The following is a 576,716-nucleotide window of genomic DNA, read 5'->3' as shown; positions in this document are numbered from 1 at the left end:
TTTAATATACGTTTGTAATAAAATATATTTTTTAAAATAAGGGAAGTCACTCACCCCATCTCTGAAATTCAGCTATTTTGCCCATTTTTGAACTAAGGTTATGGCAAGGTTGCTGAAACTAAAACTGGACATCAATGAGCAGTTTCTTTAAATTTTTGTTTATTTTTCCCACACATTTATAATGAATGAAATATTAATTCTTCAAGCAGAACTTTATTATACCAAAAGCATACAGAAGAAAAAAGGAACCTAAATAAATCAGACATTGAGGCTGCAACCTGACTGAATGCTCAGTAATGAAACACTGTCATGGTTCATCTTTACATCTCTGCTGCACTTTCTTCAACTTTCTTGGAAACTGGGTGTTAACATCTTCAAGCTGCCCAAGTTCATTGCTGCAGCCACCTACTAACCATGAATTTTATCTGCAGCGATGTCACAGCAATGTGTCTAACTGATGTATAAATAGACCCATGAAACACAACATTCCTCAAATTTGATAAATGGTTTCTTTGAGCTGTCTCAATGGTCTGGTGATGGATAAACACTCTACCAGAGCTGCACTGAACTACACCAGGTAAATGTAAGCGATTTAGAACAGAGAGCAGGAAACACTTCTTTGCACAAAGCGTTGTGAAGCTGTTGAATTCACATCCAAGCATCTGAGGTAGCAATTAGGGGCCAGAAATGTCTGGAGTTATAGTGGCACTTTAACAAATTAAAAATGGTGTGATTTGCTGAGAAATTGCTGGACAATATGCAGTGCTCTGTTATTAGCTATAGTGAAGCCTATCAAATTCCATCTCACCAAGATGTTCCCCATTAAGCTTGATGACGACCATGAAGTACAATGTAAATGTTGATTATTTCTGCTGCAGTCATTTATTACTTGAAATCAATGTTGCAAAGGACCTTGATAAAGATATAATTTATGGTCCTGACACAGCAATGAATCATGAAAATCCTTAAAGGAACTAAAGGAAGTTGAGCAATCTCATTCCAGCCAGTATTGAATTGTTCCCAGAAGTCTTTTTTTTAACCTTTTTGTCTGTCTTGTCAAGCTATTGTGCTGTCCTTGCCATTCAAACTTCTGCAATAGTCAGAAGGCAGAAGGATTTAAAGCTCCTAAAACACTGAAATGCAAATTACATAGGTTCCTTAACATTCTGAAATACACAATATGAGGAATTTGAGACTTAGCATGTGGTATGTGTAGCAGGTTTGGGAGGAACAGGCAATTTTGGACCTATGGTTCACAAACCACTTCAATTTTCCTCATGTCATTTCTGGGTCTGTTGCATGACTAATTGATAAAGGTTGATACTGTATACCCTGATTAGTCAACAATTCTATAATTATGTGACTATTAGGATGGTAGAAGCCAAACTAGATGGACCTTGGAATTTCTTATCATAACAATTCCTACATTCCTATGAAAACAGTGCAATGACCCACTGGGTGTTCCACAGTTTTTATCATGAAAGGTGAGTCCGCTTGTTCTATACTTCATGGGTGAGAAGTGTTTGTAGATTTTGCACATCGACCCTGCCACTCACTACAACATTTCAAGGAACCATACGGCAATTCCCAATCACAAGTGGATTACAATGTCCTGGTCATCTGCTTGCTCTTTAAAATTTCTAACTTACTTTTCCTTTCTTTCTCACTCTTTGTGCTTTAACATTTTGTTTGACACGAATTCTTCTTATTTCCTTCTCCATCATTCACTCAGTCTCTTTCTCTATCCTTTGTTTTCCATTGGTTCAGGAGATAAGACCATTGAGCACAATGTTCATGAGGCCTTATATGTAACATTGACATCACTGCACCATTATCAAATCAACATTCCAGTATTTTGCAGTGTACATATTTTACAACGTAACTGATGAACAGTAAAGCCAAGTAATGTTGTTGCCCACCAATCCAATCATTGCAGCAATTTCTGGCCCTTCATCATATTCATGTTTAGTATGGAAAGGTGAATGTAGAGAAAGGGATTAGGAATAAAATGGGCAAATGTGATCAGTAGCACAACCGGACAAAGGAGGGCAACTACTGTATGGTCTGTTGCTGTGTTTAACTGCTACTTTTTTGTTTAATCTGAAGTTTGAAGTTCCAGGCCAGGCCTGGGTTTGTTGCCCATCCCCAGTTACCCTGAGGCAGTGGTGGTGGAGCTTCTTCTTGAACCATTGAGCAGTTGCATAAAGTTGAGATGCTTAGTATATCACTTCAGCTTGGTGTGGAATTGTATTTATATGTAATCCATTGTCATTGACTTCAATGATCTCAGGCTGCATTAGGAACACCCCTGACTTGGACAGAGGATCATTTCCCTGCTGGATAAGATATGTGTGTGGAAGCTGGCAATTAATTTAATTGATGTTTCCTCAAACAATCCACCAATATTAACTGGTTTGACACAGGCTGCAGCAACCAAGTTTGGCCTTATTTTTAAAATGTTTACTGATGCAGCAGGGTCAACTGAATAGAACTGTGGATGTCAATTCCCCACTGCACTGAAACCAGCTGTAATGACTAATCCCAAACACTGAACCTGGGATCTTCTACTCAAAGCTATACCAAGCAATGCATCTACCCACCAGAAGGCAGAGTTTAGAGTAAGGGCTTTATTGTAAAATCATACAAGAGCGATAAAGAAAACTTGTACTTTTATCCTGGCTTCACATGTTCCCAATTGCAAAGATTCACACATTTGCAGTAAGACATGCTGATCTGACAGTGTGCAACAAGCGGCTTTACACCTAGATTCCTGAAGTAGCATTGAATGTCATCATAGGTAGAAGAGGTTGATTTTGCATATGCTGCTGTTGAGGTTTGGGCGTTGAGTTTGAGGTAATAGCCAGGCATGTAAGCCACCAGGTCCTGAGATTTTTAAGCATACAAGGTGAGTTGCAACCACTGTGGAAAAAACAACATTAGCATTAATCCCATCAGTAAGGAATGCAGTGTGTTCAATCGGTGATCATATCTGATAAGAACATAGAGGAACAAAGAAACATAATTTGTTCATCCAAGAATTCCCTTCACTCAAAACATTCACTGCAATTTCAATAAATACATTATGCAAAGCATGCTAAACTGTTCTGAAATGTATAAGCCCAAACTTTGGGTAGAACTCTCCCATTCTGAGACTAAGTTCAGTGTCGGGCAGCTCCGGTGGTCCCTGGCCCGCCGAACAGAATGGCAGGATCCTTTGCCAGATCCTGCATTTGGAATCAAATTAATTATGCATAAGCGAGTTCCCCTCCGACTCCTGGCAGGATGACAGCTGATTTGTCTGCCCACCCTCAGCTGACAGGTTAAAAGGTCCCAGCATCATGTTTATATACTAGTCCAGAACACTCTCTCCATCCCACCTGCCCTCACCAGACCGCAGAATGTCAGCAACCCAGAGGGAAAAAATTAGCAACCTCAAGAGGGTGTCTGTTCCTCGATTTAACCACCTTCAACCCCCCCCCCCCCCCCCCCCCCCCCCGCCACCAAGCCCATGCCTCACTTGGACCTCAATATTAATAATCTTATTAGTATCAGGAGTAGGCTTACATTAACACTGCAATAAAGTTACTGTGAAAATCCCTTAGTCACCACACTCCGGTGCCTGTTCAGGTACACTGAGGGAGAATTCAGAATGTCCAAAATCTGTATCCCCATTGTATCTGCAGTCTTCACAGCTCCATGGTGTGGTGGAGTCAGATTCATAAATGGTTTCAAGAAGGTGATAGATATATTTCTGATTTAAAAAAATGGTTTAATGGGGAACTGGTAGGGAGGTGGTTTTGAGGCCAGGAAGAGACCAGCCACGATCTGATCGAAGGGCTGAATTGCCTACTTCTGCTCCTAATTCCTATGTTCCTACGGTCATTTATCCCCTTCCAGTTGATGATCATAGAATCTTAGAATTTGCAGTGCAGAAAGAGGCCATTTGGCCCATCGAGTCTGCACCGGCTCTTGGAAAGAGCACCCTACCCAAGCCCACACCTCCACCCTATCCCCATAACCCAGTAACCCCACCCAACACTAAGGGCAATTTTGGACACTAAGGGCAATTTAGCATGGCCAATCCACCTAACATGCACATCTTTGGACTGTGGGAGGAACCGGAGCACCCGGAGGAAACCCACGCACACACGGGGAGAACATGCAGGCTCCGCACAGACAGTGACCCAAGCCGGGAATCGAACCTGAGACCCTGGAGCTGTGAAGCAATTGAAGCAAATGATGTGGTATCCCTTTTCATGCAGGCTTGTCGGGGTCCATCTTCTCACTAGTTGGTCTTCCTTCCACCTTCTATTGTTCATCTTCTTCATACACCTCCTTGCCCCTCTGCCTGCCATTATAAGCCCTCACCCCCCCCCCCCCCCCTCCCTCCTTGCACAGCCTTCCTTCCATATTGTCCCCTTGTCCTCCTTCGGCCACACTCTGGCCTCACCTTGCTCTCCATCCCCGGTCAAACTTCAGACCTTAGTTGTGGTGCCAGCATGAGTCCCGTAGCACAGACCTGTCCAAATAAACACTGCTGCATGACACAAGGAGCAAGGAGACCCCTGTACTTCCCAAGCCCAGGCCTAGCACTGATCCAACTGGTGACACTGGAGGGCCCATGGGTCCAGCAACAAGGTGAAGACCAGCTCAGCGTGGAGTTGGAGACAGTAACCGGTCTGCCCCAGCAGAGTGGTGAACATCAGCAGCAGCACAATACGATGCAGAACGTTGTTGCACTCACCCTGAAGTCTCTGGTGAACTGATGACCACCTTATGCACATCACTCATTAATAATTGGCTTCAACACTGATGTAAATTCCTGCTGGCGTGATGCAAGATCGAAAGGCCAGACAGGCAACTATTTTAATGAGAATTAATGAGATGCAAATGGAGTTTGTGCCACCTGCCAGCAGGAAGAGCGATCCACCATTGGGAGAATTGCAACAGGATATTACCCCGGCAGGTTTCTGACTTTTTGGCTTTCGCCGGATTCACTGTGCACACCATCAAACCGCTGCAGACTGGTTGGGAGAACTCCACACATTATTACCTCACATGCTATCCTATCATAACAAACGTAACTCAAGGACATAAATAACCAGTCACATTCTGCAACTCTGGCTTCAACAGCACTGTAAGATATTTGACACATTTGCTTTTTTTAAAAAATGCCAGTGGATTAGTTGTAATTCAGTTGGATTACACGCACTAGGGTGGTTGTAACAGAGAATAGCAACTGAAGGAGAGGTCACTGCTCCCAAGATGAAAAGAATGGGCCACATGCTGGAGACTGACACTTTAGAGAATAATAGAAAAGGGGAACTGCTTAACAAAGGTCTGCCAGATTCATATTGTTCCGCAGTCAAAAATTGCATGTGCAATGAATTCTAGGACTGCTACTATCATAAGATCATAAGAAACAGGAGCAGCAGTTTGCCATTCAGCCCAGCGTGTCTGCTCCTCATTTAGTATATCTTGGCTGATCTGAATGTGGGCGTAACTCAATTTTTCTGCCTACCCCCAAAAACCCTTAACTCCCTTGTCGATCAAAAGTCTTCAGCACGAGACTTCCTGTGGCGGCAATGCGGAGCTAAGCCGCACGTTCGGCAGCTCCCGCTAAAAACGGACTTTGGGGCCCCAACTTTGTCGGCAAATCCCGACGTGGGAAGAGGACAGGAGTCGATCCCTACGGTCCTATGGTCCAGACCAGGAGTGGGGTAAGAAGAAAAACTGTGGAAGCACCCCTGGAAAAGCGGGGCAAGAAAAACAAAATGGCGGCCGGCAGAGTGGAGGCAGTGGGCGCAGGAGCAGCAGGAGATTCTGCTGCGCTGCTTCCAGGAGCTTAAGGTGAAGCTGCTGGAGTCGTTGAAGGTTACCACCAGAGAGCTGATGAAGGCTCAGACAATCCAGGGGGCCGCGATCCGGGAGCTGCAGAAGCAGGCCTCCGAAATGGAGGATGAGGCCGTGGCCGTCGCGGAGAAGGTGGAGATGCACGAGGCGCTCCATAAAAGGTGGCAGGAGAGGTTCAAGGAGCTGGACAACCGGTCGAGGCGGAAGAATTTACGGATCCTGGGCCTCACGGAGGGGCTGGAGGGGTCGGACCTGGCGGCCTATGTGGTTGTTATGCTGAACTTGCTGATGGGGGCTGGGTCCTTCCAGGGGCCCCTGGAGTTATAGGGGGCCCACAGAATTTTGGCTAGGAGGCCGAAGCCGAACGAGCCACCGCGGGCGGTGTTGGTGAGGTTTCATCGGTTCGTGGATCGTGAGTGCATGCTCCAGTGGGCCAAGAAGGAGCGGAGCAGCAAGTGGGAGAACACGGAGCTGCGGATCTTCCAGGACTGGAGTGCGGAGGTGGCGAAGCGGAGGGCCGGGTTCAACCGGACGAAGGCGGTGCTCCACAGACGGAGCATGAAGTTTGGCATGTTGCAGCCGGCGCATCTGTGGGTCACCTATAAGGATCGGCATCATTATTTGAGTCCCCGGAGGAGGCGTGGGCCCTTGTGCAGGCCGAGAAACTGGACTCAAACTGAGGGTCTAAGATGGGGGATGTTGTATAATAATGTACTTGTATTTGCTCTGTTTAATGTAAGATGTGGGTTGGCCTTAGGGTGGGTGGGGTGATGTCGTTATGTCTTTTTTGTATGGGTTTTTCTGTATGGGTCTGGTGGACGGGTTCGGACAGGGGGTAAACAGAGAGTTTGGGGAGCTGGTGGGGGGGATTGACAATGGGAGTTGCCCTAGAGGAGGCGGGGCTGGGCAAGGCGAAAGCGCGGGCTTTTCTCAGGTTTCCCGCGCTGTGAGATGGTGGGGGCGGAGTCGGGGCTGAGAAGCGCGGGCCGTTGCTGGTTGTTTTCTTTTCCCGTGCAAGAGTGGGGGTGGGGGGGGGGGGAGGACCCGCTGATGGGCACGAAGGAGGAGGGGTAGTCCCACGTGGGGAGAAGTCGGAGTTGGGCGGGAGTCGCCGGGGTCAGCAGAAGTTAGCTGGCTCACGGGAGTGCTATGGAGGGAGGGGCGCGGCTAGGAGGGGTCCTAGCCTTGTTGGGGGGGGGGGGGGGGGTACCGGGTTGCTGCTGAACCGGTCAGGAAGGAGCTGGAGGATGCAGGGGGTGCCGGAGGGGGGGGGAGTTGCCGCCATGGCGAACTGGCAGAGCAGGGGACGCTGGCCGGTGGTGGGCAAGGGATGGGTTATGGCTAATCGGCAGGGGAGGGGGGCAGGGAGCCCTCTGATCTGGCTGATAACCTGGAATGTGAGGGGGCTGAATGGGCCAGTCAAACGGGCCCGGGTGTTTGCGCATTTGAAGGGGCTGAAGGCGGATGTGGCCATGCTCCAGGAGACACACCTGAGAGTGGTGGACCAGGTTCGGCTGAGGAAGGGATGGGTCCCCTGGATTGTCTGAGCCTTCATCAGCTCTCTGGTGGTAACCTTCAACGACTCCAAACAACCAGCAACGGCCCGCGCTTCTCAGCCCCGACTCCGCCCCCACCATCTCACAGCGCGGGAAACCTGAGAAAAGCCCGCGCTTTCGCCTTGCCCAGCCCCGCCTCCTCTAGGGCAACTCCCATTGTCAATCCCCCCCACCAGCTCCCCGAACTCCCTGTTTACCCCCTGTCCGAACCCGTCCACCAGACCCATACAGAAAAACCCATACAAAAAAGACATAACGAACTGCCGACATAATTCCATCCGAACCCATAGGGAGAGGGGGGAGCAGAGGGAGAGACTGATAGGGGAGATGGTGAGGGTGGATAGGAGATATGTGGAGGCTCCGGAGGAGGGATTGCTGGGGGAGAGGCGTAGCCTTCAGGCCAGGTTCGACCTATTGACTACCAGAAAGGCGGAAGCTCAGTGGAGGACAGCACAGGGGGCGGTGTATGAATACGGGGAGAAGGCGAGTAGGATGCTGGCACACCAGTTCCGAAAGCGGGACACGGCCAGGGAGATTGGGGGAGTGACGGATAGAGCTGGGAAGGTGGTGCGGAGGGGGTAGATGTTAATGGGGGCTTCAGGGACTTCTATGGGGAACTGTACCGGTTGGACATACCAGGTATGTGGACCTGTTGGGCCCCCTGTTGGTCCGGACCTTTAACGAGGCAAGGGGGGGGGGGAGGGGGGGTTTGCCCCCAACTATGTTACGAGCGCTGATTTCCTTGATCCTGAAGCGGGACAAGGACCCTCGGCAGTGTGGGTCGTATAGGCCGATTTCGCTGCTAAATGTCGACGCCAAGCTGCTGGCAAAGATCCTAGCCACAAGAATAGAGGATTGCGTGCCCGGGGTCATTCATGAGGACCAGACGGAGTTTGTGAAGGGAAGGCAGTTGAATACGAATGTACGAAGGCTCCTCAACGTTATTATGATGCCGGCTGTGGAAGGGGTGGCGGAGATAGTGGTGGCATTAGAGGCGGAGAAGGCCTTTGATAGGGTTGAGTGGGAGTATCTGTGGGAGGTGTTGGAGAGGTTTGGGTTTGGGTTTGGGGAGGGGTTTATCCGTTGGGTGAGGTTGCTCTATGAGGCCCCGATGGCGAGTGTAGCCATGAATAGTAGGAGGTCGGATTACTTTCGGCTGTACCGGGGGACGAGACAGGGGTGCCCCCTGTCCCCTTGCTCTTCGCGTTGGCGATTGAGCCCCTGGCCATGGCGTTGAGGGAGTCAGGGTACTGGACGGGTCTGGTGTGGGGTGGGGAAGAGCATCGAGTGTCGCTGTACGCAGACGACCAGTTGCTGTATGTGGGGGGGATGCCAGAGGTGATGAGGATTCTTAGTGAATTCGGGGGTTTCTCTGAGTATAAGCTGAACCTGGGCAAGAGCGAGATGTTCGTGGTGCACCCGGGGGATCAGGAGGAGTGGATTGGTAGGCTCCCACTGAAGCAGGCAGGGAAGAGCTTGAGGTACCTAGGTGTCCAGGTGGCTGGGAGTTAGGGGGCCCTGCACAAGCTCAACCTCACAAGGTTGGTGGAGCAGATGGGGGAGGAGTTCAAGAGGTGGGATATGTTACCGCTGTCACTGGCGGTGAGGGTGCAGTCCGTTAAGATGACGGTGCTCCCAAGGTTTTTGTTCCTGTTCCAGTGCTTCCCCATCCTTATCCCGAAGGCCTTTTTTAGGAGGATCAACAGGAGAATTACGGGATTTGTGTAGGCGCAAGGGACTCCGAGGGTGAGAAGGGTGTTCTTGGAATGGGGCAGGGATAGGGGGGGGCTGGCGTTACCCAACCTCTGTGGGTACTATTGGGCTGCCAACACAGCGATGGTGAGTAAGTGGGTAATGGACGAGGAAGGGGCAGCATGGAAGAGAATGGAGGTGGCGTCATGTGTGGGCACGAGCCTGGAGGCGTTGGTAACGGCGCCATTGCCGCTCCCTCCAACGAGGTATACCACGAGCCCGGTGGTGGCGGCTACCCTCAAAACTTGGGGGCAATGGAGACGGCATAGGGGAGAAGTGGGGGGCTCGATGGAGGCCCCGATACGGGGGAACCATCGGTTTGTCCCAGGGAGCATTGATGGCGGATTTCTGGGCTGGCACAGGGTAGGGGTTAGGAGGTTGAGGGACCTGCTCGTGGAGGGGAGGTTCGCGAGCTTGGGGGAGTTGGAGGGGATGTTTGGGCTCCCCCCGGGGAACATGTTTAGGTACATGCAGGTGAGGGCGTTTGCCAGGCGGCAGGTGGAGAGGTTCCCCTTGCTGCCCCCACGTGGGGTGCAGGACAGGGTGCTCTCGGGGGTGTGGGTTGGAGGAGGGAGGATTTCGGACACATATCGGGTAATGCAGGAGGTAGACGAGGCCTCGGTGGAGGAACTGAAGGGTAAATGGGAAGAGGAGCTGGGTGAGGAGATTGAGGAGGGGACGTGGGCGGATGCCCTGGAGGGAGTGAATTCCTCCTCTTCCTGTGCGAGGCTTAGCCTCATACAGTTCAAGGTGCTGCATAGGGCCCACATGACTGGGACGAGGATGAGTAGGTTTTCCGGGGGCGAAGACAGATGTGCTAGGTGCTCGGGGAGCCCAGCGAACCACGCCCATATGTTTTGGGCGTGCCCAGCGCTGGGGGAGTTTTGGAAGGGGGTAGCAAGGACGGTGTCAAGGGTGGTGGGATCCAGGGTCAAGCCAGGCTGGGGACTCGCAATTTTTGGGGTTGCAGTGGAGCCGGGAGTGCAGGAGGCGAAAGAGGCCGGTGTTCTGGCCTTTGCCCGGCGGAGGATCTTGCTTCAATGGAAGGATGTGAGGCCCCCAAGCGTGGAGGCCTGGGGAGGGCGGGGGGGGGGGGGGGGGGGGGGGGAGGGGGGGGGAGGAGAGGTTTGGTTCGGTGGGAGGGAGAACTGTGTACATGGGTTTGTGGGATGTGGCGGGTGTTGTTTGGGTGTTCTTTTGTTTTTTCTTTTGTTTGCAGTTGCGTTGGGTGGGTATTGTTCTTGTGTTTTTACCGCGGTTGTTTTGTTAATATTGTTGTGATGTTTTATATTTTGTAAAAATCTTAATAAAAATTATTTTAAAAAAAATAAAAATAAAAAAAAATAAAAAAATAAAAAGTCTTCAGCACAACCTTGAATATATTCAATAATCCAGCCTCCATTGTTCTCTGGAAATGAGAATTACAAAGGGGAGGTGGCGGCGTACAGGTATTGTCACTGGACTTGCAAACCAGAGATTCGGAGTAATGCTCTGGGGACCCAAGTTCAAATTCCGCTACTGTAAATGGTGAACTTAAATTCAATAAAAGTCTGGAATTAAAAGGTGACCATGAAATCATTGTCAACTAAAAACCCATCTAGTTCACTAATTTCCTTTCGAGAAGGAAATCTGCCATCCTTACCTGGTCTGGCCTACATGTGACTCCAGACCCATAGCGATGTGGTTGACTCTTAACTGCCCCCTCAAGGGTAATGCCCCCGTCCCACGAACAAATAAAAAAAATATACTAACAACACCTTCCTTCTCATCTCCATCTTAAATGGGAGACTCCTTGGGCGCGATTCTCCCGACTTACGAAAAATCGGAGAATAGCGGGGGTCGCAAATTTTTACGGCGACGCTGATCCGACGCCCTCCCGCTATTCTCCGAACCCCACACAGACTCCAAGTCGCCATTCCCGCCAAATGCCTCTAACGCGCCCCCGACACGACCAGAATCGCTAGTTTTTGGCCCCCCCCCCGCTATTCTCCGGCCCGGATGTGCCGAAGTCCCGACTTAATCGCGCACTGTTTACACGGCGTGAAACACACCTGCTTTTCAAGTTCGTCAACCAGTCGTGCTGGCTGACGACTGCTTCCAGAAGGTGAGCGCACCGCTCAGCGCACCGCTCGAGTCTGGCCACAATGGGAAAGGCATCCCTGAGAACGGGAGGGGGGTCCAGAGCGGGGGGGAGTGGGGGAGGCGGAGGGGGGAGTGGGGGAGATGGAGGGGGGCAGTGGGGGAGACGGAGGGGGGGAGTGGGGGAGATGGAGGGGGGCAGTGGGGGAGATGGAGGGGGGCAGTGGGGGAGACGGAGGGGAGAGTGGGGGAGATGGAGGGTCGCAGTGGGGGAGACGGAGGGGGGAGTGGGGGAGACGGAGGGGGGAGTGGGGGAGATGGAGGGGGGCAGTGGGGGAGACGGAGGGGGGAGTGCCGGAGACGGAGGGGGAGTGGGGGAGATGGAGGGGGGCAGTGGGGGAGACGGAGGGGGGAGTGGGGGAGATGGAGGGGGGCAGTGGGGGAGACAGAGGGGGGGAGTGGGAGTGGGGGGGGGTGTTAGGGAGAGAGTGAGCGAGTGAGCCGTCCAACCCCGTAACAAAATGTCTGCCAGCATGCCATGGTGTGCCGGTCACAAGGACACGGCCGCTGTTTGCCCTGTGGCTCACGGCCACAGGCCACTGACGCACCCGTGAGGAGGACATAGTTTACTGGCCGTTGGATGCAGAAAGTGACCAGGGGTTAGGCTGCCCGCGTGTCAGCAGCGCGTCCAGGCCACCGGGACACACAGGTATCCCGTGGCTGGCGGCTGCCGAGTTGTCGACTAACCTCCGTCTAACATGTCCCGTTTCTCTGCCCCCACCACCCTTCTGTAGGTTAGCACAATGTCTGTGAACAGAACGACGATGTTCTGCGCAGTGGTTGGGGCCGCTGCACTGCATTTGGAGATGCAGCAGCATCCACAGCCACAACCCGCAGTGGATGCAGGGCCAGCTGCAGCAGCAGAGGGACGGGCTGAGGAGTTGCCAGTCGTCGAGCAGCAAGGGGAGGAGGAGGAGGAAGAGGAAGAGGAGAGAGTGAGGGTGCAGCCACGGCGCCAGAGGCGATGACCAAGGTCGAGGGTGTACCGTGTCCGGGTCTCTTTCCTAACAATGACGGACATCACCTGCAGGAGGAGACTCCGGCTGAGTAGGCGGACGTTGATACATATCTGTCACCTCGTGGCGCACCTCGCCCCACGTGGAACGGGGGGAGGACACACGATCCCGGTTGCCATCAAGGTGACGGTCGCTCTTAACTTCTATGCTACCGGCTCCTTCCAGTCTCCGAGCGGGGACGTCTCCGGGATCTCCCAGTCATCGGTGCACAGGTGCATCCGGGATGTGACCGACGCCCTCTATGCCATCGCTAACATCTACATCACCTTTCCCGAGGACCAAGCAAGTCAAGACTCACAAGCTCGTGGATTTGCCAGAGTGGCCGGGTTACCGAGGGTGCATGAGGCAATCGATTGTGTTCACGTCCCCATGCGCCCGCCTGCAGGGGACAGGGACATGTTCACAAACAGAAGGGGGACATACTCCATGAATATCCAGGTGGTATGCGACCCCCACATGAGGATCATGAATGTCTGTGCAAGGTTCCCAGGGAGTGTGCATGACTCCTACATACTGGCGCAGTCGTTCATCCCTGCGATGTTTGTGGGACGTCCCCCCCCCGGCTGAGGGGCTGGTTGCTAGGCGACAGGGGTTATCCGCTGAGGTCTTGGCTGATGACGCCTATACGGAGGCCTCAGACCAATGCGGAAACACGATACAACGATGCCCATGCAGCAACCAGGGGTGTGGTGGAGCGCTGCCTTGGCCAGCACAGAGGAGGAGGAGGCTGGCGGAGTGGCGGGCGCAGCACGCAGACACAACCCAGGTGCTGGTGATGCCCAGGAGGCGGCACAACAGACCCGGCGAGGACGGCGGGCACGCGACGCCTTGGTGGCAGCACGGTTCACGCGTCGCATGTGACGTCCCCGCTGAACACCAAACCACCACCTGCATCGCTAGTCGCACAGAGGGTCAACACATAACTGCCACCACCACAACCCCCCCCCCCCCCCCCCCCCCCCCTCCAACCCCCTCTCAGTGTACACTGCTCCACTTCGACATCACCCATACCACTGGGTCCAGACGGTATGGCACAACATTGATGGCTGTGTCAGCGGGTGTGATCAGTGCCATGTGGAATGATGACAGCCCGCTCTGCGAAGAGCTGTGAGCTCAGAATCATTAGAGAGAGTCTGACCCACGGCAATAGCTGAACCATCCACCTTGGTGGCCGCTGAGTTCGTCATGGACACTCCATCACGTGCCCGCGTGGGCTAGCTGTGGGAGGGGGTGGGGGGAGGGGCAGGGACTGCACACCCGGCACCGAAGTTTCACCACTCGTCAACCCCAGCGACACTCGGTCACCATCACGATTCCTGTGGCTGTGGAACAATCACACGGTATTACAAGTAAGGTGGAACAGTGCGTTTAATGTGAACAAACATTTACAGGTGCCCTAGCCCCTACAACTAAACTGTGCCCTTCACCCGTGCCAACTTACTCTGTGTCTCACATTGTTGCCTTACGGGCCCTAACACTACGTCTACGTGAGTCCCCAGATGATACAGCAGGAGTGGAGGAGGACTGCTGCGAATCGCCCCCTTCGACTTGTTTCTCCTTCGGCAAGCGTTTCCTGGGGCGACCCGGCCTTGATGGGCCAGGCTGCTCTGCGGGCATCTCAGGTGACGCTGTGCCACCCTGCTCTGCCTGCTGCTCACCCGATGCACCAGTGATGGGACGGGGGGAGGCCGAGAATTCCGGGACGTCCCGTGATGGAGTTAATGGGATGGGCCCCGAAACCTCCTCCTCCCTCGGGGAGCCCGGTGGCCCCCACGCCTCACTTTGGGACAGTGGTGCGAGCGGGGAGGTGCCCCGTCGTGCCATCGACACCTGGCGCTGCCAGTCCTGGAGGCCTGCAACGGTATCGACCAGGATCCGAAGGTTTGCAGACACGGAGTCCAGGGAGTTAGACATTCCCGCCAGGGACTGTGCGCCCTCAACCTGTGAGTGCACGACGCCATCCAGCACGTGTGTCAGGCGGTTGATGCTCTCGGCGACTGACTGCTGCGACTGGCCAATGACCTGGTGAGACTGGGCCAAGGCCCGCAGCGCGCCGGCAATGTCGTTTTGGCTCTGGCGCATTGCTGCCTGTGAGAGGGCAACCCTGTCCAGGGCCGAGGATGACGCGTGCACATTAACCCCAATGCCTTGCATAACCTGACCCATTGCCTCCACCGCGGATGCCATCCGTGCGGTGTCAGCCTGGGTCTCTGCCATGAGCAGCACCACTCCCTGCTTGTGGACGCGGTTCGACTCCTCTAACAGCGTCTGCAGAGTCTGGAAAACAGCCCTCACCCCGTCATTGTTACCCTGGGTTTCTTGAGGCATCGGCTGTGCGGGTGGGTTGAGAAACTCCAGGAACTCAGAAAACGTCTGGGAGCCAGCTGCATGCTGGGCCTGGCCTGGCCTCCACCAGTCCAGGCCCTCGGTTGCTCCGACCTCCACCTGCTGTACCTGCTCAACTGTGATGTGCGAACCAGACTGTGACCCAGGAGACTCTTCACTAAATAGGCCCGCCGGGGTGAGTGTCTCTGGGATGATGGATGTTGTGGGAGATAGCAGTGCCGCAAGCCCGAGGTCGTCTGTATTTAACGCCACCTCTATGGTATGGGGCCGCTGAGAGTCCGCAGGGTGTTCGCTGGACATTTCTGTGGCTTCTGGTATCGCCACCCTCTGGGCGTCCTGCTCCGCAGATTGGGTTGGGGAGGATGGGACTCCCCGCTGATTAAGCACACTCTGTCGTTCAGCCCCAGGTGAGGGGGGGGCAGATGCCTGTGTCCGTCTGCAGCCAGACGGCCCTGGTCGTTCGGCATCACGTCCTAGGGAAGAGAATGAAACGGGTTATTTAGATTCGCTCAGCCGGCCGCTGGACGGTCCCAGTGGGCAGGGTGTGTGAAGGGACAGAGGATGGGGGAGGTATCCCAGTGGGCAGGGTGTGTGAAGGGACAGAGGATGGGGGAGGTGTCCAAGTGGGCAGGATGTGTGAAGGGACAGAGGATGGGGGAGGTGTCCAAGTGGGCAGGGTGTGTAAAGGGACAGAGGATGGGGGAGGTATCCCAGTGGGCAGGGTGTGTGAAGGGACAGAGGATGGGGGAGGTGTTCAAGTGGGCAGGGTGTGTGAAGGGACAGAGGATGGGGGAAGTGTCCAAGTGGGCAGGGTGTGTAAAGGGACAGAGGATGGGGGAGGTGTCCCAGTGGGCAGGGTGTGTGAAGGGACAGAGGATGGGGGAGGGGTGGGTGTTTGTCAAGGAGGGTTGTCTCACTTGCTGCAGATCCGCCAACCTCGCATAGCGCGACTTCCCGGGTGCCAGACCCCTCAACAAGGTCCAGTGCCCTCAGCTCAAATGTGGTCAGGGGGTGCAGGTTGGGCGCACCCCCTCCAGTCTTGTGCCGCTCACGGGTGTTGTGAGCGGACTTGGCCTGTTGGGGGAGGGGACATAGGTAGATCATTACAATACGGCAGGTATCAGCAGTCCGTTCAGATACTGGCACAGTTTGGGGGTGAAGTTGTCATAAGACCATTGCATCTCTCCACGGAGGCCAGAGTGCTGGGTCTGTGACAACTTTATGAACCACCCTCAAACAACTCTGCCCCAATCCCCCTCCACCCCCCCCGTGCCAGGGGGGCAGGTGGGTGATTAAGTTAAGGGGGGAGGGATGGTTGTGACCAGGGGGCACCCTCTTGGCACTTGCCCTGGTGAGGTCGTGCAGCTTTTTCCTGCATTGCTCTGCAGAGCAAGGGGTCTGCCCCACAGCACTAACGGCAGCAGCCACCTCACGCCAGGCCTGGCGTACCACGCCGGAAGGTTGGCGATGCCCTCTACGCGGGCAGATGATGCCCCTCCTCTGCTCGACGGCATCGAGCAGCGCCTCCACATCAGCCTCAACAAACCGAGGGGCAGCTCTCCTGGGCTCCGACATCATGGCCGACATATTCTGTGCTCGCCCGCGCCTTTTTACGGCGTCGGGCGGCGTCACGTGGGCGTGTTCGTGTCGTCGCCGCGTTCCGTCGTAATGGCGCACGTAATTGACGCGGCCGCGTTACTAGCCCATTTCCCGGAAGTGAATACGTCGGGAAATGGACCCTTCCCGACCGTCATCAAACGCGCCCATTTTTCCCGCCAATTTCCCGATTTTTCGTGAGTCCGGAGAATCGCGCCCCTTGTTTTTAAATGGTGCCCCTAATTCCCCGATGAGCAAAGCAAAAGCAGAGGCAGTAGGGAACCATCCTCTCAGCACCCTGTCAAGCCTCCTCAGAATCTTAAGTTTCAAAAAGATCACCTCTCATTCTCCTAAACTCCAATGCATATAGGTCCAACTTGCTCAATCTTTCTTCAAAGGACAATCCTGTTATCCCAGGAATCAGCCCAGTGAACCCTCTCTGAACTGCTACTAACTCAAGTATATTCTTCCTAAAGTAAGGAGACTAAAACTGCACAGTACACTAAGTGAAGTCTCACCAATCCCCTGTGAATCCCCTGTAGAAAGACATCTCCATTTCTAGATTCCGCCCCCTTCCAATAAAGGCCAACATTCCATTTGCCTTCTTAATTATTTGCTGTACCCGTATATTAACTTTTTGTGATTCATATACAAGGACACCAGATCCTTCTCTACCTCATTATTTGCAATCTCCCTTCATTTAAATAATAGTCAGTCTTCCTGCCGAAGTGAACAATCTCAATTTATACTCCATCTGCCAAATTTTTGCCCACTCACTTGACCTTTTATTTTCTCTTCATAGACTCTTTGGGTGTGATTTTGGGCGTGATTTAACAAAAAAGAAACAGAGTGCCATTTTGGGCGCATTTAGTGGGGTGATTCACGGCACCTACGGCTCCAAGAACATAGAACAGTACAGCACAGAACAGGTCCTTCGGCCCTCGAAGTTGTGCCGAGCATTGTCCGAAACCAAGATCAATCTATCCCACTCGCTGTCATTCTGGTGAGCTCCATGTGCCTATCCAATAATCGCTTGAAAGTTCCTAAAGTATCCGACTCCACTATCACAGCAGGCAGTCCATTCCACACTCTAACCACTCGGAGTAAAGAACCTACCTCGGACATCCCTCCTATATCTCCCACCCTGAACAACCCCGGTCTGAAATAGAACTTGGGTTTTTCAGGTCTTGGCGAGATAGTCCCTGCCGAGGTTGCACTTCGCTTCATTTCAATTTTTAAATACCATTTCTAAATGCTGCCCCAGTCTCCCTGATCTCTGGAACGCCCCACCACAGCCTCCGGACCCCCTACTCACCGATTAGGAGGTCCACGAGCACCATCTCACCTGACCTCATAAGAGCTGGGCACCCCAAGCTCAACCCCCTGGCATAGGAAACCTTGGCCAGCCTGGCAGTGCCCCCTGGGCATCCTGGAAGTGCCAGGATGGCAGTGCCAGAGTGCCAGGCAGCAGTTCCAATGGGCCCAGGTGGTATCAGGGGTGCCAGGGTGCCACCCTGTCCAGGGCCCGACCATCCAAGGACCTCCGATTGCCTGGGAGACCCCCCCAAGTACCGTTATGCCTGGTCCATGTTTGCAGAAACCGATGTTAAAAGGCGCCATGGAGAGGTCTCCCAGGTGTGGATATTCGATCCGGCACCTCCAGCGCAGACATATTCAAGTGAGCCTAACTGCTCACTTGAATATTCAAATCTGAGGGCGAGATCCAGATCGCAATGTCTCATGAGATCTCATTAGATCTTGCGAGGCATCCTGACCATCGTAAATATCGCAAGAGGCCTCTGACAAGATTTACCAGCCTTGGTGCATCAGATCGGTTGCGACGAGGCTGTACGATCGTGCCCTCTGTATTCTCCAACTAGTTTTCCTACCTATCTTTTTATCATCTGCAAAGTTGGCTACAATACAGTCGGTCTCTTGTCATGTGAGAGTACCTTTAAGAAATGGATGTTTAAGCAATGCATCTTTAAGAAATGGAGCAGCTCATATTACTGAAGTGATGTCAGAGGGTGGAGGGAGCTGAGCTGAGCTCACTTCTGCTTTTAGTTTCAGTTTGAGAGAGAGCAGCTGAAAAGTGCCTGGCTGGTTTGCTGAGAGCTGCACGAAGAAAAAGAGCTTGGGTGTGTCTGTGTTTGCAGTGAGCTGGATTCTGCTGTGATCTCTGCCATGAAAGACTATCTCTGAATCATTTGGATGATTTAAACTCATAATAGTAATGTCTTTAACCTGATGAGTTTCTGTTTAAAGGTGTTAAGTCTTTTGGAGGTTTGAAGGAACATTTTGAGGGATTATTAGTGTTGTATTATATTCGGGGTTATCTTTGAAGTAAGGGGTGTTAAGTGATCCAATGTTTATTTAAAAGGTTAAGTTGAATTTATGGAATAAACATTGTTTTGTGTTTAAAAACCTACGTGTCCATAATTGCAATACCACACTGTGTGCTTCAAATACAACAATACATTAAAGGGAGAGGTTGGTTGAACTCCATAACACATTTTGGGGTTCTGAAAATGCCGCTCCCATAACACTATTCATCCAAGTCATTAATATAGATGGTAAATGGTTGAGCCCCAATAATAAACTCTATGGTACTCCACTTGTTACAGTTCCACAATCTGAAAATGGTTTATTTATCCTGATTCTCTGTTTCCTGTTAGCTGGCCATTTCTCAATTGCTGCTAATATATCACCCCAAACACCAAGGGACGCAATTGAGCAGGAACATTTCCAACAGTTATTTTCGGTTTGTTTGTAGGGTGTTGTCCGATGGCCGCTTTGATGAGATGGTGACCCCTATTTAACAGCACTTATTGCCAGAAATGAGCCCCCATGAGCTTCTCACTATTATTGGCTGTCTCTCCATCTGATTCGCCAGACTCGCAGCTCAGCGCCTCGCTGCTAACAAGAGGGATCTGCTTTTAAGCGCTCCCTCGCCACTCACTCCCAGTCAACACACAAGCATGGCAGCACGCAGACCTGCTCCTTGCTTTGGGGATGCTGACCTGGCCAGGCTTTACGGTGCCGTTGATGTGAGATGGGGCCATCCTGGGCGGGATTCTGTGATCCTGAGGCTAAGTGTTGATGCCATTGGAAATGCCGTCGCATTTCTCGACGGCGTCAACAGGGCCTCAGGATCAGCAATTCTGGCCTCTATAGGGGGCCAGAACAGCACTGGAGCGATCCATGCCGCTCCAGCTGCTGATCCTGCCGTGAACTGGGTGCCACGGGATCCGCGCATGCGCAGTGGCACCGGCGCCAATGCGCACATGCGCAGTAGCACCGGTGCCAACACGCACATGCGCCGTGGCTTCCTTCAACGCGCCGGCCCCAACACAACATGGCGCAGGAATCAGGTGCCGTCGCGGAAGAAAATAGGCCGCCAGCCAGAGACGTCAGCCCACCAATCGGTGGGCCCTGATCGCGGGCCAGGCCACATCAGAGGCCCCTCCGGTGTCGGACCACCCCTCCCCTCCCCACAGGCCACCACCCGACCCTTCCACGTTGAGTTCCTGCCGGCTGAGAGCAGGTGAGGACGGCAACGGTGAGACTCGACGTGTTTATGACATCCTGGGCCGAGAATCGGCGGGCCAGCTGCACAGAGCGGCCCCTGACCGGCGGTGCACCAACCACGCCGGTGCCATTGGCGCCGATTCTTCGCTCTGTGGAGAATCGCATGGCACGATTCGCACCGGTCACGGGGATTCTCCGGCCCGGCCCTGGGCTGAGAGAATCCCGCCCCCTGTTCCCTCGAGGTGGTCAGGGGACTAGCAGCAGGGTAACCAATACCATCTGGGAGGCAGTAGCAGCATGACCAGGTGAACCGCTGTACAATGTCAGAAGAAGACCAACGACCTCCAACAATCTGCAAGAGTAAGTTACCACCTCTCCTGCGTAAGTTCTGCCGGTCGGTCACCCCTCAAATTCCCAATACTCCCTTCTCCCCACCCCCACAATTACTGACTGGCACCTCGCACCCTCCCCACATCCGATCCTTGAGCTGCCTCCTCGGAAGCCACTGGCACCCACTAGCACAACCGCTTTATGTTCAGGTGCATTGGCCACACATGCCACCAGCTACAGACCACCTGACCCATCAAGCATGCGCCTCACAATACCCTCTCTTTGTCCCCACAGGAGAAGATAACCCATAATAAGCAGGAAAGGGCCAAGACGGCGATGGAGAACCAGTGATTTAAATCCTCACCTCCTATGATCGTGAGGTTGATTGAGGAGAGCAATCATCGAGGAGCGGATTCACTGCCCCTTTACCCAGATGACCTATCTCAAGTGAATTATTAATGTCAGACAAAATGATCCTTTCCTCTCACTGACCACATATCCATTGTCTCACACAATCTCCATCTGATGGGGCCGGGCCATCTGGAATCCCCCCCCCCCCCCCCCCCCCCCCCCAGCCACCCAAGTTCTTTTGTTCTTTGGGATACGGCACAAGGAAGTGCTGAGGGTTTTGGCCAAGAGTGGCATCATGACCGGTACAGACTTGGAGGGCCAAAGGGCCTGTTCATGTGCTGTATTGTTCCTTGTTATTCTTCTTAGTGATGCCTGCACCAACACTTTGAAAGACCTCTCTTTCCAGGCCCAAAACCTGCCCTATTCCTGCAACCCCACCCTAAGGGGCAATTTAGCATGGACAATCCACCAAACCTACACACCTTTATACTGAGAGGACTGTTATCCCTGATAAAGAAATATGATTCAATCATGTGATTGCCAGTTGCACCTACCTCCAGAACACTGAGTTTAATGATTCCATCTCCATCTTTATCAAAGGCATGGAAAGCTCCTGCAAAATATAAAGGGGTAAACGAAGACAATGCCTCGTCTTAAATAAACAACACAAAGGCATAAATGGATTTTAACACTGGTGAATTACAGTAAATCTGAGAACACAATAATAGTCTAGACACTTGAAAAGGAATCAAGCCTGTCCAGCTTGCTGCATCATTCATGAATTTCTTTGTTGTTTTCCTTCATCTAACTTTGGCTTTTATTTTCAATGTTTTAGAATGAAGCCCATTATAGAGTGATCATGGAAAGCATAGAACGGTGTAAAAAAATGTCTTCCTTTTTGGTGTGTATCATTGTAACTTTTGAGTATTGTCTAATTTCTCCTCTGATTCACTTTGGAATATGGTTCCAGAAGAGCAGATTGCCCACAGGTATTTCACTCATGTGTAAGTCTCGCCAGTGGAGAATTGACAACTGTTCCTATATTGAACACCGCACAAGTTCATCACAGCCAAATCCCAATCATGCCCTTACCCTGTAGAGGGGACAAAGGAACATGGATCATGGTGGGCACACTGCTTGTGTGGTGGATAAACACCAACATGGACTGTTCAGGCCAAATTACCTGCTTCAGTGTTGTAGCTTATATTTAACCCTATGGTCAGCAAATTCAGTAGAGGTCAAGCCTTCTGCCTGCCTAATTTTATGGCTCAATATCAACTGAGTAAATGGAATGTCCACATAATACAGGGCAGTTGCAAATTGTTGACTATTCCTTACAATATTTAAATCTATCCTTGCCTTGCCACTTTGTACCGATCCTTCACTGGGTCATATGATGGTCCCTAACTTAGGAGACCACAAATGCTTTTTTTGAAGCACTTGCCAGCGTTATTCTGAATTATGAGATATGTGTCTGCCCAGGAACTGAACTTCCTCTTTGCTATGTATCTATTCGTTGTTACTCTAGATCAGTGGTTCCCAACAAATGTGCCACAGCACACTGGCGTGCCGTGAAAACAGATTCAAAATTCATGTAATTAAACTAAAACTAACCTTTGTCTTCAGCTTTGTGGTAGGCATCTCCAAGACCCAATGAATCTTGGGCCTCCTGCGCATGCACTGGCTGGGAAAGAGCCGCACATGCGTGGTTTAGAGTCTTTACATTGATCAGGCCCATCCGCATGACCAACGGGACTTGGAGCTCAAGACAAATGTCCCATGCACCTGCACAAAAAGTGAAAACTCAAAAAGGGCCCAAAAATCCTGGGGGAAGCGAGAGAGACAGGGAGAGGTAAAAAAAAATAGAAGAGAGGACAGGGAAAAGTTAAAAATGAAGATCCCAGTAAGCGAAGAAGGCAGAGAAAATTGGAGGTGTGCCTCAAAATTCTTTTACAGTATAGAGGTATGCCATTACATATAAAAGGTTGGGAACCACTGATGTAGATGATATAACTAAGATCAAAAACAATTTGCTATTCCCTGATAGCTTAGGACCCAGAAGAAAAAACAGCAAAACAGGGAAATAAGGATACTAGTCTGAACTGGTCTCGTATATTTTAAAATGGAACACCAGTAAAACAATGCAATAAGAATACTGTTCTGAACTGTTTTCTCCTTCTGGGAAATGCGTACAGTTTGTGGCTGAACCTGAACCTTGTAATTTAACCTAGCTGCACGTTCCATGTGAAGGAAAGTGTTTTGAGGCTGACCATCCCAGAAGAATGGGGTTCCCGGGTTGCTACAGTTTTTTAACTGCAAAACCCCTATAAATTATTTCCAGTCGGTATCCTACCCAGAAGCGATCTGCTTGACAGGCGAGAGACAATTGTAAAGGGAAGCCTGAAGAACAAGATCACAACCAAGGAGTGGAGATGCCAGCGTTGGACTGGGGTGAGCACAGTAAGAAGTCTTACAACAATGTTTGCTCACATTCTAAGCATTGTCTGGCATCTTTGAATTTGTCCATATATATATGTTTCTGGAACATACATCTTCATTCATCTAAGGAAGGAGCAGTGCTCCGAAAGCTAGTGTTTGAAACAAACATGTTGGACTTTAATCTGGTATTGTAAGACTTCTTACTACAACCAAGAAGAGTAGATGGGTCTAGAGGGGGGGGGGGGGGGGGGGGGGGGGGGCTGCTGTTGAGGGAATTCTGGTTGCAGTTAGATCCTAATGGTGGTCAGGAGGAATAGGTGGTTGAGATTGGGGCAGATGGTGGTCAGGGATATCTGATCATGCGTGGAGGGAAGCAGACAGTGAAAGAGGGTTTGGCTTATTCAGTAGCATTTTAGTCTTGAAGAACGTTGGGGGTTGTGACCAGGAAGGATGGGAGAAACAGACCATTTATGCCGGTGAGCCTAAACACCAGGAATGGTGGGAAAATTAACTATTTTGTTAACTAAAACTTTTGTAGGAGTCATCAGGAAAGGTGAAGGAATCATCAGGAATGTTGGAGGAATCAATAGGAATATTGTGGTGACAGTCACCAGGAATAAATTAGTGCCACAATGGGACCCTTTTGAACAATGGAACCATACTCAAAAAGCATTCAGTTCTGCCGTTGTCATTTTTTGGATCATGAGAGAAGGGGCATTCTCACACTCTTGTGCATTGATGAATCAAAACCCAAATCACAAAAGTTAAAAGGACAAAGTTCAGCCCAGTGCTCCACACAGGCTTCAGACTTCATTGTGATTGAGGAAAAGACACTGAGAAAGATGCTGGACTTACTGAACATCCCCTCTAGTCTCACAATACAACAGATGAAACTGTCAAAGTCCAGGTTCATATTTTCATCAGCATAGCGCATGGAGATGATCTCATAGAGCTGACTGTTCAGTTGGAAACCTGAAGAACAAGAAATAAGAATATATAATACATCTCAGATAGTCTCACCAACAGTTTAATCAACATTTCCCTCGAATTGCAATAAACTGGACCACCCATGTAACTACTGTGAATACAAGAGCAGGTAAGAGGAATTCTGCGGTGAGTAACTCACCTCCTGACTCCCCAGAGCCTGTCCACCATCCATAAGCCACCTGTCAGGGGTATAATGGTATACTCTCCACTTGCCTGGATGAGTGCAGGTCCAACAACACCCAAGAAGCTCAACACCTTCCAGGATAAAGAAATTGCTTGTTGCACAAACCATCCACCAGGGGTGGCATGGTGGCACAGTCATTAACACTGCTGCTTCACAGTGCCAGGGACCTGGGTTTAATTCCTGCCTGCGTTTATGTGGGTTTCCTCCGTGTGCTCAGGTTTCCTCCCACAGTCCAAAGATGTGCAGGTTAGGTGGATTGATCATGTTAATTTGCCTCTTAGTGTATAAAATGCGCAGATTAGACGGGGTTATGGGGATAGGGCGGGGGAGTGAGCCAAAGTAGGGTGCTCTTTCAGAGGGTCGGTACAGACTCAATGGGCTGAATGGCCTCCTTTTGCACTGTAAGAATTCTATGATTCTGTGATCTAAAACATTAATTCCTTCCACCACTAATGCACAGTGACAGCAGTGTATGCCATATAAAAGATGCACCATATATAAGATGCACTGCAGCAACTTGTCAAACCTCGTTGGACAGCACATTCTAAATGCCTGATCTCTGTCACTTGGAAGTTCAAGAGCAGCAAGCGCATGGGAAGTCCAACATCTGAAAGTTTCCCTCCTGGTCATACACTATGATTTTGAACTATATCATCATTCCTTCACTGTCACTGGGTCAAAAACTTGGAACAACCTCATGAACAGCAATGTTAGTGTACCCACATTACATGAATTTCAGCAGTTCAAGAATTCAGTTCACCACCACCTTCTCAAGAACAATTAAGGACAAAAAATGATGCCCTTGCCAGTTACAGCCAAAGAATAAATTAAAAGGGGCAGCAGGGTAGCATGGTGGTTAGAATAAATGCTTCACAGCTCCAGGGTCCCAGGTTCGATTCCCGGCTGGGTCACTGTCTGTGTGGAGTCTGCACGTCCTCCCCCTGTGTGCGTGGGTTTCCTCCGGGTGCTCCGGTTTCCTCCCACAGTCCAAAGATGAGCGGGTTAGGTGGATTGGCCATGCTAAATTGCCCGTAGTGTCCTAATAAAAAGTAAGGTTAAGGGGGGGGGGGTTGTTGGGTTACGGGTATAGGGTGGATACGTGGGTTGAGTAGGGTGATCATGGCTCGGCACAGAATTGAGGGCCGAAGGGCCTGTTCTGTGCTGTACTGTTCTATGTTCTATGTAAAAGCAAAGCCATACAAGTCAGGCTCCTCGGGTTATAGAATAATTTAAGGCACAGAAGGAGGCCATTCAGCCCATTGGGTACATGCCAGCTCTCCATGAAGCAATCCATTCAGTTCTGTTCCCCCGCTCAATTTCTTGAAGTTCCCATCCAATTTCCTTTGGAAATTTGTTTCAACTTTCATCACCCTTGCTGCCAGACAGTTCCAGGTTTTTGCCGCTCACTACATAAAAGAGTTTTCCCTCACATTCCCTGCATCTCTTTCCCAAAATCTTAAGTCTGTGTACCCTAGTCCTTTTAATATCAAGCCAATGAGAGCAGTTTTACTTTGTAACCTTATCCAGGCCTGTCATAATCTGGTACATTTCTATCAAATCTCCCCTCAATCTCCTTTGCTCCAAGGAGAAGAACGGCAGCTTTTCTAACCTAACTTTGTAACTAAATTGCCCCATCCCTGGAATCATTCCAGTAAAATCACTTCTGCACCCTCTCAAGGACCCTCATGATCTTCCTAAAGTGGACACAATACTTTGGTTAGAGGCTAACCCAAGCTTTATGAAGGTCAGCATATATTTTGGAATGAATTGTTCAACAAACATGAAAATCAGACAGCCCTGGCAATGCTATAATCTAATAGAACAAACCATAGGCTTCGGATATCATAATCCACGTAGGCTAAAGGAGAAAAAGAGATGTGAAGGAGGTTCCAACCAATTGGCACAGCTGACCTGTTTCCTCTGGCAATTGAAACCCTCCCCATAATTAACTGCACTCAGCCAACTGTGGTAACATCGTTAAACACTGTTGTAATACTGCTCATAGTCCATTACGGTAATACCACACGCACAGTCCACTGGGAAAAAATGCTTAACATTTTGATGTGTGAGGCTGAAAGTGTAGTAGGCAATATCTTCATTTTGCAGTTTTAATCTGGGACTATAGTGCCCTCTATTACCTTCACCTCAATATATGGACATATCAGAGAGAGAATGTGTTGCAGACCATAAAACCATTAGACATAGGAGCAGAATTAGGCCATTCGCCCCGTCGAGACTGCTCCGCCATTCAATCATGATTGATATGTTTCTCATTCACATTCTCCTCCTTCCCACCATAACCCCCTGATCCCCTTATTAATCAAGAACCTATCTATCTAAGTCTTAAAGACATTCAGTGATTTAGCCTACAAAGCCTTCTGCAGAAAAGAGTTCCACAGATTCACCACCCTCTGGCTGAAGAAATTCCTCCTCAGATATGACCAGGATGATCATTGCTGACAGTATCACCAGCCCAATATTGGTGTCAGGAGGTCTGATCCAGTTTTGAGGTGCTCCAGCCTCAAGAATATAAGGGCTAGGGTTTTGGTTGCAGTACATATGAAGAAGGGTAGTAGAAAGTAATTTGATGTAATGTCCAGAGTGCACTGAGGTTTACCTGTAATTTGCTCAGGAATAAGAAATAGATTTTGGGCAGAATTCAACCAAAAACATCTATATCCAGTTTCAGGCGCGTTTAGCAGGGTATTTCCTGACGCCTGCAGTGCCGAGAAAGACCCTGTTTACCCTTTGTTTTTGGCCTTGGCGAGGGACTACCCATTGAGGCTGTACTTTAGTCAAGACTACTCGCTGATTGTGTTGCCATTTTTAAAGGCAACCCTGTTCTTTTACCCCCCCCCCCCCCCCCCCCCCCTCAGCAACCCAACCGTAGCCTCCGAACCCCTCCACTTCACCCAACGTACATTTACCGGAGTCCTGGAGCACCCCCCTCATCCCACTTCTTATGGGAAAGGCACACCCAGGCCCGACCCCTGGCATATGAAACCTGGAACCCGGGTACCTTGGCACTGACAGCTTGGCAATGCCCCAGCCAGCCTGGAAGTGCCACCCAGGAACCCTGGCAGTGCCATGGGTGACACTGCCAGGGTGCTCAGGTAGCAGCACCAAGGTGCCAGTCTGTCAATGCCAAGGTACCCAGTTGCCAGTGGGAGTGCCAGGGTGCAACCTTGCCCAATGCCAAACCACCCGGAATCTTTAATGACATGGGAGACTACCCCAGGCAGCAGCACGACTGGTCCACGTTTGGCGAGGTCTCCCAGGCGTGGCCGGTGAACCAGGGTCCCAGGAGAATCCAGCAGATTCATATTTAAATTAGCCTAATGTTTAATTTAACTATGCATATCTGGTTCTCACCCAACGAGTACAAGATCTAGATCGCAAAGGCGTTCAGAGCAACGCGAATCTCACGACATGTGTCTCACAAGATTCAACGGTGTCATCCCGACACCAGGTTGGACGTGAAGAGACCAATGAATTGCGCCCTTCAGCTGCGGTTAAAAGAAGGTCGATTTTCCCAAATTGGGCTCTGAGGAAAGCCAAAGATCAGCCATAATTGTCGTGAACGACAGAACAGGCTCAACAATCATTATGGCTTACTACAGCTCCTATCTCTTGTATCCATTGACCAGAAATGTTAACTCTATTTCTCAGTCCACAGATGCTGTCTGACCTCCTGAGTATTTGAGGCATTTACCTTTTTATTTCAAGTTTTCAGAATCCGCAGTAACCTGGCTTTGCATTTTCCACATAGTGACCAGGACTGGGATATTAAAATGGTGCACCACTTCTAGTACTTTTTTGCCAGAAAGTGGATATTGAACTTGACGACGCATATTTGGCAGGCATATTCAAAAATTAGACTCATGACAGGATTCCGTCATCTAACCTGTCAGCACAGTGGTTAGCATTGTTGCTTCACAGTGCCAGGGACCCGGGCTTGATTCCCCCTTGGGTCACTGTCTGTGTGGAGTCTGCATGAAAGCCGGTTTAGCACAGTGGGCTAAAAAGCTGGCTTGTAATCCAGAACAAGGCCAGCAGAGGGTTCAATTCCCGTACCAAATTCCCCGAACAGGCACTGGAATGTGGCGACTTGGGGCTTTTCACAGTAACTTTATTTGAAGCCTACTTGTGACAATAATCGATTTAAATTCATTTCACGTTCTCCCCGTGTCTGCATGGGTTTCCTCCAGACGCTCCAGTTTCCCCCCATCAGTCCTGAAAGATGTGCTTGTCAGGTGAATTGGATATTCTGAATTCTCCCACAGTGTACCCAAACAGGTGTAGGAATGTAGCGACTAGGGGATTTTCACCGTTACTTCATTGCAGTGTTAATGTAAACCTACTTGTGAGACTAATAAAGATTATTATTATTATCACCAGGTAAGAAACATGAGGCATCAGGAGCTCCAACTGATAAAAATGAGAGTGACGCTTTGACTGGTGTAACCATGAGAACAAAATGTTAATGCATGCTCGGCCAATTACAAGATATAAACCTGTGTGGAGTCTGCATGAAAGCCGGTTTAGCACAGTGGGCTATTTCACTTCCTTCCCCTCTCCTGCTGGCACTGGTTGAAGTGTTGCACAAGTTCCCCTATCATTAATCAGGAAATGAGCATGATCCTAAAAAAGCTGTCCTCACTATCCTAGTGGGCTTGGGACTGACTCTCGAGCTTCTAACTTGGAAATCAATTACACTTGTGACCAAAATTGAGCCCACGGATCTTGTGACTGGAAGGGAAGGTCTGGATGAAAAAGTTTAAATGTTGTTCTAAAGAACCAGCGACTGCAGCAGATACAGAGGGGCAAGCTTGGCTCCTCAGATCAGAACCTTTCCTTTATCAACATTTTCATATCTCCTTCTGGAATAGAATTTGTCTGAAAACGTTCCAGTCTACTGACTGCACCTAAACTTCAAGAACTGGAAACACAAATTTTTCAAGTCCAGCTGTTCAGGTATTTACAGGTATCCGTTTTCACAATTCTATCACAACCATGCTGACTCACTCCCACTCACCTGCATTATAGTCTAACTTCTTTCTGTGGACACTTCTGGCCCATTCCCACTCACCTGCATCATTCACAGCAGTGCGCATTTCATAGCTGTCAATCAAACCAGAAGCATCTTTGTCATATTCCATAAAGATTGTCTGCAAAACACAGGAAATAACAATTAACATTTCTGGCAGGGACTGATGCCAGAATACAGCTACTGGAGTCCAGACTAGAGTTACAGGATCATGTCTGATGGACTGAGGTCAGACTAGAGTTACTGGATCATATCTGAGGGACTGAAGTCAGACAAGAGTTACTGGGTCATGCCTGAGGGACTGACTCCAGACAAGAGTTACTGGATCATGTTTGAGGGACTGAGGTCAGACAAGAGTTACTGGATTATGTCTGAGGGACTGAGGTCAGACGAGAGTAACTGACGGCGCCAAGGTCCCAGATTCGATCCCGGCTCTGGGTCGGTGTCCATGTGGAGTTCGCACATTCTCCCCGTGTTTGCGTGGCTTTCGCCCCCACAACCCAAAATGTGCAGGCTAGGTGGATTGGCCATGCTAAATTGCCCCTCAATTGGAAAAAATTAATTGGGTGCTCTAAATTTATTTATAAAAAGACTAGAGTTACTGGATCATGTCTGAGGGACTGAGTCCAGAACAGAGTTATTGGATCATGTCTGAGGGACTCAGGTCAGGATACATTTATAGGATCATATCTGAGGGACTGTAGCCAGAACACAGTTACAGGATTATATCTGATGGGCTGAGGCTGGAATACACTGAGGCCACACTGTAGCTGCAGGATCATAACTGAGGGCAGAATACAGGACCATGTATGAAGGACTGCAGGTAATAAATGTGATGAGACTGAGGTCAGGAATAATCACCACATTATTAGGACAGTGATAATTCTGAGTCATAGTCATAGAACCTACAGTGCACAAGGAGGCCATTTGGCCCATCAAGTCTGCACTGGCACCTGGAAAGAGCACCCTACTTAAGCCCACGTCTCCAGCACCCATCTCTGTAACCCAGTAACCCCACCTCACCTTTTTGATACTAAGGGGCAATTTAGCGTGGCCAACAGAAACACCTGGAGGAAACCCACACAGACACGGGGAGAAAGTGCAAACTCCACACAGTCACCCGAGGCCGGAATTGAACCCGGGTCCCTGGAGCTGTGAGGCAGCAGTGCTAACCACTGTGTCACCGTACCGTGCCTCGTCATTAGATGACACTTATCCATTTTTCATTCCTGAGTGGTTCTAAGTGGTGCTCTCACAAATTAGAAGTTCTAAAGCAATGATAATTTTTATTCATGTTGTAAATTGAAGCACCAACATGCTTTCACCGACATGCTATAAAGGAGGTAGCCTCTTTTTTTAAAAATAATTTTTATTGGAATTTTTTGAAAAATATATATCAACAGAACAATAATAATAATAACAATAATAAACACCCCCCGGCACCCGGAACGCATGTAACAAACCCCCCCCCCCCCCACCCCCCCCCCCCCAAACCCAATAAACAACAAAATAAATTAACAATAAGCAAATTAACTTAAACAATACCCCCCTGAGGACCCCCCCCCCTTTCCCCCCCTCCCCCCTGGGTTGCAGCTGCTGCTGACCTAGTTCCTTATCGTTGAGCCAGAAAGTCGAGGAAAGGCTGCCACCTCCTAAAGAACCCTTGTACCGAACCCCTCAGGGCGAATTTGACCCTCTCCAGCTTAATGAATCACGCCATGTCATTGATCCAGGTCTCCACGCTCGGAGGTCTCGCATCTTTCCACTGCAGCAAGATCCTCCACCGGGCTACTAGGAACGCAAAGGCCAAAACATCGGCCTCTTTCGCCTCCTGCACTCCCGGCTCCACCCCAACTCCAAATATCGCGAGTCCCCAGCCTGGCTTGACCCTGGACCCTACCACCCTCGACATCGTCCTCGCCACCCCCTGCCAGAATTCCCCCAGTGCCGGGCATGCCCAAAACATATGGGCATGGTTTGCTGGGCTCCCCGAACACCTAATGCACCTGTCCTCACCCCCAAAAAACTTGCTCATCCTCGTCCCGGACATATGAGCCCTGTGCAGTACCTTGAACTGGATGAGGCTAAGCCTCGCACATGAAGAGGAGGAGTTCACCCTCTCCAGGGCGTCCGCCCATGTCCCCTCCTCAATCTGCTCCCCCAGCTCCACCTCCCACTTAGCCTTCAGCTCCTCTACCGATGCCTCCTCCACCTCCTGCATCACCTGGTAGATGTCAGACACCTTCCCATCCCCGACCTACACCCCCGAAAGCACCCTCTCCCTTACCCCCCGCGGGGGTAGCGAAGGGAACCCCTCCACCTGCCGCGTAGCAAACGCCTTGACCTGAAGATACCTGAACATATTCCCCGGGGTGAGCTCAAACTTCTCCTCCAGTTCACCCAGGCTTGCAAACCTCCCATCAATGAACAGGTCTCCCAACATCCTAATGCCCGCCCTGTGCCACCCCAGGAACCCGCCATCAATGTTCCCTGGGACAAACCGGTGGTTCCCCCGCAGCGGGGCCACCACCAAGCCACTTCCCCCCTGTGTCGCCTCCACTGCCCCCAAATTTTGAGGGTAGCCGCCACCACCGGGCTCCCCCCTGTGTCGCCTCCACTGCCCCCAAATTTTGAGGGTAGCCGCCACCACCGGGCTATAAAGGAGGTAGACTCAATCTTGGTCATGGTTTTTGGTATAATTGAGTAGATCATTCTACACGTAGACAAAGCCTTAAAGTGTCAGCATTATAAAGTGGGCAGACTATTAGAGAAACTGACAGTTAACATCCCCAATGGCGGAGTGGGTAACTGCACTTTAAAGTGTCCCATTTTCCCATATCATTTTAGGAGGTTGCAGATTCAATCTCTGATCTATGCTGATTTTAGCTGATTGTGAGTGTAGATATTAGCCATGATGCTCATGATTTGTGAAGAAGCCAAATCATCAGAGCTTCTGGTTCTGTTCATTTTCCAGTAAAGGTATGTGCGAATCTACAGATTCAGGCTTGGCTATGTTAGTATCTCTCCCTAATATGCATAGTCAAGAGTAAACAAGTCTGTGTGGGGGCATTCATGGTCTGCTGCTTGGTGCCTGTGGAATGGTACAACAGCATTACAGAGGGATAAACAAGCACCAGCAGGAAAACAGGTGACTCCTAAAAACTAATTCAATTGAGAATTTAAAAGTATAAGTTATTTGAAATTGGTTTTGATTTAGTCCTGACGCACCAAGTTATTTGACCTCAGTGACTGTGAAGAAGGGGTGGGGGTGTTGGCAAGTGGATTTAGGGGCTTGGCAACCCCGTAACTCCACCTCTCTATTCCACTACTGAGTTGACCAGATAAAGAGATGCCTAAGTGGAAATGGACAGCAGTTAATTATGATTTCAAGTAATTCACTATTATGAATAAAAGTTGTCAAACTCTAAATTAACCTTTCTACTGATAATCTGGGCGGAAATTACTTGGCCGCAAATGCCAAACACCAATTATCAAGTGGTTGAACCCAATATAACTTAAAGACAGTGACATTCCGTGCCACAAGTGACTTCACACCCTTCAGCATATCCTACCTGCCATTTCTTAATCTTGTTCCAGAGATGCCTAAACTCCATTAAATTAAGCTTTCCGGACCCATCCGTCTGTTAGCAATGTTAAGGAAGACATTGTTTTGTTACCTGTGTGGTAGGTAACATGTGCTACTCAATCCTTGGCTAATGAAGAGGTCTTCTGAATGTTGATGAAGAAGACTCAAACTTGACGAGTAGTAACAAAAGGTTTATTGAGTAAATATAACAATAGCTGCATGAGTTCTTTACTTTAACTTTGATACTAGTGATAAGGTTAACAAGATCTAACTACAGTAACTATACGTAACTCCACTAGCCATCTGAACTAATCTGCCCTGGTCACAGTGCACCCAAGAGAGCCAGAGAGACACAATGTGGTTGCTTTTTATACCCCTGTTGGTCCGGCCCGCTAGTGACATCTGGTGCTACTGATTACACATTAACCCCTTGTGTACATGTACATACAGAGATCACTGCAGACATCATAAAAGATATTAGGAGATAATATGATAGTTCAGCAGGCTGGTAATGAGGTTACTAATTCCCTGGCCCGTAAAGGCACAGAACCAATATTACATCCAAATCAATGTACTTTGGTGATCAGAAAGTAACCTCTGCAGCCTGGAATTAACAGCAGTTCCTTAATTTTTGTAATTAATTTGTAATTATGAAAGCAAATGAACACAATGGGGTGCAATTACATAATCGGGGTGAAACGGAGTCAGCAGACAGTTTTTGGTTGTTGCACCAAGTTAAAGTCTAACCCCCATGTTTGTGACCAATTGAAAGTGTTTGCACTATTCCAAGATAATCTGCTCATCAGACCTTTATCTGAATTCCTGGAGGATGCCTCATCATAGGGAAGATATTATTGCCCTTGACAGGAGGTTAAAGGAAGCAATGAAGATGTTGAAGACATCAGGAATACATCATGTCAGGAAATTAAAAATAACCTGGATGTGGTTTCTATGGAAAATGGGAAGACATGGAGACCTGATTGATGTTTGCAGGATTAGCAAGGAACTGACAAAGTTGATTAGCCAATTTGTTTCATTTATAAGTGGATGCAAGTTAAATGAAGCAAGTTGGCAGTAAGACGACAAGCTTAGGGATGAATATATTTGCTGCAAACTGACTTGAGGCTTTTCCAGCTCTGCTGCTGTAACTTGGTCAGAAACATCATTCATGCCCCCTGAATCTCTGCCAAAGTTACAATAAGGCAATCCCCAAGAAACCTTTCAGTGCTTTACACAAAACACAAGAGATGTGGAATACGTTAGCAGGGAAGCTCCTTGAACACAATGGAAAAAGTAAGTTTAAGGAACAATTGCATTACGTTCTGGAGACAGAAGGAATTGAGAAGGTGGGCAGATAGAATCATAGAATCCCTACAGTGCAGTGTGAGGCCATTCGGCCCATCGAGTCTGCACTGACCCTTGCTCCAATAGAGCACCCACAGTGCTAACCACTGTGCCACCGTGCTGCCAATACAACTGGTGGCACTCTTCAGTAAAGTTAAATCTCAGCAAAATAAATTTTAGGAGAGAAAGCAATTTATGTGCAAACTCCAAAAACAGAAACAAAGTTAAAGTCAAGGAGTAGGGAACTTAGTTCAAGTATCCACTGCCAATATAGACTGGATCCAGCCCTGCCTTCTGCTGAGCTGGCTAATCACAGCCAGTTGTCGACAGGAATTAAATTAGCTACAATTAACATCAGTAGGTTGGAGTGAGATAGGTGAAAATTAGTCAAATATTTCTCTCTCAATGGACATCCTGCAGTTTCTGCTGGAAGTGGAGAGTATGGACATTAGGTCAGGACAGTTTTGAGGTCTGCTGAGATATGCCCTACAGTTGACCAATTTGTCAGGAATCACAAATAAACAACAGTCACTTGGCAAGGTACTGAAGGCTGACCAATGTCTGAGGAGGCATATCTGAGTGCAAGTTAGCACCATTAGAATAGAAGAGGTATATGCTTAAAAAACAAAACAAACCAAAAAGGAAATGTTTTTCTGACATGCTGGGGATAAATAAACTGGCTCCAAAATTTTGAAAATCACAATTATGTAGTCAGCTTATCTTTATTCCACCAAAAGAGTGCTGACGACAATTGTACAATTTCAACTACTGTCCAGCCTGTAGCAAACAATGTCAATACAACAAGGTAGCATAGTGGTTATCACAATTGCTTCACAGCTTCAGAGTCCCAGGTTCGATTCCCGGCTTGGGTCACTGTCTGTGTGGAGTCTGCATGTTCTCCATGTGTGTGCGTGGGTTTCCCTGGGTGCTCCGGTTTCCTCCCGCAGTCCAAAGATGTGCAGGCTAGATGGATTGGCCATGATAAATTGCCCTTAATGTCCAAAATTGCCCTTTGTGTTGGGTGGGGTTACTGGGCCATGGGGATAGGGTGGGGGTGTGCACTTGGGTAGGGTGCTCTTTCCAAGAGCCAGTGCAGACTCGATGGGCCGAATGGCCTCCTTCTGCACTGTAAATTCTATGAAAGATGAGGAATCTATTACAGACCTTTGTGGATTATCTGACTCAGTTTCATGCCAAAGGAAATGCACTGCTCCCCATTGCCTTTGGCACAGTCCATGACAGACTAGTAACCATTTTGAATCACTGAATCCTGGTACTCAGTTGGGTCAGGATAAAGGCAAAACACTTTAGACAATTGGCTATGAAAGAATAATGAATATTATGGAGAAGAAGAAAGGATACATCCATGAGAGCAACCATACTGCGACAAGATTCGAGGGTGAACCCTTCCGTTTTCATCTTGTCTGTGAGGAAAAGAACAGTTAATATTCAGAATCACTACAACACATAACAAAGGAATAAACATTTAAAATATTGGGCATGATCCTCCGGCCACACTGCAATGGAAAAACAGCTCACCGCGGCGCAGCGTGGCCGCTGAAAGCCAGGAGACCCTGCTCCCGGGATTACCCGGCTCGCAACACCTCGCGACAAAGCAGCCTCCTTGATTGGCACCCCATCCACCACCTTAAACAATTATTCCTTCCATTACCAATGTGTGTTAGCAGCAGTATGTACTATCAAGAAGAAACATTGCAACAACTCAGCAAGGCATTTTCAATGGCACCTTCCAAACGCACAACCTCCTTCACCTATAAGAACAAGAGAATCAGATGCATGGGAACACCAGAACCTTCAAGTTTCCCTTTAAGCCACACACCATCCTGACGAGAAGCTTTCTGTTCTTTCACTATTAGGGGTCAGAATCCTGGAATTCTTCTATAATGACACTGTGGGTACATCTACACTACATAGACTCCAGTGGTTCAACAAGTCTGCTTGATGCCCCTTTTCAAGGGCAGTTTAGGAAGGTCAATAATACTGACCTTGACAGCTATGCTCACATCTCATGGATGAATTTTTTAAAAATGCCCCCAAGGTCAGCGTGCAGATGAGATAAAGGACATCTCCAGAGGTAATGGTACAGGTGCTGGGCATTATCTCGCACAACCTTACTGTGCTGATGAGGGTTAGTGTTAGGTTTGTTGTTTAATTGGTACTTACGTTTTTTAACAACACGGTTTAAGATATTCCTCATTTCAGATGCACTGATCTGCATATCCTGTGATGAACAAAATAGAACACTTATATTTTGCTACAGGCTTGCCCCAGAATTGGTCTTTCCGCCACTTTAACACAACAGTATGTGTTGTTACTTTGACATATAGATTCTCCACAAATGAGGCCATGTCCCCATGTCGGCGTAAAAACGCTGGCATTTTACTCCAGACTTACCTGAAAAAAATATAGAGCAATTCCCTTACCTGCAGAAGGCTGGCAGGGAGCCGGAGTGATTCTCGCAGCTTTAGGTGCGGATACGGGCCCGCGCACTTCCGGTTCTGAGTCCACGCATGCACATGGCAGCGACCTCCAGTGGCCGTGCCGAACGCGATGGCGGACTCGGGCCGCGAACCAGGACCAAGACACAAGGTCTCACCGATCTGCCAAGCGCCGCTTCATCTGACCCACTCCAATTGCTGACCCGGCCACACATAAGGTCCCGCCGGTGATGGATCCTGCCAGTGATGGATCCCTCCGCCCTCCCCCCTACCACCAGGGCGGCCGCAGACTGAGTCCACAGCCGCAGCGCGTGAGTCCAGATCGGCCAGACGTGGTTAGAACCACGCCGTCCCGGGAACTTGGCCGGTCGGGATCGGAGTATCGCTGGGAGGGCCTCTTGCAATGGTCCCCCAGCCGTGCGTCGTGAATCGCGGGAGCGGCGTCGGGCCCGGTTTCTCGCGTAAAAGTCGATTCTCTGCCCCCGCCCCTTAGGCTTGTCAAAGTAATCAAAAACATCTATTTGACATCTTTTGCTACACTTGGTGGTAATATCCTACAATTCCATTCAGGCAAACACCTGAATCACTTGACAACAGGAGTAACACAATTAGTATCAGCAACTGATGCAAGGATGCTATTCCTGCACCACCTTTAAAATTTATATTGCCTTTCACCTTATTTGTATCAATCGCATTGTAACATCTCACATGGGACCTATGAGATGGGAACGCTGGTCTTCCCCATGTTCCTTGTGGAGTGTGAGCTCCCCCGCTAGGGGTGGGGGTATCTCAATTACCCAGAGTACATGAGGTCAGCCAGTAAGGCACTGACCAAACAGGAACCCGGTAGGGGTCAACCAGGAAATGTACATATATATATATTGTTTGTAAATAAAACGTTGTTCCAATTTTTACTCGGTGTGGATTCCCCGAGTCCATATTAAATGCATCATTTAACATTTATGTGTTAAATTTCATCTGTCTATATCCTCCAGAACTTTGTCATTATTTACAACAATTCTGAGTTTTGTGTCATTTGCAAAGTTAGAAATTTTGCCCTGCGGCATCCGGTGACTACACATGACTTCCGATGACAGCCCGCGAAGTTTTTCTCAGGAGATTTTCTGTTCTAACCAGTAGATTAGTGTGGAGTTCGAATAGGTTTGTTGAGGAATGTCAAAATCCTCATCGAAGAAGGCTCCGGGAAAAAAACTCCTGGCTGGAAGCCCGAGAAAGGAATCTAGGGGAGAAACGATGGTGGAGGCGCTGCTTCCATCACACTAGAAACGTTGGCTGGGGTGATGGTGCAGGAGATGGTGAAGTTTGGCCAACTCGAGTGACAAGGGAAGGAGATTAGGGACATTAGAGGGGAAGCAGGTGGTTCTAGTGAATGTCTACGCCCCAAATTGTGGTGATGTAGAGTTTATGAAATGGTTGTTGGCTGCAGTGCCAGATTTGGGCACCCACCAATTGATTTTGGGGTGATATGTACTGTGTGTTGGACCCAAAGGTGGATCAATCTGGTCCAAAATTGTTGGACCTGGTTCGGATGGCAAAGGTATTAATGGCAGTTATGGAGGAGGCGGGAGGGTCCCTGATGGTTTCTGCATCCTGGAGGGAAGGAGTTCTTATTTTTCTCTTCAGTACACATGATGTAGTCGAGGATCGAATATTTTCTTATGAGCCAAACTCTTCTGGCTGGGGTGAGGAAGACTGAGTATTCAACGGTAGTTTTTTCCAACCATGCCCCACATTGGGTGTTGGAGGTCAGTCGGGAGCACTGTAGGGGGTGGCAGTTGGACGTTGGGTTGGGATTTTGTGTGAGGATTTTGAGAGCCATACGGGAGTATTCGGAACATAACGATAACATAGTGGTTTCACATTCGATTTTGTGGGAGGCATTGAAAGTGGTGACCAGGGAAAAGGTTATTGTATTCAAGGCACATGTGGATGCAGAGGCGAGGGAGGAGTGACAGAGACTGGTTGATGAGATTCTAAGGGTGGACTGCAGGTATGCAAGGGACCCAACTCCGGAGCTTTTGGCATGCAGGAAAGAACTGCAAATGCAGTTTGACTTGCTGTCCGTGGTTAAAGGGGCAGTGTGTGAGTATGAGGAGAAGGCCAGTCATCTTTTCGCTCACCAACTGAGATGGCAAGAGGCAGACAGGAAGATTGTTCTGGTTAGGGATCTGGAGGGTAGGATGGTCTCTGCCCCAAAGAAGGTGAATGGGGTGTTTAAGGCATTCTATGAGAACTTATACAGATCGAATCCGCCGGGGGACGAACGGGGGAATGGCAGAGTGTTTCAGGGCTCTGGAGTTTCCCAAGGTGGGGGAAGAGCTGAGGGGGAATATGGAGGAGCCATTGTCCCTGGAGGATATTCAGCCAACATTGAAGCACACACACTGGTGCTAGATAGGCTCCCGGTGGAATTTTATAAGAGATTTTCGAATCAGCTGGGTCCATTGTTGTTGGCTATGATCACGGATCCTTTGTGCGGGCCATCCTCCCACGGATACTGGGGCATACATCCATCTCGCTGCTCCTGAAGAAGGACAAGGACCCACAGAATGAGGGTCGTATCATCCGAATTCCCTGTTAAACGTGGATGCTATATTATTGGCCAAGGTGTTGGTGTTAAGGTTGGAGTTCGTAGGGGAGGATGAGACGGGGTTTGTGCATGGCGGGAGGTTGTCTTTGAATGTGTGTCAGTTGCTGAATGTGCTGCTTACCACTGCGGCCAGGCCGTTATCAGAAAAAATTGTTTTGTTGGACACAAAGACGGCTTTTGACCACGTGGAGTGGCGGTACCTTTTCGTGGTGTTGGAGAAGTTTGAGTTTGGTCCTGGGCTTGTGTCTTGGGTGTGGTTGCTGGATGCGGTTCCATTCGCTAGTGTTTGTACCAATACCATGAGCGCTGGGCCCTTTCGTCTGTATCGGGGTACGAGACAGGGTATCCAATGTCTCCCTTGCTTTTTACGTTGGCAATTGAGCCATTGGCGATTGCATTGAGGGCCTCAAGTTTGTGGAGTGGGATCATTAGAGGTGGGATGGAGCACCGGGTGTCATTATACGCTGATGATTTGATACTGTACGTCAAGGACCCAGGCCTTCTCCAGTTACAAGTTGAATGTAGGGAAGAGTGAATATTTTGGGGTGCGTGTATCAGGGCGGGGAACCGGATTGGGAGGATTGCCATTTTGGTTGGCGGGGACTAGTTTTCGATACCTACGAATCCAGGTGGCGGGGGATTGGGCAGCTTTGGGGATTGAACTGCACAAGCCTAGTTGGTAGAGGTAAGGCAGACTCGCAGAGGTGGGATAGTCTCCCGTTATCATTGGCGGGCTGGATCCAATTGGTTAAGATGAACATCTTGCCAAGATTTTTATTTTTATTTCAGTGTCTCCCAGTGTTTCTGCCTAAGTTGTTTTTCCGAATGGTCGAGTGGCTTATTTCCTGTTTTATTCAGGCAGGTAAGGCCCCGAGGATTCGGAGGGGGTGCTTCAGTGGGAGAGACAGGCAGGGGTCTTAGCATTGCCAAATTTGCTGTATTATTACTGGGCATCTAACACGAAGGTGGGGTGGTACGGGAGCCCAGGGGCTCTCTGGGTTCAGATGGAGCCGGAGTCATCTATGGGGACAAGTTTGGGGGCACTGTTAATAGCACCATTCTGTTGGCACCAGCAAAATACACATTGAATCCAGTGGTGGTGGCCATGTTAAAAATATGGAGGCATCTCCACCAGTATTTTAAGTTGGGGCAGCTTCAAGGTTGGCTCCCATTTGTGCTAACCACATATTTGAACCGGCAAGTCTGAATGCCTCATTTTGTGTGTGGAGGGAGAGATTGGTGGAGACAGTGGGGGACTTAATTTTTGGAGGGGCGGTTTGCCAGTTTGGAGGAGCTGATGGGGACATTTGGGTTGGTGGACTCGGACATGTTTAGGTACCTCCAGGTGTGGAGTTTTGTTAAGACTTTTTTTCGTTTTTTCCGGTGTGCCGCCATCTTCCTTATTGCAGCAGATTCTCTCCTGTTCGGGGTCAGAAGAGGGCAGTATGCCCAGCCAGCATGTATGCACGGATAGGAGGGAAAGAGTGAGTTCAGTGGGAGGGGTAAGACGAAATGCATAGAGGAACTGGCCACTACTGGAGGAGGGGGGGGTGTGGAGTGAGGCGCTACGGCGGGGGGCTGAGCCTTATTCAATAAAGCTAGTGTTTCAGCCACTCACTAAGACAAGGATGAGGCATTTTTCTGAGGAGGTGGAGGATAGGCGTGAGTGCTGTTCAAGGAGGCCCACACACCACACACACATGTTCTGGTCCTGTTCTAAGCTGGTGGGTTTCTGGAAGTCTTTTATTATTTGGGTAGGGTGGTAGGTAGGTGAAGTTTAAGGTTTGTAGTCTGGTTGTGTTGCAGGGTGTTATGATGACAGGTGAATAGGATAGCAGGTGATTAGGATGGCAGATGCATAGGCTGACTTATGGTTAAGGTGGTATGTAGGTGGGTAGATGGGAGGTGGGTGAGGTGGGTGATTGGGTACGTATGTTGGGCTATTCAAGTCGTATCGAGAGAGGTTGTCAGGTTTGGGGTTAATCAGGTCTGGTCAGAGGAAATGGGGTGTAGTCAGGTCTGGTCAGGAGGTATTCCGATCAAGTAGAATAGGAAAGTCAGGTGGTGGGGGCTAGTCAGGTCAGGTTAGGGAGCAGTCGAGGTTGGGGTGGATCCAGTGTGAGTTATTGGTGGATCAGTTGTGTAGCTACCCAGGAGTTAGACTAGGAGTTTTCTGTCTAATATTTCCTGCAAACTACATTGGAAAGTGAGTATGTTGGAGCTGTCTGAAGTCTCTGACTCTATATCAGAGTTGGAAACTTTATCGGAGGGTTCCGGAGCAGGGGAAGTTCAAACATTCCAAGTAATACTTCCATAGGGTCCTGACATGCATCTTGGCTTATATATTGGTCTCTGGGGAGGTCTGCATCAATATTTCCAAACTCCCAACTTCACTGGAAAGAAATTGGGAATAAGAGTCAGTAATACTTACATCTCCTGAAATCTGTTCAAAAATACGACGGAACTGCAGGTCCTCCTCAGTCTCCTCCCTGGCTGTTGTTGATGAAGGCTGATCATGGAAGAAATCAAACCAAAGATTATATGGTTGCTGATGCGTCAAGAATGGTTCTCTTAGCATCTTGGAAAATACATTTGTGTCAAAAGTCAAATAAGATAAGCCTAAAATATCAAAGCCAATATCAAAGCCAACCGTTGACAGCAACTAGCATAAGCAGCGATTCTATTTCTGTGTCAAGCCCGCAGTGCATCCTGTCAACAGGCCTCTGATGGCGGCTTCTTCTAAAAGACTTCTGATGTGATCTTTTCCAAAGATGTCAGCTTTGGAAAATGCTGATGGTCAACTTATTGACAGGAGTCTCAACCCCAGATAAAGCCACTGACAATTTTATCCAATAGTTTTAGTACAGCGTTAGCAATAAGTTGTAGGGAGCAAATTTAGAAGCTGGCATAAAGTGTCCCTTGCAGTGTAAGGCTACCTCAGTCAATATTGCAAAACAACCAACTTCATGCTTACTTCAGCTGCTCATATCATTCCCTTCTAATTCCACTGACAATGAAAATCCAGATGATGCTGTACATCAGCCTCAAATCACTATTCGTCCTACACATTAACAGTTTTCTTTCCCCAAAGTTAAAGTAGAAACAAGCAATGTTGCTTTGTTCCCAACATGAACAAGCAGGACTGCCCTAGCTGCACTATCTGGATATCCTAATTTATTCATTGAAATTAATCTCTTCAGCCAGAGTGGAAGATTAATACATTCATTTCTGACTCTGGCAAATCCAGAAGCAAGGACTGAAGGATACAGGATCTCTTTTAAATAGTGTAAATCTCCATAAAAATCTTCTTTGTCAAGCTGGCCTCATAATCAGGACATTTCATGAAAAGATTCAAGCAATAGCCCTACAAATGTTTTAATTTAACTGCACTTGCTGATGAATGTGAATATCTCTCTCAGGAGTCATCGGGTTCTGTTAGTAAGACTGTCCCTCTCACCAGGAGTTGTGTCCTGTTGCTGAGACTGACTCTGTCCAAGAGTCAGGTCCTGATAGTAAGACTGACCCTCTGGGAGTCAGGTCCTGTTGGTGCAACTGTCTCTCTCCCAGTGCCAGGTCCTGTTAGTAAGACTGTCCCTCTCACTAGGAGTCTGGACATGTGGGTGAAACTGTGTCTCTCACAAGGTGTCAGGTCCTGTTGGTGAGATTGTCCCTCTCTAGGAATAAGGTCCTGTGAGTAAGACTGACCCCCTCTCTAAAAGTCTGATCCTGTTGGTGAGATTGTCCCTCTCTACATGAGTCGGGTCCTGTTGGTGAGATTGTTCCTTTCTCTAGGAGGTGGGTCATGTTCGTGAGACTGCCTCTCTCAAGGAGTCTGGCCTTGTTGGTAAGACCGTCTCTCTCACTAGGAGTCATGTCCTGTTGGTGAGACAGTCTCTCTCCGGGAGTCTGGACCTATTGCTGAGGAACATAGGAATTAGGAGCAGAAGTAGGCAATTCAGCCCTTCAAACCTGCTTCTCCATTCAATCAGATCATGGCTGATCTCTTCCTGGTCTCAAATCCACCTCCCTACCTGCTTCCCATATCCCTTTAACCCATTTTAATGAGAAATATATCTATCTTCTTCTTGAAACCATTTAATGATTCAGACTCCATCGCACTGTGGGACAGCGACTTCCACAAATTCACTCGCCTCTGCGGAAGTAGTTCCTCCTTATCTCAGTTCTAAATCTAGCACCTCTCAACCTATATCTGTGACCTCTCATTCTAGATTACCCTGCAAGGGGGAACATTGGTCTACATTTACTTTATCAATCCCTTTTAGCATCTTATAACCTCAAAAAGATCCCCTCTCATATTTCTAAACTCCAGCAAGTAAATGCACAAACTGTTTAATCTCTCCTCATACATCAACCCTTTCATCCCCAGAATCAATCTGTGAACCTCCTCTGAACTGCCTCCAATGCCACCACATCTTTCCTCAAATAAGGAGACCAAAGCTGGACAAAATACTCCGGATGCGGTTTCACCAACAGCCTGTACAATTGCATCAATACTTCTCTGCCTTTATGCTCCAGTCCTTTTGCAATAAACGCTAACATTCCATTTGCCTTTTTAATTGCATGCTGTGCCTGAACAGACTTTCTGTGATTCATGAACAAAGACACCAAGATCCCTCTTCCCAGATGAATTTCGTATCTGCTTTCCATTTGGATGATAATTTGTCTTTCTTTTTTCTTGGCCAAAATGGATAACCTCACACTTATCTATATTAAACTCCATCATCCAAATTTCGGCCCAATCTCCAAGACTATCTATATCCATCTGTAAAATCTTTATCTACCCTTCATTGCCTGCTTTTCCACCGATTTTAGTAACATCCACTAATTTTGCTATGTTGCGCTCTTTGAATTTATTTGCAGCCTTACTTTCTTCACATATGCCAGGCATCTTCTAGTTCTCTGCCAGTGATGCACTCCCAGATGTATTAGAAAATCCCCTATTCAGGCCAGATTTCAATCCTCACAGGAAGCTCAGGAACATGCTGTAACCCTGGCGCTCTTGAACACTGTCATACTTTGACCCTTTTCCATTCAGATTCATCAGGATTTTAAGTGTTAGCATCTGTTTCCTATTTAAGGTTCCTTCTGAATGGGAAAGAGCAGTGCAGAGCTTATTTCACTGATTTCAGGCTATCACAGTCCAAGCCATGCTAGTACATGGAAAAACCTTGGTCTTTTTCTTGTCTTCCGTTTTTTTCTCCGTTTCCACCTCCGAGTCTACAGTGTCCTTAGTTCTATCAGAAACAAAGATGATTGGCTAGAGGAAAGACGGAGTGGTTAGAAATGATGAACTAGAGAGTGCTGGAGAGGCAGTATGGGTTTGACAGGTGCCTTGAAGGTACAATTACACAAGTTCCACTAGGTTGGCTTCACAGAATGGGCCATACGGAACAGTATAGTTCCATCTTTGATCAACCAGTGTTGAGCTGGCTAGTCTCAGCCAGACCGTGCTGCAGTTGACCATCACTGGGTTAGGAGAGGAGAATAGTGCCCCCACACTCACCGTCTAAACTCACTTTGGCAAAGTAATGGAAGGTATCTGAAAACAGCAGGACCTGAACCACAGAGAGAAGTCCAGATGGAAAGAAAAATGGCAGAACAAATTAAGTGAATGTAAGGTGCATTTGTTCATTTAATTTATAGATTACCACATTTAATTTCTGGAAAATCTTTCTTTGAGGTGGGGGAACAGTTGGACACTTTTAATCTATTTGTAAAGCTTTTCTCTCCTTACACATCCCTATATTCAGCTTCAATGTCTCTCCCTCTCAGGAAAGAAGCTATGTTCTAGAACTTCACACATTGCTCAGTATCAAGAACTCTAGGTACATTACAAAGCTGCTTTGGAGGAACTAAGCCCCTGGCAAAAAAGTAAGGATTCAGTGTGTTACATGAGGAGGAAGTTATTATGGATGAGGTTTTAAAAGGAGGTGCAGGTAATAAAGCAAAAGTATTTACAAACATGCACTGCAAGCAGAGAATCAGCCATTAATTGAAATTCTGGTAGCAATGCAAAATTGTAAAACTACTCCTGAATGTTTTTTACACCACTTCCACAGACATGTCCACACTGCCTCAGGCCATTGTCTCTTGTTCATTACATCTGGAAATGGGAGGATCAGATGCCAAGTGTAGGCCAAAATCACCTAGCTCTGACCCTCCACCTCCTACATCGATTTCAATGCTGTCACTTTGCTTTTGAACTTCCAGTCCAGCCTAGTTAGGCTAAGATTTCCTTCAGCCTGGTGTCAGTACAGTTAAAGCCACCCTCTTTAGTTCTCACCAGCTCTTACATGCCTCTGGTTCCAACTGTCCCAATGTCCCTGCTCTACCCTAAATGTAAATCTGCAAGTCCTTAGCCCCAGAAGGAGCTACCCTCCCCTTATCAAGAAATGCTCTTTCCTCCAATATCTACTCCATCTCCATCAATAGCAAAATTCTAGTTTGTATTTATATTATCTGGAGGCTCAGTCTCAAAACTACAGCTAAATGTTTCAGACCACATCCTCAATCTCAGACAGACCCAGTTTCCCATCAACCATGATCTTGGAAAGATCCATTCGTTCTGGATGCCCCAACTAATTGATTTTGAGACCTGTTAATCTACTCTTTCAAATACACGCCCAGGGGTTTATGCCATCATATCTCAGTGATGAGTAAATTCCTCCAATGGCAGTTTCCTATTCAGTTCCCTCCATTCAACCTTCAGTGGCCATTCCTTCATCCAAGCTGGAATTACTTCCCCCAATCCCTCCGCCTTTAACATTCCCTGCTCATTTTCAACACCTCTTGAGGATCCTTAATTTTGTCTTCAATTCCCTGCCCCTTACATATTAATCATTATTTACATCAGGTGGTTGAGAATTTTGATATGTTTTGCTGTATGTGATGAACACCATAGGAACAGGAACCAGTGTTATAAGAAAAGGACCCATTATCAAAGTAATGTTATAATTAGGGACATTATTATATTGTAGTTTTATAAGGGGGGGTAGATTATAATGGAGTATTGTTTAGAGCAGTGTTTTTCAAACTTTTTTTCCGGGGACCCATTTTTACCAACCGGCCAACCTTCATGACCCACACCGGCCGACCTTCGCGACCCACGCCGGCCGACCTTCGTGACCCATCATTTTCTCTTACCCTGTTTGCTGCTGACAAAATGGAAGAATCGTCATTGTGCCAAAGCACGTGATGTCGAAGTTCGGGGGGAATGACCTGCTCTCTGCCTCCCTTCAGATAGGACAATTACAGAGAAGTTTACAGAGCATTTTTTTTATATGGTCGCAGCCTTTTTGAAGGCCGCTCGCAGTCGGCATTGTTAAAAGCCAGCTGCTGCGGCTGTTGCGCAAATTTGCACAATCAGGTGCGCCATGACAGATGGCTCCGCGACCTTCCTGACACCCACCCGCGACTGACCCGCGGGTCACGACCCTGACTTTGAAAATGCCTGGTTTAGAGGGGCCTGTTATGAAAGAGGCATCATTGGGAAGGGGCAGGAGGGGGTCTGTTACAAAGGGGTAATATAAGAAAAGGGCCTGTTATTAAAAGGGTGTTATTTGGAAGGGCTTATTATAATGAAGGGAATTATCGGGTAGGTATCTGCAATTAAGGGGACATTATCAGGTAGGTACCTATTATAAACAGACAGTTACGAGGAAGGGATGTTTTAAAAAAAGGAACAAAATAAGCATCATAATTCAACATATACACTGGAGAATAAATTATCCTTCAAGAAAACATCTGTAAAATCCAGATATTTGACATAAACTTTCAAGACAGAAAAGTACAAAATTGTATTCTAAGAGATGATGCTGACCAATAACAATCAACTAGAGTATTAAAACAGAATAAACAGTCCATTTTCCCTGCTGTCTCCTGTTTTGATCATGAATTGTAAGTTCGTGATTTGAGTTTAATCACTGGGAGGGATAAAGGATTAAAATTTTCCAATAGTTGTAAGTAAACGCACAGTATAAAGGCCAGAAAGATTTGATTGGTTGAATTATCTGCAGACAATATCTGTTCAAGGTCTAACAAGAAACACGGCTTGTTAGCAATCATCCATGTGGGAATAGTGCACCACACAGTGGTAGCACTAGAAATGTTTGTTGGAAAAGGACCAGTCCAAAATTAGCAATCCCAGTCAACGTCAAGGGTTATGTGTTTCTGGGAGGTGATGAGACAGTAAGTTAACATTGAATTTCTACCTGGTGTTTGGAAATAAATAAGATCCATGGTGCACTATTGGGCAAGTCCATGGAATGGTATTTGAGGAAGAAAATCTGTTTGTATTATGACAGACAGGGGAAAACTATCCCTCATTTTGGGTCTTGGATTGAGGGATCTGTATTCTCGTTGAAGACAGGTGTCTTTGGGTTTATAGTCAGGGAGAGTGGTGCCTAGAGACTGAAAAAGTGGGACAAAGGCCTGGATGGTCAATGGGAAAAGAGAATACTTGTACTCTGGAAAAGAGAATACTTGTACGAGGCAGAAGAAAGGCTTGTGATCTGATAGTCAGGTTGAGAGAGCTTGTAGGTGAGGTATGGCGGCACGATGGTAGAGACCCGGCTTCGATACTGACCTCAGGTAACTGTCTGTGTGGAGTTTGTACATTCTCCTGCGGCTGCATGGGTTTCCCTGGGTGCTCTGGTTTTCTCCCACAATCCAAAGATGTGCAGCTTTGGTGGATTGGCCATGATAAATTGCCTCTTAGGGTGGGGTTGCAGGAATAGGACAAGGGATTGGGCCTAGGTAGTGTGGTCCTCAAAGGGTCGGTGCAGATTTGATGGGCCAAATGGCATCCCTCTGCATTTTAGGGATTCTATGATTCCTACTGGGGAGCAAGGGGCCAGAGGAACATGGGTAGGTCATTTAACCTGTGCTGCCATTCGATGAGATCATGATTAAGCTGTGACCTAATTTACATACCTGCCTTTCCCCCATGCTCCTGAATATCTTTGGTTAACAAAAATCAATCAATCTCAAATTTAAAATTAACAGTTGGCCTAGAATCAACTGCCATTTACAGAAGAGAGTTCCAAACTTCTACCACCCTTTGCACATAAAAGATTTTAACTTCAATCCTGGAAGGGTTTATAAACTAATAGCTGGGAATGAGTGGTACAAGTGTTAATGTTTCAGTGAGTATGACGGCTTTTATGAGAGGTAGTTTAGAAATTGAAAATATGCCTTCCTTCCAAGCACTTACACCATAGTCGAACAAAAGTATCACAAACTCCAGGATTATTTCATCTGGGTCTTTTCATCATGTAGATTGGGTGTGAGATATGTAATCCATGTTAGAAACGGGTATTAGCCACTAACTGTGAGTTAGTCTGTATTTTGGATACAGTGTGCTAAATCTTGACTCTGACATTGCAAAATGGGTGATAGCGAATTGGTTGGCAATTTTACATCCCTCCCAAACTTCCATTTCCACCACAATTGCCAATTTTACACTATTACACAAGTCAAGATTTATTCTAATATGTTGAGAGACATGTACAATCAAACCAATCTGAGGTATTCTGTTGTTGGACTCTGCCTGACACATAAGCACAGTCCACCAATCTGGATATTGAACACAGACCTTGATTCTGTGACAGTATAACAGAGACAGTGAGCCAATAGCCCATTTTACATCCATGTCCATTTTTTACCATTAATTTCAAATGTGAGAGTTACTGGCGAATTATCAGCCTCTTAAAACTATTGTAGATTCAAGATCTACCCCACTCAGTTTTTAAGAGTGGAAAATGTCAAATGCCTGTAGCTTTATCGCATGTTGATTGGCTCCTCCAATCATACATTTGATTCTCAAGGGAGGGGCCAGCTGTGATTAAACACACAAATGAAAGCTAGTTCAGATCACAAAGCTCGGAAATGCTTTCCATGGCTGTAAGGTACTTTCACAATCAGGAAGGTGGAGGCAGCCTTGCTCCACTCCATACTTCAATCCTGAATTCCTGAATGTAATCTGTTGGTGCTCATGAGTCACAGGTGTTTTTCCCATTTCTGAAGTGGCACCCTCATCACCTGATCATCTCATCATCACTGACAGCATTTCCCTCAGAATGATCCACAATCGTCCCAAGAACTTTCAGATGCCATACACTAATAAAGCAGAATAAACATTCAATAGCAGAACTCACATACCTGCAGCTGTGCCGACAGAAGATGAATGGACAGAGGAAAAAGAAATATTATTCACTCGGAACACGGAAGAAATAAAAATAATAACAGGAAGAGGATTAACATTTCAGCCATGACAAAAATCCTGAGCAGTCTGAATACTTCTTATGAACATTGGGTGTATTTTAAGTTGAAGTTAGTTTAGAAGGGGGTAGGGCCATGCAAAATTTCAAGTCTGGGATATTTTAAATCCCAGATTTAATCTAGAGGCTGCTGCCAGTCAGCTGCCCACTTGAAACTGTTTCTCTTGGCCCAACTAAGGAAAGCATTTTAGTGTTGGAAAAATTTCAGTGCCTCCAGAGGGGAATAACATACCATTATGGTGTTATTGACATCACAAATTAACCTTTGATCTTGAAGCTCCCACTTGAAACCACTGGGCACTACATCTGCCAAAGAGACAGTGGCATTGGATCAGAAAGTGGTGGAAACGGAGGGGGAAATGAAACCACTCCAATTTAACGGCTCACCATCTCCAATCTACAAACAGGCAGAATTATTCACTCTCTGCCATCAAGTTAATTCTGGAGAATGGAACTATTTCTGTTTTTGGCATCCAATGTCAACATCAAGCACCCAGATCAGCTACAACATTGTTTGAATGCCTCAACTTTGCCCTAGTAGCATTCTTCATCCCCCAGGTGTACTGTATAACATTTACATATTATATAGCGATGTCCTTTAGCTTTGCTGAGTGGGGATTGGCAACGCATGTCAAATTACATTGCTGGTGCTTAAAAACATATCAGAAAGGATCCTCACAACCAGAAAACAGAGGGGATTTTGATCCCATCAGTAAGGGCTGCAGATTAAACTAGATCCCAGACATGGACAGGCAGTTTTAATCTGCTATGCCACTTGATACCCTGTTGAGTAGGGTATGGAGGAGGGCATGGAGGAGAGTTGCTTTTCAGGGATGTACCACACTTTGGAATTTGAAATTCCCTCAAGCTTCTCTTGTTAAACTTCACCACTATCACTTTGGAAAAGGTTTGGCTTAAAGCCCCTAGTCGCCACATTCCGGCGCCTTCCCGTATCAGCCTCCCCGAACAGGCGCCGGAATGTGGCGACTAGGGGCTTTTCACAGTAACTTCATTTGAAGCCTACTTGTGACAATAAGCGATTTTCATTTCATTTCATTTCATTTTCATTTCATTTCCGCTCGTAAATGGAGGAGCAAAAAAATCCTCAACTCCAAAATTTAAAAGTTGTTGAATTTCTAAGATGTAGGGAGGGATTTATCGGCTGTTCACACTGGCGAGATCTTTTGGTCCCACGCTGGCGCACGGTTTTTCCGGCAACCACGGGTGCAGTAATTGGGAAATCCTATTGACAACGGCGGAACCAAGAAATCCCGCTGGCGGCTCGCTGAAAAACACGTGGCAAGTTGGTCGGTAAATCCCACCTGTGATCTGTCACTTAGTCTGATGGCCGTATTGGAAGGGATCTTGGAAAACCAGAACACAAAATGTTATAATAAATGTGTACAAAACCAAAAGGGTGAACAAAAGTAAAGATTGTACTAACCTCAGGGTTGACAGCTATGATCTGGTTCTCAGTTTCCCTGAAATAAATAAACCACACATACACTTATTGAAGGAAATGTTTGTCTAAATTCCACCAGTTGGAGGGTGTGACAGAGCAGGATGCCGTAACAAGGCCAGGTGAAATGGAGCAGGATTTTTAAGTTAACGTGGGGTGGGTGACTGTGTAATTTTGTGCCACCGGCCTCGATGCCTCTTCTTTGGAGGATGCCTATATGTTGAGGCTTTGTTTCCTCATCACGACTCAGCACCATCCATCTTGGCCAATGGGTTTGCCTATTTGTCAGTGCTAGAGGGTGGCCCATTGGCACTCAAGCCTCAGGAGCTCGCCCGCCATCCTTTGTCCTGACCTTTTAAAAATCCAGAAAGCATGTCCTGAATATGCTGTGTGGTGTCAGGGCCCAAAATTGAACTAGCAACTGGGTTTTGGATTCAGAATTGAAAATCCTGGCCTGGCCATGGTTTCTGAAGTTTGGACATCTGAGAAAGGCTCAATGAAGATGAGTAAACAGGAATACCTCATAATAATCCCAGTTTAACTGGAAGCGGTTATGGTATTGGGCTAGAATGCCAGAGGTCATAGGTTCAAATTCCACAATGACAAGTTGTGGAATTAAGAGTGCGATTCTCGGGAAAAATATCGGAGTGTGATCGTGAGCGGGAATTGTCATGAGTTTCCTGGAGCTCGACCCAGCGAGGCCGGCAACGCTATTCAATCTTAATTGGTCCACTAAACGAGGCCTCATGGGCTTCCTGCCCTGAATGCCGGCTCGCCAGCTGATTTGCCGGGACTGCGCTCACCAGCTCCCTGCTAACAAAGTCAAGTAGCACTCAGGCTGCACTTACTCAGCCAACCCCAGCCAGCTCGCAACAATGGCACCAAGGAGACTGGACATGTCGCATTACATTCATCCCCCACCATCTAGCCAGGGCTTGCGAAATCCTACCAACTGTCCTGGCTTGAGACAATTCACACCTCTTTAACCTGGGGTTACCCCTATCTCTGGATCTGTAAATACTTAATTACCTGCAAATGCTCGCATTCAAAGCATTGTCTTGCATCTTTGACTTTGTCCATATATATGTTTCTGGAACATATCTCTTCATTCACCTGAGGAAGGAGCAGTGCTCCGAAAACTAGTGATTCGAAACAAACCTGTTGGACTTTAACCTGGTGTTGTCAGACTTCTACCTGGAAGTTAAGTTAAGGTCGTTTTAAGTGTATTAGTTTATAGTCCAATGTGCATGACCATGTGATTGATTGATTAAGTAATTAACCTTGTGTATGCTTTTTTTAAAATTTAGAGTACCCAATTAATTTTTTCCAATTAAGGGGCAATTTAGCGTGGCCAATCCACATACCCAGCACATCTTTTGGGTTGTGGGGGTGAAACCCACGCAATCACAGGGAGAATTGCAAACTCCACACGGACAGTGACCCAGAGCCAGGATCGAACCTGGGACCTTGGCGCTGTGAGGCAGCTGTGCTAACTACTGTGCCACCGTGCTGCCTTTACTTTCTGTATGTCAATTAACAATTATTGTACGAAACAACTTGTGTGATCATATGTCCACCATATATGGGTTAAACACACAGTGGTTTAGATAAAAAGGTGCAACAGTGACATGCCGGATGCACCTGTGGGCTGTGGCCTGTGAGATACCACCAGATCCCCACTCGAGTCCTGGAATGATCCTGTGGCATAAAAGTTCAGGCTGCAGTGACCTTGACAGCCACCGGGAGCGGGTATCCTCCTGCTTAAATATTCTTGCCACACTACGGCGAGATCCCAATTTCGCCTACGGGAGTGGGCCGGTTGCATCGCAAACTGTTTAGCGCCTGCCGAGGTTCACGTTTTTAGCCTCTCCCGCTATTCACCGGCCTCGTTACGCTTGAGCACGAGTGTAACGAAGCCGGAAGATCGCGCCCTTAATTTGATAAATCTGGTGAAGTGTGGGGTAGAGCCAGAATAACTGATCATAAAAGTTGCTGGATTGCCATAAAGATCCAAATCATTCATTAATAACCTTCTGGAAAAGGAACCTAGCACCCATACCCAGTCTGACCGATATGTGATTCTAATCCCACACTATTTGTCTGGCTCTTAACACTCTCTAAAGTGGCCCAGCAAGCCATTTATTATTCATAGGAGAAGACAGTCACCCGTGGCCACAATTGAACCCGGGTCCCCGGCGCTGTGAGGCAGCAATGCTAACCACTGTGCCACCGTGCGGCACACAATGATGCTCTTGACATTGAATGGCAGGAAATGTGGCCCGCCACTGGCAGTGGGAGGGAATAATGACTTCTTGCATTTACACCAACTTGAACACTGACTTTTGGCCCTCTCATGATATTTTCTGCTCTCGCCAAACCGCTCTCGCCAAACCAGTCCAATGCAAAGGGGGTGGAAAATCCCAATTTATAGGTGGTGATTTATTACCCCCCCCCCCCCCCCCCCCACCCACAGTCACAGCTAGTGAGCAAGACCCCCATCAGCTCCATTAAATACAGTCCCATGAGTCCCCATTCTAGACTCTCCTCACTGGGGAAACAGCCGTCAGCATCTACCTTATCAAGCCCTCTCAGAATTTTATACATTTCACTCTCATTCATGAGAGATCATCTCTCATTCTTCCAAACTGCAGAGAACATTGGCCCATTTAACTCTCGTTAGAGAGCATGGGAATCTGTCCAGTGAACTTTTGAAAATCTTTCTGAGTCAAATGAATCCAAAACTGTACACAGTACTGTACTCAAAGTGTGGTCTCATCAATATACTCTTTGGGCACAATTTAATGACCTCATTCCACTTAAGCAAGAGCGCAACAAGGCAGTTAAATCACGGGAGGAGCCAAATTCAAGAACCGCGGCAGGTGCCGATCTGTTTGCAATCTAACCGGCCCACTCTCTGTCGCGAGATCAGGATCCCGCCGTAGTGTGGTGAGAAACCAATAATCACCACTTAAGCCCAATCTCCTTACAATAATGGGAATGACTCCCTATCTAACCGCCCGCTGTGATCTAATGGCCTCCCCAGCAAGTGGTCACAGAGGCGCCGATTGGTATTTCTTTTTAAAAACGTGAAGCTGGCAGAAAGGCTGCCGCGAGGAATTGAGGGGGTGAGTAGCCATCTTCGCTCAGAAGCAAAGAGCCTGGGGGCACTGGGGTTGCTGCCCCGGTGCTCCGTGGGAAATGGAACCCGGCGGGCCAGCCTTGGTTGGGATAGGCCACCATCAGTGGGGGGTAATTGTGGACCAGGAGAGGTAGCCACTCATGGCTTGGGCCAGCTGTTAGAGGGAGGGTTGGGGGGGGGGTGGGAAGATGGGTGCCTCAGTGCCTGCGGGTCCACCATGCCAACCCTTAGACCGTGTGATCTCGTTCCAGGGGCAACCCCACCCCATCTACCCCACAGACCACTCATAACCCCCCACTGACAGCGGACGCCTCTGGCTGCGCAGCGGAAGGCTATTGCTAATACAGAATTGGTAATCGTTGTTAAGTGAGCACTTCACACATCTCAAGTGGATCCCCATGGGTAGGCGTGTCATGTAGTATGTGGGGGTTATTGCCTAGCATACAAATCCGACCATGATGCCTGGACACTGTGCCTGAACGCTGCGGGAGGCAACACCAAGGTTCCCCATGGTAGGCTTATGCAGAAAGTAAGGCGGCATGGGATAGTGGGAAATTTGGCCAGTTGGATAACGAACTGGCTAACCGATAGAAGTCAGAGAGTGGTGGTGGGTGGCAAATATTCAGCCTGGAGCCCAGTTACCAGTTGTGTACCGTAGGGATCAGTTCTGGGTCCTCTGCTGTTTGTGATTTTCATTAATGACTTGGATGAGGGAGTTGAAGGGTGGGTCAGTAAATTTGCAGACAATACAAAGATTGGTGGAGTTGTGGATAGTGAGGAGGGCTGCAAAGAGACATAGACAGGATGCAGAGCTGGGCTGAGAAGTGGCAGATGGAGTTTAACCCTGAAAAGTGTGAGGTTGTCCATTTTGGAAGGACAAATATGAATGCGGAATACAGGGTTAACGGTAGGGTTCTTGGCAATGTGGAGGAGCAGAGAGATCTTGGGGTCTATGTTCATAGATCTTTGAAAGTTGCCACTCAAGTGGATAGAGCTGTGAAGAAGGCCTATGGTGTGCTAGCGTTCATTAGCAGAGGGATTGAATTTAAGAGCCGTGAGGTGATGATGCAGCTGTACAAAACCTTGGTAAGGCCACATTTGGAGTACTGTGTGCAGTTCTGGTCGCCTCATTTTAGGAAGGATGTGGAAACTTTGGAAAAGGTGCAAAGGAGATTTACCAGGATGTTACCTGGAATGGAGAGTAGGTCTTACGAGGAAAGGTTGAGGGTGCTATGCCTTTTCTCATCAGAACGGAGAAGGATGAGGGGCGACTTGATAGAGGTTTATAAGATGATCAGGGTAATAGATAGGGTAGACAGTCAGAGACTTTTTCCCAGGGTGGAACAAACCATTATAAGGGGACATAAATTTAAGGTGAATGGTGGAAGATATAGGGGGGATGTCAGAGGTAGGTTCTTTACCCAGAGAATAGTGGGGGCATGGAATGCACTGCCTGTGGAAGTAGTTGAGTTGGAAACATTAGGGACCTTCAAGCGGCTATTGGATAGGTACATGGATTACGGTAGAATGATGGAGTGTAGGTTAATTTGTTTTTAAGTGCAGCACTGTAGCATTGTGGATAGCACAATTGATTCACAGCTCCAGGGTCCCAGGTTAGATTCTGGCTTGGGTCACTGTCTGTGCGGAGTCTGCACATCCTCCCCGTGTGTGCGTGGGTTTCCTCCGGGTGCTCCGGTTTCCTCCCACAGTCCAAAGATGTGCAGGTTAGGTGGGTTGGCCTTGATAAATTGCCCTTAGTGTCCAAAATTGCCCTGAGTGTTGGGTGGGGTTACTAGGTTATGCGGATAGGGCGGAGGTGTTGACCTTGGGTAGGGTGCTCTTTCCAAGAGCCGGTGCAGACTCGATGGGCCGAATGGCCTCCTTCTGCACTGTAAATTCTATGATGTGCAGGTTAGGTGGATTGGCCATGATAAATTGCCCTTAGTGTCCAAAATTGCCCTTAGTGTTGGGTGGGGTTACTGGGTTATGGGGATAGGGTGGAGGTGTTGACCTTGGGTAGGGTGCTCTTTCCAAGAGCAGGTGCAGACTCGATGGGCCGAATGGCCTCCTTCTGCACTGTAAATTCTATGATAATCTATGATTAACCTAGGACAAAGGTTCGGCACAACATCGTGGGCCGAAGGGCCTGTTCTGTGCTGTATTTTTCTATTTTCTATGTTCTATGTTCTATAAGTGGCCAACATTCAAACACCCAGGGGCTAGGCCTCAGCACTGAAGACAAGGACATTTCCACCACCAGAGGGTGGGTGTGTGCACCGGGAAAGGGACCAGCTAGGTAATGTTACGTGTGAGTGTCTGGGGTACAGGGTCTGTGGTCCGGTGACCAGGGGGCTCTGCTGCAACTGGGATGTGTGGGCAGCGTATGTCGGATGGCAGGGGATGTGGAGGGAACAATAGAGGGACTGGAGGGTCCCGGGGTGGAAGACACCAGAGGTTGTCAATCTCACACTCTCTCCAATTTCTTACAGCTATTAAACGGTACGGACAATATCTTGGACCTCGCAGAAGCTGCCGTCATGGTGCTGCTGGCAAGCCAGGTGGCCAGACAGTGGAGAAGGCGGCAGATACGTCGACAGAGGCTTGAGGTGGCAGCCCATGTGCAGGGCCCCTCCCCACACACTGTGGACCTGACCACCCAACAGGCCAGGCAGGAGCTCAGAGCAGGAGGCCAGCAATAGCCCAAGGTGTACAGGCGTCGCTGCTCTTTTGAACAAATGACGTTCAGCATGTGCCGCAGGAGGCTCTGACTCAACAGAGGGATGGTGCAGCACCAGTGTCATGCCATTGCGGACTTGGCACCATGGTGGCCATCACTGCAGCCCTGACCTTTTACACCTCAGGATCATTCCAGGGCTCGAGCGGGACTTGTGTAGCATCTCAGAAGCTACACCCCACATCTGCATCCGTGAGGTCATGGGTGCCCTGTTTTCCCAGGCAGTGGATTATATAAACTTTGACATGGACCAAGCCTGGGGAGCAGGATTCTTCGCCATCAATGGCATCTATTAGCCTCAGGTCCAGGGGCTAATAGATTGCACGCATGTCGCCTTGAGCTCACCGGAGCGTCAAGGAGTGCCCTACATCAACAGGAATGGGTTTGACTCCCTGAACATCCAGCTTCTGTGTGACCACAACATGAAGATCATGTAAGCATCTGCACGCTTCCCAGGGAGTATGCACAACAGCTACATCTGGAGCAGTCGTACATCCCTGGCCTCTTCGGGGACCATCCCAGGACGGCTGGTTAGCTCTTTGGAGATATGGGGAACCCACTGAGGAACTGGCTAGTGACGCCAGTGCGGAGGCCAGAGACCAAACCGGAGACCTAATCAAGACCCATGCGGTCACCTGGGCTGTCATGAGGCAGTGCACCGGATTCCTTGCTGGGGATGGGCATGGGGGGGGGGGGGGGGGGGGGAAGAGGCATCCAGGACCTCCGGGAGATAACTTCATTGCAGGGTTAATGTAAGCCTACTTGTGACACTGATAAAGATTATTATGGGGCATGAGATTGGTGCTCAGTCCGCATTGCGACAGAAAGTGCCAGAGGCGTCATATTGGCCGAGGTTAACGATTTTTAATAATTTACACGTGTCCCCAACTGCCCCAATCCCCCAATGGTGCAGTCCACTCTCCCTACCCCACCCAGACCCTCCCCCCACCACTTCACCCCCACAACACACCAATCATCCCCCCTTACCCCTCCCCCTCTGCCCCAGTGCCCTCTCAATGATCCTCGACCTGCTTCGCCTTCCATACTCACCGCTGCATATAGGTGTGTCTCCAGGATGCACATCAGAGGTGGAGGCAGCCTGCTGCCTACCACATCTCATGGCCTTCAATGGCCCTGGTGGGCGTCCTCTGGGGAATCTGGGGCCGGAGGGTCCCGGTGCACTTTCTGGAGGCACATGCCCCGCCGTGCTCCCCTGCTCCCGGTGCTGACTCCGAGACACACCGTTGTCAGTGGGGTGGGTCTTGGGGGAGCGAGTAGCCGCTACCGCCACTCCCTAGGGTGGCTTTGAGTTGGCACCCAGCACCCCCTCCACCTGGTCGGCGCCTGAAGGGCTCTGGGGTTCACCTCAGGATGGAGGAAACGTTGGATCGAGCCCCCGCTACCTCTCCGTCATCTAGCTCTGCCAGCCCCTGCGGCTACCCAAAGTCGTCAGCATAGTGTCGACGCCCTCGGCAATGCTTCTCGGTGACTGGGACATGCTTGGCAATGCCCACCTATGACTGGGACACATCCCCCAGCAACTGGGTCATGATCTGCAGCGCCTCGGCTATGCCCACCTGAGACTGGGACATGCCCCGCAGCGCCTCATCCTGGTCCGCCTGGTACAGACTGTCAAGGCGCTCAGCTATGGTCGATTGAGCCAAACCTTGGACACGTCCACTCCTGCTGCCGACGTCATGCACCAGGCTCTCCACGGCAGTTGCCACCCTAGCAATGTTGGCCTCGGTAACACGCAATGCCAGCACCAGCTCTTGCGCCCATAGCATCTCGGACTCCTCCAATTGGCGGTGTTGCTGACATCACCTTCTGAATCTCACAGTCACACACTAGCGTCTGCATCAGCTCCAGGTAAACCTGGTCCAGAGACTCAACATCTGCTGAGACCCAGCTGGGTACTGGGATCCAGCAGACCTCCGACTGCTGTCTCACCTGGGTGTTACTGCCTCCACCTGATGTGCATCAGTAACTTTGAATTGCTCACCAGAATGTGTCCTAGAAGGCTGTTCACTACCATTGCCCACTGTATGTCTCTGCGCTGTTGGAGGGTGGGGATGATAGCTGTGACGGATCGAAAGTGGCATCCTCAGATCTCTCCTCTGAGATGTTCTCATGGGAAGCAGGGGGGAAGGATCACCCCAGATGGGCCGGCACCTTCGGATGAGGTACCTGTGGGAGAGTGGACATGTGGTCAATGGGCAGGATGGGACATTCTGTATGGCATTAACAACTCACGTGTGACAGTTCATCTGAGTGGGAGCTGGAGGAACCTCATCTCTGCGCCATATGCCGATCTCCATTTTGGTGTCAGATCTGTCTTCGGCCACCCCCGTGACCTACAGGGGCCATTCCTGGTAGGGGGTGAGGGCTCTGATGTCCAGCACCCCGCCGCCCTTCAGGGCCCTCTCCCATCTGTTTTGTACCAACTTCTCCTGCGGGTACACAGAGGGAGCATTGTTAGCCGCACACATCGTTCATCGTGGGGTTGGGGGGTAGGCAGTGGGGGGGGGGGGGAGTGGTTGAGGAGATGGGTTGTATGGGAGGTAAATGGGGAGTATGGGGGGGCATGGGGTGTATGGAGGGGGGGATGGGGGCAGCGACATGGGGGTACTGCTGGTCATGGATGGGCCAGAGCATGAAACAGTGCTCGGTGGGGATGGTGCCAGGTGCATTCTTGTGGGGGGTTAGTGGGGCGGGAAAGGGGGTCCGGTACCAACCCACCTGTGCGGCCCAGTGGAGATCGTTGTATCATGAGCATGTCGCTTTAAGAAATGGTTAGCTGCTCATGTTCCTGCAGTGATGTCAGAGTATGTGTGGAGCTGAGCTCTGGTTCTGCTTTTTAGTTTCACTTTGAGAAAAGCTTGGGTGTGTCTGTCTTTTGGGTTTCATCTTTCAGTGTGTTGAAGCTGAAGTCAGCTATATTGTTGATCTCTCTGCCATGAAGAACTATCTCTTGATCATTTGGTGAATTCAGAAGAATTATAAATGTTTTCAGTTGTGAATGCAAACTCTGATGTGATTATGTTTAAAGGTTTGTTAAGTCTTTTGGGTGTAAAAGGACAGCATACAGGTTACTTAGTGTTGTATTCTTTGGGGGTTATCTTTGAATTAATGGTTGCTGAGATATTCACTTTGTTTTAAAAAGGTTAACTTGAGTTCATAGAATAAACATTGTTTTGTTTTAAAAAATACTTTTCCATTTCTGCTGTACCATACCTGTAGAGTGGGCCGTGTGCTCCCCTTACCACAATCTATTAGAAGTTGTGGGTCAGGTGAACTCCATGATACACTTTGGGGTTCTCTAAACCCTGGCCCATAACAGTTGATCTTCTTACTGCACTGGGTGCCAGTCCTCCTGATCACACTCCCCAAGCTGTTAGCTGCTGCCGCTTACTCCCAGGCAGTTTCCCCTGTTTGACCCTCAGAGACCCTCAGGGGAACAGGGCATCCCATCTGGCCAGGTCAGCATCCCCGAATCATGGGGCTGGCCTTCTTGTACGTGGGGCCTCGTTAAGTGGACCAATTCATGTTTTATAGCAGTGGCGGCCTCGCTGGCCGAGAATCAGGATGTTTGCAGCAGTTCCAGCTTGCTACCACACTTAGAAACGTTTCCATTAAATCGCACTCTTTGCTGTAACATTGTGCCATCTTTCAGGACTTCGACAAGCAGCCATTCTTCATGTGCAAGCATTGATAGTGTTTGCAGGATATTCTGTAGTGGTGAACATCATGGTGCAGCCCAATCCTGCAATCAACCAATTTGTATACACTTCTCGGTAGAGTCATTGGATAATGATTAGCACGAGGGACTTGGCCAGATTTTCCAATTCCAATCTCGGGGGAACTGTGATCACTTATTGTGCATCTGCTGCCACTCCAGCTTAGATCTGGTAACACAGTAGACACTTGGGTTAAAGTACAAACCTTCTGGGCTTGCACAGCTCATGGCCGATAGCAATGAAGCTATGAGGGGTAGCTGAGACTTATTGTTTATTATTAAAAATTAACTGAGAAAGAAAATAAACCATTTGACCATATAACAGCTTAATGTTTATAGGAGGTTCTGATGGTAAGACCATCACTTTAAAACTAATCACGGATAATACTCACGGAGATGAGTAACTTAGGTTTTCACTAAAGGCAACAGCAAAGAGTGATCTCAATGGGATTAAAATTTGCATTTATGGAATTTTGGTATACTTTATAGAAACTCTTCAATTCACTTCACAAATGATGGACTACACTGAAATGCACTGACTGCTTTTAAGTTGCAGACAACTATTCTGCACACACCAGGCGTACATGAGCAACAGGGAGATGAACTGGTTAATGTTTTTTTTAGCTGGTGTTGCATTAGGACATTGGGGAAACTCCCTGCTCTTCTTTTAAACATTGTAATCATCATTCTTCTATCAGGCCAAGACGTAGCATGTGGAAGAAGTAGGGATTGCTGACAGGCAGCTCTCCCTTGTAAGACACTGTTTACTACCCTGCTCTCCGTGCATATATGCCTGGTGAGAGTGGACTTACTCTGACAGGTTCTGTTTTTCTGAGAAGACCCTGAGAACGAATTCACCTTCTTGGTGTGGATCGTATGTGGAAGGGACAATGACATATTCCCCAGGGGAGAGGCTGAAACGCTGCGATACCTCCCGTAGGTTAATGTATGACTTGGACCTGCACTTCGATGCCTGGTAGAGGAAGAAATCTTTGGGTAGGTGTTGCTTATTGTTTTGCATCTGGGGAAAAAAAACATGTGAATAAACTTATACACATCTCTGTTCCAGTAGTGAAATCAAACATTTCCAAATTGCATAATGTATATGGGTTCTGGGAGGACTGGCATTGTTGGATAGGTAATGAGTATTTTCACTGGCAGGAGAAACAGGACAATGGGAACAGAATCTTTAAACTGAGACAATTAAAAGCAAATTGAGGGATGAGTTCTTCACACAGCAGACTGTAAGAATGTGAATTATGCAGCTAAAACCCATTGATGAAGATATGGATTAGTTAGGGAATTTAAAGGAAAGATTTAATAATGGAGTGTCAGGAGCTAGGAATTAAATTAAAAAGTAGAACTCCACTGGTGATAATCTCGGAATTAGCACCCGATCCACTTGCTAATTAACATAGGGACAGGCAGAACAAGAAGTCAATGTACAGCTGAAAGACTGATGTAGGAAGGAATTCCATTTCATAGAACACTGGCATCCATACCAAACAGGAAGGAGCTATATTGCTGGGATGGGCCTTTCTTCCTGACCTGGAGTGGAATCAGTGCTTTAGCAGAAAGGATAAACTGTTGTGAATAACACGTCAGATAAGGGAGATGGGCTGAGGTGGGGGAAGGGAGGGGGCAGTGTTGGCGGAGTGGGGGTGGGGGGGGGGGTGGTTGGAGGATGCCAGGGATCTAGCGAAATAACAGTAACATGAAGATAAGGAAATAAGAGATGAGAGTAAAGGTGAGACAAAGGTAAGAAATAAGGGAAACATAAATTATCAGGGACCAAATAAAGCTATGAAACATCATTAAACAAACATTTAAAAATAAAGTGAGGGGGAAAATAAATTAACTGTTCATATAATGTAAACGTTACCGAAAACAAATCAAGGGGAGTTGGAAACAAAAGTTTGTGGAGAGGGATTAATTAAAATAACTGAAACATGGATACATAATGAACAGGACTACCAGTTAAATAAAGCAGGATTACTTAAGAAAAATAGGGATAAAATGAGGGTGTAGGGTAGCTGTAAAAGTTTGAGCTGGCATAATGGCAGTAGTAAAGAAGGACATGGAATGATTTGACTCTGCATGACAAATCATCTTTCTGACACTTGAGAATGGTCTCATTCCTAATTCTCCCATCCTAAAGTATGTGTTAGATGGTTATGGCTTCGCAACCAGAATTGAACATAGTACTCCAACTCTAATTTGATTAGTCATTGTAGAGCCTGAACATAACCTGTCAATATTTGTCCTACTCTGACTTGGTCAATCATACCCTGGCAAGCTAATTGTTTTGATGATCGCCTCAACACATTGTCTTGATCTTGTCCGGATTAATAAGTCCCGTGGCCTTCAGCATCAAGTATACTGGTGGTTCCTACACATCCCCCTCACTCCACCCCATTCCAGTAAAATTCATCCCACCCAAAAAACGTATTGTATACGTCCAACAAAATCCCCAAAGAAATCAGTTAACTGAACATGCATTTCTGTGCACGGCATTTATACCTTTAAAGAGTCCTTTTAACCCTGCGACTACAGTTCCTTAAAACTGGCCAAATAAATATTTACAACTTTTGAAATGCAACATCAAATATCAATATTTATATTTTTGTATAGAATTTGCCAATACTGGCCGTTAAGTAGTTTCAGTGTTACTGTGTCTCTGGTCTAGACTGCCTGTTGAGTTGACTGTCATTTCCATGACCTTTTCTAAGTTTCCTTCTGCCACTTCTGCCCAACTGCCTTTTTATGATACACCTCAGCTCAGTATATGTTATTGTTCATTTACCAGAGTTTAATTTCATTTTATTCATGTCTGCCCAATTTTATAAGAATTCTAAAACCGTTTGCAAATCTCTGGCATTATCTTCTATTTCTGGGACCATCCATACATAATTTTATATTTAGCTGCAAAAGCAAAGTTCATAAAATTATTGATGCATTGAGAGAAATGATATGCTATGCACCATGTAAAATTGCAGAGCAGGATTTCTCCAGTTGCAGACAAGGATGAATCACAAAACAGTAACCAAAGTGTGAAGGAAAGACAGGAATCTCCAACCAGTGCACGTTTGTTTAGTTGAAGCCCAATCAGATTGCAATGGCAAAAGACATAACACAGTCCTTTCAGAATAGGAAGGTGCACAGCAAATTAGGCACTGCAGACAAAGCACAGAAAACAGGACACAGAAAATGTGTTAATGCAAATATGTCACAACTAATGTTACAACAAACATGCTATGTAAACTTGTAACAGCAAACATTACATTACAACATGTTACTCCAATCCATGGCCATCCTCTGCTTGCTTATTTACCTCTTTGGGTACCTTTACAAAGAAAACAAAACATGTTAAAAGAGCCAACTCCATATAAATCAACACATTGATAGTAAATTATCAATAAATAAAAATAAAATCTAACTTTGTGGCCACAATCTACTGTCCTGGAGTCTGATGGCTGGAGTTGAAGTGAAAGTGATTTCTGCTGTGGGGGACGGGACATCCAGCCACATGTGATTTTGAACTGTTCAGTTTATTAAATATGTACCTGTGAGGAGCCTGTGTCTTTGGCTGTTACTTCATAAGGGCAAAGAATTGGGCACCATATTTACAGGGCACCTGGACAGCTTGAATTTTCCACCCTGCTGGAGAGCGTGCACTATCTCTACTCAAACAGCCTTTACTATCCCTCCCTGGCAGCTTACCAAAAAACTTATCACCTGGTCATGATTGTGGTATTATCATACATGAAAGCAATGCAAGACTTGATGAAGTGTATACAGAGAGCCACTAGAGGGAGCTAGTCCTATGAGTATATTAGGGATAACGCTGAGCCTTGTGGGGCAGAAGAGACAGAAGGACAGAAGATTAGAGAAGATGGTGAGGCATGAGAGAGAGAGCAGTTGTGTATTTGAGAGTTCTGCAGTTAGAGATAGCATAGTTTAATTCAGTAACCTTCTACTTTAGGAATGTGAATGAATCTTAGTAGTGTAAATAAATTTATAGTTTTGTTTCTTAACAAAGCTTGTTGTTCTTTGTTCAACACTATGCATCCAGGTAAAGCAAAGCAGAGAACAGCACAATTATCATATCGCTGTGGGAACTAACCTTGCATAACTGGCTCAATGTTTCTTACATTACAATTGTGAATTCACTTCAAAGGTACTTAATTGGCTACATAGCACTTTGGGGCACCATGAGGTCATTAAAGGTGCAAATCTTTCTATCTTTCTTAAGAACTCAGCAATGATCTAAATGGAAAGGAATTAAAGTGGGTTTGAGAATGGGTGTGTGATCCTTTCTTACCACTGCCCTCAGTCTATCCCACAGTCCAGTTCTTTGTTACCTGCAGCATGTTTACAATTGACCTTTGAACTGAGCAGTTTGGTTTAGGTTTGTGGTGAATGTGAGTCACACTATATATAGTTGCCAATATCACTCCATGTATATATGTTCGTTATCTACCCATTGCAAGTGCAGTTGCACTATCCGACCACCAGGGGGAGTCGCTCTGGGAGTACGCGAGAGTTTGTACTGGGCTCCTCCCTTGGCTCCGCCCAGGACTCCTCCCCCTGGGACTGATGTATAAAGATCAGTGCCTTAGAGCCAGCATGCCATTTCACCTGAAGTTCAACAACAAATAGGCTGGCTCTATTGTAAGTGTATTAAAGCCTCTGTTCAGATCCAACTACACGTGTTCGCTGAATTGATGGTTACATCAAGGTTTCTTTACAAACTCTCATCTCTGTCTTCCTGCCTCTGTTTGACAAAGGTCAACACCACCTGACAATTAGAGATTTTTCAACACGCTGGGTGGGATTTTCCCCTCTCACCACTGTGTGTTCTGCCATGGTGGAGGGTGGCTCACCCGTAGCAACAACAGGCTCTACTGGTCCCGCTGTTGTCAATAGGCTTTCCTCTTGAATGCACGCCTCACCTCCACTAAATCCACAACGGGGGTCGGCAGGACTGTAAGATCCAGCCAGCATGAAGGGCCAGAAAATACCACCCAATAAAACTTCCAAAGGCACTTCACAGCAGTATGAGCACACAACAATATGATACTGGGCCACATAACAGATATTAGGACTGCTGCCCAAACATTTGGTCAAAGAAATATGTTTTAAGGAGTAACATAAAGGAGGAGAGAGAGGTAAAGGAGCAGAAGGGTTTGGGGAGGGAATGTGCTAAGATGTGGCTAAATGTGCAGCAGCTGTGGTGGGGCAATACAGAATGGCAGTGCGCAAACAAAACAAATTGGAAGACCATATATAGCATAAAGATATTCAGGAATGATGGCAGTAAGAAGTCTTAAAACACCAGGTTAAAGTCCAACAGGTTTGTTTTGAATCACTAGCTTTCAGAGCACTGTTCCTTCCTCAGGTGAATGAAGAGGTAGGTTCCAGAAGCATATATATAGACAAAGTCAAAGATGCAGTACGATACTTTGAGTACGAGTCTTTGCAGGTAATTAAGTCTTTACAGGTCCAAAGGTTAAAGAGGTGTGAATTGTCTCAAGCCAGGAAAGTTGGTGGGACTTCGCAAGCCCATGCCAGATAGTAGGGGTTAACTGTAATGCAACATGAATCCAAGGTCCCGGTTGAGGCCGTACTCATGTGCGCTCCAAAAGCTAGTGATTCGAAACAAACCTGTTGAACTTTAACCTGGTGCTGTAAGACTTCTTACTGTGCTCAGCCCAGTCCAACACCGGCATCTCCACATCAGAAATGATGAAGGTTAGAGAGATAGAGAGGTGCAAGACCATGGAACAATTTCAAGATAGGAATGAGGTATTGGTGAATTGGAAGCCAGCGTAATCTGCAAGCATAGACACAATGGACGAATGGGATTTGGTGGGGCTGAAGACAATGGGCCAAATTTTCTGCCCCCGCCAGCAGTGGAAATCGTGGCAGGGCAAGAACACTTAATTTGGTGGGAGAAATCTGTTACCCAACGATGGGATAAAGTGTTGGAATTTTGTTCTCCTAACTTTCAGGGTGGGTTAAAGGTGGGTTGAGCTTCCTGGAAAACAATATCAAGAATTCCTTTTTCCATGCATTGGCAATTCATGCATGCTCATTAAAAGTCACCTCGCCAGAATTAAGTTTACCCTCCAACTTAAGCTCCCCGCCAACAAGAATTTAGAATGTTCAGTCTTGTGGTTGTATATAAGTAGCATGCACCTCGTGAGCTTCAGTTCCTCCACAATTTTGAAGCCTGGAGATGTTGCTTTCTCCTTCTTGGGGGCCTGGCATAACTTCACTCGAGTGTCGGTCGCAAACGTTGTGCCAAGACTGGCCAAGAAGGGTGGAGCAAAGGCTGGACAGGGGAGGCAAGCTTATGGCAGAAGGGTGAGGAGAGTGTCCAGGGGAGTAGGGGAGTCTCTTGGGGCAGGGATGGTGGGGTGGTGATGTCAACGGGAGAGTGCAGGTCCCTGATGTTAAGAGGGAACAGTCAAAGTCAGTGGGGCAAATCGAATGCGGTAGGATGCAGGTTCACGGTAAGTAGGGTAGTGAAGGTCACATTGGGTGAGTCACGGAAGGGAACAAGACAGGTGGCTCGGATAACAGGAGGGGCAGGGTCAGGGTGGGCATGGAGATGGTAATAAGTGTTGGCCCGAGAGGAGGAAAGGTTTGTGGAAGTGGATTATGATAGGGTCTAAGATAACAGGGAGAGCTTCAAGGGGAGCAGAGGGGAGAGGAATGGTGATCCTGTTGGGGGGGGGGGGATCTTTGGTGATGGGGGGAAAGTTTGTAAGTGACAGGAGGATGATAAAAAGTGGTGGAATGAGTGGTGACGCATGCCGTAAACTGACCTAGACCATGGCCGGGATTCTCCAATCCTGCAGCCAAGTTGTGATGCCGGCGTGAAAAGCGGCGCCAACCACTCCGGCATCAATGGTCCTCGATCATCGCGCCAGAGTGGTCTCTGCAGCTCCAGCCGACTCTGTACAGCCGGCGTCATTCCGCGCATGCGCGTAGGTTCCCATCTGCACGCCGGCCCCCAGGCAATATGGCGGAGGACTACAGGGGCCTGGTGCGGAGGAACATAGGCCCCCACTGAACCAGTTTCTTCTATGCCATTTGCCATCAGCTGCAGTCAGACGCAGGGATGAAGGGAGGGAGGGAAGTCAATGTCTCCAAGGGCATGGCTGGTGGGGGGCAGACAACTCACGACTCCAGACTTCCATCCTCCTGGGGGAATTGTCATGGCTGACACGCGATCATGCAGTCAGTCCTCTCTGCTGTCAAGACAATGGTCTCTCCACAATGTTTGGAGGTAGAAGAGACAAACAGAAAAATGTCTATGTGAGGCTTCTTTCACATGGCTCTCATCACTCTTGTCAGAGAGCAATGTCTTAATTTGCATGCATGTATGAACTTCAAGTCCTCCAGGATGTTCTTTACCTGGAAGAGATGGGGTGGGATGCCATGTCTAAATGGAGGCTAGGTAAAGGGCTTTGCTCTTGCCTGCTGACTTTGAAATAGAGGGAAACTTGTAAAGAACATGCTCACTTCAATTAATTCACACATCCACTGAGGAGTCGATCATACAGGCTGCCGGCAACCCTGCCTTGATAATGGCTCTCATCCAGATGAGGAGAAGGAGGGTCTGTCACAAGTTGGCACAGTGCCACCAAGAGTAACAAGAGGCAGCAGGGCAGTAAGATCAAGTGGCTGGCAAACACGGATGCATCGCTAGTGGTGCTCTTACCCAGAGATGAGTGAGAGGCAATGCCAGAAACACCTTCGTATGTCCTGGGATGTGGGTGCTCACATCTGTGAGCTTCTTCAGTATGAGCTGTAGCTGCAAGGACTCTGGAGGAGTAATCTCGAGTTCCTGGCTTGCATTGAGTGAATGTCTGTCCCGGTGTTATTTAAACATGGTGCCAGGACCTTCGACCCCATGAGGTAATGGCAGGGTGGACGACTTCTTGCCCAACCCAGCATGAAATTCACCCAGCACCTCATGGATGCATAATTAATAAGCTCAAAGGCAAAAGATCAAACATGTTTACCTACCCCCACCACCCATTGACTGGCCTACCACTAGTCTTAGCCTCCAAAATGGAAACTTCCACCCAATTACTGCAGTCTCCCAAATAATTAATTGCATAAAGGTTTAGGTCATCAAGTACTGACGTTGCTCAAGAGGTAGCCCACAGATGAGAACTGGAAAGAAATCAAGGGTAGATCCTTAATGGAACTGTAGAGTTAACAGTGTGGGAGTGGAAATAGAATTCACTGCAGGTCATTATCTGGCTATGACTGGATAGATAGGAATTACTACGCAAATACAGTATTACCCAATTGGACAATGAGGTGTTGGCAGAGGAGATATAGTCAACTGGGTTAAAGGCTGCAGAAAGTTCGAACTGGATGAAGAGGAATAGTTTACCAACATCAAACAGGATGCCATTTGTTACTTTGATAAGGGCTGTTTTAACACTGGTGGGGCAGAAACATTCTTGGAGGCATTTAAACATGGAAATGATGGAACGACGGATATGCATTGAGGCATCTGCAACACATTCAAAAACATTGGAGAGAAAATGGCGTGAAGATTCTGTGGTATTTTGCAACCTCTTAGAAACCACTGAGCAATGACAAGCACTCTCTCCTGTACACACCAAGAGCTGCAGTGACTCTTTAAATATTGTCAGGTGAAAGACCAGGTGAGGCTCAGAGAGTGCTGGGTGAGCCAAGTATTTCACTCAGGATTCGACAGCAGGGCACGGGAGGTAGCAAGTTTTGATCAGTAACAGAGTGAAGTTTCAGATGGAGAAGGTGGTGGCGGACCAGTGGGGTAGATATGTGATAGTAATAGGGGCATTGGAGGGGAGGTTGGTGGTGTTGGCAAGTGTGTACGGCCCTAACTGAGATGATCCAGGATTTGTGAGGAAGGTGCTTGGGGCCATTCTGGACTTGGATTTGCACGAGGTAATAGTGGGAGAGAACTGGAATCTGGTACAAGAGCAACGGATGGACAGGTCGCAGCCAGGCACTCTTGCCCAATCGCAGGGGGGGGGGGGGGGGGGGGGGGGGGTTGGCAAGGCACTGACTGGGTTTATGAGGGAAATGGGACGGGTGGATCCGTGGAGGTTCTTGCACCCGAGGGAGCAGGAGTATTAATATTTCTCCTCAGTTCACAGGGTTTATTAGAGGATAGAGTTTTTCATAGTGGGAAGATGCTTCTGACTGGGATTAGGGGATCAGCGTATTCGACGATAGCAATCTCGGATCATGCGCCGCATTAGGTGGACATAGTTGTGGAGAAGTGGGTAGCGCAGAGACTGGGGTGGAGAATGGATGCGAGGTTGCTGGGGGACTGACGTTTCTGTGAGAAGATTGGGAAAGTGATTGAGGAGTACGAGAGTTTTAACTGTACAGGGGAAGTATCGCAGGCGGTGGTATGGGAGGCCTTGAAAGCAGTAGTGAGTGGGGAGGCAATATCATTTAAAGCCAAGGTGGATAAAGAGGAGAGGGCGGAGTGTCAAAGGCTGAAAGAGGAGATGTTGGAGGTAGACAGGTATGCGGGGATGCAGATCCAGCCCTTTTGGACAGAAGGGGGGGCATCAGGCTAGTTTCAACCGGTTATCCATGGGGAAGGTGGTACGCCAACTGAGGCGGGCAAGGGGAGCGATTTACGAATATGGGGAGGAGGCTGGTAGGCCAACTTCGGAAGGAGGTGGCGGTGAGGGAAATAGTCCAGGTGTGGGGTAGGAAAGGGGAATTGGTGGTGACTCTGGACTAGATTAATAAGATGTTTGAGGAATTTTATGAAAGATTGTGTAGATCGGAGACACCGGGGGAGGAGCACGGGATGAGGATCACAGATCGGAGTATCCGAGGCAGGAGGAGGAAGATAGGGAGAGGTCGGTAGGGGAAAACGAGGTGAAGGAGGCTATTGGGAGGATGCAATCGGGGAAGATGGCAGGGTCAGATCAGTTTCCAGTGGAGTATCACAAGAAATGTAAAGACAAATTTGCACCGCTGATGGTTGTATTGTGCGAGGAGGCGATAGGGAAGGGGGTGCTATCACAAGCATTGGGGCAGGCCTCGATCTCTCTGCTGTTAAAGAAAGATAAGGACCCAACGGAGTGTGGGTCGTATAGGCCTATAGCGCTACTGAATGCAGATGCCAAGATACTTGCAAAGGTTGAGGGCGCTGGCAACGACGCCACTCCCGATGACCCTGGGCAAGTACTCTGGGAGTCTGGTGGTGGTAGCAACACTGAAGATTTGGAGGCAGTTGAGGCAGCACTTTAAGCTGGGGGCTGGGCAAAGGGAGATGCCGATCAGGGAGAATCACTGTTTTGAACCGGGAAAGATGGCTGGGAGGTTTCGGAGATGGGAGGAAAGGGAGATCAGGGTATTAAAAGATCTGTTCCTGCGGGGGGCGTTTTGCGAGGTTTGAAGAGTTAGGGGAGAAATATGGATTGGGGCAAGGGGAAGGGTTTAGGTACCTGCAGCTATAATAATAATAATCTTTATTGTCACAAGTAGGCTTACATTAACACTGCAAAAACTCCCAGTCGCCACATTTCGGCGCCTGTTCAGGTACACTGAAGGAGAATTCAGAGTGTCCAAATGACCTAACAGCACATCTTTCGGGACCTGTGGGAGGAAACCAGAGCACCCGGATGAAATCCACGCAGTCACGGGGAGAACATGCAGACTCTGCACAAACAATGACCCAAGCAGGAATCGAACCTGGAACCCTGGTGCTGAGAGGCAACAGTGATAACCACTGTGCTACCGTGCCGCTCCGGGACTTTGCTCGGAAAGAGGTCCCTAGCTTCCCGATAGCTGTGACACCCTCGTTATTGGAAGAGTTATTGACTGCAGGGGGAGGACAGGGTGTCTGTGGAGGGGATTAAAGCCAAGTAGGGAGAAAAGTTGGGGAAGATTATGGAAGAAGGTCTGTGGTGTGAGGTGCTCTGAAGGGTGAACGCCTCAACCTCATGAGCAAGGTTGCGGCTGATACAGCTGAAGGTTGTGTATAAGGCGCACCTCACGATGGCAAGGATGAGCCGACTCTTTGAGGGAGTGAACGACGTGTGAGCATTGTGGTCGGGCCCCCGCAAATCATGTGCACAGTTTTTGGTCCTGTCTGAAGCTGGAGAGGTATTAGAGGGAGGTTTTCGGTATCATCTCAAGAGTAGTGCATGTGAACTTAGAGCCAGTTCACCTAGAAGCCATTTTGGGGGAGTTGAATCAGCCCGAGTTGCAGGTGGGTGCGAGGGAAGATGTTTTAGTCTTCGCCTCGCTGATTGCCCAGAGGCGGGTCCTGTTGGAGTGGAGGTCAGCTTCTCCACCCTGTGCCTTGGCTTGCCGGGGTGACTACTTGAATTTCTGACCCTTGAGAAGGCAAAATTTGAGCTGAGGGGGATGAAGGAGGGGTTCTACAATTCATGGGGACTGTTTATTATGCACTTTTGAGAATTAGTTGCCATTGAACATTAGGTGAGGATTGGGTTTATTGTTGTTGTTGTATTATTGCACTGTTAATTGTTTGATTGTGAACTTTTACCTGGAATGCACAAATAGATGTATTGGACTGTATACTGAGGGGGTGTTGTTTCTGGGGGATTGTAATGGTCATTGGTTTTGTTTGTGTTTCTTTTGCTGTTTATTTGATGAAAATATTGAAAATGTGGAGAATAAAAAGATTTTTTAAAAAATATTGTCAGGTGAGTTGCGACCCACCCATTGCTGGAAGTTGTTCCCCGTCATTGACAGAATGGATTTGAGGTTAGGATCTCCTACTGACTGTGGCCACTCTGGCAGGGCATGTAGCTTTGTGGCTACAGATCACTGCTTGTTGATCTAAAAACTACCACACACAGTCTTTCTGCTACTGCTATAGAAAAATGCATAGAGACTGCTGGTACTACACATATCTGACACTCTTTAACATACGGCATAGACTATATGTAATTAAGACTTTGATCTGCATTGTCCCTTCCTTAAGCCAACCACCTCTTACTGGATGCCAACCTTGGCTTCCTTAGTAGCAATCACCTCTGCATCAGAAGGTTATTGGTTCAGTAACTTGAGCATATGATCATCTCAAGGCTGACATCTCAATGCAGTGCTAAGAAAGCATTGCAGTATCAGAGGTGCCATTTTCAGATGAAAAGTTAAACCAAGGTTCCCTTAACCTCTCCAGTATCCCAACCCATTCCTTGAGATCTCCCTGATCAACATTAATCCCCAAACTAAAAATCACTAAAGCAGTTTATCAGGTTATTTATCAGATCAGAAGAAATAGTAGGAGCAGGAATTTGTCATTCGACCCATCAAGACTGCTCTGCCATTCAACAAGATCATGGCTGATCCGATCATCTAGTTTCCTACCTACCCTCCATCACCATTGACTCACTTGTCATTCAAACATCTATCGAGCTCTGTCTTGAATATATTCATTGACCCAGCCTCCAGTGCTCTCTGTAGATCTGAATTCCAAGACTAACCACCCTCTGAGAGAAGAAATTCCTCAACTCCATCTTAAACGGGAGACCCTTTATTTTGAAACTTTGCCTCCTATTTCTAGATTCCCCCATGAGGGCAGCATCCTCTCAGCATCTCCCCTGCCAAGCCCCCTCAGAATCTTATATGTTTCAATAAGATCACCTCTCATTCTTCTAAACTCCATGAGTACAGGCCCAAACTGCTCAACTTTTCTTCATATAACCCTCTCATCCCAAGAATCAACTTAATGAACCTTTTCTAAACTGCTTATGTGATGAATCATAATCCTAGTAATTCACACTGTGTTATATTATATGTGTTGTGTCTTTGTAAGCTCGGTATACGAGCAGTTGCGCGGCTCTGCCGATAGGGGGAGATGAGGAGTTTGTACTGGGCTCCACCCTTGGCTCCGCCCTTGGCTCCTCCCACTAACCGGAAGTATAAATATCTGCAGTTGTGAGCCTGCTGCCAGTTCATCTCGTCGCAGGCAGGCTCAGTTGTAAGACTATTAAAACAACTGTTCACTTCCAATCACGTGTCTTGTGAATTGATGGTCTCATCAGCTTCCACTGCGAATATTTCTCTCTTAAGGAGACCGAAACTATAAACAGTACTCTAGTGTGATCTCACCAGTGTGCAGTAGTTGTAGTAATCCCTACAGGCTATTTGGCTCATCGAGTAAGCACCGACCCTCTGAAAGAGCACCCTTCCTAGGCCCAATCCCCCACCCTATCCCCGTAACCCCATCTAGGGACAATTTAGCATAAGCAATCCAGCTAACCTGAACATCTTTGGACTGTGGGAAAAAACTGGGGCACCTGCAGAAAACCCACACAGCTACAGGAAGAATGTGCAAACTCCACACAGACCGAGGTCGGTATCAAGCCCAGGTCCCTAGCGCTGTGAGGCAGCAGTGGTAACCACTGTGCCGTCATGTCACCACTTCCCTACCCATATACTCTTTCACCTTTATTTTGTTGCTGTTTGTGGGACTTTGCTGTCTGGCAAAATGCTACTTTTAATATTAATACAGGATTGCACCTCAAAAGTATTTTAGTGTCTCTGAAGGACTTTTGTGCTTCTTACGGCCGTGAAAGGGGCGATATCAATCAAAGTTATTCCCTACTGTACTCATGTGAGCATTTTTTCAAAATAAAATTAGGCATTGCCTTGCTCTTTCTGCCTAAACTAATGCCAAATTATGACCAGGTTGGTATGCTGGCATAACGCTAATCATGCTTTGTTGATGAATCTTCAAATATTGTGCAAGTTTCCAAAATTTAATCTTCATAATTTACCTCATAAATAGCGAATCCAATGGTATGGAATGTGATGCCCACCCTGCGCTCCTTCCGACGATTCTTTTGCATCAGAGCGACGACAAATGTGCAGAGCACCTCAGAAACATCAGGATCATCATCCTCCTCACAGAGCTTCAATCGGTACTGAGGGTTTGTCCAGAACGTGTCTTAAATGAAAGAATAAGGGGGAAAGAAATTGGTCTTTGACTAATCTCTACTTACAGAGTCTAAAGTAAAGAGAAAGAAAGAAAACAAAGGGATAGGAGGCAAGAACAGGCCAAGAGAAAGAAAAGGTAAAGCCGAAGGGCCTGTTCTGTGCTATACTATTCTATTTTCTATATAAGCACAAATAGAGAAGGGCGAGAGTAAGACAGAGCCAAAGAAACGGAATGAAAAAGGGAAGGAAAACAAACACAAATCCAAAGAGCGAAGAAGAAAGAAGACAAATTGAGAAGCAATAAACCTGGTAATTTGTGGGCTGGCACCAGAAAAATAACCATGAAAACTTAAGATTTCATAAAAAAATTAAAATTTTGCACGAGTGGAGAATACCACAACCATTCAAATGGGGCCTACAAGTGCTGCTTCTAAATGGCCTCTGAGGTAGAAGAGGAAACATTCAGTTGTATACAATTGCCATGAAGTTCAGTAAAATGAAGAATCCCTACTAAACATGATTGCGGCTGGAGCTTCTCATCGCAACCATGGATGGGCAGTACATGCAGTCTTGACAATATCGCACCTTGTCCCAAGAACAAATGAAAAAAGAGAGAAAGCAGAAAGAGAAAGAAAGAGGAAGTGAGAATAAAAGGAACAGAGAAGTGATAGAGAAAGATGGAAGGAAAAAAGCAACTGTTAGTAACAGAAAAGATTAGGACCTACCTGGATAGTTGCGGCAGCCCCCAGCTGAACAGCCTTTTACCCAGCGTCCTTCATTGATAGACACAGTCCACTTGTGGAGCTTATCATCACCCAGTGCATCTGGTGTCAGATTACAAATCTCCAGCTTTGTGAAATTTCTCTTGAAATCATCAAAAGACATCCTACATATAACAATATGAAATAAGGATCACATATGGTCTATGATCCAAAGTTCAAACATCATGGGCTGGATTCTCCGCCCCCCGACGCCAAAATCGCGTTCGGTGATAGGGCGGAGAATCCAGTTTCACACATGAAATTGGGCCCGGCGCTGGTACCGCGATACCGAAAAGCTCAGGGAATCTGCCACGCCGAGTATCCACCACCTGAGGCCATTGCTTGAGGCTCACCCTGCTATTCTCCACCCCCGACCAGCCAAAGTCCCGACGGCGTATTTCTAATGTGGTCCCACCATCTGTGATACCCGGGCCGATTCCTCATCGGGGAATGGGATTTTTTTGTGTGGGCGAACAGCCAATATCGGAGGCACTATTTCCACGATCCAGGTCCATGATCTGAATCCGCCATGGAGCACTGCGTGGCCGCTGGAGGCCGCTGCCATGCGCATGCACGACCTCTGACCCGGAGATGCTGGGGCCCGTATCGGCAGCTGGAGCTGCGAGCTCCACAACAGCTCCCTGCTAGCCCCCTGCAAGACAGTGAATCTGTTGCCTATTGGCATCAGTTTTTCTGCGGTAAATGCCCACAGTTTTCACAACAGCGTGGGGACAGAGTCCCAAAAACAGAGAATGTCTTCCTTGGGAATCATTTATATCTCATGATTCCTGATTTTTCAAAGCATTTAACGATAACAGTTTGACTGAAGCTTAATATTTTGCATTGATCAGTACTGGGGAATGGTTCAGGTCATGAAATTTAACACTAGGGGCTGGATTTTCCTCCACTCTTCTACTCAAAATTAGGTGATATAGCAATAGGAATTAGAGAAATAAGTAAGACAGTGAGGTCCACTGTTGCCTCATCCACTAGCCCTAGTCCTTCGCTACTGGGCCACTGCTAACCACCTCTTTTCACCTGTGAAATGCAAATGATAGGAGTCTCCTGGATGCAAATCCCCACCAGTCTGTCCTGATAATGATCAATGTTGTTTCTGTTTCTCAGTGCTATCAACAAGACTGTGGTGGGAGGTTCCAGGAAGCAGGAGTAACAGCTGTGAGATCCCGCAGTCAAGGGAAAGAATCCTGGAGTGACCTTCTGCCACAATGTGAACTTCCATCAATCTACCGAGGCAAGGAAGGCTGCTGATTCCCTGACTTTAATGGGCTTTCTGCTGTCTTAAATGCCCCCTCTAGCATTGGCAGCACTTTATTGCTTGGCAATAAAATTTTTCACCTTGCCAGTAGGTGTGCTGCCAGCAATTTACCATGCATGAATCATAGAGTCATAGAAATTTACAGCATGAAAACAGCACCTTCGGCCCAACTTGTCCATGCCGCCCAGTTTTTACCACTAAGCTAGCCCAATTGCCCGCATTTAGCCCACATAGCTCTATACCCAGCTTTCCCATGTAACTGTCTAAATGTTTTTTAAAAGACAAAATTGTACCCGCCTCTACTATTGCCTCTGGCAGCTCATTGCAGACACTCACCATCCTCTGTGTGAAAAAATTGCCCCTCTGGACCCTTTTGTATCTCTCCACCCTCATCTTAAACCTATGCCCTCTAGTTTTAGACTCCACTACCTTTGGGAAAAGATGTTGACTATCTACCTTATCTATGCCCCTCATCATTTTATAGATCTCTATAAGATCACTCCTAAGCCTCCTATGCTCTAGAGAAAAACGTCCCAGTCTATCCAGCCTTTCCTTATAATTCAAACCATCAAGTCCCAGTAGCATCCTAGTAAATCTTTTCAACACTCTTTCCAGTTTAATAATATCCTTTATCTAATAGGGTGACCAGAACTGTATACAGTATTCCAAGTGTGGCCTTACTAATGTCTTGCACAACTTCAGCAAGACGTCACAACTCCTGTATTCAATATTCTGACCAATGAAACTAAGCATGCCGAATGCCTTCTTCACCACCCTGTCCACCTGTGACTCCACTTTCAAGGAGCTATGAACCTGTAATCCTAGATCTCTTTGTTCTATAACTCTCCCCAACACCCTACCATCAGCTGAGTAGGTCATGCCCTGATTCGACCTACCAAAATGCATTACCTCACATTTATCTAAATTAAACTCCATCTGCCAATCATCATCCCTCTGGCCCAGTTGATCAAGATCCTGTTGCAATCCTAGATAATCTTCTTCACTGTCCACTATGTCACCAATCTTGGTATCATCTGAAAACTGACTGACCATGCCTCCTAAATTCTCATCCAAATCATTAATATAAATAACAAATAACAGTGGACCCAGCACTGATCCCCGAGGCATACCGCTGGTTACAGGCCTCTAGTTTGAAAAACAACCCTCTACAACCACCCTTTGTCTGCTGTCGCCAAGCCAATTTTGTATCCAATTGGCTACCTCACCCTGGATACTGTGAGATTTAACCATATGCAAAAATCTACCCTGCGGTACCTTGTCAAAGGCCTTACTAAAGTCCATAGAGACAACATCAACTGCACTGCCCTCATCTACCTTCTTGGTTACCCCTTCAAAAAAGGTAATTAAATTCGTGAGAATGATCTTCCACTCACAAAGCCATGCTGACTGTCCCTAATCTGTCCTTGCATCTCTAAATGCCTGTATATCCTGTCCCTCAGAATTTCTTCGAACAACTTACCCACCACAGACATTAGGCTCACTGGTCTGTAGTTCCCAGGCTTCCCCCGCTACCCTTCTTAAACAAAAGGCAAAACATTTGCTGCCCTCCAATCTTCAGGCATCTCACCTGTGGCTGTCGACGATTCAAATATCTCTGCTGGTGGACCCATAATTTCCTTCCTAGCTTCCATCAACATCTGAGATACATTTCATCAGGTCCCGGGGATTTATCTACGTTGATGAGCTTTAAGACTTCCAGTACCTCCTTCTGTGTAATATGTACACTTCTCAAGACACCACTATTTATTTCCCCAAGTTCCCTAACATCCATGCGTTTCTCAACAGAAAATACCAATGAGAAATATTCATTTAGGATCTCACTCATCTCTTGTGGATCCGCAGATAGATGACCTTGTAAATCCTTAAGAAGCCCTACTCTCTCCCTCGTTACTCTTTTGCTCTTTATGAGTGAACAACTTTAACCCAGTGGGTCACAGTGGTGTCCAAGGGGTGGGTCAAAGTTGTGGTTCACTAGGACACCAACACTGGAGGGGAATTCAGCTGAGAATCCAGGTGTCAGTGCAATAAGTCAACACAATGAGAATCAACATAATCGACATAATCTTTAAATGCAGATTTCTAGGTAACCTGTCAAGAGTCAGACGCCAATAATTTTCTCAGAGTTAACCCCACTTTGCTGCCGTAACATTGCTGAAAGCCCTGGTGTCATTAATGGTGCCTGGAAGAACAGGAAACGCAGTGGGCAGAGGTTTTTAATTAGGCAAGACCAAAAATCTTGGTTTCGCAACATCAGGTTGAGTCTGTGAGATAAAGTGGGTGGTATGTCAATGGTGGAAGGGCCAACATGCCAGCCAGTGGAGAGAGCCGATCAACCATTAATTTGCATACCATGAACTCAAAGGGAAGCACGCCAAATTAAATATTTCCTTCAGAATTAAGTCAGTGGTGCATGGGAAATTTGTGCCTCCAGTTTCCCAACAGCATAAAGGTGGTGCGTGCCAGGCAAGGTTATTCAAACTTTGGTGAGGTTTTATCTTTGTCTGACCCAGCAGCACAGAGGAAGATGAGTGGTCTGGTCTTGGAGATGAGGGTGGGGATGGGCGGGTAGAGCGTGTGGTGCTTGGGTCCTCAAATGGCTCAACGGTTGGGCTGGAAAGAGGGTGGCACTGATGTCCCAGTCCTCAAGCAATAGCACAGCGAGGCATGGGCACATTTCAGACCAGGATTGGAGGCGCCAGGCTCCAGTTTATGGGGAGGGTCCGTTGTTGCAGTGGTCTCATCCTTTGTGACCAAACCCGAAAGCAGCAGCACATATGACTGGTCAAAAGTCTGGGGTGGGCTGTTGAGTTTGAAGAAGAGCAGAGCCAGCTGTCAGGGAAACAGGTCGATGTTCTCTGAGGGAGGGTCGATGAAAGAGAAGGCAAATAAAAGATGATGGACAGAGGCTCCAGGGTGATGCCAGGAAGGTCAAGGGTTATGGTGGAAGCGTCAAGGGTGAGAGCTGGTAGGTTGAGGATCAATGGTTCTGAGTCAAATGTGATGGTTGGATGCCCTAGGACGATTGGGAGAATGAGCAGAATGATGTTTGAAGGGTCAAGAAAGATGGAAGTAAGGTCAATGGTGATAAAGGGATGGTGCAGTTGGATGGAGGCAAACTGCAGGGCCACAGTGTCCATAGTGTCCATTGACATGGCTGCTAAGAATTTTGTAGTTTACTGGAGATCAGGTTCTGCTGGGAAAATTTTACCTCACAGGAGATTGGGTTGTGGTGGGGGAATCCACTGTGGGATACAATGAGTTCATGGGAAGGTCATCCAGTCTGATTGGTCAACTGCAGCTACTCTAAGAATTAAAGCTATGTCAACAGAGGTGTTCATTGCTTTGCCTGCCTTCATCACACAGTTCTATTTTGTGGATTTGCAGTGGGTCTCAATCTTTTTAAAACCTTAGACGGTGGAGGAGAAGATTCACCAGAGGAGGGACTTGGTCACGTAGTAACATAGGCCATAAGGCCATTAGCTGACACCAGTTGAGGGGAAGCAGGTCAGGAGGAACCAAATCAGGATCGTTCTCATCGCCAAAGAGCAGTGGTGCCTCAGCGCAAGCTCAGAATGTATACCAAACACCTACAAATGTCTAAGAGGCAATGTTAAAGATCGCGAAAGCATTCACGGAACGTGGTTACTAACCTGTGTGTACGACTATAACAAGACCTGCAGCCATGAGGCTTTGGAGGGAACCCGATATCAATCACCTTTAAGGTAGCTGCGGCCCTAAAGTTCTATGCCACAGGGTCATTTAAGAGCTCCATATGGGATATGAGCAGCAATACCCACACGAAACACCTAGGTGCATACAGGACTTGACCAATTCAGAAATGCCAATGAACCCATGCGGTGCACGGCAGATGCTGATAGTCAAGCTGCAAGAGCAATTGTCTTCAAGGCCATTATATGGTTCCCACAGGTAAAGGGTGTAATTGACTACACACACACACGTGGCCATTCGAGCTCCCTGGGAAGAACATTCAGCAACGACTGCCAGAATGAAGCATGACAATGCAATATGCATTCTGAAGAAAGACATCCCAATAAATGCATATAATGCACGTTTTAGCCAAGTGAACAAAATAACTTTGTAAGTATGCATCCAATACAGTGTCTCAACAATCATGCAATTGCTGCACCCTCAACACTCCTTAATTTTTCTTTCGCAACTGCTATGTCTTGCTGTAACATCAATAGCTGATGAGGAGGCAGGCTGCTGGGAGCGATTCCCCACCGTATGATTGCGTATGGGACACGGGCCTGCTGCATGCACTTACTTTTTTGTTGTTTTTTAAATAAATTTAGAGTACCCAATTATTTTTTTTCCAATTAAGGGGCAATTTAGTGTGGTCAATCCACCTTCTCTGCACATCTTTGGGTTGTGGGGGTGAAACACACGCAGAAACGGAGAAAATGAGCAAACTCCACATGGACAGTGACCTGGGGCCAGGATTCGAACCCGGGTCCTCAGCATCGTAGTTCCAGTGCTAACCACTGTGCCACATGCCGCCCCTGCATGAACTTACAACTTGCATTCTGATTGTGTGCATGGTGACTCCTGACATGTAAGCTGAAGTGGCATCCACTTCTATCCCATTGACAGGATCTGAGCTCTTCTAATTAAATTCCACCCCCTGTTTACCCCCATAAATGAGCTTTCCATTTCACAGTCAGAGTGTTTAGAAAATAAGGCAGTAGGATCTGATCCTCACCAGAACTCTCCATCTTCCTTCGTTTGATGTTGTAGCCGCTGCTTTTGTATTTTCTCAATCTCAGACCATTCTCGGGCCCTGGATGGAAAGGAAATTCCTTCATTAAACTGGAAAAGTCCCGTAAACCTCCCTGTGTGGAAATGGAGCAGACGTTGCCATTGTAATGTTCCATGTTGACATCCGGTGGCGACCATGGAGTGAGCGGTCACACGTTTGGCAGCTTCCGCTCATAGTGGATTTTTTGTGGCCTTCATGCCGAATTGTTGCAGGAATTTTGTAGAGGAAAGGTGTAGAAACAAGAACAGAAGAAAGGGAACCCTAGTTTATGGAACTGCGACCCAGAAGTAATCAGAAGAAAACAAGCCCAGGCGGTGGTGGCAAGTGAGGAGCGGACAATGTGTGTGGAGATGGCGGATGAACAGGGTCGGACCCTGTCAGCTCAGTGGTCGATGGACCAGTTGGTGAGCCTCTTGAATGAGAACTTCACCCAACAACGGAAGGTGAGCGTGGAGGACCTGGCCCAGGCGGGGGACTCGCTCAAGGCGGTGCTTGACCACGTGGAGATGAGACTGGCGGCCCAGGGACAGGCGATCCAGAGGTTGGAGGAGCTGGCGGGGGAGCAGGAGGAACAGTCCACCTCGATGGCAGAGATTGGGATGCTGCCTGACCAGCAGAAGAGGCTGCTGGAGAAAATAGAGGACCTGGAAAATCGTTCTCGGAGGCAGAACATTTGGATCATGGAATTGAAGAATCGGACGCTGCTGCGTATGTGGGGAAGACGTTGGAGAAGCTGCTTGGTAATATTCCATGTTGTACCGCAACTCAACAGTGCACCACTCATGTGCTAACAGTGACTGTTTAAAAACCAACAGGAGCATCACATATGAGCCTGATCATGATCTTACCCAAACAGGGATAAAGATGCGTTTTCCAGCATGGACACTGGGCACCTGATAACCAAACCTGGCTTTTCCTTTCCCTAGTCAAAGAATAAAATGGCTAATTGTGACACATTACTACCTATAATCAACATTTGTAACACTTAATTGCCAATACTATTCGACAGAATTACCTTTTTCAAAAAGTGTCCTTTACCTATTCTGAAATCAAAAACTTGTACTGTGATATCCATCTTAAATGTTAATCACAGTTACCGTCACGCACTCTACTACTCACAGATATGTTTAGTTATTATTAACAGATACGCTCAGTCAGTTCAGGTTTTTTATAAAGCTGTTCACTATTAATTTTAAACCTTCATGAAATATTTAATCAAAACTTGTTTAGATGTTACTCAAGCTTGTTGTACTGTTGAATCAGTTCCATTTTAGATCTTCTGTGCACACACCAAACTGAAGGGACTGTAAAGTGAGAATGCTGAGTGGGATGTACTGCACAGAAGCATGGATCCCAGATTTATATCTACATTACTACTTTCCAACATTACCACCTTCCAAAGTCCTGTATTTCCCCACCTGATAAAGTACATATTTCATTCACCTCTTTGTAGTGTTTCAAAATAGGGCTATATTCATCCACAGCTGTACACTGCATTTCCTGCATGTGTTCTTCGTATTTACCAGAATTTGTCAAAGCAAAACTAATTGCTGGTGATAGATGCAGAAATAATGGATCAACTGATATCAGATCGGAGGTGGAAGCTCAGACAATTACTTGCATTTCTCCATAGCCTAGAATGCTGAGATACCAGCAGAATCCAGTTGAAATTAGCTAAATTTATGTCTGAAACTTTCTTAGTTTAGCTTGCTTACTGTACTATAATATTACAGAGCCAGTGGAAGAGCATGCCTGAATTTCCCTGAGGAATTTTCTCCACTTACTGGACGGCTTCCTTCTGCGCTCTAAATCTTATTGGTTCAACTCTCCTACTTCCACAGGGGTCACTGGATCATGATCCAAAGCAGGAACTCAGGCTGACATCAGGTGGAGACTTCTATTGCTATAGTTGCTGACATCAGTAGACTCAGTACCAGGCCCGGGATCAAATCTGGGACTTTCCTGGTTTATATCAATAGGATAAAACCTGTATGGCGCATTTACACAAGGAAAACCTCCATTCTTTACTTCAGCTATGATTAACATCAACGGACTGAAAAGCACTCAGGAATGACATTGTTGCCTTGATTAAGAGCAAACTACAGAACAGTGCCACAGATAGAGAATGACACAGATGGCAAGTCCTGATTTTTTATGAACTGTGGAACTATCAAGTCATTTAAATCATTAGCGGTTTGTTGACATAATCCTGAGGGTTAACAGTATAGATTAGTGCTATTTGATTGCTTCCACAACCTTCCATTATCACAGTGGGCACCTATGAATTCAGTTTGTTTGACAGCTCTAAGTGGTATAAAGAGAATAGCTGTTTCTGATGTGGGGCTATGTGTATAAATGTTTGGTTTTACAAGGGATTAAGTATTTGAAGGGATTTAAAAATGTGTTGAATGGACTTTTATTGATTCGATAATTTTTTTAAATTAGTGAAGCTTGTGATAGATTTTTATAATTGTATTTAATTTCATATTAGCATGGTTCTTGTGGATACTGGCTGAGTTAACAGGATGGGTATATGGGCAGAGGGTGATGAGTGGTCGGCATGTGTTAGCATGAGTTGGCACTAAGCCGGCATAGTTGTTATAAAGGGCTATGAGAGGAGGGTAGAAGCGTTCAGGTTGCTATGGAGGATAAGAGGGGTATGGAAGATGGGTGGGGCATGAGGGGGGATGGATGGGGCATGAAGTATGTGTGAAGGTGAGGGGATGTGACTCTTTTTGTTTGACTCTTCTTATCACAACTAGGGCAACGTCCCACAGCACTGAGGTTGGCCTTATTGCAACCCACATCGGCACCCAGCAGCCGGTAGCCCCTGTGACTGCCTCGAGGAGCAGGGGGCCTGATTTCACTTAGCCCTCCCAGAATGAAAATCCAGCAGTTCAGAACAGTTTTTATCAAGTCGGGTATGTGAGATTTAAGGTGGGAGATATAGAAATTATGTCCAAGGTGACTTAAGGTACACCCACCAAAAATCAAACAGGTTGTGCCCGGGCTCTGGAGGGACAAATGTATATCTGGATCATGATGAGGATAAAGGCAGCACAAAGCAAAGGTCCACAATGTACATATTTGAAATGTTCAGAAAATAAAACCATACTTGTCACTCCAGGACCCATTCCACTCCACTGCTCCCCATGGGTTCCTCAAACGCAGTAATTTCACCTTCTGACTTTTATAGGTGACCTGTTGGCAAAATGATCATTGTTATTTATGGATGATATTCAGAGATTAATAAATGCAAACATACAAAACTGAACTGTACATAACAAACCATAACCACCAGGAGTTTCCTTTGTGGGCATAATGACAACAACTTATTCTTATGCAGCACCATTAATGTAATAAAAGGAGCATTTTGCACCCAGAATTTTGACCCAAAATGGGTGCATTTTGTGAATATAAAGTTATTAACAAGTATCCTCCCAATTTCATTAGAATACATCAACTTAAAATGAATAGGAATCAGTGTAAACAATCAGGGTCCTATGAAACCTCAAATGCAAACCAAATATTTTGCTTTCAAGTCTTAAAATCTAAGTCCTGACTCATTTAATAATCATCCATCTCCATCAAGCACAGCATGTTTAAGCACCTACAATCATGGATGTTTTTCAATTATTAATATGACTTTGCCACAGAAAACTAATCAACCAAGCAGGAAACACAGAGCAGATCCCGTTGAGGATAATTTCATTTTGAAATCAAAAATCTGGAAAAGTCCAAAATGATCAATTCCCGTTTAACCTGTCAATCTGGTCACAATGTTGAAATGAGCAGGCTTGAGGGGCCGAGTGGCCTACTCCTGATCTTAATTCATATGTGCACACCATACATAAAAATAAAAACATGCAGGGGTAGAGATTAATGTACATCATATCTGTTTATCAGCACCCAGATTTCTACCTAATCTATGTTGACTTTGGTCTCACTATAAGTTTTCGGAACCATTTTTAGGGATAAACAGGCATAAGACCTGAAATACACAATCATTATGTGTGCCTCAATATCCCTCCCACAATTCTTCCTGTATAGCCACACAACCACTACATGTGTTCCAGGTTTCCCTTTAATCAAACCCTGCACCCCAGTACGCCACCCACAATCGCTTCCTGTATCCCTATCTGCCAACACTCTCTCCCTGCATCCCAGTATTCCCCTGTAATCAATTCCTTTTGTTCCAGTACTCCACATGTAATCACCTCCTATGCTCCAGTACTGCCTCCACTCCCTGTACCCCCAGTATTCCACTATAAGCACTCTCAATACCCAAATATCTCTCCATATTCACTCCCTGTACAACTATTTTCCCTGTAATCACTCCCTGTAACCCTAGTATACCTCCACAATCATTTCCTGTACTCCAGCATCCACCTTGCTCATCTTCCCTTATTACTCTTACGTGAATCTACTCCACAAATTTTCAAGTCAAATTAATCAATGGCCAGGTTTTAAACCTTACCTCATCCACACCGGTCACAGAGTACGCGTGACCCTTGACCAGGCCACTGGCAGTCCGTGTCTCAAACTGCAGAGGTACAAAAGACTGTTGAAACAGAAAAATCAGTGAGATTGTGTTGGTAGTGTGACACTGCTTAACAGTTAGCTGCGTAGAGCGATAAAGCCTTTCTACAATGTGACTTGGCATATGCCTGTCTGTTTTTATGACCTAATTTCTGGGTAATGACGGAAAGTCAGTGGGAATTATCCTTTCATTCCAGAGATATATTGAGGTCCCCCGCCAAGTCCCTCTGCCCACCACGCCCCTAGCCAAACTCCCGATGGAGTTTATCCAACAGATAGTTCAGCTGTGCAAGCCAGGAGAGCTGATTTTGTTCCTTGCCCTGTATAGAATTATGAGTCTGGTGGGGCAAAACCACGCTACCCCCCATTTAATCTCTGTGCACCTATGTTAATGATAGAAAGTGTGAACCAAGCTTCTTGATTTTCAGTGTTACCCAACATGTGGACTTCATGTCAGGACAGGGATGGGCTACTGTGAAATACTCCTTCCTCTCAACAACTATCCACCTCTCACTAAAACCAGGGGCTGGTTTAGCACACTGGGCTAAATCACTGGCTTTTAAAGCAGACCAAGGCAGGCCAGCAGCACGGTTCAATTCCCGTACCAGCCTCCCTGAACAGGCGCTGGAATGTGGCGACTAGGGGCTTTTCACAGTAACTTCATTGAAGCCTACTCGGGACAATAAGCGATTTTCATTTTCATTTTCATTTTTTTTTCATTATTAATCCCCAAAGATCCATACCCCAACTGCCATTGGCCAACAACCTGTATCCTCTGTGAATCAGCAGAATCACATAAACTTTACAGTTCAGAAGGAGGCCATTCAGCCCATCGAGTCTGCACTGGCTCTCTGAAAGGGCATTCTGCATAGTTCCATTTCCCTGCCTTATCCCCATAACCTTGAACATTCTTTCTTTTCAGAAAGCAATCCAATTCCTTTTTGAATTCCTCGGTCAAACTGCCTCCACCACCCTCTCAGGAAGTTAAGTCCAAACTCCAACCACCGTCTAGGTAAAAATAAATTTCCTCACATCAGTTTTATTCCTTTTGCCAATTATTTTGAATCTGTGCTCTCTAGTTCTTGATGCTCTCTTGAGTGGGAATAGTTGCTCTCTTACCCTGTCCATAACCCTAAGGATCTTTAAAACCACTATCAAGTATCCTCTCAGCTTTCTTTTCTCCAAGGAAGATCGGCCCAACTTCTCTAATCTATCCTCATAGCTATAGTTGATTCCCTGGAATCATTCTTGTGAATCTCGTCTGTACACCCTCCTATGCATTCACATCTTTCTCAAGTATGGTGCCAGGAACTGGATGTAGTATTCCATATGAGGCCAACTCATGTCCTATACAAGTTCAACATGATCCCTTACTCTTGTACTCAGTGACTGTTAATACAACCTAGGATACCATGTGCTTTACTAACCATTCTCTCAACATGCCCTGCCACCTTCAATGACTTATGTACATTTACACCGAGGCCTCTCTGACCTGCAGCTCCTTTAGAATTTCTCCCTTAATTTTATCTCCATGTTCTTCTGTTATAACCCCAGCAGAAGTCACGGGATATGAACTATCAGGTTTCCCGTGCCCACCGGGGAATCTGGGCCGGTATTCTCCCGAATCTCCGCGATGGCCCAACACCTGCATAAAAAGCGGCGCAAACCACTCCACACTTCCAGATCTAGGCCGGCGCCAGAGGGGTTGCTGCCATGCCAATCGGTGCCGAAGAGCTGGCACGAGTTAGCGCATGCGCAGAACTCCGGCATGGTTCCGCGCATGCGCAGACCGGCCAGTGTATTCTCGCGCATGCGCAGTGGGGTGTCTTCTCTGCGCCGGCCATGGCGGGGCCCTACAGGGGCCGGCACAGAAGGAAGGAGTGCCCCCACTGCACAGGCCCGCCCACAGATCAGTGGGCTCCGATCGCAGGCCAGGCCACCGTGGGGCTCCCCCGGGGCCAGATCCGCCCGCGTCTCCCCGAGGACCGCACCAGCCGGCCTACCAGGTGGGACCTTGCCCAATCCACACTGGTGGGACTGGCCAGAAACCAATGGTCGCTCGTCCCATCGGGGCCCGGGAAATTGCTGGGGGGGGGCGCTACCAACAGCCCCCGACCGGTGCAGCATGATCCCCGCCCCGCCCGAAATCCGGCGTAGGAGAATACGGCAGCCGGCATCAGAGCGGCGGGGCGGGATTCACGCCGCCCCCCAGGGATTCTCCGACCCGGCGAGTGGAGGGTCGGAGAATCCCGCCCATGAACTTCCCCGGCAAAGGGGCAGGGCTTTTACCTTCACAGGTGTAACCCCTCTAGTATAAAAACCCTGACCTGGGTGCAGGTCGGAGAAGGAGACCCTCCGGGAGTGGTGGTGATTTGACAGTAAGTAATAATAAATCTCTTTGTGCTCTAACCTGCGGCCTATGTGTGGCTGATTATCTCGGATCTAACATCTTCCTGCCAAAATTAATCACTTCACACTTCTCTGCATTGAATTTCATCTGCCACGTGTCTGCCCAATCAACCAATACATCAATGTCCTTTTGAACCTCATGACTATCCTCATCACAGTTGACAACATTTCCAATCTTCATATAATCTACAAATTTTTAAATCATGCCCTGAAGACCACAGGCTAGGTCATTAATATCTATGAGGAAGAGCAAAGGTCCCCACACTGACCACTGGGGAACTCCACTATTAACACATCTCCAAGCTGGAAAACAACTGTTCATCATGGGCGGAGGAAAAGTGGAGGAGAAGGTTTTTCTGTAATGTCACTTGGTTTCTGCAAGCCCCCCTGCCTCTCACTTTCTACCAAATCTACAAACCCCGTGCCTCACATTTTCTGGAGATGCAAGGGAATAAACTTGAACCAATGATATATCTGCACTGAACTGCTGTGTAAGCACTCCAACACTGCCTCACAAGAACACAGTAATTTGTGCCATGTAGTCCTGTGTGCAGGAAAGCAACATGCATCGTGCTGGCATGCAGGTATTCCCATTCTTGTGCAGGACACTCAGGGAATACAAGAACATCTCCCTGCCATCCACTTCCTTGGCTTATGGCTGGTTTAGCTCAGTGGGCTAGACAGCTGATTTGTGATGCAGAACAAGGCCAGCAGCGCGGATTCAATTCCTGTACCAGCTGGGAATTCTGAATTCTCCCTGTGTGCACCTGAACAGGCGCCGGAATGTGGCGACTCGGGGCTTTTCACAGTACCTTCATTGCAGTGTTAACGTAATCCTACTTGTCACAATAAAGATTATTTTCTTTTCTTTTCCTTGACCTCTCCCAAATCCCTGTCGTTTTTTTAGAACATATTTTATTGAGGCATTTATAATTTTATCCCCATCAATTTTTAAGAAAAACACTTTAATCAATGATTGATGGAATTAAAGGTTACCTCAAATATTCCAGCCAGGTGTGAGGCATAAATGGCAATTAGCGCAGTCAGGCTTGTAAAAATCTTATTGATGGAACCATCAATTCACTAGACAAGTGTTTCCGATATGAATATAGGCTTTAATCGACTTACTACAAAGCCAGCTTGTTACCCGTTGATGAACTCTCAGTGAACTGCAGGCTGACTCTGGACAAGGGTATTTATACAGCAGCACTAGGGAGAGGAGTTGTGGGCGGAGCCCAGGCTGGAGCTCTGTACAAGCTCCTGAGCATTCCCAGAGCTACTCCCCTAGTGGTCGGATAACGCTACTGCGCTTACAAAGATGTGAATTATCATGTTACATTCACCACACTTACTAGCATCTTTAGCAAATCCTGGATGAGTGTATGCATTCAAAACAAACATGTTGGACTTCATACTGCACTTCACACTGTTAGCTCAACAAAGCTGAGAACTCAAGCTGCCACCAAACAGAGTTGGTGGCTTTAGCCATCATGCTGCGCAACAGGGCTTGGAGCAACTACAAATGCCACACATTTAAAACTGGGGCACAAGGTAAAAATAGGTTGACATTAAAGGAGTTCTATTGTCTTGAAAATGCCTTTAATTGGGATTCATTGGACACACTGGGATGGATTCTCTGATCCTGAGGCTAAGTGTTGACGCCGTCATAAACGGTGTCACATTTCACGACGGCATCAACATGCCCTCAGGAGCAGCGATTCTGACTCCTACAGGGGGCCAGCACGGCACTGGAGTGACCCACGCTGCTCCAGCAGCTGACCGGCATCAAATGGGCGCCGCGGGTGTGCGCATACGCAGTGCGACTGGCGCCAATGCGTGCATGCACAGTGGCACCCTTCTCCCCGCCGGCCCCGACACAACACGGCGAAGGGCTACATGGGCCGGCGCGGAGCAAAAGAGGTCCCCAGCCCGAGAGGCGAGCCCGCCGATCGGTAGGCCCCAATGCAGGCCGGGCCACAGCGGAGGCAACCGCAGGGTTGTACCCCCCCACCAGGCCACCTCCGGATGCATGCACGCCGAGGTCCTGCTGGGTAAGACCATACATGGATGGCAGGACTCGGATTTTATGTGCAGCCGCTCGGCCCATCCTGGGCGGAGAATCGCAGGGGGGCTGCGTAGAGCGGCCCCTGACCAGCGCCGTGCTGACTGCGTCGGGGCGTCGTCACGCGATTCACGCCCAGCTCAGCGATTCTCCGGCCCGGCGTAGTCTGAGAGAATCCCGCCCACTGAATTGCCACCAACTGTGTGTCAATCAGTATCAGCACGGCATTTTGCCATTCCAGGACAGAATGCTTCTAATTGTAAAATTAGCAGTGATTTGGAATGCCACTTCATCTAAATAAAATTAAGATCTAGCCATGTGTTTTGGTTTTGCAAATCAAAGATTTTAGTCAGAGCCACACAGTTGAGATGTAAGCAGTGGGCATGATGCTTGGAATAAAAGGTCTGACAGGATTTGGGCCTCACGGCAGCATGGTGGTTAGCATCAATGCTTCACAGCTCCAGGGTCCCAGGTTCGGTTCCCGGCTGGGTCACTGTCTGTGTGGAGTCTGCACGTCCTCCCTGTGTGTGCGTGGGTTTCCTCCGGGTGCTCCGGTTTCCTCCCACAGTCCAAAGATGTGCGGGTTAGGTGGATTGGCCATGCTAAATTGCCCGTAGTGTAAGGTTAATGGGGGGATTGTTGGGTTACGGGTATACGGGTTACGTGGGTTTAAGTAGGGTGATCATTGCTCGGCACAACATCGAGGGCCGAAGGGCCTGTTCTGTGCTGTACTGTTCTATGTTCTATGATTCTTCATATCTCCAGCTGTAATTTAGCCATTTCAGATGCTTCTCTGAGGTTGTATCAAACCTCTGCCAAATGACAGATTGGGACAACAGTGGAAGAAATCTATCCCCTCGTTTATTCAGCATTAACAGTACAGAGTTCCTATTTATTCAGTAGCGGTAGGATTACCCATTATGAAACTATGCAATTCCTACTTAGTCAACAGGGTAAGGGTTACACACTGTAAGACCATACGATAGCGGAGCAGAATTAGGCTGTGTGGCCCATTGAGTCTGCTCTGCCATTCGATTATGGCTGAAATGTTCCTGATCCCAATTTTCCTGCTTTCTCCCCAAAGCCACTGATCCCCTTATTAATCAAGAACACCATGGGCGGGATTCTCCCAACAGGAATCTAAGTGCCGACGCCGGAGTAAAAACCAGAGTGTTTTACTCCAGCGTCGGTGTCCGTTCCTAGACCCCTATTCTCCCCCCTCCATGGGGCTAGCAGGGGCGTCGTGGAATTTACGGGGGCGGGGCCTCGGCACCTTGGGTCCCGCGCAACCGCAGTTGGGCCGGAGCCAACTAGCGCATGCGCGGTGGCCGTCCTCCCCCATGCCGCCCCGCACAAACATGGCGGATGTATCCGGGCTCGCCAGCGGAAGAAAGGAGGCCCACCGACAGAGAGGCCGGCCCGCCGATCAGTTTGACCCGATCGCGTACCAGGCCACTCGGGAGCCCCCCCCCCCCCCCCCCCAGGAATGGAGCCCCCCTCCCACCCGCACAGGCCGCCCCCCAAGCCTTTGCGATGAGTACCCGCTGGCAGCGACCAGGTGTGGACAGCACCGGCGGGACTGGGCCGTTTACGCATGGCCACTCGGCCCATCCGGGCCGGAGAATCGCCGCTCGCCGTTTACGGCGATTCTCAGAGCGGCCCGGTGCCGGTTTGGGTGGGGGTGGGAGAATCACGTGCGGTGGTTGGGGCGGCGTGGCGAGATTTGGGCGGCACCCCAGCGATTCTCCCACCCGGCAGGAGAATACCGCCCCAGATCTGTGCTTGAGGTGCTGTTACCTACAGGGCTACAGACCAAGAGCTGGAACTGTGCAGAATTCCTGTTTGTTCAGCTGGGTACGGTTTACTCACTGCGTAACTGTGCTGAGTTCCCGATTATTCAGGATAGTTAGCCATACCAGTTAGCCAGCATGCATTGCAGGTGCAATCATTAGTTGCCTCAAATCACCACTTCTCCTATTGCAATACAAACCCTGGAAGGAATGTCATCCAAATTCTTGCTCTGATCACCAACTTTGGACTTAGATCTATCCGGAGCAATTGCAGCATTAAGCAGAAACCTTTGAATCTGTGCTTGTGGGATGACACCTGTCCCACGAAAAAGACCTTCCTGGAATATCAGAGAACATTACAGGGTATCAGACAACAGAAGAGCAGTGGGGAATAGCAGAGAGAGACAAAGAGAGATCGGCAGACAAACAGAGAGTGAGACAGTTTGAGAGAAAAAAGGGAGAGGCAGCACACAAAAGCATGAGAGAGAGAAAAACAGGACAAGTAATTAAAGGAAAGATGCCAGACATAAAGGGAAGAATCAACAGAAACAGAAAGATAAATAGGTAGCTTTGGAAAACAACAATGTATTGGGGAGAAAGAGGCAGCATTTTAAAAATTCCTTCACCAGATGTGGGCATTGCTGGAAGGTCAATGTTTTGTTGTCGATCCGATTTATATCGAACATAGAACATAGAACAGTACAGCACAGAACAGGCCCTTCGGCCCTCGATGTTGTGCCGAGCTTTGTCCGAAACCAGATCACGAGATTTTCCGGCAATTCACGCCGGCAGGATCGTCCTGTCCTGCTGGCGACGAGCCCCTGTCATGGGTTCCCCGATACCAGAGGGACTGGAAGATCCTGCCACTGATCAATGGTTGATTGACAAGTGGACTGATTGACAGAGCAGAATGAACCAGTTGATGGTAACTGACAGCAAACTACCAAGCATTGTTTGAAATTTAAACCAGGCAGCTTGACTCCAATTGGTCAAGGTATTGCCCTGAGGAATGGACCAGTGAATTTCAACCACTTATTTTGTTTAGCTGAAACAGGCACCACATGTGTACATGTTCTTTCTGTCTGCAAAGCCAAGACCCTGTGTAATAATATATGTGGCGTCCAGTACACGCAAATGCGACACACTATGAGCCCAACTGACAATTTTAAATTTGAATATAGAACATTGAATTCCTACAGTGCAGACAAAGGCTATTTGGCCCATCAAGTCTGCACTGACCCTTCGAAAGACCTCCCAACCTAGGCCCAATCCCCAGCCCTTTTTCTGCAACCCGACCTTAAGGGGTAATTTAGCATGGCCAATCCACCTAACCTGCACATCTTTGATTGTCAACACCCTCTGTTCATGCAAATGTCCTGATGACTACATCGACAAAGTGTATTCTTTCAGCAACGCTAATGCCTTGCATGTCATGGGGAGATGGTTACATTCCCTCTTGTTAGGGATTGCCTATCACATATGTGGCAAGAATGTTACTTGCCACTTATCAGCCCAAACATGAACATTGTCCAAGTCTTGCTGTATATGAACACAGACTGCTTCAATATCCAAACATAAAATTGATTAAGATAGAGATGACAGTGAGAGTGGGTAAAATAGCATTGGTAAGGGAGAGAACAGGAGTAAGCCAAAAAGACGCCACAAGACAATGAGTTGGGATGACTGGCACAGCAAGAGAGTGTGGGCTAGGTCATGACAGCGTGAGAGAGGCAGCACGATGGCGCAGTGGGTGAGTCCCGCTGCCTCACGGTGCCGAGGTCCCAGGTTCGATCCCGGCTCTGGGTCACTGTCCGTGTGGAGTTTGTACATTCTCCCCGTGTTTGCATGGGTTTCGCCCCCACAACCCAAAGATGTGCAGGCTAGGTGGATTGGCCACGCTAAATTGCCCTTTAATTGGAAAAAAATGAATTGGGTACTCTAAATTTATTTTTTAAACATGACAGCGTGAGAGTGACAGGGATTGAGGAAATACAACCTGATACAGTGAAAGAGAATAAGAAAAAGAAAAAGAGAGAAAAGAAAGCATGTGAGTGATTAGGATAATGTGAAGAGTGAGTGGGAGAGAAAATGACATAGAGAGGAGGGAGTGAGAGCAAGTGAGACTTGTAAAATGAATACAGTGGGAACTACACAACATATTAGAGACAGAGATAAACCAGTTTTTTGTTTAGCTTGGAATGTAGAGTTGTTGATAATAGCCCTCCCACCCTGATCAGCCTTCTCAGGTGCTTTATGAATGCACTCACCCAGGTGAAACCTACTGATTTCTATAATTTCATGGTGCTCTGGACCATTTGCTGGGGTGCCAAAACCTGGTAAAGAGATAGCAGTGGCCCACTATCCACTCGGTGTTGCTTGGGCAAAGGGAAAGAGGCAGGGAAACCCAGGCTGGGAAATCATGGAGCCATAGGATCGGGACATCAGCATCTGTTTAATTCCAATTGCATAATTTACTGTTTCTAACAGCTGCCTTATTTCTGGTCTGAATGAATGGTACAGACAAGGAACAAAGATTTAAACTAACAGAAAGCAACTGTAGCAGATGATCAGTGGCCAAATTTGCACCAAAAACTGTATATCCAAGCTTTGAGGAGTGAGGCTAACCTATTTATAACCAGCAGGTCTGGCAGCATTTGTAGAGAGAGAAACGGAGTTAACGTTTAGAGCTCATATGGCCCTTCTACGGAACAGTAACATCCCAGCTTATAACACATGGGGCCAAAAGTGGTGTCTATGATATCACACATGGAGGAAGGAAGGTCTATGATATCACATGGAGAGGGAGGAGTGTATTATATCACATGGAGATAGCACAGGCTTTGTAGTCTCACATGCTGCTCCTCTGTAACTCACTGAACAATGAGACATCTCTACACTTATTGGGCTGGATTCTCCGATCGCCGACGCCGAAATCGCGTTTGGTGATCGGCAAGAATCCACTTTTACACTGGAATTGAGGGTGGCGCCGTTTTTCCAATGCTCCATTCCCTCAAAAATGGCATACTCGAGGAGTATGCTGCATGCTGTCGGGACGGCCTCAGGATGTCACCTGAGGCCCTCCCCCATGCTTCGCCCCCGATGGGCCAAATCCCCAACGGCGTGGCACACGTGTCCTCACAACTTTCGAGGACCTCGCGTGGCGGCTGCAGACTGTGTCTCTCAATCAATCTACTTTGGACAGTTTGTATAAAACAGTAGTCCAAGTAGGCATTCTCCAGCTTGAAATAACATTTCAATGTATATACATAACTCAAAAAATTATTGAAAAAAAACAGAAGCACAGGAGCTGGCATGTCAATATTTTGCCACCGGGGGGGGGGGGGGGGGCACACTTACATCAATAGAACAGCCCATTAGAGAGCCTCTGTCTGTTGCCTTCTTTAGGATCTTGTACAGATCCTTCGGGGCCTCCTTCATCTCAAAGAATTCAGTAACACCACCGGTGAAATCTTCCATGGCTTCCGTGGTGTTGCCACCCTTCAGCGCTTCATAGGATCCATTCAGCCTGAGTGAAAGATAAATAGAGTGGTGTGTGAAAGCACAGCCTGATTCTCCACTCACTTTTTTGAGGAAAAAATTATCTTTTCCACAATTATTTCTCCATTGCTCCAAATAACACTAGCTCCTTGCTGGGAGAGGCCTCCATCCTCCAAAACCTTACCTGTTCTTCCAGAGGTTGACTGTAGGTAGGTTATTAATTATGGCCTATATCACAGCTTGAGTCTAGTCCTTTTCCCTAGCCCCAAGTCACGAGGTATAAATCTCAGTTTTAGCAGAGGCTCTTTGTGAAAGTCAACATTGTGGAGAACCCAGATGAAATCCTGGAAAGCCAGCAACGTTCCTGTGATTTTTTTGAACAGCTAGGATAACTCTGGGATAGTTCATCAATGGAGTTTTGGGTTTAATTGAACAATTCTGGAAGTTTTAACAAGCAACATCAGGTATTGTGACCCTGCCATTCTAAGCAGCATTCAATTACAAGAGGGTAGAGCTCACCCCAATGACCTGCACTCACTTGGCATAGGCTTTCTCCAGCAAGGCACTCCAGAACTCATTCCTCTCAGCAGATTTAGTGAAAACCAACTGGTTGTTGAAGGTGGGGATTCGGTCGTCAACAGTGACATCCACCCAGTCACCGAAACGCCAGAACTGCAATGAACAGTGAAATGAGAATAATAGAAAGAGTTTGTACTGTATTGCATGGGGAAAGAACCTTTACTCCTCACATCATCAATTGTCTGATGTGAGCTACTTCACTCCAACCATCATTCAGACTATGTCACAATATAAATATAAAATAGTCAATAATAAATCCAATAGGAAATTCAGAGAAACTTGATAAGCATCCAAAGGAGAAAGGAATAGAAATGTATGTTGATGGGGTGAGATGAGATGGTGTGAGAGGAGGGTATTCTGCAACTCAAACAATGGCTCAGGAGAGCGGAGCTGTTTCCTCTCCAACCGTTGGATGGGATATCTCAGTAGTCATGTTATTGAAGCCCAAATTTACCCCTCCCAAACACCCAACGTGAGACCACAAGAGACCAACGCCATCGGGAACTCGGCCGGTCAGGGACGGAGTATCGTGGGGCGAGCTTCAGCCTACGTACGGAGGCCGTGGATATGGCGCGCGGCGTATTCACTTTTCAGTGGGTGGAGCATGGTGAAAGCAGCGCCGCCCCCGATTTCGGTGTCATTGGGGATTCTCTGCCTGTTGCTGAACGCGATTTTGGTGTCGGGGATTGGAGAATTCAGCCCCTTGTCTGGCTGGGGGTGGAAGAAAATAAATGAGTCTGCATGTTCTCTGTCTGGCTGGGAGATTTGTTTGTCATGGGGATTTGTCTGTGTATTCTCTGTCATCTGCGTTAGGATAGGATTGGGTATTCCTTGTCTATATGTTTTTGTTGAGGGATGATGTGGCTGCTCTCCATGTCTGGACTGAACATGCGATTGTCTGCAATATAGTAATGACACTCACTCGCAAAGTGGGCCAAAGTCAAAAATATCACTGATAGGGGTGGGAAGTACCGACAAATGTCCCATGACCATGAGACACAAAGGAATTGCAGCCTCTTTTTTGGAGAGAGGGGTTGATTGCTGTCCCAGACCTAGCAGATCGGTGAGAGAGGGTGAACTCACATCCAATGCTGTAACATACTGCTCCACTGACATCTGATAATAGCCTGGTTGCTTATATAATCAATATCCTTTTGGAGAATGATAGTACCTGGAAATGGAAGATCCCAGCATAATTTTCTGTAAAGTATTGATCTCTAGGGATGACCCGGTAGAGCAGCTTCTCATTAAGAGTTAGACAAGCAATGGCAGCCAGGAACCAGCAGTCACCTGGTTAAAAATAGAATTCATCAAAATCCACACACTCCAATCCCAACAGTCAGGGCTACAGATTCTGAGTAATTTGAGACACAACATGGCAACTGCAGTATGTTTTGGAGGAACGGGTGACTTTACCCCAATGGTTCCCAAAGCTCTCCACCTCTGGGGGGTTTTCCCGTGTAGGTGGGTGTGTTGAAGCCAAACTGAGGGCGATTAAGTGGTCAACAACCCCATTATCATCGTATAATGTGACTCCCAGGGTAGGAGAAAATGAATGAGATTGACGATAATCTTTATTCCAATGTTCCACTCCAACTCTGAGTTCACCATAAACGCAGTTTGTAGTATCTTTATGGTGGGCATTTTAGTGGGGACAGAGATAGCCTGATTTTAACTTGAAGCATTTGAGTCCCTGAAGCATAGTGCACATTCTAACTAAAAAGGATAAATCAAGGCCCCACCAATGTGTATAGATCTGTAAGAAAAATACTTCACATGGCCAGGCAGTGATGGGTCATGGAAAGAAGAGGTAACATATTTGTAGCATGGAGATCTCTTACGCACTGCTCATAGTTAAGTGGAGAATCCAGATAGAAACATAGAATCTCTACAGTGCAGAAGAATGCCATTTGGCCATCAAGTCTGCACCAATCCTCCGAAAGTGCACTCTAGCGAAGTCCTCTCCCCTCATCCAACCTGCCCTACCCCCAACCTAACCTGCACATCCCTGGACACCAAGCGGCGATTTAGCATGGCAAATCCACCTAACCTGCACGTCTTTGGACTGTGGGAAGAAACCGGAGCATCCAGAGGAAAACTATGCAGACACGGGGAGAATGTTCAAATTCCACAAAGACAGCCACCCAAGGACAGAATTGAACCTGGATCCTCGGCGCTGTGACAACAGTGCTAAATACTGTGCCACCCCTAGGCTTCCCATATTTGCAATGCACTTTGTATGCTGACTTACTATTTTCATGTCCAATTTTTCCAATATCCTAAGCTCAGTTAGAGATTAATTGGTCTTGGAACATCCTGAGTGCTTAGGTCAGTTCTATTAGCAGTAATTACTTGTATGCATGACTCTAAAATTATCCTCCACAGAATGATAGTAGAACATCTCTTGCTCCTCAACTTTTAGCATTTACCCAATTTAATCATTCTCGTTGCAGGAGAAAGCGACATACAGGCCTATGAGAGACAGGCCATCCCAGGGGGGCATCTCCAACTTCAAGCATTTCATGACCTAAGAGCCATGTCGGAGAGGAACTTTATTATTATGAAGGGGGATAGTGAGGTCGAGGACATATTATCAGCACCAGGTTACTGATAGAACACCGACATTGTCACCCTTGCTTCTTTGTGAAAAACCATCCAGAAGTAATCTTCACCCTCCTCTAATAGCTTAATCTCAAGGGGTTAATGTCCATCCATTCTTAGCTTGTACAATCCATCCCTTCAGATTCACCACAATAACAGAGGCAGCTGGAATAGGACAGGAGGAGCAGGATAATGAAGACCACACAGCATAACAAAAACACAAGCGAGATGGAAGTGCGGGAAGCCGGAAAGAATGTATGACTTACTCAGTGGAGGTCAAGAAAAAAGCGACACATAGCTTTGAAGTCGTGCAACTCCCAATTTATGGATACTGAAAATAATATTGAAGGAACATTTTGACAGACTCTAAAGTCAGTCTCTAAGGATGTGTGGCATCTTTAAGGTAATGCTTTTAAGCTTTCATTCACAGTAACAAAATAAGTTTTTTCTGAATTTCAATGGAGCATGTGGCAACTTTACTGGAAACTGCAGTAGCACATCACAAAAGGAGTTTTATTCCTTCATAGAACTTAGAACAATGGAATGTGAACATCACTAACAAGGCCAGCATTTATTGTCCATCCCTAATTAATTGAGGTAGTGGTGCTGAGCCACCTTCTTGAACAACCACAATCCTTGTGGTGAAGGCACTCCCAAATGGCTGTGAGCAATAACTTGCAGAACTTTGATCCAGTGGCAATGAAGGAGCAGCAGTATATTTCAAAGTTAAGTCAATGTATGTGCTGGAAAGAATCATGGAAGTGATGGTGTTCCCATGCACCTGCCACCCTTGTGGGTTGGGAGGTGCTGTGAATGAAGCCTTTATGAGGTGCTGCACTGCATCTTATATAGGGCAGTATATGTATTCTTTCATGTGGACGTTGTTGGCAAGGCCAGCATTTGTTGCACATCCCTATTTGCCATTGAACTGAGTGGCTTGCTAGGGCATTTCAGATTGAAGTTAGGAGTCAACTACATTGCCAGGGTCAAATGTCAGCCAGACCAGGTCAGCAGATTTCCTTCCTGAAAGGACATTAGTGAACCAGATGGGTTGTTACAATAATCTATGATAATTGTTGACTAGCTATATATTCCAGATGTATTCATTGAATTTAAATTCCAATATCTCTGATTGTGGGATTTGAATGCAAGTCCTCAGAGCGTTGGGGCGCGTTTCTCTGGCCTTGTTAGGCTCTCGCTCAAGTGAAACAAGGCCGGGGAATAGTGGGGGAGGTAGAAAACGAGAACCACGCCAGGTGCCAAACAGTTTGTGATGCAACCGGTCCACTCCTGTATGCGAAATTGGGATCTCGCCGTAACATGGCGAGAAACCAGTTATCACCACCATGCCAACCCCTGGATCGTGTGTACCCATTCCGGGGAAACTCTTGTCCCTGCCCGTCTGCCCCACCGACCACCATAACTCCCATGACTGCCGAGGCCTCTGGCTGTGCGGCTGAAGGCTATTGCTAATAAGGAATTGGCAATCGTGGTTAAATGAGCACTTCACATAACTCAAGTGGATTTCTGTGTGTGGGCGAGCCATGGAGCATGTTGGAGTCATTGCCTAGCACCCCCTTCACACCTTGCTGCATGGACACTGTGCCTGAAGACTGCGGGAGGCAACACCACATACGCACAGCCAATATCCGAACATTCAGTGGTTGCGGCACAGCTCTGGGGCATGCCTATGGCCTGAGGGTGGGTGAGTGCCACAGGAGGAGGGGAGGGGGAATGCCTGGATAGATGGGCCAAGGATTCGGAGATTGGCATGCATTGCAGAAAAATGTGTCCGAGACATCATTATAGTTGTGCACAAAATTGCTTATTGTGTTTTACAATTCCCCACCCACCCACTGGTGCTGCCCTCTCCCCCACAGCCCCGCCCCCTCACCCCCGACCTACCCCCACACCCTCCCCTGGTGCCCTCAGTGATCCTCGATGTGCTTTGCCTTCCTAGCTCTACCACTACGTCTAGGTGCGTCCCCAGGATGCACATCTGAGGTGGAGGCAGCCAGCTCCCTACCACATTTAACCCGGACAAATGCGAGGTGATGCATTTTGGTAGATCCAATTCAGGTGGAAGCTATAAAATAAATGGCAGAACCATCAGGAGCATAGAGACACACAGAGATCTGGACGTGCAGGTCCACAGATCCTTAAAAGTGGCAGCACCAGTGGAAATGTTGGTAAAGAAAGCAAATGGCATGCTTGCCTTCATAGGGCGAGGTATCTAGTATAAAAGTTCGAAAATTATGTTACAGTTAAATAGAATGTGGTTAGGTCACATTTGGAACACTGGGTGCGATTCTCCGCACTCACGACGGGGCGGAGAATAGCGGGCGGCGCAAATTTTTACGGCGACGCTGGTCCGACGCCCTCCCGCTATTCCCCCCCCCCACGCCCGCCCCCCGACACGAATCGCTGCTCGCCGTTTTTTTACGGCGAGCAGCGATTCTCCCCTGGCCGATGGGCCGATTTCCAAGGCCTTTACGGCCGTTTTCACGGTTTTTAATACACCTGCTATACCAGTACGTGAAAACGGCCGCAAAGTGCCGTTCTGCACAACCATGCCACCGATTGGGTGGCATGGGCCCGCGATTGGTGGGCACCGATCGCGGGCAGCGGGTCCGATTCCCGTGCACTCTTTCTCCCTCCGCCGCCCCGCAGGAGTGGCTGAGGGGCATTACGGACCACGCATCCACGGGTCTGACGCATATGCGCGGATGACGTCACCCGCGCATGCGCGGGTTGGAGTCGTCCAATCCGCGCATGCACGGCTGATGTCATCATATGCGTCAGCCGTCGCTAACTTTGGCGCGCGGGCTTAGCGAAATTCGTTAAGCCCGCGATGCCGGAGTTCACGGGGCCGTGATGCTAGCCCCGACCAGGGAGCAGAATCGGGTCCCGGGAGGGGGCGCGGAGGCTGCCGTGAAACACGGCCGCTTTCGTGGCAGCCTTCACGACTCTCCGCCTTTGCAGAGAATCGTGCCCACTGTGTCCAATTCTGGTTACCGCACTACCAGAAGGATGTGGAGACTTTGGAGAGAGTACAGAAAAGGTTTACCAGGATGTTGCCTGGTATGGAGGGTATTAGCTATGAGGAGAGATTGGATCAACTGGTATTGTTCACCCGAGAGAGATGGAGGCTGAGTGGCGACCTGATAGAAGTTTATAAAATTATTAGGGGTATAGATAGGGTGGAGGCTTTTTCCCAGGACGGAAATTACAATTACAAGGGGGCACATGTTCAAGGTGAGGAGGGAATGATTCAGTGGAGATGTGCGGGGCACGTTTTTTACAAAGAGTATGGTGGTGGCCTGGAATGCACTGCCAAGTGAGGTGGTTGACGCAGATACGTTAGCGACCTTTAAGACTGACCTGGACAGGCACATGAACAGACAGGGTATAGAAGGAAACAGGCACTTGGTCTAGATAGGACACGTGATTGACGCAGGCTTGGAGGGCCGAAGAGCCAGTTCCTGTGCTGCATTGTTCTTTGTTCTTTGTTCACATCTCGTGGCCTTCGATGCCCCTGGCGGGTGTCCTCTTTAGACTCTGAGGCCGGAGGGCCCCGGCTCACTTGTCGGCAGCACACGCACAGGCATATCGCCCTGTGCCGTGTGCTGGCTGTGAGAAGTGGCCTCATCAGAGGGGTGGAACTCGGGGGACCTGGTGGCCGCTGTCACCACTCCCTGGGATGGGTCCAGGTTGGCACCCGGTGCCCCCCTTCCCACTCGGTGGCCATATGGTCCTGGGGTTCACCTGGGGATGGAAGGGCAGCTGCCACTGCATCATCTGGCTCTCCCAGCCCTGATGGTTCCCCATGGTCTGCGGCATCATGTAAACGCCCTCAGTGAAGCTCCTCAGTGACTGGGCCATGCTCTGCAGAACCTCGGCAATGCCCACCTGCGACTAGGACAAGCTCCGCAGTGCCTCGGCCATGTTCATCTGAGAGCGGGACATGTCCCACAGAACCTCATCAAAGTCAGCCTGGTACTGGGTAACATCCCCCAGTGAGTCGGCAATTCCGCTGAGGCCCTCAGCCGCAGCAATCACCGACTGCGCCATGCCTTGGACACCTTCACCAAAGATGCCGACGTCATGCACCAGGCTCTCCACGGTGGTCGCCACCCCAGCAGTGTTGGCCTCAGTGCCACTCATTGTTGACGACATCTCCTGCGCCCGTAGTATCTGGGACACCTCCAAGCGGCTATGGATCAGCTGGAGTGATGCTGCCATCTCCCTCTGAATGTCTCGGCCGCACCCTAACATCTCCATAAGCTCAGGGATGACCTCTTCCACAGGCTCAGCATCAGGCTGGGACCCAGCTGGGTCCTGGCACCCAGCAGACCTCCAACTGCTGTCTCGTCTGGGCGTTCCTGCCTCCACCTGATGTGCATCAACAGATTGTGCCCCAGAAGCCTGTCCACTAACATTTCCCACCGAGCTGTGTGTATCTGCACTGGTGGATGGTGGGGGCGACAGCTGTGACTCAACTATTACGGTGGCATCCTTGGAGCCCTTCTCCGAGATGTTCTCCTGGGAGGCTGGAGAGGGGGCCACCCGGGATGGGCCGATGAAATCAGCTGGAGGATGTGCGGGAGAATGGACATGGTGGTCAGTGGGAGAGATGAGTCAGTCAATAAGGCAATAACCTCTCCCGTTTGACAGGTCCTCCAGGTGGAGCCCGGTGGTTCCTCATCTCGGCGGCGTCCGCCAACCTCTGCATTGGTGACTGCCCTGTCCTCAGCCACACCAGTCACCTCCAGGGCATGCTCCTTGAAGTTGGTGAGGATTCTGGCACACCAGCGCCAGTCTGGGCCCTTTCAGGCGATTTAAGAGGTTCCCAGCCAGACCTGTGAAGACACGCTTATTTGAAGACTGCAGGCAGCAGTTAGACCTGTGAAGGGAACTTCAGAGTGAAGGGCTGCAAGCAGTTTCTCACCAGGTCTGTAATACTTTAATAAAACCAAATTACTTCAGATGCTGGAATATGAAACCAAAGAGAAAATGCCGCAAAATCTCAGCAGCATCTGTACGGAGAGAAAAGCGCTAATGTTTTGAGTCCAGATGACCCTTTGTCAAAACTTTGACAGAGGGTCATCTGGACTTGACACCTTACCTCTTTTCTCTCCCTACAGATGCTGCCAGACATGCTGAGATTTTCCAGCATTTTCTTTACATAGAACATAGAACAGTACAGCACAGAACAGGCCCTTCGGCCCTCGATGTTGTGCCGAGCAATGATCACCCTACTTAAACCCACATACCCGTAACCCAACAATCCCCCCATTAACCTTACACTACGGGCAATTTAGCATGGCCAATCCACCTAACCCGCACATCTTTGGACTGTGGGAGGAAACCGGAGCACCCGGAGGAAACCCACGCACACACGGGGAGGACGTGCAGACTCCACACAGAAAGTGACCCAGCCGGGACTCGAACCTGGGACCCTGGAGCTGTGAAGCATTGATGCTAACCACCATACTACCGTGAGGCCCTCACGGTAATACTTTGTAATACTTTAATCCTCTGTCTGAATACTGTGAAAAGCCAAGTCTGAGAACAATCTTCATAATACAGCTGGAGTCTCTGTACAGAGATTTTTTTTTTTTTTTTTTTAAATTTTTAGAGTATCCAATTATTTTTTCCAATTAAGGGGCAATTTAGCGTGGCCAATTCACCTAACCTGCACATCTTTGGGTTGTGGGGGCGAAACCCACGCAGACACGGGGAGAATGTGCAAACTCCACGCGGACAGTGACCCAGGGCCGGGATTCGAACCCGGGTCCTCAGCGCCGTAGGCAGCAATGCTAACCACTGTGCCACCGTGCTGCCCCGTCTCTGTACAGAGATGAGGCAAATGGAAAAGTCTGTAGATTATCAGGTTTAAAGCTCCATTAACTTCCCAGGGAAATGGTGGCTCCATCTGGTGGTCGAAGGAGAGAATTGCACTGGTCCAAATCCCCTGCTCCATCTGGTGGGCAAAGGATAGAAGTGCAACAACCGGAATCTCTTGTGTAAAGCTCCATCTGGTGTCCAAGGACAAAATTGCACCAACCTGAACCTTGTCCAAATCCATTCCCCAAAGGGTTGCACTCGGAGAAGACACCGGTGCCTACAGACACAACCACAGCAGCGAAGATTCATCTCAAACTTTTTCCTTCAACTCCCGTTATTTCAATTCTTCCCCTACCTCCTTACTGGGTTTCTGCCTTGTGTGTGTCTGGGTGGAGGGTGGGACAAGGTTGTGGGAATAGGTAGACTCATAGACCATAGTTTCATTATTTCCATTCTATGTTCATCTTTTACTCGTGTTACAAATAAACAGTTTGTAAATGTTTTAGTTATAAATCTGGTGCCTGTAACTCATTGGAGCAATCAAGGGTTAAAGATGTCAAGAAAATTCACAAAATATTGGTTAATTCACTTATGTTGGGGTTTGTGGGGCTGCAACAAACTGCACACTCACCCAGTGTGGTACCAACATCAAAAGATTCAGGGGTAGGACAGAGATATTCATGACTATAACTATCGGATCAAAGATTGGAGGGGGAGGAAGGTGAGTGATTGGAGGGGGGGGGGGACCTGAGAATTATGCTCCTCCCGCCGATGGGAGGGATTTCTACAGTCACAGCGAGAGGGTCAAAGCTGGTTTGGAAGTAGAACCTCAGCACCACCGTTTTCCAAGGGAGGGCTCTCAGGTCTCATGGGAGGAGCTGACCATCGCACTTGTGGGCCAGTTGAAGGGACAGCCTCCTAAATTCCAAATTTCGAAATGAAGGCACAACAGAAGCATATTAGGAACATTCCAAGTCCAATTGAGGGAATCTTTCATAGCACACTCCTACAAGCATACAAGAGCAATTTGTAATTGGACCATTAAACTATCTCCTTACCAGAACCCTCTGTCTCACTCTTGGAAAATCCCAATTTTAAAAAGGCAACAAATACACAACACCTCTAAACTTTGCAGCTGGCGGGTTTAGGGATGGGAACTCCCAACCTACCAAAATACTTTCATTCTCTCACTGAACATTTAGGCTGCAGTGTAAATCTGAGATGCAGTCTCAGAGTGCCCTGCCTGAACTCTTGCCATTCAAGCACATGTCCAAAGTACTGTCATTGCAGTAGCATGTATTTGAGGGAGGGTGGTGGTACACCGAGTTGGTGGAAGCGCTTCAGGTAATCCTGAAGGCTGCATTTGCGCTGCCAAGGGACTACATGGGGATGCGATGGCTAGAATTGAAGTAACCCATTGGCACCACAGTCACTCCCTCAACAGCAACAGGAAGATGACCTTTGGAGTGAGCTTTTGCTCACTCATATCTCCACCGCAGAGACATTTGCGAGGGACCGATGGATGGACCAGTTAACGTGGTGTGAATTCTGGCAGACAGGCAACAGCAAAGGCAGAGAAGAGGGTACACCTGTGCCATGCTGGGCAAATGGAAGATGCTCACCCTGATAAGCAAGAGGCAATAGGGCTCCTTCAGAACCCAGAAGCTGAGGCTCACAGAGACATTGAGTGTAGGCTTCTGGCCAGACTAAGAGTGTACAGAAGACATTGACATGAGCAAGTGCTAATGCTGTTGACATCTCCGCATGTCTGGGATCTGGTGGCTCACATCTGCCATGTTCTCCAGGAGGAGTTGAAGCTGCAGGGACTGGGAGGCCATCCATTTGCCACTTGCTTTCAAAGTCACCGCTGGTCTGAACGTCTTCGTGGGTGGCTCCTTCTGGGGCTCCACTGGAGGCCTGTGTGGGATCTCTCAAGCTTCTACACACAAGCGCATGCAGGAAGTACTGGGCACCCCATTTACCAAGGTACACAATTCTGTGAAGTTCTCTCAAGATGAAGCCATCCAGGCTGTGAGAGCTCTTGACTTTACATAGAACATAGAACATAGAACAGTACAGCACAGAACAGGCCCTTCGGCCCTCGATGTTGTGCCGAGCAATGATCACCCTACTTAAACCCACGTAACCCGTATACCCGTAACCCAACAATCCCCCCATTAACCTTACACTACGGGCAATTTAGCATGGCCAATCCACCTAACCCGCACATCTTTGGTCTGTGGGAGGAAACCGGAGCACCCGGAGGAAACCCACGCACACACGGGAGGACGTGCAGACTCCACACAGACAGTGACCCAGCCGGGAATCGAACCTGGGACCCTGGAGCTGTGAAGCATTGATGCTAACCACCATGCTACCGTGAGGCCCCAACTGCTACCGTGAGGCCCCAATGACTTTGTTGCTATTTCCGGATTCCCACAGATTCAGGATGCTATTGGCTGCTCTCATGTGGCTTTAAGAGCTCCCTGAAACAGCCATGGAAAATCAACAGGAAAGGTTGCACTCTGTCACTGTGCAGCAGTTCTGCAACCACCATTACGCAGGTATGTTCTAGATACCCAGGGGTTAGCCACAACATACACCTTGAGTAAATCGCAGGACTCAGAGATCTTCAAGGGACCTCAGCACATCCAGGGTTGGTTCCTCAGAGAAAAATGCTCCCACTAAAGCTGCGGCTAATGACCCCCGTCCGGCTGCCTAAAAGTTCTTCTGAGGATTCCTGGGGAGGAGGGCGGACGCCCTTGCCTTTGCCTCCCTGATCGCCCGCCATAGAATCCTGTTTGGCTGGCAGTCAGCAGCACCACCCAGAGCTGAAGACTGGCTGTCAGACCTCTCGGAATCTCTCCAAATGGAGAAAATCAAATTCTCCATCCGAGGGTCGGACGACGGCTTCCACAGAACATGGGAGCCATTCACGCGACTGTTCCGGGACCTGTTTGTGGCAAACGAACAAGAGAAAGAATAGCCAGGTAGCCAAGAATCAGGGCAACTTAGTCAAGGATCAGGGGAGGGTAGCCAAGGCATGAAAGGGAGAGATGGACTGGGAGGGAGGGTGGGAGGGGGGGTGGGGGGGCTAAACTTGAAGAAATAAAGGCGAACCACGGGGGGGGAGGGGGGAGACAGCTGAACTTGAGGAGGGAGGGACGAACCGTGGAGGGAGGGGGACAGGAGAGGAGAACCAGCGGGATGGGGCGGGGGGCAGGGAAACGGGAGCCGGAAGGAAGGCACGGGGTGCCAAAACGTGCATGACATCTCCAGGAGCGGGAAACGAGGAGGTTGCGGATGGAGGACGGGAGGAGCAGTGGAGGCGAGCGGGGGACGGCGGCGAGAACCGTCCGGGAGAGGCGGGCGACAGCGGCACGCGACCCGGCCAGGTGTCGCACACTGTGGTTATCTCCCCGGCACCTAAATGTATATTTGCCCCCCCCACCCCCCCCCCCCCCCCCCCCCCCCCCCCCCGGCTGCCCCCCCCACCCCCCACCCCCCTCCCCCCAGCAAACAGTTGCGTACTTACGTGGTGTAAATAATTCGGCCAGATGCACAGAGCTGCCGCTGTCGAGCTGGTGCACAGTACCCCACCAGTTAGTCTATTTCATATTTTATTGTATTCTATGTTGGGGTGCCCTTCTCTTCTAAATATGTGTATATATATATAGATGTATGTTTCTTATTCTGTGTACATAACGGTTAATATACCTTGTTCAAAAACCCAATAAAAACATTTATAAAGATTTATAAACAAAAGTTCTTCTGAGGAAAGATATAATGCTGCTCATGCCTCAATATACTCATTAAAGAACAGGCTATTGGCATCTTGAAGATCGCCAGTACACTCCCCGAAGGATCTCACGCATCATTTTGGTTTGCTGTTCCCTACAACCTGGCACTGCAAAGTGGGGATGTCTTGCCAGATGCCAAGATGGAAAAGCTGCACGTGCCCTCTGATGATGAGGACGTCGAGAGGGCTGAAGGTGATGAGGGCAAGGAGGCTGAGGGAGCAGGAAAGAGGCCATTATAGTGGGCAGAAAAGGCAAGCGTGAATATGTAATGCTAATAGCCACCAGTTTCCGGGAGGATGATGATGATTCACTTTGATGATCTTCTTTGAGCAGTGTCCTCCATGCTAGATCCATCTTATCACTTTTGTTGCTCTTCTCTTCAATTCAATGATCCATTTCAGTCTCCAAATGAGAACTTAACACACTTGCATCACTATTCACTCAACTTGGGCAGGTCGGCCTTCTTGGGAGCATGTGGCCTTTCTGCATTGTGCTGTTGTGTTGTTGCAATTATACAGGGCCTTGATGAGCCACACCTGGAGCATTGTGTGCAGTTTTGGTCTCCTTCTCTGAGGAAGGAAGTCCTTGCTCTCGAGGGAGTGCAGCAAAGGTTTACCAGACTGATTCCAGGGACGGCGGGACTGTCATATGAGGAGAGATTGACTAGGTTGGGATTGTTCTCACTGAAGTTCAGAAGAATGAGGGGGGATCTCATAGAGACTTATAAAATTCTAACAGGACTAGACAGGGTAGATGCAGGGAAGATGTTACTAATGATGGGTGTGTCCAGAACAAGGGGTCACAGTCTGAGGATTCAGGGTAAACCATTTCGGACAGATATAAGGGTATAAGGAGACATTTCTTCACCCAAAGAGTGGTGAGCCTGTGGAATTCATTACCACAGGAAGTAGTTGATGTTAAAACTTTGAATATAGTCAAGAGGTGGCTGGATATAGCACTTGGGGAGAATGGGATCAAAGGCTTATGGGGAGAAAGCAGGATTCAGCTATTGAGTTGGATGATCAGCCATGATCGTGATGAATGGCAGAGCAGGCTCGAAGGGCCAAAAGGCCTACTCCTGCTCCTGTAGCCTCACATTCTTACAATACTTAAACTCCCCCAGGGGGCCATATAGTCCCCATTACGTCGCCCTGACCACTATGCGCGACAACCGTAGCCCTCATTCTCGAAGATACAAACTACAACATATCTCTAACTAGCCCCTCCCAACCATTGCCATTAATATCCCAATCAAATCCATTCAATCAAGTCCAAGTCCATGCTCCTTGACAAAAGCACCCGCCTCCTACGACATCTTGAAAAAATGATCTTTCCACCGAAAAGTAATTCCCAACCTCGCCGGGTACACCACTCCAAACCTGATTCCACTCCTGAATAGCTCTGACTTTGCCTTATTAAAAGCCGCACGCCGCTTCACCAACTCCACTCCGACATCTTGCTATATCTTGATGATGCTTCCTTCCCACCTCGAGTCCCGATGCACCTTCGCCCATTGCAGAACTCACTCCTTCTCTTGGAAGCAATGGAATCCAATAATCACCGCTCGTAGTAGCTCATTCACCCAAGGCTCCCCCCCCCCCCCCCCCCCCCCCCCCCCCAAGGTTTGGCAGCCCCGAGTCCCTCCACCCTAACAAAATCCATCTCCGGACTGCCAAAGAGACAAAGGCCAAAACGTTGGCCTCTCTCACCCCCTGGACTCCGGGGTCTTCCAACACTCCAAAAATTGCCACTTCTGGATTCGGGACCACCTTCACCCTCAGCAACTCAGACATCACGTCAGCGAAACCCCGCCAAACTCTCTCCAGCTTTGAACAGGCCCAAAACATGTGAACATGGTTCGTGGGCCCCCCCCCCCCCCCCCCCCCCACGCAGCCCCACACCTATCCTCCACCCCCTCAAAAAAATGCTCATTTTGACCACCATCAAATGCGCCCTGTGAACTACTTCAATTGAATGACGCTAAGTCTAGCGTACAAAGAGGATGCATTCACCCTTCTCAGAGCCTCCTCCCATAATCCAGCCTCCAGCATCCTGCCAGCTCTTCCTCTCACTTCTGCTTAACTTCTCCTATTGGGGTGCCCTCCCAGTCCATCAATTCTTTGTAAATCTCCGACACCCTGCTCTCACCTACCCCTGTTTCTGACATCACTTTGTCCTGCAATCCCTGGGGTGGCAGGTCAGGAAAGGGCAGCACCCATTTGCTCACACACCTTCCCACCTGTAAGTACCAGAACCCATTCCCGCTGGGCGTATTCCTCTCCCAACCCCTCTAAGCTCGAAAAGCTGCTCCCACAAACATGTTTCCAAACCGCTCAATCCCCGCCCGCCGCCACCCTTGGAACCTTGCGTCCAGTGACCCTCAGGAATGAACCTGTAATTCCCACAAATCAGAGCCCAAAATAGGACCCTTCCAGCCTCAGCTGCTGCCGCCACTGTCCCCACACCCTCAAGGCTGCCACCACTACCGGACTTGTGGATACCTGGTCGGCAAGAACATCAGAAGCGCCATCAACATTGCTCCCAAGCTATTGCCCTTACACATCGGCATGGGAGCTGCCTCCATCCGCTCCCATGCCGACGCCTCCCCCTTCTCTACCATGGCTATATTTGCTGCCCAGTAATATTAAGTTTAGCAAGTCCAGATCGCAACCCCAACCGTCCCACCCCACGTCGACACTCCAGCAGCACCTTCTTCATCCGAGGTGTTTTTCCCGCCCATCATGTATTGATCTTCCTAAAAATTGCCTTTGAAATAAAAATCGGAAGGATCTGGAAGACAAATTGAAACCTCGGGATCACCGACATCTTTACGGACTGCACCCGCCCCACAACGAGAGCACATCCCACCTCTTAAAATCCCACTTCATTTGCTCCACTAACCGGGCCAAATTCAGTTGATGTAATTGCTCCCATTGCGCCACCTGGATGCCTAGATACCTGAAACTCGCCCCCACTACCTTAAACAGCAGCTCGCCCAACCTCCTCTCCTGCCCCCTCACCTGGATCGGATGTTTATCTTATACCCAGAGAACCGGCCGAATTCCACCAAAATGTCTATGATACCTCCAATACTTTCCAATGGGTCCGATATGTAGAACAACAGATTGTCCGCATATGGCGAGACCCTATGTTCTACCCCGTTCGTCCTTACACACGCTGCCGGCGCCTGATACAACAACCAGACCCAGTCCACAAAACCCTGCCTGAACCCAAACCGCCCAGTACCTCCCACAAATATTCCCATTCTACCCTATCAAAGGCTTCCTCCGCGTCCATAGCGACCACCACTCCACATTCCGTCCCTCCGAGGTTATCATTATAATGTTCTTGCCTCCCCTTTACAAATCCTCGATCAACCCCGGCATGCAGTCCTCAATCCGCAAGGCGAAGATCTTTGCCAACAACTTGGAGTCTACATTCAGCAGTGATGTTGGGCGGTAGGACCCACACTGCTCCGGATCCTCATCCCTCTTGAAAATTAAAGATATTGCGTGAGGCCTGCGATAATGTGGAGGGGCGGGGGGAATGCCACTAACAGCAGGGCCCCTGGTCACCCAAATTCGTTTTATGAAAGTCTACCGGAAAACCATCTGTGCCAGGGGCCTTCCCTGCCTGCATCGTCCCCAGACCCTCCATCACCTCCACCAGTCCAATGGGTGCTCTCAACCCCTCTACCAGGTCCTAGTCCACCTTGGGGAACTCCAACCTGTCCAGATATCGCCGCATTCCCTCCCCCCACCAGTCGGGGGCTCCGATTTATAAAGCTTCCTATAAAACTCCTCAAATATCCCATTTACCCACACTGGGTCAAATACCACTCCACCCCTGCCATCCTTCACCCTTACAATCTCCCTCGCTGCCTCCTACTTCCTGAGTTGGTGGGCCAGTGTTATAACCTGCCTGCTTACCATTGGCTGGGGACTAATGACAATCCCACAATCCTGTGGGAGTATGAGCTTCCCCCAATGAGAGGGGCGGAGAAATAATTAGCAGACTCTCTGCATAAATAGAGCTGGCCAGTTTGGAACCAGCAGAGAGAGAGGAGTGAGCAGCAAGGGAAGTTGCTGCTGTTGTATATATGTTATTGTAAATAAATGTTATTTCTTTGTATCCTGAAGACTCGTGCTGGATTCTTCGTGGCCCTCACAAAAGCTAGCATCCTAGTAGCCTTCTCCCCATACTCATACACTTACCTTCTGGCCCTCTGCAACTGCCCTACTGCCTTCCCCGTGGACACCAGCCCGAACCTCATCTGCAGCTTCTGCCTCTCCTTCAACAATCCTCTCTCTGGGGCCACCAAATGCCTCCTGACCACCTGCAGAATCTCGACCACCAGCCTTGCCATCTCTGCTCGCTTCTCCTTCTCCTTATGCGCCCGGATCGATATGAACTCCCCCTGATCACTGCCTTGAGTGCTTCCCACAACGCGGTAGCCGAGACCTCGCTTGTATCATTTAGTTCCACATACTCCTGAATAGCGGCCCTCACCCACTCACATACCTCCTCATCTGCTAACAACCCTATGTCCAGCCTCCACTCCCCCACCCCGATCCACTTTCAAGTCCACCCAACGTGGCGAGTGGTCTGAAACCACGATTGCCGAGTACCCCAAATCGAGCACCCCCGCCGATACCGTCTTACCCACCACAAAACAAAATCTGACAGTACACCCTGTGCACATGAGAGAAGTATGAAAACTCTTTCACCCTCGGCCTCCGAAACCTCCACGGGTCACATAAATCCTCAATTCTAAGAACTTTGTTTCAATACCTCTCATGAAGCTCACCAGTACAAATGAGAGATTTAGCCTTCAACAAACATCAAGAAGTAAAGCAGCAACATCTTCAAACACAGTAGCAAAGAGCTGCCCGATAGAATCATCTTCTCCATTATCATTTATGTTGCCTCCTTTAAAAATATCCAACCAGAGATGCAAAGAAAATGCAGTTACATTTACTTGATTTCACATCTACATTGCAATGCCAGGTTGTTCCAGGACTCGCGCCAGCACAAATTTGTGAAAAGACCATCATATCACATGAAAATGTCACAAAGAAAGCAGCCATGACAATTAAGCTACTTTCTAAGTTAAGGATCATCAGAAAACTATTTTAAAGGAGAATTCTAGCATTTTATGGTTGGAAATGGCATGACTGAAATAAAAAAATCTGGTTTTGAAGTTGGCAGGATTTTAATTTCAGGCAGAGCAAAAGAGGAGACAAATCTGAGAAGGGTGGTGGTCAATGCAGTACTGAGGTGTTGAACCTAAATGCGCGCGGTATACGGAACAAGGTAAATGAGCTTGTTGCACACATTGAAATTGGTCAGTATGATGTTGTGCGCATCACAGAGATGTGGTTGCAAGGGGGTCAGAAGCAATATAGGATCAGACGGCATCTCTGTGGGTAATTGAGGAATTGCAAAGGTAAAAATACCCTGATGGGAGTTACACACCCTAGCAGTCGTCAAGATGTGGGGCAGAAAATAAATCAGGAGAAAGAAAAGGCACATAAGAAAGGCAGTATTACAATAATCATGGGGGACTTCAATATGCAGGTGGACTAGGTTGGTAGTGGATCCCAAGAAAAGGAATTTGTGGCATGTCTAAGAGATGGTTTTTTGAAGCAACTTGTGATAGAGCCCATTTTGGATTTGGTGATGTGCAAAGGGCAAACTTGATTAGGGAACTTAAGGTGAAGAGATCCTGAGGGAGCAGCGACCACAATTTGATAGAATTTACCCTGCAGTTTGAAAGGAAGAAGCTAGAATAGATGCAACAGTTAAATAAAGGCAACTACAAAGACATGAGGGAGGAGCTAGCCAGAGTTGATTGGAAGGGGAGCCCAGCAGGGAAGACAGTGGAACAGCATGGGGGGAGTTTTTGGGGGTTATTCCGGAGGCACAACAGAAATTCATCCCAAGGAGGAGAAAACATGCTATGGGGAGGAAGAGGCATCCATGGCTGACAAGGGAAGTCAACGACAGTATAAGAGCAAAAGAAAAAGCATGCAAAGTGGCGAGGATTAAGGGCCGGCACAATAGCGCAGTGGTTAGCACTGCTGCCTCAAGGCGCAGAGGACCCAGGTTCTATCCCAGCCCCGGGTCACTGTCCGTTTGGAGTTTCCACATTCTTCCCATAGATGCAGCACGGTAGCATAGTGGGTAGCACTGTTGCTTCACAGCTTCAGAGTCCCAGGTTCGATTCCTGGCTTGGGTCACTGTCTCTGTGGATTCTGCACATTCTCCCTGTATCTGTGTGGGTTTCCTCCGGGTGCTCCGCTTTCCACCGACAAGCCCTGAAAGACGTGCTGTTCGGTAATTTGGACATTCTGAATTCTCCCTCGGTGTACCCGAATAGGCGCTGGAATGTGGCGACTAGGGGCTTTTCACAGTAACTTCATTGCAGTGTTAATGTAAGCCTACTTGTGACTATAAAGATTATTATTATAATATGTGTGCATGGATCTCACCCCCACAGCCCAAAGACGTGCAGGGTAGGTGGATTGGCCACGCTAAATTGCCCCTTAATCAGAAAATAATAATTGGATACTCAAAATTTTAAGAACGAAAAAGTGGGGAGAATTAGTGGGAAGCTAGAGGATTGGGAAGCCTTTAAAAGTGAGCAGAGGACAACTAAAAAAACAATAAGAGGGGATAAGATGCAATATTAGTGTAAGCTAGCTAGTAATATAGAAGGTAAGAGAGAGGCAAAAATAGACATTTGACCACTGAAAAATGAGGCTGGAGAAGTTGTAATAGGAAACAAAGAAATGGCAGAGGAACTGAATAGTTATTTTGCATCAGTCTTCATGGTGGAAGACACCAGTGGGATGCCAGAACACCAGGAGAATCAGATGGCAGAAGTAAGTGTCACTAAGGAGAAGGTTCTGAGGAAACTGAAAGGTCTGAAGGTGGATAAATCACCTGGACCAGATGGACTACACCCCAGGGTTCTAAAGGTGATAGGTGAGGAGATTGTGGGGGCATTGGTGGTGCTCTTTCAGGAATCACTGGAGGCAGGAAATGTCCCAGAGGACTGCCAAATGGCTAATGTAACACCCCTGTTTAAGAAGGGAGGGAGACAGAAGACAGGAAATTATAGGCCGGTTAGCCTGACTTCGGTCATTGATAAGATTTTAGAGTCCATTGTTAAAGATGAATTTGCAGAGTACTTGGATAGGCTCGGAGAGTGGGCAAAGAAGTTGCAGATGGGATGCAATGTTGAAAAGTGTGAGTTTATGATTTTGGAAGAATGGAGGCATAAACTATTTTGTAAATGGGAAAATGCTAAGGAAATCAGAAGCACAAAGGGACTTCAGCATCTTAGTTCAAGATTCTCTTAAGGTTAACGTGCAGGTTCAGTCAGCAATTAGGAAGGCAAATGCAATAGTAGCATTCATGTCAAGAGGGCCAGAACACAAGAGCAGGGATGTATGTCTGAGGCTGTATAAGGCCCTGATAAGACTCCATTTGGAGTATTGTGAGCAGTTTTGGCCTTGTGCTGACCTTGGAAAGGGTCCAGAGGAAGTTCACAAGAATGATCCCTAAAATGAAGAGCTTGACATACGAGGAGTGGTTGAGGACTCCCATCCTCACCCTTCATTCTCGAGACAACAAACAACCTGCAACAGGCCTGCCTGCCATTGAGTTAATATTAACAGCATTGGGATGACCTTAGGTAGTGTGATAACCCTCACAAGGATCATGAGGAATCATTCAGTGATCTCCCTGTGGAGCTCATTGCAAACACGTTCCTACGGTAATGGGAAAAGGCCCATCCAGCTGGAACTCATTATCGAGCCTTTTAAATACTGGTCCAGACCCGGCCTAGAAACTCCTGTTAGTTCTGGGCTGGGACACCAGTGTTGTATGCCACAGATGTGGCTTTGTAGTCATGAAATGCCCACTAAAGGGCCTCAATTGACAGCTGGGCAAAAAGTCCAACTCAGGGTTTCTCACCACCCTTCCACCTGGAAATGCCTTCACCTCCAAACATGCCGTGAGTGAGGGCATAATACCACCACCTAGGCTTACTTCCGTTCATGAAAGAAAGGTTTAAGAGCTTTTCAAAATACTAGTGGCTTTTGATCAAATAGATAGGGATAACTTTTCTTTGGCATAAGTGTTGGTAACCAGAATTTACAGATTTAAGGGACGGATCCTCTAGAAAGATTTCAAAGTATGGTAGCCTCAGAGCCCCCAGAGTACGCTCGCCAGGTGCCCAAAGGCCACAGGACATGGTAAACATAATGGGGATACACCTAGACATTGCGGGAGAACAAGGAAGGCCAAGCACATCTAGGATCACTGAGGGCACTGGGGAGGAAGGGTGGGGGCACGAGGGTAAGTGGTGAGTAAGGAGGGGAGTGTGCATTAGGGGAAGGGGGAGGGGGTGTCGTGGGAATTTCAGGGGGAGGGGGGTGATGGTGGAGTGGCACCATCGGGATACTGAGGCAGTGGTGTACACTTGTACAAAGAACATTAAAGTACCCTCACCACAACCAGCCTCTAACTCTTTGCTCCGCGATGCAGGTTGACCACCAATCCCATGCCCCATCCCCTTAAACATGCCCGACCCCACCGACACACACGGTCCCGGAGATGTGCCCAGGGTTGGGGCCCATCCCCATGGTGATTGAAGGTTGCCCACTATGTCTGTGGTACTGCCTACTGCAATATTCAAGCACAGTGTCCATGTATCAAGGTGTGATTCGGACGCTGGGCCAATGCCACATGGCCCTCCCACTCATAAGGATTCACTTGGGATATGTGCAGTGCTCACTTAACCATGATTGCCAATTCTCTATGAGCAATAGCCTTCAGGCCCCCCCCCCCCCCCCACCACCTCCCACCACCTTCCCCCCCCCCCCCCACAACCTCCCCCCCCCTCCCCCCACCACCTCCCACCACCTCCCCCCCCCCCCCCCCACAACCTCCCCCCCCCCCCACACCCCAAGCCCCAGTGGAATCATAAAATAGAATCATAGAATCCCTACAGTGCAGAAAGAGGCCATTCGGCCCATCAGGTCTGCACAGACACTTCGAAAGACCACCCTACCGAGGCCCAATCTCCCACCCTGTACCCCCACTCCAAGGGGCAATTTTAGCATGGCCAATCCACCTAACCTGCACATCTTTGGACTGTGGAAGTAAACCGGAGCAGCTAGCAGAAAACCACGCAGACAAGGGAAGAAAGTGCAACCTTCACACAGATAGTCACCCGAGGTCGGAACTGAAGCCAGGTCTCTGGCACTGTGAGGCAGCAGTGCTAACACTGTGCCACTGTGCTGCCCATGATATCCCCAGCCCCCCATGGTGGCCCACCCCCACCAGGGCTGCACTTCCCTGATTGCCCCCACAACCCCCCCACCCCACCACCACCCTGCAGTCCCCCCCCCCCCCCCCCAGCCCCCCCCCCCCCCCCCCCCCCCCCCCAGCCCCCATAGCGGCCCATCCTGAACCGGGGCTGCACACCCCGATTGCCCTCCCTTCTCCCTTTCCGAGCATAGGGCAGCATGCCCAGTGCCCTGGGCTCATTGCCTGTCAGTGAAAATGGTTGCTCACCTCCTCGGCTCCCCACAGCAGCCCATGTGCCAGAATTACGTTTATCAAAAAGAGTACTAATCAGCACCAGCGTGACCACTTGGTGGGGTGGACACTGAATCATGGGGGTTGTTGGATATGGGTGGCTCCTATTAATAGATTGGAAATACAGCTTAAGTGGTAATAATTGGTTTCTCGCCACGCCACGGTGAGAACCTATAGGAGCAGGCCAGTTGCATCGGAAACAGTTTGGTCCCTGGCGCGGTTCTCATTTTCCGCCTCTCCCGCTATTCACCGGCTTAGTTTCGCTCGAGTGGGAGCACAAAGAGGCTGGAGAATCGCACCCAAGGTATTTGGCAATAAAACCTGGGGAGAGATGAGGATTTTCTTTTAGCCTGCAGTTTTTCTTCAGCAAGCTGTAATGATCTGGAATGCACTGTCTGGGAATGCGCTACCTGAAAGGGTTGTGAAAGCAGATTTACTAGTAACTTTCAAAAGGGAAGTGGATATATAATTGAAAAGGAAGTGGGATAATTAGTTCTCTCTTTTAGCAAACCAGCATATGTACAATTTGTGCTCACCAGTGCCAGGCAATGGCCATCTCCAATAAGAGAAAACCTAACCATCACCCCTTGACATACAATGACATTACCGTTGCTAAATCTCCCACTACCAACTTCCTGGGGGTTACCATTGACCAGAAACTCAACTGGATTGGCCATATAGATAATGGAGCTAGAAGAACAGGTCAAAAGCTGCACGTGGACTGTCACAATTCAAGAGGCAAATTATCTTCTCAAAGGCAATTAGGGATAGACAATGAATGCTGTCAAAATCAGGGAAGCCCACATCTCTTGAATGAATATTTTTTTAAAAATAAAGCATTAAAAGGTCTCATTCTGTGCTGTATGATTCTATCATTCTCGTGTTTCCTGTTGGAGAATCTGTTAGAGTCTCTAAGAAGTGCCTCTGTCCTGGCCTCAACTCCAGCCCTGCACATGTTGATATTAGGTGAGGACAGGATGTGGCTCAGGTGTCATAGTCCCCCTTCCCCACCCTCGCATTATATCAATGGCCATAGTATGGACTCACACGTTAAGAATGGTCATTTACACAAGATGCAGAGAGGTAATAATTACTGAGAAACTATACTCCAGCAGATAAAAGGCCGTCAAGAGAAGAAAGAAACTGCAAGGGATCAATTTCCTACATTCAGAGTCAGGTGAAGGTGCTCAACTTTGGAATGGAAGAGTGAAAGCAAACCCAAGGAGTGCAGAACTGTAATGGGCATGAATTTACATCTTGGATATACTCAACAATTTGTTGGAAATGACTATCTCATATCATGCACCAAGTGAAAGAAAGAGGACACCCTATTGCTGTGACATTTAAAGGCAGCCCTGATGCACCATCTGTTGAACTTTGTATGACATATCATTCCTCTAATATTAGATGCAACATGTGATAGGCTGTCACAGAAACCAAAATATAAAATGAATGTGTGAACTGCTTTGAGTTTCACAGAGAGAAAAGTTCATTCCTTCAGCTTCCTCTTCAACTCCTTGTTGAATATTGGCATCACTTGCTTCAATCACTAACTTTGCATTTACAACTTAACAACCTGTGCTTAAAAAAAATATTTCCAATGCCTCTACCTTATATTTAATCTTATATCTCTGATCCCTTGCTCTACACTCTACAATCCTGAATTACAGTCAAAAGTCCTTTTCTGTCTACTCTGTCCCATTTCTTTGTAATTTTAAACAACTATCAAATTGATCAAAACACTTTAATCTGCTCCAGTTCAATGAAAGCTGCAATATAAACAGGAAATGCTGGAAACATTCTGCAGGTCAGGCAGCATCCGTAAAAAGAAACATTTAAGCCTTGATTTCCGCCGAGTCTTGAAGACTCCAGGGTCCTTTAAAAATGAGGGCGGGACTCAAATTTAGACATCCCACCGCCATTTCTGGAACATCTCATTTTTGTTGGCAGGGAAAAGGGGGCAGGATGAGACTCCCACAGACTAGAGTCCCAAACTCAGCAGAGCCATTTGAACTTAGTGTTGAGTTCAAACAGAATCAATTTTCACTGCAGAAAGTAGATATAAATGCTTGTGATGGATGGATAAGGGCTGTAGATCTATCAAGCTGTGAAATTATTTAAATAGCTTGCCCTTTAAAAGCTGAAAAACTAGTCTGTCTGTCTGTCAGTTGAAAACAAATCTGTACTAGCATTTCAATAGCTGCTTGTTGAAATTACACTAAGTGCTTTCTGTATAATGTAGCATTATTACTGCTTGGCTGTTTTCTTCTTTCATATCACAGTTCGTAACCGTAGTTTTTTTACGAGGTAATTGGGATGAGTGGGGTGCATGGGTTGGCATGAATTGTCAGAGGTAGCATAGGGGCAATAAGGGGTGGAGGGCATACATTGGCATGGATGGGGAATGAGCAGTGGGTAGAGTGAGAGCTGTGAAGGTTGAGACCGAGAAGGCCTAACACTTAAAAATATTTAACAAAACAACTGATATTGGGGCAGGAAAGTCATCCCCAAGCCTAATTGGGGCATAGGCAGGAAGGTGGTGGAATCGCCACCCCATACCCTTTCGCCTGATTAAATGCCCTACCCCCATCTCAATACCCATCTTGGGGTCAGGAATTAAATGTACGCATTGAAATCAAAACTCATTACAGCACAGAAGGAGGTTCCTTTGATCAATCAAGTATATGTTGGCTCTCTTAAGAGCAATCCAGTCTGTCTCAATCCCCAGTTCTATTTCCATAGCCTTGCATGTTTATTTCCATCAAGTGCCAATCCATATTCCTTTTTAAATAATTTGCCATTCCCATCTCCACCTTCTATCACCTTAATGGTAGTTCAGGGTTATTAGTATTTGATGTGTGAAAAGTTCTTCCTCACAGTCCCCTTCCGTCTATTACCCAAAACTTTAAATCCAAAGATGTGCAGGTTGGGTGGATTGGTCATGATAAATTGCCCTTAGTGTCCAAAATTCTATGATTAACCTAGGACAAAAGTTCGGCACAACATCGTGGGCCAAAGGGCCTGTTCTGTGCTGTATTTCTCTATCTATCTATCTATCTATCTGTATTCCCCTGCCTTTTTTGATCAATTAAAGGGAACAGTTTTGATTTGTCTACCTTTATAATCTTTATAATAACCTGCTTTGCTCAAGAACGCAAGCTTCTCCAACCTAACCTTGCAGCTAAAAACACTCTTCCCTGGAACCTTTCTGGGAAATTTCTTTTGCATATTCTATGGACCCTCACATTCTTCCAGAACTGGATGGGTAACTAGTTGTGGCCTAATCAGAGCTTTATAAAGGTTCAGCATAATTTTTTTTTAAAAATATTTTTATTCTCCTCCTTTTTCACATTTTCTCTCAAATTTACATCCAACAATAAACAATAATCAGTAACGAATACAATGTCAATCCCCATATCAATAACACCAATCCCATCCTCCCACCAAACCCCCAAACATTAGCCCACATGTTGACATAAACAAATAACAAAAGGAATCAGGAATCACCCATAGTCACCATTAACACATGCAGTCCCCTCCTCCCAACCCCCCCACTAATGTGCGATGTAATTCAATTCTCGAAAGTGCATGATGAATAATGCCCATGAATTGTAGAATCCCGCCATCCTTCCCCTCAGTTCAAATTTGACCTTCTCAAGAGTCAGGAATTCCAGCAAATCCCCCTGCCATGCCAGGGGACAGGGTGGAGAGGTTGATCTCCGCCCCAACAGGATCATCCTTCGGGCGATCAATGAGGCGAAGGCTACAACATCTGCCTCCACGCCCGTTTCCAACCCCGGCTGGTCCAACACCCCAATTATGGCCTCCTGAGGGCCCAGGTCCAGTTTCACGTGCACCACTTTAGAGATTATCCTAAAAATCTCCTTCCAGTGATCCTCCAGCTTTAAACAAGACCAAAACATATGAATGTGGTTTGCCCCCCCCCCCCCCCCCCGCCCCCCCAATAACATTCACACACATCTTCTATCCCCTGAAAGAGTCGGCTCATCCTCCCCCTTGCGAGGTGTGCTCTATATACCACCTTTAGCTGTATCAGCCCCAATTGCGTGCACGAAGTGGAGGCGTTCACCGTCCAGAGCACCTCACACCAGAACCCCTCTTCCATACCCTCGCCCAACTCTTCCTCCCACTTTGCCTTTATCCCTTCCAGCAGTGCTTTCTCCACTTCCAAAATAGCCCCGTAAACCACCGACACTACCCCCTTCTCCAGTCCCCCTGTTGTCAGCACCTCCTCCAGCAATGTGGAGGCCGGCTCTACCGGGAAGCTCTGTATCTCCTTTCTGGCAAAGTCTCGAACCTGCATGTATCTAAATATTTCCCCCTGCTCCAGCCCATACTTTGCTCCCAGCTCCTTCAATCCTGCAAACCAACCACCAAGAAACAAATCTTTTAGTGTCTTAATTCCTTTCTCCTCCCATCTCCGAAAATTTCCATCCCACTTCCCTGGCTCAAATCTATGGTTCCCCTGAATCGGCATTTCCCTTGACCCTGCCCCAACCCGAAATGTTGGCGAAACTGCCTCCAAATTCTCAACGAAGCTATTACTACCGAACTCCCTGAGTATTTCCCCGGGGTCGTTGGGATCGGCACTGTTGCTAGCACCTTCAATCCCAACCCCCTACACAAACTCTTCTCCATTCTGACCCATTGGGAGTCAACCCCACTGACCCAGCTCCATACCTTCTCCACATTCGCCGCCCAGTAATAAAACATCAGGTTCGGAAGACCCAAACCCCCTGCCTACCTCCCTCTCTGCAGTAGCACCTTTCTAATCCTGGCCACCTTTCCTCCCCATATGAATGAGGTAATCATCCCTTCAATCTCTCTAAAAAATGCCTCTAAATCCCTGGCTGAGTCACCACAAAATATTCACTCTTGTCTAGATTTAATTTGTATCCCGAGAAAGACCCAAGCACCTGAAGCAGTTCCAGTACTCCCCCTATTGACACACCCGGTTCCGACACGTATAATAACAAGTCATCGGCATATAAGGACACCCTATGCTCTACACCCACCAGCCCTATCCCTAACCTGCAGGGGGGACATAGGACATCCCTGCCTCGTCGCACGTTGGAGAGAAAAGTATTCCGAGCTGATGTTATTTGTGTGGACACTTGCCCTCTGCTTTTATACAGTATCTTTACCCAGTCCACAAATCGTGGCCCAATCCCAAACTGCTCCAGAACTGCCAACAAGTACCCCCATTCTTTTTTAAAAAATAAATTTAGAGTACCTAATTCATTTTTTCCAATTAAGGGGCAATTTTAGTGTGGCCAATCGACTTACCCTGCACATCTTTGGGTTGTGGGGGCGAAACCCAAGCAACACGGGGAGAATGTGCAAACTCCACACGGACAGTGACCCAGAGCTGGTATCGAACCTGGGACCTCAGCGCCGTGAGACATGCAGTGCTAACCACTGCGCCACCGTGCTACCTCAAGTACCCCCATTCTACCTGGTCAAATGCTTTCTCAGCGTCCAATGCTACAACCACCTGTTTCCTTCCCCTCCGCCGGTGCCATAACCACATTCAATACCCTCCTAATGTTCGAAAAGAGTTGCCTCCCTTTCACAAACCTCGTCTGATCCTCACCTATCACCTTCGGGAGGCACTCCTCCAGCCTACCTGCCAGTACCTTTGCCAAGATCTTTGTGACCACGTTTAAAAGTGATATGGGCTTATACGACCCACACTCTGTGATGAGCCATCGATTGCACGAGAGACGAGTTGCTTTACAAAAGTTAGGCTTTAATAAGCTAGAACTTAGCCCTGCGGTTGTCTACAATAAAATGGACGACCGCAGGGCGTTTCGACTATTTATACTTCGGTAAGGAGGCGTGGTTAACTCAGTCTCTCGACCAACCGGAGAGCTGTCACATGACTGGTCTCAACCAATTGGTCGAGAGGCACATTACCGATCAGGGCCAATGGTAAGCCGGTGTTCTGCCCCAATGGCAGACAGCTATGCAAATCATATCACCACATTCACCCCTTGCGGAGAAAGAAGCCGCGGGGGGGGGGGGGGGGTATCAACGAGAGCCGGGGGCGGGGGGGGGGGGGGGGGGTGGGGGGGGAGGAGAGAACTGGTGATATGAGTAGCAGCCAGGAGGACAAAAATTTTCTCTCCTTTCTTTTAATAATTTTGGGGGCTTTCCACTGGCCCAGACAATAAACAATATGACACAAAGTCCCAACAAAGTCCAAGGAGCTGTTAAAATTTAGATCGATTCGATCAGTCTTTTCGTGGCCCGTGACGTTCTGGCAGACCGCCGCAGTGGAGGAGGTGACGTCGGTTCAGCCGATGGTGGTGGTTCCGCTGACGTCCTGGAGTCCGGGAGCGATGGTCCTTGAATAGTCTCCGTCACCCGAGCTGGCTGTGGAGATGCCATGGATGGTGAAGGGGTGACCTGAGTGGGGCGCTGGGGGAAAAAAAAAGGGGGGGTCTGTGGTGAAGGGGGGGAAGGCCTCACGCCGGCGGGTGCCAGGTCCCGGAGGGAGACCGTGTCCTGCCGACCGTCGGGTTACTCCACGTACGCATACTGCAGGTTAGCGTGGAGTAACTGGACTTGTTCCACCAACGGGTCGGACTTGTGCACCCGCACATGCTTCCGGAGCAAGATGCGTCCGGGGGTGACCAGCCACGTCGGGAGAGGGGATCCGGAGGATGACTTCCTGGGGAAAACAAGAAGACGTTCATGAGGTGTGTGATTCGTTGCGGTACAGAGGAGTGAGCGGATAGAGTGTAGGGCATCGGGGAGAACCTCTTGCCATCGGGAAATAGGGAGATCTCTGGACCGGAGGGCCAGTAGTATGGTCTTCCAGATGGTACCATTCTCCCGCTCGATCTGTCCGTTACCCCGGGAGTAACTGGTCGTCCTGCGAGAGGCAATGCCCCTGTTGAGCAGGAATTGACGCAGCTCGTTGCTCATAAAGGAGGACCCCCGATCGCTGTGAATGTACGCGGGGTAGCTGAACAGGGAGAAGATGGAGAGGAGGGCCTTAATGACTGTTGATGTGGTCATGTCGGGGCAGGGAATGGCGAAGGGGAAGCGGGAGAATTCGTCAATTACCGCCAGGAAGTAAATGTTGCGGTTGTTAGAGGGAAGGGGCCCCTTGAAGTCAATGCTGAGACGTTCGAAGGGGCGGGATGCTTTGATCAGGTGTGCGCGCTCGGGGCGGTAGAAGTGCGGTTTGCACTCGGCGCAGATGTGGCAGTCACGGGTTACTGTCCTGACTTCCGCGATGGAGAAAGGCAGGTTGCGGGCCTTAATGAAATGGTAGAGGCGGGTCACCCCTGGATGGCAGAGGTCCGCGTGGAGGGAGCGGAGGCGGTCTATCAGCGCGCTGGCGCAGGTACCGCGGGACAGGGCATCAGGAGGCTCATTGAGCTTCCCAGGACGATACAAGATCTCATAGTTGTACATGGACAACTCAATCCGCCACCGTAAGATCTTGTCATTCTTGATCTTGCCCCTTTGTGCATTATCAAACATGAAGGCTACTTGGGCTCGCCAGGGACTGTTGCTGGCCTCAATGACCCCTTCCGTCAGCAGTCTCTGGACCTCGGACCTGATGAAGGACCGGTCCTGTGCGCTGTACCGTCTGCTCCGTGTCGCGACGGGTTTGCAATCGGGGGTGAGATTAGCAAACAAGAAGGGGGGTCCATTTTGAGGGGCGCGAGGCTGCAGACAGTGAGGGGGGGTATAGGGCCGCCGAATTGGAAGGTCAAGCTCTGCAGGTTGCATTGGAAGTCCAGTCCTAGGAGTGCCGGTGCGCAAAGGTCAGGGAGGACAAGGAGTTAATAATTTTTTTAAAACCTTCCCTTGGACCGTGAGGTCTGCGATGCAGCACCCGGTGATGTAGACGGAGTGCGAACCTGAGGCTAACCCGATTTTGTGTTTTACAGGATGGACAGGGAGCGCACAGCGTCTTACCGTGGCAGGGTGAATGAAGCTTTCCGTGCTTCCGGAGTCCAGCAGGCAGCCTGTCTCGTGGCCGTTGAGGTAGATGAGCGTCGTCGTTTTGGCGAGCGTGCGTGGACGCGACTGGTCGAGCTGAATGGCCGCGAGCCGTGGAGAAAATCAGTATTCGTCGTCGTCGTCCGAGTAGATGCTGGAAGGACATTGCGTGCCAGTCCCGGAAGGTGGTGGCCAGGATCCGCACGTGGAGTCGGGATCCCAAGATGGCGGCGCCCAGGACCCGCACGTGGAGTCGGGGCCCCAAGATGGCGGCGCCCAGGACCCGCACGTGGAGTCGGGGCCCCAAGATGGCGGCGCCCAGGGCCCGCACGTGGAGTCGGCGCCCAAAGAGGGCGGCGTCCGTGGGGCCCTCGTGGTTGCTGGAGGCGGGGTTAGCGGTGCCGGCGGGCCAATTGGAGCGGCTGGGAGCGGGGGCAGCGAGGCGCGCAGGCCAGGCGCGGGGGCCCGGGGGCGGCGAGCCGGGAGGAGCGTGGTGCGCTGGAGGGGCTCCAGAGGAGAGAGAGGCGCGCAGGCCAGGCGCGGGGGCCCGGGGGCGGGGGGGGGGAAGAGTTTTGCGGCGTCTAGGAGGGGACCGGGAGGGCCCGGAGGAGAGAGAGAGGCGCGCAGGTCGGGCGCCGGGGCCCGGGCGAGAGAGTTGCGCGCCGTCTAGGAGGGGACCGGGAGGGCCCGGAGGAGAGAGAGAGGCGCGCAGGTCGGGCGCAGGGGCCCGGGGGCGGGGGGGAGAGTGTTGCGTGGCGTCCAGAGGAACCGCAGCGACCGTTCTGGCCTGGCAGACAGTGGAGAAGTGGCCCTTCTTCCCGCAGCTCTTACAGAGGGCGGAGCGGGCTGGGCAGCACGGGCAAGGGTGTTTCGCGAACCCGCAAAAGTAGCAGCGGGGCCCCGTGGACTTGTCAGGGTGTCCCGCGGCACAGGCCTGAGGGAGGTCAGGAGCGGTGGTTGGCGGTGGGGAAGCGTGCCAGGAGGCCCAGGATGGTGCCGCGCGGCTGGGGACATAGGCGCGGGCGTTTTGATTGGCGACCTCCAGGGAGGTGGAGAGGGTCCGTGCCTCAGTTAAGCTGAGGTCGTCTCTCTCCAGCATCCGCTGGCGGATAGCGGGGGACTGCATCCCAGCCACGTAAGCGTCTCTGATCAGTAGTTCCATGTGCTCTGTAGCTGAGACTGCGAGGCAGGAGCAGTTCCTCCCCAGGATGGCGAAGGCCTGGTAAAATTGGTCTAATGACTCAATGACTGTTGTCTGGTGGCCAGCAGATGTCGGGCGAATACCCTGTTGACTGGTTTAATGAATTGTCCCTTCAGCTTTAGTATAGCTGCCTCGTAATCTTTCTCCTCCTTGATTACCGCGTAGGCTTCGATACCCACGCTGGAGTGGAGGATGTGCAGCTTCTGTGCCATGGTAGGGGGGCTGGTTGCAGATTCCAGGTATCCTTCGAGGCATGTCAGCCAATGTTGAAAAAGTTCTGCAGAGTTCGGAGTTTGCAGGCTGATGCGGAGGCATTCGGGCTTGATCCGGAACTCCACCTTCAAAAATCTAGCTTATTAAATTAATGAGCCATCAATTGCATGAGAGACGAGTTGCTTTACAAAAGTTGGGCTTTAATAAGCTAGAACTTAGCCCTGCGGTTGTCTACAATAAAATGGGCGACCGCCGGGCGTTTCGACTATTTATACTTCGGTAAGGAGGCGTGGTTAACTCAGCCTCTCGACCAACCGGAGAGCTGTCACATGACTGGTCTCAACCAATCGGCTGAGAGAGGCACATGACCGACCAGGGCCAATGGTATGCCGGTGTTCTGCCCCAATGGCAGACAGCTATGCAAATCATATCACCACACTCTGTTGGATCCGTATCTCTTTTAAGCAACAGGAAAATCGATGCCGGCACCAAAGTTTGTGGTAACACCCCCTTCCCTATCGCCTCCTCAAAAATCCCCACCATCAGCGGTACCAGCTTATTTTTGAATTTTTTATAATATTCCACCGGAAACCCATCTGGCCCTGCCAGCTTCCCCGATGCATCCTCCCAATCGCATCTTTATCTCCTGCTCCACTATCACCACTTCTAATGTAGCCCTGTCCCCATCCCCTTACCTCGAGTACTCCAGCCAATTTAGAAATTCCTGCATCTCCCGGCCTCCTCCAGGTGGCTCTGACCTATTTCTTAGCTTTCCTATTCAATGGCTCCATTTATGAAATCCGAGATCCCATATGATTTTCTATCAACTTTCTCAATATGTCCTGCCACCTTCAAAGATCTATTCGTTCCTGGGGACATATCCTTAGGTCCATCCATCCCTACATGCTCTTTGCCATTAAGTTTGTATTGTCTCTACCCGATCTCTTCTGCTACCATATGCATCAACTCACACTTTTCTGAATTAAATTCTATCTGCCACTTGTCTGCCCATTCGGGGAGTTTAGCTATGCCTTGTGCAATTGACTGGTATCATCCTCACTGCCCGAAACACCCTTCAAATTTGGTATCATCAGCAAATTTTGCAATTTCACTCTGTATTCCAATATCCAAGTCATTTATATATCAAACAAATGTGTCCGTAGCATGACACTGAGGAACAATCTTTTCTACCTTTCTCCTCACTGACAAACAACAATTTGCCATGATTTTGTTTTCTGCCCTGAAGACAGTTTTTTGTCCAGGTTAACACTGAGCCCTCTATTCCATCAACCACAATATCGTTAACCAACCTTTTACATGTTACTTTTTCAAATGAGCCACTTTTTCAATACCATGATTTTTTGACAATGTCTCACTTCGTTGGTACCAAAAGGCTGTTTATTTTTTGAAGCATTGGTTTACTGTTATTAATTTTTTTTAAAATATTTTATTTGAAAAAATGTTATAACAGTAACATAAACAATGACATCAACATGGTAAAATAAACATTTCACCCCAGCCCAATCTTCACACACCTCAACCATACAACAACAATCCCACCCCCCCACCACCACCCTTGGAATACTGCACCTACTGACATTTTAATTTTCCCTGAGAAAGTCGACAAATCTGCCACCCTAACATTGATCCTCTTAAGGCAAACTTTATTTTCTTGAGACTGAGAAACCCAGCCATGTTACTAACCTAGGTCTCTACACTCGGGGGCTTCGGGTCCCTCCACATTAACAAGATCCGACTCCGGGCTACCAGGGAGGCAAAGGCCAGGACGTTGGTCTATTTTGCCCCCTGAACTCCCGATCTTCCGACATTCCAAGGATCACTACCTCCAGACTCAGCACCACCCTTGTTTTTAGCACCGTTGACATTGCCTTCGCAAAATCCTACCAAAACCCTCTAAGCTTCGGGTATGCCCAAAACATGTGGACATGATTTGCTGGGCTTCTCGCGCACCTCACAGACCTATCCTCAACCCCGAAAAACCTGCGTCATCTGTGCTCGGTGGAGTACCTTAAATTGTATCAGGCTAAGCCTGGCACATGATGAGGAGGTATTAACCCTGCTTAGGGCATCTGCCCATAGACCTGCCTCTATCTCTCCTCCTAGCTCGTCCTCCCACTTGCCCTTAAGCTCCTCCACCGGGGTTTCCTCCACCTCTGAAAGCTCCTGGTAAATATCCAATACCTTCCCCTCTCCCACCCAGGTACTGGAGATTGCTCTATCCTGTATCCCCCGTGGTGGCAGCAGCGGAAAGGCCGGCACCTGTTTTCTCAGGAAGTCTTGTACCTGCAAATACCTAAAACCATTCCCTGCTGGCAATTTAAATTTATCCTCCAAGGCTTTCAAGCTGGAAAAGCTCCCATCTATAAATAGATCCCCCATCCTTCTAATTCCTGCCCTCTGCCAACTCCGGAACCTGCCATCTAGCCTACCCGGTATAAACCTATGGTTATTATAAATCGGGGTCCAAATTGATGCTCCCTCCACCTCCACTCTCTTATGTCTCCTCCATTGCCCCCAGATTCTCAGAGCCGCCACCACCACCGGGCTTGTGGAGTATCGGGCCGGCGAGAACGGAAGAGGCGACGTTATCAGTGCTCCCAAACCGGTGGCTTTACATGACGCCGCCTCCATCCGCTCCCATGCCGACCCCTCCCCCACAACCCACTTCCTAATCATGGCTACATTAGCCGCCCAGTAGTATTTGCAGAAGTCCGGCTGCGTCAACACATCCTCCCCCCGACTGTGCTCCAGCAACACTTTCTTCACTCTCGGGGTTTTACCCGCCCACACAAAGCCCAAAATAATCATATTCACCCGCTTGAAAAAGGCCTTAGGGATGAAGATGGGGAGGGACTGAAAGACAGACAGATATCTGGGGAGGACCGTCATTTTCACGGTCTATACCCTCCCCGCCAGTGATAGCGGGAGCATGTCCCATCTCTTAAAGTCCCCTTCCATTTGTTCTACCAACCGGGATAGGTTTAACTTGTGTAGTACCTCCCATTCTCGGGCCACCTGGATTCCCAGATATCAAAAGCTCTTCCCTATCATTCTAAGTGGCAGCTCTCCCAGCCTCTTCTCCTGTCATCTTGCCTGGATCGCAAACATCTCGCTTTTCCCCATGTTCAATTTAAACCCCGAAAAATTGCCAAATTCCCCCAAGATTCGCATTACTTCCTGTGGTAGTCGGTATTAGGGGTATTACGGTTCCTAGGTTGGAGGTACCTGATGCTGTAAGATCATTGGTGTTGGAAGTACCTGATACTGTAAGATCATTGGTGAAGCCTGCCTGCTGGTTCCGCCCAGTAAGGCGGAGTATACGAGTCTGTGTTTCCCTAGCTGCTGCATTCTGTACCTGCGCTGCTGAGGGAAACATCTAGTTCAATAAAGCCTTCAATTGTCCTACAATCTCGCTTCGGGAGTTATTGATCGTGCATCACTTCCCACATCCCCTCCAGTGGGTCCGAAATGTACAAGAGCAGGTCATCTGCGTGGAGCAAGACCCGGTGCTCCACACCCCCCCGGTTCATAGAACAGTACAGCACAGAACAGGCCCTTCGGCCCTCGATGTTGTGCCGAGCAATGATCACCCTACTTAAACCCACGTAACCCGTATACCCGGTAACCCAACAATCCCCCCATTAACCTTACACTACGGGCAATTTAGCATGGCCAATCCACCTACCCCGCACATCTTTGGACTGTGGGAGGAAACCGGAGCACCCGGAGGAAACCCACGCACAAACGGGGAGGACGTGCAGACTCCACACAGACAGTGACCCAGCCGGGAATCGAACCTGGGACCACTGGAGCTGTGAAGCATTGATGCTAACCACCATGCTACCGTGAGGTAGCATACTCATACTCGCTACTGGTGTCTGATAGAGCAATCGCACCCAGTCAATGAAGCCCTCACCAAACCCAAAACTTCCCACTGCCTCCCACAGGTAATTCCACTCCACCCGATCAAAAGCCTTCTCTGCATTCATCACTACCACCACCTCCACCTCCTCCCCTTCTGGGACATCATAATAACATTGAGAAGCCTTTGAACATTGGACTTCAGTTGCCTGCCTTAACAAATCCCGTCTGGTCTTCCCCTATCACCCCCGGAACACAGTCTTCAATCCTTGTGGCCAGTATCTTAGCCAGCAGTTTGGCATCCACATTCAGTAGAGAAATCGGCCTGTATGACCCACATTGCTCCGGATCCTTCTCCCGTTTCAGGATCAATAAAATCGAGGCCTGCGACATTGTTGGGGGGAGGACTCCCTTCTCGCTTGCTTTGTTAAATGTTCTCACCAGCAGTGGGCTCAATATCTCTGAAAACGTCTTGTAGAATTCCACCGGATAGCCGTCAGGCTCCGGGGCCTAGCCCGACTGCATTCCCTCCAGCCCCTTGAGTATTTCCTCAATCTCAATTGGGGCTCCAAGCCCTCCCACCAGGTGCTCCTCCACCGTCGGGAACCTCAACTGATCCAAAAACTGCCTCAGCCCCTCCACCCCAGCTGGGGGTCCCGACTCATATAATTTACTATAGAAGTCCTTAAACACCTCGTTTACTCCTGCTGCGTCCAGGACAGTATTACCGTCTCTACTCTTTTCTTTACCTATCTCCCTAGCCGCCTCCCTTTTCCTGAGCTGGTGCGCTAATGTTCTGCTTCCTTTTCCCCGTTCTCATAAATTGCGACCCTTGCCTTCCTCAATTGTTCCACTGCTTTCCCTGTGGTCAACTGTTCCACTGCTTTCCGCCTGTCGCCTCCGCCGCTCCCTCAGTAGCCCCATGTCCAGGGCCTCCAAGTATCTCCTGTCCACCTGGAGTATCTCCTCAACTAACCTGTCTCTCTCAGCCCGTTCCACCTTTTCTCTGTGGGCCTGTATCGAGATTAATTCCCCTCTGACCACTGCCTTCAGAGCTTCCCAAACTGTCGCTGCAGAGACCTCCCCCGTATCATTTGTTTCCAGGTAATTCTGGATGGACTTGTTAACCTGCCCACAGATTGCTCCGTCCGCTAGCAACCCCACATCCAGTCTCCTCAGGGGGCGTTGCCCTCTCTCCACACTAACCCGTAGATCCAACCAGTGCGGGGCATGATCCGACACTGCGATTGCCGAGTACTCAGTATCCACCACCTTCGGTATTAGCACTCTGCTCATAACAAAAAAGTCGATGCGAGAGTATACCTTGTGGACATGTGGAAAAAAAGAAAACTCCGTCGTCCTCGGCGATAGGCAAACCTCCATGGGTCTACTCCCCCCATCTGTTCCATAAAACCCCTTCAATTCCTTTGCCGCAGCCGGCCTCCTCCCTGTCCTGGATTTTGACCGGCCCAATTCCGGATCAATAACTGTATTGAAGTCCCTTCCCATGATCAGGTTATGTGACTCTAAGTCTGGGATCTTACCTAACACCCGCCTCATAAATTCCATGTCGTCCCAATTCGGAGCATATATGTTCACAAGTACCGCTCGCACCCCCTCCAGCTTCCCACTTACCATTATGTACCTACCCCCCTTGTCTGACACGATTCTTCCTGCCTCGAATACCACTCATTTGCTGATCAAGATTGCTACCCCCTTGTTCATTGAGTCCAGTCCTGAGCAGAACACTTGACTGACCCACCCCTTCCTTAATCTTGTCTTGTCTGTAACCTTTAGGTGTGTCTCTTGTAGCATTGCCACGTCCTCCTTCAGACCCCTCAAATGCGCGAACACGCGGGGCCTCTTGACTGGCCCATTCAGTCCTCTCACGCTTCATGTGATCAGCCTGGATGGGGGCTTCCAACCTCCTCCTCCCCACCGACTCGCCATCACCCTTTTTAGGCCAGCCTCGAGCTCGCGCCCTCTGCTTCTTCGAGTCCCTACTCGGGCAGTCGCCATTCCCGACCTCCCATTTGTCCCCTAGTAACAGTTCCTCCCCTGTCAGCAAAGCAGCTCCCCCCTCCTTCCCCCTCCCAGCAACAACACTAGAAACCCAATCCCCCAACTCAATCCCCAGCTCAACACCTGCTCACCCCCCACTGCGCTTCCGAGAGTCAGCTGACTTGGTAGCTCCCGCCTCTGACACCAAGTCTGTTTTCCTATTGTTCTCTCCCCTCTCCCCCCACATGAATAAACATTTTAAAAGCATCACATTCCCCAGTGAACAAACATCAGAAAAAACAGTGAAGAAACAGTCACTTTAGAAAAATAGTCACCCAAAAAGCAGAACCAAATTCAAAGTGCATCCCCCACTCTACCCAGCTCCCTGCAAGACAAAGCAACCTTTAACCAACCACACAGCCCATTATTTCACATAGCACTACTCAAATTTATACAATCCAGCACAACAAATCACCGCCACAGTACTTCTCCAAGGCTTCAGTGTCTTTTAATTCACCTCCAGCTTCATTTCTTTATGAAAGGTCCATACTTCGTCTCGCGTTTCAAAGTAGAAGTCCGTTCCTCATGTGTGACCCACAGACGGGCTGGGTACAGCATCCCGAACTTCACTCCCTTCTTAAAGAGGGTAGTTTTTGCCCGATTGAACCCAGCTCGCCTCTTGGCCAAATCCGCTCCCAGGTCCTGATAGATGCGCAACTCACTTGCTGCTCCATTCTTTCTTGGCCCACCTCAAAACGTGTTCCTTGTCCATGAAACGGTGAAAGCGTACCACCATGGCTCTCGGCGGCTCGTTCGCGAGGGGCTTCCTCGTGAGGGCTCTGTGCGCTCTGTCCAATTCCAGGGGCCGAGGGAACGCCCCAGCCCCCATCAATTTCTCCAACATGTCCGTCACATAAGCCCTCGCATCCGATCCCTCACTGCCTTCAGGAAGGCCAACAATTCTGAGATTCTGCCTCCTGGACCTATTCTCCAGGTCCTCCAGCTTCTCCTGCATTCTTTTCTGGCGGTCGTTCATCATCCCCACCATGTTTTCCAGCACGGTTATATAACTCCGCGTGCTCGGACAACTTTTGTTCCACCTCCTGGATCGCTCTCATGTGGGTTTCCTGATTCTGAACCATTTGATCAATTGAAGCCTTAATCGGGTCCAGTGTGTCCTTCTTCAGCTTGGCGAAGGAATCCTCGAAAAACTTCAGCAGCTGCTCCATCGACCACTGTGTCGTCTCCCCACGGCCCTGCTGCCCCGCCATGCTGTCCCGTGTTACCAACTCTGCTTGTGTCACCCTTATAGGACTTTGTCGTCTCACACGGCCACTTCTGGTCCAATTCTCCATCCACCGGAGGGGGATTTCTCCTTACTGTCTCACTCTTCACCAATGTATCCCTTAAAATCCGGGAAAAAACCGGGGGGAAAAGATCCAAAAGTCTGTTACAGGTGGGAGCTATCAAATGTGCGACCTACTCCTCCATGGCCGCCACCAGAAGTCTACTGCTATTAATTCTTGGCACCTTGAGTCCAGTTTGATCCTGATAATTTATATTTAAATGTCACATGCACTAATCTGTTGGGATTATTGCCTGGAATGCCAGTCCTCTTGACAGACTTGATTTACTGACTGTGATGTTCCTGGATCGTTCTTGTTGAGTTGAAGGAATTGTGTCAAGTTATGGGCTGATGACAAAATCAACCTCCCGATAAGTATGGAGCACTAACAACCAGTTATTAGTGTACTAACGTGTTTTAAAAGATAGAGACAAACGACTGGACTTCCACCTGGTGAATTACATGCACATCGAATAAGTCTTGGGAAATTCAACCCTTTCCCATTTTCAGTATCCAATTATCCAACCTGAGTAACAAACACTCCTTTGGACAGATACATTCCTCTCTGCTCGATGCAGAGTAACGCTGTATCCACCTAGCCTCAACATGAAGCCTGCAGAGCAGTGCTCCCACAGGACCTGGGTAACATTATTCTGGCCAAGGGGGAGTGCCATGTCAAGTTTTATTGTTTAATATGCTTTTGAAAACTGTTACAATTGGAACACATTATTCAGGAGCCCAGGGTATTGTGGCAACAGAGGAGGTGCAGTACAGATTCATTAGAGAGCTGTTTGGCAAGAGGAAATGTGAGTTTATATTGATGAAGGGTTACCGATCATATATATTAGGCTTGAATTTTAATTCCAGAGACAGATGTACAGAGTCGAGGGTGGGGCGGGGGAACAGGATGGAATCTGACCACCACCCCCATTATGCAGATCAGGTGCAAGCCTTTCTAAAAGGAAGCGATGAGGGCTTTCTCTGGCTCACCAGCCAGTGTGCAAGACCTCCATTACGTGGATTCAATTCCACCCTATGACTTATTAGGGGTGTGATCCAACAGCCGTGTCACACCGAGCGCAAATCTGCTCAAGCCAGTTAGATTGCGGGAGCGTCCGAAATCGGGAACTACGCCGTGCGCCAATCAGTTTCTGAACTAACTGGCCCACTGCCATTGGCGAGATTCGGATCCTACCGCGATGTGGTGAGAAATCAATAATCACCAATTAACAGCAATCTCCATCTCATTAACCCCCTATTAAATGGCTTCCTATGATCTAACTGCCTCCTCAGCGAGTGGTCAGGTGGGCGTTCTTTAGCGCACCTATTAAAAAACATGAAGCTAGCGATTTGGCTGCTGTGGGGATCAGAGGAGGTGAGTAGCCAGTGCTCGGGTCGGGTGGGGGAGCCCGGGGGGTGGGGCGTGGAGGACACTGGCCCGGTCAGGGGGTTCGGCTGTCATCGATGGGGAGTGGTCCCTGGGCTGCGGGGTGAGTGGTGCAGCACCTACGGGTTCAACATGCCACCACGCAGATTGTGTATACCCATACCAGGGGCAACCCTAGCTGTTCACCCCAGGACAGAGCCCTGTCCATCATGATATGGTGAAGGTCACTTTAACTCTGGCTGCACAACTGAAGGCTATTACCAAAAGGGAATTAGCAATGTTAGTTATGTGAGTACTCCACAGCTCCCAAGTAGATTCCCGTGGAGATGTATCATCTGGTAGGCAAGAGTTATTGCAGCGCATCCCAATCAGTCCGTGAGGCCTGGACACTTTGCCTGAACGCTGGAGGCAACAACAACACAAAGGCCAACAATCAAACACCCAAGAGCTGTGCCTCAGCACTGGGCACATGCCCGCGACCAGAGGATGTGTGTGTGGATTAGGGAGGGAATCTGTGCCTGTTCCAAGTAATGTTCCCGACTGTGGTCAGGGGTCTGGGATGGATGCCCTGGAGCCCCAGGGATGCGTTTGCAGGGCGGGTGCTCCCAGCACAAATGGCTCATTGGATGATACCCTGAGAGATGGCAGGGAATGTAAGGTTGGGGGAGGCATGAAGAACTCGAGGGTACCAGAATGGAAGCCATAACTGATTGTTGGTCTCACACACTCTCCAATTCCTGATGGAAATCACATAATGGCTGATATTATGGATCCCGCTACAGCTGGCCTTGCGGTGGCAGTCCAGGCAGCCAGATGCAGGAGAAGGCAGCGGCAGCAACATCGACAGAGGCTCCTAGCAGCAACACGTGTTCAGGGGCCTGCTCCACATCCAGAGGACCAAGCTGCCCATCAGGCCAGGGAGGGACCAGAAGGGGAGGCCGGTGACGGCCCAAGGCGTACAGGGGTTGCTGGTCTTTCACGGAGATGTCGGGCAGATAGAGAAAATACCGGAAAATCTCAGTCGGTCTGGCAGCATCTGTAGGGAGAGAAAAGAGCCAACGTTTCGAGTGCTTTTCGAGTTTCGAAACGTTAGCTCTTTTTTCCAGCATTTTCTCTTTGGTTTCAGATTCCAGCATCCGTAGTAATTTGCTTTTATCCAGTGTGCCGCCGGAGAGTCCGTCTCAAAAAAGGGCCAGTGCATCGCCTGTGCCAGGTCCTTGCAGACCACATGGAGGAGAATGATTCCTGAACCTTAACACCTCATGTTCATTCCATGGCTCAAGTGGGGACATGTGTGACATACTCCAACCAAAGCCCACAAGTGCATCCGAGAGGTCACGGATGCCCTGTTTACCTGGGCAGCTAACTATATAAAATCTGACTTGGACCGAGCCCATCAAGATGCCTGGGCAGCAGGATTCTCTGCCATTGCCGGGATGCCCTAGATCCAAAGGGTAATAGATGGCACGGATGTCAACTTGCACTCACCGGGCGGTCCGGGAGCACCCTTCATTAACAGCAAGGGGTTCCACTCCTTGAACGTTCAGCTTGTGTTCAACCACCACCTCAAGATCATGCATGTGTGTGCACAACAACTACATACTGGGGCAGTCGGATCCCCCGATGTCTTCGAGGGACACCCCAGGATTACTGGTTGGCTCTTGGGGGAAAAGGGTATCCATTGAGGTCCTGGCTAATGATGCCAGTACAGAGTCCGGAGACCAATGCAGAGACCCGATGTAACAAGGCCTGGGCTGTTGTTCAGTGCATCAGGCTGCTGATAATGGGGTTCCAATGCCTCGACTGCTCTGGTGGTGCACTGCAGTACACCCTCCGTAGGGCCCCCACTTTGTGGTGGTCTACTGTGCCCACAACCTGGCACAGCTGCAAAGCGACGTGCTGGAGGTGAGGAGGAGAACATGCGGTCTTGTCTGATGAGGAGGACAAGGAGACGAGGAGGAGCCGGACTAGGAGGGACTCGAGGATGAGCCAGGATCAGCTGGACATGTTTCTCAGGGACTGGGACATGCACAGGAATGCCTCGGCAATGCCCACCTGAGACTGGGACAGGCTCCGCATACTCGGCATGGTCCACCTGTGTAAGGGACACATCCCCCAGCGACCGGGACATGCTGTCGAGGCCCTCAGCCATGGCTGTCACTGACTGAGCAATGCCTTGGAAACCATCACTCTGCTGATACCATGCTCCAAGCTTTTTACTGCAGTCACCACCTTAGCAGTGGTGGCCTTGGTGCCACGCATGGACAACGCCATCTCCTGCACCAGTAGCCTCTGGGACTCCTCCAATTAGCTATGGACCCACCAGAATGTACCTGACAGCCCCTTCTGAATCTCACGGACACACCCTAGCGTCTGTATCAGCTCCGGGATAACCTGGTCCAGAGGCTTGACATGGGACTGGGACCCAGCTCGGTCCTGGGATAAACATAGAACATAAAACATACAGTGCACAAGGAGGCCATTCGGCCCATCGAGTCTGCACCGACCCACTTAAGCCCTCACTTCCACCCTAACCCCGTAACCCAATAATCCCTCCTAACTTATTTTCACTAACGGCAATTTAGCATGGCCAATCCACCTAACCTGCACGTCTTTGGACTGAGGAAACTTGAGCACCTGGAAGAAACCCACGCAGACATGGGGAGAACATGCAGACTCCTCACAGTTAGTGACCCAGCGGGGAATCAAACCTGGGACCCTGGCGCTGTAAAGCCAGAGTGCTAGCCATTTGTGTTACCGTGCTGCCCACACGGCAGACCTCCGTCTGCTGTCTCCCTGGATGTCCCTGCCTCCATCCGAGGGGCATCAGCAACTATGTGGTGCTCACCAGATTGTGCCCCAGAAGGCTCTCCACTAATGTCGCCAACCGAGGTGTGTCCACATGCAACAAGAGATGTCAACATTCAGGCTTGGGCTGATAAGTGACAAGCAACATGCCACACAATTGCCAGGAAATTACTAACTCCAACAAGAGTGATTCTAACCATCTCCCCTTGGCATTCAACAGCATTATCAATGCTGAATACCCCGCCATCAGCATCCTGGATTACCACTAACCAGAAACTTGACAGGACAAGTCATATAAACACTTTAAACAAAAAACTGCTGCAAAAGCAGCTCAGAGGCTAGGAATTCTGTAGTGATTAATTAATTTGCTGACTCCGCAAAGCCTGTCCACCAACTACAAGGCACAAGTCATGAATCTGATTAAATACTTCCCATTTGCCTGGATGCGTGATATCATCCTGGACAAGGCAGCCTACTTGATCGGCAGCTCATCCACCTGCCTAAAAACTCACTCTCTTCGCCACCTATTCAGAGTGGCAGCAGCATGTTCCACCTACAAGTTGTACTGCAGCATCTCACCAAGGCTCCTTCAATTGCAACTTCCAAACTTGCGACCTCTGCTATTTAGAAGAACAACTGCAGCAGATCTATGGAAATACCACTCCAAGACAGACACCAACCTGACGTGGAATATGTCACTTTCTTCATTGTCATGGTTCAAATTCCATCCCTAATTAACATTGTGGGAGTATTGATAGCAGGTGGACTGCAGCAGTTCGTGAACATGACTCACCACCACCTTCTCAAGGACAATTAGAGATGGACAACAAATGTTGGCTCAGCCAATGATACCCCTATCGCCTGTACAAATGCAAGAAAGAAACATTTTGCGAATGATGGTACAGAGCATGCTCAGTCTGAACACAGAGAATCCAACTGGCAGCACATCTGATTGTTAGGACATGGTTTGCTGAAACAATAGCCTGTACAAAGGTCGGCAGCTTGCTGGGGTGCTGCTCCTAATGGGCATTGTTCCAAAGCACTGACCCGAGGCCCAGCACCTATCTCACACAATGTTATTTTATGCTCGTCAGCATGCAGTAGCTCCACCAATTGTTCTATGGAGAATGGAAGAAACTCTCTGCTCTTATATCACGTATTAACCCTCCAAAGGCTGTGCTATTTTTCCTTAATTTTGTCATCCTTAATGACTAGTACTGGGGGACAGCTACATAGATACCAGTGACTAGCATTCAGGTGTGAGTCTTAAAAGGAGCTTGATCCTGGTTTGCCTCTCTTAACACAACATAATAAGTAGTGGCCTCAGAATGTTGTATAATATAAGGCATTGGAAGCACACACTGCAATATTTTGTTGCCCTGAACGCAGTTGTCACCAGGAAAAAAGAAAGATTTGTATTTACATGGTGCTTATTACAACAACCAAACATCCCAAAGTGCTTTACAGCCAATGGTGTATTTCTCAAGTATCATCACTATGGTAATGTTGCATATGCGGAAACCAATTTGTGCACAAATTCCCACAAACAGTAATGTGTGATAATGACCAGATAATGTTTTTTTGATCTTACCCAAATCTCCTTGACAGATATCAGTTCTTGAGGCTCCGCCAATGATGAATTTCGGATTGTCACAGATTTCCTGACAAGGAAACAAATCACAATTAGCTGGGCCTGTCAACAACTGAAAATGTTTCCTTAACGCAAACATTTCCCTCTTCACCTTGGGAAAATATTTTTTTTCTTTACTCTTTCATGGAATGTGGGCATCACGTCAAGGCCAGCATTCATTGCCAATCCCTAATTGTCTTTCAACTGAGTGGTTTGTTTGGCTTTTCAGAAGGCAGTTAAGAGTCAACCACATTGCTGTGGTCTGGAGTCACATGCCAACCAGACCAGGTACAGAAGACAGACTTCCTTCCATAAAGGACATACCGGTAAGTGAATCAGATGGGGTTTTACAACAATCGATGATAGTTGTCATGGCATACCGTGCCTAGCTTTTATATTCCAGATTTATTCATTGTCATGTTGCCATTGAGGTGAGGGCATCACAGTAGCACAGTGGTTAGCACTGTGGCTTCACAGCGCCAGCGCCAGGTTCGATTCCCTGCGGGGTCACTGTCTGTGAGGAGTCTGCACGTTCTCCCGTGTCAGCATGGGCTTCCAACAGGTGCTTCGGTTTCCTCCCACAGTCCAAAGACGTGCAGGTTAGGTGGATTGGACATGCTAAATTGCCCTTAGTGACCAAAAAAGGTTAGGAGGGGTTATTGGGTTATGGGGATAGGGTGGAATTGAAGGCTTAAGTGGGTCGGTGCAGACTCGATGGGCCGAATGGCCTCCGTCTGCACTGTATGTTCTATATAACTTCTATGTAATTATCATTTAAACGTCGAGTACTGTGTCTAAAGACCACAGGTGGCATCGTTTACTGATACCCTTAAAATCTCTGGGCAGAGCAAAATGATTGGTGTTATTGATGAATGCCCATAATGTAATAGAATAAACTCAACAGATAGGTTCCATTGTTCTCATCAACAAATTCACAGTCGTCAAAGAGCGCTCATTAAAGCATGCACTATAATTAGCCAGTATTCAGTAATTTAGCAATGACAGTAAACCATAAGTGACAAACCTAAATCAGACCCAAAGCTTAATCTATAGTTAATATGACCCTGAGAAGACCAGCTGAAGTTTTAGCTGCATTCATACCCAGGTCTGTAATGGACAGAGCAGAGTACCATAATCGAACAGTCCAAATGAAAAAACAATTTACCCAATATTAACAAGTTCACGGTATTTCTATCTTGAATATAGGCCCAAGCAGTCATTATCCACCACCACTCTCCTTCCCTGGCTTCTACACCATGGCTGAACTTACTCTCACAATCGATAACTTATTCAATCATTTCCTCCAAATATAAGGTGTTGCTATGGATACCCGCACGGGTCCCGGCTATGTCTGCCTTTTTGTGAGTTTTATTAAGCATTCCTGATTACATTTTTACTTGAGTCCCAACCTCTCACCCCTCTTCCCAGTACAATTCTCAGCTCTTGCCTTAAACTGGAAAAATTAATCCACCTTCACATGGTCCATCTGATTCTTTCCTTCTCTTCTTTGACTTTTCTCTCTCTCTATTTATGGGGATGTGCTATTATTCACTATCAAAGCAATGACTCCTAAAGTTAGCCTGACTACATTACATCACATTTCACTTTCAATACCAGTATTTCTGATGTATGAAGAACCTAGGAAAACCCCCAACCATGCTTGAAAGAGCCCTCAACCGCGTCATGAACTTCCCACATAACTTTTCTCAGGCTTTCCCTTCTCTTCCAGCACTATGATACGGTTCCCTTTTTCTTCATCCTCTACCCTAACAGCTTTCGTGTTCAACAGATATTCCTCCACCATTTCCACCGCCTCCAGTGTGATGTCACCACCAAGCACATTTCCCCCTCCCCTTCCCCTCCCTTTGAACATTCCAAAGGGACTATTCCTTCCATGACTTCTTAATCCACTTCTCAATCACCCCAACACCCCTCCTCCCATCCAAAGGCACTTATCCATGCAAGTGCAGGAGATGCAACATCTGTCCTTTTACCTCCTCTCACATCGTCTAACGTCCCAAACAAATCTTTGAGGTGAAACAGCTATTGGGTGTACTTCTTTATTTGTTCTAGATGGGGGGACCAAATGCAGAATGGGTGACCATTTTGTGGAACATCTCCATTCAGTCTGCAAGTGCGACCCCGAGCTTCTGGTAGCCACCAGAAGCTCGGGGTCGCACTTGCAGACTGAATGGAGATGTTCCACAAAATGGTCACCCATTCTGCATTTGGTCATTTTAATTCTCCCCTTACTCTGACACTGGCCACTCTGTCCTCGATCTACCTCAATATTTCAATTAAGTTCAATAGAAGATACCAACAATAGCAACCCGTGTTTTTAGTGCCATGAAATGTCCCAAGGCACTTCACAGGAGCATCATAAACCAAAGTATGACACTGAGCCACAGGAGGCGATATTAGATGGGATGACCAAAAGCTTGGCCAGCGAGCGGCATTGTGGCACAGTGGTTAGCATTGCTGCCTATGGCGCTGAGGACCCGGGTTCGAATCCCAGCCCTGGGTCACTGTCTGTGAGGAGTTTGCACATTCTGCCCGTGTCTGCGTGGGTTTCACCCCCACAACCCAAAAGATGTGCAGATTAGGTGGATTGGCCACGTTAAATTAAGCCCCTTAATTGGAAAAAAGTAATTGGATATCCTAAATTTAAAAAGAAAGTCTAAAAAAAAAAGCCTTGGAGCTGAGGACTGTGTGCCCCAGGGGGGGGACTGTTCACTAGGTTCCCATTTTGCAAAACCTTTTGTAAAGCCCAGCAATGTCATGATAGCAAAGGAAAAATCCTACATGAGGGATTATACAGCGAGGAGGTCTGGTGTATGTTAATATATGCGAAAAAGGTTCTGGGACTTTCATGGCAGAAACCCTGTTACTAGGTGGGGCACAAGGACAAGCAAGCAGGGAAATCTCGCTGGCATAAAAGCCATTCCGACCTGCTGAAAACAGGGATGGAAAGCTTGGCACAACATTAAACATAGTTTTTTTTGGAAAGAAGTGCAAAAATTAACAACTTTCTGTGCAAAAATAATAAGTAAAGATGAGTATTAGCGCATAGTAGGGTGGGAGTGTGTGTTTCCGGCTCAGTCACCTTCACCCAATGTGATGTGATGAGAGTGCATGAGAAGTGTAGGTGAGGTGAATGAGAAGTGAGCCAGACGTATGGACATATTTTGCCGCTGCACTCCCATTACCCCCCCCCCCCCCCCCCCCCCACATACTCTCCTGCACCCCGCTCTCTCACCCCGGGAATACTCTCTCACCCCCAGTACACTCTCTCGCCCCCTCTCACATTCAGTCACCTCCTCACACTCTCTCTCTCTCTCCCCAATCACACGCTCTCTCTCATCCTCTGCCACTCCCCACACACACCCTCTCACACACTCACATAGCCTGCAGTCACTCACTCACTCACTTAGATACCAGTGGGCTCCACTCATGCTGCTGTGTGCTCTGCTGGCATCCCTGGGCCCTGCTCCAGATGCCCAAGATCCGTTCCAGATGCCTGGGCTCCGCTTACTGGCACCTCTGCACCCCATCACCTCTGCACCGCGGACCCTACCTTGGCTCTCTGGGCTTTGGTCCCAAACCTTAGCGCTCCAGCCACGTTCTTTAGCTTCCTGGCCCTCGGCTCCCTGGGTCCCGCTCCTCGACTCCACAACTCTTGACTCCCTGGGCCCCACTCCTTGGCTCCACAGCCCTTCGGCTGGATTGTTCTTGGGACGATGTCTCAACGCCGGCGTCAGAACTGTGGACTTTCACGCCCCTGCACTTCTGTGTCGGAGCTCGCGCGTGCGCAAGGCGGACTTGGACCGCGGAGCTGGACCCTGAAAATAAACCCCCCGATTGGCCGCGCGCCCAACCCTGACCGCCCTCACAAACATTTCCCGGCCGTGTATAAGGCCCCCCGCCCTCCGACTGCAGCCGCCACACTAGTTTCCTGACCGGCTGGACCACATTAGATCCACGCCGTTGGGGGACTTCATCTGGTCAGGGCAGAGAATGGCGGAGCGGGCCTCCAGCAAAGGCCCCAGGTAGGTGCTAGATGGCGCAGTGTACTCTCCGAGTACGCCATTTTTTGGGGCCCACAAAATCGGGGAACCGGCGCCGGTCCCGATTCCGTGCGGGGAAATGGATTCTCCGCCCCCGCGCGGGCCGCGATTTTGGCGGCGGGTTGCGGAGAATCCAGCCCCTTAGCTCCCTGGCTCCATTAGTGAGCCTATCAGTAGAAAACATGGGAAAGAAACAGCCTGTGATTGGAAGAGCAGCTCCATGCAGTTTCTTCAATTCAAAATTACCTGTTTGGTTGACATTTTGAAAACTAGTTCTGGGGGCCACATATAGGGGCCTCAAATGCCACATTCAGCCCTTGGGCCACATGTTAGACACGTCTGATCTGGAATAACAAGGGCAGTCGGCACATGGGAATGCCACCAGCCCAAAGTTGCCCAAATGTTACACATGCACTTGACCTGAAAATATATTGCCATTCCTTCCTCATCATGGGGTCAAAGTCCCAGAACTCCTGCCGGAATAGCACCTTGACTGCAACGGTCCATGAATTCCCAAGGGCAATTAGGGATGGCAATAAATGTTGGCCTTAAAAACAGTGATCATATCAGATGAATTAATTTTTAAAAAGGCTTTATAGTAACCATGCATAATACCACCTGAATCCAGTGTCAGACTACGTCGGCTGCTCTTCACTTACAGTAACTGATAGTACTCCCTCCCTCAGAGAGCTCACCCTGCTATTCACTACAACACTCAAGAAGCTCAATACCATCCAGGACAAACATTCAAACCCTCCACCACTGACGGACAGTGGCAGCCGTGTGTACCATCTACAAGATGCACTGCAGTAACACATCAAGGTTCCTTGGACAGTACCTTCCAAACCCACGACTACTACCATCTAGAATGACAAGAGCAGCAGATACATGGGAATCCCACGACCTGGAGGTTCCCCTCCAAGTCACTCACCACCCTGACTTGGAAATATATCTCCGTTCTTTCACTGTCGCAGGGACAACATTCTGGAACACCCTTCCTAACAGCACAGTGAGTGTACCTACACCTCAAGGCAGGAAGCAACTCACCACCGCCTTCTGAGGGGCAATTAGGGATTGGCAATAAATGCTGGCCAAGGATGCCCACATCCCGTAAATGAATTAAAAAAAAAACTTATAGTACTCCCAGGCTCACTCTCCTATTATAGAGAGTGTTTTACTCACAGTAATTGTGAGTACTCCCACCTGTATCCATTCTCAGATTACACATACTGCTCTTCAATTACCATTACTGCCAATTCATCCACTCTCACTCAGCCATCATAATGCAGGTTGCATTTCAATTACAGTGGCTGCAACAGCTCCCACCTCACCAACACATCATAGTGAACAGACTTCTCTTTAGTTACAGCAACTGGAAGTACTCCCATCCTCAACCACAGACTTCTGTCAGAGTAACATTAGGAACTCCAACTTCACATATCCTACTAGGCAGGACACCTTCTAGAAAATAGATTCTGCTTAGATACCTTTGGTCTTTTCCACAATATGTTCTTCACTTTTGTCGACTTTTGTCCCAGTTCTTTATACCCGAGGGACTCTACAGTGGCTGGAAACGTATCATCTTCAAACAGAATCTTTTTCTGCAGGCATTCCTGCTTCAGCGTCACAAAGTTCTGCTCATAAAATCTGATGGGCTTGTGAATCGACCCTTCCCCCTCCCTCCTCTGCCTCTCACGCACCAGGCGGTCACAGAAATGCCCGGATGCAGTGTATGGCATGGTTTCCAGCGAAAGATGTTCACTTCGATCTCAATCAGCAGACAGAGGGGCTATTGAGGCAGCAACTACCTCACCCAGGAGCAGATGATGTCAGCCGGCCGGTTACAATACCTTCAGAGGACACAAACTCCTGGCATAAATCCAGGCTCCTCATTCCTGATTGGACGGGTTTCAAGCAACGTCACACCTGTGGAATAGAGTACAAAAGCTGATCTCCCTCAGGCCATTGGCTGAAATATAATAGAGAAAGAACAAAACCTTCACGCTGAGGGACTGCTGAGTGACAACAGTCAGAAAGGTTGTGTTGATAGCATTGACGAAGAATAGCAAGAAAAATAGAGATAAATATCTTTTTTTTGTATCGAAAGAACTGAAAGAGGCCCAGTCTGCCTCAGCAAATGGCATTGACGTTTAAAGCTGCATTCAATGGGCTGTGTGTGTGACACACTATAGACTTTAATCCAATAGAGACACAAGCCCATTGATTGTTGGTCTTGTAGCCCTGGCTGAGCTGTTGTTGAGCTAGTGACATCAGGTGCTAATGCATTTCTCTTCTATAATTCTGACCCACTCACTTTTCAATCGCTGTATAGAGTTAAATGTCTGTGTTTTCTTTCGTTTTTGTCTCTGTTCTCATTGATTTAACTTGTTAGATTTCAGGCTTCTTCCAACACTCAACATTAGTGCTTTCAGGATCAAGCCAAATTTTATAGGAGGGTAACATATCCTATGAACTGGAGCTTGTTACACATCATGCATGGAACAAAGGGATCAGCACACAGCAGCATTAACAATTCCCTTTATCTCAAACGCTCTACTACACAGAGGTATGAGGGGCTCACCCTAACCCTCCCACACCACTGCTTGCTAAAGTAAACATTTCAAGCTAAACTACAAAATTCCTTTATTATAATTTCTAAATTAATATACAAGCAAAATTAATTTATGCCTGCATGCACATAACTTGAGCACTTAACACCATGAGTTGTGCCTCACTATAATGTACAACTAAATGGTTGAAGCAAGTGAGCTAAACATTTAACAAAATACTGCAGAAAAGCTGCCTGGTCTGGTCAGTTTTTAACATGTTGCAGTCAAATGCAGGCCTGCCAAGAAGGCAAGTGACCTCAAGAAAGACCTAATTCATTGATTATGGTCCTTGGTAGACAGCAAAATCCCAAACCATCTAATGGACACACTTGTGGGAACTGTTTTCATCCCAATTTAGACTGGTGTTACTGGTGCCAGCTTCTTTCATAATTTAGATAGTATTTACAGAGCAGAAACAGGTCACTCAGCCCAACAGATCAATGCTTGAGTTTATGATACATATGAACCTCCTCCCAACCTTCTTCATCTCACCCTATGAACCTATCCTTTTATTTATTTATCCCTCATTTGTTTATCTAGCTTCACATTAAATGGATAGCGTTGTTCTGGCACAGGAGACGATTCAGTCCATGCTGACTCTCTGTAAGCAATACAGTGCAATCTTTAACAATAGTCCCGAAAGGACTACAGATCACAAACCCACTCAAGTCGACCTACAAAACAGACTACGCTGAGAGACTGTGCTGTCGCACCTCTCTCACACTGCTCAACCACCTCGTACCAGCTCTGCAGAAGATGCCGCAATCTGGAAAACAAGGTAGAGTTCATGTGCAGAATTCTCTGAAAATGGGGCTATGGAGAAAGTCCAGAGCATTTCTCCATTTTGAAGGGGGCTTGCAGGGCCCCGGAGTAGTCCACGTAGCTCCGGCTGCCGATATGGGGCCCTGCATTTCCAACCGCAGGTCCACGCATGCGCACGGCGGCCGCCTGTGGCAGCGGCCCCGCGCAACATGGCAGACCCACACAGCAAGCCAGCTCCCACAATATAGGCCCCCCCAGATTGCGCGTGCCCGCCGATTGATGGCCCCTGATCGGAACCCTGGCCTTCCTTGAGGCCTCCCCCCACCGGTGACGGATGCCCCCGACTCGCACCAGGGCGGATCCACAGCCGCCACTCTGAGCTCCCGCCGGGTGTAACCGTGAGGGAATCATTCCGGCGGGAACTCGGCCAGCTGCCGGCGGAGAATCACTGTGGCGGCCACTTTCAATGGCCCCCGACCGGCGCTGCGTCGAAGGGAAGGCTTCTGACCCGATCGCGTATCTGACCCGCTATTCTCCTCCCTCGCACCAAGCACGATTTTGGCGGGCAGACTCAGAGAATCCCGCCCCATATTCTCAACTTGCGCTCAGGACACAGCAAACCAGCTGCGGGACACCACCAAACAGGTGAGACAACAGTACTACGCCACCTATATGCAAGCTTGAGAAACTCGGCATCACCACCAGCAGAAACCAAGTACCACAGTACCACAGTAGAAAACAATACAGGGAAATCCATTGTAAACTTGACGGACTACACCCTTCAACCAGACAAAATCGATGTCCTAAGCAGAGGGCTTAATTTCTGCATCACCACCAAAATGGATCCCATCAGTCTCGCAGCAGACACGGAGGAATTCATCAGGCAAATGAGGCTCCGGGAGTTCTTCCAGAGATCCCAAGAGGCCGACAGCAAACCCAATGAGACAGAATGAGCCGGAACAGCAGACCGAGAGATCTGTGGTGCAGCAACCAAAGAGGAAAGAGTCGAATTGGACCCCTCCGGAAGGCCGCTGCCCTAGACTCGACGTGTAAGCTCAAGCCATCAGGAGTCGCATCAATGCCAGATTCATCAGTCGCGTTAACAAGCCAGCCCCGAACATCACCCAAGCACACCCAAGACCAAACGCTACATCAAACCAGCAGACAAAGGAGGGGCCACCGTCATACTGAACAGAACAGACTACTGCAAAGTATACCCGACAACTCAACAACCAGGAACACTACAGACAGTTATCCACAGATCCTACCAAAGAACACACCCGCCAACTCAACAGACTGATCAAGATCTTGGATCCAGACCTTCAGAGCGCCCTACGTGCTCTCATCCCACGTACTCCCCGCGTTGGAGATCTCTACTGCCTCCCAAAAATACACAAGGCCAACACGCCAGGACGTCCTATTGTATCAGGCAATGGGACCCTGTGCGAGAACCTCTCTGGCTACACCGAGGGCATCTTGAAACCCATCGTACAAGGAACGCCCAGCTTCTGTCGCGATACGATGGACTTCTTACAAAAATTCAGCACCCATGGATCAGTTGAACCAGAAGTCTTATAACACCAGGTTAAAGTCCAACAGGTTTGTTACAAACACTAGCTTTCTGAGCACTGCACCTTCCTCATTCACCTGAGAAAGGAGCAGTGCTCCGAAAGCTAGTGTTTGTAACAAACCCGTTGGACTTTAACCTGGTGTTGTAAGACTTCTTACTGTGCTCACCCCAGTCCAAAGCCAGCATCTCCACATCATTTTAACAACAACTGCAGCAGCAACAAAAACTGAAAATACTGGACAATCTCAGCAGGTGTGACACCATCTGTGGAGAGAAAAGGGAGCTAACGTGTCGAGTCTCTTTCAAACAGTCAGCCAGACTCGAAATGTTAGCTCCCTTCTCTCCCCACAGATGCTGTCAGACCTGCTGAGATTCCCGTACCAGCCTCCCCGAACAGGCGCTGGAATGTGGCGACTAGGGGCTTTTCACAGTAACTTCATTGAAGCCTACTCGTGACAATAAGCGATTTTCATTTTCAGTATTTTCTGTTTTTGTTTCAGATTCCAGCATCTGCAGTAATTTGCTTTTACCTTAGTGCAATATTTTATGTCCTCCCTGAGGGGACACAAAGGGAGGGTCAGTTCAATGTCGTTTCCAAAGGATGGCACCTCCAACAATACGCTGCTCTAACCAAGTCATCAAGCTTTCTTATTGGGAAGGAAACGTGCTAGCTTTACCTATTTCTCTACACAAGAGGTCCAAGTTTGCTCCCGGCCAACATGGGTTGTGTTGCTGCGGAGAGGCGGGGGCATGGGGAACCTTTGGCAAACAATTTCCCCTTTCAACATGGTGCCCTTTTAAAGGGATTGCACTTCCTCATCCTCAGAACACAATGGACAATCAATAGACACAATAGACAAAGCAACAAAAGGACATAGAAACCCCAGGCCAAAGGAAGACAATACCCAAACAGACCACACAATGGTGGGGGAACATGTCAGCATTGTGGACTACACAAGCGAGAGAAATATCCAGCAATCTCTACCCAATTTTTCCACTGCAACTGGCTAGGATTCATTGGAAAGCTGCATAAGTCCAAACGGTCGATGAGATTGAGGTACCATACCAGAAAGAAGTTCACCTGTATTTCTTGGGTGAGATCAACAAACATGGATTCTCTTTTTGAAATGCAATTTCCAATTAGACATGGGAACCAGTGCTACTTTGCTTTCAGATAAGGAACTATGGCCAAAAAATCTCGGGCCACAGACAGTCTACGACCCTGGAGGAATCCAACTCTTTTTTAATTCATCCATGGGATGTGGGCGTCGCTGGCTGGGCCAGCATTTATTGCCCATCCCTGAAGGCATTTAAGAGTCAACTACATTGCTGTGGATCAGGAGTCACATGTAGGCCAGACCAGGTAAGGACAACAGATTTCCTTCCCTAAAGGACATTAGTAAACCAAATGGGTTTTACGACAATTGACAATGGCTTCATGATCACCTTTTAGACTTTTAATTCCAGAATTTTTTCACTGAATTCAAATTTCCCCATCTGCCATGGCAGAATTCAAACCCTGGTCCCTAGAGCATGATTCTGGGTGTGTGGCTTGCTAGTCCAGCGATAATACCAATACGCCACTGCGCCACCGCCTCCTCCAGCATAGACTCCTCTCTGGCAAATATTGAAAATGTGTATGTCAACCAAAACCAATTATTTCTCTCTTAAGTAGGGATGCCCATGTTACCCTTAACCTCTTAAAAATGGCAGAAGACATCAAAACAATCTCTGTCACCAGCTACGTGGAACTACAGTTCCCGAGAGTTCCATGAGTGAAGAGACTTTCGACTGAGACTCCAGCTCTTAATTGAGTTCACTCTTTGCAGAGCCATTTTTTTCCAACTCCTTTGCAAGTGTTAGAAGCTCCTCTTTTCTTCAGATAAAAACCAACATATTTCAAGCACAAGTCACACATGAGAATTACCAGCAACAATACGATTATCTCAAGCCTCAGGCTATCGGACAACCTGGGAACACCAGGCAACAAAACTGCAATTTCCAACAGAAGTACACAGCAGCAAGATGATGCTAGAGCATGAGAATAATGACCATCACCGTACCAGAGCACAACTCGGTGAGGTACAATGGTGCACAAAAGAACACAATATGGCGATGAAAGTCAGACTGCAGGTTGAGCTCATGGAAGAGGAACATTCAAATGGAATGGATAAACACCTTCAACTCCCAGAACGATCATGGCGGATCCCACAGAAAAAGAAAATCCATGTTCATCCTATGAAAGAATGGAGTGAGCACTCCTTCCAAAAGGAAAGGACAAGCCTATGGTGCCTGAACAAAGCAGATGGATTGTTGATGAAGAAAAGTTAAACTTCACGGAGAGCAAAAAGCAAATCAGATGGAGACAACCAGGTGTCGGAAACAGATTACTGCAAATACAGCCAACTAAACTTGCTCAAAGCAACTGAGCTGACTACTCCTTCAAGTGTGACCAGAAAGAGATTTGGAAGTACTACCGAGCCTCCAAACTGTCTGATTTAAAAAAATATATATATTATTCGTTCATGGGATGTGGGTGTCGCTGACTGGGCCAGCATTTGTTTCACATCCCTAATTGTCCGTGAGGGAGCAGTTAAGGGTCAACCACATTGCTGTGGGTCTGGAGTCACATGTAGGTCAGACCAGGTAAGGACAGCAGATTTTCTTCACTAAAGGACATTAGTGAACCAGATGGGTTTTTACGACCATCAAAAATGATTTCATGGTCATCATTAGACCTTTAATTCCAGATTTTCATTGAATTCAAATTTCACCATCTGTAGTGGCTGGATTCAAACCTGTGTCCCCCAGAGCATTACTCTAGGTCTCGGGTTTACTAGTCCAGTGACAATACCACAATGTCACTGCCTTCTCTAAAGTCATAGAATTGAGGGGACAAAGGGGTAAAGAAAGACTGTACTTTAAATATGTTTGGTAAAGACTAGGTGTAGTGTAAGGGTATTTGGCACAGCAAGGGTTTAAGTGGGGAACAGTACCACCCACAATATGATGTAGAGAGGCACATAACAACAGACATGAGACAGAGTTGTATGAGAGACTCAAGTAGACGTCAAATTGAAGTTAGCTCCTAATCTGGGCTATGCTTGTGTATAGTTATCTGTTAACAATAAATATTACTGTTCAACCTAACAAGCCTCTGGCCCTCTTTGTGAGACCTACTGAACAAACCCTGCTAATAGTGTCTATGGTATTTGATTCAACCATGCCAGCTGGTAACGGATTCCACATTCCAACCACACTATGGGATGTGGTCTCTTACAGCTGCCGGCAAATTAAGGGTAAAATCCCGGGGAATTTATTTTGGGCTGGAAGCAGTGACACAAGAGGTTTGGAAGAGTCTTGTGCAATATAAAAGCAGCTGAAGTCAGACAGACATGAGCCAAAGCTCAATAGAATTTTATGTCACCTCTCGCGGCAATGCTATGCTTTGGGAAATCATTGTGTGTCATCAGACATCATACAGAGTACATAGATTCTGCACTATTAACTACAATCCCTCCAGATATAATGATGTACTCACAATGATACAGTGATTCTGCCACATGCTGATGTTATTCGTCAAGTTCAGTTACACAATCCAGTGTCGCTGTGTGGCTTACTGCCAAGTGGGAGTTGAGTGCAAATAAATCTCTTCTATCAACATACGGGGCGGGATCCTCCGAACCCCGCCGGGTCGGAGAATCGCCGGGGGTCAGCGTGAATCCCGCCCCCACCGGCTGCTGAATTCTCCGGCCCCACAAAAATTCCGCTGACGTGAATCGCGCCGCCCGCCTCAGAGAATGGCAAGAGACCGGCACGTCACAATGGGCCCCGGGCCGCCCGAATTCCCCGGCCCGCAATGGGCCGAGCAGCCGCCCATTTTAGGCCTGTCCCGCCGGCGTAAATCAGAGCTGATACTTACCGGCGGGACCTGGTTCTGCGGGCAGCCTCCGGGGTCCTCAGGGGGGGCGTGGGGGAATCTGGCCCCGGGGGGGGGAGGGGGGCGAACCCACAGTGGCCTGGCCCGCGATCGGGGCCCACCTATCCGCGGGCGTGCGTGTGCCGTGGGGGCACTCTAATCCTCCGCGCCAGCTGGTGTACTGGTCCGTGATGGCCGGCACGGAGATCAACCACCCCTGCGCATGCGCTGGGTTGACGCAAGCACACGCTGGCGCTCCCGCACATCCGCCAACTCGCGCTAGCTGGCAGTGGCCCTTCGGCGCCGGTTGACATGGCGCCAAGCCCCTTCGGTGCCAGCTGGCGCAGCGCAAACCACTCAGACGCGGGCCTAGCCCCTGAAGGTGCGGAATCCTCCGCACCTTCGGGACGGCCCGAAGCCGGAGTGGTTCATGCCACTCCTTCGTGCCGGAGTTGCCCGCCCAGCCAGTTTCCGAAGAATCCCGCTCACAGTCTTTGCATCACCATGAACCCCTGTATTGCATCCTCTCAGTGACACTACAGGGAATCTCAGAGGAACCTTGACACCCAGAGACGTGGGGCGGGATTCTTCGGAAACCAGCAGGGCGGGCAACTCCAGCGCAAAGGAGTGGCGTGAACCACTCCCGCGTCGGGCCGCCTCAAAGGTGAGGAATCCTCCGCACCTTCAGGGGCTAGGCCAGCGCCGGAGTGGTTTGCGCCACCCTGGCCGGTGCAGAAGTGCCTCCGCCCGCCAGCGCGAGTTGATGCATGCGCGGGAGAGCTAGCGTGTGCTGGCGTCATCCCAGAGCATGCGCAGGGGAGTTCATCTTAGCGCCGGCTATGGCGGACCGATACACCAGCCGGCGCAGCGGAATAGAGTGCCCCCACAGCACTAGCCCGCATGCGGATCAGTGGGCCCCGATCACGGGCCAAGGCCACCATGGGGGTGCTCCCCGAGGCCAGATCCCCCCCCCCCCCCGGCATACCCCTCCCCCCCCCCCACACCCCCCCCCCCCTCCCCCCCCCCCCCCCCCCACCCCCACCCCCACGATGTCCCCGGAGGCCGCCCGCAGAGCCAGGTCCTGCCAGTAAGTACCAGCTCTAATTTATGCCGGTGGGACAGGCCTAAAACAGGCAGCCACTCAGCCCATCGCGGGCTGGGGAATCCGGGCGGCCCCGGGGCCCATAGCGTCGCGCCAGTCCTCGCCATTCTCCAACGCGGGCGGCGCGATTCACGTCAGTGGGATTTTTGGGGGGCCGGAAAATTTGTCAGCCGGCAGGGGCGGGATTCACGCCGACCCTCGGTGATTCTCCGACCCGGCAGGGGATCCCGCCCGTGATGTACAAGCCTGCCAGTGAGTGGATATGCCCTGGATTCCAGCAAATAAGTCCCACCTATGGCTCAGAAGAAACACTGCTGTGGAAGTTGTCACATCTCTGGAGCTTGCTATGAAAGAAACATTGCAGTTAGGGACTTGAGTGAAAATCCACAAAATGGATAACTCAAGGAACAGGGCTGCAAAGATCATTATGTCACCATTATGCACAGGATGAAAACTCAGCAGGTGAATACTGCAAATAAATGCAAGAACTGTGGCAAGAAGGGCTATGTAGCCAACGGCCTGAATTTTAAGCCCAACAAATACTTGGACACTTTAAATTAAACTGCAGTCAGAACCACAGACATGTCTAATGAGAATTCAAACAGCCAAGTTCGAATACACTGGTCATACACAGGTAAGCCAGGGCCAGTCTGGACTTGACCTGTAAAAAGGAAATCGGAGACAATCGGCCCTATTCAGATAGATCAATTGTTGTGAATTGCCCAGATGCAGCCAGACTCTCAGGCACCTTGCTTTCCTACATTACCTTATAAGGGATAAGGTTACCCTCACGCAGCCAATGCCACGTCCACCTTCAAGCACTGGCTAGCCTGCTTTGAAGGCTACCTCAGAGCAGCCACTGAAGAACAGGGCAGCACGGTAGCATGGTGGTTAGCACAATTGCTTCACAGCTCCAGGATCCCAGGTCCGATTCCAGGCTTGGTTCACTGTCTGTGCGGAGTCTGTACGTTCTCCCCGTGTGTGCGTGGGTCTCCTCCGGGTGCTCCGGTTTCCTCCCACAATCCAAAGATGTGCAGGTTAGGTGGATTGGTCATGCTAAATTGCCCTTAGTGTCCAAAATTGCCCTTAGTGTGTGGGCTTGGGTAGGGTGCTCTTTCGGAGAGCCGGCGCAGACTCGATGGGCCGAGTGGCCTCCTTCTGCACTGTAAATTCTATAACTCTCGGACCCACAGAAGCTGCAGGTCCTCTACTCACGGGTGAGCCCTCAAGTTTTTCCCCTCATCCGGGACGCGCCCACCTACACAGAAGCGATGGCGCTACTAAAGGGACAGTACATAAAGTCTGTGAATCAAGTGTACACCAGGCACCTCCTGACCACAAGACGGCAACTCCCGGGGGAGACTCTGGACGATTTCTTGCGGGCTCTACAGATTCTCTGTCAGAACTGTAACTGCCAGGCAGTTTCAGCAGTCCAACACACCAAACTACTAATCAGAGACGCCTATGTCACGGGCATTAAGTCTACTTACGTTCGCCAGCGGCTATTGGAAAGGGGTACGCTCGATCTTGCAGAGACTGTGCAGCTTGCTAATTCCCTGGAAGTAGCCCCCCGTAATCTGGAGGCTTACACCTCCGACAGCGCGACGCCCTCATGGGCATCGTGGGCCCCACCTGCTGCCGACTCGAGTACACCGCAAGCTTGCGCCGCGCGGCGGCCAGCCAACTCCAGAGGGGCCAAATGTTATTTTTGTGGCCAGAAAAAACATCCCAGGCAGCGCTGCCCAGCACTGTACCCCCGGATTTGCACTGAATGGAATCCGGAGGCCAGTGAGATTTTCTGGGTGACGGTGAGTACTGAGAGGGAGAAGCGACTTACCGTAGCAGGGTGGATGAAACACTCTGTGCTCCCGGAGTAAAAGAGGCAGGTCGTCCTGCAATGGGTGCGGGAAGAAGGGCCACTTTGTTTCTGTTTGCCAGGCCCGGTCGGTCACCGCTGTTTCCAGGCCCGGCATTGCTACACCCCCTACGTGTGATCCAGCGGCGGCGCCATCTTCTCCCCCACAAGCCACGTGCGGCTCGTGGGCACCGCCATCTTTGATGCCGTCTGCCATGAGCGTCCTGTGGGCGCAGCCATATTCGGCGCCATCTTGGACCGCGCCTCAGGACCCCTGCTCGTCTGGCCGTTCACTACCGCTGATCAGCCCGGGACCTACCAACATCTTCCGAAGCTCGCCTCCATCACCCTTGATCAGTCTCGGCCCCGCAAACTCGCGACTGGTACGATGACGGTAAAGATCAACGGGAACAAGACGACCTGCCTCTTTTACTCCGGGAACACAGAGAGTTTCATCCACCCTGCTATGATAAGGCGCTTCTCCCTCCCAGTACTCTCCGTCACCCAGAAAATCTCCCTGGCCTCCGGATCCCATTCCGTGCAAATCCGGGGGTACTGTGTCACTACCTTCGGCCGTTCATGGCGTAGAGTACAGCAACTTCAGGCTCTATGTCCTCCCCCCATCTCTGCGCTGCCCTGTTACTAGGTCTTGATTTTCAATGCCACCTCCAAAGCCTTACTTTGAAATTCGGCGGATACCTGCGCCCCCTCACTGTCTGGGGCCTCACAACCCTTAAGGTCAATCCGCCTTCACTTTTTGCAAACCTCACCCTGTAAGCCCATCGCCACCAGGAGCAGACGGCACAGCGCGCAGGACAGGACCTTTATCAAGTCGGAGGTCCAACGGCTTCTGCAGGAGGGGATCATTGAGGCCAGTAACAGCCCCTGGAGAGCTCAAGTGGTGGCAGTGAAGACTGGGGAGAAGCACAGGATGGTCATTGACTATAGTCAGATCATCAACCGGTATGCGTAGCTCGACGCGTACCCCATCCCACGCATATCTGACATGGTCAATTAGATTGGCGCAGTATTAAGTCTTCATTGAGAATTCCGCCTACCACCAGCTCCCCATCCGCCCTGTGGACCACTAATACACTGCGTTCGAAGCAGATGGCCGCCTCTATTATTTCCTTAGAGTTCCCTTTGGCATCACCAATGGGGTCTCAGTCTTCCAGCGAGAGATGGACCGAATGGTTGACCAGTACGGGTTGCAGGCCATCTTCCCATACCTAGATAACGTCACTACCTGCGGCCACAATCAGCAGGACCACGACGCAAACCTCCAAAAATTCCTCCATACCGCCAAACTCCTTAACCTCACCTACAATAAGGAGAAATACGTGTTCCGCAACAACTGCTTAGCCATCCTTGGCTACGTACTGGAAAATGGAGTCCTAGGGCCCGACCCCGACCGCATGCGTCCCCTCCTGGAACTCCCTCTCCCCCACTGCCCCAAGGCCCTGAAGCGATGCCTGGGGTTTTTCTCACACTATGCCCAGTGGGTCCCTAATTATGCGGACAAGGCCCACCCGCTCATCAAGTCCACAGTTTTTCCCCTGATGGCTGAGGCCCGCCAGGCCTTCAACCGCATCAAGGCGGACATCGCCAAGGCCACAATGCATGTGGTCGACGTGTCCCTCCCCTTCCAGGTGGGGAGCGATGCATCGGACGAGGCTCTGGCCGCCACCCTCAACCAGGCGGGCAGACCTGTGGCTTTCTTTTCCCGCACCCTCCATGCCTCCGAAATTCGGCACTCCTCTGTCGAAAAGGAGGCCCAAGCCATTGTGGAAGCTATGCAACATTGGCGGCATTACCTCGCCGGCAGGAGATTCACTCTCCTCACTGACCAACGGTCGGTTGCCTTCATGCTTAACAATATGCAGCGGGGCAAGATCAAAAATGATCTTGAGGTGGAGGATCAAGCTCTCCACCTATAACTATGAGATCTTGTATCGCCCGGGGAAGCTCAATGAGCCCCCAGATGCCCTATCCCGCGGTACATGTGCCAGCGCACAAATGGACCGACTCCGGGCTCTCCACAATGACCTCTGCCACCCGGGGGGGGGGGGGGGATCACCCGGTTGTTCCATTTTGTCAAGGCCTGTAACTGCCTGATGTGACCATCAATTCACAAGACACGTGATTGGAAGTGAACAGTGGTTTTAATAATCTTACAACTGAGCCTGCCTGCGACGAGATGAACTGGCAGCAGGCTCACGACTGCAGAGCTTTATACATCCGGTTAGTGGGGGGAGCCATGGGCGGAGCCCAGGGTGGAGCCCAGTACAAACTCCTCATCTCCCCCTATGGGAAGAGCCGCGCAACGGCTCGTATCCAGAGCCTACAAGGACACAATACATATAATAGAACACAGTGTGATTTACTAGGTTTATAATTCACCACATTCACCCCCTGTAAAAAAATCAAGTCCGGCGGGGGTGATGGGTCTACAAATTGAGCCGTCGGGGAGGACCTCCTGCCAATGGGAGGTCGGGAGATTCCTGGACCGGAGGTCTGGCGGCCGAGTCATCCTTTGGGATCGGCGAAGCACTGGGGTTGCAGCCTCTTCGGGTGGCTGGGTGGTGACGGTCGGTGAGGGTACGATAGTGGACTCCGGGGGTGATTCGGTCCGAGCTTAGTACCCGACTGGTTCAACGGGCGACGGGGAGCGCGGAGCGCGGGCCGTGAACCTGTAGGTGCGGAGGCGCAGGGCGCGGAGGGTTGTGTGGGGTGTAGTGTGAGGGGTACCTCAGCGGCCGTGGTGGTGGAGTTGGATCCTACAGGCGCCAGGTCCCGGAGGGCAACAGTGTCCTGACGGCCGTCAGGGTATTCGATGAAAGCGTATTGGGGGTTGGAATGAAGTAGGAGCACTCTTTCTACGAGTGGGTCAGTTTTGTCTGCCCGGACGTGCTTCTGGAGGAGAACCGGGCCTGGTGTCTTCAACCATGCTGGGAGCGAAACCCCCGTGGTAGTGCCCCTAGAAAAAAACAAATAGCCATTCGTGATGGGTCTGGTTGGTGGCTGTGCATAGGTGGGACCTAATAGCATGGAGCACATCGGGGAGGACCTCCTGCCAAACGGAGGTCGGGAGATTCCTGGACCGGAGGGTCAGTAGGACATTTCCTGGACCCCTCCTCCTGCGGAAGCATTTGCGGAGCCATAAATCGGATCCCTTGGTTGATAAAGTCCACCTCCTCCATGCGAACCCACAGTACGCCTACGTGGCACACCCCGATGGGCGACAAGACACAGTCTCCCTCCGGGACCTGACACCCGCTGAGTCCCCACCCACAACCTCCGACCTGATACCGCTCCTCCCCCCCCCAGTTGCCTCATTCACCTCTGTGCCACCCACCCTCCCACCAGCGAACCTCACTGCGGCCCCCACCCCAGCAGTATCCGTCCCCTCACTGGATCCACTAAGGGGTGATGAAGGAGAGGACAACATGCTCCCGGAGTCGTAGGTAACCACATCGGCGCCCACACCACCACCAGGACTGAGGCAATCGCAGTGGAGGGTCAAAGCCCCCGACAGACTCAATCTGTAATGTTGTTCTTCAACCCTGTCGGACTTTTTTTTAAATGGGGGTGCATGTAGTAAACACCACTGGTAACACACTACATGTATTACAGTACTGCCACTGTATTACAGGCACCACAGTAAATCCCAGCCTGCTGGCTCCTCCCAGCAGGCAGCGTATAAAAGTGTATGCTCTCCTGCGCTGCTCCCATTCTGGTTCCAGCTGCAGGAGGCACAACATCTTGTGCAATAAAGCCTCGATTGTTTCACCATTCCCATCTCGTGGTAATTGACGGTACATCATGCGGACAATGCAGCTGATGATGGACACCTGGAAGGAGGTTTTGGTGTCCTGCAGAGTTGGAATTGGCATCTCCATTGGATGTTTCTACCCCACACCGTGACCTCATTGGCTGAGGGCCAGAGAAGCTTCTGGAAGGGCACTGACTGCCCTTCCAGGATGTGGAGTGATTGAACACCACTGGTTGGATGGCTAATGAAGATCTTCTCACTGGAATATTCAGTCCAAATCCCAGACTGTGGAATTGCCTCTGGGGAATCACTTTCACTCCTATTAACCTGGGGCTTCTCTCAGAAGATCTGCCTTAGGCCTGTGTAAGTCTTATTTGTTTCCAACTCCACCAGAATTCCCCTGAGTTGTACTAAGGAAAAACAGAGTTCTCCTCATGAGATTTCAAAGGGGGTTCTTTAAACTACTGGCTCTGCTTATAGCTGTTGCTGGACTGAACTTCCTTGCAGTTCAATCTGACTGCAGCAAGAAAAAGGTCTTTACTTTGAAACTTTAGACAGAGTCCATCAGGTAAGAGAGGGAGATCAGGACTGTGACCCTCCAGCTTCTTGATCAAACCAAAACTAAAACCAGTTGAAGCTTTCCTCACCCCGGCACAACATTCCCGAATGGTCAGCACCAATCAGCACAGACTAATAGCCAAGAAATGTAAACAGCTCATTGGCCAACTTCCAAGTCCATCAAGATGAGTCATCAGCGATGCCACCACATCCTGCTGGATTCCTTTTTTAAAAATTAAAAGTGAAGTCCATCTTAAGACCTATTAATTGTCCAGGTACAAAAATTCCAAAAGCCAAAATAAAGAAACTAAAGGGATACACAGGGAAAACAGGGTTTTAATCTACAAGGATACTTAAACAAGTGATTGGGTGACACCAATCGTTCCTATATTAAAATGGAATGGCTCAGTGAGAATTTATAGAAATTTTAAAACTACTGTTAACCCAGTTTTATGCGGCGATCATTATCCGCTGCCATTGATTGAAGACCTGTAGGCTGGACGTTCTGTCGGACAGGAATTCAGTAAAATTGATCTTTCACAGGTTTATCTGCAGATCAATTTGGCTGCCAAATCAGAGCTACATTCATTATAGAAAACTTCCTTCCGGAATAACATATGCACCTGCTCTTTTTAAAAGATCCATGGAACAAATTCTAAGTGGGTCGAATGGAGTACAAAGTTATTTAGATGATATACTCATCACTGGTTCAAGAGAAAAAGAACTCTGGGAAGTTACCCTGAAACGGTACCAAATTTAGCAACACAATTGAAGCCTTTATTTGCTATGTGTCAAACAGGCATGGTACTAGTCAGAGGAATGTGAGAAAGCATACAATGAAGGGAAAGAAGCTTTACTGAAGTCAGAGCTGTTGATTCATTATAATCCAAAATTAAGTTGCAATTACCTTCCGATGCCTCACTCTATGGCGTTGGCGCAGTTGTCTCGCACATTATGGAGAGGAATGACCAATAGCATTTGCTTCACATAGTCTTACTAGCACAGAAATTAATTATGCTCAGCTGCAAAAAGAAGCTTTGAGCATTATTTTCGGTGTAAGAAGATTCCCCATTACCTTTATGGCTGTGATTTTACCCTCTTGACAGATCATTGACTCTTGACTACAATCTTTGTAGGTGTACCTTCTTTGACAGTTAATAGAGTACTGAGATGGTCATTGATATTGTTAGCACACACAGGGTGGGATTCTCCACCGGCGGGATGCTCCGTTTTGCCAGTGCCCGCAGGTTTCCCGATGGCGTGGGGCTGCCCACAATGGAAACCCCATTGACCGGTCAGCGTAACGGAGAATCCCGCTGACGGTCGAGGCAGAAATGTGGCACGGTGGAGCAGAGCATCCCACCCACAATATCCAGCATCACAATTCCAAACAGCATTGAAATGCTTTACCATGATTGCCATTACAAATCAAGCATGACCCTGAAGAAAATGTTAGCAATATTTTGTATTTCTCGCTCATGGACAGTATGCCTGTGACTTTATCGCAAGTTCAAAGATATACAAGAATTGATCCAGTGATGGGAAAGTGATGGACTTGGCCTGAAAAGGAACGCTGTCGGCCATTCATAGGAAAAATCCAGATCTCAAACAGAAACTCCCGCTGACAGCTTCGCCGCATTTGTTGGAATGGCCGGGACGTCCATGGGTGGGTCTCCATGCAGAACTTGTGGGACCGTTCCTGGGTTTTATGTTCCTTGTAGCCATGGATGCTGATTCAAAGTGGCTGGAGGTGTACAATATGGCCTCCACAACATTCTAGGCCACAATAGAGAAGCTCTGGGGATTTTGGACCACCCATTGAGTCCCTAAGGTTCTGGTGACCGATAATGCGACACCATTCACCAGTGTGGAATTCGCTGGTTTTGTGAAGAAGAACAGCATTCGGCATGTTCAGACTGTTCCATACCATCCCTCCTCCAATGGTTTAACTGAACGGGTGGTTCAGACCTTCAAGAGTGGCTTGAAGAAGCAACCCGCAGGGTCTTTGGACATGCGATTGGCATGGTTCCCTTTAGTTATTGCACAACACCCCATGTGATAACAGGATTCACTCCTGCAAAGCTCTTGATGGGCCACAGATTCAGAACCTGACTGAGTCTCACATCTCCGAGTCCCAGCAGTAAAGTAGATGCACAGCAGAAAACTCAGAAACCACACCACGACTTGAAGACGCCAGGGCAAACGTTTCACTTTGGGGATGCTACCTGTGTCTGCAATTTTGGGGATGGAGTGGTGTAGTTCCCAGGTGTTGTACTGGAATGAATGGGCCAGTCTGTATTCAGAGGAAGGTCCATTGCAAGCATTCGGACCGCCTGATGAAATGGAAATCCGTACGTCTCCACAGCCGACTGGCAGCATTGGCATCTCCGCCACATCAGCAACCGCCCCTCAGCCTGGGGTCCCAGTTGTACGGGTTGTATCGCCCAATCCAGCAGGAGGAGGACGACTCCAAATCTTAGATGGGGGCAGAAGAATCCATTCCAGCAGACAACGGCGTGTCACGGACCAAGGCCCCAACAGTCCTCAGCGGCGGTCAGAAAACTGCTACACTCCACCTGACCCAGAGCTGTCTCAGGCAGAAGCGCAGCCATGGGCAAAATGGCACAGTGGGCCTCCACTATTGGTGGCTGAAGAGGGACCTTCGAATTTTGTAGGGTAGAGGTGTCATAACCCCCACGAGGACAGCGTGGAAACCATAATTGATCTTCCCATGGAGTACGAGGTTCCCAGATAGGGGGCAGAGGCCACCTGCCAGGGGTTCATTATGTACTGGTATAAAAGCTGGTCCAAAGTAAGGCCTAGATAGACCAGTCCTCCCAGCAAGAATTGTACTGGGAGCGAGGTGCTGCTTCACACAGAACTTTGTATAGTTAAAATAAATTCATGTTCAATTTTCGCCTGCTTCCCCCACACCGGGGCATCTTGAATGATTTGCCTGTGACTGGACCAGTTCCAGTCTTTCCATTTCTGGGTAGCTGCTATTCTTTTTTCTAAAATTTAGAGTACCCAATTCGTTTTTGTTTCCAAGTAAAGGGCAATTTAGCATGTCCAATCCACCACATCTTTGGGTTGTGGGGGCGAAACCCATGCAAACACGGGGAGAATGTGCAAACTCCACATGGACAGGGACCCAGAGCCGGGTTTGAACCTGGGACCTTGGCACCGTGAAGGGGCAATGCTCACCACTGCGCCACCGTGCTGCCCTCGCAGCTGCTATTCTCTTCATTTATCAATGACACATAGATATTGTCTGTGTAGCTGTGACATTATTTAGCAAATTCAACACTTCTGCAATGTTTAATTTAGAATTTTCTCTTATCAAGAAGCCAGCAGACTGCAACCAGGGCCCTTGATGTCGAGTCTTGAAGCTATTCATAGTGGGATCATTGTTTACAATCTCAAATATTTCAGGCCATTGTGGGTGAAACACTTTAAAAATGCGTGAGTAGCAAAACAAAATTCCTTTCCATTTGAATAGCTGGGTACACATTTGGGAAATAGCTGATCACATGCTAGCTGTGATTAACAGCTTGGTCAGGTAAGTTCCTCCCTTTCTGATGGACTTAAAGGGGCTCTCTCTGTTTCTGTCTTTCTGATTCTCAAATAGTAGATGAGCCAGCCCTAGCAGGCAACAATATGAAGTGGCACAGTGGCTAGCACTGCTGCCTCACGGCACCGAGGACCAGGGTTCGATCCCGGCCCTGGGTCATTGTCCGCCAGATTCTGCACGTGGGCTTCATTAATCAGTCACAGACGGGGTCCCTTCCTACTCTCCTGGCAGCTGATTTGTCCGCCCGTCCATCGGCTGGTGGGTTAGAAGGTCCCGCTGCCATACTGAAATACTATTCGTGCATACTCATAACACTCTCTCCAGCCCACCTGTCTTCACCAGATAGTGCACGATGTCAGCGACCCAGAGGAAAAAGGCTAGCAACCTCAAGAAGAAGCCTGCTTATCAATTCAACCACCACCACACCCACCTCGTGCTATACCCATCACCTGCGAGATGTACATGCTCCTTCTGGACCTCTAGCATAGTATCTGGAGTTTTCATCCAGCCCCCTTCCAGTAAACGATATGGTTCGTCTTTGACCCGATTGTCTGTGAACTTTTCGTGCAGCCTTGTCAGGATCCAGCTTCCCTCCCTCGGTTTTCCCTCTGCCTTCCATTGTTTGTCTTCTTCATCCACCTCCTTGCCCCTCCGCCTGCTATCATGTGCCCTCATCCTGCTCCCCCCCCCCCCCTCACTCCTTGCACCACCCTCCTTCCACATTGCCCCACCTCTTGTCTTTGTCAGGCTGTCCATGAAGACCAGCTTGGCATGGAGATGGAGGGCAAGAACTAGTCTGCCCTGGCAAAGTGGGGAACATCACATCAGGAAGCACGGTACAACAGCGGATAGGTTGTTGCACTGGCCTCAAAGTCTGTTACAATCTGAGGATCACCTTGTGCATTCCATTCTTCATCAATCAGGTATTAGGGCAGCGCAGTGGCAAGCACTGCTACCTCATGGCGCCGAAGACCTGGGTTCGATCCCTGCCCCGGGTCACTGGTCGTGTGGAGTTTGCACATTCTCCTCATGTGTGAGTGGGTCTCACCCCCACAACCCAAAGATGTGCAGAGTGGGTGAATTGGCCACACTAAATTGGTCTTTAATTGGAAAAAAAGAATTGGGTACTCTAAATTTATTTTAAAAAATTTATCGGGTTGAAACTTTCGGTGGCAGCTATGAGGGAGCAGATCGCACATTTGGTGTCTCCCTGTTCGGTCGGACCTTTGGATCTTTTCACCCGACTTTTTTGCGTTTTTGAGAGCGAAACTGGAAAGCAATAGTCCTCAGGCGCTGAACCCATACAGAGTTGTATAGACTTAAGAAGCTGGAGGGACCATAAACAGCAGAAGAAGTGGTCAAGCAAGGGCACGGTGGAGGCTGTGAGAGAGACCAATATGGCTGATGTCCAGAGCAAGGCGCCGACAGCCCAGCCGACAATGGAGCAGCTGCTACAGGCCATGCAGGAGGGCTTTTTAGCTCTGAAGTGCGATAATGTGGAGCCGCTCCAGAAGTCGATTGACCGATTGGAAAAAAGGCTAGATGATCAGGCTGAGAAGCTCCAAAAGCTGGAGAAGACGGTGGAGGAGCAGGCAGACTTTCAAACGGTGGCAGGCTTGGAGATTCGGAGGTTGACGGATCAGCAGAAAATACTCCTGGAAAGGCTGGAGGGCCTGGACAACAGATCTCGCCGGTAGAATGTAAGAATCATTGGCCTCCCGGAGGGGGCTGAGGGTATGTTTCAGTAGCTGCTGGGGAACGAGATGTTCCCTCGCCCGCCGGTGGTGGTAGGGATCACAAAGTGCAGGTGAGGCAGCCACGACGAGGGGGTTCCACACGAGCGATGGTGGTCCGGTTCCACAGGTACCTGGACAAGGAGCAGGTTCTGCAATGGGCCAAGGGCACACTAAGCTGTACTTGGGACAATAGCACCCTGCGTGTTTACCAAGACCTGAGTACTGATGTGGCCAGGAGGAGGGGAGACTACAGGCAGGTGAAGGAGATTTTGTATAAGAACAAGGTGAAGTTCGGGCTGCTTTTTCCGGCGCGACTGTGGGTTACGTATGAGAGTCAGCACCACTATTTTGAGGAACCCAAGGAGGCGATGGACTTTGTTAAGAAGCATGGGCTGGCCCTGAGCTGAGGTCTCTTGGACTCATGGTAGAACTTTTAAGTCTATTTTGTTTCTCTCTCACTGTGAGAGATGCCTGCACGCTTGGGTCCGTTCTTTTCGGGTTTTTTCGACCTTTTTAGGTTGTTGTATTTTGGTTGCGATGTGTTTTTCTTGTTCTTTTTTGTGGTTTCCTTGAATGTTTCCTTTTTGGGTTTCTTGTATGGTTGGAGTTTTGGTAGTGGGAAAATATAAAAAAGTTAAAATAGTTAAAAAGGTGCGGTTATGATGGGGGTTTCGTAGAATTTTTTGAAATCTTTTTCTGTGTTAGGAGGGGAAGGGCTGAGAGTGCCTGGTACTTCTTATCTCTATGTGTTTGATTTAAATTGCATTATTGTTGGGGATGTTCCTGACTTGTATAGAGTTTTTGTTTAAGCAGGGCTGGTTTGGGGAAGTGGTATAGATGGGCCGGGGGGAGGGGAGCCACGGAACAATGGGTGAGAGACGCGCTGGCGCCGAAGCTGGGAGCTACCAGGCTAGCTGGGTGGGCTAGTCAATGGAAGCCAGGTGGGGGGTGTTCATATAGTTAGGTTAGAGCAGGGGTTAGGTGGTAGGATGGTGTTTCTAGGGGGAGGAGGGGGGGAGTTGATCTGCTGACGAGGATGGAAGTTGGACATGGCAACAGTGAGGAGGTCATGGGTGAAGCCGGCGAGGAGACGGGCCAGAGGATGCGCACATGGTTGGGGGGGGCTGGCCAAGGAAAGGGGATGGCTGATCGGCAAAGGGGGGGACGAAGTGCCCCCCCCAACCAGGCTGATCACCTGGAATGTTAGAGGGCTAAACAGGCCAGTGAAGAGGGCGCGTGTGTTCGCGCATTTGCGGGTTCTGAAGGGGGACGTGGTCATGCTGCAGGAGACACACCTGAAAGTGGCAGACCAGGTTCGGCTCAGGAAGGGCTGGGTTCGTCAGGTCTTTCATTCGGGGCTCGACACTAAGACTAGGGGGGTTGCGATCCTGATTAATAAAAGGGTTCAATTTGAGGCGGAGGGTACAGTTGTGGATGGGGGTGGCAGATTTGTTATGGTTAGGGGTAAGCTCGAAGGGGTGAGAGTAGTCTTAGTTAGTGTGTATGCCCCTAATTGGGACAATGTGGATTTTATCAGGAAGTTGCTAGGGAATATCCCGACTTGGACTCGTGCAAACTGATTATGGGTGGGGACTTCAACACAGTCCTGGACCCAAGCCTGGATCGGTCGTGTTCAAAAACGGGCAGGTTGCCATCAATGGCAAAGGAACTGAGAGGGTTTATGGAGCAAATAGGGGGAGCTGATCCGTGGAGATTTAGCCGGCCGTCGACGAGGGAGTTTCCGTACTACTCCCACGTACACAAGGTGTATTCCCAAATTGATTTCTTTGTCATGAGTAGGGACTTGCTGGCCGGGATGGCGGGGGCAGAATATTCAGCAATTGCCATATCGGACCATGCTCCGCACTGGGTAGATCTACAGATTTGTAAGGACAGCTTTCAGCATCCACAATGGAGGCTGGAAGTTGGATTGCTAAAGAATGAGGCGGTGTGTGAGAGACTCAGGAAATGCATGCAGAATTACCTGCAGGTAACTGATACCAGAGAAGTCTCAGCTGCAGTGCTCTGGGAGGCACTGAAGGCAGTGGTGAGAGGGGAGCTGATCTCAATCCGGGCTCATAGGGACAGGACAGATAGGGCTGAAACAGACCGACTGGTTAAGGAAATTTTACGGACGGACAGGAGCTACGCGGGGTCCCCGAGGCCAGAGTTACTCGGGCAACGACAGAGGTTGCAGGTCAAGTAAGGCCGTAGAGCAGCTTAGAAAGGCAAAAGGCGCGATATATGAACATGGAGAGTGATGCACTATCAATCACCACAAAGACGAGAATAGTGGAATAATCGAGGCTTTATTGAGCAAAGATGTTGGGTGAAATTCTCCCAACGAGAGATAAAGTGCCGACGCTGAGTGAAAACCGGAGTGGTTCACTCTGGCATCAGAGGCTGCTCCTCGCCCCCTATTCTCCCACCCCCAGGGGGCTAGGAGCGGCGCCGTGTCAATTTCGCGTGCCGGGCCTTGGCGCCGTGTCAAAGCGGTGCCGCGTGTATGACGCGGCCAGCGGCGCTTAATTGACGTCACCCACGCATGCCCAGGTTGGCTGGCGCCAACCCGCACATTCGCGGTTGCCGTCCTCCCCGCGGGTTCCCCCGCAAGACATGTCGGAGTGATCTTGCGGGTCGGCGGAGGAAAAAGAGTGTGTCTTTTAGAGACGCTGGCCCGCCGATCAGTGGGCACCGATCGCGGACCAGACCCCCACTGAGCACCCCCCAGGTGCTCGATCCTCCTTCCCCCCCCCCCCCCCCCCCCCCCACAGGCTGCACACGCAGCGTTCGCGCGCTGTTCACGCTGGCAACGACCAGGTGTGGTTGGCGCCAGCGTGCACCGGTCGGATTGGGCAGGCCGCTCGGCCCATCCCGGCCAGAGAATCGCCGCTCGACCGTTAGAAATGGCGAGCGGCGATTTTCCGAGCGGCCTGTCGTAAAACTCGGCACGCCGTTTTGGGGGGGTGGGAGAATCGCGTGCGGGTGCCAGGGCGGCATGGCGGGAATCGCCCGGCACTCCCGCAATTCTCCCACCCGGCATGACGGATGTGCTGTATGCAAGGACGGAAGAAAGAGGGAAAATCGACCGTGGATATCTAAGGAAATAAGGGAGAGTATCAAATTGAAGGAAAAAGCATATAAAGTGGCAAAGATTGCTGGGAGATTAGAGGACTGGGAAATCTTTAGGGGGCAACAGAAAGCTACTAAAAAAGCTATAAAGAAGAGTAAGATAGAGTATGAGAGTAAACTTGCTCAGAATATAAAAACAGACAGTAAAAGTTTTTATAAAAATATAAGACAAAAAAGAGTGGCTAAGGTAAATATTGGTCCTTTAGAGGATGAGAAGGGAGTTTTAATAATGGGAAATGAGGAAATGGCTGAGGAACTGAACAGGTTTTTTGGGTCGGTCTTCACAGTGGAAGACACAAATAACATGCCAGCGACTGATAGAAATGAGGCTATGACAGGTGAGGACCTTGAGAGGATTGTTATCACTAAGGAGGGAGTGATGGGCAAGCTAATGGGGCTAAAGGTAGACAAGTCTCCTGGCCCTGATGGAATGCATCCCAGAGTGCTAAAAGAGATGGCTAGGGAAATTGCAGATGCGCTAGTGATAATTTACCGAAATTCACTAGACTCTGGGGTAGTCCCGGTGGATTGGAAATTAGCAAACGTGACGCCACTGTTTAAAAAAGGAGGTAGGCAGAAAGCAGGAAATTATAGGCCAGTGAGTTTAACTTCGGTAATAGGGAAGATGCTGGAATCTATCATCAAGGAAGAAATTGCGAGGCATCTGGATAGAAATTGTCCCATTGGGCAGACGCAGCATGGGTTCATTAAAGGCAGGTCATGCCTAACTAATTTAGTGGAATTTTTTGAGGACATTACCAGTGCAGTAGATAACGGGGAGCCGATGGATGTGGTATATCTGGATTTCCAGAAAGCCTTTGACAAGGTGCCACACAAAAGGTTGCTGCATAAGATAAAGATGCATGGCATTAAGGGTAAAGTAGTAGCATGGATAGAGGATTGGTTAATTAATAGAAAGCAAAGAGTGGGGATAAATGGGTGTTTCTCTGGTTGGCAATTAGTAGCTAGTGGTGTCTCTCAGGGATCCGTGTTGGGCCCACAATTGTTCACAATTTACATTGATGATTTGGAGTTGGGGACCAAGGGCAATGTGTCCAAGTTTGCAGATGACACTAAGATGAGTGGTAAAGCGAAAAGTGCAGAGGATACTGGAATTCTGCAGAGGGATTTGGATAGGTTAAGTGAATGGGCTCGGGTCTGGCAGATGGAATACAATGTTGACAAATGTGAGGTTATCCATTTTGGTAGGAATAACAGCAAACGGGATTATTATTTAAACGATAAAATATTAAAGCATGCCGCTGTTCAGAGAGACTTGGGTGTGCTAGTGCATGAGTCACAGAAGGTTGGTTTACAAGTGCAACAGGTGATTAAGAAGGCAAATGGAATTTTGTCCTTCATTGCTAGAGGGATGGAGTTTAAGACTAGGGAGGTTATGTTGCAATTGTATAAGGTGTTAGTGCGGCCACACCTGGAGTATTGTGTTCAGTTTTGGTCTCCTTACTTGAGAAAGGACGTACTGGCACTGGAGGGTGTGCAGAGGAGATTCACTAGGTTAATCCCAGAGCTGAAGGGGTTGGATTATGAGGAGAGGTTGAGTAGACTGGGACTGTACTCGTTGGAATTTAGAAGGATGAGGGGGGATCTTATAGAAACATTTAAAATTATGAAGGGAATAGATAGGATAGATGCGGGCAGGTTGTTTCCACTGGCGGGTGACAGCAGAACTAGGGGGCATAGCGTCAAAATAAGGGGAAGTAGATTTAGAACTGAGTTTAGGAGGAACTTCTTCACCCAAAGGGTTGTGAATCTATGGAATTCCTTGCCCAGTGAAGCAGTTGAGGCTCCTTCATTACATGTTTTTAAGGTAAAGATAGATAGTTTTTTGAAGAATAAAGGGATTAAGGGTTATGGTGTTCGGGCCGGAAAGTGGAGCTGAGTCCACAAAAGATCAGCCATGATCTAATTGAATGGCGGAGCAGGCTCGAGGGGCCAGATGGCCTACTCCTGCTCCTAGTTCTTATGTTTTTATGTTCTTATGTTCTTATTAGATTCATTTCAAACAGGGCCAGGACAGACAGGATGAGAGATCTATGGGGTTTGGACAGATTGCGGGTTTATCATAGGTGCAGGGGCAATTAACAGCACCCAAGTAGCCCTTCCCACCCCATGGTACCAGGGAGTCCCCTACTTCAACAGGAAGGTGGTCCACTCCCTAAATGTGCAGCTGGTCTGCGACCATGAGGGGCAAATAATGCATGTGTGTGCCCATTTGCCGGAGAGTGTGCATGACAGCTTCATCCTTGACCAGTCCCAGATAACTGGACTTTTTGAGAACACCCCAGGCTACAGGGATGGTTCCTTGGGGACAGGATTATCCCCTCAGGTCACAGCTGATGATGCCAGTGCGGAGACCGCAGAACACTGTGGAGAACAGATACAATGAGGCATACAATGCCACTCACTCAGTGATCGAGTATTGCATTGGACTTCTGAACATGCGTTTCTGCTGCATAGACATGCCCCGTGGAGCCTTATAGTATACCCTGCAGAGAGTCTCCTGCTTTGTTGTTGTTTGCTGCACCTTCCACAACCTTGCACTGCAATGGGGTGAGGAGCTTCCAGAGCGCCACCTGAAGGTGCGGTGTGTGTTTTCGCATAAGGAGGAGGAGCAGGAGTACGCCAAGGAGGAGGCTGTTGAGAAGGACGAAGGTGGAGGCCAGGCAGGGGCGGGGGACGAGAGATATCCTCGGTGCCTCATGATTGTGTCCGCCAGGACATGAGAAAGGTAAAGCTCCGACGGCAGATGCTATTGGAAAGCTCCATGAAAGAGATCCGCGTGCGGTATACGCTGGGGCACCTTCATCACCTACAAGCTCCCTCAATGGCTGTTGTGGCCTCTGGCCACTAATCCTGATATTTATCTGAAGCAGGACTAGTTGGGTGGATAACTGAGTGCCCCCTCAGGACTTCATCACCACTCTGTGACCAGGGGGTAGAGGGGGGTGGCCACTGACTATTCGGGGAGATGGTTATGGAGAGTTCACGAGTGCCTGCTGACCAGTCAATGGAGGAAGTGATGATGAATCGCAATGAGGACAGAGATTCTTTTAATGTCTGACTCCTGTCTGTCTAATGCCAGCATGCTGACTCCCCGGTGTCATGTCACAGCCAGGATGAGCGCAAACATTCTCCTGTTATGATGCTTGAGAGGGCGATTTGTAGTGAGGGTCTAGGAATCCCTACATCATGTGAGTCTCAACTATTGTGAATGAAACAGAAGCTTGGAGGGCATGTAGGCTCTCTGGGACCAGATGTATCCCAATGGTGAAAGGCGCCACTGCATTAAATAGGTATATAAGCTTGTGAAGCCTTAAAGTCGTGAGCATCAATAATATTTAATGCAGTGACAGATCAAAATTAGACAGGACTTATAGTACCTAACTTCACCCCTGCCCACGCCATGCACCTACACTTTCTTAACCTTACATACCGTCCCACTACATCCAGGTGTGGCCCCACGCTGCACATATGAGGCAAGGTGGAGTGCTATCTACCACGTCCAAATGCCTGCAAAACCTTTTTTTTTTAACAGTACAGCACAGAACAGGCCCTTCGGCCCTCGATGTTGTGCCGAGCAAAGATCACCCTACTTAAACCCACGTAACCCGTATACCCGTAACCCAACAATCCCCCCATTAACCTTACACTACGGGCAATTTAGCATGGCCAATCCACCTAACCCGCACATCTTTGGACTGTGGGAGGAAACCGGAGCACCCGGAGGAAACCCACGCACACACAGGGAGGACGTGCAGACTCCACACAGACAGTGACCCAGCCGGGAATCGAACCTGGGACCCTGGAGCTGTGAAGCATTGATGCTAACCACCATGAATTTAGAGTACCCAATTCATTTTTTTTCCCATTAAGGAACAATTTCGCGTGGCCAATTCACCTACCTGCATATCTTTGGGTTGTGGGGGAGAAACCCATGCAAACACGGGGAGAATGTGCAAACTCCACACGGACAGTGACCTAGAGCCGGGATCGAACCTGGGACCTCAGCGCCGTGAGGCAGCTGGGCTAACCCACTGCGCCACCATGCTGCAAAGGACAACACAGTTGACAATGGTCATCATTAGACTTTTTCATTCCAGTTTTATTTTTAATTGAATTCAAATCCCACCATCTGCCAGAGGATTACCCTGAGCCTCTGAATTATTAGTCCAGTGATAATACCCCTGTGCCATTGCCTCTTCACTTTGGCAGGCGTCCTCTGGAAGACCGGGTCCTAGAGGACTCCGACCTGCTTTTGGGTGGCACTGGCGTTGTATGTGGTCATCTTGTTCTGTCTGTTGAAGCTGAGGTACACCAGCCTCTGGAAGGGGGTGCCAGATGGGCAGGGTACTCCCAGAGATCCAAAAGTTTTGCCATCCTCTGGTGCTGGCATTCATAGATGCACACCTGTGCCTGTACCATGCAGCTGATGCACTCAGTCATGAAGCTCATGGACTGGTCCATGCTTCGGACATCTCCCATCATGGATCTGACATCAAGCCCCAGGCTCTCCACTGTGGCTGGCACACTGGCAGTGTTGGCCTGGGGGCCTCACATTGTCCCATCATCATGTCCTGTGAGAGAAGGCTGTGGGACTCCACCATTCAGCCTTGCAGTCGCAGGAGTGTCACTGACACCGCCTCCTGGAATTCTCAAGCATTTCAAGCAGTTAAGGGACGAATGACACCAGAAGCATGGCACCTTGCTGGGGCACAGCTGTGTCTTAGGATCCTGTTGGGTTCTGACTGTTTTATCCCTGGGACCTTTCTGTTTCCACCTGATGTGCATCAGCAGCACTGTGGTGCTCACCAAATAGTGACCCAGGAGCCTGCATGATAAATTTGTCCACCAATTGTGTGGTTTTATACTGGTGGAGGGAGTGGGTGACAACTGTGACACATCTTCTGTGTCCTCCTCCAACATCTCCTTTGAACTGGTGTGAAGTGTTGGCACTGGAGCTCTGGTGATGTTCCTGCAAGGAAAGTAACATGTTATTTAAACATGGCTAGGGCAAAGGTCTGTGACAAACAGAACTCAAGTGAGTTTGGGCAGCCAGATGAGAATACAGAGGCTCCTCGCCTTCCTCTCTCAAGCCCACCTCGTTCTCAGCACAGAGAACTCCTGCTCCTTCCCTGTGAGTTCCAGTGCTCCCTCCTCAAATGGCTTGCTCATGGCAGTTGTGAGCACACTTATCCTGCAGGGAGACAAATGGGGATGATGTGAGCAGTCTCACTGCTGGGTGAGAACCCCCATCCTCTGGTAGAGGGTGCTGGCACTCACTGGCAAGGCCACCATCTCCCAGTCTAGTTTGTGACCTTGTTGGAGGATCGCCTGCCAGTCTGCAGGTAAATGGTCCACCTTCTCTCCTCCATGGCATCAAGCATACAGATGAAGGCCCCCTCCGTAAAGTGGGGAGCTGGCTTCTTTGCTGTCATTCTCCTGACTCGAATGCAAGCAAGTGCTGTGGAAATGTTAAAATGCAGTGTCCCTTGATAGAATTGCTCAGATGACCGGCTCGTGCTACAGGTGGCCGTTTTTGAAGAGGAAAGTTTTGTTTCAAAGTGCCTAAATTTGCAGACCCGATCATGCCAATTGGTCCAGCGGGAATCGCACCAGTTTTTGTGCCGAAAATGACACTTTGCCTAATTTTGGGAAAATTCATGCATTGTGTCTCTTTTATTTGATGTAGCACATGGAAATGATACAAATGTTGCCTGGCATTTTCTACTCTACAATATGCCATAGAATGGAAAAAGATGCCCCCTTTAATTAAGCCGATCCGATGGAAATTCCAGTGGGATTTTGTGTCGAGACAACAGACAGAATTAGACTCAGCTGCTATGCCCTCCACATATAAGGAACTTCTGGCACATATTGCCTGAACGCAGCTATGAAAAATTCAGACTGCCAGGAAGAGTCAGCACCTTTGGGAGAGAAGGACAAACTTATAAATGCCTTTCTGGGGCTGAAGTAAAAATGAAGTAAGCCATTTTTAAAATGACGGATGGAGAAATTTCATAACCATCTCAAAATAAATGTTGTATTTTTGCGCTGTAAACACTATGTATTCATCAGTGAAATTAATTTTAAAAATTTACTCCCTCTTTTGTGGATCTTTAACATTCAGACTGTTTCAGTTACACTTACTGCTCCAGAGGGCGGTGGGGGTGGGGGGGGGGACATATCTTTTTTGGGGGAAAATCAGCAGTTTATCCTGACAATGTTGTCGTGTAATCAGCTTCAGAATTCAACCTGGACCATGAAAGCTTTAACACAATGTAATCACAATGATCAGAAAAAGAAAGATAAGAGGCTGACTCAACTTGTTTGACCACAACAAATTCTATGTTCCATTACGCATCACTGGTCAAGGGTCAGATTTTCACCTTCATTGAAAGATAATTAATGCTTTAACTTTGTGTTCCTCAAATACTCTAAGGCCTATGTGTCAAAACACTGAAAGGATATCTGGGGTAGGCAGAATGTAGAGTTGAGGCAACAATCAGATCAGTCATAAGACCATAAAACATAGGAGCAGAATTCGGCCACTTGGCCCATCGAGTCTGCTCTGCCATTCAATCATGGCTGATATTTTCCCATCCCCATTCTCCTGCCTTCTCCCCATAACCCCTGATCCCCTTATTAATCAAGAACCTATCTATCTCTGCCTTAAAGACACTCAGAGATTTGGCCTCCACAGCCTTCTGCAGCAAAGAGTTCCACAGATTCACCACCCTCTGGCTGAAGAAATTCCTCCTCATCTCTGTTTTAAAGGATCGTCCTTTTAATCTGAGATGGTGTCCTCTGGTTCTAGTTTTTCCTACAAGTGGAAACATCCTCTCCACGTCCACTCTATCCAGGCCTCGCATTATCTTGTATGTTTCAACAAGATCCCCTCTCACCCTTCTAAACTCCAAGTACAGACCCAGAGCTCTCAAACATTCCTCATACGACAAGTTCTTCATTCCAGGGATCATTCTTGTGAACCTCCTCTGGACCCTTTCCAAGGCCAGCACATCCTTCCTTAGATATGGGGCTCACAATACTCCAAATGGGGTCTAACCAGAGCCTTATACCGCCTCAGAAGTACATCCCTGGTTTTGTATTCTAGCCCTCTTGACATGAATGCTAACATTGCATTTGCCTTCCTAACTGCCGACTGAACCTGCACATTAACCTTAAGAGAATCATGAACAAGGACTACCAAGTCCCTTTGTTCTTCTGCTTTCCAAAGCATTTCCCCATTTAGAAAATAGTCTATGCCTAGATTCCTCCTTCCAAAGTGCATAACCGTATACTTTTCCACATTGTATTTCATTTGCCACTTCATTGCCCAATCTCCTAGTTTGTCCAAGTCCTTCTGCAGCCCCCTTGCTTCCTCAATACTACCTGTCCCTCTACAGATCTTTGTATCATCTGCAAACTTAGCAACAGTGCCTTCAGTACCATCTTCCAGATCATTAATATATATTGTAAAAAGTTGTGGTCCCAGCAAAGACCCCTGAGGCACGCCACTAGTCATTGGCTGCCATCCTGAAAAAGACCCCTTTAGCCCCACTCTCTGCCTTCTGCCAGTCAGCCTATCCTCTATCCATGCCAGGATCTTACCCTGAACACCATGAGCTCTTAACTTATTTAACAGTCTTCTGTGCGGCACCTTGTTAAAGGCCTTCTGGAAATCTAAATAAATCACGTCCACTAGTTCTCCTTTGTCTAACTTGCTTGTTACCTCCTCAAAGAACTCCAACAGATTTGTCAGACACGACCTCCCTTTGACAAAGCCGTGTCCTATTTTACCATGCACTTCAAGTACTCCGCGATCTCATCTTTAATTAACAGACTCTAAAATCTTACTAATTACCTAAGTCAAGCACACCGGCCTATAATTTCCTGTCTTCTGCCTCCCTCCCTTCTTAAACAGGAGTGTTACATTCACAACCTTCCAGTCCTCTGGAGCCCTTCCTGCCTCCAGTAATTCCTGAAAGCTCATCGCTAATGTCTCCACAATTTCCTCAGCTTTCTCTTTTAGGACCCTGGGGTGTAGTCCATCCGATCCAGGTGGCTTATCCACCTTCAGACCTTTCAGTTGACCCAGAACCTTCTCCTTAGTAATGGTCACTGCACTCACCTCTGCACCCCCCCCCCCCCCCCCCCCCCCCCGTTCTCCTAGAGCTCTGGCATCCCACTGGTGTCTTCCACTGTGAAGACTGATGCAAAGTAACTATTCAGTTCATCTGCCATTTCTTTGTTTTCTATTATTACTTCTCCAGACATATTTTCTAGTGGTCCAATGTCTATTTCTGCCTCTGTCTTACCTTTTATATATTGAAAAAATCTCTTTCTATCTTCATTTATATTGCTAGCTAGCTTGCACTCATACTTCATCTTCTCCCCCCTTATTGCTTTTTTAGTTGTCCTCTGCTCGCTTTTAAAGGCTTCCCAATCCTCTGGTTTCCTATTAATCTTCGCAACTTTGTATGCTGTTTCTTTAGCTTTTATGCTGTCCTTGACATCCCTCGTCAGCCATGGCACCCTTAGCATATTTCCTCCCCCTTGGGATGAATTTCTGTTGTGCCTCCCTGATAACCCCCAAAAGCTCCTGCCATTGCTGTTCCACTGTCTTCCCTGCTAGGCTCCTTCTCCAATCAACTCTGGCCAGGTCCTCCCTCATGTCTTTGTAGTTACCCTTATTTAATTGTAATACAGCTACATCTGATCGTAGCTTCTCCCTCTCAAACTGCAGGGTAAATTCTATCATATTGTGGTCACTGCTCCCTCAGGGTTCCTGCACCTTGAGTTCCCTAATCAAGTCTGCCTCATTGCACATCACCAAATCCAGAATTGCCTGTTCCCTAGTAGGCTCTGTCACAGGCTGTTCCAAAAAAACATCTCTTAGACATTCCAGAAATTCCATTTCTTGGGATCCACTGCTAACCTGATTTTCCCAGTCCACCTGTATATTGAAGTCCCCATGATTATTGTAATATTGCCTTTTTTACATGCCTGTTCTATCTCCTGATTTATTTTCTGCCTGACATCCTGACTACAGCGAGGGGGCCTGTACATAACTCCCATCAGGGTATTTTTACCTTTGCATTTCCTCAACTCTACCCACAGAGATTCTATGCCTTCTGATCTTATATCGCTCATGATCTTATTGAATGGCGGATAAGGCTTGAAAGGACCAATGGCCTACTCCTGCTACTAATTCATATGTTTTCAGAATGTATATTATACTTATTCCTTATTGCCAGTGACATTCATTTATTCCATCCTCCCTAAAATATTAAATGGGATAAATTTGTCATCTGTGATTTCTTTTCATTGGTGCCATATTTTAAGCACAGGACTGAAAAGTACAGAACTAAAAATCAACAAATTCAAAGGGGGGAATTTTATAGGGTTGGCGGGAGGTGTCTGCTGCAGCTGGAGAACTGTATTATAAGCCAACCTGGCAGTTGAGACGTCACTGGTGGGTCTTTCACAAGATCTATTGGTGTTGTCCCACCAGAGTCACCAATAATGTTGACTGTTTTTCGATCCCAACAGCGTCGCCAATACTGTTGCTAATATTAATGATGTTGGTGAACCACAAGCCTTCCCTTATATCGATCAAATGACCACACAACCAGTTAGTTAGTTCAATAGATGGTTTATTTACATACACAAGAGTTACCTCGACATGCAAACACAATATCTACCACGAGTTAAACTACACCTATCAGCTACAATAACCTATACTTAACCTCAAGGCGACCGGCACTGTGCAAATGGATAAGGCCTTTATCTGGATTTCACTTGGCTGCTTCAAAGAAAGTGGCTCTGTCTCTGCTAGGCTCATCTGTCCGGTGGCAATCGTTGGTCTTGAACTTGGCTGGCTGTTCCTGCTGCAATTAGGTTGGCAGAGGAGGATCCAAAAGAGACAGAACACATGGCTGCGCTCTCTTTTATCCCCCTGGGATTTCGCACTCTTTGGAGTGGTCCTTAACCTTGGACCCAATATTTCGACAGGGCTCTGATCACTCCCTTCGATTTCGGCCAATAAAGGGGCGGGTGCCTTGGTAGCTGGGCGGGTCCTAAGCAGTCATTTACCTTGGCAGTTGGGCTTTCTGAGTAAAGGGAGTGGCGCCGATCAGTCTGTCGCTGTACCGGTTGCTTGATTGGAGTTCTATTGTCCTGGGAAAATGGCCCATTAAAATGCAAACGAGCGGGGGGTTTCGATCAGGTCTGGTTACCTGTGTTTCAGATACACATAGGCTCTGTACCTGTCTGAGTCCTGGGTTGGCGATAATTCCCATGGTCCTTTGCAGGTGGCCACCTTAGATGGCTACAGATCAAGACCCCGGGAGCAGGAAATCCCACCCACCAAGCACAGCTGGCAAATTAGAGGTGGAATCCAGGCCAGAGGTAGGCGATGATGGGAGGGGTTTCAAAGGATGCGGATCGGCAACAGGGGTAGAGGGTGGCTTTGAGCAGTCCCTCTCTTCCCGACACCACGTTCCTCAATCACTAATTGCCTTTCAATGGGAGACCCCCCCAACAGAGACCATAAGCAACCTGTACAGGTTTCCATGACATTGCTTGTCATAGGCGGCATGGTAGCACAGTGGTTAGCTCTGTTGCCTCACAGCACCAGGGTCCCAGATTCGATTCCTGATAAAGTCATCCACCTCCTCCGGCGTCCCAAAGTAATATTCCCAGACGTCATAAGTTACCCAGAGTCTGACCAGGTAGAACACCCCAAACCGAATGTTGTCTGTACAGTACTATCTTGACCTTGTTGAATCCTTGTTGGCCTTTTAGCCAGCTCCGCTCCAATGTCCTGGTAGATATGGATTTGATTGCCCTCCCATTCACAGACTCGGCCTACCTCAGGATCTTCTGTTTTCCCAAAAACTTGTGTATACGCACAATCGCCGCTGGGACGTCTCCTCCACTCTCGGCTTCTGCCTCAAGGACCTATGGGCCCAGTCCACCTCTAGGGCCTTGTCCAACATCTTTTCCTCCACCAACCTGGCCAACATCCTCGAAACATAATTTGTGGCGTTCATTCCCTCCACTCCTTCCAGCAGACGCACAATCTGCAAATTCTGTTGTCTGGACCTGTAATCCTGCTCCTCCACCAACAATGACGTGCATAGATTCATAGGTGTACAAGGTGATGAGAGGCATGGATAGAGTGGATAGCCAGAGACTTTTCCCCAGGGTAGAAATGGCTGTCATGAAGGGACATAATTTTAAGGTGATTGGGGGAAGGTATAGGGGAGATGTCAGAGGTAGGTTCTTTACACAGAGAGTGGTGGGTGTGTGGAATGCACTGCCAGCAGAGGTGGTGGAGTCATAGTCATTAGGGACATGTAAGTGACTCTGAGACAGACACATGGACAGCAGTAAATTGAAGGGGTGTAGGTTAGGTTGATCTTAGATTAGGATAAATGGTCGGCACAACATCGTGGCCTGAAGGGCCTGTACTGTGCTGTACTGTTCTATGTTCTAGATCTCCCAGGATCTCCACATCCACCTCCAAAGACACAATCCGGTCATTTTGGTCAGACACCACCTGCTGGATTTTCGGCTGTTGGATGTTCTCTGTTGCACCGGCAAGCTAGGGGTTTCCCGACAGTATGGGGATGCCCACAATGGGAAACCCCATTGGCTGGCTAGTGAGAGGGAGAACCCCGCCCGCATTTCTCATCTCCCGGATCGTCGCCCCCTGCACTTTGAGGCACTTTTCCACCACATCCAGAGACCCGCAAAGAGGTGCCACTGCCCCCTCAATCGCCTTCGCCCAGTCACTCTGCATTTCTTTCCTCTGTTATCGGAATTCCTCCTAGACGAAGCTCATCAATTGCTCCACCTGAGGCTTTCCCACTGACGCCAACCCTTCCCCCTCCACCATTTTCACAATGGGTGCGGCACCATGAGCCTTCCCCCACACCTTAGCTAGGTCCCAGACTGTCTTCTGCTGGTTCTGATTGCCAGTAAACGTGCCAATCCAGGGAAGAACTTCTTCCCCTACACTTTCCGCTCCACCCTTCTGCCAAATCTACCTGAAACATGGGTGAAAAGGGCCAAAACCAACACCTACAAGCCCAAGCCGCCCTGTGTGCGACCTTTCACTCCATGGCTGCCACCAAAAGTCCCGCCTATCGGCTCCACTGCTGATTTTTCCCACCATATTTAATGAAATTTAGTTTTTTTTAAATGCTGGAGACAGGTTGTATAATGTCACACCAGCATGGCCCGCCCTGCCAGCAACCTCAAGCTTCAAGAGAACGGGGCTACCTATCTATCTATCTATCTATCTATCTACCCTCTTTAAATCTATCTATCTATCTACCCATCTAACTATCTATCTTCCTATCTATCTACATATCTATCCAGCGATCGATATATCTGTCCATCTAAGAATTTACCTATCCAGCAATTGTTCTGTCCATTTATCTATCTATCTAGCTATCTATTTATATATCTATCTACCGTTTTTAAATGGCAACCAATCTAACAAAAATAAAAATAAAAACAAGGATACTCCCATGGTGACAAAGAACCGACTCCCCCAGCCCCCCCAAAGACATAGAGAACACTCTGTTCCCATGGACACAGGTAACCCCCCCCCCCCACCCCTTCTGACAACCACCCCCCACCCACCCACTGACCTACCCAAAAGAAGCCTGCCCTGCACTCCCCCTGGCATTACTGCACCTGGGCACTGCCACAGTACTGCCCGGCATGTGATCTTCTCTACACTGGGGACTCTACTTAACTGTCCAATGGCGGTGACTGCATGCCATGTTCCCGTTTTACAAAACCTATTGTAAGTTTAAGATTCTTGTTTGTCATTTTCAATTTAATATGGAATTCAATGGTATTGTGATCATTATTTCCCAGTGGGCCTTTTACAATGACATTACTAATTAACCCACCCTCATTACACAATACTAGATCTAAGGTAGCATTATCCCTTGTCAATTCCACAGTGTATTGCTTCAGGAAATTGTCACAGAGATTCTACAAATGCAGCTTCCTGTTACTGCCTTTTGCAATTGTGTAAGCCTCTCCTTTTAATCTAATACTATCACTAACTTTCTGAGTGACACATGGATGGATCTTCTGTTTTTTGTTTTTCTATTGAATGTATTTTTGTTGGACATTTTGAATTGTTTCCTTAAATGTTTCCCTCTTAATTTACAGCCATATATTTTAGTCTATTTTCCCAATTTGTCTCAGTCAGTTCTCCCCTCATAATGATGAGATTGGCTTTGTTTAAGTTTAGGATTCTTGTTTGTGATTCGAGTATGTCACTTTCAAATTTAACCTAGAATTCAGTGAAATTAGGATCACTATTTCCCAGTGGATCCTTTGCTACGACATTACTAATTAGCCTTGATTCCTTATACAAAACCATATCTAAGAGTTTTAGTTTTATTCCTAGTTGATTCCAATATTTATTGGACCAAGAAATTGTCACAAAATCATTCGACAAATTTATCTTAGACCACTCTTGACAATTTCATTATCCCAGTCTATATGAAGTTTAAATTCCCCTTCATTTTTACATAGCGCTTGTTCCAAGCTCCATTATTTTCTCATTCAATGCTCTCTCCAACAGTATAACTATTGTTAGGGGGCCTTTCAACTACTCCAACCAGGGTTTTCTGACTCTTGCTATTCCTTATGTCCACACAAACTGATTCTAATTCAGAATCTTCTGAGACCAGCAGCGGAATTCGCCGTCGGTGGGATCCTCCGGTCCACCGGCAGTGCACCCATGCCCGTTGGTTTCCCGACAGCTTGAGGTAGCCACAATGCGAAGCCCCATCGGCTGGCTGTGGGAATGGGGAATCCTGCTGCCGGCGGGGGCACACCGTGCAGGAAAACGTGGCTGGTGGACCAGAAAATCCTGCCCAAGATCTTGGACTGGATTCTCCACTGGTGGGATTCTCCGTTGCACTGGTAGCGCACTCACGGCCACGGATTTCCTGCCATCCTGGGGCTGCCCACAATGGGAAACCCCTTTTGCCGGCTGGTGAGACGGAGAATCACACACCAGCGGGATGGGGAATCCCGCCTCCTTTCTCTCTAATGCCCTCACGGTGCATTGGAATGAATGTTTTAAGGGAGGTTTATTTGTAGACGGCAAAAAGCTAATGTTGATTAAGAGAATCAGAGCTGGAATAAGAATTCTGTGGGCATCAAAAACATTCAAGGGCCCTTCGTATAAGACCCTCAGTCTCACCACCCAAAGATCCATGAGAATACATATGTGTAGTAAAATATATGAAGATATAAGCTTGTAAAATATTTGCAGACTGAATTACTGATAAAGCACAGCTTATCATATGTATTACATTTAAATGACAACTGCCATCTCAAATTAACTGAATCTACCTGCCATCAGATATTTATTTTCTTGGAGGCTGGAATGGCAACAAACTATTGGAGGGAGTTTACTCCCAGTTTGGTGGTCCATAATTCATTTAAAAACAAACAATTTTAACCCGTAATAGGTGGGAGAGTGTTTGGAGGGGAGAGTAAAATTTCACAATCGGGCCCCCAATCCTGACCCAACCCCATTTTGGCCCCTTTCAATCTTTAAGTTCAGAAACCAAGCCACATATAAGGCTCCCACAAAAGGCAAGTAGGGACCTAATGAACATGCATAAATGTCACTATAAGGAGCTGCTGCCTCCCCAAAGCAAGTGGCTCTTTCAACATACCTCTGGGTAAGGAGGAGAAGGAATTGTCCCACGAGGCCACTCAAGGACCCCCCCCCCCCCCTCCTCCCCCCCCTCCTCCCAAGCCTTCCCTACTCTGCACGTCCTCCCCGTGTGTGCGTGGGTTTCCTCCGGGTGCTCCGGTTTCCTCCCACAGTCCAAAGATGTGCGGGTTAGGTGGATTGGCCATGCTAAATTGCCCGTAGTGTCCTAAAAAAAAGTAAGGTTAAGGTGGGGGGGGGGTTGTTGGGTTACGGGTATAGGGTGGATACGTGGGTTTGAGTAGGGTGATCATTGTTCGGCGCAACATCGAGGGCCGAAGGGCCTGTTCTGTGCTGTACTGTTCTATATTCTATGTACTCCTTATTGCCACCTGGAGCTGGTACTCCTTTCTCCATGGGAAGAGTTTGCGCCTCCCAACACCAGTACTCCTACCCACCAGTCAGGCTGTCAATGTGGCCAGCTGCCAGGCACCTACAGCCAGTCCTAAAATATGCTAATGAGGGTCAGCCATTAAGACCAGCAGAGTCTCCACATCCTCACTGCATCCCTGTTAACATCGAGGCAAATAGTCTGACAATAAAAACAGGATCGGTAGTGAAATCTGCAGATGCAAGCCAGCACCCAATTTCACTGCAAACATGCTGCAAACCATGCAAATACATTGAGAGAAACAGAACAAGGGAACAGGAGTGAAAAATAAAGTTGACCTTTCATCAGAGAAATATTGCAATCCAATATGAAGCACATACCTTATCCTAGACTCACTATAGTGTGCAACATGGGAAAGCCTCTAAAAGGCTAAATACACAGACTACGCAACTGTATAATGTGTAAGAAACAGCATGTCACTCACTGGGGGTCTTTTCCATTCCAGCTTAAAGGGCATATCCTTGGTGTAAAAAAGTGAGGAGTCGTTGGCAGGGAATTCCTCATCTTCAAACAAGACACCTTTTCTTAGACATTCCTCCTTCAGATTGTGGAAGATTTCACTCTTGACAGAGACAACATCCTTGTTGCGACTGATGATAGGATACAGGGCAGCTTTGCCAGTCAGTTCAGATCGGCTCTGGACAAGGGGTAATTCCTGCGCTGAGTTGATGACATGAGGCATGGTGACAATCATACAGTTTCACAACAGTGGAGGAAAAGAATCTATAAATAGGAGAAAAAAATACAGACCACTGAAGCAGGAAGGAAATTGCATTTGGTTTCATAAAAGAAGAAAATAGATTGGCTATTTGCTTTTGCAGCTTTTAAATGCAATCAAAACATTTTAATCAGTCTCTTTCAGGACCGATATCCACCAAGAATGCATAAACTATTTGATAGACTGATCCACTAAATACCACGTTTGAGTGGCACCAGGGACTTTTAACAAGCGATGGTTCCAGGTTCCTCACAAGGCTCAAGATTGTTTTGTATGATCACAGTAAAACTTCCTCCCAGTTTTCTGTTCAATAATTAAAATTAAAATCTCCAAAAACATCCGATGGTTGAGCAATAAATTGGTTGAATCTTCCCGAACTGATCCTCGTCTTTCTGTCTCTCGCTCTCTTTTTCTCGCTCTCTCTTGGGCTTCCCAGCTGTTCTGGTTCCTTGTAGAAGTGAAGCCAACAAGATTAAACTCTAAAAATAAACTTAGGGAGGCTGGGCCTTGTGGCCACTCAATTTGTTTCTGTAAGCTCCTTATCCAGGATCATGTAAACTGAGACAGATCTGCGTTCAAATTTTCTTCCTCCTTCTCAAGGTGCTGTGGTTACAATATACCAGCAACTAGCAACCACTCAGCACATGCAAGGCTTGGTTAGGAAACTTTACATTTAATCAATAATTGTGCTAAATGGTTGGGTGGATGAGAGAGTGGGTGGAATTTTCTGGTACCGCCAGTGGCGGGCATCGCAGTTGGTGGGTCTGGAAAATTTGGAGTACAGCCAAAAGTCAGCATCGTGTCATGGCATGGCAATTTTCCAGTCCCAAATTTCTTGGCAGGTTGGGTTTCCCGCCATGCCATGTTGGGAACTGATTTGCATATCTATGCATCCCATTAGTACTCATTAAAAACCCAGTTCTTCAACATCATGCCCCCCACTCCATCGTGAAACACAACCAGATATAACGGATGTGCATCTGGTGAACTGCACTTCACTCGCGACTTTGAGGTTTGTGCGAGCAGCGGTTGCCTTCTGTTCACTGCACTGTGCTCACGACTACTCCACTCCATGCCAGGGCTGCTCAGGAGCTAAAGGAGCATCGGAGGGAAGAGTGTACAGAGACACATGACTGGGGGGGTGTTACAGCAGCACAGGGTGGATGGGGTTACATCTAAGGTTTCCTTGGGCAATGCACAGCGTGTAGTCAGAGCCAGAAAGCAGACACAATCCAGCAGACACACACCATGCTGCAAGGCTGTGCCTGGCTTGCACATCCTGGTCCTAGTCCAGGGAGGGGAAGGGTCTGTGTGGATTGTGTCAGATGCACAACATGGTGTTCAGGGCATGGTCAGTCTCTCACACATTTACACATTTTGGTCTTAGGGTTGCTGGCTTGGTCCTGGACTACAGATGGAAGAGTCACAGTCAGGGGAGGCATCTTCAGCCTGTAAATGGGGAACTGGTAACTAAGAGGGGGGTCACTTGATGAATCTCAAGTGTGGGGGTCTCGGTAGGTCACTGCGCATAGGCACTGAAGATCAGAAAGAGCAGACTGACATGAAACATTGGGACCTCAACAGAAAATGGTTCAGTGGGAGGACAGTGTTATAACCTGCCTAATTACTACTGGCTGGGGGCTATTGCCTATCCCACAATCCTTAGTGAGTATGAGCTCCCCCAATGAGGGGGGCAGAGAAATCATTAGCAGAGTCACCTGCGTAATTAGAGTTTGCCAGTGTGGAACCAGCTGGAGAGGAGAGAGCATGGTGGAGTACTGCTGCTGTTGTTTTTATGTAATTGTAAATATAGTTATTTCTTTTGGTTATACATACTCGTGCTGGATTCTTCGTGGCCCTCACAAAACTGGCGACAAGGGTTAAAGTGGATAGCTCTCTATGCTGCTGAAACCACCTCTCTGGATTTTTGTTGGATACAGGTTGGAAGTTTTTTTCTGTTACACCATGCCTCTGTATGGATGTTTGGATGTCTTTGATGCTGCGCTGGAAAGTTGGAACCAGTACGTGCAATGGATGCGTTACTATTTCTGGGCGAATGACATCACCGAAAACGAGCGCTAGGTGGTCATTTTGCTCACCGCCTGTGACACACATACGTTTGGGGTGATTAGGAGCCTTACGTGCCCAGTTGTGTCGGACAGCAAGATGTTTGATGAACTTGTGACCTTGGTGGGGCAACATTTTAACCCAGCCCCGCCCACGATAGTCCAGTTCCCAGGCGAGTTGCGGGCATTTTCATCCAAGCTGTCAGAATTTAGCATGGAAGACAGTATTCTCTTGTGGGGGACGCATGTGGTTGTCTCGGCAAAAGGACAGGAGCTGATACTAAAGGACTTGGACAATGGGCATCTGGGTGTGACCAAAATGAAAATGTTGGCCCGGAATTATGTCTGGTGGCCAGGCTTGATGCCGAGATTGAGAAGGTGGCCCAAAACTGCTCCATTTGCCAGGAGCATCAGAGGCTTCCGCCGGCCACGCCCCTACATCACTGGGAATGGCCAGGGTGGCCTTGGGCGCGCTTGCATGCGGATTTTTGCCGGTCCTTTGCAAGGATTCATGTTCCTTTTATTAATTGATGCCCAATTTAAATGGCTGGAGGTGCAGAAGATGGTAGGCACAATGTCCAGTGCAACTGTGGAAAGGAAATTAATGAGTTGCCAATTCAGAAGCATTCTGGGAAATGCTTGACTATACTTAACACTGGTTTTTTGTGAAAATAAGTAGGTCAGGTAACATAAACAAAATATTTTGGTCTTGGACTTGTTATGATAACACATTGTCCTCCGAAAGATAACAAAATGTGTACTTGGAGTTGTTTTTAGCCAAGGGCAAGAACTTTTGTCCTACATATTTCATCTTGTGTACTTTCCAAGGCCTATTTAATATAAACATACCTGTTTACTTCAAGCTGCTTTTTTCAGACTAGAAAACATGCTGTCTTCAATCAAATCTCAGAGTGCAGTGCACTGGCTTTTGCAGCTGGAACACTCTCTCTCCGCAAATATATTTGTGTAAATTAATTTCCTTAAATCGAACCTCGAGGAATTTGTCTTTATTTTGATTTCCACGACAAATTGGCGTAGTCGTTGCAGTTTCCCTAATTTAACGGGACGCGAACCCCAAAACGATTCTCTAAACAGGACTCTCTCAGCTGAAAGGGAGAGAGCCATAGTGCGACCCCAGCTGAAAGGGGGGGTCTGCGGCTCGGCAACCTTAATTACTGGCCAGTGACTCATGCTAGGAGAGTTATCTTAATTAATAAATTAATGATAGCTGCATGGGAAGGAAAAAGGTGCCTTACAGACTAAAATTTAAAAGAAAAAAGACCTTGAGGTTCGTGAAAGGATAAACATCGATGTGCGTTCCCTGTAGTATTTGTAAATTATTTCCGCGGTCGTTGTTATTGTTATGTATATGTTCTGAAGTATTTTTTCAGAAGGAACGATGAGCAATAAACTCGACGCCACCTCACAGGTCGTCACGAAGCCTCGGTAAAGACATCCGGACTGAGAAAGAAGGTGAGCTCCTGAAAGAGGACAGATAAGTGAGTCAAAATGATTAAGAAAATGAAAATAAACAATTGTAAAGCAACGGAATGAGGTAGGAAAACCTATGGGCGCAATTCTCCCAAAGGGAGAAACACAGCCGACGCCGGAGTGAAACCCGGAGTGTTTCACTCCGGCGTCAGAGGCCGCTCCTTGCCCCCTATTCTCTCCCCCCCCCCCCCCCCCCCCGCAGGAGGCTAGGAGCAATGACGCGTGAATTTCGTGCGCCGGGCCTTGACGTTTGTGTCAAAGTGGCACGCCGGTAATGACGCAGCCGGCGGCACCTAAGTGACGTCAGCTGCGCATGCGCGGTTGCCGTCTTCCCCTCTGCTGCCCCGCAAGACATGGCTGCTTGATCTTGTGGGGCGGCGGAGGGAAAAGAGTGCATCTTTTAGAGACGCCGGCCCGACGATCGGTGAGCACCAATCACAGGCCAGACACCTCCTGAGCACGCCCGTGGTTCTCGATCCTCCCTCCGCCCCCCACAGGCCCCACACACAGCGGTCGTGTGCTGTTCACACTGGCAGCGACCAGGTGTGGTTGGCGCCGGCGTGAACCGGTCGGGTTCGGCAGGCCACTCGGCCCATCCAGGCCGGAGAATCGCCGGTCGCCGTTGGAAACGGCGAGCAGCGATTCTCCAAGCGGCCTGTCGCAAAACGCGACACGGCATTTTGAGGGGGTGGGAGAATCGCGGGGGGTGCCAGGGTGGCGTGGGGTGATTCGCCCAGCCCTCCCGCGATTCTCTCGCCCGGCGTGGGGGGCGGAGAATCGCGCCTATATGTCCCACATAGGAATCTAATGAAGCTGACCCCCTTTCGAAAAAAAAACAGGGGAGTAAAAGTAATTAGAAGATTAAGGTAAAAGCGTAACAGATGGGTTCCTGTAGAAAAAGGGAATTCAGATATGTGTGTGAGATAAGGCTAATTGTGATATTTGTGAGCTGTGAGAACTGTGTGTGTTGTTTAACCAATTCATTTTAGTCAAAGCATGAAGTGCTAAGTGGGTTGTATTTTTTAGCGTCTGTCATTGTGAGTCAGAGATTATAACGTAAGTGATTTTTGTTGAGATTTCTCTAATGAACTGTAACATCGGAAATTATGATCAGTTTAAAAGAAAGAAAGTGTCTTTACGAATAAAAGTAATTGAATATGAATATGAATAAGTTTTTAGATTACGTGAAAAGACGTAAATGGCATCATTCCAAGTTCTCCGCAGGAAACATTAATCATTTCAGCAGACAGTTGACCTTTTCTGAATTGACAAAGAAAAATATACGTCTCTAAGAATAGCTAATGAATATAAAATCAATCATTGGAAATTGACTTAAATGTGTGCTATTTATAGCCCCCTCCCAGAGGATGTTTTGCTGCTTCTCAAATACTCTTATGGTGCATCTAATGGTAATGAGAAGGGAGTTTTAATAATGGGAGATGAGGAAATGGCTGAGGAACTGAACAGGTTTTTTGGGTCGGTCTTCACAGTGGAAGACACAAATAACATACCAGCGACTGATAGAAATGAGGCTATGACAGGTGAGGACCTTGAGAGGATTGTTATCACTAAGGAGGTAGTGATGGGCAAGCTAATGGGGCTAAAGGTAGACAAGTCTCCTGGCCCTGATGGAATGCATCCCAGAGTGCTAAAAGAGATGGCTAGGGAAATTGCAGATGCACTAGTGATGATTTACCAAAATTCACTAGACTCTAGGGTGGTTCCGGTGGATTGGAAATTAGCAAACGTGACACCACTGTTTAAAAAAGGAGGTAGGCAGAGAGCAGGAAATTGTAGGCCAGTGAGCTTAACGTCGGTAGTAGGGAAGATGCTGGAATCTATCATCAAGGAAGAAATTTTAGGGCCTCACGGTAGCATGGTGGTTAGCATCAATGCTTCACAGCTCCAGGGTCCCAGGTTCGATTCCCGGCTGGGTCACTGTCTGTGTGGAGTCTGCACGTCCTCCCCGTGTGTGCGTGGGTTTCCTCCGGGTGCTCCGGTTTCCTCCCACAGTCCAAAGATGTGCGGGTTAGGTGGATTGGCCATGCTAAATTGCCCGTAGTGTAAGGTTAATGGGGGGATTGTTGGGTTACGGGTATACGGGTTACGTGGGTTTAAGTAGGGTGATCATTGCTCGGCACAACATCGAGGGCCGAAGGGCCTGTTCTGTGCTGTACTGTTCTATGTTCTATGTTCTAAATAGCGAGGCATCTGGATAGAAATTGTCCCATTGGGCAGACACAGCATGGGTTCATAAAGGGCAGGTCGTGCCTAACTAATTTAGTGGAATTTTTTGAGGACATTACCAGTGCAGTAGATAATGGGGAGCCAATGGATGTGGTATATCTGGATTTCCAGAAAGCTTTTGACAAGGTGCCACACAAAAGGCTGCTGCATAAGATAAAGATGCATGGCATTAAGGGTAAAGTAGTAGCATGGATAGAGGATTGGTTAATTAATAGAAAGCAAAGAGTGGGGATTAATGGGTGCTTCTCTGGTTGGCGATCAGTAGCTAGTGGTGTCCCTCAGGGATCCGCGTTGGGCCCACAATTGTTCACAATCTACATAGATGATTTAGAGTTGGGGACCCAGGGCAATGTGTCCAAGTTTGCAGATGACACTAAGATGAGTGGTAAAGCAAAAAGTGCAGAGGATACTGGAAGTCTGCAGAGGGATTTGGATAGGTTAAGTGAATGGGCTAGGGTCTGGCAAATGGAATATAATGTTGACAAATGTGAGGTTACCCATTTTGGTAGGAATAACAGCAAACGGGATTATTATTTAAACAATAAAATATTAAAGCATGCTGCTGTGCAGAGAGACCTGGGTGTGCTAGTACATGAGTCACAGAAAGTTGGTTTACAGGTGCAACAGGTGATTAAGAAGGCAAATGGAATTTTGTCCTTCATTGCTAGAGGGATGGAGTTTAAGGCTAGGGAGCTTATGCTGCAATTGTATAAGGTGTTAGTGAGGCCACACCTCACTATTGTGTTCAGTTTTGGTCTCCTTACTTGAGAAAGGACGTACTGGCACTGGAGGGTGTGCAGAGGAGATTCACGAGGTTATCCCAGAGCTGAAGGGGTTGGATTACAAGGAGAGGTTGAGTAGACTGGGACTGTACTCATTGGAATTTAGAAGGATGAGGGGGGATCTTATAGAAACATTTAAAATTATGAAGGGAATAGATAGGATAGATGCGGGCAGGTTGTTTCCACTGGCGGGTGAAAGCAGAACTAGGGGGCATAGCCTCAAAATAAGGGGAAGTAGATTTAGGACTGAGTTTAGGAGGAACTTCTTCACCCAAAGGGTTGTGAATCTATGGAATTCCTTGCCCAATGAAGCAGCTGAGGCTCCTTCATTAAATGTTTTTAAGGTAAAGATAGATAGTTTTTTAAAGAATAAAGGGATTAAGGGTTATGGTGTTCGGGCCGGAAAGTCGAGCTGAGTCCACAAAAGATCAGCCATGATCTCATTGAATGGCGGAGCAGGCTCGAGGGGCCAGATGGCCTAGTCCTGCTCCTAGTTCTTATGTTCTTATGTTCTTATATTATCTTGACCAGCTTTGGAGGATGGGATTGCAGTCCCACCCGGCATAAATGGGGGCTGGGTTGCCAATAATGATAACCATTTGAATGAAGGAAATGAGTCCCTCGAACACTGGTTAGCAAATAGAGGTAAAGAGGCTGTCATGCAAGGGGCCAAAAAGCATTTAACCCCCAGTAAGGATGTACCGCAACTAGCGACACCTGTTCCTGTTAGGCAGACAGATACTCTGCAAATTAGGAGCGGTAATACATTGCATTGATAATGGAATGTTTATAGAAGTGTCTCAAACACAAGCTCACCAGCTGCAAAATTTAATAACTTGTGACCCTGCACCCAATCGCACTGTGTCTGTTTTGTATGCTGGCAGCTGAACCTTAACCCTTACAGTACCACTGTTAAAAAAGTTTTTTAAAAACTGCAGGAAGTCTTACAAAAGATTAATGACCCTTGGGCACAGCTATTAAAACACCTGATAGAGTCCAGACGAGAGAATATAGTGACCCATTGCACGGCTTGGGATGATCGTGAGGATGAGCACGCATACAATTTACAAACACAAAGCCACTTAGGAAAGCAGACCTCATTGCATGTCACTCCTTTTTATTTTTCGGTGTTGTGGGATTAGGAATCTTAGTACATAGTTAGAGGGACCTTTTTCGGATGGGTTTAACTTCAGAACCCCATTTAACATTGGCTGTAAGACATCCCATTCAGGCAAAGCAAGTAGGAGAAGTGATCACAGAAGCCAAAGGAAAAAAGTAATACATGGGATTTATATTGAAATGGACGGACGAAATTGCCTGATAGAATTTTATGGCAAATAGGAGGACAAAGTGACCTGGAAAAAGGAGCAATGGCCCGCTACATTTCAAAGACAACAACCTCCCAGAGAGAGCCAGAATTTACTCTCTTCAATCCTGGCTCTATGGGCCCAACATAAAAATCATGTAGGAAAAGTACATTCTGCCCCAGCACATAGGGTGCAGTTACAGAAGAACGTTGCCCGGCCCTGCTAAAACTATACAGATTGGCACCGGAAGCAGAGAAAGGGATAGCGGGAGTGATCAAAGCACTATAACAGCAAGGGGTGCTGAAGAGAACACAAAGCCCCTGTAACACGCATATACGCCCCATTCCAAAGGTAGGAAGACCCAACGAGTGGTGGTTTGTGCAAGATCTTAGAGCCATCAATAAAATTGTTATCACTATTGCTCTATTGGTGCCGGACACAAATGTCATTTTGCCTTCTATACCACCAACAACGAATACTTTCTCAGCCTTCTTCTCCATACCATTACACCCAGAAAGTCAACATCTTTTTGCTTTACATATCGGAATTAGCAGTGTTAAAAGAGACTTGGACGAGTGCCAGTTGTCTGCAGGCTCAACATTCCCTCAAAATGATGACGATTTATTGATAGCCTCAGAATACCCTTTTGTTATTATCACATCTGGCAGAAAGAGGCATAGGGTCCCAATGGACAATCTGCAATTCTGTCAGGAGACAGTTCAGTATTTGGGATTTCAGCTGCAGCAAGAAAACGGAGGCTTGCGTCTGAAAGAATACAGGCTGGACCAAGGGTTCCAACTCCACGCACGGAAAAGGAGACCCTTACCTTCCTCGGCATGGTGGGCTAATGAAGGCAGTGGATACCAGTCTATAGAGAGATGGGTGCAGTACTGTGCAAGGCTACCCTACAGGATGCCCCTTCAGTTGTTACCTGGATCTCAGAGAGGGAGCAAGCATTTCATAATTTGAAACAAGCCATGATTAGCACCCCTGCCTTGGGACTTCCTAATTTCAGCAAGCCCTTTACTCTTTATGTGAATGAAGCTGGGGGGGGGGGGTTTGCAACAGGGGCCCTGGAACAAGAGCATTGAGGAGGGAAAAGACCCCTTGCCTATTACTCGATGGTCCTATGTGCTGTGGTAAAGGGTATGCCAAATTGCTTAAGAGCAGTAGCAGCCACAGCGGCCATAGTAGAAAAGAATCAGTTTTGCTGCTGCTTAATTCATCTGCAACGCAGCATTTGACTGCTGCTCAACACACTGGGTACAAGTGAGCGCTAGCTGTAAACCCTGCTACACTCTTAGCCACGCTGTCGGAAGCAGAATATATGTATGATCATGACTGTTTACTATTGGTTGAAGCCACCACAACCTCTCAACCTGATTTATTGAGTCACCCACGAGAAAATCCAGACATCGGGCGAAATTCTCCGCACCCGCGGAAAGTCGGCAAACCGTCGTAAAAATCGGGACCGTTTTACGACGGTCGCGAAGGCTTCATTTCCCGACGGATTCACTTCCTGGAAATGGGCTAGTAAGCGCGGCCGCGTCAATTACGTGCGTGATGACGACGGAACGCGACGACGACACGAACCCGCCCATGTGACGCCGCCCGACGCCGTAAAAAGGCGCGGGCGACCACAGAATCTGTCGGGCAGGATGTCGGAGCCGAGGAGAGCTGCTCCTCGCTTTGTAAATGCAGACGTCGAGGCGCTGCTCGATGCCGTGGAGCAGAGGAGGGGCATCATCCGCCCGCGGAGAGGGCATCGCCAACCTGCCAGCACGGTACGCCAGGCCTGGCGTGACGTGGCTGCTGCCGTCAGTGCTGTGGGGCAGACCCCTCGCTCAGCAGAGCAATGTCGAAAGAAGCTACACGACCTCACCAGGTCTGCCAGGGTAAGTGCCATGAGGGTGCCCCCTAGTCACAACCATCCCTCCCCCTTAACTGCCCCGGGGGGGGGGGGGGGGGGATTGGGGCAGAGTTATTTGAGGGTGGTTCACAAAGTTGTCACAGACCCAGCGCTCTGGCCCCGAGGAGAGATGCAATCGTCTGATGACAACTTGCCCCCCCCAAACTGTGCCAGTATCTGAACGGACTGCTGATACCTACCGTTTTGTAATGATCTACCTATGTTCCCTCCCCCAACAGGCCAAGGCCGCTCATAACCACCGTGAGCGGCACAAGACTGGAGGGGGTTCGCCCAACATGCACCCCCTCAGCACCTTTGAACAGAGGGCACTGGACCTTGTTGGGGGGTCTGCCACCCGCGATATCGCGCAATGCGAGGTTGGCGGAACTGCAGCAAGTGAGACAACCCTCCCTGACAAACACCCCCCCCTCCCCCATCCTCTGTCCCTTCACAAACCCTGCCCACTGGGACACCTCCCCCATCCTCTGTCCCTTCACACACCCTGCCCACTGGGACACCTCCCCCATCCTCTGTCCCTTCACACACCCTGCCCACTGGGACACCTCCCCCATCCTCTGTCCCTTCACACACCCTGCCCACTGGGACACCTCCCCCATCCTCTGTCCCTTCACACACCCTGCCCACTGGGACACCTCCCCCATCCTCTGTCCCTTCACACACCCTGCCCACTGGGACCGTCCAGCGGCCTGCCGAGCAAATCGAAATAACCCGTCTCATTCTCTTCCCTAGGACGTGATGCCCAACGACCAGGTCCGTCTGGCTGCAGACGGAGACAGGAATCTGCCGCCACCTCACGCGGGGCCTCACAACAGAGGGTGCCCGATCAGCGGGCAGCCCTATCCGCCCCAACCCAATCTGCGGACCAGGACGCACAGAGGGTTCGACCACCACCACCAGAAATGGCCAGGGACAACCCTCCTGTCGCTGAGCAGCCCCACACCATGGACGAGGCCCTAAGCATTGAGAGCATCGGGCTTGCGGCACTGCTTTCTCCCACCACATCCATCATCCCAGAGATACACACCCCGGCGGGCCTATTTAGTGATGAGTCTCCTGGGGCACAGTCTGGTTGGCACATCACAGATGAGCAGGTACAGCAGGTGGAGGTCGGAGCAACAGAGGGCCCGGACTCGCGGAGGCCAGACCAGGCCCAGGATGCAGCTGGCTCCCAGACGTTTTCGGAGTTCCTGGAGTTTATCAACCCACCCGCACAGCCGATGCCTCAGGAAACCCAGGGAAACAATGACGGGATGAGGGCTTCCTTCCAGACTCTGCAGACGCTGTTAGAGGAGTCGAACCGCGTCCAAGAGCAGGGAGTGGTGCCGCTCATGGCAGAGACCCAGTCCGACATCGCACGGGTGGCATCCGCGGTGGAGGCAATGGGTCAGGTTATGCAAGACGTTGGGGTTAATGTGCACGCGTCATCCTCGGCCCTGGACAGGGTTGCCCTCTCACAGGCAGCAATGTGCCAGAGCCAAAACGACATTGCCGGCGCCCTGCGGGCCATGGCCGAGTCTCAGCAGGTCATTGGCCAGTCGCAGCACGCCATGGCACAGTCCCAGCAGTCGATAGCACAGTCCCAGCAGTCGCTGGCACAGTCCCAGCAGTCGCTGGCACAGTCCCAGCTGTCAGTCGCGGAGACCATCAACCGCCTGACACATGTGCTGGATGGAGTCGTGCACACACAGGTTGAGATCGCACAGTCCCTGGCGGGAATGTCTAACTCCCTGGACTCCGTCTCTGCAAACCTTCGGATCCTGGTGGATACCGTTGCAGGCCTCCAGGACTGGCAGCGCCAGGTGTCGGTGGTGCGACGGGGAATCTCCCCGCTCGCACCTCTGTCCCAAAGTGAGGCCCGGGGGCCACCGGGCTCCCCGAGGGAGGAGGAGGTTTCGGGGCCCGTCCCATTAACTCCATCACGGGACGTCCCGGAATTCTCGGCCTCCCCCCGTCCCATCCCTGGTGCATCGGGTGGGCAGCAGGCAGAGCAGGGTGGCACAATGTCACCCGAGACGCCCACAGAGCAGCCTGGCCCATCAAGGCCGGGTCGCCCCAGGAAACGCATAGCCAAGGAGAAACGAGTCGAGGGGGGCGATTCGCAGCAATCCTCCTCCACTCCTGCTGTATCATCTGGGGATTCACTTAGACGTAGTGGTAGGGCCCGTAAGGCAACTAAGATAGACACTGAGTAAGTTGGCACGGGTGAAGGGCACAGTTTAGTTGTAGGGGCTAGGGCACCTGTAAATAATTGTTAATATTAAACGCACTGTTCCACCTTACTTGTAATACCGTGTGATTGTTCCACAGCCACAGGAATCGTGATGGTGACCGAGTGTCGCTGGGGGTGACGGGTGGTGAAACCTCGGTGCCGGGTGTGCAGTCCCTGCCCCTACCCCCCTCCCACAGCTAGCCCACGCGGGCACGTGATGGAGTGTCAGTGACGAACTCAGCGGCCACCAAGGTGGATGGTTCAGCTATTGCCATGGGTCAGACTCTCTCTAACGATTCTGAGCTCACAGCTCTTCGCAGAGCGGGCTGTCATCATTCCACATGGCACTGATCACACCCGCTGACACAGCCATCAATATTGTGCCATACCGTCTGGACCCAGTGATAAGCGTCATGTCGAAGTGGAGCAGTGTACACTGGGGGGGTGGGGGGGGGGGGGGGGGTTGTGGTGGTGGCAGTTGTGTGTTGACCCTCTGCATGACTAGCGATGCAGGTGGTGGTTTGGTGTTCATCGGGGACGTCACATGCGATGCGTGAACCGTGCTGCCACCAGGGCGTCGTGTGCCCGCCGTCCTTGCCGGGTCCGTCGTGCCGCCTCCTGGACATCACCAGCACCTGGGTCGTGTCTGCGTTCTGCGCCCGCCACTCCGCCAGCCTCCTCCTCCTCCTCCTCCTCCTCCTCCTCCTCCTCCTCCTCTGTGCTGGCACCACTGCCACTAGCTTCTCCCTCCGCCTCCTCCAACAGGTCATCTCCCCTCTGCATCGCGATGTTGTGCAGCGCACAGCAGACCACAACAATGCGAGCGACCCTGTCGGCCTGGTACTGCAGGGCCCCTCCGGAGCGGGCCAGGCACCTGAATCTCATCTTCAGGAGGCCAAAGCAGCGCTCCACCACACCCCTGGTTGCTGCATGGGCCTCGTTGTATCGTGTTTCCGCATTGGTCTGAGGCCTCCGTATAGGCGTCATCAGCCAAGACCTCAGCGGATAACCCCTGTCACCTAGCAACCAGCCCCTCAGCCGGGGGGGACGTCCCTCAAACATCGCAGGGATGAACGACTGCGCTAGTATGTAGGAGTCATGCACACTCCCTGGGAACCTTGCACAGACGTTCATGAACCTCATGTGGGGGTCGCATACCACCTGGACATTAATGGAGTATGTCCCCCTCCTGTTTGTGAACACTTCCTTGTCCACAGCAGGCGGGTGCATGGGGACGTGAACACAGTCGATTGACCCCTGAACCCTCGGTATCCCGGCCACACTGGCAAATCCACGGGCTCGTGAGTCTTGACTTGCTTGGTCCTCGGGAAAGGTGATGTAGCGATCGGCGATGGCATAGAGGGCGTCGGTCACATCCCGGATACACCTGTGGACCGATGACTGGGAGATCCCGGAGACGTCCCCGCTCGGAGACTGGAAGGAGCCGGTAGCATAGAAGTTCAGAGCGACCGTCACCTTGATGGCTACCGGGATCGCGTGTCCTCCCCCCGTTCCACGTGGGGCGAGGTGCGACAGGAGTTCGCAGATATGTATCACCGTCCGCCTACGCAGCCGGAGTCTTCTCCTGCAGGTGATGTCCGGCATTGTTAGGAAAGAGACCCGGACACGGTACACCCTCGGCTTTGGTCGTCGCCTCTGACGCCGTGGCTGCACCCTCACTCTCTCCTCTTCCTCTTCCTCCTCCTCCTCCTCCTCCTCCTCCTCCTCCTCCCCCCCCCCCCCCCCCCCCATGCTGCTCGACGACTGGCAACTCCTCGGCCCTTCCCTCTGCTGCTGCAGCTGGCCCTGCATGCACTGCGGGTTGTGGGTGTGGATGCTGCTGCATCGCCACATGCAGTGCAGCGGCCCCAACCACTGCGCAGAACATAGCCGTTCTGTTCCCATGCATCGTGCTAACCTACAGAAGGGTGGTAGGAGGCAGAGAAACGGGACATGTTAGACGGACGTTAGTCGACACCTCGGCAGCCGCCAGCCATGGGATACCAGTGTGTCCCGGTGGCCTGGTCGCGCTGCTGACACGCGGTCAGCCTAACCCCTGGTCACTTTCTGCATCCAACGGCCAGTAAACTATGGCCTCCTCACGGGTGCGTCAGTGGCCTGTGGCCGGAAGCCACAGGGGAACCAGCGGCCGTGTCCTCGTCACCTGCACACCATGGCATGCTGGCAGACATTTTGTCACGGGGTTGGACGGCTCACTCTCTACCTAACCCCCCCCCCTCCGTCGCCCCCCACTGCCTCCCCCGTCTCCCCCACTGCCCCCTCCGTCTCCCCCACTGCCTCCTCCGTCTCCCCCACTGCCCCCTCCGTCTCCCCCACTGCCTCCCCCGTCTCCCCCACTGCCTCCCCTGTCTCCCCCCCACTGCCCCCGTTCTGGACCCCCTCCCGTTCCCAGGGATGCCTTCCCCGTTGTGGCCAGACTCGAGCGGTGCGCTGAACGGTGCGCTGAGCGGTGCGCAGAGTGGTGCCCTGACCTCCTTCAAGCAGTCGTCAGCCAGGCCGACTGGTTGACGAATTTAAAAAGCAGGTGTGTTTCACGACGTCCAAACAGGGCGCCATGACGTCGGGACTTCGGCCCATCCGGGCCGGTGAATAGAGGGGGGGGCTCTCAGTGGCGATTCTGGTCGTGTCAGGGGCGGGAAGGAGGCGTTTGTCGGGAAACGCGACTCCGACAATTTGCGGGGTTCGGAGAATAGCAGGAGGGCGTCGGAACAGCGTCGCCGTAAAAATTTCCGACGCCCGCTATTCTCCGAACCGTCGTGAGTCCGGAGAATCGCGCCCATCATCTTTTTCACCAATGGGTCAGCAAACCGACCAAATGATATGACCCTCCTGGCTGGCTATGCAATAATAACTCCATTCGAGATAGTGGAAGCTTTTGCTCTGTCTTCTGGAACGTCTGCTCAAGCGGCCGAACAGTTTACCCTTACTAAAGCATGTATTCTAGCTAAAAATAAAATAGTCAATATTTATACTGATTCCCGATCCACTTTTGGGCTAGTACATGATTTTGGCCAATTATGGAAAAGCAGGGGATTCATAATTTCCTCCGGCCAACCTATTAAACATGCTAAATTGATTTTAAATTTACTAGATGCTGTTCATCTGCCCAGCAAGATAGCCGTTTTAAAATGTGAAGCGCATACTACCGCAGACGATGCGACAATAGATTTGTTGATAAAATAGCAAAGGAAGGGGCTCTCAAACAGCAGCTACAACTGCAAGCGGCTGCAGTTGAAACTCCATCCACCATAACAGAACCAAAGTTAAAACAGGGAGAGGAGCAAGCATCACAACCGGAACATCGATCTTGGCTAAAAGCAGGTTGCTATCAAGACAATTTTGATCGGTGGATAAGGGCTTTGAAAATAGACCAAACGTATGAAGCTCTCAAAGAAATTATACTTTTGGAGGAGTTTAAAAATTCAATTCCTGATGTAGTGAGAACTCATGTGGAAGAACAGAGGGTTAAAACTGCGAGATTAGCAGCAGACATGGCAGATGATTATGAATTAGTTTATAAATCAAAGTTTGGTTTCCGACATCAGTTTCAGCCTGTGAGGGATAGAAACTGGGGACATGAGAAATACTCAAGTGGTAAAGGTAAAGGTGATCTGATGGGAGATAATAAGGAGAGTGCACCTCAGGTTAAAAAAGAAATCCAGGAGGGTGGAAAAGAAATGAAAAGTTTCAAATGTTTTCACTCTAATAAAGTAGGCCATGTAAAGTCACAGTGTTGGTGGTTGAAGAAAAGCACTGGAAAGGCTGATGTGGTAAAGGAAAGCCCAAGTGAAGTGAAGGAGGTGCAAAAGATTGTACAGCCTGATCAACAGGTGATTGATAAGAAGGTGCCAGATCTCTTTAAAGAATTTACTTGTGTGGATAAAGTTTACTCGTGTGTATCAGGAGGAGCAGGTAAAGAAGTCACAATTTTAAGAGATATGGGAGCTCGTCAATCTTTGATGGTAAGAGATGAGGAATTATGTAGTCTGGGAAGAATGTTGCCAGAAAAGGTGGTAATATGTGGAATTCAGGGTGAGAGGAGTAGTGTTCATTTATATAAGGTAAGGTTAGAAAGTCCAGTGAAGAGTGGTGAAGCGGTAGTAGGAGTAACTTGTCCAGGAATACAGTTTATCTTGAGTAATGATATAGTTGGATCGCAGTTGGGAGTGATGCCTACTGTGGGTGATAAGCCAGTGGAAAATCAGACAACTGAAGTGTTGAAGGACAAATATCCTGGGATTTTTCCGGATTGTGTAGTAACAAGGTCGCAAAGTCACAGGTTAAGACAAGAGGAGAAATCAAAGAGTGAAGATGAAGTTGAAGTGCAATTATCAGAAACGTATTTTGATCAGATGGTTGAAAAAGAACAAGAACAGGTAGAGTTACAACAGAAAGATGCAGAAATAAAACAGATATATCAGAAAGCATACACAGAAGAGGAATCTGAGTGTATACCAGAGTGTTATTACCATAAAAGTAATGTCTTGATGAGAAAATGGAGATCTTTACATATGCAGGCAGGCTCATGTGGGCAAAGGAGGAATGACACATGCCATATGTCAACAATGGTATGCTCGAGGTATTACGGTAACAATTGAAAAAGTAGCCCGCACATGTATGATTTGTCAAAGGAATAATCGGTGATAGTGGACATGTTTTCACAATGGGTAGAAGCTTTTCCAACCAAAAGAGATGATGCTAGAACAGTGGTAATATTCTGTTAAAGGAAATAATACCTAGGATTGGGATACCAATGGGTAGTAACAGTGACAGGGGAACTAATTTCACTAGCAAATTGACCAAAGCCCCAACAGAAGCCATGGGATTTGATTGGAAATTGCAAATACCATATCAGCCATAATCCTCAGGAATGGTGGAAAGGGCGGATGGAATAATTAAAACTGCATTACAAAAGTGTGTCAACAAAATGGGCTGCTATGGCCGGACGCCATACCCATAGTAATGTATGCCCTGCAAAATCAGAGAAATCGTAATACAGGTTCAACCCCGGATGAGATATTAATGGAACGTCCCATGACAACTGGAACAAAATCCCCAATGACTCCAGCGGTAGTAGCCTTAATATGGGCAGATGAGGCATCACTAAAATATGCCCAAGCCATGTATGAAACCGCTAAAAAATAAATCAAAAAGAAACAAAAACATGAAAAGGTACGACAGGCTCAGATGCATCCAAAAGAGGGAAATACACACCCTTTAAACCTGGAGATCAAGTATATGTGAAAGCACAAAACAAAGATTCTGTTTCTCATAGGTGGAATGAACCCTACCAAGAGCTGCTAACAATCATAGTTGCCGTTAAAGTAAAAGAAAAGCCAGTTGGGATCCACGCAACTCGTGTAAACTACATCATATGGAACTTTGAGAGTATTAGCGAAACGCTAACCTGAAGAGAATGACAACGTTGATGTTTTTATATTATCATATTAATCCAACATCATGTAGAGTGTAAACTGCATACTAACACCTTGATATACATGTCTCACTCATACGCAGAGAGAGTAAATAATTCAGTTGTTGGGTTTGTACACAAATTCCCAGATGCTTAGGGGAGGGCACCCCTGTGCGACCCAACCCATTCACCAGTAAAGAGATAGCAGAATGGGCTATAAGACAAAATATTACAGGGCATGGGGAAGATACACAGGATATGTTAGATTGGATATTAGCTGGATACGATATGAATAGGTTTGAGGAATGGTGGGGGCCGAGGTTTAATGTAACACGTCAACAGCCCTGGTTGATCCTTCCCAATTATACTGGAGTCCCAAAAGGAAGTATATGCTTTAAGAATCACAAAACATATGGGACCCACTCAGTAGGCACGAGTCAGCGTGATCAGACCTTGAATTGGCAACCCCCTATGTTCCACCTTTCAGCTAAAGAACTCTTCATCGTTGATTGGTCAGGAGTTGAAAATCAAACTAGTGGAGGCTCCTGGGAAGGGGATCAATTCGACGAATTATGACTGATAATAAAGGACACCTGACCACATATAACAGGACGTATTTAATCTGTGGACGTAAGGCGTACCCGTGGTTACCAGAAAATTGGGAAGTCTCCTGCTATTTGGGGTATGTAGTCCCTTATGTACATCACGTCCAGCAACTGCAGGACCAGCCCTCATCACAGGACGACACAAAGTGTTATAACATGGGCACAAATGCTGGGAATAATACCACCATTAGGAATAGCCACTAATGCATACGAACTACGCAAACTGCGAGACATCCTTGAGCAGGTAGCTAATGACACTGCAGAAGCTGCTAACCAGATAGAAACTGAGATGGTTGCTATAAGAGCAGTTGCCCTGCAGAATAGAATGGCTCTTGATTTCTTGTTAGCTGAAAAGGGAGGCACTTGACTGTTGCAGATACTTCCATGATAACTCGGAAAAAAATTAATAATCTGGTGGATCACATTCGTAGAGAGGTGAAAAGATTACATGAAAAGGAGGGATGGGATTTTGTGTGGTAGTCACCACTGTTGTATATATCACAGACATGAGATGTAATACGGCAAGGCTCCTGTACTGCAGATACGAGGGTATATCCCTGCATGCTGGCTCCACCCAGTAGGCAGAGTATAAATGTGTGGGCTCACTAAGCTGCAGCCATTTTGGCAGCAGCTGCAGGAGGCTGCACATCTTTGCTTAATAAAGCCTCGATTACTCTCTACTCTCGTCTTGCCGTAATTAATAGTCATCAATTTATTAAGTAGAGCAGAGATTTTACAACGATGGACCTCCGCATCAAGCCATTTCGCCTGCAGCTGCACCCTCAAGCAGACAACGCCAGGTCGGCCTTCGCCCACTGGCTAGCTTGCTTTGAAGCCAACACCCGATCTGTGGCAGAACAACCCACAGAAGCACAGAAACTCCAGATCCTGTATACGTGGCTAAGCTCCGATACCTTTCCTCTCATCCGGGACGCGCCTACCTACGCTGAGGTCATTGCGCTTCTGAAAGAGAATTACACCCAGCAGACTCCCTGGTGAGGGACTGCGATTGCCAGGCCATTTCGGCTGTTGAACATTCCAAACACCTAACCAGGGACGCTTTTGTTACGGGGATAGGGTCGGCGTACACCACCAGCGCCTCTTAGAAGGGGCTACCCTCGACCTCACGGCGACCAAGAAACACGCGACCTCACTAATGGTCGCCTCCCAGAATGTACAAGCGTACGCCCCCGACCGCACGGCGCCCCCCCCTTCCTGGACATCGTGGACCCCACCAGCGAACACCCCATTGTGGACCCCACCAGCGACCGCCTCATTGTTCACCCCACCAGCGACCGCCCCCAGCCAACTCCAAGCCTGCGCCGCGCGGCAGCCAACCAACCCCCGGGGGACCCAGGTGCTACTTCTGCAGACAGACAAAGCACCATCGGCAGCGCTGTCCAGCTCGGAGTGCACACTGCAAGGCCTGCGGGAAGAAAGGACATTTTGCTGTGGTGTGCCAGGCCCATTTGATCGCTGCTATAACCAGGCCCATTGTTCCTGCAACCCCACGTGCGACATGTGGGCGCCGCCATTTTCGCCCCCGCAACACACGTGCGGCCCGTGGTTGCTGCCATCTTCTTTGCCTTAGGACACGGGCAGCCCGTGGGCACCGCCATCTTCCCCCCATCAGGCCTCGTGCAGCCCATGGGCATCCCCATCTTCAATGCCGCCCGCCACGTGCGCCCTGTGGGCGCCGCCATCTTCCCCGCCGCAGGACCCCGACTCTTCAGGCACCTCATCGGGCCGCTCATCGCCCGCAAACGCCGCCAACCAACCAGGGGCCTTCCAACACCAGCTACAGCTCGCCTCCATCACGGTCGACAAGTCATGGCCGCACAACCTCGGAATTGTATCGTCGACGGTAAAGGTCGATGGGCACAAGACATCCTGCCTTTTTGACTCCGGGAGCACAGAGAGCTTCATCCACCCCGATACAGTAAGGCGCTGCTCCCTCGCGGTACATCCCATTACACAACGAATCTCTCTGGCCTCCGGATCCCACTCCGTGGAGATCCAGGGGTACTGCACCACCACCCTCACCATCCAGGGCGTAGAGTTCAGCGACTTCCGGCTCTACGTCCTCCCCAACCGCTGTGCTGCCTTGCTACTCGGCTTGGACTTCCAGTGCAACGTCCAGAGTCTAACCCTGAAATTCGGCGGGCTCCTACCACCCGTTACTGTATGCGGTCTCACGACCCTTAAGGTCAACCCACCTTCTCTGTTTGCAAACCTCACCCCGGATTGCAAACCCGTCGCCACCAGGAGCAGACGGTACAGTGCCCAAGACAGGACTTTCATCAGGTCGGAGGACCACCGGCTACTGCGGGAAGGCATCATCGAGGCCAGCAACAGCCCCTGGAGAGCCCAAGTGGTAGTTGTGAAAACTGGGGAGAAACACAGGATTGTCGTTGACTACAGTCAGACCAACAATCGGTACACGCAGCTCGACGCGTACCTCCTCCCACGCATATCTGATATGGTCAATCAGATTGTACAGTACCGACAGTGGACCTGAAATCTGCCTACCACCAGCTCCCCATCTGCAAGGCAGACCGCCCGTACACTGCGTTTGAAGCAGACGGCCGCCTTTACCATTTCCTTAGGGTTCCCTTCGGCGTCACTAATGGGGTCTCGGTCTTCCAACGGGAGATGGACCGAATGGTTGACCGGTACGGACTGCGGTCCACCTTCCCGTACCTGGATAACGTCACCATCTGCGGCCACGACCAGCAGGACCACGACGCTAACCTTTCCAAATTCCTCTGCACTGCCAAGCTCCTGAACCTTACGTGCAAGAAGGAGAAATTCCATGTTCTGCACCAACCGCTTAACCATTCTCGGCTGTGTGGTGCAAAATGGAGTTCTAGGGCCCAACCCCGATCGCATGCGCCCCCTCATGGAACTCCCCCTCCTCCACTGCCCCAAGGCCCTCAAACGATGCCTGGGTTCTTCTCATCTACGCCGAGTGGGTCCCTAACTATTCGGACAAGGCCCGCCCACTCATTCACTCCACCGCATTCCCCCTGACGTCCGATGCTCACCAGGCCTTCAACCGTATCAAGGCCGATATCGCCAAGGCCGTGATGCAAGCAGTCGACAAGACGCTCCCCTTTCAAGTCGAGAGCGATACATCAGACATCACTCTGGCCGCCACCCTCAACCAGGCAGGCAGGCCCGTGGCATTCTTTTCACGCACCCTCCATGCCTCTGAAATTCGGCACTCCTCCATCGAGAGGGAGGCCCAAGCCATTGTAGAAGCTGTGCGGCATTGGAGGCATTACCTGACCGGCAGGAGATTCACTCTCCTCACTGACCAACGGTCGGTTGCCTTCATGTTCAATAACACACAGCGGGGCAAGATCAAAAATGATAAAATCATGAGGTGGAGGATCGAGCTCTCCACCTACAATTACGAGATTTATTATTGCCCGGGAAGCTCATTGAGCCCCCCGATACCCTATCCCGAGGTACATGTGCCAGCGTACAAGTGGACCGACTCCGGACCCTACATGACGCTCTCTGACACCCAGGGGTCACCCGGTTCTTTCACTTCATAAAGGCCCGCAATCTGCACTACTCCATTGAGGAGGTCAGGGCGATCACCAGAGACTGCCAGGTCTGCGCGGAGTTCAAACCGCACTTCTACCGGCCAGATCGAGCGCACTCGGTGAAGGCCTTCCGCCCCTTTGAATGCCTCAGCGTGGATTTCAAAGGGCCCCTCCCCTTCACCGTCCGAAACACGTACTTCCTTAACGTGGTCTACGAATACTCCAGATTTCCCTTAGCCGTCCCATGCCCCGATATGACGTCTGCCACAATCATCAAAGCACTCAATGCCATCTTCGCCCTGTTCGGTTTCCCCGCCCACATCCACAGCGACCGGGGATCCTCCTTTATGAGTGGTGAGCTGCGTCAGTACCTGGTCAGCAAGGGCATTGCCTCGAACAGGACGACCAGCTACAACCCCCGGGGAAACGGGTAGGTGGAGAGGGAGAATGGGACGGTCTGGAAGGCCGTCCAGCTGGCCCCGCGGTCCAAATATCCCCTGGTCTCCCGCTGGCAGGAGGTCCTCCCTGACGCCTTTCACTCCATCTGATCGCTACTTTGCACTGCGACTAATACAACCCCCCATGAACGTCTCCTTGCCTTCCCCAGGAAGTCCACCTCCGGGGTTTCGCTCCCAACGTGGCTGGCAGCTCCAGGACCCGTTCTCCAACGCAAGCACGTGCGGCTCCACAAGGCAGACCTGTTGATCGAGAGGGTGCACCTACTCCATGCAAACCCGCAGTACGCCTACGTGGTGTACCCCGACGGTCGCCAAGACACAGTCTCCCTCGGGGACCTGACACCAGCTGGTTCCCCATCACCCCCCCTCATCTGCCCCGGCACCACCCTTCCTCCCCCCAGCGCACCTCACCATAGCCCCCGCTCCGGGATGATCCGTCCTCCCCTTGGTCCACCCGGGGATGAAGATGAGGTCTCCACACTCCCGGAGTCACCGGCGACCGAGCCGACGCCTGCGGAACCGCGGCGTTCACAACGGAGGATCAAGGCACCCGATCGGCTGAATTTGTGAACTTTCCCCAAAATGTTAACTTTAAAATGCTCGCATACACGTAAATAGGTTTTCCACCATCCCCACTGGACTCTTTATTAACAGGGGGTGAATGTGGTAGTCACCACTGTTGTATATATCGCATACGAGATGTAATACGGTAAGGCTCCTGTACTACAGGTACGGGGGTAGATCCCTGCCTGCTGGCTCCGCCCAGTAGGCGGAGTATAAATGTGTATGCTCACCGAGCTGCAGCTATTTCGGCAGCAGCTGCAGGAGGCTACACATCTCTGCTTAATAAAGCCTCGATTACTCTCTACTCTCATCTCGTTGTAATTGATTGTGTATCACTTTGGCTTTCGGTGGTTAGGATCGTGAGGACAGAGGATTGTGTTCTGGATTATAATCGCCATTGTAATCTTGATTGTCGTATGGTTACTGTTTTAATGTTGCGCAAGATATTTTTATTGTACTAACACGGGAGAACAACCCTAGCCGCCTTGCCTCCTTGCTACCAGGCTCATAACTCGCAGGGAACTGTCATACGTCCGTTCCTCTTACATTATAAACCACCCTTCTCTACGGAGGACACGATAATTTACTAAAAGGTGATGATCAAAAGATCAACAAGGAGGGAATTGTGGAAGGGAAATTTATGAGTTGCCAATTCAGAAGCATGCTGGGAAATGCTTGACTACACGTAACACTGCCTTTTAGCGAAAATAAGTAGGTCAGGTAACATAAACAAAATACTGCTTAATATTTTGGTCTTGGACTTATTATGATAACACATTGTCCTCCAAAAGATAACAAAATGTGTACCCGAGTTGTTTTTAACGGCATACGCCGTATCCACACTGCTCCATACCACCCGACTTCCAATGGGTTGGTGGAGCGTGCAGTGCAGACGGTCAAATGGAGCCTAAAGAAACAGTCTTCCGGGTCTATGGACACTAGACAAGCTCGTTTTTTTTTGTTTTCGTATAGGACCTCTCTACATGCGGCGACTGGGGTAGCTCTTGCAGAACTCCTAATGGGCCGGAGACTTTGCACCTGCCTTAGCATGGTTTTCCTGGACATTGGCGCAAAAGTACTCAAGAACAGCAGAGACATGCCCTTTCTCAGCATCGGCCGATTCGGCAGTTTGTTCCTGGTGACCCAGTGTTCAATCGAAATTTTGCTGGTGGTGCCCAGTAGGTCCCTGGCGTTATCTTTCGATGAACAGGTCCGATCTCTTCCCAGGTGCAAGCCCATCACCAGCGCAAGCATTTACACCACGTTCGGTCTTGAAGGCCACCTCTTCCAAAGATTCCCTTCTCCTGGATGGCACTTCTACACCGCAGAGACCAGACACAGTGGAGGATCATCCTCACAATCTTCCTCTGGTGTTGCACTCAAAACCTGCGCAGATCGTTGCAGAACCAGGGGCTGGTTTAGCACAGGGCTAAAGAGCTGGCTTTTAAAGCAGACCAAGGCAGGCCAGCAGCACGTTTCAATTCCTGTACCAGCCTCCCCGAACAGGCGCCGGAATGTGGTGACTAGGGGCTTTTCACAGTAACTTCATTTGAAACCTACATGTGACAATAAGCGATTTTCATTTCATTTCATTTTCAACCACGTGGAGATAAGGACGCCGAGATGACTGCGGCTTTGAACTCCGACTCCAAGATGGAGACACAGGATGCCTCCGAAGGGAAGTCCTCGGTCCCACAGCCCATGGATGTACAACCGTTACGCCGTTCATTGCAGAAGTGCCGTTCCACTTCTCGTTACACGCCGTCCAATCCAGCACCTTGTGCAAATGGTGTCCAGCCTGCGGCAAAACGGGTCCGACGCCCTCCTTCGCCAGGGTCTTCGGTGGATTACTCGGACTTTGGGGGGGGAGGGATTTTACAACCTGCCTGATTATTACTGGCTGGGGACTATTGCCTATCCCACAATCCTTAGTGAGTATGAGCTCCCCCAACGAGGACGGCGGAGAAATCATTAGCAGAGTCACCTACATAAATAGAGCTGGTCAGTGTGGAGCCAGCTGAAGAGGAGAGAGCAGTGGTGGAGTACTGCTGCTGTTGTATATATGTAATTATAAATAAAGTTATTTCTTTCGATTCTACAAACTCGAGCTGGATTCTTCGTGGCCCTCACAAAAGTCAGGTATATCTACCACAATTCCAATGGTTCCCTAATTAAAGGGGGAGGCAAGAGAGTGATTGGAGGGAGGGAAACTTACACATGATGCTCTTCCAGAACAATAGGAGGTACCTGGGGCTGGATTAGCACACTGGGCTAAATCGCTGGCTTTTAAAGCAGACCAAGGCAGGCCAGCAGCACGGTTCAATTCCCGTACCAGCCTCCCCGAACAGGCGCCGGAATGTGGCGACTAGGGGCTTTTCACAGTAACTTCATTTGAAGCCTACTTGTGAGAATAAGCGATTTTCATTTCATTTTAATTTCACCTGGATGGTCACCGAAACAGGTTCGAAGCTAGTCTCATAATAGAAGTGGAGCAGCAACATTTCAACAGCCGATGGAATGATGCAGTTGAAAAACAACTTTGGAAGGGCAACACGGTGGCACAGTGGTTAGCACTGCTGCCTCACAGCGCTGAGGACCCGGGTTCAATCCTGGCCCTGGGTGACTTTCCATGTGGAGTTTGCACATTCTCCCCATGTCTGTATGGGTTTCACCCTCACAACCCAAAATATGTGCAGGGTAGGTGAATTGGGCATGCTAAGTTGCCCCTTTATTGGAAAATAGAATTGGCTATTCTAAATTTATTTCTTTTTAAAAGAAGAAAACAAGCTTGGAAAAGAATCGTCAGAAGAGGGGGTCTGAAAGCTTGTGGGAGGAGTCGACAACCGCACTTTTGGGCTGATTGAAGGGCCACCCTACTTATTTCCACATTAAGACATGGAGAGCAAGGCTCAGCTGAAATATGTTAGGAATACTCAAATGCAAATGGAACGATTTGGACGCTCAGGGTGCACATTCTCTATTTTTTGAAAATATTTTATTCTATTTTTAACATTTTAAATATGCAACATAACACAGTAAAACAAAAAAAACCCCCACAAACACCCCACCCCCCTATACTTCAATAGCCCAGTAACTCAGAGCAAACCGACCCCCCCCCCCCCCCCCCAACCTCGCCTCAACAGCTGACAGTAACCAGTTCCTTAAAGAGCATTATAAACAGATCCCATCTCTTGCGGCACCCCTCACTCGCCCCCCTCAAAATGAACTTAACCTTCTCCAAGTACAGGAACTCCATCAAGTCCCCCAGCCATACTGAGGCACATTGCCTGAGCAGCCCCAATATACCCCCCACCATAGAACTGGGTTGAAGATGTACAACAACAAATCATCAGCATACAAAGGCACCCTATGCTCCACACACCCCCTCACTATCCCCCTCCACTTATTCAAGCACCTCAGCGCAATGGCAAAGGGCTCCATCGCCAGTGCAAACTGGAGGGGGGATATTGGGCACCCCTGCCTCGTTCCCTTACGTAATCGAAAGTACCCCAAATTCACCTCATTTGTGCGCACACTTGCCTTCGGTTCCCTATTGTTATAACCTGCCTGCTTACCATTGGCTGGGGTCTAATGACAATCCCACAATCCTATGGGAGTATGAGCTTCCCCAATGAGGGGGCGGAGAACTCATTAGCAGACTCCCTGCATAAATAGAGCTGGCCAGTGTGGAACCAGCAGAGAGAGAGGAGTGAGCAGCAAGGGAAATTGCTGCTGCTGTATACATATGTTATTGTTGATAAATGTTATTTCTTTGTATCCTGAAAACTCGTGCTGGATTCTTCGTGGTCCTCACAAAACCTATATAAAAGTTTGACCCACACCATGAATATAGGCCAAATCCCATACCTCTCCAACACCGCAAAGATGTAACTCCGCTCTACACAATCAAATGCCTTCTCCGCATCTCGCACCACCATCACCTCCTGTTCCCTCCCTTGTCCTGGAGTGAGCACCACATTTAGCAGAGATATTGCCCGATACGACTCTCAATCTACCGGGTCCTTATTCTTTTTTAATAACAGCGAAATGGAAATCATCTCTGGGATGCTTAGCTAAAGCACCTTTAAACATCTCTACCAACAACGGCGTCAGCCTATCCAAACACTTTTTATAAAACTCCACTGGGAACCCATCTGGCCCCGGTGCCTTGCCCGTTTGCATCTTCCTTATCGCTGTCTGAACCTCCTCAAACCCCACTGGCTCTGCCAACCTTGCCCTCTCCTTCTCTCCTATCCTAGGACACTCCAACACCCCCATAATGGACTTGTCTCCAGTGGGCCCTGATCTATAGAACATTTTATAAAACTCCACAAATGCCTTGTTCATCTGCTCAGGTGCCACCACTACTGCCCCTGCCCCATCCCAGACCCGAACAATCTCTTTTGCAACTGCCTGCCAATGGAGCTAGCCTGCCATCAAGCAACTGGACTTCTCCCCATATTCATCTACTACCCACTTCACTGAACTGCTTTTCCAGTGTACAGAAGGTCAAACATTGCCTGCAATTCCTTTCTCCTCACTAGAAGTTCTGAAGTGGGATCTTCCGCATACTTCCAATCCACCTCCAAAATCTCTTCCACCAGCCGCTGCCACTCCTCTCTTGCCTCCCTGTCCACCTGAGCCTTAAACAAGATGATCTCGCCGCTTACCACTGCCTTCAATGCCTCCCACACTACTGACAGCGAGACCTCCCCATTCCTGTTGAACCCCACATAATCATCAATCACCTTGCCCATTTTTACACATAAATTTGGGTCTGCAAGCAGCCCCACATCCAACCACCACGCTGGCCTCTGTGCCGGTTCCTTTTCCAGGACCAAGTCCACCAAATGCGGAGCATGGTCCAAAATAACAATCACCATCGAGTCTGTATCGGCCCTTGGAAAGAGCACCCTACCCAACCAATACCTCCACCCTATCCCTACACCTTCACCATATCCCTACACCTTCAGTCTATCCCCGTAACTCCACCGACTCTTTTTTGGACACTAGAGGCAATTTAGCATTGCTAATCCACCTAACCTGCACATGTTTGGACTGTGGGAGGAAACCAGAGCACCCGGAAGAAACCCACGTAGACACTGGGAGAACATGTAGACTCCACACAGACAGTGACCCAAGCCAGGAATCGAACCTGGGACCCTGGAGCTGTGAAGCAACTGTGCTAACTACTGTGCTACCGTGCTGCCTACTCAAAGCACTTCCGCAGCCTCACCTGCTCCTTCACTCTCAAGTGGGACTCCTGCAACAGCACCACGTGGTTCTCAGGCTCTTCAAATGCGTGAAGACTCTCGTTCACTTCACTGGTCCCCCCAACCCCTCCACGTTCCACTTTAACAATAATAATAATAATCTTTATTATCATAAATAGGCTAACATCGACACTACAATAAAGTTACTGTGAAAAGCCCCTTGTCGCCACATTCCGGCGCATGTTCGGGGATCCAAATTACCTATCAGTACTCTTTTGGGACTTGTGGGAGGAAACCGGAGTACCCTGGAGGAAACCCACGCAGACACAGGGAGAACGTGCAGACTCTGCACTGACAATGACCCAAACCGGGAATCGAACCTGGGACCCTGGAGCTGTGAAGCAACAGTGCTAGCCACTGTGCTACTGTGCTGTCCCACTTTACCATTCACACCGGGGGTCACTCACCCCCTCCTCCTCCTTTCAGTCATGATTGCTGCTCCCAGCCCTGCCCAGCAAGCAGTATCCAACCCTACCCCTAGTTACCGTCAGCCAGCTACCCCTCACTTCCCCCCAGAAACCCCCAGCCACTTCCTCTGAAAACCACTTCTCTCTGTATACACTCCAGCCCCCTACCATTCACACCTCCCAGTCCCAGCAAAACCTGTCCACACAGGTTCTGCCAGCTGCGGCCACTCACCCTACCTCACTCCCGTTCATTAGTCAACTTGTGCTCGCTGGCGCGTTGGCCCCTGCCAGAGCCCCCTCCCCTCAGATGCCCACCGAAAAATCAACATTACGCCCACCCCCTCCCCCCACCCCCCCACCCCAACACCCGGTCCTTCCAAACAACCCAACATAATAGATCCCTAAACAAAGGAAAGCAAATCCCAACATATTACCCAAATGTTCCAAATCCCCTCCCAACCACAACACAAGAAAAGCAAAGTCCAAACTCAGTTCAGTCCCAGTCCTTCAGCCTTCATGAACGCCTCCATCGTCTTGAAGTAATAGTCCCTGAGTTGTGTGTAACTCTTAACTTCACCAGGTAGACCACCCTAAACTGCACGTTGCTCTTCTACAAGTAGGTACAGCCCTACCAAAGGCTGCCCGTTTCTTGCCAGCTCAGCCATGAGATCTTGGTATATATGCATACCATTGCCTTCCCACCTCACCTCTCAATTCTGCTTCGCCCATTTCAGCACTTTTCCCTTCACCTGATAGCTAAGAAAGCAAACTATCACACCTCTCATTGGTTCTTTCGTCTTTGGCTTCTGCCGGATAGACCAGTCAGCCCTATCCAGCTTATAAAGGGAGAGATCCTCCTCCCCCAACAACTTGGTGAACACCCCAGCAAAGTAATCCGTTGGCCTCTGGCCCTCCAGACCCTCATGCAGTCTCACAATCCGCAGATTCTCCTGCCATGATCAGTTCTCCAGATCCTCCATTTGGCTCTCAGCTCTTTATTACTTTCCTGCACCTTCTGCAGCTCCTCTCTCATTGAAGTGAGCTGGTTGCTGTGCCGCGACAATGCCTTCTCCATCCCCTTCAACACCTCTCCTTACTCTCCCACCGCCATCAACGTCTTTCCCAGAGCCTCCTTTATCGGGGCCAGCAGATCATTTCCTTAGCGAGGCTATCATCTTCCTCTGATGCCTCTCAAAATGCTTGGCGAACTGCCACTCAAACTCCACCACGATCACCTCAGCCAGCTTGTGCACTGTAATGGATGCAGCCAAACCCAGCGGCTTGCTCCCACCATCTCTCCTCCCACAGAACTCCGCACCAAATTTAGTTGCCACAACGTTCTGGAGATCAATCATATAAAATTTCCCCTCAAATCTGGGTGTAAAGGGCCAAGAAACAGTAGCACGATCAATTGCACGAAATACTCAGATTGGTACAACTGTGGCTTTATTACAGTCAGATGCGTGGCCTCCTACTGCAGCTGGAGAAATGGCTGATCAGAAGGAGGACACGCATATTTATACGGCTCCTTATGTGCGGAGCTAGCCGGCAGGGGCTACCGGTGAACCTGTAGTGCAGGTCCTACCTTACATCCCCTAATACAGGAGCACACAGTGGTTCACCACAATCACCCACTGTTAAAAATGAGTCTGGCGGGGGTGGCGTGGTTCAGTTTTGCAAATAATTTACAGTGGGGATGGAACAAAAATGTCCATTTTGATGGTCCGGTGCCCGTCAGAGCTTAAGTCGATCCGGTGCTTTGACGGTTCGCTGGGAGCGATGTAACGGTGGTGGCGATGTCAGTGCTGGTGTCGCCGACGTCGGTGCTGGCAGTGTTGGTGCTGGCCAGTAGTTGGATGACCCCGGGAGCGTGCCAAAATCTTCCTCGTCCTCTTGCGTGGGCAGGGGAAGGAGGGATGGGGTTAACCCCTGGTGCGGTTAATGTTGGGAGCGCCGGGGGAGGGGAGGGTGGCGCGTGGGTGGGGGAGTGTGTTGGAGTGGAACCTGAGGGAGCCAGGTCCCTGAGGGAGACAGTATCTTGGCAGCCGTCGGGGAACTCCACGTAGGCATACTGGGGTTTGGCGTGGAGCAAGTGTACCCTGTCCACCAAGGGGTCCGCCTTGTAGAGTCGGACGTGCCTACGTAGAAGGACCGGTCCTGGAGCTGCGGGAAGGTAAAACACGTTCATGGGGTGTGTTATTTGTGGCAGTGCACAATAGTGACCGTATGGAGTGTAGTGCATCAGGGAGGACCTCCTGCCAGCGAGAGGCTGGGAGGTTACTGGACCTTAGGGCCAGCTGGACGGCCCTCCAAACCGTTCTGTTCTCCCTCTCTATGTTTCCCCAGGGGTTGTAGCTGGTTGTCCTGCTGGAGGCGATACCCCTGCTGAGCAGGAACTGACGCAGCTCATCACTTATGAATGAGGATCCCCTGTCATTGTGAATGTAGGCGGGGAATCCGAACAGAGCGAAGATTGTGTTGAGGGCCTTGATGATGGTGGCAGACGTCATATCAGGGCATGGGATGGCGAAGGGGAATCTGGAATATTTATCGACCACACTGAGGATATATGTGTTGCGGTAGGTGGAGGGGAGGGGCCCTTTGAAATCCATGCTGAGGCGTTCAAAGGGGCGGGAGGCTTTCTGGCCGGTAGAAGTGCGGCTTGCACTCCATACAGACCTGGCAGCCTCTGGTGACTGCCCGTACTTCCTCGACGGAGTAGGGCAGATTGCGAGCTTTGACGAGGTGGTACAGTCGTGTGACCCCCGGGTGACAAAGGCTGTCATGCAGGGCCCGGAGTCAGTATACTTGTGCGCTGGCACATGTACCTCGGGAAAGGGCATGGGGGGCTCATTGAGTTTGCCGGGGCGATACAAAATCTCGTAATTATAGGTGGAGAGCTTGATTCTCCACCGCAAGATTTTATCATTTTTGATCTTGCCCCGCTGCGTGTTGTCGAACATGAAGGCTGCCAACCGTTGGTCAGTGAGGAGAGTGAATCTCCTGCCGGCCAGGTAATTCCTCCAATGCCGCACAGCTTCAACGATAGCTTGGGCCTCTTTTTCGACGGATGTGTGCCGAATTTCAGAGGCATGAAGTGTGCGGGAAAAGAATGCCACGGGTGTGCCTGCCTAGTTTAGAGTGGCGGCAAGGGCGACGTCTGAAGCGTCACTTTCAACTTGAAAGGGGAGTGCCTCGTCTACTGCATGCATCCCGGCCTTGGCTATGTCTGCTCTGATCTGGGCAAAGGCGTGTTGTGCCTCGGCCACAAGGGGGAATTGAGTGGACTGTATGAGTGGGCAGGCCTTGTCCACATAGTTTGGTACCCACTGGGCGTCGTAGGAGAAGAACCCCAGGCAGCGTTTGAGGGCCTTGGGGCAGTGGGTGTTAAGTAATGGGTTAAGAGACATTGCAGTTGTCTCATTTATGTTAAGTGTCCAATAATTGACACTGAGATGTAAAGGGGCTTCAGGTGGCCACTGGGTCTGGTAATCTGTAGAGTTTTGTGCAGAGTCTGTTGGAAGAAATGAAAGTGTGTTGGTGAAAAAGGAACAGAACTTTTGTCTCTTCATCCCACAGCATCTAATATGTCTAACAATATGTTTTGCTCCTGTCCAAAGCTGGAGGATTACTGGAAGTAGGTTTTTAGGGTAATCTCTAAAGTGGTGCTCGTGAAACTGGACCTGGCCCTCAGGAAGCCATATTCAGGGTGTCGGACCAGCCTTGGTTGGAAATGGGTACGGCGGCAGATGTTGTAGCCTTCGCCTCATTGATCGCCCGAAGACGGATCCTGTTGGGATGGAGATCAACCTCTCCACCCTGTGCCGTGGCGTGGCAGCGGGACCTGCTGGAATCCTTGAAAAGGTCAAATTTGAACTGAGGAGAAGGATGGATGGGTTCTACAATTCATGGGCGTTATTCATTATGCACTTTCGACAATTAGATTACATCGAGCATTATGGGGGGTAGCTGGGAGGGTTGGGGGGAGGGGAAACTGTATGTGTTAATGGTGACTATGGGTGACTCCTGATTCCTTCTTGTTATTTGTTTGTATCAACATGCGGGCTAATGTGTGGGGGTTTGGTGGGAGGATGGGATTGTTGTTATTGATATGGGGATTGATATTGCATTCGTTACTGATTATTGTTTATTGTCGGGTGTAAATTTGGGAGAAAATGTGAAAAAGGAGAATAAAAATATATTTTTTAAAAAGTTAAGCAAGGCCAGCATCCAACCCCCCTCCCACGTCACTGTTCTTTCAGCAGCGCGGGTTCAATTCCCGTACCAGCTGAAAGTTCGGAATTCTCCCTCCGTGTACCCAAACAGACGCTGGAATATGGTGATTAGGGGCCTTTCACAGTAACTTAATTCCAGGGTTAATCTAAACTGACTTGTGACAATAAAAAGATTATTTTTATTATTATTCACCCGAGGAGCTTTCTCCGCCCACACAAACCCCAAGATCAATATTTTGACCTTCCTAAAATGACCTTTGAAATAAAAATCAGAAGGTTCTGAAAAACAAATAAAAACCTCGGGAGTACTGTCATCTTCACGGACTGCACCCGCCCCACCAATGACAATGGGAGCACGTCCCTCCTCTTGAAATCCCCCTTCATTTGCTCCACAAACCGGGCGAAATTCAGTTTATGTAATTGCTCCCATTCCCGCGCCAACTGGATGCCCAGGTGCCTGAAACTCGCCCCCACTACCTTAAACAGCAGTTCGCCAACCTCCTCTCCTGCCCCTCACCTGGATTGGATAGACCTCACTCGTCCCCATGTTTAGCTTATACCCAGAGAACCGGCTAAATTCCACCAAAATGTCCATAACTCCAATACTTTCCAACAGGTCCGATATGAAGAGTAACAGATCGTCTGCATACAATGAGACCGTGTGCTCCATCCTGCCCCCGCACAATCCCCTGCCAACCCATTAACGCTCTAAGCGCCATTGCCAGTGGCTCTATCGCCAAGGCAAAGAGCAATGGAGAGAGTGGGCAACCCTGCCTCATCCCACGATACAGTCTAAAATAGCCCAAACACATCCGGTTCGTCCTTGTACCCGCTACCAGCGCCTGATACACCAACCAGACCTAGTTCACAAATGTCTGCCCAAATCCAAATCGCCCCAGTACCTCCCACAAATATTCCCATTCTACTTGATCAAAAGCTTTCTCCCCAGCCATAGCGACAGCCATCTCCACATTTCGCCCTCCGAGGACATCATTATAACATTCAACAGACGTCAACGTTAGCCGACAGATGCCTTCCCTTTATAAACCCCGTCTGGTCTTCTCACCCCTAGCACATAGTCCTCAATCCATGAGGCCAAGATCTTTGCCAACAATTCTGCAGTGCTATCGAGTGGTAGCACCCACACTGTTGCAGATCCTTATCCCTCTTCAAAATTAAAGATATTGAGTGAGGCCTGAGATAATGTGGGGCAGAGCTCCCCCTTCTCCATCGCTCATTGAATGTCCTTACTGGCAGGGGCCCCAGGTCATGCAAAAATCTTTTATAAAAGTCTACCGGAAAACCATCGGGGCCTGGGATCTTTCTTGCCTGTATCGTTCCCAGACCCTCCATCACCTCTACCACTCCAATGAGTGCTCCCAACCCCTCTATCAGGCCCTCCTCCACCTTGGGATCTCCAACCTGTCCAGGAATCGCCAATTTATAAAGCCTCCTATAAAATTCCTCAAATACCCCGTTTACTCCCACTGGGTCCAATACCACTCTACCCCTACTAGCACTGTTGCTTCACAGCTCCAGGGTCCCAGGTTTGATTCCCTGCTGGGTCACTGTCTGTGCAGAGTTTTCACGTTCTCCCCGTGTCTGCATGGGTTTCCTCCGGGTGTTCTGGTTTACTCCCACAGTCCAAAGACGTGAAGGTTAGGTGGATTGACCATGCTAAATTGTCCAAAAAGATTAGGAGGGGTTATTGGGTAGGGTAGAAGTGAGGGCTTAAGTGGATCAGTGCAGACTCGATCAGCCGAATGGTCTCCTTCTGTATGTTCTATTTACCGTCCTTCATGCTTCCAATTCCCCTTGCTGCCTCCTGCTTCTTGAATCGATGGGCCAGCATCCTACTAGCCTTCTCCCCGTACTCATACACTGCGCCTCTGGCCCTCCACAACTGTCCTACTGCCTTCCTTGTGGACAGAAGCCTCTTGAGTTTCTGCCTCTGTGTCAACAATCTCGCCTCCGCGCCGCCGAATACCTCCTGACCATCTGCAGAATCTCATCTCCCAGCTTTGCCATCTCTGCTCGCTCCTCTTTCTCTCTCAGCGCCCAGATCTATATAAACTCCCTCTAATCACTGCCTTGAGTGCCTCCCACACCGTGGAGACCAAGACCTCCTCTGTATCAGAGTTCCACATGCACCCGAATGGCACCCTCACTCGCTCACATACCTCCTTATCCGCTAACAACCCTATGACCACTGCGGGCATTGGGCCCCCCCCAATCCACTTGCAAGTCCACCCAATGTGGCGCGGGGCCTGAAACCACGATCATCGAGTACCCCCGAGTTGACCACCCCGTCAATAATCACAAAAAAATCAATCTGAGTGTACACCTTGTGCACATGGGAGAAGTATGAAAGCACCCCCCATGTGCTCCACAAATCCCTTCAGCTCCTTCGCCACCACTGACACCTTCCCTGACCTCGGGCTCAACCGGTCCAACCTTGGATCAATGACCGTGTTAAAGTCCTCACCCCCCATGTCAACCTTCAAATTCCTCAGGTGCGCAAAAACACACGACCGTTTAACCAGCCCATTCAGCCCCTCACATTCTACGGGACCAGCCTGGTCAGAGGGCACCCCGCTCCTCCCCTGCCGAAGAAACATACCCCTTCTTAGGCCAGACCCCGGCCCGTGCCATGCAACCCTCCAGGCCCACCCACATATATCCACTGTCACCTCTCCCTCACATGCTACGCCACAGCAACAACACCTTTGTCAGCAAACCCCCCCTCCCTTAAACACAACTACCCCATCCCCCTCTGTTACACTAACCATCTGATCACTCCCCACTGCACTCCCGTTATTAGCCCGCCCAGCTAGCCTGGCAGCCCCGCCCAAGGTGCCTAAGACTCCTACCCCCTGCTGATTCCTGTCCGCACACCTCACACGCAACAATGAAACAAGAAAAAATAAGGTGCACTCACCCTCAATCACAAAACATCTCAAAGGGGAAAAGTTTTCCAACAACTAACAAAAACAAAGATACAAGAGAAAACAGACTGAAAAAGCACCCATATCCTCCCACCTCCTTCACAGTTCAATGTCCTCCTTTGCCTGTCAATCCATTGTCTCTTAAAAATTCCATCACCTCCTCTTGTGTTCCAAAATAGTGCTCTTTATTATTGAAGGTCACCCAGAGGCAAGCCAGTTTACGGGTATGGGGTGGATACGTGGGTTTGAGTAGGGTGATCATGGCTTGGCACAACATTGAGGGCCGAAGGGCCTGTTCTGTGCTGTACTGTTCTATGTTCTATAAGCCAGGTACAATATTCCAAACTTCACCCCCTTTTTAAAGAGGGCAGACTTCACCCGATTAAACTGGGCTGTCTTCTTCACCAGGTCCGTACCCAGGTCCTGGTACACCCAAAGGTCGCTCCTTTCCCAGGTGCACCTCCTCATGTGCCTCGCCCATCTCATTATCTTCTCCTTGTTCAGGAACTGGTGAAGACGCACTACAAGGGGACTTCAGATGGCGGCCATGAGGTGAACGGTCGCACATAAGGAGGCTTCTGCTTGGCGATTAGATTTTGGGCCCTCTTTGCTTGTTCAACGCGTGCTGTTTCGGAAGAAAAGTAGTGTAGTTTGAGAGTTTTGGTTCCTCCTCTGGTGTGTGATGTCTGGAGCTTATAATACAAGGGACAAGTGGAATAAAGGTTCCTGGTTTGATTTGGAAAGCCCCCTTGGCGAAGGAGGAGAAAAAATGGTGTTATCATTGCCCTCTCAGTGGACAACTGAGAGGCTGGTGGAATTCCTAACAGAGACGGATGAGTTTAAGAAACAGACAAGCGGTCTCCGATGACCTGGTGAAGGCTACTGAGCTAGCAGTGGCACCCATTCGCGTAACCTTGGACAGGGTGGAACAACGGCTTGAGGTGCAGGGCTCGATGATTCAGAAGGTGGAGGAGATGGGCCATAGTGATTGGATCACCTCCTTGGAGGCAGAGGTGGCGATATTGCCAGAGGGGCAGAAGATATTGAAGTTCAAGGTCGACAACCTGGAGAAACACTCCAGATACCATAATCTGAGGCTCATTGGGCTGCCGGAGTGCATAAATGATGCCAATGCCACGGATTATGTGGCAAAGATGTTTGGGAAGCTGGTGGGGGAGGGGGTCTTGGCAAATCCTCCCGAAGTAGACCAAGCCCACCAGTCGTTACGACAGAAGCCCAGATCTGGGAGCCGCGAGGGACGATCATAGTCCGTCTCCAGAGGTACTTGGATAATGAAAAGATCCTGAGGTGGGCAAAGGACACTTAAGAATGAAGATGGGTGGGCCATTCCATTGGAATCTATCAGGATACTGGAACAGAGCTGGCAAAAAGGCATGTTGGGTTTCATCAGACCAAGGCAGCTCTGTGGAAAGCAAAGTGCGGCTTGGCGTGGTGTACCCGGCTCGCCCTCAGGTTAGGTTCAGAGACAGGAATCACTAATTTGATACACCAGAGGGGAATGACTTTATAAAGAAGCATGGACTGGGGAGCACTGAATGAAGTTGTTGGCCACATCTACATGTTGGCTTTTTAAAATGTTTCTGTTATTTTGTTGTCTTTTTTCTGAATAATTGATGTTATGTTTATTATTGTAGTGTTGGAAATTGTTGGTAGTTTTGGGAGGGAGAGGGTGTAGCTGTGGGTATTGTTTTTTTCTTCCTAGATTGTTTGTTATTAAACAGAAACTACTTAACTCCCTTCTCTCTCCATAGATGCTTTCAGTCTTGCTGAGATTGTCCAGTACTTTCCGTTTTGGTTTCAGATTCCAGCATTCGTAGTAATTTGCTTTTAGCTGTCTGTTATTAAAGTTGGGGAGCTGTTTGTTGATTCATTGGGTGTGTCACGGGAGTGACCCTTTAAGAAATGTTTTGTCTTATCACATGGACTTCAGTGATGTCATTTTGTGGGTGCTTCGATGGAGTTTATTGTTACAGCCGTTTCATTTAAAAATTATACATATGGCAGGACAAGAAAATGTGACATCCGATGCTTTGTCATGAATATGATGAAGAGGCGTAGGTTAGATGGTGGAAGAAGTAAAATGGACAATTTTTAAAAATGTTTGCCTGTTTTGTTTTTAAAAAATGACCCTTTATTGTCAATTGTTCTTAGTAGAAAAGTGAAAAGGTGAAAAATGAAACACAATTCATTTTTTCCAATTAAGGGGCAATTTAGCGTCGCCGATCCACATAGCTTGTACATTTTTGGGTTGTGGGGCAAAACCCACGCAAGCACGGGGAGAATATGCAAACTCCACACGGACAGTGACCCTGAGCCAGGATCGAACCCGGGACCTCAGCGCTGTGAGGCAGCAGTGCTAACCCACTGCGCTACCGTGCTGCCCTATGAAACCATCTTTGAAGTTAATGGGTTTTTTTTCCCTTGGAGAGGCATGTCCATGGCAGTTTCCCTTTAAGAAATGTTTTGCCTTATCACATGGCTTCAGTGATGTAATTCTGTTGGTGGAGCTGGGCTGTGGCTCTGAGTTTTACTTTTGTTTTGGTTTGGGTTTGCTTGTGGCTCTGAGTTTTTTGCTTTCATTTTCACATTTGGCTGTGTATTCAGAAAGACAGGTATCTTGGAGTGTCTCTCACTACCTTCAGTTTAAAAGCTGTCTCCATATTACTGGATAACGTAAAAGTGCTAACTTTGTTCTGGAAGGAATTCAAACCTGCTGTTTTGGACAGGAAACAAGAAGTACCTACACCAGGTCTTGAGTGCTGTGTGCTGGGCAACACCTTTAGAACATAGAACAGTACAGCACAGAACAGGCCCTTCGGCCCTCGATGTTGTGCCGAGCAATGATCACCCTACTCAAACCCACGTATCCACCCTATACCCGTAACCCAACAACCCCCCCTTAACCTTACTTTTTTTTAGGACACTACGGGCAATTTAGCATGGCCAATCCACCTAACCCGCACATCTTTGGACTGTGAGAGGAAACCGGAGCACCCGCAGGAAACCCACGCACACACGGGGAGGACGTGCAGACTCTGCACAGACAGTGACCCAGCCGGGAACCGAACCTGGGACCCTGGAGCTGTGAAGCATTATGCTAACCACCATGCTACCGTGCTGCCCCGAAAAGGGTTTTCTGGTTTATGGGATCTTGTTATTAAATTGGAACAGCTTGAAGAGGAAAATGTATTAAGGGTTATACATAGTATACTGTAGCAGTGTGGGGTGTTTATGTTGTGAGTTGATAAAACTGCTGACAGTGTGTGTTTATAAAAATGTTAACCAAATTTGTAGCATAAACTTTGTTTTTGATTAAAAGTGCTTAAGGCCTCTGTTGAATAACACCTGAAAGGCAGGCCCTTGTGCTCATTGAAACCAAAATTAATGAACAGTTGTAGGTCAGGTGAACTCCATGATATACTTTGGAGTTTTCTAAACCCTAGCCCATAACAGGTGCTCCGTCATCTCGACAGCGGGGTCAATGCGGTCCGGAACGCACGTACAATAGTCACTGTTTGCATATCATTAGCAGGCCTGACCCGGTATTCTCTGGGGACTCCTCAATTCTCCAGCTCCGATGGGCCGAGATCCCGATGGCGCGGTTCACTTGTCCTTTTAAAAATTGTGAAACCAGCATCGTGGCTGACGAGGGAGAGAGAGGAGGTAGGACACAGAGAGGCGTGACTGTGGGCTGGACACTGGTCAGGCTGGCTGGGGTGGCGAATGCCATGCCAGGGCTGGGGGGAGGGGGCATGATGGGGGAACAGGCCGAGTGGCTGGGGTGACCCCCCCACTGGACTGGGGGTGTCCAAGCATGGACCACCATTGGTGCAGCCTGCAAGGGAGCCATCTTGCTGCGCACCCTACTAGCCACCTACCTTGGCCCTGTTTCTGCAGTGACACCGGCCATTTGGGTGACCCAACCGCCCACCCATACACCCCAACCACCCGCCAGAGGGGCATCAGGAGTGCAAGGCAGGGGCCGCGGAGTATACCACTGGCAAGGGCAGTGCCACCCATCAGGGGCAGGAACCAGGCCAGAGATCCCAAGGTGCTAGGCACCGATGGGGCAAGGCTGCGGGGATGGGGGCGCAAAGGACATATGGAGGCAGAGCTCGCAGTGCCAACTTGGGCCAACATGTAGCCAGTTGGACCTGGTTGGACATGGGGGTACACACCACGCTAACATGTCATCCTTTCACCCCATGTAAGCAATGGATATTGGTATTCAACCAGCAATGGCGGCACTGCTGCTAGTCACCGCAGACCTGGGGGATGCCCTGTGTCTGGACAAGCTGGAGCTGCTTGAGGAGGAAACTGCAGTAGCGGAGCAGAGGACAGGGGACAGCCACCCAGGATGGAGAGCCAGCTGCCTAACAGGCCAAGGAGGCGAAGGTGCCAAGGAGGCACCGCATGTGGCCTCATGTGTATCGGCAGTGTCTGTAATTCAAGGACCTGCCGGACCTGACATGCTGTTGAAGACTCTGGTTCAGCAGGGAGACAATGCGACATATCTGCCAGACCATTGCACAACTGGCACCGCAGGATACGGGGAGGACACCTCTCCTGGTGATCGTCAAGGGTGACGGCCACCTGATCTTTTACGCCACAGGTTCCTTCCAGGCACCAAGTGGGGTCCGGGATCTAACAGACCTTGGTGCACATGTGCATCCATGCCATCACAGAGGCCCTACTTACAATACATCCACTTCAATGTGGACTGAGCCAGCAGGATGCCCGAGCAATGGGGTTTGCCGCCATCGCAGACGTGCCCTGGTCCAGGGGGTGATCCATGGGAAGCATGTCCCCCTATGAGCCCTTCAGATGACTGGCTGCTCTGCACCAACCGAAAGGAGTTCCACTTGATGAACATGCAGCTGACATGTGACCATCAGCTCCACATCCTGCACGTCTGTGCCCGATACCTGGGTAGTGTGCATGACGCTGCCATCCTGGCACACTTGACGGTTCCTGACATGTTTAAAATGCCACCCCCCGGCTGAGGGGGTTGTCTCCTGGGTGACAGTGCTTATCCACTGTGGCCGTGGCTGATGACACCTATCCGGAGGCCACAGACCAAAGGCGAGACCCGTTACAATGACCATGCAGCGACCAGGAGCGTGATCAGGCGGTGCTTCGGCCTCCTGAAGATGCGGTTTAGGTGCCTGGACCGCTCTGGAGGGGCCCTCCACTATGATGCTGAGAGGGTCGCCCGCATTGTGGTGACCTGCTGCATCCTCAACAACATCGTGCAGCAGAGGGCGATGTGCTGGAGGAGGAGGACCCCCAGGCCTCCTCCAATGAGGAATTTGCGGGGGAGGGCAAGGATGGGCGGGATATGGGAGGTTGCACGATGTATGGGCCAGGACCAACGCGCATGGGCCTCTCTGATCACCTCCGGGTTCACCCACTGTGGGGGAGGGGACTGGCCAGGGGCAGTCATGCCATGAATTTTCATCATCTTAAGATTGGTCCTGTTGAGTATACCTTCTGTAATAACCTGCACGGAGCACATGGTGTTGGCTTGATTATTTTCTCCATGCGTCACTAGGAGTATGAGTTCTCCCGCTAACTACAGGGCTATTACCATGTGTACATAAGATCGGTCAGATCAGAACTGACTGACAGAGAGAGTGGACCCGGTAAAGTCTGACCCTTTCGTATATAGTATGTGTTATAAATAAACGTCTTCTTAATGTTACTCTTCTGGCCTCTTTTCGCCTTTATTAAACTGTCGATGAAGATAAAATGCAACTGTCAACGTGCTACTCTGCCAACTACGCCATCTCTCTGTGAGATTGCATCGCCTGGGACTAAGGTACAGCGCTGAGTCTTCACTATGCCTTTGTTTGGTCGACGGGCTGCTTTTGACCCCGCAGTTGAGTCATGGAACCAGTATGCAGAATGTTTGAGATACCTTTTGTGCCAACAACATACCCAAAAATGAGCTCCAGACTGTGATATTGCTAACGGCCTGTGGTGAGCGCACATTTGACATAATTAAGGGCCTTATGTTTCCGGCAACACCTGATACGGCTAGTTCATCACACTGATGGGGAATTATTTGAATTCGACGCTGACCATCATTGTGCAATGGCAGATTTAATATGCCAGAAAGGTCGGAAAGGGAGTCAGTTGCCGAGTATGTTTCCTGGTTGCAGAAAATCGCAGAGTATGGTAAATATGGGAGCGTGTTGGTGGATATGATTCGTGACCGCTTAGTTTGCGGTATTAATAATTTCTACGTACAAAAACTTCTAGAAGCTTCCCTAACTTTCAAAAAGGCTTTGCGGATTGCTCTTTCACAGGAGAGTGCCGTCCGGGAGGAACAGGAGCTCCAGGGCACGGAAGTTAATGTCGTTGACTACAAACCCCCCCCCCCTTCTCCAGCTAAACCGGATTGATGCAATGCAGCAAGCCCTCGACAGAGCAAGTCTCGAGGACCGGATTTGGGAAGGGCCGACTCCACCCTATGAGAATCGTGGGCGTTGGGATTGCCAAAGTCGCTGGATAGCGTCCAGACTGCTTGAGACAAGGTAGACCTCAGCCCGTGCACAGGCCTTTCATTTGGACAATCCGGAAGAAGCGGCAGACGAACCAGCAATGCAGCTGAACTGTGTGCCTGTGCCGCACGTGGCTCCTATCTGCATCCCTATGCGCATTAATGGCCACTTAATTCAGATGGAATTAGATTCAGGTGCTGCCGTCTCCGTGGTACCCTGCCACGTGTTCGACCGAATCTTATATGGAGTGAGTAAATTGTCATTAGCTGATTCGGCTGCCTGTCTCGCTGCATAAAGGGGAACGTTTGCCAATTATGGGTTCCACCCTCACCCCAGTGATTTAGATACATCAGTGTTTGTGTCTTCCCCTTATCGTGGTGCAGGATAACGGTCCTAATGCTGCGTCGGGATTGGCTGCACCATTTGCAGCTCAACTGGCAAATAATCCTCAAGATCAAAACAGGCAGTTTATATGCGGTGTTGCAGAAACTCTCCAACGTTTTCGGGCCCGGCCTTGGGAAAATAATAGGGGCTGGATCCGCAGGCCCAGCCTTATTTTTTCATGCTTGACCTGTCCCCTATGCAATTGTGGGAAAGGTCAAAGCTGAGCTCCAGCGGTTAGAAAGCTTTGGGATCATTCGGCCGGTCCGTTTTGCCGACTGGGAGGGGGACCCTTCGCAGGGGTGAGTTGCCATGGGATGGTGGGTGGAGGAGCTGAGGGGACAGCCCGGGGCAACCACGCGTGTCACCACCATGCCAACCCTGGATCGTGTGTACCTGTTCCGGGGCAATCCTTGTCCCTGTCCATCTGCTTCACCGACCACCCATAATCCTGCCAACTGCTGAAGCCTCTAGCCGTGCGGCTGAAGGCTACTGATAATAAGGAATTGGCAAAAGTGCTTAAGTGAGCACTTCACACAGCCCAAGTGGATTTCCATGGGTGGGCAGACCATATAGCATGAGTGAGTCATTGCCTAGCAGCCCAATTACACCTTGATGCCAAGATACAGTGCTTGAACATTAAGGGAGGCAACACTACACACGCAGCAGTCAACATCCGAACACCCAGGGGATGGGACACAGCTCTGGGAACATGTCCACGGCCAGAGGGTGGTTGAGTGCCAAGGGGAGGGAAAGATACCGGGAGAGATGGCCCAAGGGTTCAGCAATCGGCCCGCATTGCAGAAGTAAGTGACACAGGCCACATACTAGTTGTGCATCAAGGTCAGCCTGGTACTGGGTGATATCACCCAGCAAGGCGGGCTTTCTGTTGAGACCCTCAGCCGTGGCCGTCACCAACTGCACAATGCCTTGGACACCTCCATTAACGGTGGTGACATGGTGAACTACGTTCTCCACTCAGGTCGCCACCCTAGCTGTGTTGGCCTGGGTGCTACGCATTGCCAGTGATAGCTCCTGCGCCCGTACTCTCTGCTGGAGTGACAGTGACATCTCCCTCTGAATGTCTCGGCCACTTCCTAACATCTCCATCAGCTCCAGGATGACTTCTTTCACAGGCTCAGCATCAGGCTGGGATCCAGCTGGGTCCTGCGTTCCAACAGACCTCCGACTTGTCTCACCCGGGAGTTCTTGCCTCCATCTGATGTACATCAGTAGCAGTGTGGTGCTCACCAGATTGTGCCTCAAAAGCCTGTCCACTAACATTTCCTATCGAGGTGCATGTATCTGTGCTGGGAGATGGTGGGGATGACCGCTGTGATGTCTCGATCGTGTCTTCCACGGAGTTCTCCTCCGAGGTGTTCTCCCGGGAGGCTGGAGAGGGTCAGTGGAGGGGTGGGTCAGTCAGTAAGGCAATAACAACTCACATTTGACAGGTCCTTTGGCTGGGGCCCGGTGGTTCCTCACATCTGCGGCGTCTGCCAGCCTCCGCGTTGGTGACCGCCCTGTCCTCGGCCACCCCAGCCACCTCCAGGCCATGCTCCTCGAAGGTGGTGACGATTCTGATATCCTACACACCACCGCCAGTCTGGCCTTCTCCCGGCGATTGTGGGAGAGCATCTCCTGCAGATACACAAGAGAAGGCATCGTTGGCCATATGCGTGGTTCACAGTGGTGGTGGGGGGAGGAGGTTGTGAAGGAAGGGTGGGGTTGAAGGGAGAGGGCGCGGTTTGCAGGAAAGGTTAGGGGGGTCAAAGGGAGAGGGGTGGTGGAGGGAAGGTGGGGGGTTGCATGGAGAGATGGGGGATGGATGCTCGTGTGGGGGCGGAAAGGTTTTTGGGAGGGGAGGGTTGGGGCGTCATTGGTGTCTACATACTTGTGCTGGCCGGTGGAGGTCGTTGAGCGTTTTCCAGCACTGGAGGTCAGTTCTCCTGGTCACACTCCTGCCGCTCAAAGCTGCCGCCCCCTCATCCCAGGCAGCACAGACTGCCCTCTGGCTGACCCTCCGGGACCCTCGAGGGAACAGATATACCCCCTATGAAAAAACAAATTACTGCAGATGCTGGAATCTGAAACCAAACGAGAAAATGCTGGAAAATCTAAGCAGGTCTGGCAGCATCTGTAAAGAGAGATCTCCTTACAGTTGTTGCCAGACCTGCTGAGATTTTCCAGCATTTTTTTTCGTTTCAGGACATCCCTCCAGGTCTCCACTGCGACTAGGAGCCTCCCCAGATCTGTATCCCTGAATCTGGGGTCCGGTCTTGGGGGGCCATTATTGCGAGCTGGTTGGGGTTGGCTGAGCAAGTGCTGCTTAAGTGCTGCTCGACCTTGTTAGCAGGGGGAAGGCGAGTGCGGTGCCGGCGAATGAGCTTTCATTTGCAGCGAGAAGCCTGTAGGGCCTCATTAAGTGGACCAATTAACGTTGAACAGCGTTGCCGGCCTTTCCCGCTTGCTACAACACTTAGAAATCTTTCTGGAGAATCTAGCCGACAATCAAATCTGTAATGACCCTGATTCATTATGCTCTGTGTTTTATTACTTGTCCTCTGAGTTCAAACATCTGAGAGTTCAATGCACCCAAATACATACAACTATTTTTACTTCAATTAAATTGTATAAATTGAACTGAAATAGGAAAGAAATAATGTAATCATATTCAGATATTCATAATTAGAAAATAGATGACACAGCACTGATTGATTTTCAGGGTTAATTTCAATTTACTTAAGGGGCATTCTTAATTCTTTCATAGGAATGTGGGTATCTCTTGCAAGGTCAGCATTTGTTTTGTTTTATTCATTTACTGGAGTTGGTGTCACTGGTTAGGTCAGCTTCTTTCCCCATCCCTAATTGCCCTTTAGAAAGTCATGGTGCGTTGCCGTTGCAGTCCTTGAGGTGTAGGTACATCGACTGTGCTGTTAAGGAGGGAGTTCCAGGATTTTGACCCATCCCTAATTTCCCTTGAGCTGAGTGGTTTTGTCAGGTCATTTCAGAATTCAGAGGGCAGTTAACAGAGAGCAGTGGATCTGGAGTCACATGTGGGCAAGAAGAGGGAAGATAGGCAGATTTCCTTTCTGAATAGACATCAGTAAACAACATGGGTTTTTACAACAATCAATGATTCTTGACATGGTCGCCTTTACTGAGACTAGTTTTACATTCCAGATTAATTAATTGAATTATTTGAGTTCTGTTCTCAGAGCATTATCCTGGCAACTCTATTAGAAGTTAACATCATCTCCCTGTAGCATTGGTACCAGTAAAGTAGCTGACCAGACATTCAAGTGAAGATTATTTCCTCCATGGTGCACTCAGATAGCTCAATGTCCATCCTTCAGTAATTAAGCTTCAACATCCAGTCACACCCTAAGTTAAATTGTAGGCCTTCGATGTTTAAAAAGGACTTTTTCACATCATAGGTGAAATGCATTGGATTCTCCTGTCCATCTATAAATGGAAATTAACAAAATTATCAGTAGCATTGTAGCAGGCATCATATAATGCAACAACAATTGTATTTATATAGTGCATTTAATGAAATAAAACATTCCAAGGTGTTTCACTGGAGCGCTATCAAACTTAAATTGCCTTAAGAGAAGAGGGAGAGGTGGGGAGGAAGGAATTCAAAATCTTAGGACCTCGACATTGAATAAATTCAAGGATAGGCAATAGGGTGAACAGAGATATTGGAGGGTTGTAGGAGTGGAGAGGGTTACAGAGATGACGGTTCATTGGGGAGAGGATGAAGGTAGCCTGAGTACATGTAGAAATATAAACACAGGGGTGGGAATTTAAATTTGAAGCGTGGCTGGGCAAAGAGTCAAGGTAGATCAGCAAGCACACAAGGTGCATGCGACTTCATACAAGTTAAGATAAGGGTAGCAGAGCTTTGGAAAAACTGACATTTATGGAGCTGGAAGGACAAACAAGAGGGCATTGGAATAATGGAGTATGGAGGTAACAAAAACATGGCTGGGGGTTTCAGCATAGATGGTTGAGTCAAGGATGGAGTGTACAGATGTTAGGGAGGTGGGAATAGGTATTGGTGATATAGAGCATACAAGATCAGAAACTTTGCTTCTCACACAGCTGTGTGAAAGGCATACACATTCCAGCCAGATTATTGCTGACAGTTCTTTGTTTTTGACATTGGGCATCTAATTTATATTGCTCAGCCAGGAATAGAAGAGGCCAATTATTTTTATAAGTTGCACACCCATTTTCTCCTTCCCTTTCCTGGGTTTCTGTGTCACAAATAAAAACTGAACAAGTGTCTCTTTTCCAATGGGTTTCCCTTACGGCGTGTCCCTCCAACTTGCTGAGACTCCCCAGGAATTTAGATATTAGTGGCTCTGGTGTGTCTTCGCAGCATTTCTTTTTGTTTATTTCAGATTTAAGTATTTCCATTTACTGCCAAGAAATTGAACATCTTGTGAATACAAAATCCTCTGTTAATGGTTCACTGAGAACAGTCTGGTCAATTTGTTTACCTGGGCACTGTGCTGTCACACAAGTAGGTCTCGCAGCTCCCATAACAAGGACCCTCTCCACCACACAGTCAGTGCAATACTGTCCTCTCTCATCACCACACCTGAACAGAGGGGGAAAGCACATGATAAAGTTTAGCCTTTACATCAGGTAGTGAGCAGTCAATGATGAAGAACAACCACCAATATTTATATGTAGCCTTCATGGTAATGTCCCAAGGCTGGGATGCATTTTAAGGAAGAATAACACTGAGCCAGGTATAGGGATATTAGGTCAGATGACCAAAACCTTGGTCAACGAGGTAGTTTTTAAGGGCTGTCTTAAAGGAAGAAAGAGAGGTAGAGAAGCGGAGGGGTGTAGGGGGGAATTTCAATGCTTAGAACCGAGGCAAATGAGGGCATAGCCACCAATGGGAGAGCAATTATACTTGGGTATACACAAGTGACCAGAATTAGAGGAGCACAGATATCTCAAAGGGTTGTGGGGCAGCACGAGATTAAACAGAAAGAGGTGTTATTAAATTATCTGTCTTTGATGTGTAGTTATGAATACAAATGTTTTGTTTTATAAGAGATTAAGCACTTGAACAAAGAACAATACAACACAGGAACAGGCCCTTCGTCCCTCCAAGCATGTACCGGTCATGATATCACCCATGGCCAAAACCCTCAGCACTTCCTTGTGCCGTATCCCTCTATGCCCATCCTATCCATGTGTTTGTCAAGATGCCTTTTGAATGCCTTTAATGTATCTGCTTCCACAATCTCCCCTGGCAGCACGTTCCAGGCACTCACCACCCTCTGTGTAAAAGACCTGCCTCGCACATCTCCTCTAAACTTTGCCCCACAGACTTTCAACCTTTGCCCCCCAATGACTGACTCCTCCACCCTGGGAAAGAGTGCCTGCCCATCCACTCTATCCATGCCCCTCATAATCTTGTAGACTTCTATCAGGTCGCCCCTCAACCTCCATCGTTCTAATGAAAACAGTCTGAGTCTATTCAGCTTCTCCGCATAGCTTACACGCTTCAGATCAGGCACCATCCTGGTAAACGCCCCCTGCACTCTCTCCAAAGCCTCCACATCCTTCTGGCAGTGTGCGACCAGAATTGCGCACAATATTCCAAGTGCGGACCTACCAAGGTTCTTTACAACTGTAGTATGACTTGCCAGTTTTTATATTCTATGCCCCGTCCAATGAAGGCAAGCATTCCATATACTTTCTTGACTACGTTCTCCACTTTTGTTGTCACTTTCTTTTTTTTAAATAAATTTAGAGTACCCAATTCATTTTTTCCAATTAAGGGGTAATTTAGCGTGGTCAATCCATCTACCCTGCACATCTTGGGGTTGTGGGGGCAAAACCCACGCAAACACGGGGAGAATGTGCAAACTCCACATGGACAGTGACTCACAACCGGAATCAAACCTGGGACTTTGGCGCTGTGAGGCAGCACTGCTAACCACTGCATCACCGTGCTGCCCGTGTTGCCACGTTCAAAGATCTGTGGACCTGTACGCCCAGGTCTCTCTCACATTCTATATTCCGAAAAGTTTTGCCATTTACTGTTTATTTCCCCTCCATGTTCGACCTAACAAAATGCATTGCCTCTCATTTGTTTGGATTAAACTCCATTTGCCATTTCTCTGCCCAAGTCTCCAACCTATCTATGTCCTGCGGTATGCTCTGACAATCCTCAATACTATCTGCCACTCCACCAACCTTGGTGTCATCCGCAAATTTATTGATCAGACCAGCTGCATTTTCATCCAAACCATTTATGTATACTACAAACAAAAAGGATGGCACTGCTGCCTACGGTGCTGAGGACCCGGGTTCAATCCTGGCCCCGAGTCACTGTCCGTGTGTTGTTTGCACATTCTCCTCGTTTCTGCGTGAGTTTCACCTCCACAACCCAAAGATGTGCAGGTTAGGTAGATTGGCCACTCTAAATTGCCCTTAATTGGAAAAAAATAATTGGGTATTCTAAATTTATGAAAAAAAACTACAAACAGAGGCCTCAGCACCGATCCCTGTGGAACACCACTAGTCACAATCTTCCATTCAGAAAAACACCCTTCTACTGCTACCCTCTGCCTTCTGTGACCGAGCCAGTTCTGTGTCCGTCGTGCCTCCACACCTCTGATCCCGTGTGACTTCAACTTTGGTATCAGTCTGCCATGAAGCACCTTGTCGAAGGCTTTACTGAAGTCCATGTAAACAACATCCATTGTCCTCCCCTCAGCAATCATCTTTGTCGCCTCCCCAAAAAACTCGATCAAGTTAATGAGGCACGACCGCCCCTTCAGAAAACCATGCTGTCTATCGCTAATGAGCTCATTTGTTTCCGAATGAGTATAAATCCTGTCCCTGAGAATTCTCTCCAATAATTTACCTACTACCGACATGAGGCTCACCGGCCTATAGTTTCCTGGATTATCCCTGCTACCTTTCTGAAACAGCGGTACCACATTAGCTACTCTCCAGTCCTCTAGGATCTCACCTGTAGCCAATGAGAATACAAAGATGTCAGTCAAAGCCACAGCAATTTCCTCTCTTGCTGCCCTCAGTATTCTGGAGTAAATCTCATCCGGCCCAGGAGTCCTATCTACCTTAATATCTTTTAAAACACCCAATGCCTCCTCCTTTTGGACCATATGGACCAGACTGTCCACACACCCTACCCAAGAATCATCTTCCATAAAGTCCTTTTCTTTGGTGAACACTGATGCAAAGTACTCATTTCCTCTCGCTCAACACATAGATCCCCCCACTGTCCTTAAGCGGTCCAATCCTTTTCCTGGCCACTCTCTTGCTTTTTATATTGAATAAAAAGCTTTGAGATTCTCCTTAATCGTAAAGGACTTTTCATGACCCCTCCTAGCCCTCCTAATTTCCCGCTTAAGTACCTTCCTACTTTCTTTATATTCCTCAAGTGTTCGGACTGTCCCCATCCTTCTAGGCCGAACAAAAGTATCTTTTCTCTTTTTGACGTGGTTCACAATATCCTTCATTACCCAAGGCTCCCTAAACTTCCCATACTTATTCTTCGTTCTCTCAGGAACATGACTTTCTTGAATTCCAATCAACTGTCGCTTGAAAGACTCCCACATGTCCGATGTTAATTTATCCTCCAAAAACTGCACCCAATCCGAATTCTTCAATTAGTCCAAAGATGTGCAGGTTGGGTGGATTGGCCATGATAAATTACCCTTAGTGTCCAAAATTCTATGATTAACCTAGGACAAAAGTTCGGCACAACATCGTGGGCCGAAGGGCCTGTTCTGTGCTGTATTTCTCTATTCTATTCTAATTCCTGTCTAATGTTATCGTAATTTGCCTTTCCCCAGTTTAAAGCACCTTAAAGCCTCATCCCTATCCAAAAGTGCCCTAAAACATACAGAATTGTGGTCAGTACTCCCAAAATGTTCCCCAACTGAAACTTCAGCCACCTGTCCAGGCTCATTCCCCAATGCCAGGTCCAGTATCGCCCCTTCCCTAGTTGGACTATCTACATATTGCATCAAGAAGTCTTCCTGGATACACCGTCCAACTCTGCCACATCTAAGCCACATCTAAGTAGTCCCAGTCAATATAGGGGAAGTTAAAATACCCTACCACAATAACTTTGTTACTTTTGCACCTATCCAAAATCTCTCGACCTATCTGCTCCTCTATCTTTCGCTGGCAGTTGGGGAGCCTGTAATAAACCCCCAACATTGTGAATGCCCCCATCCTATTCCTGAGCTCTACCCAGATTGCCTCATTGTATGAACCCTCCAATGTGTCCTCCCACAGTACGGCTATAATATTTTCCTTAGCCAGTAATGCTACTCCCCACCCCTTTTACATCCCCTTCTATCTCTCCCGAAGCATCTATATCGTCCAACGTTCACTTGCCAATCCTGCCCTTCCTTTAACCACATTTCTGTGTTAGTCACAACATCATAGTTTCTAGTACTCATCGGTGCTCTAAGTTCATCTGCCTTACCTGCTATACTTCTGACGTTGAAACACATACCTCAGACCACTGCATTTGAGCAGATAGGGTGATGTTGTTGTTTCCTTATTTTTGTTCTCTATTTCCCCTTTAGGTATTACACGTTCTGACCTAACACTTTGGCTCCCACCCCCCTGCCATACGAGTTTAAATCCTTCTGAGTGACTCTTGCAAACCCCCTAGCCAGGATATTGGTTCCCCTCCAGTTTAGATGCAACCCGTCCTTCTTGTACAGGTCCCACCTGCCCCGGAAGAGATCCCAATGGTCCAGAAATCCGAAACCCTCCCTCCTATACCACCAGTTTAGCCACATATTTAGCTGCACTATCCTCCTATTTCTAACCTCACTGACACATGGCATAGGGAGTAATCCTGAGATTACAACCCTCGAGATCCTGCTTTTTAGCTTACTGCCTAACTCGCTGAACTCCTTATGAAATGAAATGAAAATCGCTTATTGTCACAAATAGGCTTTAAATGAAGTTACTGTGAAAAGCCCTAGTCACCACATTCCAGCGCCTGTTCGGGGAGGCAGGTACGGGAATTGAACCGTGCTGCTGGCCTGCCTTGGTCTGCTTTCAAAGCCAGCGATTTAGCCCTGTGCAGGACGTCATCGCTCTTCCTGCCTATGTCGTTAGTACCTATGTGTAGTACGACCTCTGGCTGCTAGAGCTCCCTCTTCAGGATGTCCTGTGTTCGTTCAAAGACATCCTTGACCCTGGCACCAGGGAGGCAATATATCATCCTGGAGTCTCTTTTATGTCCGCAGAAGCGCTTATCTGTGCCACTTACTATAACATCCTCTGTATCTATCGCTCTTCTGCGCTTTGCCCTCCCCTGCTCAGCAACAGAACCAGTTGTGCTGCCACAGTTCTGGCTCCTATTGTTTCCCCCTGATAGGCTATCACCCCCCTCCCCCACCAACAGTATCCAAAAGTGTATACCTGTTAGAGAGGGGGATAGTCACAGGAGATTCCTGCCTGCCCTTTCTAGCGGTCACCCATCTCTCTGCCTGCACTACGTTCTATAACTCCTATCAATGAAGTTTTCCTCCACCTGCATGCTACTAAGTGCATCCAACTGCTGCTCCAACCGAACCATGCGGTCTGTGAGGAGCTGCCACTGATTACACTTCCTGCAGGTATAGACGCTGGAAGCGACACGGATCTCCCACCTCTCACAGTTAGAGCACTACACTCCATTGAGTGACATTTAAGCACTAATTAATTAATTTAAAATAAATACTTATTAAATTATTATTTCATTAAGTTACAAGTAACTATATGGTTCCTGGCCTACGGTGCTGAGGACCCGGGTTTGATCCCAGCCCCGGGTCACTGTCTGTGTGGAGTTTGCACATTCTCCCCGTGTCTGCGTGGGTTTCACACCCATAACCCAAAGATGTGCAGGTTGGGTGGATTGGCCACACTAAATTGCCCTTTAATTGGAAAAAAGTAATTGGGTACTCTAAATCTATTTTAAAACTATATGGTCCTTGGCGTTAAATTTCTACTGTAATATTAAATGCTAATCTCTTCCCTCAGGTTTGGTTACTCCTCCACCTGGTTAATGAATTAGTTTTAATTGGTTTTTTCAATTTTTTTTTCAAATTTAACACCGATTCCCTACCAGCCAATCAGGTCACAGCTTTACTGCGATGTCACTTCTAAGTATTCCCCCCCACAATTTGAAAACGCAGAGACACAGACACAGAAATACCACTCACCTTCCCAGACTGCACTCCGGATTTCTCCCGCTCACCTCTGCTCCAGATGTGAAGGCCGCAGATCCCGGAGGTAAGTTTATATACCACTCACCTTCCCAGACCGCACTCCAGATTTCTCCCGCTCAGGCCCGCTCCCGGCGTGAAGGCAGCAGATCACTGAGGTAAGTTTTTATACCACTCACCTTCCCAGACTGTACTCCAGACACGAGTGGAAACATCATCCCGACATTTACTCTGTCTAACCTCTTAAGAATCGTATATGTTCAAATCATATCAACTCTCATTCTTCTGAACTCCAAGGAGTACAGACCCAACCTGTCCAATCTTTCTTCATATGGCAGTCCCTCCATACCCAGGTTCATCCTAGTAAACCTCCTCTGTACTGCCTCCAATGATAATATACCTTTCCTTAAAAATAAGGGGACAAAAACGGTATACAATATTCTAAATGTGGCCTCACAAGTACATTTACAGTTGCAGCAACACTTCTTTACTTTTCCACTTCAGCTCCCTTGAAATTAAAGCCAGAATTCCATTTACCTTCTGTACCTGTATGCTAGGTTTCTGGGTTCCATGATCAAAGCACCCAAAGTCCCTTTGTACTGCAGCTTTCTGCAGTCTCTCTCCATTTCTCATTCTTTCTTCCAAAATAAACAATATCACATTTTTCCACATTGAATTCCATTTAACAATTTTCTGTCCACCCATTTAACCTGCCAATATGGGCAGGTGGTCAGCACGGTAGCATGGTGGTTAGCATAAATGCTTCACAGCTCCAGGGTCCCAGGTTCAATTCCTGGCTGGGTCACTGTCTGTGCGGAGTCTGCACGTGCTCCCCGTGTGTGCGTGGGTTTCCTCCGGGTGCTCCGGTTTCCTCCCACAGTCCAAAGATGTGCGGGTTAGGTTGATTGGCCATGCTAAATTGCCCGTAGTGTCCTAAAAAGTAAAGTTAAGGGGGGGGGGGGGGTTGTTGGGTTACGGGTATAGGGTGGATACGTGGGTTTGAGTAGGGTGAACATTGCTCGGCACAACATCGAGGGCCGAAGGGCCTGTTCTGTGCTGTACTGTTCTATGTTCTAATATCTCGGGCTTCTGGTGGTGACATATAGGTGGAGGTAGCACGTTGGATGGCTCCTGCTAGAGCTTTCATATTTTGGTTGTTTGCTCCTAGATTTTGGGGAGAATCTTGTATGATTGATTGTTAGAAAAGTTGCAGCAACCAAAGGATGCTGAATCCCAGAAAAAGAATCCGGGGAGAAAGGGTGCGAGCGATAGTCCACTGGTGAACTCGGTGGGGGGTTCAGTGGGAGAAAAGATGGCAGGAGCAAGCTTGCCGGGTGAGGTAGCGGCAATAACAGTGGAAAAGCTGGCTGAAGTGATGGCGGGGGTGTTTGAGCGGCTGTTTTCCAAGCATCACATTAAAGAGTGGGTGGATGAGACTCTTGCCCTGGTAAAGGAGTCTTTGTCAAAGATGTCGATGGCGGTACGGGAGCATGGAGAGGTGTTGAAGGGAGTGAAGGATGCATTGTTGCAGCACAGCGACCGGTTCACCTCGATGGATGAGGAGCTGTGGAGGGTAACAAAGGGCTGAGAGCCAGATTGGAGGATCTGGACAAAAGGTCTCAAAGGCAGAATCTGAGGATTGTGGGACTGCCTGAGGGGATGGAACCCGATGGAGTATTCTGAGGAGATGTTCGGCAGGTTGTTGGGGTGGAGGTAGACCCCTCACTCTACGAGCTGGATAGGGCTCATCGGTCACTCTGGCCGAAACCAAAGGCGAATGAACCACCATGAGCAGAAATAGGTGAAGGAAATGGTGTTGAAATGGGCGAAGCTGAATCGAGAGTTGAGGTGGGAAGGCGCTGGTATTCGTATGTACTAGGATCTCACGCCGGAGCTGGCAAGAAGAAGGGTGGCCTTTGGTAGGGCGAAGGCGACGTTGTATAAAAGTAATGTGAGGTCTGGATTGTCTTGCTGGCGAAGCTGAAGGTTACACATTACTCAAGGGACTACTACTTTGAGATGGTGGAGGAGGCGGAGGTGTTCATGAAGGCTGAAGGACTAGGACTGATTTGAGTTTGGATTTTGGCTGCTGTTATCTTTTTATCTTTGTTCCTACTTTCAAGTTGTGTTTGGGAGGGGAAGGTTTTGGGACTTTCAGTGTAATTTGTTGGGATTGTTTTTTGCTTCATTTGAGGGATTATTGTGTTGGGAGTTTGGAAGGTCTGGGTGTGGGGGGCCTTTGTGTTGGTTTTCATTTTGATATTAGGTGGGGGTTCTGGCAGGGGCCACCTTGCTAGCAAACGTAAGTTGGCTAATGAACGGGAGCAAAATGGAGGGGAGGGTCCGCGGTTGTCGGAACCTGTATGGACATGTTCCAATGTGCCTGGGAGAAGGTGGTGGCTGGCCAGGCAGGCAGGTATGTTATAATAACAGATATTTTAAGTTCCGGTTGCGGCTATGACCAGCTAAGTCGCACATTTGGCAGCTCCTGCGACAAAGGTGTTTAAGGGCCGATTGGAGGGCCCCGACGGTACTGTAAAGACGAAACCCGGTGGGGGAAGGCTCCCTGAGGAGAGTGAGACCAACTTTATGGTCGGTACTCGGAGTGGGGCGACAAAAAAAGCGGCAGCAGCTCCCCGAAAAAAGCGGGGGAAGAGGACCAAAATGGCGGCCGGTGGCGCACTAGAAGATTGGAGAAAATGGGCGGAGGAGCAGCAGGCCGCTCTCCTCCGGTGTTTTACGGAGCTGAAAGTGGAACTCTTAGAGTCTATGAACGCGACGACCACAAGGCTGATGGGGGCCCAGGCGACCCAAGAGGCGTCGATAAGAGAGCTGCAGCAGGAGATGACTGCAAGGGAGGAGGAGGCCACGGTCCTCGTGGGAAAGGTGGAGGTGCACGAGGCACTCCACCTGAAATGGCAGAGCCGCTTTGAGGAGCTGGACACTCGAATGAGGCGGAAGAACTTGAGGATCCTGGGCCTAGCAGAAGGCCTGGAGGGGCCTGATCTCCCGAAATATGTAGCGGAGATGCTGAGCTCCCTGATGGGAGAGGGGGCCGATCCATCGCCCCTGGAGCTGGAAGAAGCATATCGGGTCATGGCTAGGCGGCCTAGGGCGAACGAGCCCCCGAGGGCGGTGCTGGTGCGATTCCAGCGTTTCTGTGATCGGGAGAAAGTGCTGAGGTGGGCCAAGAGGGAGAAAAGCAGCAAATGGGAGAATTCGACGGTGCGGATATATCAGGACTGGAGTGCGGAGGTGGCAAAGCGGCGGGCCCGGTTTAACCGGACGAAGGCGGTGCTGCACGCAAAGAGGATCAAGTTCGGAATGCTGCAGCCAGCGCGCTTGTGGGTCACCTACAAGGACCAGCACCATTACTTTGAGACCCCAGAGGAGGCATGGACTTTTGTTCGGGAGGAAAAGCTGGACCTGAACTAGAACTTGGGAACGCCGGCGGTCGAGGCCGCCCGAGTACCCTTGACTGATCAAGTGGCCCATGTCTTTCTTAGGCCAGGTCGGAACTTGGTTAAAGTTGATGGATCGTTTGGTTTCTTTGAAACTTGTGTTATGGGGGGTTTCTTTGTTCCTTTTTGTGTGTCTCTTCCCGTTGCCAACTTCCCTTAATTATTGTTGTTGTAGGGGGGGCTTTTTTACTGTTTTTTGATCTGTTCTTTAAGGGTTATGGTTACTGTTCTGTTCGATGGAGGGTGATGGTTAAATACGTTATTATTGGGTAGTTATTTAGTTATGCAGGCATAGTTATGTATTTATGTATTTATTTGAGATTTGTTATTTATATTGTTATATTGTTAAGTTGGGGAGGCGAGGGCAGCACGGTGGCCAAGTGGTTAGCACAACCGCCTCACAGCGCTGAGGTCCCAGGTTCGATCCCGGCTCTGGGTCACTGTCTGTGTGGAGTTTGCACATTCTCCCCGTGTCTGCGTGGGTTTCGCCCCCACAACCCAAAAATGTGCAGAGTAGGTGGATTGGCCACGCTAAATTGCCCCTTAATTGGAAAAAATAATTGGGTAATCTAAATTTATAAAAAAAAAAAAAAAAAAAAAGTTGGGGAGGCGGGACGGGGGGGGGTGCAAGTTGGTTATGCGTGTTTTCTTTTTCTCTTTTTTCTTCCTCTCGTTTTAAGGGGGCTTTTTTATGGGCTTGGATGGGGACGGGGGTGGAATTGAAGATGGCGGGGTAGGGTGTGGCCGGGCGAAAGCGCGGGCTTTCCCCTGTTTCCCGCGCGCGGGACGGAGGAAGGGGGAGGAGAGAAGAGTGGGGTGTGGCCAGCAATGGCGGCTTTTCCCGCGCTGAAGCGGGGTCAGAGAGGGATGGCAAGGGGGGGGGGGGGGAGGCCCCTCCCCCCCCACATCGGGAGGAGTCGGAGTGTGGCAGGGGCAGCCGGGTCAGCGAAAACCAGCTGACTCTCGGGAGTACGATGGTGGATACACCGCGGCTAGGAGGGGTCCTAGCCGGGGGGGGGGGGGGGGGAAGGGGGGTTAGGGGGGGATACCGGGTTGCTGCTGGAAAGGCCGAGGACGGGAAGGGAAGAACGGGAGGAGAGAGGGGGGGGGGGCCATCGCCATGGGGAACGGGTCAGAAGGGGAGGGTCGACCCGGGGCGAACAGGGGACAGGACATGGCTAATAGACAGGGGAAAGGGACGGGTCGCTCCGCGACCCGGTTGATTACTTGGAACGTGAGGGGGCTGAATGGGCCGGTCAAGAGATCAAGGGTTTTTTCACACCTAAAGGGACTGCAGGCGGATGTGGCAATGTTGCAGGAGACTCACTTGAGAGTAGTAGACCAGGTAAGCCTGAGAAGGGGGTGGGTGGGACAGGTGTTCCACTCAGGCTTGGACGCAAAGAACCGGGGGGTGGCGATTTTGGTGGGAAAGAGGGTGTCGTTCGTGGCGGCGCAGGTGGTAGCAGATAAGGAGGGTAGGTACGTGATGGTGAAGGGTAGGCTGCAGGGAGAGAATGTGGTGCTGGTGAATGTGTATGCCCCGAATTGGGATGACGCGGGTTTTATGAGGCGCCTGTTGGGCCTCATTCCGGGTCTGGAGGCAGGGGGCCTGATCATGGGGGGGGACTTCAATACAGTGCTCGACCCTGGGCTGGACAGATCGAGTTCCAGGACGAATAGGAGGCCGGCAGCGGCAGAGGTGCTAAGGGGGTTCATGGAGCAGATGGGGGGGGTAGACCCTTGGAGATTTGGCAGGCCAAGGGCGAGGGAGTATTCTTTTTTCTCCCACGTCCACAGGGTGTACTCCAGAATAGACTTTTTTGTACTGAGCAGGGGGCTGATTTCGAGAGTGCAGGACACGGAGTACTCGGCCATTGCGATTTCGGACCATGCGCCACACTGGGTAGAGGTAGAACTGGGGGAAGCACGGGACCAGCGCCCGTTGTGGCGCCTGGATGTGGGGCTGCTGGCGGACGATGAGGTGTGCGGAAGGGTCCGGAAGGGCATTGAGAGATATCTGGGCACGAACGACACGGGCGAGGTGAAGGTGGAGGTAGTCTGGGAGGCCCTGAAAGCAGTGATCAGAGGAGAGCTGATCTCCATAAGGGCACACAGAGAAAGGAAGGAGAGGCAGGAGAGGGAGAGACTGGTGGGGGAACTTATAGAAGTGGACAGGAGATATGCGGAGACACCAGAGGAGGGGCTGTTGAGGGAGCGGCGCAGTTTACAGGCCCAGTTTGACCTACTGACCACTAGGAAGGCGGAGACGCAATGGAGAAGGGCACAGGGCGCGGTCTATGAGTACGGGGAAAAGGCGAGCAGGATGCTAGCACACCAGCTGCGCAAGCGAGATGCAGCCAGAGAGATTGGGGGAGTGAGAGAGAAGGGAGGGAACGTAGTGCAGAAGGGGCAAGAGGTGAACGGGGTCTTCAGGGATTTCTACAGGGAATTGTACCGGTCTGAGCCGCCCAGGAGGAGGGGGGGAATGGAGAACTTCCTCGATAGATTGAGGTTCCCAAAGGTCCAGGAGGAACGGGTGGAGGGGCTGGGGGCGCCGATAGAGCTGCAGGAGCTAGTTAAAGGGATAGGCCAGATGCAGGCGGGGAAGGCGCCGGGGCCGGATGGGTTCCCGGTGGAATTTTATAAGAAGTATGTGGACTTGGTGGGTCCAGTGCTGGTGCGAGCCTTCAATGAGGCGCGAGAGGGGGGGGTTCTGCCCCCGACAATGTCACAGGCCCTGATCTCCTTGATCCTGAAGCGGGACAAAGACCCTGTACAGTGCGGGTCCTACAGGCCTATCTCCCTCTTGAATGTAGATGCCAAACTGTTGGCAAAGGTCCTGGCAACCAGAATAGAGGATTGTGTGCCAGGGGTAATCCATGAGGACCAGACGGGGTTCGTAAAGGGACGACAACTTAACACAAATGTCCGGAGACTGTTGAATGTGATTATGATGCCAGCAGTGGAGGGGGAGGCTGAGATAGTGGTAGCACTGGATGCGGAGAAGGCATTCGATAGGGTGGAGTGGGAATACCTGTGGGAGACGCTGGAACGGTTTGGGTTTGGGGAGGGATTTATCAAGTGGGTGAAGCTGCTGTATTCAGCCCCGATGGCGAGTGTGGTTACAAACGGGAGGAGGTCAGAGTATTTTGGGCTCCATCGAGGTACCAGGCAGGGATGCCCCCTATCCCCCTTACTATTTGCATTAGCGATCGAACCGTTGGCGATGGCACTGAGGGGTTCAGGGGGGTGGAGAGGACTGACAAGGGGAGGGGAGGAACATCGGGTATCACTCTATGCGGATGATTTGTTGTTATATGTGGCGGACCCGGAAGGGGGAATGCCGGAGGTAATGGAAATACTAGCGGAGTTTGGGGACTTTTCGGGATATAAATTAAATGTGGGTAAAAGTGAGGTCTTTGTGATACACCCAGGAGATCAGGGGGAGGGAATTGGGCGGCTCCCCTTTAAGAGAGCAGTAAAGAGCTTCAGGTACTTGGGGGTGCAGGTGGCAAGGAACTGGGGGACCCTCCACAAGTTGAACTTTTCAAGGCTGGTGGAGCAGATGGAGGAGGAGTTCAAGAGGTGGGACATGGTACCGCTGTCGCTAGCAGGGAGGGTGCAGTCAGTCAAAATGACGGTCCTCCCGAGGTTCTTGTTTCTGTTCCAGTGCTTGCCCATCTTTCTCCCCAGGGCCTTCTTCAAGAAGGTAACTAGCAGCATTATGGGCTATGTGTGGGCACATGGCACCCCTAGAGTGAGAAGGATTTTCTTGGAACGGAGTAGGGACAGTGGAGGATTAGCGCTACCCAATCTTTCCGGATACTACTGGGCGGCGAACGCATCGATGGTGCGCAAGTGGGTGATGGAGGGGGAGGGGGCAGCTTGGAAACGTATGGAGAGGGCGTCCTGCGGCAATACAAGCCTGGGGGCGCTAGTAACGGCACCATGGCCGCTCCCCCCCACAAGGTATACCACGAGTCCGGTAGTGGCGGCCACCCTTAAAATCTGGGGGCAGTGGAGGCGACACAGGGGGGAAGTGGGGGGTCTGATGGCGGCGCCACTGAGAGGGAACCACAGATTTGTCCCGGGGAACACTGGCGGGGGATTCCAGAGCTGGCACAGGGCGGGCATCAGGCAACTGAGGGACATGTTCATAGAGGGGAGGTTTGCGAGCCTGGGAGAGCTGGAGGAGAAATTTGAGCTCCCCCCGGGGAACACGTTTAGATACCTGCAGGTGAAGGCATTTGCCAGACGACAGGTGGAAGGATTTCCCTTGCTTCCCGATAGAGGGGTGAGTGATAGGGTGCTGTCAGGGGTCTGGGTCGGAGAAGGGAAGGTCTCGGACATCTACAAAATAATGCAGGAGGTGGAGGAGGTATCGATAGAGGAGCTGAAAGACAAGTGGGAAGCGGAGCTGGGAGAGCAGATAGAAGATGGGACATGGGCGGATGCCTTAGAGAGGGTCAATTCGTCGTCGTCGTGCGCAAGGTTGGGCCTCATCCAATTTAAGGTGCTGCACAGAGCCCATATGACGGGGACTAGGATGAGTCGGTTCTTCGGGGGTGAGGACAGGTGTGTTAGGTGTTCGGGAAGCCCTGCGAACCATGTACATATGTTCTGGATGTGCCCGGCACTGGAAGAGTTCTGGGAGGGGGTGGCGGGGACGGTATCGAGAGTGGTGGGAACCAGGGTCAAACCAGGGTGGGGGCTAGCGATTTTTGGGGTTGGGGTGGAGCCAGGAGTACAGGAGGCAGGGGAGGCCGGAATATTGGCCTTTGCGTCCTTGGTAGCTCGGAGAAGGATCTTGATTCAGTGGAGGGACACAAGGCCACCAAGTGTTAACACCTGGTTAAACGACATGGCAAGCTTCATCCAATTGGAAAGAATCAAATTCGCCCTGAGAGGGTCGGTACAGGGGTTCTTCCGGCGGTGGCAGCCCTTCCTTGACTTTCTGGATCAGAGATAGGAACTGGAGGCCGAAACAGCAGCAACCCGGGGAGAAAGGGGGGGGGGGAGGGGAGGGGGGGGGGGGGGATAGCAACGAAGGGAGCACGTCAGCGGGGGGTCGCGGGCAATGACTGCCCGAGGCCATCGGCAGAAAGGGAAAAACGGTTTGGTTGCTAGACTGGTAGCGCGGGGGGGGGGGGGGGGGGGTGGGGGGGGGGGGGGGAGGGTGGGGGGGTGCGCGCGGGGGGGGGGGGGGGGGGAGGATTTTCCAGGGGGGATTTGTTGTGTTATAATTTAAAATGTAGTAGGGGTAAATGTTTGTATCGAAAAATTTCAATAAAAATTATTTAAAAAAAAAAAATAACAGATATTTTAGAGGGAAGGTTGGTGGTGCTGGTTAGCGTGGATGGCCCGAAATGGAAAAACGTAGGATTTATGAAGACAATGTTAGCTGCCATACCAAATTTGGATACGCACTAGTTAATACAGGAGGGGGGGACTTTTTTATTATGGGGAAGTCACTGTTGGCATGGGTGAGGAAAGCAGAATATTCGGCAATTGTCATCTCAGACTATGTTCCACATTGGGTGGAAGTGGTCCTGGAGAGTGAATCGGCGCACAGAGCGTCATGGAGGTTAAATGTGGGGCTGTTGGCGGACCCACACCTTTGTGTAAAGATGGGAAACGTGATCGAGCATTATGTGGGGTTTGATAGGAATGGGGAGGTTTCGCCGTCAGTCAGCACGGGGCAGCACGGTAGCATGGTGGTTAGCATAAATGCTTCACAGCTCCAGGGTCCCAGCTTCGGTTCCCGGCTGGGTCACTGTCTGTGCGGAGTCTGCACGTCCTCCCCGTGTGTGCGTGGGTTTCCTCCGGGTGCTCCGGTTTCCTCCCACAGTCCAAAGATGTGCGGGTTAGGTGGATTGGCCATGCTAAATTGCCCGTAGTGTCCTAAAAAAAAGTAAGGTTAAGGGGGCTTGTTTGGGTTACGGGTATAGGGTGGATACGTGGGTTTGAGTAGGGTGATCATTGCTCGGCACAACATCGAGGGCCGAAGGGCCTGTTCTGTGCTGTACTGTTCTATGTTCTATGTTCATGTGGGAAACGTTGAAGGCGGTAGGAAGGGGTGAGATCAACTCGTTTAAGGTTCAGGTGGACAGATAGGCAGGAGAGGAGCGGCAGCAGTTGGTTGAGGAAATTTTGGAGGTGGATGGAAAGTATGTAGAGGATCCAACTCTTAATCTTTTAGTGAAGAGTAAGGAATTACAGGGAAGATTTGACCTTTTGTCCACAGAAAAGGCATTTCGGCAGTTGAGGCGTGCAAAGGGGGCTGTGTACGAGTTTGGCAGCTACATCAATAGGCTACATGAGAAATTGTTCGGGTCTGGGATGGGGCAGGGGAGTTAGTAGTGGCACCAGAGCAGGTGAACAAGGCGTACAAGGAGTTTTGTAAAAAGGTGTAGAGATCGGAGCCTCTAGAGGATGAATCGTACATGATGGAGTTTTTGGGGTGGTTGGAGTGTCCTAAAGTAGAAGAACATAGAACATAGAACAGTACAGCACAGAACAGGCCCAGAGGGCAGGGTTGGAAGAGCCAGTGGGGATGGAAGAGGTGCGGGTGGCGATAGGGAGGATGCAGATGTTAAGGCACCGAGGCCAGATGGTTTCACAGTGGAGTTTTATAAACGTTTTTGGATAAGTTGGTGTTGCTGTTGGTGGAGATGTTTCAGGATGCAGTGACTGAGGGGGCACTGCCAGAGATGATGGGACAGGCATCTATTTCATTGCTGCTAAAAAAGGAGGACCCGGTGGAGTGTGGGTCGTATAGGCCAATACCTCTGCTGAATGTGGATGCCAAGACTTTGGCTAAGGTGCTGGCACTTAGGTTGGAGGAGTCCCTCCCAAACATGATTGGGGAGGATCAGACAAGGTTCGTAAAGGGCAGGCAGTTGTGCGCCGTCTGTTGAATGTGGCACTTTCTCCTGCAGAAGTGAGGGAGCCAGAGGTGGTGGCTGCGCTGGTTGCGGAGAAGGCGTTTGATCGTATAGAGTGGAGCTATTTATTTGCTGTGTTGGAGAGATTTGGGATTGTGCCCAAGTTTATGGCGTGGGTTAAATTTCTGTATAAGGGACCAAAGATGAGTGTGCGTATGAATGAGGTGAATTCGGGGTGCTTTGCATTACATAGGTAAACGAGGCAGGGGTGCCCCATAGTTTCCCTCCTGTTTGCACTGGCGACAGAGCCCTTGGCCACAACGCTGAAGTGCTTGGATAATGGGAAGGGGGTAGTGATTGGAGGGGGGCTGGAACATGGGGGCCGGGATTCTGCATTAGCTGATGCCAAAATCGGGAAAAGCAATTGGATGGAGATCGGTTCTGCCGCCAAAACCGCGGTAGGCGCCAATTTGATGCCAAATCGCAATGCTCCAGCACCTTGACAGTGGCGTCAATAAGTTCCGGAACACACATACAGTAAACACCATTTGAATATCATTAGGGGGCCCATTCTTGTATTCTCTGGGGCCTCTGCGATTCTCTGCCTCCAATGGACCGAGAACCCGACAGCGCGATCCCTTGTGCTTTTAAAAATTGTGAAACCAACGTGGCAGCTGCTGAGGGAGAATGAGGGGTGTGGAAAATGTCCAATATTGTCATAGTGTGCTGACAGTTGTGCCACTGGCTGGGAGCTTCTGCCAGGGCTGGAAGGGAGTTGTGGGGTGTGGTCAAGAGGTGGGCTGTGGGGTTGGGGTGGATGGGCACGGACCACCATTGCTGCAGCCGGCAAAGCAGCCATGCAGCTGTGCACACCGCTAACAGCTCACTTTGAACTTAGTGTCACGGGTTGTATAGGTCCCCCCCTCCCAGCGCACCCCCCATGGTGTCCTCTGGCCCCAGCTGACCCATCAGCTATATGGGCATGCTCCAGCACAATCAGTGGATCTTGCTGGTTGGGATAAGTGTGTGTGGGGAGTGTAATGTGTATACTCGGCTGCAGCTTGTCAGCCATGGACCCGTCGAATCCCGCACTGTTTTTAATTGGAATCGATTGTGTTCCACCAGGCACTGGTGCTAGCCCCTTAATAGTAGCGGAATTGGTCCAGGTGTGGCGCCAATTTTTCTGTCGTGAAAGTCCCCGAATTCTGTGTTGGCTTCAACATTTAGTGTCAGAAACGGAAAATCCCACCCAGGGTGTCGCTGCATGCTGATGATCTGTTGTTGTAAATCTCCAACCCGGGCTCCGAATGGGGGATATAATGGGACTGCTTAGGAGATTTGAGGCTTTTTCAGGCTATAAGTTAAATTTGGAAAGGAGTGAGTGTTTTGTGGTGTCTTCTCCAGGGGCAGGTGTAGGTTTGGGGGGTTGCCCGATTAAATTGGATATCCTAAATTGAACAATTGTTTTTTTAAAATTATACTGCAGCCAAACCTTAGGCAGGCTGTTGGAATTCAGACTTGACCAAAGTCAAATACACAATCAACAGACGAGCTGCCAGAACATGTCTGGGCCTGTCCCATCATCACCCATCAAAGATCATCGCACTCTACTGAGACCCAGCAGGAGATCATCACACCCCATTGAAAGGCACTGGCTATTGTTAGAAGCCCAGATCGGGCCAGACTTTCTGTCACCTAGAGTTCCTGCCGTCCCCTTGTATGGCAACAGGTTACATGTAAGCAACACCATGGAGATGGACATCTGGGGCGGGGCCCCAGTGTCCTGGTCAGGCAGACATCAAGATGCCCACTGGGTATTTGGACTCCCTCCGGGGAGCTCATTAGCCGGAAGCCAGAGACGTTTCTGGAAAGGCGGGGATAAAGGTATGCATCTCAATTACAAAGCAGCAAAGACTCGGTGTGCGAGTGAGGTGGCCTTGACCAGATCGGTGAAGTGAAGATTATATCAGACCAGACCAAAGCTTGACCAGAGCAGAAGGAAGAAAGGAAGCAAGGAAGAGACCGCCAGCAAGAACCACCTTTGTGAAGACGGGCCAGAGGAATTCCAACGATCAGATCTATAGCGTACCAAACCATCTTTATGGGTAGATCTTGGGTACCTCTAGTATTTTGTGGGTAATATAAGGGTTAACTGTGTTAATAAATATTGTTGAATCTTGAACTTGTGTTTGTGGTTTGTTTCCTTGTAAATAAAGATACTCGAGGTAAAACCTTTGCATAAGTAAACTGGTGGAAAGTACCTGAGTTTTTACAGGTACAACAGCTTTTTTAACCCGTCCATAAACGTGCCTGCATCTTTCCTTCTTGATGAAGTATCTTGAGATACCCTTTAAGACAAATTGTGGATGTAGAACTCCCTTTGTATCTTGATTCCATCTCAGTAAGACTCCGGAAAAGGCCTTTATTAGACATCACTTTAGAAAGATTTTGCAATATTTTTCAATAATTGCCCTGATTCAGAAATGCCCATCATGGTAAACTCTCCTATTGAAAAGAGTTATGATGGTTATATTTTTTATAAAAATAAACCTTGTGATGTTATTGCTGTAAATGTGGTTCCAAAGACTATCACTAAAGCAACTTCCAAATATAAAAGCCATTTCCAAATAGTTGAGACCTTGGCCCAAAACTGTTTGAATGAGTGAGAGTGAAAGCTGAGTTGCTGATAATACTCACACTGCTGAAAATGTATTATCCTTGAAGGTGAATCTCCTGAGTAAGAATTGGTTCTTGTTCTGATAGTTGAATGAATGCCCATCATCAAGAAACAACTTTCCTCTGGCTGAATTCTACAACAGGAATATGAAACATATCACATTTAAAGGTGAAGAACTGATAATCAATGACTTAACAGGCGGTGCTTGAAGCGGCTGCACTGTTTATCTCAAGGGTTTTTCAACTGTAAACTCCCAAACTCAGTTCAATTGCAAGGATGGGGTGGGGTTACAGCTAGTTCACTTTCTGCCTAGTGAAGTTGGCAACCTGCACCAGAGTGCTCATTTGGATCCTCCTCAGCTTGTTGACAGAATGTTAATTTGGATTGAGGCCTCCTAATTGTCATGTTGTGTGCAGTGCTGATATTCCAGCCATTCAGCACCCAAACCAAAAGTTTCCTCTACCAGTTACTCACCTTGCTATGGTGAAGAGCCATCTTAACTGGGGGAAGAAATGGATCAATATAATTGCAGCTCAGAGCAAGGTGGTTCAATCTCAGATGTTCTTTTAGAGAGCATTATAGAATAGAATTACTTCTGCAGTTACCGTTTCTGGGCTTTCCAGGAATAGGTCCATTTCAAATGAATCTATCAGGCAATACATAAATGATGCATGATAACTGGAGATTACAGCACATCACCAGCTTTTCTCCAAATCAAACAGGTGACTACCTTATTTACGTAGTATATCCAGGGATTTTTTAATCAAAGTTGCAGCAGTTAATCAGGAAAACTATCTGTGGAAATTTTCAAAACTAATGTCAACAGCATCTTTTCACTTGCCAGCAAATTTTCTGTCATCAAAAAGAGCACTAAGGATTGCCATTTTTATAGCTTTGCAGCTATTGCTATAATCAAGCATTCCCAAATGAGATCAGAGTGGGTTGTCTCTGCCTCAAATGAATGCCCTTTTTCAGTATTTCCACTTCCACAGCCATCCTTCCATCCTCCTTAAGTGCACATACCAAGGAGCAGAACTGTGACTACCCAAATTTATTTCAGTCACCAAGCTTAACATGTTCACAGCAACATTGTAAAAGTACACTTTACAGAGTAGAAATATTTATTACCTTCAAATTCAGTGCAACATATAGGCTGTAGGAAACTGTCTTCATTGCCTTTGTGGACCTCAACACCTGTGTTTTCCTGGGTATGATGGTGCCACCACGTTGGTAAATAGGTACCTGCAAATTGGTTATATCAGAAATAATGAAAAACAACAAAATCTTGCATTTATAGGCTCACTGTGACACAGAAAATCGTCCTCTTCCTCCTTCATGAATCTTCATAATATGAATGGCAAATGAAAGAATGCAAACAAAGGTTACAATTATTTGGTTTGAGTTAAGGGAACAGCAAAGGAGCTGGTACATTGTATGGTGTTTATTATAGACCCTCAAATACTGAGAAAAAGACATACTGCTTTTGCAAATCTGCAGGCACATTAGAGGGAAATATAAAAATGATAGAGCAGTAATAATAGGGAACATCAATAAACCTGATAAAGACTGGAGAAACAAATCCTAAAATCTGTACTAGCGAATTTTCTTAATGAGTATGTTTGTAGTTTAACAAGGAATGAAGCACTGCAGGATCTAGTTGAGAGAATGAAGTAGGGCAAATGGAGTGCGTTGCAGTAGGAGTCTGTACGTTCTGCCCGTGTCTGCATGGGTTTCCTCTGAGTGCTCCGGTTTCCTCCCACAAGTCCCGAAAGATGTACTTGTTATGTGAATTGAACTTTCTGGGCAGGATTCTCCAGCCACGTCCGCCCGGTGACCGTAGAATCCCGTTCTTGCGGCACAGGGTCCAGGAGGCTCTTTAAACAAATGCCCAAAATGCCGTGTGAGCAGAAAGTGAGGAAGGTCAATGGCAGGATTCAAGCTCCGAGGACTTGAATGCAGTGCCATGAGTTCAAAACTCTGAGGCCATATCTTCAAGCTGCACAACTAGCCTCAATTCATCAAACATTCATTACTCATCTACCAATAAGGACGTATACCTAACAAGTCATAACTTTTCCCATTTATTGAGTACTGCCTCAAGCTTCACACCCACATTTCACAGCTTGTAACATAGCCTACTACTCAACCATGGCAGTAACACCATCCAGAATACACGACACTCAGTGACACACTTCCCTCTCTCTTGAAAGCCAAAATGGTACATTACTGGAGACAGCAGCATTTAACTGCAGAGGAACAGGCATACTGCTTTTCCTAACATCCATGGAGATGGTGCTGATTATTATTGGAATGGCCATTGCTTTTTTAAAAATAAATTTAGAGTACCCAATTCATTTTGTCCAATTAAGGAGCAATTTAGCGCGGCCAATCCACCCACCTGCACATTTTTGGGTTGTGGTGACTAAACCCACGCAAACACGGGGAGAATGTGCAAACTCCACACAGACAGTGACCCAGAGCTGGGATCGAACCTGGGACCTCGGCGCCGCGAGGCAGCAATGCTAATCACTGCACCACTATGCTGCCCCAGAATGCCCATTGCTAAGGCCTTCGACAGTGGCAGTGTTTTAACCATAAATGGCGGTGGTATCCCCATTCCTAACTCTCCTTCTCACCTCCCACTTACCCAGCGGCGTGCAGAGGGGCCAGGGGCACCCATTTGGGACAGAACCAGTATTTTATAAAGATTCATCATGGCCTCTTAACTTTTGCCCTCTTACCCTTTATACTTAAAGCCCAGGGTCCTATAAATGGGAGATTCTCAGAGACAGGGGCAGCACGGTAGCATGGTGGTTAGCATAAATGCTTCACAGCTCCAGGGTCCCAGGTTCGGTTCCCGGCTGGGTCACTGTCTGTGCGGAGTCTACACGTCCTCCCCGTGTGTGCGTGGGTTTCCTCCGGGTGCTCCGGTTTCCTCCCACAGTCCAAAGATGTGCAGGTTAGGTGGATTGGCCATGCTAAATTGCCCGGTGTCCTAAAAAAGTAAGGTTGGGGGGGGGGGGGGGGGGGGGTTGTTGCTTTACGGGTATAGGGTGGATACGTGGGTTTGAGTAGAGTGATCATTGCTCGGCACAACATGGAGGGCTGAAGGGCCTGTTCTGTGCTGTACTGTTCTATGTTCTATGTTCTACTTGACTGCAAGCTGCTGGAGCTCGGATCTTGAACAGTGCTTTTATATCTGGATTTGGGGACCCTTTAGGCACTGGCATAGTGCAAAAACAGGCCCCACATGACCAGGGTTTTGTGAAGAAGAAGGGATCTGGAAATGTGTCGACTGTGAAAATTATATTTGTGGAAATTGGGTGAAGTAATGCCGGTGTTTGATGAGACTTGGTGCTAAAGCTTTAGAGAAATTAAGATGGAATTTGATTTGAAGAAGTTCAACGTTTTGAAGGATATTGTGGCTGAAATGAATGCGATACGTGCTGAATGGGCTGACTGAGAAATGTGTGAGATATGTCTTTGTACCTGCTATGTGTAATTTATCGGTCATATTATTGCAATTTTCCTGTTAATTCATGTTTAATTTACGTTGATTTTGGTGTGATTGCTAATATAAAAGTGAAGTCTTGTATATTGATCTTAGTTGGGTTGTTTGTAGTTTGTTTCCACAAGGGTCATAACAGTATTTCCATGACGTTGCTGCTCTTATCCTTCTCCATGGGGGTTGCAGAGGAGGGAGGCACAACGTTCGAGACATAACATCTCACCCATTGCTGCAAAGCAAAATGACTGAAGAAGAGAACAATATCCCTAGAATCCCAGCGCTAAGGGGAAATTGACTAACTCTTACAGCGCAATTTAACCTCAGGCAGCCGTCCTCTACCTTAGAGATGACGAAGATAAAGAGGTCAGTGAATAGCTCTAGAACGGGTGCAACTACGTTTTTTATAGGTTTTTTGGTGATATTTAATGAAATATTTACGTGGGGCTTTGGGGCATACAATCAAGATTTGCCCCGGGCATCACCAGACCTCTGCACGCCACTGCACTTACCCCATATTCCCAAATTTCTTCTGATTTACAAGCTACAGATGGCATAAGCATGCATCTCTTCCATTTTTGCCATCCCCTTCCTCATCACAATTATGCATGTGTGCCTTTTTCCTTTATGATACTGAAGAAGTGCAACTGGAAACACAGCAGAGATACCAACATGGCGGTTACCAGCTCAGATATTGCCACGATGCATACATTAAATCAGAGCGAGGTGGGATTTGCACATAATAAGGCACTGGCATGAGTGTGCTGTAGCCAAAAAGAGTGCAACTGCTAGCTCACCTAACGGCAAAGTCTCACATGGATTCCACTACAGGGGACTAACATGAAGACTTTGAGAGGGCAGCCTACAAAAGATGGGTATGAAAAACAAAATGGTATGTTGGGAAGCGTGCCAGATAGCATGTGTTCAATATCAAATGGAAGAGTACCACAGTGGTTAGCAATATTGCTTCACAGCACCAAGGACCCGGGTTCAATTCCCGGATTGGGTGACTGTCTGTGCGGAGTCTATGGGCGCAATTCTCCCATTGGGAGACTAAGTCCCGACGCCTGAGTGAAAACCGGAGTGTTTCACTCCGGCGTCAGAGGCCGCTCCCAGCCCCCTATTCTCCCGCCGCCGGGGGCTAGGAGCGGCGCCGCATCATTTACGCGCGCCGGGCCTTGGCGCCGGTAAAAGCGGCAGCGCATAGATTACGCGGTGGCCGGCGCCAACCCGCGCATGCGCGGTTTCCGTCCTCCCCGCAGCCGCCCCGCAAGAAGATGTTGGATGGATCTTGCGGGGCGGCGGAGGAAAGGAGGTCCTCCTTCAGAGAGGCCGTCCCGCCGTTCGGTGGGCACCGATTGCGGGCCAGACCCCTTTTGAGGCCCCCCCCTCGGTGCAAGTTCCCGCGCTGTTCCCGCCAGCAGCGACCAGGTGTGGACGGCGTCGGCGGGAACCTGTCGTGTTGGGCAGGCAGCTCGGCATCCGGGCTGGAGAATCGCCGCTCGCCCGTTACAAACGGCGAGCGGCGATTCTCCCAGCGGCCAGCCGTGAATCTCACCACGCCGGTTTGGGAGGGGTGGGAGAATCGCGTGCGCGTGCCGGGGGGGCTTGGCAGGACTCGCTTGGCGCCCTGGCGATTCTCCCACCCGGCGGGGGGGGGGGGGGGGGGGGGGGGTGGAATTCCACCCTGTACGTTTCCCCCGTGTCTGCGTGGGTTTCCTCTGAGTGCTCCGGTTTCCTACCAGAGAATCCCGCCCGAGGTCAATGGACTTCTCCATTGTCGGCATCTCGCCCGCGCCATTCGTGCGGCGGGGGGGGGCAGAAGAATCCAGCCCTCTGAATTCTCTCAGTGTACCCGAACAGGCACTGTAGTGTGGCGACACGGGGATTTTCACAGTAACTTCATTGCAGTTCTTTGCACAAAGCTCAGAGCCATCCTTTCAGCAGAGAAGTAGTGACCAATTTTGTTCATGCACTTGTGCACCCAACCAAGGTATCGCATCTGATGGTTAATATCGCAACTTCCACTGTAGCATAAGCAGTGGACATCAATGTTCAAGTGCTGCAATGGAATCTCAGATGGTTGTCCCGCAAGGTCAGCTTGCTGCCATACAGGTGCAGACTGCTGCCATTATGGCTGTGGATTACTGTTTGCAAGGAGACCTGCAAGCTGTCCAATGTCCTGTCCTTTAATAGGTTGCGAGAATTGCTATCCCAGAGGAGTTGCAGTCATTCCAAGGAGCACAGGTCTGCTATCCATTCGCAATAACAGCATTCGTCCTCACACCACTGCCACTGCTTGTTGTTGAATGTTGAGGGAGCGGTATCATTATTGATTCCAGTATGTGGCAGATTTTAAATGTAGCACACACAATGCAAAGTGCAGTCCATGGCACTGTACCTTGAGGGTTGTGCAATCCAAAAAAGGCCACATACATGATCACTCTCCTGCTCATCTCTACCAAGAGAAAATTAAATGTAGATGCTCGCCTTGAACAGAGAGAGCCTTACCAACTTTCCTTCTGCAAAAGTGAGCTGGAAAATGTTGTAAACATTTCAAGTTCAAGACTGGGTGGATCCAGACCGACGAAGGATCATTACCGTGGTCACCTTCACAACAGCTGACAATGCTTTCCTTTCTCTGCTTTGACTTGCAGTTGCTGCTCTATTCGGTGTCAGATTTCAGGAAGGGCATCCTTACTGAAGCACAAACAGTATTCTTTGCTGAGATTCACATGGGAAATGTGCTCTTTGAACACACTGGATTAACATGGCGTTCTGTTGAGAGTCCTTCCTTCCAGCCTCCTCCCTCTTTATCCATTTGTCCAAGGGTCCCATGGGGAGATTGATTAGGGTATTCCGTGAGCCTCCTGAGGGTTATTACACCCATCAGCCCCCTCACAAGTTTAGACTTCCCCCTCCAGTGGCCAGCTGATGGGCCTTCTTCACTGCTTTGTGTGTGGCTGCGTCTCTGCCAGCGGTGGGGCTAGGTCAGAGGGCACTGAGTTGTCGATCGCCTTTTTCATGACAAGTGTCGGAGGGTCAGTGCTGGGGGCTCGGCTACGGTTGCGGAGTTGTCCACAAGTGCTGACGCTTCAACGTCCATGTCCGAGGTCGAGTCGTCGTCGTCCTGTTTGTCCGGATGCTAGCCCATGGTGGTTTGTGTCTTGACTGTATGGCTTTACGAGGGGCGGTGGAGGCACTGATGTGCCTGGTGTACTTTCCTTGAGGCTGATTCCCTGCCCTTAAGCTGGTCCACATGTTTCCATATGATCCTCTCATGGGTTCTGATCTTGTTCTCTTCAACACGATCCCAGAAGCCAAGTGGCCGCCATCCCTGAAATTAGGGACATGCACGTGGTCTCCTGGTTGAAGGCCTTTTTCAGGCATCCAGTGGTCACGGTATTTCTTTTGAAGGTCCTGCATTGTCTCTACGTTCCCGTCTAGACTTGGAAATGTCAGGCTCAGGCATGTTCGATGGGGTTGGCCCACTTATAGCACCACTGGTTCTACCCCTATTGTGATGTGAGGCATGATCTGATAATGGAATAGGAACCTCACCAGCTTTCTATCAAGAGACCTGTATTCTGCTTCCTCATGCATTGTTTGAATGTTTGCACCACCCACTACGCCAAACCATTCGAGGACGGGTGGCAGTCCGGAAGTACCTTATTGAAAATGAAAATCGCTTATTGTCACGAGTAGGCTTCAATGAAGTTACTGTGAAAAGCCCCTAGTCGCCACATTCCGGCGCCTGTTCGGGGAGGCTGGTACGGGAATCGAACCGTGCTGCTGGCCTGCTTTAAAAGCCAACGATTTAGCCTGGTGAGCTAAACCAGCCCCTCTGTTAGCATGTACAAATGATTGAAACTCCTCACTAGTGAATGGGTCCCGTTGTCCGTGACCAATACCTCTGGTCTCCCGTGGGTGCTAAATAATTGACATAATTTCTCCTCGAGGTGGTGAAGGGCATCGGTGCACATCCACCCCTTGGAGTGGGTGTCTAAGAGGACCAGAAACATCGATCCCATGAATGGCTTTGAGAGGTCGGTATGCAAACGCACCTTGGGAGGCTTAGCCATTCCCAGGGATGGAGCAATGCGGACAGAGGGAGCTTCTGGTGTCCCTGACATGCATGGCATCATTTTACCATGCTCTCAATTTCATTATCAATTCCAAGTCACCACACATAGCTCTTTGCTAACATCTTCATCTTCTTGGTCCCTTGGTCTGCAGGTCCTGTAGGATCATCTCTCAACCCGGTCACAGGACGAATTCACGAGCTCCCCATAGGCAGATATCATCCTCCGCACTGAACCCTTGCTGCTTCATTATATAGTGTTGTAGCTCTGCCATGGGGCTTTCCGGCAACCCACCATGCAGGACGATGTGGTGTAATTTTGCCAACGTGGGATCCCTCTGGATCCACATATGAATCTGCACGGCTGTCACAGGCAGCGTGTCCAAAAAATTCAACATTACTTGTCCTTGTCCATTTCTGGTCTAGTAGGGGGCTCACAAGCAGCAGGAGTCAACTGAGGGCTTCAGCGTTTCCTATCTGTACACCCAGGCGATGCTCAAACATGGTTTTGTATGCCGCTAATAACAAGGTTCAGCGTTGGATCTGTGCTGAGGTTGTGGGAGGAATCCCTCTGTCCTCCTTGAAGAGGCCCAGCAGGGGCTATGGTCAGTGATTATTAGGAAGTGGCACCAATAGACATACTGATACAATTTCTTCATCGCGTATACCACGGCCAACTCTACTTTCTCTATCTGGGCGTAGTGGCATTCCGATTCAGCAAGGACCCTCGATGCGCATGCTATTGGGCGTTCTGTGCCATTATCCCACCGATGGGCCAATGTTGCTCCAATGTGTACAGGTAGGCATCGCATATGAGGGTCATAATGTGTCAACAGCTGGCAAGATAGTAGCTACCTCTTCACTCTTGCAAACACTTCCTTCTGTGGCACTCTCCATGCCCATTTTCAGTTCTTCTTCAGTAGCTCGTGCAGAGGTGCCAGCTGAGTGGGTAAGTTTGGGATAGATTTTCCATGATAGTTCACAAGCCCAGAAAGTGACCTCAGTTTGGTCAGATTTCTGACGCTCCCTTTATGGTCTGGACCTTTCTCCTACAGGGTGCAAGCCATCCTTATCCATGCTATATCCAAGGTTCCCTGACTGCCTTTGCCTGAAACACACACTTGCCTCTCTTCAGGTTTACCCGCTTGAGAGAATCACCTGAGGGTCTCTTAGAAGTTGTCCAGGCATGGGCTGCACAGTGGCACAGTGGTTAGCACTGCTGCCTCACGGCGCCAAGGTCCCAAGTTCGATTGCGCCTCTGGGTCACTGTCCGTGTGGAGTTTGCACATTCTCCCTGTGTTTGCGTGGGTTTCACCCCCACAACCCAAAGATGTGCAGAGTAGGTGGATTGGCCACACTAATTTGCCCCTTAATTGGAAAAAAAATAATTGGGTACTCTAAATTTATTTTTAAAAATGTTGTCCAAGCATTCTCTTGCCCCCGCAATGAGCATAACTCACGGTTTACCGCTACTTAGGGCAGTCTCTGGAGGATATATTCCACTACTCTTTGGAATATCGCACATATGGGTGAGACTCCCGAAGGGGAGCCGGTTATACCCATACAGATTCCTGTTCGTATTGATGGCAACATACCTCTGTGATGCTGTGGCTAGCTCTAGTTGATGATATGCGTGGTTCGTGTCTAGCTTCGTGAACGAGAACCCCTCCCAGCTTTGTGTACAGTTCTTCTACATGTGGCAAGTGATACCAGTCCAGTCAGGGGACCCTGTTCACTGTCAATTTATAATTATTGCAGAGACGAACCGTCTTATCCAGTTCCAACACCGGGATGACCAATGCAGCCCACTCTGCAAATCGGACCGGGCATTTGTTACACAAATTTTCCAAGCGTCATAATTCGGTTTCTACCTTCTTGAGCAAGGCATAGGGGAACGGTGTGATCTGAAGTAATTGGGATGAGCCTCCAGGTCAACGTAAATTCATGCCCTAGCCTTTAACACTTTTCCAAGCCTCTGTATATTTCCCGAGGACAGGCTGCTGGTGCCCACCGGTTGATTTACTGCTAATCCAGGAAAAGTGCTCATAGCCAATCGTAGCCCCACAGGTTGGATCCCGACCCTTGTGAAAGCCAGACTGTCTGCTGCCCATGGGTGCCTGGAGTCATGGTGGTACCTACGATGTTCAATATATGTCTAGTATATGTCACCCTTAGTATCACGCAAGCCCAAGAGCAGAATGCCCATGCGAAGCCGGTGGAAGGTTTGTTGACCGATGATGGAGATGGCAGCCCTTGTGTTGATTTTCATTACCAGAGGGTGAGCGTTGACATGAAGTCTAATCCAAATCGGTGCCACTTTAGGGGCTGTGATGCAATTCGCTGCATCAGGTCGTCCTCGAGCTGGGCCACATGCAAGATCCTGGCTTGGGTGACCTTGTCGTCTGTCCAGGGCGGCGTGTTCTTTCTAGATTCTGGCGGCTTTGGTTGTCGCACGATCTGCGACCACAAGTATGGCAATGCAGCTGGTACCCCCTATCGTCTTTTAGGGAGGTGTCATGCTGGTTTGTGGTGGTCCCTAACCATTGAGTCCGGATGCAATGTTGTGTACTCTGTTGCTGCTTTGGAGGCAATTGAGTCATTCAAACACTGTCCTGAGATGTCACGCACTTCTGTACAGGGGTCGCCCAACGCTGTGGAAGCTGTAGTCAACGGAACTATGGAGCTCCTGAACCCTCTTCCCAACGCTCACATGACAGGGCTAGCTCGATGTCTCTTTTCAGGTCCAGTGTTGGTTCTGTCAACAACTTCCTCTGAGTTGCCACATTGATGATCCCGCACTCCAAATGGTCCCTTAACATCTCAGAGAGGGATGGACCAAACTCGCAATATTCTGCCAGCCTTCAGAGCCGGAATGTCTATAACCGGCTCCCCCAGAGCCCGCACAGCTGTGTTAAACCGATACCGTTGCATTATCATGGACGGTTTTGGGTCGTAATGATTCATAGAATTTACAATGCAGAAGGAGGCCATTCAGCCCATCGAGTCTGCACCGGCTCTTGGAAAGAGCACCCTACCCAAGGTCAACACCTCCACCCTATCCCCATAACCCAGTAACCCCACCCAACACGAAGGGCAATTTTGGACACTAAGGGCAATTTATCATGGCCAATCCACCTAACCTGCACATCTTTGGACTGTGGGAGGAAACCGGAGCACCCGGAGGAAACCCACGCACACACATAGATTACATAGAATTTACAGTGCAGAAGGAGGCCATTCGGCCCATCGAGTGTGCACCGGCTCTTGGAAAGAGCACCCTACCCCCTATCCAAGGTCAACACCTCCACCCTATCCCCATTACCCAGTAACCCCACCCAACACTAAGGGCAATTTTGGACACTAAGGGCAATTTATCATGGCCAATCCACCTAACCCGCACATCTTTGGACTGTGGGAGGAAACCGGAGCACCCGGAGGAAACCCACGCACACACGGGGAGGATGTGCAGACTCCGCACAGACAGTGACCCAAGCCGGAATCGAACCTGGGACCCTGGAGCTGTGAAGCAATTGTGCTATCCACAATGCTACCGATTCGCCACTAACTGCACTGGTTCATCAAAGGACTTTGAGACCTGGACCCTGGGTAAGTGAGGCTCTTGATTATGCTGAAGGTTAGGACCTTGCAGGCTGTCAGGAGGACTACCTTCCTCACCATGATGCAATTTGCCTGGAAGAAATACCACATTCGCTTGGCATATTGGACCAAATCCTCCAGGCCTGCATCAAAGCCCTCTAATTTCCTGAAGAGTGGCATTTTCAAAACTTTCTGATCTCATTCCTTCACAGCAATATTCCAATGTGGCTGGGTTATCCAGAATCGCAATTGATGTTTTGACCTCATTGCCAGTATGAAGACCCAAGAGGCACTTGTAGGTGCATATGCGAGTTTATTTTAGTTATAGAAAGTGACCGCTATGGCGGCGTACACAGTCCCAGTCGGGTCTACCAGAATACCGGTCCCTGTCCGGGCTGGCTTTTAAATAGTGTAGTAACGAGCCCCACCAACGGGAAAGCTCGTATTCCATGAGTCCCACGGAGAGCTGGATTAGGATATCCTAGTGGACCTTGTGAACATTATTACAGTAAGTATTTGAGTTTCATCACTATAGTAAATAGTGATCCTGATAGCTTCATGACTTCTGAGCATCATACAGGGACTGGTGAAATGGGCAGACACATAGCAGAAGCAATTTCATGAAGGTAAGTATCAAGAGAAGTTCTTTAGAAGGAGTAACATAAAGAGGCAGTATTATTTAAACAATATTACAGAACAAAAATATGAATCCAGTTATCAAAAAACCTGAGTGTCTGAAAACCAGACATTTTTATAAGCTGCCATACATTGATTTTAATTGCTATTAAATGGGGAAAATAACTTACCAGGACAATTCAGTTAAGTGCTGCATTGGTGCGATGGCATGCTAGACTAGTTATTGGCTTCTCATGCAGCCTTTCTCCTATGCTCTGAGCGACCCTTGACCCCATCCGATCCAGATGGGCCAAATTTCATATATCTCCTATTAATTGAATTGAAGTTTTGAAATTTTTTCTCGGAAAACCGGCAAGGTATGAAATCTGGCTATCGTTTTAGAGATACTCTACTTGTAGTTTCAGGAAATTACAACAACAGAGGAACTGTGAGATGCATATGCACCAATGTTCCAAGATGGTAGGACAAGTTGAGAAAGCAATTATAAAATCTTGGCTCCAAGAAAAGTCATCCCAAAGTTTATGAATCACTGGTTTGGCCTCAGCTGCGGTACTGTGTACAATTCTAGGCATCATACTTTGGAAGAATGTCAAGGCTATGGGAAAGGCTTTGAGAAGGTTTACCAGGATGGTGATAGGGGTGAGCGTCTTCAGTTATATGGATAGATTGGAGAACCTGGATTGTTATCCTTCAACCAGAGAAGGGAAGCCTAATTGAGGTATTCAAAGTTATGACAGGTTTTGATGGAGCTAGAACTGTTTCTTCTGGGAAGGCAAGTTCATAACCAGAGAACGATAGAGTTCAAATATTTGGCAGAATAACATATTGCGCACAAATGTCTTTAAAGACTGTTAAAATCTGGTTAACAGCGGTGGATTAAGATTCATTGAAACTTTCCAAAAACAATCGGACATATACTTGAAGAGAACTAAAATGACACGGTTATGGGGAAAAATCTGGGGCAGAGCTTTTTAAAAGAGGCAGAATGGGTAAGGCAGATGGAATGGTCTCCTTTGTACTGTAAGATTCTATGATGTGCTGTGCCAGCTCTCAGTGCGCACTATATGTATATAACCAACTTCAGCTGCTTCATCAATGACCTGCCCTCCATCATAAGGTTAGAAGTGAGGATGCTTGCTGATGATTGCACAATGTTCAGTACCATTCATGACTCCTCAGGCAGAGAAGTCATCCATGTCCATATGCAACAAGACTTTCAGATTTTGAGTGGTAAATGACAAGTAACATTCATGCCACACAAGTACCAGATAAGGACACCAGAGTGAGAGTCTAACCATCTCCTCTTGATAATCAATGTCATTACCATAGCTGAATTCCCCACTATAAACATCCTATTGACCAGAAACTGAGCCGAACCAGTCATTTAAATACTGTGACTACAAGAGCAGGTCAGAGGCTGGAAATTATGTACAAATAACTCACTTTCTGTCTCCCCAGAATAATAATAATTGCTTAATGTCACAAGTAGGCTTCAATGAAGTTACTGTGAAAAGCCCCTAGTCGCCACATTCCGGCACCTGTTCGGGGAGGCCGATGCGGGAATTGAACCTGTGCTGCTGGCATTGTTCTGCATTACAAGTCAGTTATTTAGCCCACTGTGTTAAACCAGCCCCTCTACAAGACAGAATCAGGAGTGCAATGGAATGCTCTTCACTTGGATGAGTGCATCTCCAACATCACTCACAAAGGTTTACACAATCCTGGACAAAGCAACCTGCTTGATTGGCACCCCATCCACCACTTTCAACATTCACTTCCTCTATCACTAACAAACAATGGCAACAGTATGTCAAATATACAAGACATAATGCAGCAACTCACCAAAACTCCGTTGACAACCTACAACCTAACCTCTACAACTAGAAGGCCAAGGGCAGTACATGTATGGGAACAACAACACTTGCAAGTTCCCCTTCAAGCCAAACACAATCCTGACTTGGGAATATATGTCTTTCCATCACTGTCTGTGAATTAAAATCTTGGAACACCATTCCTAGCATCACTTTGAGTGTACCTACACCACATGGACTGCAGTGGTTCAAGAAGGCAACTCAACACCACCGTCTCACGGGCAATTCAGGAAAGCAATAAATGCTGGCCTAGCCAGCAACATCCACATCCTGGAAAGAACAAAAACAACATTGTTGAATTGTAAATAGTACGTAAAAATTGTGTTAATGATATAAGACTTAAATTGCAAAATGATGAAATGAAATGAATGAAAATCGCTTATTGTCACGAGTAGGCTTCAATGAAGTTACTGTGAAAAGACCCTAGTCGCCACATTCCGGCGCCTGTTCGGGGAGGCTGTTACGGGAATGCCCTAATACTCATCAGTGAGACTATGTAGTCAACATGCAGCAACAAACTAGCCAGAATAGTTTATTGGATACTTTATGATAACAAACAATCAATGCAGCTGGTAGATCATTTATTTACGAGCACTGCAATTCCCAAACTGAGATTGCAGAACGAGTTACGGGGTTTCTCGGGATGTCTGCCAATGTATATTGAAGTGAGGTTATTTCTTACAAAGCCCCCAGATACTTACATAGTGGCCAGCTTGACAAATTGACTGTTGATCAGTTTAACTTAATGGGCTGGATTCTCCAGTCGCCGATGCCAAAATCGCATTCGGCGAACAGCTGGAGAATCCAAGTTTCCGACCAAATCGGGGGCGGCGTCGCCCCCTCCAAAACGACGTACTCGCAGAGTATGCCGCGCCGCATATCGACGGCTTCAGGGCATTGCCTGAGGCCCGCCCCCGATACTCTGCCCTGGACTGGCCGAGTTCCTTACGGTGTGGATCTTTCGTGGTCTCATCGCCGGGAACTCAGCGTGCCGGCTGCGGACTCTGTCCAGCGCCACCACAGTTGGGAGAGGGCTGATCCGCGGGCATGGGGGACATTAGTCGGGGCTGGGGGCACTGTGGGGGGCAGGTGGTCCGGAGCGCGGGAGCCAGCCAAGGCAGGGGCACTATTTTGCGGGCCGGGTCCGAAGGCTCTATCTGCCATGGAGCACGGCGTGGTCGCTGCAGGCCGCCGCTGTGCGCATGCGTGGCCACGGACTCGGCAATTCTCCAAGGTGTATGGGCAACTAGAGCTGGGTGCTCTACGCTGCCGTCCTGCTAGCCGCCGGCAAAACGGGGAATCAGTGGCCGTTTTGCGCCAGCTTTTCTGCCGTAAAACTCTACCATTCCCACGCCGGCGTGGGGACATAGCCCCAAAATCGGAGAATCCAGCCCAATGTCTCCTGTTTGGTAATACAAAAAGGCAGGAGATGCCCTGGGCACCCCAGATATATAACTCACTGACTGCAAGGGTATTCCATTGTTCCAGCGAACCTCCCAATCTAAGATCTATACTTATCCGATCATCACATCGAGATGTGATCAACCTTGATGATATTGGACGTGAGGGTTTGAGGGAGTAGTTTTCATCACTTGCCATTTGTAACTCCAGCAAGAGACCAGTGGCATCCCCAAAGAAACTATTGAAAGTGGCTATTTTTAGTAACTGGAAAAAGGAGTCAGTCAAGTAACTGTGACTCTGGTGTTTGACGATTTATACCAGTGTCGGGTCGGAACCTCAACGTGGTACTCCTGGAAACTTCCTCTCAATATGTGGATGTCTTAAACAGTGGACAATTCGGTTGTCGCTGTTGCTTGATTTCCTGCATATAGCGAGGATGGCTAATCCGACTGTTGCAAATCCATAGGTGATTTACGTAGATCATTAGGTGTATAAAAATGGATAGCCCTCCTGGGTTAGATGCTACCGGTTGGGAAGAGATCTGGTTCAAAAACGTCCCCACAACTGTGTCTAGTGTGGCGGGCTGTTGCGAAAAATGTGAAGGCTACAATTATTCCAGGCTTAAGAGATCAGGATTAGGTATGAAGATCGTCTCGACTCAAACTGATGAGGTAGAATTAAGGCCCCCGGGAAAATACTATGTATCCTATTGGAAACCATCAGTGAAGGAAGCCAGACCGAAAGGGCTGGTAGAAGAGCAAGACAGGATAGATGTGAAGGTCATGGAGTTAGCCCCGTTGGAAGAAGAGGTTAACCCATTGAATATAACAACTCACAGCTTTTAGAATCAGAAGTTTTGTGTTGTTAAAGCAGGAACGAATATCAATAGCTTCACGCAGGAAAGTGCTGGTGAAGAGACAGAAAATATGGTCACATACATAGTGCCTGTGGTGTTAGAGCCCAGCGAAAATATAACCGCAAGGGAAGTGGTAGTGATTCAGTACCCCCCAGAACGTTTGCTTTGGTGTAAGTGTGATACCCTCCTCCATAGCATGGGGGAATTCACATGAAAAGGAAGCATCAGGTGAAGCAGATTAAAATCAAATGCTTCTGTTGTGCCTAAACTGGAGACTATCATGAGATAGCTTATCACTATGGGGTAATGCAAGGGGTTGGTATCATCTCCTCGTGAAGTAGAATTATTGGCTTGTGAATTGTGTGGCTTGTATTTTACATCCAAAAGGGCCTGCGTCAACTTGAGAGAATCGTCCACCCTGAACTGTGGAGTCAAAAACAAATACTAGAAATAGCAACATCTAGGATGACAGTTAGGAAGGATAAAATTAGGGCAGCATGGTGGCACAGTGGTTAGCATTGCTGCCTACGGCACTGAGGACCTGGGTTCGAATCCCGGCTCAGGGTCACTGTCCGTGAGGAGATTGCACATTCTCCCCGGGTCTGCGTGGGTTTCACCCCCACAACGCAAAGATGTGCAGGATAGGTGGATTGGCCACGCTAAATTGCCCCTTAATTGGAAAAAATAATTGGGTACTCTAAATTTATTTTTAAAAAGAAGAAAAAAAGGAAGGATAAAATTTGGACACAGGAAGCCACAGAGTTGTGAAAAACTCTGGCTATGAAATATCAGGGAAAGACATAAATAAGAAGATAACAGAGCATATCCCGTCGAAGACAAATAAACAAGTGAGTGATAAGAGGAGGGTTTTGCTGAAGACAGAAGCAAGATTAGCGAGTAGGGAAGCCAATGAAGATAATCGGGAAAAGATGCACAGGCTAGTGTGCAAGATCTAGTTGAGGATGGAGGAAGCCCCAGAAGACACATTCAGAGACACCCCCCCAGTCAAGTTTCCCAAACATCGAAAATTAAATAAATAACTTGGGATAGTGGACAAATTACTGGGCGGTAGAAGTAGCCAGGAGAAGAAGGCCAAGTGTGTTAGTCGAGTAGAAAGCATCACTTTGGAGATTATAAGAGAGAGCCAGCCAGCGAAGACAAAGCACAAAGCCAAGAGGCAGAAAGCGAAGTTTTAAGGATGGAGTAAAAATACCCAATGTGAGAAGCGCCTAAACAAACGCCAGAATAAACTATCTTCAGGAAAGTGAAGGGCTTAGAATAGGACTGGAGACAGCAGAAAAGGGGTGGTTGGGAAGTGGGGTAGGTGCCGAAAAGGAACGTGTAGCTTGTAAATTATAAACATTTCATCCACTTCTTTTACAGTGTAAAAATGCAAACTGAATTAAAATATTTATTTAAAAAAAATATAAGAAGCGCCCATCCTCTAAAAAGACCTGGGGCTGGATTCTCCACAGCCCTGCGGCGAAATCGCGTTTGCCGCGTGGGCGGAGAATCCATTTTTGAGCGGGAATCGTGGCCGGCGCCGCTCCTGCGATTCTCCGGTCCACGGAGAATAGCTCGCATGCGAACTACGCGGCGCAGCTGGGGGACTATTCACAGAGGCCCCCCCCCCAGCAATCATCTGGGCAAAACTGGCCGAGTTCCCGGCGGCGTGGTTCTAACCACGTTTTGCCTGTCGGGAACATCGGGTGGCGGCTGCGGACTCAGTCCGCGGGCGCCCTGGTTGGGGGGGAGGGGGATCAAGCACGGGGGAGGGGTGCCTCAAGGGCGGCCGGGGCGGCGATCGGGAGTCTTGGATCCGCGGGTACACGGCATATCGGGGGGTGGGCCCTACCTTTCGAGGTTGCTCCGCGGTCCGAGTCCACCATGTTGCACGGGACAGCCCTGCTGGCCGCCGCCGTGCGCATGTGCGGACTCCTGGCCGGAAGTGCGGGGGCCTTTTCTGGAGCCAGAGCTTCGAGCAGCTCTCCGGCACCCTGCTAGCCTCCTGCAGGTAGGAGAATGACTCTTTTTCAAGGAAAGTCAAGAGTGAAAATGCTGGGGTGGAGACATAGCCCCATTTTTGGAGAATCCAGCCCAAGGTTTAGAGTGGTCTAGACACTTTTCACGAAAGACAGAAGAAAGTTAGCCAGACAAATCATGGGTGCCCCATCCACCTTGAAGTGCCCTCTCAGTAAGACTGAGCGCGAGAAGAGTTTCAGTGGGAAACTTTCGCTACCGAATAATGTGGCGAACCTCATCCGATTTGCCAGATACAAGGGGAGCAGGCAGTACGCCCTATTAAGTGAGCCGATCACAGGGAAAGAGACAGAAGGAGCCCTTAAGTCTATGGATAAGAACATAGCAGCAGGGCCTGATGGGATGAAGGTGGAAGATATCTCGGATATCCAGGCAGAGCATGAGGATAGATTATCTCGGTTACTAGCCCTGTGGTTGAAATCAAACTTCATATCTTTGGCTCTGAAGAAGAGGCGTACTATTTTGCTCCCTAAGACTGAGGATGCCGAAATGTTAAAGAACATTGATAACTGTTGACCCATAACAATTGTTGCCATGTTATTGAAGCTCTATACAAAGATTGTGGCGAAGAGATTGAGTGAGGCTGTGGGAATTAACCCCAGACAGAAGGGTTAGCTACCCCTGGTTGTAATGAAAATATTGTGATCTTGAAGAATATTATGAAATGGCTAAAAGAAATAAAGAAGAGCGTTGCGGATTTGGCTAAGGCATTTGATTCCGAAGGGCATGCAATGCATCATCAAGGCTCTACAGCGCGTAGGATTGTCGAAGTCTTTCATTTCATTAATTGGAGACTTTTATACTGATACATCTACAGTCATAGAGTGTCAAGCTGGTCAAACAGGACAAATCCACATTAAGAGAGATGTTAAGCAGGGTAACCCATTAACAGTAATCCTATTCAATGTCACATTGGACCCATTGATATGCTCTCTACAGGATGCAGATTTGGGAGTTCGACTGCCGGTGAATGGACATCAACTGTGCGGCGCCGGTGAATGGACATCGACTGTGCGGCACCGGCATTCGCAGATGACATCACACTCCTGGTGAGATGGAACAAAGGACAAAGAAAAGTACAGCATAGGATCAGGCCCTTTGGCCCTCCAAGCCTGCACCGAACATGCTGAAATGAAATGAAAATGAAAATCGCTTATTGTCACGAGTAGGCTTCAATGAAGTTACTGTGAAAAGCCCCTAGTCGCCACATTCCGGCGCCTGTCCGGGGAGGCTGGTACGGGAAACGAACCGTGCTGCTGGCCTGCTTGGTCTGCTTTAAAAGCCAGCGATTTAGCCTGGTGAGCTAAACCAGCCCATCTAAACTAAAATCTTCTACACTTCCGAGGTCCGTATGCCTCTATTCCCATCCTATTCATGTATTTGTCAAGACGCCCCTTTTACGTCACTATTGTTCCTGCTTCCACCACCTCTTCCGACATTGGATGGCGGTCCTCTGGACATGCTGTCCACACTCACTGCAGCTGCCATTGCCTCCCAGGCAGCATTGCTGACCCAGCTGCTCGTTCCCCGACCGTTTCAGGGGATCAGGGTGCCCTGCCTCTCAACGATAGTGTTAAAAATGCCTGGTCAGGTCGTCATTGCCAGAACAATGAGTAGGTCTGCACGCTGCCATCCTCGTTTGTTGACTAGAAGTCAGTGGCGAGGGTGTATTTAGAAGCAGCTCCCCCTTGTTAGCAGTGAGCAACTGAGGCCTGAGTCGGGTGAATCAGATCGCCAGGGAGCCAGGCATGCCAAGATTCACGTGGAGGCTCATATTTGGGGCGAAGTGCGCTGGAATACAGGCCACGATCTTGCCAATGCAGCCGACGCAAAATACCATGCCAAACTCAGCCAAAATGACACTTTGAAATTTTCCTGCTGAATTGCACCCATGGTTGCTAAGGTGGTACATGAAGGCCAATGTATTGCTTTCACTCAGAAGTTGGATTAGTGTTGCATGATTGTCGAAACTCATTTTGATTTTGTTATTTGCAACCAGCCAGCAGAGGAGATGCTTTTTCCCAATATTTTGGGTTGGATGTGAACTCAAATCATATAGGTGAAAGGACAGCATCCAAACCAGTGCTGCATCTCTCTCAATGGCAATCACTGCCATTATTGGCGGCGGAAACTCTGTCAAGGTTATCTTCCCTCTGATTTTGAAAATGCTGCACCAGATTCCAGCTGAAACATATTGGATACTTACACTATCAAGGGTTACAGAAACACGCAGAGTTTGTTCGCCATCAAACCGCTGTAACGTTCTGAGATGGTACCACAGCTTTAGGAAAAATAAAATGAAACAGAGGCTGTCACAAAAATAATATTGTAATTAACAAGAACAGTTTCAACACCAAGAAAATGTGCCTAGGTGTAGTAGATGGAAGAGGAAAGTTGTATAATGAACATCTGTCAGAAGAGCCTGGAAAGGTGCCTGAAGATGAGGTGGATGAGCTAGAGATAGTGACTGAGGGTGTAATGGAACAACTATCAAAGGAGTTTGAAGGTAAAGGGCTTTGTCATACTTACAGTGGTGAAGTTCACGAGGTCGGTGTTGAGAAGGTAAACTAGCATAAGTAGGAAGAGGTAGGTGATTAAAGGTGAGGTTGAAGAGTTCGGAAGGTACCAGAAGATGAGGTGGATTTTGAGGAAGTGCGTTAACTGAGGTGAAAATTAGTGTTTTAAAAGGTGGATGAAGATAATATTGAAGATGTAGATTTTGAGAATAAGAGTTAGAGGAGATGGGTATGGCGGGTATGAGTGAAGATGAAGTTGAAGGATTAGGCTTTTCAAGATGAGTGAAGGTGAGGGTAATGAGGTAGGAGATGATATTGAAAGTGTAAGCGATGAGACACAGTGAATGCTGGTCTCAAAACCCTGGATAAGGTTTTGGAGTATGATGCTCTGAAAGCTAGGAAGAGGAAATTAATAAAATGAAAAGGGGAAATAACAATGCTGGGAATCCAAACTCTGTATTGAAAATATGTTTCATGTATCAGACTATCACATTCAAGACATCCCAACTTAACTTTTCTCTTCACAAATTCTGCCTAAGCAGAAGAGGAAGTTTTGGGAATTGATTTACACAATATTGGTAAAAGTGTTAAAGTGTTAATAGATACATAGAAGGTAGGAGCAGGAGGAGGCCTTTTGCCCCTTTGAGCCTGCTCCGCCATTCATCACGATCATGACTAATCATCCAACTCAGTAGCCTAATCCTGCTTTCTCCCCTAGCCTTTGATCCCATTCTCCACAAATGCTATATCTAGCCGCCTCTTGAATATATTCAAAGTTTTAGCATCAACTACTTCCTGTGGTAATGAATTCCACAGGCTCACCACTCTTTGGGTGAAGAAGTGCCTCCTTATCTCTGTCCGAAATGGTTTACCCTGAATCCTCAGGCTGTGACCACTGGTTCTGGACACACCTATCATTGGCAAAGACTTCCCTCCATCTACCCTGCCTAGTCCTGTTAGAGTTTTACAAGTCTCTATGAGATCGCCCCTCATTCTTCTGAACTCCAGCGAGAACGATCCCCAACCTGGTCAATCTCTCCTCATATGACAGTCCCGCCATCCCTGGAATCAGTCTGGTAAACCTTCGCTGCACTCCCTCGAGAGCAGGAACATCCTTCCTCAGAGATGGAGACCAAAACTACACACAATACTCAAACTGTGGCCTCACCAAGGCACTATACAATTGCAGCAGCACATCCCTGCTTCTATACTCAAAACCTCTTGCATTGAAGGCCAGCATACCATGAACCTTCTTTACCCACTGCTGCACCTGCATGCTTACCTTCAGTGAATGGTGCACAAGTACACCCAGGTCCCGCTGCACAGTCCCCTCTCCCAATTTACAACCATTGAGGTAGTAATCTGCCTTCCTGTTTTTGCTTCCAAAATGAATAACATCACACTTATCCAATTTATGCTGCATCTGCGATTGATTTGCCCACTCACCCAACCTGTATCGATCTTGCCGTAGGATTCCTGCATCCTCGTCATAATTCATCCTCCCACGTAATTTGGTATCACTACAAACTTTCAGATGTTACATTTTGTTCCCTCATCCAAATCATTAATATATATTGCGAATAGCTGGGATCCCAGCACCGATCCCTGTGGTACCCCACTGGTTACTGCCAGCCAATTTGAAAAGGACCCATTAATCCCTACTCTTTGTTTCCTCTCTGCCAACCAGTTTTCTATTCACCTCAATACATTTCCCCCAATCCCATGCGCTTTAATCTTGCACAGTAATCTCTTCTGCTGGACTTTGTCAAACGCCTTCTGAAAGTCCAAGGGCGAAATTCTCCGCACCCGCGGAAAGTCGCCAAACCGTCGTAAAAATCGGGACCGTTTTACGACGGTCGCGAAGGCTTCATTTCCCGATGGATTCACTTCCTGGAAATGGGCTAGTAGCGCGGCCGCGTCAATTACGTGCGTGATGACGACGGAACGCGACGACGACATGAACCCGCCCATGTGACGCCGCCCGACGCCGTAAAAAGGCGCGGGCGACCACAGAATCTGTCGGGCAGGATGTCGGAGCCGAGGAGAGCTGCTCCTCGCTTTGTAGATGCAGACGTCGAGGCGCTGCTCGATGCCGTGGAGCAGAGGAGGGGCATCATCCGCCCGCAGAGAGGGCATCGCCAACCTGCCAGCACGGTACGCCAGGCCTGGCGTGACGTGGCTGCTGCCGTCAGTGCTGTGGGGCAGACCCCTCGCTCAGCAGAGCAATGTAGGAAGAAGCTACACGACCTCACCAGGTCTGCCAGGGTAAGTGCCATGAGGGTGCCCCCTAGTCACAACCATCCCTCCCCCTTAACTGCCCCGGGGGGGGGGGGGGGGGGGGGGGGGGGGGGGGGGGGGAGAGGGATTGGGGCAGAGTAATTTGAGGGTGATTCACAAAGTTGTCACAGACCCAGCGCTCTGGCCCCGAGGAGAGATGCAATCGTCTGATGACAACTTGCCCCCCCCCAAACTGTGCCAGTATCTGAACGGACTGCTGATACCTACCGTTTTGTAATGATCTACCTATGTTCCCTCCCCCCAACAGGCCAAGGCCGCTCATAACCACCGTGAGCGGCACAAGACTGGAGGGGGTTCGCCCAACATGCACCCCCTCAGCACCTTTGAACAGAGGGCACTGGACCTTGTTGGGGGGTCTGCCACCCGCGATATCGCGCAATGCGAGGTTGGCGGAACTGCAGCAGTGAGACAACCCTCCCTGACAAACACTCACCCCTCCCCCATCCTCTGTCCCTTCACAAACCCTGCCCACTGGGACACCTCCCCCATCCTCTGTCCCTTCACAAACCCTGCCCACTGGGACACCTCCCCCATCCTCTGTCCCTTCACAAACCCTGCCCACTGGGACCGTCCAGCGGCCTGCCGAGCAAATCGAAATAACCCGTCTCATTCTCTTCCCTAGGACGTGATGCCGAACGACCAGGGCCGTCTGCCTCCAGACGGAGACAGGAATCTGCCGCCACCTCACCCGGGGCCTCACAACAGAGGGTGCCCGATCAGCGGGCAGCCCTATCCGCCCCAACCCAATCTGCGGACCAGGAAGCACAGAGGGTTCGAAGTCCACCACCACCACCAGAAATGGCCAGGGACAACCCTCCTGTCGCTGAGCAGCCCCACACCATGGACGAGGCTCTAAGCATTGAGAGCGTCGGGCTTGCGGCACTGCTTTCTCCCACCACATCCATCATCCCAGAGATACACACCCCGGCGGGCCTATTTAGTGATGAGTCTCCTGGGGCACAGTCTGGTTGGCACATCACAGCTGAGCAGGTACAGCAGGTGGAGGTCGGAGCAACAGAGGGCCCGGACTCGCGGAGGCCAGACCAGGCCCAGGATGCAGCTGGCTCCCAGACGTTTTCAGAGTTCCTGGAGTTTCTCAACCCACCCGCACAGCCGATGCCTCAGGAAACCCAGGGAAACAATGGCGGGAGGAGGGCAGCCTTCCTGGCTCTGCAGACGCTGTTAGAGGAGTCGAACCGCGTCCAAGAGCAGGGAGTGGTGCCGCTCATGGCAGAGACCCAGTCTGACACCGCACGGGTGACATCCGCGGTGGAGGCAATGGGTCAGGTTATGCAAGACGTTGGGGTTAATGTGCACGCGTCATCCTCGGCCCTGGACAGGGTTGCCCTCTCACAGGCAGCAATGTGCCAGAGCCAAAACGACATTGCCGGCGCCCTGCGGGCCATGGCCGAGTCTCAGCAGGTCATTGGCCAGTCGCAGCACGCCATGGCACAGTCCCAGCAGTCGATAGCACAGTCCCAGCAGTCGGTCGCGGAGACCATCAACCGCCTGACACATGTGCTGGATGGCGTCGTGCACACACAGGTTGAGATCGCACAGTCCCTGGCGGGAATGTCTAACTCCCCTGGACTCCGTCTCTGCAAAACCTTCGGATCCTGGTGGATACCGTTGCAGGCCTCCAGGACTGGCAGCGCCAGGTGTCGGTGGTGCGACGGGGAACCTCCCCGCTCGCACCTCTGTCCCAAAGTGAGGCCCGGGGGCCACCGGACTCCCCGAGGGAGGAGGTTTCGGGGCCCGTCCCATTAACTCCATCACGGGACGTCCCGGAATTCTCGGCCTCCCCCCGTCCCATCCCTGGTGCATCAGGTGGGCAGCAGGCAGAGCAGGGTGGCACAATGTCACCCGAGACGCCCGCAGAGCAGCCTGGCCCATCAAGGCCGGGTCGCCCCAGGAAACGCATAGCCAAGGAGAAACGAGTCGAGGGGGGCGATTCGCAGCAATCCTCCTCCACTCCTGCTGTATCATCTGGGGATTCACTTAGACGTAGTGGTAGGCCCGTAAGGCAACTAAGATAGACACTGAGTAAGTTGGCACGGGTGAAGGGCACAGTTTAGTTTGTAGGGGCTAGGGCACCTGTAAATAATTGTTAATATTAAACGCACTGTTTCCACCTTACTTGTAATACCGTGTGATTGTTCCACAGCCACAGGAATCGTGATGGTGACCGAGTGTCGCTGGGGGTTGAGGGGTGGTGAAACCCTCGGTGCCGGGTGTGCAGTCCCTGCCCCTACCCCCTCCCACAGCTAGCCCACGCGGGCACGTGATGGAGTGTCAGTGACGAACTCAGCGGCCACCAAGGTGGATGGTTCAGCTATTGCCATGGGTCAGACTCTCTCTAACGATTCTGAGCTCACAGCTCTTCGCAGAGCGGGCTTGTCATCATTCCACATGGCACTGATCACACCCGCTGACACAGCCATCAATGTTGTGCCATTCCGTCTGTACCCAGTGATAAGCGTCATGTCGAAGTGGAGCAGTGTACACTGAGGGGGGGGGGGGGGGGGGGGGGGGGGGTGGGGGGGGGGGGGGGTGGGTTGTGGTGGTGGCATTGTGTGGTGACCCTCTGCATGACTAGCGATGCGGTGGTGGTTGGTGTTCATCGGGGACGTCACAATGCGATGCGTGAACCGTGCTGCCGACCAGGGCGTCGCGTGCCCGCCGTCCTTGCCGGGTCCGTCGTGCCGCCCTCCTGGAAATCACCAGCACCTGGGTCGTGTCTGGCGTGCTGCGCCACGCCACTCCACCATCGTACTCCTCCTCCTCCTCCTCCTCCTCCTCTGTGCTGGCAACCACTGCCACTAGCTTCTCCCTCCGCCTCCTGCAACAGGTCATCTCCCCTCTGCATCGCGATGTTGTGCAGCGCACAGCAGACCACTACAATGCGAGCGACCCTGTCGGCCTGGTACTGCAGGGCCCCTCCGGAGCGGTCCAGGCACCTGAATCTCATCTTCAGGAGGCCAAGGCAGCGCCTCCACCACACCCCTGGTTGCTGCATGGGCCTCGTTGTATCGTGTTTCCGCATTGGTCTGAGGCCTCCGTATAGGCGTCATCAGCCAAGACCTCAGCGGATAACCCCTGTCACCTAGCAACCAGCCCCTCAGCCGGGGGACGTCCCTCAAACATCGCAGGGATGAACGACTGCGCTAGTATGTAGGAGTCATGCACACTCCCTGGGAACCTTGCACAGACGTTCATGAACCTCATGTGGGGGTCGCATACCCACCTGGACATTAATGGAGTATGTCCCCCTCATGTTTGTGAACACTTCCTTGTCCACAGCAGGCGGGCGCATGGGGACGTGAACACAGTCGATTGACCCCTGAACCCTCGGTATCCCGGCCACACTGGCAAATCCACAGGCTCGTGAGTCCTTGACTTGCTTGGGTCCTCGGGAAAAGGTGATGTAGCGATCGGCGATGGCATAGAGGGCGTCGGTCACATCCCGGATGCACCTGTGCACCGATGACTGGGAGATCCCAGAGACGTCCCCGCTCCGGAGACTTGGAAGGAGCCGGTAGCATAGAAGTTCAGAGCGACCGTCACCTTGATGGCTACCGTGATTCGCGTGTCCTCCCCCCGTTCCACGTGGGCGGGTGCGACAGGAGTTCGCAGATATGTATCACCGCCTGCCTACTCAGCCGGAGTCTTCTCCTGCAGGTGATGTCCGGCATTGTTACGAAAGAGACCCGGACACGGTACACCCTCGGCTTTGGTCGTCGCCTCTGACGCCGTGGCTGCACCCTCACTCTCTCCTCTTCCTCTTCCTCCTCCTCCTCCTCCTCCTCCCCCCCCCATGCTGCTCGACGACTGGCAACTCCTCGGCCCTTCCTCTGCTGCTGCAGCTGGCCCTGCAGCCACTGCGGGTTGTGGTGTGGATGCTGCTGCATCTCCAAATCCAGTAGAGCGGCCCAACCCTGCGCAGAACATAGCCGTTCTGTTCCCCATGCATCGTGCTACCTACAGAAGGGTGGTAGAAGGCAGAGAAACTGGACATTTAGACGGACGTTAGTCGACACCTCGGCAGCCGCCAGCCATGGGATACCAGTGTGTCCCGTGGCCTGGTCGCGCTGCTGACAACGCGGTCAGCCTAACCCCTGGTCACTTTCTGCATCCAACGGCCAGTAAACTATGGCCTCCTCACGGGTGCGTCAGTGGCCTGTGGCCGGAAGCCACAGGGGAACCAGCGGCCGTGTCCTCGTCACCTGCACACCATGGCATGTGGCAGACATTTGTTACGGGGGTTGGACGCTCACTCTCTACCTAACACCCCCCCCCCCCCTCCGTCGCCCCCCACTGCCTCCCCCGGTCTCCCCACTGCCTCCCCCGTCTCCCCCCCACTGCCCCCGCTCTGGACCCCCTCCCGTTCCCAGGGATGCCTTCCCCATTGTGGCCAGACTCGAGCGGTGCGCTGAGCGGTGCGCTGAGCGGTGCGCAGAGTGGTGCCCTGACCTCCTCCAAGCAGTCGTCAGCCAGGCCGACTGGTTGACGAATTTAAAAGCAGGTGTGTTTCACGACGTCCAAACAGGGCGCCATGACGTCGGGAACTTGTCGTCCCATCCGGGCCGGTGAATAGCGGGGGGGCTCTCAGTGGCGATTCTGGTCGTGTCAGGGGCGGGAAGGAGGCGTTTGTCGGGAAACGCGACTCCGACAATTTGCGGGGTTCAGAGATAGGCGGGAGGGCGTCGGAACAGCGTCGCCGTAAAAATTTCCGACGCCCGCTATTCTCCGAACCGTCGTGAGTCCGAGAATCGCGCCCAAATATAACCACATCGACTGGCTCCCCCGTGTCGACTGTACTGGTTACCTCTTCAAAAAGAATTCCAACAGATTTTGTCAAGCATCATTTTCCCTTCATAAATCCATGCTGAACTCTGACTGATCCTGCCACTGCTTTCTAAATGTTCTGCTATAAAGTCTTTGATAATGGATTCAAGCATTTTTCCCCACTAAACGATGGTTAGACTTACTGGTCTATAATTCCCTGCTTTCTCTCTACCTCCCTTTCTGAATATCGGAGTGACGTGAGCTATCCTCCAATCTGCAGGGACAGTTCCAGAGTCTATAGAATCCCGGAAGATGACCACCAATGCATCCACTATTTCCAGAGCCACCTCCTTAAGCATTCTGGGATGCAGATTCTCAGATCCTGGGGATTTATCCACCTTCAACCCCATCAGTTTTCCCAGCACCATTTCTCTACTCATGTTGATCTCTCTCAGTTCTTCCCTCTTACTAAAACTTTCATTCTCCAACATTTCTGGGATCTGATTTGTGTCCTCATTTGTGAAGACAGAACCAAAGTATGTATTTAATTTCTCAGCCATTTCTTTGTCCCTTATTATGCATTCCCCTGTTTCTGTCTGCAGTGGACCGACATATCTCTTTTCCGATCTCTTTCTCTTCACATATTGGGCAGCACGGTAGCATTGTGGATAGCACAATCACTTCACAGCTCCAGGGTCCCAGGTTCGATTCCGGCTTGGGTCACTGTCTGTGCGGAGTCTGCACATCCTCCCCGTGTGTGCATTGGTTTCCTCCGGGTGCTCCGGTTTCCTCCCATAGTCCAAAGATGTGCAGGTTAGGTGGATTGGCCATGATAAATTGCCCTTAGTGTCCAAAATTGGCCTTAGTGTTGGGTGGGGTTACTGGGTTATGGGGATAGGGTGGAGGTGTTAACCTTGGGTAGGGTGCTCTTTCCAGGAGCCAGTGCAGACTCGATGGACCGAATGGCCTCCTTCTGCACTGTAAATTCTATGTAATATCTGTAGAAAATCTTTTTTTTTTTTTTTTTAATAAACAATTTTATTGAGGTAGTTTTTGGCTTTATAAACAGTTACAGACATCATCAGAAAGGAAGCAAAAAAGGCAAAAATGTGCAAACATCCACGTTCTTTCAATACTTCCACCGTAACATATTGCACAAGCCCGCTCCCCTCCCCCGGTACTACCCGCCATATTTTCCCTCCTACTCTACTCTACCCCCCCCCCCCCCCCCCCCCCCCCCCCCCCCCCCTGCTGACGCTCACTCTCCCGCAAAGAAGTCAATAAATGGTTGCCACCATCCGGGTGAACCCCTGCACAGAACCCCTCAAGGCGAACTTGATTTTTTCCATCCCCAGGAAACTCGACATGTCCGCAAGCCACCACTCTGTCTTCGGGGGCTTTGAGTCCCTCCACGCCAATAGTATTCGTCGCCGGGCTATCAGGGAAGCAAAGGCCAGCACATCGGCCTCTTTCTCCCCCTGGACGCCCGGGTCTTCCGAAACCCCAAAAATTGCCACCCCTGGGCTCATCACCACCCTTGTTTTTAGCACCTGGGACATGACCCCCGCAAATCCCTCCCAGTACCCCCTCAGCACAGGGCATGCCCAAAACATGTGAACATGGTTCGCTGGTCCTCCCGCGCACCTAGCGCATTTGTCCTCTATCCCGAAAAATTTGCTCATCCGAGCCACCGTCATATGGGCCCGGTGAACGACCTTAAATTGGATCAGCCCGAGCCTAGCACATGTCGCGGTCGAGTTTACCCTACTCAGGGCCTCTGCCCACAGCCCATCCTCCATTTCCCCCGCCTAGCTCCTCCTCCCATTTAAGTTTCAGTTCCTCTGTCTGGGACCCTTCCTCCCTCATGAGCACCTTATAATACCCGAGACTCTACCCTCCCCTTCATCCCTCCCAGAGACTATTCTGTCTAGGATCCCCATTGGCGGGAGGCGCGGGAAAGATGGGTGTAGAAAATCTTAGTGTCAGTCTTTATGTTCCCTGCAAGCTTCCTTTCGTACTGTACTTCCCCATCTTAATCAATCCCTTTGTCCTTCTTTGCTGAATTCTAAACTGTTCCCAATCCTCAGACCTATTATTTTTCTTGGCCAATCTGTATGCTTCTTCCTTGGGTCGGACACTATTTCTAATTTCCTTTGTAAGCCATGGATTGGCCCTCTTACCCCTTTGCTTTTGTGCCAGACAGGAATGAACAGTTGCTGTAGTTCCTCCATGCATTCCTTGAATGTTTGCCATTTTCTATCCACTGTCATCCCTTTAAGTAACTCTCTCCAATCTATCAAGGCCAACTCATGCCTCATATCCTCATATCTTTATTAAGATTCAGTACCCTAGTCTCCAAATCAACTACTCACTCTCCATCTCGATAAAAAATTCTATCATGTTATGGTCGCTCATACCTAAGGGGTCTCGTACAGCCAGATTGGCAATGATTCCCTTCTCATTACACAGTACCCTATCTAAGATGGCCTACTTTCTAGTTGGTTCCTCCACATATTGGTCAAGAAAAAATCCCGTATACACTGCAGGAATTCCTCCTCTACGGCATTGTAGCTAATTTGATTTGCCCAATCTGTGTGAAGATTAAAATCACCCATGATCACCAATATTCCCTTATTACATGCATCACTAATTTCTTGTTTAATGCCATTCCCATCCTCACCATTGCAGTTTGGGGGTCTATATATGACACCCCATGATGTTTTTTGTCCCTTGGTATTTCTCAACTCTACCCATACAGATTCCACATTTTCAGAGCCAATATTCTTTCTCACTACTGTGTTAATTTCCTCTTTAACCAACAGTGCCTCGCCACCACCCTTTATTTTATGTCTGTCCTTCCTAAATACTGAGAACCCTCGACATTCAGTTCCCATCCCTGTTCACCCTGCAGCCATGTCTCCGTACTCTCAATTATATCATACCCATTTATATCTATCTGCGCGATTAGTTCATCCACTTTATTGCAAATGCTCTGTGCATTAAGGCACAGAGCCTTTAAGTTTGTCTTTTTCACAATGCTCGTCTTGCTCCCAATATTTTTCTCTACTGCCCTGTTTGAATTTTGTCCTTGGTTTCTCCACCTATCACTTTCTTAATCACTTTTCTACTTTTAGCTTTTGTCCTTGCTCCCTCTTACTCTGACTCCTTGCATGGGTTCCCATCCCCCTGGCATTTTAGTTGAAACCCTCCCCAACCGCTCTAGCAAATAGCCCCCCTCGGACATCAGTTCCAGTCCTGCCCAGGTGTAACCCGTCCAGTTTGTACAGATCCCACCTCCCCCAGAACCAGTCCCAATGCCCCAGGAATCTGAAACCCTCCCCCGACACTTTCTCTTCAATCACGTATTCATCCTATATGTCCTGTCATTTCTACTCTGACTAGCACGTGGCACTGGTAGTAATCTTGAGATCACTACCTTTGAGGACATATTTCTTAACTTCCTTCCTAGCTCCCTGTATTCTGCCTTTAGGACCTCATCCCTTTTTTTATCTATGTCGTTTGTACCGATGTGTACCATGACCACTGGCTATTCACCCTCCCCCTCCAGAATGCCCTGTATCCATTCCGAGACATCCTTGATCCTAGCACCAGGGAAGCAACATACCATCATACCATCCTGGAGTCGCGTTTGCCTATCTATTCCCTTTACAATTGAATCCCCTATAACTATTGCAATGTTACACTGTGTTGATTTATAGATTTACATGGTCTTGATGATGACCTGGATTTATGTTGTTTTGGTCGCATATGAATTTACATTACCTTGTGATGTCTGGATTTATGTGGTTGATTGACAGTCTGGATTTATGTACTTTGGTTGATTAAGTTGATTTATGATGTCTTGGTTTATGGATCTGATTCTAGGATCTGAAGATAAGCCCTGCTCAGAACTGAGCAGATACAGAGGCTGCACACTGCTGCTGAACATCTAGATTATTAGTTCTGACTTTAGATTATTACTCATCCCATTGATGTTAAACTCCCTCCCAAAAATAGTATTCCTTCAAAGTCCTGCAGTAAAAAAATGTTATAGCCTAGAAATTCAGGGATGCGTGGGTTTTCTCCGGGTGCTCCGGTTTCCTCTCAAAGTCCAAAGACGTGCTGGTTGGGTGGATCAGCTATGCCAAATTGCCCCTAGATGGGGTTACGGGGATAGGGTGGGGGAATGAGCCTCGGTAGAGTGCCCTTTCAGAGGATCGGTGTAGACTCGATGGGCTGAATGCCCTCCTTCTGCACTTTAGGGATCCTACGATTCTATTCTATGAATCTTGAGTCTGAGTAGATAGTCCTGAACTGCACCAGATATTTGGTCTTGAACCTCAGTTAATTGAACCTGGAAAGTTACCGAAAGCTGCTGGGCATTCTCAAACAGCTCAAGGATGAAGGAGATTGAAATTTTGGGTCATTGTGTCATCAGAGGAGAGTGATGTGGGAGGTGTTCGGCAGGAAGTATTAGAAACAAAGGAAGGAGCCATGAAAGGAAGGGTAAACTGGGAGTGGAGATGCAGAGAAAATTAGAAGACGAGGCAAGTGATGGGCAGCAGTGACCAGTGGTTTTAATATGGGGCTAGGAGGATCGCTCCTGCATCTTCGACCTCCACCGAAAAGATTTGGTTTTACAAATTTACCTTTTTGCAGGTGGCCTGTAGCTTTCCCTTTCAGAACCATAGGTTAGGCAGCATGTGGATGTAGTTTTCCTGGATATCTATATTTTTGCTGATACTACTGTGAGGGCAGTTCACTTCCAGCTGTTCATGAGCACTGACTTCTTGCCCACTATACTGGAATTTTAGGCACTCATTTAGCCAAATGTATAGGCCTTTCTAAAGCAGGTCTTTTGACGCCAAGCTTCCCCAAAGATATCCTCTTCAGTATCCATCTTTCCCTCATAGCATTGGAATCATTCTTTTACATGGAAATGTGGGGCGGGATTCTCTGCCTGCGGGATTCTATGTTTTGCCGGGCCCCGGGGGCTTCCCGACGGCGTGAGGCTGCCCCACAATGGGAAACTCCATTGACCGGTCGGCATAACGGAGAATCCCGCTGGCAGGTCGAGGCAGAAATGTGGCGCGGCAGGGTGGAAAATCCAGCCCAAGATGTCTGGAAATGGGGGGATGATAGTGAAGTGAATGAAAATAGAAAAAAGCATTTAAACTTGTGGGAAAAAAGTTGTATTCCCAATCACAAAAATAATTGAAGCTTAGTCATTTCTACTTTACTCAGATAGTAGTTAAATTGTGAGTCACCATCACGTAGACTGATAAAGGCAAATAGTATAGTTATATTTAACGGGAAGCTAGATAACTCCAAGAGGACAAAGGAAATCGGAAGGTGTTAGATGAAGGGGGTGGGAGGCAGCTTGTGGCTGTTATAAATACCAGCATTATTATTTTGTCAAATGAACTTTTCTTTGCTGTAAATTCCATTTAATTCATTGGCACAATTATACAGCAGGTTAAAAGCTATGCCTACTTTTACACACATCACAAAGTCTTTAACTCACCTCTCCCATCCCAGGAAGTAACACATTCACTTCTGTTATCCCAGCTTCAACCACTGGATGTATCAGCAAGGCTTCTCCTAAGGATTGCAAGAACAGTACAGCAATTTGCATTGAAGTTAGTGAATTTACCGTAGATCGTCTAGTTATTTTCTCTGCTTCTTATTTTGAAGAGACTCTCTCATCCCAATTAAAGGGAAAATACCTTTCTCAGAACCTAAGTTGGCAAATGTTTTAGGGAGAAATGTTAACATTCACAGACAAAACCTCCTCTCCATCAGCAAGAAAAACGTAATTAATTATTTCTTCAGTAGCATTGAACTAAAGTTTCAAATTGGAGGAGACAACTACTGCATTTTGTAACTAATTTTTCCACTGGAAATGTTTGACGACGACAGAATTATTCTACTTTTGGTGTGCAACGATAGGACAGCTAAATTAGCTAAAGCATTGGAGAGGCAGAGTGAAGATTCCCTACTCTGTCCCAACAATGTGTTCTAACTCTAGCTCCTGAACCTGTGGCATTTCATTGCCATATTCAACAATAGAACCACAGAATCATAAAAAGATTATGGCACAGAAAGGCCATTCAGCCAATTGGGTTTGCGCCAGTCACAAAAGAGAGAAAAAAGAAACCAGCTGTTCATTTAATCCCACTTTTCAGCAATTGGTTCGTAGCCTTGTAGGTTACAGCACTTCAGGTGCAGTTCCAGGTACCTTTTAAATGAGTGGAGCGTTTCTGCCTTGACCAGAAAATTTGGGCAGCGAATTCTGGATGGTGAAAATGTTTTTCCTCATGTTCCATCCAAGATTTCCACCAATCACCTGAAATCTATCCTCCCTGACAATTGACCACTCTACCCAATCTTGGCCCCACATAATAAGAACATAAGAACTAGGAGCAGGAGTAGGCCATCTGGCCCCTCGAGCCTGCTCCGCCATTCAATGACATCATGGCTGATCTTTTGTGGACTCAGCACCAAACACCATAACCCTTAATCCCTTTATTCTTCAATCTTTTAATAATGGAGAATTTTGGTAATATGGTACAATTTAAGTTTGTTATGGACAAAAAGATAAGCCAGGGAACTACAGACCATGGAGTCTCACTTAATTGGTAGAGCCCTACTCACCCCACCTCATAAGGGCATGGCGCCTCCGGGCCCGATCCACGGGTTGGGAAGGAATTCCACCGTGGCATGGTGACAGAGTGCCAGGTTGGCAGTGCCAAGGTGCCTGGGTGGCATCAGCAGTGCCAGGTTGTCACCTGCCCAGAGGCCGACCACTTGGGCACCTCTAATTATCTGTGAGACCCCCACCCTCCCAAAATCCGTTTCACCAGGTCCCCATTTGTGAAGGCCAATGCGAAAGAGCACCCGGCTTGGGTCTCCTCGGCAAAGGGATTCGATCGCGGGCAGTGGTTAGATCAGGTAGAGACATATCCAAGTGTGCCTAACAGCACACTTAGATATGCAAGTTTAGATCCCATCCATTGTGGAAGGGATCCAGCTCGCCTTGACTCGCAGGATCGCATTAGATCTCGCGATAGAATGCTCGTGTGGCATACAGTTAAATCGCGCCCATGAAATGAGACTTTTATTTATCCAAAGACTGGAAATGGATCGAAGTCCAAGAGATAAAAGAATGTGCTAACGACATCTTCCAACCATCTCCAATGTTATCTCGAAAATGTGGAAAATATGTGGAGAAACACAGGAAATGCCAAGGTGCCATTAGGGACCTTCAAGCGTCTATTGGATAGGTGCATGGATTACGGTAGAATAATGGAGTGTAGATTAATTTGTTCTTAAGGGCAGCACGGTAGCATTGTGGATAGCACAATTGCTTCACAACTCCAGGGTCCCAGGTTCGATTCCGGCTTGGGTCACTGTCTGTGTGGAGTCTGCACATCCTCCCCATGCGTGCGTGGGTTTCCTCCGGGTGCTCCGGTTTCCTCCCATCATCCAAAGATGTGCAGGTTAGGTGGATTGGCCATGATAAATTGCCCTTAGTGTGCAAAATTGCCCTTAGTGTTGGGTGGGGTTACTGGGTTATGTGATAGTGTGGAAGTGTTGACCGTGGGTAGGGTGCTCTTTCCATGAGCCGGTGCAGACACGATGGGCTGAATGGCCTCTTTCTGCACTGTAAATTCTATGATAATCTATGATTAATCTAGGACAAAGGTTCGGCACAACATCATGGGCCGAAGGGCCTGTTCTGTGCTGTATTTTTCTATGTTCTATGTTCTAAATAGGAGCCAGATTAGGCTATTCAGCCCTTTGAACCTGCTCTGCCATTCATTATGATCATGGCTGATCATCCAACTCAACAGCCTGTTCCTGCCTTCCCCCCTCTATATCCTTTGAGCCCTTTTACTCCTAGCACTATATGTAACTCCTTCTTGAAGACAGACTGGGCAGGATTCTCTGATCCTGCAGCCACATGTTTCTTGGCAGCATGCTGTTCGCTGGTGGTGGGATTCTTTCTTCCTGCCGTTTGTCAATGAGATTTCCTATTGAAGCCACTTCACATTGCCGGGAAACCCATGGGCAGTGGTTTGCTGCCAGTGGCAAAAATGAATACCAATGGCCGGAGAATTCCTGCCACTATGTTTTGGCCTCAACTACTACTTGTCGTAGCCTTTCCACAGGCTGATCACTCTCTGGGTGAAGACATTTCTCCTCATCGAAGTCCTAAATGGTCTACCCCGTATCCTCAAATTATGACCCCTGGTTCTGGACTCCCCCACCATCGGAAACATCCTTGCTGCATTTATCCTGTCTAGCCCTGTTAGAATTTAATAGGTTTCTATGTGATTCCCCGGTCAACGTGATTCATCAAGATTTAGTTCACTAACCTTTTGTTAAAACAGGGAAAAGATAGTGATGTAACAGGTTTTAAGCATGTAGGGAGATAGGGACATTTGAGAGTGGGGAAGAGCAAAAGGAAATTGCCTAGATAAGTTGAAAGCAGGAGAAATTGAATGTCAAAAGAGATGATGGTGCATGGCAAAAGGAATTAGTAATATGACAAGAAACAAAAGATGGGTTTAAATGGGAATAGCAGAATCATAACCAACAGCTGACATCTGAAAAGGTAGGGCAGAGGTTATGATCTGAATTGAACTCAATATAACTGTCATCCGCACTGCACCCCTGTCCCCATCAGTGAGTGGCACCCGGCCTGTGACTTGGAGAGCCTCAATCCTTGCCACCTGTCCTTGGTAACAGGAGTACCTGTGATTTCAGCGATACACTCTGTGATCCCTGTCCTTTTTCCCCCAGTTGGGTCTATTGTGGGTGGAACTGGGTGGCGTGTTTTCACGCCAACAGGATGGCAACTGGTTGTGTGGTGGAGACGGTCAATGTGCCAATCGCCTTCATGCTAAGAAGCTGGTGTGTGGGCAGGTGCAACAGTTGAGGGCGAGCGAGGGATGTGTGCATTTGCTGGGAGGTTAGCTGCAGTGTGAAGAGGAGCCTGGCTGTAACACACAGGTTGTGACAGAGAGGTGGTCTAGTTTCCTGGACGGGGCAGAATGGATGGGAACAGGGGCGCGGTGGACATGCAGCACCTGGAGACATCCCGGGATCCTGAGGGGTGGGCTAGTTCTGTGATTCCCCTGCTTCCTCTGCTGTGGGGCATCACTTCTGAGGTGTGCACTGAGGAGTGCCAATGACTGAGCATGGCCACGCCAATCCACTTGATGATACTGCTGGGATCTGAGGGTTGGGGCCTCACGGTAGCATGGTGGTTAGCATCAATGCTTCACAGCTCCAGGGTCCCAGGTTCGATTCCCGGCTGGGTCACTGTCTGTGTGGAGTCTGCACATCCTCCCTGTGTGTGCGTGGGTTTCCTCCGGGTGCTCCGGTTTCCTCCCACAGTCCAAAGATGTGCGGGTTAGGTGGATTGGCCATGATAAATTGCCCGTAGTGTAAGGTTAATGGGGGGATTGTTGGGTTACGGGTATACGGGTTACGTGGTTTAAGTAGGGTGATCATTGCTCGGCACAACATCGAGGGCCGAAGGGCCTGTTCTGTGCTGTACTGTTCTATGTTCTATGTTCTATGTTTCCAGATGGGTGGGCTGGGTGGATTCACACATGACCAGAGGCTCTCTGAGCGTACACAGCATATAGTGAGCAGTCAGCAGTGTGAACAGCCAGGAGCCTGCAAGTTGCAGCAAAGAGGTGGGGTTCAATGTGGGTCTGAGACAGGCCAGCCCGATCCCAAGGGGGCACTCTTGAGTGCACACAGTTCCACCAAGTCATTCCCCACTACTCCCCAAGGTCCAGGCAGTCGTCCCCAGCAAGCCCAAAAAATTTTGAGTTTTCTTACCTTCTTTCTCCCCTGAATAGCCATGGCGAGCAGGTTCTGCTTGTAAAAACTTGTACAAATTCACACCCATGTGACTCCCACCTGATAGAGGTGGAGCATTGCGGAGGGGTGCATTAGCCAGTGCCCAACTTGATAATCGCTGTCAAATCTATGCAAATTATGGATTTGCATGGGGCCACCAGCATAGGGCGCCAACCTCGCTGCTGCCACCCGCAGGGAACCGGAGCATCACATCTCCAGTCGACATTCTCCGCCTGAACGCGATTCTCGCTGCTGGTGTCAGGCAGCGGAGAATCCAGCTCAATATATTTCCCTTTGCATTATGTCTCCCTCTATAAAGCCATAGATCATGTTTGCATTTTAACATCGGTACTAACTTGCCCTACCATCTTCAAAGATTTGTGTATATGAACCCCAGGTTTCTTTATTCCTGCAGGGCCATTGAAATCATAGCATTTACTTTATATTACTGCTTCTAATTCTTTTTCCAGAATGCATCACTTCACACTGTTCTGCATTCATTTTCATCTATGGCGTGCTTGCCTGGATCACTGGATGTCCATGTCTAAAGTCTACTATTGTCCTCCTCATTGTTTATGACCTAGCCTAGTCACAGAATATGTTTGCAATTAATTAATGGGCAAGTCATTGCTGTCCTTATATGTAAGGGGTGATTATGTACTGTACCTATCATGTACTCATCATCAACTGCAAATGTGTTGACCTCCTCAGGAAACTCCACCCATAAAGGCCTATGAAGGAAAATGCCAAAAGTCACTTACTAGAATCAGAAAAATTCGACTGACAGGAGTATTTGTATTTGACTTGCAAACATTTGATGCTAGTGCTGAGTAACAAAAATGGGGAACACAATCCATATATATAAGCCAGCAAAGAATCCCCACATAGAACACAAATATCATATCCCACAAACAATGTGATTGAGTCATGCACTATCAAGTCTCAGCATCATTGGTGTGGTTTATTCTTTTGTAATTCAAAGCCAAAGTAACTCACAGGAGCATTGGGTAAAGCATAAAATTAGAGGATTGAGTGATATGTTGAAAAGGACTTGTATTTAGTGAAAGCTTCCTGGATAGCTGAGTTTATTGGGTAGTGGGTAAAGTCTATACAACATCAAAAAATAATGACTACTTGGTTGAGGTACCAAACGGCTGCTGGCACCTAAGTAACTGGCCCACAACCATGTTAACATCTTCAGATGAAAGGGCAGCACTGTGGCGTAGTAGTTAGCATTGCTGCCTCACGGCGCCAAGGACCCAGATTCGATCCCAGCCTCGTCACTGTCCGTGTGAAGTTTGCACATGTTCCCTGTGTCTGCGTGGGTCTCACCCCCACAACCCAAAAAGATATGCATGGTCGGTGGATTGGCCATGCTAAATTGCCCCTTTATTAGAAATAAAAAGAATTGGGTATTCTAAATTTATTTTTTTTAATTCTTCAGGGGAAAGGGAGATTTGAGCATCAGTTCCTCAAGTAACCATTATTCTGGGGCGTAAACTGCTGGCATAAAACACTTGAACTGATCTGACCCTTACGCCTTGTAACTCATAATTAAGCATTCCGTAAATCACCATGCACCAATGAACACCCTAAATTTATTGGACATGTGGCGATCCTGTTTACCTGATTATTGGCTCTGCCTTGGTATGGGCCATGTAGAAGAGTGTGTACCAGAATGGCAGCAGTGCATATCGTTCTCGAATTGTTTCCCGGATAATCCTAGTGATATTATCTCCAAACAACCATGGCTCTCGCCGCTCTGTCTCCGTATGGGAATGGTTCCTGAAGAAAGGTTGATATGCAGCAGCTTGGTACCAGCGAACAAGGAGCTCTGGTTCAGGATTCTGCATAAACCCACCGACGTCAGCTGAAGAAAGTAAGAGAACTTTGTAAGGGCAGAAGACAGAATAGAGGGCAGTGGTGTACAATCCTATTTCTTAGAACATTCTCACATCTTCAGAGAAACTTTGAACAGACACAGTTCCTTGAAAAGCCAGGAGGCAGAAGGCTTTGAACTCCCTGCCACAGCTCTGCCAGGGGCAGCACGGTAGCACAGCAGTCAGCACAGTTGCTTCACAGCTCCAAGGTCCCAGGTTCGATTCCCGGCTTGGGTCACTGTCTGTGCGCAGTCTGCATGTTCCCTCCATGTATGCGTGGGTTTCGTCCGGGTGTTCCTGTTCCTCCCACAGTCCAAAGGTAAGGTGGATTGACCATGCTAAATTGTCCATAGTGTCCAAAAGGTTGGGTGGGGTTGATGGGGTGTGATGAAGTGTGGGCTTGGGTATGGTGCTCTTTCCAGGTGCTGGTGCAGACTTGATGGGCCAAATGGCCTCCTTCTGCACTGTAAATTCTATGTTGGGTCTTGTGGAGAGGATTCACGAGAGTGGACATTACACAGAAGCACGTGTAACCAACTATGTGACGATCCTCCTCCATTCACAAAAGGTCATGGAACAAAAGTTATCATCCAAAACATTGTTCTTTAAATTTCAGGAGACAGTGTAGCCCTTGTAAAGATCAATTATTAAGTTGCAATACATTAAACACTTCCACCTCTTATTGTGGTAGCAGCAGATGTTGTCCCAAAAATAAATGCATTATACCTAAAAGATTTGCCTCCTTTTCATTACATTTTTCATGCATTAAAATAATGACCACTCTTTGAAAAATACTTCATTGACTTCAAAGTGCCACTTTAGGATATCCTGAGAGTGTGGAAGATGCTTTAATTCAGGTTTTTTATTTTTCTCTTTCCAGGTCCCTCTCCCCAGCATGCTGATCTATTTGGGGACCAAGTGAATGGTTGAATGCCATGCTCCCAAACCTCAGTTGACGTAACCGGCCATCCTGGAAATGCACTTTCGTTCCTTCCTTTTATGAGATTCCTACCCTGAACTTTTGATTCAGATAAGCATTTTCTATTTGAAGAAGTGAGGGAGGAACACCCCATGTAATCTGCACCAACATAGCATGCAGATGGTACAAGCTGCACTAAGCATTCTGTTACGGATGCCAACATGGTGTACATGTGCACTTTTGTTCATTTAAGGTTTTCTTTGTATATTTAATTCTGAGATGTTTCTCCAACATTCACTGAAACTTCATGCAACAACCTGCCTGTCTGGATCAGCTCTAGCCATTGAGGGCAAGGAAATACACATAAGTAAACAAAAATATTGTTATTACTTTAAAGAAAACCTGCCTTCTGTTTAACTTATGTGTTCCAGACTTGAAAAACCAGTGTACCAACACAGTGATATATAGATTCCCGTGAATGTAATGTTTAAAAGCTTGACTAAGTGGTTGCACTGAGTGTGCAGTTGTGATTTCAAGCCCCACATGAGACTTGACAACATAATCTAGGTTGCCACTTCAGTGTGTTATGGCCCAGCAGTTAGTAAGTGCCGCTGCTCATATCCCAAAAACTAGAATCAACTGTCAGAACGATTTTGCAATTTGTGTATTATGAGGAGTTTTTGGAAGTCGTGGAAAGTAACTCTCAGGCCAATTATGATGATTTTTCATCAAAGTTCAACATTTATCAGAATAAAGAAAAAAGAAAATAACCCTTAAAAAGTGCAAAAGCACCTTTGCACAGTTAACACGACTTCACCAATGTTTTCAAAAATGTTTTGGCTTAAATAAACTCAGGAATTGAGGAACTGTTAGAGATACTGAAGAAATATTTTGGACGGGATTCTCCAGTCTCCGAAATCGGGGGCAGCGCCGCTTTTGCGGTGCTTTGCCCCCTCCAAAATGGCGTACTCTAGGCCTACGCTGTACTTTGTATGGACGGCCTCAGGACGTTACCTGAGGCCCTTCTCCCGATGCTCCACCGCCAATGGGCCGAGTTTTCGACGGCATGAGTCTCTCATGCTATTTTTTGTCGGGAACTTGGCGTGGCAGCTGCAGACTGAGTCCAGCGCCGCCACAGTCAGAGAAGAGCCGATCCATGGGCAGGTGTGGCTTTGGCAGGGGGCACTGGTGGGGAGGTGGTGAGTCTGGCCAAAGGGGGCACTATTTGACAGGCCGGGTCCGCGGCCGGCTGGCGCTATGTCGCACATCGTGACCGCTGCAGGCAATTCTCCTGCAGGACCCACCAATTCTCCGGCCATATCAGCAGCTAGAGCCAGTTATTCTAGCTGCGTGCCTGCTAGCCCCCCACCAGATGGGGGATTGGTGGCTGTTTTGTGCCATTTTTCCGGTTGTGAAGGCCACCGTTCCCAAGCCGGCATCAGCACTTAGTCTCAGAATCAGAGAATCATAGAATTTACAGTGCAGAAAGAGGCCATTTAGCCCATTGAGTCTGCACCGGCTCTTGGAAAGAGCACCCTACCTAAGCCCACACCTCCACCCAATCCCCACCCAACCTTTTTTTGGACATTAAGGTCAATTTAGCATGGCCAATGCACCTAACCTGCACATCTTTGGGCAGCATGGTAGCATAGTGGTTAGCACAGTTGCTTCACAGCTCCAGGGTCCCAGGTTCGATTTCTGGCTTGGGTCACTGTCTGTGTGGAGTCTGCACGATCTCCCCGTATGTTTGTGGGTTTCCTCCGGGTGCTCCGGTTTCCTGCCACAGTCCAAAGATGTGCAGGTTAGGTGGATTGGCCATGGTAAATTGCCCTTAGTCCAAAATTGCCCTTCGTGTTGGTGGAGTTACTGGGTTATGGGGATAGGGTGGGGAGTGTGGGCTTGGGTTGGGTGCGCTTTCCAAGAGCCGGTGCAGACTCGATGGGCCAAATGGCCTCCTTTTGCACTGTAAATTCTATGATCTTTGGACTGTGGGAGGAAACTGGAGCACCCAGAGGAAATCCATGCAGTCATGGGAAGGACGTGCAGACTCCACACAGACAGTGATCGAAGCCGGGAATCAAACCTGGGTCTCTGGAAGCAATTGTGTTAACCACTGTGCTACCGTGCTGCCCCAAATCCAGCCCTTTGTGTCTGTCTTCACAGTAGAAGACACAAGTTACATACCAGAAATAGAGGGTAACCTTTGTGCTGAAAAGAGTGAGAGAATTAAGGAGATTATCTGCTAAATCAGCAGAGATAAAGAAACTCAAAGGACTAAAATCTGAGCAATCCCAAGAGTCTAATTGCCCATATCCTAAAGTTCTAAAAGGTCGCTGCAGAGATAGTGGATCATCTGGCTTTGATTTACCAAAACATACTAGGTTCTGATATAGTCCCAGCAGACTGCTCTTCAAGAAAAGAGGGAGAGAGAAAATAGGGAACCACAGACCAGTACTAATGACTGATGTCAGGCAAGACGTGTTGGCACCTATTATCATATAGGTCTGAGCAATGCACTTAGAAAATCAAGTCAACATGGTTTTACAAAAGGCAAACTATGTTTGACAAAATTATTAGTATTGTTTTGAGGATGTAACCAGTCAGGTGATGATGGGGAACCAGTAGATGTAGTGTACCTGAATTTCCAAACAACATTCCATATTGTGCATCACAAAAGGTTTATAGGCAAGTTAAGGATTCATGGAGTCTGGGGTAATATATTTGTATGAATAGAGGATTAGTTAATGGACAGGAAACAAAGAGTTGGCAAAAAATTAGGGATTTTCAAATTGGGAAGCTGTGGCTAATGGAGTGTTGCGAGAATCGGTGCTGGGGTGTCAGCTACTTACAAGCTATGTTAATGGCTTAGACAAAGAGTAATGTATCTAAGTTTGCTGACGATACAAAGGTAGATGGAAATGACAGCATTCAGGAGGTGACAGACGTTGCAAAGAGATATAGGCAGGTTAAACAAGTGAACAGCAAGATGGCAGATGGAATATAATGCGGGGACATGTGAGGTTATTCATATTGGTTATAAGAATAGAAATGAAGAATTTTAAAAAATAAGTGTGAAACTTATAAATGTTGATGTTTAGAGAGACTTGGGTGTGTCTGTCCAAGGAGCACGAAAGGTAACATGCACAGACATCAAGTAATTAGGAAGGCCGGACTTCCAGTTGCGGCTATGCGGAGCTAAGCCACACATTCGGCAGCTCCTGCTATTTAGGGACTTTTGGGCCGTTTCGAGGGCCCCAAACGGAGCTGTTTCTACGCATCCCGGTGGGGGAAGGTGCCTGGAAGAACTTGCCCCACACTATATGGTGCTCACCTGGAGTGGGAAGAAGAAAAAGGCTGCAGTAACTCCCCCAAAAAAACGGGGGAAGAAAAACAAAATGGCGGCCGGCACTCCTGCTATTTAGGGACTTTTGGGCCGTTTTGAGGGCCCCAAACGGCGCTGTTTCTACACATCCTAGTGGGGGAAGGTGCCTGGAAGAACTTGCCCCACATTATCTGGTGAAAAAGGCTGCAGTAACGCCCCCCAAAAAACGGGTGAAAAAAAACAAAATGGCGGCCGGCGCTCCCGCTATTTAAGGGCTTTTGGGCCGTTTTGAGGGCCCCAAACAGTGCTGTTGCTACATATCCCGGTGGGGGAAGGTGCCTGGAAGAACTTGCCCCACACTATATGGTGAAAAAGGCTGCAGAAACGCCCCAAAAAAAACGTGGGAAGAAAAACAAAATGGCGGCCGGCGCAACACCCGAGGACTGGTGGAAGTGGGCGCAGGAGCAACAGGCCTCGCTCCTACGTTGTTTTGCTGAGCTGAAGGCTGAGCTGCTGGACTCCATGAATGCAACTGCGACCAAGCTGCTTGGGACCCAGGCGGCACAGGAGGAGTCTATTCGGGAGTTGCAGCGGCAGGCCGTTGAAAGAGAGGAGGAGGCCGTGGTCCTCGTTGGGAAAGTGGAGTTGCACGAGGCACTTCATAAAAAGTGGCAGGACCGCTTGGAGGAGCTGGACGTTCGCACGAGGCGAAAGAATCTGAGGATCCTGGGCCTGGCGGAGGGGCTGGAGGGGTCGGATCTCCCGGCGTATGTGACCACGTTGTTGAGCTCGTTGATGGGAGCAGGGTCCTTCCATTTGCCCCTGGAGCTCGAGGGAGCGCACAGAGTGATGGCCAGGAGGCCCAAGGCAGATGAGCCCCCGAGGGCGGTGCTGGTGCGGTTCCACCGATTCAGTGACCGGGAGTGTGTGCTGCGCTGGGCCAAGAAAGAGAGGAGCAGTAAATGGGAGAATTCGGTAGTGAGGATCTACCAGGACTGGAGTGCGGAAGTGGCTAAGCGGCGGGCCAGGTTCAACCGGACGAAGGCGGTGCTTCATGCTAAGCAGGTCAGGTTTGGAATGCTGCGGCCTGCGCGCCTGTGGGTGACATACAAGGACCGGCACCATTACTTCGAGTTCCCGGAGGAGGCGTGGGCCTTTGTACAGGCGGAGAAGCTGGACTTGAACTAGGGCCTGGGAACATACTTTGGCCGGCGTTGTTTCCGCTGTGGCTGTTTTGTTCCAACTGTTTCAACTTTTTCAACTTCGAAATGTGTGTTATGTATGCTGGTTTTCTTTTTGCTCTGTTTACGGGTGGGTTTGTCTGTTGGGTATGGTTGTGGGGTAGGTGGGGAGTGTTGGGGGTTTGTGTTCTATATGTTCTCTTCTGTACGGGGCTGGGGATTGAGGGGAAACTGGATTTTGGGGAACTGCGTCAGAAGGATGGGGTGTGGCATTGTGAAAGCGCGGGCTTTCCTCTGGTTTCCCGCGCTGCGGGGCAGGGGGGTGGAGCTTGCGATGGGGGAAGGGCCTCTACGGGTCTTTTTTCCCGCGCTGCAATAATGCCAAGGAGGTGTGGCAAGAGGGGGATGACCCCAAGCCGGGAGGGGATAGGTTTTGGCGGGAGCTGCCGGGGTCAGCAGAAGTCAGCTGACTCACGGAAGTACCATGGAGGGTGCGTCGCGGCTAGGAGGGGTCCTAGCCTGGGGGGGGGGAGGGGGGTGGGGGGGGATACCGGGTTGCTGCTGGAACGACTAGGAAGGAGCCGATGAGGGCCGGGGGGGAAGAGGAGAGGCGCTATCGCCATGGGGAACGGGTCGAGCGGGGTATGCTGGCCTGGGGCGAACATCTGCCAAGCTATGGCTAGTCGGCAGGGGAGGGGGGCGGGTTGCCCTCTGATCCGGCTGATTACCTGGAACGTGAGGGGGCTGAACGGGCCGGTTAAGAGAACCAGGGTGGTCTCCCATCTAAGGGGGTTGAAGGCGGACGTGGCTATGCTCCAGGAGACCCACCTGAAGGTGGCGGACCAGGTCCGTCTGAGGAAGGGGTGGGTGGGGCAGGTTTATCATTCAGGATTGGACGCAAAGAACCGGGGGGTGGCGATTCTAGTGGGGAAGAGGGTGGCGTTTGAGGCGGCTGAGGTGGTGTCGGACAAGGAGGGCAGATATATCATGGTGAGGGGTAGGCTGCAGGGAGAGAAGGTGGTGCTGGTGAACGTATATGCCCCGAATTGGGATGATGCTGGCTTCATGAGGCGCTTGTTGGGCCGCGTCCCGGACCTGGAGGCAGGGGGCCTGATCATGGGGGGAGATTTTAACACAGTGCTGGATCCCACACTGGACCGGTCCAGTTCAAGGACGGGTAGGAGACCGGCGGCGGCCAAAGTGCTGAGGGGATACATGGACCAGATGGGAGGGGTGGATCCCTGGAGGTTTGGGAGACCGAGAGCGCGGGAGTATTCCTTTTTCTCTCACGTCCATAGGGTTTATTCCCGGATAGACTTTTTTGTCCTGAGCAGGGGGTTGATCCCGAGGGTGCAGGATGCCGAGTATTCGGCCATAGCGATTTCGGACCATGCCCCGCACTGGATTGATCTGGAGATGGGGGAGGCGCGGGACCAGCGCCCGCTCTGGCGCCTGGATGTGGGGATGCTGGCGGAGGAGGAGGTGTGTAAGAGGGTTCGGAGAAGCATTGAGGGGTATCTGGTTACCAATGATACGGGGGAGGTCCAGGTGGGGATGGTCTGGGAGGCTCTGAAAGCAGTGATCCGGGGGGAGCTGATCTCCATCCGGGCCCACAGGGAAAGGAAGGAGAGGAAGGAGAGGGAGAGACTGGTGGGAGAGCTTCTGGAGGTGGACAGGAGATATGCGGAGGCACCGGAGGAAGGGTTGCTGGGAGAACGGCGCAGGTTGCAGGCCAATTTTGACTTGCTGACCACCAGAAAGGCGGAGACACAGTGGAGGAGGGCGCAGGGTGCGGTATATGAGTATGGAGAGAAGGCGAGCAGGATGTTGGCGCATCAGCTCCGTAGGCGAGATGCGGCTAGGGAAATTGGGGGAGTGAAGGATGGGGGTGGAAATGTAGTGCAGAAGGGGACAGAAGTAAACGGGGTCTTTAGGGACTTTTACGAGGGATTGTACCGGTCGGAACCTCCGAGGGGGAGAGAGGGGATGGAGAGCTTCATGAACAGGCTATGTTTCCCAAGGGTTCAAGAGAGGCTGGTTGAGGGGCTGGGGGCGCCGATAGAGTTGGAGGAGCTAGTCAGGGGGATCGGGCAAATGCAGTCAGGTAAGGCCCCGGGGCCGGACGGGTTCCCGGCAGAATTTTACAAAAAATATGCGGACCTGGTGGGTCCCCTGCTGGTGCGAACTTTCAATGAGGCATGGGGGGGGGGGCTTTGCCCCCGACGTTTTCGCGGGCACTGATCTCTTTGATCCTAAAACGGGATAAGGACCCCTTGCAGTGCGGATCATATAGGCCTATTTCACTCCTTAACGTAGACGCCAAGTTGCTGGCGAAGATCCTGGCCACCAGGATAGAGGATTGTGTGCCAGGGGTGATACACGAAGATCAGACAGGATTTGTCAAGGGACGGCAGCTCAACACGAATGTGCGGAGACTGCTAAATGTTATCATGATGCCGGCAGTGGAGGGGGAGGCGGAGATAGTGGTGGCGCTGGATGCAGAGAAGGCGTTTGATAGAGTTGAATGGGGGTACCTATGGGAGGTGCTGGAGAGGTTTGGATTTGGGGAGGGATTCATCAAATGGGTGAGGCTGCTTTACGCGGCGCCGATGGCGAGTGTAGTCACAAATGGAAGGAGATCGGAGTATTTTAGGCTTTATCGTGGGACCAGGCAGGGGTGTCCCCTGTCCCCCCTGCTCTTTGCACTGGCGATTGAACCGCTGGCCATGGCGTTGAGGGAGTCAGGGAAGTGGAGGGGTCTGGTGCGGGGGGGGGAGGAGCACCGGGTATCGCTGTATGCAGACGACCTGCTGTTATATGTGGCGGACCCAGAGGGGGGAATGCCGGGGGTGATGGAACTGTTAGCGGAATTTGGGGGCTTCTCGGGCTATAAGCTGAACTTAGGAAAGAGCGAGGTATTTGTAGTGCACCCGGGAGATCAGGAGGAGGGAATTGGGAGGCTCCCCTTCAGGAGGGCAGTGAAGAGTTTCAGGTACCTGGGGGTGCAGGTGGCCAGGAGTTGGGGGGCTCTTCATAAGCTTAACTTCACCAGACTAGTGGAACAGATGGAGGAGGAATTTAAAAGGTGGGACATGGTGCCGCTATCGCTGGCGGGCAGAGTGCAATCCGTCAAAATGACGGTTCTCCCGAGGTTCTTGTTCCTCTTCCAGTGCTTGCCCATCTTTATCCCTAGGGCCTTTTTTAAAAGAGTGACCAGCAGCATCATGGGATTTGTTTGGGCGCATGGCACCCCAAGGGTGAAGAGGGTCTTCTTGGAGCGGAGTAGGGATGGGGGGGGGCTGGCGTTGCCCAACCTCTCGGGGTATTACTGGGCGGCCAACGTGTCGATGGTGCGTAAGTGGGTGATGGAGGGGGAGGGGGCAGCATGGAAACGGATGGAGAGAGCGTCCTGTGGGGATACAAGCCTGGGGGCCCTGGTAACGGCGCCGTGGCCGCTCCCTCCCACGAGGTATACCACGAGTCCGGTGGTGGCGGCTACCCTCAAGATTTGGGGGCAGTGGAGGCGACATAGGGGAGAAGTGGGGGGCTCGATGGAGGCTCCGTTAAGGGGGAACCATAGGTTCGTCCCGGGGAACATGGATGGGGGATTTCGGGGATGGTATAGAGCGGGCATTAGACAGCTGAAGGACCTGTTTATCGACGGAAGGTTTGCGAGCCTGGGGGAGTTGGAAGAGAAATTTGGGCTCCCGCCGGGAAACATGTTTAGATATCTGCAGGTAAAGGCATTTGCTAGACGGCAGGTGGAGGGATTCCCTGCGCTCCCCGCGAAGGGGGTGAGTGACAGGGTGCTCTCGGGGGTCTGGGTCGGGGAGGGGAAGATATCCGATATCTACAAGCTTATGCAGGAGAAGGAAGAGGCGTCAGTAGAGGAGCTGAAAACGAAGTGGGAGGGGGAACTGGGGGAACAGATCGAAGACGGGACATGGGCTGATGCCCTGGAGAGGGTAAATTCTTCCTCCTCGTGTGCGCGGCTTAGCCTCATCCAATTCAAGGTGCTGCATAGGGCCCACATGACTGGGACGAGGATGAATAGGTTCTTTGGGGGTGAAGATAGGTGTGCCAGGTGCTCGGGGAGTCCAGCGAACCATGCCCATATGTTCTGGGCATGCCCGGCATTGGAGGAGTTCTGGAAGGGGGTGGCGAGGACGGTGTCAAGGGTGGTGGGATCCAGGGTCAAGCCAGGATGGGGACTCGCGATCTTTGGGGTTGGGGTAGAGCCGGGAGTGCAGGAGGCGAAAGAGGCCGGTGTGCTGGCCTTTGCGTCCCTAGTAGCCCGGCGAAGGATTTTGCTACAGTGGAAGGACGCGAGGCCCCCAAGCGTGGAGACCTGGATCAATGACATGGCGGGCTTTATTAAGCTTGAGAAGGTTAAATTCGCCCTGAGAGGATCGGTGCAAGGGTTCTTTAAACGGTGGCAACCTTTCCTCGACTTTTCTGGCTCAACGATAGGGTACTGGGACAGTAGCAGCAGCAACCCGGGGGGGGGGGGGGGGGGGGGGCGTTGATTATGTTAGCTTATTTTATTTAAATTTGATTTATCTAATTTTAATTTATGGTTAAGTTCTCTTGTTTGGGGGGGGGGTGGGGGAATGTGATACATGTGATGTTACGGTATGGGGGGAATTGTGGGTGTTATGGGGCTGTTAGTTGCATATTACTGCTTTTTGCTATACTTTTTGTTATATTTTCTGCAAAAAATTCCAATAAAAAAAATTAAAAAAAAAAAAAAAAAAGTAATTAGGAAGGCAAATCTCATATTGGCTTTTATTGCAAGGGGTTTGAAGTCCAGTAAAAAAATGTCTTGCTACAATTGTGACCAGACCAAGGGTACTGTGGTCACTTTCTGTGGTAGAGAATTCCACAAGTTCAAAACTCTCTGGGAGAAGATGTTCTTCTTCAACTCAGTCCTGGATGACTCACCCCTTATTCTTAGGCTGCGACCCCTAGTTCTGGATGTCCCCAACATCGGGAACATTCTTCCCGCATCTAGCCTGTCCAGTCCCATCAGCATTTTATATGTTTCTATACTATCTTCTCTCATTCTTCTAACTCCAGTGAGTACAAGCCCAGTCGATCCAGTCTTTCTTCACATGTCAGTCCTGCCATCCCGGAAATTAGTCTGGTGAACCTTCACTGGACACTCTCAATAGCAAGAATGTCCTTCCTCAAACTAAGAGACCAAAACTGCGCACAATACGCAAGCTGTGGCCTCACCAAGGCCCTGTATAACTACAGCAAGACATCCCTACCCTTACACTCAAATCGTCGTGCTATGAATGCCAGCATGCCATTAGCTTTCCTCACCGCCTGCTGTACCTGCACGCCAGCCTTCAATATTCTCTAGAGTTATTAGAATAAGTGGTGGTCTCAGCTTACTCAGCTAGAAAGCTTTGGAGGATAAATTTAAATTGCCAGCAGGGAATGGTTTTAGATATTTGCAGGTGTGCGACTTCCTGAGAAAACAGGTGCCGGCCTTTCCGCTGCTGCCACCACAGGGGATACAAGATAGAGTAGTTTACAGTACCTGGGTGGGAGAGGGGAAGGTATTGGATATTTACCAGGAGCTTTCGGAGGCGGAGGAAACACCGGTGGAGGAGCTTAAGGGCAAGTGGGAGGACGAGCTAGGAGGAGAGATAGAGGCAGGTCTATGGGGGGATGCCCTAAGCAGGGTTAATATCTCCTCAGCGTGCACCAGGCTTAGCCTGATACAATTTAAGGTAGTCCACTGGGCACACATGACAGTGGCTAGGATGAGCAAGTTTTTGGGGTGGAGGATAGGTGTGCGAGTTGCGTGGGAAGCCCAACAAATCATGTCCACGTGTTTTGGACATGCTCGAAGCTTAGAGGGTGTTGGCAGGGTTTTGCTAAAGCAATGTCCATGGTGCTAAAAACATGGGTGGTGCCGAGTCCAGAGGTAGCGATCTTTGGAGTGTCGGAAGATCCGGTAGTTCAGGGGGCGAAAGAGGCCGACGTCCTGGCCTTTGCCTCCCTGGTAGCCTGGAGTTTGATCATATTAATGTGGAGGGACTCGAAGCCCCCGAGTGTAGAGACCTAGGTTAGTAACATGGCTGGGTTTCTCAGTCTTGATAAAATAAAGTTTGCCTTAAGAGGGTCAACGTTAGGGTTCTCCCGGAGGTGGCAGCCGTTCGTTGACTTTCTCGGGGAAAATTTAAAATGTCAGCAGATGCAGTATTCCAAAGGGAGGGGGGCGATTGTTGTTGTATGGTTGAGGTGTGTGAAGATTGGGCTGGGGGGAGAATTGTTTATTTTACCATGTTGATGTCATTGTTTTTGTTCCTGTTATAAACATTTTCAAATACCTTAACAAAATATCATTTAAAAAAAGAATAAGTGGTGGTCTCATTGAAATATATAATATTCTGAATGGGCTAACAGAGTAGACATTTAAAGGTTGTTTCTGTTGGTTGAGGAATCTAGAACACAATAAGGGATAACGATAAGGGACTGATCATTTAGGACTGAGACAAAGAGAAATTCTTTGTTCAAAAGGTTGTGCATCTTTGGAACTGTCTGTCCCAGAGGGTGTCAGGTGCTCCATTGTTAACTATATTTATAGACAGAGACTGTTCTGAAAGATGACATGGGGAGCAGGTGGGTAAGTAGAGTTGAAGTATAAGAGCAGCCATTATCGTACTGAATGGAGCTCAACTGTTGCTCCTATCTGGTGTTCTTGTGTTGACTCTTACCTCCACAGAATGAGATGCCAGTTATACTGAGGTTAAGTAGCATTGGGATTGAGATTTTAAGGTAACTCCATTCAGCTACATTGTCTCCTGTCCATACTGCTCCTAATAAACAGAGCAAACATGGAATGAGAAACCAACGAGAGCAGTAAATAAGTCATCCAACATTGTCTTTTTACTGATGCAGTTCTTTTCTTAAACACATGAATTTTTTGCACTTGTGGAGAGCTGACTTTTGCTAGTGTTCAGTGCCACAAGTCTGTCATCCTCTGATAGCTCACCAAAATTCTTTATATGTGAACCTTGATCATGAGTACTGGGAAATTATTTCACCATGGTGAACATCACAACACAGCCTGATCCATTCCACATCCAACATCCACACATGTGCATTTGTCAGGTGTTGGCAGACAGCAGTCAGTAGCAGAAAGCTTGGTGATTTTTGACCTCTGCCACACCAAGTCACAAAAGTCAACTCTGGCACCCCAACATCTGACTTGTATAGAAATGAGAGGGGTATTATCAGATATTTCACTGAAGCATAAACTAGCAGGAGAATCAATTAATAGTGTTATCACCATAGATTTATGGATTATAGCCTGTTATTATGCATCTTATTTAAATCCATTGCTGATGTCATTAGGAATGCGGTAACATGATTAGTTGTTGTTGTTACTTGTGTATATTCATATTTAACTGCTGTTAGTTGTGATTCTTTTCTGATACTGTTATTTTGACGTTTAGCCAGCTGCTTCTGTCTTTGAGTCCGTTTTAAACTTCATTATTGTTATATCCAGGTTTATCCGAAATATTTCAAAATCGGCACTTTTTTTTGAGCGCCGACATCACAAATGAGAAATCCCACAAGCCTCCTGCATGATGCGCAATTCCCAACATACACCCACAGACGCAGTTCCCATTGCGCACTGCATAGGCGCAGTTCCCAACGTTCCACACTTACACAGTTCCCAAGCACCACACATGCGCAGTTCCCACCGCACCAGTGCAGTATATTCCGAAATCTGAAAAATTCCGAAATCCGACACACACTCGGCCCCAAGCATTCCAGACAAGGGATTTTCAACCTGTATTAAAGATTAACTTCTTTGCATTTCAACTACCTTTTTGTGATCAAGTTACCACAGTTTACAAAGTGACTGTCAGTAATTAGGATCAGATCATTTAATCTAGGCTCAGGACTAGGAGCTGTATTTTCAGGCTCGGGTTTGCCTTTCTCATTTTGTTCCCCATTTCAACCTCCCAATTCCCTTTTCACAAACACAGCTTTAACTATTAGATTACTGCAATGACTTCTATTTCAGTTGCAGGCGAAAGCATGGATCAAGAAAAGGCCAACACATTCCACTAAGACAAGCCCATTGATCAATCAAGTCCCATCAAGCATCCTGAGGACTTTGAGAACATTTGTCCTTCGCTCACCTGAATTATTCTGGAGAAAGAGATCCCCAAAATAAGCTTAACACTGAGAGAGAGGGAGAATTTGTTATTGAAAGCCAGAAGGATTACAGAGCATTTATGCCAACCTGACCCCAATGCTCAAGTTGGACCTCCAAAGAGGTTCTCTTGCCGCAACAAATGTTTTTGATGGCGTAAGTGATCTGGAGTAGAGCAAAATAAAGGTGAATAGGCAGTTAAAACTGCTTACCTGCCCCCAGCTGCAAGAATTCTACAATCCTTTCCAATGCAAAATAGGTATTTCTAATCTCAGATTAAGTTAAGGTTCAGACCTTTGTGTCTTGATGGAGACGTTTTCAGTTTAATACGGTTCTTTCTCCATGTTGGAAAAGGCCAGGCAAGATCATCTTAAAACCCAATATATAAAATCTCAACTAAAGTGTAACTGGTACATGAGAATACATTTGGACACAGCGGAGATGAACTTCCATGAGGATTTGCTCGATTGTCAACCATCACATTGGGAGAAATCCTGCAAAGATTCACTGTAGGTGTACACTGGATGACCCTAGTCCATGACATTTTGAAGAGTTTTCTCTTTCAATCATTATAGTTCTGTAGGTTACAGCACAGATTCGGGATATCGGAGAAGCCAGAGCTGATGGAGGGAAGGAAGGCCGACGTTGTGGCCTTCACCTCTCTGATTGCCTGGCAGAGAATTCTGTTGGAGTGGCGGTCAGCAACGCCGCCGGGAGTGGCGGTCAGCAACGCCGCCGGGAGTGGCGGTCAGCAACGCCGCCGGGGGTGGCAGCCTGGCTGGGGGACTTATATGACTTTCTTCGGCTGGAAAAGGTCAAGTACAAATTAAGGGGTTCAGCGGAGTGTTTCGAGGCAAATAGAGGGATGTTCGTGGTCGCCTTTGAGGAGCTGTTCGTCGCGGTGGTGATAGTGGAGGGGGTGAAAATTTTGTACAACCTGTATAGTTGTGTTGGGGAGTTTGAACCCTGAATTGTTTGTTTTTTAACCCTTTATATAAGTTTGCAGTAAAAATAAGTCACATCACAGACACAGGTGGAATCTACTGGCGTCATCTTACCCAACTCGGGACGCGACAAGGCCGGTAGATCTCACGAGAAGCCTGTCGCAGGATCTAACGAGATCTCATGGGGCGTCACGATATGGATCCCGCCTGTTTAGGTTGGAAGCCAGATTTGCATATTCAAGTGTGCGGTGAGGCTCACTTGAATATGTATGCTTTCATCGGAGTTACCCAAGGTCTAGCCAATTAGCAGTGGTCTCCACCATCGTGGACCAGACGTACCGGCACGTCGGGAGGATTCCCAGGCGATCGAGGGCCCTGGGTAGTCGGACTCTGGGAAGGGTGATACTCTGGCACCCCTGAAGCCACCTGGACACCGTGGCACTGCCAGCCTGGTACCCTGGTAGTGCCACCTGGGCACCCTGGGTGTCCAGGTAGATAGCAGATTCTTGCAGTTGATAGTGTCAAGGTGCCAGGGTGGCATTTTGCCTGCTCCAGGGATCAGGCCCAGGGGTGCCCTGTCCTTATGAAATGGAATGTGGGGGTTCGAGAACTCCTTCATTGGTAAGTTGGGGCATTGGAATGGCCCGGAGGCCACGGTGGGGGGTGGGTTCAGAATTCGGGGCGCCATTTGAAAATGGTGTATCGATCACTTCCTGTGGCGAGCGGAGCTCGTTAGTGCGGGAAATGGGACTAAGTGCGGCTTCGGCGGGCATTCCTTGCCGAGGACCAGTAATGAAGTAGAGTCCCGTTTAATAGCGGGGTCGTTCTCAGCACTGCAAGTGCCGCAAAACACCCGGCTAAACATGTCTGACACTGTTTCATTTCTGTTAAATTGCAGCGAGTGGAGGCGGCATCTTGTAAGAGAATGAATTTGAAGGCTCTGTTAACGGCACCTCTGCTGTTCTCGCCAGCTCGGTACTCCAGAAACCCAATGGTAGTGGCAGCCCTGAGAGAGTAGGAGGCAGCACATGAGACTGGAGGGGACGTCGGTGTGGTCACCGATCTGTGACAATCACCGGTTCGCTCCGGAGTGGCTGGATGTGGGCTTCAGGAGGTGGCAACAAGCAGGGATAGAGACATTTCGAGGTCTCTTCATTGAGGAGGGTTTCCCGAACGTGGAGGAGCTAGAGGAGGCGTTTGAGTTGCCAGGGGGGAATGGGTTTCAGTACCTGCAGGTACGGGATTTTGTTTGGAGGCAGGTCCCGAGCTTCCCTCGCCTCCCACTAAGGGGACTACAGGATAAGGTGTTGTCTAAAACAGAGGTTGGGGAGGGGAGGGTCTCGGAAATATACTAGGAACTGATGGAGTGGGAAGGGATCCCAACTGGGGAGGGGAGAAGAGTTGGAAGTCGGGTTATGGGAGAAGGCCCTGAGGAGAGTCAATGCATCCTCTTTGTGTGCCTGGCTTAGACTGATCCAATTCAAGGTGGTCCACAGGGCTCATATAACTGTGGCCCGGATGAGTAGGTTTTTTGAAGAGGTGGAGGAGAGGTGTGTCAGCGCTGTGGGCCTGTCCGAGGCTGAGGGGATTTTCGCAGAGATTTTCAGATGTCATGTCAGAGGTTCTGGAAGGGAGGGAGACTCCGAGTCCAGAGGTGGCAATATTTGGAGTGTCGAAGATCCGGGAGCCGAGTGGGGGGCGAGAGGCCGACGTTTTGACCTTTGCCTCACTGGTTGCCCAGAGACGGATTTTGCTGGGATGGAGGGACTCAGAGCCTCCAAAGTCGGGGGTGTGGGTCAGTGACATGGCAGGGTTTCGTAGGCTAGAGAAAATTAAGTTTGCCTTAAGGGGTTCATTACAGGGGCTCGTGCAGGGGTGGCAGCTGTTCATCGATTTCTTCAAGGAGAATTGACCGTCAGCAGGAGGGGGGGAGAGCGGGGGGAGAGGGGGGGAGGGAGGGGGGAGGCATGGAAGTGACAAAGAAGGGTAGGGTATCTAATGTATGGCTAGTTAGGGCTGGGGGGAGTTGGGTATGTTATTGTGGGGGTTTTGCATGTGTTGGATTTTTCTGTTGTTTAAAATGTTAAAATTATAAATGCCTCAATAAACTATTTTCTAAAAAAAAGTTCTGTTAAACTGCGTCCACAAACTCAGACCTGTCAACATATGATCACTAACCATATCTCTGTGATCCAGCAAAGAAAGAACGAGTCAAGACAAATGGCCTCTCGTTTCCTCCAGATCGACGGATCAGACCTTCAGCTGTTGCCCATTGCTAGTGCAAAACACACAAAAATACAATGTCAGTTCGAGTTTGTTTTTACTTTTTACAGAACAGAAGTTTAAAAATTGCTCTAAACTCAGGGAATCCAATCGTGACAATGGAGAATTATTCATCTGGGTTCAATCTGTCATTGAGAAGAATTTTCCAGTTTACGAGAGTGAGAGTTCCAGGGCTTATATGCTTTAGAATTCTAAAATATGAACAATAATGACCCATCCAGCTTGTCCAACACAACTGCGATGCCTTCTGCATCACAATGGAAACACTTTCTACCTCAAACCATGTCATCTCCAGCGACCAGTGAATATCCAGGTCGATTTGGAGGAAAAATGTGAGGAATTCTTCTCCGACCTCCTTATTTGACTGAGATCATCCAGGAGAACCTTTTTGCCCTTATTAATGCAGTATCCGCCCCCCAAGCCAGAAACAGATCCAGCTCTCCCTTAAAGGAATTCAGCGAATCAGCATTCACTGCACAAGCCAGTAGCCTATTCATGCACAGAGAAAGTATGTATGCTAATTGGCATTCTGCAAGTTCAGTATATTTCGCAGATGGAATTATCATATGCTCTTTTGACATTATGGTTCTGATGCACTATCAATTACCACAAAGACGAGAATAGTGGAATAATCGAGGCTTTATTGAGCAAAGATGTTGTGCCTCCTGTAGCTGGAACCAGAATGGCTGCAGCACCGGCAAGCACAGACATTTATACCCCGCCTACTGGGCGGAGCCAGCAGGCAGGGATTTACCCATGTACCTCTACTATACATGCCTTACCGTAATACATGTAATACTACTAGTGGTGACTACCACATTCACCCCCTGTTAAAAAAAAGAGTCCGGTGGGGGTGGTGGAAAAAAATTACAAGTTCAGTCTGTCAGGTGCCTTGACCCTCCTCTGCGATCGCCTCAGTCCTGGTGGTGATGTGGGCGCCGATTTGGTCATCTGTGACTCCGGGAGCGTGTTGTCCTCGTCTTCATCACCCCTGAGTGGAACCAGTGGGAGGACGGATCTTGGATCTTCCTGGGGCGGGGTCTGCGGTGAGGTTCGCTGGTGGGAGGGTGGGTGGCGCAGGTGTGAATGAGGCAACCGGGGGCCGTGGGTGGGGATCCCGCGGATGTCAGGTCCCAGAGGGAGACTGTGTCCTGGCACCCGTTGGGGTGTGCTTCGGAGGCGAGTTCGCGTGTAGGATGGGGACCCTTTCAACCAAAGGGTCCGACTTATGGGTCCACACATGCCTGCAAAGGAGGACGTGTCCAGGAACTGCCAGCCATGATGGGAGCGAGACCCAGGAGGTGGACCTCCCGGGGAAGGCAAACACACGTTCGTGAGGGGTCTCGTTCATCGCGGTGCAGAGGAGCGATCCGATGGAGTGGAGCGTGTCGGGGAGGACCTCCTGCCAGCGGGAGACTGGGAGATTTTTAGACCGCAGGGCCAGCAGGACGGCCTTCCAGACCGTCCAGTTCTCCCTCTCCACCTGCCCGTTTCCCCGGGGTTGTAGCTGGTTGTCCTGCTCGAGACAATACCCTTGCTGTGCAGGAACCAACGCAGCTCATCACTTATAAAAGAGGATCCCCAATCGCTGTGGATGTAGGTGGGAAAACTGAACAGTGAAGATGCTGTGGAGGGCTTTAATGATCATGGCAGAAGTCGAGAGCGATCCATTGGACGTAGCTCTGGCCGCCACCCTCAACCAGGCAGACAGACCCGTGGCCTTCTTTTCCCGCACCCTCCATGCTTCCGAAATCCGGGACTCCTCTGTCGAAAATGAGGCCCAAGCCATTGTGGAAGCTGTTGGCATTGCAGGCATTACTTGGCCAGCATGAGATTCACTCTCCTCACTGACCAGCAGTCGGTTGCCTTCATGTTGAAGCAACATGAAACACAGCGGGACAAGATCAAATACGATAAGATCTTGAGGTGAATGATCGAGTTCTCCACCTATAATTATCGCACGGGGAAGCTCAACGAGCCCCCTGACGCCCTATCTCACAGTACATGTGCCAGCGCACAAGTGGACCGGCTTCGGGCTCTCCACTATGACCTCTGCCACCCGGGGCTCGACCGCATGCATCGTGGCCTTGGCAATGTCTGCCTTGATGCGATTGAAAGCATGGCGGGCCTCAGCCGCCAGGCGAAAAGCTGTGGACTGAATGAGTGGGCGGGCCTTGTCTGCATAATTAGGGACCCATTGGGCAGAGTAGGAGAAAAACCCAAAGCATCGTTTCAGGGCCTTGGGGCAGTGGGGGAGTGGGAGTTCCAAGAAGGGGGGGGCATGCGGTCGGGGTCAGGCGCTCGAACTCAATTTTCCATGACATAGCCAAGGATGGCTAAGCGTTGGTGCGGAACACGCATTTCTCCTTATTGTACGTAAGGCTAAGGAGTTTGGCGGTCTGGAGGAATTATTGGAGGTTTGCGTCGTGGTCCTGCTGATCGTGGCCGCAGATGGTGACGTTATCTAGGTGCGGGAAGGTGGCCCGCAGTCCGCACCAGTCAACCATTCGGTCCATTTCTCGTTGGAAGACCGAGACCCCATTAGTGACGCCGAAGGGAACTCTAAGGAAGTGATAGAGGTGGCCATCTGCTTCGAATGCAGTGTATTGGCAGTCCTCCGGCGGATGGGGAGCTGGTGGTAGGCGGACTTCAGGTCCACTGTGGAACAGACCCGATACTGCGCAATCTGGTTGACCATGTCAGATATGCATGGGAGGGGGTACACGTCGAGCTGCGTGACTATAGTCAGATTGATGGTCTGACTATAGTCAATGACCATCCTGTGCTTCTCCCCAGTCTTTACTACTACCACTTGAGCTCTCCAGGGGCTGTTGCTGGCCTCAATGATCCCTTCCCACAGAAGCCGTTGGACCTCCGACCTGATGAAGGTCCTGTCCTGGGCATTGTACCGTCTGCTCCTGGTGGCGACGGGTTTGCAATCCGGGGTGAGGTTCGCAAACAACGAAGGTGGATCGATCTTAAGGGTTGTGAGGCCGCATACGGTGACGGGGGTAGGGGTCCGCCGAATTTTAAGGTTAAGCTTTGGGGATGGCACTGAAAGTCCAGGCCGAGTAACAGGGCAGCGCAGAGATGGGGGAGGACGTAGAGCCCGAAGTTGCTAAACTCTATGCCTTGGGCGGTGAGGGTCGCGATGCATACCCCGGATTTCCAAAGAATGGGATCCGGAGGCCAGGGAGGTCTTCTGGGCGACGGGGTTTACGGCGAGGGAGCAGTGCCTTACCATCATGGGGTTGGTGAAGCTCTCTATGTTCCCGGAGTCAAAATGGCAGGTCATATCGTGCCCATCGATCTTCACCGTCGTCGTTGCAGTCGCAAGGTTGCGGGGCTGAGACTGATCCAGGGTGATCAAGGCGAGCTGCGGCAGATGCTGGGAGGTCCCGGGCTGGTCAGCGGTGGTGGAGGTCGCGGCAGGCGATGAACAGCCAGATGAGCAAGGGTCCTGAGGCGCGTCCAAAATAGCGGCAAAGATGGCAGCGCCCACGGCGGGCGGCAAAGATGGCGGCGCCAACGGGTCGCATGTGGTTTGCGGCATCAAAGATGGTGGCACACATTGGCCGCACATGGCTTGCGAGGAGGAAAATGGCGGCGCCCCTGGGTCGCACGTAGGGGGGTGCAGGAACGCCGGGCCTGGAAACAGCGGCGACCGACCGGGCCTGGCAAACAGAAACAAAGTGTCCCTTCTTCCCACATCCATTGCAGGTCGCGCTCCGCGCCGGGCAGCGCTGCCTGGGGTGTATGTTCTGCCCGCAAAAATAGCACTTGGGGCCCCCCCAGGGTTGGCTGGCTGCTGCGCAGCGCAGGCTTGTGGTGAGCTGGAGTCGGCAGCTGGTGGGGCCCACGATGCCCATGAGGGTTCTGCGCGGTCGTTACGGGAGGGCACTTCTAACAGATTTGCGAGCTGCCTAGTTCCCGCAAGATCAAGTGTACCCCCTTCTAGTCGCCGCTGGCGGATGTCCGCAGACCTCATGCCTGTAACAAAACCGTCTCGAATTAGAAGTTCTGTGTGCTGGACTGCTGAAACTGCCTGGCAGTCACAGTTCCTACCCAGGATGTGCAGGGCATGCCAGAAATCGTCCAGAGACTCCCTGGGGAGTTTCTGTCTCGTGGACAGGAGGTGCCTGGCGTATAGTTGATTGACTGGTCGAACGTAATGTCTCTTCAGGAGCTCAATCGCTTCGGAGTAGGTGGGCGCATCCCAGATGAGAGGAAAAATGTCAGGGCTCACCTGGATGTTCAGAGGTAGATTTCGAAGCAGGCTAGCCAGTGCTCAAAGGCGGACGTAACGTTGGCTGCTTGAAGCCTTAGCTGCAGGCGATCAGGCTTGATGCGGAGATACATCGTTTAAAAAATAATCTTTGCTCAAGAAATTGATGCAATATCAATTACCGCAAAGATGAGAGTAGTGGAATAAACGAGGCTTTATTGAGCAAAGATGTCGTGCCTCCTGTAGCTGGAACCAGAATGGCTGCAGCACTGGCAAGCACACACATTTATACGCCGCCTACTAGGCGGAGCCAGCAGGCAGGGATTTACCCATGTACCTCTACTATACATGACTTACCGTAATACATGTAATACTGCTAGTGGTGACTACCACAGGTTCAACATTGTGGAATACTGCAGTTAAAATTATAATTCTTCATGCAGCTCACAGCAAACAATTGCTCTGTATATGTCATTAATTGGTAACGTTAATCAATGAAAATGTCTGGTGTGGGAATTGGAATGTCGCGGTGGTGGAGTAGTTGCTGCTCCCTGATGTTGGCTGGGGCATGTTGTTAGCACAGACTAAAGGAAGCTTTACTCTGCAGCTTCCTGAGCTGTACCCCAGTTAAAACTACTCTGTTCTTCAGTATTTTGTTTAAAAATGTGTTTATTGCATTTTGTACATGATATAATTACAAATATACAAACAGAAAAACAAAAAACAAATGAAGTAAAAACAGGAAAATATTCTTCAGTATTAACATCCTCACTTGAACGAGCACAAATTCACAAAAATGAATTTTCAGTCAGAAAAAGGTTGAACGCATAATTAACCTATCTTGCATGTGCATGAACTACTGTTTCTGCACCGTCAGATCCATGTCACCAGCAGAATCTAACAACCTTCAGGAAGAAACTTGTGCACCACTGTGCGAGATAGAATTTACCTGATAAAAACCATACAGGTTGTGTAACTCCCGGTGCTCCCATCCGCCAGCGTGCAGTGCATACTTGGGCATGGTGAGCTCAGGTCCATCAAAAACAGCTGGCTCATTCATGTCATTCCACATAAAGAGAATATCCGTGGAACCCTGCAACACAGAAATATGTTTCATTGTGTAACATGCTGCTCTCTCTTATGTTTTCTCCTCTTTGCTCTGAAATACATTTAATGGACATTGGCTGCCTCCAATATTTCGCCCAAGTGACCAATAGCTCATCCAAGTGGTCCCTTTACATGTATACCTAGATGTAAAGGGGTGAAAATTGGCTTTTGGCAAATGGGCGTTTGCAAATCAGCAGCCAGTTTTATACCCAACCCAAATGAAGTCAATGGTAAAGAAAATCAAACAGAGTGTAAAATGTGCTGATGGTTCATTGCATTATTTTCGGTATCATCACCAAAAACAAATTTTTTATTGTACTATTTTATTATTTTACTATTGGGAGGCAGCGTACACGAGTTCAATTTAGCCCCATCTAATGTCCACACACTTGTATGTTCAATCACAGATCACTGGATAATGCTCAAGAGCAATACCCTGACTGCTTTTTCATTTTCTCTGGTTCGAGTGTGCTGGATTCTACTGGAATAACCCACATGCTGCCCTTGGCGAGGCCAGCAAATTTAGCTCTGATTGAAAACAGTTATTTTCTGATGGTGTAGAAGAACTCAGAGGGCCGAATTTAATGTAGGCGTTCAGGGTATCACCAGCTGGAGAGCTGGAAAGAGCCCAATTAATCTCGTTTCAGAAATATCCGCCATATTACTGGGTAGTGGCTGCTCTTTACTGGGATCAAGGACTCCTCGGACAGAGGTCCCAGCCACCAAAGGCTGCCAGCCAACAGAGGCTGCAGTTCTTCATTGCTCAGTGGCATTACTGGGAGGTGGTGGCTACTGCCAGTAATGCACCCATCCAAGGTACAGAAGCAGCAAGGGACCCAGGTCATAGGTGCGCGATGGCAGGAGGGAGAATCGCAGGAGGGGGAATCGCAAGAGGGGGAATTGCAGAAGGGGGAATCACATGGTGAGGGATTGTGGGGTCATGGAGGAGAGGTAGGTGGGGAGGAAGTAGCTCTCAGTGAGTACCGTCCTCCCAAAACTGGGTCCTGCAATCAGACACTGCATTAATTACCCACTTAAGAGTTTGAATTGGCAGTGAAGTGGCAAGGGTATGGACGAGTCTTCCACCAGAGTTTTAATCAAGGTAAGGATGGAAGGCAGTCTGACCCCGACCTATCACCCTCCCACCTGATTAAATGCTACCCTGCCATCAAATGCACCAGAGAGGAAGCATTAAGCTCTGCCCATTGTCTCTAGGTTAATTCATGTAACCTGTGACAAAGCATCTACTTTTCCTATCAGGATGAACTGCTAGTGGAACTACATAAATCTTGTAGATTACAATGATCATGAAACTTAATTTCAAATACTCAAAAGAATATCATTTGACATGGCACATTTGTGCCAACTTTCTGAAAGAACTAACCATGTAGTTCAATTTCCCTGCCACTTATTATACCTACCCCACCTCTCTGAAAGATTGTCCCCTTTCCATGTCCTTTCCCCATATCCTTTTAAAAAAATAACCCCTATTTTAACATTAAGTGCCAATTTTGGTGAGGGAAGCCACTGGATGGAAAATAAGAATATCACAGAGGTGATAATGGATGCTCTTCTGAGACATGCTGAGATACATTGTTAGCACAATAGAACATATAGAACATAGAATATAGACAGCATTACTCTGCAACTGATTGGTATAATCAACTGGGAGCACTTGGTCCTTAAAAAGGATGCAGAAAAAGCACAACAGGGAGGCTGTGCCTCTTGTTTCCCATACATGTCTCCATGCGCTGTGCTTCTCCAGACTCCATTCTCTTGCTCTCTTCCTCTGTAGACTTAACTCTCTTGCCCTCTGCTCTAAGCCTCTCAATTCCTCACTCTTTTGCTCTCTGTTTCTCCCAAGTCTTTTGCTTTCTACCTCTTCAGTCCCAACAAGAAGGAGAAAGGCAACAGATACCTGGGAAAACCACGACCTGGAGGTTCCCCTCCAAGTCACTCACCATCCTAACTTGGAAGGGTAACTATAATATAATAATCTGTATTGTTACAAGTAGGCTTACATTAACACTGCAAGGAAGTTACTTTGAAAAGCCTCTAGTCGCCACATTCCGGCGCCAGTTCGGGTACATGGAGAGGGAATTCAGTATGTCCAAATTACCTAACAGCACGTCTTTGGGGACTTATGGGAGGAAACCAGAGCACCCGGAGGAAACCCACACAGACACAGGGAGAACATGCAGACTCCACACAGACAGTGACCCAAGCTGGGAATCGAATTTGGGACTCTGGAGCTGTGAAACAACAGTGCTAACCACTGTGCTACCATACTGCCCTTAGGGATGGGCAATAAATGCTGACCTAGCCAGTGACGCCCACAACCCTTAAATCAATTTTTTAAAACTCTCTTGCTTACTGCCATATACCTCTCTGGTCTTCAGTCCCTTGCTTTCTGCACTTTGCCTCTCTGACCCGGGCTCTCTTTTTATCTACTTTGCAGACGCAATTCTCCAGATAGATTTCTAAGTGTGGTAACGAGCGGGAACTGCCACGAGCTTCCTGGTGCTTGGCTCAGCGAGGTCGGCAACGCTATTCAACGTTAACTGGTTCACTTAACAAGGCCCCAGGGGCTTCTTGCCGCAAATAAAGGCTCACCAGGCAATTCGCTGGGACCCTGCTCATCAGCCTCCCACTAACAAGGTCGAGCAGCACTTGCACAGCCATCCCCACTCAGCTTACAGTCATGGCACTGAGAAGACCGGCCCCAAGACGGGCAGGGACAAGGGTTGTCCCTGGAACAGGTACACACTATCTAGGGGTTGGCATGGTGGTGCTGCGTGCGGTTGCCCCCCTGGGAGGCCCCCCCCCCCGCCCCCACCTTCCCAAGGCGACCCACCCCTGCCAGAGGTACCCCCATCGAGCACTGGGGCTCTTTGTTTCTGAACAAAGATGGCTATTCACCTCCTCGGCTTCCCGCAGACGCCCATCTGTCAGGTTCACGTTTTTAAAAAGGAGAACTAATCAGTGCCAGTGTGACTAGTTGCTGGGGAGGCCAATGAATAGTGAGAGGCTGTTGGATATGGGGTCGCTCCCGTTAATTGTATGGAAGTAGGGCTTAGGTGGTGACAATTGGTTTCTCACACGCTACAGCGAGATCCTAATTTTGCCAATGGGAGCAGGCCGGTTGCATCGTAAACTGTTTGGCTCCTGATGCGGTTCTACCTTTCGGCCTCTCCTGCTATTCACCGACCTTGTTTCGCTCGAGCGAGAGCACAACAAGGCCTGAGAATCGGGCCTGTGCCTCTCACTGCTCTCTGCCTTTCCCAGCGGCCCAGACAAGATGACAGAACTTTACACAAAACAGATAGTTGACACAAGCATATGACCCTTATGTAATCTTTGGATTTATGGTACAATCCATGGAACATATTGAGGGACCATAATTTTTACTGAAGATTCATTGACAAATCTGTTATGATGATGCAATTCACTTACAATAAAAATATCATATTCTGTGCATAATGTAAATGACATCCGTCTGGTGTTATATGTACCGAAATCTCAAGTGCTAAGGAGGTGACTGCATTCAATAGTCTGTGGTGGTGCTGATCTTTCTCACAGCAATACCCTTCATGTCACGCGCTCACACTGTTCCCATATCTCTTTTCTCTTTTTCCAACAAACTAAAACAAACTGATATTTTAACGTCTTGATTTCTGCAGGCGGATCAAATAACATCAAATAACTTGTAAGTTGCTTGGTCAAAGCTTTCAACTCTCACCTCACATTTCTCTCGTTCCTCTTTTTTGAATCTATACTTCTATATATACTGTTCCCCATAATCCCTTCTTCTCCCTTGAGCTCCCAAACAATGTCCTGCATACTTCTCCCCCCTCAATCAGTGTGCTGAAATCAAAACTAAATTCATTGTCTACAACCCTAATGTTGTCTGTCCCAGGGCCTCAAATTGTGAAATAACTTAACTCCATCCTCCAAGGGCGGCACGGTTGGCATAATGGTTAGCACTGCTGCTTCCCAGCTCCAGGGACCCAGGTTCAATTCCAGCCTCGGGTGACTGGCTGTGTGGAGTTTGCATTTTCTCCCGTGTCTCCATGTGTTTCCTCCAGGTCTCCAATTTCCTCCCACAGTCCAAAGAAGTGCAGCTTAGGTGGATTGGCCATGCTAAATTGCCCCCTTAGTGCCCAAACGTTAGATGGGGTTACAGGTTACGGGGATAGGATGGAGATGTGGAATTAAGTAGGGTGCTCTTTCCAAGGGTTGGTGCAGACTCGATGAGCCAAATGGCCTCCTTCTGCACTGTAAATTCGATGATCTATAGCCTTATTTTTTTAGTCAAAAACCCAAGCTTGGCATTCTATAATCACAACCTAACATCTGTCTCTTACACTTTTCACCCTTGGTGGTGTTCAAGCCTTAAAGTGAAAATGAGAGTGAATCTTTAAGATAACTTACAGTATACTGATCCAATCCGTGCTTGTTGGCATACCAATTGCGGACTACGGAATTTGTGAAATCTAAATAGGCTGACGCACCTAATAACGCACAAAAACACAGAAAAAAGTTCCTCTTTATTAACACCTGTGAAAAACCTACCATTGGTGACAGATAATAGGATACTTGACTCGAGGTGCTGGGAGCAGAGCTCGACTTGGAGAATTCATACTGTGGAACCAGCGGTAAGTCACATATTTAAGAAATAAGAAGTTGCATTTATATAGTACTTCCCATGGCATCATCCATGCTAAAACTGTTCACAGCTAATTTTCTTTTTACAGCTGTAGCATCTTTGTAAACATGGAAAAGCTACAGCCAATTTTGGCACAGCAAGGTCTCACAAACAACAATGAGATAAATAACCCAGGCAATTTGTTTTAGTGATATCAGTTGGAAGGATGAATGTTACTGGGAGAACTTCCATCCACAGAGTCTAGGTTAAATGCTCAAGCATGGGACTTGAACCCACAACCTTCTGATTCAGAGACAAGAGTGCCACCACTGAGCTGAGACTAACACCAAATGCATGCTTTAGCAACCCTGGCTCAGTAAGTGTGAGAACTATGTCTGAACCTCAGACTCTTCGGTCAGAGATGTAGGAGACAGCACTATCCAGAAAGATCTAATCAGAAAACCCAAACTGCAAATATTTTAAATATCTTATTGATGGGAACATAGCAAAAGGAGTGGGCCATACAAACCCTCATACCTGTTTTCACATTCAATAGAATCAGGCTTATCCAATGTGGGGCCAGCAGGCCGGATGTGGCCTATGAGGCATTTTTAAGTGACCCGCCATGTCCCTGAGTGTAGGTAAGAGTTCAACTTCAAAAATCCTGGAAAGAATTTCAAAAAGTGCTCAGTACCTGCTCAGATAATCACAGGCTGGTTTTTCCATGCACTGACTGTTGATAGACAGCCACTGGTGAGCCTTTTAACAGCCAGTGTAGGGTGAAACCAGCTTGTGATTGTATGAGTGGAACATCATCAGTTGCTGGAAAGATTTTGAATATCTGTTTCTGACTGCGGAGCAGATAAGGTAAATTCAATGGGAACGGATGGGTCGCAGCTGGTGGAATCGGGGTGGTTGAGCTGGAGGGCATGGAGGTGATGGCCTCCTCGGCCTTGACTGCGGCCGCTGTCTCCAACCTTGAACTTAAACTCCGACGTCATATTTACTTTCACTGGTGGTAGGGCTGGGGAAGGATCGTCTTTTGGGTTGTGGCGAAAGGGGATGCTATTTGTTGCTAGAACTAAGGGTCTGCCCAAATTTCTGGCAGTCTCAATTTTCTTCCTCAAGGGGAAAGGAGAAGTCATGTCTGGCCCTGGGAGGGCACCTGAACCAGGAGAGGTCGTGTGGGAGTGAGTGCATGAAGGTGAGTGCAAGTGAGTAAGTGATTGAGTGATTGTGTGGAGATGAGTGCGATACACTGAGTGAGTTATGGAGATGAGTGTGAATCTGCCTTACTCAGTTGTTTTCTCCTCAGTCACTATCACCCCACAAGCATACATGTGCACCATTCCCACTCATCCACCACTACACTGACCCTCGTGCATCCTGCAGATTTTTATTACTTACTCTTTTTTAACTATACAATTTTTGCTATGACATTGCTGTAACTCTCGCTCAGCAATTGTTTAGTTCCTTGACACCTTTTTTCAAATTCGATTGATTGTTGTGTCAAACCTGATCATTCCAAAATTTCCTTATCGAATCCTTGAGTGAGGAAAATATGCAAATGTGGCCCCTTGGCCAAGAAGGTTGGACAAGCCTGAATTAGATCATCACTATTCTTCACTCCATTTATCTGCTTTGGTTTCGTAACCCTAATGCCTAACAAAAATCGAAGTCTCAGTGCACAGACACATTGCCCATTGTTGTTTGAAATGATACAGCCAGGTAGATCCCAGGTACAGTCCTTCACCTATGTAATTTTCAACAGGAACACCAGTAATTTTTAACAGGAATACCACTAACATTGGCATCACTATTTTTGGACAAGGATGAGGAAAAAAGAAATGAGCTTCAATAAAATGTCATCCAGCTTTTTCTGTGGTCCATCCCTTCTAGTGACTTCTCTGAACAATGTACATTTAGATGGTGATTGAGGACAGGCGCAGAGTGGCTGTCATTGACTTTAATGTCGAATATGCTGCTGACATTCATCACCTAGGCTGTAAGTGAAAAGGACCATGACTGGAGAACGTGGGGGCAGGGGGAAGAAAGAAGACAGACAGAGGGAGGGGAGAGAGGGAAGAGAGTGGGAGAGAGAGTGAGGGAAGAGAATGGAGAGAGGAAAAACACCAGTACAAGCCAGCTGAAATAAAGCAATGAGAAATACTGAGAACATTTCCAGTGTCTCAGGGTTGGTCAGGTTTAATGTCTGATATAAAACAAAATACTGGCACATTACAAAGTAAAAATTCAAAGTAAGTTCATCAAACAAGAGATGTTTCTCCTTACCTGGCCAGCAGTAACCCTGATACACCTCACCATTTTTATCCATTACAAAGTACTTCTTGGATTTAGCCTCACAGTAGAATGGGTACTTCTTATCCACTTTGATATGAGGATCACTGATAACCACCAGCTGGAGACATAAGAGAAGATCATTGTAAAGCCAACTATCAGCATATCTAAAGAAATGGAATGCGTGTTCCCCTAATTGCTCTCTCATTCCAGGAAGGTGCTGACTCAAGCTCGATGATTGTCAGGACCTTTCTGGAAATGGAACATGGTTACCATTTCATATCAGGACACCAAGGTTGAGGCTCTCATTGTAAATCAAGAAAAGCAGTGTTCCCTCTATATACCATTCCCCAGTCGGAAGTAAGCTTGAATTAAATAACTAAATTGTCGCATAATGAAATTCTTACTATGCTAAAAAACGAATGATTTAAAATACCACAAGGTCTGAAATAAAATGCCTATTGCACACGTATTTTTTCATTTAAAAAGCATTTTATTGACCCAAGTGATTAATCCACAAGAAAATAAGATAATAGATTTAGAAATTATATTTCCAACACAGTTTCTTCGAGCTCCTACATCTCAAAATTTGCCACTACACCACTGGTAATAATCTTTCTTAATGATGTTAACTGAGATAAATATTGCCCAGGATATAAGAACAACTCCCAAGTTCTTAGAATTAGGATTCCTACAATGCAGAAGGAGGCCAGTCGGCACATTGAGACTGCACCGACACTCTGAAAGAGCATCCTACCTAGGCCCACTCCCCACACTAGCCCCATAACCCAACCTAACCTGTGTATTTTTGGACACTAAGGGAAAGATTAGCAGGGTCACCTAACCTGCATTTTTTTGGACTGTGGGAGCAAACCAGAGCACCAGAGGAAACCCATGCAGATATGGGAAGTGCAAACTCCACACAGACAGACACCCAACGCCAGATTTAAATTTGTGCTGTGAGGCAGCAGTGCTAATCACTGTGCCACCATGCGCTCATTCTTTGAAACAGTGCTCTGGAATCTTTTATGTTCACTTGAGAGGGCCTCAGTTTAACATCTCATTTGAAAGGCTTGAAAGGCTGTAATGTCAGTCTTGGCTTTTGTGCTCGAGTCCTGGAATGGGACTTCAACTTACAACTCGCTGACTCAATGGCTCACAGATATGTACTCCAGGTTATAATGACTTTAGAAAGGAAAGCGAAATGGAAAAGGAGAAAAGGAGAAACAATAATATTGATGAAGTATAAAGATGTGCGGGTTAGGTGGATTGGCCATGCTAAATTGCCCGTAGTGTCCTAATAAAAGTAAGGTTAAGGGTGGGGTTGTTGGGTTACGGGTATAGGGTGGATACGTGGGTTTGAGTAGGGTGATCATGGCTCGGCACAACATTGAGGGACGAAGGGCCTGTTCTGTGCTGTACTGTTCTATGTTCTATAATCGTACAGCATGAGAAAAGGGTAATATCAGTAAAGGTGAGAAGGCAATGGAAGCTCGCTAAGTTAAGCAATTTTTTTGAAAAATGCGAGTTTTTCATGGGAGTTATCGACAGACCCCCTGGCAGCAGTGATAAAATAACAAGATGTATAGAAACTGGATCTCACGCACAGAACATCACTGCAGGGTTCCTTCGGCTCATGTTCACAATTTGTTCACAATTGTTCACAATTTACATAGATGATTTGGAGTTGGGGACCAAGGGCAATGTGTCCAAGTTTGCAGATGACACTAAGATGAGTGGTAAAGTGAAAAGTGCAGAGGATACTGGAAGTCTGCAGAGGGATTTGGATAGGTTAAGTGAATGGGCTAGGGTCTGGCAGATGGAATACAATGTTGCAAAATGTGAGGTTATCCATTTTGGTAGGAATAACAGCAAACGGGATTATTATTTAAACGATAAAATATTAAAGCATGCCGCTGTGCAGAGACCTGGGTGTGCTAGTGCATGAGTCACAGAAAGTTGGCTTACAGGTGCAACAGGTGATTAAGAAGGCAAATGGAATGTTGTCCTTCATTGCTAGAGAGATGGAGTTTAAGACTAGGGCGGTTATGTTGCAATTGTATAAGGTGTTAGTGAGGCCACACCTGGAGTATTGTGTTCAGTTTTGGTCTCCTTACTTGAGAAAGGACGTACTGGCACTGGAGGGTGCGCAGAGGAGATTCACTAGGTTAATCCCAGATCTGAAGGGGTTGGATTATGAGGAGAGATTGAGTAGACTGGGACTGTACTCGTTGGAATTTAGAAGGATGAGGGGGGATCTTATAGAAACATTTAAAATTATGAAGGGAATAGATAGGATAGATGCGGGCAGGTTGTTTCCACTGGCGGGTGAAAGCAGAACTAGGGGACATAGCCTCAAAATAAGGGGAAGTAGATTTAGGACTGAGTTAGGAGGAACTTCTTCACCCAAAGGGTTGTGAATCTATGGAATTCCTTGCCCAGTGAAGCAGTTGCGGCTCCTTCATTACATGTTTTTAAGGTAAAGATAGATAGTTTTTTGAAGAATAAAGGGATTAAGGGTTATGGTGTTCGGGCCGGAAAGTGGAGCTGAGTCCACAAAAGATCAGCCATGATCTCACTGAATGGCGGAGCAGGCTCGAGGGCCAGATGGCCTACTCCTGCTCCTAGTTCTTATGTCTTATGTCTGAGACTCAACCATCTTCAGCTGCTTCATCAATGACCTTCCCTCCAGCATAAGGTCAGAAGTGGGGATGTTCAACTGCACAGTGTTCAGTACCATTCACAACTTCTCAGATACTGATGCAAGTGTGTGTCCACATGATTGGGTTCCTGTTTCTACCTGAACAAAAAGCACTACCATGGTCTCAGCATTTCTCTGGCTGATGGCAAAACTTCACCTAATGTTCTCTGCAGTGATCTCTGTATATCGATATACATGATCAATGTATGTAAAACTAGTACAGTCAATTCAACACTAGATGTCTCACTATCAGATGGTATAAGAAAGACTTTCCCGCTCTTTCCGAGAGTGAGCTTCAAGAGAGTGAACAGACAAGACATAGAATAGCGAGGGGAGAGAAGTTATAAGTTATTTTCATTATTACATTGTATAGTTAGTTATCTGTCCTGTATTTTATTTATTTTACTAGTTGAGTATTAAGTACAAAGTACTCACAAATATTATTTACATTAATCAATAAATTTGTTCATCTTTACAAGAAGACCATTGTTCATTTCATCAACTTGGCTGGTTCAAAGAATAATATACTATATTACATAAGGTAATATGATATTCTCCACTTTTGATAATATTCAGCAGTCTATGCTAGAAGGATTGTGCGCGCAGTTGTTAGGCAATGGCAGAACGGTGCTTAACCTTATATCCTTCTTGATCATTCTTTGAGTGGACTCAAATTGGCCACTGGGAAAGGTAACAGAGCATGGCCAGCCTTCTGAAATAGATTCCAGCATGAGTAGCCACCTTTGGAAATTAGTAAACAGTTCAGCATCACTGTGGAACCCATAGAATCCCTGTCTTGATTACATACAGTGAAATCTCAATGAATTAAACTCAGATGATCCGAAATTCCACTTGAGTTGAAGTTACCAACCGTTCCCAGAGGCAGAATAGCACAAGCCATAGAACAATGCTAGTGATTAGCCAAAATTTCTGCAGGAATCAATCTTGGTTAGCCAATCTTTTTTTCAATGCCGGCAAGAAAAATTATGCCGAAATCCTTTGGAAAAGAAAAGTTATGGCAACACAAGGAAGTTGGCCAGGGTGTCATGTGACCACGCTGCTGAATTAGAGTGAATTGGTTAGACCGAGGCACACTAAAAGTTGTGAAACGATGTGTAAAGTGCGTAAGTATGGTAAAGCCTGTGAGAAGGTTAAAAGTGTTGTCGATTGGAGAGAAGGTGATGTTGACAGAGCAAGTGGAAAACTATGCCATGAAACGGAAAATGGCCACCGTGAAGAAGTGGGAAATTCTGGCATAAAGTTTGTGCGCCATTCTGAAAGCCAAGTAGAACATCTTAGAATAGTTCAATAAACAAGTATTCTTTCCAGCAAGAAAGCGGATGAGAATGGCTGGCTATCGCAATGTCAAAAAAGCTCTGCTAATGTGGCTAGCAGAGGCAGCCTGAGCAGAGATCATGCCCGTAATTGGCCCAATCCTGCAGAAAAAGATTGTTGCCATTGTGAAGAAGCTGGGACACAGGGAGTTCATCTGAAGGGGGGATAGCTGAACCGATTCAAGACAAGGCACAACATCATCTTCCACATGCTAAGTGGTGAGGGTGCTGGCTTCAAAATTATCTTGTTCACATCTTGAATGAGTACGCTGAGACATTTTAACGTGGATGAAACCAGACTGTTTTGCCGTCTTTTGACAGACCGCTCTTTAATGTTTAATGGGGATGCATGGAATCCATGGAAAGCAGAGCAAGGAATGCATCACTATGGTCTGCACCAAAATGAACTGCTTGTGAAAGGGAGATCCAAGAAGCCACAATGTTGTGTTTGTCCAAATCAGATACTTTCAACTAGTTCACTTACTCAAAGGGTTTACCTACGTGTCTTTACTAGCAAGAACAAGGACAACACAAGTATAAATTCAACAAACTTTATTCAACACACAATTATTAACCCATGAATTAACCCAAAAGTATAATTTAAGAAACACCCAAGATTCGGCTGTACTACCCGCAAAGATGGCTTGGTTGAACTGTGGGTCCGATTCTTAAGTCCCTCTGATTCATTGTTCGAAGGTTGGTCTCGCTTCTTCCTTCTTTCCTTTCTCCCAGGTCAGTCTGGATAGTCACGGTCACCTTCCACGTCTCTCAAGTGCTGATGTCTGTTGGAGCCTATTATAGCCCCCCTCCCTTCACCCCCTTTTCCCAATTCTGCCAATGAGACCTTGGGCGGGGGTCTCAGCACCTAATGGTCTGGTTGACGGTCGTTTGACAGGACACCTGAGCCCACCCCAGGTGTCCACCTCCGGTGGTATGGTTTGCATGTACCCCCTTCCCAAATAAGGTAACGGCAGGATCTCTGGGCACCCGAGAATCTGGCTTGATCTGGGTCATTCACAACAGACCGGTGTATATCACTAGGATCGATTAACTCTTGATGGACGATTGACAGGACAGGTCAAGACGTGTCCTGGCAGCTTGTCTGAGTTTCAGTGTATTCACACTTGGCCAAGTCCAAATTCCCATCAGGCCGTTTGCTGGAGTTGACTGCAGTTTAATTTAAAGTGTCCAATTCTTGACTTCCAGTGACAGGGATATGCTGAGCCGATGCATGAATGGTGGCTTTCCTCCTGGAAACTTGAATTTAGACATTTGTAACCTAAAATAGCCCACTAAATCCGAGAATAAAAACCCTCACCATCCTCCAACGTCACCACAACAAAAGAAACATGCCAGGCAACAACAACTATGAGAGCCAAAGAGACGGCAGAGGCAGTAAGAGTCTGGAAAGAAAGACCGAGGCGATGGTAAACATGCAAAGCGACAAGGTCCTGGCCACACTCGAACAGGATGGACGCTGGAATATATGCCGGGCTACCTCCCGATGAATGAATGGAGGGTATTCCTAACGCAGTAACTCCAAGAGCTCAAGGATGCCGTTAAACTGTAAATTATGGCAACAGTGAAAATGGCGGTAGCGAAGGCGCTGGTCACCCTGCAAATGGTGTTGGCAAAGATGGAATGGCGGCTAGAGACACAAGAGGGTACGATCAGAGAACTGGAGAAGACTGCGACTGACCAGAGTGATCGGATCGTCTCACTGCAGATGGCAAGGTTGGTGACAACGTAAGGGACATTAAGAGGGAAGGTCGACGACCAACAAAATCGATTGTGCTGCCAGAACCTCCACATTGTGAACCTACCAGATGGAACCGAAGGCAGAGACCCTAGAGAATACGTGGCCCAGATGCTAGGCAAACTGGCTGGAGGGGATAGCTTCCCCAAACCCCCAGAAGTGGACAAAGCTCACAGGTCACTCCGGCCAAAGGCTAAGGACAGGGAACAGCTGGGGGGGCCATCATTGTGCAACTGCACCGGTACCAAGACCGGGAAAGAAACCTAAACTGGGCAAGACAGGCAAGGTCCTATAAATGGGAGGGACGCTCGATCCAGGTGTACCAGGACATTAAGGTAGGCCCCCTCCCGATCTACATCCCCAAGTGCTTCTTCAACATGGTAGACACGCTAATCATAGCGTTTGTTTATGTGTGCGTGGGGGGAGGGGGTAGAAACACGAGGATCCAAAAAAAGGTCCTACAAAGGAAAAGAAACATGGGAGGCCTGGCGTCCCAAACCTGCAGTTCTACCATGGGCGGCCACAGCAGAAAGAGTAAGGAGATGGGGGAAAGAACTCGGAGCAGAATGGGTGAAGATGGAGGAGAGTTCCTGTACAGGGATGTCCCTCCAAGCCCTAGTCACAACCCCCCCCCCACCAAGTACTTAAGAACCCCTGTGGTAGTAGCCACGCTCCGAACGTGGTACCAGATGAGACAACACTTTGGCCTAACCAAAATGTCCACCATGGCCCCCATCTGCAACAACCACACTAATGGATGCCATCTTCAAAAGATGGAGACAGGACGAGAGGACACTGATGGTTTGGACATGTACACAGATCCTAAAGCGCCGCCAAGGAACTCACAGAGAGGTTCCAATTGCCAAAAGAAATGAACTAAGATACATACAGGTCAAAACCTTCCTCCGTAAGAAAATAATGACGTATCCCCAAATACCAGGACACTCGCTAACCTAAGAATTGTTGGATGCCGGCAACCTAGGGAAGGAAACTGTGGGGACCTGTGTGGACGACTGCTGGAGGAGGTACACTGCGTCCTGGACAAGACAACTGAAAATGGGAGGAGGAACTCGACATAGAAATAGGGGGAGGACTCTAGATTAAAGCATTCCGTAACTCAGTTAAGGAGCTGCACAGAGCGCGCCTAACCAGAACACAAATGAGTAGGTTCCTTCTTGAGCTGGAGGACAAATGTGAATGGTGCCAGTGAGGCCTGGCCAAACACACCCACATGTTCTGTCCCTTCCCCAGACTTGCCAGATACTGGACGGCCTTTCTTGAGGCCATGTCCAGGGTTGTGGGAGTGAGGGTGGAGCAATGCCCAAATGTGGCAGTCTTCGAGGTTTCAGATCAGCCAGAACACTTTATAGGGAATTGCCTGTAAATATATGTGCTGATTTCTGTTTGTCTTTTTTATTTTCCTTTTTTATGTGGCTTAATATCTAACTTATGAATTGTGAAATATAAGATGTGAAAACCCAATAAAAACACTTAAATAAAAAAGTGACCAATTTTTTAGTTTAGGATATCCAATTTTAATTGGGCTCAAAACTAGACCCTGACAGTTTACCACAACTATGTTTTGTGTAAATAAAGGCACTACCCACACAGTATGAGGCCATTAAAACCCCTGAATGACCTCCAGCATTTTTAAGGTATGGGTCAGACAAGTGAACAAAATGCATCAACAAAAGAAGAGAAACATTGGCACCAACCATAGACAACTGCCCCATGCACCCTGACATCACTGATCTGAAGAACATTAAAACTGATGTTCTTGCCTCCCAAAACCACAACCAAGCTCCAGCCAATGGATCAAGGATGATAAGGAACTTCAAAACCCAATACCCAAGCTGATCTCTCAGCTTTCAAGGCCATCGATCCCACTGTAGTAAAGGCCATGACAATGCTGAAAAAGGCATGGAAGATGGCGAAGGAAGCCACAATCTAAAACAGCTTCAACATCATTGGGTTCAAATACGTTACAGCTGCACAAGGCAACAAGAACAAGGAGGAGCCGGATAATGCCAACCACCCTGACGATGAGGCATTTCTTGCTCGCCTCCTTGATGCCAGTAGAGGCAACCGTGGAAAGTTGCGTGGAAGTGGATGATGCTGTACAATGCACAACAGAATGGGCAGATTATGCCATCATAGATGCAGTACGTTCTTCAGCTGAGGAGGCCAATGACCCTGAAGATGCTGGATGATTGCCTGGCTGATCACTTAACTGTTGCCCTAGCCAATACCACGAAGACCAGAGTGATGCTACCAGGTTTCACACTGCAACATTAAAACACTCAAAAGTATGTTCGACTACATTGACAGCATGGTGGACTGTACTGAGCTCATCTGAAAATGGCACGTTAAGCGGAAAAAGACTATACATATTTTTCAGTGCTAAACCCCAGCCTCTATCAAGGCCAAACCACAGCCAACACATGGTGAACTTTGAATTTATGGAATAAAGATTTTAAAATGATTTGACTGTATTTTAGTTTGGTTTTTATTCAGCATTTGATCTGAAATGCAGAAAGTAATAAGTGTTAGAATGACTCATTTCAAATACAGAGTATACCACTATTGTCGGCATATCTGGTTCCATAGAGACGCAATCCTGTGAAAGTTGGGCCACCTCGACTGTCATGAAGCTCTGCTTGACCTAAGATTAAATGCAGCTCCATTGAGTTTTGACTCATCAGGAGTTTATTATATGCTTCCAGCATCCGCTTACTGGCATGCTGCATTCTGCCACACTCACCTTCCGACCATTAGCTCGCAAGTGCTCTTGCATTTCCTGAGGGCAGGGAAATTTTGTCTTGTCCCAGGTGAAATAGCGTTTTCCTTCGGTGTGGTCAATGTCAAGCCAGATGGCATCATAAGGAATGTCATTCACATCAAAGCCAGCATCCACTTGTTTAACGTCATTTTCATCCCTGTAGCTATAGCGGCACTGGTGGTGACCCAATGCAAACAGAGGAGGAAGCGCCTGAGGACCTGGAGGCCAAGGAGAACATTATTCAACAATCCAACATGGAAAACACCTTTTGCGGTCTTTGTAAGAAATGATCAACTCCCAAGTACTGAATCGATAGACAACATTACTTCTGCTGCTGATCCATAAAAAACAGAGTGCCAAGTCTAATTCTGTGTTGTTAGTTTGCTGTAGTAGCTGGGGATTTCATGTCGATCTCAATATCTCTGGGCTAGGAAGAGGATAATCAGCCAAGGACTCAACTGCTCACCGATCCAATAACTCTGACAAGAGAGTGTGAATGTTGGGGGAAGACAGAATTGAATTCAACTGCGAGAAACATTCAGTAACTCAGGCAGCATTTGTTGAGAGTTAAAGTTTCAGGTCGATAATCATTCATCAGGGTGGACAGTGGTTAGCACTGTTGTCTCACAGCACCCAAGGATCTGGGTTCAATTCTGGCCTTGGGTGACTGTCTGTGTGGAGTTTGCACGTTCTCCAAGTCTCTGCATGAGTTTCCTCTAGGTGCTCCAGTTTCCTCCCACAGTCCAAAGGTGTGCAACTTAGGTGGATTGACCATGCCAAATTGTGTAGGTTGGGTGGGGCTGCAAGGATGGGTGAATGGGCCTACGTAGGGTGCAGACGTGATGGGCTGAATGGCTTCCTTCTGCACTGTAGGGATTCTATGGTAGAAGTGGAAGAAGTAGGATGTCTTTACTTCATATTTCTAGCATCTGCAGTGTTTCCTTTTGTTTTGGGTCAAGTTTATTGTCCCACATAGTCAATTAACTTTCCTATTCATTATATAAAGAACAAAGAACAATACAGCACAGGAACAAGCCATTTGGCCTTCCAAACCTGTACCGGTCATGACCCTCAGCACTTTCTAGTGACGCATCCCTCTATACCCATCCTATCCATGGGTTAGTCGAGATGTCTTTTGTCCAGATTAACTCTATTTGCCATTTCTCTGCCGAATTCTCCAACCTATCTATGTCCTGTTGTATCCTCTGACAATCCTCAATACTATCTGCCACTCCACCAACCATGGTGCCAACTGTGAACTTACTAATCAGACCAGCTAGTTTCCTCCAAATCGTTTATGTATACTACAAACAACAGAGGCCCCAGCACAGATCCCTGTTGAACACCGCTAGTCACAAACTTCCATTCAGAAAAACACCCTTCTAATGCTACGCCTTGCCTTCTGTGACCGAGCCAGTTCTGTATTGATCTTGCCATCTCACCTCTGATCCCGTGTGACTTTACCTTTTGTACCAGTCTGCCATGAAGCAGCTTGTCAAAGGCCATGTAAACAATCCACCGCCCTACCCATATCAATCATCTTTGTCACCTCCACAAAAAACTCGATCAAGTTAGTGAGGCACGACCTGCCCTTCACAAAGCCATGCTGTCTATCACTAATGAGTCCATTTGTTTCCAAATGCGTATAAATCCTATCCCTGAGAATTCTCTCCAATAATTTACCAACTACCGACGTGTGGCTCACCGGCCTATAGTTTCCTGGATTAACCCTACCATCTTTCTTAAATAGCAGTACCACATTAGCTATTCTCCAGTCTTCTGGGATATCACCTGTAGCCAATGAGGATACAAAGATGTCAGTCAAGGCTCCAGCAATTTCCTCCCTTGCTTCCCTTAGTATTCTGGAGTAAATCCCAGCTGGCCCAGAAGACATATCTATCTAAATGTCTTTTAAAACACCCAATACCTCCTACTTTTTGATGTCAATATGACCCAGATTGCCCACACACCCGACCCAAGAAACATCTTATAGATTCAAACATGTCAAACAGCTATTTGGGCAAGGTGTCTGCATGGGTATCCTCCAGGTGCTCCGGTTTCCTCCTACAAGTCCCGAAAATGTGCTGTTAGGTAATTTGGGCATTCTGAATTCTCCCTCAGTGTACCCGAACAGGTGCCGGAATGTAGAGATTTTCACAGCAACTTCATTGTTGTGTTAATGTAAGCCTACTTGTGACAATAAAGATTATTATTATTACATGAAGTCTTTCGCACCTACATATCTATAACCCAGTGTGAAACAGCAGCTTCAGGAAAAGAGGAAAGACAAGGAAAAGAGGAATGACGAGGGAAACAAAAAATGTTACTCGCTGATTATTAGAAACCAGTGAGTGTGAATTTACTGAAAATAGTTAATTTCCAGGAACACTAGTGTAATACAACTGAAATATAGTCACACCTTATTATGTTTCCAAATATATTCCATCAATCTAATAAAATGCACTCACTGTTTTAAAATTATACTGTATAAATAAGTATTTTCATAGAATCATAGAATTCCGACAGTGCAGAAAGAGGTCATTCAGTTAATCGAGTCTGCACCTGAAACAGCATCCTACCTGGGCTCACTACCTCGCCCTATTCCCGTAATCCCACCTAACCTGCACATTTTTGGACACTAAGGGGCAATTTTAGCATGGCCAATCCACCTAACCTGCACATCTTTGGACTGTGGGAGGAAACCGGAGCACTCAGAGGAAACCTATGTAGACATGAGGAGAAAGTGCAAATTCCACATGGACAGTCACCCAAAGATGGAATTGAACGCGGGTCCCTGGCACTGTGAGGCAGCAGTGCTGACCATTGTGTCACCGTGACGCCCTTAGATACACTCAGAAATAAAGCTAAGAACGTCTTGCCCTACTAATTGCAGTACTTTGCAAGCTGTTTTCTCTTTGATTAGAGATATACCATACTTACTTACAGTCAATGATTCACCCTCATACCTGTCAGTTTTGCATATTGGCTGAAAACATCAAAAGGACTGGGACCCATCAGAATAAATGTGTCAATTATCCCACACTCAGACATCCAGCGAACGTCTGTTCTAGGCAACACGTCAACATCTGTCTTTAATTTCTTTGTCTTGCACAATGCACTCTATAAAAATTGTATTTAGTTATTAGTTCATTGATGTCAAAACCTTGTGAATTCAGTCAGAGTTCCTTGAGTATATTTCTATTCCACTGCCTTCATCCAAATGCTGCCAATTAACTGTAGACCAATGTTTCCCAAACATTCTCATAGCAGTTCATGTCCACTAATTATAACTGTTGCTGGTAAGTTTGGCAAACAATGGTCATCTGCGAGCTTGCAGAATGCAAGTTATATGTGCAGAAAATGTAATAAATTTTACTATATTTCACACTTCCTTATGATGAGAACAAGTTTTCTTTTTATATTATCTAAATGTGTAAAAAATAATCAAGAATTGCGATGGTTTATTTATTTGCTCTGGGTATCACTGATCTCTTCATCGTATTCCAGACTTTATTCCATTGTGCAGTAGTTTCAACTATGTCACTAGCAAATCTATGCTCACTTTGTTCAATCCCAGCCATTAGTACTGGTTGATGGATAAATGCTGGCCAGGATACTGGTGAGAACCAGCTGACAAGGCTGGACGTTTCACCTGAAGAATACACCTCTAAATGTTCAGTACTCGCTCAGAATTGCAGTGAAGTGTTATCCTAGAAATACTCAACGTTTTCTGACTCAAGAGATGAGAGAGCAACCACTGAGCCATGACTGAGACATAAATATCCCTAAGGAGGATCTGTGCGTACTAGCAAACATTTGACGGGTTGAAAGCAGAGGCAGTGTTTTTTAAATGCTTTTAAATGTCAAACCTGACCCAGGCAACACATTAGCCAACTGATTCAGTGGCCCAACATCATTGACTTTGTCTACATATATGTTTCTGGAACCCACCTCTTCATTCACCTGAGGAATGAGCTGTGCTCCAAAAGCTAGCGATTCAAAACAAACATGTTAGACTTTAACCTGGTATTGTAAGACTTCTTACTATTTAACTAAGTCAAGAAGATTTGTCAGGCGTGCTAGATGTTCCTTATATCAATAATTATGTTGGACCACTGCATCAGTGCTCACCCTAGTCCAACGCCGGCATCTCCACATTATGGCTTAGTTAAAGACATTATACACAAAGTCGGCAGTAGCACAGCCTGGTGTAGGCAATGCATGGTGATGGCCACACGCTGGTCAACTGTGTCAGCTCACAGGCTAACTAGATAGAGTGTAACTCTCAGGCAGATGTCCTTGAATTATGGGGAGATGCCATCTCCCTTTGTGACACCAAAGTCTACTTTGACAGACCATATAAACCTAGCAGATATGTTATATTTTCCTACTGAGATGGAATAGCAATGTGGATAACTGAGGCTATTGGTATGGGTGGAGCTATTACTATAAGCCACCTCCCAAAATTGACTTTGTCTCTCATCATCACAATTCTATCGCATCACTGCGTTAAATTTCATCTGCCACCTGGCTACTAATTTCAATATTCAAATCCTCTTGTAGTGTTCCTTCACTGTTGCTAAGCCAGAATGCTGGAACTCCCTCCCTAACAGCACTGTGGATGAACCTGCACCCCTTAGTCTGCAGCGGTTTAAGAAAGCAGCTAACCACCACCCTTTGAAGGACAAATAGATATAGGCATTGTTTCCCGCCCCTGCTCCAAACACCACTTCCTAATTAAAGTAAGGAATATCTCCCCTATCAGGGTATGTAAAATCCCCTTGGCACTTGACAAAGAGGACCAGAGACGTTCCCCTGATGTCCTTGTCCAGCACAACTAACACAGATTGCCTGGCCATTTGTCTCATCGTTGTTGGTGGGGCCTTGCAGTGTATAAACTTTCCTAACATTACACCAGTGACTACACTTCAAAAATATTCCCGTAATCCCACCTAACCCGTACAGCGCTAGTGACATCCTGAGATCATGAAATGCAAAATATTTTTTTTCTTTATGATATTTTCCTCAAATTGGGACATTACACCCAGCATGAAACAGTACCCATTGTAACATCCATCAATTATTATTTAACACACAATCACAGTATATGTACCCACCTTACTATCTGTGTTCATGCTGATATCCACCAATGTCTCAGAAGCATTCAGCCAGAAAATCCCCATTGTTTGCTTTGGTTTGTGTGCAAGGAGAAGAGGTACAGAACCATATACACTCATTCGGCTGTACAGTTTACATGCACATATATCCAGGTTATAAAGCCTGTAGGGTTCTTCCTGACTGCAAAGATTGAGATTAATAAACCAATAATAGGTAAAATAAGCAAAATACTGCAGATGCTGGAATATACCCCCTCTCTCCCCCATCTTCACCACGGACATATCGGAGGGTACTATCCCCCCCTCCCCCACTGTCATCGGGGCTCACCCCTCCCTCAATCCCTCCACCACACAAAAGGGGAACCTGCTGTATCATAACTTATCTGCTGTACCCCCATCCACCGTTGCTGCTCTTTTCCTTCTAGGTGGTAGAGGTCACGGATTTGTAAGGTTTCAAAGCAGCCACTTCAGTGCTCTCTGACAGTGCCCACTTCAGTGCCTCCTGAGTGATCATCACAACTGGTTCTCATTTTTGACACCATGTCAACTGGGTGAGAGGATAAAGCATAGGCGAGTGTTATGGTGTCAAGCCCAGTAAGTATATGTTAATATATTATAATGTATGGAAATCCTTTCTGGAAGGGAACCTGACCATGTCATCGGGAGTTTTTGGGGGGGGGGGGGGGGGGGGGGGGGGGGGGGGGGGGGGGGGGGTGGAAGAGATCTCAAACTGAGATCTCACCGGCGAAATCCCATTATTGCCCTCTCTTCAGATTTATAATGGGATTGGCGCCTACAGCAAAAGGGCCCACAAAATCCCAGCCAAAGTTTTGAGGTTGTTTGTCTCTTCATAAGAACTAAAGAGAGGGAGAATGTGTTGGATCTTAAATTGTAGCTGAGAAATTGCACCAAGATGTAGCAACCTTAAGAACAAAATACAAATAGCCTAGTGTGTGAGTGGGGTTGTTTGCACTGAGACAATACATGTGTTGGATAGGTTTTAAAAAAGGGTTTAAGATGGAAGAGAAAGGTCACAGTCTAAAGTTGTTGAGCTCAGTGTTGAGTCCTGAGGGCTGTAATATGCCTATTCGGAAGATGATTGGTGTATTTTTCATAATTGTTTTGACCCCAATTGTTCACATCCAATATTATATGTTTAGTACCCATGACTCACTGCAGCTGTGCATTGGTCACTTCCCAAAGAGTCAGTTTGGAAGAAGCATGTAATTGTCTCACACAAATCAGGTCTCAACCCCATGTCCAGATTGGCCCAGATCTCACCTGGGATTATAGTTCTACTTTTACAACTGGCTCTAGCGCCATATAGTGAGTGGAAATGGTGGGGGAAGTTTTTTTCCTCAGACATGACTGAAGTGATAGACACGTAATGTAAGGACAAGTGAAGTGAGATGCATGCTGAATGCACACAACATTGACTGTGAGAGCCATGCGCTCCCTCTGTGCCCAAAGTGTAATTATTTATTTTGTTTTTACCATTTGAAGAAATGATAGTTTAATTAATATATAAATGATTAAGCCTTTTCTATAACACATTCTGAAATATTCAATGTGCATTGAATGTATTTAATCTTATTCATGGGGTCATGGTTAGTGACAAGACTGGTTTCAATCTTGCGGCCCACTGAGATGAAGGAGGGCGTTCATGCAGCCCACTCACTCCCCAAGGTTGTCCATCACTGGGTTAAAGCAAAGGAAGTTGGGAAGCAACTCAACCTGCAATCTGGCAACTGACATCAATGGCCCTGTCCCTGCCCAGAGGTAAATCGATCATTATCCTAAACTCTTCATTTTTGTGAGTTATATAGAATGCTAAATTTCAATGAATCTCAATTGCAGAAACATTCTATTTGACAAATTTGATCTCTATGAGCCGAAGACAAGCTGATAAGTTAGTCCTGATTGATTTTGATTAATTCATCCTAAATTGAACTGGAGCAGATGATGCGGATTGTTCTGGTTCTGGGAGAATCTGCTGCACAGGCAATTGTTACCGTTACGAGACTCGTAGGTTACTCCCCCCAAATGTGGCAATTCCCACCTCGTAGCCTTCAGTCGCAAATTCTCTGTGTGCTCCGGAATTCCATAAACATGCTCAAACCCATGTAGTGAGAAATCCAATCCAATGGATGTAGGGCCTATTAATGGAAAAAATATATTGTAAGGGAATTCAGACATCTTAAAGAGCCTCCATATCATTTGTTCTTTTAAAATTCACTTACTTTTTAAAGAAAACACTTTCTTTCCAGAAGACAGAGCCCCAACTGCCCCCGCCCAGAAAGGTAACCATATTTTCTTCTTCCTATTCCAACAGGCCTCATTAGACTTGACTCCTCAGTATAGTAATCTCTGCTCCCTCAACCACCTATTACCCAGCTCCTAACTTCTCCTTAGCCCAATGCTAGTTTTGTCACCAACTGCATTTGCTGTTCTACCCCTCCCATAATCAAAATAACTGTTTTGAACTTTCTCCTTAAAACCTTCATGGTTGACCTCAAAGTAATTTCCAGCGGCCATCCACCTCTGCTGCTCTTTTCCTTCTAGGTGGTAGAGGTCACGGATTTGTAAGATTCTTCAAAGCAGCCATGCTGCAATGACATCTTGTAGATGGTAAACGCTGCAGTGCATCTTGTAGATGGTAAACGCTGCAGTGCATCTTGTAGATGGTAAACGCTGCAGTGCATCTTGTAGATGGCAAACGCTGCAGTGCATCTTGTAGATGGCAAATGCTGCAGTGCATCTTGTAGATGGTAAACGCTGCAGTGCATCTTGTAGATGGTAAACGCTGCCCACTGTGTTCCGGTAGTGGAAGAAGTGAATGATGTTTTCTCAACATCTACTCTGGATCCCATGAAATCAGATGGCATCAGGTCAAACACGAACAAGGAAACTTCCTGCTGATTACTTGATGCGTGCATGGACTGCTAGAGTATCTGAGGAGTTATGAAAGATACAGAACATAAGCGAATATTCTCACTTCTGATCTTATGTCCATTGATCACAGAATGTTTACTTATTAATAATAATCTTATTGTCACAAGTAGGCTCACCATCCTGACTTGGAAGAATAACTATAATATAATAATCTCTATTATCACAAGTTGGCTGGCATTAACACTGCAATGAAGTTACTGTGCAAAGCCCCGAATCGCCACATTCCAGCGCCTGTTCGGGTACGCGGAGGGAGAATTCAGAATGTCCAAATTACCTAACAGCACGTCTTTCGGGACTTGTGGGAGGAAATGGGAGCACCCGGATGAAACCCATGCAGACACAGGGAGAACGTGCAGACTCCACACAGACAGTGACCCAAGCCGGGAATCGAAACCTAGGACCCTGGTGCTGTGAAGCAACAGTGCTAACCACTGTGCTACCATTGTGTGGGAGGCCATTCATTCCATCGAGTCTGCATTGGCTCTCTGAAAGAGCATTCTGTCTTGTCTCGATAACCTTGCATATTCTTTCTTTTCAGATAGCAATCCTTTTGAATACCTCGATCAAACCTGCCACCACTCCCATCTAAGGGTGTGTGCTCCAAACTCCAACCATCCTCTGGGTGAAAAATCTTTTCCTCACATTACTTCTTTTCCTTTTGAAGGAGGAATGGTCACTGATGAAGTAGCTGAAGATGATTGGATGTAGGACACAACCCTGAGGAATTTCTGCAGCAATGTCCCAATGTATATATTTCCTGCAGTTGCTACTCCTGTTATTTACACAAAACATAAAATCAGGACAGAACTAGACTTTACGCTCCTGGAGCCTGCTCCACCATTCAATACGATTAGGGCTGATTGTTGGCATTAACTCCACTTTCCCGCCTGCTCTCCATATCACTGGTGCCCAGAGACATCAAGCATCCGTCTATCCCAGCCTTAAATAGATTCAATGATGGAGCATTCGCAACCATCTCGGATAGAGAATTCTAAGGATTTAAAACCCTCTGAGTGACATTTTGCATCCTAAATGATTGGCCACTTATCCTGAGATAAGTGTCCTCATGTTCCAGATTCACCAGCCAAGGGGGTCGGAGAATCCAGCCCAAGGAGTGCATTCTACAGTGGGCCAAGCAGACACGGAGCTGTAAGTGAGAGAACAGTATCCTGCGGGTTTACCAAGACCTGAGGATCACAAGTTCCTCGTGTCTTAATAAAGCTCATAGTCTCAAAGTTGGAGAAGATGCTTTATTGTGAATTTGTTCTGTCTTCAGAGCTTAACTTACGGCTACCTCAAATGCTGCCTGCCTGTGTCTGTGTCCTGCTACGAGTTCTGCCTTCCGTGAAGTGTGTCCTCACTTCCTGTCTCTGTGTATTTATAGCTCTCCCGTGCTCCCTCTAGTGCTTGCTCAGTTGTATTGCATCTACTCAGATCTACAATCACCACACTGAGTGCAGAGGTGGCCAGGAGAAGAGCAGGCTTCAACCAAATTAGGTCGATCCTTTTTAAGAAAAATGTGAAGTTCGGACTGTTGTATCCGGCCCATCTCTGGGTCACGCACGAGGAACAGCACTTTTATTTTGAGTCGCCTGAGGACGCGCTGGACTTCGCGAAAAGGAAATGACTTGTGGTGGACTGAGAATATTTGAACTTTGCTGCAACGTTCTTGTTTTTTTTTTGTTTTTCTGTTCTTCATTTTAAAAAAAGTTTCGAATTTTTTGTTTGTGGAAGCTGTTTGTAATGCCTTTTGCATTGATTTGGGACTAGTGGTAGAACTGAGTGAGTTAAGGTTTTCATTTGCACTGTTGGGGGGTGGAGGTGTGCTTGTTTAGATCTTGGTGTTTTTCTGTCGGGCAATTGTGTGGGGATTGTTTGATGTTGGAGTATGTTTGTATAAGCCGGGGGGCGGGGGACAATAGGTGGGAGACTATCCGGCGCTGGCAATGGGGCCCACCAAGCTAGCTATGCGGGCTAGCTCACGGAAGCGCAGTGGGTGGGTGTGCATATGTTCAGTTTATTAAAGGAGTTGGGTTCCAGAGTGTTGATACTAGGGGAGAAGGGGAGATAAATGTTCTGATGACGAGGGAGGGACTTGGGCTAAGGGACAGAGTAGGTTGGGAGTGGAGGCTGCCTGGGGGCGGGCCGGTGGAGGCGCGGAGCATGGGCTGGAGGCGGGCCCAAAAAAGGGGATGGCTGATCAGCGGGGGTGGGGGGAAGTGAGCCCCCCAACTAGGCTGCTCACCTGGAATGTTCGAGGGTTAAATAGGCCAGTCAAGAGGGCACGTGTGTTCGCGCATCTTAGGGCTCTGAAGGCGGACGTGGTCATGTTGCAGGAGAGTAACTGACCGGGTTACACTGAGGAAAGGCTGGGTCAGTCAGGTCTTTCATTCGGGACTGGATTCAAAGACTGGAGGAGTCGCGATCCTGATCAATAAGCGGGTGGTGTTTGAGGCGGGTAGAATAGTTTCGGATGTGGGAGGTCAGTACATTATGGTCAGTGGGAAACTGGAGGGGGCGCAGGTGGTATTAGTAAATATGTATGCGCCAAATTGGGATGATGTGGAGTTTATAAAGAGGATGCTGGGGAAGATACTGGACCTGGATTCGCACAGGTTGGTCATGGGAGGGGACGTCAACACAGTTATTGACCCTGGCTTGGACCAATCAAGCTCGAAAACGGGCAGGGTGCCAGCAATGGCAGAGCACGAAAAAGGTTTATGGAGCAGATGGGGGGGGGGGAGGATCCATGGAGATTCACAATCTAGACCATGCTCCGCAGTGGGTGACCTGCAAATTAGTAAAGACTGTAACCAGCACCCGCAATGGAGGTTAGATGTGGAACTTTTGGCTGACAAAGGGGTATGAGAGCGGCTGAGGAAATGTATTCAGAACTACCTGTAGGTCAATGACACAGGGGAAATTTCAGCAGCGGCGGTCTGGGAAGCACTGAAGGCGGTGAGCTGATCTCAGTACGGGCCCATAGGGAGAAGGTGGACAGGGCAGAGATGGACCGACTGGTAAAGGAGGATTACGGATCGATAGGAGGTATGCAGAGACCCCAGAGGCAGGGAATTTAAGGGAACGGCGGAAGCTTCAGGCGGAGTTCGGTTTGTTAACCACAGGGAGCACAGTGGAGCAGCTGAGAAAGTCGAGGTGGGCGATTTATGAGCATGGAGAGAAGGCCAGCAGAAATCTTGCACAGCAGCTTAGAAAGAGGGAGGCAGCCAGGGAGATAGGGAAAGTAAATGACGGAGATGGGAACCTGTTTAGAGATTCAGCAGGGGTGAAATAAAGAGTTTAGGATTTTTACAGTAGGCTCTACAGGTCGGAACCCCCTACGGGGCCGGAGGGGATGAGGCACTTCTTGGAGGGGCTGAATTTCCTAAAGGTGGATGGGGAGCTGGTTAAGTGCTGGGGACCCCGATCGAGTTGGAAGAGATAGTGGCGGGTCTGAAGACTATGCTGTCGGGTAAAGCCCCGGGGCAGGATGGGTACCCAATAGAGTTTTATAAACAGTTCTCTGGGATATTGGGGCCAGTGGTGATGAGGATGTTCAATGAGGCAAGGGAAAGAGGGGTGCTGAAAAGGCTTTTGATCGAGTAGAATGGGATTATCTGTGGGAGGTACTGGGACTGTTCGGAATTGGGCAGGGCTTTATTGACTGGGTCAGGTTGCTGTATGAGGCTCCTATGGCAAGCGTACAGACGAATAGGACAACATCGGACTAATTTAGACTGCACTGGGGGACGAGACAGGGATGCCCCCTCGCCCCACTGTTCTTCGCGCTAGCTATAGAGCCGTTGGCAATTGCTCTGAGAGCCTCAAGGGGCTGGAAGGGGCTGGTCTTGGGGGGTGGTGGAGCACAGAGTCTCGCTCTATGCAGACGACTTGCTTCTGTATCAATCGGACCCAATAGAGGCGATGGAAGAAATCATGAGGATTCTAGGGGAATTCAGCTGGTTTTCGGGGTGTAGGCTAAATATGGGTGTGGTAGTCTGTGTAGAGGTATTACGGTACCTAGTAATGCGGGAACACCATTGGTAAATAACGTATGCTTGCTATTGGTCGAGCCTGTATAGTAGCTCCGCCCTGCAAGGCAGGGTATAAGAGCCTGTGCCGCCCCAGCAGCTTCCTTTCTGTATCTGAGCTCCTGGGGGAAACATCTAGCTTATTAAAGCCTTCAGTTGTACTCGCTTTAGTAGTCATTGATTGTGCATCAATTTAATAAGCTAGATTTAAAGAATGGAGCTCCGATTCAAGCCGGAGCGTCAGCCCCCACGCAGTAAACTCGGCGGCGACTTTCAAGCACTGGCTAGCGTGCTTCAACGGTTACCTCGGAACGGCAGAACACACACACACAAGAGAATAGAAACTGTAGATCCTGCATTCCAGGGTGAGCCCAGAAGTCTACATTCTCATCAAGGATGCGGATGACTTCGATACCGCGATGGAGTTGCTGAAAGGACATTACATTCGCCCTGTGAATCAGGTCTACGCCCGGCATCTACTAGCAACAAGGCGGCAAATTCCTGGTGAGTCACTAGAAGAATTCTACCGTTCGCTCCTAGTGTTGGGGAGAAACTGCAGCTGCTCGCAAGTTTCAGCAAACGACCACACTGAACTGTTGATTCGGGACTCTTTCGTTGCGGGTATGCTGCCCTCTCAAATCCGCCAGCGTTTGCTGGAAAAAGAAACTCTAGGACTCAAGGAGGCACGGGCCCTTGCCGGCTCCCTGGATGTGGCCTCCCGAAACGCCCACGCCTATGCCCCCGACCGCGCGGTAGCCCCCTGGGCAGCGTGGAATCCCTCTGCAGCCGGCTCCGAGGCAATGCCCCACATCCCCCCACAAGCTTGTGCTGCAAGACGGCCCGGCAACCCCGGGGGGCCCCGCTGATATTTTTGCGGGCAGGCCAAACACCCCCGACAGCGCTGCCCAGCCCGTTCATCCACCTGTAAAGGGTGCGGCAAAAAGGGCCATTTCGTGGCGGTATGCCAGGCCCGGGCGGTCGCTGCGGTCTCCGGAAGCGAATGCGGACCGCCACTACAACCCTCTCCACGGGCACCGTGCGGCCAGCGACCGCTGCCATCTTCCTCCTCCAGGGCTATGTGTGGCCTCCGGGCGCCGCCATCTTGTTCCGCGGACGCCGAGTGCGATGGATGGATGGGCGCCGCCACTTTGTGCACCCAAGGCCATGTGCAACCAGTGAGCGCCACCATCTTGAATGGACTCCCAGGACCTCAGTGCAGATGACCACACACTGCCGACGAGAACACCAGCTGCTGCCATGATTAGCCTCGAATCATGCCAGTCTCGGCCTCGAACACTCTCAACTGCTACAACAACGGTGCTAATCAACGGACACGAGACGTCCTGCTTAACTGACTCTGGGAGCACGGAGAGCTTCATACACCCCGACATGGTAAGGCGCTGTTCTCTCCCCGTCCACCCTGTCAATCAAAAAATCTCCCTGGCCTCCGGTTCCCACTCAGTAGAGATAAAGGGGTTCTGTGTAGCACGCCTCACGGTCCAGGGAAGGGAATTCAAAAATTACCGCCTCTACGTCCTTCCCCACCTCTGCACGGCCACACTCCTAGGGTTAGACTTCCAGTGCAACCTCCAAAGTCTAACTTTCAAATTCGGCGGCCCTATACCCCCTTTCACTGTCTGCAGCCTCGCAACCCTCGAGGTCGATCCGCCTTCCCTGTTTGTGAACCTCACCCCGGATTGCAAACCCGTCGCCACCAGGAGCAGACTGTACAGTGTCCAGGACCGGATCTTTATTAGGTCAGAGGTCCAACAGCTACTGAGGGAAGGAGTCATTGAAGCTAGCAACAGTCCCTGGAGAGCTCAAGTAGTGGTGGTAAAGACCGGGGAGAAGAATAGGATAGTCATCGACTACAGTCAGACCATCAACAGGTTTACGCAGCTGGACGCGTACCCTCTCCCCCGCATATCCGACTTGGTAAACAGGATCGTGCAATACAAGGTCTTTTCCACGGTGGACCTTGACTGTCTGACCAATAGACCACAGTCAGTAAGAATGAACACCAACTCCTCCTCCACAATAGTCCTCAATACCGGTGCCCCGCAAGGCTGCGTACTTAGCCCCCTACTCTACTCCCTGTTACACACGACTGCATGGAAAAACTTGGTTCCAACTCCATCTATAAGTTTGCTGACGATACGACCATAGTGGGCCGGATCTCGAATAACGACGAGTCCGAATACAGGAGGGAGATAGAGAACCTAGCGGAGTGGTGTAACGACAACAATCTCTCCCTCAATGCCAGCAAAACTAAAGAGCTGGTCATCGACTTCAGGAAGCAAAGTACTGTACACACCCCTGTCAGCATCAACGGAGCCGAGGTAGAGATGGTGAGCAGTTTCAAATTCCTAGGGGTGCACATCACCAAAATCTATCCTGGTCCACTCACGTCGACGCTATCACCAAGAAAGCACACAGCGCCTATACTTCCTCAGGAAACTAAGGAAATTCGGCATGTCCACATTAACCCTCACCAACTTTTACAGATGCGCTATAGAGAGCATCCTATCGGGCTGCATCACAGCCTGGTATGGCAACTGCTCGGCCCAGGACCGCAAGGAACTTCAGAGAGTCGTGAATACCGCCCAGCCCATCACACGAACCTGCCTCCCATCCATTGATTCCATCTACACCTCCCGCTGCCGGGGGAAAGCGGGCTTACTCACTCTTCCAAATTCTTCCATCGGGCAGGAGATTCAGAAGTCTGAGAACACGCACGAACAGACTCAAAAACAGCTTCTTCCCCACTGTCACCAGACTCCTAAATGACCCTCTTATGGACTGACCTCATTAACACTACACCCTGTGTGCTTCATCCGATGCCAATGCTTATGTAGTTACATTGTATATATTGTGTTGCCCTATTATGTATTCTCATGTATTTTCTTGAATTCTGTTTAATTCCCTTTTCTTCCCATGTACTGAATGATCTGTTGAGCTGCTTGCAGAAAAATACTTTTCACTGTACCTTGGTACACGTGACACAAATCCAATCCAATCCAGTCCACCTACCACCAGCTCCCCATCCACACGAGTCACCGCAAGTACACCGCCTTCAAGGCAGATGGGTGGCTCTACCACTTTTTAAGGGTTCTTTTCGGTGTCACTAACGGGGTCTCGGTCTTCCAGCAAGAGATGGACCGAATGGTTGACTGATACGGTTTATGGGCAACATTCCCGTATCTCGAAAATGTCACCATCTGCGGCCACGATCAGCAGGACCAAGACACCAACCTCCGTAAATTCCTCCAGACTGCAAAAATCCTTAACCTTATGTATAACAAGGATAAATGCGTGTTTAGCACCGACTGTCTAGCCATCCTCGGCTATGTAGGGCGAAATGGAGTGATAGGCCCCGACTCGGAACTCATGCGCCCCCTATGGAGATTCCCCTCCCTCACTGCTCCAAGACCCTGAAGCGCTGCCTAGGTTTTTTTTCTTACTACGCCCAGTGGGTCCCCAACTATGCAGGCAACGGCCGTCCTTTGATCCAATCCACAGTCTTTCGCATGTCGATAGAGGACCGCCAGGTCTTCAGCCGCATCAAAGCAGATATTGCAAAGGCCACGATGCATGTCATCGACGAGTCCCTCCCCTTCCAGGTCGAGAGCGACAGGTCCAACGTAGCTCTGGCAGCCACCCTCAACCAAGCAGGCAGACCCGTGGCCTTCTTCTCACGTATCCTCCATGCTTCCGAAATCCGCCACTCCTCAGTCGAACAGGAGGCCCAGGTCATAGTAGAAGCTGTGCGACACTGGAGGCATTACCTGGCCGGCAGGAGATTCACTCTCCTCACTGAGCATCGGTCGGTCACCTTCATGTTCGGTAATGCACAGCGGGGCAAGATAAAAAAACGATAAGATCTTGCGGTGGAGGATCGAACTCTCCACCTATGACTACGAGATCTTGTATCGTCCCAGAAAGCTAAACGAGCCTCCTGATGCCCTGTCCGTGCCGACGCACAAGTGGACCGCCTCCGAGCCCTCCACGAGGACCTCTGCCATCCGGGGGTCACTCGCTTCTTCCATTTTGTCAAGACCTGCAACCTGCCCTACTCTATCAAGGAGGCCAGGGCAGCCACCAGGAATTGCCAAATCTGCGCTGAGTGCAAGCCGCACTTCTACCGGCCAGAGAAAGCGCACGTAATAAGGCTTCCCATCCCTTTTATCGCCTCAGCATGGACTTCAAAGGTCCCCTCCCCTCCACCGACCGCAACACGTACTTCCTGAACGTGATTGACAAGTACTCCCGATTCCCATTCGCCAACCCCTGCCCCGACATGACCGCAACCATTGTCATCAGAGCCCTCCATAGCATCTTTACATTGTTTGGGTTCCCCGCTTACATACATAGTGATAGGGGGTCCTCCTTTATGAGCGACGAACTGCGTCAATTCCTGCTCAGCAAGGGCATTGCCTCGAGCAGGACGACTATTTACAATGGACAGGAAGAGAGGGAGAATGGAAAGGTCTGGAAGGCCGTCCTACTGGCCCTACGGTCCAGAAATCTCACAGTCTCCCGCTGGCAGGACGTCCTCCCGGATGACCTCCACTCCATCCGGTCCCTGCTCTGCACCACAACCAACCAAACACCTCATGAAAGTCTCCTGTTTTCCCCAGGAAGTCCTCCACTGGGACCTCGCTCCCGACCTGGCTGGCAGCCCCCGGACCCATCCTGCTCTGAAAACACGGGTGGGCGCACCAGTCGGACCTGTTGGTCGAGAGGGTCCATCTTCTCCACGCTAACCCCCAGTATGCCTACGTGGCATACCCCGACGACCGACAAGACACGGTCTCCCTACGAGATCTGGCGCCCGCCGGATCCCCGCGCACACCCCCGCCACCAGTCCCACCCCACCATCCCACCGGTGCACCTTACAGCTGCCCCCTTCCCAGGAGGATCAGTTCTTCCGCCGGGGCGGTCTAGGCCCCCCCCCCCCGCCCACCGACGCACCCGGCAGACGCTCCCTTCACAGGTCAATCAGCTCCCCCACTCGCACCGTCTTGGGGTGTTGAAGCTGCCACAGAGATCGAAACCACGCTCCCGGAGTCACAGACGCCCCGAGGCCTCCACCAGCGTCACCACCGAAACTTCGACAACCGCAGAGGATGACCAGGGCCCCCGATTAACGTGTAGATAGTTAATTGTAAAATTGTAAATAGTTACGATAATAAGGCAAAATGCTGTACGGAGGCATTACGGTACCTCCATAACCATAACTTCTACCACGTTACCATGTTGTAATACCAAGCCACCATCCCCGCCGGACTCTTTTTTTAACAGAGGGTGAATGTGGTAGTCTGTGTAGAGGTATTACAGTACCTAGTAATTCTGGAACACCATTGGTAGATAATGTATGCTTTCCATTGGTCGAGCCTGTATGGTAGCTCCACCCTGCAAGGCAGGGTATAAGAGCCCGTGCCGCCCCAGCAACTTCCTTTCTGTACCTGAGCTGCTGGGGAAACATCTAGCTTATTAAAGCCTTCAGTTGTACTACAACCTCGCTTTAGTAGTCATTGATTGTGCATCAATGGGGAAAAGTGAGATGTTTGAGGTGATTGGCGGAGCTGCCATTTAGATTAGTAGGGGGAAGCTTTAGGTACCCAGGCATTCAAGTGGCGCGGGAATGGGACCGGCTACATAAATTAAATTTGGCCCGACTTGTAGACCAAATGAAGGACGATTTTCCGAGATGGGACGCGCTTCCGTTTTCACTGGCGGGGAGGGTGCAGACGGTGAAGATGACAGTCCTCCCGAGATTCCCGTTTGTATTTCAGTGTCTCCCCATCTTTATTCCGCTTTTTAAAAACGGGTCAACAAAGCGATGACTGGCATTGTTTGGGCGGGCATGACCCCGCGAGTAAAGAAGGTAATGCTTGAGCGGAGTCGGGGAGAGGGCGGGCTGGCGCTGCCAAGTTTTAGTAACTATTACTGGCTGGCGAATATAGCCATGATCAGGAAGTGGGTGGTGGGGGAGGGTTCGGCATGGGAGTGTATGGAGGCGGCTTCATGCAAGGGCATCAGTCTGGGGCGTGGTAACTGCACCTTTCCCATTCCCGCTGGCACGGTACTCCATCAGCCCCGTGGTGGCGCTGAGATTCTGGGGGCAATGGAGGAGACATGTGGGAGCAGAGGGAGCATCGATCTGGTCCCCAATCTGTAATAATCACCGGTTTGCCCTGGGAAGTATGGATGGGGGGTTCCGGTTATGGTGGAGAGCAGGGATTGAGAGGATGAGGGAAATGTTTATAGAGGGGAGCTTTCCGAGTATGAGGGCGCTGGAGAAGTTTAGATTGGCGAGGGGAATTGAATTCAGGTACCTGCAGGTGCTGGACTTCCTACATAAACAGGTGTCAACCTTCCCGCTCCTACCGCTAAGAGGGATTCAGGACAGGGTAGTTTCCAGAGAGTGGGTAGGAGAAGGCAGCATCTCTGACATTTACAAGGAACTTATGTGGTCAGAGGAGACGCAGACCGAGGAGCTGAAGCGCAAATGGGAGGAGGAGCTGGGAGGTGAGATAGAGGATGGTCTATGGGCGTTGAGTAGAGTCAACGCGTCCGCAACATGTGCCAGGCTCAGCCTGATTCAATTCAAGGTCGTTCATCAGGCTCACATGACAGTGGCCCGGATGAGCAGATTCTTTGGGGTGGAAGACAGGTGTGCAAAATATGTGGGAGGACCAGCGAACTATGTCCACATGTTCTGGACATGTCTGAAGCTTAGGGTATTTTGGCAGGAGTTTGCAGATGTCATGTCCATGGTGTTAAAAACAAGGGTGGCACTGAGTCCAGAGGTGGCTATTTTCGGGGTGTTGGAAGACCCGGGAATCCAGGAGGAGAAAGTGGCAGATGTTCTAGCCTTTGCTTCCCTGGTAGCCCGGAGACGGATACTATTAGCTTAGAGGGACTCAAAGCACCCGAAGTCGAAGTCCTGGCTATCGGACATGGCTAGCTTTCTCTGTTTGGAGAAAATGAAGTTTGCCTTGAGAGGGTCACTGTTTAGGTTCATCCGGAGGTGGCAACCATTCGTCGACTTCTTCGCGGAAAATTAATCGTCAGCAGAAGGGTTAGTTTAGCTTAGAGCAGGGGGTTAATAAAGGTGGGACCTGTAAGGAAGGGAGACGGCTTTTGCACTATGTTTATAGCTTCATGTACATTGTTTATTTTGTTGTTGTTACAATACCAAAAATACTTCAATAAAATGTTTATTTAAAAAAAAACTGTGGTTGACTCTTAACTGCCCCCTCAAGGGCAATTAGATATGGGAAATAAATGCTGCACAGCATGGGACGCCCACGTTCCATGACGAATAAAGTAAATATATATTGTATGGTGGAGCCAGCTTAAGGAGCCATCTCTAGTCCTTTTTCTTAAGTTATTGTTGTTGCCAGGGACCTCAAGAGGCCAAAATGGATCATCCAATTGGCAATTCTGGTTGAAGATTGTTACAAATCCTTCAGCCTTGTCTTTTTCAATTATGTGGATGGGATAGTCATGCACCCTTCTCCTCCATAAAAGAACACAAGACGAACCAGGAGTCCAAAAGAGCGCGAGGAGCTGGGAGTTCAAAAGAGCGAGGGAGGAGAAGGATAAATACAAACACCGGTTCAGAAAGTGACATAGGGCCAACCAAAGCAGATGATTGGTGAGTAAGTCCTGGTGAGTATTTTCAATCTTTTAAACTAACTTATTGCTGAATACTAATGTAGGAACTAAAAAAAAAAGGAGTACATATTAGTACTGTACAATTATGATAGGAAGAAGAAACAGGGGCAGGAGCCACTCTGGCACGGGCCTAGCCCCTCAATGTGAGGGCTTGGCCCCTAAAGGTGCGGAGAACTTTGCACCTTTGGGGAGGCCCGACGCCAGAGTGGTTCACGCCACTCCGTCCCGCCGGGTAGGGGAGAATCCTGGCCAGGGTTCCTAGTTAATGTAAATCAGGCCCCTAACTAATGTAATTTTTTTTCAGAGAGTAACTCACTTAATCGAGAGGAACGCCATGGCAGGAGACCTCAGACCCGCGATATGTTTCTCCTGCACAATATGGGAAATTAGGGACGTTTCCAACGTACCTGGTGACCATGTGTGTAGCAGGTGTGTCCAAATGCAGCTTCAAGCTGAACGGATTTTGGAGCTGGAGCTGCGTGTCATCTCACTGTGGAGCATCCACGCTGCTGAGGAAGTCATGGATAGCACATTTAGTAAGGTGGTCACACCACAGGTGAGGATTGCACAGGCAAAAAGGGAATGGGTGACCATCAGGAACAGTAAAAGACTCAGGAACGTAGTCCAGGAGTCCCTATGGTCATCCCCCCTCTCAAAGAGAGATCTGAATATTGTTGAGGGATAGCCTCTCAGGGGAAAGCGGCAGCAGTCAAGTTATCGGCACCATGGGTGGCTCTGTGGCTCAAACAGGTGGGAGAAAAACAAGTGGCAGGACTATAGTGACAGGGGATTCAATCGTTAGAGACGCGGACAGACGCTTATTTAGCAGCAAACGTGAATCAAGGATGGCATGTTGCCTCCCTGGTGCCAGGGTACATGATACTACAGAGCAGCTGCAGGGCATTCTGAGGAGGGAAGGTCAATAGCCAATGGCCGTGGTACATATTGATACCAACAACATAGGTAAACTAAGGGATGAGGACTTGCAAGCTGAGTATAGGAAGTTAGGAGATAAACTAAAAACGCAGGCCCTCAAATGTTGTAATCTCAGGAATTCTCACAGTTTCACTCGCTGGAGACAGCAGGAATAAGGGGGCAGATCAGATGAATGCATGCCTGGAGAGTTGGTGTAGCTGGGAGGGATTCAGGTTCTTAAGGCACTAGGACTAGTTCTGGGGAAGGTGAGATCTGTACAAACTGGATGGATTGCACCTAGGCAGAGCTGGGACCAATATCCTTGAGGCTTTTGCAGACTCTTTTGGGGAGTATTTAATCTAGTTTGGCAATGGGATGGAATCCCAGGAGTAGGATCAGATTCAGATCAAATTCAGATCAGGAATATGGAGATAGAACATTAGCTCGTAATGTAGAAGATGTAATGATAGACTTCGAAGTCCAGGAGAAGCAAAGTTTAAAAAGTGTCCAGCAAGGGAAAATGATAGAGTCAATCCAAGGAGTATTACAAACAAGGTAGATGAGTTAAGAGCACAGGTGGACACATGGCAGCAGGACTTCATTGCTATAACGGAAACCTGGCTAAAGGAGGGGCAAAATTGGCAGCTCAATATCCCTGGGGAAAGAGTCTTCAGACACGATAGAGTGGGAGATAAAAAAAGGAGAGGGAGTCGCACTAATGGTTAAAGAATCAATTCCAGATCTAAGAAGGGATGCTGTACAAAACGGGTCAACAAACGAGGCTTTATAGGTTGAGCTTAGAAATTTAAAAGGGGCAGTCGCAGTATTGGAAATATGCTACAGACCCCCAAATATTGAAAGGGAGATAAAAGATCAATATGGAGGAAACTTTCTGCCTGTAAGAACAGAGGGCAATAATAGTCGGGAGACTTTAACGATCCCAATATCAACTGGGATTCACCCAATATAAGGGAACAGAGGGAGAAAAATTAATGCACGTGTGTCCAGGAAAATCTCTCAACCCATTAGTGACAAACCGAACAAGAGAGATGCTACTCTTGGGAACAAAGAAGGGCAAGTGGTGAAGTAACAGCGACCCATATTGGGGAATAGAGATCATAATTCAATTAGATTCAATATTACCATGGAAAAGGACAGAGATAAAGCAGGAGTAAAAATTTTGAACGGCGGATGGCTTATTTTGTCGAAATGAGAAGGGATTTAGCTGAGGTGGACTGACTGGCAGTGCAGGTGATAAATCAGAGGAAAAACCATTGGGAAGCACGAAAACGTGAGATCCTAATGTACAAAGTAGATGTGTCCCCTCAAGAATAAGAGGTGGTACTGTCAAATTTAGACCTCCCTGGTTGTCTCGAGGAAGACAGCGGAGGATCAAACAGGAAAAAGAGCGGCGAGATGAGTATAGGAAGTGCAGGGACAAAGTAAAAAAGGAAATAAGGAAATCAAAGAGAGACCATGAAAAAAGATTAGCAAGAAATTATTAAAGAAGACACAAAGATGTTTTACCAATATATTAATGATTAAAAAGTTAGTCAAAAAAAAGTGGGACCTATCAGAGATGAAGAAGGGAACTTGTGTGTAGATGCAGAGGCTGTGGGAAGAATATTAAATGAATATTCTGGACTTCCGGTGGCGGCTATGATGCTAGTGGTCGCATATTTGGTGGCTCCTGCTCAAGGTGGATTTTTCCGGTCCTTCCCCACCCGAATGGTGTGGTATTTGAGGGCAAAAGGTGTATGAGTGCCAAGGAAAGGTAATACTCCTCTGGAAAGGCTGGTGTATGGATCAGCGGATGAGAAGTGCCATGAGAAAGAGAGAGCAGCGGGAGCGGGAACATTTTTGTCTATGCCACAGATAAAGATGGCGGAGGGCAAGGGGGCACCGCTGTATGGCCAGTGGTCAACGGAGGTGGCGGCAGGTGAGGATCAAGTATTTTAGGGACTTGTTTGTAAGGGACAAATTCCTGGGGCTCGTGGAGTTGGAGGAATTGTATGAGTTGCCCAAGGGAAATGGCTTTAGGTACCTGCAAGTGAGGGATTTCGTGAGGATAGCGGTGCCGGTCTTCCCAGGGCTGCCGCCGCTGGTGTTGCAGGCTGAAAGGGAAGGTCAAGGACAAGGAGAATCGAACCAGGCGACAAAATATCCAAATAGTGGGCCTACCAGAGGGAACTGAAGTTAGAGACCCAACCGATTACGAGGCCCAGATGCTGGGCAACCTGGTTGGAAGGGACATCTCCCCCCAAGCCAACAGGGTCCACAGGTCACTCCGATCAAAGCCCAGGGCCGGGGAGCAGCCAAGGCAATAATAGCCAAGTAGCTCAGGTATCAGGATCAGGTGAGGATCTTACGCTGGGCTCGGCAGATGAAGGCAAGCAGCTGGGAGGGACTCAAGATAAGGATATACCAGGAAAATGGGGCGGACCAGGCTAAGCGCAGGGCCGAGTTTAACCACGCAAAGATGGCCCTGTATGAGAACAATGTTCGGGATGTTAGTCCCAGCCAGGTTCTGGATCACACACTGGACCAGAGAGCATTATATTATTACCATAGCTGAGGTGGCTGAGTTCGTCCAGATGAACGGACTAGACAAATGACAAGCAAGGCAGCGGTGAGGAAGACACAGACAAAGCGATTGAAATGGCCAATTTCGCGCGGGACTGCACTGCCCCGCTATGAGTAAGGGAACCAGCTCACAGGAAGGAAGAGGCGAGGGCAGCAGAGCGCAGGGGAGAGTGAGGTGGAGACAGAGAGTAGACCAGCAGGCAGGAGGAGGGCAGAGGGGGAGGCCACCACACAATCAGGAAAAGCGAGCACCAGGAAGCATGAGAGAAGGGCGGCATGGTGTGTAGTGGTTAGCATTCATGCCTCACACGCCGAGGACCCGGGTTCGATCCCGCAGGAAGTGGGGAGACAGAAACCCCCCACCAGGATAGTCACCTGAAACATCAGGCGACTTAATGACCCAGTGAAAAGATCCAGAATTTTCGCCCCCTTAACAGTATGAAAGCTGACGTAATCTTCTTCCAAGAGACAAAACCTGAGGGAGAAGGACCGACTGCAGGTAAGGAAGGGCGGGTGGGAGAGACCTCCCATTCCTGCTGTGGGACAAGGGCTGAAGGTAGCTATTTTGATAAGCAAGAGGACGGTGTTCACGGCAACAAAGATGGGTCACGGACCCAGGGTGATGGTATGTCATGGAACAAGATGGCATCTCGGTTCGGCAGTGTGCTAGATGGGGCACCGGTAGTCCTGGTGAATGTGTACATGAGCAGAAGCAGACTGGCAGCCAAACCAAAATAGGTCAACCAAACATTTGAGGCCTTCTACCGGGGACTGTACACATCTGAGCCACCCGACAGTGACTCGGGGATTCCTCGATGGACTGGACATGCCAGTCGTGTGGGACGATCGATGGAGGGAGCGGGAAGCACCCCGAGGACTGGAAGAGGTCATGGAGAGCACCAACTCCATGCAGGCAGGTTCCCAGTGGATCTTTACAAAAAATTAGCAACGGCACTAGCCCCACACGCGTGGGAGATGTTTGCAGACTTACTAGCGAGGGGCACCCTGCCTCCAACGCTATCACAGGCCACCATATCACTGATAGTCAATAAAGACAAAGACCCAGCGGAATGCAGATCATACGGACCAACTTCGCTGCTCAATGTGGATGTGAAAATACTGGCAAAGGTTCTGCCGGGCGACTGTAGAACTGCGCACCAGAGGTGGTCGCGGAAGACCAAACACGCTTTGTTAAGGGTTCACAGCTAACTGCTGAACATGATAATGACCCCATCTGAGAGAGGTGATCATCGCCCTGGATGCAGAAAAGGCCTTTGACAGTGGAATTACCTCATTGAGATACTAGAGCGGTTCGGGCTGGGGCCAGGGTTCATCTCATGGGTGCAACCCCTGTATAACGCCCCCAAGGCGAACATACGGACCAACACTACCAGCTCTGAATACTTCCAGCTGCACAGAAGCACAAGGCTGAGATGCCCACTGTCCCCGCTCTTGTTCGCCATGGCATTGAGCTGCTGGTGATCACCCTGAGAGAGGCGAGAAGCTGGAAAGGAATTCAAAAAGGAGGCAGAGAGCACAAAGTCTCAGTCTATGCTGATGACCTGCTCCTCTACATCTCGGATCCGCAAAAAGGCATGAAAGATATCACAAAGTTCCTGGGTAAGTTTCGAGCTTTCTCAGGCTACAAACTTAACCTGGGCAAGAGCGAAGTATTCCCGGTGAACCCGAGAGAGGGAGGCACAGAGCTGGAGGGTCTACTGTTTAAAATAGCCCAAAGCCAATTCCAGTATCTGGGATCCAGATAGCCAATGATTGGACATGGATCCACAAATGAAACCTGACCATTCAGGCAGAGGAAGTAAAACGGGACCTACAGAGATGGAATGCACTCCCATTTTCCCTAGCGGGGAGGGTGCAGGCGATCAGGTTTCTCTTCCTGTTCAGATCGATACCGACTTACATCCCCAAGGCCTTTTTCAAGGAATCCAAGGATCCTCAAAATAATTCTACAAAGGAGAAGTATGGGAGGCCTTGCCCTCCTGAACCTGCAATACTAAGTGAGAAAGAGTGAGAAGATGGGTGAAAGACCCGAACAAAGAATGGGTGAGGATGGAGGAGTCCTCCTGTACAAGAACAACCCTCTGGCCCTCGCCACGGCAGCGCTCCTATCTCTGCCAACAAAACATTCAACAAGTCCAGTTGTAGCAGCAACCCTGAGAAACTGGAACCAGATGATGCAGCACTTCAGTCTGACCAAGGTACCCACCATGTTCCCCATCTGCGGCAACCACAGGTTTTCACCAGCCATGCTCGATGCCACCTTTAAGAGTGAGGACAGACTAACAACCTTAGAGGCGCTGATGAAGAGACTGGAACTACCAAATGGGAACCAACTCCAACATCTGCAGGTCAAAAACTTTCTACACAAGGAGATGACTACGTACCAAAGGAACCTGAGAAACACAATGTTAGAGGAGTTACTAGACACAGACAGACCGGGGAAGGGGGACTGCAGGGACCTGTATGGATGACTTTTAGAAAGGACATGCTCCTCATTAGACAAAACAACGGACAAATGGGAGGAAGAGCCAGGAACGGAAATAGGGTGGTGACTCTGGAGCGAAGCACTGAACAGGGCCAACTCCACCTCCTCCTGCGCAAGGCTAAGCCTCATACAGCTTAAAGTGGTCCACAGAGCACAGCTGACAACCGGAATGAACAGGTTCTTCCCAGAGGTGGAAGACAAATACGAACGATGCCAGGGAGGCCCGGCCAACCATGGCCACATATTCTGGACATGCCCCAGATTTGTCGGGTTCTGGACAGCCTTCAAGGTAATGTCCAAGGCTGTGGGGGTGAGGGTGGAGTTGTGCTCAAGAGTGGCAGTCTTCAAGGTATCGGACTAGCTAGAACTACTTATGGGGAAGAGGGCTGACATCCTTGCCTTCGCTTCCCCAATCGCACGCTGGAAAATCCTGCTCGGCTGGCGATCAGCTGCACCACCCACAGTTGCTGACTCGCTGGCAGACCTATCGGAATTTCTCCACCTGGAGAAGATTAAGTTCACCATCCGAGTGTCAGTGGGCTTCCACAAAACATGGAGGCCATTCACTAACTTGTTCCAAGACCTATTCAAAGCCAACAGCTAATAGAGTGAGGGAGGGCGACGGGGAGGGATTGCACGAGAAATGGGAGTGGGGGGGGGGGGGGGGGGGGTGGGGGGGGGGGGGGGGGGGTGGGGGGGGTGGGAGGCCAGAGGAAACAATAAAGGGGAGGCCAGAAAACTGCCGACATAGAGGCCAGGGGGCCTAACACAAGGCCACAAGAAAGAGAAAGAGAACCCTGCCAAAGGCAGGCCGGCAACAGGATAGCGAAAGGGGAGAAGGGGGGTAGGCCAAGCGACAAAGAGGGAGGTGGGGGGTAGGAGAAAGAGGGTACTGCCCACATATATACACCAGACAACTACCCACTGTAAAGGGCCAAGGAAGGGACCCTTAAATAGCGAAAGAGAGGGGTGGGGGTGAGGGGCGGGGAAAGAGAAGGGAGCGACACAGAAAAAGAACTTGTAAATTGTAACTGTCGCATCTACCTTTAAACGCGTTGTCCAGCGCAAATAAGTAAAAACTTTAATTAAATAGTTTTTAAAAGAAGATTGGCCGAGTGGTGGACAGTGTAGAGGTAGCTATAATCTCCAAAATTATGTAGATAGGTTGGTGGAGTGGGCAATAATGTGGCAGATGGAATTAAACACAGAGAAGTGGGGGGGTTTTCACAGGTCGGCGCAACATCGAGGGCCGAAGGGCCCGTACTGCGCTGTAATGTTCTATGTTCTAAGTGTGAGGTCATGCATTAAGGGAGACCAAATAGTTATAGGATATACACAATAAATGGGAGTATACGAAGAGGGGTAGATGGAGTACAAGTACACACGTCTCTAAAGGCAGCAGTTCAAGAAGACAAGATTGTAAAGAAAGCATATGGAATGCTCACCTTCACTGGCAGAGGTATAGAATATAAAAATAAGGATATAATGTTCATAGAATCATAGGTTCTATACAGTGCAGAAACAGGTCATTCGGCCCATCAAGTCTGCATCAACCCTTCAAAATGCCACCCTACCTAGACCCAATCCCACTCCCTGTAACCCCGGCCTAAAGGGCAATTTAGTATGGCCAATCCACCTCAGCAGCACATCTTTGGACTGTGGGAGGAAACCGGAGCACCCGGAGGAAACCCACACAGACACGGGGAGAATGTGCAAACTCTACACAGGTTGTCACCCCAGGTCGGAATCGAACCCAGGTCCCTGGCACTGCGAGGCAACAGTGCCATCCATTGTGCCACCGTGCCGCCCTAATGATGGAATTATATAAAACACTGGTGAAGCAACAACTGGAGTATTGTGTGCAATTCTAATCACCACATTACAGAAAGGACCTAATGTTCTGAGAGAGTGCAAAAGAGGTTTACAAGAATGTTGCAGGGCTAGAAAAGTATAGCTACAAGGAGATTGGATAGATTGGGATTATTTTCCACAGAACAATGAAAGTTGACGGGTGACTTAATTGAGGTGTTCAAAATTCTGAGGGGAAGTGATAGTGTGGACTAGATAAAATGAGATCACTTGGTGGAGAACCAGAAAACATGGATTCAAGATAAGTGGCACACAATGTAGAGGGGACATGAGGAAAAACCTTTTACACAGAGGGTAGTGGGAGTCTGGAATTCGATGCCCGAGTTGGTGATGGATGCAGAGACCCTAAACGCTTTTAAAAAGTACCTAGATCTGTATCTTAACTGCTATGGACCGGGTGCAGGAAGGTGGGATTAGCAAGGGCACCAGGCTGGCATGGACAAGATGGGCTGAATGGCCTCTTTCGGTCCTGTACCTTTTCTATGGTTCTAACCGTCCACTACCAGTCATGATCGAATGTCGATTTTTGGCATGCATGTAGTCATGTGTTGTAAAAGTAAAGTAAAGTCGCCACAGTCCCTTGCTCTGAATTACAAACCCGCTGTCAGGCCATCTTGAGTATATTTTAGCAATTACTGCTCTGGGTCACTGTCTGCACATTCTCCCCGTGTCTGGGTGGGTTTCCTCCGGGTGCTCTGGTTTCCTCCCACAGTCCAAAGATGTGCAGGTTAGGTGGATTGGCCATGATAAATTGCCCTTAGTGACCGAAAAAGGTTAGGAGGGGTTTTTGGATTACAGGGATAGGGGGGAAGTGAGGGCTTAGTGGGTCGGTCCAGACTCAATGGGCCGAATGGCCTCCTCTGCACTGTATGTTCTATGTTCTATGTAAACCGGCCCCCAGCCGGTGTTTTTAGCTTCAACGATGTTAGCACTTCATTTTTTGGTCTACTTCCCCTCCTCTCACTGCAGCTGTCCCCCCCAAAGGTCTCTTCCCTCTGTTTCTGCCCCAAGTTCCCCTTGTTGCTGGTGCATTTCGACCCCCCCCCCCCCTTTTTTTTGCCAGGCGTTCTCTCTTTTGCAGGAGATACACCGCGGCTCCTCTTCCCTCAAGATTCCCGGTGTTAGCTCCCCCACTATTGTGGTGGACCCCTCCCTGGGTTGGTTATATACCCACCTGTCGGCCGCTCTGTGTACTCCCTATCTGCTGTTCTCCTCACCCTTTCCTGTGCTCTGCTGCCCTCGCTCTTTCCTTCCTCTGTTTCATCTCCCGTCCTCAGAATCAGGCAGTGCAGTTCATGCAAAGTGTTCATCAAGTTAGTTAATTGATTTAGTTAAAAATAAAGTCTCTTCAGAAGCTGCCGTTTCTCCAGCTTGTTCTCCAGGACAAATCTGTTCGCTTCCGCAGGGGCCGTGAAGAAGTGCTCCTTGCCCTGGAATGAGACCCAGAGTTTGGCCGGGGACAGGATCCCAAATATACGCCACTCTTGTGCAGGGTTGTTTTCACCCTGTTGAACTCTGCCCGGCGCTTGGCCGGGTCAGCCCCAATGTCCTGGTAGATCCTGATCCGGTGACCTTCCCAGTTACAGTTTTTCATTTGCCTTGCCAAGCGCTGGATTCTTTCCTGATCTTGGTACCCGTATAGTTTAGCAATTATTGCCCTCGGTTGTACTCCAGCTTTGGGTTTTGGACGAAGCATCCGGTAGGCTCTGTCTATTTATGGTGGGTTGGGGAAGCTAACCCTTTCCACCAGATCGTCCAGCATTTAGGCCACATAGTCTGTGGGGTTCCTGCCTTCGATCCCCTCCAGTGGGCCCACAATCTGTAGGTTTTGACACCTTGAAACGGTTTTCCTGATTCTCAATCTTTCCTCTCAGACTCCCCCGAGTCGTGACCAAGTTTGATATTTCCTTTTCCAGGGCAACAATTCTATCGCTCTGGTCTATTGAGGCCTTCTCTACCGCCTTTATATTTTAAATATTTTTTAAATAAATTTAGAGTACCCAATTTTATTTTTTCAATTAAGGGGCAATTTAGCATGGCCAATCTACCTATCCTGCACAACTTTGGGTTGTGGGGTGAAACCAACGCAGGCACAGGGAGAATGTGCAAACTCTACACAATGACCCGGGGCCAGGATCGAACCCGAGTCTTCAGCGCTGTAGGCAGCAGTGCTAACCACTGTGCCGCCATGCTGCCCTTCTATCTCCTTGATGATGGTTTCCTGCGTTTCCAATCACCTATCGCCTTTTAATTTTGTAAACTCTGGTCTGCCACCTGATGTGCGACTACTCAGCACATCCCTATCACTGGAAGCCGAGCATTCCAGATCTTAACCCGCTGAAGAAGTTTCTCCTCATTTATTTTCTAGTTCTTTTCTCAATTATTTTAATTTTGTAAGCTCTGGTTTGCCAGGGCAAACCATGCAGTTCTCTCTACTTGTTCTGTCAAAATTTTGAGTACCTCCCTTTGTTCTTGCACTCCCTCAAAATAGTATTATGATCCTGTTAGGGACTGTTAAAATTAAAGAAAAATCCTAACACCCAGCAATAGAATCAATAGAAGTATGCCACAGATTCCATGTTTTTCCAACAAAACACAAACTTTATTGCATTGAAAAGAATTAAACAAAACAAGCAGTCTTAACTTAAAACTATACGGTCAAACTATGTATGTTATGCAACCAGTTTTATTCCTTACATCCTCCAACATTTTCCTCATCAGATATATCAATTTAAAGTTTTTATTTCTGTAGGGACCACCCATAAGTATGCCACAGCCCCTCTGGAAACTACTTTAATTCTTCTCAGTTCCAGCTATTCTCAGTGGCAAAACTTGCATTTACCATCTCTTGACCATGAATACCTCAGTTCCTTGTTCCGTTTACTTTTCCAATACTTCTAAGCTAATCTGCTGATTGCTTTCTTTTGCCACAAGACTCGACTTCATACTCCACTAGCTGCAAGTCAAATTTTACAATTTATTTTCGCTCACAAAATTCAAACCAAGATTAAGCCCTACCCACGTTTTCATGTGGTGAATGATGAAGTTAGTTTTTTTCTGTTTACAGTGCTGGCTTAATTAACTGTCGATTAACTGTTTTGGCTATCTTCTCTCAGTAAGAACCTGCAGACATGAAATCCTAGCTGCAAATAAAGCAGCAAACACCTAGATAAACTGAAACCAGAGAATCTCACTAAGCTCCACACATCGTCATAGAACATGGAACATTACAGCGCAGTACGGGCCCTTCGGCCCTCGATGTTGCGCAGACCTGTGAAACCAGCTGAAGCCTATCTGACCTACACTATTCCATTTTCATCCATATGTCTATGTGTTGGGATATCTTCAAACAGACCTGTAGATTAAGTATCGCTCATTTAAAATTTCTTCCTTGATCTGAAGAAAGAAATAGATTTCACAACTCTTCAAGATTTACCTAATACCTTTAAACTAATTGATCTTTAACTCACAAAACAAAAATATCTCCCTGGACAGCCCTTATTGTAAGGATTGTAGACATCACGGGTGGGATTCTCTGAAAATGTCCCCACAAGGCGGGAAAACTAGCGCCAACGACTCCGGAGTTAACTGTCAAATGTCCCCCAAGGTGAGGAATTCTCACCTTTCTAGGGGGCTAGGTGGACGGCGGAGGAGTTGGTGCCGCTCCAGCTCGCGCCGAAGGGTTGTCGCGAGTTCGCGCATGTGCGGACAGCCGGCGTGATCTCGCGCATGCGCGGACCGGCCTGCGTATTTCCGCGCGTGCGCGTGGTTCTCTTCTCCGCACTGGCCCACGGGCAATATGGCGGAGCCCTACAGGGGCCCAGCGCGGCGGAAAGAAGGCCCCCCACGGAACCAGCCTGCCCGCAGATCGGTAGGCCCCAATTGCGGGCCAGGCCACTGTGGAACCCCACCCCCCCCCCCCCAGGGTTGGATACCCTGCGCCCCCTCATGGACCGCCCCTGCATACTCACCTGCCAGGTCCCGCCGTGCATGAGGTGAGTGGTTCTGATGGGACTGGCCAAAAATGGACGGCCGCTCGGCCCATCTGGGCCCGGAAAATCGCCGGGGGGGCTGCTGTCAACAGCCCCAAACTGGCGTGGCAGGAATCCCGCTGCCGCCCGAAAAAAGGTGCCGGAGAATAGGGAAGCCAGCATTGGGGCGGGATTCGCGCCTCCCCTGGGTGGATTCTCCGTCCCGGCCGGCGGGGTGGGGGTGGGGGGGGGGGGGGGGGGGGGGGGGGGGTGGGGGGGTTGGGGGGGGGGGGATCCCGGCCCACATCTCCAGTTCTTTAGCTAAGTAATCCCACTGTCTGTTTTTGATCATATCTTTCTAATCTTGACCTCTGTGAACCTCTTAAGTTAACATGGTCCAGCAGAATTGTTAATAACTCAAGCTTGTTTGAATTGCATTTCCCCATGATTGCTCATCAGTTTAGCCAACCAGGTACCCTGATCTCCAAAGGCATAACTTAATTCCCAAAACTGAAAGTAGTATTCTGAAACAGATGAACCATGAACTAGACATTCACAACAATAGGAGCATATAAATTAGATGGCCTCTCCTTGTTACTTCTCCAGAAGTGCATCCCATCTACAAGATGCACTGCAGGGACGAACTAAAGTTCCTTTGGCAATACCTTCTGAACACACGGCCACTACCATCTAGAAGGACAAGAGCAGAAGACGCACGAGAACAACACAACCTAAGGTTCTCCTCCCAAGCCACTCATTATCCTGACTTGGAAATATATCGCTGTTCCCTCCCTAGCAGAACTGTGGGTGTGCCTACTCCACAGGGTCTGCAGAGGTTCAAGAAATCAGCTCACCACCATCTTAAGAGAAATCTTCAGCCAACGATAGCCACATCCCATATATTAATCTTTAAAAATGAATTGAAGGAAAGTTATTCTGTTTAAAGGTGTGGTCATGCACTCTGCCCATTTAGACCAGTCACATGCTAAACTGTTTCTGTCTGATGTGGCGATACTATTGTGATAGCCAAAGAAGCAAGAGATAAGAAATCAAACAAAAGATTGCCTGCTTGACACAGAAAACCACAAAAACTTACCATTGGTTTTGGTGTCTATAAATTCTTGAAACTGCTCCTTCCACAATCCTAGATCTTCTTCACTCTCCTGCAAATTAAAACCACAATCAAATATTACAACTCACATTACATCTAGCTTAGCCACTGATTAGAAGTGGTTGATTTTTTTTTGGAAAATATTTTTATTCAGTTTTTAACATTTTATATTTAAACAGAACAATGCAAAACAACGGAACCACCCACCTCCCCACTCCACCAACCAATACCCCAATAACACAACAAACTCCCTCCCATCCTCCAATTCCCCCAACCCCTTTGCAGCTGACGGTAACCAAGGGCGGAATTCTTCACTCTCGCAGCAGAATCGGGAAGGCCGTCGTGAACTCAGCCGAGTTTCACGACGGCCTCGGAGGCCGCTCCTCGCACCTTATTCACCACCACCAGGGGGGCTAGGAGCGGCGCTCCGTAACTCTCGGCCGCCGGGCCTTGCGCTTGAGTCAAGGTGGCGTGCCGAGAATGAAGCGACGGCGGCGCCTAAGTGGGCGTCTGCCGCGCATGCGCAGGTTGGCCGGCTCCAACCCGCGCATGTCGTGAGTCGCCCGGCCCTCCCGCGATTCTCCCACCCGTCGTGGGGAGCGGAGAATCACGCTCCAACTCTTTGGTTAGTGCAGAATAAAGTGTAGAATAAACAGACCTTATGGAACCTCTCAAAAAAACTTAACCTTCTTCAAATACAGGAACTGCATCAAGACCCAAGCCACATTGAGGCACAGGGCAAAGTAGCTGACTTCCACCCCGACATGACCTGCCTGCGAGCAATCAGTGAGGCGAAGGCTAAAACATCTGCTTCCGCTCTTGTATGAAGCTCCAGCAACACCCCAAATAGGGCCCCCCGGGGACTGGGCTTAAAATCCACGTGCAGGATCGCTGACATAATGCAGAAATGCGACCTCCAAAATTTCTCCAACTTCGAGCAGGACCAGAACACTTGTACATGATTAGGCGGACCTCTCCCACATCACTCACAATTGTCGTCCACCCTTCAAACAGCGGTTCATTCTCGACCTTGCCAGGTGTTCCCCATGCACCACCTTTAACTGAATCAACCCCAGTCTTGCACAAGAGGTTGAGGCATTCACCATCTGCAACATCTCACACCATAACCCCTCTTCCAGCACCACCCCCAGCTCCCCATCCCATTCGGCCATAACCCCCTCCAACGATGTCATATCTTCCTCTTAAAATCCTCCCATAAATCGCCGAGATAAGCCCCCCCAACCCCCTCACCGACAATACCCCCTCCAACAATGAGGAGAGCATTAACGCAATGGTGCGTTATCCGACAGAAAAACTTTGGGTATTCTGGTGCTGAATGTGTGCTGCAGTTTATCAACGGTTATCTTTCTACTCAGTTTGTACCTTGTGGACCTCGAGCCACATTGAACATGCATATTCAAAACATCACAATCCCCAACAGATGCACATAAGAAAAAGTCGACCTACATCCCCCCACAAGAACAAAGTTAACTCACATACAAAACTGAGCAACGGACCAAAAATTGATACAAAACGCACTCTATATACAGTCCAAAATGAAGATAAACTTAAACAGCACAAGCACAGTATTACCGCCCCCAACGTTCAGTATCTTCAGTCACCTGCCACTCTTTTGTCCTTAACGAAGTCCATCGCCTCGTCCGGTGATCCAAAGTAATGTTCTTGACCCTCGTAGCTGACCCCACAAACGAGATGGGGTGTAACATTCCAAACTTCACCTCCTTCTTGAAGGCGGCCAATTTTACCCTATTAAATCCCGCTCTTCTTTTGGCCAGTTCCGAACCCAGGTCCTGGTAGATGCGCAGATCGCTGTTCTCCCACTTGCAGCTCCGTGTCTGCTTGACCCACCGCAAATTCTGTTCCTTCTCCAGGAACCGGTGCATTCGCACCACCATCGCCCTCGGCGGCTCATTCAAACGCGGCTTCCTCGCAAGTGCTCCATGCGCTCTGTCCACTTCCAAGGGTCGAGCAAACTCCCCATCACCCAGCAGCTTTTCAAGCATACTTGCCACGTATGCCATGGCGTCCGATCCCTCGCTGCCCTCCAGGAGGCTGACGATCCTCAGGTTCTGTCTAAGGGACCTGTTCTCCAAATTCTCCACCTTCTCCTGCAGTCTTTTCTGGTGGTCACTCATCATCCATCTCCGCCTCCACGCGGTTAGCTGGTCCTCTTCGCTTCCTCGCCAGTCCGTGGGCTTCTAGTCTCCGTTCCACCCGATCGAATCGATGTCTTAATCGGGTCTAAACCTTCCCGCTTTTGCCTGGCGAAACTCTCCTGAATGAATTTCACCAGCTGTACCGTTGACCACTGGGCAACCAGGATCCTGCACCTCCGCCATTTTCCTCCTATGCTGTAGGTTCTGCATGCATCTTTTTTGCCTGGTTGTTTCTTCTTATTAGACCACGTCTGGCCTACGTCTCCATAAACTGGTGGGGGATTCCTCCTCTCTGTCTCTCTGTCTCACCCACCTCTGATTTTTCCGATCAAATTCCACAAATGTCGGGAGAAAAGGTCAAAAAAGTCCACCACGAGCGGGAGCTACCAAATACGCGACTTCCTACTCCATGGCTGCCGCCGGAAGTCTCCACAAGAAATTATTCAGCAACATATTATGGCATTTGAAACTCACAAACATGACTGTGGGATAGAAGGCCCAGACTCCAAGGTGCAAAAGCAGTATAGCTTACCTAAACCAACAGAATGTGAAAATATGAGGGTAATAATGAGCTTGTTATAGTTAGGAGTGTTGAGACCTGTTTCATCTATAAATAATTTCCTGATTTGGCCTGTATGAAAGCCAGACAGATCCTGGCAACTGACAATTGATTATCGAGCATTAAATAAAGCTACTCTATTAACCGCACCTATAGTCACGACTAGCCCCGAGACCATGACAAAACAAAAGCTCGATATTTCACGGTATCAGATATCAGTAATGGTCTTTTTGTTAATTCCCTTAAAGAGGGAATGTTAGTATAACTTTGCCTTTGCCTGCCGCTAGAAGGGATCAAGGCAAAGTGGGAGGAAGAGTTGGGAGAGGGTATGGAGGAGGGGATCTGGTGTGAGGTGCTCCATCTCGTGTGCGAGGTTGGGGCTGATACAGCCGAAGGTGGTGTATAGAGCACACCTTACAAGGGCGAGGATGAGCCGGCTCTTTGAGGGGGTAGAAGATATGTGTGAACATTGCGGCTGCGGGGGAGGGGGGCATATTCGGATGTTGGGCCAGCCGGGGTTGGAAACGGGGGCGGAGGCAGATGTTGTAACCTTCACCTTGTTGATCGTCCGAAGGCGGATCCTGTTACGGTGGCGATCAACCTCTGTGCCCTGGCATGGCGGGGGAACCTGCTGGAATTCCTGACGCTTGAAAAGGTAAAATTTGAACTGAGGGGAAAGATGGAGGGATTCTACAATTCATGGGCGTTATTCATTATGCACTTTTGAGAATTGGATCACATCGAACATTAGGAGAGGGTGGTTGGGAGGTTTGGGGAGAGAGGGACTGTATGTGACTATGGGTGATTCCTGATTCCTCTTTGTCATTTGTTTATGTTAACATGCGGGCTAATGTTTGAGGGTTTAGTGGGAGGATGGGATCGCTGTTATTGATATGGGGATTGACATTACATTCATTACTGATTACTGTTTATTGTTGGGTGTAAATTGGGAGAAAATGTGAAAAAGGAGAATAAAGAAACATTTAAAACAAAAAACTTTGCCTTTGCTGCCAAGGCCAACAACAACATGGACCTGCTTGCCCCAAGGGTTTCACAATTCACCTTCTATTTTTCACCAAAGACTCTCTCCAAGGATTTGAAAGTTTTCCCCAGCCCGAGTGCTTGGTTCAGTACTAGAGGACCTCCTCCTGCAAAAAGACAAGAGGGAGAACAACCTACAGCTTCTAGCCGAGTCATTAATGCTACTCATCTGCCTGGGTCTAACAGTGAACCTGAAGAAAGCTCAAATCACAAAAGCCCAATTCAGGCATTTAGGAACAACCATAACTGATGGAAAATGGGAAATATAGGGCAAACGTATAGCAACAATATTAAAGAATCCTATTCCGATCCTTTCTAGGATTAGTCGGCTACTGCCGTAATCACATTGATGGCTTCGCCACAAATGCCACACCTTTGTCGGGACTCCACAAGAAGTCGCCGCACAGCAATGTACAGAACAGGATACCCAGGCCATTGTGGACCTGAAAAAGGCTTTAGCCACAGCCCCAGCTTTACAAACCTCAGATCCATTACTTCCCTTTTCCCGAGAAATAGCAGCCACTGAGTCAACCATTTTGGCTTCTATGTTATAAAAGTCTCATGACAGGCTCTGTCCATCGCATATGCATCCCGACTCCTGACTCCCATGGAACAGGGGTTTTCAGTATGTGAACTGCGACTGTTATTAGTTTTTGGCAAGGTACAGCATTTTGCATACATTATCAGACTAAGTCCTTTAACTATTCTCAAGAAACATACACAAATCCTGTAGTTACTTGGTGGATGCATTAAAGATGGAACACTAAATCGGAACCATATAGTCAAATGGACACTAATGCTCCAAGGCCGTGACATTACAATTAAGAGAGTCAGAGTACCTACCTTCCTCGCACACAATTTCAGTTATGAAGGGGAAAAGGATAAATGTAAGGTCCCAAGGGACCGTTTGTGCCAAGACAAAAAGGGGGGAAGCCCTGGCCATCCCTCCCCTTAAAATTTTTTGTCGATGGTTCCTCCAAGGTGGAGGATGGTATTCGGAAGACAGGCTGTGCTATCATTATGGAATATTACCGAAGCACACCATTAGTAGAATTGGCACTCAAAATACCAGACAAAATGGGTGCCCAGACTGCCAAATTAGCAGTACAGTAGTAGCTTATGTGGTTAGTCGGCCAATACATTTCCCCCACCAGTGGACATACACTCAGATAGTTATGTACGTATGCAGTAGTTTAACATCATTCCTATCCCCGTGGGAGGCAAGAGGCTTTTCAATCAGCAGACGGAAAGCCTTTATCGTCTGCACCACTTTAAATTGCATTATTCAGCCAGCGCAGGGACAGGAATAGGGGATTATCAAGGTGAAAGCTCATCATAAATCATCATCCGCAGGGAACATTAGCGCAGATGTATTGACAAAACAGGCCGTCCACGAAGGAGAGCCATGGCAATCCCCAATTGGCGAACAGATCAACGATGTCACAGTTAATCAAAGATAGAGGAACTGGTAGAGGCACAGAGCGCAGATGAGGATTTCAAAACAAATCAGAGATGGAGTACTTTTGGCATTCAAAAACAAATGGAAAGCTAAAATAGAGATAAAGGACAGTCCCGTCCTTAAGGATGGAAGATATTTGGTGCTGCCCCAGGATCGGAACAAGGGAATCTAGTAATATCACGATGTCCAGGGACACCAGGGAGCAAATACAACTGTGGAAAGAATGAAAAGTTTATGTTGGTGGCCTAAAGTAAGTGGAGACGTAAAGCATTATGTAGAAAATTGTCTGGTTTGTGTCCAAAATAATCCAGACCACTATGCTAAGAAAGAAGTGCTTAGACACACCAGCCAGTAAATGAGCCTGTCATAATATCCACTCATGTATATCATGAGATGTAGACAGGCAGTGATTGACACACAGGATAACCAATGAGCACACATGACACAGAACAACCAATCATCAGACAGGACACCACCACTATAAAGCCCACTGGGCATTAAGGCTCTCTCTCTCTCACAGGACACGGCCAGGGAGATAGTCGCATTGCACAGGCCAATGAACATCATCACCATGTGATAGAGAGCGAGTCTGGTCAAGCCAGTAGGAGATTATCAGTTAAGTTAGTAGAGTGTCAACCGACAGCAGATTATGTACAGCAATCAACAGGTTCAATAAAACAGTGTTGGACCATCTCCTGTGTCGGAAGCCTGTTTCTCATTTTACTCCATCCAGTTGCAGTCGATGTTAGACCAACACAGATAACACATCAGAGTCATGGACAAATTTACAAATAGACTATGTGGGCCTCTTGCCACCATGTAAGGGGGGTTACAAATACATTTTGGTCATCATGGATACCTTCAGTAAATGGATTGAAGCATTCCCTACCAGGACAAACGCAGAAAATGTAACAGCCAATTTACTGGTACAGCAAGTGTACACTGGATGTGGACTTCCCCGTAGCATTGAATCAAATCAAGGAAATAATTTCACCACTCAGATAATGCAGAATTGTAAGGTCCCTATTTGGAATAAACAGACAGTCCACATAGCCTATCATCCACAGCAGTCCAACGGTACAGCGGAAAGAATGAATAGAACCTTGAAATGCATGATTCGGAAACTGTCCCAAGAAAATATCGTTCTGCCTTTTGTCCAAACGATAGAACTAAATACAGTATCCAGCTCAACAGGTTTTACTCCCCATGTCCTGATGACAGGAGTGAAACTCTTGTTGGGATTGGATATGTCAGAGCCAGCATTGACAGCTGTCAGCCATGAAAAGGCTGATCAACAATTGATGGATAATATCCAAGCTGCCCATATGGCCACTGCAGTTAAAATGGGACAGAAAAAGAAGAGCAACAAAGCATGGTTTGACAGGAAGGCCAGGCCTGTGGAGTACGAGATTGGGAAAAAAGTCATGCTCCAAATTCACCAACCTGGAACCCAAAATAGAGCGAACCACATTCTTTTGTAGACAAAAGAAGTTTCCCCATTTACAAAGTTTCATTAGACTCTGGTAAAACCAGGTTGCATCATGTAAACCAGTTCAAACTATTCAACCCTCAGGGCCATCACCAGCACCATGTGTTGCTGGATGCAGGTGAGGGAGATGCAGTTCCACCTCCTGTTCCTAGTAGAGAATGGGATGTCTGCAGGCGCTACCGCTATCTCTGATCAGGCAACAGGCATGCAGAAGCACTGTGGGAGGGAACGGGAGCACCCGGAGGAAACCCATGGAAACACGGGGAGAATGTGCAGACTCTGCTCAGACAGTGACCCAGGGGGGAATCAAACTTACTACCCTGGCGCTGTGAAGCCACAGTGCTAGCCATCTGTGCTACTGTGCTGCTCGATCAAGCCAAGTGTGAATTTAAGACATATGAGAATGTAACTTGTGCTCTAGAAGTTAGAGCCCTAAAAGCAGAAATCACAAGGGTCACACATTTGGGTAAAGCAGAATATTGTGTTACCACCTCACTGAAAAGACATTGGTATGGGGCCAGAATATGCCCAGTTGAGAAACACACATTTTGGATAAAACCCTAGGTTTCAGCTAGAATTAGTAAAATTGAGTTAGTATTCATAAACGGAAACAAGAGCAAGTTGATTTCATGGAGGAAATTAAATCTGAACTCAAGGATTATTCGGAGAAATATGTGACAAATATTCAACTGTTGCCAGAAATTTGAAGAAATGTTTTAAAATGACATCATCTCGATAACAGTGTCAATGCGTTTCACTACGCATATACAGTGGGCACCGTTTACAATTCACTCGCGAGCCCAACTTGGTACACTCCAGGGCCTCCGCAATTCTCCGCCTCCGATGGACCGAGTTCCCGACAGCGTGTTCACTTGCGCTTTTAAAAATCATGAAACCGGGGGCAGCATGGTGGCGCAGTGCGTTAGCCCTGCTGCCTCACGGGGCCGAGGATCAAGGTTCGATTCCAGCTCTGGGTCACTGTCTGTGTGGAGTTCACACATTCTCCCCGTGTCTGCGTGGGTCTCACCCCCACAACCCAAAAATGTGCAGGCTAGGTGGATTGGCCGCGCTAAATTGCCCCTTAATTGGAAAAAATTAATTGGGTGCTCTAAATTAAAAAGATAAATAAATTGTGAAACCGGCATGGCGGCTGCTGAGGGTGAGAGGGAGCGGGTACGGAAGGTGTCCAACATCGTTGTAGTATGCTGACAGTTGTGCTGTTAGCCAGGCTTTTGCAAGGGCTGGAGGAGTAGTGGGGGGGGGGGGGTGACCTGGAGGTGAGCTATGGGGTCGGAGTCGACGGGCACGGAGCACCATTGCCGCAGCCGGCAAAGCAGACATGCAGCTGCGCACACCGTCAACAGCTCGCTTGAACCTGGTGCCACAGGTCATATAGGTGTCCGCCAGGCTTCCCCCTTGGGTGCCCTCTGGCGCAGACGACCCATCAGCTGTATGGGCGCGCTCCAGCACAACCAGTTCAATCTTTTTGGCTGGGATAAGTGTGTGTCAGGAGGGTAATGTGCATGTGCGGCTGCAGCTTGTCAGCCTCCCAAGTGTCGATCATGCACCCGCGAATCCTGCACCGTTTTTCATTAGAAATGATTGTGTTCCATGCAGCACTAGTGCTAGCCCCTCAACGGTAGTAGAATCAGTCCAGGTGCAGCAACGGTTTTTCTGTCGTAAAAGTCCACAGATTCTCCATTGGCACCAACACTTAAGTCTCAGAAACAGAGAATCCCACCCCCTGAGTTTGAAGCTCATGGAAGAATAACAACCCCTATAGCGCGGGCCTGGCCAATTCTCTCTATCGGTTAGTATTTTGAATTAAAGTTGTGAGTCTTGAAACTTATGTAACTGTTCACAAAAGCGCATAACTAAAGTCTTATTGAGTTAGATACAGTTGCATTAAATAAAATTTGCATTGAGTATAATCCAAATTACGACTGATTTGCTGTTTCGTCAGTTGAAGCCAGTATATAAGTGTTTTCTCCATTCAATAAGGTTATCTTTCTTTTTACTTATTTTTCTCTTTTTTATATTATCAATTATAACTGTCGTATTATTGTTATAATGATTATGCAATATTCAATTAAATTGTTGTTTTGACACATCACTTGCTTTTCACAGTAACTTCATTGCAGTGTTAATGTAAGCCTACTTGTGACAATAAAGATTATTATTATTATAGTCACTCATTTCTGTTACATCCAGACAATGGCTCCGAACCTAAGTGAGACTCGGAAAGGGGTTCTCATGCCCTCGTACAGTGCTCTTCTTCAACCGTTGCCATGGATTTTTGCACGTTCATCTGTGTGGGTCTATGGGTCCTGGTATAGTAGCCCAGGATTTTTGCGGGTATAGCACCTTTCCCTAAAAATAGCAGGGGGATTGAGGATGAGCTGTTATTTTTGTGAGGCTAACATCCCAAATCATACAGCAATTTGTGACAATTCGCAAATAACAGCATCACACATGGCTGGATGATTTGCACACTAATGATGGTGAGCACCAGTGGGGGCAATTCTCTGCTCCGCGGACCAAGTGCCCGCGATGGCGTGAACGGCGTCGTGTTTCACAACGGCCCGAACAGGGCCCGGGCACGACCTATTCTGGCCCCCACAGTGGACAGCGCCGGCGGGACCCTGTCATGTCGGACCGGCCGCTCAGCCCATCCGGGCCGGAGAATCGCCGCTCGCTGTTTGAGACGATTCTCTGAGCGCCCGGTGCGATTCGCGGCGCGCTGGTTTCGGGCGGGTGGGAGAATCGCGTGCGGGGGTCAGGGTGGCGTGGCGCGATTCACGCGGCACCCTGGCAATTCTCCCACCCGGCGGGGATTGGGGTGAATACCGCCCATTATACTTGCCAGGCTGGCTAGCATCCCATACCAAAGGGGGAAGCTCCAAAAGTGGCACTTTCTCAGCACTGCACTGAAACTTCGACCTTGATTATGTGCTTATGTTTCTCTTGAAAGATTTCAATGTGTTACTTTCTGACTCAGACACTGGAGTGTTACGACTGATCCAAGGTCAGCACTGAAGAATTGTACTGACTTTAAGAAGCTGTTAACAGGGGATTCCTATAGTCCCAGCAAGCGCCACATTGCAATACTACAGAGACCATTTGATAATCTACAATATATTCATCCTTGCAACATTCAGTCCCATTCGCAGGCAGATATTCAACTGTGCCTTTAATAAATAAGTAAATTTAGAAAATTCTGGAAGTACGCAGCAAGTCAGTCTGCATCTGAAATAGAATGGCAGGTTAACAGTGGATCCTCTTCATTCCAACTAAATCGTCTGAAGGTGTCATCCATAATATCGAATAATCTTTTCTCTTTTGGACACAAACTTGGCTATGTACTTTCAGCATTTTCTCTTTCAATTTCTCTTTTTGAAGGAGTTAATTGATACATTTGTAAATGGTTTGCCTGCTAATTTGCTCCATCTTTTTCTACTACTTTATGGGTACCCAAGCAAATTTCATCTTATGCTATTTAAATATAGTTACTACCCTTTAAATTTAACACAAACACCTTAAATATTGCAACACCACAACACCGAATGTTAGTCAATAAGCCCAAATTCTAGGGTGCTGGAAGATCTTCTAAACTTTAGACTGAATTGAGGCTTTTTAATTTCCCTCCAGTTGGGCTTCTGGCTTGCCTCAGTACAAAAAAAGCTCTTATCAAAGTCACAAATGGCATCCAATTTGACTGTGACACACTTAAAGTTTTCCCTCTCAGCTCTAATAAAGTAGCATACAGAAAGAAAACTTTAACTTTGTTTCTCTTTTCATAACCAGACCTGCTGAGGTTTTCCAGCATTATCTGTTTTTCGTTCAGATTTCCAGCATCTGCAGAATTGTGCTTTTACTTTCCCTCCTAGTCCTTCTCGACTTGCCTGAAGCCTTTTACACATTTGCCTATTCCATCCTCCTCCAACTTATTTCCCTGTCGCCCAGCTGAGTGGGACTGCTCTCACCTGTTTCCATTCTTGTTTACCTAATCGTAGCCTGTGAATCACTTGAAATGGTTTCTCTTCCTGCATCTTTCTCTGGTGTTCCTCAAAGATCTACCCTTGGACCTCACCAATTTATCAGCTACCTCTCAGCGACATCATCCAAAGGCATAGCATTAGTTTTCACAGAAACACTGACAACAGCTAGCTAGCTCTATCTCAAACCTTTCTTGATTCCAACATTTTTTGCAAAATTTTCAGACTGCTTGTCTGACATCCAGCACTTGATGAGCATAAATTTCCTTCAATTAAATTTTAGGAAGACTGAAGTCATCGTTCTCGGTCTCTGCCATCATACTTCTTATTGCCAACTTTGCTGCTCATCCCTTTTCCGAGCGATTAAACCAGTCTGTTCACAATCTTGGTGTTACATTTAATCCCCAGTTGAACTTCTGAATTCATATTTGTGTCATCAGTAAGACTGCCTATTTCCACCTGTTTAACATCAGACCACTTCACCTATCTCAACACATTTATTGCTGAAACCCTCATTCATGCCTTTGTTACCTTTAGACTCAACTATTCTGACACACTCCTGGCTGGTCTTCCACGTTCTACCCTAAATAATCTGAGGTCATTTGAAACTCTACTGCCTGCATCTTAACAAGTCCTGCTCTCCTATCATCCCTGGGCTCACAGACCTACATTAGGTCCCAGTCAAGCAACGTCTTGATTTTAAAATTCTCATCCTTGCTTTCTAATTCCTCTTGCATAGCTTTGCAATTTCTTCCAGTCCCACAACCCTCCAAGATTTGTACTCATCTCTAATTCTGCTTCTTGGGCATTCCCTGTTTTAAGTGTTACACCATTAGTGAATGTGTCTTTTGATGCCTTGGCCCCAAGCTCTGAAATACCTTCCCTCCACCTCTTTCCTTCTTGACCTCACTTTCCTCCATTAAGACACTCCTTAAAACCTACTTTTCACCACACTAATCATCTGATGTAATATCTCCTTATTTGGCTCAATGTCATACTTTGTTTTATCATGTTTTATCAAGCACCTTGGAGAATTTCATTACCTTCTCGCCACTATATAAGTAGCTGTTGTTGAAATGGTTGGTGTTTGCCTTCTCTAATTCTGGGTTCACAACTCTCTAGGTTCATTATTCTAAAGAGGATGAAGAGCATGTCAACTCTTCATGCCAGATCCCAAAGCAGACAACCCTATTAGTAAATAAAACATCCAAATTCAGTCAGTTTGCCTCAACCTGAATACTATGTAATTCTGTTTCAAAGTCACAAACTTCTCACAACAACGATAGCCAAATGGTGCTGTCGGGGAACAGTAGTAAATTTGGTTGCTGATAATGAAAATGAATTGAATATGTTAACTATTGATGTCTCCACATTATGAGACACAGAAGGGGATAAAAACATTTTGTCTGGTCTACATTTAAGAAATTTAAATCATTCTAATATTTCATTGTCCAATCCAAAACTCACTGTAAGCCATTTACTCGCAAAGCAACGGCAATTTCAGAAGTCCACTGGTATCACTATCAATTTTTACAGAAATGAACATGGCTGGTATTAACAGCTTCTTGCTTCCTCTCTTCCATAGTCTGGTGTGCAACTCCCGAAATGGTTTACCCAACTTTCCTTGATTTCTACAATGGGACAGGCTGACGCAGCAGGTGGTCGAAGACAGAGTTCTGCAGAACACCAATCTATGAGTAGAGACTTTTACCAGCATTCACTGCTTTCTAATACAGAGGCAGTTTTCCAAAAGCCAACAAATTGACCATTACCTTCTGGGTCTCTGTCGCACGTTTTCTTTTGCTTTCCAGCATACTTCTTCTTGTATTTCTAATGAAAGGATAAAACAGAAAAAAATACAGTCGACTTTCTTTACCAAATGTACTCAGTCATTTAGCTATTTCTGGTTTTGAAGTGGTTAATATATGTGCATAAAATTCCTTTCACTAACTCTTCAAATTAACACCAACACATTCATTTAATTTCTTGTGCAGTATTTACACACTAAATCTTCAGTTTTCAACAGGTTTGCTTTTCACCTCCAGTGCTGGAAACAAATAACACCGCCCCACGGTTGTTTAAAATGAAAATAAGGCTGCTAGTTGCACACAGCAAGATTCAACATAGAGATAAATGACCAAATAATCTGTTTGAGTGGTGTTGGTTGAGGAATAAATGTTATCCAAGGCATTAGAAGATTTCTCTTCCTCTCCTTTAAACAATGTCATGTGTCAATGTATCACCAAGTGCATGCTGTGACAATTATATTGTTGGTGTAGAATCCACTAAAGTAGCACGCTGGACCAAGCAGGTAGAACACACCAATGTATATAACTGTATATAATTGTACCAATGTATAAAGCTGAACATCAATACATGTAGTGGCAGCTATGACCTCCTGCCAGTAGGTGGAGCCAGGCACACACATAGAGCCAGATATGCCTTAAGTGACTGACGACGCGCAGCAGTTGGTAGCAGGACGGACTACAGGACAGTCGTATCTCACCGTAGCTCTTCAGTAACTTAGATAGAATTGTCTGTACGTGGGTTTATTGTTTACCTGTCCATGTGATCAATAATAAATACTTGTTATCGCTAAACACGTGTCTTCATAATCAGGGGAACCATAGAACACAACAACTGGAGAAGCTTGTGTTCAGTGGAGGTCACGGGGAATCTGGTAGTCCTGATGCATTGACCTCCACAAGGTTTATAACAGTTAGCTAATTACCTTATTAACAACAAATAATGGTTATTGGCTCAACCTCCAAAAGAGTATAAGTGGGTACAACTGGAATAGTTGCTGTGGGGTAATTATATCGAGTTTGTATCTCTGCTGAGTTGATGCAGAATAAACTTGCACGGTAGCTCAGTGGTTAGCATTGCTGCCTCACAGTACCAAGGACTCTGGTTCAATTCTGGCTTGGGTAACTGTATATACGGAGTTGACACGTTCTTCCCATGTCTAGCATGGGTTCTTCTAAGTGTTCTGGTTTCCTCCCACAGTCCAAAGGTGTGCACGTTAGAATGATTGGCCATTCTAAATTGCTCCATAGTATCCAAAGGTTAGATGGAGTTCTGGGAATAGGCCAGATGGTGGGCCTGGAGAGGGTGCTCTTTCGGGCGGTTGGTGCAGACTTGATGGGCTGAGTAGCCTCCTTCTGCAGTGTAGGGATTCTATGATTCTAAGATAAAAGACAAATCACTGTATTATTCCGCCATCATATCCTAATAGTTAGTATGAACATTATTAAACCGTGGTGATTTGTTGCTACTAAATAAGTTGTTTTGTCTTCACTCTCTGAAGAAAAAGATATATACTGCTGATGACAAATTAAAGTTACAGGAGGTCAGAAGGATGCTACAAAATATGCAGCCTTGACTATCCACCCTTCCCCACCCCTGACAGCCATATTTTTCTTTGAGGCAAAACCATTTTAGCAATGGAAACCTGAACAGACATATGGACACTGCTTACTTCATTACCCTGAAAGAAGTATGGCAAAGTTTTGGCTTTGTGATTTCCTGAAACCAGCAAGATTAGGAATAGAGTCATTTCAGAGTGGAATGTGAATGATTTGGATGGTGAATAGGGTCTGGATCTTCTGTTTCAGTCTTACAGTTTTTGGATTGTGGTGATCCACCACTGTGTAATTGTATGTGTGCCTGTATTAGGGGATGTACAGCAGTACCTGTATTACAGGTTCGTCGGTAGCCCCTGCCGGCTAGCTCCTCCCACAGGGAGCCGTATAAATATGTATGAGATCTCCTGAGCTGCCATTCTACCAGCTGCAGTCGGAGGATAACATCTCACTGTAATAAAGCCTCTCTTGTACCAAGTCCAGTCTTTAAGTGCAATTGATAGCGCATCATGGATAAATTCTATAAAAAGGATGACATTTGGAAGCATAAGAAGCTCGGTCAGTTTTTGATAAATTAAAAAAAAACAGATGATCAGACCACGGAGGATTAGATCAAAGACTTTGACAAATAGTATGAGATTTGAGCTTGACATCATGGAACATAGAACATAGAATGATACAGCGCAGTACAGGCCCTTCGGCCCACGATGTTGCACCGACATGGGAAGTCAAAAACTAAAGGCCATCTAACCTACACTATGCCATTATCATCCATATGCTTATCCAATAAACTTTTAAATGCCCTCAATGTTGGCGAGTTCACTACTGTTGCAGGTAGGGCATTCCACGGCCTCACCACTCTTTGCGTAAAAAACCCACCTCTGACATCTGTCCTATATCTATTACCCCTCAATTTAAGGCTATGTCCCCTCGTGCTAGCCACCTCCATCCGCGGGAGAAGGCTCTCACTGTCCACCCTATCTAACCCTCTGCTCATTTTGTATGCCTCTATTAAGTCACCTCTTAACCTTCTTCTCTCTAACGAAAACAACCTCAAGTCCATCAGCCTTTCCTCATAAGATTTCCAACCATACCAGGCAACATCCTGGTAAATCTCCTCTGCACCCGTTCCAAAGCTTCCACGTCCTTCCTATAATGAGGCGACCAGAACTGTACGCAATACTCCAAATGCGGCCGTACCAGAGTTTTGTACAGCTGCAACATGACCTCATGGCTCCGGAACTCAATCCCTCTACCAATAAAGGCCAACACACCATAGGCCTTCTTCACAACCCTATCAACCTGGGTGGCAACTTTCAGGGATCTATGTACATGGACACCGAGATCCCTCTGCTCATCCACACTGCTAAGAATTTACCATTAGCCAAATATTCCGCATTCCTGTTATTCTTTCCAAAGTGAATCACCTCACACTTCTCTACATTAAACTCCATTTGCCACCTCTCAGCCCAGCTCTGCAGCTTATCGATGTCCCTCTGTAACCTGCAACATCCTTCCACACTGTCTACAACTCCACCGACTTTAGTGTCGTCTGCAAATTTACTCACCCAACCTTCTGTGCCCTCCTCTAGGTCATTTATAAAAATGACAAACAGCAACGGCCCCAGAACAGAATCCTTGTGTATGCCACTCGTAACTGAACTCCATTCTGAACATTTGCCATCAACCACCACCCTCTGTCTTCTTTCACTAGCCAATTTCTGATCCACATCTCTAAATCACCCTCAATCCCCAGCCTCCGTATTTTCTGCAATAGACGACCGTGGGGAACCTTATCAAACGCTTTACTGAAATCCATATACACCACATCAACTGCTCTACCCTCGTCTACCTGTTTAGTCACCTTCTCAAAGAACTCGATAAGGTTTGTGAGGCATGACCTACCCTTCACAAAACCATGCTGACTATCCCTAATCATATTATTCCTATCTAGATGATTATAAATCGTATCTCTTATAATCCTCTCCAAGACTTTACCCACAACAGACGTGAGGCTCACCGGCCTATAGTTACCGGGGTTATCTCTACTCCCCTTCTTGAACAAAGGGACCACATGTGGTCTGTATATACAGCGTCGACTCATTTAGTATATACACCAACACGCAGTGAAAAAATAAAGTTACATGAGGCTACTTCGGTACATGACTCGCTCTCAGTCCCATTTCTCAATTCTGCCACAGTCCTTCTGCCTTCGCAAACTCCTCTGCCGCTTCCGCCATCCCAAAATAAAAGTCCATGGATTCGTAGGTCACCCTCAACTTGGCTCAATATACTATACCGCACTGCACCTTGCTGTTAGCTGGATATACTATGCCGCACCGTACCTTGCTGTTGCACAGTGCCTTCTTCACCGGGCTGAAGGCAGCCCGCCTCCTCACCAGCTCCACAGTAAAGTCCTGGTATATGCGTATACCAGCTCCAGCCCACTGCGCCACCAGCTTCTGCTTTGCCCAGCACAGGACTTTCACCTTCAGGCTACATCTACGGAAACACAGAGTTACTACTCTTGGCGGCTCACTCACGTTTGGTATAGGCCTTCATGACCAATGAGCCCGATCCAGTCCATATTAGGAATAATCGTCCCCCTCCCCCAATAGCTTCACCAGCATCGTGGCAAAATACTACGTCGGCCTCGGGCCTTCGACCCCTTTGGGCAGACCCACGGTCCTCAGATTCGGCCTCTGGATCTGTTTTCCAGGTCTTCCATTTTGGCTCGCAGACCCTTGTTGGTCTCAGTCACCCACAACTCCTTCCCCATCGAGGTGAGTTGACCACTGTGCTGCGATAGTGCCTCTTCCACTTCCTTCAGCGCCGCACCTTGCTCCCGCACCTCCGCCGCTGTGCTTGATACCACCCGCCCTCACCGGGGCAATCGCCTCCTCCACCAGCACTTTCTTGTTTTTCACTCCAGCGCTCAAAAGTTCAAAAAAGTCGGGGAAAAAGATCTTAAAAGTCAGACCGGAGCGAGAGCCACCAAATGTGCGACTTACTCCCTCAGAGCCGCCACCGGAAGTCTCCTCCACCAGCACTGTCAACACGCCCCCATCTCCTTCTTCATCGCTTCCATGTGCTTTGTGAACTGTCTTTCAAGTTCCACAGCCATCACCTTGGTCATTTCTTCTGCAAGGCAAGAGATGGGACTTCATTTGCAATGATGGTTCTTTGGGGCTTGGGTGTGTATTTGGGGTGAAGGGGATGTTGTAGTATGGCTAGAGAGATCATATTACCGTAGAACCAAGCTGCCATTGGTACAGCAGCCTCGCTGCCCATTGGCCCAGGCAAGTCATGTGCCTCTCTGCCAATTGGTTGTGGCTGGTCATGTGACTCCCCGCCGATTGGCTGAGAGGTTGGTAGCTCCGCCTACAAGGCGGGGTGTAAGAGCTCGTACCGGCTGGCAGTCGGCCTTTCTCTGTACGACCACTGCCGGGCTCACATCTAGCGTATTAAAGCTTGTTGTTTGGAACTTCACTACGACTCGAGTCCAATTGATGGTGCATCAATTTAATACGCTAGACTTTGAAAATGGAACTACGGATCAAGCCAGAATGCCTCTGAATCAGCCCACATGCTGCAAATGCGTCAGCACCTTTTAAACATTGGCTGGCGTGTTTTAACAGTTACCTCACTACTGCAAAAAATCGCCCAACGAAAGAGCAGAAACTCCACATCCTCCACTCCTGCGTGGGCACCGCCGTTTACTCTATGATAGAGGACGAACTGGACTATGATGTCGCTATGGATCTACTAAAAGGACACTTCATCAGGTCAGTAAACCAGGTCTACGCACGGCATCTCCTGGCAACAAGGCAACAATTCCCCGGTGAGTCTCTCGACGAATTCTATCGGGCCCTCATTGTCCTGGGGAGGAATTGCGCCTTCCCGCAGGTCACTGCTGAAGAGAACACTGAACTCTTGATCAGGGACGCCTTTGTGGCAGGCATGCAGTCACCCCAAATACGCCAGAGACTTTTAGAAAAGGACACTCTCAGCCTCACTGAGGCACGGACCCTTGCATCCTCCTTGGAGGTCGCTGACCGCAACGCACGTGCACGTATGCCCCCGGCCGCGCGGCAGCCCCTTGGGCAGCGTGGCACACCCCCCTCACCCCCGCCGACTCGGACCCCCAGACCTGCGCTGCAGGACGCCCCGATAAGGCCACGGGCCCCCACTGCTATTTCTGTGGGTAGGCCAAGCACCCCCGCTCGCGCTGCCCAGACTGCACCGCAGTCTGCAAGAGTTGCGGCAAAAAGGGCCATTTTGCGGCCGTCTGCGTCCCGGATAGCGACCGTGGGGCCCCCCCCCTGCACTCCTCTAGGGCCCCGTGCGGCTCGCGGACCTCGCTGCCTCCACCCCCCACCGCCACGAGTGATTCCCAATCGCCGCCACCTTGGGGCCCCGATACCATGTGCGGCCCGCGGGCGCCGCCATTTTGGGCCCACGACTCCACGTGCGAACTCCAGGCGCTGCCATCTTGTTCATCCCCCACCACGTGCGGGCGACGGGCGTCGCAATCTTCGATCGTCATGGAGGGGGGAGCAAACGATTACTCCGTATTGGGTGACGACTCCGAGTTCCTGCCATGACTCGCCTCGGTGACGCTGGATCAATCACGGCCCCGCACGCTTTCCACGGCGACCATACAGATCCACCTCAACGGTCGTGAGACGAGCTGCCTACTGCACTCCGGGAGCACAGAGAGCTTCGTCCAACCTGACACGGTAAGACGCTGCGCGCTCCGCGTTCACCCAGTCAAGCACAAAATCGCTCTGGCATCTGCTTCGCACTCAGTCCAAATCACCGGGTGCTGCATGGCGGACCTCACGGTCCAGGGGAGGGTTTTTAAAAACTATATATTCCTCATCCTTCCCCGCCTCTGCGCACCGGCACTTCTTGGAGTGGACTTTCAGTGCAACCTGCAGAGCTTAACTTTTAAATTTGGCGGCTCGATTCCTTACTGTCTGCAGCCTCGCGTCCCTCAAGGTCGACCCCCCTTCCGTTTGCAAACCTCACCCCGGATTGCAAACCCGTCGCCACCAGGAGCAGACGGTACAGCGCCCAGGACCGGACCTTCATCAGGTCCGAGGTCCAAAGGCTTTGTTGCTAATTTGCTAAAGTGTGCTTTACACTTAATTGCTCTGTTTAATCACCTTGCTCTAGAGTCGCCAGGTGTCTTTATGATACCACCACGAGGTTCAAGTTCAAGTGCTGATCAATAACTCAATACACCAGTTAGTAAGGTTCAAATCAAAACACATTTATTATATACACAGTCAATCGCTACTCATGCATAAATACTACTCACTAGACTATTTCTAACACTGAAAGGCCAATACTTAGCTTTGGGAACTGGCCCACCAGTTCAGGGGCACAAATGGCCTTTCGTTCGCTTCTGAGTCTGCAGGCTTCCAGCTGGTATGGACTAAGGGTTAGGAGCACCTATCTCATAACGTGCGTTGACTGGACACTTACTTGGTTGGTGCAGCTGCTAGGCAAGTCTCTCCGAGTTGAGAGTCACGGTCGAGTTCTTTGAGAGCTGCCAAGAAGACCGAACTGAACTTGGGGACTCTATTTTATAGTCCCCAGGGGCTTCACGCCCTTTTGGGTGGCCCCCGTATCTGGTTCCAATTGATTGGACTAAGTTCCAATCGCTTCTATCGATTTCTCCAATACTGGAGCTGTTCCCTGATCGCTCAGCGGTTCCTAAGTGTCCGTTGGCCTTCCTTTGTCTTGGCTCCTGCTGGCGCCGAGGAGTCTGGTTTGTTCTTGATTACTCTTAATGTTACCAATTGTTCCTGGGGATCGCTCATTACTATGCAGATGGTTTTTGGTTTTGGTTCCGTCTGGGTTTCTGCAAGTCCTAATATACAGGAAACTTTGCACCTGCTTGTTTTCCTGTGCTTGGCCATTTCGCCCTGCATTCATAGCGGGCATCCATTTTGGAATTGGGAAGTGGCCAGATGGGACATGGTTCCACTGACGCTGGCGGGGAGGGGGTCCAGACGGTGAAGATGACGGTCCTTCCGAGACTGCTTTTCTTTTTTCAGTGTCTCCCGATTGTTGTCCCAAAGGTTTTTTTCAGAAGTATGAACGCGGCGATATCGAGGTTTGTATGAGCGGGTAAAACCCCGAGAGTAAAGAGGGCACTCCTGGAACGGACCCGCGGAGAGGGGGGCTTGGACCTCCCGAGCTTTATTAACTATTACTGGGCTGCCAACATATCGATGGTCAGGAAGATGTAGTGGGGGAGGGGTCGATTTGGGTGCGAGTGGAGGCGGCATCTTGCAAAGGTACGAGTTTGGAGGCGTTACTGACGGCGCCCCTACCGTTCTCGCCGTCTTGGGACTCTACAAGTCCTGTAGTGGTGGCAGCTCTAAGGGTGTGGGGGGCAATGGAGACTGGAGGGGGCGTCAGTGTGGTCAGCGATCTGTGACAATAACCGGTTTTCCCCGGGGAGGGGGGGAGGGCTTTACTATAGGGCAGCGGGCAAGGATTGAGAGGTTTGGGGATCTATTCATCCAGGAGGGCTTTCCGACCTTGGAGACATTAGGGGAGGAGTTTGATTTGCCGGGTGGGAACGGGTTTCGGTTCCTTCAAGAGCGAGGCTTTGTACAGAGGCAGGTTCCAAGCTTTCATCGCCTCCCCCTGAGAGGACTGCAGGATAAAGTGCTATCAAAAACAGGGGTTGGAAAAGGGAGGGTTTTGGAGATATACAGGGAATTGATGATGGGAGTGGGACGGGGCCCCTATCAGGGAGGTGAAGTGGAGGTGGGAAGAGGAGCTAGGAGAGGAGCTGGAAGCTGAACTGTGGGAAAAAGCCTTGAAAAGAGCAAATGCATCCTCGTCTTGTGCTAGACTTAGCTTGATCCAGTTCAAGGTAGTCCACAGGGCCCACATGGTAGCCCGGATGAGCAGGTTCTTCGAGGAGGTGGAGGACAGATGTGGGTGGTGTGGGGGTAGCCCGGCCAAACATGTATACATGTTTTGGGCATGTCTGAAACTGAGGGAATTCTGACAGGGATTTGTGGAAGTTATGTCAGAAGTCCTGGAAGGGAGGATAACTCCGAGTCCAGAACTGGCAATGTTTGGGGTGTCGGAGGACCCGGGGGCAAAGGGGGAGTAGAGAGGCCGATATCCTGGCCTTCTCCTCCCTGGTGACCCGGAGACGGATCTTGATGGGATGGAGGGACTCAGAGCCACCGAAGTCAGGAGTGTGGGTCAGCGATATGGCAGAGTTTCTCAGCCTGGAGAAAATCAAGTTCGCTCTGAGAGGATCAATACAGGGATTCGCCCAGAGTTGGCAGCCGTTCATCGATTTTGTCAAGGAAAATTGAACATCAGCAGTAAGGGGGGAAAGGGAAAAAGGAGGGGGGCGAGGAAACAGGAGTCATGGCGATGTTAGATAAGGACATGGAACTTAGTACACCGGTAATTGGGGACAGGGCGGGAGAAGTGGGGGACGTGGTTTACTGTTTGTTGTTCTTCGAGGTGGTTTTGTGTGTGTCGGCCCGCGTGGTTGTTTAAGAAATGTCAATATGTTAAACTGTGAAAATTACAGATGCTTCAATAAAATATTTTCTAAAAAAAAAAATTGTCCAAAATGTTGGAATTTACAGAGGAAATGTATGTTCCTTTGAGAAAAGTAAGGACAAGGCATAATTATCAGGAGGAGTGGTGTTTGTAAAAAATGCCTGGAGACCCATTGCTTTGGTGCCTGTTGGGAACGATTTGACACAAAAATGGATAAGACCTTCCGGAACATGAGTCATATAGAATCGGAGGGTGTGATTTCGTTAAATCCCATAGTGAGCGCGTTTAGCTGCTGTTTAAATTACCCCTGGTTAGATGGGGGCCTCAGTCCAGGCCATACATAGCCCGGTTTTCTATACTGAGGAGCTCCGCTCACCAGAGCTCCTCAGTGTAGTTAGAGGTCGGGATGCTATCTCTGGACGCAACCCCCGACAGCCCCAAGCCCCAACTCACTATGAGGATGTCCCTGGGCTCCCCCACCACACCTCCCAACACCCGCACAGGGCAACCCTGGCCTGATCGCCAGCATCGTGGAAAATACCAGCTTGGGGCTGGTTTAGCACAGTGGGCTAAACAGCTGGCTTGAAAAGCAGAACAAGGTCAGCAGCACAGGTTTAATTCCTGTATTGGCCTCCCCGAACAGGCGCCGGAATGTAGCAACTAGGGGCTTTTCACAGTAACTTCATTGAAGCCTACTTGTGACAATAAGCTATTTTCATTTTCAGCTTGGCACCTTGACAGTGTCAGTGCGGCACCCTGGCAGTGTCACCCTGGGCACCTTAACAGTGCCAGGCTGACACCCAGATAGCACTGCCAGGGTGTCAGGCTGGAAGTGCCAGAATACCCTGGGACCTGCAGTTCCGTCTGGTCCCTGTTTGTGGAGATCAGTACTGAACGGCACTACGCCCTCTGTCTCTGAGGCGAAGGGTACCTCGGGAAACCGCATAGTAAAGTGAGATGAGCTGTTTGACACATAGTGATTCCACCCACAATGGGCGGGGTTCACATCTCAACGTCTCACGAGATCGTGTTAGATCTTGCAAGGCGTTGCGAGCCGGGTATGTGGTGAATGTGATTCACACTATATATAGTTGCCAATATCACTCCATGTATATATGTTCGTTATCTACCCGTTGTAAGATCAATGCTGTATATAGTTGCCAATATAACTCCATGTATATATGCTTACTATCCACCATTGTAAGTGCAGTTGCACTATCCGACCACCAGGGGGAGTCGCTCTGGGAGTACGCGAGAGTTTGTATGGGCTCCTCCCATGGCTCCGCCCAGGACTCCTCCCCCTGACCGATGTATAAAGATCAGTGCCTGAGAGCCAGCCTGCAGTTCATCTGGAGTTCAACGACGAATAGGCTGGCTCTGTTGTAAGTGTATTAAAACCTCTGTTCAGATCCAACTACGTGTTCGCTGAATTGATGGTGCCATCAATTTAATACACTTAAGAAGGTGCCGAAGTAAAGCATGAATCCGCGCTAAAACCAGAACGTCTAGAACTCGATCCGCAGGATGCAGAGACGAAAGAAACCTTCTGCCACTAGCTGAAATGTTTTAAGGCCTACCTGGCCGAAATCAGCACCGCTGAAACTACGGAGGACAAAAGCTCAGCCTACTGCACGCGAGGATAAGCCACAGAATTTCTACACAACTAAATCCAGCCGGTTCCTACACCGCAGCGCTAGCGATTTGGACAAAATGTATATTAGGCCCATGAACGAGGTCTTTGCCCGCCATGTGTTCACGACTCGCCGACAACGGGCTACTGAACCTTTAGCTGAATTTGCACGCGAGTGAACAATCTCTCAATGACTGCAATTACCAGGCCGTAACCGCGGCCGAGACATAGGGAGCTTGCTGTGCGGGATGTTTTTGTAGCAGGCCTTCGATCTAGCTATGTACGCCAGAGACTATTAGAAAATGGGGCCCAGGGATTAGAGACTACCGTAGAGGCTGCTATCACAATGGAAGTTTCCTTCCGCAGCCTCAACTCGTTTTCCGCGGACCCCGCTAACTCCGCATGGGCCCCCGACCTGAGGACCCCTCTAAGCCTGTGCCGCAAGGCCCCCAGCTATCGCGCTGCCCACAGCTGGCCGCCCTACTGTCCCAGTCACTACTCAAACTATCCAGCTGCTCCAGCTAATTACTCAGCTCCCCCAGCCAGCTACATCAGCTCGCCAAACAGTTATTCACTGCTCCAGCCTGCCACTATTCAGCTCCCCAAACCAGTTATTCAACTGCTCCAGCCTGCCACTATTCGCTCCCCAAACCAGTTATTCAACTGCTCCAGCCTGCCACTTCTATGGACAAAGCCAGCACCCACGGCAGCACTGCTCAGCCTGATCCGCGACCTGCAGCAGCTGCGGGAAGAAAGGCCACTATGCTAAAGTGTGCCCGGCAGGAGGGCCCCAGCCCTCAACACCCCAACAGTCCAAAACAAATCGCCCCCCAGCACCAGCAGGCCCGCGGGGGCCCGAAACGCTGCGGCCTATGCTCAGGGCTCCGCCCCCTCCCGCCACGTGCGATCCATGGGGGCCGCCATTTTGGCAAACCTCCACCATGCGGCCGGCCACGTGCGATTCATGGGGGCCGCCATCTTGGGATGCCATCTTCATCACCACCCTCCACGTGAGATCCACGGGCCCTAGCTGCAATTCCCAGACTCAAACAGCTCATCGAGGAGTACGACCTCCCCAGGCAGTCACCACATGGCCCGCAACTCAGCGCAGTGTTCCTGCATCAAGCTCGCCAGAACGCAGCGGCATCTACTCTATAGGATGCCCGATCGGAAGAATTCGACTCCCCCGGGCACCCACCACGCGGCCCACAACTCAACACGGTCACCCTCGACCAATCTCGCCCCAAGCATCTGAGAAATTCGATGACGGAGGTCCAGATCAACGGGTACAACACGTCGTGCCTCTTCGACTCCGGGAGCACAGAGAGCTTCATACACCCAGAGCTGGTAAGATTCTGTTCCCTTCCTATTTATCCCGTCAACCAAACTATTGCCCTCGCTTCGGGCTCCCATTCCATCCAAATCCAAGGCTGCACTACAGCAACGCTAATGATTCGAAGCGCTAGCTATTCCGAATTTAAACTGTATGTCTTGCCTGACCTCTGCGCGCCACTCCTCTTAGGCTTGGATTTCCAATGTAATCTCAAGAGTCTCACCCTCAGCTTCGGCGGGGCCCCTGCCCCCACTCACTATCTGCAGCCTCGCCACGCTGCGCATTCGCCCCCCCCCTCTCTCCGCCAACCTCACCCTGGATTGCAAACCGGTAGCCACCCGCAGCAGGTGGTACAGCCTGCAGGATAGGGTATTTATCAGAACGGAGGTCCAAAGGCTGCTCAGTGAGGGGATCAAAGAGGCCAGTAACAGTCCCTGGAGAGCTCAGGTGGTGGTCGTCAAGACCGGGGAAAAATTACGCATGGCCGTCGATTATAGCCAGACCATCAATCGCTTTACCGCTCCTAGACGCGTATCCCCTCCCCAGAATCACAGACATGGTAAACCAGATCGCCCAATATCGGGTATTTTCCACGGTGGATCTGAAGTCTGCATACCACCAGCTCCCAATCCGCCTGGAGGACCGCCACTACACGGCATTCGAGGGCCGATGGCCGCCTCTCTTCCATTTCCTCCGGGTTCCCTTCGGCATCGCTAACGTGGTTTTGGTGTTCCAACGAGCAATGCACCGAATGGTAAGACCAGCACGGGCTGCGGGCCACTTTTCCGTATCTGGATAATGTTACCATCTGCGGCCATGACCAGCAGGACCACCACGCCAACCTCCACCGTTTTCGTCCAGACGGCCCAAAATTAAACCTTACATATAGAACATAGAACATAGAACAGTACAGCACAGAACAGGCCCTTCGGCCCTCGATGTTGTGCCGAGCATGATCACCCTACTTAAACCCACGTAACCCGTATACCAACAATCCCCCATTAACCTTACACTACGGGCAATTTAGCATGGCCAATCCACCTAACCCGCACATCTTTGGACTATAACAAGGAGAAATGCGTGTTCTGCACAAACAGACTAGCCATCCTCGGCTACGTCGTGGAGAACGGAGTCCTGGGCCCAGACCCGGACCGCATGCGCCCCCTCTTAGAACTCCCCCTCCCCCATGGCCCCAAGGCCCTCAAACGGTGCTTGGGGCTCTTTTCGTACTACGCCCAGTGGGGTCCCCCAATATGCGGACAAAGCCCGCCCACTCTTCAAGGCCACACTATTTCCCCTGTCTGCTGAGGCGCGCCAGGCCTTCAGCTGCATCAGAGACGACATCGCCAAAGCAGCCATGCTGGCGGTGGATGAATCCACTCCCTTTCAGGTTGAGAGCGACGCCTCAGAGGTAGCGCTAGCAGCCACTTAAACCAAGCAGGGCGGCCCGTTGCATTTTTCCTCTCCCGTACCCTATCCGCTTCAGAACTCCGACACTCCTCAGTCGAGATGGAAGCACAAGCCATCGTGGAGGCTATCCGACACTGGAGGCACTACCTCGCAGGTAGGAGGTTCACCCTCAGTCGGTCGCCTTCATGTTCGACAACTCGTAAAGGGGCAAAATAAAAAATGACAAAATTCTTCGGTGGAGGATTGAACTCTCCACCTGCATTTACAATATCAAATATCGACCGGGAAGCTCAACGAGCCCTTGGATGCCCTATTCCGCGGGACATGCGCCAGTGTGCAAATCAGCCGCCTAAAAGCCATCCCGATGACCTCTGCCACCACAGGGGTCACCCGGCTCGTCCACTACAATCAGAGCCCGAAACCTGCCTTTCTCCAACGAGAGGGTAAAAGCGGTCACCATGGACTGCCCGATCTGTGCGGAGTGCAAACCGCACTTCTATAGCCCACAGGGCCCACCTGGTCAAGGCTTCTAGCCCTTTGAACGCCTTGCGATCGATTTCAAAGGGCCACTCCCCTCCACTAACAAAACATTTACTTCCGGGGCAGCACGATGGCCTAGTGGTTAGCACAACCGCCTCACGGCGCTGAGGTCCCAGGTTCGATCCCGGCTCTGGGTCACTGTCCGTGTGGAGTTTGCACATTCTCCCCGTGTCTGCGTGGGTTTCGCCCCCACAACCCAAAAATGTGCAGAGTAGGTGGATTGGCCACGCTAAATTGCCCCTTAATTGGGAAAAATAATTGGGTAATCTAAATTTATAAAAAAAAAACATTTACTACTTCCTTAACATTATTGACGAGTTCTCCCGATTCCCCTTCGCCATCCTATGCCCCAATATGACCTCCCACACAGTCATTAGGGGCCTGCAGTGTCTTCACCCTGTTTGGTTTCCCCAGCTACGTGCACAGCGACCGGGGTGCGTCCTTTATGAGTGACGAGCTGCATCAGTACCTGCTCGACAAGGGCATCGCCTCGAGCAGGACTACCAGTTACAACCCCAGGAGGAACGGACAGGTGGAGAGGGAGAACGCGATGGTCTGGAAGACCGTCCTACTGACCCTCAGGTCCAGAAAGCTCCAAGTTTCCCAATGGCAGGAAGTCCTCCCTGACACGCTCCACGCAATTAGATCCCTCCTGTGTACAGCTACCAACCAAACCCCCCACGGGGTCTCACTTCCGGCGTGGCTGAGGATGCCAGGCCCGGTTCTCCTAAGGAAGCACATCAGGGCGCACAAAACCGACCTCATTGTTGAAACGGTGCGCCTGCTTCATTCCAACCCACAGTACGGCATTTGTTGAGTTCCCGGACGGGTCGCCAGGACACAGTATCCCTCTGGGACCTGGCACCCGCTAGATCCAGTCCCCCATCTACCCCCACCGAGGAACTCCTTTCCCTGTTCCCTATGCGGCCGCCCCCTTGCGCCCCCGATTCTGCGAGCTCACCCCACCAGTCCCGAGCGGCAGCACCAGCCCGCCCCCCGCGCCCCCAGTCTCCATTCGACCAGGAGGTGTATGAGGCTCGGACAAGACTCGCCCCGGAGCCGGGAACCGTACCCCAGACCTCGACTCCCGCCCAGCCACCGCAAGAGGCTGCAACCCCGGTGCTCCGCAGATCAAAACGGACAATTCGTCCACCGGACAGACTGACTCTTTTAAGCCATCACCCCCGCCGGACTTGATTTTTTTAACAGGGGGTGAATGTGATTCACACTATATATAGTTGCCAATATCACTCCATGTATATATGTTCGTTATATACCCGTTGTAAGATCAATGCTGTATATAGTTGCCAATATAACTCCGTGTATATATGTTCACTATCCACCATTGTAAGTGCAGTTGCACTATCCAACCACCAGGGGGAGTCGCTCTGGGAGTACGCAAGAGTTTGTACTGGGCTCCTCCCTTGGCTCCGCCCAGGACTCCTTCCCCTGGGACCGATGTATAAAGGTCAGTGCCTTAGAGCCAGCCTGCAGTTCATCTGGAGTTCAACGACGAATAGGCTGGCTCTGTTGTAAGTGTATTAAAGCCTCTGTTCAGATCCAACTACACGTGTTTGCTGAATTGATGGTTCCATCAGGGTAGATCCCGGGAGCAGAGTCTCCCAGCTTCTGTCACCCAAGTTGTGCTGCTGCGCGCTATCCTTCAGGCGTAACATGGCTGTTCGATCGCACTGAGGGTTTTTCCTTTGTCCTTGCTCGAAGAAGCAGTTTTTCACGGGCTTTCTCTGTTCGCCAGAAGATGGTTTTACTTTTCTGTTCTCCAATTAGAGTTTTTACCTACCAGGTACAAGAGGTATCCTTACCGATATAAGGTACCTTTAAAGCGCAGACTGCTGGAGGTTATTGGCTACACTCGCCCATTAAATGCAGGCTAAGAGTGCCAATTAATAGTGAGAAGTCTGATTATTGGGCGGCAAATATAGCCATGATTAAGAAGTGGATGGTGGGGAGTCGGGGGCGGTGTGAGAGCGAGTGGAGGTGGCATCTTGTTAGGGCACGAGTTTGGGGGCGTTGGTAACGGTGCCTCTGCCATTCCCGCCGGCACGCTACTCCATCAGTCCCGTGGTGGTCACGGCCCTGAGAGTCTGGGGGTAATGGAGGAGACATGTGGGAACAGATGGACAATCAGTCTGGTCCCCAATTTGCAATAATCGCTGGTTTGCCCCGGAGAGGTTAGATGGAGGGTTCCGGAGATGGTAGAGAGCATGGATCGAGAGGATGGGCAACATGTTTTTAGAGGGGAACTTTCCCAATTTGAGGGAACTGGAGGTGAAATTTGAACTGACAGGGGGAATGAATTTAGGTACCTGCAGTTGCGGAACTTTCTACGCAGGCAGGTCTCAACCTTCCCACTCCTATCACCAAGGGGGATACAGGATATGGTAGCTCCCAGAGTCTGGGTGGGAGAACGGAGGGTTTCGGACATTTATAAAGAGCTTATGGGGTCAGAGGAAACACGGACCAAGGAGCTGAAACACAAACGGGAAGAGGAGCTAGGTAGAGAGTTAGAGGATGGTCTCTGGGCGGATGCATTGAATAGGGTCAATGCGTCCACAACATGTGTTAGGCTCAGCCTGATACAGTTTAAGGTCGTTCACCGGGCTCACATGACTGTGGCCCTGATGAGCAGGTTCTTTGGGGTGGGAGACAGGTGCGCAATGTGTGCGAGAGGTCCAGCGAACCATGTTCATATGTTCTGGGCATGCCTGAAGCTTAGGGGATTCTGGCAGGGGTTTGTGGACGTCATTTCCAAAGAATTGAAAACAAGGGTGGCGCCGAGTCCAGAGGTGACAATTTTCGAGGTGTCAGAAGATCCGGGAATCCAGGAGGAGAAAGAGGCAGACGTTCTGGCCTTTGCCTCTCTGGTAGCCCGGAGACGGATACTATTGGCTTGAAGGGACTCAAAGCCCCCGAAGTCAGAGACCTGGCTAACTGACATGGCTAGCTTTCTCTGTCTGGACAAAATCAAGTTCGCCTTGAGAGGGTCAATGTTAGGGTTCGTCCAGAGGTGGCAGCAGTTCGTCAACTTCTTTAGGCAAAATTAACCGTCAGCAGGAAGGTGGGGTGCTGTGGGGTAGTTTAGTGTAGAGTAGGAGGTTGGAAAAGGAAGAGAGAGAGAGAGAGAGAGGAAGACAGTTTTTGCAGTATGTTTATAATGTATCCTGTTTCTTCTGTTAATGTTATAAAACCATAAATACCTCAATAAAATGTTTGTATAAAAAAAATAGTGAGAAGTCTGAGGTAAAGAGAAAATCACTGGCATTTAGATAGGGCCTTTTGTGATGACTGGAGGTCCCAAAGTGCTTTACAGCCATTGAAGTATTAGAACATAGAACATTACAGCACAGAACAGGCCCTTCGGCCCTCAATGTTGTGCCGAGCCATGATCACCCTACTCAAACCCACGTATCCACCCTATACCCGTAACCCAACAACCCCCCCCATTAACCTTACTTTTTTAGGACACTACGGGCAATTTAGCATGGCCAATCCACCTAACCCGCACATCTTTTGGACTGTGGGAGGAAACCGGAGCACCCGGAGGAAACCCACGCACACAGGGGGAGGACGTGCAGACTCCACACAGACAATGACCCAGCCGGGAATCGAACCTGGGACCCTGGAGCTGTGAAGCATTTATGCTAACCACCATGCTACCCTGCTGCCCCTATTCTTGAAGAGCATTAATATTTTAATGTAGGAAACGTCTATTTGCGAACAGCAAACGGTTACAAACAATAACATAAAAATGACCCGTTAATTGTTTTTCTGATGTTGACTGAGGGTTAAATATTGGCCAGGACACTACTCTTCTTCAAATAGTGCCATGGGATCTCTTACAGCCAATGAAAGGACAGATGGGAACAGACTGGACCTCTGACAGTGAAGCATTGGAATGTTAGCCTTGATTTTTGTGCTTGTGTACTGGAGCACAACCTTCTCCAACCTTCTGACAGAGGAAGAATCTTGCAACTAAGAAAGGCCTTCTGTTCATCACTGTTGACCTACTACAAGATTTTATCAGCTCTGAAGAAGGTACTTTCAATACTGAAGGAAGCTGAGACTTATCAATGAGATTAATCGAAAACAGGGAAACTGAAATATCATAGAATGGTTATAACAGGATATTTGGCTCGCGTCATTGCTGGCTCGCTGCAGGAGCAACTCACCTAATTCCATTCACCCACTACATGGCCATGTCATTTTTTCTCCCAGATAATTAACCAACTCTTTTGCAGACTTTGATTAAAACTGCCTCCAGCACACAATGTACATTAAGTCCTCACTTTAAGCTACCCCACAAAACATCATAGGTGGGATTCTCTCAGCCCGGGGCCGGGCCGGAGAATCCACGCGACCGGGCCACGCCGCCCCGACGCTGGCACGCGATTCTCCACAGGGCGGAGATTCGACGCCATCGGCGTCAGCGTGTTTGGTGCAGCGCCGGTCTATGTGGCCGGCCTGCCGATTCTCAGCCCGGGATGGGCCGAGTGGTCGGAGTTAAACGCTACTCTCAGCCGGCGGGAACTTGCGTGCAAGGTCGGGTGGCGGCCTGTGGGGGGGGGGGCCTCCAACCCAGGGAGGGGCCGCCAATGCGGCCTGTACTCCAACGCCACTACGCATGTGCGGATCCCGCGGTACGAACTGCTCCAGCCCAGTGCTGGCGCCCTGTAGGGGCCAGAATTACTCCTAGCAGCGGCCCATTCACACCGTCGTAAAACGCGACGATGTTTACGACGGCGTGGACACTCTGCCGCGGGATGGGAAAATCCCGTCCCATTTCATGTTAGAGACGTTACTTGTTCAGGGCCTGTTTCTCCAAAATACATTGTGATTTCCATTTTTACGATGCACATCATTGCATCAGCGTTCTGATTGCACGTCATTTAATGTTGATAAGGCATCGAGTCGTGTAACCCAAACGATCCATTGTGAAGAAAGATGTTTGCATTCAAGGAACTTCAATTCATTAAAAAAAACAAAAGCAAAGTTCTAAAGAAAAGGGGCTGGATTCTCCATTATTGAGACTATGTCCCGACGCCGGCGTCAAAATGGTGGAGGTTTACTCCTGAAAATCCTGGGAAAAAAGTGAAACAAATTCAAAGCCCCGCAGGGGGCTAGCAGGGACCCAGAGTACATCTCGCAGCTTTTGCTGCAGATACGGGCCCCCGTACTTCCAGGTCAGAGGCCGCTCCATGGCGGACTCAGACCGCAGAGATAGACCCACAAAGGAGACACCCCCCCCCCCGATCGGACCGCGCGGCCGAACCTCAATCAACGCACCATTAATTCCCCGGCCGCCTATAAGGCCCCACCTGGCCTCCAATCCGCTTCCCCTCGACCAGGGGGCCGCAAACTGAGTCTGCAGCCGCCACGCGAGCAACCCGACCGGCAATAGCAGGTTAGTTCCACGCCGTCGGAAAGTTGGCTGGTCAGGGGCGGAGAATGTCGGAGCAGGCATCTGGCAATGGCTCCCGGCGGCGCAGCATACTCCCCCAGTGACGCCGATTTTCGGTGCGTGCCTGGAGAATTGCCGAACCGGTGTCGGTCCCCAATTGCGGCATCAAACTGGATTCTCTGCCCCGGCGCCGGCCACGATTTCGGTGTCGGGGTGCAGAAAATCCAACCCCAGATATCCAAAGCAAGAGTTTTTTTGCAAACAAAAATGTTGAAGTCTGAGCTGCTCTTCTCTTTGAAAAAAGGTACTTTTCCTGACTGCAAGCAATTTTGGATCCTCAAGTGTGTCTGCTGCGGGTGAGGCACAGTAGAATCATGGAATCATGGAATTTACAGCTGAGAAGGAGGCCATTCAGCTATTGAGTCTGCACAGGCTCTTGGAAAGAGTACCCTACTTAGGCCCACATCTCCACCCTATCCCCCGTAACCCCACCTAACCTTTTTGGACACCAAGGGCAATTTAGCATGGCCAATCCACCTAACCTGCACATCTTTGGACTGTGGGAGGAAACCAGAAAACCCGGAAGAAACCCACGGAGAAACGGAGAGAACGTGCAGACTCCACACAGACAGCGACCCAAGCCGGGAATCGAACCTGGGACCCTGGAGCTGTGAAGCAACAGTGCTAACCACTGTGCTACTGTGCTGGCAGAGGCACTGAGCAAATATTTTGAGTCTGTCTTCATAGCAGAAGACCCAAGTCACAGGCCAGAAATAGAGGGTAATCTAGGGACAAGAATGGTGAAATTATGGTAATAAATATCAGCAGAGAAAAAGTGCTGCAGAAATTCCTTAAACAAATATTTTGAGTCTATCTTCACAGTAGAAGACACAAGTCACAGACAAGAAATAGAAGGTAATCTAGGGACTAACAGAATGATAAAATTAGGATAATCAATATAGTGTTCTTAAAGTGATAGCTGCAGATAGTGGATGTGCTGGCTATGATTTATCAAAATTCCCTAGAATCTGGGACTATCATAGCAGGTTGGAAGAAGTTAGAAAATGTGACACCACATTTCAAGGAAGAGAGAAAACGGGAAACTACAGGCCAGTTAGCCTGGCATCAGTCTTCATTTAAGTGCCGGAATCTATTATTAATGAATTCTTAACAATGCACTTATTATGGTTAGACAAAATCAACATGGTGTTATGAAACGGAAATCCTATATGACCAACTTAGTAAATATTTTTGAGGATGTAACTGCTAGGGCAGATAAAGTGGAACCAGTAGATGTTATATACTTGGATTTCCAAAAGGTATTTGATAAGGTGCCAGACAAGAGGTTAATATACAAGATAAGGGCTCATGAAGTTGCGGGTGACATGTTAGCATGGATATAGGATTGACTAAGGGATAGGAAGCAGTGACTAGCAATAAATGGTGCATTTTCAAGTTGGCAGGATGTGACTAGTTGATGGGAAACAGTGCGGGGCCTCACCTATTTACAATGCACATTAATTTTAAAAAAATAATAAATTTAGAATACCCAATTCATTTTTTTCCAGTAAGGGGCAATTTAGCGTGGCCAATGCACCTACCCTGCACATCCTTTTGGGTTGTGGGGGCGAAACCCACGCAAACACGGGGAGTATGTGCAAACTTCACATGGACAGTGACCAAGAGATGGGATCGAACCTGGGACCTCGGTGGCGTAATGCAACAATGCTAACCATTGCGCCACCGTGCTGCCCTCAATGCATATTCGTGACATGGATGATGAGACGGAGTAATTTATCTATTTTTGCTGAAGGTACAAAGCTAGGTGAAAATGCAAGTGTGAAGAGGACACAAAGAGGCTGCAAAGAGATATAGACAAGTTCTGAAAGTGGGCAACAGGTTGCAGATCGAATAAAAATTGGGGAAGTATGAGGTTATTCAATTTGGTCGTAAGAATAGAAAAACAAAATATTTGCAGAAGGTGTGAAACTTATAAATGTTTATGTTCAGAGAGACTTGGGTGTACTTGTACAAAGAGCATAAAAAGCTTGCATGCAGGCACAGCAATCAAAGAGGAAGGTGGGAGGAAACCCACGCAGAAATGGGGAGAAAGTGCAAACTTCACACAGTCACCCAAGGCCAAAATTGAACCTGAAACACATTCTCCCCGTCTCTGCGTGGGTTTCGCCCCCACAATCCAAAAATGTGCAGAGTAGGTGGATTGGCCACGCTAAATTGCCCCTTAAAATAATTGGGTAATCTAAATTAAAAAAAAAAAATTGAACCTGAATCCCTGGCGCTATGAGACAGCAATGCTAACCACTGTGCTAATGTGCCGCCTGATATGGAGAGCAGTCGGGAAAGTGGAACAGAAACCCATGATTAGTCATGATCACATTCAATCCTGGAGCAGGTTCGATAGTATGGTTTACTCCTGCTCCTGTTTCTTGTGCTCATAATCTTCAAAACTGTTGAAAATAGATTTTTGTTGAACAAGTGCGTGAGGATTTAACAATTCAGGGAAATGGAGTTCAGACATAGATCAATATGATTTAACTAAATGGTAGAACAGGTCAAATGGGCTGAATGGCCGACTCCTGTTCCTATCAGTGTGAAAATTCCCAGGGCACTATTGATATTGGAATAAATATCACAGGATATGAATTGGAGTTGTGGAAACTTACATTTCAGTTTGTGACTTCTTGCGGAGATGTTCGAAGTATAAAAAGCCGAGAGAATTCACGCTTATGGCCATTACACCCTGACTCTGAATATCAATTCGAAATGGCTTTGCTATAATTAGTACCTGCGTGCATCCATCAACAGTGGCCAGTGTTACAGAAAGCCCATCCTTAGACACCACAGTTAATCTAGAAAACATACAAAGAAATGCAGTAAGTAATGTGCCTCACATTCACATGGAGTTTTCTATCTTAGAAATGCTCAGGAGAAAGATAAACACTTTTAGATCCAACAGCACTAACTGATGGTAAGCACGTTGAGGCAACAGCGAAGATGTGTATCTCCTTTAAAGAGGAAAACTGTCCAATACATTGAAAAACAACATACTCTGTGTCTGCCAGCAATAGAAATCCAGATATTACAATCACATTATAATTGAAATCGCATAGTTTTTACAAATGTTCTATTATTAGTTATCTGCGTTAAATGAATAGCTGCAAAATGGCTAAAATGTCCCAGTATCCAAACACCTCTCACCAAAACCACAAGTGGCATCCAATGTGATTGTGAAAAGGTAAGCTATACCTCCTCTCCCTCTCGATCTGTCTACAGTTGACTGCACTATCCTCTGCCAACATCTTTCACTGTCATTGAGCTGGGTGGTACTGGACTCAGCTGGTTCAATTCTTATCTACCTAACCATGCCCAGAGTATCACTTCCAAGTGCTTCCTTTTCTGCTTTCTCTCTGTTCTCCCAAAGGATCTATCCTTTCCCCCCTTCTGTTTCACACCTACATTCTATCCCTCAGAAACATCATCCAAAAGCATAATATTAGTTTTCACAAGTACAATGATGATACCTAGCTCAATCTCAGCACCACCTCTCCGACCACTCTAAATTCCCTGCTACAAACTTGCTCCATTACCACGTGGAATCTACCCATCTTTGTGATAACTATCTTAGACAAAACCAGCAAACTTACATTGATATTATATTTGATCCAGAGATGAGATTTCAGCCACATATTCCCACCATAACTGAGACCCGTCTATTTCCACCTCTGTAACATCACCCAACTCCATCCCTGCCTCAGCTTAACTGCAGCTGAAACCCTCATCAAATCTTTGTTACCTCCAGGCTTAATAGTTTCAATACATATCCGATCAGCCCCCCACGTTCTACCCTTCGTAAACTTGAGATCATCTAAAACATTGCTTCCCATGTCCAAATACTGTCCGTACATCACCCCTATCCTCACTGGCCTGCCTTGGCTCCCATTTAAGGAACATTTCAATTTTAAAATGTTTGGGGCTAGGAGTCTCCGTGAATGGGGCCATGTCCCGCGCCCGCCGGAAAACGAGCGCGAATCACTCCAGACTTTTTTCCAAAAGTCCGGAGTGATTCTCCGGTTTTAAGAGGGATAGCAGGGCCCTGGCATGCGCCATGCAACTCCTGCTGCTGATACGGGGCACTGCATGCACACAGCGGACGTTTTCGCGCTGGCCCCCGTGCAGCATGGTGGAGCCACACAACGAGCCAACATGGAAGAAGATAGCCCCCCCCCCGGATCGCGCGCGCCCGCCGATCGGTAGCCCCCGATCGCGGGCCTGTCCGTCATGGAGGCATCCCCCGGAGTCTGATCCCCTTGCCCCCCCACCAGGACTACCAGCGCGGCCACGGGTCTGAGCTCCTACCGGGTAGAATCAGGTTTGAACCATGTTAGCGGAACTCAGCGGGAACTCGGCCGGTCGATCACGGAAAATCGCTGCGGAGGCCTATTTCAACGGCTCCTGAGTGGCGCTGCGTCGACTGCGAACGCACGGCTGGCAGCGATTCTCCTGTCCGCGGAGAATAGCGTCCCGGCGCCGCGGGTTTGAGACCCCTTTCTCCACCCCAGCGCCGAGCGCAATTTAGGCGCAGAGGCTCAGGGAATCCCGGCCAGATAGTTTATAACCTTAGCCATTGTGTTGCAGAAGGTTTATTCTATTACCAAAGAGAAAATGCTGGAAAATCTCAGCTGGTCTGGCAGCATCTGTAGGGAGAGAAAAGAGCTAACATTTCGAATCCAGATGACTCTTTGTCAAAAAAAAATGCCATTTATTCTATTACAAAGGAGTCCAAAAATTAATAGCGGTCATAGCAAAACGTTAAGCTTGTAATATCACGTGCATATCAATAGGCTTATCAAATTTAAATTTTAACGTTGTTGAGCAGTAACAGCACTTAGAAATATCGCTGAGATAAACATGGGCAGAGAGTTAGAATTAGCTGAATTGGTCGCACAGGGATGGACCAGTAAGCACACCAGTGAAAAATGCTGAAACTGGAAGCACAGAAAGAGGAGTGCTGATGTGCACTTGAACTGGTCCAGAAAGTATTTCTGAACACATATTTGGCAGGCGAGGGTATGGCTTATCTAGCACATTAACACCTAAGGATTGATTTTATCAAATGTAATGCTAAATTTTGTATAATTACTGCAACTGATCAAAACAATAAGAATTGTCATTCTAGCGCAGTTCATAGCATGAAAAAGTGACCCGTATTTACTCAATCTCCAAATTATTAGTCAGTTGAGTTCCTCGCCTGATTTTACAGCTCAGATTGGGAATCATATGGGGAAATTGAGTGCAAACCCACTTGCGACAATAAAAGGTCAAGTGCTAGTAAGTACATCATATTAGCTGCATAAAATAGAAACTACAATAGGGGACTGATATTAGGGAATGGCCCTACAGAGCATGGTTGACGTGACACTAGAGAACAGTGTCACAGAAGTATTAGAGTGGTAACAGCTACCCACTAGCACGTCCAGTTTAGCCTGTACACAAGTGCACTGTAAATGCAACTTTGACAAATGTAATCCTTCCCACTGGGCTTTGCTTGTAGCACCAGATGTCTCACCTTTGTGTGACAGGCTCATTCAGGATAACATCAGGCACTTCATATCTTGGCTTCATTGGCTTCAATTCATTCACTTTTATCCTGATCAAATGATCCTCAAGAGCAAAGACCTCCAATAAGAGTGGAACCTGCAAACAAAAATCAAATAATGCCTCTATAATTTTTATCAACCACTGAAGCTCTGCCATTTCAATTCAAAATTAATTCTTAATTGAAGACAATGAAGATGACACGATACAGGATGCAATGTACAGAGATTAAATTAGTCTTGGGCTCCAGTTTCTGATTCTTATATCTTTACATTCTCTGATTTTGATTTTTGATTTTGAAGAGATAACATCAGGCACTTCATATCTTGGCTTCATTCGCTTCAATTCACTCACTTTTATCCTGGATGGGCTGGTTTAGCACACTGGGCTAAATCGCTGGCTTCTAAAGCAGACCCAGGCAGGCCAGCAGCACAGTTTAATTCCTCAACCAGCCTCCCCAAACAGGTGCTGGAATGTGGTGACTAGGGGCTTTTCACAGTAACTTCATTGAAGCCTACTCGTGACAATAAGTAATTTTCATTTCATGTGGCAGACTGGATTTCCCACTCATTATACAGCTGATTACAGGGAGATAAAAATGGGGTGAGCAATCTGCTCCACTATATTACCATCCATGCAGAGAGGTTGAAAATTACCATGAGTGCTTAATGTTGCTGTCTGACCTGACTGGCCACATGACATAAGAGATCAATCAAATCCCAATCTTAGTCTGACTGATAACATTTGACACCAATCGTGTCCAGAACAAAAATCATTTTTAGCCAATAGGATTCTTCTCCCTTATTCAAAAAATCAGCGCTCTGTGCATTCGACCAATTGCACCAGCCTCTGTCACCTTCCAGGGCATTACCCAGCTGTAATGCATTGCTCCATTCTCCTCCTTCAAGGTTCACTTCAAGTCCTCCAGTTATGGTTCTCCTTGCTCTCACTTACCTAAATCAGTGGATAGAAAGTTGTGGGCAACTACTCAAGATTTTCTGATATCGGGCAGCGCGGTAGCATGGTGGTTAGCATAAATGCTTCACAGCTCCAGGGTCCCAGGTTCGATTCCCGGCTGGGTCACTGTCTGTGCGGAGTCTGCACGTCTTCCCCGTGTGTGCGTGGGTTTCCTCCGGGTGCTCCGGTTTCCTCCCACAGTCCAAAGATGTGCGGGTTAGGTGGATTGGCTATGCTAAATTGCCCGTAGTGTCCTTAAAAAGTAAGGTTAAGGGGGGGTGTTCTTGGGTTACGGGTATAGGGTGGATACGTGGGTTTGAGTAGGGTGATCATTGCTCGGCACAACATCGAGGGCCGAAGGGCCTGTTCTGTGCTGTACTGTTCTATGTTCTATGTACTCAAGATTTTCTGATGTGCAATAATGTCAGCTGTGGATCCCTCTGACTACCATGTATTTGGAAAATTACCTCTGTACAATCCATATAAAAAGACAAATGTAATGAACATTTAGAAAGCCTTGGACTAATCAGGTACAATCAGCATCAATTTGGGAACGAAAGTTTGAGCATGATTAATTCATTTTTTTAAGAACTCCAATGTATGAGGAGAATGCAATGGAAGTGGTTTATATGGATTTTCAGATTCTTTTGATAAGTTGCCATGTAAGGCACAGAGACCTGAATGATTCTATAATGAAAACCATTGCAGACTAAAATCAAAAATCTCCAACTGAAGGCTTACATTGAAGCAAGGTGTACTCGAAGATGTCCATCTGAAACAAAGACTCTTTTCCTTTTACTTTCATCCTTATTTTATACCCCTCTTTCCCCTGTGTTTGTCTGTCTTGTGTGCATGCTGGGCGAATTCAAGAAGGGGTGAGGAATGACAAATAGTTAACCAGTTGTGTTTGCTGCATATTTAATTACAGTTAATAAAAATTAATTGTGTTTATATTTACAAACCCAGTGACAGTAGTTATTGGGCAGCCATTGACCAAGGACATTGGGTACTTGTTAAGACTGACTTGTTAATTTTAATTGTATTGAGTCTCTAGGGCTGGAATTTACCCTACAGGAGCAACTCAAATTTTGGTAAGAAATTCAAACTAACAATCAAATAAAAAAGTTTTTGACTTCCTCTATGATGCACTATCAATTGCACGAAAGACTCAGATTGGTACAACTGTGGCTTTATTACAGTCAGATGCGTGGCCTCCTACTGCAGCTGGCGAAATGGCTGATCAGAAGGAGGACACGGATATTTATACGGCTCCTTGTGGGCGGAGCTAGCCGGCAGGGGCTACCGGCGAACCTGTAGTGCAGATCCTACCTTACATCCCCTAATACAGGTGCACACAGTGGTTCACCACATTCACCCCCTGTTAAAAATGAGTCCGGCGGGGGTGGCGTGGAACTATATACAGTTTTGCAAATAATTTACAGTGGGGAGGGGGAAAAAAAATGTCCATTTTGATAGTCCGGTGCCCGTCAGAGGTTAAGTCGTTCCGGTGCTTTGATGGTTCGCTGGGAGCAACGTAACAGTGACAGCGATGTCGGTGCTGTCGGTGTTGGTGTCGCCGACGTTGGTGCTGGCGGTGTTGGTGCTGGCCAGTAGTCGGATGACTCCGGGAGCGTGCCAAAATCTTCCTCGTCCTCTTGCTTGGGCAGGGGAAGGAATCCTGGTGGGGCTAATGTTGGGAGCGCCGGGGAAGGGGAGGGCGGCGCGTGGGTGGGAGAGTGCGTTGGAGTGGAACCTGAGGGAGCCAGGTCCCTGAGGGAGACAGTATCTTGGCGGCTGTCGGGGAACTCCATGTAGGCATACTGGGGGTTGGCGTGGAGCAAGTGTACCCTGTCCACCAAGGGGTCCGCCTTGTGGAGTCGGACGTGCCTACGTAGAAGGACTGGTCCTGGAGCTGCGAGCCAAGTCGGGAGCGACACCCCGGATGTGGACTTCCTAGGGCAAGTAAAAACACGCTCATGGAGTGTGTTATTTGTGGCGGTGCACAGTAGTGACCGTATGGAGTGTAGTGCTTCAGGGAGGATCTCCTGCCAGCGCGAGGCTGGGAGGTTTCTGGACCGTAGGGCCAGCTGGACGTCCCTCCAAACCGTCCCGTTCTCCCTCTCTACCTGCCCGTTTCCCCGGGGCTTGTAGCTGGTTGTTCTGCTGGAGGTGATACCCCTGCTGAGCAGGAACTGATGCAGCTCATCACTCATGAATGAGGATCCCATGTCACTGTGGATGTAGGCGGGGAATCCGAACAGAGCGAAGATTGTGTTGAGGGCCTTGATGACGGTGGCAGATGTCATATCAGGGCATGGAATGACAAAGGGGAATCTGGAGTACTCATCGACCACACTGGGGATATATGTGTTGCGGTCAGTGGAGGGGAGGGGCCCTTTGAAATCCACGCTGAGGCGTTCAAAGGGCCGGGAGGCTTTCACCAGGCGCGCGCGGTCTGGCCGGTAGAAGTGCGGCTTGCACTCCGCACAGACCTGGCAGTCTCTGGTGACTGCCCGTATTTCCTCGACGGAGCAGATTGCGAGCTTTGACGAGGTGATACAGTCGTGTGACCCCCGGGTGACAAAGGCTGTCATGCAGGGGCCGGAGTCGGTCTACTTGTGCGCTGGCACATGTACCTCGGGAAAGGGCGTCGGGGAGCTCGTTGAGTTTGCCGGGGCGATATAAAATCTCGTAATTATAGGTGGAGAGCTCGATTCTCCACCGCAAGATTTTATCATTTTGATCTTGCCTCGCTGCGTGTTGTTGAACATGAAGGCTACCGACCGTTGGTCAGTGAGGAGAGTGAATCTCCTGCCGGCCAGGTAATGCCTCCAATGCCGCACAGCTTCAACGATAGCTTGGACCTCTTTTTCGACGGATGAGTGCCGAATTTCAGAGGCATGAAGGGTGCGGGAAAAGAATGCCACGGGTCTGCCTGCCTGGTTTAGAGGGCAAGGGCGACGTCTGAAGCGTCGCTTTCAACTTGAAAGGGGAGTGCCTCGTCTACTGCATGCATCCCGGCCTTGGCTATGTCTGCTCTGATCTGGGCAAAGGCGTGTTGTGCCTTGGCCTCAAGGGGGAATTGAGTGGACTGTATGAGTGGGCGGGCCTTGTCCGCATAGTTTGGGACCTACTGGGCGTAGTAGGAGAAGAACCCCAGGCAGCGTTTGAGGGCCTTGGGGCAGTGGAAGCTCCTTGAGGGGGCGCATGCGGTCGGGATCGGGCCCCAGAAGTCCGTTTTGGACTATATAGCCGAGGATGGCTAGGCGGGTCGTGCGGAACACACACTTCTCCTTGTTGTACATAAGGTTGAGGAGAATAGCGGTGAGGAGGAATTTAGTGAGGTTGGCGTCGTAGTCCTGCTGGTCATGGCTGCAGATCGTGACATTGTCGAGCTACGGAAATGTGGCCCGCAAACCGGACCGGTCGACCATTCGGTCCATCTCCCTTTGGAAGACTGAGACCCCGTTAGTGACGCCGAAGGGAACCCTAAGGAATTGATAGAGCCGACCGTCCGCCTCGAAGGCAGTGTATGGACAGTCCGATTTACGAATGGGGATCTGGTGGTAGGCGGATTTTAGGTCACTTGTTGAGAAGACCCGGTACTGCACAATCTGGTTGACCATCTCAGATAGCGAGGGAGGGGGTTCGCGTCGAGGTGCGTGTATCGATTGATGGTCTGGCTGTAGTCCACGACCATTCTGTGTTTCTCCCCCGTTTTTACTACTACCACTTGAGCTCTCCAGGTGCTATTGCTGGCCTCGATGATACCCTCCTGAAGCCGCCGCTGGACTTCGGACCTGATGAAGGTCTTGTCCTGGGTGCTGTACCGTCTGCTCCTGGTGGCGACGGGCTTGCAATCCACAGTTAGATTGGCAAAGAGGGAGGGGGGTCAACCTTGAGGGTCGTGAGGCCGCAAACGGTGAGCGGAGGTAGGGGCCCGACGAATTTGAGGGTGAGGCTCTGGAGATTGCATTGAAAATCCAGGCCCAGCAATAGTGCAGCGCAGAGGGTAGGAAGGGCGTAGAGGCGGAAACCACTGAATTTTACGCCCTGGGCAGTGAGATTGACCACGCAGAACCCTCGGATCGGGACAGAGTGGGATCCGGAGGCCAAGGAGATCCGTTGGTTGGTGGGGTGGAGCGCGAGGGAGCAGTGCCTTACCGTGTCTGGGTGTATGAAGCTTTCAGTGCTCCCGGAGTCCAGCAGGCAAGAGGTCACGTGGCCGTTGATTTTCATCGTCGTCGAAGCGGTGGCCAGGTTGTGAGGACGAGACTGGTACAGTGTCATCGAGGCGAGCTGCGGGTGGTCGTCCGAGGTTTCAGATGTAGAGTGTCAGCGACCCAGATCTGGTGTTCCAGCCTTATGGGGAAGTCAAGGTGGCGGCATCCGGGGTTCCTGTAGGGAACAAAATGACGGCGCCCATGGAGTGCACGTGGACTGAGGGGGGGGGAGGGGATGGCGGCGCCCACTGGCCGCACCTGGCCCTGGGAGGAGAAGATGGTGGCGCACACTGGCCGCACGTGGACCCAGGGGGAGAAGATGGCGGCGCCAATGGTCGCATGTGGCCCCAGAACGAGAAGATGGCAGCGCCATTGTGCATTTAGCAGGGGGGAGGGGGCGATTGCAGGTGCGATAGCGGCGGCTGTGCGGGCCTGGCACACAGCTGCAAAGTGGCCCTTTTTACCGGTCGGACTTGCAAGTGGTGGCGCTGGCCGGGCAGCATTGGCGGGGGTGCTTCTGATGACCGCAGAAATAGCAGCGGGGACCCCTGGGGTGCGCGGATTGGCGGGCGCGCAGGCATATTGAGTAGGCAGGGCCCCAGCCAGGGGGGATCGTTTGCAGGGTCCAGGAGCGGTCGGACGGGTGGGCCGCGCGGCGAGCTGGATAGGCCTGGATGTTACGAGATGCAACCATCATGGAGAGCGCTAAAGTTTTTTGTCTCCGTTAGGTCGAGTGTGGCCCCTTCCAGCAGTCATTGTCGGATGGGGTCCGACGCAATCCCCGTTACGAATGCGTCGCGCATGAGGAGATTGGAATGTTCAGTGGCCGTAACGGCCTGAGTCACAGTCCCGTGCGAGTCAGATTAGAGCCCACCAGAAGTCTTCGACAGACTCACCAGGGAGTTGAGCGCGAGTGGCGAGTACGTGCCTGGCAAAAAGCGTGTTTGCTTTCTGTGCGTAATTCTCTTTTAGGAGTGCCATCGCTTCCGCGTAACTCGGGGCGTCTTGGATCAACGGGAACACGTTGGAGCTCAACCTCGAGTATAAAACCTGAATCTTCTGAGCTTCCGTCGGCGTGGGGTTCGCAGCGTTGATGTAGGCCTCAAAACAAGTTAGCCAGTGATTAAAGTCCTTTCTGGCGTCGGGCGAGTACGGATCCAGCTGCAGGCGATCTGGTTTGATTCTGATATCCATCGCTTAGTAAATCTGACTGTAATAAATTGATGCACGATCAATTGCACGAAAGACTCAGATTGGTACAACTGTGGCTTTATTACAGTCAGATGTGTGGCCTCCTACTGCAGCTGGTGAAATGGCTGATCAGAAGGAGGACACGCATATTTATACGGCTCCTTATGGGAGGAGCTAGCCGGCAGGGGCTACTGGTGAACCTGTAGTGCAGGTCCTACCTTATATCCCCTAATACAGGTGCACACAGTTGTTCACCACACTCTAATTACGGAGATAGAGTACATTTTCATCATACACTATATTTATTTACACTAGAGTGTCAGTAGGGTTAATTAATGGGATAAGAATCCTATATGATTGAAATGCCCAGAAAAGTCAGGAGAAAGAAGCTGGATAGCAAAAATTTGACGACAAGAGTTGGCGGCCTCTCAGAGTTCATCAGCATGTAAAATGGCAGAGGCCGTCTCTGGGGCCTCCAGAGCCCACTATCCGCTATTCCACTAACAGCCGAGGTGCTTATGAGTACCTCGGCGAAGGAATTTGATAAACACTGGTGGATTGTTTCGGAGGACCTCCGGACATCAAGGGAGGAGGTCTTGACCCCCATCCGAGCAGCTCTGGAGAAGGCCAATGAAACTGTGAAAGCCCATGGAGTCACAATAAATAGCATGGAAGTGGCCCCTTCGAGACACAGTGATCAGATTGCCTCACTGGAAGCGGAGATGTCTTTGGTGGTGGAAGCAAGAAGTCGTTGAAGGCCAAGGTAAATGATCTAGAGAATCAGTCCAGGAGGCAAATTATTCGAATTGTGGGGCTGCCAGAGGGGATGGAAGATCCAACGCCACGGAGTACTTCGCAGAGATGTTCCATAAGATGGTGGGGAATCGATTCACGTCCCCTCTTGTGTTGGACCGAGCCCACCTTGCACTCTGAAAGAGGCCTTGTCCTGAAGATCCACCACATGTGGTATTAGTGACGTTCCATAGCTTCAAAGAGAAAGAGCAGGTTCTGAGATGGGCGAAAGGGCATCGAGGCTTCAATTGGGAGGGCCTCGTCATCAGGTTCTACCAAGAAGTGGGAGTGGAGCTGGTGAAGATGAGGGCTGCGTTCAATAAAGGCAAGGCCGCCCTGTATAAAAGTGATATCCAGCACGGTGTGGTGGTGCACGCGGCTCGTATTGGAGTGACTTTCGATTCAAAGGACAATGTATTTGATGTGGCGGGAGAAGTGGACTACTTTGTTAAGAAGCACGGGTTGGGTGCTGTGTGATTGAGTTTTTTGGTGTTGGGAATGGGCACGTTGAATTGCTGCATTGTTGGGGTTCCATGTTTATTCTTGTAGTTTCCTGTTTTTGTCGGGATTGAATTTTTACATTTCGGGGTTAGGTTTGGGGTTTAGTTCTATGTGGGGTTCTGTTCTGCTTGTTCTGAAAATATATAGCTCTCTTTTGGAGTGCAATAGTTTATGCAGTTTTAGTATTTTGTTGTTCATAACCACTTTTCATAACTCAAGTTGAGAGCCTCCCTGCTAACCTAAGAGTTAGTTAACAAGAGCAGTTTTGAAGAGTTGGCTGCAGATCATTATGGTAGTTTTTTAGAATGAGCTTAGAGCTCATGATTTGTTTAGGTTTGTTAGAAATAGATTTTAGTTGTTTGTGATTGCTTTGCCTTTATTTGTACGTGTATTTGAGTGTGGTAGTGTTCAAGAGTAGTGGGAGTGGGTGGGGGGGGGGGGGGGGGGGATTGTTTGCTGATAGTGCCTGCGGATTTCTCTTTTCAGTCTTGTGATTTGGATTGGCAGTTGCTGTATCTTTTGGGTAACCGGATGCTCCAGTTTCCTCCCACAAGTCCCAAAAGACATGCTTGTTCGGTAAATTGGACATTCTGAATTCTCCCTCAGTATACCCGAATAGGCATTGTAGTGTGGTGACGAGAGGGTTTTCACAGTAACTTTGTTCCAGTGTTAATCTAAGCCTACTTGTGAAACTAATAAAGATGATTAATAAAGATTATTATTAATCTCTCATGGTGGAAATGGCTGACTCCAGATTGGATGGTTGCAGCAGACCCCCAATTCGTTTGGTCACCAGCGGGTTGAATGGGCCAGTGAAAAGTTTGAGAGTATTCGCTCACCTTAAGTGTTTAAACTCGGCTGTGATGTTTTTGCAAGAGACTCATTTGGAGGTCAGGGGTTAGACAAGGCTGCGGAAGGGATGGGAAGGACAAATCTTTCATTCGGGTCTCAATAGTAGGGCCAGGGTGCGGCATTATTGATTAATGAAAGGGTTCCATTTTTTTCCTCTTAAGATTTTGGCACGCCGGTGTTTTTGGTTAATATCTACAACCCAAACTGGGACGATACAAGTTTTATTAATAATCTGCTGGCGTCCCTCCCTGATTTAGATTCTCATCAGCTTATTTAGGGTGAGGACCTGAGTCTGGATTAGTCCAAACCCTAATCTTTGATTCCATCAGGGGTGGCCAGGGCTTTGTTGTCTTTCATGGAGCAGTTCGGAGCGATGGGTGGGTCCTTGGCACTTTTTGCACCTAGTTGACAAAGACTTTGGCTTTTCTTGCACGTTCATCAGGTACACTCGCGAACAATTTTGTTTCTCTCCTCCCTTCTGTGGTGGCTGCTGAATACTCAGCAATTGTGATTTCAGACCATGCCCCGAACTTTGTTGAGATGACACTAGAGTCAGGTCCCTCCCAACGTCCACAACGGACATTGGACACAACATCATTAGCGGACAAGAAATTTGTGAATGCATTTCCGCTGCCATTAGGGTCTACACGGAATTTAATAAAAGTGAGACAATCTCACCTTTCAGGTTGTGGGAAATCCTTAAGGTGGTCCTCAGTGGGGGGATTATCTCCTGTAAAGCGCACATGGTGAGGACAACAAGGGCGCAGCAGAGACTGGTGGACTCCATTCTTTTTTTTTTTTTATAAATTTAGTGTACCCAATCATTTTTCCAATTAAGGGGCAATTTAGCGTGGCCAATCCACCTAGCTTGCACGTTTTTTTGGGTTGTGGGGGCGAAACCCACGCAGACACGGGGAAAATGTGCAAACTCCACACAGACAGTGACCCAGAGCCGGGATCGAACCTGGGACCTCAGCGCCGTGAGGCGGTTGTGCTAACCACTAGGCCACCGTGCTGCCCCCTGGACTCCATTCTTGACGTGAACCACCAGTACCCACTTGTTGGCAAGTACGAAAAAGCAGCAAACACAATTTGAACCATTATCGATAGATTGAGCAGTGGGCCAGCTGTGACACTCGAGGTGTATTTTTTATGAATACGGAGAGAAGGCCAGTCGCATTTTGGCTCACCAGTGATTAAGTGGCAGGTGGATTCCTGGGAAATTGTACAGGTGCACAACTCGAGCCTGGTTTCCACTCCTCCTCATATTAATGCGGCTTTTGAATCATTCTATCGAGGTCTCTATAGATCAGAGCTTTCGGCAGAGGGATCAGTTATGACTGACTATTTGGGCAGCTTATCCATCCCAGCAGGGGAGGTGGAAAGGAGTGATGAGTTGGAATCCTTGTTGGGCCCAGAGTAAATTATAAAATGGGATTGATGCAGACTGGCAAGGACCCTGACCTGGAAGGCTTCCACATTGAATTTTATAAGCGGTTCGAGGAGCAGATGCTGCCCATAATTCTCGACATGTTTAATGATTCCATTTCCCAGGGTTCGTTGACCTCTGCCCTCAACACAGGTCTCCATCTCCTTGATTCTCAAGAAAGACAAAGACCCAACAGAGTCTGAGACATATCAACCTATCTCACTCTTGAATGTGGGTGTTAAATTACTTGTCAAGGTTCTGGCGGTGCAGCTGGAGCACTGCCTCCCAGAGGTAATCTTGGAAGATTCAACAGGCTTTGCCAATACACGTTGTCTGCTAAATGTTGTCCTTTCCTCCTCCTCAGTGCCTGAACTGGACGGGAACGTTTCCTTGGATGCTGAAAAGACATTTGATACGAGTGTAGTGGGAGTATCTGTTTCAGATTCGTGGGAGGTTCCGATTTGACAACAAGTTTATTTCCTTGATTCGACGACAGTATAGGGCCCCTGCTGCTGGTGTTCATACGAATGCCCTGAACTCTGGTTACTTACCATTGAATGAGACAGGGCTGTTAACTGTCTCTGCTCCTGTTTGCTTTGGCAATAAATCGCTCATTATAGCATTGAGGTCCTCTGCTAAATGAATGGAATAGGTCAGGGATGGGTGGAGCATCAGGTGTCCCTTTGTGCGGATGACCTCTCCATATTATGGACCCAGTACCCTCCATGGACAAGATAATGAAGCTGCTTAGTATTTTTGGCTCCTTCTCAGGTTACAAATTGAACTTGGACAAGAGTGAATGTTTCCTGGTCAAATCTCGGGGAGGAGAGCCAGCTGGGGACGTTACCTTTTCACCTTGCCATGACTAGCTTTCGTTATCTAGGTCCAGGTGGCTCATAATTGGGTCTCGATTCATGAATTAAATTACACCAATCTGGTTGACAGTGTCATGTCAGACCTGGGATAACCTCACCCTATCCTTGGCAGGTAGGGTTCAGACTATTAAAATGAATGTACTCCCAAGATTTTATTCCTTTTTCAATGTGTTTCCACCCCCTCATTTTCTCATATCCTTTTTTGTCAAAGTCAACAAATTAATGTCCTCTTATTTAGATGGGTAGGATTCCAAGGGTTGTGGGGCTTTGCTCCAAAGAGATAGACAGTCAGGGAGCTTGCCTTTATCCAATTTATTGTTTTACTATTGGGCAGCCAATATTCAGGAGATACTGTTTTGGTCCGTGATCCTCGTTCCACATGGGGACAAACGGAAACGAGTTCCTGGTCTGTTTCTAGCCTTTGTGCAATAGTTACTGCATCCTCGCCTTTCTCTCCGGTCAGATTTTCCCTGAATCCAGTGGTGGTCTCCATCCTGAGAATTTGGAAGCAGTTCAGGCAGCATTTCAAACTCTGTTCCCTGTCTTCACTGGCCCCCATCTTATTTTTTATATCAACATTTTATTGAGGTATTTATGGTTTTATAACAGTAACCTCGTGGGTGAAACTCTTGAACAACTCCCCAAGTTGAGCGTTCGGACCAACACCAGCAGCTCTGAATATTTCCAGCTGCGCAGGGGCACAAGGCAGGGATGCCCACTGGCCCCGCTTCTTTTAGCCCTGGCAACTGAACCCCTGGCGATTACTCTGCGGGACACGAAGAGCTGGAAGGGCATCCAAAGAGGGGGCACAGATCACAGAGTTTCACTCTATGCGGATGACCTGCTCCTCTACGTCTCTGACCTACAGAATGGCCTGAAAGCAATCATGAAGCCCCTGGAAGAGTTTGGAATCTTCTCGGGCTACAAACTCAACCTCGGCAACAGCGAGGCATTTTTGGTGAACCCGAACAGGGGAGGGACAGAGTTGGAGGGACTATTGTTTAGATCCATACCAATCTTCATCCCCAAGGCCTTTTTCCATAAGATAGACAAAATCAACATTGTGTTCGTGAAGGGGGGGGGGGGGGGGGGGGGGGGATAACAATCCAAGGATCCCTTAGTCGACACTGCAAAAGAGGCGGTTTGGCCTGACCGAACCTACAATACTAGCACTGGGCAGCCACAGCCGAGAGGGTGAGGGGTTAGATACAAGAACCCAACACAGAATGGCTGAGGCTGGAGGAGTCCTCCTGCAAGTAAACAACATTCCTGGCCCTTGCCACAGCAGCGCCCCATCCCCCAGCGAAATACACATCCAGTGATGATAGCCATATTGAAGAAATGAAACCAAATGAGGCAACACTTCGGCTTGACCAAGATGCCCTCCATGGCCCCTATCTGTGGCATCCACAAATTCCCACCAGCCATGATGAGGATGTAGACTCCGAGTCTACATCCTCAATGCACTTTATGTTGGAGAAATCTGGACAACATGTGCTGAGCAGGAAAAAAGATTGAACATTTTACACCTTCGCTGTCTCAGGCATATCCTCAGCATCTCTTGGCAGCACAAGGTTGCCAACTCAACTTGGAGTATGCTAATTTCATCAATATATACTCATGGCTGAGCCAACAATGTTTGCGTTCACGTTCACCGGATGGATTACTGAATCACAGAATACAGTGCAGAAGAGGCTCTTTGGCCCATCTAGTCTGCACCGACACTTGAAAAACACCCGAGTTAAATACCTGTTGGATTCAACAATTATAGAGGAGATTCCTTTAAAATATTAGCTAAAATGATTCTTGCAAATTACTGAATTTGTAGAAAAATAAGTTATAATTGTTTGAATACTGTTCATGACTGTCTCAAATGTTACGAATAATGTCCTATAAGTTCTGATATGGAAGATACATTCGACAAGATTGAAACAATATTGTAGCTGACACCAGACGTGACGTAGGGAGTTTGAATGTGGGACAAAAGTCATGGGACAGTTAATTAATTTGGAGTCATTGATTAATGTCTAATTAACCAATCGCCTGTTAAGTGACTGACATTTTCCTGAATTAATCAAGGGGGTCTCAGCTGAGAATTAGAATCAATGAAACTAAGTAAGGGGCTAAACGATGAGGATTCCCTTAAGAATGTGATCCGTCTAACTGACAAAAGATATTTGTTGAAATTACTTTTAATTTTGTAAATCTGAAGTCACTTTTATCTTGAAGTTTTTGTTTCTGCTTATTGGTGCTTCAAAGGACATTTTGAGAGACACGGAAAAATCATTTTACAGTTAATTTTGTGTGAATGTACCAAAATGTGTTTTTAAGAAATAAACTTTGTTTGCATTCATTCAACCGGACTGACTTATCTATGAGCGAGAGATAAGACGAATCTGCACCGACACATGAAAAACACTTGAGTTAACTGCCTAATACCATTTGCCAGCACTTGGCCCATAGCCTTGACCGTTGTGATGTGCCTTGTGCTCATCCAGATACTTTTTAAAGGATGTGAGGCAATCCGCCTTTAGCACACTCCTAGACAGTGCATTCCAGACCAGCACCACCCTCAAAAACATTTTTCCTCAAATTCTCCTTGAACTTTGTGTCCACTCGTAACTAACCATTCAACTAAGGGAAGCAGCTGCTCCCTATCCACCCTGTCCATGCCCCTCACAATCTTTCACCCCTCAATCAGGTTGCCACTCAGTCTTCTCTGCTACAGCGAAAACAACCAAAGTCTAACCAACCTCACTTCACAACTTATATGTTCCAGGCACCATCTGGTGAATCGCCTCTGCACCCCTTCCAGTGCAATCACATCCTTCCTATAATGTGGTGACAAGAATTGCACACAGTACTCCAGCTGTGGCCTCACCAAAGTTCTATACAACTCCAACATGACCTCCCTGCTTTTATAATCTATGCCTCGATTGATAAAGTTAAGTGTCCCATAAGTGTCCCTATTAACCTGCCCTTCTGTCTTCAGAGATCTGTGGAGAAACACTCCAATGTCCCTTTGTTTCTTGGAACTTCCCAGTGACAGGTCAGTGTCAGATGATGACTAGTGTCAGATGATGGCTATGCACTCAAAAGACCTTCTATACAGTGAATTGGCTATTGGTTCGCAGCCTCCTGGGCGTCAATACCTCCACTACAAGGATATCTGTAAATGAGATATGCAGCTTGAAGTCATTGGCAATGACTACTGAGAGACAGTCGCCACTGATGGCCATGACCTCGCGAGGCTGACTGTTTGGAAGGACATTGGAAGAGGAAAGCATGACTGAAAAACTCAACTGGCTGAGAAGAGAGCACAAAGCAAACAAAGGCCAACATATCATGCACCTTCTCAGCCCACTACTTTTCTCTGCAGAAAATGCAGAGACTGCCATGCCAAAGTGGAGCTCCTGAGCCATACCAGATGATGAGTTAACCACCACGATACAAACCATTTTCTTACGAGATGGAAAGTTCTCTGATATCTTGTAAAATATTGCAAGCTCTATAATGTACTGTATATAACACACCCTAGCTACTGTGTCATTTTGAAACAAATGTTAATAAGTTTGCTATTCTGTATTTAAAATCTCTGCATCACTGGGACTATTAATACCTCATCATGGGACCACTGTGACCATTTAGAAATTAAAACAGAATCCATGTTTCTTCGATGCTAACCTTATTCTCTTCATTGAGGAGCTGCAATGTGGCTCCACTGTCTGACAGTTTCAGGGTGTCCAGTAAGGCAAGATATGGAGAATTGTTTGGCAGCAACTTCTTCTGACGCCTGGAGGAATGGGAAAACAACAGTTTCAGACATGATCGAAGAAATATGAATTTAACCAGAAATGTCAACCTTCCATCACGATAATTACATATTCAACTCCTGCCAAAAGCATAGCCAAGATTTGAGTTGGGAGAGGTTGCCTCAACTCTTTATGGTGATGTTAGAACAAGCAGGGTATAGTCCACTGAGGGCAACAACAGCAGGACCATCTACATTTATTCAAGATCCAACAAAGGTCAAACAAGCTTTATTTCCAACTTTTTGTTCCTTTCTTTCCTGAAGGCACTGACTGTCGCAAGGGTTCTTCATCTTGATCTGGTTACCATTCTTCAAAGGCAAGCCTAAACAAGGTGGCCAGGATGCTGTGTAAATTTGGAAATTACAACAGATCAGCAAAATGCTATCATTCCATGTCCAGCTTAGAGCTCATTCATGAGGCAGTGGGAGAAGACATTCGCACTGCACAAAATCTAACTAATCTTAACTGCCAGAGTTGAATACTTCTGTATATGCAGAGGTTTAATCTCAAGCAGCATATCAGGTACGTGACTTGTGCGTGCGTGATGTGGGTACGAGGAGCTCACTACAAAAGAAAACCCTCTCAGCATTGTTAATCCTCACCTGAGGGAGCAACCCACCAAGAAAAAACTTCTATTGATCAAAAAGAAATCAAATTTCCTTAAAAGGACCAAAAATGGAGTTCTGGCAGCGGACATGGAGTGAGTGGTCACACATTTGGTAGTTCCCGTTGAAGGAGATTTTGTCGGTCCTTCCCCATCCGTATAGGAGCCTTTTTGAGTGCAAAAAGGTATGTGAGTGCCCAAGGAAGGTAATATTCCTCTGTAACGTCAGTGTAAGGATCAGAGGACGAGAACTGTCATGAGAAAGAGAGAGCAGCTGCAGCAGGAAGGTTTTCATGGTGCATCACAGGTGAAGATGGCAGAGGTCAAAGGGGCAGAGCTGCCCGACTAGTGGTCGATGGAGCAGCTTGTGGAGAATTTGAACGGAAAATTCCAACAGCAGAGATAAGAGGCTTTGGAAGACCTGGCTAAGGTGGAGGAGCCGCTCAGAGCTGCAATTTAGAGAGTGGAAGAGAGGCTGGAGGCTCAGGGCCTGGTGATGGTCTTGGACAGCCAGAAGAGGTTGAGAGAGAAATTAGAAGACCTGGAGAACCGCTCCAGGAAACAGAACCCTAGGATCATTGGGATGCCCGATGGCATCGAGGGAGCAGAGGCTGCCAAGTGCGTAGCGAGCATGCTGGGGAAGTTGATGAAGGAGAGGGCTTTTGTCCAGCCCCCGAGGTAGATCGGGTGCACAGGGAACTGAGGAGGCCGCAAGTGGGTGAGCTGCCGGGAGTGGCAAATAAAGAGAGACAAAAAAAATCTTGAAATGGGCGAGGCAATCAAGGAAATGCACCTGGGAAGGGAGTGAGCTTCGAGTCGTACAGGACCTGGCTGAGGAGTTGGCAAAGATGAGGGCTGGGCTCAACCAGATAACACCTGCTCTCTTTAAGAAAGGGGTTTTGGACCCTGCCCGCTTGTGGGTGACACATCAGAATTAGAGTTTTATTTTGACTTGCGTTGGACTTTATAAGGGACCATGGACTGGGAGGAGTGTGCGGACCCTGAACTTTGGAGAATAGCTTTGTGTTCATTGTAAAGTGCACGGCATGGGTAGATTGGGGTGGGTTTCGATGGGAGAGTGGCGATGGTGAGTGTACCTTTTGTTTTTCTTTGTTTCTTGGCAGTTGGGAGGATTGAGGAGGGAGGGGTGGACTTGACGGGTGAAAGGAAATCAGAGGCCTTGAGCGGGGCCAACCATGCTGGCTGGATGGGCTAGTTGACAAGAGTGAAGTGAGGGGTTGTCAGGCGGAAGGCCTGGAGGGGGGGATGGGGTTCTGTTTTTGAGTGAGAATGGGGAGGGGAGAGGGGATGGTAGCTGACATGAATGTGTTTGATGTGGTGCAGTTGGGAAGGGAGAGGTGGCGGCGGACATCTGAGGACAGGCCTGGAGGGGTGCATTGGGGCAGCACAGTAGCATTGTGGATAGCACAATTGCTTCACAGCTCCAGGGTCCCAGGTTCGATTCCAGCTTGGGTCACTGTCTGTGCAGAGTCTGCACATTCTCCCAGTTTGTGCGTGGGTTTACTCCGGGTGCTCCGGTTTCCTCCCACAGTCCAAAAATGTGCAGGTTAGGTGGATTGGCCATGATAAATTGCCCTCAGTGTCCAAAATTGCCCTTAGTGTTGGGTGGGGTTACTAGGTTATGGGGATAGGGTGGAGGTGTTGACTTTGGGTAGGGTGCTCTTTCCAAGAGCCGGTGCAGACTCGATGGGCCGAATGGCCTCCTTCTGCACTGTAAATTCTATGATAATTAACATGTACCGGGGTCTGGCTCAAAAAGGCGTATGGCTGATTGGCAAGGGAAGGGGGTATTGAATACTTCAGGGGCATGTTTATAGGGGGTAAATTTGCAGGGCTGGGAGAGTTGTATGAATTGTCCAAGGGGAATGGTTTTAGGTACCTGCAGGTTCAGGATTTTGTGAGGGGAGAGGTGCCATCCTTTCCAGGGCTGCCGCCTCCGTTGTTGTAAGACAAGCTGTTATCGGAGAAAGAAATAGGGCAGGGGAAGGTGTTGGATATTTAATTTTTTAAATAATCTTTATTGTCACAAGTGGGCTTACATTAACACTGCAATGAAATTACTGCGAAAAGCCCCTAGTTGCCACATTCCAGCACCTGTTCAGGTACACAGAAGGAGAATTCAGAATGTCCAAATTACCGAGCAGAGCATGTCTTTCGGGACTTGTGGGAGGAAACCAAAGCGCCCGGAGGAAACTCGCGCAGACACGGGGAGAACGTGCAGACTCCACACAGACAGTGACTCAAGCCGGAATCGAACCTGGAACCCTGGAGCTGTAAAGCACAGTCTAACCACTGTGCTACCGTGCTGCCCAGTACCGGCAGGTTGTGCAGGTTATATGGAATTGATGGAGAGGGAGGGTGCTCCAGCGGAAGATATGAATCGCAAACGGGAGGAGCTGGGAGGGGAGGTTGGGGCCGGGATGTGGGCGGGGCCCTGGATGTGGGCAGAGGCCTTGCGGGGGGTGTGAGGTTAAGCCTCATCTAGTTTAAAGTGGTGCATTGGGCCCACAGGACAGTGGCGAGGATGAGCAGGTCCTTTGTGGGGGGTGGAGGATTGGTGTGGCTGGTGTGCGATGGAGTGCGCCTATCACGTCCACCTGTACTGGGCGAGTCGAAGACTGAGGGGGTCGGGCAGGGGTTCATGGACATGATGCCCGAGGTGCTGGCTGTGAGAGTAGTTCCGAGTCCGGAGAAAGGTGATATTTGGTGTGCCGGAAAACCCGGGAGTCAAGGGGCAGAGAGGTCGATGTATTGGCCTTTGCCTCCCTGATAGCCCACAGACGGATTTTCTTGGGGTGGCGGGACTTGGAGCCACCAAGTGTGGGAGTGTGGGTGAGCGACATGGCAGAATTCCTGAGGTTAGAGAAGGTTAAGTTCGCTCTGCAGAGGTCAGCAGAGGGGTTCGCCCAGAGTGGAAACCTTTTATCGATTCTTTCAAGGAGAATTGAGGCGTCAGCATTGGAAGGTTTTTTTTCAGGTCAAAATAGGGAAGGCGGGATGTGTTGGGGTGTTGGTGTCAAGGTGGTTGGAGGGTTGTGGTTATCTATTGGGTTGATGTGTTCCTGCTAGCATCAGGCGGATTTAGTGGCGTAAGCAGAAATTATCACAAGAAGGCCTGATGTGTTTCCCAATGGTGTAAATGCAGGACGCGATTGTTCCTTCCCCCCATAAGTGGCAGGCTGCCCATTGTTCAACATTGGGAACATCATTATGATACATAATGGTGGCACGGTAGCACAGTAGTTAACACTGTTGCTTCACAGCTCCAGGATCCCAGGTTCAATTCCGACCTTGGGTCACTGTCTGTACGGAGTCTTCAGGTTCTCCCCTTATCTGCGTGGGTTTCCTCTGAGTGTCCTGGTTGTCCAAAGATGTGCAGGTTAGGTGGATTGGCCATGCTAAATTGCCTTTGGTGTCCAAAAAGGTTAGGTGCGGTTACTGGGTTAGTGGTTTCGGGTGGAGTTGTGGGCTTAATTAGGGTGCTCTTTCCAAGGGCCGGTGCAGACCTGATGAGTCGAATGGCCTCCTACTGCACTGTAAAATTCTATGATTAGCATATTATTATTGGGTCCATACGCCAGAATTATACCCCCAAATCAAATAAAACCTCCATTGCGGTGTGATGTCAGAAAGGTGCATAGTATGGCTGGTTTCAAAAGGCACGCACCCCGTGGCGAGCAGAACTCTGAGGGGAGCTCAGTGGCAGGCGCACTGAAGCTGGCATGGTGCTCGCAGAGGGTGGAAGGGGAGAGGGTGGTGGTGGGAACTGTGGGAATGGGAGGGTCAAGTCAGAGGCAGGTCTGAACAGCAGTGCATTCAAGGCTGCCATCTGGTGTGGGGCCACAGGCTTCTTTGATGGACTGGAGAGAAGGGAAGTCTGGGGCAAGGGCTTATTTGAAGTGCTGCACAAAGGGAAGGGTGGCAAAGCTAATGGAAAAACATGTCAATGATCACTATTCCTTTTCAACTGAGACTATTCACCTCGAGGTCAATTAACATACTTCAAGTCAGACTCGTCATTCAATTTTGCCCACTCAAGCAACACTTATGTGTGAGAGTGCCAGGGCGGCATGGTGGCACAGTGTTCAGCACTGCTGCCTCATGGCGCTGAGGACCCGGGTTCAATCCAGTCCCCAGGTGCGATCCAGGCCCCGGGTTCAATCCCAGCCCCGGGCCACTGTCCATGTAAAGTTTGCACATTCTCCCCGTGTGTGTGTGGGTCTCAACCCTACAACCCAAAGATGTGCAAAGTAGGTTGATTGGCCACGCTAAATTGTCCCTTAATTGGAAAAAAAATTGGGCACTCTAAATTTATTTAAAAAAATTTTTGAGTGCCACCAATTGCTGCTCAGCATTTAACCCTTGGCGCACAGAATACCAAATTCAGTGTCTGTTGTAGGGTCAGTGCTGACTCGAAAGGTCCAATGTTCTGCTTCTGCACTGGAGGGATTCTATGAAAGCCTTGGAGTGAATGTTCGTATACCTGCGCCTAGTATCAGAGAGCATTTATCTGCTCAGATCCACTCTTTGTCCATTCATCATCTGCAGCTGCCACTCAAAGCCCATTGACTCATGTCTGGCCCACACCATTGATACCCAGTCCTTAGTTTGCATGCTTGTTGGGCAAGACTCCAGACCACACCTGCCCCAGACCACATAGCCAAGTTACAATAGCTTTGATTACTCTACTGCCGAGTGGCCAAAGCTATTGTCACTTGGTTATGTGGTCTGGGGCAGGAGTGGTCTGGAGTCTTGCCCAACAAGCATGCAAACTAAGAACTGGGTATCAATGGTGTGGGCCAGACATGAGTCAATGGGCTTTGAGTGGCAGCTGCAGATGAAGAATGGACAAAGAGTGGATCTGAGCAGATAAATGCTCTCTTTGATACTGCAGTGAGGGGACTGTCAGGAACATGGAGCCTGGTGATCTCACTTTCATTCCTCTCGCTCACAGGACAGGAGGGAAGAAGGTGCCAACTGCGGTGCTAGGATTGCCAAAGACAGGAGCAGAACCGTCAAGAGGAAATGGTGGCAGGGTCTGCTCCGTATACAGCGGATGAACTCTGGAGAGCTGTCACATATAGGCACCTCGCTAGACACAGAGTTTGCAGAGGGCACTTGATGTACCTGCGGATGTCTGAGAACTAGTGTCGCCAAAGACTACACATATCCAGAGAACTGGTTGGTGAAATCTGTCACCTTCTGCAGGACCTGGTGCCATGAGAACTTGGAAGGCATGTTCAGTGTCACTGAAAGTGACTGTGGCACTCAGCTTTTATACCCATGGCTCCTTCCAGGGCTCCACAGGTGACCTCTGCGGGAATTCACAAGTCTCCGGGCACATATGCATCCAGGTGAAGGATCGTTATCTGTGATGACCTCTGTGAACGCTCTCTGGAGGACCATGACCTGGGGGGCCCTGTTCTGATTTTGGGGCCCTGTTCTGTGGCAGAGTCACCCTCCTTGCCCTCTGAAGCTGGAGTTGAAGCCGTCACAGAAAGAGGGGATTCAGATAGGTGGGACACTCCCAAGATTATCTGGGCGGTTGGCCTGGGGGTGTGCACCAGCTGATCCTGTGGGTCCCTGAGGGTCCCTGGCTGCCTCCTTGAGAGGGAAAAGCAGCTGGAGTAAACTCGAAAAGCCACCCACCCTCTGGCGTTGACACTGGTGATGCCAATAAGTGCCTCTGACACGGAGTGCAATTCCAGCAACAATGCAGAACAGGAGGCTTGGACCAAAGTCTCTATGCCAGCCACCATACTACAAGTGTTGACCTCGGTGCATTGGCCTGTCGGAGAAATCATCACAGCCTGAAGACAGACAAACTCCTCCATGGAGCCTTGCAATTTGATGAGTGCAGCAGACAACTCTTCCTGATTTTCCCTACCTTGCATTTGCAGTTCCAGCAACTGAAGCATGACCGAGTCCAGAGGCCATCAGCTGACTCGGACTCAGCTGATTCCGTGCTTTCTGCAATCCTCTGAGTGCCAGTACTCTTGGATGCCCCAGCCTCTATCTGCTGTAGATCAGACAGTGCGATGTGCTCACCAGATTGCAACCCCCCAAGGCTACTCTAAAACTAGGTTCCACCAAAGTTTGTGTCTCTGTGCTGGTGGAGGGTGTAGGTGAGTGCTGTGATGGTTCTTCTATTTCAGGCTCTGTTAATTCAGATCCGTGCTGCTGTTGGAACTGGAGTCTAGGATCATGGATCTTGGCTGCTTCCCAGATGTGCTTGCGTAAGAAAGCAGAGGTTATTAGTGCACGGCAGGGTCCTGAGAAACAGGTGACATCATTCACAGCATGGTAGTTTGATGGGTGCTGAAATGCTGGATCTTCACTTGGTAGTGTTGCTCTTTCGGCACTTGAGTCGCCAATAATGTTGCCAATTAATAATGATACACTTTAGAGTCGACAGGTATCAAATGATACCACCACAAGGCTTTACCGGATATCAATCAAAGGATCACACAACCAGTTAGTCAGTTCAAGTTTAAAGATGGTTTATTTACACACAAGGATTACTTTGACATGCAACACAAAACACTACAAGTTAAACTACACCTAACAACTACAATAACCTATACTTAACTTCAGGGCAACCGGCTCTGTGCAGATGGACAAGGCCTTTGTCCGGATCTTGCATGGCTGGGAGGAAGAAGTGGCTCTGTTTCTGCTGGGCTCATCCGTCTGGTAGCGATCATTGGTCTTAGAACATAGAACATAGAACAGTACAGCACAGAACAGGCCCTTCGGCCCTCGATGTTGTGCCGAGCAATGATCACCCTACTTAAACCCACGTAACCCGTATACCCGTAACCCAACAATCCCCCCATTAACCTTACACTACGGGCAATTTAGCATGGCCAATCCACCTAACCCGCACATCTTTGGACTGTGGGAGGAAACCGGAGCACCCGGAGGAAACCCACGCACACACGGGGAGGACGTGCAGACTCCACACAGACAGTGACCCAGCCGGGAATCGAACCTGGGACCCTGGAGCTGTGAAGCATTGATGCTAACCACCATGCTACCGTGAGGCCCCCAAAGTCTTGAACTTGTCTGTCTGGTCGTTATGCTGCACTTGGGTTGGCATAGGCCGGATCCAAGAGAACACATGGCTGTGTCTCTTTTTATCCCTCTGGGATTTTGCGTTCTTTGGGGCGGTCCTTAACTTGGACACAATAATTCAACAGGCTTCGATCACTGCCTTTGATTTTGGCCAATAAAGGGGCGGGTGCCTTGATGGCTGGGCGTGTCCTTAGCGGTCATTGACCGTGGCTGTTTGGGCTCCTTGAGTAAAGGGAGTGGCGCCGATCAGTCTGTGGCTGTATTGGTTACCTGAGTACAGTTCTTTTGTTCTGGAGAAATGGGCCATTAGAATGCAAACAAGTGGGGGTTTCGATCGCATCTAGCTATCTGGGTTGCAAATACACACACAAGCTCTGAGTGTGTCTGAGTCCTGGGTTAGCCATAATTCCCATGGTCCTTTGCAGGTGGCCATCTGAGATGGCTACAGTAGAGCACCAGCAAACTCACCATCAGCACAGGACTGGTTCACGTCCTCACCAGCTAGCTGATTGGCTCTTCTGTTCTGGCATCCCTTCACCTATTTAGGATCGCTCCCTCTTGTGTGCCAGCTTGTCCTGCATGAAGACAAATAGGGAGAATCTAAGCAGGACACATGCCAGGGAAATTGATAAGGATGGTTGGCATGTGTGGATGGTATGTTGGACCAGGGAGATGGTGAGGACACAACCCTCAGGTGTGCTTAGGAGAGTTAGTGATGGTGTCACTTGAGCTGGCATTGAGTGAGATCTGTGTGTGTGATGGGTCTGTGTGTCACGAAAAGAGTAACTTACTCTGGCAGAATGGAGCAGATCATTCATCCTCTTGCAATGCTGGATGGCTATCTTCTTCTGCAAGGCATTGGCAAGGCCTTGCTTCTCGAAACTTCTGTGCTGCATTTGTCACGTTGGTTGCAGGTCTTTGCCCAGAGTGTGGGTACAGTACTTTGCGGCCGGCCTCCACTGCATCCAGCGGGCGCTCGAGTGATCCGTTGGTAAACCTGGTTGCTGAATGTTTCCTGTGTCTGGCAGCCATATCATACAGCATGGAACCCATGCCTGGAAATATTTTTCACAACTTGCACGCTTTTAGGCAGAGAAAGCCGTCACTGCCGTCGGAGGGCTAAGCACCACTTTCCCAGATTGAAATCAGACTTTGCCAATTTCTGAGACAATTCTGCCCTGAGTGTGGGTTAACAGCAGAACTCTGGGTTGAGTCAGAAAGTTGAGTTCCAGCCCTGCTCCAGAGTCTCCAAGGACATCATCCATAAAAATTATGGTAAAATGGTGTCTTCATTATATTTCCATACGTGTGTCATATAGGCAAACGGCTGATCTCACTGTCAAAGCTGTATATTGTTCATTTATATATTGTAGGTAAAATAAGCCATTTTGTTGTGTTGAATGATTTCTCACCTCAATAGTGTTTTTCAGTTCAAACACGGTGATACATGCAGCATTTCGTGTTGGCAAAGGGAGTAATGCTTTTTGGTTATGATCCCCAAATCCTGGGATTTGTAACTCAGACATTGGGCAGTAAACGGTCAGGAGAGGACATAAGGTCCACTTGCAAGAAAAGCTGATCATGTTTATCAAATGAGTTTTGAATGTAAAAGTTTGACAGGAACTAGAAAGTTCCTTTGCTTTCATGAAAAATGTTCAGCTTTATGAGCATAAACGTTTGATTGGGGTGAACAGGGAAAGTAAAGAATGCAAGGTGGGATTACTAAGCTGATGGCCTCCAAGAAAAGAGAGATATACCTGTAGAACGCAATGTCCTCAGCTGTCTTGAACTTGTTGCTCTCAACTACCTCTGCAAGTGTACTGTTGGGGTGGAAAAAAAGAGAATTTATTCTTGTTACTACTTCTACATTCAAAATACTTTTCAACATGTGGTCTCCTCTACAATGGGGCGACCAAACAGAGGTTGGGTGACCGCTTTATGGAACATCTCTGTTCAGTCTGCAAGCATGACCTGAGTTTCTGGCTGTTTACCATTTTAATTCACCACCTTGCTCTCATGCTCACAATTCTGTCCTTGGTCTGCTGCACTGTTCCAATGAAGTCCAACAAAAACTTGAGGAACAGCACCTCATCTTCCAATTAGGCACTTTACAGCCTCTGGAATCAACACTGAGTTCAGCAATTTCAGACCATGGACCCTGTCTCCCATTTTGATTTTTTTTTGGCCACGTTCTAGTTTTAATTTTATTTTTCACATTTTTTGCTTTCGGACAGAGCTGCCCATCATTCTGGCATCACTCTGGACAAATATTTGCCTCTACTATAAAAATTACCACTCCCTTTGCTTTTTGTTCTATTACATATTTGACATAACTCACTCACCCGCTCTGCTCTCTCAGGCAATCACTTTCTTTATTCCTCCCCCCCTTTCATCAGCAAAAAATCCATCATAGTTTTACCTTCTGAAGGAGTTATATTCGTCCTGAAACCTCAACTCTTTAGTCTCTCCATAGATGCTGCCAGACCTGCTGAGTATTTGCAGCACCATCTGTTTTTATTTCAGATTTTTAGCACCCACAACATTTTGCTTTTAATTTTATCAGCAGGAGGTAAATGTCAAGGATTAACGAAATATCATTGCAGAAGGATTAAAACAACTTGTTCAAAGGATACTAAACTTCCACAATGTACTTTGATTCAAATGCTCTCAATGGCTTCTCAATCATTCAATGAACAAAGAAAAGTAAAGCACAGGAACAGGCCCTCCGGCCCTCCAAGCCTGCCCTGATCATGCCCATCTAACCTAAAACCTTCTACACTTCTGGGGTCCGTATCCCTCTATTACCATCCTATTCATGTATTTGTCAAGACACCCCTTAAGCAGCGAGTTCCAGGCATCCACTACCCGCTGTGCAAAAAAACTTACCTCGCACATCTCCTCTAAACTTTGCCTCATGCACCTGAAATCTATGTCTTCTCGTAATTGACTCTTCCATCCTGGGAAAAAGTTTCTGACTATCCACTCTGTCCATGCCCCTCATAATTTTGTTTTTCACATTTTTATCAGACTTCTATCAGGTTGCCCCTCAACCTCTATTGTTCCAGTGAGAACAAACTGAATTTATCCAGCCTCTCCTCATAGCTAATGCCCTCCATACCAGGCAACATCTTGGTAAACCTCTTCCGTGCCCTCTCCAAAGCCTCCTGCTGATTTAAGTACTCGCTGCATCCTTTGACAGAAAATCAGGTGGTTTGTCCTTGAACTCGCCATGCTTAGTCTTCAAATGCCTTTGAAGATTTAATAATAATAATCACTTATTGTTACAAGTAGGCTTCAATGAAGTTACTGTGAAAAGGGTTTTAAAACTTTCATTTGCCAGTACTTCCCTGCATATAACACGCATGGGCTTTGCATCCTGATTTTCATTGGCAAAATTAACAATACCATACGTTAAGAAATCATCTTTGTACTGCTTTGTTCCTGATTTCAGTTTCTTCTTAAGCTCTGGATACAGCTCACACCATTCCTGGGACAATCTTACACATCTCCTAACAACTCAATTAATTTGATGGGCTTTGGCCTGAAACCTGATCTGGGCCTCCCCTAGTCCAGGTATGCGACATACTCCAAACTATAACTTAATTACTCAAAGTTGATATTAACTTTGAAATATTTCTGATGAAATGCATGAGGTATCTCAGCACAACTTGTTTGTATATTAAGCTATTTGATAAATCTCATCTATACAACATAGGCCAAGAATCTCCTCCAATGGCTCTCTTCCCACACCACTACCTCTGGAGTCTCCCAAATGATCTATACTTGTCTCAGCCCAAGATAAATCTAGCATCTGTAGGCCAGTTTCCAGATACGATGGTGAAGAAACCTTTAGCGATAACAATCTTGGACAAAATTAACTGGTACTTGGACATTGGTTAACAACTGAAAACCAGTACAGATTTGTTAAAGGAAATCGCATTTGACTAATTTAATCATATTCTTTGATGACATAAGGAAAGAGATGATTAGGGTAGTGGGGTTGATATTGCATTGATGGTCATCAATTGGAGCTTCATAAAGTATCTAAATGTCCACATAATAGCCTTATTATCAAAATTGAAGTCCATGGGATTCAATGGGCAGTGGCTGTGCTGTTTCAAAATTGGTTAAGGGACAGAAAGTAGTGTAATGGTAAACAGTTGTTCATTAGACTAGAGAGAAATGTGCAGAGATGGCACCCCAGGGATCAATATTAGGACCAATGCTCATTTTGACTTATATTAATGACATGGATTTGGGTATTCGCTGCATAATTTGAAAGTTTGCAGATAACACAAAACTCAAATATAAGAAACGATGAGGATAGTAATAGAGTTGAGAAGGACACATGATAGTGAAATGGGCAGATGAAATAAATGAAGATTGAAGTAATTCATTTAGGTAGGAAGAATAATTGAAGGCAACGTAACTAGATTGTACAATTTTAAACAGGGTGCATGGGGGTACTTACATGAATATTTCAAAATAGCAGGACAAGTTGAGAAGAGTTTCAAAAAACAGTACATGGGATCTTTAGCTTTATAGATAGAGGCATTAGAAAAATGTTTATAAAACATTTTTTTTTATAAATGTTTTTTATTCAGTTTTCATGTTTTATATTGAACAAATTACAAATTGTTAGAGAGAAAAAAAAAGAACACGCAAAAATTAACATATATATTTACAGGTAAGCATCTTCGTAGTAATAACTGTGGCCTCCCCCCTTTAGCCGGCATACATATTTTACATTCCCCAACATGTTTATTGGCATTTATTTAGTTTGGTTTTGGGCCTTAGCTAGCCATCAAACCCCCGTAACGAACCCGTAGCCCCCCCCTCCCCTGGCTACCTTCCCCCGACTATTCTTCCTCTTGTACGTTGGCCACAAACAGGTCCCGGAACAGTTGCATGAATGGCTCCCACGTTCTGTGGAAGCCGTCGTCCGACCCTCGGATGGCGAATTTGATTTTCTCCATTTGGAGAGATTCTGAGAGGTCGGACAGCCAGTCTGCAGCTTTGGGCGGTGCTACTGACCGCCAACCAAACAGGATTCTACGGCGGGCGATCAGGGAGGCAAAGGCAAGGGCGTCCGCCCTCCTCCCCAGGAATAGATCTGGCTGGTCTGAAAACCTGAAGACCACCACTATCGGGCATGGCTCCACCCTCACCCCCACCACTTTGGACATAGCCTCGAAGAAGGCTGTCCAGTACTCCACAAGTCTGGGGCAAGACCAGAACATGTGGGCGTGGTTGGCCGGGCCTCTTTGGCACCGTTCACATCTGTCCTCCACCTCCGGGAAGAACCTACTCATACGGTTTCTCGTTAAGTGGGCTCTATGTACCACTTTTAGTTGCGTCAGGCTGAGCCTTGCGCACGTGGAGGTGGAGTTGACCCTATGCAGTGCTTCGCTCCAGAGTCCCCACCCTATCTCCGTCCCCAAGTCGTCCTCCCATTTCCTTCTTGTTGCGTCCAGTACGGTGTCGTCCCTTTCTACCAGTCGGTCATACATGTCGCTACAGTTCCCTTTCTCTAGGATACTTGCGTCCAGTAGGTCTTCCAGTAGTGTCTGTCGTGGCGGTTGTGGGTACGTCCTTGTCTCCTTTCATAGGAAGTTTTTGAGCTGCAGGTACCGTAGCTCGTTCCCCCCAGCTAGCCGAAATTTCTCTGTCAGTTCGTCCAGTGTTGCGATATGTTTATAAAACATGAGTTAAACCCCAGCTGGAGTATGTGGCCAGTTCTGGGAAACATTTTAGGGAGGCAAGCAAGGCATTGTATAATGGGTGCAGATGGGATTTAAAAGAATAGAGAATTACTAGACACAGATTTTTGAATTCATCCATTCAGACCTCAGCTGCCCTGCTTGTATTTTTTTTTCAAAAACAGTACCGCTGCCTCCAGGAAACGTATACAGATGTTGCTTGCTGAATGCATGGCCTAGGCGATTACCTGGAATGATTTCAAGGATGCCTCCACATTGCCACACACGAAAGGAGATCACCAAGTTTTTTCCACCCCAGACATTCATCATCATGTCATATTTACCAAGCTCTTCAAAGTAACCTTTATCCATTACAAAGAGACCCCCAGCTATCATGGGTGTTCTAATAGGGTCGATTGGATTACCATGACGAGCTCTTCTTTGTTTGGAGTCATGTAATCCCATTGAAAGACCAGATTCCAGTCAAATCCGCCCTTCAGATCAACAGATGCCCCCACATACTGGAAGTTGTCCATATTGATTACATAAATTATTGGAGAAACAACTCTAGTTTTATCCTCAACCACCCTCTCCAGGAGGGGTTCCAGCCAGTGTTTGTTGCATTCACAATGGCTGTCAAGAAACGCAAGGATGTTTGCTTGTGCTGCATCTGCTCCCTTGACACACAAACGCATTATCCCTTCAGGTCTGTTGTTTCGAAGAAGTCAGACCTTCTCAATCTTTGACAACAAAGTGCCATCTTCAGTGTTGTCACTATAATCATCGACCAAAATGATTTCTTTGATTAGATCTGGTGGACTCTTTTTAAGCACACTGACAACAGTATGAAACAATACTGATCTCACTTCATTGTGAAAGGTGATGACTACGCTGGTTGCTATTAAGCCAGTGTTCCTCTGCTTCGGCCGGCACTGATCATGCCTGGTGTCTGGAATATTTCTATCGCAGTTTGTCACTTTTCAGCTGATTAAACTTATTCCGTGCATATGGATCCTGTCCCGACTTTAATAAAGTGGCCTCAATGTAAGCCTCCTGATCAAAGTCTTGCCACTTTCTTTTCCCAGGAGGTAATGTATCCACATTCGGTGTTTTCCTTCTGCTTTACTGTTCTGACCATTCTTTCTCTTATTTGGATCTATAGAATTTCACTCATCCTTCCAGTTGGTGCCGCTGCCCAAATAAATGCAATAGGCGATCCCCAGTACCCAGAGGAATGCAACGCACAGCAGAATTCTAGCAGAGAAACACACGGCCTCCAGGCATTAGACAGTCGACAGTACAACCATGCAAGACAGACGCAAGCACCTTTTCACTACAGAATATTAGTACAAACACCAAGCTACAACAGTGCATTTATACAAAGAAAGCCAAATACACTTGAAACATTAAACAGTCAATAATACAATAAAATCGGCAGCAATCTGCAAAAGCATTTGGATTTATTTATTGTCACGTGTATCGAGGTACAGTGAAAAGTATTTTTCTGCGTGCAGCTCAAACAGATCACTTAGCACAAGCAAAGCAAATACATAAAAGGGTAACACAGGTGTGGTGAATTATAAACCTCGTAATTCACACTGTGTTGTATCATATGTATTGTGTCCTTGTGAGCTCTGTATACGAGCCGTTGCGCGGCTCTGCCCATAGGGGGAGATGAGGAGTTTGTACTGGGCTCCACCCTTGGCACCGCCCATGGCTCCTCCCACTAACCGGAAGTATAAAGATCTGCAGTCGTGAGCCTGCTGCCAGTTCATCTCGTCGCAGGCAGGCTCAGTTGAAAGACTATTAAAACCACTGTTCACTTGCAATCACGTGTCTTGTGAATTGATGGTCTCATCAACAGGTACACAATGTAAATATATAGGCACGGGCATCGGGAATTAATCAGGTCAGTCCATAAGAGGGTCGTTTAGGAGTCTGGTAACAGCGGGGAAGAAGTTGCTTTTGAGTCTGTTTGTGCATGTTCTCAGACTTTTGTATCTCCTGCCTGATGTTAGAAGTTGGAAGAGTAAGCCGGGTTGGAGGAATCTTTGATTATGCTGCCTGCTTTCCCAAAGCAGCGGGAAGTGTAGATAGAGTCAATGGATGGCAGGTGGCTTCGTGTGATGGACTAGGCGATGTTCCGTCTCTCTGAAGTTTCTTGCGGTCTTGGGTCGAGCAGTTGCCACACCAGGTACATTTCATCAACAGTTCCAGCTAGTTGGTTGGTCGAATCAATCCACCTCTCCCTTCCCCTCCCAAACTCCCAGCAGTAGACTCACATCAGTGCAAAGTCGCTCAGCGCGAGTGTAACAATACACTGGAAAGTCGCACCGACACAGAGCACAGTCTGAAGAATGAAAGTACGCCCCTGTCCCATCTCCAGGACTTGTAGTAGGTCATCTTATATTCTCTCTTTCCTGGCATCAGGCCACAGAAGCAAGAAGCGTTTGCAAAAAAAACATGGTCCCCAGGCATTAAAAAGTCGACAGAACAACTATTCTCTCCCCCTCCCGCAGCTTCCAACAGCAGACTCACATTAGTAGAAAGTCGCTTGTGGGTTGCGTAACAATACACCAAAAAGTCACACCGACACAAACCATGTCAGAAGAGCGAAAGAGCACCCCTTTCCCATCTCCAGCATTGTAGTAGTTTATCTTCTGTCCTCCCGTTGCTTGCTCTCGGCCACAGAAGCAAAAGAGGCAGCAGCAAACAGTCATACATCTTAGAGAAATTAAACATTGAACAGTCAACAGTACAAGAAAGTCACCAGCAATCTGCAAAAGCGTTTCTTCAATACCTTCATCAAGTTGCTCCTGGCCATAGAAGCAAGAGGTGGCAGCTAACAATTACACGGCTTCCAGACATCAAACAGTCAACAGTACAATAAAGTCAGCAGCAATCCACAAAATCATTTCTTCAAGGTTGTCATCAAGTTGTTCAGTCAAACGTGTTTGCCACCTTTCACCCTCCTTCAGCACCGGCAGTAGGTCATCTTACTCCCTCCCTTTCCTTGCTCCAAGTCCCAGAAGCAAAAGAGGCGGCAGCAAACAAACACACAGCCTCCAGGCAACCGCAGCTCAGTAGAGAAACTGACTGCTGTTGGGGGATAAACTAGCTGCTGGTGTGCGAGTGTATTTTTCTTTTATTCATTCATGGGATGTGGGCCTCGCAGGCTGAACGAACACTTATTGCCCATCCCTAACTGTTCTTGCTTGCTGGGCCATTTCAGAGGACATGTAAGTGTCAACTACAATGCATCAGATCTGGAGTCACATGTCGGCCAGACAAGGGAGGGACGGCAGATTTCCTTACCTAAAGGAGAATCAGGTGGGGGGGGGGGGGGGGGGTTCACAACAGCGACAATTATACTTTTAATTGCAAATTTTTATTGAATTCAAATTTCACCATTTGCTGTGGTAGAATTCAAACCCAGGTCCCCAGAGCAATACCCTGGGTCTCTGGATTACTAGTCCAGAAGCACTACCACAATGCCACCACCTACCCCAGTGAGCAAGAATGAGAGAGTGTATATGTGTGTCTGTGAGCAAGAGAATGTGTATGAGCGAGGGACTGGCTCACTCCTTGTCCAGGGTTCGCACTCATCTTCACTGCCACGCAGTCACAGGCTCACACCCAATCACACAGTGGATGCGGGTGAATGAATGAGTTCCAAGACTGAAAGTCAGCCAGAAAAACACAATTTGACCCTCTTACACTCTAATGGTTATCTTTATTAATTACCCATTATTTTAATTTTAATTCAATTTTATGCCTTGTCATTGCTTTATTTTTGCTCAGCAAGTTATTTCTTTCCTTCACACGTCAACATTGAATTGAAATCCATGTTTAATGTTGTGCCAAAATTTCTTTTTTTCTGAATTTGTTCATTGGCCCTTGAGAGAGAAAAAGATTGAAATGTGGACCCTCGCACGACAAGGTTAAACAAGAATGTTCCACGCCAGCTCCCTGATGGTAAAGAGGAAGACTGCCACGTAAAGAGCCCTCCATTGGAGGCATTTTCCACTGCCAGATAGCAGGACACAGTGCCACGCCGTTTCCGGACAGTTGACTCGGGCAAAGAAACAAAGAGTGTGCAACAGCAGCCTGTACAGGGAATGCCTCGATGCAGAATGAAAAGGCACAGACGGAAACTCCGCAAGGTGGCTCAAAATGTGTGGCCAAGATTCCCCAGGGAGGTTTCGGGACTTGGGGCCAATGTGAAATTCCACCCAAATGGGGGTTAGCTCCGACTAGAGTCCACTGCACGTTTGTGCCATCCTAACATCCGAGTGCAGTCGGGGCTCAGCATCAGAGTTTTCGGGCAGTGGCTAGCTTTTTGGCCGTAAGCTGGATATCAATAGATGGGTGACATGCAACTTGCTGCACGTCTCCAACTCTGGTCACTCCAGCAGCCTTCTCTACCACCTGCCCACGTGAACCCGTACTCATGGATTCTTGAACAGCACATCTCGAATGAACTCCAACGCAAAGCAACCGTGTTCCAGATGTTCATCAGTTCCTGGTAAAAGGCAGGTAACTCCTGCAAGGAGGCATGGAGACTTCCCAGGTCTATAAATGTTAGCTTCAAGATATTTTTCTTTATATGTTGTCATGTGAGAGTACCTTTAAGAAATGGTTGTTTATTACTGCGGTGATGTCAGAGAGTGGGTGGAGCTGGGCTGTCTGTCAGCTTTTTACTTTCGCTTTAGGCTTTTTGCTGCAGGGTGGGTTTGGTTTCATTTTAGTTTTGGAGAAGCTGCAATCACAGCAGGATGTGTGTCAATCTCTGCAAGCTTATGAATGTCCATTTGCTGATTTCAACGTGGTAACTGTTCTAAGTTAAACCTGAGCTGCTTCTGTTAAAGGTTTTGTTTTAAGTCTTATGGATGTTAAAAGGAAAGCTCAAGGATTACTTAGTGTAGTATTCTTTAGGGGTTGTATTTGAATTGATGGTTGCTAAGATGTTCACTGTATGTTTTAAAAAGGTTAACTTGAGTTCATAGAATAAACATTGTTTTGCTTAAAAAAAAACTTTTCATTTCTGCTGTACGACCCCTGTAGAGTGGGCCGTGTGCTCCCCATACCACAATCTATTAAAGGTTGTGGGTCAGGGGAACTCCATGATATACTTTGGGGTTCTCGAAACCCTGGCCATAACAATGTGCCCAGGATACTTAATCAATGTCCTTCACCTATGTATCCTTAATCTTAATGAGGACGGCACAGTAGTACAGTGATTAGTACTGTGCTTCACAGCTCCAGGATCCCAGGTTCCATTCCCGGCTTGGGTCACCGTCTGTGCGCAATCTGCACGTTCTCCCCGTGTCTATGTGGGTTTCCTCTTGGTGTTCCGGTTTCCTCCCATAGTCCAAAGATCTGCAGGTTGGGTGAATTGGCCATGATAAAGCGGCCCTTAGTGTCCAAAAAAAAAACGTTAGGTGAGGTTACTTGGTTACGAAGATAGTGTGGAAGTGTGGACTTAAGTAGGGTGCTCTTTCCAAGGGCCTGTGCAGACTTGATGGGCCGAATGGTTTTCCTTCAGGACTGTAAATTTTATGATTGTATAATTAACATATCATTAACAAATTCCCCTATTTTGTTCAAAATCAAATATTTATAACACATAAACAGTATTTCAACTTAAATTGAAGAAAAGAGAAAAAGAAAGAAAATGAATTTTCATACTCTGTACATTCAATCATCTTACAAGACGTCCCTCTTCCAGGACCTCAAATAACCTTTTCGGGCAAGCATTCTTTGCACCAGCTCATTCTATCCTGGAGATTTATTCTCATTCTAGTATCTCTTTCACATGAGGAAGCTCCAGACCTCAGTTCACAGGTCTTGCTGTCATTCACTCACTCCCTCTCATAGACTGCTCCTTGTTTCCCAAGAGACCAGAACAGAATCTCCTCCCTCACTGTGCCGAATTCCATCATTCACCAAATTCCCAGGTTAAGTACTCCTTTGTGCTGATTTCCATGCTTCTCACTCCATGCACTAACAAAATCCTCCTGCATTTATACAAGCATGCCAACCCTGTTGATAAGGTAGCCAAATCTAACTGGTCATGTAAGTCACTGTGCAGATACTACTAGAACACAGCTTGTTTACCATGATGAACTCTGTGAAAGAAACTACAAGTTAAAATTAAAGTTAAATGTTAATTCGAAACTTGACTAGATTTTAGAAAGAGTTCAACCCTTAAAATACTGAGAATTCCCTCACTCACCAAATTCCTGAGTTAAGTGCTCTGTTGAAGCTATACTTCGTTAAGCTGGGCTCAGTGACTCCTCTTCTTCTGTGGACAGCCCATTTGAAGTCTTCATCCGAGTCCTCGGCAGCAGAACCTGTTATGCTACCTTGCCCTAATGAGCTTCAACTTAGATTCTGCCTTAATGCCATCTGTTAAATTATGTGCAGTGTCAGAATCAGAAGAGGTGGCACGAGCGTGAAATTGAGTGATGGTATGTCTTCATCATTACTCTCTTCCTCCCACTCTTCCCACTGCCTTGTCCAGGTTATACTTTCTGGGTATCTGAATGGAGAACGCTACAAGGGTACGGTTGCAGTAAGGGAAAGGTCAGATAAAGAAGAAGTGGGATATGAGAAGGAGAAAGGAGGATAAGGTACGGGGATGATTTCAGTTCTACGACAGGACTGTCTCACCAATGGATATTCCAATAATGGCCAGAACCATCTTTACCATACCAATGTGGACACGCAAGCATCTCTATCCCCTGCTGCCTCAATTGTGCACCACTTTCCTCTGTGAGAGAGGGAGCCAGGTCAGTGAGTGTTATGCTGAGTTATGTGGCTGTCAAGGTTGAATAGCTGCCAATGCATTCAAGCTGTGAAATATGGGTGTGAGACTTGCAGCAGGTCTAAGTGCTTCAGCAGGAAGTGAAGCCTATGAATGTTAGATATGAATCCTAATTATAGAGTTTATTAGTAGGCGAGATGGAGTTGTGATAAATTGAGCAGTGGCTGAGGTTAGTGGTGCAGTGAGTAGGATATGGTACTTTGACATGCATTACGTGACCTTAACTGCTCACATGAGGTGACTGAACTTCTTGCAGCAATGCATCCAGGTCCTCAACTTGACTCCCATCAATGACCTCCACGACTTTCTGTTCCCATATCATTTGAGCATGTGGCTGGAGGATCTCCTGGTCCCCTTGTAGGCTAGACCCCAGCCACAGGCATTCCAGCCAGGGGAAATGTCTCAGCACCTACCCTTTCAGAATCTTACGTGCTTTAATTAGATCACCTCTCGCTGTTCCAAACTCCCTCTATTCCATCTCTCATCATAGGACAATCCTCTCATCCATGGATAAATTTAGTCAACCCTTGTTGATTCTTCTCTAAGGCAAATACATTGTTCCTAAAGTACAGAAAACAAAATTGTAGAATATTCCAGGTATGATCTCAGCAAAGCTCCTGAATAATTAGAATACAGTGCAGAAGGAGGCCATTCGGCCCATCGGGTCTGCACCGACCCATTTAGGCCCTCACTTCCACCCTAACCCCGTAACCCAATAACCCCTCCTAATCTTTTGGTCACCAAGGGCAATGTATCTTGGCCAATCCACCTAACCTGCACGTCTTTAGACTGGGGGGGGGGGGGGTCATTATTACATTCAGCAGCCGCCTGATGCTCGCTGTGAGCTGCCTGCCCTTGACAAAGCCTGTTTGGTCCTCTGAAACTACCTCCGTTATGCAGCCTTCCAACCTTTTGGCCAGGACCTTTGCGAGTATTTTTATGTCAACGTTCAGCAGTGAAATGGGTCTGTATGATCCACATTCCGTCAGGTCTATATCATTTTTGGGTCTCAGTGAGATTGTGCGCTAGCGTAGGGGGCAAAGTCCCGCTTGCCAGCAAGTCCGCGAACATGCCCCTTAGGTGTGGGGCTGGGACTGGCGCAAATGTTTGATAGAAGTCCACTGGGAACCCGTCAGGTCCCGGTGCCTTCCCTGCCTGCATGGAGCTGATGATCTCCATGATTTCTCACAGATCTATTGGTGCTTCCAGCTTCTCCCATCTATCTTCTCCCACAACTGGTAGTTCCAGTCCGTCGAGGAATTGTTTCAACCCCACGTCCCCGTCGGGAGACTCGGAGGTGTACAGTCCTCAGTAGAAGGTCTCAAACGCCTGATTGACCTCCTTTATTTCTGTTACCAGTCTGCCTCTGCAATTCTTTACTTGGGCTATTTCCCTCATGGCTGCCTGCTTTCTCAGCTGGTGAGCCAATAGGCTGCCAGCCTTGTCTCCGTGTTCATAGAAGGTCCCCCGTGTCCGGCGGAGTTGGTATACTGCTTTCCTTGTGGATAGCAGGTTAAAATCCATTTGCAGCTTTTTCCTCTTCGCCTTCAGCTCTACGGTCGGGATCTTGGAGTACTTTCTGTCAACTTCCAGAATGGAGTCCACTAGCTGCTGACTGACCACCCTCTCTTCCCTATCTCTGCTTGCCTTGTAGGCTATGATCTCTCCTCTAATCATGGCCTTCAGTGCCCCCCAAAACGTGGAGGGTGAGACCTCCCCGTTTTGGTCGTTACTCACAGAGTCGCCTATGGCCCGCGATATTTTATGGCAGAAGGCCTTGTCGGCCAGGAGGTCCGTGTCAAGCCTCCATGTGGGACGTTGGGTACGGCCCGTCTCCAACCTCATGTCCATGTAATGTGGAGCATGGTCAGAGATAACGATTGCGGAATATTCTGCTTCCATTATCCCTGGAAGCACCGATTTCCCCACTGCAAAGTAGTGGATACGGGTGTACACCTTGTGCACTTGCGAAAAGTATGAGAATTCTTTTTCTCCTCGGTGAAGGAACCTCCATGGGTCCACCGCCCCCATCTGCTCCATAAATGCTCCTAGTTCCCTAGCATGCCAATCTTTCTCCGTGTTCTGGGGTTTGATCTGTCAGTCAGTGGATCCTGCATGCAATTGAAATATAATCGCATAATCCTGGTTCCTCGCCCCACATAATCAGTAGGTGTGTGTCAATGTCGGGGATTTCTGCCATGGTCTTTTTTTTTAACAAACAATTTTATTGAGGTATTTTTTGGCACTGTAAACAGTTACAGATTACAGAAATATGCAAACAACAACGGAAAAACAACACTTCAACCAAACCATAGTGCACATAACCGCTCCTCTCCCATAAACACTACCCGCCTATTTGTCCCTCCTACTCTACTCTAACCTCCCCACCCCCCCTTGCTGACGTTCAATCTCCCACGAAGAAGTCGATAAATGGTCACCACCTTGGGGCGAACGAACCCCAGTACAGATCCACTCAAGGCGAACTTGATTTTTTTCCACACCTAGAAAACTCGATGTGTCCGAAAGCCATAGTTCGGTCTTCAGAGGTTTTGAGTCCCTCCATGCCAGCAGTATTCATCGCCGGGCTATCATGAAAGCAAAGGCCAGAACATCGGCCTCTTTCTCCTCCTGGACTCCCGGGTCTTCCGAAACCCCGAAAATTGCCACCTAAGCTTAGGGCATGCCCAAAACATGTGTACGTGGTTCGCTGGTCCTCCCGCGCATCTAGCGCACTTGTCCTCTACCCCAAAGAATTTGCCCATCAGAGCCACCATCATGTGGGCCTGGTGAACAACCTTAAACTGAATCAGGCTGAGCCTGGCACATGTTGCAGTTGAGTTTACCCTACTCAGGGCTTCCGCCCATACCCCGTCCTCCATCTCCCCGCCGAGTTCCTCCTCCCATTTGAGTATCAGTTCCTCCGTCTGGGACTCTTCCCCCATCATGATCACCTTGTAGATGTCTGAGACTATTCTGTCCTGGATTCCTAATGGCGGGAGGCGTGGGAAGGATGGGACCTGCCTGCGTACAAAGTCCCGCAACTGTAAGTAATTTCCCCTTACCAGCCCATATTTCTCCTCCAACGCCCTCAAGCTCACAAAGCTCCCCATCAGGAACATATTGCCCACCCTCCTCACCCCTGCCCGCCGCCATGTTCGAAACCCTCCATCCATGTTCCCGGGGGCGAATCGATGGTTATCACATATTGGAGCCCAGACCGACGCACCCACCTCCCCTACATGTTTCCTCCACAGGGCCGCCCTCACTACCGGGCTGGTGGAGTACCTGGTCGGCGAAAGCGGTAGGGGAGCCATGACCAGGGCTGCCAAGCTGGTGCCCCTGCATGAAGCCGCCTCCACCCACTCCCAAATAGACCCCCTACCCACCATCCATTTCCTTATCATGGCTATGTTAGCGCCCAGTAGTAGTTGATCAGATTCGGCAATGCCAGCCCTCCTTCGCGGCGGCTCCTTTCCAGCATCGCCTTCCTCACCCACGGGGATTTTCCCACCCAGACAAAGCTCATAATGATTTTGCTGGTCCTTTTGAAGAAGGACCGCAGGATAAAGATCGGGAGGCACTAAAAGATGAACAGGAATCTTGGGAGGATTGTCATCTTTACCGTCTGCACCCTCCCCGCAAGTGATAACGGGTGTGCATCCCATCTCTGAAACTCCCTCTTCATCTTTTCCACCACTTTAGTCAAATTTAACTGATGTAACCTGCCCCAGTCTTGTGCTATCTGTATCCCCAAGTATCGGAAACTTTCCCCAACCAGTCTAAATGGCTGCTCCTTCAGCCTATTCTCCTGGCCCCTTGCCTGCACTACAAACATCTCACTCTTGGTCATATTTAATTTGTACCCTGAGAACCGGCCAAACTTTCTCAGTGTTTCCAGTGTATTGTCCATCCCGGCCAGTGGGTCCGACACGTACAGGAGCAGGTCGTCCGCATAGAGCCCTTGTGCTCCAACCCCCCCCCCCCCCCCCCCCCCAGTCATACCGTTCCACCCTTTTGCAGCTCTCAGAGCAATCACCAACGGTTCTATGGCCAGCGCGAACAGCAACGGGGAGAGTGGGCATCCCTGTCTGGTCCCGCGATGTAGTCTGAAATAATCTGACGTCATCCTGTTCGTCCTTACGCTAGCTTTTGGGGCCTGGTACAATAGTCTGACCCAATTAACCAATCCCTCCCCGAACCCAAACCATCCGAGTACCTCCCACAAATAGTCCCACTCCACCCTGTTAAAGGCCTTCTCAGCGTCCATTGCCACCACTACCTCCACCTCTTGGCTCGTCGGGGGCATCATAATCACATTAAGCAATCTTCTCAAGTTGGCTGCAAGCTGTCTGCCTTTAACAAACCCTGTTTGGTCGTCCCCAATCACCTCCGGTACACAGTCCTCAATTCTAATCGCCAGGACCTTGGCCAGGAGCTTGGCGTCCACATTAATCAGGGAGATTGGCCTATATGACCCGCAGGATTCCGTGTCCTTGTCCCGCTTTAATATACATAAGAACATAAGAACTAGGAGCAGGAGCAGGCCATCTGGCCCCTCGAGCCTGCTCCGCCACTCAATGAGATCATAGCTGATCTTTTGTGGACTCAGCTCCACTTTCCGGCCCGAACACCCTAGCCCAAAAAACTATTTATCTTTATCTTGAAAACATTAAATGGAGGAGCCTCAACTGCTTCACTGGGCAAGGAATTCCATTTGGGTGACGAAGTTCCTCCTAAACACAGTCCTAAACCTACTTCCCCTTATTTTGAGGCTATGTCCCCTAGTTCTGCTTTCACCTGCCAGTGGAAACAACCTGCCCGCATCTATCCTATCTATTCCCTTCATAATTTTGTATGTTTCTATAAGATCCCCCCTCATCTTTCTAAATTCCAACGAGTACAGTCCCAGTCTACTCAACCTCTCCTCGTAATCCAACCCCTTCAGCTCTGGGATTAACCTAGTGAATCTCCTCTGAACACCCTCCAGTGCCAGTACGTCCTTTCTCAAGTAAGGAGACCAAAACTGAACACAATACTCCAGGTGTGGCCTCACTAACACCTTATACAATTGCAGCATAACCTCCCTAGTCTTAAACTCCATCCTTCTAGCAATGAAGGACAAAATTCCATTTGCCTTCTTAATCACCTGTTGCACCTGTAAACCAACGTTTTGCGACTCATGCACTAGCACACCCAGGTGTCTCTGCACAGCAGCATGTTTTAATATTTTATCATTTAAATAATAATCCCGTTTGCTGTTATTCCTACCAAAATGGATAACCTCACATTTGTCAACATTGTATTCCATCTGCCAGACCCTAGCCCATTCATTTAACCTATCCAAATCCCTCTGCAGACTTCCAGTATCCTCTGCACTTTTCGCTTTACCACTCATCTTAGTGTCGTCTGCAAACTTGGACACATTGATCTTGGTCCCCAACTCCAAATCATCTACGTAAATTGTGAACAATTGTGGGCCCAACACTGATCCCTGACGGACACCACTAGCTACTAATATCAGCGAGATGGTGGCCTGCGACATCGTCGGAGATGGGGTCCCTCTGTCCCTCGCCTCATTAAAAACCCTGGTCAGCACTGGCCCCACTATCTCCGATAACTTTTTGTAGAACTCTACTGGGTATCAATCCGGTCCCGGGGCTTTACCCGACTGCATGGCCTTTAGGCCCCCCAGTACCTCCTCTGCTCTAATCGGGGCCCCCAGCCAGTCCACAAGTCGCTTGCCCACTTTTGGGAAGGTTAGTCCGTCCAGGAACCGTTTCATCTCCTCCGGCGGTTCTGAAGTGTAGAGCTTACTATAAAAGTCCCGAAACACCTTATTCAGTCCTGGCGGGTCCTCCACTCTGCTCCCCTTCCTGTCCACCACCCTACTTATTTCCCTGGCTGCCTCCCTCCTCCTGAGTTGCTGCGCCAGCAATCTGCTAGCCTTCTCCCCATGCTCATACACCACTCCCCTTGCCTTCCTAAGTTGTTCCACGGCTCTACTCGTGGATAGCACTCCCAGTTCCGCCTGCAGTCTCCGTCTCTCCCTGAATAGGTCCTCTCCCAGGGACCCCGCATGCTCCTCGTCTATCCGGTGGATCTCCTTAACCAATCTATCCATTTCTGCTCTGTCCATCCTATCCCTGTGAGCCCGAATTGAGATCAGCTCCCCCCTCACTACTGCCTTCAGCGCTTCCCACAGAGTCACTGCTGAAACCTCCCCCGTATCGTTCACCTGCAGGTAATTTTGCATACACTTCCGCAGTCTCTCACATATCCCCTCCCCTGACAGCAATCCTACGTCTAACCTCCATTGCGGCCGTTGGTAATTCTCCCCGCCCTGCAGATCCACCCAATGTGGGGCATGGTCCGAAATAGTGATCGCCAAGTATTCCGTATTTTTAACCTCCCTTACACAGTCCCTGCTCATGATAAAGAAATGGATCCTGGAACACACTCCGTGGACATGTGAGTAAAACGAATATCCCCTTCCCGTCGGCCATCTGGCTCTCCATGGGTCTACTGCCCACATTTGCTCCATGAACCCTTTCAGCTCCCTTGCCATTGCTGGGAGCCTACCCGTTCTGGGACATGGTCGAGGACCGTATTGAAGTCCCCCCCATAATTAACTTGCGTGAGTCTAGGTCTGGGATTTTCCCCAGCACTCTTTTAATAAAGTCAGCGTTGTCCCAATTCGGAGCATATATATTCACCAGCACCACTCTCCTCCCCTCCAGCTTGCCCCTTACCATAAGGAATCTGCCCCCGCCATCTGCGACTACGCCCTCCGCCTCAAAATGAACCCGCTTATTGATCATAATTGCTACCCCCCTGTACTTAGGGTCCAAGCCCAAGTGGAAGACCTGGCTGATCCAGCTCTCCCACTTTCAATGTGTCTCCTGCAGCATAATTGCGTCCGCCTTTAGAGCCTGCAAATGCACGAACACACGTGCCCTTTTGACTGGCCCGTTTAGTCCTCTGACATTCCAGGTGATCAGCCTGTTTGGGAAGCACCCGCCCCGGCGTGCCGGTCAATCATAACCCTTCTTGGGCCCGCCCCCGGCCCATGTGCCGCGCCTCTCTTGGTTCGCCTCTTGGCAGTTTCCACCCCCGACCTCCTCTCCAATACCTACTTCAGACCCCTCCCAAGTCAGCAGAATAACTTCCCCCCCCCCCCCTTCCCCCCCTAACAACATCTCCCAATAACCCCACCCCTGCCATCTACTGGCTGTATACGCACCCCCCACCTGTCTCCCTTGACTAGCCAATCTGCTAGCCCGATGACTCATCCATCCGGCGGCCACTTGTCTCACTCCCATTGTTTCCCCGACCTCATATCCTCACTCATCAACACACCACCCCCCGATCTGACCTACTGGAGCAGTCACACTAAAATGGGAAAGATCCAACGAGATGGGGGACATCAAACAGCAAAGTGAAGCTGCTCCAGGTGTAATATAGTTCCAGCTGTGTAAACAGATAAGTGTTAACACACGTCCCTTTCTGAGCATTAATAAAGTAACAACGAGGTAACACAGTATCTGTCTAACACCCACCCAAAACAAACATAAAAACCCACAACCAAAAACTTTAATCCCCATTGCTTACCGGCCACCTTTATGTTACAGTAAAGGCTCCAACAAACAAAAAGAGCACGACAAAAGGTTAAAAAAAAGCGAGAGGGGGATCTCCACCCCCCCCCCCCCCCCCCCCCCCCCCCCCACTTGCCCCTTAGGCAAAAGCTGCCAAAAATACAGCACAAGGCACCTTTAAAGCAGTAAACAGTTGACCGTCAGTCCAGGCACAGTAGGCATCCCCCCAGACAATAACTCTCAGACTCTAGCTTGAGCCCGTGGGTCCTTTTTGCGGGACCAGCCCCTGATCCCTCGCGAAGTCCATCGCTTCTTCGGGATCGGAGAAGTAGTGGTGTTGGCCCTGATGCGTGACCCAAAGACGAGCCGGGAAGAGCAGACCAAACTTCAAGTGCTTTTTAAACAAAACCTCCTCAACTTGTTTAAAGGCTGCTTGACGCCTGGCCACCTCCTGGCTTAGGTCCTGATAGATGCGAAGAACACTGTTATTCCATGTGCTGCTCCTAGCGCTCTTTGCCCACTGCAACACCCGCTCCTTATCCGTGAACCTGTGGAACCTGATCACCATCGGACGGGGGGACCCCCCCGACACATCTGCCTCGCCTGTACTCTATGTGCCCCCTCCAGCTCCGGCGGTCGTGGAAAGGCGTTAGCCCCCATCAGCTGCAGCAGCAGGTCAGCCACAAACGCTGTGGCATCATCTCCCTCAGCCCCCTCCGGGAGGCCGATGATGCTCAGATTTTGTCTGCGGGCTCTATTTTCCTTTGTCCTTTTCTCTCCCGTTTTCATTGCTTCCTGCTCTGCAGCGGTTCCATGCAGTTCTGCCCGTTTATCAGCCCCTCCGTGGCCGTCTTTCCAGCGCTCAGCAGTCCCGAAAAAACCGGGGAACCAGGTCCACAACACCCGGCGGAATGAGAGCCACCCAATGCGCGGCTTACTCACTCATCGCCGCCACCGGAAGTCCCTGCCATGGTCTTCTTTATGAATTATTTGTCGTCACAGTTGGGAGTGTATACAGTTGGGAGTGTACCACTGGTGCCCCCTTCCAGGACACAGCTGACCATGACGTACCGTCCCCCTGGGTCCGTAACCGTCTTGGTTTCTGTAAACCTCGTCCTCTTGTTAATTAGTATTGCTACTCCCCTAGCCCTCGTCCTGTAACATGAATGATACGTGTGTCCCACCCGGCCCTTCCTTACCAGCAGTCGGTCCTTCTCCTCAGGTGCGTCTCTTGTAGGTAAATTATGTTGGCTTTTAGGCTTCTTAAGTGGGCGAAGACTCTGGATCTTTTCACTAGGCTGTTAAGTCCCCGTACGTTCCAGGTAACAATCCTGGTGGGGGGTTTCTGACCCCCCCCCAGTTCGGTGGGTTCACCTGTTGGGCGAGCCCCTGCACTCTGGGGTTTCCCTTTGTTCGGGGGCCATCCAAAATGGCCGCGGTCACCGCTCTCACCATGAGGTCGGGCCTCTGCGCTCCGGGGTCTCCCTTTGTCCACGGGACACCCAACATGGCCGCCAACTATGTGTACGCCATGTAGATGCGCCTTTGACTATAGACTCTGTCTATACCTCCCACTGCCGTGGGAAAGTGGACAGCATAATCAAAGACCCCGCATACGCGGGTTATTCTCTCTTCCAACCTCTTCCATCAGGCAGGAGACACAAGTGTCTGAGAACACACACTAACAGATTCAAAAACAGCTTCTTACCCACTGCTACCAGACTCCTGAATGACTCTCTTATAGACTGAACTGATCTCTTCACACATCTTCTCTACTGAGTAGTACTACACTGTGTATGCTTCACCCGATGCCTGTGTCTATGTAGTTACATTGTGTATTTACGTATGTCCTAAGTTTTTTCATGTATGGAACGATCTGTCTGGACTGTACGCAGAACAATACTTTTCACTGTACCTCGTACATGTGACAATAAATCAGGAACTGTTCGAGTGCCACTTCCTTAAGTACTCTGGGATTTATCAGCCTTCGATCCCATCAGTTTCCCCAACACCATTTCTCTACTAATGTTAATCTCTTCACTTCCTCCCTCTCACTGAACCCTGCGTTCCCTGTCATTTCTAGTATCTGATTTGTGTCCTCATTTGGGAAGACAGAATTAAAGTATGTGTTTAGTTGTTCAGCCATTTCTTTTTCCCCTGCCATAGATTCCCGTTTCTAACTGTAAAGGACCAACAGTTGTCTTCACCAATCTTCTCTCTTCACGTACTTATAGAAACTTTTACAGACAGTTTTTATGTTCCCTGCAACCTTACTCTCATACTCTATTTTCTCCACCTTAATCAATCTCTTGGTCTTTGTTTGCTGAATTCTAAACTGCTCACAATCCTCAAACCTGTTGTTTTTCTTGGCGAATTTGTATGCTTCCACCTTGGATCTAATACTATCTCTAATTTTCCTTGTAAGCCATGGATTGGCCACCTTTCCCGTTTCAGTCATATGTCAGACAGGAATAAACAATTGTTGCAGTTCCCTCTGCGCTCCTTGAATGTTTTCCAATGCCTTTCCACTGTCATCCCTTTAAGTAATGTTTCCCAATCTATCACAGCTAACTTGCGCTTCATGCCATCGTAGTTTCCTTTATTAAGATTCAGGACCTAATCTCAGAATCAACTACTTCATATTAGTTAATTCCATCTTATTATGGTCGCACATTCCCAAGGGGTTGGTTCCTCAACGTATTGGTCCAGAAAATCATCCCGTATACACTCCAGGAATTCCTCCTTTACGATATTGTGGCTAATTTGATTTGCCCAATCTATATACTGATTAAAATCACCCATATTTACAAGATGTTACTTTATTGCATGTGCCTCTAATTTTCTGTTTAATGCCATTCCCAACATTACCTCTGCAGTTTGGGGGTCTATTAATGACATCACTAATGGTTTTTGCCCCTTGATGTTTCTCAGCTCTACCCATAAAGATTCCATATTGTCGGAGCTAATATCCTTCCTCATTCTGACATTACTTCCCTCTTTAACTAGCACTGCAACTCCACAGCTTTTCTTTTTTGTCTGTCCTTCCTGAATACTGAATACTCCTGGGCATTCAGTTCCTATCCTGGTCACCCTGCAGCCATGTCTCCGTATTCCCGATTATTTCATACCCATTTTCATCCATTTGCGCGATGAGTTCATTTGCTTTATTGCGAATGCTCCGCACATTGAGGCACAAAGCCTTTAAGCTTGTCTTTTAACAGTACTTGTCTCGCTCCCAATATTTTCCATTGTGGCCTTGTTTGAATCTGGCCTTTGGTTTATCTGTCTATTATTCACTCTTCTTATTCCCCTTTCTGTCTTTCGTTTTTGTCTTTGTTTCCTCCTCCTCTTACTTCCTGCCTAGGATCCCATCCCCCTGCCATTCTAGTTTAAACCCTCCCTAACCACTCTAACAATACTCTCCCTCGGATATCAGTCCCAGTCCTGCCAGGTGTAACCCATCCAGTTTGTACTGGTCCCACCTCCTCCAGAACTGGTCCCAATGCCCCAGGAATCTGAAACCCTCCCTCTCACACCATCTCTTCAGCCACGTATTTATCCTATATATCCTGCTATTTCTACGCTGACTGGCAAGTGGCACTGCTGGTCACTACCTTTGAGGTCCAACTTCCCAACTTTCTTCCTAACTCCCTATATGTTGTGCTTTTATTTTTTTTAAATTTTTATTCTCCTCCTTTTTCACATTTTCATCAAATTTACACCCACCAATAAACAATCAACAATAACAAATACAATGACAATACTCTGACCAACAATCCCTTCCTCCCACCCACCCCTAAACAGCCCCCAACATTTTAAATACAAAACACCAAAGAAAAAGAATTAGGAATCCACCATCAACCCATACATAATCACCAATAACTCATACATTCCAAACCACGCCACACAATGTTCAAATTCATCCAATTCTTGAAAATGCATGATAAACAAAGGCCATGAGTTGTAGAACCCTTCCATCCTTCCCCTCAACTCGAATTTCACTTTCCCGAGTGTTAAGAACTCCAACAGATCTCCCCGCCACACTAGGCACAGGGCGGAGAAGCTGACCTCCACCTCAACAGGACCCGCCTTCGGGCTATCAGCGAGGCGAAGATTAAGACATCTGCCTCCGCACTTGCCTCCAACCCCCACAGATCCGACACCCCGAATATGAATTATAGGGACCTGGTTCGAGTCTCACGTGCACCACCTTCATGATTACCCTCAAGAACTCTCTCCAATACCCCTCCAGTTTTGGACAAGACCATAACATATGAACGTGATTTGCGGGCCCTCTCCCTCCCCCCACAGCGTTCACAAACATCCTTCACCCCCTCAAAGAGTTGGCTCATCCTCGTCCTTGTTAGGTATGCCCTATACACCACCTTCAACTGTATCAGCCCCAACCTCGCGCACGAAGTTGAGGTATTCACCCTCCGGAGCACCTCACACCACAGCCCCTCCTTCATACCTTCCCCCAACTCTTCCTTCCACTTCGCCTTAATCCCCTCCAGCGATACCTTATCTTCCCTCCAGCTATACCTTATCTTCCTATATTCTGCTTTTAGGACCTTATCCCTTTTTCTTAACTATGTTGTCGGTTTCAACGTGTACAACGAGCACTGGCTGTTCACCCTCCCTGCAGTCCTGCAACCGTCCTGACCCTAGCACCAGCGAGGTAACGTACAATCCTGGGGTCTCATTTGTGGCCACAGAAACACCTATATGTGTCCGTTACAATTGAATCCTCTCTAACTATTGCATTCCCACACTTTTTACTCCTCCCCACTGTAGCAGAACCAAATGTGGGGCAACAAATTTAGCTGTTGCTGCTTTCCCCTGAGATGTCATTCCCCTCAACAGTATCCAAAGCAGTATCTGTTTTGCAGGGGAATGGCCACAGGGGAGTCCTGCACAGTCTGCCTTGTGGTCACTCATTCCTTTCTTGCCTGCGAAGTCTGGACTTGCAGTGTGACCACCTCTCTATATGTGCTATCCATGACCTCTTTGCCTTGCAGATGCTCCAGTGTCCCCAGCCGCCGCTCGAACTCCGAAACCCGACTTCCAGGAGCTGTAGCTGGAGACACTTCCTGCACACATACTGGTCTCAGGCACTGGAAATGTTCTCAGTCTCCCACATGGGGTGAGAGGAACAAACCGAGGCTTTGAGCTCTCCTGCCATGACTTAACCCTTTAAATTAAACCCGTCAAAGATCCTTGATATTAGATTAAATCCAATTCTCTATGGCCCTTCTTTCCTTACAGTTTATAAACCACAAAAGTATTTTAACTATAAGTGAAAAACGTTGTAAAACTTACCGACCTTACCCACTGCTTACCAATCAGCTCTCTCCCTCATAGCCTCAGCTGCAGCAGGGCAAGAACATTTCTTGAAGATTTAAAAGTTACAAAGCAAGGAGATAAAGTAAAGTGCACCTCTTCCCGCTCTGCACCAAATTCCCACTCTGCTTCAAATTCCCAAGTTTAAAACTCACTCTGGCTGTGCATCACTCTGGATTTGGCCTCTCCTACTGCTCGTGCTGTGAGCGGGGATGCCGCCACGGGTGGTGATTATGAGGGGCAGGGGTTGTGATGTGGCAGTGCTGGAGTGGGAGCGGGGTCATAGGCGGAGAAGTGGGCCTGGTTTAGGGCAAAATTAAAGGGGACAGAATTGGAAGGGGAGGATGGCGAAAAGTAGAGGGGAATGGAGATGCAGGTCTCCGGTAAGGTTCATAACATGGAATGTACAGGGATTGAACGGGCCTGTGAAGAGGTCTCAGGGCTTCGTGCACTTGAGGAGCTTGAAGGCAGGGGTGGTCTTTCTGCCGGAACCACAACTCCAGGTGAAAGATGAGGTTAGATTGAGAAACGGATGGGTGGGTCAGATATTTAACTCGGGGACTTCCGGTGGCGGCGATGACGTAGGAAGCCGCACATTTGGGAGCTCTCGTTTCAAACGGACTTTTCGGCTCTTTTTAGAGCCCAAAACGGAAATTTTTCGACGTCTCCCGGTGGAAGAAGGTGTGCTGATCGACTTTCTCCGCAGTTCATGACTCGAACTCGGAGTGGAAAGGGGGAAAAAAACGGCAGCAGCTCTCCAGACAAAAAGGGGGAAGGAATCCAAGATGGCGGCCGGCCGAGCTCCAGAGGAGTGGAAGCAGTGGGCCCAGGAGCAACAAGCTGCTCTCCTGCGCTGTTTTGCAGATTTCAAGGCTGAGGTACTGAGCTCTCTGCAGGAAACAAACAAAAGGCTCTCGGAGATTCAGACGACCCAGGGTGCTGCCATCAAGGCGTTGCAGACGCAGGCCACTGAACGAGAGGAGGAGGCTGTGTCCTCGTGAGTAAGGTGGAGGGGCACGAGACACTCCACAAGAAGTGGCAGGACCGCTTCGAGGAACTTGATCATCGCATGAGGCGGAAAAATCTGCGGATCTTGGGCCTTGCGGAGGGACTGGAGGGGTCGGACCTGACAACCTACGTGGCTTCGATGCTGAACTCGCTAGTGGGGGCCGGGTCTTTCCATCTGCCCCTGGAGCTGGAGGGAGCCCACAGGGTACTGGCCAGGAGGCCTAAGGAGAATGAACCCCTGCGTGCGGTGCTGGTGAGGTTCCACCGGTTCAGTGATCGGGAGTGTGTGCTGCGCTGGGCCAAGAAGGTGAAGAGCAGCAACTGGGAGAATGGGGTAGTACGGATCTACCAGGATTGGAGTGCGGAGGTGGCTAAGCAGCGGTCCGGGTTTAATCGGATGAAAGAGGTGCTTTACAAGAAGAAGATAAAATTTGGAATGTTGCAGCCTGCGCGCCTGTGGGTAACTTATTTGGACCAGCATTATTATTTCGATTCCCCGGAGGAGGCGTGGGCCTTTGTGCGGACGGGGAAACTGGACTTGAACTAGGGGATGGTTGCAGGGTCGGTTGTAATACTTTATTGCTGGTTTCTGCTGTTGCTGGGTTCTCTTTTTCTGTACTTTTGCAATTTTGATATGGTTATTTATGGGGGTGTTGTTCTGTTTTTTTTGCTGTGGGGCATTGTTTGAGTTTTGTATCTTGCGGGAAGAGTTGGGGGGGTTTGTTGTATTCTATGTCGGGTTGGGGGTATGGAGTGGGGCTGGTATTTGGGAGCTGCGTCAGAAGGGTGTGGTGGGGCAGTGCAAAAGCGCAGGCTTTCCTCTGGTTTCCCGCGCTGCAGGGCTGGGGGGTGGAGACGATGACGGGGGGAGGCGGGGCCTTAACTGGTTCTTCCCCGCGCTGGAGCGGTGCCTGGAGGAGGGATAGGATGGGGGATGATCCCACTTTGGGAGGGGTCGGGTTCCGGGGTCAGCAGAAGTTAGCTGACCCCCGGAAGTACAATGGAGGACGGTTCGCAGCTAGGAGGGTTCCTAGCCTTGGGGGGGGGGGGTCACCTGGAATGCGAGAGGATTGAATGGGCCGGTGAAGTGGTCGAGGGTACTTGCTCATATGAGGGGGCTAAAGGCGGATGTGGCAATGCTTGAGGAGACCCACCTGAAGGTGGCGGACCAGGTCCGTCTGAGGAAGGGGTGGGTGGGGCAGGTTTTCCACTCTGGGTTGGATGTGAAGAACCGGGGAGTGGCGATTCTGGTGGGGAAAAATGTGTCGTTTGAGGCATCGAAGGTGGTGGCGGATAAGGGGGGTAGGTATGTTATGGTTAGGGGCAGGCTACAAGGACAGAAGGTGGTACTTGCTAGTGTGTATGCCCCAAATTGGGACGATGCGGGCTTTATGAGGCGTATGTTGGGACGGGTCCCGGATCTAGAGGCGGGAGGTCTGATCATGGGGGGGGGGGACGGACTTCAATACGGTGTTGGATCCTTCACTGGATCGGTCCAGCTCTAGGACGGGTAGGAGGCCGGTGGCGGCCAAGGTACTGAGAGGGTTTATGGACGAGATGGGTGGGGTGGATCCATGGAGGTTTGTGAGGCCGAGGGCACGGGAGTACTCTTTCTTCTCCCACGTACATAGGGTCTACTCGGATAGACTTCTTCGTGGTGAGTAGGGGACTGATTCCGAGAGTGGAGGAGGCCGAGTATTCGGCCATTGCAATCTCCGACCACGCTCCGCATTGGATAGAGTTGGAGATGGGGGAGGTGCAGGACCAGCGCCCGTTGTGGCGGTTGGATGTGGGGTTGTTGGAGGAGGAGGAGGTGTGTAGGAGGGTCCGGGCAAGTATTGAGGAGTACCTCGAGGTGAATGATACGGGGGAGGTTCAGGTGGGGGTGGTCTGGGAAGCCCTGAAGGCAGTGATTCGTGGGGAGCTGATATCCATCCAGGCACACAGGGAGAGGAGCGAGAGGGATAGACTGGTGGGAAAGATGCTGGAGGTAGACAGGAGGTACGCAGAGGCACCAGAGGAGGGACTGTTGGGGGAGAGGCGCAGCCTGAAGGCTAAATTTGATTTGCTGACCACTAGAAAGGCGGAGGCACAGTGGTGGAAGGCACAAGGGGCAGTGTACGAACATGGTGAAAAGGCGAGTAGGATGCTGGCTCATCAGCTCCGCAAGCGGGATGCGGCTAAGGAAATTGCTGGAGTGAGAGACAAGAGTGGGAATGTGGTGCGGAAGGGGGTAGAGGTGAATGAGGTCTTCAAGGACTTTTACGGGGAACTGTACCGGTCGGAGCCAACGGTGGAGAGGAGGGGAATGGAGAGGTTTCTCGACGGGCTATCTTTCCCGAAGGTGAAGGAGGAGCAGGTGGAGGGGTTGGGGGCGCCGATTGAGCTGGAGGAGCTAGTTAAGGGGACCGGGCAGATGCAGTCAGGGAAGGCGCCGGGGCCAGATGGGTTCCCGGTGGAATTTTATAAAAAGTTTGTGGACCTAGTGGGCCCCTTGCTGGTGCGGATACTTAATGAAGCGTGGGAAGGGGGGACTTTGCCTCCGATGATGTCGCGGGCGCTGATCTCGTTAATCTTAAAGAGGGACAAGGACCCCCAGCAGTGTGGTTCATACAGGCCCATATCTCTCCTCAACGTAGATGCCAAGGTGCTGGCAAAAATCCTGGCCACCAGGATAGAGGACTGTGTGCCAGGGGTTGTACACGAGGACCAGACAGGGTTTGTGAAGGGAAGGCAGCTGAACACGAATGTGCGGAGATTGTTGAGTGTCATCATGATGCCGGCAATTGAGGGGGAGGCAGAGATAGTGGTGGCGCTGGATGCGGAGAAGGTCTTCGATAGAGTGGAGTGGGGGTACCTATGGGAGGTGTTGGGGAGGTTTGGATTTGGTGAAGGGTTTATTAGATGGGTGAGGCTGCTATATGAGGCCCCGATGGCGTGCGTGGCCACGAATGGGAGGAGGTCGGAGTACTTCCGGCTTTACCGAGGGACCAGGCAGGGTTGCCCCCTGTCCCCCTTGTTGTTTGCATTGGCAATCGAGCCGCTGGCGATGGCGTTGAGGGATTCAGAGAGGTGGAGAGGTTTGGTGCGAGGTGGGGAGGAACATAGGGTGTCGTTGTATGCCGATGACCTGTTACTGTATGTGGCGGACCCGGTGGGAGGGATGCCGGGGGTGATGGAGCTGCTAGCTGAGTTTGGGACCTTTTCAGGTTATAAACTAAATTTAGGCAAGAGTGAGGTGTTTGTGGTGCACCCTGGAGACCAGGAGGAAGGAATTGGTAGGCTCTCGCTTAGGCGGGCAGGGGAGAGTTTTAGGTACCTGGGGGTGCAGGTGGCCAGGGACTGGGGGACTCTTCACAAACATAATTTCACCAGGCTTGTAGATCAGATGGAGGAGGAGTTCAAGAGGTGGGACATGCTGCCATTGTCGTTGGCGGGGAGGGTGCAGTCCGTCAAAATGACGGTGCTTCCGAGGTTCTTGTTCCTTTTTCAGTGCCTGCCCATCTTCATCCCCAGGGCCTTCTTTAGGAGAGTGACTTGCAGTATCTTAAGCTTTGTGTGGGCACATGGGACTCCGAGAGTGAAGAGGGTTTTCCTGGAGCGAGGGAGGGATAGAGGCGGGCTGGCGCTGACCAACCTTTTGGGGTACTATTGGGCGGCCAATGTGTCAATGGTGCGTAAATGGGTGATGGAGGGGGGAGGGGCGGCGTGGAAAAGAATGGAGGTGGTGTCATGTAGAGGTACGAGCCTGGGTGCCATGGTAACGGCGCCGTTGCCGCTCTCCCCGAAGAGGTATACCACGAGCCCGGTGGTGGTGGCGACCCTAAGAATCTGGGGACAGTGGAGACGGCATAGGGGGGAAACAGGGGGCTCGATGGAGGTTCCATTGGGTGGCAATCATCGGTTCATCCCAGGGAACAAGGATGGGGGATTTAGGGGGTGGCAAAGGGTGGGCATCAGTAAATTGAGGGACCTGTTTATTGGCGGGAGGTTTGCGGGCCTGGGGGACCTGGAAGATAAATTTGGGCTTCCCCAAGGGAACATGTTCAGATACTTGCAGGTAAAGGCGTTTGCTAGGCGACAGGTAGAGGGATTCCCTTTGCTGTCCTCGCGGGGGACGATGGACAGAGTGCTTTCGGGGGTGTGGGTCGGAGAGGGGAAGGTGTCTGACATCTATAAAGTAATGCAGGAGGTGGAGGAGTCGTCAGCGGAGGAGCTGAAGGCTAAATGGGAGGGGGAACTTGGGGAGCAGATAGAGGACGGGACTTGGGCGGATGCCTTGGAGAGAGTCAACTCTTCCTCTTCATGTGCGAGGCTTAGTATCATCCAATTTAAGGTGCTGCACCGGGCCCACATGTCCGGGACTAGGATGAGTAGGTTCTTTAGGGGTGAGGACAGGTGCACCAGATGTTCGGGGAGTCCAGCGAACCACGCCCATATGTTCTGGGCTTGCCCAGCACTGGAAGAATTCTGGAAGGGGGTGGCGGGGACTGTGTCGAGGGTGGTTGGATCCAGGGTCAAACCAGGGTGGGGACTCGCGATTTTCAGAGTTGCGGTGGAGCCGGGAGTGCAGGAGGTGAAAGAGGCCGGTGTCCTGGTCTTTGCGTCGCTAGTAGCCCGGCGGAGGATCTTGCTGCAGTGGAAGGATGCAAGGCCCCAAAGTGTGGAGACCTGGGTCAATGACATGGCAGGATTTATAAAGTTGGAAAGGGTCAAATTTGCCCTGAGAGGATCAGTACAAGGGTTCTATAAACGGTGGCAGCCTTTTCTGGACTTCCTGGCTCAAAGATAGGTATCTTGGTCAATAGCAGCAGCAACTCGGGGGAGATACTGGGGGTGTTTGGGACATTATCGAAGATTGTGGAGGTAGAGGCTGGGCCGGACCCTACGGTGGTGATTTTTAGGATGTTGGTGATGACGGAACTGATGGAGGGGAGGAAGGCTCTCTAGTTGCCCAGCAGAGGTTTCTGCTGGAATTGTGATTGACAATGTCATCGGGGGTGGCGGCCTGGCTGGAGGACTTGTACGACTTTCTTGGACTAGAAAAAATTAAGTTTGAATTGAGGGGATCAGCAGAGGACTTTGAGACATGGTGGGGACTGTTCAGGACCATGTTTGAGGAATAGTTCCGTCACAGATGGCGGAGGGGGTGTGTGAATAATAATAATCACTTATTGTCACAGTAGGCTTCCGGCGCCTGTTTGGGGGGGGAGGGAAGCCGGTACGGGAATTGAACCCGCGCTGCTGGTCTTGTTCTGCATTACAAACCAGCTGTTTAGCCCACTGTGCTAAACCAGCCCCTGGCTTCAAGGAGAAAAACTTGCACAAACTGTGAACTGTGAGGTGTGGAGAATGTTCTTTGATTTATTTATGTTTTTGTACCTTTGAATATGTTTGGAATTAAATACATTGTAAACAAAAAATGATTTTCTCAGTGTGTTATTAAGACTTCAATAGTAATAGATTCCAGCATTTTCCTGATGACTGATGTCAAGCTAGCTACTTTATTCCCAGTTTTCATTCTCTCTCCTTTCTTAAGTAGATAGTAGAATTCAATTTGCTAACTTCCGCTATGCTGGGACAATTGAAAAATATAGGGCGCTTTTTGAGAAACTATTGTATCTAGTCCCTTGCTTACCTTGTTCCTGGAATATAATTCATGTCTTATATGGCGCAGACACAAAATATTTGTTCAATGTCTTACCAATTTTCTCATTCTCCACGATAATTTTCCCTTGCTCTACCTCCTCCTACTTTTCCATTCTGCCTGCCTTTTCAAAATGTTGCGCGTCATAGAATTTGCAGTGCAGAAAGAGACCATTCAGCCCATCGAGAATGCGCCAGTCCTTGAAAAGAGCACCCTACCCAAGCCCACACCTCCACCCTATCCCTGGAATAACCCAGTAACCTGGAATATTTATTTCCCAGCCTTGGTAAAATAGTAACCATGTCTCTGTAATCATAATTAGGTCTAAAGTATTTATCTCTATTGGTGCTTGCAAGTTCATTTGTCTTATGGCAAATGCATCGTGTGTTCAGGTAAAAATCTTTTAATTTAAATTTTTACTCCTAACCTTTTCACAACAAATGAGAGGTCACATAACTAAACCATTACCTCTTTCTTTCTCTGAGGGTACTGCCAGGCTTGCTGAGTGTTTCCAGCATTTTCTGTTTCTATTTCAGATTTTGTTTTCTGTTACCTTAATTTCTTGGCTGCAAGCTTGGGCTATGTAGGTCAGCCTGGCTTCCCACTGCCAATTTGGCTTTATCACTTCAAGTTACATTATCACAGCCTTTCCAAGATAAAAATCTGTTTCTATACTCCAAATTTATCTTGATAAATGGAACAATTCCGAAATAATTTACAGATATTTTCTCCTTTGGGCAAAATATCCAAGGAACCTCATGGGTGGAATTTGAGTCTCCCATTGGTAGGTTTGAAGGGAGTGGGCTTGTAAAGTGCAGTGGGTGACCTGCCTGCTGTCTACCTGCCACCCCCAACCTGTCCCCAGTTTTACATGGGGGCAGTGGAGATATTGGAAACTCTGTCTTCCGTTGGGTTTATTGATGCCCTAAAGTAACCAGATAACAGCCACTTAAATGCCTCACCCTGCCCCAGTGCTATTTTACCCATGGCAGAAGAGGCAATGCAGTTAGCTCGGCAGCTTTAGGTGTTATCAGGCAGGGGTTGGGGAGGGCGGCTTAGTGCACATCGCAGACACCAATCTCCACAAAATCACAGCTTCTTTCAACTCTCTTCCTGAGCCTCTCAAACCAGGTCCCGAAACCCCTAATTTGCCTCACTGATACCCGGATATACTTTCAGTCTGGCCTCCATTAGGTCCTCGTCTTCAAGGACTGACTGTAAGCTCAGCACTGGCCACCATTTGAAGCTGGGACTACAAAGCTACCATCCATCCATCTGCCAGCCGCTCACAAAGGCAGAACTTCCTCATGGGACAGAAGCCTTGACCTTAGCCAAATAACAACACATCAAACATTAAATGGCTGTGGGATGTGCTTTCCGCTGACTCTTTGGGTGGCGATGACGGAAACACTAGCATCTGAAAAATTCTGCCTTGTGAATTTTTTCAAATTAAAAACATTCTCACAGCTGCCTCTACGCTCCTCTGACCCACTTTCTTTCTCTTCACTTACAGTTCTCTCATTTGCTATTGTTCTAATGTGTATTCAGCCATTCTATAATCTTAAATTCTCTTCTCAATGTATCTCATCCATGAAGACCATCATCCACTGTGTAGTTTTATGATATGAGACCTCTTTCCTCTGAGGATCATTTTGCTTGAAGTTTTTTTCTCCTCCTTTTTCACATTTTCTCCCAAATTTACACCCACCAACAATAAACAATAATCAGCAACAAATAGGTCAATCCCCATAACAATAACAACAATCCCATCCTCCCACCAACCCCCAAACATTAGCCCGCATGTTTACATAAACTAATGACAAAAAGGAATCAGGGATTACCCATAGTCACCCTTAATACACACAGCCCCCCAACTAATGTTCGATGTAATCCAGTTCTTGAAAGTGCATAATGAATAATGCCCATGACTTGTTGAACCCCTCCGTCTTTCCCCTCAGTTCAAACTTAACCTTCTCAAGAGTCAAGAATTCCAACAGGTCCCCCTGCCACACCAGGGCACAGGGTGGAGCGGCTGCTCTCCATCCCATCAGGATCCGCCTTTGGGCAATCAACGAGGCGAAGGCTACGATATCTACCTCCGACACCCCGAATATGGCCTCCCGGGGACCCGGGTCCAATTTCACATGCACCACCTTGGAAATTACCCTAAACACCTCCTTCCAGTAATCCTCTAGCTTTGGACAGGACCAAAACATATGAACGTGATTAGCAGGGGCCCCCCAGCAACACTCACACACATCTTCTACCCCTTCAAAGAATCGGCTCATCCTCGCCCTCGTGAAGTGTGCTCTGTACACCACCTTCAGCTGTAGCAGCCCCAACCTCGCACATGAGGTGGAGGCATTTACTCTCCGGAGCACCTCACACCAGAACCCCTCCTCCATAATCTCTCCCAACTCTTCCTCCCACTTTGCTTTGATCCCCTTCCAGTGGTACCTTATCCTCTTCCAAAATAGCTCCGAACTCCGCTGACACTACCCCCTTCTCCAGTCCCCTTGTCGTCAGCACCTCCTCCAGCAATGTGGAGGCCGGTTCCTCCGGGAAGCTCTGTATCTCCTTTCTGGCAAAATCTTGAACCTGCATGTATCTAAATATTTCTCCCTGCTCCAGCCCATACTTCGCTTCCAGCTCCTTCAATCCTGCAAACCGTCCCCAAAGAAACAAATCTTTTAGCGTCTTAATCCCCTTCTGAAAATTTCTATCCCACCTCCCTGGCTCAAATTTGTGGTTCTCCCGAATCGGCATTTCCCTGACTCGGCCCCCAACCCGAAGTGTTGTCAAAACTGCCTCCAGATTTTCAATGAAGCTATTACCGGACTCCCTGAGTATTTCCCCGGAGCTATCAGGAGCGGCGCTGTTGCTAGTGCTTTCAGACCCGACCCCCTGCACAAACTCTTCTCCATTCTGACCCACTGGGAATCAACCCCTCTGACCCAGATCCGCACCTTCTCCACATTCGCCTCTCAGTAGTAGTACATCAGGTTCGGAAGACCCAAACCCCCTGCCTGCCTTCCCCTCTGTAGCAGCACCTTTCTCACTCTGGCCACTTTCCCTCCCCATATGAACGAGGTAATCCTTCCCTCAATCTTCCTGAAAAACACCTTTGGCAGGAAAATCGGTAGGCATTGAAAAATAAACAGAAATCTTGGCAACACATTCATTTTAACCACCTGTACCCGACCCGCCAGAGACAGAAGGAGACCATCCATCCTTGCCAGATCGGCTTTCACTCTCCCCATCAAACTAGAAATGTTGTACCTGCGAAGCCTCCCCCACTCCCGGGCAACCTACACCCCCAGACACCTAAAGTGAGTCCCTGCCCTACGGAATGGCAGCCCCCCCACCCCCGGCCGAGGAGAACTCTTGCCCAGGTTCAGCTTGTATCCCAAGAGAGACCCAAATACCCACAGTGGCTCCAATATTCCCCTTATCGACATACTCGGTTCCGACACATATAACAGCAAGTCATCGGCATATAAGGACACTCTATGCTCTATTCCACCCCCCCCCCCCCCCCCCCCCCCCCCCGCACTATTCCTTTCCACACTCACAAACTTCTTAATGCGATGGCCAACGGCTCAATCGCAAGCGCAAACAGCAGGGGGGGCATAGGACATCCCTGCCTCGTCCCACAGTGGAGAGAAAAGTATCTCGAGCTGACGTTATTTGTGCGGACACTCGCTTTCTGCTCCTTATATAACAGCTTTACCCAGTTCACAAATCTTGGTCGAATCCCAAACCGCTCCAGAACTGCCATCAAGTACCCCCATTCTACCCAGTCAAGTGCCTTCTCGGCGTCCAATGCCACAACCACCTCTGTTTCCTTCCCTTCCGCCGGTGCCATAGCGACGTTCAAAACCCTCCTAATGTTCGAAAAAAGCTGCCTCCCTCTCACGAACCCCATCTGATCCTCACCTATCACCTTCGGGAGGCACTCCTCCAGCCTACCTGCCAGTACCTTCGCCAATACTTTTGCGTCCACATTAAGAAGTGAAATGGGCCTATACGACCCACACGTCGTCGGATCCTTATCTTTTTTTAGCAACAGTGAAATCGATGCCTGCCCCAAAGTTTGTAGCAACACCCCCTTCCCCATCGCCTCTTCAAACATCCCCACCATCAGGGGTGTCAAGTTATCCTTGAATTTTTTATAATATTCCACCGGAATCCCATCCGGCCCTGCCATCTTTCCCGACTGCATCCTTCCAATCGCATCCTTTATCTCCTACTCCACTATTGCTCCTTCTAATGTAGCCCTGTCCCCCTCCCCTAGCCTCGGGTACTCCAACCCATCTAGAAATTCCTGCATCTCACGGTTTCCCCCGGGTGGTTGTGACCTGTACAACCTCTCATAAAACTCCTCAAAAACCTTGTTAATCAGCTCCGGAGCCACCAACAACTTCCCTGCCCTATCCCTCACCTAAAGAATTTCCCTTGCTGCAGCTTCCCTCCGGAGCTGACCTGCTGACATACTTTATCTCCATGTTCATAAACTGCATCCCTTGCTCGTCTCACTGCCTTCCTGGTAGACAGTTGGTCGAAGCTCGCCTGTAGTTCCTTCCTCTTTTCCAGCTTTGCTGGGTCCCCATCTTCTGCATAACTCCTATCTACCTCCAACATCTCATCTATTACCCTCTGCCGCTCCAACCTCTCTTCTTTGTCCACCTGGCCTTAAATTAAATTACCTCACCCCTCACCACCACCTTTGGTGCCTCCCAGACAACTGCCTTCGACACCTCACCCGTACAGTTGAAACCTGCATATTCCTTAATTACCTTTTCAATATTCTCACACAACACTTGGTTCCCCAAAAGCCCCACATCGTTTCCACCCCGGCCTCTGCACTGCCCCCTTCTCCAGCACCATATCCACCCAATGCGGAGCATGATCTGACACTGCAATTGCCGAGTATTCCGACCCCTTAACCCCAGCCAGCAAAGCCTTCCCCACCACAAAGAAGTTGATCCGCAAGTATACCTTATGGACCTTAAGTCTCACCTGGTCCTTCACCCTCAAGTGAGACTCCTGCAGCATTGCTACATTGGCTTTCAAACTTTTAAGATGCGCAAGCACCCTTGACCGGACTTCCTTGCCCTCTCACGTTCCACGTGACTATCCTAATTGGGGGTCTCTCACACCCCCCCCCCCACCCTTCTTACCCACCATCATCATACCACCGGGCCCTGCCCCATAAGCCTGACCCGTCCTTGTCCATTGTTAACATCACACTCCTTGCCCCCCTCCTACATTTCCCCTTGAAAAAACATCTCCCAGTATCAATCCCTTTCCCCCCTTCTCGCTCGTCTCGTAGGCCCATTGAAGCCTGCTATCTAGGCTCCAACGTCTGCAGCCCTCCTCTCACCTCACCTTCGTTCACTTGCTGACTTAGTTAGCTAGCGCAGGTGGCTCCCCCCGCCAAGATATGTCGTCCCCTTCCACCCATCCCAGAGAAAGAGAAAACAAAACCAAGAATCCAACCCATACAATTCACGCACATAAGATTTAACCTTCACAACACAGAACGCCAATTAACCCAACCATTAATTTGACCTCTGTAACAATGCAAAGAGAAGTAAATTACAATACACATCAGTAAAAAGAAAGTTGCAGCATTTATACATTTTCCAGCTGCCCAAACACAGTCCACAGTCTATCTTCCAGTTCCGCTCCTCACGTCTGTCCCAAGCCTTCTGTCCTCACGAACGCCTCAGCCACCTCCACTGTCTCAAAAGTCTTTGGCGTTATACGTTACCTCAGCTTCGCCAGGTACACCATACCAAATCGCACCCCTTTTTTGTACAGTGCCACCTTCACTCGCCCAAATGCCGCTCGTCTCTTTGCCAACTCAACCATCAAATCCTGATAGATCTGAACTCCAGCACCGTCCCACTGCACCTCGCTCTTCTGCTTCGCCAAGCTTAACACCTTCTCCTTCATGCAGTACTTACGGAAGCAGATAATTACTGCTCTCGACGGCTCATTCACCTTGGGTTCGGCCTTAAGGACCGATGAGCTCGGTCCAGCTCATACTGGGAGGAGTTCTCACCCTCTCCCATCAGCTCCGCCACTGTCTTAGCGAAGTACTCTGTTGGCCTTGGGCCCTCTGTCCCTTCGGGCAAGCCCATAATTCTCAAATTGTGCCGCCTCAAGCGGTTCTCCAAGTCCTTGAGCTTTGCTCGGAGTCCTCTGTTGACCTCCACCACTCTCCACAGCTCGTCTCCCATCGAGGTGAGCTGGTCGCTGTGCTGTGTCATGGCCTCCTCCATTTCCTTCATCTTTCCGCCCTGCTCTCTCACCTCGGCCGATGTCTTTGCCATAGCTACCTTCACCTGGGTGATTGCCTCCTCCAACAATGATTTCAATGCGACCGCCGTCTCCTTCCTCAAAGCCTCCATATGCCTCGCAAACTGCTTTTCCAGCTCCACCGCCATCACCTCGGTCATCTTTTTCACCGTAAGTAGTGCGGCCCCACCATGCGGTCCAGCATCCACCATCCTGTCAGCGCTTTTGCTGGCCTTCTCATTCAATGGCGACCTGGGTTTTCTTCCTTCCTCCTAGCTGCTTTTCGCACCCTCTAACGACTTATTATTTCTTCTTTCTTTCTTCAATCCGAAAATAACTAAATAATTATTTTCACAAATTTTTTTAACCAAGAATTCCAAAGTCAAGAAATCTCTTTCCCCGGGGAACGGACTTCAAATTCCTCAAAGATCCATTTTCAGTGGGAGCCACCCAGTGTGCTCTAGTCCACCTCTACATCGCGTTCTGGACTCAGGCCTCGATTGCCTCGCCTCGTGTCAAGCTCCGCCCACGCATCCGACCTCTGGGTCGATGCCTCCCGCTCCGGCTGCTGGACACTCCTGCGGGGCTCCTCACCGGCTCCAAACCGGACCGACCCGACGCCCATCCCTCAGGCCCCAATGGTCGAAGAAACCCGGGTGGACTGGCGGGAGCCTCTTCTCAACACAGCCACTCCGCTCGCGAGCGCCACCGGAAGTCCCTTTTGCTTGAAATTAACAATCTTTCATATAATCACATAATCCCAGTGAGAAGGAGGCCCTTCGGCCCATCGGGTCTGCAATGACCCTCTGAAAGAGCACCCTACTGAGACCCAATCCCTCCACCCTATCACCGTAGCCCCACCTACGGGCAATTTAGCATAGCCAATCCACCCAACCTGCACATCTTTGGATGTGGGAGAAAACCGGAGCACCCGGAGGAAACTCTCGCAGATACGGGAAGAATGTCCAAACTCCACACAGACAGTCACCCAAGGTCAGAATTGAACCCAGGACTCTACCGTGGTGGGGCAGCAGTGCTAACCATCGTGCCACCTGGGAACATTTTCAAGTCTTCACACCTGATTATCTGACAATAAATTGTTTCCATCATTAAAGTAACAAAGTTAATATGTTTGCCTAAGACATACCAACTTTTGCCTATTTTGATCCTTAAGTAGGGTGGACAACTTCCATTTTAACTGTTCTATAATAAAAGATATTTGAAACCAAGGCAGGAATTCCTGTTTCAACGACCATGTGCCCCTACACTTTGTGTAACTAATTACTTCCCTGTCATGTATGGTATTAGAATCCTCTGACTTGTCAGTTTTTGTTAGTCTCCTCGATTGACATTTTTATGTGTAGAGCTGTAGCCATAAAGATAGATATGAGGGATGTTAAAAATAGATCTTACTCATAAAGCAAAGTGAATAAGTAGTAGCCAGTCAAAATAAATGGCCCATGGTCAGTCTGTTTATATGTTGTTTCCATACTCTTTAACTGTACCTTGCCTCCTCGGTATTTTCAATACTGGATTTCATCTTACTTTGGTTCTGTGCTTCAGTTTTCCTTGTGTGCTGCTGGACTGTCAACATGGAGTATTTGAACAGGTGTTCTCTTTGCTAGGTGATTTAGCTTTCTGGCACTCTGCCAAGTGCTCATTGGCAGCTCCTCACTTCCCTTTGACTTCCTTGACCCATCACAGAAGGGGTTTCTGGGAATTGTAGGCTGAATAATTTGGCTGCAATTTCAGAAACATACAATATTCAGGCCATCGGGAAACCCAACGTGTAATTTACACTATAGTGTAGACAACAAGTGATTAGAAATTATGAGTTGAAGTTGAGATAGGATGGGTGGCATGGAGCTTGAATCCCTTTACATTTCTATGTACCAGTTATGCCCACATTGGGGCGGCACAGTGGTTAGCACTGCTGCCGCACAGCTCCAGAGTCTCGGGTTCAATTCCGGCCTCCGGTTTCCTCCCACAGTCCAAAGATGTGCAGGTTAGGTGGATTGGCTATGCTAAATTGCCCTCAGTGTCCAAAAAAGGTTAGATGGGGTTACTGGGTTACGGGGATAGTGTGGAGGCGAGGGCTTAAGTAGGGTGTTCTTTCCAAGAGCCGGTGCAGACTTGATTAGCCGGTTGGCCTCCTTCTGCACTGTAAATTCTATGTGCTTAAAAGAGGAATGTCAATATTACAGGATATTTTCCATTTCTGACATCAAGCATTCTCAGATCAGATACAGCACAGATAATGGCACAATACAGCTCCCTCAACTCTACCCAGCGATGCACTTTGGTCATGAATTCAAATTTACATTCTGTATTGGTACAATGTGACTAGAGTTAATTTCTCACATCAGCTGCTCTCATTCCTTTGTCAAAATATAGGCACTTTTGGTCAGACAACAAAAAGGCAGTTCCCTACTAGGAACTGGGCTGAAACATAAGCTGATTGTTGATGCCGGAAATCTGAAATAAAACAGAAAATGTTGGATAAACTCAACAGATCTGGCAGCATCTATGGAGAGAGAAACACAGTTAACGTTTCGAGTCCACATAGTCCTTCTACAGAACAGGATTTGGGCTGAGGTTTTCCAGGCTAACCTCATTTGGGAATCTTGCAAGGGACAGGAAGCAAACTTATATTACCACTGACTGATCTGCCGAAGATGTGAATCAGCAACGTATATTTATATAGCATCTTTAGCATAATAAAATGGTGCTTGTCAGGAACATTATAAAACAATGTATGTCACCGTGCCACAAAGGGGATGTCAGGTCATATAATAATAATCTTTATAATTGTCACAAGTAGGCTTATGTTAACACTGCCCTGAAGTTAGTGTGAAAAGTCCCTATATGAAGAAGAATGTAGAGGTGGAGACGTCCAGGGAGGGTATTCCATAACTTAAGACTTGACCACCACACAAGAGGCCAGAATTAGAGTACTGATATCTCAGAGGGGAAAACAGAGATAGGGGTGAGGCCAGGGAGGAATTTGTGAACAAGTTCGAGAACTTTAAAACTGCACCCGGTCCAGGCCATGAGCCAAACTCAAACGCAAACCCACAGAGAAGTAAACTTATAAGTAAACAATTTTATTTTCTCTGAAATTGCTAACATGTGACTGAAGTATGTGCCACCGCACATCATCAATTCTGCACATGCACACTTAAGGGAGTGTCTGGCATACATCGCACAAACCAGATGAGAGGGGTGGAGAGGATATGAAAGTCGGGTTAAAGGTAGTGAGTGGGAATGATTAGAGTTGGAGAGTGATATGAAGGGAGTTTAAGGGTAAAGGGAGTGGAGGAGAAGGAGAAGGGGTATTTTGCTTGAGAAGGGCTGTACTGGAGAACCTCATAAGAACCCAAAACGACATTACCTAATCTAAACAACGCTTCGCAATTTAAAAATAAATTCGGGACCATAAGCAGCAAACCCAGGGACCAGACGGACACGACCGGAGGTTGTAGGTCCCCGTGCCGAGCGCCACCTGGGGCTGGGAGGTCCATAGCTGGGCGAGTGCCACCCGGTGGCGGGAGGTCCCAGTGCCGAGCGAGCGCCACCTGGTGCTGGGAGGTCCATAGCTGACGAGCGCCACCTGGTGCTGGGAGGTCTCGGGGCTGGGCCGGGACCACCTGGTAATGGGAGGTCCCGATCGCCATCTGGTGGCAGGACATCTGAACTGTAGCAAGCCGGAGGCGGAAGTGACGGACCGTATAGTGGCACTCGGAGATGGCGGCCACTGAGTTTGGGATGAGTGTGATGCTGGGCCCCGGAGAAGGAAGCAGATCTTGGTTGTATCTAGTCTTATTCTGTGTTATCCGGGCCAGTCTCGCTGCCGAGGTGTCCAAATGGAGCATTCCGGTTATGGAGGTATGTCAGTAAATGAACAGCGCAGGCAAGAGGGAAATTATGTAGCATATGGAAGGTTGTGTAGGAGACAGAGGGATAGGCATAAGAGTAGTGGGGACGGAATGGGAGGGTGGGAGAGAAGGGATAAGAGAGAGTGATGAAGAGGTAGGTTGGCAATGAGGGAGATTAGTGCTACCAGTCAGTGTGGAGTTTGATCACTTACTGTGACTTGCATCTTCTGATTTTTTTTTCAGATTTCACAATTCTCATTAATGTCTTCTGTTAACCTCTTACTCCATGGACCAAACATGCATCTTTTAGCAGGATGTTTAACCTCTGACGGGTATAATTGAAGATGATTTGCTTTATGCTTCGTTCTGAATCTTATTTTGTGAAACCATTAATACTTCTCCAGCACAATCTTACAATTCTTCAATGTCCAGGTTAGGAAGACTGCAGTTCAACTGAGGTTCCAAAAATAATTGCTTTATCATGCTTCTTGTGAAGTTTAATTTTGTACCTTTATATATGGGAGCTTATTCAAGAGCATAGGTATCTCACAAGGGACTATTCACTTCTAAAATGGCTTATTCCAATGGTACAGTAAAGTAGCACAGTGGTTAGCACAATTGCTTCACAGATCTAGGGTCTCTGATTCGATTCCTGGCTTGGGTTACTGGCTGTGTGGCGTCTGCACGTTCTCCCCGTGTCTGCGTGGATTTCCTCTGGGTGCCCGCAGTCCAAAGATGTGCAGGTTAGGTGGATTGACCATACTAAATTGGCCGTAATGTTCAAAAAGGTTAGGTAGGGTTACTGGGTTGTGGGGATAGGGTGGAGGTGTGGGCTTAGTTGTTGGTCTTCCCAGTGTGGACTCGATGGGCCAAATGGCCTCCTGCACTGTTAATTCTATGTCTATATTACATGGATTACATCTCTTTTTTGTGAGTTCAGTTGTTGTCATCAAACCTAAACAGGTATTACAGTTATGCTCCTTAACTTACTGAAACAAGATAAAATTTTAACCAGTCTGTTCCTCACTGTTGAAACATAGGAAATAGGAGCAGGAGTAGGCCATCCAGCCCTTTCGAATCTGCTCCGCCATTCATTGTGGTTATAGCTGACCATCCAACTCAGTAACCTGTTCAGCATCTTGGGAGCTCAGGATTTGGCTGCCATCCCTTTTACACTGTTGACTGTATCCAAATAACTTCCTCTTCAAAGGTTGCCCATTGGTACATTACATTTCTTATTCCCAGTCTTTGACTCAGGTTTGCCTGGTCGAGAAGTTTCTTCATCTCGCCAAAATTAACCCCCTTCTAGTTAATTATTTTTATTCTAAATTGCTCCTTTTCTTTCTACAAAACTAATCTAAACAATACAGTTTTATGATCACTATTCTTGAGGTGCTCTCCACCTCAGACATTCTCCATTTGACCCACTTTATTTCCCAGGATTAGATCCAACAATGCTGCCTTCTTCATTGGGCAAGAAATATTGAAAAATAAAACTCTCTTGAACACTCTTAAGAAATCCCTTCCCTTCTCTGTTAACACAATCAGTGTTCCATTCAATATCAGAGTAGTTAAAGTCTCCCATTATCTGTACTCTATAGTACTCAGTAATGCTTTTTGCAAAAATGTTCTTCGATCTGATTCCCATTATTTGACCTATAAAATACAGCCAGTAACCTAATAGTTCCTTTATTGTTTCTTAACTGTAACTAAATACATTTTATCTTTGATCCCCTCAAGGAAAACCTTCTCTTCTAGCACTATAACATGTTAATCAAAACTGCTATCCCTCTTTTTGCCCACCATATCTTTCCTAAGAACTTGTAACCAAGAATATTAAGCATCCACCTAATATTTTCAGCCCGGTTTCAGTTATTACCATTTGGTTATTTATACTGACGCCTCTGCAGCCACTATTTGTGCATTTATGCATGTGAATTCCAAAACTAACTTGGGCCACTTTTTGTATTTTCTGATATCCTGCATAATTCTGTGTTATTTGTAACTGGCTCTACCAGTTTGCTGAAGCTTGTTTCTATTTTGTAACATCACATCTTGATGTCTAAATCTCTATGGAATTATTTGAAATTCTGTCCCAGGGCTGACTCTCATTGGGCTGCACTGATTTCAGTGGAGATAGATTCATTTCCTGTAAAGTCTACCATTTTCCATCAATGATCATAGATTATCATAGAATTTACAGTGCAGAAGGAGGCCATTCGGCCCATCGAGTCTGCACCGGCTCTTGGAAAGAGCACCCTACCCAAGGTCAACACCTCCACCCTATCCCCATAACCCAGTAACCCCACCCAACACTAAGGGCAATTTTGGACACTAAGGGCAATTTATCATGGCCAATCCACCTAACCTGCACATCTTTGTGACTGTGGGAGGAAACCGGAGCACCCAGAGGAAACCCACGGGGAGGATGTGCAGACTCCGCACAGACAGTGACCCAAGCCGGAATCGAACCTGGGACCCTGGAGCTGTGAAGCAATTGTGCTATCCACAATGCTACCGTGCTGCCCCATATGCTGATGTTCCGCACTGCATTTAGTACCAGTGATTAGTAGGATACCTCACTCAACCGTTCCTTCCTAAAGTTCTCATTATATAATCTTTTCTGTTTATACATCCCAGTATAATTCGAATTTGATATTGAAGCCTAGCAACTTTCTAAATTTTCTTCATTGGACGTGGGTGTTGCTGACCAGGCCAGCATTTGTTGCCCATCCCAATTAAGTGTCAACAAGATTGTTGTGGGGCTGGTATCACATGCCAGCCAGAACAAGTAAGGACAGCAGATTTCCTTCCCTAAAGAGCGCTAACCAGATGGGTTTTTGCAACAATCGATTGTTTCATGGTCACCATTACTGTGACAAGCTTTATATTTCAGGATTATTAATTGAATTTAAATTCCATCAGCTGCTGTTGTGGGATTTTTAAAAAAAAAATTTTTTAATAGATTTAGATTACCCAATTATTTTTTCCAATTAAGGGGCAATTTAGCGTGGCCAATCCACCTACTCTGCACATATTTGGGTTGTGGGGGTGAAACCCACACAGACACGGGGAGAATGTGCAAACTCCACACGGACAGTGACCCAGAGCCGGGATCGAACCTGGGACCTCAGCGCCGTGAGGCGGTTGTGCTAACCACTAGGCCACCGTGCTGCCTCTGTTGTGGGATTTTAACCACTGTCACCAAAGAAATAGCCTGGGCCTCTGGATTATTACTACTGCCATGCCATCTCCCCTGAGCAACTGCTGCATATAGAATATGATCTGTATGTGTACCTTGAAGCCACAGATTGAGTGTTTGGCAGATTCATGAGCCTTGTTGAAAATTTTGCTCAGTATTTCTTTAAATGAGTACTCCAAGAAATAATAACTTCCTAGTAAATCTTCATGGTATTGCTCGCGATTAGTTGTAGATATGCTGTTTATAATGGGAGTATTATGCTCTTGAAATAAGTCTTGCCTCTAAGTGCATTTCCTATGTCATGACTTTTGCCTGGACAAAAACTAAGACTAAGACTTGTTCTATGGTACCTAATTAATTTGAAGACCTCCCAGATAAAGCAAGACAACACTTGTGTCTCCCAGTCTTTTCACTACCTTAGTCTTTCTTTAAACCTGTTTTTCTCACCTAATTTTTGAGTTTACCCATTCCTTTCTGCTTGATGTTTGAGGATACCCACCTCTAATTTTGGCTGTGACCCAGTTTTCTATCATTCACAGGGGTGGGCGAACCTCAAGCCTGCCAGCTCAGAATTCTATTCCCATTCTCCACCATGTTCTCCTCCACATGACTTATCATCTGACATTTGGATCAGTTACAATCCATCCGTTACTTACATTACCTCTGTAAATGCTAGATATACCACAATAATGCATTCTTCATTGCAATATGTCACAGAATAACATACAAAAAAAATAACTGCAGCAGTCACTAAATCATGGCCCTACCCTAACAATATATCACATATTACATTGCGCAACATCTTGTCTTCATAAAATAACATTATCTAATTTGCCAGGATCCGTATAAATAATTTTACAGATGGTCTAGGAGGGGGAGATGGAGAGATGAAGAAAGCGTGGAGCTGAGGCAGCTGAATACACAGTGCAGCCCACAGGGTTAAGTGAGTGAGGGGAATCAAGATGAGACCAAGATTTAGAGGAACGGCAAGCTCCGGAGCTGGTGGTGTATGATCAGGCCGGAGGGGCCGATGAAGGCCAAATCAAAGCTGAAACTAGACTTTTGTTCCTGAGTGCCAAGATTTGCAAAACGTGGCTATGTGCTTTCCCTGTATTATGTTGTTGTTGGATATTCCAAAATAAATTTTTATACTGGTTGAAAACATCTTGCAATTCTCAGATTTCACTGTTCACATAAAATTAACCTTTATCTTTTTGATTTTCTTCAGTTAAATTCTAATTATACATTCAGGAAGACTCTTTTCAATGGCAGCACTATTTCTTTAAAATGTGAGTATTAGCTTTTACATTGGTTGTATACCAAATGAAAATGAGTAGGAAGATTAAATGAATTGAATGTTAAATTCCCTAAGAGGGCTGATGCATAATTATCCACTAAATTGTGCTCAAATGACTAGCGTGATGCTTTGTTTCTGATGGTGGAGCGGAATGTCAGCATCTCGCTCGGTGACCAGAGGTCGAGGTGTCGGCATAGAGCCATAATGACACAGGAGGAAGCTATTCAGCCCATCAAGTCCATGCCAGCTCTGAAAAGTAATCCCATTCCCTTAGACCTATTCTCTCTGTAGCCCGCAAGTTTATTTATCTCAAATGCCCATTCAATTTTCTTTTAAATCATTAATTGGCTGTGCTTCTGTTATCCTCGTAGGCAATGAGCTTCAGGTCATGAGCATTCATTGTGTAAAAAAGGTTTTTCGTCACATCCTCCACATCTTTTGCCAGAACTTTAAATCCCTCAGTCCCATGGTCGTCGTGCTTCCATCAGCAAATGGGAAGAGCAATTTTTAAAAAGTATTTTTATTCAACAAATTTTGAATATTTTCAAAATACAACACCCAAACAGCCCCAAGCAACCCCCAAACAAACAAGACCCCCCCCCCCTCCCAATGCCTCCCCTCAACAGTCAACGGTAACCAATTCCCGAAAATGTGAAAAAACCTCAACAATTGTAGAACCCCTCCTTCATCCTCCTCAGCTCGAACTTTACCTTCTCTAGGGTCAAAAACCCCAGTAAATCCCTCCACCATGCCGATGAGATAGGGTGGAGAGGCTGACCTCCACCCCAACAAAACCCACCATCGAGCGATCAACGAGGCAAAGGGTGAGACATCTACCCCTGTGCAGCTCGAGTTGGTCTGACACCCCGAATATGGCTTCTGGGGGAGCAGGCTTCACACCCACATGCAAGACCCCTGAAATTGTCCTGGATACAGAATTCTAATTCAAAAATTTTCTAGTTTCGGACAGGACCAAAACATGTGAACATGATTCACAGGGCCCCTCCCACATTGCTCATAGGTATCTCCATCCCCTCGAACAGCCGGCTCATCCTTGATTTAGTGAGGTGTGCCCTATACACTGCTTTCAGCTGTGTCAGCCTCAACCTCGCCCAAGAAGTCGAGGCATTCACACCTCACACTACATTCCCTCTTCTAGCGTCAATCCCAGCTCCTCTTCCCATTTCATCTTAATCCACTCCATGCACTCCATCAACCAGGGTCTTCCCGTAAATTGCCGTGACAATTCTCTTCTCCATTCCTCCTGCTGACAACACCTCCAACAACAAAGGGTTCGGTGCTACCGGGAAGGCTGGGAAAGCTTCCTTGCAAAGTCCAGCATCAAACCCCCCTCTTTGTGTTAACCCATATTTCTCTCCCAGCTCTTCTAGACTCGCAAGCCATCCGCCAAGGATCAAATCCTTAATTTCACTGACACCCTTCTCATTCTAACACCCAAACCTCGCATCCGTCCTTCCTGGCTCAAACCTGTGATTTCCCCTAATGGACTTCCCCCTTGACCAAGCCCTCAATTTAAAGTGCAATTTAAACTGCCTCCAAATCATCTGTGTGACCACCAGCACCTGACTCCCTGAATACTTTCCTGGGGCCATCGGGAGCGATGCCATTGCCAGCCCCCGCAACGCCAACTCCCTGCAAGAGCCCTCCCTCCGTCCTTACCCACAGAGCCCTCCCTCCGTCCTTACCCACAGAGTCCTCCCTCCGTCCTTACCCACAGAGTCCTCCCTCCGTCCTTACCCACAGAGCCCTCCCTCCGTCCTTACCCACAGAGCCCTCCCTCCGTCCTTACCCACAGAGCCCTCCCTCCGTCCTTACCCACAGACCCCTCCCTCCGTCCTTACCCACAGAGCCCTCCCTCCGTCCTTACCCACAGAGCCCTCCCTCCGTCCTTACCCACAGAGCCCTCCCTCCGTCCTTACCCACAGAGCCCTCCCTCCGTCCTTACCCACAGAGCCCTCCCTCCGTCCTTACCCACAGAGCCCTCCCTCCGTCCTTACCCACAGAGCCCTCCCTCCGTCCTTACCCACAGAGCCCTCCCTCCGTCCTTACCCACAGAGCCCTCCCTCCGTCCTTACCCACAGAGCCCTCCCTCCGTCCTTACCCACAGAGCCCTCCCTCCGTCCTTACCCACAGAGCCCTCCCTCCGTCCTTACCCACAGAGCCCTCCCTCCGTCCTTACCCACAGAGCCCTCCCTCTGTCCTTACCCACAGAGCCCTCCTTCGTTGTACCTTCTCAGCATTTGCTGCCCAATAATAGTAAAGCAAGTTCGGGAGCCCGGACCCCCCCCCCCCAATTCGCCTTTCCCTCTGCAATATCATCTTCCTAATCCTGAGGGCCTTCCCCACCCCCCCTCCCTCAAATGGACGAGGAGATCAACTTATCCACCCCCCGAGGGCAGCTCGGTGGCGCAGTGGTTAACATTGCTGCCTCCCAGTGCCGAGGTCCCAAGTTCGATCCTGGCTCTGGGTCACTGTCCTTGTGGAGTTTGCACATTCTCCCTGTGTTTGCATGGGTTTTGCCCCCACAACCCAAAGATATGCAGGGTTGGTGGATTGACCATGCTAAATTGCCCCCTAATTGGAAAATATGGATTGGGTGCTCTAAATGTATTTTTAAAAAACGTATCCATCCCCTTAAGGAACAAATTAGGTAGAAAGACCGGCAGACACTGGAACAAAAACAAGAACCGCGGCAACGCATTCATTTTGACAACCTGCACCTGGCTTGCCAGTGACAAAGGGAGATTGTCCCACCTCATTAAATTAGCCTTCACCCTCCCCAACAAACTGGTAAATTAAACTTCCACAGCCCTGCCCAATCCCGAGCCATCTGCACTCCCAGATACTTAAAATCAGACATTGCCAAACAGAATGGCAACCCACCCATCCGCGTTCCAGTGGGGAGACCATGAAAATCTCACTTTTCCCGAGGTTTAACCTGTACCCCGTGAACTTCCCAAACCTCTGGAGCAACTCCATTATACCCCCATTGATACCGTCGGCTCCGGGTTGTACAGGAGCATATCATCTGCATATAATAATAATAATCTTTATTGGTGCCACAAGTAGGCTTACATTAACACTGCAATGAAGTAACTGAGGATTCGGAATGTCCAATTCACCTAACAAGCACATCTTTCGGTACTTGTGGGAGGAAACCAGAGCGCCCGGAGGAAACCCACGCACACACTGGGAGAACATGCAGACAGTGACCCAAGCTGGGAATCGAACCTGGGACCCTGATGCTGTGAAGCAACAGTGATAACCACTGTGTTACCGTGCTTCCTAAGTTCTACCTCACCCCTCATCATGCCCTTCCACAACCCTGAGCTCCTTAGAGCAAAGGCTCTATAGCAATTGCAAACAAGAGCGGAGGGACATAGGGCACCCATGCCTCGTGCCCCGATGTAATGCGAAATATCCCGAGTTTGAATTATTCATGTGTACACTTTTTCTTAATAAACATTTTATGGAGGTATTTTTGGTATTATAGCAACAACAAAATAAACAATGTGCATGAAACTATAAACATAGTGCAAAAGCCATCTCCTTCCCTTATAGGTCCCACCTTTATTAACCCCCTACCCTAAGCTAAACTACCCCCTCCCACCCCTTATGCTGACAATTAATTTTCCGCGAAGAAGTCGACGAACGGTTGCCACCTCCGGGCGAACCCTAACAGTGACCCTCTCATGGCGAACTTGATTTTCTCCAAACAGAGAAAGCTAGCCATGTCTGATAGCCAGGACTTCGACTTCGGGGGCTTTGAGTCCCACCAAGCTAATACTATTCGTCTCCAGGCTATCAGGGAAGCAAAGGCCAGAACATCTGCCTCTTTCTCTTCCTGGATTCCCGGGTCTTCCGACACCCCAAAAATCGCCACCTCTGGATTCAGTGCCACCCTTGTTTTCAACACCGTGGACATGACATCTGCAAACCCCTGCCAAAATCCCCGAAGCTTCAGACATGTCCAGAACATGTGGACATGGTTCGCTGGTCCTCCTGCAAATTTTGCACACCGGTCTTCCACCCCAACGAAACTGCTCATCCGGGCTACTGTCATGTGAGCCCGATGAACAACCTTGTATCAGGCTGAGCCTGGCACATGTTTTAGATGCGTTGATTTTACTCAACACATCTGCCAATAGACCATCCTCTATCCTCCTCCGAGCTCCCCCTCCCATTTGCGCTTCATCTCCTCGGTCTGCTTCTCCTCTGACCCCATAAGTTCCTTGTAAATGTCAGAGACGCTCCCTTCTGTTTAGCTCACTGAGCTAAATCGCTGGCTTCGAAAGCAGACCAAGGCAAGCCAGCAGCATGGTTCGATTCCCGTAACAGCCTCCCCGAACAGGCGCCGGAATGTGGCGACTAGGGGCTTTTCACAGTAACTTCATTTGAAGCCTACTCGTGACAATAAGTGATTTTCATTTTCATTTCATTTCTCCTAACCACCCGCCTCCATACGCTCCCATGCCGACTCCTCCCCCATCACCCACTTCCTGATCATGGCTGTACTCGCCGGCCAGTAATAGTTACTAAAATTTGGCAGCGCCAGCCCGCCCTCACCCCGACTCCACTCAAGCATTACCTTCCTTATTCGCGGGATCTTGCCTGCCCAAGCGAAGCCAGTGATCACTTTGTTGACCCGTTTAAAAAAGGACCGCGGAATAAAGATGGGGAGATGTTGAAACACAAACAGGAATCTCGGGAGGACCATCATCTTCACCATCTGCACTCTCCCAGCCAGTGACAACGAAAGCGCATCCCACCTCTGAAAATCGTCCATCATTTGGTCCACTAGTCGGGCTGTCACTTGAATACCTAGGTACCTAAAGATTCCCCCTACTAATCTAAACGGCAGCTCCCCCAATTGTCTCCTGGCCCCTCGCCCCTGGACCGCAAACATCTCACTTTTCCCCGTATTTAGCTTATACCCCGAAAACCGGCCAAATTCCCCGAGAATCCTCATGATTTCTTCCATCTCCTCTATTGGGTCCGATACATACAGAAGCAGGTCGTCTGCATAGAGCGAGACACTGTGCTCTCCTCCCCCAGCTCCCGCCCCCGGACCAGTCCCTTGAGGCTCTCGGAGCAATTGCCAACATCTAATCTCCAGTGCGGGTGCTGGTTACTGTCTTTACTAACCTGCAGATCAACCCAGTGCGGAGCATGATCTGAGATTGTGATTGCCAAATACCCCGTGTCCACCACCCCTGCCAGTAAGGCCCTGCTCAAAATAAAGAAATCGATCCAGGAGTACACTTTATCCACGTGTGAGTAGAAGGAGAACTCCTTCACCCTCGGCTGCCCAAATCTCCATGGATTCCCCCCCAAAACTGCTCCATGAACCCTTTTAGTTCCTTTGCCATTGCTGGCATCCAGCCCGTTTTCGAGCTTGACTAGTCCAAGCCAGGGTCAATAACTGTGTTGAAGTCCCCTCCCATGACCAACCTGTGCGAGTCCAGGTCCGGTATCTTCCCCAGCATCCTCTTTATAAACTCCACATCATCCCAATTTGGCGCATATACATTTACTAATACCACCTGCACCCCTCCAGTTTCCCACTGACCAATAATGTACCGACCTCCCACATCCAAAACTATTCTACCCGCCTCAAACACCACCCGCTTATTGATGAGGATCGCGACCCCTCTAGTCTTTGAATCCAGTCCCGAGTGAAAGATCTGACTGACCCTGCCTTTCCTCAATCTAATCTGGTCCGTTACTCTAAGGTGCGTCTCCTGCAACATTACCACGTCCGCCTTCAGTCCCCTAAAATATGCGTACACACGTGCCCTCTTGACTGGCCCATTTAGCCCTCGAACATTCCAGATGATTAGCCTAGTGGGGGGGGGGGCTCATTGCCCCCTCCCCCACCTGCCGATCAGTCATCCCTTTTTTGGGCCCGCCTCCAGCTCATGCTCCGCACCTCCACTGGCCCACCCCCAGGTAGCCTCCGCCCCCAACCTCCTCTCTGTCCTTTAGCCCAAGTCCCTCCCTTGTCAGCAGAACGTTTACCCCCCTGTCCATAGTAACAACACTTAGTAACAACAATGGGCAGCACGGTAGCATTGTGGATAGCACGATCGCTTCACAGCTCCAGGGTCCCAGGTTCGATTCCGGCTTGGGTCACTGTCTGTGCGGAGTCTGCACATCCTCCCCGTGTGTGCGTGGGTTTCCTCCGGGTGCTCCGGTTTCCTCCCACAGTCCAAAGATGTGCGGGTTAGGATGATTGGCCATGCTAAATTGCCCTTAGTGTCCAAAATTGCCCTTAGTGTTGGGTGGGGTTACTGAGTTATGGGGATAGGGTGGAGGTGTTGACCTTGGGTAGGGGGTAAGGTGCTCTTTCCAAGAGCCGGTGCAGACTCGATGGGCCGAATGGCCTCCTTCTGCACTGTAAATTCTATGTAACACTCTGTAATCCAACCCCTTTACTAAACTGAACATATGCACACACCCCACTGCGCTTCCGTGAGCTATCCCACCCAGCTAGCTTGGTGGCCCCCATCCCTGGCGCTGGATAGTCTCCCACCTATTGCCCCCCCACCACCCACCCCTGCGTTCATCGCTCATACAAACATACTCAACATCAAACAATCCCCACACAATTGCCCGACATAGAAACACTGAGATCATAAACAAGCACACCTCCATTCCCAACAGTGCAAATGAAAACCTTAACTCACTCAGCTCTACCGCTGGTGCCAAATCAAAGCAAAAGGAATTACAAACAGCTTCCACAAAACAAAAACAAAAAGAAACTTTTTTTAAAAGATCAGAAAAACAAAAAAGAAAACGCATGAACGTTGCAGCAAAGCTCAAAAGTTCTCAGTCCACCACCAGTCCTTTTCGCGAAGTCCAGCGCGCCCTCAGGCGACTCAAAATAAAAGTGCTGTTCCTCGTACGTGACTTGAGACGGGCCAGATACAAGAGTCCGAACTTTACCATTTTCTTAAAAAGGATCGACCTAATCTGGTTGAAGCCTGCTCTTCTGGCTACCTCCATACTCGGGTCTTGGTAAACCTGCAGGATACTGTTCTCCCACTCACAGCTCCGTGTCTGCTTGGCCCACTGTAGAATGCGCCCCTTATCAAAGTACCTGTGGAATCCCACCACCATTGCCCTCGGGGGGTGGGGGGGGGGGGGGTCTCCCATTCGCGGCTTCCTCGCGAGTGCTTTGTGAGCCCTGTCCACCTCCAAGGGCAATGTATGCCCCAGCGTCCGCTCCTTCGGACCCCTCCGGGAGCCCAACGATTCTCGAGTTCTGCCGACGGGGCCTATTCTCTACTTCCTCCACCTTCTCCAGGAGCTTCTGTTGGTCTGTCAGCATCCCCACCTCCAACTCCACCGCAGTTTGAAGTTCCTCCTGCTCAGCCAGCACCTTCTCTACTTTCTGGATTGCCCGATCTTTGGCGTCCAATCTAAGCTCCAGCCGCTCAATTGACTGTTTTATCAGGTCCAAGCAGTCCCGTTTCTGCTTTGCAAAGCCTTCCTGAATAACTTGCATCAGCTGCTCCGTTGACCTCTTAGTCGACAAACCAGAGGTCCGGTCCTCCGCCATGCGGTCTCCTGCTGCAGCTTCAGCCCAAGCCTTCTGTCTTTCTGTTTTTGCCTTCACGAGCACTTCTAGTCCTTCTCTCCAATGCACCAATGTGGGAATTCAGTATACAATTGCCTCTGTCATCAGTTTTACAATTCAAGTCCGCTAGGAAATCGGGGGAAAAGGTCCAAAAGTCCGACCCGAGCAGGAGCCACCAATTGTGCGACTTAACTCCTTCATAGCCGCCACCATAAGTCTTATTTGTATGTACACTTGCCCGTGGCTCCTTATACAGCAGCTGCACCCATGCCCTAAACTTCGGCCGATCCCAAACCTTTCCAGTACTGCCATCAGATAACCCCATTCTACCCGATAGAATGCCTTCTCTGCATCCGTCTCCCTTCCCTCTGCTGGAGAGAGGACCATATTCAGCAACTTCCTCATGTTCGAAAACAAATGCCTTCCCTTAACAAACCTGGTCCGATCTTCTCCGATCACCTTCGGGAGACACCCCTCCAGCCTTAACGCCAACACCGTTGCCAATTTTTGGCATCTACATTCAGCAGAGAAATGGATCATTACGACCCACACTCCACCGGGTCCTTGTCTTTCTTTAGCAGTGCCCCATCGTTTGTGGCAAGGCATCCTTGTCCGTCACGTCTTCGAACATGCCCACCATCAGTGGAGCCAGCTTGCTCTTAAATTTCTTTATAAAATTCGGGCTGGGAACCTGTTCGTTCCTGCCGCCTTCCCTGCCTGTATCCTCCCAATTGCCTCCTTCACCTCTTGAAGAATAAAATTCTTCCAATACTTCATGAATGTCCTCTGGAGCCGCCACCAACCCCCTTATTCCGTGTCCGAACTATCCCCCTCTCCGTTGCCTCCCCCCAAAGTTGGCTGGCCAGCATACCTCCTGCCATCTCCCGCTACTCGTATACCACTCCCATCGCCTTTCTCAGCTGGCGTATTGCTTTCCCCGTGGACAGTTGATCGCATCTCGCTTGTCGATCCTTTCTCTTAATCAGGAGACCCGGGTCCATACTCTCGGCATACTTCCCATTGCCTCCAAAATCTCCTCTATCGGTCTTTGTCGTTATTCCCTCTCCACCCTGTACCTTAGTCTTGAACAAAATCGCCTCCCCTCTCACTTCAACGCCTCCCAGACCACCGATTCCGAGACCACCCTCGTACAATTTAAACATCACATACTCCTCAATCACCTTCCCAATCTTCTCACGGAAGCACCGGTCTGAAATATCCCCACATTCATTCTCCACCCCATCCTCTGAGCTACCCACTTTTCCAATACCACATCCATCCAGTCTGAGGCATGATCGGAAATCACGATTGCTGAATACTCAGATCTACGAATCCCAGCCAAAAGCACCTTTTGCACCACGAAGAAGTCAATTCTTGAATACACCTTGTCTACCGGGGAGAAAAAAAAAGAATACTCCCATATCTCTGGGTGTAAGAACCTCCACAGATCTTCTACTAGCTCCCCCCATAAGCCCAGGGGCCGAATGCGCTCATAAATGCCACCAACCTACCCTCCAGCGCATTCATCACCTCTACGTATCTGCCCCCCGGTCCGCCATCACCTTCGCCATCTGAGACGTATCTTCTTGCCCACCAGTACCATCACACCCTGAGCCCTACTGTCAAACCCAGAGTGGAAAACCTGACTCACCCAACCCTTCCTAAGCCTCACCTGATCTTTCACCCTCCTATGTGTCTTCTGCAGCATCACTACATGAGCCTTTCAGCTCTTCAAATAGGTGAAAAAACTTCGATCTCCTCACCGGCCCCCCAAACCCCCTCACGTTCCACGTTATTATTCTGACTGGGGGTCTCTCACGCCCTCCGCCCTTCCTACCCATCTCATCATAAGCCCAGGTCCTGCCTCTCGGGCCTAACCCACCCCATCCTTTGGTTACAGTCGTACAGTCCCCCCTCCCAAAACCCAGTTATTTCCCCTTACATTAGCTCTTTTCTCTCCCTACAGATGCTGCCAGACTTGCTGAGATTTTCCAGCATTTTCCCTTTCGTTACTTCCCCTTACCAATCCCTCATCCAGTATCACATCTCTCCCTCCACCGTTTCATGCCTCCCAGATCCATCAACACCTGCTCAACTAGGCACCGATAGCCGCGACCCCTCGCCCCCACACTCCCATTCACTAGCCAAACTCTGCTTGCTAGTGCGGGGGCCACTACCCGAACCCCCCTGCTCCCAGTGCCCCCTCTTCCATTGCCCAATCCCAGGAATAAAAATGGAAGAAAAAATCCCAGCCACCCCCACCAAACCAATGCACATATCCCCCAAGCCCAAAGTACTTACAACAAACTCTAGATACAGCTAGACTACCCTCCCACATTCAACCAACCCCAAGACCCGTACATTCCCGCCACCAGATACAGAAATGGACAATATCATAAAAGGAAGACAAAGACAAAGCCCAGTCCCCTTCCCCTCAATCCAGATCTCATTTCCAGTCTCATCTCTCATTTCAGTTCCAATCCTTCAGCCTTCACGAACGCCTCCGCCGCCTCTACCGTTCCGAAATGAGATCCTTTGCGTTGTACGTCTCCTTCAACTTTGCGGGATTGACCACCCCAAACCGCACACCTTTCTTACAGAGTGCCGCCTTCACCCGTCCAAGGCTGCCCGCATTCTCCCTCCCAAATCAACTCTGCCAGCATCTTTGCGAAGTATTCGGTCGGCATCGAGCCCTCCACCCCTCTGGCAGACTCACAATTTGAAGATTTTGCTTCCTTGACCTGTTATCCAGATCTCTAGCTTTGAGGTCTTTATTCACCTCCGCCACCCTCCGCAACCCATTACCCATCGAAGTGATCTGGTCGCTGTGCTGCAACGTCGCCTCCTCCATCCCTTTCAACTTCTCTCCTTGCTCTCTTATCTAGGCCGCATTCTTCGACACAGCCGCCGTTACCGGGCCAATCGCCTCTTCCACCCATGTTTTCACCACAGCCATCATTTCCCTTTGCATCACCTCCATATGCTTGGCAAAACAGCCTTTCAAATTCTCCGGATATCACTTTGATCAGAGATTCCATTGTGAGGAGGGCGGCCGTACATTGTGCTCCTTCCCCTGCCATCTTTTTTCCCGCCTGAGACATCGACTCACTCAATGACGGATTTCTGTTCACTCCCTTCTTTCCACGCTTCTTCTTCTGGGCCTTTGACATCATACCCCTATCTAATATCTTCCTCCACCGACTTATTCAAAAATTGCCCCTCAGATCGGGCATTAAAGTTAAAACAACCAAAACCTCTAGCAGGAACTTCCCAATGTGCGACCTCTGTCTACATGCCGTCACTGGAAGCACAGCTGTTCTTTTTATACCTTATCTAATAATTTTTGACACCACTATCAAGTCTTCCCTCAGTTTCCCTTTTCTTCAAGGAGAACAACCACAGCTTCTCCAACCTAACATTGTAACTACTATCTCTCAACCGTTTCTCAGAAATCTACTCTGCACCTGGTCACGGACCTTCACGTTCTTGCTAAAGTCCGGTGACCATAACTGGATGTAAAGCTCTCATTGAACATAGAACAGTACAGCACAGAACAGGCCCTTCGGCCCTCGATGTTGTGCCGAGCAATGATCACCCTACTCAAACCCACGTATCCACCCTATACCCGTAACCCAACAACCGCCCCCTTAACCTTACTTTTTAGGACACTACGGGCAATTTAGCATGGCCAATCCACCTAACCAGCACATCTTTGGACTGTGGGAGGAAACCGGAGCACCCGGAGGAAACCCACGCACACACGGGGAGGACGTGCAGACTCCGCACAGACAGTGACCCAGCCGGGAATCGAACCTGGGACCCTGGAGCTGTGAAGCATTTATGCTAACCACCATGCTACCATGCTGCCCTCTCGTTGTGGCCGAACCAGACATGTGTCTCGAGGTTTATCGCAAAGCTGCTAACTTGACAATGTAGAAGTGGCCACTCACTAGCCGACATATCCCGACCTTTTCCTAGTTCGGAATCCGCTTTATTCTACTAGATGAGAAACCAGCGCAGTTTCCATATGAATGCATTGGTGGCGTTTGTCTTTTTGCAATACATGTCTTATAGTTGAAATTGTATATGATGAGCCGGTTTATGATTTTGCCGCAGCTAACAAACTGAGAAAATAATTTTTGACTTCTGTTTTGACTTCAGTGAGTTACATAGAACATAGAAAAATACAGCACAGAACAGGCCCTTCGGCCCACGATGTTGTGCCGAACCTTTGTCCTAGATTAATCGTAGATTATCATAGAATTTACAGTGCAGAAGGAGGCCATTCGGCCTATCGAGTCTGCACCGGCTCTTGGAAAGAGCACCCTACCTGAGGTCAACACCTTCACCCTATCCCCATAACCCAGTAACCCCACCCAACACGAAGGACAATTTTGGACACTAAGGGCAATTTATCATGGCCAATCCACCTAACCTGCACATCTTTGGACTGTGGGAGGAAACCGGAGTACCCGGAGGAAACCCACGCACACACGGGGAGGATGTGCAGACTCTGCACAGACAGTGACCCAAGCCGGAATCGAACCTGGGACCCTGGAGCTGTGAAGCAATTGTGCTGTCCACAATTCTACCGTGCTGCCCTTGAGAACAAATTAATCTACACTCCATTATCCTACCAAAATCCATGTACCTATCCAATAGCCGCTTGAAGGTCCCTAATGTTTCCGACTCAACTACTTCCACAGGCAGTGCATTCCATGCCCCTGCCACTCTCTGGGTAAAGAACCTACCTCTGATATCCCCCCTATATCTTCCACAACAGCAGAAGGTGGTCCCACAGGAAAGGCGGGAAGTTTAAATAAAGGGGGATGTGTTTCTGATGCGAACAATAAAGAATAGTTAATGTCAAGCTATGACATTTTCTTTTGTTCATACCTGAAAAACTTGGGCCAGTAGAGATGATTGATATCTTGCAATATAATTTTTTTTCACAATGCTCATGATCTCATGCACAATTATACTTGTCATTGGTGATCTATTCAATCTTAATATTAAAGTGCAGTTGAATTCAGAGCAATAGGGTCACAGCCCTTGCTCATTGTGCACAGATTGCAAATCCCTCCCATGCCCAAGGAGCAGCTTTCTCTGCCAGAGAGAGAGAATATTAAAGGTTCCTCGGAGACATCTTCTGCTAATGGGCAGCATGGAGCATAGTGGATAGCACTGTGGCTTCACAGCGCCAGGGTCCCAGGTTCGATTCCCTGCTGGGTCACTGTCTGTGCGGAGTCTCCACGTTCTCCCCGTGTCTGCGTGGGTTTCCTCCGGGTGCTCAGGTTTTCTCCCACAGTCCAAAGACATGCAGGTTAGGTGGATTGGCCATGTTAAAATTGTCCTTGGTGTTCAAAACAGGTTAGGAGGGGTTATTGGGGTTTGGAGGATAGGGTGGAAGTAAGGGCTTAAGTGGGTCAGTGCAGATTCGGTGGGCCAAATGGCCTCCTTCTGTACTGATGTTCTATGTTATTCATCTGCCAACTCCTTAAAACTTGTACTTCTCTCTTTGTGTTTAGTTTTTTTAAAATAAATTTTTTTGAATTTTAGAGTATCCAATTCATTTTTTCCAATTAAGGGGCAATTTAGCGTGGCCAATCCACCTACCCTGCAAATGTTTTGGGTTGTGGGGGTGAAACCCACGCAAACACGGGGAGAATGTACAAACTCCACACGGAGTGACCCAGAGCTGGGATCGAACCTTGGACCTGGGGTGCTGTGAGACATCAGTGCTAACCACTGTGCCACCGTGCTATCCTGTGTTTAGTTAATAGTATTTCTTCCAGCACCAGCCCACAGTATAACTCCATACCTGTTGATTTTAAGTGATTAATGTTTCCCACTAGGTTTGAATAGAAGACCCACTGCATTTTTATACTGATAGTGTATAAACCAGGCGAGCATTGCCTGCTATGTTTTATTGGTTCTGGAGTGTACAGTAGTGTTTCGGCACAGTAGCACAGTGGTTAGCACTGTTGCTTCACAGCACCAGGGACCCGGGTTCGATTCCTGGCTTGGGTCACTATCTGTGTGGAGCCTGCATGTTCTCCCCGTGTCTGTGTGGGTTTCCTTCGGGTGCTCCGGTTTCCTTCCACAAGTCACGAAAGACGTGGTTGTTAGGTGAATTAGACGTTCTAAATTCTCCCTTTGTTTCCGAACAGGCGCCAGAGTGTGGCGACTAGGGGATTGTCACAGTAACTTCATTGCAGTGTTAATGTAAGCCTACTTGTGACATTTAATAAAGATAATCATTATAATGTTTCTATTATCTTTCTAAAAGGACCAGTGACATAAAATGTACTAACAAAGGAGAACAGTACTGTCAGGTTGTGAATCACTTACACTTTTCCTTCAGAGCCTAAGACCTTTTTTTTAAATGTCTAGGAATTCAGTATTGCTCATTCTTTCTTTTGTTCTTGCATCTAGTTCTTGATGAGAGCACATGTGATCCTACACAGACTTTTAACATTTCCTGGTACCTCAGGTATTCACACTGCTACAATGAAGTCTTCAACATGCCCGTAAGTCAATTTGCAGTAGTTTAGATTTGCAAGTTCTATTGCAGTGCCGTTTGCAAATCTTTTGACATGGACTACAGTTCCAATTTGCTGGATGAATGTAATGAGACCTGAATCCCAGGTCCCGGTTATAACACCATTACATGTGATAACACCACCCACCAGGTACTCGGTCTATACTCGTGCGACTCGGCCAACGTTGTCTACCTCATACGTTGCAGGAAAGGATGTCCCGAAGTGTGGTACATTTTTTTTCATTTTTGTAAATAAAAATTTAGATTACCCAATTATTTTTTCCAATTAAGGGGCAATTTAGTGTGGCCAATCCACCTACTCTGCACATTTTTGGGTTGTGGGGGCGAAACCCACGCAGATACGGGGAGAATGTGCAAACTCCACACGGACAATGACCCAGAGCCGGGATCGAACCTGGGACCTCAGTGTCGTGAGGCAGCTGTGCTCACCACTAGGCCACCGTGCTGCCTTCGAAGTGTGGTACATTGGCGAGACCATGCAGATGCTGCAACAACGAATGAACAGACATCGCGGGACAATCACCAGGCAGGAATATTTCCTTCCAGTCGGGGAACACTTCAGCAGTCAAGGGCATTCAGCCTCTGATCTCCGGGTAAGCGTTCTCCAAGGCAGCTTTCAGGACACGCGACAACGCAGAATCGCCGAGCAGAAACTTACAGCCAAGTTCCGCACACATGAGTGCGGCCCCACTCATGAGACTTGGATTCATGTCTCATTACATTCATCCCCCACCATCTGGCCTGGGCTTGCAAAATCCTACCAACTGTCCTGGTTTGAGACAATTCATTCACACCTCTTTAATCTGGGGTTACCCCTGGATTTTTAAAGACTTAATTACCTGCAAATTCTTGCATTATCAGCATTGTCTGGCATATTTGAATGTGGCTGTGTATATGTTTCTGGAACATACCTCTTTATTCACCTGAGGAAGGAGCAGTGCTCCGAAAGCTAGTGTTTGAAACAAACCTGATGGACTTTAACCTGGTGTTGTAAGACTCCTTACTGTTGTTTTGCTAAATTAGCCATTTGCCTGAATTTTCAGATTGTTGTTGCCAGAGTTACAGGGCTCATGATAATATATTCTTTACCACCCTTGTGCTCAATTGTGGGGAAGTTATTGAAGCTGTCATTAGGGACTGATTGAGTGAGCACTTGAATTAAATAAGACGCTTTGTTAATGAAATTTAAAGAAGGGAATGTTTGTGGATGGCTGGAACATAGAAATATGAGTTGGTCATTCACTCTTTCAAACCTGCTCCACCATTCAGTTAGTTCATGGCTGATGTGAGATTGGGGCAAGTGGGAGCACAGAAAAAGAGATCCACATTTCCATTGTCCTTTGTGTGAAAAATGCTTGCCGAGTTTGATCCTGAATGGCTGAGCACTTATAAAATTATGCCCCTTGTTCTTGATTTCCCTGCCAGAAGAAAGTTTTCTGTATCCACCTTTCCAAATTCTTGAACATTTTAAACACTTGATCAAATTCATGGTGTATGCAAGGGAGTACAAGTAAAATTCATGCCTCGAAGACCTACTAGGAAGCAGTCCTGTGTCTTACACAACTGCTGACCATGCTCATGGTCCCAAATGTCTGTAAATCATACACTTTGACCAGTTTATTAAAACGATTTGCCCAGATGCCCTTGATTGATGCCAGATGAGATGAACAAAGAAAAAAAAGGTTCACAATTCAACACTATTAACAAATACAATAAATGTTTACAGACAGCAATTATCCCAAATAACCTCAATATTATTTGCCCAAGATTCTAATGCTAACCGTGCTGATGAACTCGATTGAGCTGTGGGTCCAGTTCTTTGAGTCTCTGCTGTCTCAGGGTCCTCATCTGGGAAGGTGCTCTTCCGTCTGTCTCTGGATCACTGCCGAGTCTTGTCTATGGTCTCAGCGTCTTATTTTCGCTGGGATAGTCTCTCGGTGTCTCTTTTTAACCCCGTCTTTGTGCCCTTCGAATAGATTCTCTGACAGTCAACCAATGAGGTCACTGGGTAGGGGTCCCAGCACCTAAGGTCGATTATCTCCGATCTCCGTTTGCAAGGCAAGTCCAGATGTGCCTGGCTTGCCCGTCTCTGACCAGTGTATTCAAACTTGACCTGTTCAAATTCCCATCAGGCCTGGCTGCAGGCTGTTGACTGTGGTTTAATTTAAAGTGTCTGATTCTGTGTCGGGCCCACAGATCAGGTTGTTGGCCATCTGACCACACAAATATCATCAAAGACATGTGAAGTTACAAATCAAAAACCGGCTACGTTTATATTGTACCTTTTCATACCTCTTAACAGTGTTAGGCAAGTGGGAGCACTCTCACTTGTGAGCCAGAGGTTTGCGAGTTCATGTCCCGCTCTAGATCCTTGAGCATAAAGCCAATGCTGCACTGACAGTGATGCCACCTTTTAGGCGAAGACATTAAACCAAGGTCCAATCTTCCCCAAGTTGTGGATGTAAAAGAACCCATGACACTTGTGAAGAAGAGTGGGGGCATTCTCCCTAGTGTCCCAACAAATACTTATCCTTCAACAAACATTCCCAAAATTAGATTGTCACGCTCTTAGCACATGGCTGTTCATTGGAACTTGCTGCCTGGGAACAGAGACAACAGTTGAAAAGTGTTTTATTACCTGTAAAGCACTTCAGAATATCCAAAAGCCATAAGCTATCCGACACAAATGCCGGTCTTTATCTCAAAAGCCCAGTGAATTAGTTTGAACTGTGTTCTGTATGTCATATTCTGGGGAGTACATTGGCAGCAGATGTAGTGTCCGGCTGCATACCTTAAAAGGAAGGCACTTATTTTCATCCCAATTTTATCCATGTTCCTGCCACACCTCCTTTCTGCCCCCCTTTCTGACCATTCCCCATTCTACAATGAAATATTGATGCCTTCAGTTTATATAATTCTGTATTTCATTCATTGCAGGACGAGCAGAATATTGTGTACTTTGAAAATAACAGAGAAGTACATGATGGATGGTCGGGAAGCTATGCACAAAATTTCATAATTATTAACAACTGCACAGAGCGCCTTAAAACACAGGTAACTCAGAGCAGTGTGAATCACAGAGTGCAAGGTGTGAGCACAGTGGTGTGTCTGTGGGGTGGGTTCTGTTGTGTGAGGGGAAGGGGGGGTGATTCTGTAGTTTGTGTATAGGGAGGGCACAACTTTACAGTTTCTGAGAGCAAGGCAGTTAATAGTGTAGTGTGTGTGCCCAAAGGGAGTAATTCAGTAGTTTGTGTGCCCCCGGTGGACGGGGACCGAGGGGGGGGGGGGGGGAAGAGAAGCAATTCAGTAGTTTGTGTGCCTGGAAGGGGCAATTCTGTAGTATGCGTGCGTGGAGGGCACTGTTTTGCAATTTGTGTGCATGGAGGGCGCGTCTTTGCGGTTTGTGTGCACGAAGGGCACAGGTTTGCATTTGTGGAGGGCACGGCTTTGAGGTTTGCGTTCGCAGAGGGCACGGTTTGCGTTCGCGGAGGGCACAGCGTTGCAGTTTGTGTTCGCAGAGGGCACGGTTTGCGGTTTGCTTTTGCGGAGGGCGCGGTTTTGCGGTTTGCATTCGCCGAGGGCACGGCTTCGCGGTTTGCATGCAAGGGGGCGCGGTTTGTGTGTGCGGAGGGTGCGGTTTGCGTGTGCAGAGGGCGCAGCTTTGCGGTTTGCGTGTGCGGAGGGCGCAGCTTTGCGGTTTGCGTGTGCGGAGGGCGCGGCTTCGCGGTTTGCATGCGAGGGGGCACAGCTTTGCGGTTTGCGTGCGTGGAGGGCACGCCTTTGCGTGCGAGGAGGGCATGGCTTTGCAGTTTGCGTGCGAGGAGGGCATGGCTTTGCGGTTTGCGTGCGCGGAGGGCGCGGTTTTGCGGTTTGCGTGTGCAGAGGGCGCGGTTTTGCGGTTTGCGTGCGAGAAGGGCATGGCTTTGCGGTTTGCGTGTGAGGAGGGCACGGCTTTGCGGTTTACGTGTGAGGAGGGCACGGCTTTGCGGTTTGCGTGCGAGGAGGGTACGGCTTTGTGGGCTTGGCTTTGCAGTCGTGGCTTTGCGGTTGTGGGGGCGTGACTTTGCGGGCGTGGGGGGGGCGTGGCTTTCTGCTTTCCGTGCCCGGGGGGTCAATTCTGTAAGTTGCCTGCATGGTGTGGGGAATGCCTATGTAGCTGCGGTGTATGCGTTGTGCCACTGTAGATTACACATGCGAAGGAAAGCCGCCTTTGTAACTTGTGCACATGTGGGTGGCTGCTCTTTTATGTGTGTGTTGCCAGGGTGTGATTCTGTAGTGTGCAGTATTTGGGAAAGAGGAAGCAATTTGCCTGGGACGGCCTTCTGTCCTGACAATTTGTTAACTATTGGCAGTCCAGAGGGCTTTAAAATAAAAGTTGGGAGATGGGTTTACATAAGAGGCAATTTACAAAGTTAGCATGCAGCATTAATAACAACAAGTTGGATGAAGTGATAGCATTATAAATGTTTGTTATGATAGATGTTACAGAGACATATTTGCAAGATGATCAAGGATGTGAACCAATTATTCAAGGCTATTCTGGAAATATAGGAATAAAGGAAAAGGAGGTGGGTGGCTGTATGAAAGGATGAGATCAGTACAGTAGTGAGAAATGTTCTTGGCTCAGAAGTTCAAATATAAAATCCATTTAGGTGGAATTGAGAAATCTGAAAGGGAGCAAGTAACTGGTGGGAGGAGCTTAAAAGTCCCATCACAGTTGCTACGCAGTCAAATTGAGTATAAATTAAGAAATAATGGCGGCTTGTAAGAACAGTACTGAGGCACGGTAGCACAGTTGGTAGCACTGTTGCTTCACAGCACCAGGGACCCAGGTTCGATTTCCTGGCTTGGGTCACTGTCTGTGCGAAGTCTGCATGTTCTCTCGTGTCTGCGTGGGTTTCCTCCGGGTGCTCCGGTTTCCTTCCACAAATCTCAAAAGACGAGCTTGTGAGGTGAACTGGACATTCTGAATTCTACCTCAGTGTACCCGAATAGGCGCCGAAGTGTGACGACTAAGATTTTCACAGTAGCTTCATTGCAGTGTTAATGTAAGCCTACTTGTGACACTAATATAATAACGATTATTATTAATCGTGAGTGATTTTAATCAATGTACAGATTGGAAGGTATCCTTCATGATGAGCACATAAAATGTATTCAGGACAGTTTCTTAGAACAGTGTTTGGGAATCAATCAGTGATGAGACGGGTTTAATCAATGATCTCAGTAAAGGGCAAATGATCATAATATAATGAGAGTTAGAAACCTGGGCATGAACCTGATATCTTTAACTTAAATAAATAAAATTATAAAAATATGAAAGCAAAGTAGTACACATTGGGCAGAGAAATAGGTAAAAAGACAAGATGATAGCGAAGCAGTGGTAAACATTTAGTATGCGATTTCATAACTCTCAACAGATGATTGAGGGAAAAAATGCTTCTACAGGAAAATAACGTTTCGTGGCCAACTAAAAAAGTTAAGCATCATATCAAATTGAAAGAAAATGCATGCAATGCTGTGGAAGTTCGAGATAGGCCGGAAGATTGGGCAAGTCTTAGAAGCCAAAAAAGATGACTTAAAAACATACTAACGATGGTGAAAATGGAATACAGAATAAGCTAGCGTGGAATATGAAAACAGATGGCAAGAGCTACTACAAGTGGAAATAAAAATGAGAGTAGCTAAGGTGAACATTAGTCCTTCAGAGGATGAGACTGGGAAATAAGGAAATGGCAGAAAATTTTAACAAGTATTTTGTACCTGTTTTTAGGGTAGAAAACAAAATCCCAATGATAAAAGAAAATCAAGGGGCAAAAGGGAACGAGATAATTAAAACAAATTACTACCACGAGAGAAAAATCACTAGGAAAACTAATGGGACAAAAGGCTAGAAGAAAATTCCCTGGGTCTGATGACCTGTATCGTAAAAATGTAGCTGCAGCGATACTCAATGTATTAGTTGTAATATTCCAAAATTCCATAGATTCTGGAAAGATTCCAGCAGATTGGGAAACCACAAATTAAATACTGCTGTTCAAGAAAGGAGGGAATCAGAAAGCAAGTGCCTATACACCAGTTAGCGTAACATGGGTCATTGGAAAAATGTTGGAATCCATTATCGTGGGTGTAGAAGTGAGATATTTAGAAAATCATAATACAGCCAGGCAGAACCAACATGGTTTTACAAAAGGAAAATTGTGTTTGGCAAATTTATTATAGAGCTCTTTTAGTACGTAACAAGCAGGCTGGATGAAGGGGAACCAGTAGATATAGTGTATTTAGATTTCGAACAGGGATTCAGGAAAGTGCAAGAAAAGAATTAACAATACAGGATAAGTGCTCATGGTTTTATGGGGAATATGTTAGCATGGATAGCGGATTGGCGAACAAGAAGCAGTCAGGAGAAATGGGTCACTGTCAGGTTGGCATGCTGTCACTAGTGGGGTGCCACAAGGATCGGTGCTGGGGCCTTAATTATTCTATCAAATCTACACTGCATATATCCTTCCGAAGATGCGATGCCCAGATCTGCTCACAGTACTCCTTGTTGTCTTACCAAAGCTTTGTATAACAGCCTAACTACTACCCACTTGCAGCTTTTTTTTCCCCCAAGGTAATAATGTAATTTTTCTTTTTCAGTACCATCATCCATCTTTAATCCATGTGAAGAAATTGGAGCCCCTGAAAGAGGTGAGTGCATCTTGGGGTTAGTTCTTTTTTTATTTTTTCATGGGATGTGAGCTTTACCAGCTGGACCAGTTCTATTGCCCATCCCTTTTTAAAAAAAATTTTTTATTTTCCTTTTTCACAATTTTTCTCCCGAATTTACACCCACCACCAACAAACAATAACCAACAACAAATATCTCAAACCCATAACATTAACAACGATCCCATCCTCCCACCATGCCCATACATCAGCCCGCATGTTAACATAAACACATGACAAAAAAGGAATCGGGGATTACCCATAGTCATCTTTAACATACATGGCCCCCTCCTCCCCAACCCACCCACACATCCCCCCCCCCAACTAATGTTCGATGTTATCCAGTTCTTGAAAGTGCATAATAAATAGTGCCCATGACTTGTAGAACCCCTCCGAGTTTCCCCTCAGTTTGAACTTAACCTTCTCAAGGGTCAAGTATTCCAACAGGTCCCCTCGCCACGCCAGGGCACAGGGTGGAGAGGCCGCTCTCTATCCCAGCAGGATCCGCCTTCGGGCGATCAACGAGGCGAAGGCTATGATATCTGCCTCCGCACCCGTTTCCAACCCTGGCTGGTCCGACACCCCGAATATGGCCTCCCTGGGACCCGGGTCCAGTTTCACATGCACCACCTTGGAAATTACCCTAAACAGCTCCTTCCAGTACTCCCCTAGCTTTGGACAGGACCAACACATATGAACGTGATTAGCGCCACCCCCCCCCCCCCCCCCCCCCAACGTTCACACACATCTTCTACCCCTTCAAAGAATCGGCTCATCCTCGCCCTCGTGAGGTGTGCCCTGTACACCACCTTCAGCTGTATCAGCCCCAACCTCGCACACGAGGTGGAGGCATTCACTCTCCGGAGTACCTCACACCAGACCCCCTCCTATATAACCTCTCCCAACTCTTCCTTCCACTTTGCTTTGATCCCCTCCAGTGGTCCTTATCCTTATCCAAAATAGCTCCGTACACCGCTGACACTGTCCCCTTCTCCAGTCCCCTTGCCACCAGCACCTCCTCCAACAATGTGGAGGCCGGTTCCTCCGGGAAACTCTGTATCTCCTTCCTGGCAAAGTCCCGAACCTGCATATATCTAAACACTTCTCCCTGTTCCAGCCCATACTTCGCTTCCAGCTCCCTCAATCCTGCAAATCGACCCCGAAGAAACAAATCTTTTAGGGTCTTAATCCCCTTCGCTTCCCATTTCCGAAAGCTTCCATCCCACCTCCCTGGCTCAAATCTGTGGTTCTCCCAAATTGGCATTTCTCTCGACCCTGCCCCCAACCTGAAGTGTTGGCGAAACTGCCTCCAGATTTTCAATGAAGCTATTGTTACCAGACTCCCTGAGTATTTCCCCGGAGCTATCGGGAGCGGGGCCGTAGCTAGTGCTTTAAGCCTCGACCCCTTGCACAAACTCTCCTCCATTCTGACCCACTGGGAATCAACCCCACTGACCCAGCTCAGCACCTTCTCCACATTCGTAGTAGTGCATCAGGTTCGGGAGACCCAAACCCCCCTGCCTGCTTTCCCCACTGTAGCAGCACCTTCCTCACTCTGGCCACCTTCCCTCCCCATATGAACGAGGTAATCCTTCCCTCAGTCTCCCTGAAAAAAGACTTTGGCAGGAAAATCGGTAGGCATTGAAAAATAAACAGAAATCGCGGCGACACATTCATTTTAACCGCCTGGCCCATCCCTAATTGCCCTTGAGCAAATGGTAGTATGCCATCTCCTTGAACCGTTGGAATTCATTCGATATGGGTACATCCACAGTGCTGTTAGGAAAGGAGGATTTTCACCCAGTAACAGTAAGGGAAGAGCGGGGTGGCATAGTGACGCAGTGGTTAGCACTGCTGCCTCGTGGCACTGAGGTCCTGGGTTCGATCCCTGCCCTGGGTCACTGTCCGTGTGGAGTTTGCACGTTCTCCCCGTGTCTGAGTGGGTCTTATCCCCACAACACAAAGATGTGCAGGGTAGGTGAATTGACCTTGCTAAATTGGCCCTTAATTTGGAGAAAACATAATTGGGCACTTTAAATTTATAAAAATAAAAAAAAACGTCATAGTTCCAAGAGGGGGCTGGTTTTACTCAGTTGGTTGGACAGCTGGCTCGTGATGCAGGCCAATAGCGCAGGTTCAATTCCCGTACTGGCTGAGGTTATTCTTGAAGGTCCGCCTTCTCAACCTTACTCCCCGTCTGAGGTGCGGTGATCCTCAGGTTAAACCACCACCATTCAGCGCTCGCTCTCAAAGAGTTATCTGGTACTATGGCGACTTTTCAATGGATCCAAGTCAGGATACCTGCAGATAGATGGTGGTGTTGCCAAGCATCTGCTGCCCTTGTCCTAGGTGGATGAGGTTGTAGGTTTGTAAGGTGCTGCCACGGGGGCCTTGGTGAGTTGCTGCAGTGTATCTTCTAGATGGTACACACTGCTGCCACCCTGCGCCAGTGTTTGAGGGAATGTGCGGTGCCAATATAGTGGACCTTGAGGATCTCTATAGGTACTTTTTGACTTCCTCCACCAGGCTGGTCAGGGTCCATTTGTGGATCTGTAACCAGTCTCTGGCTATTTGGATCCCCAGGTATCGGAATCTGTTTTGGGCTATTTTGAATGGGAATCCCTCCAGCTCTGTCTCTCCCCCTTTTGGGTTCACTGGGAATGCTTCGCGTTTGCCCAGGTTGAGTTTGCAACCTGAGAAAGTTCTGAACTCTTTTAGGATCTGCATGATTGCTTTCAGTCCTTCCTGTGGCTTTGAGACGTACAGGAGCAAGTCATCTACATAGAGCGAAAGTCTGTGCTCACTGTCTCCTCTCTGTCTCTGTCTCCTGTTTGTATGCCTTACAGTTTTTCACACCCCGAAGGGCTATCGCCAGGGGTTCGATTGCTAATGCAAACAGGAGCGGGGACATTGGGCATCCTTGCCTTGTGTCTCTTTGCAGCTAGAAGTATTCAGAACTGGTGGTGTTAGTTCTGACGATCGCTTTGGCAGCGTCGTGCTGGAGTCTCGCCCAGGTGGTGAATCCTGCTCCTAGCCCAAACTGTTCAGTACCTCGAGGGCGTACTTCCATTCGACTCTGTCAAAGGACTTTTCTGCGTCCAGGGAGACAATCACCTCTGGTGTTCTCGCCCCAGGGGGGGTGTCATTATTAGTTTCATCAGCCGTCTGATGTTCGCAGTGAGTTGCCTACCCTTGACAAAGCCGTCTGGTCTTCAGCGACCATCTCCGGTATGGCGTTCTCCAGCCTTTTGGCCAGGACCTTTTCGCGTCCACATTCAGCAGCAAAATGGGTCTGTATGATCCACATTCCGTCGTATCTTTGTTTTTTTGGGTATCAATGAGATTGTGGCCTGTGCTAGCGTGGGGGCAAAGTGCCCCTTGCCAGCGAGTCTGCGAACATGTCCCTTAGATGTGGGGCCAGGGCTGGTGTGAATTTTTTGTAGAAGTCCGCCGGGAACCCATCTGCTTGGAGCTGATGCTCTCCACGATTTCTCCCAGATCTATTGGTGCTTCCAGCTCCCCCTGTCCTCCCCCACAATTTGCATTGAAGTCCGTCGAGGAACTGTTTCAACCCCGCGTCCCCATCAGGAGTTCAGTAGAAGATCTCAAATGTTTGATTGACCTCTTTTGGTAGCGCTACCAGTCTGTCTCTACCATTCTTTAACTGCGCTATTTTCCGCGTGGCTGCCTGCTTTCTCAGGTGGTGAGCCAGTAGGCGGCCAGCGTTTTCTCCATGTTCATAGAAGGTCTCCCGTGTCTGGCGGAGTTGGTACACTGCTTTCCTAGTGGATAGCAGGTTAAAGTCCATTTGTCGCTTTTCCCTCTCCGACAGCAGCTCTACGGTCGGGCCTCGGAGCATTTTCTGTCTTTCCTCCAAGATGGAGTCGATCAGCTGTTGCCTGGCCTCCCTCTCTTCCTATCTCTGTGTGCCATGTAGGCTATTAATTCCTCTCGGATCACAGCCTTCAGTGTCTCCCAGAACGTGGAAGGTTGAGACTTCCCCTTCCGGTTGTTAGTCACGTAATCGCCTATTGCCCGAGATGTTTTTTGGCAGGAGGCCTTGTTGGCTAGGAGGTCCGTGTCCAGCCTCCATGTGGGGCACTGGGCATGGCCTGTCTTCAACCTCACATCCACGTAGTGTGGAGCGTGGTCAGAGATGACTATTGCGGAGTACTCTGCTCCTGTCATTTCTGGAAGCGCCAATTTCCCCCACTGGAAAGAAGTCGATACGGATATATACATAGAACATAGAACGATACAGCGCAGTGCAGGCCCTTCGGCCCACGATGTTGCACCGACCTTCTGCACTTGTGAAAAAAACAAGAATTCTTTTTCACCCGGGTGCAGGAACCTCCACGGGTCCTCCGCCCCCATCTGCTCCATAATTGCTCCCAGTTCCTTCGCCATTTTCCCTGTTTTGGGGTTTGATTGGTCGGTCAGTGGGTCCTGTATGCAGTTGAAGTCGCCACCCTATGATCAGTCGGGGATTTCCGCCATGGTCTTTTTTATAAAGTCTGCGTCATCCCAGTTGGAGTGTACACATTTATCAGTGCCCCTTCCAGGACACCACTGACCATGACGTACCATCCCTCGGGTTCCGTAACCGTCCTAGTCTCAGTAAATCTCGTCCTCTTGCTAATCAGTATGGCCACTCCCTAGCCCTCGTCCCGTAGCATGAATGGTGCGTCTGTCCCACCCAGCCCTTCCTTACCAGTAGTCTGTCCTTCTCCCTCAGATGTGTCTCCTGTAGTTAGAGTATGTTAGCCTTCAGGCTTCTCAAGTGGGTGAAGAATCTGGATATTTTCACTGGGCCGTTAAGTCCCCTTATGTTCCAGCTGACTATCCTGGTGGGGGGTTTCTGACTCACCAGTCCTGCGGGATTAACCATAGTTACCTGGTGGATGCGCCCCTGCACTCCGGGGGATCCCTTTGTTAGGGGGCTGTCCAAAATGGCCACGGTCGCTGCTCTCCCCATGAGGTCGGCCCCCTGCGCTCCGGGTTTTCCCTTTATCCGGGAGCCACCCAACATGGCCGCCAACTGTTGTGTACACCACGTGGGTGCATTCCTGCACTCCAGGGTCACCCTTTGTTTAGGGACCGTCTAAAGTGGCTGCTTGCGGCGCCATATTGATTCCTCAGCCTGCTCCATGCCAGCCGAGGCCTGTGTCTGTTTCGCTGCCAATCCTGTCCCAAACTTCTGACCTTTTTCTGTTCCGTGAACCTCCCCCGTTTCCCCCCCCCCCTTTCCTCCCCGCCTGTATTCGCCCTCCTTTCTGTCCCCCCCCCCCCCCCCCCCCCCCCCCAATTCCCCCCTTGGCCAGACGCTCCCTCTCCCCTGAGAGGTGTGTTCCGGCCTCCTTTACTTCTTACTTCCCGTGCTAGGCCTCCCTGCTAGTACAGTGGCTCCCCTCCCAGGGCTGTTCTCACCCTGTCTCTGCTCTGTCTGCCCTTCTCCATTCCCTTCCTCGCGCCCCCCCCCCCCCCCCCGCCCCCTCTCACCTGTTTCCCCTCTCCTTGCTTCCCTCTCTCTGCCCTCCTACTTTAGTCCAAGAACGGGCACCACAGTCCGCGCAAACAAAGTCCATACAACAGATCTTGGTCCCGTTTCGTCCTCCACTTTCCGTCTTTTCCTCGCTGCCCTCACCGTTGCTGCGTCTGTTCCTTTTCTAGATTGTTGGTCTTTACCAACTCTTCGGTCCTCCGCTGGGGTTCCGAAGTAATGTTCTTTCCCTTTATAGGTTACCCAGAGTCTGGCTGGGAACAACATGCCGAACCGCCGCGCGCGCCCCCCCACCCCGGCTCTTGTTGAGCGCTAATTTTGCCTTATTGAATTCAGCCCTTTCGCAATGATCGCTCTCGGCTGCTCCCCAATCTTGGATTTTGGCCGGAGCGACCTGTGTGCCCTGTCGAGTTCCTGAGGGTTTGGGAAGCTGTTCCTCGCGACCACAATGCCCAGGCTGTGAGTGATGTAGGCTGGACCTGTTTTCCTGGTCATCTACCTTTCGCCTCGGTTTCCCGCAGATGGGTCGCGCGTGTGTGTCAGGAGGCTGGTGGGATCGCAGGGAGCAGTTCCCATCTGCCGCCACCGGCTTTTAAGAATGCCGGCCACGGGCAGTCCCTGATTAGTTATGGTGTTTGAGGGGGCGGTGCGAGGCTGGGCTGTGTGCTGGTCACTGCACGCAGAGCGGTGGTGGGGTTGGGGGAGGTGAATGGGCTGACGGGCGTCCACGTGGACACGATGCTAACAGTGGTGGCCCCATCTTGGAGCTCCGCTCCATTGCTCGCCCTTTACGCGCTGTTCGGCTCGCCCCCTGCCACCGATCGGCAGAATCAATCTGCGGCTACTTGTTCAATGTCCAGAATAGTGTCCGTTTGCACTCGCACGACGGTAAATAGTGGTTGGGAAGTGGTCTGTGACTGGGGTGGGTACAATGAAAGGAAGCCCAGGCCAGGTTTGTCGGAATACTGATTAACGAGGCCAGTCAGTAGGGTTGTCATATGTGAACACTGGAAGAAACCTACAGAGTCATCACTTTGTGTCGACACTCTCTGGAAAGCAGGAAGTAAGTGCTATAGGTGAGAATGAAGCAGAAGGTGACTTGGATGTTTGGATAGTGCAATGCAGTGGAACCAGTAAGAAATAGTGTGAAATAGTGTATGACAAGTTACTTCATCTCCCCTAAAGTCGTAGTTTGTAAAGTAAAAATAAGATTGTACTTTATTTCTATAATTGGTTAAATTTCTAAAGAAATGGGAATATATTGAAAACAAAGTTTTTGTGTGTAAATGTAAGGATGCACATGGTCACTGTTTTAATTTTTAGCAGTAAAAAGTCATAAATTTCAAAAAATTAGGTCTTCAAAATAACGTTTCAAAGTAAATAAAAGAATGCCAGCCGCAACCAGCCTTTAAATATGAACGATGAGTCTTTCTGCCAGAGGCAACGGCAGAGAGAAGGTCATGCATCCGGTACGTCACTGCTTTGGGTGCAAAATCAGAGGTGAGATTCCTCATTTTGGAGCTTTCATTTTGTGAAGAACTGAAGATGGGTCATTTTGTAATAAGGTAGAGGGCCAGAGATACAAACAGACAAGGATCTCACAACTAAATCTGCTGGAAAGAGCTTCCCAGGAGAGTCCACTGCAGGACAAAGCAGTGCTGGTGTGAGCTGTATCCCGAGCTTCAGGGCAAACAATTAAGAAGAAACTGGAATAGAGAAAAAAGCAGTATAAAGATGATTTTTTGAAATATGGCTTTAATTGTGCCAATGCAAATCAGGATGCATAGCCCATGTGTGTTATATGCAGGTAAGTACTGACAAATGAAGTTTAAAACCCTCAAATCTTCAAAGACATTTGAAGACAAGCATGGAGAGTTTGAGGACAAACGTCTTGATTTATTTCAAAGCATGCAGCAAGAACTTAAATCATCAGCTGAAGTCCTTATCAGAAATGTAACATTGAATGACGAAGCAAGAGAGATCGTGAGGACCAAACAGGCTCACCTGCCGCATTAAAAGTAAGCAATAATGGGGTATCGCGAAGGTCGGCCGGTATGGGTCGGGAACGTCAGCTGGCATGTCTCACAAACGTCGGCCAGCATGGGTTCCGAAGGTCTACTGTTTGGTAAATGTGGGTCCCGGGGGGAAAAAGTTTGAAAAACACTGCTCCAGATCATCCTGCCTTGGAATTATATTGCCATTTCTTCACTGTTGCTGGGTCAAAATCTTAGAACTCTCTCCCTAGAAACACTGCTGTTTAAGAAGGCCACCACCTCATGCCAAATTAGGCAACGTTAACAAATGCTAGTCTTACCAGCAACACCCACACCCCATGGATGAATATAAAGCACATGACACTCCCAATAGCAGCACAGCAAAATTTGGTTATTTCTGTGGATTCCTCTGTCCCTTCCCCAATCAGTGTAGCATCATCTGCCCTATTTAAATAGAACACAAATGCATCCTCAAAGTTTACAGTTGTTAGAAATAGCCATGCATAAGAAAATATAGTGGCATTTCTATATTCAGTGGTGTGTTCAGTTTGGTTTGGATTGAATGGTGTATGGTTTCCCCATTTTTGAATTTGTTTTTGCGATGTGGGTCACACAGACAAGGTACCATTTATTGTCTATCCCTAATTGCCCCTAACTGGCAAGAGCATTTCAGAGGGCAGTTAAAAGTGAACCAAATAGATGTGGGTCTGGTGTCACATATGGGCCTGAATGGCTAAGAACAGCAGATTTACTTCCTTTGAGGACCAAAATAAGGCAGGTGTGTTTTTATGCCATAAGCAGTCACATGATCATCGTTACAGATACAAGCTGCTTATTCCAAATCTATTAATTGTGTCAACTGCTGGGATACAAATTGAATCTTGGAAAAAGCGAGCAGTTCCCGATAAATGCCAGGGGGCAGGAGAGGAGGGATGGGAGTTGCCGTTCCGGGTGTTCGGGGTGAGTTTCCGCTATCCTGGGAGACAGGTGGCGTGGAGTTGGGCCCAGCTGCATATGTTGAACTTGGCGCGATTGTTGAACTTGGTGGAGGGTATGAAGGCGGACTTCAAGAGGTGAGATGTGTTGCCCTTGCTTTTGGCAGGGCGAGCGCAGACAGTGAAAATGACGGTGCTACCCAAGTTTCTGATCCTACTTCAGACCCCCCCCCCCCCCCCCCCCCCCCATCTTTGTTCCTAAGTCCTTTTTTAGAAAGATGACTGGGATGATTTGAGGTTCATGTGGGTGGAGAAGGGTGTTTCTGGAGGAAAGGGATTGGGGGGTGGAGGGTTGCTGGCTTTGCTGAGCCTGAATTACTACTAGGCAGCAAAAAAGCAAAGGTTCGGAGAAGGGCGGTGGAGGAGGAGTCTGTTTGGGGCGATTGGAGGCGACATTGCGTTGGAGGACCAGTTTGGGGGCACTGTTGTTGGTGCCCCTACTTTTCTCGCCAGTCCGGTACTCCCATGAGCCCGTGCTGGTATCAGCGTTGAGGGTTTGGAACACTTTGAAAGGCATGTCTCTGTGGGCGCCGATATGTGACAACCAATTTGATAGGTTTGTGCTGGTGAGGCGAGACACGAGGTTCTGGGGGTGGCGGCAGTTGAGGATCGAGTACTTCAGGGACTTGTTTGCGGGAGGAAAGTTTGCAGGCTGGAGGAACCTGAAGGAGATTGCTGGGAACATAGAACATGCAGTGCAGAAAGAGGTCTGACTTACTTAAGCCCTCACCTCCACCCTATCCCCTTAACCCAATAACCCTATCTAACCTTTTTGGACATAAGGGCAATTTAGCATGGCCAATCCACCTAACCTGCACATCTTTGGACTGGGAGGAAACCGGAGCACCTGGAGGAAGCCCACACAGACATGGGGAGAACGTGCAGACTCTGCACAGACAGTGGCCCAGCAGGGAATCGAACCTGGGACTCTGGTGCTGTGAAGTCACAGTGCTAACCACTGTGCTACCGTGCTGCCGAGATGTATCAGTTGCCCAAGAGAAACTGGTTCAAGTACCTGTGGTTGAGGTACTTTGTTAGGAAAAAGGTGAGATGTCCTTTTCGGAGCTGCCACCTCCGGTGCTGCAAGACACATTGTTGTCTAAGGTTGACATTGGGAAATGGACAGTTGTGGATATATGTGGAGAGCTGGTGCATAGTGAGGGCACTCCTGTGGAGGAGGTCAGCTGCAAGTGGGAAGAAGAGCTGGCGGCGGAGTTGGGGCTGGAATGTGGAGGGAAGCCCTGCAGAGGGTGAATGCTTTCTCGCAGTGTGTGAGGTTAAACCTCATCCAATTTAAGGTGGTGCACAGAGCCCACATGACAGCCTCTAGGATGAGCTGGTTCTTTTCATGGGTGGAGGATAGGTGCAGGGCGGGGGGGGGGGGGGGGGGGGGGGGGTGGGTTGGCGAACCATGTGAATATGTTTTGGGCGTGTCCATGGTTGAGAGGATTTTGGAAGGGGTTTTCGGATGTAATGTCTGAAATTCTGGGCGTAGGGATGTCTCCGAGTCTGGAGGTGGCAATATTCACAGTGTTGGAAGATCCGGGAGTTTAGGTGGGGAGAATTTCTGCACCTGGAGAAAGTTAAGTTCGCCATACATTGCATGGAAGAGGGGTTCACCCTGAGGTAAAAACCGGTTATCGACTTTTTAAAAGTAAATTGAGGCGTCAGAGGGGGGAAAGAAGAGTTAGGGGTATTTTGTTTGGGAGGGAAAGGAGGCGGGCTTGGGGTGACGGGGTTGTTAGCTTTGTTACCTGTTGTTGGTTTGGCTTTTATATTTTTGTATAGATGAAAAATACCTTCAATAAAAATATTTCTTCAAAAAAATAATTGTGTCAACTGCTGTGGTGGGATTTGAACTGATATCTCTTGATCATTAGTGTTGGCCTCTTGTGCACTTTGCTGCCCTGTCATGTGAGCCACCTGTTGCCTGAATCTGGGAAATTCTGCTGGCTGCAACTTCCCGTACCAATGCTGTCAGCTGCAAGGGGAATTGAAAGGGGCTTTGTAGATGCCAAGCACCTGGGGAAATGGCCATTAGCATGAGCAAAGTTTTTGGTACGGCATTAAAGGACAGCCAGTTCATTAACGTGTCTTTGTTGGGATAGGGAGGAGTAAGAATGTAATATTTTTTAAGGCTTGCCTACTGGTGGGGCTAGGATGTCAGAATGCAAGAAATAATGGGTTTCGACCAGAAATAGGTTGAATCAAGGTGATGTGGAGTCTTTCAAATTAGGATAAGGATTTTCAAGACCAGAGGAGGAAATTGAGACAGTAGTAATGCAAAATAAATAAAGAGCTGTTTTTCTTTTTGTTTTCAGAATCCAAGAAGCACTCAAGATGACACTAAAGATAATACAACAGTCGAAGCAATTCCCCCTTCACACTCTACATTTGAGGTGAGTGCAACAGAATTGTGGAATTTCAGTTGGTGGCTGTTTCATTGAGAAGCTCACATTAAGACGACCGTTATTTAGGGCCTTGATGAGGTCACATCGAGAGTACCGAGTGTAGTTTTGGTAGGAAACCTAAGAGAAGATATATTTGCCTTGGAGAAAGTACAATGAAAGTTCACTAGCTTGATTGCTCTATGAGGAGAGGTTAGTAGACTAGGCCTATATTTCCTAGAATTTAGAAGAATAAGTGATCTATTTGAAACATATAAAATTCTTACAGGGCTTAAATTCTGGGAGAATATTTTCCTTGCTGAAGAATCTAGAACATGGGAATCACAGTCTCAGAATAAGGTTTGGCTATGTAGGGCTCATGAGGAAAGATAGGGCAGCACGGTAGCATGGTGGTTAGCATAAATGCTTCACAGCTCCAGGGTCCCAGGTTCGATTCCCGGCTGGGTCACTGTCTGTGCGGAGTCTGCACGTCCTCCCCGTGTGTGCGTGGGTTTCCTCCGGGTGCTCCGGTTTCCTCCCGCAGTCCAAAGATGTGCGGGTTGGGTGGATTGGCCATGCTAAATTGCCCGTAGTGTCCTAAAAAGTAAGGTTGGGGGGGGGGGGTTGTTGGGTTACGGGTATAGGGTGGATACGTGGGTTTGAGTAGGGTGATCATTGCTCGGCACAACATCGAGGGCCGAAGGGCCTGTTCTGTGCTGTACTGTTCTATGTTCTATTTCTTCACTTAAGCATTGTGAATCTTTGGAATTCTGTACCCCCAAGATCTGTTGATGTACATTCAAGACAGATTTTTAGGTACTGCAGGATATGAGATTAGAACAGGAAGATAACGAGAGCGGCACGGTGGTTAGCATTGCTGCCTCACGGCACTGAGGTCCCAGGTTCGATCCCGGCTCTGGTCACTGTCCGTGTGGAGTTTGCACATTCTCCCCGTGTTTGCATAGGTTTTGCCCCACAACCTAAAAGATGTGCAGGATAGGTAGATTGGCCACACTAAATTGCCCCTTAATTGGAAAACAGAATGAATTGGGAACATTAAATTTATTTTAAAAAAACAGGAAGATAACAGTTATCAAATTATTCAATAGTAGGTCAGGTTTAAAGCACCAAATGGCCAATTCCTGCAACTATCTTGCGTTTTTCAAATAATTTCAATGCAAATTTTAGTTTGTAGTTTTCCAAAATTTAGAGTATCCACAGTTTTTTATTTTTGTGATTAACGGTCAATTTAGCGGGGCTTATCCACCTACCCTGCGCACCTTTTTGGGTTGTGGAAGTGAGACCCACGCAGACACTGGGAGAATGTGCAAGCTCCACACGGACAGTGACCCGGGGCCAGGATCGAACCCGGGCTCTCAGCGCCATGAGGCAGCAGTGCGAACCACTGTGCCACCAAGCTACCCCAAGCCGGCAAACTACTTCAATACATAATTGACGAGACTTAATTCTATGCAGTTCTTTGGACTCGTCCGTTTGTGGAGTTGCAGGAATTCTTTGAAATTTTGTCTTTCTCCTCCGGGATTTCTGCTCCTCTCCTTCAAAGAGCTAGTCTGATCCCCAGGGGACAGCAGCTATACTTTACCCAAGTTCCACAGATACAATCTTAATGCAAAATACACACTATTCCACATTTCTGTCAAATCTGGTTACAGGTCCAGCTTCTCAGCTGAACTAATCTACTGAGACAGGGTTCCCCTGCCACCCCGGCCCATGTTGGCCAGGTGACAGTTCAGTGTGTACACTCAAGCAATGTCCCAGTTTCTTAGCCACACTGCTGCTAACAATTGCTTCTGGGCTTCCCTGAGCTCCAAGTCTCAACTGCGCCAAGCAAATGCTGATCCTTTGTTCCCCTGAGCTTCACCTCTTTGCAGTCCAGAGCTCCCAGCATCTCCTGGGCTATTCTGTGTCCCATCCCCCCCCTCCCATCAGCACAGAACTATTAGCAATGCTTCAGCTGCATGGGACTGACTCTCATCTTCGTCTGTTCCCCACAGGCTGTTGATCACTCTTTGCCCCTTGAACTGACCTGTGACCTTTTCAAATTTCCCAACAGCATTCCACCCCTGTACTTAAGCAGGGTCTAATGAATGCAATCTATTCTGTTCCTTAAGTGTTACAATCTCTGGTCATTGACTTCAGGAAGCAAAGTACAGTACACACCCCTGTCAGCATCAACGGGGTCGAGGTGGAGATGGTTAGCAGTTTCAATCTCCAAAAATCTGTCCTGTTCACCCATGTCGACGCAACCACCAAGAAAGAACAACAGCGCCTATACTTCCTCAGGAAACTAAGGAAATTCAGCATGTCCACATTAACCCTTACCAACTTTTACAGATACACCATAGAAAGCATCCTATCTGGCTGCATCACAGCCTGGGGTATGGCAATTGCTTGGCCCAGGACCGCAAGAAACTTCAGAGAGTCGTGAATACCGCCCAGTTCATCTCACAAACCTGCCTCCCATCCATTGACTCCATCTATACTTCCCGCTGCCTGGGGAAAGCGGGCAGCATAATCAAAGACCCCTCCCATCCGGCTTACTCACTCTTCCAACTTCTTCCATCAGGCAGGAGGTACAGAAGTCTGAGAACACGCAGAAACAGACTCAAAAACAGCTTCTTCCCCGCTGTTACCAGACTCCTAAGTGACCCTCTTGTGGACTAACCTCATTAACACTACACCCTGTATGCTTCATCCGATGCCGGTGCTTATGTAGTTACATTGTATACCTTGTGTTGCCCTATTGTGTATTTTCTTTTATTCCCTTTTCTTCCCATGTACTTAATGATCTGTTCTGTTGAGCTGCTCGCAGAAAAATACTTTTCACTGTACCTCAGTGCACGTCACAATAAACAAATCCAGTCCAGTCAACCAGAGGTCATCCATCTTGCCTGCTCTCTTTTCCCCCCTCCAACCAGGTGCTAACTCTCAAAATCACAAGCAAAAATGGCAAAAATTATTGATTTCCTCACCAGGACCTCAAGCCTGTGGAACTTCTTGCACCCTCCTGAGTTTGAAAACGTGTTTCAATTAAGTACCATTTCCTAATTTATCTCTTCTTTTACCAGTTTTGTTAAAGCCTCACTTGAGCTCACTTGACTCTTCCTGGGATTCTCTAAAAATCCTTAAAGTATGGAGCTCAAAGGCAAAACAAATGAGGTGTTTTAAACCACATTCAATCCACTGTAATATTCTTCTCCTGAGATTGGGATCAAGGAGTTAAATCGGTATACATCTGGCAGGCCTGGTGCTTGGGCATTGGAAAAACTCGTGCAACTCCAGGAATTAATCCTGATCATGTCCAGGCTAGTGGTGGCTGATGTGGGGCACTTCCAATTTGTGTTTGTTGTCTTCTAAGAATACTGTAAAATTGAATGTGAGTGCTGAAAGTCAAAGGACAAAACAGTTTTGAGCTACTGCTGAATCTGTGAATGTACTGTGGAATCACTTTCATATTTCTTGCAGTCTTTTTCCCTCTCACCATCTGTCTCCAAGCTTTCAGTCTCACTGATTCTGTTCTTTCCTCTTCGTGGTTCGCTGATGATTTGACTTGGTTGTTTATCAAAGGACCTAGTCACAAAATGTTGATTAAATGGTCCCACGTTGTGTTTTACTTGTCGTGCTTTTAACAGGCTTTACAAATGGTATTGATTTCCACGTTTGTTGGGTCATAGCTGTCGTCTCCTATTGAATTAAAGTTAAACCGAAAGCCAAAAAGATCAAATATATGGGGCTGAATTCTCTGCCGATTCTCTATTTTGCCAGCAGCCTGGGGGTTTCCGACAGTGTGGGGCTGCCCCACAATGGGAAACCCTATTGACCAGCCGGCGAAACGGGGAATTTGGACGCCGTGCCACACCAGAAATCTGGTGAGGCTGGTCGGAGAAACCCGCCATAATTCCTCAGCAGCATAAAGGGCCAATTAAGCTGGATGCCCATCAATTTCTCACAGTTAATGGCCTATTGGATCCACTTGTAATAGTACCATTTTTACTCTCCAAAGTAGCTAAACGAGCATGTAACAAGAACTCCCAAGTGTTTCATCCTTCTGTGGAATGCACAAAATTTTCAGCAACATAGTCTTATTTAATGGTATAATAATCCTGGTAAAGATAAAATGAAATAGTGAAAGCAAAACTGATGGCATAAGGGAGAGAGGAAGGGGGATCTGCTGGCAACTGCATCCTTGGACAACTGTCCTATGAATAAAATGTTACAAGTATTACCGAAGAGCAACCTATGCAGTCATATCTTGATTGTCCGTTACCAGAGTCAGAAAAGATTTTTGTCATTCAACTTTTTTTGGACAGCAATTGCAATTGTCACACAGACTAGTTGGATGCAGCCCACAACCTGATGTGGTATTGCTGCTTAAAAGGGAATTCAACTCTTTCTTTTTTTGGTTATTTTCCATCCTAAAGCAGAGCATGATAATTTGGTTCCTTTCTCATCGTTGTGCATGTCCTTTATTTCCGTAAACAGAGGCCTGGCTTGTTCACAAGTTGGGAAGATGGACCATATTTATTTATAATTAAAATCCAAGTGACACAGAAGGAGTCAAACAAAGAAGAAAACAATCAAGGTACCAAACCCATGGCAAAAATAACTGACCAGGTAACAAACAAAAGTAAAAGGGAAGCTAACTCAAAGAAGAAGGCTGTGCCAGCAGAGCAACATCACCCGTCACTTACAAGTAAGTACTGTTCATTTACTTGAAAGTTGTCACATGAATCAAGCTGAATGTTAACTAAGAAAATGAGCATCTGAGAGAGAAAGATAGGTGGCTGTGTAAAAGCCACCTTGGAATGATCCACACTTGTGTTAATATGGTGCATCCTATCTGTACAAGGGTTTGTCATTCTTCAAAATGATTTTGGAAGTCAAAATAAGTGATTGGAAAATTTATTGCAAAATAGCAAAAAAATGAGCAGGGGAGGAGAGTCTCTCTTAGGGACTGGTGTGCGTTATTCATGCTTAATGCCATTTATGTCTTTCAGTGATTGTGGAAATGAAAGGACAATATGATTACATCTCACCTGCAGACTGGCCACTAATGATGGTAAGTTATATCATTAAATATTTGTGAGTTTCTTTCCATAGTTGATCCAGTGAAAGTTTAATATCCATGGAAGTTCATGGTACGCACATGTGTGTTTTTCCTCCATATTATTCCCAGTTGGGAGCCTGCCATGACCTGCACAATGTCAAACAGCCAAAATATCCCTTAAAGGATCGTGGAGTATGTTTCCTATTAGTGACTAGGTTCCTGCCTGTGTTAACCTTTTATGAATTAGAACCAATAGCAACATAAATAAATTTAAACTAAAGGCACAATACTTAACAACAACCACTTGTATTTGTATATAACCATTAACATAAAAATTCTGAGATACTAAAGGAGGTACGTGAAATCAGACGGTTTTATGGATGTGAAAATATTTAGTCTGAGTGATGGTCCCAACCTCATCTCGGGTAATACAGTAACAAGGTTGCAAACAGTCCGATTGAGCCTCAGACAGTTGCAGGGAGGCGATGGCTTCTGTCTTCCCAATATTTAGTTTGGGGAAATCTCTGCTCATCCAATACTAGATGTTGAACAAGAAGTCAGGCAATTTAGATGCAGTGGGGTCAAAATATCTGGTACTGAGATGGAGCTGGGGTATTATCAGCATATGTGTGGAAACCGACACCATAATTTTGGATCATGTTCCCAATTCACAACATGTAACCATGGAGAAAAGGGGGAACTGAGAATAGATGAACTGCCCTGTGAATTCAAAACTGTCTCAGAAGTACAAATGGTGTTGATTATGCATTTCTTGAGATCCTCAGAAGACATTCCTGAACTGAATGTGTTTTGAAACAAAGAATGTGATTATCTCAACCCCCTGAGAATGAATTTCCCAAACACGGTTCTGCTGAACACTGGCAGAGCAAGGTCGGCCACATCCAGGGGGTGGGAGAGACTAGGGCTGTGGAGGCCTGAGAGAGTTGTCTGTGTGAGGTGAGTGTGTGAGAGAGATGTGAGTGCATGAGAGATGGGAGGGTGTGTGAGCAAGTGCTTGAATAAACTACCATCTTTCTTTGTTCACACCCACGAAAAGCTTGCTGCTGGTTTTTAAACTGTCCACACAATCGGGTTAAAATTCACACACACACATCTTCCTTTCAACAGCTTTCTCATTATGAAAAGGGAACAAAGATGTCAGCTTGTAACACGCGATTGTGGGTTCATGTCCCACTTGTAGACTTGAGCAAAAAAAAATCAAGACTGACACTCGAAATGTGAGTGTGTAGCATTGTCAGATTTTTAGATGAGACTTTAAACCAAGGTCCTTTCTGCCCTCTCAGGTGAATGCAAAATTTCCCATAGTATGAAATGAAAATCGCTTATTGTCACAAGTAGGCTTCAAATGAAGTTATTGTGAAAAGCCCCTAGCCGCCACACTCTGGCGCCTGTTCGGGGAGGCTGGTACGGGAATTGAACCCGCACTGCTGGCCTTGGTCTGCTTTACAAGCCAGCTATTTAGCTCACTGGGCTAAACCAGCCCTAAAGTACTATTTCAAGGGAGAGTAGGGGTGTTATCCCAGTATTTGTCTCTCAATCAACATCAGAAAAAACAAATATCTAATCATTCTAATATGACTGCTTGTTGGAGCTTGCTAACGCAAATTAGCTGCCTTGTTTTCTAAATTATAACCGTGACAACATTTTAATGACTACTTAATTGCTGTTAGATGCTTTGAGACTTCCAGTGGTTGTAAATGTTGCTATATGAGATGAAAATCTTCCTTTTTTCTTTCATCTTGATATTATTATGGGACAGAAACCTGATTGGAAAGTTTGAAACAAAAGTTCTGAGAAAGATGAGCTCAAATTTAGGAGGTGATAGCACATTCAAGGAGTGTGGAGAGGAAGGTGAGGTTCATGATGCGGAGTAGTTTGCAAGGATGGAGTTTTTTTTAAAGAGAGGGGAGATCTTTGTAACTGGTGCAAAGTCTGAGAGGAACTGAATGATAATGTTAGTGGGAGAACCAAACCAGCTGTGAAGTCTTTACAACTACTGCATTTCAAAACCACGTTAGTTAAAACTTGATGTTAATATTTTTGTCCAAATTTATCACTAGATTGAATTTACAGCTGTATAATATGTTACTGATAGATGGTACAGACTCATGGTAAATTACTGTTGCTCTCTCTCCCCCTGCCAGTTTTTCATGGTGATGTGCATTGCATATGTGCTATTTGGAGCTCTATGGCTCGTCTGGTCTGCCTGCTACTGGAGGGACCTCCTGCGCATCCAGTTCTGGATCGGAGCAGTCATCTTTCTGGGAATGTTGGAGAAAGCTGTCTTTTATGCAGAGTACCAGAGCATTCGATATAAGGGTGAATCAGGTGGGAAACATTGTTCATACCCTGTTCATAAAACAAAGTTTTCAGCCTAGTTGGTGAATCTTCTATGGAAGTTGACCATGGGTAGGGAGACAACTAGTTCGATTTGCTCTAATAAGATGCAAGAGGTTAATTCTTATAACACAAGAGAAGGTACTTTACTCTGTATCCTGACTTGCACCGGCCTGAGATGCACACGATTTTTGGAGTGTCCCTATCCACTTCAGTTGACTACTGACTGCAGGTTACCTGAACTAAACACAGCCTTGCGTCAGCATTATGACAGGGAACAACAGCAGAAGCTTTTTTCACTTGTTTGCATGCAGTCAACCCTCCACTTGTCTAATATATGCAGATGGATGCTGACCTGATGGGGCTGGTTCTGGAATAGGCTGAGGAGACATTGAAGGAGACTGCAATGGAGTGAGTCCCATAGCAATGTTTGCTCCACCTGCTCCAGATCCACTGGAAAAAATCTGCAACGGAAATGGAAAAGCCTCAGTCACAAACTTCCCTTTTTGCTGCACCAGCAAACACTTCCAGGTCAGGTGCAGTATGAGAAGCGAGTGCATTTCCAAATACTCTGACCACTCACTATGTTTTGAGCTAAAAGCTCAAGTGCACTTGGTACTGCGTACTGTCATATTCCATTCCTCACAACAGTTATGCTGGCTAGTATGGAATCATGAGTAGTTTTGTACAATGGACAGAGTGGAAAGGCTCAAACTCACTCTTCTATGATCAGAGTTACATCCTCCATCATTTTGTGCTAGGTTTAAATCCAGGTCCCACAGTTGAAAGGACTGTTAGCATAGTTTTGAAGTGTTCTGCATGCAAACCTCTGAAAATGTGTTCTTGTACTGACACCATTCATCTTTGTCATTATAACAATTCATAACCAAGAATTTGAGTTCATGTGAAAGCTTCTTCTGTACAACACATGATCTCTCACTCTACGAAAAAAGGTTATTTAAAATGTGTCAACCGTACTTTCGTTGAAGAATCATTAAAAATAATATTTTTTAAGGGGTGTGGGCTTTGCTGGTAGACTAGCATTTGTTTCCTGTCTCTAATTGCCCTTGAGAGGGTGGTGGGAAGTTGCCTTCTAGAACCTCTGCAGAGAATGTGGTGTAGGTAAACCCACTGTGCTATTAGGGAGGGAGTTGCAGGATTTTGACCAAGCGGCAGTGAAGGAGCGGCGATATATTTCCAAATCAGGATGGTTAGTGACTTGGAGGGGAACTTAGAGGTGATAATGTTCCCATGTATTTGCTGCCCTTGTCCTTCTAGCTTACAGTGGTCATGTGTTTAGAAGGTGCTGCCTCTGAAGCCTTGGTGAGTTCCTGCATTGCATCTTGTAAATGGTACACACTGCTGCTACCGTGTGTCAGTTGTGGAGGGATTGAATGTTTGTGGAAGGGGTACCAAACAAGCGGGCTGCTTTGTCCTGGATGGTGTTGAGTTTCTTAAGTGTTGTTTGAGCTGCTTTCATCCAGGCAAGTGGGGAGTATTCCATCTCACTCCTGACTTGTGTCTTCAACAGGTTTTGGGGAGTTAGGAGGTGAGATACTCGCCGCAGGATTCTCAGCCTCTGATCTGCTCTTGTAGCCACAGTATTTATATGGCTAGTCCAGTTCAGTTTCTGGCCAATGGTTAACCACTCATGATGTTGATTGTAGTAACTTTTTTAAAAATACTTTTTATTCTCCCTCTTTTTCAAATTTTCTCCCAAATTTACACCCAACAATAAACAATAATCATTAACCAATGTAATGTCAATAACACGATCCCATCCTCCCACCAAAACTCCAGACATTAGCCCGCATGTTAACATAAACAAATGACAAAAAGGAATCCAGAATCACCCATAATCACCATTAACACATACAGTTCCTCTCTCCCTAGCCCCCAACCTCCCTAATGTTCAATGTGATCCAATTCGCGAAAGTGCATAATAAATAACGCCCATGAATTGTAGAACCCCTCCATCCTTCCCCTCAGTTCAAATTTGACCTTTCAAGTGTCAAGAATTCCAGTAGGTCCCCTCGCCACGCCAGGGCACAGGGTGGAGAGGTTGATCTCCACCCTAACAGGATCTGCTTTCGGGCGATCACCGAAGCGAAGGCTGCAACATCTGCCTCTGCGTCCGTTTCGAACCCCGGTTGGTCCGACACCCCGAATATGGCCTCCCGAGGGCCCGGGTCCGGTTTCACGTTCACCATTTTAGGGATTACCCTAAACACCTCCTTCCAGTAATCCTCCAGCTTTGGACAGGACCAAAACATATGAACATGGTTTGCGCCCCCCCCCCCCCCAACATTCACACGCATCTTCTACCCCCTCAAAGAGCCGGCTCATCCTCACCCTTCTAAGATGCGCTCTATACACCACCTTCAGCTGTATCAGCCCCAACCTCGCACACGAGATGGAGGTGTTCACCTCCGGAGCACAACACACCAGAACCCCCCCTCAATACCCTCTCCCAGCTCTTCCTCCCACTTTGCCTTGATCCCTTCTAGCAGCACCTTCTCCTCCTCCAAAATAGCCCCGTAAACTGCTGATACTACCCCCTTCTCCAGTCCCTCTGTCGTCAACACCTCTTCCAGCAATGTGGAAGGTGGCTCTACTGGGAAGCCCTGTATCTCCTTTCTGGCAAATTCTTGAATCTGCATGTATCGATATATTTCCCCCTGCTCCAGCCCACACTTCGCTCCCAGCTCCTTCAATCCTGCAAAACGATCCCCAAGAAATAAATCTTAGTGATGGTAGTAACTTGCCTTGTCTAGTAGGAAAACAGTACACCCAGCAGGAATTAAATTTACCCCACGCTGTGTCTTGTACCCACTATAGAGGATGAGCAGCTGAAATGCTGTGAGTACCCTATAATTAGCTGTAGTGTGGGTGGCTGACTGCGCACCCCACAACCCTGATCCTTTATTTTCATTCTCTATTTATCAGGGAAGTCCCTGACCTTGGCATCAATGAGACTGGTAAGTCAAGAATATTGGATACAGGTCTTTTGTTGTGGAGCACTGCTGCCCTTGGCTCTGGGTTTTGGCAACTATTGCAGTGCATGTAAAATTGCAAATCAAAACCTGCCTTTCTTTTGGATTGTGTAGTAAGTTGAGTGCTGCAGTAAGATATCTTGCTGCCGTCATTGAGATATTTCAACCTGTATAACTATCGCTGTTTATTAATTTGTCTTTTACCCAGTGCAAGGAGCAGTGATTTTTGCTGAATTACTTTCTGCACTGAAGCGTTCCCTGGCTCGTGTTCTGGTCATCATAGTCAGTCTTGGATATGGAATTGTGAAGTAAGTATTAACAAAATGTCAAAGCTCTCAATGCATGTGACTGAACTTTGATCCAAATGCATTTGAATTGTGGAGTGAGTAGAAGAATCAAAGTGAAGAGTTGCACTAAGTACACTTAATATGCTTCTTTGAAAAGTCCCATCCACTGTGAAGAATAAGGAGTGTGGTTAGAAGCTACTTTTAAACAGCTGCAAGCTGAGGACATTGCTCTCCTGGGCATTGCCAACTATCCATCAGTGGAGTGAAGATCACTGACTCATCAATTTCACTATTCAAATTGCATTAATTCAGCTCCCCACACCTGTAATTCAGGCACTTCTGTGGCCTCATCGTTGGAAGGTTTAAAATTAAACAGGAGTAATTAGAAATCAAGAAAGTACGATAGTTCTCCTCCGAATACTGTCTGGGTGGGGGACAGTTTTTTTTTTAATAAACATTTTATTGAGGTATTTTTGGTATAGAAAGAAGAATAAAATAGACCAGGTACATGAAACCATAAACATAGTGCAAAAACAGTTTACCTTTCATACAGGTCCCACCTTTATTGACCCCCTGCTCTAACCTAAACTACAGCCAGATCTCCAACTTCGGGGGCTTTGAGTCCCTCCATGCCAATAGTATCCGTCTCCGGGCTACCAGGGAAACAAAGGCCAGAACATCTGCCTCTTTCTCCTCCTGGATACCCAGATCTTCCGACACCCCGAAAATCGCCACCTCTGGACCCAACGCCACCCTTGTTTTTAAAACCGTGGACATGATGTCCGCAAACGCCTGCCAAAATCCCTGAAGCTTTGGATATGTCCAAAGCATGTGGACATGGTTCGCTGGTCCTCCCGCGCATTTTGTGCACCTGTCCTCCACCCCAAAGAATCTGCTCATCTGGGCCACTGTCATGTGAGCCCGGTGCACAACCTTAAATTGTATCAGGCTGAGCCTGGCACATGTTGCAGACGTGTTGACTCTACTCAACACGTCTGCCCATAAACCGTTCTCTATCTCACCTCCCAGCTCCTCCTCCCAATAACGCTTCAGCTCCTCGGTCTGTGTCTCGTATAAACTCCTTATAGATGTCCGAGACGCTCCTGTCCCCTACCCACCCTCTGGAAATTACCCTGTCCTGAATCCCCCTCAGCGATAGGAGCGTTGCAACCCGTTTATGAAGGCAGTCCCGCACCTGCAAGCATCTGAATTTGTTTCCCCTCGCTAGCCCAAACTTTTCCTCCAGCGCCCTCATACTCGGAAAGCTCCCCTCTATGAACACATCCCCCATCTTCTCAATCCCCGCTCTCCGCCACACCTAGAACCCCCCCCCCCCCCATCCATACTCCCCGGGGCAAACCGGTGGTTATCACAAATTGGGGCCCAGACCGATGCTCCCACATGCCGCTTCCGCTGGCCCCAAACTCTCAGGGCCGCCACCACCTGGTGGAGTGTCGTGCCGGCGGGAACGGCAGATGCGCAGTTACCAACGCCCCAGACTGGTGCCCTTACAAGCCTCCATACGCACCCACGCCAATCCCTCCCCCACCACCCACTTCCTGATCATGGCTATGTTAGCCGCCCAGTAACAATTGCGAAAATTTGGCAGCGCCAGCCTGCCCTCTCCCCGCCTCCGCTCGAGCATTACTTTCCTTACCCGCGGTGTCTTGCCCGCCCAGACGATGCCTGTGATCACCCTGTTGGCGCGCACAAGAAAGGACTGCGGAATAAAAATGGGGAAATATTGAAATACAAATAGGAACCTCGGGAGGACCGTCATTTTCACCGTTTGTACCCTTCCGGCCAGTGACAACGGGAGCGTGTCCCATCTCCTGTGCTCTCTCTCCCCCCCCCCCACGCGCACGCGCCCCCGAACCACTCCCCTCCAGCCCCTTGAAGCTCTCAGAGCGATTGCCAAAGGCTCTGCAGCCAGTGCAAACAACAGTGGTGAAAGGGGGAATCCAGTCTTGTCCCCCGGTGCAGTCTAAAATAGTCAGTTATCCTGTTCGTCCGGACACTTGCCACAGGAGCCTGACATAATAACCTGACCCAGTCAATAAAGCCCCGCCCAAATACGAACCGTCCCAGTACTTCCCACAGTCTCATTCTACCCGATCAAGAGCCTTTTCTGAATCCATTGTGATCACTACCCCAACCTCCCTACCTTCCGGGGCATCATGATCACATTTAATAGCCTTCTTACATTGTCCACCAACTGCCTACCCTTAACAAACCCAGTCTGGTCTTCCCCAGTAACGTCCGGAACACAATCCTCAATCCTGGAGGACAAGATTTTGGCCAGCAACTTGGCATCCACATTCAGCAGGGAGATCAGCCTGTAGGACCAACACAGCTCCGGGTTCTTGTCCCGCTTAAGAATCAGCAAAATCATTGCCTGTGACATCGTCGGAGTCAGCATCCCTCTTTCCCTTGCCTCATTGAACATCCTCAACAACACTGACCCCAGTATCCCCAAGAACTTTTATAGAACTCCACTGGGTACCCGTCCGGACCTGGGGCCTTACCTGCCTGCATGGCTTTCAAGCCCTCCACTATCTCTTCCAGCCCAATTGGAGCCCTCAGCCCTCTACCTGCTCTCCGTTCACCGTTGGGAAATTCAGCCCCTCCAAGAAGCGCCTCATCCCCTCTGGCCCCTGTAGGGGGTTCCGACCTGTACAGCCTGCTGTACAAATCTCTATAAACGCCTTATTCACCTCTGCTGAATCTCCAACCAGATTCCCCTCGCCGTCCTTTACTTTTCCTATCCCCCAAGCTGCCTCTGTCTTCCTAAGCTGCTGTGTAAGCATTCTACTGGCCTTCTCCCCATCTTCATAAATCGCCCCCCCTCGCCTTTCTCAGCTGCTCCACCGCCCTCCCTGTGGCCAGAAAGCTAAACTCCACCTGCAGCCTCCGCCACTCCCTCTGGGGTCTCCGCATACCTCCTATCGATCTGTAATATCTCCTTTACCAGTCTGTCCGCCTCTGCCCTGTCAACCTTCTCACTATGAGCCCTGATCGAGATCAGCACCCCTTAACACCGCCTTCATAGAACATAGAACATTACAGCGCAGTACGGGCCCTTCAGCCCTTGATGTTGCGCCGACCTGTGAAACCATCTGAGGCCTATCTGACCTACACCATTCCATTTTCATCCATATGTCTATCTAGTGACCACTTAAATGCCCTTAAAGTTGGCGAGTCTACTAATGTTGCAGGCAGGGCGTTCCACACCCCTACTACTCTCTGAGTAAAGAAACTGCCTCTGACATCTGTCCTATATCTACCACCCCTCAATTTAAAGCTATGTCCCCTCGTGTTGGTCGTCACCATCTGAGGAAAAAGACTCTCACTGTCCACCCTATCTAACCCTCTGACTATCTTATATGTCTCTATTAAGTCACCTCTCAGCCTTCTCCTCTCTAACGCAAACAACCTCAAGTCCCTGAGCCTTTCCTCGTAAGACCTTCCCTCCATACCAGGCAACATCCTAGTGAATCTCCTCTGAACCCTTTCCAAAGCTTCCACATCCTTCCTATAATGTGGTGACCAGCACTGCACTCAGTACTCCAGGAGCGGCCGCACCAGAGTTATGTATAGCTGCAGCATGACCTTGTGGCTCCGAAACTCAATCCCCCTACTGATAAAGGCTAGCACACCATATGCCTTCTTAACAGCCCTATTAACCTGGGTGGCAGCTTTCAGGGATTTATGTACGTGGATGCCGAGATCTCTCTGTTCATCTACACTACCAAGAATCTTGTCATTAGCCCAGTACTCTGCATTCCTGTTACTCCTTCCAAAGTGAACCACCTCACACTTTTCCGCATTAAACTCCATCTGCCACCTCTCAGCCCAGCTCTGCAGCTTATCTATGTCCCTCTGCATCCTATAACATCCTTCAGCACTATCCACAACTCCACCGACCTTCGTGTCATCTGCAAATTTACTAACCCATCCTTCTACAACACCCTCTTCCAGGTCATTTATAAAAATGACAAACAGCAGTGGCCCCAAAACAGATCCTTGCGGTACACCACTAGTAACTGAACTCCAGGATGAACATTTGCCATCAACCACCACCCTCTGTCGTCTTTCAGCTAGCCAATTACTGATCCAAACCACTAAATCACCTTCAATCCCATACTTCCTTATTTTCTGCAATAGCCTACCGTGGGGAACCTTATCAAACGCAGCACGGTAGCCTTGTGGTTAGCATAAATGCTTCACAGCCCCAGGGTCCCAGGTTCGATTCCCGGCTGGGTCACTGTCTGTGCGGAGTCTGCACGTCCTCCCCGTGTGTGCGTGGGTTTCCTCCGGGTGCTCCGGTTTCCTCCCACAGTCCAAAGATGTGCGGGTTAGGTGGATTGGCCATACTAAATTGCCCTTAGTGTCCTAAAAATAAGGTTAATTGGGTGGGGGGGGGGGGGTTGGTTGTTGGGTTACTGGTATAGGGTGAATACGTTGGCTTGAGTGGGGTGATCATTGCTCGGCACAACATCGAGGGCCGAAGGGCCTTTTCTGTGCTGTACTGTTCTATGTTCTAAACGCCTTACTGAAATCCATATACACCACATCAACCGCTTTACCCTCATCTACTTGTTTGGTCACCTTCTCAAAAAACTCAATAAGGTTTGTGAGGCATGACCTACCCTTCACAAAACCGTGTTGACTATCGCTAATCAACTTGTTCTTTTCAAGATGATTATCTCTTATTACCTTTTCCAACATTTTACCCACAACCGAAGTAAGGCTCACAGGTCTATAATTACCAGGGTTGTCTCTACTCCTCTTCTTGAACAAGGGGATAACATTTGCTATTCTTCAGTTTTCCGGCACTATTCCTGTCGACAAAGACGACATAAAGATCAAGGACAAAGGCTCTGCAATCTCCTCCCTGGCTTCCCAGAGAATCCTAGGATAAATTCCATCTGGCCCAGGGGACTTATCTATTTTGACATTTTCCAAAATTGCTAACACCTCCTCCTTTTGAACCTCAATTCCATCTAGCCTGGTCGACTGAAACTGAGTATTCTCCTCGACAACATTGTCTTTCTCCAGTGTAAACACTGACGAAAAATATCCATTTAACGCTTCCCCTATCTCCTATGATTCCACACACAACTTTCCACTACTATGCTTGATTGGCCCTAATCTTACTCTAGTCATTCTTTTGTTCCTGATATACCTATAGAAAGTCTTGGGGTTTTCCTTGATCCTATCCGCCAACGACTTTTCGTGTCCTCTCCTCGCTCTTAACTCTCCCTTTAGGTCCTTCCTGGCTAACTTGTAACTCTCAAGTGCCCTAACTGAGCCTTCATGTCTCATCCGAACATAAGCCTTCTTCTTCCTCTTGACAAGTGCTTCAACTTCCTTAGTAAACCACGGTTCCCTTGCTTGACAACTTCCTCCCTGCCTGACAGGTACATACTTATCAAGGACACGCAGTAGCTGTTCCTTGAAAATGCTCCACATTTCGATTGTACCCATCCCCTGCAGTTTCCTTCCCCATCCTATACATCCTAAATCTTGCCGAATAGCATCATAATTGCCTTTCCCCCAGCTATAATTCTTGCCTTCCCAAGTGCTTCCCAAACCACCGCTGCCGAAGTTTCCCTCATGTCATTGGCCTGCAGGTATTGCTGAATGCATTTCCTCAGTCGCTCGCACACCCCTTCATCCGCCAAAAGTCCCACATCTAACCTCCAGTGCAGGCGCTGGTTACTATCTTTACTAACCTGTAGGTCAACCCAGTGCGGCGCATGGTCTGACATTATGATCGCCGAATACCCCATGTCCACTACCCCAGCCAGAAAGACCCTGCTCAAAATAAAGAAATCAATCCGGGAGTACACTTTATGCACGTGTGAGTAGAAGGAGAACTCCTTCGTCCTCTGCTGCCCAAACCTCCATGGATCCACCCTCCCCCCATCAGCTCCATGAACCCTTTTAGTTCCTTTGCCATTGCTGGCACCCTGCCTGTTTTCGAACTTGACCGGTCTAAGCCCGGGTCCATATCTGAATTGAAGTCCCCTCCCATGACCAACCTGTGCAAGTCCAGGTACGGTATCTTCCCCAGCATCCTCTTTATAAACTCCACATCATCCCAATTTGGCGCATTTACTAATACCACCTGCACCCCTCCAGTTTCCCACTGACCATAATGTACCCACCTCCCACATCCAAAACTATTCTACCCGCCTCAAACACCACCCGCTTATTGATCAAGATCGCGACCCCGTTAGTCTTTGAATCTAGTCCCGAATGAAACACCTGGCAGACCCAGCCTTTCCTCAGTTTAACCTGGTCCGTTACCTTAACGTGCGTCTCCTGCAACATCACCACGTCTGCCTTCAATCCCCTAAGATGTGCAAACAAACGTGCCCTTCTCACCGGCCCATTCAACCCTCGAACATTTCAGGTGATCAGCCTAGTCGGGGGGCTCATTGAACTAGCACACCTACATCCCCCAACTGCAAATGAAAACCTAAATTCACCCAGCTCTACTGCTGGTTCCAAGCAAAATGAGAAACTTTTTACAAAAACAGAGAAACAAAACAGAGAAAACAGAAACACGAACGTTTCAGCCATGTTCAAAAGTTCTTAGTCCTTCGTCAGCCCTTTCTTTCTTGCAAAGTCCAAAGCGTCCTCAGGCGACTCAAAGTAAAAGAGCTGATCCTCATGCGTGACCCAGAGACGGACTGGGTATAACAGCCCAAACTTCACCTTTTTCTTGAGAAGGATCACTCTGATCTGACTGAAGCCTGCTCTCCTCCTGGCCACCTCCACGCTCAGGTCTTGATAAACCTGCAGGATGCTATTGTCCCACTTACAGCTCTGTGTCTGCTTGGCCCAATCGCAGAATACGCTCCTTATCCGAGAAACTGTGGAATCTCACCACCATAGCCCTCGCAGGCGCTCTGTGAGCCCTATCCACCTCCAAGGGCCGGGAGAATGCCCCATCCTCCAGCAGCTTCTCAAACATGCCTACGATGTATGCCCCAGCGTCCGTTCCTTCAGACCCCCCAGGGAGCCCAACAATTCTTAGGTTCTGCCGGCGGGACTTATTCTCTAGGTCCTCCACCTTCTCCAGAAGCTTCTTTTGCTTGTCCCTCAGCATCCCCACCTCCAGTTCCACCGCGGTCTGATGCTCCTCCTGCTCAGCCAGCGCCTTCTCCACCTTCTGGATCACCCGATGCTGGGCATCCAACCTGAGCTCCAGCTGCTCAATCGACGCTTTTATTGGGTCCAAGCAGTCCTATTTCTGCGTAGCAAAGCCCTCCTAATGACTTGCATCAGCTACTCCATAGACTGCTGGGTCAACAAGCCAGAGGTCCGGCCCTCCGCCATGCTGTCCTCTGTTGCAACTACAGCCCAAGCCTTCTCTGACTTCTTATTTCTGCCCTTATGAACACTTCCAGTTCTTTTCTCCATGCACCGAAGTGGGAATTCAGTAGAGAATTGCCACTGACATCCGTTCTCCAATTCAATTCAGGTAAAAAATCGGGAGGAAAGGTCCAAAGGTCCGACCAGAGCGGGAGCCACCGAATGTGCGACTTACTCCTGCATAGCTGCCATTGGAAGTCCATGGGGGACAGTTATGCAGCAATATGTGACATTTAGGAACACATTCTCTTCTTCCCTCTGCTCACTCCCTCGCCCCTTTCACAGGAGCGTTATCAAGCAAAAGAGTGACACAAAGAACTACAAAGATGGTTAACTTGGTTAAAGAAGTAGCTTTTAAGTAAAGTCTTAAAGGAAATGGAAGAGGTGGAAAATGTCCACAGACATCATTCTTGAGCTTAGCACCTATAAAAGCACATCTGGCACTGGTGGGCTGAAGGAAGTGTGACGAATGTGCTTGGCACCAAAGCTGAAGGGATGCACATTCCCTGGAGGGTTGTAGATCTCCGGGAGTTTCCAAAACTAGAGACGGTTAAATTGCAACAAGAGATTTGAACACAAGGCTGAGAATTTTAAAATCAAGGCATTGGCGGATCTGGATGCTTGACTGGTGTGAAGAAAAAAATGTTTGGCTTTGTATTGTATTAGAACACTAATGCCAATGTTTAGTCAGCTTCACATTGGTGAGTGATGTCTTATTTGGTCTGGGCAACAAATCCTATGGTACTGATGTTTGCTTTGTCACAGACCTCGTCTGGGAGCCATGTTGCACAGAGTTGTTGGCGTCGGCATCCTCTATTTCATTTTCTCTGCAATAGAAGGCATCCTTCGAGTGACTGGAGTAAGTAGCATTTTTTAAAATATATACATGTGTTTTAGGACAGGTACTGAAGGACAATTGCACACTGGGACTCATCACGCCATTTTCTTTATAAAGAAAACCTTCAAATTATAGGAACCTTATCAGGGTTGCCTTAATTGATTAACATTGAATTTCTTTTCTTGGTTCTGCTTTCTGAGCTGATTTGTGGATTTTCATTTCAGTCCTGCAGCCTCAGGAATTCAAGCCCCAGATCTATGTCCTGCAACTTCACTGTGAGCTTTCTTGGGAGAGTGATTATTGCGATACCACAGTTACCATGTGTTTGAATTTTAGTACTAAAACGTTCTGATTGATATCATCTCCTGAACTTTTTTGGCCTCTGGTCTTTTTATTAACCGCCCAATAATCGTACAATGTCAGATGAAAAAACACTGCCCATTCAAGGTCCCGTTTCATGGAGGTTTTTCTGCTGAATGTTAGAAAGAAAATAGGTCCAATGTAATATGTCCAACTGGTTGAAAGGTACACATCACCCTGAATTGTTCTTTTTGCAGTTGAAATTTACCTGATTTTGTTCCTGATTTAGACCCCACTTGTTACCCTGGCTCTCGTAGGGAACATCACACTGTCAGTGATCGACTCCTGTGTTCTCTGGTGGATATCCTTTACTTTATATTGAAATGTAATCTTCTGCCTATTAAATGGAAAGCAGAATCAAAGGCTGCAAGGATGGTGTCTGTTTTTTGAGTGAAGTGAGATCCAGGTTTTCTGTCAAGGTGTGAGCATGGAGTTTGTGCTGTGAAGGGATTGAGCCAGGTGCCTGTGCTGTCGAGGGGAATGAATACGTTCTGGTTGATGAAATTGCTTCTGCTCTCAAGCATACACCAAAGATGGCATCAGAGGTCACATGGCTAGTAAGCGTATGACAACATTGCACAAAGGCACTTCTCCAAACGTCCCCTTTCATTAAAAAAACTTGCATTCAATATAATTTGCAGTTCCAAGTCAGACACATAGATGGTCCACATTGAAAATTAGCACCCATACACAGAACACTGGTCATTTTAGTCTGACCCCTTTTCACCTGTTCCTACTGTTATGAACCCAGACCAGACCCTACAGTGGCTAGGATACTGGACAGAAATCCCAATATTTTACTTTAATTTTATAAGACTGTGAGGTCCGTGATACCTTACTACAGGAATAATCTCATGATGAAATAGGTATATTAAAACAAACGTTATTACTAACACAGTATTAAAATATCTTCAACATCACACCTGAAAATAACTTACAACTACTTAAACAATGCTAATCAATGCAGTGACACAATAACCCGCAACTGCTATCTTTGTTCCCACTCGAACAACAAGAAAAAACCCATCTCAGCTCGCAATCCACAAAATGCCACTTGCACTCAGGAGTACCTGTTTTACAGAGATGTTCTTTGTGGAAGAGCTATCTTTTGAAACTGCTTTAAATAAAAACCTGAATACTGTCAGAAACATGCAGAAAAAAATCTGGCTGTGTGTCTTCAGAAGCTGCTTCAGCTCGCCTTCTAATCCAGCCATTCTGAACTGCTTAAGACTGCTACTCTGTGTGCAAAAATATCTTTAACTGAACTGCAGAGAGAGCACACTACCTGGCTTCTCTTCACTGCTTCTTCTAAAACTTCACTGACCTTTCTACAAAATGCATGATAACTTAGCTCCACCCTGTAAGAACATCACCTTGCCAAGCTGAAACCTGATTAACTCCACAGGGACACCCCCCCCCCCCCCCCCCCCCCCCCCCCCCCAGCACAGAGACCAAGATTTTTCCAATAGCATAATTGCAGCCCTGGTTCCCAAAATCTTTTTTTTTAATAAATTTAGCTTACCCAATAATTTTTTCCAATTAAGGGGCAATTTAGCGTGGCCAATCCACCTACCCTGCACATCTTTTGGGTTGTGGGGGCGAAACCCACGCAGACACGGGGAGAATGTGCAAACTCCACACGGACAGTGACCCAGGGCCGGGATTCGAATCTGGGTCCTCAGTGCCATAGGCAACAATGCTAACCACTGTGCCACCGTGCTGCCTACTGGTTCCCAAAATCTTAGTTGTCTATCAAATTAGAATTTGTTTTAAAACATGATTGCAGCAGTCACAAACATATTATCCAGGCATTTAACACTTACTGCAACAAATACCTATAGTATAATAGATCTGAAATTCCTACATTCTTCATATTACGTAGGCAGTGCACACACAATCCTTAAAGCGTTCAGATCTTCTAATGGTACACTTGCGGGTTGTTATTTGCTGTTTGTCTGATGTCAGTGTTCCTGGGGTGATGGAATTCCTGGGAATTAGGCTGCCATGGCAGATGTTGCTTCTGTGGTAATTGTTGCTGCTAATCCGTTGCCTTTGTTGGGGAATAGTTGACCACTGGGGTTTATGTTTGTTCATTCCCATGTGTGCTTGCTGAATTAACATGTTGCTCATCTGTCTGCTGTGAAGGAGCAGCTTCTCCAGTTGTATGTATATTTCTGCGGTTACAACAATATGGCACGATTTACCAGTCACACCATGCCGGCCACAAAAACGAGTGGGCCAGTTAGATAGCAGGAGAGACCAAAATCTGGGACCACAGCGGGCGCCGATTGGTTTCCGATCTAACCGGCCAGATCCCATTGGCGAGATTCGTGGTGTGGCGAGAAACCAATAATCACCAATTAAATCCAATCTCCATACCATTAACGGGAACGACCCCCGCAGCGAGAGGTTACGTGGGTGCCATTTAGTACACCTATTTAATGGCGTGGACCCAATGGAATGGATGATAGGGGTATCCGGGCAGGTTAGTAGCCTCTTAGAAATCAGGCACTCAGCCCGGGACACTGGGGCCACTGCCTCATTGTGCGGGAGGGTGCTGCCATCAGTGGGGGTGTCCCTGGGCTGGAGTGGGGTGCAGGTGGTTCACCATGGACTGCGGGTCTGCCATGCCAATCCCCAGATTGTATGTACTCACGATAGGGACAGGTCCGGCTGCTGCCTGTCCATCCCGCCTAACTGACCGTGAGGCTACTGCCAATGGGGAATTGGCAATTCTAGTAATGCGAGCACTTCACAGCTCCTAAGTGGATTCCCATGGGTAGTTATGCCATGAAGCAGGCAGTTGTTACTGCTTATTGCTGTTACTGCATCCCAATCAGACTGAGGGGCCTGGACACTCTGCCTTAACTCCGGAGGCAGCAACGCCACAGACGCAGCAGCTAACATTCTAACGCCCAAGAGATGGGCCATAGCCCTGGGGACATCCCGCGACCAGAGGACAGGTGTTTGGACCTGGTAGGGAACCGGCGCCTGGTCCAGGTAACATTTCCAATGGGTTTCTGGTGCACAGGTTCTGTGATCCAGTGCCAAGGGGTCCTTGCTGCGGCCGGGAGTGCGTGTGCAGGGCATGTTGGATAGCACCATGAGGGATGGCAGGGGATGTGAGGAGGGGGAGGCTTTGTGGACCCACGAGTCTGGGGTGAAGCCATAGCTGATTGTCTTTCCCTTACCCTCTCCAATTCCTAGCAGATGTCACAATATGAATGATATTATGGGACGCTGCGCTTGCGGTGCAGCTGGCAGGAAAAAAAAATAATTGGGTACTCTAAATTTATTTTTTAAAAATACGATTGAACATGCCTTGCAATGAGCTTGCATAGAGATTCACACTCCCAATGACAAATTGGGCAAAACCTTGCTAGGTAGTTCAAAAAATCAACAAATTATTGCACTGCCTACACATTTGTTGGTTGCTCCATCTCTGCTGCAAGTCTTACCTTATCAGAATCAGGGTGAGCTCCTTTTGCTGTCAGTACATGACCTATATACTTGACTTAAATCATATTAAATTGCAGTTTTTTCTTATTCAGTTTCAGGTTCATAGATACATAGAAGATAGGAGCAGGAGGAGGCATTTTGACCCTTCAAGCCTGCTCCGCCATTCGTCACGATCATGGTTGGTCATCCAACTCAACAGCCCAATCCTGCTTTCTCCCCATAGCCTTTGATCCCATTATCTGCAAGTGCTATATCCAGCTGCTTCTTGAATATATTCAAGGTTTTAGCATCAACCACTTCCTGTGGTAATGAATTCCACAGGCTCACCACTCTTTTTGTGAAGAAGTGTCTCCTTATCTCTGCCCAAATGGTTTACCCTGAATCCTCAGGCTGTGACCCATGGTTCTGGATGCACTTATCATTGGTAACGTCTTCCCTGCATCTACCCTGTCTAGTCCTGTTAGAATTTTAGAAGTCTCTATGAGATTGCCCCTCATTCTTCTGAACTCCAGCGAGAATAATCCCAACCTAGTCAATCCCTCCTGATATGACAGTCCTGCCATCCCTGGAATCAGTCTGGTAAACCTTCGCTGCACTCCCTCGAGAGCAAGAACATCCTTCCTCAGAGAAGAAGACCAAAACTGCACACAATACTCCATCTGTGGCCTCACCAAGGCACTGTACAATTGCAGCAACACATCCCTGCTTCTATACTCAAAACCTCTTACATTGAAGGCCAGCATACCATTAACCTTCTTTACCCACTTGCTGCACCTGCATGCTTATCTTCAGCGAATGGTGCACAAAGACACCCAGGTCCCGCTGCACACTCCCCTCTCCCAATTTACAACCATTCAGGTAGTAATCTGCCTTCCTGTTTTTGCTTCCAAAATGAATAACCTCACACTTATCCAAATTATACTGCATCTGCCATTGGTTTGCCCACTCGCCCAGTCTGTCCAGATCTTGCTGTAGGATCCCTGCGTCCTCGTCACAATTCACCCTCCCACTTAATTTGGTATCATCTGCAAACTTTGAGATGTTAGATTTTGTTCCCCCATCCAAATCATTAATATATATTGTGAATAGCTGGGGTCCCAGCACAGATCCCTGTGGTACCCCACTGGTTACTGCCCACCAATTTGAAAAGGACCCATTAATCCCTACTCTTTGCTTCCTCTCTGCCAACCAGTTTTCTATCTACCTCAATGCATTTCCCCCAATCCCATGCACTTTAATTTTGCACAATAATCTCTTATGCGGGACTTTTGTCAAACGCTTTCTGAAAGTCCAAATATACCACATCGACTGGCTCCCCCTTGTCGACTGTACTGGTTACCTCTTCAAAGAATTCCAACAGATTTGTCAAACATGCTTTTCCCTTCATAAATCCATGCTGACTCTGACTGATCCTGCCACTGCTTTCTAAATGTTCCACTATAAAGTCCTTGATAATGGGTCCAAGCATTTTCCCCACTACCGATGTTAAGCTTACTGGTTTATAATTCCCTGCTTTCTCTCTACCTCCCTTTTTGAATATTGGAGTGACGTGAGCTACCTTCCAATCTGCAGGGACAGTTCCAGAGTCTACAGAATCCCTCAAGATGACCACTACGCATCCACTATTTCTAGAGCCACCTCTTTAAGCACTCTGGGATGCAGATTCTCAGGCCCTGGGGGTTTATCCGCCTTCAATCCCATCAGTTTTCCCAGCACCATTTCTCTACTAATGTTGATCTCCCTCAGTTCTTCCCTCTCTGTAAACCTTTCAGTCTCCAACATTTCTGGTATATGATTTGTGTCCTCATTTGTGAAGACAGAACCAAAGTATGTATTTAATTGCTCAGCCATTTCTTTGTCACTTATTATGCATTCCCCTGTTTCTGTCTGCAGTGGGCCAACATTTCTCTTTACCAATTTCTTTCTCTTCACATATCTGTAGAAAATCTTAGTGTCAGTCCTAATGTTCCCTGCAAGCTTCCTGTCGTACTGTACTTCCCCATCTTAATCAATCCCTTTGTCCTTCTTTGCTGAATTCTAAACTGCCCCCAAACCTCAGACCTATTATTTTTCTTGGCCAATCTATATGCTTCTTCCTTGGATCGGATGCTATTTCTAATTTCCTTTGTAAGCCATGGATTGGCCCTCTTACCCCCTTTGCTTTTGTGCCAGAAAGGAATGAACAGTTGCTGTAGTTCCTCCATGCGTTCATTGAATGTTTATTATTTATCCACTGTCATCCCTTTAAGTAACTCTCCCCAATCTATCAAGGCCAACTCACGCCTCATATCTTGATAGATCCCTTTATTAAGATTCAGCACCCTAGTCTCTGAATCAACTACTTCACTCTCCACCTTGATAAAAAAATTCATGTTATGTTCAATGGTCATGTTTAGAATTAAAAATTCAATGATAACGTTATGGTCGCTCATCTCCGGTTTCCTCCCACAGTCCAAAGATGTGTGGGTTAGGTGGATTGGCGATGCTAAATTGCCTGTAGTGTCCTAAAAAGTAAGGTGGGGGGGGGGTTGTTGGGTTACGGGTATAGGGTGGATACGTGGGTTTGAGTAGGGTGATCATTGCTCGGTACAACATCGAGGGCCGAAGGGCCTGTTCTGTGCTGTACTGTTCTATGTTCTATGGTCAAGAAAACCATCCCATATACACTGCAGGAATTCCTCCTCTATGGCATTGTGGCCAATTTGATTTGCCCAATCTATGTGAAGATTAAAATCACCCATGATCACCAATATTCCCTTATTACATGCATCACTAATTTCTTGTTTAATGCCATTCCCAACCTCACCAGTACAGTTTGGGGGTCTATATATGACACCCTCTATGTTTTTTGTCCCTTGGTATTTCTCAATTCTACCCATACAGGTTCCACATTGTCAGAGCCAATATCCTTTCTCACTATTGTGTTAATTTCCTCTTTAACCAACAGTGCCTCGCCACCACCTTTTCTTTTATGCCTGTCCTTCCTATATACTGAGAACCCTGGGACATTTAGTTCCCATCCCCGTTCACCCTGCAGCCATGTCTCCGTAATCTCAATTATATCATACCCATTTATATCTATCTGCGTGATTAGTTCATCCACTTTATTGCAAATGCTCCGTGCATTAAGGCACAGAGCCTTTAAGTTTGTCTTTTTCACAATGCTTGTCTTGCTCCCAATATTTTTCTCTACTGCCCAGTTTGAATTTTGTCCTTGGTTTCTCCACCTATCACTTTTCTTATTCACTTTTCTACCTTTTGCTTTTGTCCTTGCTCCCTCTTACTCTGACTCCTTGCGTAGGTTTCCATCCCCCTGGCATTTTAGTTTCATCTGGTGATCTGTCTATAGCAGTCTCAGTAGTTTCTGATCATGGTCTGCAATGGCTTATTCCATCATATCCCCGTACCCACAGACTAGAAGATCATCCACAATCACCTCAATTCTTGGAAGATCATTGACTAACTCATGTTGTGTGTATTGATCATCTTTCCAAGTAGTAGAAATGCCAAATAGCATATGCAACCATCTCTCCCTCCCCAAATGGCATATGCAACCATCTCTCCCTCCCCAAATGGCATTTGCAACCATCTCTCCCTCCCCAAATGGCATTTGCAACCATCTCTCCCTCCCCAAATGGCATATGCAACCATCTCTCCCTCCCCAAATGGCATTTGCAACCATCTCTCCCTCCCCAAATGGCATATGCAACCATCTCTCCCTCCCCAAGTGGCATATGCAACCATCTCTCCCTCCCCAAGTGGCATATGCAACCATCTCTCCCTCCCCAAGTGGCATATGCAACCATCTCTCCCTCCCCAAATGGCGTTTGCAACCATCTCTCTTTCCCCAAGTGGCATTTGCAACCATCTCTCCCTCCCCAAATGGCATTTGCAACCATCTCTCCCTCCCCAAATGGCATTTGCAACCATCTCTCCCTCCCCAAATGGCATTTGCAACCATCTCTCCCTCCCCAAATGGCATTTGCAACCATCTCTCCCTCCCCAAATGGCATTTGCAACCATCTCTCCCTCCCCAAATGGCATTTGCAACCATCTCTCCCTCCCCAAATGGCATTTGCAACCATCTCTCCCTCCCCAAATGGCATTTGCAACCATCTCTCCCTCCCCAAATAGCGTTCACAATGTAGTCAGGAAACTGTTACTTTCATCCCACCTCACTTGCCAGTATCCATCCTGCTGCCATTCTGCATATCCAGTCAACAGCAGTTTGTTGCTAGTCTTGTTAAGTGTGCTTTACACTTAATTGGCTCTGTTTTATAACCTTGCTCTAGAGTCGCCAGGTATCTTTATGATACCACCACGAGGTTCAAGTTCAAGTGCTGATCAATAACTCAATACACCAGTTAGTAAAGTTCAAATCAAAACACATTTATTATATACACTGTCAATCGCTACTCATGCATAAAATACTACAGAACTAGACTATTTCTACCACTAAAGGCCAATACTTAGCTTTGGAAAAGGAACCCACTGGGTCAGGGAACAATGGCCTCTCGTTCGGTCCTGAGACTGCAGGCTTCCAGCTGGTATGGACTAAGGGTTAGGAGCGCCTGTCTCGTAGCGTGCGTTGACTGGACACTTGTTGGTGCAGCTGCTTGGCAAGTCTCTCCGAGTTGAGAGTCACGGTCAAGAGTTCTTTGAGAGCTGCCAAGAAGACCGAATTGAACTTGGGGACTCTAATTTATAGTCCCCAGGGGCTTCGCGCCCTTTTGGGCAGGCCCCGTACCTGCTTCCACGTTATTGGACCATGTTCCAATCGATTGGTTTGATTTCCCCAATACTGGGGCTGTTCCCTGATCGTTGGGCGGTTCCTAAGTGTCCTTTGGCTTCTTTTATATTGGCTCCTGCTGGCGCCGAGGAGTCTGGCTTTACCTTGATTATTGTAACTGTTGCTATTGTTCCCGGGGATCGCTCATCAATATGCAGATGGTCGTCAGTTTCAGTGCTGTCTGCTTTTCTGCGAGTCTAATATACAGGAAGCTTTGCATTCTGTTTGCTTCCCCTGTGCCTGTCCATTTTTCCCTGCGTTCTTAGCGAATCTCCATTTTAAGTCGGGAAGTGGCCAACCCAGGTGGCTACAAGTTGTCACTTTTTTGCTTATTCCCATCTTTTCAAGCTCCTCTATCTTTTATTTCAGGCTGAATCTGAGGGCAGTGGAAGCTTTCCTCAGAAGATGCTTTGTTGGCACACACTCTCATCTGTTTCAAGATGATAATCACCAGGAAGACATCCAAAACCTGAGAAAACATCTTTGTAATATTTTAGGATTTGTTCAGCAATTAATGGCCTTGCGCTATGCAAAACACTGCAAGCCTGTTGCGGTACGTGGAGGGTTACCAATCCAAGCTCTGTTTTAGGTGTGCTGAGTGGATTATGCTTGATGCCTACTATTTAGAACTTCATTTTTTCTTTATTCTCATTGCATTGGGCTCTCAGCTTAATTTACTATCTTGAGATGAGCATGGTTCTATCATAGAGACTCAACGTTGCCTTCAATGGCTTTATTTTCAGGTCACCATCTTGAGGAATTTACACAGGCCTGCGATGGTCATGATGATGCACCAGTGTCTATCTGACATGTTTTTCCTTGAGATCTCAGGGTGTCAACCTATTCTCAGGTGTAGAGCGATTCATCAGTTTCATCGTCTACCATCTCTCCATGATCCACTGATACAACCTACTTTTCTTTTTTCCAACAAAACACTTGAGTGCATTCAGCTTTTTGCAACTCAAACACTGCTTTCCCCATATTGGACATACTTCTTTTTCTTTTGTGGTGTTCACCGCAATATTTACATCTAGCACTTAAGAATTGATCTTTCTGCTGGCATTTTTGCAAATACTTCTTCCTTCTGTACATTTTTTGTATTTGGAAGGCCCAATCTGCCTCCCAGTGAAGTGAAAAACCTCATCAATTCTTCCATTAGTGCTCTGAAGCGGCTGATTGACTACTTCTGCACTTGTCAATGCTTTTCATGAGAGTATGTATCCCTTGGGTTAGCAGATGTGTTCTCATGATGGGACCTCATGTTCCCTAAGAAAATCCTATCTCTGATCAGATCATCCTTCAGTTGCTCAAACTTAAGATTCAGCTGCATCGCAATGCAGCAACACACTGATCAATGTTCTCCCCAGCTTCCTGAGCTCTGTTGTTGAAAACATAGTATTCATAAATGTAGGGCTCAAAGAGGGTCCTTATGGTTTCCAAAATTTCACTAGACTGGCTTTTCTGCTCCTCAGTGAGGTCTACGGTACAGTAAAGCTTGTAGCACTCTTTCCCCCCCCCCCCCCCCCCCCCCCCACAGCACTTGTAACATAGTCATTAGTCTTTTTGTTTTGGTTTCTTGTTGCAATTTTTTAGTTTTGCCATTGAGACTGGAAGGATTTTCAATTTATTTTCAAATCTGCCTTTATCTCCATATGTACTGGAACGTTCAAAGCTATACTGACTTACCCAGTGTCCTGTACAAACTTGCAAATTTTCAATTTGACCCAAAGGGTCAATGCTGCCGAGTGGAGTGGGCAAGGAGTCAACGCTGCTGAGGGGAGCAAGTGTGGGGCCAGCGCGGTTGATGGGGGGGATGGGGAGGGTGGGCACAAGTGCAGGAACAGCACGGCCGAGGGGGAGAGGACGAGTACGGGGTCAGCAGGGAGGGGGGTCAACATGGCCGAGGAGAGCTGTTGTGAAATCTAGGTAGTGTTAAATTGGAAGACAGGGAAGCTCCACTGTCTCCCTTGATCAGTCTGAGCACTGGTGTGAAACAAAGGCAGGCATTTGATGCTCCTTTCACCTGTACAAGATTTGAGGAACAAACATAATAAATTAGTAAACTTCCTGCTGACTGGTAAACTGATGTCTGTGATAAAGTAAATCACTAAACTTTGTGCTGACTGGTAAACTGATGTCCGTGATAAAATGGTATGCAGAACATGACCCATTGCTTACCGTTGCCAAATCTGGCATGTTTCTCACCTCAGCTGAATTGTCACAAGTGTCAGGGTGAAGAAACTGGCCACACAGACTGGTTGTTGCAATAGATTGGACTTTGAATGCGAGGTCATATTCAGACCAAACTATTGGAATGCAAGTTCCTGTTTACTAGCTGTAGGGGTCCTGGTTAAAATCAATTTATACAGTTTTGATCTAGTTGCTAGTGGGCATGGGTACGTAGCACCCTGTGGAGTGAAAGCACAAATGAATATACCTGTCTTGAATTTATTTGTCGACTCAATGTGTCTCAGATCAGTGAACCCATTGCCTACAGTTTGTTATGCGATACTGTGATTTCCTAATTAATACGGTCACAGGAATTGTTCCTTCCTTTCTCTTGTCCCCTCGTTCCCTTGCTTTCATCTGATGTGTCCTTTCCTTCCATTTTTTTAGGGGAATTTCGACTTGGCCCTCCTGGCCTTTATACCTCTGGCTGTTCTCGACACTGCCCTTTGCTGGTGGATATCCTTTCGGGGTATGGGATTTTCCAGGGAAAGGGATTTCTGATCTGTTCTCTATTTTCAGTCAAGGAAAGATCATTCTGCTTCTCGGTGTATAATTTGTAACCCAGTCCCTAACCTCCTATGGGAGGTAGTTGCCCACTAATTAAGGTTGTGATTGATATGGATTTTCAAAAGGCATTTGATAAGGTACAGCATAAGCATGTGGCAAAGATGATTAGGACATAGTGCAGAAGGAGGCCATTCGGCCCATTGAGTCTGCACCCCCCCACTTAAACCCTCACTTCCACCCTATCCCGGTAACCCAATAACCCCATCTAACCTTTTTTTCGTCACTAAGGGCAATTTATCAAGGCCAACCCACCAAACCTGCACATCTTTGGACTGTGGGTGGAAACCAGAGCACCCGGAGGAAACCCACGCAGACACTGGGAGAACGTGCAGACTCGCACAGACAGTGACCCAAGGCATGAATTAAACCTCGGACCCTGGCGCTGTGAAGCCACAGTGCTAATCACTTGTGCTGCTTAATGATGGCATTAAGAATTAAGGGCAACATGGCAACTGGGATAGGGAGATAATTAGAGGCCATACAGTAAATAGTAGATGTTGTAGAAAGTTTCCTGGAATATAAAGATATGGTGAATGGCTTACCACACGTGTAAGTGTTCAGGCTGCTCTTACTAACTTTACAAGTAAGTGATTTGGACATAAGAAGTGAGGAACTATCATCTGCTGTCATTAAACTGATAGACATAGGCAGACAAATGGGTAAAAAGATGTGAAGTAATGCATGAAGAATAGGGAATGTACTTCAAACAGCAATACTTTAAATGTACTGGAGGGATACTGGTGTGGATAAACATTGGTTGAAGGATCACGATAAGGTAAATAATAATGTATTGATCCCAGTGGTCAACAAAATAACAAGAGGGCACAAAAGTCAGTTGCAGATTTGGCTAGAAACTAAATCTCCACTTACAGGTTCGGGTGTGGGATTTTCTGTGGAAAATGGTTAGGAGTTTTTATTAATTTGAGAAGGAATCAGACAGCTGTATAGAAAATAACAAAGCTTTATAAATAGTTGGCCAAGATAGTAGGGCCGGTGCTGGTCAGGGTTTTTAACGCGGCAAGAGACCGAGGGGTTCTACCCCCGACGATGTTGCAGGCCACTATTTCGCTTATTCTGAAACGGGATAAAGGCTTGTGGGTCTTACAGACCGATATCTTTGATCAACGTAGACGCTAAATTATTGGCCAAGATGTTGGCGACTAGAATTGAGGATTGTGTACCGGAAGTAATTGCGGAGGACCAAACCAGGTTTGTAAAGGATAGGCAACTGATAGCCAATCTTAAGAAAGCTGCTCAATATGATCATGATGCCCCCTGGAGAGCAGGGAGGCAAAGATAGTGGTAGCCATGGATGGGAAAAAGGCTTTTGACCGGGTCGAGTGGGACTATCTGTTGGGAGGTCCTGGGACGGTTTGGGTTCGGGGACGGGTTCATTGACTGGGTTAGGTGTTTTTTAAAGCCCCAGAGGCTAGTGTAAGGACGAACAGGACGACATCAGATTACTTCAGACTGCACCGTGGGACAAGACAGGGGTGCCCTCTCTCCCCACTGTTATTCACGCTGGCCGTAGAGCCCCTGGCAATTGCTCTGAGAGCTTCAAGGGACTGGAAAGGGCTGGTCCGGTGCGGGAGTGGAACATAAAGTCTCATTATACACGGATGACCTGCTGTTATACGTATCAGACCCAATGGGGGGGATGGACGGTATCATAGAAACCCTGAGGGAATTTGGCTGGTTTGCAGGATATAAATTGAACACGGTTAAGAGCGAGTTCGTAATTCAGGCGAGGGGTCAGGAGAGTAGGCTGAAGGGGTTGCCGTTCAGGCTGGTGGGAGAAAGCTTCAGATACTTGGGGATACAGATGGCACGGGACTGGGGAAAGTTGCATAAGCTCAACCTGTCCCGATTGGTAGAACGAGTGAGGGAGGAGGTTCGGAGTTGGGATGCGCTCCCACTGTCACTAGTGGGGAGGGTGCAGACTGTTAAGATGACAATTCTACTGAGATTCTTGTTCATATTTCAGTGTCTTCCCATTTTCATCCCGAGGTCCTTCTTTAAGAAGCTGAATAAAATTATCCTAGGATTTGTCTGGGCAGGGAAATCTCTGCATTTGGAAGTAAGAAGAATTTTGGAAAATCATTAAGTTCGCAGAGGTCAAGTTGAAGCTTTACACAGCGTGTTTGTTGTCTGCTTCAATAACCTTGGTTCACCAATTGAAGGCAACTTTTGCATAAAGGAACAGAATTTGAACTAGAAATGGTATGATTAGAGAGTGGGGTTGTTGAATTTCCGAGATATAGAAGAGGTCATGTATGGGGCTTTAACTACCCTGCCATTTTAGTTTTGAAATTATGGAGTTCTAACACCTGTTATGGAGACCCACATTAAATGGTGCTAGCTGTTATGGTGTTCTGCATTTTAGGTGAATTAGCAATTTTGCTACATCCTTCATGGTTGGAGAAGATAGAATTTGGTGGGGATCACTTCTACTGATCTGTTAGGAACATGCATAAGCATATATGAATTGGCATGTGAGAGTGCCTTTAAGAATTGGATGTTTAAAAAATGTACCTTTCAGAAATTAGGCTGATCATATTACTGAAGTGATGTCATGGGGGGGGGGGGGGGGGGAGCTGAGCTCACTTCTGCTTTTTGGGAGTTTTAGTTTCAGTTTGAAGAAAGCTTGGGTATGGTTGTGAGCTGCATTGCTGGTGATCTCTGCTGTGAAGGACTATCTCTTAATCCTTTGGTGAAATTGGAATTGTAAAAAGGTCTCAGTATTGAATATAAATCTAATGTGCTTCTGTTTGAAGGATTTGTCTTTTGGATGTGTAAAGGAACAGTTTGCAGGATTGGGTAGTGTTGTATTATTTTTGGGGTTATCGTTGAAGTAAGGGGTGTTAAGAGATCCAATGTTTATTTAAAAGGTTAATTTGAATTCATGGAATAAACATTGTTTTGTTTTAAAAACCACATGTCCATAATTGTAATACTACACCTGGGGAACAAGCCGTGTGCTTCAAAAGCAACAATCCATTAAAGGTGGGGGTTGGTTGAACTCCATGATACATTTTGGGGTTCTGAAAACACCTCTCCCATAACAAAATTAGGAACAGAAGTAGACCATTCGGCCCCATGAACCTGATCTGCCATTTGATAAGATCATGGCTTATCTAAGTATAGCCTCAAGTCCACATTCCTGTCCACCGCGATAGAATTTGACTCCTTTGTCAATCAAAGACACACCTCTGACAGTGCAGCACTACTGCTACACTGCAGTACCAGCATTGCTTTTTGTACTTTAGCCCTGAGTGGAACTTGAACCCAGAACCTTGTGACTCAGGTGAGTGTGCCAGAAACTGAGCCATTTCTAAATTGAGTAAGAAATATACTTTATGTACTCTGTCAAATGGAATTGCAATATCCAATCACCAAAATATATTTAAACTGGAGCTCACTCCAAGGTACATAGGCTTGTATAAGTAGTAGATACTTCAAAATGATTACATGGCACCTATGTAAATAAGGAATTTAGAACAAGCACCTTATAACATGTAAATCCAAGAATAGACTACAACCAAAAGAGAAAATCCTGGAAAATCTCAACAGGTCTGGCAGCATCAGTAGGGAGAGAAAAGAGCTAATGTTTCGAGTCCAGGTGACCCTTTGTCCTGCTGAGAGTTTCCAGCATTTTCTCTTTTGGTTTCAGATTCCAGCATCCACAGTAATTTGCTGTTATCCAGGTAGACTACAACCTTCAGTTGGCCTTGGTTCTTTCATTTGGATTGGTACTGGTTATTTACTGCTCCATGATTAGAGTTAACTGATGAGTCCATCTATATTTCCGGTTTGCATGATTAGCGGGTGTATATGTTTAAAAAATTCAGTGTTTCAAGAGGGATTCTGTCTTCAGCCATGTAGGAGTCCAAATGATTCATGTAAACCTTTGCTCATCCTTTAATAAAGAAGGAATGGTCTACCCTAGATAATTGTTGGGTACAACAGTTGTAGTACATGTTCTTTATCCTGTTATTTTGCTTTGTGGTCATCCACGCTGTAAGGTTAAAGAATTTAACAATTCTGAACCTGGATGGTTTGTTGCAATGTAGATTCTTGGTGTACTAAACAACCCAGTTTATATGAAATAACAGATTGTGGCTTGGCTGTGATGCCACCTCCTGAAGCATACGACATATTCATTGCCACGCAGGTTGATTTTCATACATGAGATATAGCACTTGGACCGGAAGTAGGATGTTGTTCTGGGGAACTGTACCCCTCCAAGAGTTAGGAGGTCAGTCCATAGCGTCACATGCAGTGCAGTATGTGACTCCATTCTAGGATTAGAGGGTTGGATTGTATGGATTAATTTGGTGTATTTCATTTCTTGAACTAGATTCTGCCAAAAAGAATGGAACCTGGAGCAACCAGTACACAATTACTGTTGATCCAAGCTGTTAACCTGCATGTTTTTGTTTCAGCTGAATTATGGTTGTTTTTTTCAATGAACGATACATCTGGGTTTTTAATTTTGTATTTCATCATTTTCCTTAACTGATGTCACATCTTCATCAGCTTGACCCAGACCATGAAGATGCTGAAGCTGAGAAGGAATATTGTGAAACTCTCTCTATACAGACATTTCACAAACACACTTATCTTTGCTGTCATAGGTAAGTTAGCAGGACGTTATGCAGAGTTATCTGTTATGTTGCCTGATTGTGTACTGATGAAGCATTGGATTCCTAATAACAAGGGTTTCTAAAATCCACTTTGCTTTGATTTGGTGGCCTTTGATGAAGACTGACCAGTTAAATAGAGATGTGCACAACAGTGGAATATGGCCAACTTTACATAAGAGGGTAGAAAAATTGGCAAGAGCGATACTGGGCTGTTGGAGGTTCACATCTCAATTAGTTCAAATAACTGTTCCAAATTGTATGGCCAAAGCTCTGCCACCCTCTTGACTAAAGGAGGATGAGCATGGTGTACTGCAAAGGTGGAAGAAAATATTTTATATTGTCTATCATTAGCCTTGGCCTAAACAATGCACTTATATCATTTCCAGTGTTTTGGATGAACTATATGGATAATTAAGTATTAAATATAAAAACTAGATCTGAATTGAGGTGGAGAGGAGGCAGGTCGGGTGCAACTCTCCATGCAGCTGTTTGTTGGACATCCTGCAGTGCCTAACATTCATGCAGATGTATATGGAGTAAAGTCATTAAACAATCAGTCAATTAATTAGTTATGTCGATTTCTGTAGAATGTCTCCACTTCTGCTCTGGATTAAAAGTTGGATTTGACCTGTTCAATAGTTCAGGATCAGGAATACTTTGTTCAATGCATGCGTTGTTCAATGCATGGGTAATTCTGTCAACATCAGCAATCCACTCTCAAAGACTTCTCCTGAGATGTACTTGTTAATGTTTAAATCTTTGCATTGTTGGAGAATCCTCTTATGGTAAAGTGGCTAAAAGTACTCCCTAGTGTGAAACACATGCACGGAAAGGTGCAGGTGTCCCTGGTCTATGCAGTAAACTGGCCGTGGCTGGTTGTAAGGAAAGAGGTGATTTCAAGCTCCTTGACGAGCAAGGGGGGAAATCAGCCTATGTTCTGAATCCTAATCGCTGTTCTGTGATGCCTAGTGTTTGTATGTATGTACATAGAGTAGGGCATAGATGCGATGCATTTTGTGTACCATTAGAGTACTATTGTATTTCGCTCCCATTCCTTGTGAGCTATTCCTCCTTCATTCTGAGGAAATAATTAGCCTTCTTTTTCTGGGTAGATAATCTTGACAGTTGGGGGGAAAGATTAGATTCCTCCAAAAAATTTATATTTTACTTCTAAACATTTTATTTCTTCCTATATAGCATCAATATTTTTCATCATTTGGACAACAAAGAAGTTTCGGCTGGCAGACTGTCAGTCAGTAAGTAAGCTTATTGTTTGATTATTGTTTGATTTTTAAATCTCGAAGTATGAACTGCAGATTTTACATAGAGCAGGATTGGCATTATTTCCCTTTCCGGTTTGCCTCTTATTTGAAGTTATTAACTCTTGCCGCAGATGCCCAAGCGCTCCAATATTTCACCCAGCAGCCATTCTTCATCTGTGAACCAAGGCATTGAACTGACTGTGGAGGAAGCACATTGTTGCCAAGCACAATCTTTCCTCAGCAAATGTCCATGTTGAATGTTGCATTTGGAGGCGGCATGGTGGCGCAGTGGTTAGCCCTGCGGCGCTGAGGACCCGGGTTCGATCACAGCCATGGGTCACTGCCTGTGTGGAGTTTGCACATTCTCCCCATGTCTGCGTGGGTTTCACCCACAACCCAAAGATGTGTAGGATAGGTGAATTGGCCACGCTAAATTGCCCCTTAATTGGAAAAAATTAATAATTGGGTACTCTAAATTTATTTTAAAAACAGAATGTTGCCTTTGAATCATGAGCAGGGATCCTCCATATTTTATCTTCCAGACACTCACCTCATTTGTTGTGATCTTGTAGTAGCCCCGGGAGAAATCAACTAACTAGAAACAGGCCACGGTCTGGGGTTCATGGAATTTACAGAGTGGAAGGAGGCCATTTGGCCCATCGACTCTGCACCGGCCCTTGGAAAGGGCACCCGACCTAAGCCCACTCCTCCACCCTATCCCCATCTAACCGTTTTTGGACACTTAGCAATTTAGCATGGCCAATCCATCTAACCTGCACATCTTTGGACTGTGGGAGGAAACCGGAGTACCCAGAGGAAACCCAAGCAGACACGGAGAAAACGTGCAGACTCCGCACAGACAGTGACCCAAGCCGGGAATCGAACCTTGGACCCTGGAGCTGTGAAGCAATTGCGCTAACTACTATGCTACCATGCCGCCCATATGGGTCTGTATGTTTTATTACCTTCCCCACACTGCAGCTACCCAATAACTCTATTGGGATAAAACCAGTTGGATTGTCCTGATGTTGGAGGACATCAAGCAACTACCTGCTGACATGAGATCTATGTTGCCCAGTATGACATCATATCTCTCATGGTTCTCTGCACTTCACAGAGATTCAGTAGTCATCGGGGATTCAACAATTAGGGACATTGCTATTTCTGTAACTGCAAATATGGTTCTGGAATGCTATGTTGACTCCATTGATGCCAGGATAAAGGATTTCAATGCGAGATATTCGCTAGATATCACCCAGGACATTTTGTGAAAGAAGAACAGCTAGAAGTCCCGACCTATTTTTTGGGGACTGTTAAGACCCGTTGGCAGAGTTTCAGGAGCTAGGAAAATGATTAAAAATACAACCTCGGGGCGGCACGTGGCACAGTGGTTAGCATTGCTGCCTACGGCGCTGAGGACCCGAGTTCGAATCCCGGCCCTGGGTCACTGTTTGTGTGGAGCTTGCACATTCTCCCCGTGTCTGCGTGGGTTTCACCCCCACAACCCAAAGATGTGCAGATTAGTTGAATTGGCGATACCAGACACCAATGGTGGCTAAAATACTGGACAGGAACCCCAATATTTTATTTTAATTTTGTAAGACTGTGTGGAAATGCTACCTCACTCCAGGAGTGATTTTATAAAGGAAAAGGGAAATGGTATATTAAAACGAACTTTATTATTAACACATTATTAGAACCATAGAAATGATACAGCACAGAATGGGGCCATTCGGTCCATCTTGTCCATGCTGACCTAAAGGCAGCCAGGCGCCCTTTCTAATCCCATATTCCTGCACACAGTCCATAGCCCTGCAGCTTACAGCACTTAAGGTGCAGATCTGGATACTTTGAAAAATAGTACCACCAACTCAGGCAGCGACTTCCAGACACCACCCCCTCTACGTAAAAAATTTTTTTTTCTCATGTCCCCTCTAATCCTTCGCCACTTAGCTCGAATCTATGACCCCCTGGTTTTTGAACACTCGGCCAAGGGAAACAGGTTCTTCCTGTGTACTCTCTGTCCATCTCTCAATTTTACCTCAATCTTGTCACCCCTCGGCCTTCTCTGTTCCAAGGAAAACAACCCCAGCCTCTTCAATCTCTCCTCATTGCTACAATACCCCAGCCCTGGCAACATTCTAATGAATCTTCTGTGCATTCTCTCCAGAGAAATTACATCCTCTCTGTAATGTGGTGACCAGAAGTGCGCACAGTACTCCAGTTGTGGCCTCAACATTGTCTTTGAGAAAGAGAGATCTTTTGACATTGCTTTGAAGAAAAGATCTGAATCCTGTCAGAACCATGCAGAAACTCTGGCTGTATTTCGTTGGAAGCTGCTTCAGCTGGTTTCAGCTCACCTTTTTTTAAAAAATAATTTTTATTGAAATTTTTTGAAAAATATATGTCAACAAAACAATAATAATAATAAATACCCCCCGGCACCGTAACAATGCATATAACAAACCCCCCCCACCCACCCCAACAAACAACAGAATAAATTAACAATAAGCAAATTAACGTAAACTTAAACATTATCCCCCTAAACCCCCCCCCCGGTTGCTGCTGCTGCTGACCTAGTACCTTATCGTTGAGCCAGAAAGTCGAGGAAAGGCTGCCACCTCCTAAAGAACCCTTGTACCGAACCCCCTCAGGGCAAACTTGACCCTCTCCAACTTAATGAATCCCGCCATGTCATTAATCCAGGTCTCCACACTCGGAAGTCTCGCATCTTTCCACTGCAGCAAGATCCTCCGCCGGGCTACTAGGGACGCAAAGGCCAAGACATCGGCCTCTTTTGCCTCCTGCACTCCCGGCTCCACCCCAACCCCAAATATCGCGAGTCCCCAGCCTGGCTTGACCCTGGATCCCACCACCCTCAACACCGTCCCCGCCACCCCCTTCCAGAACTCCTCCAGTGCCGGGCATGCCCAGAACATATGGGCATGGTTCGCTGGACTCCCTGAACACCTGACACACCTGTCTTCGCCCCCAAAGAACCTACTCATCCTAGATCCGGACATGTGGGCCTGGTGCAGCACCTTGAACTGGATGAGACTAAGCCTCGCACATGAGGAGGAGGAGTTCACCCTCTCCAGGGCGTCCGCCCATGCCCCTCCTCAATCTGCTCCCCCAGCTCCACCTCCCACTTAGCCTTCAGCTCCTCTATCGACGCCGTCCCCACCTCCTGCATTACCTGATAGATGTCAGACACCTTCCCATCCCCGACCCACACCCCCGAAAGCACCCTATCCCTTACCCCCCTGCGGGGGCAACAAAGGAAACCCCTCCACCTGTCGCCTAGCAAACGCCTTGACCTGAAGGTACCTGAACATATTCCCCGGGGCCAGCTCAAACTTCTCCTTCAGTTCACCAAGGCTCGCGAACCTCCTGTCGATGAACAGGTCTCCCAAATTCCTAATGCCCGGCCTGTGCCACCCCACGAACCCGCCGTCCATGTTCCCTGGAACAAACCGGTGGTTCCCCCGCAGCGGAGCCTCCACCGAGCCCCCGCTTCCCCCCTGTGTTGCCTCCACTGCCCCCAAATTTTGAGGGTAGCCGCCACCAAATTTTGAGGGTAGCTGCCACCACCGAGCTCATACTGTACCTCGTTGGAGGGAGCGGCAGCAGCGCCGTTACCAGTGCCTTCAGGCTCGTGCCTCCACAGGACGCCATTTCCATCCGTTTCCATGCTTCCCCCTCCCCATCCATTACCCACTTGCGTATCATCGAGACATTAGCCGCCCAATAGTACCCAGAGAGGTTGGGCAGCGCCAGCCCCCCTCTATCCCTGCCCCGCTCCAAAAAGACCCTCCTACAGGAGTCCCGTGCACCCAAACAAATCCCAGAATGCTGCTGTTCACCCTCCTAAAAAGGGCCCTCGGAGCAAAAATGGGCACTGAAACAAAAACCTCGGGTGCACCGTCATTTTAACGGACTGTACTCTACCCGCCAACGACAACGGCAGCATGTCCCACCTTTTAAATTCCTCCTCCATCTGCTCCACCAAACTACTGTAGTAAAATTGAGCTTGTGCAGAGTCCCCCAGCTCCTAGCACCTGAACCCCCAGGTACCTAAAACTCCTCACTGCCCTCTTCAGCGGGAGCCTACCAATCCCCTCCCCCTGATCTCCCGGGTGTACGACAAACAGCTCACTCTTGCCCAGGTTCAATTTATATCCCGAGAAACTCCCGAACTCAGCAAGAATCTCCATCACCTCCGGCATTCCCCCCACCGGGTCTGCTACATACAACAGCAAGTCGTCCGCATACAGCAACACTCGGTACTCCTCCCCACCTCGCACCAAACCCCTCCACCTCCTCGACTCCCTAACAGCCATGGCAAGAGGCTCAATTGCCAGCGCAAAAAGCAAGGGGAACAGGGGGCACCCTGCCTCGTCCCACGGTGGAGCCTGAAGTACTCGGACCTCCTCCCATTTGTCGCTACACTCGCCATCGGGGCCCCTTACAGCAACCTCACCCATTTAATAAACCCCACCCCAAACCTGAACCTCTCCAACACCTCCCACAAGTACCCCCACTCAACCCTGTCAAAGGCCTTCTCCGCATCCAATGCCACCACAATCTCCGCCTCTCCTTCTGCTGCCGACATCATTATCACATTTAGCAGCCTTCGCACGTTAGTGTTCAGCTGCCTCCCCTTCACAAAACCCGTCTGATCTTCATGTATCACCCCCGGCACAAACTCCTCTATTCTAGTGGCCAAGATCTTCGCCAGCAACTTGGCGTCTACATTCAGCAGTGAAATCGGCCTGTATGAACCGCACTGCAAGGGGTCCTTATCACGCTTCAAGATCAGGGAGATTAGTGCCCGAGACATCGTCGTGGGCAGAACACCCCCCTCCCATGCCTCGTTAAAGGTCCTGACCAACAGGGGGCCCAGCAGGTCCGCATATTTCTTACAAAATTCAACCGGGAACCCATCCAGTCCCGGCGCCTTCCCCGACTGCATGTGGCCAATCCCACTGACCAGCTCCTCCAACTCGATCGGCGCCCCCAGTCCCTCCACCTGCACCTTTGGAAATCTGAGCCTGTCCAGAAAATTCTCCATTCCCCCTCCCACCGCCGGCGGCTCCGACCAGTACAGTTCCCTGTAGAAGTCCCTAAAGACCTCATTGACCTCTGCCCCCTGCCGCACCACAGTCCCATCTCTATCCTTCACTCCACCAATCTCTCTAGCCGCATCCCGCTTACGCAGCTGGTGCGCCAGCATCCTGCTCGCCTTCTCTCCATACTCATAGACCTCTCCCTGCGCCTTCCTCCACTGTGTCTCCGCCTTTCTGGTGGTCAATAAATCAAACTTGGCCTGCAAGCTACGCCGTTCCCCCAGCAATCCCTCCGCGTACCTCCTATCCACACTCAACAGCTCCTCCACCAGTCTCTCCCTCTCCCCCCTCTCCCTATGGGCTCGGATATATATTCGGCCTCCTCCACCCTCTGGACCAGTCCCCTTCTCAAAACCAAGAAATCAATGTGGGAATAAACCCTGTGCACATGGGACAAAAAGGAGTACTCCCGAGCCCTCGGCCTACCGAACCTCCAGGGATCCACTCCTCCCATCTGGTCCATAAACCCCCTCAATACCTTGGCCGCCGCTGGCCTCCTGCCTGTCCTTGAACTAGAACGATCCAGTAGGGGATCCAGCACCGTATTGACGTCCCCCCCATGATCAAGCCCCCCACCTCCAGGCCAGGAATGCGGCCCAACATACGCCTCATGAAACCAGCATCATCCCAATTTGGGGCGTACACTTTCACCAACACCACCCCCCCCCCCCCCCCCCCTGCAGCTTACCGCTCACCATCACATATCTGCCGCCACTATCAGCTACAACCTCAGACGCCTCAAACGCCACCCTCATCCCCACCAGGATCGCCACGCCCCGGTTCTTCGAGTCGAGCCCTGAGTGGAAAACCTGCCCCACCCACCCCTTCGTCAGACGGACCTGGTCCGCCACCTTCAGGTGGGTCTCCTGGAGCATGGCCACGTCCGCCTTCAGCCCCTTCAGATGCGAAAACACACGGGCCCCCTTAACCAGCCCATTCAACCCCCTCACGTTCCACGTAATCAGCCGGATCAGGGGGCACCCCGCCCCCCTCCCCCGTCGACTAGCCATAGCCCATCGACTGCTCGCCCCTGGCCATCACCCATTCGGCCCGTTTCCCATGGCGATAGAACCTCACCCCGACCCCCCCGAACTCCTCCCTGGCCAATCCAGCAGCAACCCGGTATCCCCTCCCCCAGGCTAGGACCCCTCCTATCCGCGACTCTCCCTCCACTGTACTCCCGTGAGCCAGCTGACTTCTGCTGACCCCGGCAGCTCCCGCTCTAACTCCGACCCCTCCCGATATGAGGTCCCCCCTCCTCCCCTGCATCAGCTCCTGGCCACCGCTTCAGCGCGGGAAACCCGGTCTAATAGCCACGCCCCTCGCCACCAGCTCCACCCCCTCGTCCCGCAGCGCGGAAAACCAGAGAAAAGCCCGCGCTTTCACACTGCCCCACCCCACCAACTCAGCTCCCAAACCGCAGTCCCAACCCAACAACCAACTCCATACAAACAAAGACACAGATCCACCACAAACCCCAGTACCCCCCTTAGAACACAAAACCATAACCCACATCGTCCGAAAGCGAGAGAAAAAACAAAAACAAACAGAATAACCCGCTACAGCATAAACAATGATACATGAATAGAATAGAAAAACTCCCACAGCCCCCAATCTCTAGTTCAAGTCCAGCTTTTCAGCCTGCACAAAGGCCCACGCTTCCTCCGGGGACTCAAAGTAGTGAGGCCGGTCCTTGTAGGTGACCCACAGGCGCGCAGGTGGCAACATGCCGAACTTCACCTGCTTTCCATGGAGCACCGCCTTCGTCCGGTTAAACCCGGCTCTCCGCTTGGCCACCTCCGCACTCCAGTCCTGGTAGATACGCACTACCGAATTCTCCCACTTACTGCTCCTCACCTTCTTGGCCCATCGGAGAACACACTCCCGATCGCTGAACCGATGGAACCGCACCAGCACTGCCCGCAGGGGTTCATTCGCCTTAGGCTGCCTGGCCAGCACTCTATGGGCCCCCTCCAGCTCCAGGGGCAGATGGAAGGATCCTGCCCCCACCAGCAAGTTCAACATCACGGCCACATAGGCCGGCAGGTCCGACCCCTCCAGCCCCTCCTCGAGGCCCAGGATCCGCAGGTTCTTCCTCCGTGACCGAAGCTCCATCTCCTCAAACCGATCTTGCCACTTTTTATGAAGTGCCTCGTGTATCTCCACCTTCCCCACGAGGGCCGAAACCACCTCCTCGCGCTCAGAGGCCTGCTGCTGCAACTCGAGTATCGCTGCACCCTGGGTCTCCAGCAGCTTACTCGTCGTCACCTTCAGGGATTCCAACAACTCCCCTTTCAGCTCCGTGAAATAGCGCAGAAGGGCCGCATGCTGCTCCTCAGCCCACTGCCTCCACTCCTCAGGGGCTCCACCGGCCGCCATTTTGTCCACCTTCCCCCGCTTTTCCAGGGGAGCTGCTACCGTTTTTCTCCTCTCCCCACGTCGAGTCCGAACCATAAATCCCGGGGGGTTTTGCTCCAGACCCCTTTATCCACCGGGAATCGTCGAATCAGCGCCGTTTGGGGCCCTTAAAAGAGCCCACAAGTCCTTTTAAAGCGGGAGCTGCCGAACGTGCGGCTTAGCTCCGCATAGCCGCAACCGGAAGTCTCAGCTCACCTTCTAACCACACTCTTCTGAAATGCTGTAAAAAAAAGAAAACAAATCAGCTAATATATCTACAGACATATATTTTAACTGAACTGAGAGGTTTGACTCCAACTAAAACACAAAATAACACTGCTTTTCTGCAAAATGCTTGATACTTTGGCTCCTCCCAGTAACTACATAATTTTACCAAGCTGAAATCTAATTACCGCCACAGGGCATCTTCTTAATACAAACAACATTCCTTTAGCCCAAGCTTCTAACAGTGCTGTCATTTCATCTCTGATTCCAAAACCTTGTTGCCTTTCAGGCTGGGAATTCTTTTTAAAAACATGACTGCAGCAGTCACATACTAACTCATGCTTTTAACTCTTAATGCACCAAATACCTATAATACAATATATCCGAAACTCCTACATTCATCATGGATAGTAATCTGAGGATTTCTCCCAGTGTCACGTGCTGATAAGTACAGAAGCAAGAAAATATTACAGATAAATGCATGGTCCGAGAAGTGATACATGAGGGAAAGTTTCAGATTCTTGGGTGTTGGAACTAATTCTGTTTGAGGAAAAGGTTGTACTTGAATAAAGCTGGTACTATTAACTTAACTAGTACTATTGGAAAAGATTTAAATCAATTTGACAATGGGGGGAACCGTGGATAGAGTTACAAAAACAGCAGTAAAGTTGGAAATATCCCAAAATGTACAAAGCCCACATCGAGGAAAAGAGCAACAATGTTCTTAGTGTAACGAAGAAAGTTAGTGAGCTGCAGGTACATGGAATTATGAAGTGATTTCAAAAGGAGCATGGCTGAAACAAGGCTAAGAATAGTAATCTTCGTTACCAAGTGTTCAGAAATGGGTGACGCAGTATAGATTAAGAATGATACCATTCGAAATAGAAATAATATCTGAGCTACATAGAACATAGAACAGTACAGCACAGAACAGGCCCTTCGGCCCTCGATGTTGTGCCGAGCAATGATCACCCTACTCAACCCCACGTATCCACCCCATACCCGCAACCCAACAACCCCCCCCCCCCCCGCTACTTCTAGAACTAAAATTATTTGTTTTGAGTGAGGAACAGAGAGATAGCTGTTACTTGAATCATGGAATGGTTACAGTACAGAAGAAGGCCAATAGGCATTTTGTGCCCATGCCAACACTCTGCAAGGACAACTCAACTACTCCCACTCACCCTTTTCCCCCCTGCAGCCTTGTAAACTCTTTCTCTTCAGATAATTATACAAAACCCGTTTGAAAGCCATGATTGAGTCTACCTCCACCATACTCTCGGGCACTGCATTCCAGATTATAACCTCTTGCTGAGTAAAAGTGTTTCCTCATGTCACTTGTGGTTCTTTTTTAAGGGAGTTGGTTAGCTCAGTTGGTTGGGCAGCCGGTTCGTGACGCAGAGCCAGTGTTCAAACCCCGTACCAGCTAAGGTTATTCATGAAGGCTCCACTTTTTCAACCTTGCCCCTCACCTGAGATGTGGTGACCCTTGGGTGAAATCACCACCAGTCAGCTCTCAAAGGGGGAGCAACCTATGGTCCTCTGGTACTGTGGCGACATTTACATTTGTGATTCACTTGAAATCAGTGTCCCCTTCCGCCAATGGAAACATGGAAACAGTTTCTCTCTGTTCCTCTGTCCAGCCCCTCCACCCCCACCCCGCCATGATTTTGAAACCTATCAAATTGACTTTCGACTTTCCCTCTGAAGAGAGCAACTCCAGCTTCACAAATCTATATATAACTGAAGTGTCACATTCCTGGGAGCATTCTCGTAATTTTTTTCTGCTTTCACACACTTCCTAAAGTGTGATGCCTAGAATTGAACACTACAATTGAGGACGAACCAGTGTTTTATAAAAGTCATCATAACTTTTTTGCTTTTGAATATTGTTGAAAAGAGAGATGTTGCAGAAGCTTTTCATCTTGCACTCATCAGGACCAATGCAAGAATGCCAAATTTCAAATCATCACAATTTATACTACAGGAGAAAAGGGTGACTGATTTGTTAGCAGGTTGACTGATTGGCTGAGGTGTTGCAAAGGATAAAACAGCGGGGAACTATATGCTCCCCATGCTACTGAGTAATTCAAAAAAGGCGCAAGGCTTAACATATAGCTACTCTAACAACCAATTTAAAGTTATCAGGTGAGCTCATTTACATACATTTGCTAGATGCTACATACATTTATACGTAGAGACCTGTTCTCTGTGAGCAAAAGGAATTCAGTCAATATGCTTATCCCTGTGCTCTTTTTTGAACCAGGGTGGGTGGAAGTCCTGACCTGCTGCCAATCAACACTCAATTGAGTATAAAATAGCAGCGGGGTAGCGGAGTTGACAGGGATGCCTTCTCCACGACTCTTAGGATGGCGGGGCGCCAAGCACTCGCATCCTGAAAATTGATGTTGAAATTCTGAAATGTTTCGGTAGAGTTGATAGCGAAAAGGAAAATGAGAAGAGGCGTTGTCAGGATTTGGCATGCCATACCTAAAAAGGTGGTGCAAGTTGAATTCACAAATGATTTTAAAAGAGGGTAGCTTGACAGGTATATGAGGAACTTTAGGATTACGCACAAAAATGGGGATGTGGGACTAAGCACGACTGATCTTTTAAAGATTTAGCACAGGCACGGTGAACTTAATGGCTGCCTTCTGTTCTGCAAGTTTCTATGATCCTCATTGATTCGCATCAGACTCCAGAGAAGGAAATACACAGCTGTTGCTCCAAGATTTCAGGCAAGGATTCAAGCTTGGGCTTTTCTGAAGAGCTGAAGCAACCCTTAATTCATATCTTCGGTTCAAAACTGCCCATTTTCTTTGAAATTAGAATTATGCAGGTTATCAATTACAGAACTATTGTGACCCTATTAACATACCAAATACTACTTCCCTGACAGCACAGCCTTTTACTATTTCCTGGTTCAGACCTAGAATCATAGAATGGTTACAGCCCTTCGAGCCGTCCTGTCCATGTCTACTCTCTAATAAGAGTACATTTGCTAATTCCATTCCTCTGCCTTTTCCCCATAGCCCTGCAATTTTTTTCTCCTATGGTCATTATCTGTTTCACTTAAAAGCCACAGTTGAATCTGCTAACACCACTCTTAGGCAATGCATTCCAGATCCTGAGTACGCACTGCTTCGTTGCCATTGTACCACCCGTTGATTGGAGTTGGAATTGCATTGATATTGGTGAGCATCAACAAATGGATTTGTTTATTTATTTCAATAAATTTAAAGTACCCAATTCATTTTTTCCAATTAAGGGGCAATTTAGCGTGGCCAATCCACCTAACCTGCACATCTTTGCGTTGTGAGGGCGAAACTCATGCAAATACGGGAAGAATGTGCAAACTCCACACGGACAGTGACCGAGAGCCGGGATCGAACCTGGGACCTCGGTGCCGTGATGCAGCTGTGCTAACCACTGCACCACAATGCTGCCCAGGTGGATTTATTTATGATTATGTTTCACTGACCCTCACATTATCTGAAGAGGTTTTCCGAAAGTGAGTGTTTATTTGAGACTAAAGAAGAATAACTAAATAGAAGAAGTTGAAGTTTAGTTCTGTTTTGCATTAAACCCATACTGTCTGCTTTTACAGAAGTAAAAATGTAGGCAAAGCAGTTCCCCTCTGTGGCAAATGCATTTTCCAATGTGATTTAATCTCATTTCGACTAACAAAAGTCCCATGGTCTAACTCTGATCTGGGCCAAGTCAGCTGATTTCAACCATTTGTGTCACGACTAGTTTTGTACCTGAGACGGGAAGTGTGGGAATATCTGTCAGGGTTCTCATAGCTTTTTTAAAATTTAGAATACCCAATCGTTTTTAAAATAAGGGGCAATTTTGTGTGGCCAGTCCACCTAATCTGCACATCTTTAGATTCTGGGGGTGAGACCCACCCCGACACGGGGAGAATGTGTAAACTCCACACGAACAGTGACCCAGGGCTGGGATCAAACCCGGGTCCTAAGCGCCGTAGGCAGCAGGGCTAACCACTGTGCCACCCAGCGGCGTTCTCATTTCTAGTGGCGACAAAAGTATAAAACAGGAAAGGAAAGATCCATATAGACATGATGCAACCCAGATACACCAGCAACCAAACCACTGAAATCATGCAATTTGCAGAGAGAGGTTTAAAATAAAATTCGTGGGGATTTTCACTTTGACCTCTAAAGAAGGGAAAGCAAGATTGAGGAGACTGGAATAACTCAACAATAAATCCAGCTATCTCAAACTATGCCTGAGCAGTATGTCACTGGGTGGTTGTACCTATGGTACTGTATCCGAGCAGGGTGTTACGGGGGGAGGGGTGCTGCTGCTATACCTGTGGAACTATGCCTGAACAGGATGCTAAAAGGGACTGAAGGTACTGTACTTCAATGAGCATCTTCAGGAGGCGAGAAGGAACACTGAATGAAAACATGGCAACTTTGATTCCTTCCATGTTTTATGCAGGACTGGAGAGAGCGGTGGATAGATGATGCATTCTGGCGATTGTTGTTTTCCATCATTCTACTGGTCATCATGATCTTGTGGAGACCATCAGCAAACAATCAAAGGTTTTAGTGTATTTTTTGACACATTTCCAAATCTGTTTTCCCTCTTGTCTCAGGTAAAGGTAAATAGGGTTGATGAGAGAACACAAACAATATATTTCACAGAGTGGGTAGCTCACAATTGCTTTCAGCTGGACTGTAATTTGGCAACATACAAGCAGAGTTGTGAAGGAGGTAAACATAATGGTACAATTATCCCCTTCACTCAAATGTCTAGCAGCTAGTTGTAAAATGGTACAAAAAGGGACTGAGAAATAAATATACAGAGCAGATGATCTTGTTTTTTCAAATGGAAGATCTCACTGTCCCAGAGAATATTTTGTAATCTCAGACAGATTGTGACTTGCTGCCAGCACACAAATCTGCTGGGAGTAATTTTTTGACTGCACAGTATTTATTTTTTGAGGTTAGAGCACGCTGCAGATGTGGTAGATGCTGAGGAGGTGACTAGATTGCCCATTAATAAATTTGAATGCGTAATAATGTAGCGTGCAAAGATAAAAGGATACAGAAACCTGACCCCCATCTGCCTAAAGCTATAGGGACCTAAACTCTGCCTGTCTGGAGACATGGGGAGCCGTGCACTCCTGTCCAGAGGTGCAGGGGCCCCCTCCCAACCCATGTCTCGAGGAACAGGGGTCAGACTGCCCACCACCTATCAGTGGCCAGACCCCCGCCTCGGGGTAGTTTCTCATTTCTCATGTTTTATAATATGGCATGAATATTAACTACCATTTACCATCCCTTGTCCTGTGCTACAAACATTCATTGTAAGTGTTATTTTCTCCCTGTATACTCTTTTTGTTGAAGTCACAGTACTTTAAATTGATGGGTCCTGCTGTAAAACTGTAGAATCCCTTGCATCATTGATTCTTTTTCATTTGTGGTGAAGAAGCAGGTGACATTCTAGGTTTATGACTTCATCAGAACATTGAACTATGGTTGTGTTGTTAAAACAGTTAATGTTTTTGTTGGACGTCTGTGTGCCTGAGAAGCCTAGCTCTTGAGTTCATAAACTTAGCAGAGCTATTATCTGTTAACTGATAGACCTCTCTCGGGGGAAAAAGACGATATCTCCCAGCGCAGACTGTTATCTAGGTCTCCGGTGCAAGGCTGGTCATGCATCGTGCAAGCCATGACTTGCTTGTCCACTCCCATCCAGCAGTGGAGAAGCACTGGAAGAATGGACAGTCGGGAAAGCATTTTTAGTACCAATAAAACTGAATTTTTTTTTAGTTTGAAACATCAAAACCTGGGAAAACATGAACTTTTCAACTTCTTGTGCTGTAGAAAAATGAATCACTTACTATTTTCAAATATTTACTTAATTTTAAATTAAATTTTACAATTTAAAATTAAAAATGAAAACATTGACATTATTTTGTTATTACAAATTATCACGAAAGCTTGTGTATCAAAAGAATAACCGTGATTCAGGTTTTTTTTGGGAGGGGGGGTTTCTGAATAAATTTGTTTAAAAGTTTGTTTCAGCAGTATCACTGTTGCAGAGGTAATTGATAAAGAAGGGATGGTGCAAATTTGTTTACTCTTTAATTTTATGTATTAATTTTGTACATTGTTTGGTCCTTGCTATAAGCAGTTGGACTGTGAAGGTAGAACTGCTTTTCCATGCTAAATATCAACATTTATTGATGTGACAATAGTATGAGAGAGGAACAAATCTATTTGCTTAGCAGCACCAGCAGATAAGAAGAACAGATTTTTCAGGAACTAAGCAAAAAAAGTACTCCATTGTCTCAGAGGAAATCTCTTAACCTTTCAGTAAATATGTGCACCCATGCAACACCTCTATTTACAACAATGTAATCTCCAATTCGATGAGCAATGCCACTGAATTTGTGCTTAAACTAAGAAAAGCTATTTGTTTTGTAGGTTTGCTTTTTCCCCACTTGCAGATGAAGATTATGACGATGAACTGAAGGAACCAATGCTCAATGAAGCTTTTGGTGAGCAAAGCTGATCAACTGAGTAACTGCACAGCGCAGCACGTGTCACAGTGGTTAGCACCGAGGACCCAGGTTCGAATCCCGGCCCTGGGTCACTGTCCATGGGGACTTTGCACACTCTCCCCTGTCTGCGTGTGTTTCATCCCCACAACCCAAAAGATCCTTAATTGGGAAAAAAAATAATTGGATACTCTAAATTTATACAAAAAAATCTGAGGAGCTGCACTCTAGAGTAAAGCACATAATCAGACACAAGAAAAATTTTGTAAAACATTTTATTAAGGTATTTATAATTTTATAATAATGACAATAAACAGTACAAATACAAATGTAAACATAGTGCATGAAAATATCCCCATCACTCGCTAATCCCACCTATCCTAAACAAAAAATAGCCTAAATCCCCCCCCTACCGGGGGCAGCACGGTAGCATTGTGGATAGCACAATCGCTTCACAGCTCCAGGGTCCCAGGTTCGATTCCGGCTTGGGTCACTGCCTGTGCGGAGTCTGCACATCCTCCCCGTGTGAGCGTGGGTTTCCTCCCACAGTCCAAAGATGTGTAGGTTAGGTGGATTGGCCATGATAAAAAAAAAATTCCCCTTAGTGTCCAAAATTGCCCTTAGTGTTGGGTGGGGTTGCTGGGTTATGGGGATAGGGTGGAGGTGTTAACCTTGGGTAGGGTGCTCTTTCCGGGAGCCGATGCAGACTCGATGGGCCGAATGGCCTCCTTCTGCACTGTAAATTCTATCTATGTAAACCCCCTTTTAGTGCCTCTTGACAGTTTAGTTTTCCCCAAAAAGTCGACAAACGGTTGCCACCTCCAGACGAACCCTCTGAAGGCGAACTTAATTTTTCAAATCTGAGAAACCCAGCCATGTTGCTAGCCCAGGTCTCTGATTTCGGGGGCTTCGAGTCCCTCTATGCTAGCAATATCCATCTCCGGGCTACCAAGGAGGCAAAGGCCAAGACGTCAGCTTCTCTCACCCCCTCGACTCCCGGAAATTCCGACACTCCAGAAATCTCCACCTCTGGACTTGGCACCACCCATGATTTTAGCACCGTGGACATGACATTTGCAAAACTCTGCCAGAATCTCCAAAGTTTTAGACATGCCCAAAACATATGGACATGGTTTGCTGACCCGACCACACACCTCGCACACCTATCCTCTATCCCAAAGAACTTGCTCATCCGGCCCACCGTCATGTGTGCCCGGTGAACCACCTTAAATTGTATCAGGCTAAGCCTAGCACATAATGAGAACGTGTTCTGACTCTGCTCAGACCCACTTCTATCCGCCCGCCCCCCCCCCCCCAACCAGTTCATCTTCCCACTTGCCCTTTAGCTCCTCTATCTGAGTTATCTCCCACTCCATAAGTTCTTTGTAGATATCCAAAACTTTCCCCTCCCTCACCCCCGTTCTAGAAACTACCCCGTCCTGTATCCCCCGTGGTGGTAGGAGCGGAAAGGTTGAAACCTGCCTTCGCACAAAATCCTGTATCTGCAGATACTGAAATCCATTCCCTCCCAGCAATTCAAACTTCTCCTCCAAACAGGGAAAGCTCCCATCTATAAATAAATCTCCCATCCTCCCAATTCCTGCTCTCCGAAACCTCCCATCCAACCTCCCCGGGACAAACTGCTGATTATTACAAATTGGAGCCCACATCGATGCTCCCTCCACTCTCATATGCTTCCTCCACTACCCCTAGACTCTCAGGGACGCCACTACCACCGGGCTTGTGGAATACCGGGCCCGCGAGAACGGCAGAGCTGCCTTTATCAATGCCCCCAAACTTGTGTTCTTACATGATGCCGCCTCCACCCGCTCCCACACCGACACCCCTCTTCCCCACCCACTTCCTAATCATGGCTATGTTTTCCGCCCCAGTAATGGTTGCTGAAGTTCGGCAGGGCCAGCCCACCCTCCCCTCGACTACGCTCCAGCAGCACTTTCTTTACTCGCGGGGTTTTACTCGCCCACACAAAACCAGAGATCACCCTATTTACCTGTTTAAAAAAAGGCCTTTGGGATAAAGATAGGAAGGCACTGGAAAACAAACAAAAATCTCGGGAGGACAGTCATTTTCACAGTCTGTACCTTCCCCGCCAGTGACAACGGGAGCATGTCCCATCTCTTAAAGTCCCCTTTCATTTGTTCCACTAGCCGGGTCAAATTTAGTTTATATAACAGCCCCCATTCCTGTGCCACCTGGATTCCCAAATAGCGGAAACTCCCTCCCACCACTCTGAACGGCAGCTCCCCAGTCTCCTCTCCTGCCCCTTTGCCTGGATCGCAAACATCGCTTTTACCCATATTCAATTTGTAGCCCAAAAACCAGCCAAATTCCACTAAGATCCTTATAATCTCCCCCATCCCCCCAACTGGTCGGAAATATACAGGAGCAGGTAGTCTGCGTATATCGAGACCCTGTGTTCTACCCCCCGGACTATCCCCTTCCAGTCCTTTGATGATCTTAGCGCAATTGCCAGTGACTCTATGGCCAAAGCAAACAGCAATGGGGAGTGGGGACATCCTTGCCTTGTCCCTCGGTGCAGTTTAAAGTAGCCTGACATCAGCCGATTTGTTCACCACCGGTTCCTGGTACGACAACCGAACCCAGTCAATGAAGCCCTGCCCAAACCTGAACCGTCACAACACCTCTCACAAATAATACCACTCCACCTGGTCGAAGGTCCTTTCCACGTCCATAGCGACCACTACCTCCATCTCCCTCCCCTCGGAGGGCATCATGATCTCATTTAAGAGCCTTCTAATGTTTGCCGTTAGTTGCCTGCCCTTAACAAGGTGATAGGTGAAGTCTGGTCTTCACCTATCACCTCCGGGACACAATCCTCCATCCGCACCCAGGTCTGGATAGATGCGCAGCTCGCTGTTCTCCCACTTGCAGATCTGTGTCTGCTTGGCCCACTGCAAAATTGATTCCTTCTCCAGGAGCCGGTGTATTCGCACCACCATCGCCCTCGGCGGCTCATTCAAACGCGTTTTTCTCGCAAGCGCTTGATCCACTTCCATCACCCAGCAGCTTTTCAAGCATACTTGCCATGTACGCCTTTGCGTCTGATCCCTCACTGCCCTCCGGGAGGCTGACGATCCTCAGGTTCCGTCTACGGGACCTGTTCTCCAAATCCTCCACCTTCTGCAACCTTTTCTAGTGATCCCTCATCAGCCCCACCTCTGCCTCTATCGCGGTTAGCTGGTTTTCATAATCAGCCACCTTCTCTTCCACCCTCTGGATCGCCAGTCCATGGGCTTCTAGTCTCTGTTCCACCCAATCAATCGATGCCTTAATCGGGTCTAAACCTTCCCGCTTTTGCTTGGCGAAACGCTCCTGAATGAATTTCACCAGCTGTACCGTTGACCACTGGGCCACCAGTCCAGGATCCTGCACCTCTGCCATGTTCTCCTGTGCTATAGGTTCTGCATGCGTCTTCTTTGCCTGGCTATTTCTTCTTATAGGATCACTTCTGGTCCACGTCTCCATAAATTGGTGGGGGATTCCTCCTCTCTGTCTCACCCGCCGCCTCCGATTTTTCCGATCAAATTCCCAAAAGTCAGGAGAAAAGATCCAAAAAGTCCACCACGAACGGGAGCCACCAAAGACGTGACCTCCAACTCCATGGCCGCCACCGGAAGTCCCTAATTAGATAAATTAAGAATGAGAATTATATTTAGTAAATTAGACCTATGAATTGTGGCAGGGGTTAGTAAAAATAAAAATGTTGACCAATTCCATCGTAGTTTGTTTGATTAATCAAAGTGGGGTTGCAAGATACTGACCCAGATATTAAATGAAGATCTTTTCAGTGAGAAATGAAAGAGGTAGAAGAGATTATATTCAGTGACAACAATTTATATAAATTGTATCTCTATATATTTTCTGCAGAGGGAATGAAGATGAGAGGTACGAAAGCAGAGTCCAATGGCACTGCAAAGCTTAATAAAGTGGTGAGTAACAGCAGACAATGCTGATTTAATGGTGCATTTGGAGGCTGTATGAACTTAGAGTAAAGTTGAGATACTTTTTAAGTTCATGCATAATTGTCTGGACACCTGAATCCATGAGTTGGAGATGGGGTGAGTTTTATCAGTGCATTTCTTACCCAGCGCATGCGACTTCTTTAAGCGAAAAGACCAGCATTGCCTAATTTGTTTCATAGAAGCTGAAGTGGATAGCGACTAAAATCGTTGAACACAGTGTGCAGAGCAGGGCATTGGAGACATATGTTCTAGCAAAGATTCCTCCTAATTGCCTTCTGGTGAATCCTACTAGAAAACTGGAGTGCATGAAAACAGGTGAGGCCAAGGGAAGAGGCTTCACTCAGTGATATTCCCATGGTTGATATCATGTCAACATTATCAAAATTACTGCCTGCCCCCATAGTTTCAGTTTTCTGATGGGTATGATGTAAGCAAATTCAATGCAATGGTGCCTCTCCCAGCCACTCATAGTATTCAAATATAATCAAAAATGTTGTTTGTCAATCCACGGTTCTGAAGATCTGATCACAAATGAATTGTCTCATGACAAACTCTCAATTAGTGGAGCAGTATCTGAACAATATGGGCTTTTTGCATGAAGGACTTGGATTGAAGGAAATAAAATATCATTATCTGCAAGAAATAGCTCTGATGTCTTGAATTGAGAACTGAATTCCCTTGACACCTACATTGTGCAATAAAAATACTACTACCAAAAATTAGCAGTTGATGTACCATTCTGAGACGATCAGGATTAGGCAAGCAAAACTCCAATGCAGTAAACTAAGTAAGTGGAAGCTGCTTGAAGTACTCCCAGTGGGACTTGTTAGCCACTTTGTATTACCATCGTTCCCTCTCTGCAGTCCTGACTCATTTCTTTTTCAGTCACATGACCCAACAATCATGTAAATTACATCCCATAATCTTATACTCGTCTAATTATGCTTTCTCCTTTTTTATTCTTTCTGACCACTTTTTGAGATGCCATACCACGGGTACTGATGACCTCCAAGAAACTAGATTTGTGTGAGAGTCTCAACTGTGAATGGCAGCAAGTTATTAATTTGCCAGAGGCATCAAAGTTGATCATAGTGAATATCATAATTTATGGATATGCTGAGTAGAGATTACTGTATGTACACTGATAAGAGAAACCCTAAGTAATTTCTCAGTCCTCCCAAAGTATGTGGCTTCTAAAACCAATTAAAAGCCCCTTCGTTCAGCATGGTTGAGATCAGCAAACCCAAGACAGACTAAAGATTGAAGCTGAGACTTTTCAGGTCTGCATGGTAGAGAAATGGAGACCTCAGAATGATCAGATCGGCCTGGGAATAGATAGTTACATAAACCCGTCTACAATAATCTGACCTCTTTCACATGCACAGTGCATTTTAGGATTGTTCCAATTGACCTTGTTTCTCCTTTTGGCTATCCTGCTTTCCATGCACATTAGTTCCATGGGAACTTACAGGAGGATTCTGGAGGAAGATGTGGCTCAGCTGGAGAGGGCCACGGCAAAATGGGAGGAGGTGTTGGGGATGGCACTGGAGGAGGGACTGTGTGTGAACTGTTCTGCAAGATGAATGCCATGACTTTATGTGCGCAATTAGGGTTGATTCAATTGAAGTTGGTGCACAGAGCACATTTAACTAGGAGTATGAGGCAGCTGTTTGAAGGAATGGAGAACAAGTGTGAGCGGTATGGGAAGGGCCCAGCCAATCATGTTCACATGTACTGGTCTTTCCCTGAGCTATGGAGGTTTTGGGGATCATTCTTCTGCCCCTTCATCATGTTGATAATCTTGCACATGGATTTGGAGCCACAGATGGGGATGGATGGTTTCGCCTTTACCTTGCTGATTGCTCGCAGTTCTGTTGGGGTGGAGGTCAGCTTTCCCGCCCTGTGCCTCAGTATGGCTGGGGGACTTAATGGAATTCCTACACCTTGAAAAAGTTCACCTTGAGCGGGGCAACTGAGGGGTTCTATAAATGATGGCACCCGGTCATTCTGTATTTCAAGGAGGTGTTCACTGTCAACTGATAGGGGTGGGGGGAGTAGGGTTTTGAGGAGTGGGGTTGTTGTGGGTATTTCTTTTTGTACTAGTTATGTTTGGAGTTGGGTGTGTTTTCTTTTTACATGGAAAAATATTAAAAACTTATTAAAAATATTAGATCATAGAATTTACAGTGCAGAAGGAGGCCATTCGGCCCATCGAGTCTGCACCGGCTCTTGGAAAGAGCACCCTACCCAAGGTCAACACCTGCACCCTATCCCCATAACCCAGTAACCCCACCCAACACTTAGGGCAATTTTGGACACTAAGGGCAATTTATCATGGCCAATCCACCTAACCTGCACATCTTTGGACTGTGGGAGGAAACCGGAGCACCCGGAGGAAACCCACGCACACACGGGGAGGATGTGCAGACTCTGTACAGACAGTGACCTAAGCTGGAATCGAACCTTGGACCCTGGAGCTGTGAAGCCATTGTGCTATCCACAATGCTACCGTGCTGCCCTAAATATTGCAAAAGGAAATCAGCCATAATCCAGCAAAAGGCGCCAAGATCTAAGTACTCTGGCGGAGGCCACCGCATGTGCAACTCGCCACATAATCGCCACCGGGAGTCCACGATGTACTTCTAATCATTTTGAATGGACATTGACCATAATGAGGAATGCGAAGTCCACTGCACCTGTACCCATGGTTTTTCTGACCATTCCAATTTTGCAAACAGGCCAATGGTGGGAGCTGATGGTTCTCCTGCAGAAGGAGCACTGCTTCATCAGATTCTCTGTCTGCATCGAGTCTGGGCACCAGATGTAGCTCCTTGTGACAATTTTTATCTTGGATACCCCGGCGTGTCCGTTGTGTAATTCCGTCAGGATTGACCGCTGACCTGGGCAGTGTACAACTACTTGGGCTCGCCACAGGACGATGCCATCTTCTACACTCAGCTCTTATCGTTTAGTGAGGTGGAACTTCGTGTCATTCATGGGGTGTCCTCAGATTCCGCCACTGAGGATCATATGGTGCAATTATGCCAGTGTGGAGTCCTGCTGGGTCGATACTTGAATCTGCTTCACGGATACTGGCAAAGTATCCAGGAAGTTCAAGGTCATGACTTCTTCCAATGCCAGCAGTGGGACCAAACTTGTGGGCAGCGGGAGGCGATTCGGCATCCACATTGGCAATGCACGTTTCTGGGCGGTGCTCAAGAGAGTATCTGGAAACCACTAACAATAATGCTCGACGTTGGATCTGAGCAGAGGCGATGGACGGAATCACTTTATCTTCTTTGAAAAGGCCCAGCGAGGTTTATAGCCATTTACGATTGTGAAATGTCGGCCATAGATATATGGGTGGAATGTCTTCGCTCCAGAAATAACAGCCAATCCTTCCTTTTCGATCTGAGAATAGCGTCTTTCCGTGTCCACCAACGTTCTTGATGCATATTAAGTCTCTCTGCCATCGTCCCATCAATGGGAAAGGATTGTCCTACTCCATGTGAAGAGGCATCACATGTTTATACCAGTTCCCTCCTGGGGTCGTAACGAACCAAGATGTTTCACCTTTGCGAAGGCTTCATCCTGCGGAGCCTGCCACGACCACTGCTGGTGTTTTTTTAACAGAGTGCGGAGATGACAAAGTGGCCAAGTTTGGGTTCAATTTCCCATAATAATTTGAGGCCTAGGAAAGATTTTAATTCTGTCGTATTTTGCTGGGGCACCTCTTTGATGGCCTTAACTTTATCCACCATGGGGTGAGAGTCTTTTTTTATCAACTCTACCCGAGATTGATCACTTTGCCTGCCTCTGACTATTTTTTATTCGTTCATGTGCCAGCATTTATTGCTCATCCCTAATTGCCTTTGAAGGGGCATTAAGAGTAAACCACATTGCTGTGGCTCTGGAGTCACGTGAAGGCCAGACCGGGTAAGGACAGCAGATTCCCTTCCCTAAAGGACATTAGTGACCCAGCTGGGTTTTTACGCCAATCGACAATGGTTTCATGATCATCATTAGACTTTTAATTTCAGATTTTTATTGAATTCAAATTTCACCAGCTGCAGTGGCGGGTTTTGAACCTAGGTCCCCAGAGCATTACTCTGGGTCACGAGTCCAGTGACAATACCACTACGTCACCATCTATGCTCAAGTTTGGTCTCTACTTTGGTAAGTGATGGGACTGGCCGTGCCCTGAAATAATTGGGTAGGGCGTCGGGGTCCACATGAATCTTTGTTGTTGCTCCTTTTATTCTACCAAGGTTTTCTTGGAATACTGCAGGGTATTTGAGTTTCTCCTGGTTGGTCGCCTGCCATTCCTCCATTGTGGTGCATTGGCAGAGTCTTGAGAATAGTTCAAAAGCTTATCTGCAGTTGGTGCTTGAGCACTGCTGAAGAAAGAGGGAACTTTGTCTTCAAATTTAAAATAAGGCACTGATTAGTGAGGTCTGTAATCAGCATTGGCAGGTTTTAGGAAATTGTCAAAAGATTTTTTCTTTTGTGTCATCACACTCTTTTTTTACCATTAGAGAATAGTGGACAAGTGTTGGGCTGATTTTCAACCTGTAGAACCATGTCATGAACACTACTTCTATGGTCAACAAGTCCTGGGGTGAGACATGAACCCAGAGTTTCTGGCCGAGAGGTATATTACCAAAGATGAAATAAGTGACCTGAAAATTAGGGAATTTAACACAGAAAAATCAGTCAATAAACAATAGAAGAACCTCGGGTGATTAAAAGAGGTGATTAAAGCTGTTAACAGATTAATTAGTTAATTATTTGCGATCTGCATCTACTGTTTATTTTAATCATTGCTCACTTCTCCTCTTTCCTTCACTTGTCCCTATATACCTCCTGTGTTCTCTTTCATGTTTGGGCATAAGCATATTTGTTCAAGGGAGAATCTTGTAATAGTTTTGCCTTTCATTGTTAATTAGTTAGTGTCTCAACTCATCAAAACCCTTGCCATTCTTGACAGGATGAAGATCTGAAGTGGGTTGAAGAGAATGTTCCATCTTCCATGGCAGATGTGTAAGTGACTATTACTGCTACAAGCTTTATCATTGCACTGCAGGCAGTCCTCGATTTGCGACACAATTGGTTCCTGGAAACTATCGTAAGTCGGAACCAATTTCCCCCATAGGAATAATGTTAAAAGTGGGGGAATTGGTCCCATCACTGGGGCACAGCATCATTATTACCAGCAAATTGCGACCTCATTTCCCATGGGTTTAGACATTTCGTCCCGATGCATTCAAAACTCTGCTGGAAGCCTCCCTGATATGTTGCCAACTTGGTTTCTTTGGCACACACAAACTATTCACCAAAACCGTTCTCCGCTTTCTGGACTGTAGCTCAGCCAGGCAGTGCGCTACTGCCGAGCCACAGCAACCATTGTCCTTAGATGGCAAGCCCCATAACCAGCTGATGACTACACTTCGATCCGACCTTCCGGAGTATTGTCTGATATGTAAAGTGTAAAGAGGGCCCAGTGTTTCGGGGGGACGTTTTGCAACTTTCCCAGGCATGATCGGAGTCAGCGACCCAATACTGTACTACTGTATGCTGGATTATTTAACACTGTTTCAGACAAGGCTGTATGGAGTCCTAAAGACGTAGCCAGTGTCATAAGTTCAAAAGAGGGTATCAATTTATGAGCTTCGTAAGTGCCATTCATCGTAACTCTAATGTCATAAAGTCGAGGGCTGCCTATATGAGCTTTCAAATGTATTCATCGTCGTTGTTTCCATGTACCCAGTTGTTTTCACTGGCATTTGTATATTTCATGTGGTGGAATGTCAGAATGTCTCCTTGGGGGAAGGAGTACCACTAAGGTTTTGTGAGTATTTAGAAAGTAAAACACAATTTCTTCAGAATCTTATGGTGGCACAGTAACACAGTGGGTAACACTGTTGCTTCACAGCTCCAGGGTCCCAGGTTTGATTCCGGAATTCGGTCACTGTCTATGTGGAGTCTGCCCCTTCTCCTTGTGTTTGCATGAGTTTCCTCCAGGTGCTCCAGTTTCCTCCCACAAGTCCAGAAAGACGTGCTATTAGTTGAATTGGATATTCTGAATTCTCCCTCTGTATGCCTGAACAGGTGCCGGAATGTGGCGACTAAGGGCTTTTCACAGTAACTTTGTTGCAGTGTTAATGTAAGCCTATTTGTGACAATAAATATTATTATCATTATTAAGCTAAAACTGGTGATCCGGAGAGAGTGTGCAGACTCCACACAGACCGTGACCCAAGCCGGCAATCGAACCTTTGACCTTGGTGCTGTGAAGCAACAGTGCTAACAACTGCGCTATCGTGCCGCCCTTATATTCTGTCCGAGAGTGCAGAGGAGCCTGCCCTAAGAAAGGAGCATATTTTAAGTCATGTAAATATGCAAGCTTGTTGAAAAGTTGATGTAAATATGAGTACTTTGTGTGATCAAGATTCTTGTAGTAAGAGTTTCATTTCAAACTCTAAAGAGATAGCTCAAGACTGCCAAAGGAGGAAACGGAGTGAAATCATGAAAATGGAGGTGTGAAGATACTTTATTTTTTTCTAACTAATAAAGCAAGCAATATTTTCATTGCTTCATGGAAAGAACATCAAAGTTGTGCACACAATCTAAAAGACGTTGAACAGACGAGGAGAAAGATCAGCAGAAGAGTAGATAGGGTTGGATGATAGATATGCCAAGAGGTTTGTTGGAGAAAAATTCTTGAGGTAATGGACAAAATGTCAGAATGAAGTGTTAATTGAACTACAATGCAAGATTACTGTTGTTCAGAATACAAGAGTAAAAATAAAGACACTAATTATTTTCTAACTTCTAAGGAATTTAATTTGACATACAATGTGGCAGTTGTCCTAGAAAGAAAATAGCATATTTTCGTACAACCTTTTTCTTTCTTGCAAGTACGACTTGGGACAAAGAAATGATTTGACCCCTTGACTTGGAGGAAACAAATAATAGTTTTATCCCTATAAAGTCTTGCTCTGCTGTCATCTCCTGGCTCTCCTCAAAATTTTTGTAGGTTGAGTTCTTTTATATGGTTTCATTTCTAAAATCTGCCATTAAAATATCAAACCTCAAAGAATTCAATAGTTTGCCCTGCTTCCCTCCTTTCCAAAATTGCCTGCATTGTTTCTTCTGGTTACCTACCCACTTACGGTATAATATTATGGAGGCTCCTTTTTATTTTGCTAGCATGTAATACTTCACTCTCAACATCCTTGACAATATGCATCCGAGCAGCTGTGTTCTTTTCTTACAATTAGAAAGTTTCATTCAAAGTCAATTGTTTGTTTTTAAAACAAGTATCAAAAATCAAAATCTTATCAAGAGAATGAGTTGAGAGAAACTTGGATTCCAGAAGAATAATTGATGAATGATCCTGGCTTAATTAGACTAGGCCCTTGAGAATACACATGCTAAGTGGGAAGTGTGACAAATTTATTTTTAAAATACATCAAGCGTGAGCATTTCTTGGCTTCAGATTCTGTAATAACAATGCTGCTCGTGCTATATTGGACACAAAGCTGCTACACAGTGAAGTGACGAGGAATGTATTGTCACATCCAATCTGTGGATACAAATGGTGCAGGAGATCCATGTTGGAGTGGCACAGTGGTTAGAACTGCTGCCAACAGCGCTGAGGACCCAGGTTCGATCCCAGCCCCGGGTCACTGTCTGTGTGGAGTTTGCACATTTTCCCTGTGTCTGAGTGGGTTCACCCCCACAACCCAAAGAGAGACAAGTTAGGGGGATTGCCCTCACTGAATTGCCCCCTTTTTTTTAAAAAAGGGGCAATTTAGAGTGCTTCTAACTGGACATCTGGTTTCCTATTTCAAAGAGCTCCCTGGCAGACTAAGTTTCAGGAGATGTGAAAACAAATAAAAAGCAGGCTTTTTCTGGCAGTTTTACCACTGCTGTTTTGCAAAAAATGATGCTTGGCAATGGCCTAATTAACACTGACACTAGCAATACTAGTATGATTACACTGTATGTTTCTTAACTAACCTTTATTTTCTTTCAGTGCTCTTCCAGCCCTTCTGGACTCAGATGAGGTAATAAGCAGATTCATTCAATTTGTTTGTGAGGGTATTTACTCATGCACGTAATGGTGTTTGACGGTGTTGGGAGGAGGGATGTGGACAGGGTGTGCGCTTGTGCATGTGAGGTTGTGCTCGTGCATGTGAGGTTGCTGTTTTTGTGTACATGAGCTTCTGCATAGACTAAATTGGGGCAAGGCTAATTTCAATGGTATTAGGCGGGAACTTTCAAAAGTTAATTGGGGGAGTCAGTTTACAGGCAAGGGGACAGCTGGTAAGTGGGAGTCTTTCAAAAGGGTGTTAATTAGGGTTCACAGTGAGCACATTCCTCTTAGAGTGAGGGTAAGGTTGGTAGAAGTAGGGAACCCTAGATGACTTGGGATATTGAGGCCATGGTCAAAAGGAAGAAGGGGCATATGATATTCAGAGGCAGCTGGGATCAAGTAGATTCCTTGAAGAGTATAGGACTTGTCGGAGTAGAGTAGAGAAATCAGGAGGGCAAAAAGGGGACATGAGATTGTCTTGGCAGATATGGTAAAGTAAAATCCAAAGAGCTTTTACAGATACATAAAGGGCAAAAGAGTGACGAGGGAGAGGGTAGGGTCTTTAAGGGTAAACAAGGTCATCTATGTGTGGATCCACAAGGGATTGGATAGGTCCTAAATGAATATTTCTCGTCAGTATTTAATGTTCAGAAAGGCACGAATGTTAGGGAAATTGGGGAAATAAAAAGTGATGTCTTGAGGAGTGTACATATTACAGAGAAGGAGGTGCTGGAGGTATTAAAACGGGTCAAGTTAGATAAATCCCCGGGACCTAATGAAATGTATCCCAGGACGTTGTGGAATTCTAGGGAGGAAATTGTCGGCCCCCTAGCTGAGATATTTGAATCATTGACAGCCACAGGAGAGGTGCCTGAAGATTGGAGGGGAGCAAATGTTGTGCCCTTGTTTAAGAAGGGCTGTCTGGATAAACCTGGGAACTACAGACCGGTGAGCCTTACTTCTGTAGTGGGTAAGTTGTTCGAAGGTATTCTGAGGGACTGGATCTACAGGTATTTAGACAGGCATGTGCTAATTAGGGAAAGTCAGTATGGCTTTGTAAGGGGAAAGTCATGTCTTACGAATTTGATTGAGTTTTCGGAAAGGGTAACCAAGAAGGTAGATGAGGGCAGTGCAGTCCATGTTGACTACATTAACTTTAGCAAGGCCTTTGACAAGGTACCACATGGTAGGTTGTTGCAAAAACTTAAATCTCTCGGAATCCAGGGCGAGATAGTCAATTGGATACAAAATTGGATTGGCGACCAAAGCCAAAGGGTGGTAGTGGAGGGTTGTTGTTCAAACTGGAGGCCCGTGACTAGCGGTGTGCCTCAGTAATTTGGATGAGAATGTAGGTGGCATGGTTAGTAAGTTTGCAGATGACACCAAGATTGGTGGCATAGTGGATAGTGAAGAAGGTTATGTAAGATTGCAACTGAATCTTGACCAATTGGGCTAGTTGGCCGATGAATGGCAGACTGAGTTTAATTTGGATGAATATGAGGTGATGCATTTTGGCAGATCAAATCAGGGCAGGATCTACTCAGTTAATGGTAGGGCGTTGGGGAGAGTTACAGAAGAAAGAGATCTAGGGGTACAGGTTTGTAGCTCCTTGAAGGTGGAGTCGCAGGTGGACAGGGTGGTGAAGAAGGCATTCAGCATGCTAGGTTTTATTGGTCAGAATATTGAATACAGGAATTGGGACGTTTTGTTGAAGTTGTACAAGACATTGGTAAGACCACACATGGAATACTGTGTTCAGTTCTCGTCACCCTATTATAGGAAGGAAATTGTTAAACTAGAAAGAGTGCAGAAGAGATTTACGAGGATGCTACCAGGACTTGATGATCTGAGTTAGAAGCAGAGGCTGGATAGGCTGGGGCCTTTTTCCCTGGAGCGTAGGAGGCTTAGGGTGATCTTATAGAGATCTATAAAATAATGAGGGGCATAGATAAGGTCGATAGTAAACATATTTTCCCAAAGTAGAGGACTATAGAACTAGAGGGCATAGGATTAAGGTGGGAGGTACAAAGAGACCAGAGGGGAAATTTCTTCACAGAGGGTGGTGAGCATCTGAAACAGGCTGCCAGAGGCAGTGTAGAGGTGGGTACGATTTTGTCTTTTAAAAGGCAGTTAAGACCGTTACATGGACAGAGTGGGGATAGAGGGATTGGGCCAAATGCGGGCAAGTGGGACTAGCTTAGTGATAGAAACTGGACGGCATGAACAACCTGGGCCGAAGGGCCTATTTCCATGCTGTAAACATCTATGACTCTATGACTTAATTCTCCTTCAAGAAATTTGCAAAAGCCTCAGAAATGTGAAGACTGGGAAAGGATTTGATCCTGGTCTTCGGTGATTCTTAAGTGTGCTTGTGTTTTATATTCCCATGGCCAGCAAAATGTTTCATCGCTAACTGAGGGATTTGTAGAATTGAATTAATTAGTTGCCAGCACACTCATCTCTCAGTCAGGGGCTGCGGGTTCAAGCTTTATTTCATCATTTAATCTGACTGATAGTGTAGTGTTAGAAATTATCAATAAATGAAACTTTCAACCATTCAGGCTAGGGCAAAAGATCGCACATCACAGCTCAAAGAACAAAGAGGCACGCTGTTTCCTGGGCTAATACTCTTCTCTCAATCAAAACAACTACCAACAGATTGGCTAACTTTAATTGCTGGTTGAAATACCATCCTTTGAACCTCCTTTGCCTGAAAAAACAGTACTCGCACTTAAAGCACTTTGCGATTCATGAAGATGTGTTGAGGTTTGATTATAAATGCAATCTTGTTCCAATAGTTGCTTGATATAAATTGAACAGTCAGAAATATGTGAGATACAATCAAAAGCATGGTGCAGAGGGGGAAGAGCTGCTCAGCCAATGTTAGGAGGGTTAATATCAGTGGAAATGCAGTCATGCAGCAATATAACCTGTAATGACCCCCTAGCAATTTTCCTCTGTGAACATTGTTTTTTTTAAATATTTTTTTATCCTCCTTTTTCACATTTTCTCCCAAATTTACACCCAACAATAAACAATAATCAGTAATGAATGTAATGTCAATCCCCATATCAATAACAACAATCCCATCCTCCCACCAAACCCCCAAACATTAGCCCGCATGTTAACATAAACAAATGACAAAGAGGAATCAGGAATCACCCATAGTCACCATTAACACAGTCCTTCACCCCCCAATCCTCCCAGCCCCCAACCCCACTAATGTTCGATGTGATACAATTCTCGAAAGTGCATAATGAATAACGCCCATGAATTGTAGAACCCCTCCATCCTTCTCCCCAGTTCAAATTTGACCTTTTCAAGCATCAAGGATTCCAGCAGGTCCCCCACCACGCCAGGGCACAGGTTGGAGAGGTTGATCGCCACCCTAACAGGATCTGTCTTTGGGCGATCAACGAGACGAAGATTATAACATCTGCCTCTGCGCCCGTTTCCAGCCCCGGCTGGTCTGACACCCCGAATATCTCCTCCCGAGGGCCCGGGTCCAGTTTCACGTGCACCACTTTAGAGATTACCCTAAACACCTCCTTCCAGTAAGCCTCCAGGTTTGCGGGGCCCACCCTGCAATGTTCACATACATCTTCTACCCCCTCAAAAAGCTGGCTCATCCTCGCCCTTCAAAGGTGCGCTCTATACACCACCTTCAGCTGTAACAGACCCAACCTCGCACACGAGGTGGAGGCGTTCACCCTCCGGAGCACCTCATAACAGAACCCTTCCTCCATACCTTCTCCCAACTCTTCCTCCCACTTTGCCTTGATCCCTTCTAGAGGCGCCTTCTCCTCCTCCTCCAAGCTGTACTGGGAAGCTTTGTATCTCCTTTCTGGCAAAGTCTTGAACCTGCAAGTATTTAAATATTTCCCTTGCTCCAGCCCATACTTCGCTCCCAGCTCCTTCAATCCTGCAAAACGATCCCCAAGAAACAAATCTTTTAGTGTCTTAATTCCTTTCTCATCCCATCTCCAAAAATTTCCATCCCACTTCCCTGGCTCAAATCTATGATTCCCCCGAATCGGCATTTCCCTTGACCCTGCCCCCAACACGAAATGCTGTCGAAACTGCCTCCAAATTCTCAACGAAGCTATTACTACTGGACTCCCTGAGTATCTCCCCGGGGCCGTCGGGAGCGGCGCTGACCCCCTGTGAACATTAAGGTGAGTTCAGTTCAAGAACATTATAGGAACTGGAGTCCTGATTTACATGGTTGTGTCTGGCCCCACTTTTGGAATCAGACTTGAAAATGTACTGAAAGTCAATCAGCATCTGAAACAACAGGATTAGATAACATTTCAGTTGAAGTGGGCAGTCCTGATGCAGGTCTACACCCTCAATCCATTCAGGTACCAACTGATCAGTTGTACATTTTCAATTTTTCAAGCTGTTCCTCTGGGAACTCTGGGATCAGGATGATCTTAAACTCTCAGAAAGACTAAAGATTCAACTGCACAGAACTTAATTTGAATGATATGACTGTTGACTCCCTGCAAACCAGGAAAGTCCAAAATTCCATTCTGGTTTGTGTTGAGTCGGCTGATCTCAGCCAGAGGTTAATGTTGGGATCCCCTGCGCCCTCCAGGCCTAAGACAAAAAAAGCAATCTGGGTTTTACACTCTTGACCACTATTCAATTATCCCTACTGGAAACTAATACTACCTGCAGATGTTGTGGAAGGACGGAATACAGCTCACAAATAAAGATCGAACACTTGTCATGCTACCAGAGGCAAATGAGATTTGAGATTTGTGTACATAGAATCACAGAAAATATAGTGCAGAAGAGGCCCTTCAGCCCATTGAGTTTGCATCAACAAATGAAAAACACCTGACCTACCTTCCTAATCCCATTTGCCAGCACTTGGCCATAGCCTTGAATGTTATGATGTGCCAAGTGCTCATCCAGGTACTTTTTAAAGGATGTGTACACCCATCAGGAGTTGACACTTTAGGAAGGAAAATGGAGACAAAAATAGCAAGACTTTAGCACCATATCTCTTCAGCAATATTCAAGTTCTGTACTACCGAGCATCTGTGTGATAATAATTTCCTTGTTTTTCAGGAAATCATGACGACAAAATTTGAGATTTCAAAAATGGAATGAAAATGAAATGATTGGAAAGCATCGCTCTATTTTTCAAATAACAATTGTCCAGGGAAAAGTGACTTCTGCACAGAGCACCAAAACTGTATAGTCTCACATGGCTTCACTGGGATTGGGTGGGCAAAGGAGTGTTTTATACTTTGCTGAAGTACAATTCTGTTTTTTTAATGAATAAGTTATTTTGCTGGTGCTTGCCATAGATGTCTTGTTTGGGTGAAATTATGCTCTTTGTTCCTGTAAAATAAATGACTGTTCTGCTGCTATTCCTAAGCAAAGTGTTACACAAAGGACAGGCCGCAAATTAACGCTGGTGTTCTTTCTTCCTTTCCAATTTCACCTTGCCAAATGAAGTGAAAAGCAAGGTTACTTTGTATTCCAACACTCAGTTTTTCACTGCCTGAAACAAGGGTGCAGTATACTGGAGACGTTTTGCCACTGGCTAACTGCAGCCCCAGAGAATCATTTCCTCTACCCCCAATATACTTTGGTCAGTTAGTTCCTCCCAAGTTTGTGTGCAATTGAAGGGAAGGGTTTTTTTGCAGATTCAAGCCTGCCAGCAGTGCTGGCACCTGATGTGGCCATTTGGCTAGAAAATGGAGCCATGTAAACCGGTGTTGGAGTTTAATAAAACTTATCAGGGCAGCCTTATTGTGATTATCTTTTTTTCAAAAAAATAAAATTATATGGATGAAATTGTACATCTGTTGTGTCTGTTATATAACTAGCAATTTTACTTTCAGTCGTTAGTCCATTCTGCCGAATTAAGAGAACAATGATCTATTGGTTTCATTTTATAATTGTCAAAGTTTTTTTTAATGTACATTTTTTCAACAGTTCATTGTCAGAAGAAGTGTGTGATATAGTGGAAGACAGCTCACCAACAAAATAATCAACAAATGAAAGGAAGGGTTGGAAGTATTAGTACATTTAGTTGTCAGGAATTTTCCTTCATGTAAAGGTACCTCTCTTATGAACGAAGGGAACATTTTGTTTTGGTTCACCTGATCTCAACTCTCAGCATTCAGTCCATAGGACATCTGTATCAATTATTCCTCCCATAAACTCATCATTCAGAAGCTTAGTTCTCAATATTTCTGATTATTAACACACCAAGCTATCATGTTTGATTGTTTAAGGTTATTTCCTATTCAGCACTAAGTCTTTATTTTCTCTCTTTTTCCAACCTCTTGTGCTACCCTGGGCTAGTGCACAGTCAATTCCAGCCCCACTTGACCCAGAGTCGCTACACAGGTGAAAATAGATTTTATATTAATGCCCATAGATTTGGTTGAGTTAAATTGACCACACTCACCAGGTTTGTAAATTTTTAACACAAGTAACCTTTTTTTTTGTAAAATATATTTATTCTCCATTTTCATTTTCTCCAGAATTTACACCCCACCCACAAGCAGTAAATGGTAACAAATACAAAGTCAATTTCTTTATCAACAACAACGATCCCATCCTCCCACCACCCCAAGCAACCACCCACCTGACAATATAAACATCAAATAGAACAAACCCTCCCACGGTGGGACAAACAAAGGAGAAATAAAAGATAAAGGAATTGGGAATTTCCTATGGTCACCATTAACCTATAGAGTCTCTCCCACCCCCTCTCCCCTTAACATTCAATGACATCCAATCCCTGAAAGAGTACAGTAGATGAGGATTGCAAGCCCCCCAACCCTCCCCTCCCCAGCTGCTCCCCTCCACTTCCTCTTACAAAAGTCCTCCCCCCAACCTCTGTTCCTCTCTCTCTCCCCCTCCCCCCCCCCCCCCCCCCCCATCTTTCCACCCCAGCTAGACTCATCGGGCCCTATTCTGCCAGGCTCCGATGGCCGCAGCCCCTTCCCCCACCTCATTCCCGTTCACTGGCCGGCTTAAACCTGCCAATGTGGAGGCCCCCGCCCGGGTTGCTTTCCCCCTTGCCCGGCCCCAGGAAAACCAAGAAATCCCCTTTAGCACACAAACCCTGCTTACACACACAAGCTCCAAAGAACCTTCATTGCAAGTCCCCTCTCTTCCCTTGTCCAAGTATATGCAATGTTGGCTCCTTTAGCACATACACCCGCCGCAGTGAAAACATACAGTTACATGAGGCTACATTAGTACATGATCACTTCTCAATTCAGCCACAGTCCTTCTGCCTTCGCAAACTCCTCCGCCCCGAAATAAAAGTCCTTGGATTTGTAGGTCACCCTCAACTTAGTTGGGTATACTATGCCGCACCGCACCTCACTGATGTACAGCGTCTTCTTCACCCGGCTGAAGGTAGCCTGCCTCCTCGCCAGCTCCACCGTAAAGTCCTGATATATGCGTATACCAGCTCCAGCCCACTGCACCACCCGCTTCTGCTTTGCCCAGCACAGGACCTCTCCTTCACACTGTACCTACGAAAACACAGAGTCACTACTCTTGGCTCACTCTCCTTTGGTACAGGCCTCCACGACCGATGAGCCCGATCCAGTTCATATCGGGAGGGATCATCACCCTCCCCCAATAGCTTTGCCAACATCGAGGAAAAATGCTCAGTCGGCCTCGGGCCTTCCATTCCTTCGGGAAGACCCACAATCCTCAGATTCTGTCACCTGGATCTGTTTTCCAAGTCGTCCATTTTGGCTCGCAGACCCTCGATGATTATAACCTTCTGCATCTCCTTCCCCATCGAGGTATGTTGATTGCTGTGCTGTAACAATGTCCGCCACTGCGCTCGCCACCGCCGCCCTCACCGGGGCATTCGCCTCCTTCACCAGCACTTTCAATACCGCCCCCATCTCTGTCTTCATCGCCTCCATGTGTTTTGTAAACTGCCTTTCGAGTTCCGCGGCCATCACCTTAGTCATTTCTTCACCCGTGGGCAGTGCTACCTCCCCTGGTGCCCCAGCCTCCATTTACCTTGCCGTCCCCGCGGTGACGTTTCCACTCCCCGCCGGACTTTCAGCTGTTTTTTCACGTCCGTTTTTTTACTTGTTCTTGACATCCTCCTTCAATGTGCCTTCTCCCTGCTTTTGCCGCCTCCGTTACCCCTGGGACCGGGCGTTAGATCCAGAAAATGCCTTTCCCGAGCGGGAGCCCTCCATTGTGCGGCTGCCTTCCGCCCGCTGTCACTGGAAGTCCCACACAAGTAACCTTTTATTAACAGTAAATAATTAAATAGGAAAAAAATATAATTGCATATCCACAATCACCAAACAACAGAGGGAGAAAATATAGTGAAATTAAAGGACAAGGAATCTTCGATTCAGATGGATGTCTTCCAGTTTGTTTCTGTCTCAAAGTTAGGCCTTCAGTTGGATACTTTCTTTCCTTGCTCGTAATGATCTTAACTGCAGATTCACAGAGACAGCAGTCAACCAGCAGCAGAGCGAGGGAGGAAACACAGCTCCTCTTTAAGGGTCTAGTGGCTTCTGGCAGGTTCTCTCTGGAAAATGTCACCTGGCATAAACCAATCCCTGACTATTGTCAGGCAGAACACTGTCCCTGGCCAATCCACTGGTTGCCAATTAGCCAATCAAATCAACTTCCCCCAATACCAGTTCCAAAGATTTAGTTAGCTCTGATGAGTCTTGTTTCTCCTCTTCAGAATACAAAACCTAGGAGCACACTCCTGGCAAGCACGCTTCTGCTTAAAGGCGCATTCCAATTATGTGTCCATCCGTACCCTCCTGCTTTAGAGGGATCATTGCAAGAATGTTTCATCATAAAGTATGTAACACAAAACACACTTCCATCCGTTCATCCTTCCTTTCCACTACCCAAGTTCCCCCAATTCTTCTCTCTGCCACATATCAACATTAAAATTGTTGACAATGCATGTGCAATAATATTGTCCCATCTGGAAATATGTACAATTTTTATATTGAACGGTTGCAACAATAACCGAACAATCTTGCGTTCCGAGTTTAAAATTTTTCTACAAACGCAAGTGGATTATGCGCAGTTTTGCTTATCATGCCAGAAATAATAACAATGCTAAAGCTTCCTTCTCAATGGGTAGTTTCTTTAGCACACGCTTAGTTTTTCCGTAAAGTATCCCACCGGGCCTCTAAGAGTACCCAATTTGGTTTTTTCCAATAAAGGGGCAATTATTAGCGTGGCCAATCCACCTATTCTGCACATTTTGGGTTTGTGGGGGCGAGGCCCACGCAGATACTGGGGGAATGTGCAAATGCCACACAGACAATGACCCGGGGCTGGGATCGAACCCGGGTCCTCAGCAGCGGGAAGCAGCAGTGCTTACCACTGTGCCGCCCTTGGCCACTATTCCTGACTCAATATGGATGCTGTTTTATCAGGTTGGAGTCACCTACATGTTCAGTTAATGTGGAGCACCCCTGTGTGTTCTCTACAAATCTTATAAATCAATCACTGCTTGTCACAAGTAGGCTTCAATGAAGTTACTGTGAAAAGCCCCTAGGCGCCACATTCCGGCACCTGTTCGGGGATGCCGGTACGGGAATTGAACCCGCAATGCAGGCATTGTTCTGCATTGCAAGCCAGCAATTTAGCCCACTGTGCTAAACCAGCCCTAAATCGTATGCCTTTGCAGCAGCCTGATGAGATATTTCCGTTGCTCTTTTGCTGCAAACTGATTATCTAACTGTTCTAGTATTACTGTTTTTGTTGGTCATTCCATTTTTGTTACGTATGCCACAGAAGGGTCGCTCTGAACTGTCGACCTCTTGCCCTAATCACTTACTATCTCTGTCCTCTTCTACTACTTCTACCACCTGACGCACTATCTTCCTAACTTCTTACCTGCAATATTGTAGAAGATATTTACGTGGCATAATCGGTCCTTCTTCCTACATTCTGGCGTATCTAATAGATAAGTCACCTTCCTCGTCCTCATGACAACTTTATAGGGGCCACTGAATTTTGCTTTCAGAGGTTCACCCTGCGAAGGCAATAATACCAGTTTCTCATCTCCGACTTGGAATGTTCTGGATCTTGCATGTTTGTCTGCCACATTTTCATTCTTTCTCCTGGAACCTCTAAATGCTTTTGAGCTACCTGACAAGCTCCCAAAGAGTCTTTCCAGAAACATGGATACATAATCCAATACCGTGAATTCATCTTTTTTCATCTTTCATCAACTTTAATGGACTCCGTACTTCATGGCCATGGACCAATTCAAATGGGCTAAATCCAAAATATTCGTTCAGAAAATCCCTGGAGCATATAGAAAAAAAATTCCAATCCCTTGGATATTCATGGAAATATGCCCTAATCGTGGTTTTAAGGATCCGATGATGTCTCTCGATAGCTCCCAGAGTTTTTGGGTGTGAAGCAGTCGACTTTAGTTGCTTGATAACTAAACTATGAATTATGTCCTAGAAAATTTTGGACAGAAAGTTGACTATTTTTATGATTTTGATGTGAATGTGTGTGCTGGTCAAGGGTTTCTACTATCAGAATCAAGCTATCTCAAAAGCAGGTGCAGAGGAAAGCTCCTACTAGTCTGCCCCACTAATTTGCCTAATTCGCAACCGCAGATAAACACGACCATTTTATCAGGGTGGCATTTTCTCTGTTCCCCATGTCAATTGATCTGTTGGCTCAATGGGAGATTCAAATCAGTGACAAATTTGAGATGTTTGTTTGCTGTGGATCCATACCCCGCTGAGAACTGGTTTGCGATTCCCCAGACTTCTTTTAGGATTAGTACTCAATACATTCTCTAGTACAGTGTTTTTCAAACTTTTTTCCCCGAGGACCCACTTTTGTCAATCGGCCAAACTTCGCGACCCATGCCACATTTGCTTAATTTCAATGCGAAAGTCCTTGAAAGGGTTAAAAGTCATCAAAGTTTAAAAGAAACCCAAAAAGGCTAACGAGGGTTGCTGCTTGCTATAGCTGGTGGATTTCCAGACAGAAACTAGTAGCAATAGCAATAGATAAACATTCAAGGACCCCTTGTTATATTATAGCAAGGATATAGTCGCACAGCTTGTACACAAAAATTCAATTGATCATTATGCAGCTGCAGCTTCTGTGTCTTACAAAACACTGGACAATGGGATGGGAGTATAGGTACCACAGCTCGGGCATACACTATCTCATTTATGTTTAGCAGTTAGTAGACAAATATATGCTTAGTGATATTATAAATAATACATTATAATATGCAATATAAATAATAATAGGGACAGCACAGTAGCATAGTGGTTAGCACCATGGCTTCACAGCGTCAGGGTCCCAGGTTCAATTCCCAGCTTGGGTCACTGTCTGTGCGGAGTCTGCATGCTCTCCCCATGTCTGTGGGTTTCCTCTGGGTGCTACGGTTTCCTCCCACAAGCCCCGAAAGGCGCGCTATTAGGTAATTTGAACATTCTGAATTCTCTCTCTGTGTACCCAAACAGGTGCCGGAATGTGGCGGCTAGGGGCTTTTCACAGTAACTTCATTGCAGTGTTAATGTATGCCTACTTGTGACAATAAAGATTATTATTTTTAAAATTACATATCTGCCTTGATTAAGATTGGTAATTATACATGTAATGCATTAGGTATTTCTTTTTTTAATATATATTTTAAGTGCCCAATTCTTTTTTTCCCAATTAAAGAACAATTTAGCGTGGCCAATCCTCCTACCCTGCACATCTTTGGGTTGTGGGGGTAACACCCATGCAGACACGGGGAGAATGTGCAAACTCCACACGGACAGTGACCCGGGGCCGCGATTAAACCTGGGTCCTAAGTGCCGTGAGGCAGCAGTGCTAACCACTGCGCCACCATGCCGCCCCTGTATTATGTAATCATAAGTGAACATAGATAACCTTCAAACAAATGTACTGGTGTATGTTAATTACTTGAGATTATCTTGGGATCAATGTGGGAGTTCCGGATGATACAAACTGAGCTTTGTTGTATGTGGTTTATAAAATCAACTGAACCCTTCAGTTAGATTGTCATTAAATATATACAAGAAACAGTATTTGTGAAATATTAAATAAAATTAATCCGAAAAACATGTGGAACAGATAAGAATGGCCAAAGCATTTGGCAGCCAAAAAGCTTATGGCTTGCAGTTGGAGGAGACTTCCAACAAGTCCAAAAACAGTGCTGTTCGAATTAGACTGAATCCAGATTTGGAGAATCTAAGGACAGAAAAAGTCACCCCCAGACTTTATATGCATACCCTTTCACACAGGCAAATATTATCCCAAAGACCAGTGTCTGGACTCACGTTTTTGCACTGTTTCTGCAGAGTTCAAAATTGCAGAGACTTATTTCTCCAAAACGGACAGTTTTGTTCCCTTGTATTCTGTCAATCACTTCAATCACCCTGCCCAAGCATCCTTTCCTGCTCTGGTCTTCCAGACAGTGAAAGTCAGTTGTGTGAGGTACAGCAGCAACATTTTAAATCCCATAAACTTTTTATTCCCCTTATATCTATGAAAGGCATTTTTCTCTTAACATGCTTTATAAATAGAGGAGGTGGCGCAATGGCATTTTCACTATAATACCTTGAGTAATGTTCTGGGATCTGGGTTTGAATCATATCACAGCAGATGATGAAATTTGAATTCAATAAATATCTGGAACTAAAATTCTCATGATGATGGAACCATTGTTGTTAAAAACCATCTGGTTCACTGATGTCCTTTAGGGAAGGAAATGTGTTTTCCTTACTTGGTCTCGCCTACACATGGCTCCAGATCCACAGCAATATGGTTGACTCTTGAAGCCCTCTCAAATGGCTTTGCAAGCTACTCAGTTCAAGGGCAAATACGGAAGGGCAATAAATGCTGGTCCAGCCTGCGAAGCCTGCATTCCATGAATAATTTATTTTTAAATGAAAGAGATGAGGTAGATGCACACATGTATTATAACCCACCATGGATTTATCAACAACCTGCTCAGACATTTGTCACATTAAGAGTCAACCAATATCATTCAAACATCAGTTTTTTTTTTATAAATGTTTTTATTCTCCATTTTCACATTTTCCTTCAAACTTTACACCCCACCCACAGACAGTAAACGGTAACAAATACAAAATCAATCCCCTTAACAATAACGAACAATCCCATCCTCCCCCCACCCCAAACAACGACCCACCTGTCAATATATGCATCCAATAAAACAAACCCTCCCACGGTGGAAACAAAAAACAATGGAGAAAAAGGAAAAAGGAGTCCGGGACCGCCCATGGTCACCATAGAGTCCACTCCACCCCCACACTCAACGCCGTCCAACCTCTGAAAGAATACCGTACATGATACCCAAGAGTTGTAAAGCACCCACCCCCTCCCCAACTCCTCCCATCTGCTGCCTCTTGTGAAATTCCTCCCTCCAATCTCGGTTCCTTCCCCCCCAACTTTCCACCCCGGCTAGACCACTCGGACCCTGTTCTGCCAGGCTCCGATGGCCACAGCCCCTCCCCCCACCTCACTCCCGTTCTCTGGCCGGTTTAAACCGGCCAGTGTGGAGGCCCCCGCCCAGGTCCCTTTCCCCCTTGCCCGGCCCTAGGAAAGCCCAGAACTCCCCTTTTAGCACACAAACCCCGCATATCCACCCACACCCCAAAGAGCCCTCACTTCAAGTGAAAGTCCGATCACTTCCTTTGTCCAAAAATATACAACATTGGCTCCTTTAGCCCATTCGCCCGCACGCAGTGAAACAAAACCAAAGAAGAAAATACAGTCATGAGGTTACATTGGCACATGGCCATTTCTCAGTTCTGCCACAGTCCTTCTGCCTTCGCAAACTCCTCCGCTGCTTCCGCTGTTCCAAAATAAAAGTCCTTGAGCTTATAAGTCACCTTCAGCTTCGCTGGATATACAATGCCGCACTGCACCTTGCTAATGTACAGTGCCCTATTCACCCGATTAAAAGCAGCCTGCCTCCTCGCCAGCTCCACCGTAAAGCCCTGGTATACACGTATACCAGCTCCAGCCCACTGCACCACCCGCTTCTGCTTGGCCCAGCACAGGACCTTCTCCTTCACACTGTACCTCGGGAAACACAGAGTCACTACTTTTGGTGGCTCACTCGCCTTTGGTATAGGCCTCCACGACCGATGAGCCCAATCCAGTTCATAACGAGAGGGATCCTCCCCCTCCCCCAATAGTTTCGCCAGCATCGCAGCAAAATACTTAGTCGGCCTCAGCTCTTCAACTCCTTCGGGCAGCCCCACAATCCTCAAATTCTGTTGCCTGGATCTGTTTTCCAGGTTTTCCATTTTTCCCCGCAGTTCCTTGTTAATCTCCATCATCTTCCGCATCTCCTTCCCCATCGAGGTAAGTTGATCACCATGCTGCAATAATGTCTCCTCCACTTCCTTCAGCGCCTCCCTTTGCTTCCGCGCCTCCGCCACTGCGCTCGCCACCGCCGTCGTCACCGGGGAAATTGCCTCCTCCACCAGCACACTCAAAACCTCCCTCATCTCCTTCCTCATTGTCTCCATGTATTTTGTAAACTGCCTTTCGAATTCCGCAGCCATTACCTTAGTTATTTCTTCAGCCGTAAGCAATGTGGCCTCTCCTGGTGCTGCAGCCTCCATTTTCCTTGGTAACCCCGCGGTGACCTTTCTACCCCCCGACGAACTTTCAGCTGTTTTCACAGCCGTTTTGTTACTGGTCCTCGACATATCCCTTCCCTGTGCTTTCTCCTGACCTTCACCGCCTTCGCTGCCCGTAGGACCGGGCGTTAATCCCCGACAATGCCGTTCCTGAACGGGAGCCCTCCAACGCGCGGCTGCCTCCCGCCCGCTGTCACTGGAAGTCCCAAACATCATCTTTCTAACAAGGGTATCCAATCTGCACATTTGAGGATCTTGACTGGGAATTTTCTGTAAAAGTGGCTCCCACTCGGACGTTTTCAACAATGACCCACCTTGCAGGGTTTCAATCTCACCGTTCAAGATTATTTTCACCTGGATCTCTGAGTACACTCAAGCTTGATCTTCCATGCATAATCTCAGATTTTAGGCCATGTCAAGACAAACACACTGTTCCAAAGGGGTACCATTGCCACAACCGCCTGCACCACAGAATCACCAACCCTCAGCTGCCTTTTCAGATCTTTAGGGCTCCCCTCAAGTCCACTTGATTCAGTAGCATTGTGGATAGCACAATCGCTTCACAGCTCCAGGGTCCCAGATTCGATTCCGGGTTGGGT

General features: G+C 48.3%; 3 protein-coding genes and 1 pseudogene across 20 annotated transcripts; 1 reads left to right on the top strand and 3 right to left on the bottom strand.

Moving 5' to 3' along the window:
• Nucleotides 1-2,612: 2,612 nt before the first annotated feature.
• On the bottom strand, nt 2,613-185,010 carry LOC119956184 (calpain-3-like). 9 transcript variants are annotated; one of them, XM_038783161.1, is made up of 23 exons: nt 184,698-184,995; nt 140,415-140,484; nt 97,321-97,439; nt 96,109-96,242; nt 95,430-95,598; nt 92,273-92,410; nt 85,750-85,833; nt 84,388-84,473; nt 81,216-81,293; nt 75,163-75,323; nt 74,278-74,447; nt 63,822-63,833; nt 61,303-61,511; nt 50,867-50,903; nt 49,304-49,309; nt 41,556-41,633; nt 36,239-36,296; nt 35,417-35,478; nt 32,697-32,765; nt 29,167-29,245; nt 23,762-23,878; nt 21,022-21,080; nt 2,613-2,919 (listed from the first exon to the last, which is right to left on the bottom strand). In XM_038783161.1, exons 1-23 carry the CDS (start codon nt 184,965-184,967, stop codon nt 2,893-2,895), a joined length of 2,292 nt encoding a protein of 763 aa, XP_038639089.1. In that variant the 5' UTR covers nt 184,968-184,995; the 3' UTR covers nt 2,613-2,892. The 9 variants fall into 9 exon arrangements, with proteins under 9 accessions (XP_038639089.1, XP_038639101.1, XP_038639136.1 ...); XM_038783173.1 differs by lacking the exon at nt 49,304-49,309 and having other exon boundaries at nt 184,698-184,998; XM_038783208.1 differs by lacking the exon at nt 92,273-92,410 and having other exon boundaries at nt 184,698-184,990.
• A 44,917-nt stretch (nt 185,011-229,927) lies between these two features.
• Nucleotides 229,928-462,194, bottom strand: LOC119956134 (neutral alpha-glucosidase C-like). Of its 9 annotated transcripts, none has more exons than XM_038783039.1 (25): nt 462,123-462,194; nt 460,237-460,471; nt 422,074-422,136; nt 412,493-412,601; nt 397,960-398,087; nt 395,057-395,242; nt 372,903-372,960; nt 360,396-360,462; nt 334,849-334,945; nt 332,790-332,970; nt 330,639-330,792; nt 327,655-327,890; nt 319,097-319,223; nt 316,591-316,670; nt 312,002-312,145; nt 306,723-306,819; nt 302,150-302,251; nt 289,746-289,989; nt 288,786-288,850; nt 283,768-283,844; nt 270,851-270,925; nt 251,786-251,899; nt 250,678-250,790; nt 231,909-232,009; nt 229,928-230,865 (listed from the first exon to the last, which is right to left on the bottom strand). In XM_038783039.1, the coding sequence occupies exons 2-25, from the start codon at nt 460,323-460,325 to the stop codon at nt 230,753-230,755; spliced, it is 2,820 nt and encodes a 939-aa protein (XP_038638967.1). In that variant the 5' UTR covers nt 460,326-460,471; nt 462,123-462,194; the 3' UTR covers nt 229,928-230,752. The 9 variants fall into 9 exon arrangements, 8 of the variants coding, with proteins under 8 accessions (XP_038638967.1, XP_038638975.1, XP_038638991.1 ...); XM_038783047.1 differs by having other exon boundaries at nt 302,150-302,245; XM_038783063.1 differs by lacking the exon at nt 270,851-270,925.
• Nucleotides 426,011-427,137, bottom strand: LOC119962472 (annotated as a pseudogene).
• A 219-nt stretch (nt 462,195-462,413) lies between the features above and the next one.
• Nucleotides 462,414-567,288, top strand: LOC119956176 (transmembrane protein 87A-like). Of its 2 annotated transcripts, none has more exons than XM_038783116.1 (20): nt 462,414-462,616; nt 467,037-467,097; nt 481,141-481,235; nt 484,205-484,321; nt 487,910-487,960; nt 498,789-498,866; nt 503,358-503,568; nt 503,873-503,934; nt 506,088-506,271; nt 509,482-509,581; nt 517,709-517,802; nt 529,006-529,074; nt 533,711-533,819; nt 535,026-535,084; nt 547,303-547,406; nt 549,297-549,370; nt 553,280-553,341; nt 558,362-558,414; nt 561,413-561,443; nt 566,549-567,288. In XM_038783116.1, exons 1-20 carry the CDS (start codon nt 462,476-462,478, stop codon nt 566,588-566,590), a joined length of 1,797 nt encoding a protein of 598 aa, XP_038639044.1. In that variant the 5' UTR covers nt 462,414-462,475; the 3' UTR covers nt 566,591-567,288. The 2 variants fall into 2 exon arrangements, with proteins under 2 accessions (XP_038639044.1, XP_038639034.1); XM_038783106.1 differs by lacking the exon at nt 529,006-529,074 and adding an exon at nt 518,371-518,442.
• The last annotated feature ends 9,428 nt before the right edge of the window (nt 567,289-576,716 follow it).

Source organism: Scyliorhinus canicula, chromosome 2 (assembly GCF_902713615.1).
Source record: "Scyliorhinus canicula chromosome 2, sScyCan1.1, whole genome shotgun sequence".
NCBI classification, from domain to species: domain Eukaryota; kingdom Metazoa; phylum Chordata; class Chondrichthyes; order Carcharhiniformes; family Scyliorhinidae; genus Scyliorhinus; species Scyliorhinus canicula.
This window is presented reverse-complemented; position numbering and strand designations above follow the sequence as displayed.

Excerpts from the sequence above, each read along its gene's own strand:
- LOC119956184 (XM_038783131.1), bottom strand. The coding sequence starts at position 184,967 with ATGATTGTCACCATGCCTCATGTCATCAACTCAGCGCAGGAATTACCC. Across the intron at positions 50,904-61,302 it reads GAAAAACAGAACCTGTCAGA|GGAAACTGAGAACCAGATCA; the intron begins GTAAGTCCACTC and ends TATTTATTTCAG. Across the intron at positions 35,479-36,238 it reads AAACCGTGTTGTTAAAAAAC|ACAAGATGAAAACGGAAGGG; the intron begins GTAAGTACCAAT and ends TTTTCCTCACAG.
- LOC119956176 (XM_038783106.1), top strand. The coding sequence starts at position 462,476 with ATGGCGGCCACTGAGTTTGGGATGAGTGTGATGCTGGGCCCCGGAGAA. Across the intron at positions 487,961-498,788 it reads AATTGGAGCCCCTGAAAGAG|AATCCAAGAAGCACTCAAGA; the intron begins GTGAGTGCATCT and ends TTTTGTTTTCAG. Across the intron at positions 498,867-503,357 it reads CTTCACACTCTACATTTGAG|AGGCCTGGCTTGTTCACAAG; the intron begins GTGAGTGCAACA and ends TTCCGTAAACAG.
- LOC119956134 (XM_038783039.1), bottom strand. The coding sequence starts at position 460,325 with ATGTTGACAGTCCAGCAGCACACAAGGAAAACTGAAGCACAGAACCAA. Across the intron at positions 232,010-250,677 it reads GATAATACATTTTCAGCAGT|GTGTGGTGATGAGAGAGGAC; the intron begins GTGAGTATTATC and ends CCCTCTGTTCAG. Across the intron at positions 230,866-231,908 it reads TGTGACAGCACAGTGCCCAG|ATGGACAGGAGAATCCAATG; the intron begins GTAAACAAATTG and ends TTCCATTTATAG.